The sequence below is a fragment of the Anolis sagrei genome, chromosome 4 (assembly GCF_037176765.1).
Source record: "Anolis sagrei isolate rAnoSag1 chromosome 4, rAnoSag1.mat, whole genome shotgun sequence".
In the NCBI taxonomy this organism is placed as follows: Eukaryota; Metazoa; Chordata; class Lepidosauria; order Squamata; family Dactyloidae; genus Anolis; species Anolis sagrei.
In genome coordinates, this window is record NC_090024.1 from 46,936,997 (window position 1) to 47,513,712 (window position 576,716).

The 576,716-nt window shown below is 38.6% G+C and overlaps 5 protein-coding genes across 12 annotated transcripts in view; 3 read left to right on the forward strand and 2 right to left on the reverse strand.

The window, feature by feature from the left end:
- The first annotated feature begins 10,999 nt into the window (after positions 1-10,999).
- TTPA (alpha tocopherol transfer protein) lies at positions 11,000-30,617 on the forward strand. Its single transcript, XM_060775388.2, has 5 exons — positions 11,000-11,732; positions 23,622-23,775; positions 25,319-25,512; positions 27,202-27,312; positions 29,511-30,617. The coding sequence occupies exons 1-5, from the start codon at positions 11,517-11,519 to the stop codon at positions 29,682-29,684; spliced, it is 849 nt and encodes a 282-aa protein (XP_060631371.2). The 5' UTR covers positions 11,000-11,516; the 3' UTR covers positions 29,685-30,617.
- Positions 30,618-36,970: 6,353 nt separating this feature from the next.
- On the forward strand, positions 36,971-53,399 carry GGH (gamma-glutamyl hydrolase). Its single transcript, XM_060775387.2, has 9 exons — positions 36,971-37,298; positions 42,555-42,669; positions 44,190-44,240; positions 45,106-45,190; positions 46,167-46,305; positions 47,967-48,073; positions 48,158-48,245; positions 49,185-49,322; positions 51,302-53,399. Exons 1-9 carry the CDS (start codon positions 37,184-37,186, stop codon positions 51,421-51,423), a joined length of 960 nt encoding a protein of 319 aa, XP_060631370.2. The 5' UTR covers positions 36,971-37,183; the 3' UTR covers positions 51,424-53,399.
- A 24,328-nt stretch (positions 53,400-77,727) lies between these two features.
- NKAIN3 (sodium/potassium transporting ATPase interacting 3) lies at positions 77,728-316,661 on the reverse strand. Of its 3 annotated transcripts, XM_060775383.2 has the most exons (7): positions 316,040-316,661; positions 218,397-218,534; positions 205,769-205,849; positions 151,366-151,563; positions 94,772-94,832; positions 83,514-83,593; positions 77,728-79,079 (listed from the first exon to the last, which is right to left on the reverse strand). In XM_060775383.2, the coding sequence occupies exons 1-7, from the start codon at positions 316,091-316,093 to the stop codon at positions 79,056-79,058; spliced, it is 636 nt and encodes a 211-aa protein (XP_060631366.1). In that variant the 5' UTR covers positions 316,094-316,661; the 3' UTR covers positions 77,728-79,055. The 3 variants fall into 3 exon arrangements, with proteins under 3 accessions (XP_060631366.1, XP_060631368.1, XP_060631369.1); XM_060775385.2 differs by lacking the exon at positions 83,514-83,593 and having other exon boundaries at positions 316,040-316,657; XM_060775386.2 differs by lacking the exon at positions 83,514-83,593 and having other exon boundaries at positions 94,725-94,832; positions 316,040-316,654.
- Positions 316,662-371,584: 54,923 nt separating this feature from the next.
- On the forward strand, positions 371,585-496,866 carry ASPH (aspartate beta-hydroxylase). Of its 6 annotated transcripts, none has more exons than XM_060775376.2 (29): positions 371,586-371,769; positions 395,900-396,049; positions 396,376-396,420; positions 398,761-398,829; positions 423,816-423,905; positions 427,689-427,766; positions 428,160-428,312; positions 429,133-429,183; positions 430,684-430,740; positions 434,017-434,061; positions 435,760-435,804; positions 435,965-436,009; positions 438,959-438,997; positions 439,378-439,419; positions 439,984-440,019; positions 441,074-441,118; positions 443,189-443,242; positions 452,586-452,618; positions 454,926-455,011; positions 455,911-455,997; positions 459,242-459,392; positions 461,181-461,317; positions 466,351-466,449; positions 467,690-467,779; positions 472,769-472,906; positions 481,636-481,771; positions 484,686-484,777; positions 486,576-486,709; positions 493,839-496,866. In XM_060775376.2, the coding sequence occupies exons 1-29, from the start codon at positions 371,721-371,723 to the stop codon at positions 493,987-493,989; spliced, it is 2,427 nt and encodes an 808-aa protein (XP_060631359.2). In that variant the 5' UTR covers positions 371,586-371,720; the 3' UTR covers positions 493,990-496,866. The 6 variants fall into 6 exon arrangements, with proteins under 6 accessions (XP_060631362.2, XP_060631359.2, XP_060631361.2 ...); XM_060775377.2 differs by lacking the exon at positions 371,586-371,769 and adding an exon at positions 392,200-392,463; XM_060775379.2 differs by lacking the exon at positions 430,684-430,740 and having other exon boundaries at positions 371,585-371,769.
- Positions 496,867-496,908: 42 nt separating this feature from the next.
- Positions 496,909-576,716, reverse strand: part of CLVS1 (clavesin 1) — an 82,188-nt gene continuing 2,380 nt past the window's right edge. The window contains exons 2-6 of the mRNA XM_060775382.2: positions 567,629-568,223; positions 545,836-546,010; positions 508,352-508,462; positions 506,322-506,557; positions 496,909-498,229 (exon numbers count right to left, since the gene is read on the reverse strand). Of these exons, the coding sequence (XP_060631365.1) occupies positions 498,142-498,229; positions 506,322-506,557; positions 508,352-508,462; positions 545,836-546,010; positions 567,629-568,017 (999 nt within the window). The 5' untranslated portion in view covers positions 568,018-568,223 and the 3' untranslated portion in view covers positions 496,909-498,141. The remainder of the gene's footprint in view (positions 498,230-506,321; positions 506,558-508,351; positions 508,463-545,835; positions 546,011-567,628; positions 568,224-576,716) is intronic.

Consider the following 576,716-nt stretch of genomic DNA (forward strand, 5'->3'; position numbering starts at 1 on the left):
AGGTGAGGGGATTGATTTTGTCATTTGGGAGTTGTAGTTGTAGTTGTAGTTCAAAAGCATTCTGAATTCCACCAATGATAGAACTGAACCAAACTTGGCACACAGAATTCCCATGATCATCAGAAAATACTGGAAGGGTTTGGTGGGCATTGACCTTGAGTTTTGCAGTTGTAGTTCACCTACATCTGGAGAACACTGTGGACAAACTTGGCACAAATACTCAATATGCCCAAATGTGAAAACTGGTGGAGTTTTGGAAAAATACATGTGACATTTGGAGCTGTAGTCGCTGGGATTTATAATTCACCTACAATCAAAGAGCATTTTGAATCCCACCAATGATTGAATCCCACCAAACTTCCCACACAGAACCCCCATGACCAACAGAAAATACAGTAGTGTGTTTTCTTATGGTCTATGGTGACCCCTCTGACACTCCCTCACAACCCCCCCCCCACCCAGGAGTCCTGACCCCCAATTTGAGAAACACTGATATAAAGCAACAATAATTAAAACATTTTAAAATTAGCAAGTTAAAAACAATTTTAAAATCTTAATACGTTTCAAAACAAAGTGCATAGATATTTTAGAGTAAATCTATTAGACCCAAAAAGTCTTTAATAAACAGTGCTTTGTATTCCAACATTGCAACTGAAAATTAGTTCCTAAATTGTCAATGACCTACTTCGTTTTATCCATAGCTACATACAGTTGTGCAAGCGACCTTGCCAATTTGTAAGTGCTATAGATTTAAGTTTGTGAAATCTTTCAAGCAGAAGGGAATCAGGACATTCTTGAGTTACACATATTTGCATTTATCTGGAAAATAACCTAATGTCATATTCCATGAAAGCACTTCATTTGATGTCACTGATGATGACATCAAAATGACCAATTTTAAGAAAAGGTTTCTAAGAAACAAAGTATTTTATTTTTGTTAACAGTCCGTTATGAACAATCAATAATTGCTTTAATTGTTTTTTTGTTTTGTTTTGTTTTTGTTTTTTTGCAATTTTGGGAATTCTGTGAGCAGCATTGTTTTATTTTCTTTTATGCCTTTTAAAAAATAATATTTTTAGAAAACATGAGACACATTTTATGTGCCTTTCTTGTGCACAAAGATCCACAGCTTTCATAAAATAATGCTTTATTTGCTTGGCTATAAAACACAATCTCATTTTGTCTTTAATAATGAGTCACTTGGATCATAATTACTGAGCATCCGATCCTAATCTTTCACTTGTGCCATAAACCAGTAATACTGTTGTATTTGTCTACCAAAATGCTCAGCCAATATGTATATCAGTTGTAGTAGACTTAATATACATTAAACAATATGTTTGCAAAAAAAGTGAAGTTACCAATTATGTACATTGTTTATATTTACAGTTTCTCACAGGAACTGACTGAAAATTACAAAAAAAATTATCTGAAGTATGACAAACCCTTAGTTAAGAAAATGTCAATCTTTCAGAGCAGCAGTGGGAATCACATGGCCCTCCAGAAGTTGCTGGACTACAACCAATAGCATTCCTCAGTATTGACTGTTGGATAAAGTTGCTGAAACATTCAGTCTCAGCAATATGTGAAGGACTCCGCTGTTTAGAAACTGGAAAGATGCGCACCACCAGAAAGCGACTTGAGAATATGCAAGTTGCTTCTGGTGTGAGAGAATTGGCTGTCTGCAAGCACGTTGTCCAGGGGATGCCCAGATGTTTGATATTTTGCCATCCTTGTAGGAGGCTTCTCTCATGTCCTTGCATGGGGAGCTGGAGCTGACAGAGAGAGCTCAGCCTACTCTCCCCGGATTCAAATAGCTGACCTATCAATCAGCAGTCCTGGAGGCCCATTTCACCACCAGGAGCTCCAATATTATAGTAAGGAACTTGTACGTATGTTCCTTAAAGCTGTGTGTCACTTATGATGACCTCATGAATCACATAAGAGTTTTCTTAGGCAAGGAATTCACAAAGGAACTTTAGCTACTGATGGCTATCATTAACTCACAACTGTTCATTTCTTGACTTGGACCTACCCCCAGCATGTAAATCATTAAGGACTCCTCAAATATTTATAGATTCTTTTTTTTTCTTTTTTGACATTTGGCTGGTGACTGATCAAAAGTACAAGTAAACAAGATCTGCGTAAAAACACTGCAGATGGTAGATAGAATATTGCAATCTTGGTTAATTATAAGCCTGTTTCCAAGATCTGTTTTGTGTGATGGGAAAGGTTGAAGTTCTGAACATTTTGGAAGTTGTTAAATGTTTATCTGAAGCCAAACCATTAAAACACAACCATTGTTTTTATTATTGGTGTCTTTTCTTCAGACATGCCTTTTCTTCACTCCTGGAGAGAGAGAAAAACCCTAAAAGTTGCTTTATTTCATCCTCTCAAAGCAACATAGTCTTATACCTGATGCCAAGCAAACTGTATGCTAGAAGTGATATATAGTAACTCTGCTGGTGATGGCATTGAATCATAGTGTAAGTTTCAATAGAGATGTGTCCTGGCCATACACCAGTTAGATTGCAAAATCAGGATTTACAGGCTTCCTTAATTTTAAATTGACTTGTTGACAAGTAGCAACAACCAAAAAAAATGGATTTAAAACCCATGATTACTTGGAAGTAAATGCTGTAATAAAGCTTACTCTTAAATAAAAGTGTATAGGATTACCACCTTGGATTGTTAATAGTGATTTCAGAGACTGGAGAAATTGCAAAATATGAATTGGCACTCTGCAAACACTAACTAAAGAACCACAGTGTTAATTTCTTGTAATTGAGTGAGCATTGGACTTGGATTTCCCATTCAACTGCCTTTCAATCCACACTATTGCTTTAAAAACTAGAAGCTTTTGATCATAGCATGTTATATACAGTAGCACAGGAGGTGATGTGTTATATAATGTGATGCTTTTTCAGATTCCACAAGATGCATGCAGCGCCTTGTATGACTGGGTCCTTGCCAGTTTTGAAATTAGTCTTTCCCGTCCCTCCCTACTCTGTGGCTCAAATACACAGAGATTGGGTCTTTTAACAAAGAGCTGCCCAAGAATAAATTCTAAGATGTTAAAGGTATTAGTATACTTCTGTTTATGTTTCAGGATTATTGATGGAAGACATTTTTCAATGGTTGCTTTCCTCAAAGATCATCACCAAGAGCTGTCAATTTGCATTGGATTGTAAATTTATTCTCCAACTTGGACAAGATCTGTCTGACAATGGAAAATGCTTCTCAGGGTGTGGTAGAGTATCCTTCTCTTGAAGTGTTTAAATGGAGGCTGGATGGCCATCGGTTGGGAGTGCTTTAATTGTGAATTCCTGCAAGGGGTAGACTGAATGATGATGATGCTGATTAGTAACAACAACAAACTCAGCTATTATCAGGACCTCAAAATCGAACTGCAAAGGCTCTGGCATAAACCAGTACAGGTGGTCCCAGGCGTCATTAGCACACTAAGAGTTGTGCCAAAAGATCTCAGCTGGCATTTGGAAACAATAAACATTGACAAAATCACAACCTGTCAACTGCAAAAGGTCACCTTACTTGGATCTGCGAGCATCATTCAAAGATACATCACACAATCCTAGACACTTGGGAAGTGTTCAACTTGTGATTTTGTGATATGAAATCCAGCTTATAGGTCTCGTTTGCTGTGACATACTGTGGTTTTGTGTCAGTAAAATAATAGTTATTACTATTTGGACCAATTTATGAATGCACCCCCAGAAAGAGTAATTACAATGTGTCACATCATGAAACCACAGTTTTTCATGATTCTGTCATTGGTTATTGGATGTGCACTGAAAATAAACACGTTGGGATGCTAATTAATCTGTTAATATTATGAGATGAACATCAATTTACTTATATTTGACTCTATCTTACATGATCGAGTTGGAGTTGTTTTGATAGCATATCCCTTAATAGCAGAGGGCTGCACTGGATGGCCCTTATCGTCTCTTGCAACTATGATTCTATTGGTGGCTAAAATTAGAGAAATTCCAGGGACCAGCTGAGAGATGCAGTTCAGGAAGAGCCAAACAGAGCCACACAGCTTTGTTTCTGATGTAGATTAATGGAATTGTTGGTGCTCCATGACTGCTGAAAAAGAGGGGGCCCAATGGAGAGATCTTTCAGCAGAATTGATGAAATTATGCTGCTTCCCAACTGTAAATAATAATAACTTTATTCTTATATCCCACCACCATCTCCCCGAAGGGACTCGGGGCAGCTTACAGACTGTTCCTCTCTTGCACCCAAATGGATTGGAAAACATACGGACAAAATGTTAAGGTCTATATTGCTATCTATTTAAATGTAATTCTCCACACATTTAAAAGTCTTTTTGATGCAAGTTTTCCCCCTTTCCAATGATAGTTAGTGCCAAAGAATCTCAGTTAAAATCTTCAACATGTGGATGCTTGCACAGCAAAAAGAAAATTGACAATTTGCAGAAGCAGCAGAGAACAAGAGTACGATTCCCACGGGTGTATGCTCAAGAAAGCCAGATTGAGCAAAATGGTCATAAAGAACAATGTAATGTACAGATGTGAGGGATAATAAAGAATTTGCTAGAGTGTTATTCAGCCACTTTGGACATTTATTTGCTCTTTCTCCCCAGCATCATTTTTGCCTACACACAGCACTTCTTGAATAGATAGCCTCTTAAATGAGAGAAACTTTTCAACAGAACTCAAAAGTTGCCAAATCATGTGTTTTCTTTTTGTTTAAAAAAAGTTCCAAATAAACAGTTAATGGGAATGAGAAAGAGTATTGTAGAGCATAGCATCCCCCACATCCCATCCTGAGTTATCATGAAGGAAGAAACCATTGTAATAGAAGCCATGTGTGTGTGTCTGCATGTTGCTTGTCACTTTTATAAGCAACCCTATAAATTTCAAAGTGGTTGCTTAGGCTTCATGCTCAAAACTGATGAGAGATTGAGGATTTCAGAGACAAACAAGTAGTTGTGCTACTGGCACTGTCTCAAAGGAAGAGGCGGGCAGCTGATGGCAAAGAGAGAAAGACTAAGGATACTTACATGGTGAGGCCTTGAGTTTGTTTCCATGGACACCAACATCTATATATGCTCAAGTCCCACTATATACAATGACATATTGAAATGATGTCCCTCATTCCTCTAAGTATCTTGTCCACATCATCGGGTTTCACCAATTGAAATGACAAAATTAGACAAGCAGATGCTTGTGTTACATCCTCAGAGACTGCCGTTAACATGGTGTCAAAGCGACTTTGTCCGCAAAGAACCGAGCAAATACTTCACAGCGGGCTGCCGAGTTGTCAGGGCTCCCATCCTGTACGGTGGGGTTTAAAAGGCCTCTGACAACTTGCCCATCTTGGAATTTCAAAGTACTCCAAAATGCTGTTGTCAAAGGCTTTCATGGCCAGAATCACTGAGTTGCTGTGCGTTTTTCGGGCTGTATGGCCATGTTTCGGAATACACAGCCACTTGCCTCATTTCCAACAAGTCATTAAAAACATTGTGTATGCATTTACCTTCAGATGATGGGTATTTATGAATGAGTTCCCCCTGGGGTGAGAAGGGCGGGGTAAAAGTAATTGAAATAAATAAATAAATAAATAAATGTGTTTAGATACATATATGTCAAATTACCTGTATATACTCGAGTATAAGCTGACCCGAATATGAGCCGAGATACCTAATTTTACCACACCAAAATGAGAAAACTTATTGACTCGATTATCAGCTGAGGTGGAAAATGTAGCAGCTACTGGTAAATTTCAAAATAAAAATATATGCCAATAAAATCACTGTAATTGAGGCATCAGAAGGTTAAACGTTTTTGAATATTTATATAAAACTGTAATTTAAGATAAGACTGTCCAACTCTGATTAAATAATTATTCTAACCTTCTTCAATGTAAATGTGCTTACGTATCCTTCCAATAATCACCTAACCTCCTAACCTCCGCAGGGGTGGTGGACCCATTAGAATGGTCCGCCCCAGGAGGCTTATGGATCCAAATGGCTTCCTGACGGCTCTTGGGGAATTTCCCACCTCCTTGACTGGCGACCCTGTCGATGCCTTGGTCTCTCATTGGAACATCGAGATGACTAGGGCAATCGACACAATCGCTCCGGAACGCCCCCTTTCAAGTAACCGAGCTAACCCGGCCTCTTGGTTTACTGAGGAGCTGGCAGCAATGAAGCGAAAGAAAAGGTGGCTAGAGCGCGTGTGGCGAAGGAATCCGACTAAATCAGCCCAAACACATCTGAATGCCTTTTTAAGGTCCTACGATGTGGCAATTGCGGCAGCACAAAAAACATCTTTTGCTGCCAATATTGCATCTGCGAAGAATCGTCCAGCTGAGCTCTTCCGAGTTGTCAGGGGTCTGTTAAAACCGCCGAAAAGCGAGATCCCTGACAGCTCTGGAGCTCGCAGTGAAGCGTTTGCTCGATTCTTCGAAGGTAAAATTGCGCGGATTCGGTCGGTTTTTGACACCACTTTACCTGCAGTCTCTGAGAATGTGATGAGAGCATCTGCTTGTCAGGTTTTGTTGGATTCATTTCAATTGGTTCAGCTTGAGGATGTGGACAGGATCCTTGGAGAGGTGCGACCCACCACATGCATCCTAGACCCCTGCCCATCCTGGCTGATAAAAGAAGCCAGAGGGGGTTTGGCAGAGTGGGTGAAGGTGGTGGTTAATGCCTCCTTACAGGAGGGCAAGATTCCAGCGAGCTTAAAACAAGCTATTATCAAACCGCTGTTGAAGAAACCATCACTGGATCCCACTCAATTCGACAACTATCGGCCAGTTTCCAATCTCCCCTACTTGGGCAAAGTCCTGGAACGTGTGGTGGCAGCACAACTCCAGGGATTTCTGGTAGACACTGATTATCTTGATCCAGCACAGTCTGGCTTTAGACCGGGACATGGAACGGAAACAGCCTTGGTCGCCTTGGTAGATGATCTTCGCAGGGAACTGGACAGGGGGAGTGTGTCCCTGTTAGTTCTGCTGGACCTCTCAGCGGCCTTCGATACCGTCGATCACGGTATCCTTCTGGAACGCCTCATAGACATGGGTCTCGGGGGTACTGCTTTGCAGTGGCTCCAGTCATTTCTTGAGGGACGGTCCCAGAAGGTGTTACTGGGTGACACCTGTTCGGCCCCACAACCGTTGATGTGTGGAGTCCCACAGGGTTCGATTCTGTCCCCAATGTTATTTAACATCTACATGAAGCCGCTGGGAGAGATCATTCGGAGTTTCGGACTGAGATGTTATCTCTACGCAGATGATGTCCAGATCTGTCACTCCTTCTCACCTGTCACCAAGGAGGCTGTCCAGACCTTGAATCGGTGTCTAGCTGCTGTGTCGGACTGGATGAGAGCTAACAAATTGAAATTGAATCCAGACAAGACAGAGGTCCTACTGGTCAGTCGTAAGGCCGAACAGGGTATAGGGTTACAGCCTGTACTGGACGGGGTTATACTCCCCCTGAAGTCACAGGTTCGCAGCTTGGGAGTGATCCTGGACTCATCGCTGAGCCTGGAACCCCAGGTCTCAGCGGTGGCCGGGAGAGCTTTTGCACAACTAAAACTTGTGCACCAGTTGCGCCCGTACCTCGGGAAGTCTGATCTGGCCACGGTGGTCCATGCTCTTGTCACATCCCGAATAGACTACTGTAACGCACTCTACGTGGGGTTGCCCTTGAAGACTGTTCGGAAACTTCAACTAGTCCAACGAGCGGCAGCCAGATTGCTCACCGGAGCGACATACAGGGAGCCTACCACCCCCCTGTTGTGTCAGCTCCACTGGCTGCCGATTCAGTTCCGAACACAATTCAAGGTGCTGGTTTTGACCTACAAAACCCTGTACGGTTCCGGTCCAGTGTATCTGTCCGAACGTATCTCCCTTTACGTCCCACCCCGGACTTTGAGATCATCTGGGGAGGCCCTGCTCTCGACCCCACCACTCTCACAAGTGAGGCTGGTGGGGACGAGGAGCAGGGCTTTCTCAGTGGTGGCTCCTCACCTGTGGAACTCACTCCCGGGGGAAATCAGGGCAGCACCATCCCTCCTCGCCTTCAGGAGGAGGGTGAAGACGTGGTTGTGGGACCAGGCCTTTGGGCACCTTGGCAATTAAATCAGACAATCAGGCGAGTAAGACCAGCAGGATTGATGAAATGGAACGAAAATTAGATCTATGAGCGAAATGCTGACCATGTAAAGGAGAAATTGGGTTTGTATTTGTTTTTATTGATTTTATTGATTTTATGATAATTAATGCATGCACTTTGTGAATTATATTATGATATGATGTAAGTTTATGTATGATTGTTTTATGATGCAGGCATCGAAGGGTGCCTTTGCTTCTGTAAGGCCGCTCTGAGTCCCCTTCGGGGTGAGAAGGGCGGGGTAAAAGAACCCCAAATAAATAAATAGTTTGTTTAAACTAAACAATACATTTGGGGGAAATGCTGTGTGTATATGAATAAGGAAAAGTGGGAAAGACTGGTGCCAAGAGAGGAGGAGAGGAAGGTGCATGCTGTGCTGAGAGAGGAGGAGAGGAAGGACAGCTGGGTTGCTGTGTGGAGAGGTGAGGGTCCTGGCAGGAACGTATGAGGCCCTTTTCAGCCTCATGCCTTCTCACCAGGATCCTCACCCAAGCATATGCTAAGGGGGGCTTTATAAGCCTAAAAAAGAGCTGAAAAACTGGGCTTATACTTGAGTACAGTGTTCCCTCACCTATCGCAGAGGTTCCTTTTCAGGAACCCCCACGATAAGTGAAAAACTGTGATGTAGGGACACTATACTGTATATGTACAGTATAGCTCTGCCCACTCCTCTCTCTCTTTTTTTCTCTCCTCTTTCCCCCTCCCTTCCTCCCTCCCTCCCCCCTCCCCTTGCTGGAGCCACCCTTCTCCCTCCCTCCCTGCTCCCCACTGGCATAGAGCTCTCAAATCTGTTATATACAGTGCTCACTACTTGTATTTTCAATTTTAAAAAAAAAAGCCACGAAACAGCGAGTCCGCAATCAGCGAACTGCGAAGCGGCGAGGGAACACTGTATATACAGTAGGTAGTATTCTAAAAGGAGGGGAGAATAAGAAAATCAGAAAAGTTCTAGTTCCAAACATTTGTGATAAGGGATACTCAAACTGTAGCCGAACACTCAAACCAATACACCACACTGGCTCCAAGTTTTAAAGCAGTTTGATGCCCCTTTGACTGCTGTGGCTCAATGCTTTGGAAGCCTTGGAGTTGTAGTTTGATGAAATGCCCAAACTTTGGCAAAAAAGGCTCAAGACCTTACAAAACTAGCACTCCATGGCTCAATGCTACCCATTCCATAGCACTGAGCCAGGGCAGTTCAAGTGGTGGGGGATTGCATTCCTCCTACAATAAAGATCAGGGATGGGCAAACTTTCTAACTCAGGGGCTGCATGGGTGTGCCGGGAGGGGGGTTCTCTCCAAGCCTCCTCCCTGCCCTTTCCTCTCATTCCTCTTCACAGTGAAGACGGGGAAACGTTTTGATCCCAAAAGGATTGGCCTTGGTCAGTATGAGATGGTGGATGGGAGAGAAAAAATTAGACCCTGTATTGCCTACTCCTAATATAGAATCCTAGAGTCCTAGAGCTGGAAGAGACCCCCAAGGGCCATCCAGCCCAACGCCCTGCCATATAGGAAGGCACAATCAAAGTATTCCCATTAGACAGCCTCTGTGGAAAAGCCTCCAGAGGAGACTCAAACACACTCTGAGGAAGCCGATGCAACTCTCCAACAGCTCTTACTCTCAAGAAGTTCCTCCTAATCTTTTCAGTCAAATCTCTTTCCCTACCATTTGAAGCCATTGCTCCCTTGTGCCCTGGTCTCTAGAGCAGCAAAAAGCCAGTTTTTCCCCTGCTCCTCCTCAATGAGACACCTTTTAAAATCTTGAAACATAGTCCTCACGTTCCTTCTCTACCTTCTCTTTTCCCAGCTAAACATCCTCCAGGAGGAAAAGAGAAGGAAGAAAGGAAGAAAAGGATGGAAGGAACGGTTGAAGGGCATGCATTGAGCAGGAGGAAGGGGAGGGAGGGAGGAAAGAGAGAAAGAAAGAAAGACAAAAGGAAGAGAATGAAGAAAGGAGAAAGAAGGAAGGAAGGAAGGAAGGAAGGAAGGAAGGAAGGAAGGAAGGAAGGAAGGAAGGAAGGAAGAAGGATGAAAGGGTGGGAAGGAAGGAGGGAGAGAGGAAAGGAAAAATAGAGAAGGAAGGAAGACAAAACGTAAGGAAGGAAGGGAAAAGAGAGGAAGGTAAGGAGGGAGGAGGGAAGGAAGGATGAAAAGGTGAAAGGGAAGGAAGGAGCGAGGGAGAAAGATGGAGATAATGAAGGGAGGGAGGGAAGGAGGAAGGAATGTAGGAAAGAGAAAAGGGAGGAAAGATAAAAGGGAGTAAGGGAAGGAGAGGGAAGGAGGGAGGAAAAGGGAAGGGGGAGGGAGTGAAGAAGGAAGGAAAAAGAGAAGTAAGGAAAGATAAAAGGGAGGGAAGGAAAGAATGAAAAAAGAAGGGGAAGGAGGGAGTAAAGAGGGAAGGAAGGACGAAAAGGTGGAAGGGAGGGAGAAAGAAGGAAGGAAGGAAGAGAAGGAGGAAGGAAAGAGAGAAGGAAGGAAAGACAAAAGTGAAAAAGGAGAGGGGGGAAAGAGGGAGGAAAGAGGGAATGAAGAAAGGAAGAAAGGGGAAAGGAAGAGGGAGGGAGAAAAAGAGGAAAGGAGGATAGAAGAGAAGGAAGGAAGGATAGGATGGTGAGAGAGAGGTGGGCCCGAGGAAAAAGCCGAAAGGGACGCATCCGGCCCCCGGGCCTGGATTTGCCCATACCTAATATAAATTCACCCTTAGTGGGTGTGTCCACACTGAAGTTTAGCATCCCTTTAGCTTAGGCAGGGGCAAACTTTGGCCCTCGGCTGTTAGGAATTGTGGAAGTCGAAGTCCAAAACATCCGGAGGGTCGAAGTTTGCCCCTGCCTGCTTGAACTGAATGCTGTGGAATCCTGAGTTCTGCAGTTTGGTGCTCTTCAGCCTGGAAAGTTCAGGAGTTCGTAAGGGAGAACTTGGAGCCTGCGGGGCGATGCGAGTTTGAGCCTTGAGCCAGAGTCAGGCGACGCAAGAGTGGGTGGCTTTCTCGGCGGCAAAGGTTGCCCGGGAGATGCTGGTCGCCAACTCCGCCTGCGCTGGGGAGCCTCCGTCCGGAGTCCTTCTTCTTGGGGAGGGAGGCGGGCGCTTCTTTCCCAATGGACCGCAGAGGCGTCGAGCGAGTCTGGCCAGGTATCCCGGCGCAGATCCGCGTGGCCAAGACAAACAAGGGCCCCTTTGACTCCTGGCCCGCGGCGCCGGTGGGGCCCCCTGCGCGGCCTTGGCCCGGGGCTCGGGCTCGGCGGCGGTGCCAGCGGCTGCCTTGCCTTCTCCCTCCTCGGGTTATGCAACGGGGCCAAGAGCAGGCGCGCCGGGCGGGTTCCTCTCCCAGTGCCGAGGAGCCCCTTCCCTCGCCATGAGCCGCCCCGAGGAGCCCCCCAACCTCAACCTGTTGCCGGACGAGGCGCCCCAAGTCCGAGCCGCAGTGGCCGCCTTGAGGCGCAGAGTTCAAGAAGAAGAGGGCAAGGAGAGGGAAGGGGGCTTGCACCCCCTGCCGCCTTTCCTCCTCAGCGACGCCCACTTGGTCCGCTTCTTGAGGGCTCGGGATTTCGAGGCAGAGCTGGCCTGGAAGGTAAGGAGCCAGCCCCACTCTCTTGGGGGCCCTCTACGCTCCAGCCTTGGGCAGACTTCGGCCCTCCGTCCAAGGCACCTGGAGGGCAGAAGTCTGCCCATGCCTGGTGTAGATGCATCTTTGGGCTGAGAGCTTAGCCTAGAGGTAGGCTTCCTTAGCACATCTTTCCCCCTTAGAATCATAGAGTTGGAGGAGACCTCGAGGACCATCCAGTCCAGACTTCCCCTCACATATTTATATACTGCCATCATGTCTCTTCTCAGCCTTCTCTTGTCCAGGCTAAACATGCCCAGCTCTTTAAGCCACTCCTCATAGGGAGACCCTTGATCATTTTCGTCACCCTCCTCTGTACACATTCCAGCTTGTCAGCATCTCCCTTCAATTGCTGTGTCCAGAGTTGGACACAATATTCCAGGTATGGTCTGACCAGGCCCGTAGCCAGGATTTCGTTTCGGGGGAGGCTGAATTTTTTTTCAGGGGGGGGGTTTGGGGGGGGGGCTGAGTTTCGGGGGGGGCTGAGTCTGAGTGAAAGAGGGTCTAGCCTAGCAAACCTTTTGTATCATTACCCCAATACCCCCATGCATATGGGATATATTGAGTATGGTGATCAGATCATGATATGAATAAACATAACAGTTTAAATAATGCACCAATAAGGCCTTTTCGCGAACCACCATGAAAATTTCGGGGGGGGGGGGCTGAAGCCCCCCGAGCCCCCCCCCCCCCCCTGGCTACATGCCTGGGTCTGACCAAGGCAGAATAGAGGAGTAGCATGATTTCCCAAGACCTAGACCCTATACTCCTATTTATACCAGCGAAAATCCCATTGGCATTTTTAGCTTCCGCATGACATTGTTGGCTCATGTTTAACTTGTTGTCCATGAGGACTGCATACTGCTATCCATCCCTTCTACTGCCACTAGCCTCCAAAGCCCCTGAAAAATCCACAAGATCTCTGCCATAAGTATTACTACCTTGAAGTTACACCATGACAACTTCAAGACTCTTGCCAAGTCTTCTGCTTCACTGGATACGCATCCATACTGTTGGATTAATGCAGTCTGACCCCACTTTAACTGCCATGGCTTAATGCTATAGAATCATGGGGTTATAGTTTCACAAGGTCTTTAGCCTTCTCTGCCAAAGAACATTGGTTCCTCACTCAACTCCAACTTCCAGGATTCCCTAACATTAAGCCATGGTGGTTCAAGTAGTGTCAAATTTCATTCACTCTGCAGTATAGATCAGGCATAGGCAAACTTCAGCCCTCCTTAAACTGGCCGGGATTTCTTTGAGTTGAAGTCCAAAACATCTGGAGGGCCTAAGCTTGCCCATCCCTGGTATAGATGCATCCATCAAATCTACCATCCAAAGCCTAGGTGACGTCTGTCATAACTAGAAAGTTCTTGAAGTCACACAGCAATAACATCAAGACTCATGTCAATTCTTTTTATTCACTGAGGGGTCGAAGCATCTACACCAGTGTTTCTCAAACTCTGCTCCTCCAGGTGTTTTGAACTTCAGCTCCCAGAAATCCCAGCCATCTTACCAGCTGTTTGGAATTGTGGGAGATGAAGTTCAAAACACCTAGAGGAGCAGAGTTTGAGAAAAACTGTCCATCCTCTCCTCTACAAAAACATGATCACTCTACACCATTATATACTACACTATAGCACTATTATTCTACTTTAGCTGCCATGGCAACATCACATCGAGTTCTGAGGTTTGCAGTTTAGTGAGGTTCAAGAGCTCTCTGGCTGAGAATCCTCCATTGTTGTGTGCCATCAAGTCAGTTCGGATGTTTGGCAAATTTATGTGGGGTTTTCAGAGAATGAAAAAGCATGTCTTGCTTAAGGTCACCCTGTGGCTTTTTGAGGCCAAACCCTGGTTTCCAGAGTCTTCTAACATTCAAACCACGATGCCACATTGGCATTTTAAAATGTAAATCCCAAGATCCTGTAGAATGTTGCCATTAGAATGGATTAACTATGTAGTGTGAAAGACACCATACAAATACAATACTTTGGCCTCATTTTACTGCCAGGCCTGATTCTACAGAATCCTGGGATTTGTAATTTGGGGAAGTACTAGTCTGAAATTCTAAATGTCTCCCCAACCTACACCCCCCCCCCCGACATATCCTACAATATTTCAGATAGGAATACCAGGGCATTGTGTGGCCAACCAACCTTAGAGTAAATTATAGAGACAGAAATTATGATCCTAGTATTTCACAGAATGGAGCCATGGCCTTTAAAATTGGATCCAAATATTATTATTGTATAGTGTGAAAGAAACCATTTTTGGGGGCCAAGGGTCATTCCTTTGGGTGCATCTGAACTGTAAAATTAATGCAGTTTACACCACTTTTACTGCCAGGGCTCACTGCTATGGAATCATGGAAGCTGTAGTACAGTGAGTCACCAGTACACTTTGACAGAGAAAGCTCAAGACCTTGCAAAACTCCAATTCCCATGGTTATATAACATTGAGCTATGATTAAAGTAGTATCAGACTGCATTAGTTCAGGCATGGGCAAACTTTTTTTGCCTTGGGGCTGTATTGCAGGCCTAGCCAGGAGGGCTGGGCTAGCAGGGAGGGGAGCCGGGCAGCTGTTGGATGGGGAGAGCCTGAGAGAGGGTGGGCCCAGGAGGGGATGGGACAGGGCACAGGTCATCCTTAGGTTGTCCTCCCAATAGGACAGGGCTCCTCACCCCATCCTTATGCTGGGAGGAAGAGGAACATGTGGCACCTGCCGTGATCCTCCCCCCATCCTCGTCCAATCCTCAGGCTGTCCTCATGGCATTATGCTGGGAGGAATGCAAGACAGGCAGCGACGGAGAGTGCTCCAGAGGGCTTTCACCTGCCACGTACCTTCCTCAAGCAATTCTCCTGGCATAAGGATGGGGCTGCTCACACTGTCCTTATGCCAAGAGGAGGGTGAGACACAAGATGCTGAGAGCACCTTCCTCCCTCATCTTTTTGGCATACAAAATTATGTTATTTAAACTAGTTATTGTTCTGTTTTTAACTGTATTTTGCCCTGGGCTTTGCTCAATGTAAGCTGCCCCGAGTCACTAGAAAAATAAACTACTACGTCTTCTTCTTATAAGGGGTTGGTTTAACTTCTGATTTGCTAGTAAAACTGAAATACTGTGTCGCAAAATCATGCCTGTCTAAAAAGGAATATCACCAACATGAAATGTTTTGAAAGGGCTGCTGTAACCACTGAATAAGTTTTGTTCTGCAAAAGCTTCAGCCCCCCTAATAAAATGTGCATCAGATAAGGCAGGCTGAAAGTCTGCAAAAGCTTGTGCCAAATAAAGTCCTTTTAAAGTGCCACACAACACTTTTCATCAGACGAAAGCATGCATTGATTTCCTGCTTTTCTTCCCCACACATTCCTTTGGAAATGTAAACAACTCAGGGAGTGTCCCAAAGCCAGAAACTCCCTGTGTACACACATCTCACAGATCAAGGTACAGTATAATAGGAACCTTACAGAAGAAGTGGGGACGGTGATGGTATAGAGATTGTATGATGAGCCACACTTGCTGAAATTTCTCCTTCTAAACAGTCATTAATGAGACAGGAACCTTCTCCAATTTTCACTTGGACCCTGTTCATTGCAAAAGATTTGAAAATCTTTATTGAAAGGAATTTAAAAATTATTATTTATATCAAATATCACATTGTGCAAGACATAGTTTATCATTGCTATAAGGAGCAGCAGAAAGGAAAAACAAACAAGCCCAGGCCTTTAAAGAAGAAAGAACTGGGCCGGATTCTGATATGGCAGGAGTCTCTCTGGTGCCTGTTAGATTATAAACTACACTTAAGGAGATAAAAAGCAGCTGCCTGGCTTCTTTCATTGAGGAATTCAGATGGAGATAAAGGTTTGAATGCATTTAGATGCAACACACCTGATCCAGATCATCCATTACCACTGCATTTTCTTTCTATAGAGATAGTACCACTTCAGAGTAATATTTAATTAACTTCTTTGATTAAGGTTATACCTTCATGTTATGTCACTTGAAAGCAGTAGTGGCAGCTTTCAGACAGCTTGATTGGGTCTGAATTTATATTTTTATATGTGCATGTGTCTTATTTTATTGTATTTTATATTGTGTTCACTTTTATGTTTGTTTTTAGGCACTTTGTGCTATCTGTAAGCTGCACTGAGTTCCTTCGGGGAGACGCTGGCAGGACATAAGAATAAAGTTGTTGTTATCTTTGTCCTTCAGATTTATTTTTGGACTTCAGTTTAATTCTCTTTTAATGTTTGTATATGTGTAGATTTTAAACTGTATTGAAATGCTTTTAATGTAAGCCATTTTGAGTTTTCTTGTGGAGAGAAAAAGCAGGGTATAAATAAACATAACAACAACAATAATAGCAGCAACAGTGACAATAACAGCAACAACTCCCAGAAGCCCCAGGCAGCAGGGCCAGTGGTAAAAAAAAATTGGGAATTGAAGTCCAAAACTCTCAAGGACCAAAAGTTGAAAACCGCTGCCTTAAAGATAAATTCATCTTGCTGTGAGATTCCTTGCTGTGGGTCACTTGATTGCCAGTGTCTACAAAAGCTCATGCCATCCATCCTTGTCATTTATATTAAACTACAGTAAATAAGGACCTCATCCCATTGAGGATGAAAAGTGTATTCTCCTTGCTTCTTTGCGGTGCCAGTCCCCTAAAGCCCATTATACGATGCAGGGCAACTTCAGGTGGGGCTCCATTGGGCTGCATGCCACCAGTGCAGAGAAACAGAGACCAAAGAGGAAGGAGGAGGAAGCTGGGGACAGTGAGGAAATGTTGTGGAAAGTGATCCCAGGACCCACGAGGGTAAGGGAATGCAGCGTGACCATGCCCCACAGTTTATCTCACTGTCCCCCAGCTTCTCAGCCTCAATGTAATGAGTTCCTTAGTCTTTAAGGTTGTACAGTCATTTTTGTTGCTACATATAGGTAATAAATACCTATATGTATTTTTTATAGGTAATAGGTAATAAATATTCATGAATAATCACAAAAGGCTGTGTTGGCCTCTTTCAAGTTTTATAATTTGCTTCACCTGTAGTTAATGTATGCAAAAAGTAGAAAAAATAGATCTTAAGATCACTGGATGAAGGACAAGACAGGAATTCGAAATCGATTTATTTAGGCTTAAATCCATTTGCTAAAGTAGGGTAGTCCCATTGCCAAATGGTACATCAAAACTAGAGTAATATTTAAATGAATTTATTCTACCTGGTACTAGCAACTGGATTTAGGGCATGTGTAGGAATTGTGGTATCATTCAAATGTTGTTGAACTGGAACTCCCAACATTCCTATGGTCTTAAGTCTTATTTATTAAATCTTATATCCTGATTGGTTGCTGAAATCACCCTAAAGACAACTAACAAGAACAATTTTTAAAATACAACACAATTACCAATATTGTATGTAAATCTATTTTAATCCTCTTTAATAGCAAGACCATTTAACAGCCAAAGATATGTCTGAACAAGACATATTTTAAAAGAGTTTATATGTTGTTTTTCTCTCCACCAAAAATGATTTGAAGTCCTTGTGGTCACTGGAATGTCCATAGCAGTATTTCCAGTAACACAATAATTCAGATTCAGTTTATTAAGTGTCCTGGTGAAATTCCACACCAATAATATGTCTTGCATTACAAAAATGGAAGAAAGAAAGAAATAAGAAAAAGGACTCTACACACTGTGACGCTCCTTTGGAAGCTTTTAAGCACAGGCTGGATGGCCATCTGTCCGGGTAATGTGTACTTTTCCTGCATGACAGGGGGTTGGACTAGATGGCCCATGTAGTGACTTCCAACTTCATGGTTCTATGATTCTAGTCATTTTATACATACATACCTTCATCATCTCCTTCTAGTCACATGCATGCAGACATACAGTAATACTTGTCTGACATGAATGCACAAAAAATTGGAGTGTGGGGGAGATCCTTTTCCCCACATGTTCCTCTCTTGCACATTATTATGTATTAATGTGGTAATGTGGTCCTGAATGCATGTGAGCATCCATAATGGCTCATATACTTAAAACATGCTAAAATGCTGCTATGGCTCTACTGGTACATTGTGATTGCAAAGCTTTCATGGCAGATCAGTTACTGATTCACCATTAAAACAGAGTAAATTATTATAGCTGTGAATTGCAACATTGATTTTATTCATATGTGGTTCCAAACCAAGCAATATGTCTGGTCTCTAGTCTCACTCCTCAACAGATCAATAACATTGTTTGGAAGATTCCTGTCTTCTTTCCTACTGGAAGATTTCATTCTTTATGGCAAGAAACCAAGTTTTGATGCTTTGCAGTAATTTAGGAGATTTGCTCACAAACTTGAGAAGGGCTGCAGACCATAGGAAAGAACTGCAAAATTCCTAGGACAGAAATTTAGTTATTGCTCATTTCCTCTTGATCAGTGATTATACCAGGAATAGATAAAGTGTTTCCCTCAACAGCCTTTGGCTTGAAACTTCCAGCATTCTTTACTATGTTAGGTGAGAGTGATGGGAGTTGCAATTCAACAGCATCTGGAAGGCTATACTTTGCCCACTCCTGTTTTACATTTGTCACAGTTTCAACCAAAAGTAAGATCTGACCCACTGTTGTGCCATCAGTAGTTTTTCCTTCTGTTTTAAAAAAAGATTATTTCGAAAGACCTTTCTTCCCTTTTGCATAATCTTAAAAACTGAAAATGACCCATAATAATAACTGGGCACTTTCCAGCTTGTTGTGTTCCTCATCTGCTGATGTTATGTCTGCAAAGACCAAATAAATGTCTCCATGCTCGTCAGTTTTCTTGCACCAAGTACTAATCTAGTACAGGGTGTTCTCGACTGCACTGTTATTATAATATTTATCTATACCCCACTTTATTTCCTCCAAAGGGGACTCAAAGTGGTTGTTCTGCTCTTTACAATGAGATACAGTGGGACCCTCTTGTTGTGCCAGCTTCACTGGCTATCAGTTTGCTACCAGGCACAATTCAAAGATCTGGCTTTAGCCCTCAAAGCCCTAAACAATTCCAGCCCAGTTTACCTGTCCAAACGCATCTCTCCCTATGAACCATCTAGGTGCTTAAGACTATCTGGAGAGGCCCTGCTCTCGGTCCCGCTCCTTTGCAGATGTGATTGGCGGGAACGAAAGGCAGGGCCTTCTCAGCGGTGACCCCTCGGCTATGGAATGCCCTCCCTAGGGATATTAGATCAGCCCCCTCCCTCCTAACATTTTGAAAGAGAGTCAAAACCTGGTTGTTTGAGCAGGCATTTGCAGGCGCAGTAACAGACTACTTGAGATCCACTGAATGATTGGACAATGCGATGGAAAAATGATTTTAGTGATGAGACACTGAGGACTTGTGTTTTATGGCTTTTATTGTTTTATTGCTTTTATATGGTTTATATTATATGTAATGTTTTTACTGTATTTTATGTTGTTTGTGGCATTGACTGCCGACTGTAAACCGCCTCGAGTCATCTTTGAGCTGAGAGCGGCAGTATATAAATATGGTAAATAAATAACTCATGGTGTCATCCCATGGACTTCTTCCCATACCAGACCATATTGTAGCTAAAATACCAGAAAGTTTGACAAAATCTGTAAATATATTGATGGAGTATACATGTGAGCTGGGCTTATAGAAAACGTTTTTGTAGTTAAATTACAGGGATATATTTTTTAATTCTGCTGAAACACTTCATAATGTTTATAGATTTCAATTTTGGTGCCATCCCCTTGGATAGTGTCACCCAGTATAGTTTGTATCCCCCATTACCCCCTTAGTGATGCCACTGATGTAGATCCAAATAGCAGAGGTAAAATTATGTCCAAGCCATGGCCCCTTCAGCAGCAAAACTAATTTTGAATCTATTTACCATAACACTGGAACTCTTTAAAAAGGGGGTGCTATAATTTATAGCTTGGTGACCATGATTCTGTATCATCTATGTGACTACATAACCGTCTTAGCACTGTAAATACAAATCAGGCAAAGATTTTAATTCTAGATTATGCATTTGTGATTGCCATAATGAATTTTGGCCCCTTCTGAAATAAAATACAAAAATAGATTATATTTATTAGATAATATTTTCAAAGTGGACTGTGCGATTTTTTAAAACTGAGCTCCTACATGTTTATAGGCAAGCTAAGGCAAAAGCCTTTACATATAAATAGCTTACAGAACATGTTACTGCAAGACATTTTAACAGGTATTGCTACTATCGTTGCCAATTAAAAAAGGATTTTATAACATGGTAATTGGTATATCATAGTTATTGGCCAGGAAAGTTGAAATGAAATTTCAGAGATGCTGCATTTCTTATTAATGGGTGCTGAAAACAACAGAAAAGGCAGGCATCATGGCTTATAAATTACTTGGAGGCATGAGTGACTATATTTGATGATGATGGTAATGACCTACATGTACTTTTTGTCTGGTTAATTTTGTCTGATTACGTAGTCCTGTTCTGGCTGCAGTTGACAGCAGAAAAAAGGGGTAAGAAATGAACATTTAGTGTACACTGAAAATTCCATATGATGGATATGAAAGTTGCAAATGAGATTCACTGTGAAAAATGAGTATAACTTTGGCTACTTTTCATGTATGTGTTAAGTAATAAGCAATATGTCATTTCTGGTTGTCCCACTGCTATGTTCATAACTTAATCCAATATGAACAGCGCAGTAGTGAATTTCCCACTAGACAATGAAACTAAATGAAAACATTTTTTTTCTATAACACCTCTGTTTTGAAACAAAAATCTTCCCAGTAAACATTTCAAACAAGGAAAATTATCATTTAAAAAACAACAACATTTCATCCACCTCTTGTTTTTCTTAAGTGAAGACATGTGCATATTAATTTGCAAAGGAAAAACCCTAAGGATAAGTATACTGAGATGATGCCATCATGGCCACAGTGGTGCAGGAGGTTAAACCGCTGAGCTATGGAACTCACTGACCAAAAGGTCGGCAGTTCAAATCTGTGGAGCAGGATGAGCTTCCATCATTAGCCCCAGCTTCTGCCAACTTAGCAGTTCGAAAACATGCAAAAATGAGTGGATGAATAGGTCCCACTTCAACAGGAAGGTAACGGTGTTTCATGCAGTCATGCCGGTCATATGACCTAGGAGATGTCTACAGACAATGCTGGCTCTTCGGCTTAAAAATGGAGATGAGAACACCACCCCCCAGAGTCTGTCTCAACTAGACTTAATGTCAGGGGAAACCTTTACCTTTTTAAGATGATGCCTATACTTCACTTCATTAATGGGCCTAATGAATCAGATCAAATTTGTCAACAATTACATATGTATAGTTGCATAAATTTAACACTTTCCGGGGGAGCAGGTGGGTGGGGAGAAGCCTACAATTCCAGTAACAGGAAGATGCATGTACAAGAATGCTTTCAACCAAAGTTATATCACAAAAATTTCAGATGCTCTTGCATTAAAGATACTATTAAATTTCTACATATTTTTGTTTGTTTAGCTTTCTGTGCTGTCTGGATTCTCCTTCACAACTGTTACATAATGTTGTCCTTTGGACAGATTTGGCTAAAACTGTAACAAAATTGTTTTGGGTTGTTTCAAAATGGATTCAAATAACAATAGCTCATCTCACAGAAGCTTTGTTCTCAGTGTATTTTGAAACAGACCAATGGAACATACTATCTGCAATTTAAAGGGTTTCATTTGTTAATGCTATCATTAAAAAAGAAACATCACTTGCTGATAGCAAAAGAATTATTGAAAAACAATTTAACCAAACGGAAAAGTGTAATAATAACTTATGAGAATTTCTGTCTTCATCTCCAAGATATAAGAGACAATAAAAATAGTCAAAATGAGGCACAATGTGATTCCTACTGGGATAACAGCTCCAGCAGAGTATTTTTCTTTTATTGCCTCCGCCTGAATGCCAGTGGAAACAGGTATTCCTTCATCTGAAAAGAAAGAACACTGTTGTTTCTAGACAAAGCTGCTTTTGTATAACCAGAAAAATGATTACACAGATTGAGTATCTCTTATCTGAAATGCTTGTAATGTGTTATATTTCAGATGTTTTCTGATTTTGGTGTACTTGCAAATGAGATATCTTGGAGATGAGAAGCAAATCTAAACATGAGATTTGTAGATATTTTGTATATACCGTATACAAGGTAATTTTGACATGGCTAGGCAGTCAGGATTCTTCCCGCCTCCAAGGTGATTGTTTGGCTATGTCTATGGATGCCATGTGGAACCAATCTGGCATCCAGGACACAAAGTCGCCTTGCATTAGAGGTTAGTGTAGAAAAGCCCTTAGTATGTTTATTTTATTATGTCTGTTTGATATAGCATCAAATTGTTGCCTATTGTAAGGCCACTCACAAGAGTCCCCTTCGAGGTGAGAAGGGTGGGATATCAATACAGAAAATAAATGAATGAATGAATGAATAAATAAATCTACTTATTATATTTCATTGAGTCTTGCTTTGGGACATTAATGTTATATATCACATGTTTGCATTGCCCCTCCTTGAAGAAATTTAGGAAATTAACATGGAGCTTACCCATTTAATAATTGCAATAGAAGCAGTTTAGTGTGAAATTTCCAGTGAGGGTCAAGTCTGATCATAAGTTCATATTCAGAGCTTCCTGCTTCAAGTCTGACAGTGAATTAACACTGTTTTTCAGAGATGTCTATATGTATGTTCTCAATATCCCACTGGATGAAGTTGTCAACCCCACACTTTTTTGGTTTAATTCTTGGCAATCTGGAGTTTTCATGTTTTGATACTGGATGAGGGTGTAGTGCAGGCATGGGCAAACTTTGGCCCTCCAGGTGTTTTGGGCTACAACTCTCACAATTCCTAACAGCATACCAGCTGTTGCGTGATTTGTAGTCCAAAACACCTGGAGGGCTGAAGTTTGCCCATGCCTGGTATAGTGAAACAGTGAAATACAGTTGGTCCTCCACATTCACTCGGTTTAGGGGGACAGGACCTCCAAGAAAGTAAAAAACCACAATTTTTTTTGACTTGAGAGAACGTCTCCTAAGGAATCTGCCAGATGTTGACCATAGAATTGCACTGAAAGACAGCAATTCTTAGAGAGAAATCCCAGTGACAACTTCCAGTGGATGTTGGACATAGCGTTGCAGTAGACATTCTTTGACAGAACATTTAAATCAAATCTCCAAAAGTCAAACATACAAATATGGAGGGGCAGCTGTAAATTTTAAGCATTTAATTTGTATAGAAATAAAAAATTATAACTCAGCATCTAGCCTGACACTTTTTTCAGATGGCAACTGGAGGTGCTTGGAAAATGTTTATAAAAACCTAAACTTTTTCAATCGAGATTATTTGGCAGGGTGAGGTGGAGAAATAGAAGAAATAGGCAGATTTAGAAGTGTATGAATAATATTCTTGAAAAGCCTAATGAGTTAAGTTGTGGGCTAATAATAGAATGGTAAGAGTTGGGTTGTAAATCTCTCAAGTGAGTCAATTCATAGTAAATGCATTCAAATTATTAGTTTTTAGCTATGCTGACTCATTTGCTAAATATAAAAAACCAGATTGTGGATGTTAAAAATTAGCCAAACACAATTAATAAAATATATCTTCAAAAGGATTGTAAAATTAAATTAAAATACAACTCTATACATGTCTGCTCAGTGGTAATTTGTATTAAATCCTGTGGAACTTACTTCCAGATAAGTGAGTATAAGAATTGTGCCCTGAATGAAAAATGTAGGAAACTAGTGTCAGGAAAAGCAGTATTTTTTTTACAACTGTCTTACAAATTATTTCATAGTTATCTTGTTATTTCCTATCTACTTGTCTTCCTTTTAATTGCTTTACAGCTGCTGAAAAACTACCACAAATGGAGAGCCGAATGTCCAGAAATGAGTGCAGATTTACGACCCTACTCTATTCTTGGATTGTTGCATGAAGGTTACCATGGAGTTTTGAAAGAAAGAGACCCAACTGGCAGTAAAGTGCTCATTTATAGAATTGGTAAGTAACTTATCTTTGGGCAGCACTATACATCTTCCTTATATTTCAGAGTAAAATCCTGTATGAACTCCCACGCCATCAGCAGTGTTGACATTATGGGTGTGATCAAATAACATAAAGAAGGATCCCTAACCTCTCATGAATTAGCTATTTTCCACTGCAAGTGGCAGCAGCTAAACAAACTAAATTTCAGTTCACTGCTTATTCATAACAAACCAGGATCCCCACGTCTCTTGTCTTATAGATTCACATGAATGCATCCTCAGTTTATGATTATAATTTGGAAAATTACTTTTTACAAATACAGGTTGAATATCCCTTATCTAAAATCCTTTGGACCAGAAGTGTTTTGAATTTTGACTTTCCCCCAAGATTTTGGAAAACTGGTATTTGTATACACATAATGTTGAGATGTCTTGGAGATTAGGTCCAAGTCTAAACACAAATTCATTTATTTTTTATATCCATATGATATGTCTATGTATATTGTACAGTATGGATATTATATACATAGCCTGAAGGTAATTTTATACTCAATATTTTCATATGTTTGGACATGAAACAAAGTGTATTTACATTGGGTTGCTGTGGGTTTTCTGGGCTGTATGGCCATGTTCCAGAAACATTCTTTCCTGACGATTCACCCATATCTGTGGCAGACATCATCACAGGCTGTAAGGTCTATTGGAAACTAGACAAGTGAGGTTTACATTGAACATTGTACATTTTATTTACACTGAATCATTAGAAAGCAAAGATGTCACTTTCTTAGCACCCCAGGTGGACACTTTTGGATTTTGGAATATTTTGGATTTCAGAATTCTGGATAAGGGATGTTGATATTGAAATTTATTCTGCTACGCGTATTTGTTACTGTCTTTTAAAGTAGTTGATTGCTACAACGTATTACCATGAGAAAAAAGGTAATCTGTTTCATAACGTATAGCATTGCTCATTACTTTGTTAACTTTTTGAGGGAAAGGGGATGAGGATCATAGAATGGCATACAATTTGACAAATTTGTATCAAAGGGCCTATAAAAATGTGTACTAAAAGTTGCCCAATGAACAATTAAACCAATAATGTAATTGTTCTTCTACTTATGATATTATTTTTGAAACATGTTATTTATTAAAATTGTTATTAAGTAACAAGGTAACTCTGTTTGCAGCATGTTGTTTCTAAACTATGTTTATGATTCATGGATTACTAAATTGTTTTTCTGAGTAAGTTTATACTGTAGTGATTAATCACAAATTGAGATTCGCTGCCTAGATAGATTTCTTTACGATGCAGATGAACACAGTGCAGTTGGATTATTTGTTAGTGGAATAGGGTTAAGGAGCACCAAATCAAGGCATAATGATTGAAGAATTGATTAGTAATTGCATTTTTAAGATGCTGTTGAGATTACTGTTGTGTTGCATTACTATTGTTTGACTGAACTGAATTGATGGACTAAGTTACACCTGTCAGTTTATAACCAGGAGAGTGAAGGCTGAGTCTTTACTTGAATACACATGCCTCTCTTTTTTCCATTTAGCACGATGGGATCCAAAGATGTTTACAGCATTTGATGTGTTTCGTGTAAGTCTTATCACATCTGAACTTATCGTAAGGGAGCTAGAGACACAGCGGAATGGTGTCAAGGTTATCTTTGATCTCCAAGGATGGAGATTTGCCCATGCCTTTCAGATCTCTCCAACAGTGGCCAAAAGGATAGCTGCTGTGCTCACAGTAAGTTCAGGTGTTCAGTTCTAGTTAAGCATATACTTATGGTTCAATTAATATTTAAAAACCTGATGAATTCCACATTTTATAAATTATAAATATTACAAAATAGTTTTAATATAATTTAATACTACAGTTTGATATGGTTTAAGAACAGCAGGGTAAGCAGTGGGTATGCAAAAATCATAAATGTGATCACATTGTAATCCACTGTCAGTACCATCTGCAGCATCACACTTTCACAATATCTAGTAGCCCTTAAAATAAAAATTAGAATTAGCAGTTTTCAAGCAAACAATGGGTATCATGCCTTCTTCAATAATCTTTGTACCAAGCCTCTAAGACGGATCTGTGTTATTTCTATATTATTTCACAGGTCCTTTACTTTTTAGGAGGTTAGAGATGCAGGACCAGGACAAAAGTGGAAAAAATCTACTATTTTTCAGTCTAAAAGAGCACCTCTTTAGAAATCTCTAGGCTCTCTAGGGCACCTCTATAGTCAACTTCTTCCAGGCATTAATCCTATAGTTACAGTGGCAGATACTGTAAGACCTAGAGCTTCTGAAAAAACCAAACAAACCTGTTGGTTTGTTGGCCCTTTGGCATTTCAGACATGACTGATGCTTAGCTGTATCATTGGGTGCTTATTTTTTTCCACCATTCAGCATGCATGCATAAGCACCATGTAGGGGTGGCATGTGTTTCATCAGACAGATGTTGCAAGTTTTAATCCCCAGGAAGTCTCATGTAGATTAAATTTCAAATCTCTAAACATTATTCTTAATTGTTGCAGTAAGTCGTACGGGCTCTGTGTTAAGAACAGTGCATTGAAAACAGGAAATAAACAAACAGTGGAAACATTGATGGAATAAAGCTCAGATATGCAAATATTTCTTCTCCTCTCCATGCACAAACATAAATAATTTCTTACAGAATTATATGCTGACATACCTGTATGTCAGCATATGATTTATGAAGCTCTAGATCTTACAGTGCAACACTATGGATAACTTCTGAAGAAGTTGTCCATAGAGTACTCCTGGAGAACCTAGAGATTCTTAGAAATAACATATTAAACAAATCTGTGACTAATCAGAACAACAAAATTAAACTTACAAATGTGGAGGGCTAATTGTATAACTAACTATATTAATATTTATATTATTTTTAAAAAGAAATTTTATTTCTTAGATCTAGAGTACAACTTAGTGGAGCTCTCCAAAGTAGATATGGAAGCAGGATTTGTGCTTTGTCCTTCCCACTGTGCCTCTTGTAAACGTGTCCTGGAGGACCAGAATATCCTCTGAAGCAGCATAAGGAGAATCACCCTGGTTGTGGGGGCTAGGAGCTATACTAGGAGTGAGATAAATGTGGACTATAGGCCACAAGTAGGGATCCATCGACCTCTCAGGTGTCATACGTGACCTGATGCTCACCTGTAATTTATCATGACAAGCTGTGTCGTGTGATAGAGAGACTTGTGTTGGAAGTAAAATACCATATATTTAAAATACGTCAATTTTTTGTAAGTGCAGTTCCCGTGTATTTAAAAATAAAAATGTGTCCATGTTTGGGAAACTGTTCTGTATATTGCATTTTCTGACAATTTTTCAGGCTGGGTCAAGTGAATAACATCAGCATTACAAAAATTAGAATCTTGCATTATGCTTCCTTTCTCATTTTTCCTCTTGGCAGGATTCCTTCCCCCTCAAAGTTCGAGGTATTCACTTGATTAATGAGCCTTTGTTCTTCCATCCCGTCTTTACCATAATTAAGCCCTTTCTCTCTGAAAAGATCAAGGCACGGGTGAGTGAATGTGAACATTTTTTTCTTAGAAAATTGAAGCATTAAAACAATTTGGCCTCAGTTGACTTTAACAGGAATACAATAAATGTGAGAAGAGCAGGAGGCCAGCTCTACATTTCTGCTGCTCATTTCATCATGGCTCACATACAGGGAACAACCTCCTGAGAAAAAAATAGATTCTTCTGTTCTTGGAGGCTTTTTTAATTGTTTGGAATGAGAGCTTGTTGGAAAAATGAAGCCCATTTTTAAGAAAGTTACTTCTCATGTGCAGGGGGTGGGAAATACGCAAGGAGTGGGCCAGGGCTAGCATATTTTCTCTGTTTGCATTTCTCGTGCATTGTCTTTAACTCTACACAAACTATTTACAAACAATTATACTGGGACCTCCAGATCCATGAGTTCTAGATTCACTAATTCAGCTGAACACAGATTACCACAGATTATTAAATGGAAGTGACATGAATGTGGATACAGTGAAGCATGCATGTCCATGTTGCCACCAATTACTAATATGAGGTGAGATCATCCTCCTTTTTTGGTATTTGCATGGAGTCCTGGAGCCAAACTGCCACAGATATGATTGGCATACTGTATCTCAAATCAGTTGTCTATTAACTGGCAGTATTATTTTGAACTAACACTATCATTTAACATTTAGTTGTGGCCAGCAGTGTGCTAGGCTGTTCTAATTGGGAAGGGTCTGCAAGTACCTTAAATTCAATGTTGTCTTTTGATTGATTGAATGATTGAACAATTGATTTTATATCTTGCATTTCTCCCAGCATGGGATTTAAGGCAGCATACAACATTTTTAAAACACAATATGGTTTTTAAAAATCCTCTTGAAATAAAAGTTAAAAAACAATTTAACTGACTTTGATTTTTAAAACAGACTCTGAAAACAGCATTTAAAAGACATTTAAAACAAAAATAAAGGATACTGTACCACCCCCTTCTTTTAAAGGCTCTTATCTAATGCAGCCAAATATCTCCTTAAATAAAAAGTCTTTGATTGCATAACTAGGCCTCGGTGAATGGAGACCTCTGCCTTTTACTCAGGAAGTTACAATAAATCGAGTTCCAGAAATCCCTTCTCCAGCGCTCATTCTTTTTTGGCTATTGTCATAACCACATGCTTATAAGGAACTTTGTTTCATAGTTCACTTTGAATGATATAGAAATGGGTGAGAGGAGTAGCTTTTACCTGCAAAAGTAAAATTTGATTAGAAAGAAAATCTCTCTCCCTTTCCACTGGGCTTTGCTGAAGCCATGAGCTGCTTTTTGTGTTTTCTCCAAAAACTCTGTGGGAAGGGAGAGAAAGCAGCCTTTATTCACCTCACTCTTCCCTTAGTTCTGCCTAGTTTGGCAAAGAGCAACTGTTTTCTTCCTCCTCCCAGTGGACTCAACAGAAATCAGAAGCAAAGTCACTGCTTTTTACAAAAGTCTGGCAAGGACTCAGAGAAAACATAGTCCTCAAATGTATCAATGTGTACCACAGAATGAGCACCTGCTGCCACTTTTGAACAGTCTTCAAATATTAAAAGCAAGCAGTCCTTGAATATGGAAAACCTTCCTCTCAAGCCCACTTAACATTATCTCTACTGTATTCTAGAGACTGCTTATTTTATCCTAATTCGCAACAAGAAGTTTGTGTCTGTCAATCATAGAAGTAGAGGGCACAGATTAGATGATGGAAAATTAGATTATTAGATGAAAAATTAGATTAGATGATGCCAAATTCCTGTTTATGCAAAGTATAGATTCAGGTAAATAAAGAATGACACTTTAGCTCCTAAAAGTGCTTCACATCAACCTTTGACTCTATATTGGAGACCTTTTGGCTGGGAGAGGACCAGTGTTGGGGAGTGAGAATGGAAAGAGCACTAGTTCGTTTTCTATCTCATCCATTTCATCATCTCTTCCCATGTTTTTATAGGAGTTTGAAACTGAGTAATTTTCAGACACAGCCCTGCCGGCTTTAGATCTCATTTACTCTCGCATTCTTTCATGATTGAAAAAGGTCCTAATGTACGAATTTCCTTAAAATTACTGGTATTTGGTGATTTCAACTGTAAAATTTAGTTCGCATATTAACTGATTGCCTTAGCAGTTCTTTAATTTGCAGTGTATAGTCCTGGAATGCCTTTTGGATTATGGAATAAACTGGGCAAAAGTGTAAACAGTTCATCTCCTTGCAGATCCACATGCATGGCTGTAACTATTCCCAGAGTCTCCAGCAGCATTTTCCAGCCAACATTCTTCCGGAAGAATATTGTGGTGAAGCAGCTTCCATGGAGGAGCTTTCCAAAGAATGGACTGACTTCATTCTGGAATCTGAAAGTTATCTTCAGAGTATTTCTCTGCTTGGGTAGTACATTAAACAGGCAGAAAATGTTTTGTGGGAGGACCATAATTACTAATTATTCAGAGGGAGCAGAGAATGAAGGAGGGAAAATTAATCCCATGGGTCTCTGGAGCCAAGATTTTGAGATGATTCACATGCACATTGGCTTATCCTCTTCACAACTTGTTGAGCAACAAATACAAGCAGAGACTTGACTTAGATCATTTGAAATGTCTATCTCAGAACAAAGATACTGGAAAAAAGTGAGAAATTATTTTAAATTTATCACTAAAGGGATATCTTCTTCCTAGAAAGCTCTATTCAAGTCTGTATTATTGAACTGCTATGCTTTGCGGGAGCCGGAGCTTGGACAGGTTACTTTTCTGGATCACTGACCATACTGCCTGGATATTCTGGAAGTTCTAACACCAAAATACATATTTTCTAAAGTTAGACCAGAGTCTTATCTACTGCAAGGGTCATCCAGGGGCCAGTTTACACGCCTTTGAAAAAGCAGGGTAAAGTTGCAACAATGGCCTCCTACTTGCCTTAATATTTTTTTCCCTGAAAGTTGGTGCCTTTATCATTTTCAGATGAAAACGATACATGTATAGCAGGGATAGACCAAATTGTTGTAATGCAGTCCAATCTTTTTTTTAAAAAAAAAGCAGTCTAAACTGGAGGCCTTTTCTGCTTTTTGTGCAAATAATTTCCATATGTTCAATATAGTTCGTGTAAAATAATTGTCTCTTTTCTCTAGCTTAAGCTTGCTATTTACCAATGAAGCTACATTTGGGATATTGGAGAGGATTAAATATCAGTTAAGGTGCTTCTGGGATATTGGAAAGGGATTGAACTTCTTTATTATTCAGAGGGGAAGGTCTGGGAACCAATTTCCTGTCCATGTGATGCCATAAGACTGCCAAAAGTGTCTTATAATAAAATATATTTGCAATTTAAACCTATTCGTGTTTACTCAGAGGTAACAGTTGTTAATGGAACTTTTTTTCAGCCTTTCTCAGTATAATTGTGTTCCTCGGTTCTCACTTAGTGAGACCTCCTGCTAGTAAGCAAGTATATAGGAGTGCAGTCTTAGGCCCCATCTACACTGATCATTTAATGCAGTTTGAAGCTAGCTTCAAGTCGTAGCTAGACAACAAACTCCAACAAAAGCTTGCAAAAGAAAGCCCACAATAAGCAATGTTCTGCGGTTTGTGTAATCATCATTTGGGCCTCAAACTGATTCCAGGATTTCTTACATAATCATTAGCACAGTGAAACCACTTTCTTCAATACTGGTTTGAAACTGCATTAAATGATCAGTATAGATGAAGACTTAGTTGCTATTGCATGGTATAAATTGACGAAGGTTAACAACTAAATGTGATTTTGGAAGCCATTTGGGCAGCAAAACACCCTAGTGATTGTCTTACAGCTGTTAATGATACCTGTAACAAAATACAAGTTGCAAAGCATTATCAAAACAGAATTGTGTTAACATAAAGCGTGTAAATACACTGCACATGAATCACAAAACAAAACTGAATGTTACTTAGTTATCTTGTAGTCCTTGAGACAGTTAATTATCTTCAAATACTGTCCAAATTAAGTCCAAATGGTATCCAGTTCAAAATATAATCCAAATGATGATACAACAAGGATCCCTGGGTTGAGGTTGCCTTGTTTCGGGGGACTTCCCCTTCTTCAGGGTTTGTCTTCTTTATGAAAGAGGGTGGTTCACACCATACATCCACTATAAATGAGACGACGCTGGCCCTACAGTAAGGTCTTCAGTAGTAAGGACTTCAGTTGATATATAATCCCTGCCTTAGTGCTCTTAAGGAACCAGATCCTGCTTGGATGGAAGCCCACCAACAAAAAACAGGTGCTGTAGGCTGTATTTCAGAGGAAGGAAATCACAAAACCATCTCTGAGTATTATTTGCCTAAGAAAGCCAATGGAATTCTTGGGGTTGCCATAAGTCAACAGGCACATACACAAAATAAATATGTCTCTCTCAGCTAAAAATATTAGAATTTGCGGATATTTTGCAATTAACACTGTGATGTTAACTGAGAGCCTTTTTAGTTGAAAAGTGGAATATACATTTTCTAAATAAATTTTAAAAAAGTTAAAATAATATATTTCTTCTAATTGTCTTCTATATGTACAGTAAGTGAACAGTGAATATCTTTATAGTTTGTAATTTACTTCTATATAACTAGATATATATTTTTAGAATAAAAATTGAACACTATAAGCAGAAAAACGTAAACTGTGCATATAATTTTGCACCTAGCATTTTATCTTTTCATCTAAAGTACAATACAGGCAATCCCCAAGTTACTAACAAGATAGGTTCTGTAGGTTTGTTCTTAAGTTGAATCTGTAAGTAAGTCAGAACAGGTACATTTTAAAAGTGTAAATCCAGAGAGAGAGAGAGAGAGATGGACAGATAGATAGATATAGCTAGCTAGCTTTGGGGTTAAGACGCCAGTTGTGTTTGTTTCAGTGTCTGTGTCCATTCAGAAGATTTCACTTCACTTTCTGGGCCCTTCCACACAACCATATAACCCAGAATATCAAGGCTGAAAATCCCATACTATATGCTTTGAACTGGGTTATCTGAGTCCACACTGCCATACATCTGAGTTCAAAGCAGATAATATGAGATTTTATTCAACTGTGTGGAAGAGGCCTCAGTTCCTGTGATAATTGATTAGATTTTGAAAAATTGGACTTGTTGTGGAAACACAGGTTGGTGATAAAGCTTCAGTGGAGACCTCCTTTCTTCATGACAACTCTTCCAGGAGTGAACTTCCCTTCCGAGGGGTAGATTTCTCTCACTTCCTGTTGTCTCACCCCTGTTCTTAGCTAGGAGTCATTTGTAGGTCATGTGTTTGTAACTCGGGAGCTGCCTGCTTTCAAAGTCCTGAGAAATTTGTGATTTGTTTGTATTTTGCATGCAATTGTGTGCAAACTACATCTTGAGTAACACCTTTATATATCTTACAATGTTAATTTCTGGCCCTAACATTTCATGGAGTTCTATTTATATATACTTCTCTTCGGTCATAAGGTATACTAGATCAGAACATTAAGGTTCCTGACTTCTGAAAATTTTAATTGAATTATTCCCTTTAACATGCATACACAATATGGAAAGTAACACGCCAGAAGAAAACATTTAACTGAAGTGAAAAAGTAACTGCAATAATATAATATATTGCACCTATGTGGGAGTACTTACATGCCTTCTTTAAAAAACAATAAATTATATATTATAAAAATCTAGTTTTATGTAATTTTGTATCCTTTATTAAATATTTTTTTCCAATGATCTTAGCTGTCCTGTCATGTATGTGTTTTAATCAACACTCGTTATATTGAGAGACAATGTTATTTCCAATTATGATTTTTCCCATTGTTACTTTTAATAGTAGTAAAAGTTCTATTGCATTTCCAACCAGACTTTTTTCAAAAGCCAGAAGAACATATTGGGATGCACCTTTAAAAGGTTCAACTTGTTTAAAAAATGCTATGTTTGCAGTGGGTTGTATAAGATATGAAAAACCACTCCTACCTTAAGGAACAGGTCTTGACATATGGTCTTACTTCTCTTAACAGTGAAGTACTGTAAGAGCGACTGGGTTTCATGCATTTTTCACCACTGCTTGTATTTCTCCCCTGCTTTCTATCCTTCCTTCCAATGCAACAAAATTTTTGAACGTGGATAGCCTACATCAGTATGCTTGGCTGTCCCCACCCCTTTCTACCAAACTACCTTGTTGACTCTGTCATAGCTGCGCCTCTCACTGCGTGCAGTGTCTCATGCACATGATGGTGTGTCTGGTGCACGTGTTCCCTTCTCTAATTCAGCCTTTTGGGGCTGAAAAATGCGGTATAGAAATAAAGCAAATAAATAAATAAATAAATAATTCAGAGCCACGTTACACAACTAGCGCAGCACAACCAGCACTGGGTCCCAGCTATCATACTTTTGCCCTTTACCTTTATCTAAAGTGGATAAATGCTTGAGTGTGATGAGGCCCTCAGTAATAGTATGATAGCTGGGTCCAGAAGCTCTGAGCGTTACGGAGATGCTGCATCACTCCTGCGGGAGGGCACTTTGCGCAAGAGAGACTTAGCTAATGTAAGCCAGGCTGGAGACAGATAATATAAAAGGAATGTAAGAGTTCTTTAATGGTGAAACCCTAACACTTAACTGTACCACCAGCCTAAGCCTAACCCCTTATCCAAACCCTTACCCTAACCCAAACCATAACCATATCCAAACCCTTACGCTAACCCATACCCAAACCCTAAACCTTACCCTAACCCGTACCCTAACCGGAACCCTAACCCAAACCTTAAACCTTGCCCTAACCCTTACCCTAAGCATCCCCTCCTTTCTATCCTTCCTTCGCTCTCCCCGCTCTCACTCTGCCCCCTCTCTTCCCTTATTCACAGCTGCCTTTGTGGCATCTCTGTAACACTTGGAGCTTCTGGACCCAGCTATCATACTATCACCAGGCCCTCTAGAGTCTGAGAGTTGGATCTGCAGAGCTTCAGTTCCTGACTTGACTAGTTATCTCATCCAGTGTTTTATCATTTTATGTCATGCATTTAGCCTGCCCACTGTGTTTTATTTTCCATTATGTTATTTTGTAGTTTATTTTACTTGATTGGTTTATTTATTTTATTATGATGTTATTTTGTTGTTTATATTTTATGTTGCTGTAATGTATCATTGGGCTTGGCCTCATGTAAGCTGCTCCAGGTCCCCTTTGGGGAGATGGTGGCAGGGTATAAATAAAGATTATATTATTATTATTATTATTATTATTATTATTTGAAACACAACAAGATGAGTCCACAGCAGATGCTCTGCTGGCTGTTGTATTGGATTATACGTCAGACACTTCCCAAGTGTCTAGGACTGTGTGATGTATCAGCGAATAATGTGTCCAGATCCCAGTAAGGTGGCCTTGTGCAGCTGGCAGCTGGTAATTTTGTCAGCGCCAATTGTGTTTAAGTGCAGACCAAGGTCTTTAGGCACTGCATCCAGTGTGCTGATCACCACTGGGACCAGCTTTACTGTCTGAATTCGGAAGTCCCAGAGTAGCTTGATGATGATGATGATGATGATGATGATGATGATGATGATTATTATTATTATTATATACTAGCCATAATGAAAGTAATGAGAAAGTGTTGGTTTCTAATATTTGTAATTTCTTTATGATTGTGGGTAAACAGTATTTGATTAGGTTTTCTTGCCCTGGTGAAGGGAATTGGACTGGATAGCCTTAAAGTATTTTCTATTGGTCATAGGGGTTCTGTGTGGGAAGTTTGCCCCAATTCTATCGTTTGTGAGCTTCAGAATGCTCTTTGATTGTAAGTGAACTATAAATCCCAGTAACTACAACTCCCAAATGTCACGGTCTATTTTTCCCAAGCTCCATCTGTGTTCCTAGTAGGGCATATGGAATATTCATGCCAAGTTTGGTCCAGATCCATCATTGTTTGAGTCCACAGTGTTCTCTGGATGTAGGTGTACTACAACTCCCAAACTCAATGTCAATGCCCACCAGGGGCGGCTCAACCCATTATGCAAAGTAAGCATTTGCAGTATCGTTGATTTTGACCAGGGGTGCTCTTGGGAGAAAATAGACCTTGACATATGTGAGTTGTAGTTACTGGGATGTATTGTTGTTGTTCATTCATTCAGTCGTCTCTGACTCTTTGTGACCTCATGGACCAGTCCACGCCAGAGCTCCCTGTCAGAGATACTGTCAGAGATACTGGGATGTATAGTTCACCTAAAATCAAAGAGTATTCTGAACTCCACCACTGATGGAATTGAACCAAATATGGCACACAGAACTCCCAGGACGAATATATTTAGAACTGTTAGTTGCAGGATTTTAAACTGCCATTTTATTTCTGTCTACCTTGTACATGTATAGTTAAATTTCATTGGTTACTATAGCTGTCAATTTATTGTTGTTGTGCACCAATTGGTTTGTTTCCCCAGTTCAGTTGTTTAGGCTCTGCCCCTTCCAAGGGAGAAAGGAAAGGTTTCTCCCTCACCCTTTTTACCTCAGTAAAAGACTCATTGGATGGACGTGTCCAAAAGCTTGGCCCAAAGCCCCTGGTCAAGGCATTTTTTACTACCAGTTCTTAGGTTTGTTTCCCCTGAGTCTTATTCTTTATGTTCAGACCACCCTGAATAGAATTGTGAAGATCTCAGGCGCCTTCACACCGGTTCTGTGGCACCATAGGAAGGTCTTGTCCTTCAGCTTAGGCCACTGAACTGGGGTTGTGGTTTACTCCGGCATCCATAGCCATTGAGAGAGAGGGAACAGGAAAAGCTTCTCAGCTTGTTACTCCTAGGACCCTGGATTTAAGAGTTTATAAAGTGGTTTTCCCCGTTGAAACATAAAGTTTGTACCTAAGAAAGAAAGCTAACTGTTAACAATAAACACCATTTCAAGTTAACTGTTGTGTTCTGGTCCTTGGGAGTTCCAGTTTCCCTAAAGGAGGGCAAGAAAGCAATCCCCTGGGGAAAGCAGTCACGTCCATGCCTCTTTCTCTATAGCCCCGGGCGCGACGGCACAACGAACAGAAAATATATATCAGTGATTGGTGTGTGTGGGGGGGGGGGGGGGAGGAGGCGCCAAAATACTGTTTGCTTACCGTTGAAAATTACCTAGGTCCGCCTCTGATACCCACCAAACCCTTTCAGTATTTTCTGTTGGTCGTGGGAGTCCTGTGTGCCACGTTTGGTTCATTTCCATCATTGGTGGAGTTCAGAATGCTCTTTGATAGTAGGTAAATTATAAATCCCAGCAACTACAACTCCCAAATTACAAAGTCAATTTTTTTGAGCGATGGTCACTCCTTGGGTTAGTAGGTGTCTTGAGGCCAAATTTGGCGGCAATTCGTCCAGTGGTTTTTGAGTTCTGTTAATCCCACAAACGAACATTTCATTTTTATTTATATAGATTAGTTAGGGGATGCTGGGAGTTGCTGTCCCAAAAATAACTTTTACAAATTCTTATTTTCGAAACACAGCTGAGAAAAAAAATCAGATAAAAACAGGGAAGAAACCTAACACAAGTTCACACATACACAGACCTCTCCCTACGGTTGTGCTACTGCCTGCATTTATGACGCAAGGGCCATGCGTCAGCTGCGACGTTTCTCATAACCAGCCTCCAGGAAGCTGTGTCTTTGGAGTCTATTCCCCTTTTTCGCCAGGAGGAGGCGCTCGCTGGCAGCCTTTTCTGCCCCACCGAGACGCGCTGCGGTGTGATCTCCTTACCCAACGATGAGCCAAGTCTTCCAGGAAGAAGCGCCCCAGGCACCACCCCTGTCCTTTTCCGAGCCCACCTCCCGGAGAACTACGTTTCCCAGGATGCAATGGGCGGCGTGGGGAGGGGGAGCCAGTGCCGAGGAGCTGGCCAGCAGCCACCCTGAGCGCGGCGAGGTTGGCAAAGCGGCTGGCTGTCTCTACCTGCGCGGATGGCGAAGGCGAAGGGTGAAGGGCTGGCCGTGGGCGCCCTCCTCGGCCTCCTCTTCTGCGCCTCGGCCTCCTCCCTGGCTCTGCGGCGGAGCGAGAACCAGAGACCCATCGTCGGTGAGGCTCCGGGGCAGAGGGAGATGCCGGGTGGGAGAAGGGATGCTGTTTCTGCAAGCCCTGTTTGCCAGTCAAGGCGCCCAGGGCTTGGGAAGGGAGGCCAGGGCGCCCAGGCACCTCTTGCACCTCTTGCACCTTTGCACCTCTTGCCTTGGCCAGGCTTCCTTAAGCTGGGTCTGCAGTGGATCTCTCTGTAGATCTCTCTTTCCCAGGCTTCCACCTTCCAGATGTTTTGAACTTCAGCTCTCAGCATTTCTGACTGTCGCCTAAAGCAGGCATGGGCCAACTTTGGCCCTCCTTCCAGGTGTTTTGGACTTCAACTCCCACCATTCCTCACAGGCTGTGAGGAATGGTGGGAGTTGAAGTCCAAAACACCTGGAAGGAGAGCCAAAGTTGGCCCATGCCTGGGAGGAGGGGCTTCTGGGAGTTAAAGTCCCACAAAGTTGGAGGATCAAAGGTCGGGACCCACAGCTACAGCCTTAATGCAGTTTGCCACCACTTCATTGGTAGGGGATGAAGGGAGTTATAGTTTGGTGCGGCACCAGGATTCTGTTGTTCATTCATTCAGTCGTCCCGACGTAACCTCATGGACCAGCCCACACCAGAGCTCCCTGTCGGCCGTCACCTCTCCCAGCTCCTTCACAGTCAAGCCAGTCACTTCAAGGATGCCATCCATCCATCTTGCCCTTGCTCGGCCCCTCTTCCATTTTCCTTCCATTTTCCCCAGCATCATTGTCTTTTCTAAGCTTTCCTGTCTCCTCATGATGTGATCAAAGTACTTCGACTTTAGGATTCTGTTAGAGGAGGCTAAAGACCTGATTTAGCAGCAACATCTCTTGCACTCATCTTGGATCCTGTTCCATTATCCGGCAGACTTCAAAAGGGGGCCTAGACCAGTGGTTCTCAACCTGTGGGTCCCCAGATGTTTTGGCCTCCAACTCCCAGAAACTGGCAGGGATTTCTGGGAGTTGTTGGTCAAAACACCTGAGGACCCACAGGCTGAGAACCACGGGCCTAGACAGAGAATAATAGGTCATTTGGGGGAGGGGGGGCAGTTGAAGGAGGAAACCCATTTCCCTTTTCTCTGCTTATTCCCCCTCCCCACTTTCTATTTCATTAACTATGGGTGGGGGCAGGACTAAGACTGACAGGTCAGAGGTTCGAATCCAGGGAGGGTGTGGATGAGCTCCCTCTGTCAGCTCCAGCTCCCCATGCGGGGACATGAGAGAAGCCGCCCACAAGGATGGGAAAACATCAAAACATCCGGGCATCATCCTTGCAGACAGCCAATTTTCTCACACCGGAAGCAAATTGTAGTTTTTCAAGTCGCTCCCAACACACACACACACATACACAAAATCACAGGAAACTTGAGAGAAATTGTTTTACTCATTCAACCCACCCTCTACCCCCATAAAATGGACTGGCCCCTCTCTGGCACCCCCTAGTGGCCTTGGCCTGGTAATGGGAAAAGATGGTGCAAGACTTACTTTTCAAGTGAAATATGCTGGTCATTCGGCCCTGGCTGGTTGCTTGCTTGCTAATTGTAATCGTATTTTTTCATTTGTTTCCCGCCCCTCCTCATGACTCAGGATAGGGCAGAACACAGTTAAAACACATTGCCATAGAATGCATACAACAAAATACATATATTAAAATGCACCACCACAAAATACATCCATGAAAATACATAGTGCAAGAGTTATAATGCAATACAAATGCATATATCAAAATCAGCACTGGATTTAGGACAAATGAGGCCTTGTGCTAGTTAAGTATGGGCCCTGAAGGAGGTAGGTCCAGTAGGCCTACACTGCCTGCTTTGTGGCCCCCTGGTGGCACAGCAGGTTAAACCGCTGAACTTGCTGACCAAAAGGTTGGCAGTACAAATCCAGGGAGGGGTGAGCTCCTGCTGTTAGCCCCAGCTTCTGCCAACCTAGCAGTTTGAAAACATGCAAATGTGAATAGATCTATAGGTACCACTTCTGTGGAAAGGTAATGGCACTCCATGCAGTCATGCTGGCCACATGACATTTGATGTGTCTACAAACAACGCCAGCACTTCAGCTTTCAAAATGGAGATGAGCACCACTCCCCAGAGTCAGACTCGACTAGACAATGTCAGGGAAAATCTTTATCAACTCTATGTCTCAAATTGGCTCTGAAACAGAATGCTTTCAAATTTAGAATTGCACCACATAAGCAAAATCCATTGTAAACATTGTTTTTTGGGTAGGAAGATCCCCCCCCCCCCCGGACTAACAGGACTCTGTGCTTAAGTACACCCAAGCACAGTGGTAAATCCAGCAATGATCAAAATACAAATACAATGTGTTTAAAAACAACTGGGTAGGCCTGCCGGAAGAGATAGGCCTTCAGTTGAGTTTTGAATTTGGACAGCAGGTTTTTGTTAGGTGGCTTCAGGTCACCTGGGAAATTATGGTGATTTTGTGGATTCATTTCTATTTGTTGCGTGTTTTCAAGTCATGTGGCAAATTATAGTGACCTCATTAATTGCATGTTATTGTTATTTGCCTTCCAACTTATGGGGGCTCTTAGGAGGTAGTATGAGGTTTTCTGGGGCTGAAAGTGTGTGACTCATCTAAGCAGGGATTTTACCCTGGTCTCCAGACATCTAGTCAAATGATCAAACTGCTGCATCATACTCAATTCAGTAGAACTCCATTGGGTAACTCACATTGAGTAAGGCTCTCTGTAAATTTCATAGAGTTTTCTTTGGTAACGAATATTCAATTTGCCATTGCCTTCTTCTGAAACATAGCTTACAGCACCAGGTAGACCCCTTCCAAGTACTACCATAACCAGGCTTGACCCTACTCAGCTTTGGAAAGGTTCTATTGCCTTCACAGGGTATTTAGGCTCCATATCTAGGGAAATAGTAAGATCTTCTTTCAGGTAAGAAAACACAGGTGGAAAGAGAACAATATATAAGATGCCATGTTAGTCTTTGATATTGACTCAAAAGGGAGGTTGCACTGTATAAATCTTTATCCTTGTGTGTACACATTTTGTCCACTGCTGGTCAGAGGCTGCTATTTAGTTTCATTGGCTTCCTGAAGTGCATCTTTCTGTCCAGACTGGTAATTTGCTTTTAGGGAGATCCAGAGAAAGCCTCACATTGAGCTGTGCATATAGAAATATATATACACATACTTAGGAATAAGTCCTAAGTATACATATGTAGCCCCTGGTGGCACAGTGGGTTGAAGTGCTGAGCTGCTGAGCTTGTTGGTCACAGGTTTGATTCCGGGGAGCGGTGTAAGCTTCCGCTGTCAGCCCTAGCTTCTGCCAACCTAGCAGTTCAAAAACATGCAAATGTGAGTACATCAATAGGTTTTGCTCTATGCAGTCATGCTGGCCACATGACCTTGAAGGTGTCTATGGACAACGCCAGGTTTTCGGCTTAGAAATTGAGATGAGCACCACACCCCGGAGTCAGACATGACTGGACTTAATGTCAGGGGACAACCTTTACCTTTATACATATGTAGGCATTCAGTGAGATTTATTCCAGGGTAAATATGTAGAGAAGAGTCAGTGTTGTGTGGTGATTTTGGCATTGCTGGACTACAACTCCGGTGACCAGTGTTCAATTCTCCACTCAGTTCAATAGAACTCCATTGGGTAAGTCACACACTCTTGGCTCCAGAAACCCAGTAGCAGGGTCTTAGGGTCTCCATAAGTCAGGATCTACTTGAAGACATACAATAACAACAACAAAATAACTATAGGGAGTCACAGCCTTTGTCCTCAATCTATAATATTGATTGTATTCTCTGTGGCAGTACCCATGCCTTTTCGTATTACTATACTAATATGACATGTTGAGGAGGAAGGGTATGTCATTATAAAGTCATTTTGAAATTATAGATATGTAATTACTTCGTAAACATACCTGCTCTCATTAGTCAGAGTTGGAAAGTTGTGGGTTTTTTTGAAAGCAGTTATTTTCTGTTCCTCATTGTAGCATTGGTGAGTAAGCTGTTGCCGTCATTCATTACACTCCTGAAAATAATAACCTGTTGTGTATATTGTAGCTCTGTGAGACAAACACATTAATATCTATAAGAGAAGTTCATTAAAGCTGAGAAAGTCCTGTCAAACTGCATGTAAAAGGTTACCCCATGTAACTAGTTAAATGTCACTGTGTTACATTATGTTACCACTTTCTTAAGTAGCTCCTGTGGGTTAAACCCCTGTGCCAGAAGGACTGAAGACCGACAGGTCGCAGGTTCAAATCCGGGGAGAGGCGGATGAACTCCCTCTACCAGCTCCAGCTCCTCATGCAGGGACATGAGAGAAGCCTCCCGCAAGAATGATAAAAAACATCAAGTCATCCAGGTGTCCCCTGGGCAACGTCCTTGCAGACGGCCAATTCTCTCACACCAGAAGCGACTTGCAGTTTCTCAAGTCGCTCCTGACATGAAAAAAAAAAGGCTGTGTCTACAGTGTAGAATTAATGTAATTTGATACCATCTCAACTGCTATGGCTCAATGCTATGGAATCATGGATGTTGTAGTTTTACAAAGTCTTTAAACTCTTGCAAAGAATGCTGATGCTTAAATAAACTACAAATCTTGGAATTCCATAGCATTGAGCCCTGGCTGATAAAGTGGTGCCAAACTGCCTTAATTCAACAGTGTAGATGTATTCTAAGTTGCTGATCGACTTCAGTGGTGCAGTGGGTTAAACCTTTGTGCTGGGAGGACTGCTAACCGAAAGGTTGGCAGTTCTAATCTGGGGGGTGAGGTGAGCTCCCATCGGTCAGCTCTAACTTCTCATGCAGGAACATGAGAGAAGCGTCCCACAGGATGGTAAAACATCCGGACATCCCCTGGGCAAACATCCTTGCAGATGGCCAATTCTCTCACACCAGAAGCAACTTGCAGTTTCTCAAGTCACTCCTGACACTGACACACACACACATACACACACAGCTCAGTATTCATTTATATCTAGCTGTGTTTTCATGCCGGTTTCATTTTGGTTACTAATGGGTAGAAAATTAGTAACATGTGATATGGCCCCAATTTGATAGTTTTTTAAAAAAATACCATATGATTTATCTAAAACCATGTCTGTTCCTTCTTAAAATCATCCATTTAGGAAAGACAGTAACTTCGTTACCTTTTTGACCATAGGTTTTTTGATTATAGTTATTAGCAGCATCTTCATATATTTACAGAGAAAAATCGGTGTCTAATATGCATTCTATATTGTTCTGGTTTTTAAAGGAATATTATCACAGGAAACTGACTTTAAAAGCTTCCAGAAGTTAGGGAAAACGTATATTGCCGCTTCATATGTGAAATTTTTGGAATCCGCTGGAGCACGAGTAGTACCAATAAGGTAAGATTATGCAAGTCATGATCTTTTATGTTGTTGTTAACTGCTTTCACATCGACATCAACTATGCCAATTAATTTCCAGGTCCTTCCATACAGCCATATAACCCAGAATATCAAGGCAGATGATCCACAATACCTGCTCTGAACTGGGTTATCGGAGTCCACACTGCCATGTAATCCAGTTCAATATGGATTTTATAGAGCTGTGTGGAAGGGGCCTCCATTTAGTCATCTTGGTTTGCAGAGAAGTTTCAAGCCTGATTTGTTTTAGGACTCTTTATTTGTTATTTTACTAGTCCATTGTATCCACAGAACTCTTCAACACATTTCTCAAGTGAGTTGATTTTGTTCCCATGTGATATATGTGTTATGGTTTGTTGATGCATGCAGACCAGCAGATTAGTCCTTTGTATACTCAAAAATGAGCAACACAAATAGAAGAAAAGCAAAACTTAAATTTTACTCTTGTGTAGCAGAGTTCATGAAAAAACAGCAACTTCAACACAAATTTTCAGTCATAATACAATCACAGTTCCTCTGGAGTATTAAACTCATGTATATTCCTTGCATTTAATTCATGCAATGCTTTATATCAGAAAATATGTCTTCTTCCAGTCTTCATTTCTTGTTCATGGAGATGAGCATGGAAGACAAACTTGCCAGCATCAAATAGGCTGCAAGCCAGGAGCTTATGCCGAGTAAGCTTAGGAGCAAACATTTAGTAAACTCAAAGTCATACAACAGACCCTCTCCAGTTATATCCCTTTGGGAGTGGCCCAAACTTGTTGACCTTAATTACTCAGCCTGCGAATTGTAATTACCCAGAGAGAGTCTTTTTCTCTTAACATACACAGTGATCCCACAAGAACTTAGTCATGTACCTTAATCCATCGTTGTTTGGGTTCATAGTGCACTTTGGATGTAAGTGAACTACAACTCCTATAAATCCAAAGACCTCCAGTATTTTTTGTTGGTCATGGGGGCCCCAAGTTAGTTCCAGGTCCGTTGTTGGTGGAGTTCAGAGTGCTCTTAGATTGCAGGTGAATGATACATCCCAGTACACACAACTCCTATAACTCATGGTGAATTCCCCCCAAATCTCTCCAGTGTGTTCAGTTGTGGTTTCAATTCTTTTGTTTGCTGTGTGCCATAGACAGGAATAGGAAAGGGTTATGGGAGAGGCAGTGAACGGGATCATGCAAATTCCACGCCAATGGAGAAAGTAAGGAATACTGGGATGTCTGTGTTGGAGGAAACATATAAAATCTAGAATGAATTTTTCCGCTATGAAAGCCTTCACTTGGGTGGTGGGCAGTATGGTGTTTGTGGAGGGAAGGCCATTGGTGTCTCCTGAGTAGTGGGAGCTATAGCTGTTTGTGGGAGGAGGGGGGCTTGTCTGAGTAAGTGGATACCTCAGTCACACACACACACACATACATATTTTCACTTTTATTATGTATATAGATAGATGTAAAAGCTATATATAGACACTTGAACTTTTTTTCCATTACTTTCCTGCAGATTAAATCTCTCAGATGAAGCGTATGATACAATTTTCAATTCCATTAATGGGTAAGTATGATAATGGATATCTGTTAGATAGTTGGTGTTTTAGGATTTGAGATGCTACCAGAGACCTAGTTCCCCATTTCTGTGTAGCTATGGATTTTCTTGAGTGACTTAGACGAATCTTTGTCAGAACAAATTGTTTTGAAATATATTTAGAAGATGGTGAGACAAGTGACAATAACATGATTAGGGTCAGTAAGTTTGTAGTACTAGCCACAGACATGAATTCTAATAGTTGGAAACTGGTTCCTGAATTTAGATCATATTGTTAATATTATCAAAATATATACAAAGAAACTGCTTTCAGATCTTCATTGAATCTCCATGGTAGCCAAATACATGCAAATGTGGGAAAGGAAGCTTTACACCTTGCCTGACAGGTCTACTTTTGAGTAGACAAATACAGGCATGGGACTTGTAGTAAAATAGCACTGTTTTCTGGCAATCAGACATGAAGAATGTTACTTTGACAACATATCTGAAATGTTACTTTAGTATGTAATTTGTACCAAACCTCTATTACAAATCCTTCCATAGTTATAGTGGGCTAGAATCCTGTATGCCCACATCTTTGTCAATGTTTCATTGTGTTTCAGTCCCTTTGCTGGCTCTGGTACACATTAGCAGTCTTCTATTGAAAACAGACATTATATATCTTTGCAATTCTGTTTCAATTAGAGATCCCATAATGTTTTTTGAGCATTAGTAAGTGAAACTGTGGGTGTTGAATCCATGGGCAACGGGGGATGTGCTGTACATAAGTTCACTTGCAAGTATGCAATGTCTTGACAAGATTTTGGTCATGGTGTTTGTGTTGACTACTCAGTTGACGGTCATGTTCATTGCTGCTGAAATTTTGTTTTCTTAGGATACTTTATCCTGGAGGTGGTGTTGACCTTAAGACTTCAGAATTTTCCAGGGTTGCAAAAATATTCTACCATAAAGCCTTGGAGGTAAACAGATGAAAATGCAAATTCTCTCTGTTTAGTGTGGGGAAAGGCTGAAGAAGGAATACTGTAGTTGACACATATTTCCACTATTTCGAAATAGCATCTGCTACGTCATTTATGTGTTCATATTTAAGGCTCTACTGCACCAACAGGATTGAGCTGTAAAACACTTAAATGCGGTGACTCTGTCCTGATAAAAAGTGGTGTTCTTGTATACACGTAGTTATATAAAAAAGTATAACATAAACTGTTGAAAAGGAGATTTACCTGAAAGCTGTATTTTTGATTATTCAGACATATACAGTATATTAATATGAATAATATTATGTTTGTTTGTTTATTAATATCCACTTTATCTCCCCCTAAGGGGACTCAAAGCAGCTTAACATGAGTTATTCTATTGCTTAAAAATTGAAATACTCTATGTGCATTGTTTTTATTGGCCCGAACATTGCAAGCAGGAAACATCTTAATTCTTAGCAATTAAATATAACACTGCCTAAACTTGTTTATTTATTAATGAATAGTAATTAATAATATAGTAAATATAACATTGATATTAAGTTAATAAATACATTATTAACAAAAAGAGTAAGCAGCAGTCCTTAACATGGAATTTTCCAGATGGCTCTGAAATCACCCACCCCCAAAATAAAAAGTGTCAAGAGCTGAAAACATAAGGGAATGTCTGAAAAGTTATTTCCAGTTCTTTCCCCATTCCATTTTATACCTTTGTAAATGGTGTTGGTGATTTCTGGTTAAATCCAGTCTTGTCTGGATTCCTAAGCTGATCTAATACAGAATATAAATATCTAATACAGGTTTCCCTAACATGGAATCCTCCAGATGTTTTAGTCTTCAACATTAATTTGTCTTGACTGTCAGCCCCTGCTAGTTGGGATTGATGGCAGGGGCATAGTTGGGTCTAAGAATGTTACATCTTGATCTTTGTATTGACTTTTTAATTTTTATTTTCAAGGCCAATGACAGAGGAGACTATTTTCCAGTATGGGGGACATGCTTGGGGCATGAATTGCTCAGCTATCTCACCAGTGGTGAAGACCTGCTAACTTGGACCAATACAGATGGCTTTGCATTGCCACTGAACTTTACTCAAGGTAAAAACTCAAAAACTGTGTTAAATATTTCTGGAATTTGAGGGAATAGGTGGGATTGGACCTTCATTTAGAAACAGGATCTTAGATAGTACTTGAACTCCGCTGTCCTCCATTGTGGAGGTGACTTTAAGACCTGGTGCAAGACTTACATCTTTAAGCCCTTTTATGCTAGACAATTATCATGCTATGATTCAACTTTTAACTGCCTTGGCAACACCATCTGGAATCCTGAGGTTTTCTGATTTTAGCATAAGTTTTCAACTTATGCTAAATCTGAGACTAATCTATCACGTGGGTTTCTGGAACTGACAATGTTACTCACTCAAACTCAACCAGTGAGCTCCATGGAAGTTTAGGTAGGTGTGGGATTTTGGATTTTGCCACCATTTCTACTAAAGCTACTCCAACTTGAATGGGATTTCTAACTCTGAGTTTTTATTCAATTCCAATCAACTTTGGGAGGAGCAGTAGTGGATTTGCTGTCCCTGAGCCCATGGATGTACCATGCCCACTTATATTGCATTCTGGTGCGATGGACTTTACTAGGATCTGGTAAGGCCAAACCACAGAAGAGGCATTAGGAAACTGGAAAAAGAGAACAAAACCACCAGCGGGCTCTCATTGGAGACTGTTCCTATTGCCTCCGTGAGTTGTACTGACTGTATAGAATATCAGGGGAAGTTAAGGCCTTATAGTTTGAGATGGCTGCTCCCCAGCTGTGGAACGTGATGTCATAGTAGTATAGGTTGCACTCCTTTTTAATTTAGACAGGCATCTGGCCATTCCTTATTTGCTATGAGATGGATGCTGTATTTTTATATGTTTTATTTATCTATTCCTAAAGTTTTAAAAGGAGCCCCTAGTGGCACAGTGGGTTAAACCACTAAGCTGCTGAACTTGCTGCTTAAAAGATCAGTGGTTCAAATCCGGGGAGTGGGGTGAGCTCTCACTGTTAGCCCCAGCTTCTGCCATCCTAGCAGTTCAAAAACATGCAAATGTGAGTAGATCAGTAGGTACCACTCTGGTGGGAAGGTAACAGTGCTCCATGCAGTCATGCTGGTCACATTGATCTTGCAGGTGTCTACGGACAATGCTGGCTCTTCAGCTTAGAAATGGAGATGAGTCAGAAACAACTATAGTGAATGTCAAGGGGAAACCTTTACCTTTAAGTTTTAAAATTGCTTCATTCACTGCCAATTTAATATGAATTGGCACTAAATTAAATAACACAAAAACATTTAAAACAAAATAGATAAATGAAACACAAGAAATACCCTTGTGATTTGGGAAGCTAAGCAGGGTCAGCATAGGCTAGTACTTGAATGAGAGACTGCCAATGAATACCAGGGGTTTTAGGCTATATTTTGGAGGAAGAAACTGACAGAAACATTTGGGAATATTGCTTGCCTATGAAAACCCCATACAATTCATGGGTTTAACAGGCAACTGTATAGCATACACATTCATTTTAAGAGTGCCATGTTAGCTGCCTGCTGGAAGTCCAAAACCGATAGCGCCATCTCTTAACTTTCATTGGCAGGGTGTTCCACAGTTGAGGTATGATTAGATCGATAGCCCTGCTGCATAGATTCTAAATCTGATAGAGAAAATGGGCACAGTTCAGATGGTAATATGATTCAAATTGTTGTTTTTGGTACAAGGTGCCCATGACAGCAGAATGTTTCAAGGTTTTCCTGATGATCTATTGCAAGCAATAGCTTCTGAGCCCGTGACTTCACACTTTCATTTTTGGAGCCTTTCTGTGCAGGTAACATACTTTTGATAATACAATGATGCAGAAAATAATTCACATTTTGAAAAAAAAAGATCCATTATATTTCTTCTCTTACAGAATTTCACAAATAATGAGAAGTTGCGTGATTTTTACAAGATTTTGACAACCAATGATCACAATGTTGAGTTCATATCCACCATGGAAGGTAAAATTTTCTTCAGTTTCTAAATTTTGCACAAAATAAGACACAGCAGCCAAGGCATGGCATAGATTTGGATTATGGCTTCTGTCCAACAATAGGAAGGGCATTGATGGTAGGTTCCATTTGTCTCTATAGCCTCTTGCACTCCTACAAAACCTGCTCATCACTATTAAAGAAATCTCTAATTCTGAGGTGGGGGAGGAAGTCTAAAAGAAGGAACAGTGTGCTTCTGCAGCATCTGAATTCATTCAAAGACTTTCCGTCTATTTGAATAAGGCAAAATACGTGACATAATCTTACCTCATGGCAAGTATTCCCGCCCCTGAAAGTGGCAGCAAGTTTAGTGGAACAAAAGTCAAAACAAATGGAATTAGGAGAATTAATGAGGTAGCTAATGGAATTGATCCAGTGCTTCTGGAAGAACTTGGCCACTACAGGGAGTGTCTTGTTCTATGGTGCTTGTTTCCAAACTCGGGCTCCTTAACTACTGGACTACAACTCCCAGAACTCATATAATTGGTTTTAGGGAGTTTTAATTTAACAACATCTGGGAACCCAAAATGGGACACATATTCTGTAGTTTTCTGATTATTTGTGGAATAGGAAAACTTTTTATTTGCCTTCAAGATGATAGTAGAGGCAATTTTCTATTACACAGGCACTCTTTTAATGTATCTGAAGGAGTATAATGACTGTGACAGGCCTATAAATTGGAAGTCCTGGTTTCAGTACATAAGGAGTCAGTATGGTGTAGTGGTTTGAGCATTGAATTACAATTCTGGAGACCAGGGTTCAGTTCACCACTTGGCCATGGAAACCCACTTCGTGACTGATATTGTTTCACAATGGATTTCAACAGTAAAATGTTTATGGAATCCCTGTTTTTAAGAGGAAGCTTTTGTCATGTTTGCATGGAATAATGAAAAACATATTGTTTCCTAGCTTACAAATACCCAGTGTATGGTGTCCAGTGGCATCCAGAGAAAAACCCATATGAATGGAAGAATTCACCAGGCATACCACATTCCCAGTCAGCTATAAAAGTTGCCTATTTCACAGCTGAATTCTTTGTCAATGAAGGTATGGAATCTTTGTAAAAAAGATATCAAACACTGCGAACGTGGGTAGTAAACTGTACAATGGGAAAGGAGACTTCATGACAATATCACTTTTAAACAAAGTAGTGGAGGCAATATAACCACCCTTTGTGTTGTCGAAGGCTTTCATGGCTGGAATCGCTGGGTTGCTGCATGGCCATGTTCCAGAAGCATTCCCTCTTGACGTTGCACCCACATCTATGGCAAGCATCCTCAGAGGTTGAGGGTTCTGTTGGAAACTAGGCAGTGGGGTTTATATATCTGTGGAATGTCCAGGGTGGGAGAAAGAACGCTTGTCTGCTTGAGAAGAGTGGGGATATTGCAAATGGTCACCTTAATTAGCATTTAACAGCCTTGCAGCTTCAAATACTGTCTGGTTGCTGCCTGGGGGAATCCTTTGTTGGGAGGTGTTAGCTGGCCCTGGTTGATTCTTGTCTGGAATTCCCCAGCTTTTTGAATGCTGCTCTTTATTTACTGCCCCAAGTTTTTTTAAATATTGGTAGCCAGATTTTGTTCATTTTCATGGTCTCCTCCTTTCTGTTGAAATTGTTCACATGCTTGTGGATTTCAGTGGCTTCTCTGTGTAATCAGACTTGGTGGTTGTGAGAGTGGTCCAGCATTTCTGTGTTCTCAAATAATATGCTGTGTCCAGGTTGGTTCATCAGGTGCTCTGCTATGACTGACTTCTCTGATTGAAGTAGTCTGCAGTGCCTTTCATGTCCCTTGATTCATGTTTGTGCAATGCTGTGTTTGGTGGTCCTTATGTATAGACTTGTCCACAGCTGCATGGTATACGGTAGACTCCTGCAGAAATGAGAGGATCCCTCTTGCCTTTCTGAATGTAGCATTTGTTGAATTTTCTTAGTGGATCTGTAGATTGTTTATATGTTGTGTTTCTTCATCAGCTTCCCTATGCAGTCAGTAGTTCCCTTGATGTATGGTAAAAACACCTTTCCTCTGGGTGGATCTTTGTCTTTACTCTCATGGCTAGATCTTGGTCTTGCAGCTCCTCTGAAGTCTGTGAAGTCTGAGTATGCATTGGCCTGTAGAGCCCGGTTTAGGTGGTTCCGTTCATCTTGGAGGAGGTGGGGTTCACAGATTCTTTTTGCACAGTCTGCCAGGGGTCTAATTGTGCTTCTTTTTGACTTGGGTGATGATTGGAGTTTTAATGTATATCTGTCCATGTGTGTGGGTTTTCTGTAAACTGTGTGGCCCAATTGTTGATTGGGTTTGCGGATAACAAGGACATCTAGAAATGGCAGTTTTCCTTCATTTTCTTTTTCCATGGTGAATTGGATATTTGAGTGGGTGCTGTTGAGATGATCCAGGAATGTGTTCAGTTCTTCTTCTCCATGGCTCCAAATGGTGAAGCCGTCATCCACATATCTGAACCATGTAGTGCTTGTGGAACATGGCCATACAGCCCTGAAAATTCACAGCAACCCAACCACCCTTTATCTTTATATTGTAAATGCCCATATTAAATGAATAGTGACACTTATTTTGTTCAAAGATTTTTTTTAAAAGGTGCATTATATACAATCATAATAAAAGTCAAAAGAAAGTCAAAGTCAATAAAAAAAGATAAAACTGTACTAAACTATGTTCCTTTGTATATCTGCTCATGTCTTAATTGGGCATAACTTCACATTTTTGCCCCAGATTCAGTTATCAAAGGAGTACTGTCTCTCAGAAGAAAAGACAGCGTTTCCAGAAGGCTTTCAGCAATGAAGAAATTAATTAGGTTTTAGAATCTCTGTAAAATGAGCATTCCAAGAACACATATAAAAGATTTAATTTTTCACAGAAGCATTAAGCAAAGCTTTTTATGATGCGGAACACCGTAACTTTGCCATCTATCACTGCAGAGGGAAGCATCCAAAGGGCTTGATCTAGAACAAAGGTGAGAATGGTTAAACTGGGGCATGAAAATAATCTATGCTTCTCGCTTTTATTTTGCAGCCCGGAAGAGCAACCACCATTTCCCCAGCATAGAGGATGAAAACAAAGCACTCATCTATAACTTCAACCCTGTTTTCACTGGGACAGTCTCTTCCTTTGAGCAAGCTTATTTTTTTGATTAAATTTCAAGCCAGAAATTCTGCAAAAAAACAAATTTTAGGAACATTCATTGTGAAGGTATGGCCCTGCCCATGTTTCTGGGGTAATACTTCCCATCATACCTCACCACTGGTAATGCTTGCCAGAATGGGTGGTTATTCTACAACATATGGAAGACCACACATTACCCATGCTTGGGGTGATTGATGGATATCCTGCAAGGGCACATTTTTCTCTCTTTCCTATCCAAGACAGAAAGATTACAGGTTGCGTTGATCTGATGCCCCATCGAGCATGGAGTTACCAGGTGATAATTCCTGTAATCAATAATATTTTTGCTTCTATTTTATGGCTGTCCATAGATGGCAGACAAACTGCAGTCCTTTCTAAAGTCTGCCTGTGTGGATGTAAACACTTTTCTTATTCAGTGGATGAGATATCTTAATGTGAATAAATGGAATTTTAATCTGTTTTGAAATAATATTTTGAAATAACTGTCTATTCATTTAAAACAGGATCCTGCATCAAGAAAATATGAGTTCAATGAGGTCATTTCAACTAAATGTGTACAAAATTGCAGTTCTTTTTCCATGTCAGGAGCAACTTGAGAAAATGCAAAATTAAAAAATTGTAGATGAACAGCTTAGACAAGGATTCCTCATCTGTGACTCTAAATATTGCTGGGCAACTCCTGTCATTCAAGGCCAGTTATAAAGCACACTGGGAACTGTAGTCCTATAACATAATGGCCAGCACTGAATCAGACTGTTACTCTCAATGGGATGATAAAAGGCACCTTCCTAATTAATTAGAGTATTTATTTGCGGTATTTGTATACCGCCCTTCTCAACCCTGAAGGGAACTCAGGGCAGTTCACAGTGTTGGCAAAATTTCAATGCCATTGATAAAACATCAAAATTGACCTTCCCCTGATAAAACATTAAACATTATTAAACACATCACATAAAATAACATCACATATGTTTTTAACATGAATAATTACAAAACCTGTAGATGCTGAATTCCAGGATTGATGTGGCCTTACTCTACCTGCTTGAACTTTGTGGAAAACCTTTTCTAAGTTGATACCTACTTTAGCACACTCAGGGGAGGAGAATACGTGTATTTTTTAATTTATTAATATATACATGTGTGCAGATTTAATTTATTAAATATCTTTCTCCTTAAGGTTCCTGTTAATTGGTTGACTGCTCAGGTGCTAAATATGTTCAGTAGCAATGTGATTTGTGTTTTCGCTGCTGTAGAACTGGAAAGTAACATTTTCAGGAATGCAGAGGACTAGTAGTAGAAATAGTAGTACTGCTCTTTGAATGTTTATACGTCAGAAATTTGCCATCTTATAAGAACATACCTACAGATTCAGCCTTTTCTGTCATCTTGAATTCTACCAAGTTTATATGAAAATGTGACTATTTTCTGTGCTGGTCAATGACCGAAATAAATGATTTGATTTGAATTGAATTCTACTCAAAGTCTAGAGCAAAATATTTACATGGCAAGGGATTGTTTGTTCCTTATCCCAGATTTCCTTATTTTGTAAACCAAAACACACATGTGTGGGCTTTCCCCTAGTGGTTATAAATTCATGTAGTTTTCCATATCTGCTGCATGGAACGGAAATCTTATGCTTGTGTGAATCTTACTTCCACAGGTAGATGCAGTAGAATGCAAAAGAAGTTGAGATCAGGGTTTAAAAGACTACTACTTCTCCATGATTTATCATTTCACTTTTTCTGGAGCTATTCACCATTATGGCACAAAGGTATTTTGTAGCTGGGAACGAAGCTGAAGAGTAGAATGAATTTAAAACAGTGGTGCTGTGAACATACCTGTCATTGCTCTTTGATCCATTTGTGTCATTTAATGCAATGATTCCATCTCCATTTTGCTTTGTTCACATATACTTGCTTTCAGGCAAATGCCCTTCTTACTCCTGATGTAAGCTTTGGCTTTTTTTATAATAAAGGAAAATGAAGCATTTTCAAGTCTTTGTATTTATTAAACAATCATATGTACAATTCCTGGCATTGCACATATAATAAACAAACAGGGATGTGTTATTGCCCCAACTCTATTCTCCATCTTCATTGCTATGATACTTCACCTTGTTGATGGGAAGCTTCCCACCGGAGTGGAAATAATCTATCGGACAGATGGCAAGCTATTCAACCTCAGCAGACTGAAAGCCAAAACCAAGGTTACAACAACATCTGTTATAGAACTCCAGTATGCTGATGACAATGTCGTCTGTGCGCATTCAGAAGAAGATCTACAAGCCACTCTAAACACCTTCGCAGATGCATATGAGAAGCTCGGCCTGTCATTGAACATTGAAAAAACCAAGGTGCTTTTCCAGCAGTCACCAGCCAACCCCTCTCCAATGCCAGTGATACAGCTTAATGGTGTAACATTAGAAAATGTTGATCATTTCCGCTACCTTGGCAGCCACCTCTCCACCAAAGTCAACATCGACGCCGAAATACAACACCGCCTGAGCTCTGCAAGTGCAGCATTTTCCAGAATGAAGCAGAGAGTGTTTGAGGACCGGGACATCCATAGGGAGACCAAGGTGCTTGTCTATAAAGCTATTGTCCTCCCAACCCTGCTCTATGCCTGTGAGACGTGGACTGTCTACAGACGTCACATGCAGCTCCTGGAACGTTTCCATCAGCGCTGCCTCCGGAAAATCCTGCAAATCTCCTGGGAAGACAAGCGGACAAACGTCAGTGTGCTGGAAGAAGCAAAGACCACCAGCATTGAAGCGATGGTCCTCCAACATCAACTCCGCTGGGCCGGCCACGTTGTCCGGATGCCTGACCACCGTCTCCCAAAGCAGTTGCTCTACTCCGAACTTAAGAATGGAAAACGGAACGTCGGTGGACAGGAAAAGAGATTTAAAGATGGGCTCAAAGCCAACCTTAAAAACTCTGGCATAGACACTGAGAACTGGGAAGCCCTGGCCCTTGAGCGCTCCAGCTGGAGGACAGCTGTGACCAGCAGTGCTGCAGAATTTGAGGAGGCACGAGTGGAGGGTGAAAGAGTGAAACGTGCCAGGAGGAAGGCGCGTCAAGCCAACCCCGACCGGGACCACCTTCCACCTGGAAACCAATGCCCTCATTGCGGAAGAAGATGCAGAGCAAGAATAGGGCTCCACAGCCACATACGGACCCACAGGGAAATCCATAATGGAAGACCATCTTACTCGTCCAACGAGGGATCACCTAAGTAAGTAACATATAATAAATAACAATAATAATACAATTTTATTTCTAACCTACATCTCTCTCCCCGAAGGGGGCTCTCTTTCATTATGATTGAAGAATGGGTAGTTTCCTTAGAAAGTTTCATAGAATCATAGAACTGGAAGTGACCACAAGGGATGTCCAATCCAACCCCCTGCTATGCAGGAACACAGAGTAAAAAAAACACACTCCCAACAGGCGACCTTCCAGCCTCTTATTTAAAACCTCAAAAATAGGAGACTCCACCACACTTCCAGTAGCATATTCCATTACCAAACAACTCTTACCATCAGAAAACTCTTCCTAATGTTTAGGTGCAATCTGTTTCCCTGCAGTTTGAATCCATTGCTCTGTGTCATAGTCTCCAGAACAGCAGAAAACAAGATTGCCCCTGTGTTGTCAAAGGCTTTTATGGCCAGAATCACTGGGTTGCTGTAAGTTTTCAGGGTGTGAGGCCATGTTCCAGTAGCATTCTCTCCTGACGTTTCACCTGCATCTGTGGCTGGCATCTTAAGAGGTTCTGTTGGAAATGAGGCAAGTGGAGTTTATATATCTGTGGAATGTCCATGGTATGAGAAATAACCCTTGTCTGTTTGAAGCAAGTGTGAATGTTACAATTAGCAAGCTTGATTAGCATCAAAGAATCAAAGCTATTTATTTTATTTATTTATTTACAGCATTTATATTCCGCCCTTCTCACCCCGCAGGGGACTCAGAGCGGATTACAGTGTACACATATATGGCAAACATTCAACGCCAATTTTAACATGCAACATATACAGACATACACAGAGGCTATTTAACTTTTTTTTGGCCGCCAGGGGAGGTGTCGCTTTCATCGTCCATCTGCGACACTGATGAAGTACTTCCGCATTCCCCGCATGCTTTTTTGCTGAAGTGCTTTGCTGGAGTCTTTTTTATGGCCTCATAAATTAGTTAATTTAGCCTCCCCATACTTTAAGGTGGTACCTAATTTTCCTACTTGACAGATGCAAATGTCTTTCGGGTTGCAAAAGTCGACAACAGGCTACACAATTGGTTGGAAACCCACTCCAATCCGGGCTGGCTTCGAACTCATGACCTTTTTGTCAGAGTGATCTTAATGCAGCTGACACTCAGCCAGCTGCGCCACAATCCCGGTGCTACTGGAACATGGGCATACAGCCCGAAACACTCACAGCACCCCAAGGTTGCCCCTGCTTCAATGCGACAAATATAAAAACAGCATGTATATTACTAAGCCAAGGACTTATTTTGATTGGTTTGATCTATTCACCTGGGATATCACATCCTGGTTCTCTATTAATGAGCCATTTTCATTGGTTTGATGCAGAGGAGTACGACCCCTGGGCTGCTACCTTGAAGATAGGGCCACTACTGTGAAGGATGATAGAACCCAGTTTCATAAGGGAAAATGGGCCTACTGGAACTTATTGGTTGGCCTCCCATGTTGCAGTTATGGATTTGTAACCTGAAGTTGACTGCCCATAAATACTATGCATTTAGAATCATAGCATTAGCATGATAATACATACATACCCTCTGAAATCTAACTTAAACTTGTGGGAGCCACTCCAAGAGATGGGGCGTTGTGATACACTTCATGACTAGCCTCCTCTTGCCCTTTTGCTTGGATACAAAGAACAGAAGCTTCTGCTTTTCACACTATGGTCCTGGATGAGGACTCATTTCCCATAGCTTGGTGTGGGAGGGTTTTCGCTATGCCCTCCTGAAGTAATTTAGATCAGTGGATGGGCCATGTAAATGTAGCAGCACTGTAAATGTAGCAGCACTGTAAATACTACTGGTCTACATGCCTCAGCAATTATCACAATTGTTTTTCTGGTTTAGATTGAAGGGACTTGAAGTTCAACAACACCTAGAAAGTTACAATTTGTTCATAACTGAGCAAGTGACTAATAGGAAACTGGGAGGCAGGGTGCACTTTTCACATTACACAATTATAGTACTGCGCGTCAGCTCCAATTGCTGTGGCTACATTGTATGGGATCCCGGGGATTGTAGTTTGCTGAGACATTAAAACTCTCTAGCTGAGAATTCTAAATTATTATTTTTTCATTAACTGGTTTATGATGACAAAACGCCAATGTTTTCTTGGCAAAATTTATTTAGATGGTGTTTGCTATGGCTTTCCTAAGTAACCAAGTGGATTTCAATAGCTGCTCAACGGCACATAAGCTGATCTCCAGTGTCTGGGTTCACCATTTAAATCCCTACACTGTGTTGGCTCTGTAGAATACTAAATGGTCTCCATAAATAGTACACCATGGGTTTCCACAGAGTACTTCCATGAAGGTTAAAGGGGAATTTTAGTGCAGCAACTGTGTATTGTGTAAGAATCCCTTGATAGTATCTGCATTTCTTATTTGGAAAGATGGGCAAGTCTCATGTGAACTACTGAGAGCACTTCATAGCTTTAAGGGAAAATTCATGTTTGAGTCACACAGCTGATTGGGACTGGCATAATATTAACCACTCTGTTAATAGAACAATGTATCCACCTTTGTCTAGGTCCTCTGTAAATATTGCCAGTTTTGCTTTTGGTAATTTTTGTGCCTTTGTGTCCTGGGGTCATTTCCATAAAGATTCTCCAATCCACATCACATCGTAAATAGCAATTTTTAAAAACAAACATTTGTACTGTTACATGCTCGACACTAGATGGCCTACATGGACTACCTTATAAAACCCGCACCATGCTACGCAAACCAGAACTTTTCCAAGGGAAGAAAGCAATATTCATGTAACCTTCAAATATTTCTCATATCAAATGCTATTTTTATTTTTGTGAGAAGCAAGTGTTCTTTATACTATCAAGTGACTCAATGAAAAGCACCAATAAGTATATTTAAAAGTAATATGAGTAGGAACCACTATGTAGTAGTCAGAGATGCGTCTGTTAAGTGGAGTCACAATTTAACAAAGAGCACAGCTTTTCAATGTGATAAATGCATCTAAACTGTCTCATCTTACAAGTAAGTTAGAATTCTACTAAATTTTGTTTTAATTTAGTCGTGAGCCATCCTAGGACCCATAGTGAAAGACAGGTAATAGAAATCAAATGTTGAAGTCAATATGTGTGATGCTACACACCATTGATTCCTCTTGGAGCTGACAGGGGTTCAAGTTACTTAGCTGCCTGTAGTGCACGCATTATCAACATGGTTTCAGCAAATTATGAGATCTAGTCTTGCATGATGAATTTAAAACAGGTTCTAATTTGAAACCAGAGTCTATTCATGTACTGCCATTGACCATATGAGAGTACACATAGCACCTTGGATATATTATGCTTGAAGAGATTTCTTTCTTTAACTTAGATCATGAGCATTGTTCTTTTGTCTGCCAACCCACGAAGAAACGCACGAGAATAGAAGACACAACACCAATGTTTTGGATTCAAATTGGGCAACTTTTATTTAACGTTACCTATTTAATTTCTTAACTTAACTCAAGGGTGTAAGGAACTGGTGTAACCTAACCCAGGTAGCATCACTACCCGACAATAACAATTTCCGGGCGAAGCACCTGGTTTTCGGTAATCAAACCGTATCACCATCAAGGGAAAGGAATGAGGAGTCTCTTCCAGAGCTCTTGTATCGAGACTCCTTCCAAATAAAGGCCATTAACACACCTCACCCTTTACACTGTAGGTGAGTGTTTAACTTAAGGGCCTTTCACCCCTTAAAGGGGTGCCCTAGGTGCACACCGACTAAAGGAATTTCCCTATCTATTTACGCCACGGATTGGGGGCAAATGTCCATTTAGCCCCCATCCCCCACCAATTCCTCTAACACCCCTCTAATACCTTCCTGTAAATCTAATGAAAATCGTTGGTTGCCCAATTCTGAAAGATGTACTCAATCACCACAATACAACCTCTCGTCGTCACGTGTGATGTTTGGGTATTCAATGTAATGACCCCTCCGCTGGATCATGAACAGTCGCATGGCCCAGTGCACTCGTTTTCTGGCTTTCTCGAGCCTTCCCACGTCGCCTCCTTCCAGCCACTAGCAACGAGGTATGATAGCAGACCAAACGACGTGCACCCTGGGCCATGACCAACAAATCCTTCGAATGTCCGCCCGTGCTTACAAAAGAGGGCTTTGCCTGCTAACAGGCCCACATCGTTACCACCGAGGTGGATAACCAACACATCAGGAGGAAAAACCACTCCCGGCATCAAACAACAAAGGGGGCACAAACCGTCCCAACGCAGGCTTCTCATGCCTCTCCATTCCACCGTTGCCGTGGAAGAGAGACCCAAGTGCTGGCCATAGGCAGTCCTGTGGGCCTCTCTCACTGCCCAGAAGACATAACTGTGTCCGCAGACCAGTACCATTCTTCTATGTGCCAGCCCTGCGTGAACAGTCGCATGGCCCAGTGCACTCGTTTTCTGGCTTTCTCGAGCCTTCCCACGTCGCCTCCTTCCAGCCACTAGCAACGAGGTATGATAGCAGACCAAACGACGTGCACCCTGGGCCATGACCAACAAATCCTTCGAATGTCCGCCCGTGCTTACCAAAAGAGGGCTTTGCCTGCTAACAGGCCCACATCGTTACCACCGAGGTGGATAACCAACACATCAGGAGGAAAAACCACTCCCGGCATCAAACAACAAAGGGGCACAAACCGTCCCAACGCAGGCTTCTCATGCCTCTCCATTCCACCGTTGCCGTGGAAGAGAGACCCAAGTGCTGGCCATAGGCAGTCCTGTGGGCCTCCCTCACTGCCCAGAAGACATAACTGTGTCCGCAGACCAGTACCATTCTTCTATGTGCCAGCCCTGCGTGGCCTGTGACGGTAATGATAACTAGGCTGAAACCAACCGTATGTAACTTCTGGTCTGTTTTGGAAGTTCTACTTCTGATTTCCACACTATCTTAAAAAACTTTGATGTCGGAAACCAAAAATGCGCGGTGTGAGGTATCGTTATTGGCTAATGTCACCAATTCACTCACGCGTAGCTGCAAAACGTGCATTCCACGCCGCCGCCTGATATAAAAACTATTCATAATATGATGTGTGGGGAACATGGCTCAAGGGCCGGGATCTGAAAATCCTCCTAAAGCCGCAACGCAAGTAATTTGCTGCAGCTCTGTAAGGCTAACTTTCCAGCCAGCAACTAAGCGGACCCGCTTTGATCGGGCTGGGGCCCTTTTGGAACATTAACCTGTCCTGGGTTCCTTCTACTGAACTGGGCGCCTCTTGGCCCACCTCTTGTGGGTTTTCCCTTGTAACAACTATTGGTTGCGTGGTTACCCTGGCATATTGCACAGGTGTGCTGATATTTACAGTCATCGCGGGCGCAAGCTCCCTGGGCCGACAAGTATAAAGCGCCAGTAAAACAAATTGACAATGTTTTATCACTTATATATATAGGGCAATGCATAACTGCTTAAATCTGTGCCTAACCGACTCTTATATAGTTATAACGTAATAGTCCGAGGCTCACCCTAAGCTCGCCCTTCAAGTGACCCACTGTTCAAGCAACTAATATGCTATTTACTTGTGTTTGCTTTACCTAAAGGCAGAGCTCTCAAAATGCCATGCAAGGGAAGCCAAGGCTAGACCGAGCATCTTGATGAACTCCCATTTGCATTGCTTCTTGCTGCGAGGTTATCCCAAGTTGTGGCTGACATCAGGAGCTCACCCCACACCCAAGCAATCAGAGCCTATCGCTGTGCCTATTGATCTATTCACATTTGCATTAAGTCTCACTGTGAGGCTATCGCAAGCTGGAGCTAACATCAGGAGCTCACCCCACACCCACGTAATCAGCGCCTATCGCTGGGCCTATTGATCTTTCACATACCCTTTTGTCTTTGCAGCTGTTGTGCTGGGCCTCCCTGTCGAAAGGGCTGACTCTCTTTAGTGTTTTGTATAGTATGGCCGCTATCGGCCTTCTCACCAGAAACTGCTCTGGTTGTATTCATTACCTCCATCCACAATTGACTGTCGATGAGGTCCCATCGCTTGTTAGGCATCGTGGCAGCCTCAGAACAAAAGAGGCTATCGTAAACAAGCCACGCCTGACCAGTGTAGTTGACATATGCCCCATATATTAGATTTTGATATTTAAACAAGGCCTTGGCCCTGTAATCCTTTAGGGCCGCCCACATTCTTCTTCGGCGCCATCCTGAAAGGAAAATAACCAGTGACTGTGTCAATAAGTATATAGCGCCAGTATAACAAATTGACGAAGACTTTGTCCCTTATATATATCTAAACATATAGGGCAACACGTTTGCATTGAGTCTTGCTGTGAGGTTATCACAAGTTGGAGCTGACATCAGGAGCTCGCCCCGCACCCAAGTAGCCGGAGCCTACCATTGGGCCTATTGATCTACTCCCATTTGCATTGAGTCTTGCTGTGAGGTTATCACAAGTTGGGGCTGACAACCGGAGCTCACCCGCACCCCAGTAGCCAGAGCCTATCGTTGGGGCCTATTGATCTACTCACATTTGCAATTAGTCCCACTATAAGGTTTACATAAGTAGAGGCTAACCGCGGGAGCTCGCCCCCCTATACCAACCCAGGCCTGCCACTGGGCTTATTGCTCTAGTCATTTTCCTTTTTGAGTATACAGGCCGACTGTAAGGCCAACCTAATTTGGGGCTAACCAAGGGAGCTCACCTGTAGCAACTGGCAAAGACTGTACCATTGGGAGGTCACATAAGTTAAGGCTCCCATCAGGAGCTTGCAATACTTATGGCCAGGGCCCGCGACAGGGCTTATTGATCCCTTCCCATTTGACTTCATTGCTGGATCTAACAGCAGGAGCTCTCTCCCTGATCCATTTTTTTTTTGGTATCAGAAGCTGGATTAAACAGCAGGAGCTCCCCCTCTGATCCTATTTAAAATAATAATTTTTATTTTTTATTTTTTTTGGTATCAGAAGCTGGATCTAACAGCAGGAGCTCCCCCTCTGATCCTATTTAAAATAATAATATTTATTTATTTATTTATTTAGGTATCAGAAGCTGGATCAAACAGCAGGAGCTCCCCCTCTGATCCTATTTAAAATAATAATTTTTATTTTATTTTATTATTATTATTATTAAAAAAAATTATTTTTTATTTTTATTTATTTTATTTTTTTTGGTATCAGAAGCTGGATCAAACAGCAGGAGCTCCCCCTCTGATCCTATTTAAAATAATAATTTTTATTTTATTTTATTTGATATCAAAAGCTGGATCTAACAACAGAAGCTCTCTCCCTGATCCATTTTTTTTGTATCAGAAGCTGGATCAAACAGCAGGAGCTCCCCCTCTGATCCTATTTAAACTAATAATTTTTATTTTATTTTATTTTAATTTTTTTTTTGGTATCAGAAGCTGGATCTAACAGCAGGAGCTCTCTCCCTGATCCATTTTTTTTTGGTATCAGAAGCTGGATCTAACAGCAGGAGCTCTCTCCCTGATCCATTTTTTGGGAGCTGTGGCTAACATCGGGAGCTCGCTCTGCTCCCAAATAAGAACTATCGACCTTAGGTCAGCAACCACTGTAGCCAAGGGTATAACTCCCCTATTACCTGTGTATATTTAACATCATACCTACTACATATAACACGCATCCGGCCCAAAATAAAGTAATTGAAATAACTTTCACTTTCATTTTGCCCCATGTGGCAAACGAAATTGGGCCTATCCTAAAATGGCGGCCGCCCCATCTCCCACAATGGCCTCCATCAACGGCCCGGACGGCGCCCAAAATTGACGCTGCGAGCTAGCCGCATGCCAAGCCGCCCAGCTCCAGGCCCCTGGCCACGTGGGCCCTTGTTTGCCATAACCAAGGCCTCTGTGAAGGGCCCTGAAGGGCCCAGCCTTCGTCCGGGAGGGGTGGGGGGTGGGTGAAGCCTACCTCCCCCAGGACCCCTGTACAGACCTGTAGATGCTCTTCTTATCCCCTTAACCTCTTTTCTTCTCTTCTTTGTTGAACCTCTTCAGGCTTCTTGTCTTCGCTCTTCTCTGCGACCTCTCTCCCCAACTTCCAGGCGTGGAATGAGCCTGGGAGGGCCTGGCCTGTGTTAGCAGGCCACGCCCCCGGATGTTCTGGAGGGTTCCTCCAGAACTCCTCCCTGCCTCGTGTGAGGCAGACAAATGTTTTTTCTCTCCCCATTTCTTGGGGAGAGGAAAACTGTTATCTGCAATGCTGTTGAACCTGTTGGGAACTCCTGTAAACATGTATTTCAGAAATTTTAGATGGGTGTAGTTCAAGAATAAGCAGTAAAAATATCGAGTCATGTCAGTGTGGCAAAGGTTAGTATGCTGTCAACTTTAGTGAAAAGGAAAACAAAGAGAAAGGCATACATCTGATGTTTATACCAGAAGTGACTTGCAGTTTCTCAAGTCGCTCCTGAGACGAAAAAAAAATCTGATGTCTAATTGTTGTTCTGATTAAATCAGCTATTCATGAAAGGTCAGATTTTGTTGATTAACTTTATTTATTTATCATATTTATACTCCCCCTTTTCACCCCTTAGGGGACTCAGAGCGGCTTACATATATAGGCAATGACTTTAAGTAGAATAGGCTCATTGAATCCACCGTTGAATAGTAGGCCAACATATTGGTGAATCTTATCATTTCAATGAGTTGTCATGATTTAGTGGTTTGAGCACTAAATTACAACTCTGCAGACCAGTTTCATTCCCTGCTCAGTGATGGAAACCTACCAAGTAACCTTGGGCAAGTCTCATACTTTGAGCCACAAAAACTCAATGATAGGTTCATCTTAGGTGTCACTATAAGTCCTTTTTGAAGGCACACACCAACAGCATTGATTGAATGTTTCTACTCAAGTTGATACTAACAATAGAATCCAGGCCAATGTTTTTTATTATGGTAAGTTCACTGGGGAAAAATAAATGATTTTTGTTTCAATTGCAATTAATGCCCTATTCTAAAAAAGGGGGACCACACAAACACTGCTTTCTTTCAATTTGTTATACAAGTTTACTTGCTATTCTGATCCTCAAAAAGATCAATGTGGCATGGTAGTCTGAGTGTGGAACTAAACTCTGGGAAATGAAAGCTCAAATTCTCCCTCAGCCATGGAAACTATTTGAGTGACCATAGGCAATTTATCATGCACACACCCAGCCTTAGGCAAAGGCAATGCCAAATCCACTGACTAAAAATGATAGACAGTGTTGCCATAAGTCAAAGTTGACTTGAAGTTACACAACAGCATTAATCCTCACGCACCAGGAAAAAAGAAATTGCATTGCGTGGGTTGTGTTACATTTTCTGACTTATCACACTTGATCCCATCTGATTCCAGGATATGGTGAGGCCTGCTTAGTTCTAGGGACACAGCCACATAATATTAAGGAACTCTAGGACTGGGAAACAATCCTGCTTGATAACTGCTGCCAGTCAAAACTAGCACTACTGGTCTAGCTGGATCACTGGTCTTATTCTGGATAAGGCAGCTTCCTGTGTTCTCCTCTGGAATTACCGAGGCTCAGCTCTGTTGTTAGGGTCAAGGGTAGGGTTTACTGTTACCTTCCATTTCTAGATCACTGAGATATCCACTTATTTGGCTCCTGTAAAAGGGCCAATTGACAACCACTATTTTTTCAGCATTACAATTAACGGAAAAACAGGAATGATTTTCTCCCATCTGCAAAATAAATGTGGTATGTGGAAAGTGACTGACTTTACCTAAAACTCTTCAGGTGGCATTATTTTAGAATGCCTGCCCTAGTTCACTGCAGATTCTGCAATTAAAGGTGACTACAGGTGACTACATTAATCTATGCTGTCAGAAGGTATTGGGACTAAACCCTTCCTGAATATTATGAGTACATTTTTTTGATTAGCTGATGCTTAGCTGGAAGCAGCTTATATTGGTGATTAATTATGTGAACAGTAATTAAAAAGAAACTCAATCTTAGAATTTAACTACTAGCACCTTTTCAGATAGCTGTTTTCACTATGGCCATGACTGATAAATTATAATCTAGATCTTCCTAAGTAAGAAAGAAAAATTAAACCTGCTTATTGAGGTAATTTTAAGTTGGACTGCATTGCTAAAGAAAGTAAAGCAATTTAAATGTGAGAATGTCTCCTTGGCCTAATTAAACATGTGGCAAGATGTGCCTAGTGACATGCCTCACCAATCTTCATGTTGTTTGTTAGGGCTGGTCAATTCGTTTCGTTAATTCATAATTCGTTAAAAAATTCGTTAATTTTTGAATTACGAAACGATTACAAAACTTATTTTTAAACCTGGAAGTGTTTTTAAATATCGAAACGGCAGGCGCCAAAAAATTTTGTATTTCCGTCCATTTCGGAAATACGTAAGATGGCCACCTGGCTTGCTGGGAGCTCTCCTCTCTCGGCGCCGGCTGAGCAAGTGAGAGGGCGAGCGAGAGGGCGAGCGGCGAGCGAGAGGGCGAGGGCGAGCGGCGAGCGAGAGGGCGAGTGAGAGGGCGAGCGGCGAGCGAGAGGGCGAGTGAGAGGGCGAGCGGCGAGCGAGAGGGCGAGTGAGAGGGCGAGCGGCGAGCGAGAGGGCGAGGGCAAGCGGCGAGCGGCGAGCGAGAGGGCGAGGGCGAGCGGCGAGCGAGAGGGCGAGCGAGAGGGCGAGCGGCGAGCGAGAGGGCGAGCGAGAGGGCGAGGGCGAGCGGCGAGCGAGAGGGCGAGGGCAAGCGACGAGCGAGAGGGCGAGCGACGAGCGATAGGGCGAGGGTGAGCGGCGAGCGAGAGGGCGAGTGAGAGGGTGAGGGCGAGCGGCGAGCGAGAGGGCGAGTGAGAGGGCGAGCGGCGAGCGAGAGGGCGAGCGAGAGGGCGAGGGCGAGCGGCGAGCGAGAGGGCGAGCGAGAGGGCGAGGGCGAGCGGCGAGCGAGAGGGCGAGCGAGAGGGCGAGTGAGAGGGCGAGCGGCGAGCGAGAGGGCGAGGGCGAGCAAGAGGGTGAGGGCGAGCGGCGAGCGAGAGGGCGAGCGAGAGGGCGAGGGCGAGCGGCGAGCGAGAGGGCGAGCGAGACGGCGAGGGCGAGCGGCGAGCAAGAGGGCGAGTGAGAGGGCGAGCGGCGAGCGAGAGGGCGAGTGAGAGGGCGAGCGGCGAGCAAGAGGGCGAGGGCGAGGGCGAGCGGCGAGCGAGAGGGCGAGTGAGAGGGCGAGCGAGAGGGCGAGCGAGAGGGCGAGAGGGAGGTCTCCTTCTCTTTCTTTCATTGGCTCAATGCTGTAGCATCCTGGGAGTTGTAGTTTGGCAGCCTGGGAAAAAGAGCCCCTCCTGGAAGGAACCCATCCTAGCGAGAGGGCGAGAGAGAGGGCGAGCGGCGAGCGAGAGGGCGAGCGGCGAGCGAGCGGCGAGCGAGAGGGCCCGCCAGAGTGAGTGCCTGCCTTCCCTCAATAATAATTTCTCCTCCCTATTCTACTAAATTAATAATTAAATTTAAAAAATATTTTAAAAATATTGAAAAAAAAAGGGCGCCATCTTTACAAAATGTTTTGTAAATATTTACGAAATTTCATAAATACCGAACTTTTTTTTTGGAAAATTTTGTAATTATTTTAAATATCGAAACAAAAAAACACCCCAATTACAAATCGATTTTAGAAACAAATTTTTGCGTTGTTACCCAGGCCTATTGTTTGTTTGTTGGGATGTTTGTTAAATGAACATCACCTGAAATGTATACAAGCTATCTATTTGCTGCTGGTGAGTCACTGTTACCATATTATCCCAAACATTATTTTCTTGCTGTATCAAGTACAGAAATTTCTGGAATCCATTTTAAGTCATGACACAAATAATGCAAAGGCAAATTTATCTGTGTCATCAACATGTGAAGCAATACACCACAGCTAGAATCCTCTATGACTCAAGACTATGTATTAATTCCATATACTAGTTTGCCATTCATGCCCTCCCCCAACCAAAAAACATATACTCAAGAGCCCTTGCTGCCTCCATGGCCATTCCATATTGGTGAAAACAAGGGAGAGATCAAGAAGTGTCTGGATGTGTACCTGAAGCCAGGTGTCAAATGATTACATCATTCACTGCAACCTCTCCAGGAGATCTTCGTGGATCATGCAATCATTTTACATCTAGTTATGAGGACATATTCTAATGCTTTGCCAATTAAAATAAAGAAAAATAATAGCAAATAATAAAACAAACTGCAGACACATGAAAGGCCTAAGGAAATAAAGACATTTCAAAATGGCACCAAAACATTGCAGAGGTGACACCACTTGCTCCTCTATTTCAGACAGTATTCTGTAATTAGGGAACAATAAATGTGGAGGATCTCTCTTTTGATTATGTATAATGTCCTTGAGGAACTTGGAAAAGGTGTACTGAATGATTTCCTGGTACTTTTATGCAGAAACAGGACCACTGCAGAAAGAAAACAGGAAAACAATAACTAAAAAGCCAATTCATCCTCATTTTCTACTATCTAATTGCATTCACTTCCCTCATTATATATACATCAATTAAAATGGCATTAATGCCAGAGCACAAGCTTCTTTAATGCAGTGTTGGTTAAGAGGGCCCAGCAGAGATTGTACTACCTGAGACTTTAAAGGAACCAACAATTGAAAAAAAACTGCAGGTGAACTTTTATCATTGTGCTTTAGTTTTCTAACCCATGGCATCTGCATATGTTTGCTTATTGCAAAGTGCCAGATAGAAAGACAGTTCAAAGGGTCACCAATACTGCCCAGAGAATTATTGGTTGTCCTTTCCCCAATTTGGAAGGACTTTATAATTCCCGTTGCCTTAAGAAAGCTCAAAATATTTTTAAGGATCTATCTCACCCTGGATATTCTTTTAAAAAAATTATACCCATTTAGCAGATGGTATAGGATGATAAAAACAAGGACAAATAGGCTGAGATATAGCTTTTATTCTAGAGCTGTGACTATGAACTCTATGGTTTCACCTGATGTGACTTTAGAGGTTCTGAAATAGTTATTCAAATGTGGAAGGGTGGGTGTTTTGTAATTCTACATACCATATATACTCAAGTATAAGCCTAGTTTTTCAGCCCCATTTTTCAAATCAAGGTCATTTAATATTTTACTCTGTTATTTTTATTTTTATTACATTTATTTTTTACTCTCTTTATTATTATTACATTTATTACTTTACTATATTTAGTATTGTTATTACATTTATTTTTTTTGTATTGTATTTACATTTATTTACTATATTAGTATTGTTATTACATTTATTATTTTACTCTATTATTATTACATTTATTATTTTACTCAATTATTACTGTTATTATTACATTTCAATTAATTTGCTCTATTATTATTTTTATTACATTTATTATTTTACTCTATTATTATTAGGATACGTAAGCACATTTACATTGAAGGAGGTTAGAATAATGGTTCAATCAAAGTTGCAAGTCTTATCTTAAATTAGAAAAAACATTTAACCTACTGATGACTCAATTAATGTAATTTTATTGATATCTATTTTTATTTTGAAATTTACCAGAAGCTGATGCACTTCCCACACTCATCTTATACTCAAGTCAATATGTTTCCCAGTTTTTTGTGGTAAAATTAGGTGCCTTGGCTTATACTTGGGTTGGCTTATACTCGAGTATATACGGGTACATAATGTGATTGGGGATGGCATTTAATTTTGTTGATATATATTGACAGTAAAGTTATTCTATCTCCCTTTAATTGTAAAAATGCAGAATGTGATGTAGTAGATGTCTGCAATTGTCACAACGGAACATACATTGGCCCTTGCTGTGATGCTAATTAAGTAGCTAAGGGCCAATTTTATTCCCACCATGTCCCCACCCTGCCTTGCCCTGCGATGCATAAAACATTTGAAAATCTTTGAAATCTATTTCAAAAGCAACATGAATTTTGTTTTGTAGGAAAGAATGAAATGTTGAATCATTTCCCCCCTAGCACCAGGAAGGCCTGAAAAATGACAATTTGTAACATGGATCTCAGGCAGACATCTTGTCCATTGCTTCCTCACTACATATATAGTTTTTGTGGAGAAATCATACATACATTTTGCATCTAGAATTAGTCCCAAACTACAAGCATCCTAATCTGTTTCAAGATTCTGCTCACTAGGGAAATACATTTCTCTACTGTTATTTTGGTATGATAATCCACTCCCCTTTCCTTTTGTGTCATTTTTAATTATATTGAAAGCCTGAGGGCAGGGAAATGTTTTGTTATTCTTGCCATGTACAGGATGCTGCCATACAAATAAATGATAACAATAATAAATTGTTTAAATATCTTTCTACCCCCAGTGGTTTTATGAATGACTGGGTTGCCATTAAGTCATGAATACTGTGGTTGCAATATTCCTAAAGATGGGGTTAGATGAAGTGTAAAATATATGACCTTCTACATGTTTTAGGACTGTCGTTCCTAGTTAACCAGCACAGCTAATGTAGTTCAACAGTCTGTGGAGGGTCACGCAATTCCCATCTGAGCACATAATCCTGCAAAGCCCCTTCCAATTCCAAGATTCTTTGATTCTATCTCAGACCATGAAAGCAGGATGATATTTTCCTCTACTAGTGATGTCCACATTTTAACTTAATTGCTTTATATAGAATCCTTTGATGCTTTTCTTATTATGTTTCAAAAAGACGAGTCGCTTTTAATTGCTTTTTCGCACTGAATGTGACTTGTGTTGCAGATTGCTAGGTGTTTGAAATTCACACTTTGGGTGTGCTTTTGTACAAAATGACAGGAAGTCTCTGTTATACCAAACGCAATGTGTCAAGGTGTTCTTTGAAGTTCTGATTTTCAGATCGTATTTTGACTCCAGCATAGCACAGGTCATTTTGTGTACAGGGATGAAAGTCTTCCAGGAGTTTAGCAGGAAAATACTCACAGGGTGCATGAACCGATACCCTCAGAGGTATTTTTTAAAGTTAGTATTTAGCACTACAGACAGAGTTTTATCCAGTTGTTCAGTATGTAGTCATAATACATTTTAATAAATGCAGAAACATTAGAACAAACACTGGCACCACCAGCATAGCTCCTTACCTCATGGGTCCTAGAGCAAATCAGACATGAGCTACCTCTAGAAAGCTGTATGACTAAATTGTGGCTGCTGAACTTCGGATATATCATGAGATAATGTGAGTCACTGGAAAAGAGGATAATGCTCAGTGATATAAGAGGCAATAGGAAAAGAGGAAAATTGTACTGCAGGGCAGTTGATGGCCAGGACTCTTAGACCCCTTCCCACAGCTGAATAAAACCCCACATTTTCTGCTTTGAACTTGAATATACATCATTTTTTGGATAACCCAGTTCAATAAGATATTGGGGGATTTTCCACCTTGATATTCTTGGTTTTATGGCTGTGTGAAAGGGTCTTTCGAGATCCCTTATTTATTAGGTCACCATGTTGACTTGATGGCAAATAGCAAGAGGAACTAGAATAATAATAATAATCATCGTCATCTTTATTATTGTTATGGTCCTACTTGATATGCTAATGCTTTTAAGTGTTTTAATATTTTTATAATGTCGATGGTATTGAATTGTTGCCTTGTGAACTGCCTCAAGTCACCTGCGGGCTGAGAGGGGCGGTATACAAATGTAGCAAATAAATAAATAATAATAAATAATAAATTTATTTATACCCTGCCACCATCTCCCCAAAGGGGACTCGGGGCGGCTAACATGAGGCCAAGCCTGAAGATACAACACAGCAAAATGAAATACAAAAACAAAAAAAATTACAATCACATCAGGTAACTTGTGGTTATTATTTGTTTGAAGATTATTACTCCTGACTCACTTTGCTGTTGTTACACATTTTTAATGTAAGTCTTCCACTGGATAGACTCAAATCTGCACTCAAGTCCCTTCATAGCCTTCTCTGGCAACAACATCAAGGACATTTATAGTTGCTTTATGACAAGTTTAGGAATATATCATTGTAAAGAAAGTCAAAGCGAATACATTGTAATCCACCACTGACTACCACTGCAATAAAAACAGCAATAGTTTACCCACTCCATTAAGGCATATGCTACCCAAAAACATGCATTATATTTTGTACAGAGGCATGTAATCTCATACAAATCCCTGGGAGTAAAAGTAGAGTGACACAACGTATTTGGCCAATAAGTTGTCCCATTTTATAATATTTTAAGACCAAGATCTCCTAGAATGCTTACCACAGAGGCAAGGATAATGTTCCAGTGGCTGTGCTTGGTGAATGGGGCTGACCTGTGCTTGCAGGTCAACCAGCCTCAGGCTAAGGACCCTTCCCCACAGTCATATAACCTAGAATATCAAGGCTGATAATCCACAATATCTGCTTTGAACTGGATTATCTGAGTCCACACTGTCATATAATCCAGTTCAATGTGGATTTTGTACCATTGTGTGGAAGGGGCCTAAGGTGAACTGTTTTGTGTCAGGTGGTGCTGAATTCCTCCTCAGGTACAATCACTGTTGGCATAGTAAATCAGCTGTTATGCCAACATATTAAAATTCCCTGCCACTATCATATTGTCTGTTTGTACTTTTCTTTGCCAACATATCACCACAATATGATTTCATCCCACATCTCTTACCTGAGGCAATCAATTCCCTAGGACTATCCAAAATACTGGCCATGCTAGCAAGAGGATTCTGAAAGATGTAGTTCAAGTAAACAATTCATCTAAGCTCTTCAAAAGGATGGAGCTGGATGTCCTTGTTCACTTTCCCAAGCGAGGATGCTACTTTACTGCAGTGGCACAAACCAATTCAATTATGTATGCAGTCTGTAAGCATTTTTCAACAGCTTTGTTATAATATTTAATTTTTCATTAAACACATTTCAAGGACAAGAGCTATAGATGGCTGCACCAGGATGACAGAAAATAAGGAACTTTGTGGTAGCATTGTCAGCTGATCAGTAGATACAAACATGTAAGCTCCAGGTGCCAAATAGACAGGCAAAAATGCCACGCAATGCCTTTCTGTTCAAAGGTTTTTCATGTGAGGAACAGGCTAAAATGAGTTCTCAAAGGGTGTGTACTGTACAGTAATGAATGTTTATGCATGGTGAATATTTCACAGAGCTAGAAGGCAATCTCTCTCTTTGTTGCATAAAACAGCTCCAGGTTTGTAATTTATTATAATGAAACTAAACGAGGCTGAATTTAGAAGGAGGGAAGCCAATTAATTTGGCACATCATTTTTTGTTTGCTGCTGTCAACTGCTGTTACAGGAAGTTGATAGATTGCAGGCCTGGATGTTCTAATCAAGTGATTCTGAACTGAAGGAAATGGAAGCGACCTGGGAGAAGAATGCATACATTACCACCAACAATAATTGCCAAGTCAAAGTGTTTAGGGAGTACCTTGACACATATACAAAATGCTGGCTCCTCTTGTTTCTAAAGTCTTCCAACAGAGTTCATTACGATGATTTTGCTTGCAGCCTTTCATGAGATATTGCCTCAAATCAGTTCTTCCAGAGTCCACCTTCCTGCCACTGAACTTTGGAATCCCAAGACATGCTTTCAAGCCCACAACAACTGATGGACAGTTACAAATTAGCATCCAGTAGTGTAGTTGGTTAAACTGCTGAACTTGCTAACTGAAAGGTCGCAGGTTCGAATCCAGGGAGCACCATGAGCTCCCACTGTTAGCTCCAGCTTCTGTCAACCTAGCAGCTCAAAAACATGCAAATGTGAGTAGATCAATAGGTACCGTTCTGGTGGGAAGCTAACGGCGCTTCATGCAGTCAAGCCGGCCAAATGACCTTGAAGGTGTCTATGGACAATGCCAGATCTTTGGCTTAGCAGTAGAGATGAGCATCAACCCCCAGTGTCAGACACAACCTTTACCTTTACTTTTATCCTCTCAGTGAGTAAATCTTACCTGAGATGGTGCAGTCAGTAACAGATGTAGCCAGTCATCTATCAAGTGATAAATACCTCAGCCAAACAGAAATAAGGTTTAATAACTGGATCTTTCAATTTGCAACGCAATAGGCAATTTTGAGCCTTGAAGTTACTTTTTTGAGGGGACTATGGGATCACCCAGCAAGCATGGCCATGACTGTGATGTTTCAGGCAGCTATAACATGTTCTTTGTGTAATAATACCAATTTCACTCTTTAGCAGCTGGTATGCATCAGTGATGTTTTTTTCTCCCTCACAACCCAGTCACGTATTACTTTTATTTTTATCTTCCTTACCACATTACCATCTGAGAAAGGAGGTTAACATCATTTCCCTCTTGCTCTTTCCTCGCAGAATCAGACAGTTGCTCAAATCTGCAGCATGCTTTATAACATAGCAAGGTCCTCAACATGCTTATTCTTAGGATAAGCTCAGACTTAAAATAACCAAATACAGAACCACAAGATTATGGATGACAGATCATGCTTATATATACCCAAAGGAGGTACTAAAAACATTTTCTATGCCTGTTCAGTAATAAGTTCCTTAAACCCAATTCAAGTAGAGAAAATAGATGTTAAATATGAAGGGAATGGATGGGCTGAGTTACTAAAAGCAAATTTGCTGTAAATAATGCAGTTCATTTAGTTTGTTTACAAGTGGAATATCTGACCAGACAATCATACCTAAAAATAACACCCAAGTCATAATTTATGACATCTTTCAACATTACAATGCCACCATGAACATGTTTACTGAGTTGGAAGTCCAAATTTAATCCTCAACTTTGATTTTTCAAGTACGTTTTCTTTTTCTAATGAAATGTTGTTTTGTCCCCTTTACCTTTATTTGTAGTTTCAAGTGTTATGCATTAACAGCCGACATGTTTTGCGAGTCACTTTGGGCACTGCCTGCTGTGGACAAGCAGTAAATAAACTTACTTCGTTGGGACTTAACTCACTATGGGATACATTTAAGACTGTAGCCTTAAAATGGCAAGATGCAATAAACAGGACGAGAGGGAAAAGTTTAGATCATGGTAGACTAAGTAGGGCAGTAAAGAGGAATTGAGAGAGCCTCAAATTGAAGTAAAATTACTTCATGGAAGATGATCCAACTCATCTCTTAATTTGATGCAGGCTGTCCTCAAACAATGCATAACATTCTATACTCACCAGCAAATAGGCAGCCAGCCCAAGGACCATGTAATGAGCAGCGTCCTCCAAAGCACTGAAGAATGTAATTAAGTGCAGCACTTACACTTTCAATTAACTCCCCACCTGGGGTAAGTGAAATAGCTTTCAGGTGACAAGATGCAACATTACTTCTGTTGCCAAAGAGTTACGGTATTCTGACTTTGTTACAAGCCTTAAAGCCTCGCAGTTTGATCTTTACTTACTTGTTTATTTATTGAATGTATATGTAATACACCACTTTCTCTAGGGATGGGGTGCAACATGGAATAACAATGGAAGACAAACAGCCTTGTGCATTGGAATGACTTATGAGGCCATGCAAAGTCTATGTCTCCCCAAATGAGTTTCTGTACATGGTCTGGCACAAGAAGAGAGGGAGTGGGTGGCATCTGGTCAGTGGCCTTTACTAGTAATTGTGCAGCAATGCAATAGGAAAGCAGGCAAAATGTGCCTGGTCCAAGCAACATACCTCTTCAGTCTCTTACCTGCTTCTTGGCCACAACATCCATAGTCAGGGTTGTCATAATTTCTATCAAAGCAGTTTAAGCTTCCAGTGCTCCATTCGGTGTCCAGAATCAGTGCTTCTTCAGATATTATATGCTAGGAAATAGCACTTTATTTCAATGTGTCAGCAACTAGTACTAAGTTTAGGCTAATAACCTAATACAGTTTCTTTCTTGCCTGGAAACTCTCCAGATATCAGTAGCCAATGGCTCTCAAACCAGTTGTGATTTAATGTATTGTCGAAGGCTTTCATGGCCACAACCTCTGAGAATGCTTGCCACAGATGCAGGTGAAACATCAGGAGATAATGCTTCTAGAACATGGCCATACAGCCCGAAAAACCTACAACAACCCAGTTGTGGTGGAGGACTACTTTGGCACTGTCCTAAAGTTTTTTGCATGCTGGAAAGATTAAATACCAGAGACACTATATATAGACAGCCCCCAAGTTATGAACAAGATAGGTTCTGTAGGTTGAAAACTTCAGTGGAGACACCTTTTCCCCATGATAACTCTTTCAGGACTAAAATTTCCTTCCTAGGGGTAGATCAATCAATCAATCAAAACTTAATTTGTATCCCACCCCCTCTCCCTGTAGGGACTCAGGGTGGGTAACAACATGGAATAATAAACAAAGCAAATGGGCAATATAAACAATCCATCATAAATTAAATCATCATAAAAGCAAAATATATTAAAACAGTAAAACAAGGTTAAACTCAATTTCCAAAGTTAAAAGCCATTTTAAATTTTATCTCACTTCCTGTTGTTTCACCCCTGTTCTTAACTATGAGTCGTATGTAAGTCGGATGTTTGTAACTTTGGGATTGCTGTAGTTTTGCAGTCTCATTTGCCACCTACGATACTGGGATCTGAAACTATTTAAAAAAACCATAATCAAGCATAAGATGAATTTGAAATGGATAACTGGGAAGGGGTATATTAGGTAGGCTGATTGTTTCTAGGAAATATGATGACCTGGTGAGCAATCATTTCCTGAAATTTGATTCTGCCTTAGTGGCTCTACGCTTACTTACCACATTACAGCCTAGATTCTGTAACAACAATTCCAGGCTGCCAAAAGAAGATGAATCCATGGCTTCTCTTCTACATTCTCCCCATGTTCTGCTAAAAGGCAGCATAAAACCATTTTTTTTTATTCAGAGCAAGTTGCAGGAAGGAACCAGTCTATGCAACTAATGTTCAAAAGGATGGCATTTAAGTAGTGATCAAAAGATGAAACTATTATGGTTAGGCAAGTGTTTCATGTTCATTATCATTACTTAGTCATGGTTTTGACACAATTGCCACAATTGTAACTTACCTCTCAATTTATTTTACTGGACATCATCTGAGTCCATTATTGATGACAATCAGACCAGACCTGAATAAAGTTTCTTTCTATTAGAAGACCTGAATAAAGTTTCTTTCTGGAAGTCAATTCATGAGGCATTACTTGGATAAATACTTGATGAAGTATAAGCTGATACAGGATTGGGTTGCTGTGAGTTTTTTGAGCTGTATGACCATGTTCTGGTAGCATTCTTTCCTGATGTTTCACCTACATCTGTGGCAAATATCCTCAGATGTCTGTTGGAAATGAGGCAAGTGGAATGTATAAATATATGTCCAGGGTAGGAGAAAGGACCCTTGCCTGTTTGAAGCAAGTGTAAATATTGCAATTGGCAACCTTGATTAGCACTGAGTGAGTAGCCTTGTAGCTGCAAAGTCAATCAGTATGGGTATTTGCATAGAGGTAGTTGGGCTGTTGTGCCTGGAGACACCATTTGTTTGGGATGTGTTAACTGGCATTTGATTGTTTGCAGTCCAAAATTCCCCTGTTTCTTAGTGGTTTTCTTTATTTACTGTCTTGATTCTTGTGTTTTTTAACACTAGCAACCAGATTTAGTTCATTTTCATGGTTTCCTCCTTTCTGTTGAAATTGTCCACATACTTGTGGATTTTAATGGCTTCTCTGTGTAATCTGACATGATGGTTGTCAGAGTGGCCCAGCATTTCTGTGTTCTCAAATAATAATTATATAAAAATATGAATAATTGCAACATTTACACATGTTTCAAATAGACAAGGGTCCTTTATCCCACCCTGGACATTCCACAGATACTTGCCTCATTTCCAACTGAACCTCTGAAGTTGCAGGCGAAATATCAGGAGACAACACGTTGAAACAGGATTCTTCTGAACATTATCATCAATTACAACAAGGTCATTAGAAACTTTTATTCTAAGGTGATTTGTTCAAAGATTTCAATCAGAAGACAGCTGCTATCACATGTCATGTTAACAGACCTTCTGGATCCACCCTTTTATATAAGAATACTAGGAGACACTAAATTGTTTTCACAAGTATTTTGTTTAGAAAGATTATGTAGAAATGATTTTGAACAAGGTTTGTATATCATCTTAAAGACAAAAATGTCTTTATACTGCATTTGCAATCATCGGTATCTTAAGATATGTATGTGGTCTATTTTATTTGTAGATGTAACCTTTAAAGTATCCAGAAAAGTCACTTTTAATATAGTTTTCAGCTGTTTGTAGTTTAACGGAGGAGTGGCCTTATTGCATCTCTATGATGACTATCACGTCATAGATATTAGCACCTAACTATAACATAAACTAGACACAAGGTAACAGTTCTAGCAGAATAGTTCCTGTATGTGTGCATTTAATTCAATGTAATCTGACTAATCTTGGTTCCTTGGAAATCATTGAATGCAATTAGTAATCCAGTGTTTTCAAGATTGATCTTTATCCGTTTACCTTTTGCCGAGGGAAAGCACCTTCCATTCACTTGTCTTTTTTGGGTGCTGGGGAAAAGAACTTGTCTAAGTGCACCAACAAAAACTGTGATTAATGCTCACTGTCTCATGGTCAGAACTAGCGAGCCTTCCTCAAATCTTTAAGAGTCAAGCTCTTAGGCTATCTCTCAGAAGTACTGATAGTGTTTGGCAATGGTGTAGATAGCATTGAAAGGCAAACAAAGGATGCAAGAGAGGGAATTCAAATCCAACAAGGGAATAAGGACTGGGAGAAAGCATATGTTCCGGAAAGAGGATACTCATAATCATAGTTTTAGGAAGCAAGATATACGTAGATGTACACCAACAACATGTGTGAAGAAAGCGAAGGTATCCAGCATTTCCACAAAGATATGTTTGTGCAAAACACTCAATCAGAAATTTCAGTTTAGTCAAAAGGAGAAAAACTCCACAAATATATTCTAAACAGTATTTCCTCTCAAACAGAGTTTAGGCACAATGACAGAGTCCTTTGAAGTTTATGACTCTCCACTGCCATTACAAAGTATTGATTTTGTGTGTGTGGGGGGGGGGGGGGTGGAATCTGTAGTATGAGAATTGTATAACTTCTGACAATACACACACACACACCAAAGAAACAAGACAAACAACGAATTTAGATAACCAAATATTCACAGAAAAAAAACAGTTGTGTAATCTCACTTTTTATACTGTTGGAAACTAAATTTTAAAAAAAGTCACATTGATACATATTCTTATTCTAAATGTATTTACAAATAAATCTACAAATTTTATACACATTGTCATAATCAAATGCCTTATGTTCAGCTTTTAAATTAAGGCCATTATTAATTTTTCAGAAGCTCATAAGGCTGTAGCTGGTACCACCCTTTGACTCTTTACCCCAGTTTGTACACATTCACATTTGGCTCCTTAGGAGATTTTAAAAAAATGCAAATTACAGACATCTGTCCTGAATTTCTGGAGGATGAAACCAAGTTATCATTCATTTTTCTGCCATTCACTAACAGCTACAATTAATGGGCTGGGTCCAGCATCTATCTTCTGTAAATGGAAGCGCTCTATGGATAGGAGGCACTTTTGTCCAGTTTTCAAGGATTCTTCTTTCTAGCTGTACCACACATTATTTCATCCAGCAGCAAGCTCTCCTTGACCTTCTGTGTGGCATTTATAGGACACTGGATGGTCTACCACAGAGAAGAGAGGGCATGCATGTCTGCTTCCATCAACTCAGTTGCACACACTGAAATCTAATCTAGGCCAATGTATATAGGCAAACATATAGGACAAAGGGAAAACTGGAGGAAGAAGCCATATGCAAACTAGATCACATTTTAATGCAAATTTACCTGGGAGAAAGCACCACTGAATTGGCTAACATGTGAGGAAAATACTAGGACTGTGATCCTTTGCAATTTATTTGGTCCCAATGAGCTCAGCAGGGCTTGCTTCTGGGTAAATACGTAGCACTGCACTACTAGAATGCAATGCTAAACATTACAATATCTGGGGGAAAAAATCTAATTGATGAATACACACAAGGTTAAACTCAGTAATCTCTCTCCTGAGCTAGCTATCTCACAACCCAGTGATTTTGGAGGATGTGTGTGTATCCAAATAATACTAGCACATGCAGGCTAGTATTATTGTTATCAGTCCAAAAAACATTGGCTGATTTTTTTGGGGAGAAAGAGACTTTTTCACACATTCAATTGTTTCATGCCATAAACACTAGATATTTGTAAAAATAACATTAAAAAGAAAAAAGTTACAATTTACAAGTGTTCATAAAAGTGAATAATTGAAAGGAAATTCAAGATCGTCTAACAAGGATCCACCTAACAACAATAAGAAGAAATTCCAGGCTGTGACCAGTCACACATTGGAAGCGGAATCCACAGTCCAGGTGTCTCTTCTGCAAGACAGCTTTGCAGAACTGGAGTTTCCTTCAGAAACATCTGATTCAGAAAAATACTGCTAAACACGAGTGGAACATCAGTGTCCATTACTTATTTCGACCTGAAACAAGAACATACACATTACTGATGGTCAGATGGAACAGAAGCAATTTTGTACCTTTTGTAAACTCTGTAATGCCATGTTGATTGTTTTTTTTAGCAGAAATGAAAAAACATTTTAGTGTGGTGAATATTCGGTGATCTTTGATGTTTGCAAAATCCTTTTAGCACTCACGCCCTTTCATATTCTAGTCTAAATCCAATATTAGTTTAAATTAGACTAGAACTTCTGAAGTAGCATTTACTTAAGTGCCCACTTACAAAACTCTCAATGATTCAGCATGTCCACTCTATCTGGGATTAACAACTGGATTTAAGACTGCTGATGCTGGTATCATTGTTCTATTTGAGCACTGCTGTGGCTTACTCAATCTTTAAAGGCTCCTCAGTACCTTTTATGGATTAAATGGAACAGAAACCAAATACATGAGGTAACAACATGCATCTGTTGGGAAATATTTGTGAATGAGAGAAATACTGTCATCGCATGCATCTTATGCTATCTCAAGAGAATTTGGGATTGGATATAAAGCAACAGTCACAAGACTCTTCTGCACTGTTGGTCAACTGCTGAACACCAAGCTTTTGCAAGGCATCACTACTACGCTACAGATCTCAGCACTTAGCAGAATAAGTAGGGGGAACCTAAAATGAAGCTGGTCTGGTTTACTCCATTGACTTTTTTTTGGGGGGGGGTCACATTCTGAAGTAAGTAAAGTAGTATTTGCTTATATTTGCCATACATTTCAAAAGAAATACACATTACTATCTAAACAAGGTTTGAAATGCTCTTGTCCTAGGGCTGAGTCCAGTTCTTCTCATGTGGTAATCCACAGTTTTCTAGTTCCAGTAAGAACTGGAAGAACTGATCTGTAAACCTCTTACCCACAGGAGTGGGGGTTGTTGTTGTTGTTAGTAGTAGTAGTAAGTAGTATTTATATCCTGCTTTTCTCTGTCAAAGGAAACTCAAAACTCAGTGTGGCAATGTCTGAAACAACAATTCTTTCAAAAACTTCAACTGCTCTATTTAAAAAAATCTTAATGACTTTTGGGTACTTTTTGCCTGAAAACCACATGAAAAAGTCTGGAAATGTACAAAAATATGCAAATACATACTCATCTCATTAGCTGGAAGCCAACTTATATACAAATCTTCTTATTTTTCCTTGATATCACTCTCAAAACGGCAAATGGAAATGATGAAACTTCACTTCTGATTGCCATTTTGAAAGAAACTTCACATTTTGAAAGAAACTACAGAGGAAAACGGAGGGTGTTGGGTTTGCTGTTGCGACATGTTGGAAACTGGGGGGAAGGGGGACATGGTTGGTCCCTACATCCCATGTAGTTTCCCATCCCTGCCTTAAAGGCTAAAAAACATTCAAATCAGCATAAGCTTTTATTGATAAAGATCACGACATCAGATATAGTACACTATAGCTGTAAAACAATATAATATAATCAGATATTCTTTAACGCTTTAAGCTACAAGTATCTTTGTTCATGTCATCAAGGTTAATTGTGAAATCACTCATGAAAAGGTCACTGCCATCATAGCTGTGCTTGAGAGCTGCTGTAAAAGATCTCATGCCAATGTCACACTAGTCAACATCCACCAATGAAGCAGTGTTTCTATTCCTTGTAGCTCTCCACTTGAGATAAAAACCAGTTCTGGGAGATTTTCTAGATTTCTGTAGGCTTTAAAGAGTGCAGTGGAAGAGGGTGGTTGCCAAAAAAAGAGGAGTTTTGCCTGGTTTTCCTCACAGATGATGTTGTATCACCACAATGACCCAACTGAACCCCCTCCCTCCGGGTATGCTGAATTACATGATTTATGCTAGATTAGATTACACTTGCTCTCATAGAGAAAGGCTATTTAAACACTACACACTGCAACAGTTGGTCTATGAACGCATGAGTGCACTGTAGCACACCCACTTGGCTTTAGGATCTAAACAATATTTTAGGTAGAAACACAGATTTACCTTTAAACCTTCTGTTTCAACCAGGAAATAGCATAATTTTATTCATTCTTAACTGGCTAGTGTATTAATTCTTAATGGAGTGTTATGTACTCTGAAACTCTGGGAATAGGGAACACTACAAATCCTCAATGACTTAGTGAACAGCAAGAGTGCTGCAAAAAATGAAAGGGCACAGAAATGCCTTCAGGCCTTGATGTAAGGCAGAAAACACATTTCTCTTTCACTCCTGGCTTTCATCTTTAAAAAGCTACATTTTTCGCAATTTGGATAGTGAAAGGGCCATTAGTTCTGAACCCAGCAGCTTTCCTGGCCCATTTGCAATACAAACTGATACCAATTATCTTTTTGTGAAGCCAAGTAGGCAGCCTGCTGCACAGCAGACAGAAGCACTGAGAAATTGTGGATTGCACAGTTCACCAACTTCCCAAATTGTTTTCTGGAGCTTGGTTTTCAATGGAAATTCACCTGAAACATTGATATTCTTGTTCTTTAGAGCATATTTGAACTCTGCAAGTGCATAGGCACAGAGGGTTTTAGAAAAATCTGGTTTTGTGGTTGTGTGTGAGAGAGAGATTATCCAGGAAAACTGGCAGGGAGAATGAACAGAGAGAGAACAGGGGGAGCTCTCTTAAATGTCTTTTAAAGGTTGGATAATTTATCGATCTAGCTCAGTTAACCATTCTCCAGAGTTTCAGGTAAAAGTGTTATATTTCACATTAACTGTTCCTGAGCCTATTTGCCATTGAAGTTAAACTTTGAATCTTTTGCACACATATCTCTTGTTTGGTACGCAGCATATTACCATTGTGTTTGAGGGCTTAAAAACATTACTTGAGTATGTTTGCAATTTTTTAAAAAATTGAAAAGCAATGAAAGAAAAATTAACAGGAGGAGGATGTGCCAAATCCTTGTTTGGGGCTAATTTGGACATCCAGATTCAACCTTGAGTCATTTCATACAATCTAGGCCTTATCTGAATAGTAATTCAGAACTCTGAGCTGCAGGGTCACCAATCTGTTTGCATTGAGAAACTAAAGTGGCCATAGTTCTTTTGTGTTTGTTTTTCTCTGAAGGGTGAAATTTGGAGACAGGGTAGCTCCCTTTGAAAGGATGGACCATACCAAACACCAGGCAAATTGATCCAGGGGTGTTTGTGTCAGCCATCTCTAAGTTCAACTTTTAAAACAGTAGTAAAGTCGCATGAAATATGAAGACATGATAACCTGTTGATAGGGGATTAACCCTGACTAATTGCAGACATGTCTGTCCAGGTATTTTTTGGACTAGACATCTTTACAGCTTATTTTCACATATTTAAAGTTGGCTATGTGTTTTACGTTCCTGAGGTATATTTGTGATGTTTGTGTCTTTGTTGTCTGCTAAGAATATCACCTATGCATTGCATAATGCACTGTAACTATGTTAAAACATTTTCCTTTTTATTTATATTATTACTAGCTGTCCCCTGCCATGTGTTGCTGTGGCCCAGTCTGTGTATATGTGTTTTGTGTGTGCATATATTTGTGTAGGGTAAAGGTAAAGGTTTTCCCCTGACATTAAGTCCAGTCGTGTCCGACTCTGGTGGGTGGTGCTCATCTCCATTTCTAAGCCAAAGAGCCGGCATTGTCTGTAGACATCTCCAAGGTCATGTGGCCACTGGCATGACTGCATGGAGCACCTTTGCCTTCCCGCCAGAGCAGTACCTATTGATCTACTCACATTTGCATGTTTTAGAACTGCTAGGTTAGCAGAAGCTCATGCCACTCCCCATATTTGAACCTGTGACATATGTATGTTTGTGAATATGTGTGTTTGTGATTCTATGATTCTATGATTCTATATATGTGGTTTTGCACATGCATTGTAATGTATTTTTGTTTTTTGGATTTTTAAGTCTCTTCTGCTGTGTTTTTCAGTGTTTTATGAGTGATGGTCATAAAACACTGATAGGTGCATGGTGTCTAAATTTAGTATCAATTATGAGTTATGAGTTATGTTAATCCCACAAATGAACATTACATTTTTATTTATATAGATATCTTATTTTATTGTTTTACCCCACTTCCACCCTCTGCCCCTTCCCCTTGGACATACCCTTTGTACAATAAATTGCAAAAATTACATTTGAAATTTCAATCTTAATCTCAGCTGGTATAAATATTTAGTTAAGATGTTAAATATGGAAATAAATTGTAAATTGAACAATATAGATAAAATAGAAAATGTTATAATAATTAAGAGTATGTGGGATCCAGTTAGGAATTACTTAAAGACTGTATTAAGATGTAGACTGGAAAAATTGAGATGTTAAAACATTTTCAACTCTTCTTGCATCTTAAAGAGATGATGAAATAATTAGTAATCTTATGTCAAATCTATTTAAACAACATATTAATTATTAATGTAGTTAGAAGGATTAATGCCGTCCTTTTGACCAAACTCTTACTTACAGGATTTACAGGCTTTAACTCAATATGTTCCCGAGGGGATTGTTGGTAGGAGTAAGTGTCAAGTCCACCTATGAAATCAACTGAAATGCAACACAGCTGACATGAATTTGCAAGAAGAAATGGCTTAATATTGAAGTGAATGGAAACGATAACAAATAATGATGAATAGAACACTATACTAAGGATGTGCGTAGTGCATATGGATGTGTGCATGCACACACTCACATGGACTATATACTAGGACACTCACTGAAAAGTCAACAAGACAGGAAACTAGATCTGTGTAAATTTTGTCCTCAGAGGAAAGAACTGATAACTTTACCTTTCATTGCAAGAAGCTTGTTGAGAACTGCAGTTTTCAGAGAATATTGCATAAATATGCCCTTTCACATAAAACAAATTTCCTGTAAAGGATGCCACATTTTATGTGCAGAAAATAACATTCCAAGGAAATTTTCTGAGTACCTTCTGCATGAGCAGAAATCCTGATGAGTTAGGGAGGTTAGACATGTCTAAAAATGTAACCACTATTTTCTATAAAGTTCAGTATTACTACCTTAAATCTATTCCTATCAATAGGCAGAGTGAGGCTGTTGCCTTTGGGGTATCATAAAGAGACAGATCTAGTTTGTACATACCATGCATGATCTTTCAATTCCACTGTCTCAGCCAGCAAAATATTTGCTTTACCTTGTAAATATTTGAGCTTTATATAGACATGTGACGAATTACTGGCAGTGCTTACATTTCATGACTTAATGATCCCAAGATGTCTTTACCATGTATTTATCAATATACACTCATTTAGACAGATGAGCTCTATCATGAATCTGATGAGCTTTATCATGAGTCTTGGGCCCTTCCACACTATACAATCATGTAGTAAAGGTTTCCCCTTGACATTAAGTCTAGGTGAGTCCAACTCTGGGGGGGGGGGGGGGGGGTATTCATGTCTGAAGAAGTGGAATTGTCTGTAGACACCTCCAAGGTCATGTGGCTGGCTTGACTGCATGGAGTGCAGTTATCTTCCTGCCAAAGCAGTACCGATTGATCTACTCACATTTTCATGTTTTCGAAGTGCGAGGTTGACAGAAGCTGGGGCTAACAGTGGGAGCTCACCCTGCTCCCTGGATTCAAACCTGCGGCCTTTTCGTAAGCAAGTTCAGCAGCTCAGTGGTTTAACCCACTGAGCCACCAGGGGCTCCCATGTAGCTACATTCCACTTTAATTGCCATGGCAATATTTTGCAGAATACTTGCTTTTCAGCCAGAGCACTCTAGAGTTTACCAAGCTACATATCCCAGGATCCCATAGGATGCAACTACAGCAGTTAAAATGGAATCATAGCGCTATAATTGTGAGATGTGAAAGGGATTCAGTTCTAATGAAATATATACAGAAGAGTCTCGCTTATCCAACATTCACTCATCCAACATTCTGTATTTTCCAACGCAGTGTGCCTCCTGCCCGGATCCACAGCTGTTTCAATACATTGAGATGTTTTGGTGATAAATTAGTAAATACAGTAATTACTACATAATTTTACCATGTATTGAAGTGCTTTTTCTGTCGATTTGTTGTAAAACATGATGTTTTGGTGCTTAATTTGTAAAATCATAATGTAATTTGACATTTAATAGTATTTACCTTAATCCCTTCTTATAATCCAACATTTTTGTTTATCCAACGTTCTGCTGGCCTGTTTATGTTGGACAAGCGAGACTCTACTGTATTACAATAAATCAAGTTACAATTGCACTGCAGTTTCACTTAAGGGAAAAAAACAAAACAAAACAAAAAATGTTCTTGCATCCAGCTCAGTTCAGGGCAGATAGTGGACACAATCTGGGTTTATAATTGCTTGATCCAAATGGGCTGACTAAAAGTGAGAGCTATCACAAGCACAAACACTTGCATAAACGAACCTTCAGACAATAGAGATTAATCAGATAGATTTTCAGTATTAAGAAAAATACATTTCTCGGCACTATCCAAGTACAGCAAGCAATCCAGATTTGGTTTCAGAAGTGGAAATGGATCTAATCAGGAAATACTATTATGCATTGTGTTATGCTTGTGATGTAGTCCTGCATCTATTCTAGAAGATTAATGGTGTGAAAAGTATCAATCTTTTTAAATTCTCCAGTAAAAATAGCCTCATTGACTCCAAAGGAATTGGAGACAGAAAAGCTAGGCTGTCTCATGCCTGGTTGATGGCTATGCCGTGTGTGAAAGCTTTTACAGATTGTCAAAATGATGGCAATAAACTTTAATTTGGGAAGGCACAAATGGGGGGATTATAATCAAAGGGGAGTACATTTTTATTTTCTATATAGTGAAACAACCTATGCATTAATGAACAGTTTCCGATACTTATCTACTAGGGAAAGCACCAACGGCAGAATACAGTTTTAAAGTAATGTCTTGCAGATTTGAAGAGGGGGGTATCAATAACCTACAGATCACTGAGTGTTGCAGATGGAACTAGTTGTTTTAGCAATGGCAGACTTCAAGATGTGATTTATTTTCCAAGGATGATTGCTTTGTGGCTCTGAAAGCTAACAATGTGACTAATATACCATGTCAGCCTCCCTCAGTTTGGATTACAGCTCTTATCACTGAATTGTTTTAACAGTTTCTTTGTTGTTTTATATTTTAACTGAATTGTTTTAATAATGGTAAGATTTAATTCTGTTTAAATATATTTGTATTGTAACTGTAGCTTTTTAAAGGCTGTGAGCTGCTTTGAGTCTTGGTTCCTGAGATAAAAATGAAATATAAGGAAATATAACCATCCCCATAGATACTGGTTAATAGGAGCTGCAATCCAATACAGACTCAAAATCTTGGTGATAAGCTGCTTAAACACTGCTGTCTTCTCCTTTTATGCTCAGAAATAAGTCCTGTTCAATGCAGTGGCATTTATAATCATGAAAGTATGGAGCGAGCTGGCGTGTACATTGCCTAAAATAGTAAAATGAATGTGGTGGAGAATTGGTACCATTAATAATTTTATGCTAGAATAAGTAACAGAGAGCAATTGATTTGAAAATACTGTAGTCCATTCCCCTTAGCTAATGCAAAAAAACTTTAAAAGATCAGAAAAACATGGAGTGAGGTCAGGAGGTTGTGTGCAGCTAAAACCAAATGTGTATTATTTATAGGACAAATACAAATGAGTTGTGGGTAAGATGATGCTCTATTTCTAAGTAGTGTCTCCCACACTGTGCTCCTCCAGGTGTTTTGGACTTCAGCTCCCAGAAATCCCAACCAGCTTACCAGCTTCCAAGTCCCAGAAATCCAAGTCCCAGAAATCCCAGCCAGCTTACCAGTTGTTAAGAATTGTGGGAGCTGAAGTCTAAAACGTCTGGAGGAGCACAGTTTGAGGAAACTCTGGTCTGGAGACATTATCTGGTGACCATTTTTAGCAGGAATGTCAGGTATCATTCAGCTGACAGCACTGTTAGCAGTCCTATTATGTCTAGATCATAATATCACCATCTTATAAATGACAATGTCACTGTAACATTACTTTTGGAGGCACTGAAGGCATAAGATTGGAAGTATCGAGGGCATTACTGCCTCGAATCACCTCCAGGTTGAGAAGGGTGGTATATAAATATGGTAAAAAATAAATAAATAAATTACATAACTTAAATAAATAAATAAAATAATGTCAGTAATGTTTATTCATTACTTGATTTACTTTCATGTGGTATTTTTTTTTGGGGGGGGGGGATTTGTTTCAAACTACATGCAGCTTTCTTCTGCCTACAATTTTTCTTCCTTATGAACACATCTGGGTTTTGGAGAGGCATTCTTTGCTGGGTTACAAACTCCTGACCCTACAAGAATAGCTGCCCACCATACTTTTAGGATATTTTTTCTCAAACTCTGCTCCTCCAGACAGCTTGGACTTCAGCCCCACAATTCTTGACTGGTAAGATGGCTGGGATTTCTGGGACTTGAAGTTCAAAACAAATGGAGGAGCAGAGTTTGAGAAACACTGCTTTAGGATGATCGGCAACATGACACAATTATTTTGTTTTAGACATATTCTGAATAACATTCCTCCCCCTCCTATCTTCCCTATGTAGCCAATCTGACCTATATTTCATGAATCATGTAAACATTGTGTAATAATTTTTGTATTGCTTATCTTTCATGTTTTATCATTTTTGTCTATTAAGTTTTAAAATGTGTGCAAATGTGCCTTCAGGTTGCTTAGGGTGGTGACTCAATTAATTTAATAAGACTTTCTTAGGGAATGAAACCCCAGAAGTGGGTTGCCATTGCATTCTTGGTCACCTATCTAAGTAGTAATGAGACCCGACTCTATTCCATTTCCAAGATGTGACAGGTATTAAAATACAGCCAGCCAGCCATATCCATGGGTTCTGTATTCAAAAATATTTGAAGGGGGGGAGGGAATCCAAAAAACAAACTTTTGATTTTGTTACATGCTAAACAAAATACTGATGTGTAGGCTGGCATGCTCTACTGTAGCATCAGAGCAGCTGTAGGAGGAGTGACAGTAATATTGATAAGGGATAAATAATCTCATAAGGAAGAAAAGGTTCCTGCAGACAACATACCTATTTTCCTTAGAAAACCTCATATATACAAATGTAAGCAATATATACAAAACACTGAGAATATTTTCACTGGCACTAAAAATAAAAATAATATTTTTATATCATAAACACAAAGGCATATGTGATAAATTTTTGCAAACAGAACCTGTCTTGTGTTCTCAGTAAAATACAATAGTATCTTTCCTGAATTTCAGTGTCATAGAGATTTTTCCAGCCAGCTCAAGATCCCATCAGCTCTGATAATGCACAGGCAGAAAAGGAGAACCATGGTGATCATATCTGGTGATCATAAGCCTTGGGGTCTGTGAGGTTAATACACACAACCAGAGTGGCCTTTAAAAGAAAACTGAGATGACAAGATAGCCGCATCAATTATCTGAATGTTCTGTCTGAACTCCATTCCACACTTCACAATAAAGATGCCATATATACTTGAGTATAAGCTGAGTTTTTCAGCTCCTTTTTTGTGCTGAAAAAGCCCCCCCCCCAGCTTATACTCGAGTCAAACGTATTATTTTACTGGGTTATTATTATTATTTGAAACACAACAAGATGAGTCCACAGCAGACACACTGCTGGCTGTTGAATTGGATCACACGTCAGATACTTCCCAAGTGTCTAGGACTGTGTGATGTAACAGTGAATAATGAGTGCAGATCCCAGTAAGGTGGCCTTCTGCAGCTAGCAGATAGTAATTTTGTCAGCGCCAATTGTGTTTCAGTGCAAGCCAAGGTCTTTAGGCACTACGCCCAGTGTGCCGATCACCACTGGGGACCACCTTTACTGGTTTGTGCCAGAGTCTTTGCTGTTCGATTTTTAAATCCTCATATCGTGTCAGCTTTTCCAGTTGTTTCTCTGCAATCCTGCTGTCACCTGGGATTGCGACATCGACGATCCATACTTTGTTTTTTAACACATTGTGAGGTCAGGAGTATTATGCTCCAAAACTCTGTCTGTCTGAATCCAGAAGTCCCAGAGGAGTTTGGCGTATTCATTCTCTGTAACTTTTTCCGGCTTGTGATCCTACCAGTTCTTTGTTCCAGGCAGATCGTATTTGTGGCACAAGTTCCAATTAATTATCTGAGCAACGGTGTTGTGCCTCTGCTTGTAGTCTGTTTGCGTGATCTTCTTGCAGCAGCTCAGGATGTGATCTATTGTTTCATCTGCTTCCTTGCAGAGTCTACATTTGGGATCTATTGTTGACTTTTCAATTCTGGCTTTGATGGCATTGGTTCTAATGGCTTGTTCTTGGGCTGCCAGAATCAGGCCCTCCGTCTCCTTTTTCAGAGTTCCATTTGTGAGCCACAGCCATGTTTTTTCTTTATCAATTTGGCTCTCAATTTTTCCCATGAACTGTCCATGGAGAGCCTTCTTTTGCCAGTTTTCTCTTCTGCTCTGGATTGTGTTTTTACAGTATTCCCTCTATGTGTTTTGCAGTTTAAGCAGTTTACTACTATTGACTTCCCTCAATGTTGGTTCTTGACTGCCTTTCACATAATCTGCCAGGGCATGTTGCTCTTCTTCTACTGTTTGTTTCACTTGCAGAAGCCCTCTGCCTCCTGATTTTCTGGGCAGGTAAAGCCTGTCGACATCACTATGCAGGTGTAATGCGTAGTGGAGTGTCATCAGTTTTCTTGTTTTTCTGTCCAGATCATCCAGCTCTGCTTGTGTCCAGTTCACAATCCCAGCAGTGTATCTAATGACGGGGATGGCCCAGGTGTTGAGAGCCTTGATCGTATTTCCGCCATTTAATTTGCTCTTCAAAACCTTTCTGACTCTTTGGATATATTCTTTGCTGACCACATTTTTCACTTGACCATGCTTGATATTGTCCAATTGTAGTATGCCCAGATATTTATAGGCTTCAGGCTGATTGCACTTTATGGTTTGTCCGTTTGGCATCTCTATGCCCTAGCTTTGGGTAATTTTCCCTTTCTTTAATGCCACTGTGGCACATTTGTCTAAGCCAAACTCCAAAGTGATGTCAGTGCTGAAGATTCTGACTGTGTTGGTCAGTGACTCGATTTCAGTTTCTGATTTTCCGTAAAGCTTTAGATCAGCCATGTACAGCAAGTGAGAGATTTTTGGTGAATTTCTTGCTGTTTGGTTATTATTATTATTACATTATTATTTTACTCTATTATTATTATTATTATTATTATTACATTTACATTACTATATTGTTCTTTTTATTACATTTATTATTTTACTCTATTATTACGGTTATTATATCATTTCCATTATTTTACTCTATTATTATTTTTATTACATTTATTATTTTGCTCTATTATTATTAGAAGGATACGTAAGCACATTGATAATGAAGAAGGTTAAATAATGGTTTGATCAGAGTAGGACAGTTTTATCTTAAATTACAGTTTTATGTAAACATTCAAAAACATTTAACCTACTGATGCCTCAATTAATGTAATTTTATTGTGTCTATTTTTATTTTGAAATTTAGCTGCTGCATTTCCCACCCTCAGCTTATACTCAAGTCAATAGATTTTCCCCATTTTTGGTGGTAAAATTAGGTGCCTCAGCTGATATTCGGGTCGGCTTGTACTTGAATATATATGGTACTTTCTTTTTTGTCTCAAAACGAGAGCAGAGATTCCCTTTTGCAGTTCTGAAATGTCCTAAAAAGCAAAAATCCCAAGAGGAAGACAAGCTCGTGCTTGCTAATACATTTGAATAGAGAGATAATTCACACACGAGTCTCTTAAACAAAACAGACGTGTAAGAAATCAGTTGGGAAATGCATCTAAAGTGAAACCTAAAACTATTTACCACCATATAATTAAGATAATTTATGGTCAGGCCACTTCAGGTGTAAGCCCTGATTAATTAATTCTAATCCACACATGACCTCATAATATATAATTACCTCTTGTTCAAGGATGCAGTCCTTAAAGCAATGCTGCTTTTAAGGTAGAGCTTCTGGGTGTTGGAAGCAAAAAAGAGGCACGCTACCAAAATAGTTTTTCGAGTAGAGAAATACATCAAAAGGTAAAATGTACAGTCAGCCTTTTATATCCACATATTGTTTTTACAGATTCCACATCTTGAAAATATTCCTCTTGCAGAAAAACCCAAAACAAACAAAGCAAAGCAAAACAAAACAAAACAAACAAAAACCAAACCCAACAGGCAAATCTTGGTTTTACCATTTTATATAAGAGACATGATTTTATTACAAGCCATAGGTAATTGAACGTGTGGGTGCAGAATCCGTGGGTATGCAGAACCAACTCTCATTTTATTTTTTTATTATGGTTTCCTTCTCCTATTTCTTCTCAAATATATGAAAATGCTACAAGCGTTTCAAAATGAACATGCATAAAATACAGCTATTTTGTAATGTCCTATTGTTTCCAGAGAAAGTTATCAATGGTACAAAATGAGGAATATGCAAACTTGTGTGTGTGTGTGTGTGTGTATGCAAAGGCTAATCATATCTCTAGGCTGCCATTGTATGATGACTTCAGATTCCTGTTTGCTTCTAGGTTATAACTCTGGCAAAGATAACAAGCTTTGCAGTTTGCTTGTTCTTTGAATGCAGATTTCACTCCATACAGCACTGAAACCAATATAGCTACTAATAAAAGAATGACAAATGAATGGGAGTAATAAATATAAATAGACTTTTTTTATTAGATTGGAAGATGAAAAGCCCTAGACTGTTTCTGAAGTCTATTATTTAATGTGTCTTCCCAACATATTCATACTGCAACAGCCTTTGTTTTGCAATGGCACATTTAATTACCTTTGTGCAATAAAATATGGACAAATTTACATATCAAAATATGGACACTGATCACAAGAAAGCTGAAGTGCACAGAACTGGCTCCAGGGAGAGCATCATTAGTAAAATCAAGAATCTAGGAGCAGCTCTCTGGTTATGTCTTTTCAAATGCATTTCTCTTGCAAACACCCTAATGGGTTTTGTAGAGCCAGGTTGCAGGGAAAGAAAAGAGTTGATTTTCAACCATTTGCATGTCATTCCCTTTAACTCACATGTGCCTCCCGACAAAATAATTCTACAAAGCGATTTCACAGTGAGTGTTGAAACCATTAAACCATGCCATTTGATATAGTGGAGGCTGTTAACTCCACTGAAGTGGGCCAGTAAATCCACTCCAGTGTTTAGTCTTCTAGTCTGAACTTTAAAAGAACTGAGTCTATTTGGATTCAGGGTCTTGGTTGTCTGTTTTAGTTCAAACAAAAATCTGGGTCACAAACATCAAAGCCTCAAGCAGGTATTCATGTGTTAGTATTTTTTTTTTAGAGACAACAGTAAACATGAGGGTGAAAGGCAAAATTTACAGTAGGGAAAATAGAACAGGGAAATGATTAACCCAATCAATGCCATTTCCTGATCTGGATTATCTAACTAACTAACCCAAACTGTAGGTCAGATCTAAAGGTCAAATTGAATCTCCAACACCTCTACATTTTAGTAAACTTCAGCTAAAGGAAAGACCATCAGGACAATGGTGTAGATAATGGTGGGCATAGGTCAACTGTGTGCCTCAGTGTTTGGGCTTTATCACACCGCTCTTTTATGTTGCATTATTCCATTTGAAATCTATTAAAGTTATTTTTTAATTATCTGTACATTTACACTTTAATAGAACCATTAAATATTTGCAAAGTCTTTTGTCCACATTAATAGTGCCCTTACCAAATCCTATGCTCTGATGCTCACTTCATTGGTCCATCAAATGACAAGTACAATGTCATTATAAGGCCCTCCCTAACTATCGAAATCTTTTATCAAAGAGATAACACAGGAAAAGAGAATGGCCATACCACTCCATGCCACTTGCCCTTTTTCTCTTGTAAGGAGAAAAGAGATTGTCATGTTCTTGACTCTGCCAGTTTTGCCTTCCTTATAGCATTATAGAAATATTCCACAGTTGTGTAATGGATCCAGTTATAATGTCATAATGCTATAATGTTATGGCATCATAATAGCAAACAAACAAATAAACAAAAACTTCAGAGTTTAAACAGACTAGAAATCTCATCTTCCCAACTCAAACATCAGAAATGGTTTGATACTTCTCTGCCAGGGATTTCTTTGTGAATCCCTGAAGGAGGGATAATTTGGCCATATCCACATCACACCAAAATGGATCATTCATGGAAGAAAGCACTATGAGACATCTGCAGATAGCATGGTTACTCAGTTGTTGTAGGAAAGGGAGTCATTAATGGATTGTTTACAGTGTAAAAGAAAATATCCCAAGAACAAAGGTGTCATGTGATAAGGATGAGGCAGTGTTAACACTTTGATATGATGGTATAACAGCACCCTTTGTTTCTCAAAGAATATTATTCCAATGAACCTCTATTTGCCATTTTGGAAAAATACTGAACACACACTTCAGCACTTCATATGGAAGTTTTTCTAAATCATCTCTCAGAAATATTACTTTTTTTGACAACTTTTTGACCTGTGATGGTCAGGCTATTAGGATTATTTCAGGATCTACAATCCAAAATAGTAACTTTTCAAAGTTCTGATCTGAATCTTGCTTCCTGGAATGCGTTCTACTACCTAGAATTCATTAATAGAAAATTATGGTCAATAAAGATGCAGTCCACTATATTGACTGTGAGACGCAACCTATGGCTCTTCCTACTCATAAAGAATTTCAAAAGGAATGAATTTATGTGTGCACATACAAGTCTTTAAAATGTATAAGGCAATATATGACATATATATCAAAAAAAGCAATAGATTGGAAAGACCACTCCTTTCATGTTTATTGCCTTTCCATAGACTGATCCCTATTTAAACCTTGAAAAGCAATGGAAGAGGTTGTTGTTATTAATTTTTAAGCTTCCTGTCAGGCTTTAGTCCAAGAAATTTGGTGGGTTCAATAATGCAAGGATATTTCATTAAGAAGAGGCTTAAAGGCCAATGACTATGTTTACTCTTCAGTGAATTAAACAGTAGCCTTTGAAATTTTTGAGAAAGTATGAAGATTTTGTGCAAATATAATATTTAATGTAATATTAAGCTGCTATAGACTTGAAGGAACATATACATATGCATAGAAATTATTGTACTTCAAAGAGAGAATGTGAATGAAGTAGCAAACACACACACACACACACACACACACACACATTCCCTGAAGTATCAGGTTGACCTGTATAATGATTTTCTGTGCTATATATGTTAAGTATGCCAGGGCATTCTGGCAAAAGAAACTGGTCCAAGCATGAAAAGCTACTGCTAAAATTGTATTTATTCCATAATGCTACGATAACTTGGTATTATCTATCATATGTTTCACTTTTCAGAAATTATGAAGTGTCTTTCAGAACCTACTAGTCAAACTGGGAAGGCAAATGGAAGGCAAGATAAAGGAGGGTACTATATGTCTGGATTAAACTGTATTCCAGGAAAATACAGCTGTACTAGAAAATATAGTTGTTCCAATATCATTGTCTATCACCATCAATCAAGATACTCCATTGATTACGCAGGCTGCTCTTGATATTGATATGAGATAGAGCCCCCTGTGTTCAAAGGCAGGACACCTTTTGTCAATACACCCTCCAACCTGATGTGGTTAACTACTAGTATAATACTGAATCTCACCCCAAGATTGTGGTTCCAGAGATGGGAAGGCATGTTTCAGTACTTACAGCTGTCCTCTTCTTCCATGAAAACACTGATCACATAGCAGGCATAAACAAAACCAACCAACTGTAGGGAAAATAAGAAAGGGGAAAATAATATTAGTCACAATGTACAGCAAATACCCAAGTGCGCAGTAATCACTTGAGGCAGGGTGGAGGGCACAACTCAGTAAAAGCAGGAGGAGGGCAATCTTATGTATTTTTCCAATCCAGCCCCCAAAGAGCTGGAAAAAATAAATAAATCTGTGAATTTTTGGAATTTTGTACAGGACCGGAGTGCGAGGATGTGGGTTGTAAGAAAATCTCTTTCTTTCAGAGCACTCACAGGCTGAAACATGCTCGGCTCCCTTGTAATATTTTTTATTTAAGTATTTATTTATAAAGACATTTACATACTGCCTTCATGCACCTCCTACATAAGTGCCCTCAAAGTGGCTTATAACAATAACACACAATACAAGAAAAACAAAAGAGGCCATAGAAACAAACAAAAGATAGCACAATTAACAGACAAATAAAGCCCACTGAAAATCTGGCAGAATATATATTGTCTTCACTGCCCACTTAAGAAAAAAACCACTAGAACGTATTTACTATGATGAGCATTGCATTTATTGAAAGCAGAGGTGATTACATTGCAAAACCTGAGACATAGTTATGCTGTTATGGATCTAGGTTAGAGCCCCTGCATAATTTCCGTTTAAGAAGAGATAAATCTATCTTGAGAAGAGAAAGAGAATTACAAATTTGGCAGTAAAAGATATGCATGTTCAATGTTAGTTTTCATGTGGGTAGATATCTACTTCAACCTTTATATCTCATGAGAGAATTTACCCATCTGGTTCCACCTATGCCCAGTGCACGACTTAACCTCTCCCACAGAACAAGGACTCAGCACTTTAACTATTGTTTATTGTTGACAGATATTATTGGTCATAAAAACTACCAACATGACTTGGCTGGTCAAAAGAAAGAAAGAAAGAAAAAGAGAAAAGATGGAATGAGAAGTGCAAGAATGAAACACATGTTGTTGTTTTCTCTGTTTCACTGGCTCCATCAAAACACTCTCCTACGGGAGACAAACCTCAGGTGGTTTGTTCCTAATCTCAGTTCATCCATATTTTTGCTCCTATGATGCACTACCTCTGTTGCTCTGTTTCTTCTTTCTGTGCAATAAAGAAAGATTTATTTTTGCATTTCTCTGGTGTTGGTTTGGCATATGCCCCACCTAGCTAGAACTTAATTTGCTAGTCTCCATATGTGTACATTCACAGAGACCGCAAAGAAAAAGGACAGTTGCTTACCTGTAACTATTTCTTTGAGCGGTCTTCTATGAATCCACACAAACCCGCCGGTTGCTCCCCTTTATGCAAACACCCCCCTTTCTAGCTGCCTTGTGGCGAAGGAACTGGGGAGCATGGAGCCAGTGTGATTTTTACGCCCTGGAAGGAGTGGGCAGGGTTACTGCCAAAATTTGAAAGATTTATTTATTTATTTATTTATTGTGTCATCAGCAACCATTGTATTACAATTCTAACAGAGCAAAACAAACACAGAAATTAAAAAGAAAAAGAAAGAAAAAAAACCCACACAGATTTTGTAAATTTGGTATTTGGTTAAATGTCCTTTGACCAGTAGCTGGCCACTTGGAGTGCCTCTGGTGTTGCCGCAAGAAGGTCCTCCATCGTGCATGTGGCAGGGCTCAGGGTGCATTGCAGCAGGTGGTCAGTGGTTTGTTCTTCTCCGCACTCGCATGCCGAGGATTCCACCCTGTAGCCCCATTTCTTCAGATTGGCTCTGCATCTCGTGGTGCCAGAGCGCAATCTGTTCAGCGCCTTCCAAGTCGCCCAGTCTTCTGAGTGCCCAGGGGGGAGTCTCTCATCTGGTATCACCCATGAATTGAGGTGCTGGGTTTGGGCCTGCCACTTTTGGACTCTCGCTTGCTGGGGTGTTCCAGTGAGTGTCTCTGTAGATCTAAGAAAACTATGTCTTGATTTAAGTCGTTGACGTGCTGGCTGATACCCAAACAGGGGATGAGCTGAAGATGTCTCTGCCTTGGTCCTTTCACTATTGGCTGCTACTTCCCGCTGGATGTCAGGTGGTGCAATACTGGCTAAGCAGTGTAATTTCTCCAGTGGTATGGGGCGCAGACACCCCGTGATAATGCGGCATGTCTCATTAAGAGCCACATCCACTGTTTTAGTGTGATGAGATGTGTTCCACACTGGGCATGCATACTCAGCAGCAGAGTAGCATAGCGCAAGGGCAGATGTCTTCACTGTGTCTGGTTGTGATCCCCAGGTTGTGCCAGTCAGCTTTCGTATGATGTTGTTTCTAGCGCCCACTTTTTGTTTGATGTTCAGGCAGTGCTTCTTGTAGGTCAGAGCACGGTCCAAAGTGACTCCCAGGTATTTGGGTGCGCTGCAATGCTCCAGTGGGATTCCTTCCCAGGTAATCCTCAGAGCTCGGGAATTTGAAAGATCACAGCTTGGAAAGCTTTCCATTGGAGCCTAAGCAGGAGCAATAACTCCGTATGTGTGCATTTACAGAGACCATGAAAAAAATTATAATATCATTATTATTATTATTATTATTATTATTAGCATTATGTCCACTTAAAAGTCCGAGCCAAGCACACTAACCACTATTATTATTATTATTATTATTATTATTATTATTATTATCAGTGTAATTTATGCAGAGCTACCCCAGGCCTCCAAATACACATTTTTAACTTGTTTTTAAATTGAAATATTTCATCAACTTTTTACGGATCCTTATTTCATATACATAAAAAGTTGCATCCATATTATCTAGTTCATTGTGCACAATATAATAGATGAACATTCTAAACATAAAATCCCCAAATTGGAATTTTCCCTTCTTCCAGGAAATATTTGAAGGGCTCCCAATTTTTCTTTAATATTGAAGGGTCTTTTGTCTGTAGATCCTGTATCTTGTTAAAAAGTCATTTTCTGCTACTTTTACTATTCATTCTTACATTTTTGGTGGTTCTTCTAGTTTCCATGACCACACATACATAATTCTTGTACAATGTATTGTCGAAGGCTTTCATGGCCGGAATCACTGGGTTGCTGTAGGTTTTTCTGGGCTATATGGCCATGTTCTAGAGGCATTTTCTCCTGACATTTTGCCTGCATCTATGGCAAGCATCCTCAGAGCTAGTGAGGTGACTCAGAGGTAGTGAGGTCAACTCACTACCTCTGAGGATGCTTGCCATAGATGCAGGCAAAACGTCAGGAGAAAATGCCTCTAGAACATGGCCATATAGCCCAGAAAAACGTACAGCAACCCAATTATTATACAGTTGTCATCAGAATGAAAAGTTTACCATACGTCTTCAAAGTGATCTGTTATACCTAGTAACACTGCCTCTGGATTCAAGGGTATTTTTAATTTAAATCCTTTTTATATAGCTTTATGGATCTTAGACATTTTTTTGCCTTCTTGCAGGGCCACCACATATGAAAAATGATCCTGTTGTTTGTTTACATTTTCAACAGTTATTTTTTCAATTGTGGCTGTATTTTGGCTATTTCTACAGGTGTCATGTAATATTAATAAAACATGTTGTAAAAGTTTTCCAGCACAGAATGATTTCTGAATATTTTTAATTTTTACTTTCCAGAGGCATTCCCACTCAGCTTCTTTAGAGGTATAGCTATGGAGGAGGGGAATAAAGGCATTGCTCTCTGCAAAGAATTCCTCTTTCCCAATGATAATTTCCACCAGTGATATAGAGCATCAACTGAGCCTTTAGAAATATAGTTTACATGTTGAAAAGAAAAGGGGTGGACAAAATCATCAGAAAAATGTAACCAGAGCAAATGGAAAATGTCCAGGTATTTATAAATATCAACATCTTCCTTTCTATAATGCTAGAAATTTGGGCACTGAGTACATTTCATTGGGGGCAGGATTGGGGCGGGGGGGGGAGGGACAATATCTTCAATCTACCTGTATGATCATGTCCTGGGGCTTTTAAGAAAATAAATACCATCTTTTTAGTATCCTGAAATGTGTCTCCTCTTTCTTCATGGGCCATAGTAACATTCACACTACCACCATTATACAAATAAGTAAAGAACAAAAGTAATGTTTACAAAGAATATTAACTGTATGATATTTTATGGATGTAATCCCGAAATGCATAACAGAATGTGCTAAAGGTTCTTTCAGAACACAAACTTCCACAGATCCACTATTTTAGCCATTCAAAGGCAACTCTGTGACTTGTAAATTCCAGAAAATACTTAATTGTGAGAATATGTAAAAAATCTGTAAGAGAAATAAGACATACACAGCAGAACCTTACATTTTGTATCAGGTGGAACTCCAGCAATGCCTTTTAACCCAATTCTACTGTCCTACATACTATAGGAAAGAATAAAGGCCTGGGGCCTCTAGTCATTTGTCTTCTAACAATGACGTTTCCTTGGAAGCAGCCAACCATTCCCCTGGGCAAACAAAATCTGTGTGAGAGTGCACTGCCCTAGAAATGTGCTATGTGGTGAAAAAATACACTGAAACACAATAGAATTATTAGATTCTGAAATGAAAGATTATCACAAGAATGTATTGTTGAAGAGTTTCATGGCCAGAATCACTGGGATGTTGTGTGGTTTCTGGGCTGTATGGCCATGTTCTAGCAGCATTTTCTCCTGATGTTTCACCTACCTCTGTGACCAGCATCTATAGATTCTCTGATCTGTCTGGAAACCACACCTTCCCACTATCACAAAAATGCTAGCCATGTATCTTTCTGTGTGCATTCTGCATTATTTTTGTTTTCATTTGTTTTATTACTTTTTTTGGTAAACTATTCTGGAAGCTTGAATATAAACCAAATCAGTGTATAAATGATATACAAAAATATAAACAAACTCAACTCAATCAGTATATTACTGTATCTGATCTTTCCAAAACTGGCATACACACAATACATCACACTTTCACAATTACAGATATGAATCTGAGAAAAGAGTCAATTTCTTTAAAAAGGTAATTTTTATACCCTCTTGATTGGCATCCTCTTTTTGACATAAGCTAGCAGAACTAGGATTGCACTTTCACATACTTTGAGGAAGAAGGGATCAAAAACTTCTTTCCAACAGAACTCAGCTCTATGTGTGATGATAGCTTCATCTCTCTGCTCACAAAATGCTGTAGGAGTGCATCCCAGGTTGTTCTAGTTTTCTACCAGAATTAGTCTGGGGCACCACAGTAGCCAAAGGAAAAGCTCCTGTGGTTCTGTGATACAAGTACAAACACTATCGTAATGAGAGCTAAACAGCACCCCATATGCTGTTTCATATGCTGTTTTTCCCAAGTAAACTTTATATAAGAGAGAACTTCAGTTCTGGGGTGTTCTCAAATACTATGCTGCCTCTGCTCCCAGAATTAAAGGGATGACGCATAAGAGTTTATAACACTATGTGATACCAATCAGGATGGGCAGGTACTCCAAGCAAAGTATTTTGTAGGATCTCAGGAGCATGTTCAGTGTCAACGTAATCTCTTTAAACAGTATACAAAATCACTGACTTCACTTCACTTCACTTTACTTCACTTCATTTCTTAATTAGTCGCTCGCCATCAAGGTGCTTTGAGCGACTTACAATTTAAAATAGCATTTCACAATATAAAAACATTCAACATAAAAACATTCAACAGTGACTATTTGGCAAATTAGATCTGATTACTTAAATGGGCAACCACAACCCTCGAAGTGCTGTTGAATTCTAGTTAACATCAGCTTTAGTAAGCCATTGCTATGAATGATGGTAGCTATATCACAAGGACCGTGAAACCACTAGGGAGCTTCTAGGGAGTGGCTTCTAGGGAAGCCACTAGGGAGCTTCTTCATCTAAGGATAACAGCTGCACTCGATGAATGAAATATGATGCGCTTAAAGAATGGTTAAGTTGGATCATTGACATTTGTTTCCCTCTTTTTCCTCCTCTTCCTCTTCTTCTTGAATCTGGATTGGCCCGTATGGTTCATATAATTTCTCCAGTTGTGGATCACAGAGACATGATGAAATTGCTCCAAAGCAACCATAAATATTTTGCTGAAGAATACTGTTACTCACAAATGCTAAGTATATTTAGATGAAAAATGACATGCCATGAATCAATACACGGATGACTGAGCAAGCTGTGTATATGGAATGCCCTTCCTATCCAACAGCAAATGTTAAACCCTGAGAATGTCGTGATTTTTCATTATATATATATCCGCATGGCTGAAAACTAAGAAAATGAATTTATTAAGACATTTCCTTTTGCTTTATTGATAGCTTAGTAATAAAATACTTATTTCAAGAAATTACTTTTGGTATCTTGATTAACCTAATTGCTACTTAGTTAATAAGGCTGCACTCACAAAAGTCTACCTAACTGTAGGTTAATCACCAATTTTCAGTGGGGTGATTGGTTTGCGTTGCTTGCTTTCTCGACGTCTTAATGAAAATAGCCTTTGCTGGCAATTTGCCTGGTTTCAACTGGTAGAACAAAACAAGATTACAGTTAAAAGAAAACTCAGTGCACTCAATTACCCATGAATAATTTTGAGATCATTGCTGGACTCAATAAAGTTTGACTTCATGCACTAAATATTAATCTCTCCTTTTATTGTGTCCCTTTGCAAATGGATCTTCTTATCATCCTGAAAGGCCACTGCAAACAATCAAAATCGGAAGATGTTAATCTCATAATTGGTTGACTGAGGACTACAGGATTCAAGACTAGAGAATTAATGCAGTCTTTGTTTCAAAGACCTCTAGTTCAGGAATAGCCAGTCCATCTCCCCTTGTATTAATTCAAAATGGTCTGTACAAAGTAAGTATGATTCATATGCCAACATGAAATGTTCATTTTTTTTTCATTTCTATAAATAACCTCCCATAACATAACATCCATGCCTGTTTTGGGCTGGTTGGGTCCACAAATAGATTTTATGCAATCACAAGGGAGTGCATACTGAAATTGAACACTGGATCATAGTTAAAGTATACATTTCACAGAATGAAATTTAAGAGAAAAAAACCCATGATTGACTGGTAGCCTGTTAGTAGCATACATGTATGTAAATCATGCTATGCATATGGGTTTAATTTTTCACCATAGTGCAAAAGACATATTCTGCTAAGAGCAGCAGGAACAGAGCTCTCCATGCAGCCATGTTGTGCACTGTGGATGTGCACTGTAGTTGCTTATCATGGTTTTATTGTGGACACTGCAGTTATTTCATTGCACAATGGCACTGCTCTGCCTGCGTTGGTTGGTAAACTGTATCTCTGTATAACAGTGGTTCCCAACCTGTGGTCTGTGGACCACCAGTGGTCCACAAGAACAAAAGTATAGTCCGCGGCCTAACCATTACTACACCGTTGCCTTGAAACCACGTAGCAACGAGAGCAACTGGTCTCATGAAACCCTCTCATAGTGCTGAAGAAATGAGAATGTCAGGAGGGGAGAGGCTGACTACCCTCGAAAGATTGCCACTACCACATCAGCTCTAGATTATTAAATATTGTTTTCTGTCGGCAAGCAGATGGCAGCTACTGGATAGCATATGTTCTGTATCAGAAACTAGAACTGATGTAGTCTATCTAATGCAATTTTCTGAATCAACTCCAAGTAACCAAACCAAATCTAAAGTTGATCAAAAACTAATTCGTAACCCTTTTGGTACTAATGTTGGAGAGTGCTCCCTGTCCAAATGGTTCCCTGATCAAAGTGGTCCCTGTCCAAGTGGTCTCTCATCAAAGTGGTCTCTGGTCAAAGTGGTCCCTGGTCAAACAAAGTTTGGGAACCACTGCTGTATAAGGATATTTATGTAATAGCAAGAAGAAGTTGGATGACAGCTATAACAGTGATACGATATCAAGGCTATGTGTAAGTAATTACTACTTATATAGAATATGCAGGTGAAGATTTTTTTTATTTCTTTAGCATTAACCCCTGCGGTTTGCATTTGAATACTCCAGACTGAAATTCTGCTCAGGAGAAAAGTTTCAGGTTAAAGTGTATCTGTTTTACATTTGGGATAGAGGCAAACGCCAGGGATTTGTGGCCCAAAACAACATATTACTAGCACAGCCTTTCCATACTCCAGTTCTTCAAACCAGAGTATTTAATTTGAATTTTATGTATTTTATTATAATTACACAGATTATTTATTATCTATTTATTTATTCTAAATATATGAAATGAACACATTAGTAGCAGCATTTTTTCTACCTTTACTATATAGACATATAGGCTGAGTTTTTCTTATTGTGATTCTGGTACTTAATTCCTTTTTCTTTTCCTTCTTGTTCCAGGTGAATAACCCCTAATTCATTCCTCTCTCAAACTAGTTTATTGGAGTTTATAGGGCAAAGCTTAGTCCCCATGGGAACCTCTCTCTCTAAAAATACCCATTTAAATTTGTTCATTAGTAGGGGTGTTTAAAGCTCTGAAAGTCTTCATTTTGCAACTCAGAAGGAATCCTTGAGCTTGTGTAAGACCACTGATTTGATAGATTATGCACTATTTATAATTGGTTGAAGCCAAGAGCTCCTTATAAGATTTTTGAGTGTCACAACACAAAAAATAACATTTCAAAATAGGTGTAAAATAATGTTGAACACAGGAAGATGCAACATACTGAATTAAACTATTGGTCAATCCAGGCCAATATTATCAACTGAGGCTTACAATGATTCTGAGGATTTCAGATAGGATTCCAGCTCTGCGTGAACATGCTAATGGTTTAACCTGGCATTTTCTCTATGCAAACCATGTATTTTACCACTGACTGATTAGATTCCAAAATAAAGCAACATTGGAACTGTTTAGGTTGAAATGGTGATATTGGTGGAAGCATGAGACCATTTATCCCCCCACCCCACATCTGCGGCATCCAAACACTCTAAAAACAACCCCAGAAGCATTTGAGTCTCCAAATAATTGTGTGACATGTTTCAGAAAAAGATGCAAGCATGGTCACAGCTTTGTTGGGTATACGAAATGGGGAATGGTTTGCTCAATCCCTGTGATATGATGTACAACAGAGAATTTAATGCAGGTTTCTCTATACACTTTGGGTACATCTGCACTGTAGAAATAATGCATTTTGATACCACTTTAACTACCATTGCTTAAAGCTATGGAATCACTGGAGTTGTAGTTTTGCAAAGTCTTTAGCCTTTTCTGCCAAAACAGTGCTAGTGCCTCACCAAACGAGAATTCCTTTTTTTAATAATAAGCTTTTTAAAGGTGAATTAATAGCATACAGAATATAATGAAGAGAAAAATTACAAACAATCAATTACACATGATACAAGTATGCCATATAATAAATAATAAATAAAACTTTATTTATACCCCGCCACCATCTCCCCAAGGCACTCGGAGCAGCTTACATGAGGCCAAGCCCAACAGTACATCAATAAACAAACACAATAAATACAATACAGTTAATATAAATCACATATAAACAATAAACAATAACACACAAGGATTTAAAAAAAACCTATGGCCGGGCCAAATGTAATAGTTTAAAAAATTAAAAAATAACGCTGGGCATGAACAAGGTAGGATATAACTGGTATAGGGTTTTCAAAGAGAGATGAGGGATCTCGGAATTCCCCACCCCTCCCTCAACCCATGAACCACCACCCCAGGCTCTGTGACTGATCCACAGTCATTCGTTAAACCCCTTCCTGGACTTAACAGTGAACTTTAAATGGACAAGTAGATGTGTTGATTGTTGAGTTATGTGTGGTAGTGTGACAAGACCTCATTAGTAATTGAAAAGAGATATAGAAAACAAAACAAACAAAATTTTATTACCATATATAATGAAGTAAGTTAAATATATAGACCCCCCACTGACTTCATACAAGTATACTGTAATGGTCTAAACCAGTGGTTCTCAACCTGTGGGTCCCCAGATGTTTTGGCCTTCAACTCCCAGAAATCCTAACAGCTGGTAAACTGACTGGGATTTCTGGGAGTTGTAGGCCAAAACACCTGGGGACCCAAGGGTTGAGAACCACTGGTCTAAAATAAAGCAAAGCTTTCCCCTCAAGTCTCTCCATACTCCCATATGCAATCACGTTCCGATTCAGATTTCACCAATTTCTCTATTCCTAACTGGACCTATCTCATTTGACTTTCTCAAAAGTCAAAATGTTATCCCATCTGTAATCCCATCTGCCTCATCCCTACTTGTATTTCTTCCTAGCCCTAACTCTCTTGCAGCTTTAGAGTTTTACAGTTTTTCCCCCATAGTCCAATCCCATGACACTCTGAAAGCTGTGACTGGCTTTTCTCAGACTTGTCAAGCTCATCCCTTCACACTTTCCCTTCACCATTCATGCTTAGTAACCTGCACATGAAATTTTAAAATATTTTTGTTCCACTGTGTGTGATTGGTCTTTGCAATGATTGGGTTTGCAATTGCCAAATATCTTCATGTTTTTGAAGCTGGAACAGGATCTCTTTGGGGATGGAGGAAAGAGAAGCTGCTTGTGCATTTCCCCCAGATTTGAAGTATTTGGGTATTAAAGACTTCAGGAAAATGCAGAGCTCAGGGACACTTGGTCCTCTTTCATTCCCAAGTGGAAGGGAACTACATAGCAGCATAGTGGCTCAGGTGGGATCTCATATCTTGCCTTCCTCATGGTATAGTTCCCAACAGATGGCCTTGCAGATGATTCATCAGTTCACAGATGGGTTGCCTGATATCTGGATCCATGCCCTGTGCTGTGCCAATAAGGCTGTGGCCATTCATTATCTTCACTGGTGTGTCTTTTCCTTATATTTTGCAGTGATAATGCCTTGGCAAACTCCATTCCCATTGAGAAGTGTTAATATTAACAGATTTACAAAGTGTTTCTGTAAAATATTAATGGAAGGCTGATCTAAATTGATAGAATCTTGGAATGTTGTTTAAAAATTGAACAGTTTTTACTCTGTTCCATAGGGAAGATGATGAAGAAACACAACATACAAACAACATACAGACCTACTAAGAAAATCCAACAAATGCTACGTTCAGCAAAGGACAAGAGGGATACTCTCACCTTTGCAGGAGTGTACTGTATACCATGCAACTGTAGACAAGTCTACACAGGGACCATCAAACGCAGCATTGCCCAAACAAGAATCAGGGATTATCAAAGGCACTGCAGACTACTTCAACCAGATAAGTCAGCTATAGCAGAGCACTTGATGAACCAACTTGGGCACAGAATATTATTTGAGAACAAGAAATGGTGGACCACTCTAACAAAGTAAGAAACCATGAAAATGAACAAAATTAGGATACCAGATTTAAAAAGAACCCTCTAAAATCATAACAGTAAATTAAGACAGGGGAGCTCCAGACAAGAAACAATTAGGGACAGCTAATCACCTCTTAACAAAGGATGCCCCCAGGCAGTAAGGAACCAGACTTTGAAAACTGCTAGGCCATTAAATGCTAATCAGGGTGGTTAATTGAAACATTCACACCTACCTCCAAAAGACAAGATTTTTTTCTCCTACCTTGGACATTCCACAGAAAAATAAACCCAATTTCCTAGTTTCCAACAGACCCCTCAACCTCTGAGGATGCCTGCCATAGATGCAGGTAAAACATCAGCAGGGAATGCTTCTGAAACATGGCCTTACAGCCTGAAAAACTTACAGCAACCCTGTTTTTACTCTGCCCTTCTAATTTGTATATTATTAAATGAAGGGTGAAATAATTGATTTGCTACATTTTATTCAAAAGTAAATTATTAGATGCATTTTTGAGATCTATCTCTGGTCTGGATTATATCGTGCCCTGAGCCTATAATTTATTTAGTGGCTGTAAGTATACTAGCCTAAAAAGCCTGAGCTAGAAAGAAGTTAAAAGCTTCTAACCAGATAATTGAAATCTGAGATTAGACGATGGTGAATTATATTTCATGGTCTAGTTGATACAACCCACCATTGCCTGAAGCTCTTTAACAGACACATTGATTTTTAATATGATGAGTTTACTGCTCTGTCTTGGGATGTCATGTTGATGCAATTGACTTAATGAACCTTCTCCAGCATGACAGGCAGGCACTTGCCTCTTACCAGCACAAAGGACAAAATGTGTAGAACAGAGGGACACCTCCTAGTTTATAATTTTTTCATATTCTTCTGAAATAAAACCCGTCAGTCAAAGCACTTCTGAATAGCTCAAAATCAGTACGTTAAATTCCCCATTAGAAATTACACAGCTCTGGAGTCTTCATTGCCTCTTTAGAATTAATTTAATGACTATGTGGAGTCCTTCTCATTGCTTGGAAGTTGTTACATTTTTAAAAAAATGTGAGTTAATAAAGCAACATTGCAAGAAAAGATGGTTACTTTATACATGTAATGAGTAACATTTCTGGATTGCTTTAGGTTTTCCAGGCTGGATGGCCATGTTCCAGAAGCATTATCTTCTAACGTTTCACCTGCATCTATGGCAGGCATCCTCAGAGGTTGCGAGGTCTGTTGGAAACTAGGAAAATGGGGTTTATATATCTGTGGAATGTCCAGGGTGGGAGAAAGTAACATTTCTAGTTCCTTCCAATAGCTAATTTTTAGGGACATTTTAGAGATGTTTTCACAAGAATTTTTTTCTATCCTAATGTTTCTCCTTCTTAATCACTCTTTTTAAAAAAGGTAATGGAAAGTAGTGGAAAGTAATGACCAGAGGACACGTAATACAATGAATTATGTTTCTCGGCATTACAAGGGGTAATTGTAGCAGACTATTAGTCAAACATGGTAAGCTCTAGTTTTTATCTATGGAACTTCTGAAGATACAGAAGTTTTTTGAACCTCTAGAATCTAGCTTTAGAAATCATTTCACTCTTTATGTGTCTGACTTGCACACTATATATGAAATCATATTACAGGTTGAGCATCCCTTTTCTGGAATTCCAAAATCTAAAATACTCAAAAACTGTCCACACAAGTGGCTGAAATAATGGCACATTTGCTTTCTGATGATTTACTGTTACACAAACTTTGTTTCATGAACAAAACTACAAAATGTTGTACAAAATTACTTTTGGTTATGTGTATAAGATATATGTACAATATAAACGAATGTTGTGATTAAACTTGTGTTCCACCTCTAAGATATCTCATTATGTACTGATATTTTTTTAAAAAAACCCAAACCAAAATAATATGTATATATATGCAAATACAAGGATTCTAAAATCCAAAATTTTAAAACATTTTCAGTTGTAAGCATTTTAGATAAAGGATACTCAACTTGTAAAATATACCCCACAATTATAGTGCACCTCCATCTTTCTTATTGGTACCATTGTTTGAATATTACTTCACGACTTGCATGAAACTAACTGCAGGCTGATTCTGATTGAACTAAAAAACCTGTGCATGTTTTTAATGTCAGGAGCAACTTGAGCATATTACTTCTGATGTGAGAGAATTGGGTGTCTGCAAGGTTGTTGCTCAGGGGACGCCTGGTTGTTTTATCATCCTATGGGAGGCTTCTCTCATGTCCCTGCATAAGTTGGAGCTGACAGAGAGGAGCTCACCCCTCTCCCCGGATTTGAACTGCCAACATTTTGTTGGCAGTCCTGCCAGCACAAGGGTTTAACCCACTATACCACTGGGGGCTCCTACTGTGCATTGAGAAACATGCATTCAGCTTTGTGAACAAAAGATTATTACTTGAACTCCTGCTGGAGGATAGGCCTGTGTTGGAAGTGTTGTGTAGTGCAGTTAAAAATAAAGAACCATGCACTGATCAGCTAACATACTTTTAAAAGGTAAGTGCAACCACAAAGGGACTGCTAATGTGATTAGGGAAGTGATGTAGGGGCTGGAAGCAATTAATCTTTACCTTCCCAGAACCGTTTTCAAGGTCCAAACCAGCCACCAATCTTCATGTTGTGTTTCACCATGCATTAATATTGTATGTCCTTGTAACAGACTTTGCTCATGAGCAACTTCGCATACATCTGAGAAAGCATCGAAACAGCCACTTGCAAAGATGTTAGATACCCGACTTTAAAAATACGTTATTTCACTTATTTTGATACCCTGCTTTGCAACATCTACTAATGCAGTTTTTTTTGGGGGGAGGGGGTATCTTTAACTAAATTTTCTTATACATAGGGTAGTTAGAAATTGTATGTATATTTTTGCAAGACAATAAGTATGCCTGCATAATTCGAATAGTTTTTTCAATAGGAGCCCCGGGTAGCACAGTGGGTTAAACCCTTGTGATGGTAGGACTGATGACCGACAGGTCTGAGGTTTCAATCTTGGGAGAGCACAGATGAGCTCCCTCTGTTAGCTCCAGCTCCCCATGTGGGGACATGAAAAAAGCCTCCCACAAGGATAGTAAAACATCCCTGGGTAACGTCCTTGCAGATGGCCAATTCTCTCACACCAGAAGTGACTTGCAGTTTCTCAAGCTGCTTCCGACACACACACACACACACACACACATGTTCTGTATGCTGCTCCTTTTCTATTTATTATTTATTTTTTCCTATATTTATACCCTGCCCTTCCCCCCCCCCCCCCCCGAAGGGCGACTCAGGGCGGCCTAACAAAAAAGCATCATACAATGCTACCATCATAAAAACAACCACAGTACAATCAAAATATTAAAAATATTAAAACAACAATTAAAACAATTAATTAAGACATATCCATTAAATCAAAATCCAAAAACCAGTCCGGGTCAATTCAATGCCATAAGTTGTGTGATCTTCTTCCACTTGCTGCTCACTGATCAAACGCTTGGTCCCATAACAGGGCCTTGATTTTCCTTCTAAAAGACAAGAGGGAGGTGGCCAATCTGATATCTCTATGGAGGGCGTTCAATAGGTGAGAGAGCAACTGATGAGAAGGCCCTGTCTCTCATCCCCATCAACCGCGTTTGCGATAGTGGTGGGATCGAGAGCAGGGCCTCTCCTGAAGATCTTAAACTTCGTGATGGTTCATGGCAAGAGATACATTCTACCAGTCTTACATTTTTTTAAACCGCTAGGTTAGATTACTTTAGATTTACACAAGCAGATTAACATTTATAACCACTACACTACTTCAACAAACATTAATTTGCAGGCTGATCATGAAGATAGTGGAAAATAAGTGTTGAGCTAACTCCGTTAATGACTATTACTGAGCTCTTCTTCAAATCTGTTTACATGCCAAAGATAGGGATTCACTAGCAAAGAAAATCCAAGGCACTACCGAATCAACTTATCTTAGAAAATGCTCTCTGATCTAATGAACTGTGCCAAAGCATTTCTCTCTGCATTTGCCAGGCTGACTTTTATTAGTCTCTCCAGTGAAACCTTCAAATAGGATTCTTAGAGAATCTGGGCAGAGAAATGTACTTCAAAAGCAAACTCCAGAACCTGAAACACACCTGCTTAGGTCTGGCAGTAATTGAAATCACACAACCATGCATCCAAACAATTCTTAATATATGGTATAAGCTTATAACTGTGGAGAAAGCTTCAGTTCAGCAACCATGTCAACAGGATAAAGGAAGGGTTTAATCTAACGCCCAGATTTGTAGCTGTGTTGGATCTGGGTCTGATAATAAAATACTTTTCATGCCATTTTAAGCCATTTTGTTTTCACTCATAGAGAATTGGAACATTAAGGACTAATCATATTCAAATAAAGCATTTCTGAGATCTTATGAGATCTTCTGAATATGTATAGGTCAAAAAGAAATAGTTGTGAACAAGGGTAATTACAGAAAAGGTTACACATCAAGCGAAGATCACAGAATCCAACAGGTTAGAAGTCCCAAAGCTGTGCTTACTCAGTATGTTTCAAAATCTGACAATCTAGATGTCAAGTATATCTTTTTCTACTTTTTAGAAATCAAAATATTCCAGTGTCCCCCAAGCAACGTCCTTGCAGATGGTTAGTTCTTTCACACCAGAAGTGACTTGCAGTTTCTCAAGTCGCTCTTGACACGAAAAAAAAAGAGACTTTCCTCCTGTGTACTGTTTTTGTTTCATTTTTACATAGGGGATCGAGAAAGAAACAATCTATATAAATAAAAATGTAATGTTCCTTTGTGGGATTAACATAACTCAAAAACCACTGGATGAATTGACACCAAATTTGGACACAATACATCTATCAGGTCATCAAGTGACCATCACTCATAAAAACACTGAAAAAAACACAGCAGAAAGAACTTAAAAAGCAAAAAAACCAAACAAACCAAAAACCCCCCAAAAGATGCTACAGTGCATGCACAAAAATGACTCCCCCGGCAAACAAAACACACAATAACATATCCACACTCTCTTTCAGACTATAGCTCCCAGCATCCCCTTGACCAGCCCCTTTAGGAGAGGAGGATGATCCAAATGCACTGCTTCCAAAATGCAAGCTTTCTTCTCCTTGGATTTCTTTGAGAGTATCCCAATCCCTGCATATTACTAATTTCCTATTCCTGGACTGCAACTCCCAGTAATCCTCCAAATAGATAGATTGGTAGGTAGACAGACCTATCAGGAGGACTGCTGGGAGTTGCAGTCCAAGAATAGTTAGAGAAAGAAGAAAGAGGAGAAGGGGGGGGGAAGGGAAGAGGAAGAGAAGGAAGGAGAGAGAGAGAGAAAAAAAGAAGGAATAAGATAAAGAAAGGAGAGAAAGAGGGAGGGAAGGTTGGCCACAGCAACACATGGCAGGTACAGCTATTCAACTATAAATTCTGACCATATATGTGGCTGTTAGTTTGGTAGCTACCATAACTCCTAAGATGGGGTTTGCATCCTTGCACATATACAAATGCAAATTTCTCTTACTGAAATTAATGTGCATAGGTAAATTTCAATATGCCTTGTGTTTATCTCTTAAAACTTCCACACTATAATAAAAATTCAAGATATTTAGTAGGAGTTGATTAGAATTTTATGGTGATTCATTTATAGGCATTGATATAAATATATCAGTGTTAGGTGAAAGCCCCCTGCCTCATTACATTGTGACATTTCTATGGCTTTAGAGAGAGTTTAAAAACTGCTTGAAAGTTCCTACATGCTCTGATTGAGAGTCATGAAAATAAAATGTGAGTAAAAAGTGGAAAAAGAGAAACACTCACTAAGGAGAGGTGAGTAGGAGGGAATGTAATAAATACACAGGTAAGTGTGTATATATAACATGGCTAATAAAATCCCTTGAGATGGATTCCAGAACTGTATACACATTTCCCTAGTTCCCAGTAAAAACAGAGCAGTTTAATTCACACGTGTCAACGGGCTGACTCCAACCCAACCAACCATATCATTTTATGTGGCCTGTGAGGCTTTCAATACCAGGGCAACACAGTTACGTTTATAGAGTCTTCTAACTACAAATGGCCCTGTGAAGGCAACCACAAGGCTGATGTGGCCCTCAGTGAAAATGAGTTTGACACCCATGGTTTAATGTATTTTAAATCCCACTTTCCATAGAACATTTGATTAAATAATGCTGTCTGATACAGCTGCATTCTGGCAGCATCTCTATTAATAACTAATTATCATATAAATTAAGATCTTATGCTTATTTAGATTTATAGATATACAAGGATGCATTAAAGCAATGGCTAAACATTGGAAAGAAGCCAGAAACACCCGATTTAGAGTCATAGAATCCCAGAATAATAGAGTTGGAAGAGACCAAATGGGCCATCCTGTCCAACTCCCTGTTATGTGGGACAAGCGGAATCAAAGCCCCAACAGATGGCCATCCAAGCTTCTGTTCAAAAGCCGCCAATGAAAGAACCTCCACCACACTCCAGTGCAGAGAGTTCCACTGTTGAACAGCTCTTCTTACAGTCAGGAAGTTCTTCCTAATGATCACATGGAATCTCCTTTCTTGTATTTTGAACCCACTGCTCTGAGTCCTAGTCTTCAGGACCACAGAAAGTAAGCCTACTCCCTCCTACTTATGACTGTCTTTAAACATGGTGATCCTGCTTCCTCTTCTTCAGCCTAAACATACCCAGTTCTTTAAGCCACTCCTCATAGGACATAATCTCCAGACCTTTGTTCATTTTAGTCACCCTCTAGATCAGGAATCCCCAAACGAAGGCCCGAGGGCCAGATACAGCCCTCCAAGGTCATTTACCCGGCCCTCGCTCAGGGTCAACCTAAGTCTGAAATGACTTGGAAGCACACAACAACAACAATCCTATCTCATCAGCCAAAAGCAGGACCTCACTTCCCATTGAAATACTAATAAGTTTATATTTGTTAAAACTGTTTTTCATTTTAATTATATTGTTTTTAAGTGCTTTTTGCACTACAAATAAGATATCTGCAGTGTGCATAGGAATTCATTCATGCTTTTTTTTTCCAAATTATAATCTGGCCCTCCAACAGTTTGAAGTACTGTGACCTGGCCCTCTGTTTAAAAAGTTTGAGGACCCCTGCTCTAGATGATGATAGAAAGGTTATCTGGAGACACTAAAAAACCTGCCAAACCTGCTAATATTTACCATCTCCAAAAACATGGAATACATTTTTCAATGTATACTTACTTACTGAAATATTCAGCCCCAAGGGTCATTGTTAAGATAGTACTACCTAAGAATTCCCAGTTCAAATTTCTGTTAGAAAGTTTGAGTGTTATGTTCCCAGTGGGCAGAAAAACTATCAAGAGCAGCAATGAAGCAGTGCTTTCTGTCAAGCTACATTGCCTAATGAGTTTCAGAGAGTGGTTTTGTAGGTCATACGTAACCCAGTGTGATCTTTTACACTACTTTAGAATGTCACAACTTATAAACATAGAAGATACTGTTTTCCCCATGCTGGGTTTACAAAAGCAATTTCAGGATCCTTGTTGTGCTTTGCAGCTGGAACAGGATCTCTCTACTCTGCGGTTCTGTAATTCAAAGATGTGCTGTTAAGCCACAGTCAAATGCCAAGGGCAATCCAGTTTTGAATCAACAAAGCTGACAGAATCTAAGTAAAACCAAGTGATTTTGTTGGTAATAACTTCTACAGTGAGGTTTACCAATAGGGATTTGTGTTGTCACAGGCGTTACAATATTCTATCTGCAACGTGCTTTGGGAGGAAAATGCGAACATTTCTATTACAAGGTTCTTGTGGGTTTTTTCGGGCTATGGAGCCATGTTCTAGAAGCATTTCTCCTGACGTTTCGCCTGCATCTATGGCAAGCATCCTCAGAGGTTGAGAAGGTCAACCTTCTCAACCTCTGAGGATGCTTGCCATAGATGCAGGCGAAACGTCAGGAGAAATGCCTCTAGAACATGGCTCCATAGCCCGAAAAAACCCACAAGAACCTAGTGATTCCAGCCATGAAAGCCTTCGACAATACATTTCTATTACAACTGCAACGTTTTGCTTCCCTTGTATAGATTTTTCATAGGTCTGCATGGTGTCAATGTCTTGCTAAGCTTTCATTAGCAAATCATAAATATACTATGTCTACGTCATCTCACTCTAGCCCTGCATTTAACTGCACTTTTTCATTCAAGCCGTTTCATCATATTAGCATAAGGTTTAATTATGTTTATTTATTGTTATTTTCTATATAACAATACCATTGGTGTTTTTTTTACAAAGCATTAAATAAAGTATCCAGCGCCATGCATCATGATTTTAAATACATTCCTCTGGTTACATCACTAGATCCAAATAAAACTGCCATGTCACTGATGATCTATGGCTCACTAAAAGGTTGAATTTTAGAATGAAGATAAAACAGTAGCAACAACATATTTTTGGTTTTATTCTTAGTAGATTCTACAGCATGAGGGTGTATTAGCTGTTCTGCTTTTCTGATAAATCAAAGTGATGATACTGTGCTTCAAAATTATGAGATAGTTTTGAATAGAGAATACATTGGAGCTAGGTATTTATTTATTTATTTATTTATTTACTACATTTATATACCACCCCTCTCAGCCCGCAGGCGACTCAGGGCGGTTTACAGTCAGCACCAAGACCAAATAATACAATTAAAACATTAATATAAATATAAAACAAGTAAAACAATCAATATCAATAAAAGCATGTATCATTAGAGTCTCCTTGTTAAAAACATTGTCCATATTTTCCAACATGAACTGTAATAACTTTGCCAGAACATGAATGGAGGAAAGTTTTATTGGCACATTCAGTTGGCCCTCAAAATCCACAGATTCTGTACACTTCAATCCAAACATCTACAGTTTGAAAATATTTTTTTAAAAAAACCTGAAAAACAAACCTTGATTTTTGTCATTTTATATAAAGGACACCACTTTACAGTGCCACTGTACATACTTAGTATCAATTGATTTTGCAATCCACAGGAATGGAAGTGGGGGCTGAAACTAAATCCTCAAAGATATGAAGGGTCCACTATACATGGTATTAATTTTCTGTGCACATTAAGCAGGACTTAGATTTACTGAATGATATTGTGAATATTCACTTGTTTTTCTATGTATCATACCTTTAAGATACAATATGACCTCCTTATCCATCAATTTAAGATTCACAGTTTCATTTACTTAGACTTCAACAAATATTCCCCCACCCCAGACTGACGTGTTGTGAGCCTTTAGGTCCTCTAGTGCAATTCTATGCTATGCTTCCAGTGAACAAGTCTACATAGGGTCCACCAAATGCAGCATTGCCCAAACGCAAATCAAGGAACATGAAAGGCAATGCAGGACTACTTCAATCAGAGAAGTCAGCCATAGCAGAGTACCTGATGAACCAACCTGAACACAACATATTATATGATAACACAGAAATGCTAGACTACTCTCACAACCACCATATCAGACTACATAGAGAAGCCACTGAAATCCATAAGCATGTGGACAATTTCAACAGAAAGGAAGAAATCATGAAAATGAACAAAATCTGGCTACCAGTATTTAAAAAAAACTCTAAAACTATAACAGCAAAACAACACACAAACACAGAGAAACTCCAGAGAGGAAACAATCTGGGACAACTAATCACCTCTCAACAAGATTCCCCCAGGCCCTGACAAGCCACACCAAAAAACCGCCAGGCTATCAAATGCTAATCAAGATGGCCAGTTGAAACATTCACACCTAGCTCCAACAGACAAGAGTTCTTTGTCCCACCCTGGTCATTCCATATATATATAGACCCGATTTTCCTAGTTCCAACAGACCTCTCAACCTCTGAGGATGCTTGCCATAGATACAGGTGAAACGTCAGGAGAGAATGCCTCTAGAACATGGCCATATAGCCCGAAAAAACCTACAACAACCCAGTGATTCCGGCCATGAAAGTACATCCTACTTCTTGTTCAGAGATGAAGAGGACTAGTACTTTGGCTTGAATTGTCTATTTTGCTTTCCTGAGCAGTGGTCATTATGATACAGAAATTAGAGAAATCTGAGTCCCATCTACACAGATCCTCTATTTGGGCCTGATGCCGGATCAACCCCAACAGAAGTCCGTAATGTCCCTAACCATCACTGTGTCATGGTGATCTCTATCTGTGCCACAGCATTAACCATTAACCTCACTTACTCTGATGTCAGCCATAAAGTGTCAAGGGAGGGGGGGAAGGAGGAGAGGAAGACATCCCCCTCCCTTCCCAAAGGTGACTGATGTCAGAACAAATGATGGGGAATTGGTAGATGCCATGACATGGGCGGGGGGGGGGGGGGCATGCCATTCCAAGTCTCTGGTTGGGAATTGGCCCAACTATCCTCACTGCCCCTAAGTCAGGTGAAAGTCCAAATTCTGGAGCAGGATTTGGTCTCTTCTCCAAATTTGGATAATGTAGGACAAAGCTGCCTTAAGGTGACCCTGCCCGGCATTACTACAGATCAGCCTCATGTTCCGTGTAGCCATCATAGGGCAGATCTATTTCTACAAAAAAATGGTCAGTGTAGATGTGACCTCTGACTCCTCATTCAAACATCCAATACTGTTCATTACAGCTATGCATCATTTAGAATTGAATCCAAGAGTCTTAGGGAACAAATCCAACTGTTAGTTTCTACTATAGTAGACCCACCAAAAAGTTCTGCAAGCACTGACTCAGGTTTCATTCTTTAAAAGGATCTTGACACAATCAACAGCAGTCTTCCAAGATTTCCAAAATTATAAGCACCACACATCTGTAACTATTTGGGCTATTTCACTGTCATTAGTTGGCTGTTGCTCAATTCCAAATTGCCTGTCAGGGTGAAATAAAGAGGTTTCAAGAAGCCCTGTTCTTTCTAATGATGATACAGTTTTCCACCTCCATTCTGATTTGTCTTTTCAACATTTAAACAAATTACAGGCTTTGAACAAAGCCTGTTTGATGGTCATCTGGGTTGGATTTCAAATACAAAAGAGGCTGTTCATAACCACCAAGGAAACTAAAAAATGAATTAACTCATTTCATGACTATTGCTGTTTTCTCTCCACAGCCTTCAGTCCTCTAACGTTAAGTAATTAACACAAGTTTTATAATAAATGAAAGACACCAAGATGCTTATACCTCATTTGTGTGATGCTTAAAGAGGAACCATTTGATTAATTCTTGACTGAATTCCAGCATGAAAATTAATTTGCCTTTGATTTCCTCTTCAATTAATTTCCTTTCTCCTACAGTTTTAGGCTACTGCAGTCCTCACACAGAAGGACATAATTGATAGCAGATGCTGGAAGGATCTTCAGTTCAAGGATGTCTCTGGATAGAAGATGTGTATGTTGTGTTTTAGGCACTTTCATAAAAAGAAGTATAAGTAGAAAAATATCAGTGTTACACATTGATAGCTTGTGAAATTACATAGCTAATTTTTTTTGGGGGGGGGATAGGAATTATGAACTAGAGAAAGATCTCTAAGAAAACCTTAAATTTATAAATTCACCAGCCCCATATGGACAAAATGCAACTTGTGTGTCACTGATGACTCTCCCCTGCAGTTTTTCATAATTGCCATCTCCCTTCCCTCTAAAGACCATGGAGATGGCCCTATTTGCCCTGATCCTTTGTTCTCCATTATCACTGAGCCTTTCACTTTGCAGGATTATATTCTGAAGTTGGGACCCTTCTGTATTGATATAGGCTGTCCCCATGACCTAAAATTACACATAAACAGAATTTCTAAATTGTAGGGTTAGCCAAAGCAAGCATGGAAACTGCTCACTGAAAAAATTGTTCCTTCAGACAGGCCAGCCCAAGACATTCTGCAGTCTGAGGCAAAAAGTGCTCCCTACCATTTTACTGGTTTTTAATCTATCTTCAATCATGCTGAGAGGACGGAATCCTGCACTGTAGTGGAGGGCTAATGCTCGCTTTTGTGGGGCTGAGCAGGCTGCATGAAATAGAGTTCTGTCTACTAACATTTTGCCACTGCTCTGTTTCTTTTCACAGTTGCCACCCCAGGCAGATGCCAAATCATCTTAATGGTAGGATTGATCTCAAACTTCAGGACTTAGATGGGCAACAGGAAAAAGATGGATCAATAGGGATTAAAGTCCCTCTCCTGGGACTATAGTTGTTTTAGAACAGAATAACACCTGAATAAGGTTCTGCTGAAAATACTGTTCCACATGACTCTTTACCTTGACTCTTTACCTGTTTGGGCAAAATAGAGCAAAACTATTGTACATTCGGCATTGGAATGGTATAGTGGTTTGAGTGTTTGACCTGAATTCTGTGAGATCAGGTTCAACTCTCCCCTTTTCCAAGAAAACCCAATGAATGACCTTGGGCAAGTTACTTTATCTCAGCCTCAGAGAAAGGCAATGGCAAACTTGTTTGAAAAAAAAACTTGCCAAATAAATGTTGTGACAGGTTCATCGTGGAGTTACTATATGACTTGAAGGCACACAACAAGAACAATAACTATAAACCACTCAAAAGCATTTAGTTGAAATCCCATCAAAGGAACAAGGTCTTCCATTTTCCTGCTGAGTTGTCTCATAACATACAGATGACTGTGTATTACAAACGGATAGCAAATGCAGCTTCACGGGATCAGACAGGATCCCAACATTATATCATAGATGTTTATAAAAGTCCAGACTGGGTAAAGTATCTCTTCCAACATTTCTAATACAGCAGTTATACTTTGTGACATATAGATTGTGAGGTTTGGGAGATGAGATCTCTTTTGAGTGGTTTAAATATTGCTTCTCACTGTTGGAGGTCCATTCCAGGAATGTCACTCTTAAACTGCACTTCTAATGCATAGTAATAAATGCAGTAGTGTATTTCAATAGTGTTTTCAATATTCATTATATTCCACCAGCTGCCAGTGATTCAAGTGGAAGTCTGAAAGGAAGGTCCAGAATTAATGTTCTGCAAATAACCCCTCTGGTTTGTGGATTGGAGCTTAAAAATAGAACATTTATGAATACAGAAAGAGATGTCAAAAGTTCCATGTTTTCCCACTGCTTAGCATAAACTCATATTTAGTTGCTTGTGATATGTTCTAAGGAGCAAGCACAGGGACCATGTTCATTTTATAGCTGCACTCCAGGAGAGCTGAGGAGTTGGCTGTAGCTGCTGCAGAAGAGGCCTGAACATCTCTAACCAGCTCTTCTGTTGCTGCCTTTGGGACTCCTCATGAGCAGATTGCAGCCTCTGGCCCTTTCCCTGCTGTGTGTGACTTAGCACTTCCAAGGAGGGTGCAGCTATAAAACTCAGTCCATAAGGCCTGGGTGGACTTCCATTTTAATGTGTTACATTAACAGACAGAGAAGCCAAGTTCACAGAACTGGTCTCTGAGGTGTTGTTGGAATCACCCAGACTTTTGCTTCGGGGTGACTTCAACGTACCATTGGAGACCAGTTTGTCAGGTGAAGCTTGCGAGTTCATGGTATCCATGACAAACATTGGCCTATCCCAATTGGTTTCTGGACTGATGCATTCAGCAGGTTGTGCCCTTGATGCAATATTCAGCTTGTGCCAGGTCTGCAATACAGATGAAGATAAAAGGCTTCCAGCACAGCATCTGAGTCAGTAGCAAGCAGGGAACCTGATGGGTCATTCACTGGACAATCACTCAGGGACCTGATGGCCCCGCTTTGTTAGTATCGAGGTTGAGTCACTGTAATCCATTCATAAAATTATATTCTCCTTTGTTTTTCCTGACCATCCTGCCCCCTGTCTGCCATTGGAGAGCCAGAATCTGCATTGGAAGCGGGGAAAGCTCTCTGATTGGCTGACAGGTGCCACAGCCACTCCACATGGAGAGACAACCCTCCTCCTAGCTGCTTGTGATGTCAGAGCTGCTTCCACCAATCAGTGCAAAGATGGCCCTAGCTGGACATGCATGTGAAAAGCAAAAGACTGAACTGTAAAAAATGCGTGTTTTATTTGAACCATGGAATGTCAGCTTCTTTAAGTGGCTTACTGCTGGCTGTCATCCTTTCTGGCCGGATTGAATAAATCACATCGGTGCCTTTTGCTTCAACTGGTGAGACTTCTTTGATTGGGGAACATTGGGGTTGAGCTTTGGGTCATTGGGGAACATTGGGGTTTGGACTTCGCAGCTTGGTACCGGATCTCGCTATCTACTTGTCGGATTTTGTTATTTGCATATTGAGTTTCGCTATCCACAGTCCCGATCTCACTATCCGCAAACTGCTCTAAATTGCTTGATTTCATTACTGTACTACTGTAATATACTAGAACTTGAGCATCTGTGGATTTTGGAATCCACAGAGTGGTAAGGATGTGTCCTAGAACCAAACCCCAGCAGATTCCCAGGGCCCATTGTATAACTGGCTACAGTTTTTTTCAGTAACCAATGCCAATGCCTCTTCTGTGATAAGATACAACACCTTCTACTAGCTTCTGCATGCTAAACTTGTGAAGAAATAGCCAGTTCAATGAGTTGAAAATTTATAGCAGAAAGAAGAAAAAAGCCAGCTGTGACTGAGGTTTCAAGAGCTGAATAATGGCAAGTCATAGTGTTTCCCTGGCCTAAAATGACTTAACATCTATCAGGTTACGTGACAGAGATGGTAGCCACACTGCACAATTATAGCAAGTTAAATATGGCCGAAAATGTGTATTTGTGTTCACATATGTCTCAAAATTAGAAATTAGAAAATTACTCAAGAATTGGAATGGAATATTGCAGCTGGTGTCAGCAATGTTAGAAATGATAAACAGAAATGCCATTTGGATATTCAAAGCTAATGCAGAACAATAACAGCAAACACTGCAACCTTCCAAAACATTTGTTTTGTCTGGAAAAGTCCTCTTCTCATATATATATATATATGTGTGTGTGTGTGTATTTATATATATATATATATATATGTGTGTGTGTGTGTGTGTGTGTGTGTGTATTTATATGTGTGTGTATGTATGTATATATATATATGAAGAGGACTTTTCCAGACAAAACAAATGTTTTGGAAGGTTGCAGTGTTTGCTGTTATTGTTCTGCGTTAGCTTATATATATATAGCTACGAGGAATACCATATATATATTCTATGCTAAAAGCAGTAATTGATGACAATCCATTGTTTCAGGAAGAAGTTTTTTTCCTAAGCTGTATTAACAAAGTATTTTTATTGTAAAGAAGAAATAAAAAGTCAAGACTGACATTTCAGTATGCAAGGCATGTAGTCTATTTAATGTGCTGCTTCAAGAGAAATCCTGTTGAAATTAATAGGACTAGTGCCAGGAAAGTAGTTCCAAGGCAAAGCTCATTGTGTCAGTGACACCTTGTTCTATCCATTATTCTTCTCTAGCAGACACATACATTGGTACCAGCTGCTTAATAACATGACTATAAAAGTACTTCTAATTGATCAAATGAATGGTCTATGTAGGCTGGAATGATGTTTCTGAAAAAAGGGACTATTCCTCTTCTTGAAAGTACTAATGAAGAGTTTTGACTGATGCATGCTTTTGAAATTCAAACATCAAAATTTTCCAAGTCTAGTTTCATAATTATAATTTCAAATTCACAAGGGCACAAACAATACATTATCTGATGCAGTTTGCTAGGTGCCCCAATGGATTAATTACAACTCAAATATTTTGGATCAGAATGTATCATTTCAATACAATTGGGGGGACATCCCAATTAAAATATATTCAAATTTCTTTCCAGTCCAGTTCTATCTCCTTCAACAGATTCTGGACAACACGACTCAAGACTAATGATGTTCCTATTAATTTAACCAAAATGAAGAATCCAATTTTATGACTATTATTATCCCTGTTAGCAACATGATTATCATGCGGCAGATAATAAAATCCTACTGTCCTGTATTTTTGCTGCTGCAAATTTTATACTCCTAATTACATTAATGGGAAGCAAAAGTTATTAGAGTCTGTTTTCAGAAGTCAAACTAGAGGTTACACCATTAGAAGAACAGCAGCAATGGATTATAGTTACCTTTATAACCAGTTAAGATACTTTTAAAATCCATATGTAAATGATACACAAAGAGAGTAAGAGAAAAAATAAAACTGAATTGAGAAGAAAATAGGTATATTAATACATTATAAAGTACACATACAAGGATTGTCATGTAAAAATTGTTTGGCTCATAGCATTATGATGTCATTTAAAATGTTCCTGTACATTCACGAATGATGTCTAGGGTGGCTTACAATATGTCAAGTCAACACATAAAACAAAACCAATGGAGTTATCAATGCACAGTTAAATTCTAATTTCAGCATGATTTACTTAGTTGCAGCAAGTGTATAAAAATTGCAGACTGAAATGTGTGTATGCTCCTTCAAGTCACCTGTCAACTGGATTCCATAGGATTTTCTTAGGCAAGGAATACCCAGAGATAGTTTTACCAGGTTTTTTAAAAAATGTAGCCTATGGGACCCACATTCATTGGCAGTCTCCCATCTAAATACTATGAGCCCCCGGTGGTACAGTGGGTTAAACCCTTGTGCTGGCAGGACTGCTGACCGAAAGGTCGGAGTTTCAAATCCAGGGAGTGGGGTGAGCTCCCCATCTGTCAGCTCCAGCTTCTCATGATAGGATGTGAGAGAAGCCTCCCTCAGGATGGTAAAACATCCAGGCATCCCCTGGGCAACATCCTTGCAGACAGCCAATTCTCTCACACCAGAAGCGATTTGCAGTTTCTCAAGTCACTCCTGACATGAAAAAAAATCCAAATATTAACCAGAGGTGATCCTGATTAATTTCCAAGATCAGATGGGATCTGATGACTTTTAGGACAACAGATAGATGTATCCACAGTTAAAAACAATTTACAAAGAAAAACTTTTAAGAAATGCAGATATTATTATCATGACAAATAGCAGAAATTACAGTCTTTGATCATGTCTAATGATAACAGCATTTACTCTTTGTAACATCATACAAAACTATCACAGAAAAGATCTTTATCTGCAGATGTCCACCATTGTGTTATCAAAGGCTTTCATGGCCGGATCACTGGGTTGTTGTGTGTTTTCCAGGCTGTATGGTCACGTTCCAGAAGCATTCTCTCCTGATGTTTCACCTGCATCTATGACAGGCATCCTCAGAGGTTGTGAGGTTGTGATCTCTGAGGATGCCTGCCATATATGCAGGCGGAACATCAGGAGAGAATGCTTCTGAAACATGGCCATACAGCCAGAAAAACACACAACAACCCTGTCCAACATTGATCTAAAAACAACAGGCAGATTTCTATGGAAATAGATGCACTGTATCAGTTATCCTAGTTTCAGGTCATTTGAAGAAGAGAAATAGTCCTTTGACTTAGTGAATACTCATTGAAATAAATGCAGAGTTAAAACAACTTTTCAGAATAGGAGAAATAAGGTGGTTGTGGTAGATTCCCATTGATAACAGGATTGATATGTTTCCAAACCAGTTCATTCTTCCAGATGTTCTCAAATGGCATCTCCATATAAAATTCATTGACAGTAATCTAGCCTAGGCACACATAGATATTCCAAAAAAGAATTCTGTCATCATACCAGCCAAAGTTGGTGAAAGATGTGTCACACCAACAAAGCCCCTTTAGGCTTCCATTATTGCAGTAAGATGTAAGAGTAGTACCAAGATGTGGTTGAAATTGCTGAAGTGGAAGCACAACCCCTGCTGCAAAGATTCAATACTGCCTTCTTGATCTACAATCTTCTTTCAAACACCACCCAGTCTTGTCTAGAATAAGTCAGTATATTATCTCATCTTACTGCACTGCAAGTTCAAACACAGCTCGTTATCTGTAGATTGCAGATAACAGAAATGAAGAAAGTTGTGATGAAAAGGAAAAAGTGCAAAGTATTCTAAACTCCCTATTTCTTACAATGACTTCCCAATTTTTCATATTCATGCTAAATAGCAAAGAAAAACAAAGCCAAAAGAACAAATCCAACAAAGCATTTCTTTCAACTAGTATCCACCCTTCTTATAAGAGCAGAACCACCAGAGTGTAGTTTTATTAAGCTCCAGTGTAAGATATTACAGTTGATTGTACTGAGAACCACTAGAAAATTGAGAAGAATTGGCAGAACCTCTTTCTAAATCCTAGTATAGACTGCAACACATAAAATGGTCATAGCAACAACAGCCCAACACTGTACTAGATGCCAGAATGAAACATAATGAGCATCAATCCAAGAGTGTATGGTATATGTGGTCATTATCTACTTGAAAGGAGCCCCCGGTGCCACAGTGGGTTAAACCCCTGTGCCAGCAGGACTGAAGACCGACAGGTCGCAGGTTCGAATCCAGGGAGAGGCGGATGAGCTCCCTCTATCACCTCCAGCTCCTCATGCAGGGACATGAGAGAAGTCTCCCACAAGGATGATAAAACATCAAATCATCTGGGCGTCCCCTGGGCAACGGCCTTGCAGACGGCCAATTCTCTCACACCAGAAGCGACTTGCAGTTTCTCAGGTCGCTCCTGACATGACCAAAAAAAAATCCACTTGAACATTTTTCACAAAAATAGAAAATTTGAAACAATACCATGGTAGTTATCATTGCTGAGGTCCAAAGTGCTTTTTCCCGGAAATCGCCAATTGACTGCTTCTATCAAGGAAGGTTTTGTGTTTGTGTATGTCAGGAGCGACTTGAGAAACAGCAAGTCACTTCTGGCGTGAGAGAATTAGCCATCTGCAAGGACATTGCCCAGGGGACGCCTGGATGTTTTGATGTTTTACCATCCTTGTGGGAGGCTTCTCTCATGTCCCTGCATGAGGAGCTGGAGCCAACAGAGGTAGCTCATCCACGTTCTTCCCAGATTCGAACCTGCGACTTGTTGGTCTTCAGTCCTGCCGGCACAAGGGTTTAACCCACTGCGCCATGGAAGGTAGAACCACCATAGTTAACAATTCTGATATCCAATCTTTTTTCTTCCTCAATTCAGAGAGGTATAGGGCTTAGACAACAAATTATATTCTCTTCCATTGCATTCTCTTCCATGAAGCAACAAAAAATCATCCACACAAAAGTAGCAATAGTGAAATTTGGGAAAAAGCACATACAGCAAGCTTGCACAATATCCCTCCCTTCCTCCATACCTTCCTGAACAGGTAGGCCGGAAGGGTGGGAGGAAGAGTGGCCCATAGAATTAAAAAATAGCCTTTACAAGTGACAAGCTGTGCAGGCCTGACAAGTTTAAAAGCAACTAGGAATTATTTTATTTCAAATGCTGGATAAATGAATAAGGGAGAAACTGGTTCCTTACATAGGATTTCCTTGGGAATCTATATTCAACTAAGTGGTTTGATAGAGCTCTGTGTGAACGCAGTGGTGGAGGAAATGCATTCATTCTTCACAAAGGAGGTTAAAAAATCAGCTTTATACAATTTTATTTATTTATTTACCATATTTGTACTCCGACTTTCTCAACCCTGAAGGGGACTCAAGGCGGCTTACATATAACCTACCATTCAATGCCTTAAAGCAAACTTATAATTAAAATAAACATTTAAATTAAAATTAATACATATTAAATCATTTAAACATTACAATCACTCTTAAAATCACACCATCCATAACAGTAATCTAGGGCCATTCCAGAACTCATTGCACATATTCCATATCTGTTATTAAACTACAGTTATTTTCCGAAGGCTTGATCCCAAAGCCACATTTTCACTTTCCTTCTGATGGCCAGGAGGGATCTAATGTCACTGGGGAGGGAGTTCTATGGTTGTGTATATTAAAAAACTGAGTGTATATTAAAAAAGAAGAAGAGGCATGATGTATTTGACCAATGTGTCATTGAGTACAGGGTTTTGCTCACTCAGTAACAAATCAGTGAGAAGCCTACCAACAAGCCATAAGTAAAACTATACCCTCCAGTGCAGTTTCACTGTTTATACTTGTTTTTCAGTATATTAGCTATGATCTAGCTCACTTTCATTGTCTCCATAACCCTTGCTATTTCAGTGTTAAAACTCCCTGCTATACTTCCTCAAACCACAAACGAGCCATTGAAATGTGACAAGAATGAGCTTCTTCTTTTTCTGTTTCAAGAGAAAAACAGTGGACTATGCTATAAGTCTTAATTAAAATGGTTAGTTCCAACAGCTAGTATGGTAATAGCTTCATGCTGGTAGGATTACAAAGGACTTGCTTTCAAGAGACTGGCTTGATTGACCTTGGGAACTAGCTTTATCAGAATAGATAACGTACACTGTGAATATTTTGTGAGTTAGTAATAACAATGCATTTGGTCTCCATTTACTGTGGATGCCATCAAGAAAAATTATTTATACCTCCCCTTGCTTATTATTTTAAAATATGGAAAGGTGTTCTTTTTATCACTTGCTGTTGTGTCTTCTCTCTTTCTTTTCTTTGATGCAACACTTATTTCTTGTGACTTATATTTATTTATACTTAAAAATCTCACCGATATCACAGAAGTTGATCCAACTATAAGTAGCAGACGGCGCCTAGGAACAATTATATCAAATAGCCAGACCATCTCTGTATTCTAGGTATTGATCACACTATAGAATTCTAGCACTATGGTGGCACTAACTCCCATGGTTTCCTCCTCTAGAGTCCTGGGATCTGTAGTTTGGGAAGCCACTTGCTCCTTCCCACTGAGAAATCTTCACACACTCCCTAAACTGCAAATTCCAGGATTACATAAAATGGTACCATGGTAGTCAAAGAGGAAACATAGTGTTTTCACAGAGTGAAAAGGTCCCCAGGCTTCATTAGGGGTCTTCATATTAGGAAACTGTGAGGATTCATCAGCATCCAGAGGTGGACCAAATAATTCTTCCTTCTAAATGATATCCTACTTTCTAGAGGTCAGATGATGCTGTGATTTTTAACCACATTACCTATTGATCAGTCCAACACAAAAGATAAAATAGCCACAGAATAAAGTCAATGAAAGCGACAGCTTCCCCAGCGGCCAGAAAAAGTTAAATACCCTCTGTGTATGTCTTGTATATGTTCTACGTCAAAAATTGGCATTGAATGTTTGCAATATATGTGTACGCGGTAATCCACCCTGAGTCCCCTGCGGGGTGAGAAGGGCGGAATATAAAAGCTGTAAATAAATAAATAAATAAATGGTTAGGTGTGATTGCTACAAAATGCCATATAGCTGTCACTTTAAAATTTGGAAACCATACAATATTCTTCCAGTATATTTTATTTTTTCCATAATACTATCATTATTTGGCTCATATTTTAAGAACAAACCCCACTGTTCAGAAGTTTGCTTTCTTTTTGGGCAAAGAAATAAAAAGATTCCTAAGGTAGCAGCCATCTTGCACAAAGAGAGAGTTTAGTGTTGCAATGGTTTAAACCCTTTTGCGGACTGAACTGCTGACCTGACCTGGAAGTTGGCAGTTCGAATTCACGAGATGGGGTGAGCTCCCATCTGTCAGCCCCAGCTTCACATGTGGGGACATGAGAGAAGCCTCCCACAGGATAGTAACACATCCAGGCATCCCCTGGGCAACATCCTTGAAGACAGCCAATTCTCTCACACCAGATGTGACTTGCACTATAGTCTCAATTCGCTTCTGACATTTTCTTTGCACAAATCTCCACAATTCTTACGTCAATACATAATTTATGGAAATATTCTGAGATATGTGAAAACCATATAGCATTTCCCCCAAAATGAGTATGCATGGGAAAGCCAATGTTTCAGTCACAAAATAAAGAATAGTGAATATTCTGTCCACTATTCTAAATACTAGATACCACCATTGATCTGGGAGGGGTGGGGTTCTTTCTTAAGTGTGATGGAAGCAAAAGGTGAAGATCTTGGCTTACTACTGACACAATGAATGTATTCTTCCTAAGAGAATTGGCTAATCTATTTTGATTTGGCCAGGATTATTGCTAATAAATTTTGAATCTCATGTGTTCTGCTCTATTATAAAAATTGACATTCATAATTATTTTGTCACTCTGTTCTGCTTAATGGAAACATTTCATCTTCTGATTAAAATGGCCTCACTTGGTTAAGCAGATTTTTGAGTATGTAAGGCCTTTTCTATTTACCGTATACTTGTTTGCTTACTACAGTTTACTTTTCTCACAGGCATAATTTGCTTTTCAATTCAGTCAGTGACAATGCCTTAATGTAACAATGCAGTGAATGTCATTAATTAAAGAGGGCAAAGAGAGAGAGATGACTTGCTTAATAAAATCCGAGAGCTGGATACTATGGCAATAATAACAGCACTAACATAGCTGTACGTACTTAATGCACTTGCCCCAGAAGAAAAATTAGAACTACTGAGTACAAACTGCAGAGAAACAGACTTCAGGGAGTCAAAACAACTTCCTAGTAGTACAGGCTTTGCAGAATTATATACTTCCTTCACTGGAAATATTCAGGCAGAAATGGGTCTAGAACAGTGGATCTCAACCTCCCTAATGTCGTGACCCCTTAATACAGTTCCTCATGTTGTAGTGAGCCCTTGTTTTCATTGCTACTTCATAACCATAATTTTGCTACTGTTATGAAATAAATGATGTAAATTTCTGATATGCAGGATGTATTTTCATTCACTAGACCAAATTTGGCACAAATACCTGATATGCCAAAATTTGAATACTGGTGGGGTTGGGGGGGGGATTGATTTTGTCATTTGGGAGTTGTAGTTGCTGGGATTTAGTTAACCTACAATCAGTTAACCTACAATCAAAGAGCATTCTGAACTCCACCAACGATGGAATTGAACCAAACTTGGCACATAGAACTGCCATGACTAACAAAAAATACTAGAAGGTTTGGTGGGCACTGACCTTGAGTTTCGGAGTTGCAGTTCACCTACATCCAGAGAGCACTGTGGACTCAAACAATGATGGATCTGAACCAAACTTGGCACAAATACTCAATATGCCCAAATGTGAACACTGGTTTGGGGAAAACAGATCTCAACATTTGGGTGTTGTAGTTGCAGGGATTTATAGTTCACCTACAATCAAAGAGCATTCTGAACCCCACTAACGATAGAATTGGGCCAAACTTCCCACACAGAACCCTCATGGCCAACAGAATATACTTTGTTTCCTGGTAGTCTTTGGTGACCCCTCTGACACCTCTTTGCAAGTCCCCTCCCGCCCGGGGTCTCGACCCCCAGGTTGAGAAACACTGGTCTAGAATGTATTACTGCACTGGCTCTCAAACTTGATCCTAAAGATGTCTGGAATTTCAGCTCCTCACATTCCTGACAATTGGCACTACTAGCTGGGATTTCTGGGAGTTGAAGTCCAAAATATCTGGATACTCCAAGATTGAGAAGCAGTGCAGTACAACTTCACACACTGAACTGATTTGAGAAAAGGTTAGGAATTTGGTTATCCACAAATTTCTACGCGTGGTAAATATAGTCCAAAATAAGGTAGCCCCTCTCATTTAACTGTACCATCTCTAGGTTGGACTAACATGTAAATAGTGATTAAATTAGCCCATTATTTTCAATAAGTCAGCTTTAAAATTGTATTTAACCCATTGACTCTAAGAGACCAAATCTATTCTATAAGCACTGCCAAACATTCAATGTCTAAATTTGTCTTCTTCTCCTTCTTTCTGCATCTAAACCTTGTAAAAGGATTAACAAGACACATTTTATTGTATTTCAGCATCAAAATGTCCAAGAGAATTTAAAATGGAGAATTTTTATATTTGTCAAAGGACAACATTCCAGGTAAATATAGTAGAGGTTCATAATTTCAACAAATGCTACTGTGGTTCATTAGAAGCTGAAACAAAGAGTTCTGCAATTCACAATCCCCTTATGTGCTGTGTATTATAAATATCAATCTTCAGTAATTAGCAGAGAACCCATCTTTGTGAATATTAAACAACAGGAAAGCATTTCTCTCTTCTAATTAGAAAAACAAAAACTATTAAAAATCCCCATTGCCCATTTCACAAGTTCAGTCTAACTTTCTGAAATGCTAATGGGAGAAAGAAATAATCATTTATTAGGCTTCAGAGAACCCCTCCAAATTCTGTTCATGTTTCCTTGCTACACATTTCACCTCCTGCTTGAGCTCACAATGCTAATTCACTCCATACCAATTAGCATTTGAGCTGCAATGCTTCAGTAATCATTAAGTTATTGTGACAACTAAGTTTGATTTTTCTCCTTATCCGCACCACTAGCTTCTATATAACTTTTGACATTTTCTGGTCATGTTAATTGTAATTTTGTAGATCCAGGAACTAATAGTGTTTAATGTCCTTTTGACAGCCACACATCACCCGAAATGGTCTCACATTGTTTTGTGTGTCACACTATGGGTCATTACAACCTACGTATGCCAGCTGTAGAAATAAATGCCACCTGACTGCTTTCTAGGACTTAGCATGCTAATAATCTGATATGGCCTAAAAGTTGTTTCAGATAAGGAGCTTGGAAATATAACTCAAAAGAATAAATAATGACCAGAAAATTGATTGAATGATCTATTGCCCAAAGTTCTGCTATTTTTATATACTGGCAAATCTCTGTTTTGTAACAGATCAAAGACAACAGGTTGTTCAGTCTAACACAGTGGTTCCCAACCTGTGGGTCTCCAGATGTTTTGGCCTTCAACTTCCAGAAACCCTAATAGCTGGTAAACCAGCTGGGATTTCTGGGAGTTGTAGGCCAAAACACCTGGGGACCCACAGGTTGAGAATCACTGGTAACAACTGAAGCCAATTGCCTTGCATATTTATATTTCATTGTATGCCACTTGAGAAGATGCTACTCAAACAGGTTTTTGGCTCTTTTCATAAAGGCTATGAATACCATTTTCTAAAACATGCCAGGAGATTAGCCGGGGGTGGGGGGGTGTGTGTGTGAGGTTTTATTTTATTTTTAGGGGGAAATTTGGGGGGTTTTGGGTGGCATGCAGCCATTGTAATTGAGATGGCATGTAGCCACCCACCCACAGGAAACACCGAGTTTTTTGGTGGGAGTGGGGACACAAATCCATGCCAAAGTGGGTTTTTAAAACTTGCTTTGGTGTGGATTTTGGCACTGTCTGGAAGTGTCCTATAAAACTAGACATCTTCCTTAAACTCTGCAAATAGGGAATGTTGGATTATACTCACAATCCAGACAAATTAAAAGATTGTCATGAAGTTTAGTGTATTCAAGTTATTCAAAAAATGTTGTACTCCAAGTGTAACTTGAGGAGAGCCTAATATGCACAACTTGACTAAGGAAGCCTCTGCTCCAAAGAAGACATTGCAAAATCATGATCTAATTTTCTTTATTTCCTGCTGAAATTATTTATAATAAGACTAGCACATAGTAGAAATGGCGACATACTGAGAAGAAATAATTGGCTGTACAATGGTGGTTCCCTTTGCTACATACTTGAATTTACTATTCCTGAAAATGCCATTGAGGCTTTGTTTGAAAGCTTGAGTGCTTACACTGCTCCAGGCATGCCCACTGGGCAATGACTCATGCAATATAGCATGAAACAGGTTCCACTGCTGTAGGGGTTTAGTCTACTTTACATGTTCTTTTATTACTTTTTGACTTATAAGATATAGCATTAACTGACACATGACATGATATGATAATGTTCCCCCAGAATAAAATATTCCTAAATATCTTTAAAAGTAGAAGTCTCTATGTCTAAATGTCTTACAATGGAAACTGCTATCTGAAAATTCGTTTTAAATACAGCAAGGGGGGATTCCAAATATTAACTACTCGTAGAAGCATAGATCATGTTGAAAAAAACAGTCATACCCCAATATGATCTAGACAAGGGGCATGTTCCCTCAATCTATGGACATTCATAGTTATCCCTATACGGTATACTTTGATCCAACCACACTCTAATATTCATCTCCTGCTGCAATCTTTTGAAAATCACTCACTGGACTATAGCTAATGTGGTCAGATGAAGTCAATGGATGGATCGTCTTGGGGAAAACAAGTTATCATCCCCTTTTGTAAGCAGACATTAAACTGACTGGTAGCTGTCCTCCATAGTTTCATAGAGAAGCTTTCTCACGAAGCAATCAAGAAGTTGCTGACAAAACTTTCCCAATACAAGCTTCTACCTAATTACAAGGCTTCCTCAGAGTAGATACAATGTTTTTAGGTTATATTTATTTTATTTACTCTATTTATATCCCATCTTTCTCTACCCCAAAGGGGACTCATGGTGGCTATTTGATGCCTTTAGACAACAGACAATTAAATACATTTAAGTTAAAATTTAAAATTAGGGTTAAAATGCACCTTAAAACATATAAACATTATATTAAGTATTAAAGTCACACCATCCAAAATTGTAATCTGGCACCGTTCCAAGCATCCTTACACACATTTCGTAGATATTATTGCACTATTATTGCTGAGAGTGCCTTGGACAGTGAGAAGATCCAACCAGTTCATACTTCAAGAAATAAAGCCTGACTGCTCATTGGAGGGAAGAATAGTAGAGGCCAAGATGAAGTACTTTGACCACATCATGAGAAGAAAGGAAAGCTTAGAGAAGACAATGATGCTGAGGGAAATGGAAGGAAAAAGGAAGAGGGGCAAGATGGATGGGATCCTTGAAGTGACTGGATTGACCTTGAAGGGACTGGGGGTGGTGATGACCAACAGGGAGCTCTGATGTGGGCCGATCCATGAAGTCACGAAGAGTCGGAAACGACTGAACGAATGAACAACAACAACATTGCACTATAGTTAATCTCCAAAGGCTTGACCTTAGTACCAGATTTTCACTTTCCTTCTGAAGGCCAGGAGGAAGGGAGCTGCTCTAATATCACTGGGGAGGGAGTTCCACAGCTGAGGGGCCACCACTGAGAAAACACCCCGTCTCTTGTTTCCACCAGATGTGCCTGCAAAGGTGATAGGACTGAGAGCCGGGCCTTCCCCAACAATGTTAATCTCCTAGGTGGTTCATAGGAGGAGCTACGTTCGGACAAGTAAGCTGGGCCAGAACCATTTATATTTAAGTATCCATATCTATGGACCATAGTCTATTGGAATGGAAAAGCCTGATGTTCACAAATGTACATTAAAGACATAAATAAAGTGGTTTAAAAACGGTATGTTTGTTAAAACAATCGATTTTTTCTTTAAACAAATGCATTCTATAGGATTCATTACCCCGTTAGACATTTGCCTTTGTGTGTGTGTGTGTTTTAAAGATAACTTGCTCAAATCCATGTCTGGCTGTGGAATCTATATTTTGTCATTTAAACAGGAGTCTAGCTTGTCAATTCTGATCAGGAGCTTTCAGAGAGTACTAATTACTTGTGTCAGAGGATATGGATTACCATTGTTCTCTGCTCTCACTCGGCAAACATTTCCCCTTAAGAAACACAGAGAGCTATTTCAAGAGAGATTACATACAATTTAATGAAGTGCATAGCTTACCACTCAGTGCACCTTGAAGTAATCCCAGAACAATATGTCACCATGTCTTTAGATAATGATTTTTTATTCATTTAACAACCTACATATTCAGCTAAAGAAGTCAGAAACCAAGAGTGCTATTTAGGTTCATTCGGAAATGCTGCCAGCCTGCATTTTGGATCTCATTTAAGTCTCTTTGGACACATCAGCTGGTTCATTTGTCAGTGCTGAAGACAAATGTTTGGTGTTTATAGCTGTCATTTAATATGAATAGTCCTGTTCAGCAGGATGCGTAAGACTTTACAAAGAGAAATCTGCCATTCCACTATAAATAGGTGTACCCGGCCACACGTTGCTGTGGCATAGTCTGGTGGCATGTAAAATTAAGTAATGAGATAGTGCTTGTTTTTAATATATTTTATTTCTTAAAGGTTGTGGGTAAACAATATTTCTTGTTCCTTTGTCAGTGTTGATTTAGAGATTGTGTGGTTTTCCTACTCTGCAAGTGCGAAGCATTCAGTGTCTTAATCTATGCCACAAAATTCTAATTACTGTCTTTGTGCTTTGTTGATTGTGATCGCAAAAGCCAGTTGAATAGGGAATTGAAATCTGCTGAATTGATATATCGTATCTGTAGGAATCATTGGAATGCATGGGATTGTTGACAACAGTCCTGTCAGGATTGTTGTATCGATGACATTGTTGAGTAATGATTTGACTGCAAGTCATGTGACATTGCATAGTTTTGGCTGGTTGATGTTTTTCAGCATATTAGGTTTGGGAGAGTATGGACAATGGATGATGGGATTTGCAGTACCTGCAACTGATTCAGCTCTGACTTCCACAGACCACTGAGACCCCAACAAATGACAGATCTGGACCAAACTTGGTACACAGAACCCCTATGACCAACATAGTATTAGGAACCTAGAGTTGGAAGAGACCTCTGAAAGCCATCCACCCCCTTTTTCCACCCTCATGCTGGAAAAGCACAAACAAAGCACTTCTGACAGATGGCCATTTAGGCTCTGCTTGATGATAAAAGGATCCTAGAGTTGGGAGGGGTCCCCAAAGGCCATCCACTCAACACCCTTCTGCCATAATGGAAACAAATAAAGCCCTCCCATGAAATGACCACCCAGCCTCTGTTTAATAATAATAATAATAATAATAATAATAATAATAATAGAAACCTAGGATAGGAGGAGACCTCCAAGAGCTATCCAGTCCAGCCCCTTCTGCCATAAGAGAAAAGCACAATCAAAGCACTCCTGACAGATGGCCATTCAGAGTTTGCATAATGATGATGATGAAGATGATGATGATGATGATGATTATGATGATAGAATCCTAGGGTAGGAAGAGACCCCCCAAGAGCCATGCAGTCCAGCCCTTTCTGGCATAAGGGAAAAGCACAATCAAAGCACTCCTGACAGATGGCAATTCAGACTTTGTTTAATAATAATAACAACAATAGAATTCTAGAGTAGAAAGAGACCTCCAGGAGCTATCCAGTCCAGCCCCTTCTGTCATAAGGGAGAAGCACAACCAAAGCACTCCTGACAGATGGCCATTCAGTTTCTGCTTAATAATAATAATAATAATAATAATAATAATAAGTTCACCTAGAAAGAGGAGGAGGAGGAGGAGGAGGAGGAGAAGTTGTTCATCCAGAGAGCACTGTGAACCCAAACAAAGATGGATGGTGGAGTTTGGGGGAAATAAGACATTGACATTTGGGAGTTGCTTGGATTTACAGCTCACCTGTAATCAATGAGGAGTCTGAAATCGGTTCACCCCTTCCTCCCCGGCACAATCTGCTTCATTAGGAACAGGACTTACTGGAGCACCATGATGGTGGCACCGAGGCTAGAGCTGAAGAGGGAAGAAGAAAGGAAGAAGGAATGATAGGAGGGAAGGAGGGAAGGGAGGGAGGAAAGGAAGGAGGAAAGAGAGAAGGAAAGAAGGGAAGGATGAGGGAGAGAGGAAAAAGGGAGGGAGGAGATAAAGAAGGGAACTAATGAAGGGAGGAAATGGGGAAAGAGAGAAGGGAGGGAGAGAAGGATGAGGGAGAGAGCAAGAAGGGATAGAAGGAAGGAAGGAAGATGAAAGAGGAAGGGGAAACAGTTTGAACTACAATTTGAGTTTGAACTACAATTCCTTCCCGCTGCTAAATCGGACCTTCTCCTCCTCCTATTTCTCCTCCTTCTGTTTCTCCTCCGGCACACTGATTCTCAATCTCTACTCCTTTAGATGTCTTTACCACAATAAGTCTCAGGTGCCTTGGGCAGTGGTAGCCAAAATTTTGGAAAACACGTTGTGAAGCGGGGATCTTAGGAGAGACAGTTGGAAGGACAGCTGTTATTGCGCATGCAAGAGTTGTGAGGAGCCCTCGCACTCATTCTAGGAGCGCTTGCTGTGTCCTCATGAGGGGCTTGCACGCATGCACTATGTCATTTGATCCTTTTTTTTTTACAATTTCTAAGTATTTTTACTGGTTTTGTTTATTTTATGATTGTTGGTCACACCTTGCATTGTGAGACGTTTTGTTGCCAAATTTGGTGTGATTTTGTTCATTGATTCTTTTGTTTTTAATGTAATCATGACGCACGGAGCACTTTTATATATATAGATAATATTTTATGAACAGTGAATTTCATTCATGAGAGTTTTGTGAACATTTTTCCTATGAGATAAATCACAACACTGGAAGGATATGAATCAGTTCACAAATTGGAAGAAATGTAGTCCAGGGTGCAATGATATATTTTATAATTCATGGATGGAAACCAACATTAGGTAGCCAGTTATCTAGCTGCTGCTCTAACTCAGAGAAAAGTAGCTCCCACAGAGTTTCTTCATGGTCCATATACCAATTTTCAGGAATAATGACCAGATACTTTACATAATCAGAAGATAAATGCAAGTTTATCATATGTTCTTACTGTGTTCCTTATCATTAACAAAAGCTACAGCCATGCCACCCTATGTATGGTATCTGGTAGGAAAATGCTACAGATGTACATGGAAAATTCAAGTTGACATCATCAGGCACCTACTGAGATCCTGCTGGGCTCCTGCTATGGAGCAATGTGGTCCTGTTTGTCCTTTTGCTGCCTATCACTGCTTGATCACATGTCTTCTTCAAGTAGGCCAATTGTGACAAAAAGGGAGGAAATTGATTATTATGTTCCACTTGTCTTATACTTTCTATTTGGAAACCTGATTCCAGATAGGAGGGGCAAATTAATCATTAGGCAAATTAATCATTAAGCCTCCCCCCCAAGCCTCCCCCCCCCCCCAACCTCTTGGAGATGGCATGTCTTTTTCCAGCTCATCAATTTATCCAATGCAAGGGCTTTCAAAGGACATCTCCAGAATCATATGTGAATTTTTTAGGTAGATGGACATTTGATTTCCTCCAGATTCCCTTACCTTTTACTAGACTCAATGAGGAGTGTATTTCATGACTGGGAAGACTGCAGGAAGGCTAATTCACCTTTTTTTAATAGACCGCAGGCAGCTTTTCACTCTTCAAACATTAAATAATGCCAGCTTTTAAAAAAATAGTGTTAAGGTGGCCTTGCCCTGAATTGCCCCATATTAGCATTGCGCAATGTTTGGCTTTCAATGTTTGGAGCTGATCCAGGACTGTTTCGCAGAAAGCAGACAGTGTTGATGTGGCCAAAGCCTCCTGTGTGGTTGCTGTGTATCTTCAGGTCATTTCTTACTCGTTGTGAGACTATCATGGGTTTTTTTTTTTGCAAGATGTGCCACTACCTTCCTCTGAAGCTAAGAGAATGTAACTTTCCCAGGGTGGCCCAGTTGATTTCCAAAGTCTCCTTAGCAAGCTTCAAAGCACTTTTTATTTTCCTCATTTTTTTAAAAAAATCTTTCTTTATCCATAACAATTTAAATCAGAGAGGGAAACTACTATGTTTATCAACTACTTTTCCCCTTTCTAGGTCAAAGTCTCATTTTATTAATTCCATTTCAACCAGACCTGTCCTTTTGAATCTCTTGTGTCTACAGGAATGGAAGCCAATGTCTGAAAAGCTGGGTCGTTATCAGTTCCATGCCAAGCTCAAAGAGATAAAGCTCAAATGAACAAGCTGTCACAGCGCTTGCATTGAAAATGAAACAAGAACCTCAGCATTAAAAATGCATGTTAATTCGTTACAAGTAATGTTACTTACAAGGTCTAACACTTAGCAAATCTCCTTCTATTAGCCAACTTCCTCCCCGAAGAAACCAAATACTTACCAACTCAGCCTTGAATGGAGAAAGAAAGAAAAGAAAATATCTCAGCTAAAAATGCTTTTCACTGAGGGAGTATGATATCTTATTCCCTTTATTTTTCTAATTTCTATTGCTTTAGGGAGGTTGGGGGAGTCAACATTTGGCTCTAACTATTGCAGTTGAAACCCTTACACATACACTCACAAATAAATCCAGACAATGCTATTGTATATCAAAGAGCAAATGCAGAATTAAAATTCCTACAAGTGCTGGCTTTAGCCTATAAAGCCCTAAACGGTTCCAGCTCAGCTTACCTATCCAAATGTATCTCCCCGTATGAACCATCTCAGAGACTAAGATATCTGGAGAGGTCCTCCTCTCTGTCCTGCCTCCTTCACAGGTGTGGTTGGTGGGGACGAGAGACAGTGCCTTTTTGGTGGTGACTCCTCAGCTAATGATGCTGGGGAAATAGAAGGAAAAAGGAAGAGGGGCCAACCAAGGGCAAGATGGATGGAAGTTATACTTGAAGTGACTGGTTTGACCTTGAAGGAACTCAGCAAACAGACATCTTTAGCTTACGTAAAAATACGACCAGTGCAGTGGTACATTCTTCCATCAGAGGAGACATGAGGCAAGCTTGACATTCTATAAAAATGCACTTAAAATCCCGTTTCTGCCTCCTGCAGAATTCTGGGGTTTGTAGTTTAGGGAGGAGCCTTTAACAGCCTCACTAAACTACAAACTCCAGAATTCTGAAGGAGGCAGAAATTGGATTTTAAGTAGAGCATTTCTCTAGTGTGATGAAGAAGTTGTGTCTCCTTTTGGCTGCTCGCTAAGGGCTAGTGTGTTCCTATAAATCACTTGCATTGATGAGTTATCTATATACTCTTCTGCATGCTAATAAACATCCTGACAGTTGTATTATATGCCATAGCCTATAGGCTCTACTATAGTCTATGCTGTTTGGCATAGATGTCCATGCACAAAAAAGATGACTGCATCACAGCAATGAGATCAGTTGGAATTGGGATCATTTCCCATTCTAATTTTAGACTGAAGGTCTTTGTTTGATGTTAGTCCCTCTGGAGCCATTAAAAAGAAACATGGCTGTACAATTAGATATTTTAAAGATGTTTATTAAATTCAGCAAAGTAGCCTGTTATGTGCCCATAAGACATTCATTTGTATAGTATTTTAATGGCAAGTTGGCTTAACTGCTAACATAAAAGCTGAGCAACTCTTCAACATTTTCTTAATAAAACTGATTTAGCTGCCAATGTCACATTGTTACAATCTTATGTTGCAGGAGACACCATCAAATCATTGTCAGGTATATTTCATAATTTTAATCTCTGAAGCTAGCCATATTACAAGATTTTTTTTAAAAAAAAATGGAACGCTTCTCCTCTTTCAGACAGAACAATATTCCATATGTACAGGAACCATATTCCAATTATATAAGACTAACTGTTGAATTTGTAGATAACACAGTTTTCATTATTTCACTCCTGATTAGTTATGCTTCTCATAGGTCTTTTCTAATTCACCTCTTAAATGTTGAAGCACAGTGACAGCAATTTTGTCAGAGCTTTGTAATATTTTAGTGTTTAAAGTTTCACAACCATATAAGTGAGACTCAACAAATCTGGTAGGTTTTTCATTTTTCCAGCAAGTTCATTTCCTCTTGTTTTTCCTCTCATCTGTGATTTTAAAAATAAAAATAAATAAATACCACCTGAAGATAGATTCATTCATTCATTCATTCATTCATTCAGTCTTCTTCTTCTTCTTCACTTTATTCTTATACCCCACCACCATCTCCCCAAAGGGACTTGGGATGGCTTACATATGGGACAAAATGCCAACAGACACAAATACAAAACAGTCCATGCAAATAAAAACACAATTATAATTAAAACACAGTTGAATGTAACAATCTAAATAAAAGCAGGTTGTGCGCCTATGACTGTAGGATTTTAAAACATGAAAGCTGTATCATGGGATAAACTCATAGAAAACTGGTTCCCACAGCACTTCCAAGTTATTTAAGAGTAACATTAACAAATAATTAATTTCTAAGCATCAAAAGAAGAAGACACATTACTTGAATATTCCATCAACTTCTTATGCCTCTCATGTACAGCTTTCAAAAGTAACTTTGAAAGAAGTGTATCTTTGTGTGTAAGGTTGGAAAGAGGAATCTGCTCTCCTAGGGATTTATCATACAAGGTAGGCAATCCAGCATTGCAGCTGCACTGTCACATTAAGTGTCAGTTCTTACCACACAATGCCATTTGTATCCTGCTACTGGTTGCCCCCCCCCCCCCGTATGATTCTCCCCTAACTAGCTATTAATGGGTTAAACCCACCATAGCTCTCAATCTTGCAATATTCCCATCATCTACTTTGGTGTAATGGGCCCCTTCTGCTTCTATACTGATATATTTGCAGTAACATGACTTCAGGAAATGGGATCTTCTCCTCTCCCCTGCCTTTTTATTTATATCTATCTTTTTTTTCTAAAAAAATACTGAAATTGCTCAATTGTGCTAACATAAAAATAATAAATGATGTAACCACAATAATGCATGCAAATGTTTTTGGGGATGTGTGGGAGAATCATCACATGACCAAAACATCGTGAATCAGTGCAGCTGTGCTCTTGAAGAGAGGCGCAATATCAAAGGTGCTCAATCTGGTATGTATCCATTATTCTACAACAACACAACTGTAGCAAAACAGTGGGTTCGTGTGATAAAATTCCTAATCTGCAAAAGGTATTCTCTTTATAATTGTTTGTATGTCTGTGCCACAATTACATATAGCTTAAGATTCAGAAACCGAAATGCTCTCAAATAATAACAGTATTGAAGGCTGCCACGAAATTCTCATTGGTTTTGCAGTAAACTGCAAAGCTTTATATTGGTTCACACAGATACAAATTGTTAGACATAGAGGAGAATTACCATGAGGTATGCAAAAATGTGGAGGAAGCTACTGTCAACTGCTCTTTATACACAGTCACAGGACAATCATGCTAAGAGGCCTCGGCAGCCTTCCTGAAAGCACTTCATTAGTTACATCCTCGGTTCACGCTGAAAAATGTCAGCAGTTATTGATATTCTGATATTAATTCAGAAATGTCAGGCTTAATTAGAAATGCTAAGTGTGGATGGTGAGATGCTGCTTAGCGTAGATTTGAGACCAATGGCTTGTGCACTAGGCAAAAAAAAAAATAGCAAATGTTTTTAACTCATTGCTGGCCTTTATATTTTTTTAAAAAGCAAACAAATGCAGAATTTAGAGTTTCAACTAAAATAGGGCAACATATTGTTATTTTTAACATATACCATATTTCACAGGAAGCCTTCCATTCTTAGGGGGTTGGATTGGCATCTAAAGAAACACAGAATTTTCATTCAGGCATCATGGAAGCTTTGAGAGTACCAGGTTCTTCATATACACAAGATTACGATACAAAGTAGGAAAAACCCATAAATAGATCCACACCCTATTCCCCAAAGACCAAGCAGATACAAGTAGGCATCGGATTCTAAATCATATGAAACACATTCCCAAGGAGAGCCTGAGGATAACTATATTTTCCATGTCAGCACAACCTATAAGTATTATGAGAATGTGTTGATTAGGCATGTTATGAGGTTATCAGTCTTAGGCAAATTACTTTTGCCTCTCTTGAAACATTCTATAAGTAGCCAAGCCTGACTCAATATCAGTAAAAACTGAAATTCATGATTGGTAAATAAGTCTGGAAAATAGACAATATTAAGCAGTGGGACAGCCCAACATGGTGTTGTGCTCTGAGCGTTGGACTAGGATTCTAGAAAATCCAGTGCTCTTGGCCAAATCACACTCTTTCAGTTTTAGTTCTAGAAATTCTAAGAATTTCCACAAAACCAGTGAATGACTGAAATGTTCTGAAACATGTGGGGCTTTCAATCATAAATCTGTCCTCCAAGTATGGCCATTTTCATCCCTATAGCCCTAAAAATGATGGAAAGGCGGGGGGGGGGGGCTCAGAAGTTCCCCTATTGCCGCCAATGGGCTGGATATTCCCAGAACAAAAACGGAACTTCTGACTGACTGAACAAGAAATTGGGAAGTTCCCGAAAAAAAGAATGAGGGCGGATTGAAAATTGGTGCAGAAAACAGTATTCCCCCCCCCCCCCCCCGAATTACACACTCCTACTGTATATAGTTCTATTTTGCCCTTCAAATACAAACAGTTTGGGAAACAAGTTAAGCTGAGAAAATGTCAGTGGATCAACTTTATATATCAAATTTTGACTATTTATAATCTAACATCCAAGATGTTGGTTTTCTGCTGCAGCACCCCATCTTGTTTGATATGATAAAGGTAATGCCAAGTTAGACTAGTCAATGAATTATATTTATCCCTTTATATACAGTATAAGCAGATCATTCTAATGTTACATATTCTGATGACTTTGTTCAAACAGACTTTTAAAACAGTTAAATAATAACAAATGGAAAAGATTTTAGTTGCAGTAAGATGAGCCCTTTTTTTGCTCCTCAAAAGTATTAAGAGTGAGACCCATACCGCTAATCAGATCTATACACATTTATCATTATAAGTCAGATTAATGTATCACAGTGCAAGTATCATTGGTTTCTCCACCATTCATAGATAATTTTCCGCATACAAATTTAGCTGCAAAGTAATTCCCTTTCCAAAAGTAGGGAATTACTTTGCTTTATGATGGCTTTTTATAATATTTGAAAATAAAGTAGAGATAAAAAGCCTTGATATAAGATGTGTAATTGTCAGGAATTTAATTTAACACAACTACGGCTAGAATATCTGGGAGGATCCATAACTTCTGTCAGGTGTAAATGTTCCAAATGTGCTTGAGATGCAAGCCTTCATGGTTTGTTTTATTTTTCTCCTTGCAAAGCTGTGATTTAATTGATATCGGAAATTGCGCCACATTATCAGAAAAATTATCATCGAAGAGAAAAAGGACATGAATGGTAGATTTCATTCACAAATTGAAACTAGAAAAATATAAGAAATGAATGGCAGAATGGGTATTTTTTTCATCCTCTCCTCAAATGAAAGAATCCCCTACTAAAAAGATTTAGTTCTGCCTGAAAAGTCACAACACATGGAAAATACTTTGAATATGCTAAATACATACACAATGCTTCATTAAGGGTTGCTTTTATCTTTTTTGTTTTTAGGGAAGCTTCATTATAAGAAAGGCTGTATTGCAACTGGGGCTTCAAAGCTGCCTTGCAAAGGGAAGAAGCATTTGCTATTCTGCTGGCTGTGTTTGCATTTTTAATTTTGCAAGAGGGAAATGAAAATCAAAGCTCTCAGCTCTTCCTTTGAAAAGCCAAACTGCAGTTCAGTTCCTTTTAAAAGGCTCAGCATGTTATCTATCATACTAAAGTCCTGCTTAATTTTATCATGCTTCACTGCGCCAAAGATATCACTTCCAAGAAGTACTGAATCTCCTGGTTCACAATGAGTTATGCCATTTTTGCTGGTTTAGTGAATCTCAAGGTTGTTGTTTTTTGTTTTTTTTTTTGCCGGGTCAGGAGACATTTGAGAAACTGCAAGTCGCTTCTGGTGTGAGAGAATTGGCCGTCTGCAAGGACGTTGTCCAGGGGACGCCCGGATGATTTGATGTTTTTATCATCCTTATGGGAGGCTTCTCTCATGTCCCCGCATGAGGAGCTGGAGTTGATAGAGGGAGCTCATCTGCCTCTCCCCAGATTCGAACCTGTGACCTGTCGGTCTTCAGTCCTGCTAGCACAGAGGTTTAACCCACTGCACCACCGGGGGCTCCAATCTCAAGGTATCAGGCAGCGTTTCCAAAAGGGGGAAAGGGAAAGCCTCTCTTCGCTACAAAATTATGCAAATGTAACAATAAACGTCTGAGTCAATTTGAAACAATGAATAAATCATATATTTTAAAAAAATATAAATGAAAAGGTTTTCATGAGAAATGTTGTGTCTCAATAATGAAGATGATAATAATAATAATAATAATAATAATAATAATAATAATTTAAAAAGTTTGGATTATTGATGTCGCAATTCCAGGTGACAGCTGAATTGACAAAAAACAACAGGAAAAAACACAGCCATTATCAGGACCTAAAAATTGAACTGCAAAGGCTCTGGCATAAACCAGTGCCATGCCAAAAGATCTCAGCCAATATTTGGAAACAATAAAGATCAACAAAATCATGGTCTGTCAATTGCAGAAGGCCACCTTACTTGGATCTGTGCGCATCATTCAAAAATACATCACTCAGTCCTAAACGCTTGGGAAGTGTTCGACTTGTGATTTTGTGATATAAAACCCAGCATATATATCTTGCTTGCTGTGACATACTGATAATATAATAATAATAACTTTATTATTATACCCCACCACCATCTTCCCAAAGAGACTTGGGCAGCTTACATATGGGATAAAATGCCCACAAACACAAATACAAAACAATCCATCAAGACAAAAACAGAATTAAAATGAAAACATAGTAAAAATATAACAATCTAGATAAAAGCACAATTAAATAAAACATCAGAATATAAAACAGCAGCGTTAAAACTCAATCAAAACAATACTCAACAAAACCAATTGCCAGTAGCACAATGGGTGTGATCAGGCTACAAAAGGGCATGGGATAGTGCAAGTAGCGTATCATAGGGCTGGGTATTGGATGAAGTGCTGAGTATTGGATGAAGGACAAAATATTATTAGGGAACCTAGGGACTGGGCATTTATAACTAGGAGCTAGGCGTTCTCAAATGTAAGCTGAAACATCAAGGTTTTCAAATCCCTGCGAAAGGAGGACAATGTGGGGGCTTGCCTATTCTCCCCTGGGAAGGAGTTCCAAAGTTAGGGGGCCACAATCGAGAAAGCCCTCTCCCTTATCCCCACCAACCATGCTAAAGATGGTAATGGGAGTGAGAGGAAGGCCTCCCTGGCAGATCTTTGAGCCTGTGCCAGTTCATAGGGAGAGATGTGGTCCCAAAAATAGACAGAACCCAAAACCATACATTTCATTATTACAATTTCTGTATTTTCGTATCTTTATAACGGGTTGGTTTAACTTCCAGTTTGTCACCACCATGAAATGGTTAGAAAACCATGCTATCAAGCTTTATGTGAATAAAACCTCATGAATAAGCTGGATTTACTTCTAAGTAGATGTATATAGGATTAATACTTTAAAAGTTGGATTAGAACTAGAGTTTCTAAGTTAGCAAAGTAAGCAAGCTCCTATAATTTCTCTAGAAAATTAGCCTAGTTCAATCTCCAGCTTCTTAACGCTACATGCTTTTAAAGATTGGAATTTAGTTCCAGCTGAATAACTGAACTGCAGGTAATAGAAACTCCATTCAGTTAAAAATAGCTTCATTGCTATTTCTTAATAGAGTCTTTGAAATCTAGGTCTTTACTGCTCAGACTTGAGACTTAAAACAACAACACATATCAGCACTTCCCGTTCTACACCTTCTGAGGCTGCTAATGGATCTCCGTGAGATTCATCAGTTATTCATGTGACTCTCTGTCACGTTTTCTTCCCCTTTACATTTTAAATTTTTACCAACACAGAACAAATTTAAACTGTGGGTTCCCTTTTATTCTAGTTTCTAAGACTTTTGTTTAAGTGTTTTCCAGAACTCTTCATGTTCCACCCATTATGTAGCCAGTAAATATGACAAATGCAATCAAACTGAAATACAAAACAACATTTTGCTTAACATTATAGAATATCATTTGTACTATGAATATTTCAGACATCAGAAAGAGATGGCTTGTTTTCTGGCCTAACAATTCCAGTCCTATATTGGAATGGGGTGGCCATATGCACATTGGCAAAATGAGAGGTCAAAATCAGTCATTGGTGTTGATAAAATGTATCTTTAATCATTTATGTAGACAGATGAAAATTCATAAATAAATTATATAATTTAAATTCTCATACAATGTATCTCATTATTGAGGAGTAGATGGTAGCCCAATCACATAATGTGCTTAGGTAAAGGTAAAGGTTTTCCCTAACATTAAGTCCAGTTGTGTCTGACTGGGGGTTGGTGCTCATCTTCATTTCTAAGCCGAAGAACTGGCATTGTCCATAGACACCTCCAAGGTCATATGGCCGGCATGACTGCATGGAGTGCAGTTACCTTCCTGTCAGAGCAGTACCTATTAATTTCCTCACATTTGCATGTTTTCGAACTGCTAGGTTGCCAGAAGCTGGGGCTAACAGTGGGAGATCACGCCGCTCCCTGGATTTGAACCTGCGACCTTTCAGACAACAAGTTCAGCAGCTCAGAGGTTTAACCCACTGCACCACCGGCTCCCATAATGAGCTTATAGTGCTATTATTCCATTTTGTTACTGGTCATGGTTTCATTCCATGGGATTTGCAGTTCAGGAAAGGGAATTTGTACTTCCCAGCCAGAGTGATCAGCAGAATGCAAACCCCAGGGTATGAATAAACCTTATATAGAAACCACCATGTTAAGTTTGCTTTTGGCAACAACTTTAAGGCACACAATAATAATAATTTCTTTAAAACTCAACCCTTATCAAAAAAAAAAAACACTGATAAAGTTAATGATGTCAACATGGAAAGAAGAGCCATGAAAAATACATTTTAAATATCTGAACACCTGTTACATGGAAGATAAAGTGAACTTTTTTTGTTGCTCTATGGGTTTTTTTTGTTGTTCTATGGAATTTATTGTTGAAACTGGATAATGTTTTTAAATGCATTTTTAGCGTTTTCATTGTATTTTTTGTATATGTAGATTGCATCATTGGATGCTTATATACGGCTGCCCTGAATCCCCTTGTGGGGAGAAGGGCGGGATAGAAATATATGTAATGACAATAATAATAATGGGTGAACCATCTTGGAGTTTAAGATTGTCTGGGGGAGGCCCTGCTCTTGGTCCTGCCTCCTTCGCAGGCGCAATTGGCAGGGACAAGAGACAGTGATGGCTGTGGAATTCCCTCCCCAGGGATATTAGATCAGCCTCCTCCCTCCTGACCTTCCGTAAGAGAGTGAAAACGTAGCTTTGTTACTAAGCCTTTGGAGAGCTTGTGAAATAGATAGATATGGAATGATGTGCAGTGTCTATTGGAATGGCCCAGATTACGCTTGAGGATTATGTGATTAATTGTGAAGGTATTATCTTAAATGTTTTTAATTGTTATAATGTATTTTATAATTCCATTTAAATGTTTATTTTAATTGTACATTGTTTTATGGCATCGAATAATTGCCTATGTGTAAAGCTGCCTTGAGTGCTCTCTGGGGTGGAGAAAGGCAGGGTAGAGATGCTGTAAATAAATAAATAAATAAAATTGATGAATTGATTCACATTACAAAAAAGGGAGATTTCAGCTGAATACTAGAATGAGGTTCCTAACAGTATGAGTTACCCAAATACTTTTTCTTTGATGTTTTAAAATAATGGTTGAGAAAATGCAGTCCACAAGCCACGTGCCTTGAGAACATTTTTGTACTCTCTGGATAGACTTTTTCCCCAAACATCAAATGAACCAAAAGCCATCTTCCAGGTGTTGTTGAAAAATAACAAATAAATAAATAAAAAAATTTGGTCGTGTCAGGAGCGACTTGAGAAACTGCAAGTCGCTTCTGATGTGAGAGAATTGGCCGTCTGCAAAGACGTTGCCCAGGGGATGCCCGGATGAATCTATGTTTTTATCATCCTTGTGGGAGGCTTCTCTCATGTCCCTTCATGAGGAGCTGGAGCTGATAGAGGGAGCTCATCCGCCTCTCCCCAGATTCGAACCTGCGACCTGTCAGTCTTCAATCCTTCCGGCACAGGGGTTCAAACCACTGCACCACCGGGGGGCTTCAATAAATAAGTAAATGACAGCTTCTCCTGAGCCTTAAACATCGCAAGGGGGGCTTGATGTCATGGAGAAATTGCTCCAATGCCCAATGGAAGTCATTTGGAGCAATCTTTTGTGAAGATTTCAAAACAGGATACAGTACTCTTTATAGGGGCCACTGTCCCCCCTTGCCATCAACTGAAGTTGCATACCCCTGCAACAGCTGAATTTTTGACCATTCAAAACACTTCCAACTGTATGTCAGTCCCAAACAGTTGGATGGGAAAAGGCTTCCACCCTTCCAAACAAGCCAGTTATTGTAGCTATGAGACCTACAATTAAATCGATTCACAAGATAGAGACAGTATCATATAATATTACTCCTATTATTATTATTATTATTATTATTATTATTACTTTTATTTGTACCCCGCTAGCATCTCCCGAAGGATTCAATGCGGCTTACAAAGGCCAAAGCCTCAAAACACAACATAACAATACACAACCTAAAACAAATTAAAAAATTAAAAACAGTTAAAGAAAAATTAAACAACAAGCAATAAACAATACACCAAGACACAATAAAACTGGGCCGGGCCAGAGTAATGGGTACAGATTAAAAGTACTGAAGTGACAGGTGATATGGAAGGATTATAGGGTAGTGATCCAAACTAAAGCAAAGTCAGTTGGCCAATCTTCATTCCTGAAAACACCAATGCCAACCACCATTCAGATTCCAGTGTTGGTATACAGCAGGGAAAAACATGATTCTCTATATATAGATGAAACTGGACCTTTAATTTTATTAAAAGTCACTGGGTAAAAAAGTGATGGCAAATTTGGAATGCTTTCTAATATACTAAAGTGCTTCCTCTTCAGATGATAGAAAATCTTCTAGTTTCAATTCACATGTTCCTCATTTAACAGCTGCTGTTATTAAAAGCTGGCTAATTAAATGGTTGCTAATTAAATTATTCATTCTCTTTGATGAAACAGTATTTCAGACCACAAAATGTCATTGCTCATATTCATGTTAAATAATCAGTGCTTGGCAGATGTTTGAAAACAGTGGGAAAGAAATCATTAATAAAATCAAGGGGACGGCATAGAGGTAAGTGATGATGCACTGCCTAAAAGAAGAAGAGATCAATTGGATTACTATTTATGTCAATGGGCCAAACTTGTATGTGTTTATTAGGACATTTGAATGTCTTGGAAAGGAGTAGTAAAGTTGGTATTGCTGTGTTAAACAAGTATTTTATTTCATTATTGCGAGCTTTTAAAATTGGTTTTAGAATTGGGTATGATAGATTAATTTATTTCAGGTCCCGAACATTAATTTGGGATTATTTAAATTTTTTAAATAATCTGGATTTATAAGAGATAGCTTTTATTTCGCTGTTAGTTTGATGGATTCAGTTGGCTTGTACTTCTTTCCCTTTACTGCCCCCATTGAGCTCGGCTCTCCAAAATGTATACACTTTTCTGGACTCCATAGTCTTATCATAATATCTTGCGGTCAGGTGCTGGCTTATAGTATTTTTGCATTTTAAACAGTGTTGTTAGCCTACATTATATGGGTTTCTGTTTTGTTTTGATTATGGTTTTTAAATAAAAGATTAACTGGCCACTTAGCAGATCCAATTGCTGGTCCACAAAACATGGAAATATGTTCCAAATATACTTATTTCTTGAGAATTGTATTCCTGTATTTAATCTCAGGAGCCCCCAATGGTGCAGTGGGTTAACTTGCTGATTGAAAGGTTGGTGGTTTGAAGATGGGACTAAAAGAGGGAGCTCACCCTGCTCCCAGATGGGGCTAACAGCAGGAGCTCACCCCGCTTCCTGGATTTGAACTGGTGACCTTTTGGACAGCAAGTTCAGCAGCAAAGTGGTTTAACCCATTGTGCCACCAGGGGCTCTGGTATATTCTAATGACATAATTTACAGTACCCATTTAAGATTAAGCTATATGCAAAATATTGTGTGTGAGAACATTTGCATGCTGATATATCTCATCACATTTGTTTCCAATCATGTTAACATTCGGTTATAGTGCCTTATATGATCTCATTGACAATCGCTTCATTTTATAAAATTATTTGTTCACATTATTTTTGTTTCCACAGACAGTCTTAACTATAATTTTTTAAAGTACTACCTAGAGAAAAATTACAAACACAAAAATAAATGGAATATAATGCATTCTTTATTCAAATATTAATTTACCACAAATAGAAATAAAACTATGTTGAATATACAAGAAAATATGAAGATGTAAAGAACCAAATACAACATCCTGTTGCCACAGTGGTCAGATAGCCTTTCCTTTTTGATATCTTAATGTACAAACTTTGTTTCATACACAAAATTAAAATTTTCTTATAAAAGTATATTCAAGATATGTGTATATGGTGAGGAACATGAAGATATGATAGTACCCCATAAGATGTAAAATCTCAGTTGGTGAGCAATACCACTACAAACTCATAATTATCTTCAAACTTCATTTTGTTATTGCTTTCATACATGCCAGGTTTCACTAGTTAAATTATGTTAGATCTTCCACAGAAGGATTCACTACAGCTGTTGAAAGTTTTTCTTTTCCATTCTTAATTAAAGGTTTATTCTTGGAACTGCTGCCTACAATTTTTAATGAAACTAATGTTGATGTGTCAAAGGGTGATGGACATATATAAAACAACTGTATTTGAACTTCAGTAGATGGATGACAGCATATCAGTTTGCAGGAATGGATAAGAAATTAAGTAGTTGTACATGTACATTTCATGCACAGACAGTCATGTGCAAGTTCTGCAGTGTCATCCACTGATTAATTTACATTTGCTCTCAAGGCAAAATAAGTTTTCCTGAAACATTCAAAATCTGGAATAGGAAGCATGTGCATTAAAAAAGGCAAATAGACTATTAGGACCCAAAAGACAACTTTGGCACTGAGAGATAAAATGAATAGGAAAATACATCTACTGCTCCCAAATACTGATCATATAACTACAGGGAATGTAAATAATTTGAGTACACTAGTCTTGCTTATCCAACCTTCATTCATCCAACGTTCTGTATTATCCAACGCAGTCTGCCTCCTACCTAGACCCACAACAGTTTCAATACATTGCAATGTTGCTAAATTCATAAATATAGTATTTACTACATAACATTACCGTATATTGAAATGCTTTTTCTGTCGATTTGTTGTAAAAAATGATGTTTTGGTGCTCAATTTGTAAAATCATAATATAATTTGACATTCAATAGACTTTTCCTTAATCCTTTCTTATTATCCAACATTATCGCTTATCCAACATTGTGCTGGCCCGTTTATGTTGGATAAGTGGGGCTCTATTGCACATCTCTTTTCCTTTTTGTATAACCAACCTGAAAATATGTTACCACAAAAGGAAAGGAACAAGGTAGATGGAATTTGTAGACAGTGACACATTATGGAATTACGTTGAAATATTGGTATAATTGTTTAGAATACTTTCAGTATCAAAACTATGTATGCAAAATAGTCTTTTATATACATTTCAACTATGACAGATTCTAAGCATGCTTTATTTATTTTAGATTTTTCTTGAATTAAAATAAATGTAGGCTAAAGGCTAAAAGGAACTAAACAAGAATCAGTATGGATAAGGCCTACATCAAACAAAGCAACTTAGGAATTGCTTAATCAGCAGGTAGGTACTTACAGAGAGTAGTATTTGAATGGCACTGTGAATGACCTCTAAGTACTGGAAGTCCATGATGCAGCCTGTCACAGAGACATAGGAAAAATCCTCTAAGATGCCAGGAGCTGAAGGACGCACCACTCTTCGTATGCAGCCTGGTCCATGTTCTCGCCACCAGGATCGATGCATTGAGATGTTAAAGGTCATGAGATCTGTTTCCTAAAGAGGGTGGGAGACAATACACTTTGTTACATTTCAACTCCATTTAATTAGCCTACTTTAGTATTAAAAAGTGTTATCTTTTTTTTCCAGTTTCCTTAATCACCTTGTTCCTCATCCATGATCATTTCTCCTTCTTTGCCACCTGTTCTATTCATCAAATATTTTAAATATCCACGTACCCTCTCCCTTGCGCCTCACCTTCACCTTATGAGATGGCATGCTACAGATTTTGTAGAGTGTCCCATGTGCCACAGATGTTGTCTAAATGATATAATGCAATGATGATGATGACAACAACTATCAGCTGGAACAAAGCTCATTGAAAAGAAAGACGTCTTCAGTAGCAAAGTGTTCAGCTCAGCTGGCCTCATTAGAATGATAGATGGACTCATTAGTTTCTCATCACTTAATAGAGTATGTTAGTGCCATTAGCCATGTAGCATACATCCCTTTTCTCACTGTGTCATTAGCACCAAGGAGGTGGCTATCAAACTAATCTTAACAACTCCAAACAGCTACTGAGAAGCTACACTACCATGGACCAAACATGGATATTCCAGAGATATATAAGCCCTACTTGTCTAGTTTCCAACAGACCTCACAACTTCTGATGCCTGCCATAAATGTGGGTGAAACATCAGGAGGGAATGCTTCTGAGACATGGCCATACAGCCCGGAAAACACACAGCAACCCTGTGATTCTGACCACAAAAGCCTTCGACAGCACTTTTTTTGTTTTGTTTGCCAAAAGAGCAATGTGTACATTCTGTACATGCTAAATCCTGAATACTGAAGATTCTCATTAGTTGAGAATTCTTCTCATCAAGATCCCTCAACTTTAAAGAAACACTCTTTTAAAATATCAAATATTCCTCACATCTTTACAACTGAAATGCATGTGGCTTGCATTTCTTTCAAAATACGTTGTTCTCAGTTCATCCATTTGAATTTCTAGTGATTCCTTCTCTCATTAAACTTAACAAAGCTTCTTATGCTGAATATAAGCACTAGAATATCCCTCAGTTATTGTGTTAAAGGCATTTTTCTACATTCATACTGTACAATATCTAATCAAGAAATAGTTCCAGCTTTCAAGATTTCAATTGAAATGTATTGGAAGGAATCATAATGACTAACTATTCTTCCTGATGAATTTTAATATACAGGTGGCCTGCATTTGAAACCCATAAAAGAACTAAGAAACCACAAAGAAACCTAATAATTCACCAGTAATCTATTCACAACTAATGAGAAGTTAATCTGAAAGTCCTCAAGGGAAATAAAAATCATATTAAGGCTGCATTTATAAGCACATTTAATTTGGAAGCAAGTTCCACAGAAGGCAAAAGGTTTACATGGAAATACATCTGATTGAATTGTCAAATAGGGAACCCTTTCCTGACCAGTTTGAGGTGACAGCTGCATTTTTAAATAGGGTAAAAATACATAGCACAGACAATTTGAATAATAACTACGAATGTAAACAAAAAGGAATAAGCCTAAAGATATCTTCCTGAGTAATTTAAAACAAACTTGACAACTTAATTAACCATAAGTGAAGAGTAATTGTCATGAATATAGTTAGAAAATAATAATGTGCATGATTCTTTTATCATATGACAACACTGTGCCAGAGGCACTGATGCTACTAATATATATTTCACCCGAATAGTATTATGGTGAAGCTTTGCCTTGCAAGATGTTCTCAGAAGGCCAAGCCATCTTGGATAATAACCCAGGATTCTGATTTAGAGGAGAAAAGGTTGAGATATCACTCGTTTTATCATTAATACTGATATCCCATTTTATGTTCAAATATCAGCCAGCATGCTAATGCCTTAAATCAAGAAATAACTTTATAAGATCTACAGAGATACTTGCAGGAACACCTCAGCAAGTGAGAGTCCAAAAGCGGCAGGTGAAAACCTGGAACCTCAATCAGTGGCTGATACCATATGAGAGACTTCCTCCTGGGCACACAGGAGATTGGGCGAATTGGAAGGTGCTGAACAGACTGAGCTCTGGCACCAAGAGATGCAGAGCCAACCTACAAAGTGGAGTCCACAACATACGAGTGTGGAGAAGAGCAAATCACAGACCACCTACTACAATGCAGTGTGAGACCTGCCACATGCACAATGGAGGACCTTCTTATAGCAACACCAGAGGAACTCCAAGTGGCCAGCTACTGGTCAAAGGGCATTTAGTATAATGCCAAGTTTTAAAACTTTGTGTTTTTAAAATACATTACAACTGTACCCTTAATTCACTTCTGACATGATAAATAAATAAATATCTTTAATACTGTTCCAGTAAAATAGACAGTAGCCATATCAGAACAAATGTGTCATATAATATAATCATGAACATTATTGTTTTCTAAATATTTTAAGGCATATTACCTTTCACTGCATGCTTAAATGTCATGATAGGTTTGCCTTAGGGTTATTTATTTATTTATTTATTTATTTATTTATCATATCAGGAACAAACCAAGAGTATAGTTGTGACGCATTTGATAAAACACAAAGTTTAAAAACTTGACATTATATTGACCAGTAGCTGGCTACTTGGAGTGTCAGAAGTGACCAGAAGCCTTAGGGTTGCCATAAGTGGTAAACAACTTGAAAGCTCACAACCATGACATAAATGTTCTTTCTGACATACTAATTTGTAAAAGGTAGATGGCAAAAAAGCACTAACAACTCAGTAGCAACATACATTTTGTTACACCTCCCCCCTACACACTACATAATTCTTGATATTAAAGAACATCTACCTTGCTAAAATAGACTCACACCAAATGTAAATAGCCACTAGTGTGAGTCAGTATCAAATACTGTATTTGCTTTATTGAGAATCATTATTATAAGGTGATCTATCCTCTCAATTAAGCTTCTTTGTTGTCTCTAGGACATCTTCTTTAAGACCTAGGTAAAATATTTTTTTCTACAATTTTATGTTGTTGGAAGATTTTTGTTTTGTTGATGCAGCAAACTTTGGGGTGACTCAGACATGAAGGGAAAATTATGATCCATTAATATTCTTAAGGAGTCCCCGGTGGTGCAGTGGGTTAAACTGCTGAGCTGCTGAACTTGCTGACCAAAAGGTCGCAGGTTCAAATCCAACTTCTGCTAACCTAGCAGTTCAAAAACATGCAAATGTGAGTAAATCAATAGGTGCCACTCCAGCAGGAAGGTAATGGCGCTCCATGCAGTCATGCAGGTCACATGACTTAGGAGGTGTCTACGGACAACACCGGCTCTTTGACTTAGAGCTCCACCCACGCACCCAGAGTCAGACACGACTGGACTTAATGTCAGGGGAAAACCTTTACTTACAACATTCTAAAAGATCTGACCTCAGTGAAGAAGAAAACTGACATAACTGGTGTGATGCTTCAGAATTAGAACACTTTTAAAATCTTTTTGGTGTGTGTATATGCGTGATCGTGTCTGCATTTTGAATTTTACCACTATCACGAATAGCTACTGTTTTGGTGGTAGTTATGCTAAAAATGTTTCAATTGAAAAGTGGCATCATTAAATTTATTGGCTAAATTGAGATATAAACCTCTTTTCCAATTTTTTTTACAAAGACTCTTTGTATTTTTCTTTTAAAAAAAGGAAAGATACTTGTTCTTAGAAATGGATACATTGATACACCCAACAGAACACCTGGAAAGCTTCCCAGAATTTACATCGGCTGAAGTAACAATGGTTCATACTTCTGAAACAAGCACTGTATTTCCAAGGAGGAACATTGTCTCTATAAATCATTGTCGCCAAAGGGTTTTATGTATACCTCTGGGATGACAGATGAGTAATTTCGGAAAAACAGAATGGAAGGAAATGTCCCCTGAGTTGTCTGCTTATAATGAGGGATGTCACAGCCTCTCTCTTGTTATCGCCCATAGCATCACATCTAGAATCACAGAATCAGAGTTGGAAGAGACCACATAAGTTATCCAGTTTTGGAACACAATACACCAGACCTCATGATTGTGGAAAAGAATTTTTTTATTATTTATATTATTCATATTGTTGTTATTATTATTATTATCTTTAGTTGTCAGAGTGCACTGTATGGAATGTTGGGGGCCTTTAGTTTAATGAGATCACTGGCTGAAAATGTTAATTATTCTGCCCATTGTTGTTATTGTTGTTTTGTGTGCCTTCAAGTTGGTTTTGATTTGTAGTCCCTCTCACCAGTTTTTCGTGTCACAATTGCCAATTTCTGAGGTGGCTGCCTTCTTCTGAGGCTAAGGCCCCTTCTACACTGTCATATAATCCAGACTATCAAAGCAGGTAATCCACATTATACCTGTTTCGACAGGCTTTTAATGTTTGATATTACTGTTTTTAAATTGTTTTAAAATGCTTTTAAATTTTGATAGATTTTAGACATCCTTGTAAGCTGCTCCAAGCCCCAGGGGAGTGGCGGCATGTAAGTTTAAATAATAAATAAATAAAATAAAATAATCTGTTTTGAACTGCATTATGAGTCTACACTGCCATATAATACAGTTCAGGACCACCTCATTCCTTTTCTCCATCAGTGGTCTCCTCGATCCACCCAGGAAAATCTCCTCTACATACCGGGCCCTAGGGAGGTACACCTGGAAGCTACATGGCGTAGAGCTTTTTCGACCTATGCTCCAATTCTGTGGAACTCATTGCCTCCATACATTAGAGCAATGTCGGAGTTGTGACCTTTTGTAAAGTCACTCAAGACTTGGCTGTTTGGTTGTGCATTTAAGTAATCAGATCTAATTTGCCAAATAGTCACTGTTGAATGTTTTTATGTTGAATGTTTTTATATTGTGTAAATGCTATTTTAGACTGTAAGTCGCTCGGAGCACCTTGGTGGAGAGCGACTAATTAAGAAATAAAGTAAAGTGAAGTTCAAAACAGAAAATGTGGGATTTTGTATGGCAGAGTAGAAGGCCCCCTAAGAGAAAGTGGGTAGCCGTAATTGAGTGGGGATTTGAATCATCCTCTCCAGAGTCATTGTCCGACACTCAAACTAGCATACCACAGGATTGAACCATGGCAGTCACCAAAGAATCAAAATACTACACTAGTATTGTGAAATGTGAAAGAACCTTAAGTGAGCTTTCTTCTTGAAAGCTATACTGATGATTTATTTTAGACTCCCAATCAGTTTAATTATCTAATGGCATGTGTGTTCATTTTTTTTTTAAACAACGGTCTACTTCTGAAGTTCTCTCTCCTTGAGTCTAAGACAAAATAAATTAGTTTCACCTTCCTTTTGTCACCTTTCCCTACTAATCCAGATGGACACCAACCAGAATTGGCCTTGTGCCAAAATGTTTAGCAGAAATGCATTAAGTTGACTAAAGAGTAATAAGAAAGAGGCTTATCCACCTCCCTAAGGGTATCCGTAAGGCTTATCCTTCTCTGTAATGGCAACAGATGGTAGTGGCTTTAGATTTTAATAACTATTTGTATTGGTTTTTAGCTTAGATTTTAAAATTTGTTGAATTTTGAAGTGTATAACCCCTTGGGTTTGACGTGAATGTACGGAACTGGGTCCCCATGTTGTGATCTGGTCATCGACCATAATAAACTTTACTTACTACTATCAGACAAAAAGGTATCTTGTAGCTTTTCCTACTGGCTTGGGCCAGAGTCTTTGCAGTCTGATCTTTAAATCCTCGTATTGTGTCATCTTTTCCAGCTGTTTCTCTTCAATCCTGTTGTCACGTGGGATTGCAACATCTATGATCCATACTTTGTTTTTTAACATGATGAGGTCAGAAGTATTGTGCTCCAAAACTCTGTCAGTTTGAATTTGGAAATCCCAGAGTAGTTTGACATATTCATTTTCTGTAACCTTTTCAGGCTTGTGATCCCACCAGATCTTTGTCACAGGCAGATGGTATTTATAGCACACATTCCAATGGATCATCTGAGCAATGGGTGTTATGCCTCTGCTTGTAGTCTGTCTGCGCGATCTTCTTGCAGCAGCTGAGGATGTGATCTATCATTTTGTCTGCTTCCTTGCACAGTCTACACTTGGGATCTGTCATCAACTTTTCAATTATGGCTTTGATGGCATTATTATTATTATTATTATTATTATTATTATTATTATTATTATTACCACCAGCAGTATCATAATCTCCAAGCACTGAATTGTGAACATGAACCTTTCTTTCATCCTTCCAAAAACAGTGATTTTGGAAAAGATGAGAAAGTTGCTATTGATTACTGTAGTACTCAAATATCTTCTTGTAGGAATAAACACCTTTATTAAGTGACTTAGTGAAAACCATTTGTTGTGGTGCTGCACCTTTAAGTCTTTTTCAACTTAAGATGATATTAAGGACCTCTAACTGAAAACTCAATTAAAGAGAAGGAGGCTCTCTAAGGGTGCTAAGACACCTTCACTTTAAGTAGAAATGGAGGAATGTGAAGGTGGAACAGAGCAGGCAGAAACATCCCTGAGCACATCAATTTACATTTCAGAAAGGTTAAGGTAGATGGATAAAATATGAGGACACTTTAGGTCATCGAAAATTACTAAACTTTATTACTACTGTTATTTCTAAGAGATACTTAACTCTTGAAGGATTGAATGTTAACACATGTCCAATAAGTATTTCCAATGGATAAGTCCTCTTCTATAGACCATAAATGCCTTTGCCTTGACAGGATTACTCTTCAATTTGTTAAGTTCTATGCAGTCCATTACCCATGTATTTATTTGATTTCTTCCATCATTTCTCATAACAGCTAAAGAATATGGATCAAATTACCAGATGCCAAGAGCAATCACCATCATCGCCTCTTACATAAATGCACCAGCACATTTCTAATTTTATAGTATCTTTGTAAGGGATTTTATTACTAACTGAAAACATGTATATTCTGCACTTCCAAAAGATTTAGAAGGCAGCAGAATATATGATTATTTAAAAATGCAATAAAGATACAACCAAGATACAGTAAAACAATGTTACAGAACTAGTGAAAATAAGGAAAAGAGTTGCACTGTCCAGATAGATAAACAATAAGAATATACATTAAGATCACTTCATAGAATGGATGGATTTTATTGGTGAAGTTGAGATTTTATGGACCGTAATTTGGACTGATTTGGAAAATGATTTAAACCTGGTGAACTGTTTTTAATGTATATTTATAATCATTTTATGTAATTGTGTATTTTATTGTTGTTTTTATATTGTATTGGCATTTAATATATATTGGCCGCCCTGAGTCCCTCTTCGGAGGTCAAAAATTGGATGGGATATAAATTTTCTAAATAAATAAATAAAAAGTAAATAAAATCATAGTGAAATGTATTGGACCAGTGGTATACAGAATGCATGGCTGTATTAAACAGATGCATGGAGGATAAAGCTACCAATAGTTACTTTGATATATACTGCCTTCAAGATCAAAGACAGTATGCCTCTGAATGCAAGTTGCTGTAAATGAGAGTGGGTGTTGTTGCTCTCATATCCTTTTTGTGAATCTTGAACAATGGAAAATTGGATATTGGGCATGGCTTTTGTCTAATTAATAGAGTCCCCTTGGGAAGATACAGGGGAATATAAATAAGGTATTATTATTATTATTATTATTATTATTATTATTACTTTTCTTATGTCCTGCAGATAAAGTGATTTAAGAATTCATCATAAAAACATAGGCCAATATTTAACAGTGTCATTCTATAAGTGCAAAGGACATTGTGCCCGTGCCCATCTCATTCTGGAAGGAACTATAGTTGCATTGAAGTTATGTTGTAATAAAAGTCATGGGAGATCAGACGAAAGGCCTATATAGTCCAGCACTCCATTCACACTGCAAGCACAGAAATCAGCCTGCTGTTTATGGAGCCCAAACTGAACAAAACATAAAACATTACCCTCTGCTCCACTTCCTCGTTGTCATCATCATTATTAGACTGAAGCCAACTTCTGAAGCCAGTTTGGTGAACTGAAATACTTGGAAGATCACACAAATGAATCTGGATAATCCCCAGCTGTTGATACTGCAGGAAATGTTGGTATATTGTTGGCTTTCTGAGGAACATTCATTTTGTTAATTCAACATTGCAGCGAGGAGTATTGACTAGCTACTGGGTAAGTCATCACAAACATTGGAACATTAAAAATTGCTTAAGTAATAGAGAAATTGATCAGCCAAGTATAGTCATTACTTACTTATCAATTGTTATGGGGTGACTGATGAGAAGATTTCTATAGTTCAAAAGACTGCATGCAATTACTTTAAAGTAATTTGCCCTCATAAAGTAGTCAGTAGCTTAGGGGCAGCTGTACTTTTGGAATGACTTAATGTCTTTTAACCAATATCTCACACTACATTCATCTGACGGAAAAGATCCTTTGGGTTCTATAACTCTAGATGTAGTTTGAATTATAATGAAGCAGGTCTAGCCCCTGTCTTTCACTTCTGCATAAAATTATTCCAGGCTATTATATATAAGGTCAGCCTAAATCTTCAGAGATATTGCTTTCACTCTTCTGCTAAAATATGGCTGTACAGTACAGCAAAGTAAAAGCAAAGCATTACTCTATCAGATTCCTTGCCACTTGCAGAGCTGACTGGAGAGACAGTCTTGTCTTTTGGGTTTAGTAGTCAGTTCCTGACCATTGGTGAATGAGAAACACATACCAATTTAGAAGAATGGGCATGAGTTATGGCTTTAGAATTATAGATTGTTAAAGGATTAATTGCCCACAATAACTCAGCAGAATGACAAGGGCAAGATGCAGAGCTTGGAATAGTTCCTTTTTTGCATGACAACTCTCTGAATCCTTCCCCCATCTTGCTCAGTGGTCAAGTGAATGATGAAATTCTAGGAGTCATAGTAGTACAGTGCAGTGCAGAGGTCCCCAAACTAAGGCCTGAGGCTAGGTGCAGCCCTCCAAAATCATTTATCTGGCCCCCACATTAAACTTTAGACTTAGAGTCACCTTAATTCTTAAACTACTTGAAGGCACAAACAAGAGAAGTTTTAATTAACTTGACCATCTCATCAGCCAAAAGCAGGCACACACTGGTAAGTTTATCTTGGTTTAAATTGTTCATTTTAAATACTGTAATTTTTGTTCATTTTTTTTTTTTGCACTATGCCAGGAACTAAGGGAGAAGAGGTGAAGACAGTGGTGGAGTAGCCTCCTTGGTTCCTGGAGCCTGCAGTGAGCAGCCAGTGAAGGTGCCTGCAGTGAGTGGGTGAGAGTGGCAAACAGCTGGCAAAGGTGTCTGGGGCCTGCAGCAAGTGGCCAGCATCTTCCTCTTTGACTTGCCAGGGCCACCGCCCTGGCAAGCCAAGGCCAGCTCCCTCACAAGCCACTTGCCACATGCCCTGAAGTGGAGGAGGTGAAGGCGGCCTCCTTTGCCCTGGCTCACTGGGACCTCCCCCTCATTAGAGCCAGCCTTGGCTCCACCACTGCAGAGCTCTTTTCCTTCTTCCTTTCTCTCTTCCACCTTTCTTTTTCTCTGCTTTTTTTCCTTCCCTTTCTTCTTGTACCTTCTTTCCATTCTCTTTTGCTCTCTCTGCCCTTTTTTCCTTCCCTTCCTTTTTGTAACTTCTTTCTATTCTTTCCCTCTCTCTGCCTTGTCTTTCAATGCTCCTTTCTCCCCTTCCTTCTTGTATTTTCTTTCCATTCTCTTTTCACTACACATTACATTCATCAGCAAATCCTTTTTATTTTATTTATTTCAGGGTCCTAAAAATTGAGATGTGCATTAGATTTGATGGTGCACCAGATCAAGTAAATACGGGTAAGACCGTTAACAAGCCTTTTATTTAAAAGGTTTGAGGACCCTGATTTAGTGGTTTGAGTGTTGGACTGTTACTCTGGAGACTAGGATTTCAATCCCTACTTGAACATGGAAACCCACTGGGGTTATATTCTGGAAGTCACACTCTTTCAGCCTTAAAGAAAGGCAAAGATAACACCTTCTAATCAAATATTGCTAAGAAAACTCTGTGATAGGTTTGCCATTAGTCAAAAATGGCTTGAATACACACAGCCAGGCCCGTAGCCAGAATTTCGTTTCGGGGGGGGGGGGGGGGCTAAAAAAATTTCAGGGGGGGTTTCGGGGGGGCTGAGTTTCGGGGGGGGCTGAGTCTGAGTGAAAGAGGGTCTACCCTAGCAAACCTTTTGTATCATTACCCCAATACCCCCATACATATGGGATATATTGAGAATGGTGATCAAATCATGATATTAATAAACATAACAGTTTAAATAATGCACCAGTAAGGCCTTTTCGTGAACCACCATGAGAATTTCGGGGGGGGGGGGGCTGAAGCCCCCCGAGCCCCCCCCCCCCCCGGCTACATGCCTGCACACAGCAGCAATATATTGGCAGGGTACTATAAACTGATGATGGTGGAATGAAATAACTTTTCCAAGTTTTAATAAGAATGAAGGAGTTAATGAGCTTAATAGTGCAAAAATGCAGAAATGCTAACGTAGAATAAGATGTGCCCCTCTCGGCAAAGGGGAACAGAAGATTGAAGGCCAAAGAGTATATTATGTGTTTTGAATATACAGGATGTTCAAAATGACTAAAAACACAGGATGACCTGACATTTCAATGCTTATCTATATACAAATAATATATGTTTATCTATGCTGGCGCCGCACATGTAGAGCTTATTAGTTAGAAGTGCCGAAATGGCCAAATAATGAGGAAAAGCATGTTTTTAAGAATCTGATTGGAGAAGGGATCTCTTCTGTTATCTGCTCCTTGAGATTGAGAAGTTTTAGGGGTTCCCTTTCAGAACTTTGAGTTTTAAATAATAAGATTGTTGGAGATCTTGGCTAATCTATTTATTGGCATTAAGATTGTGTAAGAAAGAATGCTCCCTAAAACTGCCATATTTACACAAGTCTAATGCTTATCTTTTTTGGGCTAAATTACATAATTGTAATTGAGGTACACATTACATTTGATGGCACATTAGAACTGTGCACCTAAACTCATCTGCACCGTTGGGCAAGGGATCCCAGCTGGGGACACAGGAGGGAGAGGCAGCAGTGACTAGTACTCTCATGAGAATCCCTCATGGCAGAATATGATTGCATATATCTATATATTTATTTATCTATATATTATATATGTATGTGTATGTATGTGTGTGTATATATATATAGAGAGAGAGAGAGGGGGGGGAGACATATTTACATGTTACTCATAAATGACAAAAATCTTGAAAAGGCAACCTCTGACTCTTGCTATCTCATGTTCCTGAACTTTGGACTTACCTTTGAACCTTGGCTTGCGGATTCTGATTCAACCTTGTACTCTGGACACTATATTATTCAGATTATGACTCTGGAACTGACAGTTGGCATCTCTATTGTTATCCTGCTAATGCAGGCATGTCCAAAATCCAGCTTGGAGGCCAATGCAGCCCCTGTTCACATTTCCAGTGGCCCCCTCTCTCTAGGCATTCCTCACCCGCTTTTGCTTCTTTCCCCCCTCCCTTGATTTCCTCCCTCCCTCCCTCCCTCCCTCCCTCCCTTTCTTGACTTCCTTCCTCTCTTTGTTCATTTGTTCCTTCCATCTTGGGGATCAGGGCCCTGGAAAAGGTGGGCTTTCGGAAGGAAAGAGATATGGCAGCCTCTTGCATCCCTTCACCTTGATTATATGTCATCTTCTCCTCAGGTGGCTCTGGCTTGAGGCTTCCCATCCCAGAGGCCCCTTGTCTCTCTCACTCTTTCCCAACCTTTTCTTTATTTCTTTGCAAAGGAATTGCAATTGCCCTCCTTGCCCCAGACATTTGCAGCTGCTGCATGGCTGGAAAGGATGGGCCCTGTAGCTGAGTGCCTCCCTGGCTCCCCACCCTCCATCCCTTCTCCGCTGCATTTTCCAAAAAGGCTGGCCTTCACTGTGGCTCCTGCCGTGGAAAAAGAAGGAGAGATTCAGGTGGCAACTATATGCCCCCTACCACAATCAAAGCTCTCCCCATGCACTCTACATGATGCCTTTCCTGAAAAACCTCCAGAGAGGGAGACTCCACCAGACTCTGGGGCAGCATATTAACTTGACTATCTCATCAGCCAAAAGTGATATTATGTCACTTAAAATTATTCTTTGTTTTATATATTATATTGTTATTTCATTTTTTTGAACTACAAATAAGACATATGCAGAGTGCAGAGTGCATTCTAACAAATGGCGCAAAATGACACAAATCTAAATAGTATGACACCAACATGGAACGTCTGGAAAGCTCTGCTTTAAGGTCACTTCCATACTGCTTTCATCTAGTATGCTCATTAAATGAAGCTGTCGACTACTTTGATTCTAGTTTTGGTATATCTCTTTGTTCCCTCTTTTTCCGCAAGCTCCATGTCTACAGTAATTAATTTGCTATCTAACCTGCAATTTTTATGATAATGTTGTTTTACAGAAGATATAGAGTAAGAGGCAATTATCTACTTGTAAAGGTATCATTTCATCCATTAGTGCACTGTAATTACTAAGGCCCTGCATTGTTTAACTGAAGAAATATAATGTGACAAATAGTATTATCTTTGAAATTTACATTTCTAATAAAAACTTTTAGAAACAACACCACAATTAAGTGCCACATTACGTAGTTATTTTAAACGCAGTTGAAGTCATTCATATTCATGAGAACTATCAAAATACATTTCTACATTACTCCAGTAGCAGCAGAGAAGTATTGTGCCCATTAGTTCTCCTGAACCTCTTGACAGCCTTCAATATTATGCAACATGTCATCATTTTTCAGATGGGGTTTGGCATTAGGAGCGCTACAGCCTCTCCTATCAGATCATGCCCATAAGATTGGTGCTTTGGGAGCCACTGTTTGGCAACATCATCTTCAGTTTGTGGTGTCCCTTTTGCATTCTACATGAAGCTGCTTGGAAAGACCGCCCACATTTTGGAAGTGAACTACCATCAATATAACACTCTGCTCTATTTATCCTTATGACTTAATAAACACCAAATACACAAAGTTGTCTGAGTTCTATAATGGAATGGATTGATGATGAACAAACTGAAATGAATCCTGACAAGATGAAGGAACCATTTGGCAATCTGGCTTTGAGAGTTGTATTTAAGTGATTTTGCAAGGGATGTTATTTTTACTGAACTATCAGATTTTAATCTGGATGTGTTACCTGACTTCAAGCAGCCTTTGGATTACCAAGCAGTTATGGGATACAGTATACATTTGTATAACTTACCTTTAGTATGTCAGCTCTGACCTCTTCTGAATCGACAAGGCATCCAAGACTTAGATATATCATTTCTAAATGTCTTCAATTTACTGCAGGCAAGGCGATTTTTCGGTGCCCAAAGGCCTTTTTACACTACATATAGTATCATGATTTCTATTTAACTGTCAGGGTTCTATCCTATGGAAACCTAACATTTGCCCAGAGAAAGAAATGCTTTTGAGTTCTCAAAAGCCAGTGTGACAGAGTACTTTGATTGTTAGAGTGGTGGATGGAGAGAGGAAATGTGTACTGTATATAGCTGTACATATCTTCTGCAACTATTGAATATAAAGCCTTCCTGCATAAGGAAATAACAATTATGTTTGGAGTCTGTATTGTTCTTGCAGTGCAATTAATAGTACACCACACAGAGGAAGCTTGGGTCCTAGCTGGATTAGGGTTTGGAGACATTTCCAGTACTCTGCTAAGGTCTTGGAAACATCTGACATTGGGTTATGGGTCCATGACTCTAAAGCCCAGCATCCTGGTGAGCTTGTGTGTATAGTGAAGAAGGCTAAGCTAAATGCTAATTTTGAATAATCAGCCAGAGATTGTTAGTGCCTCACCAAACTACCAATCCTAGAATATCACAGGTGCTGCCCTGGCTGTTAAAATGGATTATAATGCTAAAATTATAATGTAGAAGGGACATAAAAATAATTTGGTGCAAAATGTTTCACTGAAACATGGAATCAGGATCATATTGAAAGTGTTCAACAGGTTGCCAGGTAGTCTCACTTCAGGGTATTGTTTTAATCTTTCCATTCCTACATGGCTTCAGGCTTGGCTATCCATTCAGTGCATGAACATATGACTTACAAGAAGGAAATCCTCTAGAGCAGGGCTTAAACTTTCTTGACTCATGATTTCTTTTCACCTAAGACCCCAGGTATATAAAATAGGTGTACAAATCAAACATTTAATGATAGTAAATCCTAAATATATATATATTTAAAACAGTTTTTGGTATTTTTCAGCAGTCTCTCTATGCGGACAATTCAAGGGGAAATAAACTTTCATAGATAGTGACTTCATGGGCAGATATGCCAGTACCAAAGTGAGATATTGGGGATGGGATGAGTATGAGGTTCAAGTGGAACACCTGAGTGAGGAGGCAAAAGGGTGAAAAGGGAGAGGAAGAAGCCCATCTAGAGTCTAAGCCTCCCTTCGCTGTGACAAAGACACAAAAGGACAGAGAGAGGGGAAGGAGAAACCAACTTAGGAAAGTTGAGACATGTTGTTTCAATGATTTTATTGCTGCTTTACCATTTTTACTGTTTTAAATTATCTTTGTTGTTTTGATTATTGTTTTCTTTTTGTACTGCCTTGATTGTGTTTACAGATGGGTGGTATATTAATGCTAATAAATCTTTAAATAATAAGAAAGAATCTACATGCATCAGTAAAGACAACTGTTATGTGTGTTAAGTTTTGTAGTAAATATTATAGATATGGGCAAAAAGAATGGCTAGTGCTCTGTTATATGTCTATTAAATATGGCTGATTTAATGAACCTGAGAAGCAATGGAAGAAAAAACATTGCTTATAAAAGTAATTGATTAATAGCTTAACTCCAATAAACTATATTATTATTTGTTATTCCACTCTTCCAACAAATTGCTTAATTTGTGGAATGAAATTGGAAATGGAAGTTTTCTAGAAGCAGTATTGCAAAACACCAGATAAACAGTAGTTTACCCTTGTCTTGTACTTGGAAGATTAACCAAAATGGTCTATCATTTGTTACATATGTAGCACGGTACCAATGCAATTTTGTACAAATTGTTCTCTTGTTAATCTAAACTGCTTGTTTTGGTTGTTGCTTCAATAAATGAAGTTGCATTATGGAAATAAACACAACTGAAATGTAATTTCCTAGTTTTTAATCCTTGTTCAGTGAAAGCTATGATCTCTTATTCTCTGTGACATCTCCTTGCTAAAGACTTAATTGCAAAAAAGATGACAGAAGTCTTTCCAGTTCAAAAATAAAGCTTCAAAATACTTTTCTCCTGGGGGAAATTGTTAAAGCCACATTTTAAGGCAATTAATACAAGATAAAACATTGAAAAATTTACATCAGAGAAGAGCACTGTAATGGAATTGGAACTGAATTAACCATGATAATGTTTTTCTCTCCTAATTTCCACAATTCTGTGGATGCCTGATTTGAGCAAAGGAAAAATACAATACAGCAATAACATGTAGAAAAGTATATTTCCAATTTATTCATTGTAAGACATCTTAAAATCTTGATTTATAAACCCTGATTGAGCCTAATTATGAAGTCTTACAATACATAAATAGAGGGTTATTGTGCGCCTTCAAGAACTTTCTGAGGCATGGTGACCATAAGGGGAACCTATTGTGGGGTTTTCTGGGGCTGAGAATGTATAACTCACCTCAGGTAACTTATTAGGTTTCCATGGCAGAGCTGGGAACTGAACTCTGATTTCCTGGTGTATAAGTTGAGGGTAGGCTTTGGTACCAAAATTGTATATTCTGGTATGACCCATGGATCATGTAAGAATAATAATAATAATCATCATCATCATCATCATCATCATATATGCAAAGAGGGGAAAGGCCCAGGGGTTCGGTTGCCTGTGGTCACTGTCATTTTCCCTCGCAAGACATTCTAAAATGCAGTAACCAGGCCATAGCAAAGAGAGTAGAGGGAATTAGTTCTTCATTTAGGTCAGTGGTTCTCAGCCTGTGGGGCCCCAGGAGTTCTGGCCTACAACTTCCAGAAATCCCAGCCAGTTTACCAGCTGTTAGGATCTCTGGGAATTGAAGACCAAAACATCTGGGGACCCACAGGTTGAGAACCACTGTTTTGAGTTCTCTCAGGATGGCCTGAATGTCTTGCCTTTTGCCAGAGATTATTCCTTCTTTTGATAAGAGTTAAGATGCAGTTCTTACACTAACTCATGAAGAAATTGATACAGATTTTTGGGTCAAATTTTCACTAAAATTTAGACAAGGATATACGTAGTGCTTCTTGCTTATAAGCCAAATGAGGAAATACTGGGTTGTTGTAGGTTTTTTGGGCTGAATGGCCATGTTCTAGAAGCATTCTCTCCTGCCATTTTGCCTGCATCTATGCCAGGCATCCTCATAGGTCGTGAGGACCTCACAACCTCTGAGGATGCCTGCCACAGATGCAGGCAAAATGTCAGGAGAGAATGCTTCTAGAACATGGCCATACAGTCCGAATAACTTACAACAACCCAGTGATTCTGGCCATGAAAGCCTTCAACAATACATGGAGGAAATACCTTTGTGACCTTTTAAAAAAAGGGTGGGGTTCAAGTTGAAAAATGTAGGAGCACTCCATTTGATTACAGATTCGTCATTATTTTATGCATTGTAGAAACCAAAGGACTGTAGTATTTATCACATGACAGGATGACAGCAAGTGTGAAATCAAACAACATTACTACACGCTGAATGTATAGTTTTAGGCAAACATTTTTTCTGTTAAGCATGTGGTCAAAGGTTTCAAAAAGAACCACAGAAAAAGTGCTTAGTTTGTAATTATTCATTAATTTATAGCTGTTGTGTGAGAGAGGTAAGGTCTTTGAATTTTTATGTAAGCCTCATTAAGTTAAAAAGGAAACCAAGCATCTTCAGGGATTATTAAAGAAAAAGCTTGTATGTGAAAGAGAGGTAAAGGAGATAGACAAATGACCTTGTATACTTTAAGATATCTTGACTGAGAGTGAGAATGTGTATGTGTATCCACTTTTGCCCAATGTAAAAACCAAAGGACAGGCTTTTTAAAAAAAAACCCTAAAGAGTTATAGCAAATCTTGAAGTGTGTCTTCATATACATCATAGTATATTATATATCTGTCTGTGACGTCAAAAACAACACAGGCTTGTGGTATCTTAAAAACTAGTGCATTATAGTTATTCTTGTGGGCTACAGATAGCTTCAATAGATAACTGTTAGCCAGAATTTGAAATACATAGTCCAGGCATGTAGCTGGGGGGGGGGGGGGCTTGGGGGGCTTTAGTCCCCCACCCCTCGAAATCCTCATGGTGGTCCACGATAAGGCCTTACTGGTACATTATTTAAACTGTTATGTTTATTTATATCATGATCTGATCACCATGCTCAATATATTCCATATGCATGGGGGTTTTGGGGTAACGATACAAAAGGTTTGCTAGGATAGACCCTCTTTCACTCAGACTCAGCCCCCCCCCCCAAATCAAACTCAGCCCCTCCCGAAACAAAATCCTGGCTACAGGCCTGACATAGTCTGTCCTCTACATTCGCTGGGATTAGGGGCTCAAGACCCATGTGAAAGTGAAAAAACATGAATAAAGAAATTAGCCTAGAACTTCCAACATGGCTCTTTGAGTCACCTTCAGGGGAGATAAAGTGGGCTATAAATAAATATAATAACTTCTCTGGAAGCTGTACATAGAATCATCTTGGAGATCTAGAGAGCCCTAGTGACTGAGAGTCACTTTCTGCATAAATCTCTAAGACCACAGAACACAGAGAACATTTTAAATCAAACTTGTGAATAATTAAATTTGCAAAAGTCAAAAACCACAAATGTGGAGGCTGCCTGTATATCCAGCAGATGCAGTTCTGTCTGACACTTTAAAAAGAGAGGTCAGATTAAACTTAAAAGTTGAATGACCATATGTAACACTGAATAGAATTAATCAGCCATTTAGAAAAATGATTGCTTAAAACATAACAGCTTGGACCCAATGGTTTAAAGAAAAAAAATAGCTCGCATTGGGGAAAATAGACTAGAGAATCCACTGGGGATATATTTAGTTTTTACAATAAATAGTTGGGGATAATCATTTGCTCTTTTTTATTTTCTAAATTTGAACAGGTTGCCATGCTGTTTTTCTGTTCTCAGAAATCCGTTTTCTTAATTTTTGACACTACAGGTCTGTGTCAATTTAAAGCTTTGGCTCACTATCTAAAGACTTGGTGGGATTCCAAGCTATTCTTATCCTGTTTTGCCAAGAATCTATCCATCCGGTTGCACCAGAGAGATGGATCTGAAATGACAGTTGTTTTAAGCGAGCAAGTAGAAGGAGACAGTGAGAACATAAGGCCAACTATAAAAGCTCTATGATGCCCCTCTTCTTTTCAGTGAATGAAGAAATGTAGACTTAAAAAACAATGAAAATCGGGGGAAATGTATTACTGAACAAGAGATGGATTTCTGTATATGATTTTACATATGCAAGATCCAAATGAGGAACAGCAGGTGCTCGGCAAACAAGATACCGGTAATAATAGCCTTAGTCCAGGGGCCCTTTTATACTACACATATCACTACGTTTTCATTTAATTACAATGAGTACATCTACACTGACTTCTCAGGCCAGTGAGTGAGTGTTCAACCATCGTGTGACTAAATGCCACATGGAGCTGATCCAGCTTAACTTGGGGCAGGTCATCTTAACACAGGGTGCTTCCAGATAGCTTCAAAATGGGGCAAAAAATCCTGGGTCCTGACAGCAAGTCTATGCACAGACCTGTCAGTCCCAGGAAATGCTCCCAGGCTATCCTCACACCTTGTTTTGAAGTGGATCAAGATGGAGAGCAGATGAGGCACATCTGGCCGTTTTTAAGAAAAAAACTTTTCAAGATGCAGGGGACCTCATAAGCACTCATGCGGAGATCCTAAAGTACACACAAGCTGATTTATTCTCTTTATCCAACTCTAAATTCAAACTCTGTTTAATATTATAAAGATCTAAAGAAAGGAATGGCTGAAGAGAGTTCTCATTACATTCCCATTGTGCTTCCCTTTAGCCACCTGTGTCCATGGCTCCATTTATATTTTATTTTATTTGACAGCCTGATCAGTTGTTTCGGGCTTTTAAAATGTGCAGATGCTCTGGAGCAGTCTACACAGAGTGATGGGAAGGAAGGAAGTCATGAGTTTTGCATGACTACAGGGATATACAGCCATGCGAAGATGCACATTTTTTGGGGTGGAATCAGGTTTTAACCCCCCCCCCTTGCTTTTAAACTGTTAACCTGATTCCTCCTTAACTTTTCCCAAATGTTGTCCCCCCCCCCTTTTAATCCATCTTACATCAGGGTTTTCCCGCATGTGTACAATGGCTCACAGTCTTGCCCCATGTTAAGCTAAATTGGGAGAAAGCCTAAATCCTGACTTAGGATGATATCCTGCATTCCCCTAGTTCAGGAGGAATTGTATGATTGTAACAGTAAGGTGGGAAGGTACACCAAGCATCTATTACCGTTGCAGAAAATAGTGATGTGTTAAAACTTGGGGCTAAGGCAATTCTAGGTTACATCAACAGAACTGTAGTGTCCAGATCAAAAGATGTAATATTACTACTTTATTCTGCTGTGCTCAGACCCCAGTATTTCATCCAGTTCTGGATACCATGGTTTGAGAAGAATATCAGCAAGCTGAAATGTGTATAGAAGAAAGTGATCAAAATGTGAATGGATGTCAAAACCATACCCTATGAAAAACCTGTCAGGGAATTGTGTATGTTTAGTATGCGATAGCCAAGCTAATGTAGCAATTTCTTCTATAGCTTCAATGGCAGGAAACTAATTAATGAATTCAAATTACAAAAAGATGAATTCCAGATAATTATTATGCATTTTTCTGATGGCAAAAACTATTTGCAAGCAGAGAATACCACTTTGAAATAAATGGTGGACTGTTGTCTGTAATAGCCATGGATTTCTGCACAAGTATGGTTTTTCCCTTCTAAATTCTATGATTCCAAGACTTGCAAAACCCTAACTAGATTTGATATCTCAAAGATTTTCCCTTGGTGTATGAGTCTGCCCAGAATCCAAGATCCTCAACAGGAACTCTGTTACATATTTCATCGCTCTGAAAGGATAGATTAGTGAGGATATGAAGCAAGAGATTATCTGTTGTAGCACCTAAGTTGTAAACCTTCCTCCAAAAGGAAGTCAAGTTTGCTTTCCCTTCCTGTACTTCCAGTAAGCATCCAATACAGCAAATTATCTACCTTAAAATCATAGTTGTCTTTAAGATTGATGCAACTGTTCACTTTTAAAACAGTATTTTTTCTTATTAACTTTTTTTATCTTTATCAATTTGGTAACCCAATTGAGCTGAGAGATTATCAAATGAATAAATATTTATGTACATACATACAGGCTATTATATACTGGAAATGTTCTTCTACATTCTACCCAGGAAAAATAAACCAGTCCTCATGATAAAGAATGAACAGACACAGATCTGATAACCACAGATGGCAGTATTCAAAAGCCAGGTCCTTTTTAGCTTAATAACATACGCTGCTACTGATCTCAAAGTGACCATCCTTGAAAGCAGATATTTCAAATAGCATCTTCCAAATGAGGTTGCCAAATTACAGCTCATCAAGATCTTCATTTTGCTCATTGGGGTTTAAACGGTTTAATGTACTTATTTAAATGTTAATTAATTTAGCATTTCTAAATTGACTGAGTTGTCATCTACCATGTCTATTGTGGTAGGTCACTGTGCTTATTGTGGATATATTCAAGTTGCAAATGAATTATAAATATTAATCTTTTTGGTGACTTTACTTGCCATCTTAACATCTTCATTCAGCCATGTGTATACATACTTTTAAAAGAGGATGACACTTCATGCATCTGATAGACTTGTGTCTATAAAAACATATACCACCATAAATGTGTCAGTCTTCAAAGTACCCAAAGACACTCTTGTCAGATTCCACCACTCCTCCCGCACCCCCCAAAAACAGACGGGCACATTTATCCCTCCCCAGATAAACTGAGGGCACATCCACACTTGATAGTTTAGCCAAATGTAATTTTCTCTAGATTCAGCATATTTGTACTGAACCTGGGGTCACTGTCTGGGTGGACTGGAAATATATCCACTCTCCTTGTGCAGCCCACTTCTTGTAATTTGAATCCATTAATTAGTCTCCTGCCTTTGAAGCTATAGAAGAAATTGCTACATTAGCTTGGCTATCACATACTAGACATACACAACTTCCTGACAGATTTATAGAGAGACATATAGTACTTCAGGTAACCTGGACCAAAGCCATATGGGACTTTGTAGTTCAAAACTGACACATTCAATTGTCAATTATTCAATTGTGTATCCTAGTCAGGATAGTGGGGTTAGAACTTAGATACAAGGTTTGTGACTTCAGACTTGATATCTGTTTATTGATTAGTCCACTGACTATATCAACAATAAAAGACAAAAACAAAAATACACAAATAGACACTAATCACTATGCTAAAACTCCCGTAATAGTGAACTAAAAGAAATTAAAACACCAAAAACTTGATTAAATTATGTATTTGGTAAAATGGGATTAAATTACAAGATGAAAGCAGGGGGAGTAGAGTGATGAGTGTAAAAGAGTTAGTCAGAAAATTTAGATAGTTCATCACCATCATAAAGGACTCCATTTTGTAAGATAAAGAGACCTCTCAGACGGCTTGCGGATATGATGTCTGACTTTAGAATACCCTTTAACCTTTCTCCAACCTCAGAGTCCCAAGTGCTGTTGGACTGCAGTTCTCATTATCCCCAGTCCACATGGTAGATAATCAAAAGTGATGGCAGTTGTCATTCAACAACATCTGGAAAAACGAAAGAATACCAACCACTGTGTGTGTGTGTGTGTGTGTGTGTGTGTGTGTGTGTGTATGGGTCTCTCTCTTTCCATAAATTCTACATCTATGGATTCAACGACCCTTTAAAGGCAACCATAAGGCTGATGCAGCCCTTGATGAAAATGAGCTCGACAACCCTTACTGTAACGGAACCACGGTTCCCTCTAAAATGTGCTGGAAAACACTTAACAGAACTAATGAGCAATTCACAAAGAATATTTCCATCTTGTCTGAATGCAGCCTCACATTTACTGGTTCTATCTATTACTCTGTTTCAGAACAGAAATACTGTAGCTTCATCTGTATTATATAAAAAGGAAACTCAATTAATTCCCATTTTCCAAAACTGACTAAATTTTGACAGTTACAAGCTGTTTTTTAAATACATAATAGGCTCTCCTCAACATTGCCTCAATACTCACAACACAAAGGAGCAGCACAAACTAGTATTTAAACCATGTGATATTCCTTATCCACAGACATAAATTAGAGTAACATCACAAAAAATGAAATTTTCATACCTTTCTTTCTGGAAAAAATAATTTGTTAACTTAAGTAAACATGTGGAGTATACAAAAATGAAGCTATCATAAATTGAAGCTACCATTCAATTCTTGAAAAAGCTAATTTTTCAGTATTATGAAATGGGGAAGGAAAGTACAAATTCCTTGACATTACATCAAATCCCATTTGGTGTTCTACACCTTGGTTTGTTGCTGTTTACTTGTTCAGTCATTTCCAACTTTTGTGACCTCATGTACCAGCCCATGCCAGAGCTCCCTGTCGGCCATCGCTACCCCCAGGTCCTTCAAGGTGAAGCCAGTCATTTCATCCATCCATCTTGCCCTTGGTCGGCCCCTTTTCCTTTTTCCTTCCATTTTCCCCATCATCATCATCATCATCATCATCATCATCATCATCATCATCGCCTGTCATCTCATTATGTGGCCAAAGTACTTCATATTTGCCTCTAAAATCCTTCCCTCCAGTGAGAAATTGGGTTTTATTTCCTGAAGTATGGACTGGTTGGATCTTGTTGCGGTCCAAGTCACTCTCAGAATTTTCCTCCAACACCACAGTTCAAAAGCATCTATCTTCCTTCACAAATCCTTTCTTATGGTCCAGCTCTCGTATCCATAGGTTACTACGGGGAATACCATTGCTTTGACTATGCGGATCTTCATTGCCAGCGTGATGTCTCTGCTCTTAATTATTTTATTGAGATTGGTCATTGCTCTCCTCCCAAGAAGTAAACATCTTCTGATTTCCTGGCTGCAGTCTGCGTCTGCAGTAATCTTCACCCCTAGAAATACAAAATCTGCCTCCACATTTTCTCCCTCTATTTGCCAGTTAACAATCAATCTGGTTGCCATAATATTATTTTTTTTAATGGTTAACTGCACCCTAGCTTTTGCACTTTCTTCTTTCACCTTCTTTGTCACATTTGTTCTTTCACCTCACTTCCTCCTCACTTTCAGCCATCGAAGTGGTATCATCTGCATAACTGAGGTTGCTACACCTTGGCAACAAAACATAATTTTTCTAGTTTTGTGTCTTTTTGATATTTGGTCCCCAAGCCATATGGAAAGTAAAATGGAAGGGGAGTTTTCCTTAAGTCAAAATGTGAAGGAATTTAATTTCAATATGTTGATATAAGACATTCATAAAAATATGTTTTTAACACAGAAGCCAAGAATTCCAGCACTGAGGTGATTCCATTAGAAAGGGAATTACAGAATCACACTGAAGCCTTGGCATGAAAATAGTCAGGTCCTATTATTCACGTGCTTTCTGAAAGACAATAGTGGCACTCTCAAAATGGTGAAGGTTAGAAGATTATGCTAATTTTTGGAAGAGGTTTATTTTATTCTTGCTTTGCTCTTTTGGAATCTTCATGAACAAATCAGAATTTTGAAAGGGGGGCTTTCAAAATGATGTGGCACTCTTTTATTATGCAAATAGGAATGCAAAATGTGAATAGGAATTAAACCACAGGTTACACAAAAAAAGAAAGGAAAAACATATCAAAGTTGCTCTGAAAAGCCTACTTCTCTCTGGAGAAATTAAACTTGCAAATATATTCTCTTCTTGGTTTAAAAGACTATCTCTGTCTCTCTCTCTTTCCTTCTTTTATTTTGCAGGTGCTGGTAGGAAGCAAAAATGGTATTCAAATGTAGTCAGTTCAAAAATATTAATCTTATTGAAGACTACAGCCTCGCCATGCTTTTAATGCATTTCAAAGGCTCAATTAAGACACTATAAGGAAACAATGGAACAGCTTTTTAAACAGAAGTTCCTCCTGCTAGGAAGGACAAGATGATGGTCCATTTTAAAGGTAACACACAGTTCATTTGATTTTTTTATATAAGAACCAGCAAACATCTTTATTCTGAAGCATTCCTGTGTGAATGATGAGGACACAGAAAGCAATTGCTACACAAGCTTGTGATACTCAGCTGTCAGCAAATATTTTTTTAAATGTACCAAATGCCTTGCCTGTCTTCTTGCTGACACGTTCCTCCTCCTTAAATCAATACTGTAATGGATCACAACAATGACAAGTACCCAGGTTATTGATGATCAACACAGAAAAAAATCAATCATTGAGATAGCGGCCTGTTACCACCCCCCTTGTTCCTCTCAATCAGAACCAGAAGCCCTTTGGTCACAATATACAGGAGCAAAAGATGTAGGAAAAGCAACAAAAAGGCAATCCCTTCGGTTGAGATTGCTCCAAGTGAATGCATGTTTGATTGCTCGGTGATTGGCTTCCTTTGGGAACAAGAGATTTCCAGTATTCATTTCCCAGGGTTCAAAGTTCACTGATACAGATAAGAAACATATGTTCCACAAAAACTTGATTAGGGGTTGAATCTTCCAGAAACTGAGTTGAGTGGTACAAACTACACAGCTATATATGTTGTGCTGTTGTTTATTCATTTGGTTGCTTCTGACTCTTTGTGACCTCATGGACCAGCCTACGCCAGAGCTCCCTGTCGGCCATCACCACCCCCAGCTCCTTCAAGGTCAAGCTAGTCACTTCAAGGATACCATCCATCCATCCATCCATCCATGCCCTTGGTCAGCCCATCTTCCTTTTTCCTTCTATTTCCCCCAGCATCATTATCTTCTCCAAGCTTTCCTGTCTTCTCATTATGTGGCCAAAGTACTTCATATTTGCCTCTAATATCCTTCCCTCCAGTGAGCAGCAAAGTATTATTTCCTGGAGTATGGACCGGTTTGGTCTTCTTGCAGTCCAAGGCACTCTCAGAATTTTTCTCCAACACCAAAATTTTAAAAACCTCTGTCTTCCTTTGCTCAGCCTTCCATATGGTCCAGTTCTCACATCCATAGATTACTACAGGGGATGCCATTGCTTTAACTATGCAGATCTTTGTTGCCAGTGTGATGTCTCTACTCTTCACTATTTTATCAAGATTGGTCATTGCTCTCCTCCCGAGACGTAAACGTCTTCTGATTTCCTGGTTACAGTCTGTGTCGGCAGTAATCTTTGCACCAGGAAATACAAAGTCAGTCACTGCCTCCACATTTTTCTCCTTCTATTTGCCAGTTATCTATCAGTCTGGTTGCCATAATATTAGGTTTTTTTAATGATTAACTGCAGCCTTTCTTCTTTCATCTTGCACTTTCTTCTTTCATCTTGATTAAAAGGCTCCTCAGCTCCTCCTCGCTTTCAGCCATCAAATTGGTATCATCTGCATATTTAAGGTTGTTACTGTTTCATATATATATATATATATATATATATATATATATATATATATATTACACACAGCATAACCAAGCAAGCACTAGCATCCATTCAGTATCATGGAGTCACTTGCTTGCAAGATCAATCATACAAACAGCTATGTACAAAACATACAAATTCCTAATTTCCCCTTTCAAAATCCCCACAATGTTACAGAACAGATGCTTGTGTGTGCCAGCAAAGTGGGAATCCATTCTACTATCAATGTCTGTTTCACTGGCGGATGGAAACCACTAGATACAGTCCATACTTCCACACTAATTATATATATAACTTGGCAGAAAATCAACACTCCATATAAAAAGCATGTGCCACTACGCTGCCAACTTGTCACACAGCATTATGCATACAAATCGTGATGAACAGGTGGCTTTGTGCACTGAAGATGACAAAGCATTAACTGACCAGTGATAGTGATAGATGCTCTGGGAACAACTACAAATGGATTAAGAAATGTTTGAATGAAATGGCCATGCATAAGATAACAATAGCAAAATTACTAAAGGGATTGTTGCTTGGAACATACCATGTTCATACCTGTTATACCAGCCATTGTTGTTCAATCATTCATTGTGATCCCATGTTCTGGAGCCCCTTATCCTTCTGTTATTACTCCATTATTTTCCAGCATACCTCCCTACTTCTCAACTCAGAATGTGAAATGATATTAATCCTGAGTCACTTCATACAAATTCATATCTTACCATTATCAATCCTAAAGTAAATTCAAGGACATTTCAAAAATGTAAAAAATAGAACTTAATATGGGCCATTTTATGTTTGATGTCACAGATGTGAATTTTATGTTACTCCATCCCACCAAATTAAATATTTATTTCTTTAAGTGCTGAAAATCTGTGGTCCTGTCAGGTATCCAACAGAGGTGTGCATTTTTTCGTTAGTCCTCGTAAGTTGTATCAAATGTGTTAAATTCGTACTTATGAGACCTGATGCATGGGTGTGGCCCATGCCAAAAATGTAAGAATTAAGACATACGCAATACTTTTTCGTTTGCATTCTGCAAATCTCAGATGCTGCCCAGTCAGTTTTATTTTCAGTGCAAGGAAGCAAAGCAAAGTACAAAAAGGCTGCCCTTCCTCTTTAAATTAATGGTCTCTCACCATTAGGAGAGGGAAAACAGGGAGCAGTGTTTGCTGGGGAAAAGATTTAGAAAGCACAAAATTCTGGGAAATGTAGTTTGGGAAGGAGAAGAGCTCTGTGCCAAAGAATTCAAAAGGCCCTGCCCTAAACTACATTTTCCAGAACTCAATGGTGGAAGCATATTTATTAGTTTAGAGCAGGGGTCCTCAAACTTTTTAAACAGAGGGCCAGGTCACGGTCCCTCAAACTGTTGGAGGGCCGGATTATAATTTGAAAAAACTTGAATTCCTATGAACACTGCACATACCTTATTTGTCGTGTTAAAAACAATACAATAATTAAAATGAACAATTTTAACAAATATAAACTTATTAGTATTTCAATGGGAAGTGTGGGCCTGCTTTTGGCTGATGAGATAGGGTTGTTGTTGTTGTTGTGTGCTTTCAAGTCATTTCAGACTTAGGTTGACCCTGAGCGAGGGCCGGGTAAATGACCTTGGAGGGCCGCATCCGGCCCCCGGGCCTTAGTTTGAGGACCCCTGGTTTAGAGGCTGGGTGGCCATCTGTCAGGAGAGTTTGAATGTTGGACTAGATGGCCCTTGGGGGTCCCCTCCAACTCTAGAAGTCTCTGAAAATATAGAATTTGTTAATATTGTTTCTGTTGGTTAATATGAGAGACATTCAATGAGATAGCTGTGGCGATTTTTTAAAAAAAAAATGTCAAAACCTTAAAAGATTCCCAAAGATCTGTAAATAAATATATGAGAAATATTCTGAAACTTAATGGACTAACAGTTGGCTAACAGTGGTAAGTGTGTTCTACTATTGTAGCAAGTTTCACCCCAATAGCTGTAAAAATGAGGGAGACAGAAGCCCCTGAAGTTTTCCCCAATTGTATTAATTATGCACAATTACTATAATGAAAAAGTAACAAAATTTCATTACTCTCATTTAATGGTGAAATTTTCACTGACTGTACTTTAGAAACACTTTAGAAACTAAATGCCAGCACCCCCTAATTTTGTAATGACTTTGGAAACATTTTTACTGATCGCACAAACCTAGTATCCACAGCTATTTACAAGCTTTTCACTGCAAAAGTCCATTCATGTGTAACCTAGTTACACAGTAATTTCTCCTAAGTCTATGTATTTATGAGTGCAGAACTAGAATAAGTTTCTTTTTGAATCATTAGCCAAGATGGCTGGAAGATTCTGAAAACAGTAGATAAAACATATTTAATTTTCAAACCTTTGTATTTATGTTCAGGATATTTATTATTGCTCTTCTAAAAGAATTTGTTTGATGATTATATCTGTTTTCTCCCCAAGAGCAAATACGAGGAGTATTTTTTAAGTAAGTTCAGTTTTGTTGTAGACACTAGTAGTTCGCGCGCATACCGCAATGAGCACGTGCGTCGTGTACCAGCATGCCTCGGGAACAACTGTGCTCAGTTGCTCTGTACGGTTCTGTTCTCTCAACTCACCCGCTGCATGTGAGGTTCACTCAGTGATACGGTTTTTTCAGCAAGGGACCTGCCTGCTGCAGAAATTCATTGACAGATTTGTGAAGTGTATGGTGATACTGTTATGAGTGAAAGCAAAATGCATAAGTGGGTACGACAATTCAAAGATGGCCGTGACAACGTCCATGATGAGGACCGCTCCGGTCGCCCTTCTTTGATTACAGACGATTTGGTGGCTTCAGCAGGCGGCAAGTTTTTATGAAGAGGGTATTTTAAAATTGGTTCAGAGGTATGATAAGTGTTTGAACAAACTTGGCAACTATGTCGAAAAATAGAGTCAAGTATGTACTTTCTGAAAATAAATTTACTTTTTTGAAACAAACTTTCGTTGTGTACTTATGTTCAAACGGACATTACTTAAAAAATACCCCTCGTAATTATTTTTCTGTTCTTGTTATTTGTTTACACAGTCATAAGACTTTTTATGGGCTGCTTATTTAGTTACCCAAGTAGATGAACCGAAAACCATTACGTATTTCCATCTCATTCATTAATTTGTCTGCTGTTTTATTGCCTACTAAATACTGGCTGATTATGATGCTATTTGGATGATTTAAGTTTTCTGGTTTGGTGTCACTGCTGTGGAAGAAGAATTATTAAAAAGGCCTGGGGAGGCAACAGTTGACCAGAAAAAATATTCTGCCTGTTGTCTAAATGAGTCTCTAAGATTGACTGCATCTGCTGATAGTAAGTCATCTGCCTGTCATATACCTGGTAAAGAAGCTATTATTTCCTAGACAAGCAGACATTATTGGTGTAGGATCAGTGATATATATTTGCCAGAGTTAAATCAACAGAGGACTCTCCTATATAAATCAGTCAATGGAAAACTGCCTTTGCTTCACCACCTAAATTTTCTTTAGATTTAAAACTTTATTTTGGTTTATAAATATTGGTGTTTTGTTGTACAGCAATTGTGTCTATTTAGAATGAAATCATTGGCAATGTAATACTGATAATGCTTTCGTATGCCATATACAGCCTCATCTCACTAGAGCATGGATCCACTTTAAATACAGTTTCTGCCTCCTGCTGAATTCTGGGATTTGTAGTTTAGTGAAGCCTAGGACCTCCATGGCTGAGCAGTTTAAAAGCACCTCTCTAAAATTCTGCAGAGGCACAAACTGTATTCAAAAGTAGCACAAGTGGATCCATACTAGTGTGATGAGGTTCATACTGTGGGCATGTTCAGTGCTTACTACTTTTTGGTTGGATTTAATGCAACTTACTGAGTTTGTATTTGGGAAAAAAATATGGAAACACACTTAAAAATAAATAATATCACTGGCATGAGAAATTTCACTACTGTCCAACTTGGCTAGACCCTCTGATGTCTAAACGATACCAAAAACGTGTACTCTGAGATTAGAAAGATAATCATTCTCCATTCATTGTTCATTGGGCAGAATTCACTTCATAAATATGTAAATGCATAGATGTAAACGTCATGAAAATGTGTTTTTCAAAATACGGTAATTTAATATTTCCTTGCATAACAGTCATCACTGCCTAACAGTCGCACCCTCATTTTTTTCGGTGCCAAAAATAAAAAAATTGTTTTCCTCACATAATAGTCATGCACACATTTGAGGTTGATTTTCACTTTTTTCTTCTTTCTCCAAAGGCAAGACAGTTTAATAACTACAAAATGGAAGTCTCTGAAGATCCATTATTCTTGTCTCCCTTCTCTCTCCTTTTTCCAAGGCAAGACAGTTTACAAAACCTGAAATGAAGTTCTTTGGAAAAAGGAGGAAAGAGGCAAGATCCAAGTTCCAGAGACCTCAATTTCAGGTTTGTATTTTTTAAGAATACCTTGCCTCTGAAGAAGGAGAAAGAAAAAAAGAGTGAAACTTCAGAGACTTCCATTTTATAGTTTTTAACCTGCCATGCCTTCAGAGAAAGAAGAACGGAAGTGAAAATCAGTCCCAAATGGCTCTGAAGTTCTAAAAACAAACAAACAGAAACAGAGCTGTTTGTTCGAGGTTGGAGCATCCTTCCGCTACCTCCTCTTTCGAGGTAAGGCATTTTACTTAACAGAAACTGGAGAATCAAAGGCAGATTCTTTTCCTTGTGTAATAGCAGTACCCTTTAAAATATGGGGGGGGGGGGAAGTATAAATATTATACAATGAACTATGGTATATAGCCCATATTCATTTTCCATTTATTCTCGCCTTCCCTCCTTTTACTTTCATTTTCTCACCACTTCCTTTGTTTGAAATCATTACCTGTAAAATACAACATATATTTTAAGAAACAACGTGGGCTATGCATGCAGACTAGGTCACCTGTTTATGTCCAAAACTTTCAATCTTTCTTTGCTCACCTGAAAATTTTCAACTGTAGGAAAATTCCACTCTTTTTTGAACTGTTTACTTTCTAAGAGTATAGTTGTCTTGGATTACCTTATTAGAATAAGCTTAGGATGGTTAATTATTGAGTTCCAATGTCAAAATGCCCACTCTGAAGGCTCAAGTGAAACATTTAGATGAAAAATTGTGGCTGATCCCTGCTAGCCTTCTGATGTATGATTTAACATTTTGGGGGAGATATCTGGGATTCATTAGGAGGATCAGAGGCTGCCAAAATCCAAAGGAGAGCAAAAATGCCACCTGGACCCCCAGATGGTTCCTACCTGGACTTAGAGTATGCTATTAAAGTGACATTTACTCTGTATTTTAGCCAAAGTGGAATAGCAGCAGTCTATCATCTATCAACATAAAGAGAGGGTGGTACTGGGGGAAGATCTCAGTTTGAATTTTCCCTAGCCCCTTTTTTTCTGGAAAACACCTATTTCTTTAACATGCAGATGTATATTTCATGTGTTCATATTTTCTGGGAAAATGTGGTAAGACTGCCATCAACAGAGTCTTCTAGAAATGTTTTCAAAAATGTGAGAGAGGCCCATCTCCTTTTTGAGCTCCCAGCAAGCTCCTGTGTTTGGGACTTAGATATAGGACATAAGAAGTAACAGAAAAAAGAGGTAATTGTTCCTTGGATTATCTATTCAGAATATCTTAAACCTTTTTGTGGCTTGGGAGACTATTTTTAAGGCTTTGTTGGTTTAATCTACAATGCTATTTCGTTCTCTGTATCTCCTAAGCAATATTATCTGAAATAGCTAAGGTGCAAGAGTTCCTTACAAATCTTCCAATTCAGATAAGCATTTCAGGATTCAGCTGTTCATCCACAAAGAACATGCAAGATAAATCAATACTATTCCAGTTTTACTAAAGGGAAACCAAGTCTATCACAAAGCAGCACTTTGGCTCAACAGACGAACAGAAGGTGGACTTGAAAGATGGGCTTCCAACCACCACATTGGCACAGCATGACAAAGTATCATAACAGTTCTGCCAGGATAATGACTTTGTTGTTTTTGAGGGGTTTGGGAGATTTTTGACCCCCTAAAAGTATATGCATAAAAAACGAAAAACTAAAAAGAAACATGTTAGTAACATACCGCTCTAAAAGTATGAATAATGTACTCATGTGTATTGTCAAAGGCTTTCATGGAGGTAATCACTGGTTTGTTTGAGTTTCCTGGGCTGTATGGCCATGTTCCAGAAGCATTCTCTCCTGACAAATGTACTCATATATTTTTCCAAATCAGCAACTAATATAAATGCATTATTGTTGTGCAATAACTTTGTAATGCTACATAGCCAAACAGACAAGAATCAGTATGGTGTAATGGTGGAATTAAAATCCTGCTCAGAAACTGAACAGGTAACCTTAGTCCAGACATCTTCACTCATGAATTTTTGGAGGGTCAACAAAATGAGGAAACATATATATATGAAAAGACAGGCAGAGCAGAACTGAAATGAACCAATAACATTATCAGCAGCTTTATATCATTGTTAACTTATGGACATGGCAGACACCTGGACAGGTGTTTAACTCCACAAAAAAACATACATGTGTTTTCCAACGACTATTAGCCGCAGGATACAGTCACAGAACTATATATCCCAGGACTTTTGCACTCGAGATTTTTCCAGCTCATTGAAGTGATGAAAAGAATCACAGAAGTGACTTTTCATAGAATCATAGAGTTGGAAGAGATCTCATAGGCCATCCAGTCCAACCCCCTGCCAAGAAGCGGGAAAATCCTATTCAAAGCACCCCTGACAGATGGCCATCTAGCCTCTGCTTAAAAGCCTCCAAAGAAGGAGCCTCCCTGCAAGGGCTTGTTGATACTACAGCAATTTCTGTGAAATGGCAGGACTTGGAGTTCATTTTATCTATCTATCTATCTATCTATCTATCTATCTATCTATCTATCTATCTATCTATCTATTCATTCATTTTATTTATACCCTGCCTTTCTCCCCATGGGAACGCAAACAAACAATACTTTCATCACAATTTAAAACAGAGCAAATACAAAAAAACCCACCTAAACATTAAATAGTACTGTGTGGATTTAGGTTAAGTACAGTTAAATATATATAAATACACTTAAAGTAGCATTTAAAACTCACAGTATCCCTCTGCTAGACCATGCGGTGGGATAGAGAGAAGACCCACCCTAGTTTATGGTAGATTTCTGACCGGTTTATAGAAAGAGATACAGTCTATCAGATAACCAGTTTAAGGAGGGATACTTAGAATCCAGAGCTAGAGAGCTCTAGTTCCTCATCAAACAACAAGCCCCAGGGATCCATAGGAAACTGCCATAGTAGATAAAGTGGAATTATTCTGCTAAAATTGTATAGCGATAAAGTCAGCCAACCAGAACAAGATGCATCGTTGTGCCTCATATAACTGCTGAAGAACTGCACTCAGCAGAGGATTTTTCTGTTCTATATCTAAATCTAGTACTTACAGACAAATCTCTTTACAAATAAAAGTTTTATTTTCCCTACGGATTTTTTAAAATTTCAACAGATTCAGGTAAGAACAGGAAAAGTATATTAAACATCCGGAACTGAAACATCTTGCTGATCTCTTCTAAATTACTCAGAGATCTAACAGTAGATCATGATTTATCTCTTTTCTAAACATGTTCAAACACACACAAAGTGTTAGGAAGAAATGTGGATTTGAATGAGCTATGGTAAATGCAAAAACCGTGAAGTGTCTGCATTTTATATCAATATTCCCAAATGAACTGAGTATTTTCCTTCAAAAATCTGGATTCTAAAACAAGGTGAGAGGGCACATCTCTTAGGAGTTATTTTTTCATGTCAGGAGTGACTTGAGAAACTGCAAGTCACTTCTGGTGTGAGAGAACTGGCCGTCTGCAAGAATGTGGTCCAGGGGATGCCCGAATGTTTGATATTTTACCATCCTGCAAGAGGCTTCTCCCATGTTCTCGCATGGGAAGGTAGATCTGAGACGGGACTCATCCCGCTCCCTGTATTCGAACCGCCAACCTGTCAGTCAGCAGTCCTGCTGGCATGGGTTTAACCCATTGCACCACTGGTGAGAATTGGGGTTGTGTAAAAGAAAAATAGGAGGGGAATGCTCCGAGCACTGCAAAAAGTGTATGGTGCTCACAGACTAAATGTTACCTATCACTTAAATAAGCAGAAACACTCTACAAACTACATATAACACAAATGAGAGATTTTGAATCCTTCATATGCATGTATGTTTACATGGCACTGAATCGTTGCCTATATTTGTAAGTCACCTTGAGTCCCCTATGGGGTTGAAAAAGGCGGCGTAGAAATATGGTAAATAAATAAATAAATAAATATGCCATACATTTTTGGTCAGCAAATGTTAAATGATATCAGTTTTTAACAAATCCATTAATGCTCCTCTGAATTATTGAGAAGCACTGATAAGAACTATAGACTGGTTTTTGCCATTCTGGATATATTTTGTGCAAAATTTGGCAACCATGGGGCTGTCCCAACAAGTATCTGGCCCCACTCACAGTGCAGGACATACATTGGACTTGGTTTTCTGCCAGGAATGGGAGGAAGGTGGCGGTGTCGAGGAGTTGACCATCTCTCCGTTGCCATGGACCGACCACTGGTCAGATTTAGGCTCACTGCGCCCCCTAACCTCTGCAGAGGTGGAGGACCCATTACGTTGGTCCACCCCAGGAGGCTTATGGATCCAGATGGATTCCTGATGGCTCTTGGGGAGTTTCCCGTCGCCTCGGTAGGTGACCCTGTCAAGGCCCTGGTCGCTCTCTGGAATGGGGAGATGACTAGGGCAATTGACACGATCGCTCTGGAACGTCCCCTCTGAAGTAGCCGAGCTAAACCAGCTCCCTGGTTCACCGAGGAGCTGGCAGCAATGAAGCGAAGGAAGAGGGAACTAGAGAGTGTGTGGCGTTCGGATCCGAGCGAGCCAAATTTTGCAGCCACTATTGCGTCTGCAAAGAACCGTCCGGCTGAGCTGTTTCGAATTGTCAGAGGCCTTTTAAATCCCACCACTCAAGGTGGGAACCCTGACAATTCGACTTCTCGCTGTGAAGCTTTTGCTCAGTTCTTTGCAGACAAAGTCGCTTTGATCCATTCTGGTCTGGATACCATGTTAATGGCAGTCTCTGAGGATGTAACACGAGCACCTGCTTGTCCAGTTTTGATGGATTCATTTCAATTGGTGAAACCCGAGGATGTGGACAAGATACTTGGAGGAATGAGGCCAACCACATGCATCCTAGACCCCTGCCCATCCTGGCTTCTAAAGGAGGCCAGAGGGCGATTGGCTGAGTGGGTTAAGGTGGTGGTTAATGCTTCCCTTCGGGAAGGCAAGATTCCAGCGAGCTTAAAACAAGCTATAATAAAACCACTGTTGAAAAAACCATCACTGGACCCCACTAAATTCGACAACTATCGGCCAGTTTCCAATCTCCCCTTTTTGGGCAAAGTCCTGGAACGTGTGGTGGCCTCACAACTCCAGGTATTCTTGGTAGACACGGATTATCTAGACCTGGCACAGTCTGCTTTAGGCCGGGACATGGTACCGAGACAGCCTTGGTCGCCTTAGTGGATGATCTGCACCGGGCGCTCAACAGGGGGAGTGTGTCCCTGTTGGTGCTGCTGGACCTCTCAGCGGCCTTCGATACCGTCGACCATGGTATCCTTCTGGGACGCCTCGTGGGGATGGGTCTTGGAGGTACTGTTTTGCAGTGGCTCTGGTCATTCCTAGAGGGTCGATCTCAGAAGGTGTTACTGGGAGACACCTGTTCAACACCACAACCTTTATCTTGTGGGGTTCCTCAGGGCTCAATATTGTCTCCCATGTTGTTTAACATCTACATGAAGCCGCTGGGGGAGATCATCCGGAGTTTCGGGGTGCGATGTCATCTGTATGCGGATGATGTCCAACTCTGTCACTCCTTTCCACTTGCTACTAAGGAGGCTGTCCAGGTCCTGAACCGGTACTTGGCCGCTGTGACGGTCTGGATGAGGGTGAACAAATTGAAATTGAATCCAGACAAGACAGAGGTACTCCTGGTCAGTCGCAAGGCCGAACAGGGCATAAGGTTACAGCCTGTGTTGGATGGGGTCGCACTCCCCCTGAAGACGCAGGTTCGCAGCTTGGGTGTGATCCTGGACTCATTGCTGAGCCTGGAACCCCAGGTTTCGGCGGTGACCAGGGAAGCATTTGCACAGCTAAAGCTTGTGCGCCAGCTGCGCCCGTACCTTGGGAAGTCTGACTTGGCCATGGTAGTCCGCGCTCTGGTTACATCCCGTTTAGACTACTGCAATGCTCTCTACGTGGGGTTGCCTTTGAAGACGGCTCGGAAGCTTTAACTTGTCCAACGTTGGGAAGCCATGATTCTAACAGGAGCGGAATGCAGGGAGCATACAACCCCCCTGTTGCGCCAACTCCACTGGCTACCGATTTGCTACCGGGCTCAATTCAAAGTGCTGGCATTGGCCTTTAAAGCCCTAAATGGTTCTGGCCCAAGCTACCTATCTGACCGCATCTCTGCCTATGAACCCACCAGGACTTTGAGATCTTCCGGGGAGGCCCTCCTCACAATCCCGCCTGCTTCTCAAGCACGGCTAGCGGGGACGAGAGATAGGGCCTTCTCGGTGGTGGCCTCTCGGCCACCACCGAGGAACGCCCTTCCCACGGATATTAGACTAGCTCCATCATTAATGGTATTCCGCAAAAATGTGAAGACCTGGTTGTTTGAGCAGGCATTCAAATAGTCAGTGCAATGAGTGTAATGAACATAGGAATGGAACAATGGATCACGGATCTGGATCATGTTTTTAGTGATGAGACGCTGGTGAATGGCTATTGTTGTTAATTGTATATTATTGCATAATGTGTTATGATGTTAACTGTTTTTATACCGTGTTATTGTAGCATTGAATTTTTGCTGTTCTTGTTGTTAACCGCTGTGAGTCGCCTAAGGGCTGAGAACAGCGGTATACAAATAAAGTAAATAAATAAATAAATGAATAAATAAATAGTTATTATACATTTTCTACAAATGAAACAGCTTTTTCTGGGCAGAAAATAGTATTTCTTTGTGGAAATGTTTTGTATGCAAAAATGTTATTCTATCCCTATCCGCCTCTAGTGTGGTATCCCTGCTGTCTCCCATTATAACAAGCATTTATCATCTTTTCCAACAAATCACATTGAGTCAAGGTATGTTCAAAATATGACACCATCAATTTACACACCTTAACTTCTAGCAAGAATTCGGGCTTGACACATTCATTTGTCTATGACACATTCATTTGTCTTTTTATCAGTCCACAGCAGAACACAAGAACAATATTTCCCTCCAACGTGCCAGGACCTGGTGCCATAATTTTGGCATATTATTGGTTTGTTTGTTTTCATTGTTGGAAGCTCATTAGGGACCAGCAGCTGATGCCTCATGGACTATTAGCAGTTTGCAGACCACCACTGTGATGAGTGCTGATCTAAAGTCTAAAATCCTTTATTCTATATAACATAGAATAAAGCATTCCAGGATTGTTATGGACACTGCAGAGAGGAGTGCGTACTTTAAAAGTCAATGTTATATCTTAAGCATGAAGCCTGGGATAGAAGATGATTTTCTGTTCATGGTATGGAAGCAACAAGAAAGAATTCCTGAGTGTGGAATCAGGGAGTCAGGTTTGGCTCCATGATCATTTCTTACATTGTAAGCCAGTTACAACTTTAGCTAAGCACAGATATTTCAAATAGCATATAGAAGAATAATGCTTAATTGAATTGCTTAGGACACAAAATGTTTGGGATTTTGGATTTTTTTTTGCGTTTGTATATATGTACATAACGTACATATCTTCAAAATGGGACCCAATTCTAGACATGAAATTCACTGATATTTCATAAGATAAAGATAAAGATTTCCCCTTGATATTAAGTCTAGTTGTGTCCAACTCTGGGGGGTGGTACTCATCTCCATTTTTAAGCCAAAGAGCCGGCATTGTCTGTAGATACCTCCATGGTCATGTGGCCAGCATGACTGCATGGAGTGCCGTTACCTTCCTGCCGAAGCAGTACCTATTGATCTACTCACATTTGCATGTTTTCGAACTGCTAGGTTGGCAGGAGCTGGGGCTAACAGTGGGAGCTCACTCCGCTCCCCGGATTTGAACCACTGACCTTTCAGTCAGCAAGTTCAGCAGCTCAGTGGTTTAATCTGCTGCACCACCAGGGGCTCCTGATATTTCACATATACCTTATACATTGCCAGAAAGTTGCTTTATACAAAATATTTTAAAATAATTCTTACATGAAACAAAATTGGTATGAAACAAAGCCTGCCATCTCAAAGCAAAGGTGACATATCTCAGCCACCCATGTGGACAATTTTGGATTGTGAAGCATTTCAGAATTCCAGAAAAGGGATGCTCAACTTGTACTAGATAATGTTCAAAGAAGGGAAGGGCTTCCATACATAACAGCATTTCACAGGGGAAGCACTGCACCTTCCAGAATTCCCCAATTAATACGGCTACTATCTAGGATGGCTGACAAATACTGGGAGCTGTAGTTCAAAAACACAAATTGGAGCAAATCACTTTGGATACCTGGGAACATTACAATCATGTTTTTTTAAAATTTTTAATCTTAATTTTGAACTGGGTTTGAAGAAAAGGATCTTATTTTAAGACTTCATTATAAAATAGCATCATTTGATGGACTAATTTCCAAACCACTCTGAGTTCGGGGATTTGTACAAGCTTTGCACTAAATAAAAATTGTTTAGTTTCACCTGTTAAATATTGGATAGTATGAGACATTTTATTTAGACACTACAAAGGTATATAAATGCTTCTCAATTCTAATCCTAGCTCAGTTTCTCTAATTATTTTTCTTGTTTTCATTTTGACTTTGAGATCAAATAGAATAAAAATTGTCCTCTTACTTCTGCCAGGCAAAACTTAATAGGCTTTTGGAATCTTTACCAGGAGACTGAAGAGTTTAAGAAGCATGCCTGGCAGTTATTCTTCTAAAGTCCAGGTTTTTCCCTTTAAACTGTCCATATATCTCAGGTTAATGATCCCTTCTCTATCTCATTACTACACCTCACAAACTCAATTATTATAGCTTTGACACATCCAATGGCATTTCTCATCTGTTGACATGGGAACAACTTTTCCACTGTGTTAACATCGAAGGATAGAGCAGACTGTTCCAGTAATCAGTTTTGGCACTTATAAAAGAGCTCCTTTCAGACAGTTTCAGGCAGCCTTCTCAGTTGACATGAATGTTCATATAACCTTAAATGTAATGTTGTGCAACAGATCACTGGAGCTTTTAACATTTACTTTCACCTCTCCATGGGGATCGGTTTCTTGGATATTTTCCCAACAATCTGTCTCTGACATAAGGGTAATGTCGGCTGAATTCCCTTGACAGGCTGAAAATGAAAGGTTGGCTGGATCATTTCCCAATCACCTCCATAACAGACTGGACCATGTTATAGTCCTCATTTCAGTGAACATTTAAGTTAGATCTTATTCTGGATTAAAACATATTTTACAATTGGAAATTATTAGGATATCTTAATACTTGGAAGGGATATAGAAGGAGATATGGTGTTTTAAATAGTGCGTCGACCCAAGTTGTATTGGGCTTTAAAGGTCATAACCAGAACTTCAAATTCTGCCCAGAAACCAATTGCTAGTCAGTAAAGCTGCCTCAAAAGAGGAGTTTAGGTTCCTCAACTGTCTGGACATAGCATTTTGGACCTGTTGACATTTCAAAAGTTTGGAAAGGCAACCTCGTGTACAGCACTCATTGCACTGATCCAATCAGGATGTAATAAAGGCATGTGTGGCCATAGCCACATCTGATGTTTCAAGGGACAGAGTAGCCGGCACACTAGTTGTAACTAGTTCCTTCTTCAGTAAACTCTCTGAGTTAGATCAGGATCTCAAACTGTAACCACATCCAGGATTCCAACCCAGGCTGTGTAATTTGGATGCAATTTTGTAAGGCAGCAGTGAGACTGATTATGTCTTTTCTCCTTACAATGCCAAAAGCAGATTGAAGATGGTACCTGTGGCTGGGAAAGCCTAGTTTCCAATTCCATTAATAATTAACTTTATCACCAGCAGCCACTTCCCATTTTCTGACAGGAAGTCTGTGAAATGTCATTCTTTATCAGCTACGGATGATAAATGCTCCCTACAGCCAAAGAAGAATGATGCAAGCTTCCCATTTTTCAAAAATGCAATGGCATTTTAAAAGAGGAGGAGGGAAGCAGAAAGCATGAAGACATGGAAACTAGTTGCTGGTTAGCAAAGTAGCAAATAGTCATTTTTTCCTATCCATTGGAACTCTCCGACTGCTATTAATGAAAAATGCTAGAGAAAAACAAGAACAATGTTTTACACACACACACGCGTGCGCGCGCACACACACACAGACACTGCTTTGAAATAAAAATTGCACATTAACATGTTACTGTTGGAGGAAAATTCTGAGAGTGCCTTGGACCACAAGAAGATCAAACCAGTCCATACTCGAGGAAATAATGCCTGACTGCTCACTGGAGGGAAGGATATTAGAGGGAAAGATTAAGTTCTTTGACCATATAATGAGAAGACAGGAAAGCTTGGAGAAAACAATGATGCTGGGGAAAATGGAAGGAAAAAGGAAGAGGGGTCGACCCACCTTCTTTCCTGGACAATTACATGGATCCAATCTGTTGCATTAGGTATGAATGTGAGCCCTTAAATAGGCTCTGTTGGCAGTCCCGAAACACACAATTATGATATTCTTTCATTCTTTCTTTTTCTCTCAACTTGTGCAATATTTCCCCATTCCTTAAACTTAATTCTTTTCGTAATTCTTTTAAATGAAACTTTGCATAGTCTGTGTTTCTAAGTGATATAAGTTATACTTACTTATGATTTTGCATGAAGGGAAAAGAGTATTTCCAGAGAAATAAATTTGTTAAGGAAGAGGAAGAGGTGAGGAAAATAAATTCTATCTACCATCTTTCTAGGGCCAATCCATTGCATTAGATATGACTTTTGAGTCTGGTTGTGTAAATACTGTTTAAAATTTTTGTGGTGCCACTTGCCAGACAATAAATCAACAGTTTCAGTTATACTGATGACACTATATTGCTATCAGAAAATAACAGACTTGCAATGGATACTTGTTAAATTAAGAAAGAAAGTTCAAAAGAAGGACTTAGGCATTTCAAAAAGGGAGATAACAGTATTTACCGTGTCTTTACTTCTCCTCATATTAGTGATCATTTGACATGTCTTTTGCAGCAGTACTGGTTCCCTTCCTGGATCTTAGCCTGGCCACATTCCAGGTAATATGTGAAATATTACATAAACTTGCAAAACCTCTTTCAATTTGGATAGCTTCCCAATGTATTGAATTTAGCCTCAATTTCCTTTTAGCAGATGACCGTTCTGATAGCTGTTCAGTACCATGAACCTGACCACTTGATGCCAGTCAGATATAGCTAAACATGGCATCTAGAACTGAAGTTAAACATATGGAAGAATACACATATTTCTGCTAGGCAATATGATAAGGGATAGGTGTTGACATCTCATAAAATAAAGAAGTAACTAATAAACCAATGAAATGAATGCTTTGCTGTTCAGAATGATTGCTGCTTAAACGTACCCCCTTTAAGCCCCACAATAAGCATTTAAGAGCATATCAGCACAGATGTGAATAGTAGCAATTTCTCTGCTGTTGCTTATATATGACTATCTTCCTTGCTTCTGACAGAACGGAAAGTGCTATTACATTCCTGTATGTCAAATTATTATCATTTCTGGGAACAGATATACATTCTTATAAGTAACATTTATTTCACTGTTATTTCCTGCCATCTGCTCCATCTCCCCATGGTTCTATTTTAAAGACAAAACATTGAGTAAATATATTATAGGATGTGTTACAAGGAACAATGCTGAGAAAATAAATCATGGTTAATACCAGGCCACATAAACATATGTGCCTTAGCCTCTTCCTTAGGCTTGGGAAGACCTCAAGAGAAAAGGAACTTTGAAGGAAGCACTTCCTCGAACAACACAAGCCCTTCTATCAAAACAAGCAAACCGTGTATTGTCGAAGGCTTTCATGGCTGGAATCACTGGGTTGTTGTAGGTTTGGGGGGGGGGCTCTAGAACATGGCCATATAGCCCCAAAAAACCCTACAATGACCCAAGCAAACTGTGTTCTCCCTATAATCAACCCAAGGCTGATAAATGGGGAATAAGGTGGATGCTCTAACAAGACAGATAGCGACAGTCTGCTCTACTTCCTTCAGCATAGAATCCTCTGCTCCATGTGTTTTTCAGTACCCATAAGCCCACTTCCAATATATGGAAAGGTTAAAATATGAAGAATCCCATTCTCATTTCAGATCCCATGACTCTCTTTTAAAGCATGGCTCATGATCCCCACATGCCTTGTTTTACTAAAACAAAACTGAAAAAGAAAGGGATTTCAGTAGGAGGAATGGTGTACAATACCTTGCAGATTGCATTGGGCCCAAAGCATGGGAAATGGTACACAGATAATTGAAAATTGCCTACCTGTTCCTGAAAGTAGGAACACACACTGTGGATCGAGAAAGAATGAGTTTATACTGTTGCAGATCTTAATGTTAGGAATCTTGAGCCTTATTTCAATCTATTGGTGCAGAATTGATTGGGCGAAAGGTCTAGCACTTTCAAGATTGAATGAAATCAAATGCTGCTTGGGCATTAACTAATAAGAAAAATGGGATTTCCAGACAAAAGAGAAAATATATATAAAAAAACTCTGACAACAATACAAAAACAGTACTTATACAGTGAAGAACCTGAGCAGACTTTGAGTTATCACCATAATGAATATAAGTAGAACTATTGCAAGTTTTAATTTTCTTGGAATTGGATTGGAATTTACAGAGAACTGAGTGAATACAATGCAGATAATACATTACTGATAGTCCCCCTAAAATCTGATGAAGGAGCTGCATTGTCAGTGAGTGACCTCCAACTATAGCTCAACCTAAATATTTACAAGCCAAAGCAAACACTGTATGCTTTTTGTAGCTGTTCAGAATGATAGCTGCTAAAATATAGCAGACCCACAATTCATATTTAAGAACATATATGTACAAATGTGTCTTGCAACCTCACTCAAATTAAATTGATTTTGGTGACATGGAAACACTGGAAGCCTCACTGCTCAAATAAACAGTGTTTGCAAAACCCTAGTTCACTAGCACATGTTTCACCCAATGAGGATCATACATCTCTAAAATATAAATGCATTTATGCCAATATCTCTGGACATAACCTCCCCTTCCCCCAGCTAAGTCCTCCTTTGGTTCAACAGGTCAAGTTTGGAGAAGTAAGAGAAGCTGGAGGAGAAAGTCCCTGAGAAAGATGCGAGCTTCGGCATCTGCTGTGCCTCCTTCAAAGATTTCATCTTCACTGGAAGGCAAACTCTCAAGGAGTGGGCACAACACTTTGATGATACATTTTGTTGTCCATATCTCTTATCATCCATGTTGTTTTCCTCTGAATCTTCTCTAATTTGTCCATATCCTTCTTAAAATGAGGTGCCCATAAGTGAACATAATACTCCAGGTTAACTTACCAATCATGAATATAGTGGGACTACTACTTCCCTCACTTTAGCAGCTATGCTTGTTTCAATTCAGGCTAAAAGGAAATTCACATTTTTGCTACTGCATCACATTGCTGGCTCATGTTCAATTTATAAACACCAATAATTCCAAGGTTCTTTTCACACATTATAGTGCTGAGTCATGTATCTCCCATTTGGTTTTTGTGCCATAAATATACATTTTGCATTTGTCTCTAATGAATTCCACTTTATTCATTTTTGTCCAATTTTCTAATTTATTTAGGGCCTTTTAAATTCTGTTCCAATCTTCCAGTCTATTAGCTACTCCTCTCAGCTTTGTGTCATCTGCAACTTGAAAAGGATTTCCTCCACTCCATTGTCTAAGTCATTCGTAATAATGTTGAAGACCAATGACCCAGGAGAGAACCTGAGGGACTCCAGTTGAAACCTCCTTCCAGTTTGGAGTGCAGCTATGGATGATGACACTTTGAGCATGGGTTTTCATCCAGTTACAAATCCCTCTGACAGTGTTCCAATCTATTCCACTTTCAATCAATTTGTTAATCAAAACATTAAGATGACCTTATAAAATGCTACTAAACTACTGACCAGAGACATATTATTATCTTGACAAACCCAGGATGGCTCCAACGTATCACTGCATTATCATCAAGACACTTGCAGACAGAATCTGTTATCCATTCTAATTTTTTCTGGTATTAAGGTTAGGCTGACCCATATGTAGTTTCCTGGATCTTCTTCTCCTTCTCCTTCTTCTTTTGCCTTTTTAAAGAGAGACAATGTTTGCCCTTTCCCAATTCTTTGGAATTTTCCTTGTTCTTCAAGATTTCTCAAAAATGTGGTAAGAGGTTCACAGAGTACATCTGCTTCTGTATTTTGGGGTGACCTCAGGGAATCACCTAGCTACTATAAATGATTCAAATTCATTTATGTTAGCTAGATGATTCTCAACTAACCACCTATCAATCTCAATTTACAATCGAGATCTTTTGCCAAGGTCTTTGCTGCCACATGGAAGTATATACTTCTTTTTATTGGCAGGGAAACAGAAGCAAAATAGCTATTGAGTAGTTCTATCTTTTCATTGTGGCCATTTTGCCATTCTTATTGAACAGTAGACACACTGTCTTTGGAGTAATTATCTTACCTTGGATATATCTGAAGTTTCTTTTTTTTAAAAAAAACAAACTTTTGCTTGACTAGAGAACCCCAGCTCATTGTGAAATTTAGCTTTCTTTATAATGTTTCTACAAGCCTGGGCTACACAGCTTTCTTGGTAAATTGTCCTCCCTTCTATTCTATATACATAGACCTTTTTCTTTTTGCTTTCTCCTTGAGTTTAATGGGCAGTCATAATCTCAATTAAGTTATAGTTGGACTTTGAATAATTTTGTAAAAGGATTCCAAGAAAAATAGAGCTGAACATTTGGAAGCTTGTTGTAGAATGTTTGTGAAAATTTTCTAAGAATGGACTAGCAAAAGCATTTTGTTGCATTGCTTTGTTAGCTAGAGAGAACCATACAGGTTTATCAATAAAGAATCAGCAAGGATCTTTCATGTTCTGTGTCCAGCTGGAAATGCAATTACTATTTCTAATCCAATTTAGAATTTGCTTTGATGTGGGAAAAATCAAACAGAGGACTGTATGGAAAGCCTCCTTGGGGCTCACTTCTGTATTGTTGATCTTTCCAACCTACACACCGCATTGTATCAAACTAATGAATAATAAACATTTTTATTCACTGGCTACATATTTTATGTACTTAGCCAGATCAGGTTTTCATTCAGAGGAAAGGGTGTTCAAACATTAAAAAATGAAGTTATTACTGAATTATCATATCTCCTTTTTCTGTTCCTTAAAAAAATTAATAACTAAAAAGCAAATGTAAAGAAAGGTGGGACATAGCTGTGCTTGCTATTTGCTCTGACAAAAGTTAATTTTTACGTGTAGGCAGAAAATGGCATTTAGATAATAAACGTGTTGGCAAGAAAACTGTGATTACTCATAAACATATGAATTGCATATAAACAGGATGCTTATACTCAACTTGCTTATATATGAATGATGAGACAGAACTGCACAAATTCTTACACATTTTGAACAGAACAATTATGATACAGAATTGCAAATGCAATAAGTTATTGTATTATCTTCTGGAAAATAATAAATATCTTCACAGAGACACATTGCCATATACATTGAAAATGTGTCTCAAGATCAATGTAGGGTATATTACATTAACAAAAGTGGAAGGAATCGACAACATCCATGAAATCCAACTTGAAAGAGACACACAGTCTCACTGTGTGTAAATACTTTTATTTTTCAAATAAGCCCGCCATGTTTTGGGATGGAAATATTTATAAGACCTTCTTCATGTGCTTTTGAAAGATGTAGGGTGATAAATATGTAATAATTATAGATGAGGCATAGACTGAAGAATGACGGAATCATGTATGATGGAAGTTTTATAACTAATTGTCTACAAAGAATATGAAACAAAACCATTATAAGAGGTATCATATCAACCTTTATTCATCCCACGTCACTTTGAATTTAGCAATAATAATAATAATAATAATAATAATAATAATATACTTTATTTGCATTCCACCCTATGCTCAGGGCAGATTCCAGCATATACAAACACAAAGGCAATCATTCAATGCCTAGAAACAACCAAACGCAGATAGAAGTAAAGGCTTTCCCGTCTGGTTTTGAGAGGTGGTGCTCATCTCTGGCTCTGGGTGGTGGTGCTCATTTTCATTTCTAAGCCTGAGTTGTCCATAGACACATCCTAGGTCATGTGGCTGGCATGTCTGAACTGAGCATCTTTACCTTCCCGCCAAGGCGGTACCTATTGATCTACTCACATTTGCATGTTTTGAATTGCTAGGTTGGCAAAAGCTGGGGCTAACAGCAGGAGCTCATGCTGTCCCATGGATTCGAACCGCCAACCTTCCAGCCAGAAAGTTCAGCAGCTCATTGGTTCAACCCGTTGTGCCACTGTGGCCCTGCAGTGTGAATGCTAGCATGAAAGTTAAGAATATCCAGACCACCGTGTGACAAATGATCATGGGTATTTTCATCATTCTTCAACATACCATAAGTAGCCAGACACCTGTTGTAACTGTTTTTCTAGTTATTCTATTCTTCTGTTCTCCTTCTCAAGCACCCCACTCTATATACACAGGATTCTTGGAATCCTTTTACACCATCATTGAGATTATGGCTGTCCATTAAACTCAAGAAAGAAAAGCTGTCTGAGATCGCATTGGGAGACTGAAGCCCCTCAAGCCAGGCATGTAGCCAGGAACTGTTATGTTTATTCATATCATGATCTGATCACCATACTCAATATATCCCATATGCATGGGGGTATTGAGGTAATGATACAAAAGGTTTGCTAGGCTAGACCCTCTTTCACTCAGACTCAGCCCCCCACCGAAACTCAGCCCCCCCCAACCCCCCCTGAAAAAAATGTACCCCCCCCCGAAACAAAATCCTGGCTACGGGCCTGCCTCAAGCTCTTAGCATTATCCATTCTTCCCATAATGCAACTACATATGTGGTGTATCAGTTTAAAAGGAGTTCATTTCTTTATACCCACCACAGTCTCTAAACATTTGCTCTAGAAAGATATAGTGATATAAAAAAAATCACTATGCTGTTTTTGCACCAGCTGTCTGAAACGTTTAAAATCAAACTTCTGACATATCCTCAGAACAGTGGTGATATTTAAGAAATATATTGCTGTGCTTATGAGATGTAAAATGTCAATGCTGTAGCATACGCCACCACATCACATGAATGCCAAAGGAGATCGCAGATAATTTCCCTTGAAAATGCAAATCTGTATGCACATATACTTCAATTTCTGCACTGAGCTTTTAACAAGCAAAACATACACTTGAAGCTTAGCTTTTTTTTAAAAAAAAGTCTTTCTGTAAAGTTTCAGCACTCACTCCAACTCCAGATTTCAGTTAACAGCCTTTCAGAATGACAGTTTAAATCACTAAAATGTCACACATTGTATAGAAACAGCCCTAATCTTTCCTGTAAATTGCTGCCTGTGGTTTTAAAAAACATAGGAAATTGCAGGCAATTGACAATGTGTCGCACTGCAAAGAAAATTTGACTTTTGCACATTTAAACAAAATAGTCTTAAATTATTCATGCCTATCATTCAATAGTTAAGCAGTTTTCAGAACCACTGATTTTAGAAACCTGGAGTACTCTTTTCATACTAGATTCAACCTTCTCCCATCTTCTTCTCCTCCTCTCCACAAGGATAATGTTAATATAGTGGCTGATAAATAAAAGAATCTCAAAGCTTTCCAGGACTCACTTGTCATATTTAAGTGGATAATTTTACAACAACCTGCACAATTAGGCTGGGTATTGTTTAAATTGCTGCCATGAATGACAGAAGAATTTCAAGGGGGAAAAATCTAATGCAGTACACCTGATTTTCAAGAATATGAAGAAAAAAGACTTTAACTGCAGAAATAATTAAGGAAGAACACTTATATTGACAAGAGGAGGATTTAGATAGGAACATTAGCTGCTACAGAGAATATAGTGCATGTGCTCCCTTTATCACTTGAAAAGAAAGAGAACAATAGCATTTTATTTGAACTTAAAGGTTGCCTGAGAAAGAAGTACACAGCAAGAGAAAAGAAGAGCCGCTACCCAAACCTAGTACTCCTTTTTATGGGTTTCTCCATAACACCTAGTAATACTCCATGTTCCAACATTGTGGCATGCTATTTTGCTCCAGAGAAACAGGACATAGGGGTTGGCTGGAGTCTGTTTGTTGTTTCCGACTTCCGACTCTTCTTGACCTCATAGACCATGCCAGAGCTCCTGTTGGCCATTGCCACAGCCAGCTCCTTCAGAGTCAAGCCAGCCACTTCAAGGATTCCATCCATCCATCCATCCATCCCTTGGTTGGCCCATCATCCTTTTTCCTTCTATCTTCCCCAGCATCGTTGTCTTCGCTAAGGTTTCCTGTCTTCTCATGATGTGGCCAAAGTACTTCATCTTTGCCTGTAATATCCTTCCCTCCAATGAGCAGTTGGGTTTTATTTCCTGAAGTATGGACTGGTTGGATCTTCTTGCAGTCCATTGCATTCTCAGAATTTTCCTCCAACAAACACCACAGTTCAAAAGCATTATCTGTAAACAATTATAATCTTGCTGAAATTCCACAAGTACATAAATGATACTAGGGAATCATTTCCAACAAACTACACTCAAACAGTGGATGAGATGTACAGCAGAGGTTGATAAAGTGCAGCCTACTAATCACCCACCCTTTGAGCTGATCACTGGATCGCACTATATTGAACCCCTCAATGGATTGTCACCTTGTCATATGGAGGGGGCTTATGTGTTCCAATGAACCTCCGGGCATAACTGTCGGAGTCATGTACTCCCAGGAGGGGATGCAGAAGAGGTTCCAGACCAAGCACAATCTGAAGACCTGAAGACCTCAATGGTGGATCAGGTGGAAGATAACATGGTACATGTTATAACAGCTGTGAAGGCAGAAGAAGGCTGAAACAGATTGAGAAGCCACCATTATCCTGTCAACCATACCACTGGTTAGGGCTCTCACTCTGTGAAGACTATGTTGATTGGCTGTGCATCGACCTCAACACATTAAAAAGATTCATGCACTGGCATCTTCCAAGAATAATAAAACCCTTGGAATGCCATCATAATTTGACAATGAGAGATTGCCTAAGTAAGGAAGAACTCTTTGTCAGTTCAACTAAGTTTTTGGTTTGGGCAAGTACATCTGAGAACATAAAAGTAATCATGTTAAAATAACATGATGCATTTCACTAGTGAGAGAACTTGAAAACTACATGGTCCATGCAATGGTTTTCATATATTAGCCAAGTAATTGGAGAATTGTCCACTGTTCAAACAAGATTTTGATTTTCAGGGTGCACTGAAACTGGATAGTTATAGCACTTTGATTGATTTTCCCTGCCATGGTTTCATCCTGTGGCTTCCTTGCAGTTTGTGCGTTACTCTACTAGAGTGAGCTTTAATGGATTAATCAGCATTATGACACTTGTGAGAGCGTAGAGTTCTAAGTATCTCACAAAGAATAAATCTCAATATTCTGTGGGACAGAGTCATGATAGTTAAATGGCATCAGATCCTGTAACAATGTACTATACAAAAGGTGCATCTACGCTGTATTATTAATATAGTTTAACATGCCTTTAACTGCCATGGATTTATGCTATGGAATTCTGGGATTGCAACAAAGTGGCACCAGCAACTTTGGCACCTTGTAAAACTTCAAATCCCATGATTCCATAGCATTAAGCTATGGTACTTACAGGCATATTAAAATGTATTAATTCTATAGTGTAGATGTGCCCCAAGTCATTAGTATGTGCCATAGAGAACTTTGGATTTCCTAGGCAACTGACCAAACTTCCCTTAAGAAAACTCATTTGTGGTAATCCAATTTAACATCTTTGTCCTGACACTGGCTATTACTTATCCTATTACTCTAAAAACTATATGCAATTCTGAAGTTATTTGTCTTTTTAGCCACATTTTCATTCCTTCTTAATTTAAAAATTAAGCACTTTAGTTACCAAGATCACCGCATACTGCACACCGCACTTTTATTATAATCCCACACCCCTCCGACACATCAGCAATTTTAACCCTGTACCCTACTTCGGCCGACTCAGTTTTTAATAATGTCTTGTCGTGTTGCTATTGTCACTGTTTTTGCTTGACTGTTTTATTTGCTATGTATTGTATTGTTGTATTGTTTTTGGGCTTCGGCCTGCTGTAAGCCGCATCGAATCCTTTGGGAGATGCTAGCGGGGTACAAATAAAGTTATAATAATATAATAATAATAAAAACCCACAGTGAGCATAAGTAGAGAAATTCACTACCTTAAAATAACATTTAATGTTGTGGGGATGAGGCAGACTAGGTTGTAAGTTATAGAACACAATGCCTTTGTGTAATAAAAGAAAATTATTTTTCTGCTTAAAACAATAAATACTATTGTTTATGTCCCTGTTTTTATGCAATCCTACAAAATCACTGTAAATGTCACCTAGGAAGATACAAAATTCTATACTTGGCACCATCTGGAAAGTGTTTCCAAGTAAGTTCTTAGGAATGTAGAATCATAGAATCATAGAATCAAAGAGTTGGAAGAGACCTCATGGGCCATCCAGTCCAACCCCCTGCCAAGAAGCAGGAATGTTGCATTCAAATCACCCCTGACAGATGGCCATCCAGCCTCTGTTTCAAAGCTTCCAAAGAAGGAGCCTCCACCACACTCCAGGGCAGAGAGTTCCACTGCTGAACGGCTCTCACAGACAGGAAGTTCTTCCTCATGTTCAGATGGAATCTCCTCTCTCGTAGTTTGAAGCCACTGTTCCGCGTCCTAGTCTCCAAGGAAGCAGAAAACAAGCTTTCTCCCTCCTCCCTGTGGCTTCCTCTCACATATTTATACATGGCTATCATATCTCCTCTCAGCCTTCTCTTCTTCAGGCTAAACATGCCCAGCTCCTTAAGCCGCTCCTCATAGGGCTTGTTCTCCAGACCCTTGATCATTTTAGTCGCCCTCCTCTGGACACATTCCAGCTTGTCAATATCTCTCTTGAATTGTGGTGCCCAGAATTGGACACAATATTCCAGGTGTGGTCTAACCAAAGCGGAATAGAGGGGTAGCATTACTTCCCTAGATCTAGACACTATGCTCCTATTGATGCAGGCCAAAATCCCATTGGCTTTTTTTGCCGCCACATCACATTGTTGGCCCATGTTTAACTTGTTGTCTTTGGATGATAAAGATGATAAAGAATTAGATGATGTAGTTATATAAGTAAAGCAGACCTAGGATCGTGCCAATCTATAACCAGCCTTGAGTTGCCATATGGTTGAGAAAGGCGGGCTATAAATATCGTAAATAAATAAATAGGAATAATCTATCTGCATAATCTGAAGTTTTGGAAACTGTCTGGAAGGAGGGACTTGCATCTTCTACACTCTTTTGTCAAAGTTTACATGATAGGAAACCAAGAATCTTTTAGCCTACAAGCTTGCAAGTAGAGCAGTGAGTTACTTCAGCTTGCAAAATGAGCAACCTATTTTTTCAAAATTTCACAATGCATATGTATGAATAGTTTCTGCAGACTAGCACACCATAGCACCTATGTAAATAGGATATATATTTACAGAACCATCTGCTCCAAGTCAAATATTCTTTCTACAAGATCACAAGTTAGATGCTCCCAAGGTCTACCCTATGTCCAAACTGTCTAAAAATCATATCAAAAGAAGATAAATCCAACAAAATTACTTTTCAGACTGAGTGAGTATAAAAAGCAAATTACATCAAAGTTTTCATATGCTATTTGCATACAAGTTCAACAATGCTATTTGCATACAAGTTCAACAAAATAAAAAAGAAATCCTTGTTTCATGCATCTAATAAATGTTCTACAGATAAGAAACTTCAAAACAATCCACACTAAAGAACTAAGTATTGAATAAAGAGAAACTGAATTATAATATTAGGGAGTGAATTAACATTTTTCCAGAAAGACCTATTTGTTCTACAAGTTTTCAAATTAACCTTCACAGTCAATCTCTTTAACCTCTAAGGATTTCTTCTGAAGGAAAAGAAGGATATTTCTCATGTTTGTATCAAGGGCTTCAGCAACATCAATGCTGTTCTCTCTCTCTCTCTCTGTGTGTGTGTGTGTGTGTGTGCGTGCGTGCGCTTTATCACATATCATTTCCATCATCTAATTCTTTATCATCTTTATCATCCAAAGACACAATTTATTATGCATTGAATTGTTCTCAAGTTATCAATCTAGAATAGTTACAACATTTCCCATGCATTATTGTATCGATCTAGACTAGATTGATACAATAATGCATGGGAAATGTTGTAACTATTTCCCCTGCCATAGTCTTGTTACATCCAGTGAGGATTAGAAAGCATAATTACATTATTTTAATAGTTTAGGCGTTGACTGAAATTTGCTTGGGGATGGCTAAATGCCACTGATGAATAACTTCTGAACTATATTGCAAAGGATTGAAAATGTTTCTGCTATTTCAAGAATCCTTATGCCACAACATGAAGCAAGTGTCGAACAACATTAAGCATCTGAGTTAAGGTTATTGCCCTCAGATGCCTTCAGATCATGGGATGATCATCTGTTAGACTTTTGAGTGCCCTAAATCAAATGATCATTTGAACAGAGAGAAAGCATTGATCAGGACATATGCGGTCACATGCTTCAAATCATTGATCCAGTAAACTGACAGGACTACCTTCCTTCCTATTAACTACATTCACACAATTAACAGCATCAAAAGTTTGGTCACATGCTTATTCCCCAGAAACACAGGATTCATGAAATAATCTCTTCAAACCTATGTGTCGATGTTAAACCTATTTAACTTCCACTGTCAAAATCAGTAGATCAGGACAGATGTGGTCTATACCAAAAGAAATGAGCACAGAAGGGACAAGAAAGGAAAGTGGGGATTGAGGCAAGTAGAGGGGGACTTATCATCTGCAGATGGTACAAAAATAAAATCCCCACTTTCCTTTCTTGTCCCTTCTGTGCTCATTTTTTTGGGTATAGACCACATATGTCCTGAAGAACAACAACAACAACAACAACTTTATTTTTGTACCCCGCCTCCATCTCCCAGAAGGAACTTGGGGCAGCTTATAAATGGCAAATGTGCCTGGAATAATGCATAAAATAAACACATAATACAATAAAAGATAAAAACCACTAGCATATAAAACAATGATTTAAACTCAAAACAGCACCCAGTACCTATGGTGAGAACTGTCACAAAACATGGCCAACCATAAGAAGAAATAGGGGAATAGGATAGTACAAGTTGTAGCTCATGAACTAGGACATGGGATGAAAGTGCAGTGTTCTATCATTCATTCATTTATTTATTTATTTCATATATTTATATCCTGCCCTTCTCCCCACAAGGGGGGCTCACATGAGCATCAGAGGATGCTAACAGCATAATTACAATAAAAGTTACAATTTAAAATAAAATCATTTTAAAACATTATATTACATCATCCATAAAATTTAACAATAAGTTAATAGATTAACGTGCCAGTAAAACTAAGCTGAGCTGGGAGAATCCGTATCGCAAAATCTAAATTTCCTTTTCCTATTGTCGCTGGCCTTTAATAGAACAAAGGTAATGGTCATTGTGGACCATTGGGGTTAGACATTCTCAAAGGCTTGTCCTCAATTGTCAAACCTTCCTCTATTGAGTCCACACCTTTGTAGCAGCTGGTATATTAGCAAAGTGTGTAGTAGTTTTTGTGTCATGGCATGGGCAGAAATGCAGAAGAGTCTGTAGCAGCATTCTTCAGTTTCAGGAACTGAGAGCACTGTGCCTCTGTAAAGGCTGTTCTGAATGCTTCCCCACACACAATACAGTGCTGACTTGGTATGTGATTTCTTTCCTCAAGCTCAAAACCCATCCCAAGTATGTCATCTGGGGACAGCTGAAAATGCCCATGCACCTGTGATGAAGGCTTTGAACAACATCGTAAGTGAAGACTTCCTCCATTGCTATGAACAGTAGCAGCAACACTGGAATCTCGTATTCAATCACAAGCAGCCTGTTTTCAAGGCGATAATCTCTAATTTCATTTATGTTAATTCATTGTTGCAGACAAAAAGACACATCTTTACTAAATAAACATCATTTCTATTACTTTGTTTTCAAGAAGTTAGTCCTCTTTTAATACTTTTATCAAGAGCTTACTCCTGCCATCTCTTCTTATAAAATTATGGAACTTACCTTAGAGAGACCACCTACTTCCAAATAGAAGCAGATAATGAAAACATTCCATGTGACCCAGAGAACCGTCCATATCGAATACTAGAGCAAAGAAAAGAAAGGATAAAAATGAGGATAAAAATATTGCACATGAAGTATAGATCAATAATATAACAGATCAATATGTACAGCACTTCTGGGAACCATCATGCAGGGTGTAGCCAGAAAGATTTCTCTTGGCTGAAAGCCCCTAGAACTGTAGCCAATTACAAATCCAATACTCTTGCTTTTCTAACTACACTCAAGGAAATTTATTATTTATAGAACTATATTAGCCTATTGACACCAGTAAATTCCAAAACATTGACCCAATTACAGATTTTGTGCTCAACCTTTTCCTTGTCTTGATATACAGCTTTACATTCTTATGCAGAAGATCAGCCATACCATAACCTCATTTTATGCATGGCTTGAAGGAGGTCCAAAAATTCTGTTAATTGTATGTTGAGATAACTGTCTGCATTCCATTACAAAAGGTTGCCTGAAGAACACAGAAACTCATCCAAAAATGTCAAATAACCAAGTGTCAATTTTTTTCTCTTTATGTACCTTTTATGTTACACTGTTCTGAACATTGAGAAGAGCACAAACATGCACACATATATTCAAAAGGGAAAGAGTCAGAAATAAGTAGATAATATGCTGTTGAAGACTGATGTGGGTGAATATCAAGAAAAGTTCCCAGAGATCTCTCCTGGCACAGTAACTCCACTTTGGCTATGGAGATGCAAAGAATGCACAGTAACTCCTAATTTCCCTTACAGTAAAGGTTACAGACTCCACTACACTTTTAACATTTACAGTTATGGAAATGTGATCAGGGATAAACTTGACTTAGCAGAATTGTGTCTCTTTTTCAAACACTTTCTTGTACAGGAAAAAAACATGATAAATTACATGCTGATTCCCTTGAGAAGAAAATTAGCAAATAATTACATCCCTACTCACTTGTTATTTAACTAGATTGTTTAAAATTAGGAAGGTACATTATGATGACTAGACTTTGAGGGGTATATCATAATAAATTGCACCTGGCAGTGTAGCCACACATGAACTGTTGCTTTCAGCAAGCTGCAGCCTCTTCAAACATAGAAATGCAGCTCACAATCATTCCTGACCCAGTACCACTCAGTCTGCAGATAAGTAAAATTACAGAGCAATAGAATAAGATAGAAGATAAAAGCCATCAGTTCAAAATTTGCCAAAATCACTCTTCTTTGAAAAGTTGTGCCTTTTCATAGTATTTTTTGAAGTTAGTGAAGAATTCCCTTTTTGTTGCACTTTATCACATAGCCCAGCTTAAAGCAAAGTAATCTGCTCCCATTCCTTGGTGATACTTCATATATTATTCTAATTTTTTTCTTCCCTAATCTCACTCTGTAGGCATTTACACTGACCCACACACATTCCGATGTTATGTGAACATTCTAGGATAGTTCAAAATTATCTATGCAAATAAAAATCCCTGTCTTCTGCCCAGAAGGTAAACATGTTCTATTTCCATATCTTAAAGAAATGTGCAAAAACAAAAGGCCAATTTTAACTATATGACTCATAACTTCACAGATGTACAGCTTCAGAAGTACAAAAGAAAGGCTAACAAATACACGCACATTCTCTTTGATCAGTAACAGCTTGGGAACCTCCCATACTACAGGGAGAAGTGTTAGGAAAATAAAAAGAATTAATAAGGAAAATTCTTCAAGAAGTGCTTTCAGATGTTTCCTATATGAACAGCAGAACACAGAACACCTAATATTTGCAAATGTGCCCTAGAGTAAGAAAATACATGATATGTGCCACAGCTGTTCCAATATGTCTTGCTGCCTGGGGCAAATAATAAGAATAAGAATATTCCTACAACCAATGCAGCCTCCAAGAAAATCAACTGGAAAACCAAAATGGAAGGTCAGGTTAGAGTTGAAAATCAGAAATCTACGATCAGATGCAAGTAACCTGAAAAATATGAAGGAGAAGAAACTGAAGAATGACAAAATCAAGTAATATCTGATCAGAAAGTACTGGCTGAACACCAGAAAAATTGAAGAAGCTTTGGAAATTGTGAAAGAACAAATTACAGCAATAGCCAGAAAAATCGAAAGATATGAAGCTAGAATCATCCAGTACAGACAAAATCAACTGTTTCAATCAGACCAATTCTACCAGAGTCTGAACCAAACAACAGACAAAGTAGCCATAAAGCTTGAGAAAACTGCAACAACTAAGTTTTGGAAATAAATCTAGGGAAATAATAACTACAACAAAAATGCTGGGTTGATAAGGGAGTTTGAAGAAAAATTCTCACAGAACAAAATGGAACAAATGGAAATAACTCAAATGAGTGCAGAAAGTCAAGAACTGGACATCGCTTGGTAGTGATCAACTGCATGGATTTTTGCTAAAATATCTGACTAGCCTACATGGAAAAATGGCCCAACAATTCAATGAGATGCTGCAAAAAGAAACTTTCAGTGAATGGTTAACAACTGGGAGAACATAACTGTTAAAAAAGAATCCCGCAAAAGGAGCAGCACTAGGAAACTACAGTCCAATAACATGTTTGCCCACCATGTTTAAACTATTGACTGGCATCATAGCTGACAGAATTCAAGATTATCTCAAAGAAAATAACATCTTGCCAGAAGAACAGAAAGGCAACAAATGGAAAAGCAGGGGCACAAAAGACCACCTGCTAATGAAGGTGGTCAGCTGAAACATTCACACCTAGCTTCAGCAGAGAGCTCTTTGCCCCACCCCAGTCATTCCACAGATATATAAACCCATTTTCCTATTTCCAACAGACCTCACTACCTCTGAGGATGCTTGCCATAGATGCAGGTGAAACGTCAGGAGAAATGCCTCTAGAACGTGGCCCTATAGCCTGAAAAAACCTACAAGAACCTAGTGATTCCAGCCATGAAAGCCTTCGACAATACAAAAGACCAGTTATTAATTGACAAAATCATTCTGGAGAACCGAAAAAGCCAAAAAACTAATCTTCACATGATGTGGATTGACTACAAATAAGGCTTTGACTCACTCCCACACAGTTGGATTATCAAGTGCCTAGACAACATTGGCATTTGTAAAGGTATTGGCACTTTTATTGAAAATTCAATGAAGCACTAGAAAACTGAACTGCATGTGGGAAATGAAAACTACGGACTTGACAACATCAGGAGAGGAATCTTCCAGGGAGACTGATTGTCCCCACTTCTTTTCATCATTGCCATGATCCCTCTGTCAACAACCTTACAAAAAACAAACCTGGGCTATAAAACATCTAAGAAATCTCACAAAATTTCACATCTGCTGTACATGGATGACCTGAAGCTGTATGGGAAAACCAAAACTGAAATCCAGTCTCTGACTAACATTGTCCGAATCTTTAGCACTGATATCAACATGGAGTTTGGTTTGGACAAATGTTTGAAAGTGGCACTGAAGAAGGGAAAAATCATTGAAAGTGAGGGCATAAATATGCCCAATGGCCAAGTGATAAAGTGTCCAGCCAGAGGCCTATAAATATCTGGGCATACTACAGCTGGACAACATCAAACATGAACATGTGAAAACTATGGTCAGCAAAGAATAAATTCAAAGGGTCAGAAAAATTCTCAAAAGCAAGTTCAATGAAGGCAATACCAACAAGGCCATAAACACCTGGGCCATACCTGTCATAAGATATACTGCTGGCATCATAAACTGGATGCAGGCAGAACTGGACAATTTGGACAGAAAAACAAGAAAACTCATGACCATTCATAATTCACCACATCCCTGCAGTGATGTTGACCGGCTCTATCTGCCGAGAAAGTCTGGTGGCAGAGGAGCTTTACAAGTAAAACAAGCAGCTAAAGAAGAAAAACACACCCTGGCAGAATATGTAAAGGAAAGCCAAATGGACTCAGGGCAGCTTACAACATGAGCAAACAATATACATTATATCAATCACACTTACAATCAGAACATTTAATCAAACAAACAGATCAAAGATAAATCAAATATATAAAAATAAAATCCAATAAACATAATTACTTACAACGTACAACTTATAAAATCACACTTCCACATTCTACACACAAAAGTCAAGTTATCTATATGTTGAGCAAAGGCAAGGGGATAGTACCGTCTTCCAATGCACCTAGGACTAGCTGTATCATCCCAACCTTGGAAGGCCACCCTTCAGTTTCAGTTATTATATCTCCATATCCCACCCCAAAACTTGTTTCCAACTCAACTCAATAATATAGTGCTGTATGTTCAGACCTTTAAAGTTTCCCTTTCACGTGTGGTTCTTTTTCAGGGTACTATGAGAATGTGTTTTCCCTTCCTTCCTCTGCAATGCAATAATCCCCCTACTCCAACTTACTGAAAAGTTCTTGAAGCCACCCCATAACCAGATACAATTCTGTGCATTCCTACAACCAAACACAAAATGATTACAAATGATACTTGGGAGGGCTCCTACAGTTCTAAGCATTAATGTCATAATTTTATATTGGGTTATGCATTTGTAGCTGAGCACTTTTGCAATCTTGCCTGCTTTCCACAAAGCACAAACTGGCAGTATGGGGAAGTTTCAAAGACTTTTCCATAAATTGTGTGAGTGGGTGGATGGGTGTTTATTTAACATGCCTCAACCTAGCATAGGTCCATATACAGATATTCACACCATGCTGAGGGGATGCTGATTTGCAGAAAGAGAGAGAGAAGGTAGGTTGGAGTAATTAGGAGACAATCTGAGATTATCTAGACTAGTGGTTCTTAACCTTCCTAATGCCACAACACAGTAATACAGTTCCTCATGTTGTGTTGACCCCCAACCATAAAATTATTTTCGTTGCTGTAATTTTGCTACTATTACAAAGTGTAATGTAAATATCTGAAATGCAGGATGTATTTTCATTCACTAGACCAAATTTGGCAGAAATACCCGATATGCTGAAATTTGAATACTGTTGGAGGGGATTGATTTTGTCATTTGGGAGTTGTAGTTGCTGGGATTTATAGTTCACCTACAAACAAAGAGCATTCTGAACTCCATCAATGATGGAACTGAACCAGACTTGGCACACAGAACTGCCATGACTAACAGAAAATGTAGTTCACCTACATCCAGAGAGCACTGTGGACTCAAACAATGACGGATGTGGACCTAACTTGGTACAAATACACAATATGCCCAAATGTAAACACTGGTGGAGTTTGGGGAAAACAGACCTTGATATTTGGGTGTTGTAGTTGCTGGGATTTGTAGTCCACCTACAATCAAAGAGCATTCTGAACTCCAGCAACAATAGAATTGGGCCAGATTTCCCACACAGAACCCCCAAATCTTGAAGAGACTCATCTGTGCAAGCCTTCCTTCAGCCTCGCATTCTCTTCCTCACCTGCACATGCGCACAACGCCACCATGCTCCAAGCACACCTTCCCTCCTTGCTTGGAGTCTCAGAAACAACACTCCCCTTGGCTGAGAGGCCGCTCAATCACAGCAGAAGAGGGCTTTTGGTGGGAAGATTTGCTATCTGTTTCCGAAAAGGAAGAGAAGGACAGGCAGAGAGATCTTCAGCTTTCTCTGCCAAAGGGGCTCCTAAGACCATCAGGAATACATGTCCCGACCCAAAGGTTGAGAAATGCTGATCTAGACCTAGCAATGCTAAAATGAATGACTTCAAAGCTTGGGACTTTAGTATCTTTGTTATATATAAAGTTTTAACATGTTCTGCTTACATGTCCTCTCTAGTTTAGACTAACAATTGAATGTAGGCCTTTACACACATGCTGTGGAGCCAGCCATTATTGGCCAATGCTCCTCATAAAATCTGCATTATTTTAGAGAAGGCACATGACCTATTTACCAATTTTATAGACAGTTGTCCTGCCAAATCATGCTGGAGGAATTAGAGATTTCTAGAGAAAGAACCTCTCTAGAAACCCCTTATGTTCTTCAATGCAACTCTATCTTCAGTTTTCAGCAGAAGTTTACCAGAGTTATGTTGGAGACCTAGAAATCCCTAGAGCAGTGTCTCTCAGGTTTTTAAAAAAGCAATTTCTTTATTCATGGTTTTTCATTTTCATTGGATTCCCATGTTCCTAACCTCAGCAAATGTGGAGGGTTGACTGTAGTTTAAATAAACCCATGAATGCTTTAATTTGGATTAATTATGGTTACTCCAAACAAGAGCAGACCCAGTCAATCATGGGGATTTACCTATGTTTTGATTTACCATTCAACAATTGAGTTGATTGATATCAACAGTTGAGTTGATGGGGATAACCAGCAGGATTCTTGTCAAAGAATGGGAAGTGATCCACCATCATAACTTCTAGGCAAGGGCAATCCATGGTTCTAAATCAGTGGTTCTCAACCTGGGGTCCCCAGATGTTTTTGGCCTTCAACTCCCAGAAATCCTAACAGCTGGTGAACTGGCTGGGATTTCTGGGAGTTGTAGGCCAACAACATCTGGGGACCCCAGGTTGAGAACCACTGTTCTAAATGGTTCTAAAGTACTTACAAAACTAAAGTTCTGATGGTGAAAACTAGGGGGCGCTGGTACCTTGCTTCTACAGTGTTGCTAAAGTTCTGGTTGTGAAAATTTCAGAAGTATAACAAAACTTTCAAAACGTCATTAATATTTCATTATTGGCAATTTTTATGGCAGAACCAATTAGAAGCTGCTATTTATACTGAAATTTTGAAAGTTTTGTTAGATTTCTGAAATTTTCACCAACAGAACTTTAGAAACATTTAGAACCATGGATTGCCCATGCCTAGTAACTTCACCTCCTTATACAGAGAGTCAAAAAGGGAGAACCTTTTTAATGTGTGAAAGCTATCTATATGGTTATTATATTTATATTTATATTTATTGATACCTTGCTTTATCTCTCCTGCAGGAGATTGAAAGCGGCCTAACATAAAAGTATCAGCATGCAATTTAAAATATACAAATATGCAAACATTAATATAAGCAGTATTGCAAAATTCCCAGTTACAAACCATTAAAATGTATTCAAGTTAAAAACCACAGTAGGTTTTGGTTCTTCAGGATGGAAAAAGGAAGGTTCAGAATCACCTAGAGAGGATGCATACAGGAGGCTCTGCACTTCAGATGATTAATTGACATGTAACAAGATTGACACTGGAGAGGACAAGCTAAAATGCTCCTCCCTGTTTTCATATTTATTTAAATGTTTAGAATTGCTGAACAGAACTGGTGAACACTTTATAAAAGTTATATCTTATAAAGTGTTAACCAGCTTAAAGAAACAATTTGTATAAAAAAATTGAAAGATCATTGTTGCCTTTCTATGTCCCTCTAGAAATTCAAGCTGCTTGGCCTCATTCTGAAGCAAAGGGAATTAATTTATGGAACTCAGTACCTGAGCAAATATTATGCCAGCTAATTAACAAGATTATTCAAAATGAAATGGAAATAGAAAATGAAAATAGAGCACAAAATCTCCCTAAATGTTTGATTTAGAGTAATTTGGGAGCTCAAGATTAAAGACGTTACATCCTTATCTTTTCTGTTTCTCCTTTGTAGTCCTCTAGGACAGCTTAGAGCAGGGTTTGACATAAAATGAGTCTCTGGAAATAAGCAGAGATTAAGAACCTGCATAAGTGGTGTTTGGGGATGATCTGAACATCCACGGAACTGAAAGCCTAAATATAATGTCAAACTAGCAGAAACCTCCTTTTATTCACCTTCCCCTGTAGTGTCTGAAAATCTGCTCCAAAATGTTTCCTAGCCCAGGGCTTCTTAAACTTATTCTACATGAAGCCTCTTTCCACTCAATTAATTTTTGCATGACACTGGCTATATCAGTATAAAAACAGATATAAAAACCAAGCATTTACTGATAATAAATCAGCACCAGCAAGGCTTGCCGAACAGGCTGATTTCCCCTTTTTATGAAATAGAGATGAAGCATTTTCTGCGGAGTCCACTGTAAGTACTGACCATTGTTGGTGTTATGGAGAATTTTTGAATTTAACAAAAATATTTACAAATATGGAAAATCAATGCAATTCTTAGCATTCTACAGAATTGTGAAAAAGTCCTTAAAACAAAAGTTTCTAAACTTTACAGCGATGTGAACAGAAATTTATAACTTTGTGTTTTTACATAAAAGCTCTGGTGATTGGCTATGACAAACAGCATTACATCATTGATTCATCAAGGAATTAACATAAAAGTAGGTGTGAACATTTGTATGTAATGAAGACTATTTTCTTTAGTTGATTCATACCAGGCAAAAGTCTTTTTTTTAAAAAAAATAATGATATTAGTCAGTAAGAAAGTAATGTCTTATCAAAGTCTCCCAAGCTTCTTTGCCCCCAGAAATCTCTGAGCTTTTCTAATTGCCTTTGACAGATTGAGAAAACTACTTTTCCCTCTTTCTTTCTTTTTCATATAGGAACTCCAAGGGTTCATCCAGGCTCACCCTCTTTTTATCAAATACAAATGTATAGTCACAGCACTATTAATGGTAACAGATTTACTGTTGCCAATTTTTGTGGCCCCAACAGTGAGCCAATGGGTAGGAACCCACAGTTTAAAAGCAGTGCCAGACACTAGAGACAAAAAGAAATACCTTTCACTGACGAATGATTTCTTAAAATTATGGAATTAATGAACATGGCACCATTATTTAAAAAAAAAAAAACAAACACCAAGTAACACTGGAAAAGGCAACAAATTGGCAAATGTTTAAAGACTTTTTGTTATCAGAGGAAAGGAATATAATTATATAGCTAGTCCTATCACTTAAAGAAATCTGCTCCCACAGAGAAATTAAATAGAAATATAGAAAGTGAGGAAATAAACATTAAAACAGGGAAATTATCACAGCAGCGATGAAGAAGATTGGAAGGACACAAAACTATCCCTACCTATGTCCCTTTTTTTCTTTTTCTTTTTTTCCTTCTTTTACTTTTCCCTCTTTCCCTTTTCCCATATTATCCCTACTTATTTTAATTTTTAAAAAGATTTTCAATAAAAGTATTTAAAAATAAAAAGAAGCAGTGCCCTAGCAATGTGAGGGGAAAAAAGGAGGATGTAGAAAGCAAGTGGGTTATACGGAGGAGCAAGGCACTTCCCCACTACAGGTTCCATTGATACAAGTAGTTTCAAAAGTAGAATGACCTCACTGAATTTGATTCACAATTCTACAAAGTTCTCATCTTTATCACCAAGAGTTGCCAAAGGAAAATATCAATTTTTATTAAAATGTTAAAATACAATAAAAGTGCAATTAGAGCAAAGCATGTTGGGGCTGTTTGAATATTAGAACTACACTTGTGGAGTCAAGAGTATAAATCCTTACTAAGCCATGGAAACCTACTGGTTGACCTTGGTTAAGTCATATTATCTCAAAGTACAAAGCAAACCCCTTCTGAGGCCCTTTCCATACAGCTGTATAAAATCCACATTGAAAGGGATTACTGTATATGGCAGTGTGGACTCAGATAACCCAGTTCAAAGGTGATATTGTGGTTTATCTGCCTTGATATTCTGGGTTATATGGCTATGCGAAAGGGTCCTGAATAATTCTTACTGAGAAAACCCTCAAATCGGTTCAGCCTATGACTTGAATGCATATAAACAACAACAGCAGCTTTATTTATTTATTTATTTGTATACTGTTTTTCTCACCCCGGGGGTGGGGGTGGGGACGGGACTCAAAGTAGTTTCCAACATATATACGGCAAAATTCAATGCTTCACATACATAAAAACCTAACATAAAATAATAATAACATACAGCTATCAAGTCAATCATAAAATTGCAACAACAGTTAAACATTAAAACGTGGAGTTAAAATATTAATATAAATGTTATCATCACACAGTCCAATAATCCTAATTCAATGAAAAAAATCATAACAGATCTTATAAAAGACTAGGGGGAAGAAAGAGGGGAAACTATTATATTTAACATTTGAATATTTCAAATTTTTGTGAATAGAGACCATTTTTCTGTGGACCTTTTTGTGTATCTTCTTGGCTCCTTAAGAAGTATGTCAGTTTAAGCTGCTCCTCAAATTTCCTTATTCAATTAACTGGTAGTGGACTTTCAGGCTGAAATTTAATAGGAAGCATGTGCGGAGACATTTCCTCTTCCCACTAGGATCCCACCTTTTATTCATCTCCAAAGTTTGTTGTTGATGCTAGGAAACATTATAGAACCAGATTTCGGACAGTACTGAGGGTTACAGGTTGAAAGAAAAGAAGCGAGTCCTCTTGAACTGCCATTATATTCCAATGTTGCAATGTAACACTGCTTTTAAACCTCAGACAACTTCCATTTTTTTGTTATAGTCACAAGAGAATCACTGTCTAATGGCGATCCTCCAGCTGGATCTGTACCTTTAAACATTTCAACAGAATTATTATAGTATCTGGAGAAGGTCACTGTTCTGACATTTAACAAATTACATGCAATATTTCTTTCCTAAAACTGTTTAACATATGGGCAACCTCTCAAAATATGTAAATAGATTTGGCATTTCCAGTAATCTTGCAGCAAAGCAGAACACATTTGTTCTACATCAAAGTGGCATATAACACAGCTGATAAGGAATATTTTGAAGTTGCACTAATTAAAATGTTCAAAATAGTGGTATTACTATTTATCCCATTGCATTTCTCCTTCAGTACATTATGTTGGAAATCTCTATGTTGTAAATGAGAAGCAAATATATTCACTTTTTAACAGTTAAACTGCAAAATATTACTCACAAAATAAATAATTTGTAATTCATCCCTCTCTGTTTTGAAGATATGCATATTCATACATAAATTATGGCATACTACAACAGATTTGAAAACCAACCCATTACCCATCAGGTTAATAATTGTGTGATATGAATTATATGAGCAATGAACAATTTAATTTAAATACTGAGCAAATAATGCTGCTTCCATTTTGATATATTGTATTTTACCCCCCACCCCCACCCCAAATGTTTAGTAAACAATCCCTGCAATGAAATTGTTATAAAAGTTGTACAAAAAAACGTCATATCTCCTCACAATTTCTTCTGCAGTAGGGCAGTGAACAGGAAAACCAGTGGAAAGTGCTTATATTTAGAATATACCTATAACTGGAAAAGACATTTACTGAACTCCAACCATCTGGTTTTCTATGACCAGACCCCCACCAGATCAGTAACATATTTACATCTAATGAATAAATACAATTGTCCTAAAAGTTTATTGATTACTGTGTACATGACCTGTGTTTTCCTATTATTAAGTTATGTGAGTGCACAACTACACTGAAGGGGCAGTGTTTTGAGACTGGGCTTCCATCTACATTGCCTTATAATTCAATTCCGGAATGTAGATTATCTGGATGGGAATGACACCAAGGTCTGAAACACATAATTCTGCTTTCATATTGTAAATGCTACGCGCCTGTCAGAGGCTGTAGACCAGGGGTCCTCAAACTAAGTCCCGAGGGCCGGATACGGCCCTCCAAGGTCATTTACCCGGCCCTTGCTCAGGGTCAACCTAAGTCTGAAATGACTTGAAAGCATACAACAACAACAATCCTATCTCATCAGCCAAAAGTAGGCCCACACTTCCCATTGAAATACTAATAAGTTTATATTTGTTTAAATTGTTCTTCATTTTAATTATTGTATTGTTTTTAAGTGTTTTTTTCGCACTACAAATAAGATATGTGCAGTGTGCATAGGAATTCATTCATGCTTTTTTCAAATTATAATTCACCCCCCCCCCCAACAGTTTGAGGTACTGTGACCTGGCCCTCTGTTTAAAAAGTTTGAGGACTCCTGCTGTAGACCAATGCATGCCTTCACCTCAGTGATGTCAAAGACCGTCTACATTTTGACTTCAGAAAAGGTCTTGTCATATCATACCCATTGCACACATCATGGATATTCTGTGGTAAAGAATGCTTTCTGTGAACAGTGATTCAAAAGTTTCTAGGCATGTTACTTTGCATTTTTCTTTGGCATTAGGTGTTATCCGATGATGTTTCCAGCTCTTCTATAAGGAACTGTGTGTGGATGTCTGCACTAGTCTTTCTGTCCCAGTTTCTCATAACATTAATATCTCTGCTTGGTGCTTTCTGGGTAGGATTAGGTGAATGTGTATTTTAAAGCAGAGAAAATAATTGTTTCTCCTCTGAACACTCTCAGCTTCTCTGCATTGCTCTGACCACAAAATACACTGTCCCAATATATCACATAATGTAGGACAAAAAAAACCCCCAGATGATAAAATCCAATACCTCAGTTTATCTGGATAGTTTTTGCCCAGCTGTTTTGTCTTTAAACAGCAGCAACAACAACAACAACAACTCTCTTTTACATTGCAGAAATATGGGGACAGTATTACAGTAACAATTCCATAAATACATAGGTTTCTTTCTATATTAATTTTACAATCTCCTTCTGGTCAGACAAAATCTAAGATATATGCACTTTTAATGAAAAACTGAATAACAGAAGACTGCATTAAAATCACATTTTAATAATTTCAAGTACAAAAGAAATGATATGAAGTATAATATCCTATTTGGAAAACAAAAAGTCAACAAAATCAAAACTTACCACAACTATATATTGAGGTCTGTCTTGTAAAGTTCCAAACAAACCCAAAATGACAACTATTATGTGCAGGAAATTACCAAGGATAGGAGCCCACTGGAATCCAAGGAAGTCAAAGATCTGTCTCTCGAGGGCAGCTAGCTGTAAGAAAACAAAACAGAAAACAAACATATCTTAAATAGAATAGAATAGAATAGAATCAACCTCTTATTCAAGGGGGAAAAACTTGAACACCTAGTTCTGATTCTTTGGGAAAGACTGGTAATTATTACAGATGTACCAACTCAAACCATCTCTGATTTTAGACATCTAGTTTTTAAAACTGGTGATACAGAACCACTTGTCCTCCTTTCTAAATAAAAAGTGGAAGTGCAGATTGAGTTTCTACACCTTTTATGGCCTTGTGAATTTTCCTTGTAGAAATCACACTCTGCAATAACTGCAATAGTGTGGATAATACAGCCATTTGGGCAAAGAAGAATGAAATAACTAATTTAATCATGTTTTCATATTCATTGCATTGCATGAATGACTGCAAGAAAGGTAGCATTTCCAGCGCGCGCACACACACACACACACACATTCAAAGTTACATGCATCCATCCCCTGACAAGGCCCCTGTTGTTTCAAGGGACTTCCCTGTTGAGTCAGGCTAGGATCCAGTTGGGTAATTGTCCTCCTTCAACTTCCAATTGTATGAGCAATTGTACTTTTGAAAACTTTTTCATTGGGGCACCTGACACCTCCTTGTGCAAGTATAAACACATACTTATTCCATTTTTCATGCCAGTTAGGCATAGCCATTACCAACCTATGAGCTGAGACAGCCACTGATTGCCCCATTCAAAAAAAGGGGGGGAGGAGGAGGAGGAGGAGGAGGAGGAGACTGGAAATGAAGTCATCTGAGGCAAAGAAGAGTGCAAATTCCGTTCGAAAACTGAATGCACACCATAATTGCTAGTCTGCCAATGAATTCAAAGCTGCAATTCAAGTTGGTATTATTAAACGTCATTTTAGACTGCTAAATACTCTTTTCTCAGAAGAAGTGTAGAAAGGACTCTTATTATACAGCCTCCCATGCCTATCCAGTTTATACGTTTACACATCTGACAATGAGGGATGGCCTAAGTAAGTAAAGTAAAAAAATAAATAATGGGACCATTCATAAAATCTCAAAAAACAATGACTTTTCTAATAAATATTGTTATAAATGACCTAACCAGAGAATTGATGGGTACTTAAGCTGGTCTAGGAAATAAAATACACACATAGGAAGAGAGAAAGCATGCATAGATGCTATAAATTGTCGACTCTGTTTCTGGTAGTATTGAAACAAGTACTTTAGTTCATTCATGTAAGAAATTGGCTGTTGGAGTGCACTGATTGTTTTCAGAAAGAAACATTTAATAAACTGAGCTTCCTCTAATGAGTTCAAATGACATAAGACACTTTCAATTAGCCACACTCTTGTTCTACTATATCTGTTAGAATTTAAAATAGCAGAAGTGTCTCCAAATCCAATCTTCTCTTGCTGTATAATAATGAGCATTTAATCATTGTGTTGTTAGTAAGAGACTTATTTCAGGAGCACTTTTTCTATGACTTTGCCATCAGTATATTAAATTCCGAAGCATCAAGGAAATAAGGACAATGAATCAGGTTGAAAGTATTTTAAATTGGCATTACTTATATGCAATAGACATACCCAAATGATACACTTAAGGTGCTGTTTGCCAGATGTAGCATGTGCCATTAAGAGAGTGTGTTTATCCTTCTGTTGCTGAGATGTTTTCAATTATACATTTATATTTAAACTGTAATTGTTTGATCTGAATGCTACTACTGAAAGCACACAACTTTACCTAGGTTCAAATTCTTTTATCCTACCTCACAGTGCTATTTTTATTGTCTTTCCTCTACTCCTTTTCTTTTTCAATGGTCTTTTTTCATCTCAGTATAGCCCAGTCTTTAAAAATTTCACATTGTTTAGAAAATCCTTCAATCTCCCACATGACATTTAATCCCCCCTTGCTTTTTTCCTCAACATTTTTTGTTGTTGTTAGTCTTTCCATCCACTCAGGTGCTTGTTCAGCTTTCCATTTTACTAACTCTCCTCCACAAAATCATGAGGTCTCCCTCTGTCAAGTTGGGATATTCTAGAATGCTAATGGACTGATGGAGCAACCAGGGAACCATTATAAGCCCTCCACATCCAATCATATCTGCCTGCTGAACAACTTGTCCTTGGATCAGCCAACTTACTCTTGACCTAGAAGAAGTGTCATGCAGGAAGCCATGTTAGTGATTTGGGCTCCTGGAAAGTTGTTGTTATGACAGAAAAAGAAGGAGGTCCACATGCTCTGTGCACCTTCTGCAGGATGGAAATAGGACCCTCTGGTAAGTCGGGGAGACTTCCGATTCCCAAATTTAAGTCTGTAAGTTAGAAAAGTAAGTCAGAAAAGGGCTAACTTTTGTCCTACAGAGACTTTTTGACTACCCAGAGTTGATATCCTGAGTTGTTTGAACAGCGAGAAAGCCTGCTTCCTCCAGATTCCACCAAATGTATTTGCAATCATTCTTTCTTTATTTCTTTAAATAATAAGAAGAAGAAGAAGAAGAAGAAGAAGAAGAAGAAGAAGAGGAAGAAGAAGAGGAAGAAGAATATAGTTAATGATGATGATGAAATTCTTACTGAGGAATATTTCTTGTCTACACCCCACATAGCTACATCCATGCTCTCCTCCCCCTTTTATCCTACAAGAACCTTGTGAGCTTAAGTCAAACACAGAGAGAATGGCTGGTCCAAAGACACTGATTAAATTTGACTCAATGGACAGTAAAACTTTGATCTCCAAAATTCAAGTCCATCTCTTATACACCATGACTCATACCTAACACAACAACAATATCACTGTCTTTTTGGGCTTTTCTAAAGTTTATGAAGTGTTCATGCACATATACTGAGGACAGGGATGTCAATATCTTTCCAGCTGCCAACACTGCCAATCTATATGCACTGACAATGCATAGCTGCCTGAAAGAGGATGAGAATGACACCAAGGACTGCAGCACATAATTCAAATTATGACAATGAATGTGATTGACTTATATGATACTATCACATAATTGCCTTCTTGAGCTATACAAGTATATAAGATACATTGGGTACTGTTAACATGTGTACTATCATCTTCTTTTGCAGCATGAAACATAAATCAAATAGCATGTGCTTAAATAGCAGCTTGGGTGTGATCCTGGACTCTTCGCTAAGCTTGGAACCCCAGGTTTCGGCGGTGTCCAGGGGAGCATTTGCACAACTCAAACTTGTGCGCCAGCTGCGCCCATACCTTGGGAAGTCTGATTTGGCCACGGTGGTCCACGCTCTGGTTACATCCCGGATTGATTACTGCAACGCGCTCTACGTGGGGTTGCCCTTGAAGACTGCCCGGAAGCTTCAGATGGTCCAGCGCTCGGCAGCCAGGTTGCTAACGGGAGCGGCACTCAGGGAGCACACCACTCCTCTGCTGAGCCAGCTCCACTGGCTGCCAATCCGCTACCGGGCACAATTCAAGGTGCTGGCTTTAGCCTATAAAGCCCTAAACGGTTCTGGCCCCGCTTACCTCTCCGAACGCATCTCCACCTATGAACCGACTAGAACACTAAGATCGTCTGGGGAGGCCCTGCTCTCGATCCCGCCTGCATCACAGGCGCGCTTGGCGGGGACGAGAGACAGGGTCTTCTCAGTGGTGGCCCCTCGGCTATGGAATGCCTTGCCGGCAGACATCAGACAGGCACCTTCGTTGCTGACGTTTCGGAGAATGGTCAAGACCTGGCTTTACGAACAAGCGTTTGGCTAAGCAATGCAACTAATCAAGGAAGACGGTAAATGGAACATAGGAACGGCACAATGACTATGAGAACGGATCTGATTTCAACTGAGGCGTTATATATGTTGTTTGTTGATCTGTCTTGTCTGATTGTTAATTGTTGTGGATCGACGTCGTCGATCCTGTTTGTTGCATTGTTGTGTTTTAATTGCACTGTAAACCGCATTGAGTCGCCTGTTAAGGGCTGAAAAATGTGGTATAAAAATGAAGCAAATAAATATAAATAAATAAATAAATGGTAATTGCATGTATATAATGATTAATCAAAAATAAATAAAAATGAAATTCTAATTTAGTTTTTTTTGTAACAGAGCAGTTGTTTCATGTTCTGCAATACTGCTTTCCAACCAAAATTGGAAACCAATTTATAAAGCAATATTGCTAAAACCTTTCTCCACTTTTTAACATTTAATTACTTTCTTAATAATTGTTTTCTGTGTATGTACAGTAATTGTACATATTCAGTTGTAAAGCATGCTACAGTACCACTGCAAATTCCCCTGGATTTAAAAATGTGTGAGTTTGATTAATACATTCTCTCTAGGAACGTCTAGGTCATCCAGACATTTCTATTTATTTATTTATTTATTTGCTTTATTTCTATACCGCATTTTCCAGCCTAAATCGGCGACTCAATGCGGTCTACAGTCAAGTTCCACCAGAAGTTGAACATATAGAGTCATACCCATAGATTTTAAAGTGTGTTGTCCTATTGATAATGCTTATGTATTGTTTTACTGTTTTGTTGTTTTTTAATTGCTTGTATTGTTATTGTTATTGCTTGTATTGTTGTATTTTGGGCTCAGCCTCATGTAATCCAAACCAAGTCCCCTGGGGAGATGGTAGCGTGGTATAAATAAAGTATTATTATTATTATTATTATTATTATTATTATTATTCTGGAGGGCCCAGAGATTCCTTGAGATAACACTTTTTGAGGAATTTCTAGGTCCTTCGACAAAATTCTGTGGTCTGTTTCTAGTCATTCTGGAGGATCTAGAAATGCCTAGAGAAATGTTCCCTCAGATTAAAAAATGTGAGTTTTTAATTTCAGTTTTTGCCACTTTTCTGCACATTTAACCCCTGTAAAAGTGAAGAACTACTGCACATGACTGCTATCCAATCATAAATGAGGAAGATTATGTTACATTCCAGAACACGTTTATGGGTATTATGAATGCCCTCCCCTTTTCCGACAATCATATTTGTGGATATTGCAAAATGTGCATTCCAACAATTGGTAGGAACATCTTCAAGAAAGTAATGCTTTCTTACTATCCTATGCTCTGCTGCGACTCAACCCATCTCTACCATTTATCTGTGAAGAAAACTGTTTATACAGTATAATACTATAGTCCTGACTTTCTGTCTTCCTAGTATTTCCTGAGCTAGCCATGTTCCAATCTAAAGCAGGCATGGAGACAGAAAGACTGGTCTGGATATTTCCTTTTAAAACTATTTCTGTATTGGCTTATTCAAGCAGGGACAGAATCAGAAAGTAGGGGAAAAAAGTAAGAGGCAACAAAGCGAAAAACATGTAGATTCATTCACCTCAGTATTCTTGCAACTCACTGAATTGCTGCTAAAGTCTCACAAGCTTAAAATAAATATGGTGACCTTTCATTTTATGGGTGCAGGCACACAGCTATGTGTGGTGCAGTGAACTGTGCAATGTGTGCTTTGTACTGCAAAATTTTTCATTTACAGAACTTTGGTTATAAAAATGTCCCTTCAACGTTGAAAGAGATCCAGAATATTCTATGAACCATCTACTGACAGCTGCTGTAAACCAAGGTAATAAAAATGTGTTTCCCTCTCAGACAGAACACAGAAACAGGGGAAGTAAATGTGTATGTAGTAAGAGACAGGTAGGGAGGGAGAAGGAAGGTGGATCTGTTTCTCGAGTAGGATCTGTTTCTTGAGTGCTTTCCAAATTGTTTAAGCAAGTTACAACATGGATTTTTGGGAGCGATGTAGGATTCAAAGTCATGTACAATTCATTAGTTGTACTTAAAATATTTTTAGCCATCTTTCAAGGCAAGGTCACCTCATAATATTTTCAAAAATGAAATATTATTTATTTAGTATTTATTTATTTATCATATCAGGAGCAAACCAAACAGTTGTATTCCATTTAAAAAAAAAACACTCACACATACAAAGTTTGTTAACTTGGCATTCCTATTAAATGTCCTTTGACCAGTAACTGGCCACTTGGAGTGCCTCTGGTGTTGCTGTAAGAAGGTCCTTCACTGTGCATGTGGCAGGGCTCAGGTTGCATTGTAATAGGTGGTCTGTGGTTTGCTCTTCTCCACTCTCACATGTTGTGGACTCCACTTTGTAGCCCCATTTCTTAAGGTTGGCTCTGCATCTTATGGTGCTAGAGCACAGTCTGTTCAGCATCTTCCAAGTCACCCAGTTTTCTGTGTGCCCAGGAGGGAGTCGCTCATTTGGTATCAACCATGGATTGAGGCTCTGGGTTTTCACCTGCCACTTTTGGACTCTTGCTTGCTGAGGTGTTCCAGCGAGTGTCTCTGAAGATCTTAGAAAACTATTTCTTGATTTAAGTCATTGGCATGTTGGCTGATAACCAAACAGGGGATTGGCCGGAGATGTCACTGCCTTGGTCCTTCCATTACAGGTTGCTACTTCCTGAAAAATGTCAGGTGGTACAATACCGGCCAAACTGTGTAATTTCTCCAGTGGTGTAGGATGCAGACAACCCATGATAATGTGGCATGTCTCATTAAGAGCCACATCCACTGTTTTAGTGTGGTGAGATGTGTTCCACACTGGGCATGCATACTCAGCAGCAGATTAGCAAAGCGCAAAGGCAGATGTCTTCACTGAATCTGGTGGTAATCACCAGGCTGTGCCAGTCAGCTTTCGTATGATATTGTTTCTAGTGCCCACTTTTTACTTGATATTCAGGCAGTGCTTCTTGTACGTTAGAGAACAGTCCAGGATAACTCCCGGGTATTTGGGTGTGCTGCAATGCTCCAGTGGGATTCTTTCCCAGGTAATCCTCAGAGATCGAGATTCTTGTCTGTTCTTAAGATGAAAAGCACTTGTCTGTGTTTTAGATGGAGTAGGAATCAGCTGATTTTCCCTGTAATAGGCAGTAAGAGCACCTAGAGCTTCGGAGAGCTTCTGTTCAACCATCTCAAAGCTCCCTGCTTGAGCGGTTATGGCACGATCATCAGCATAGAGGAAAACTCAGAAGCAACCAGAAGTGACTTAGTAATTACAATATTTATATCCTGCCTTATATCTGAGGATCTTGAATGGGGCTTACAATAAACCCCTCAATATATTAAACCCATTTATAAATTAAAAGCCAGGCAATTTGCAACCAGTTTAAAACATCTAAAGTGGCACCAACCATAGCAGGTCTAAACTGAGTTAATCTGGTTTACCCTGTGATAAACACCAGAAATGACAGAACGTCATGAAGACAGTCAAGAGCCAATGCACATAAACCATGTAGACAAGCTTACTGATTGTCATGTTAACAGCATCTTTTTGGTTAATGTTAAGGACACTTATTACTTTCAGTTTGAAAACACAGATAGAAACATGTATATCAGTATTCATCAGAATATTCATCCAATTCCAAACAAACTGCATGGACAAACTCTATTTTCATTTGACTGTGCATTTATATTCACAGCTGACTTACAACTATGACTCCTATTCCAACAAGTACATCTCCTCATACACAGAAATGTCTGTAGCGGGAACAGAGAAATATATTTAGCACATATTGCATATACTGATTGCATTATAGGCTTATTTAGCCAACTAAGAAGTGAAAGGTCTTATGTTAATATCATACTCTAATAGGCACCAGTGATTTAGCATATTAATCTGGTTACTTCAGTGCTTGAGAAACATCAAGCACAAAGAGGATTTTGACAGTGAATGGATCAAGGAAGAGTTTACCACTTCTCAGAATAAAATACTGTGCTAATACTCTCACACAGTCTATTTTAAGGACAAAGAGCAGACGTAATCATTATTAAACATAACCTTAATTCTCCTAATAAATGGCATGGAGCTGCTTCAAGGAAATTAAAACTTATGCTTTAAAATTAAAATATATCCAGAAACTTTATTAAAAAGTCAAGACATCCACTGACTAAGTTGGACCCAGTCCTCTGGATTCCAAATAACTAAAAATCACTATCTATGTATGTAGGCTTTTAGAATATTCTCTCGATTAACATCCTTACTAATGTTTCTATTTCTTTCTTGCCCATTTTTTGGCATTTCTATAAGCAAGGTCTATTGATTTTGGCATTTTTTTTCTAATTATGACATTCCCCTGGATCCTGCTCTGTTCAACACAGATCTAGCAATTATCTCTCTGCTCCTTGCGATTACCTAAGCATCCACACTCAATTAGTCAATGGCGGCATTCCACCATTCATCGTTTAGAGAGGCATGGGTGATGCCATTTAGCAGAATAATGTTCAACAGAATTCTCCCTGATATATCCCAACCCTATTCTCAGAGTCGGAGTTTGATCCAGCTGTTCTTTTTCCTGGTTTAAATTCTGTCTGATAAGAAAATATCCAGTTTCTCTTCATTCATTTTTGTTTTTGTTTTTCTGAGCAGTGCTGTGAATATAATGACAAGTCAATAAAATTGTATTTCAAGTGATTACCAGCAACAGATTAAAATAATTATTTTTAATATTTCTATCCCATCTTTTCGCCAGTGAGCTTGAGGTACTACATATGGCTTTCCTTTCTCCGGTGTATCCTGAAAACAACTCAATGAGGTAAGTCAGCCTGAGACAGAGATGCTGTACTAAGGTCACCTGGGTGGATTGGAGACAGGATCCCAAAAGTCAAAACTCCAATCCAGTGGAATATGGCCCATAGGACACATGGGTCTTGGGACCCCCAAGTACAACCTTTGGGACACTAGTTGAGGGTAGTTTTTTGCCCTCAAACAGATTAGAAAACTGCCTTTGAAGGCAATGTTTTCCTTCTTCTATGCCTACAAAGAACCCCAACTCTCTCAAAACACCAAAAGTGTGTGAGAGAGAGAAGGGAGGAGAGAGGGAGGGAGAGAAAATGCTCTTAAATCAGCCAAAATGATAACTAGAAATGACACCATGAGACTTGGGGTTAACTCAAACTCACCTGTGCAGTTTGCCAGACAACTGCAGGGAGGAAAAATGCACTCTCACCCCATCCCTCCCATTCTGCTATTTCTGTGAAGGAGGAAATATGCCACAATTTATGGTGTGTTTAGCTTCTTATATTAATGTTTAGAATGGCTCTATCTGCTTGGGGGGGGGGGGGTCTTGCTGCTGGTGCTCCTACTGGCTGCTGCTCCTTCTAAGCAGAGGCCCCGTCTGCGGAGCAGGTCATGGAGCAGAGTCCTCTCTCCCCGCCGCGGCACGCATCCCAGAGTGTAGACGCCGCAGGGCTCCCCCGGTGCGCGCACCAGCCCCGCACAGCCTTTGGCCTCTGTGCACGAGGACAACGCCTTACAACCAGAGCCCTGGGCAGCAGCAGCAGCAAGAAGCGGGCAAGCAGCCATCAAGGCAACGGGGAGCAGCAGCAACAGAAAGAAGAACAGCGCGAGCATGGCGAGGGAGAAAGAGAAGCCCTTGCGGTGCCCACATGGGGGTTCTGTGTGGGAGGTCTGGCTCAATTCTATCATTGGTGGGGTTCAGGATTCTCTTTGACTGTAGGTGAACTATAAATCCCAGCAACTACAATTCCCAAATATCAGGATTCTATTTTCCCCAAACTCCACCACCAGTGTTCACATTTGGGTATATTGAGTATTTGTGCCAAGTTTGATCCAGATCCATCATTGTTTGAGTCCACAATGATCTCTGGATGTAGGTGAACTACAACTCCAAAACCAAAGGACACTGCCCACCAAACCCTTCCAGTATTTTCATTTGGTCATGGGAGTTTTGTGTGCCAAGTTTGGTTCAATTCCATCGCTGGTGGGGTTCAGAATACTCTTTGATTGTAGGTGAACTATAAATCCCAGCAACTACAACTGCCAAATGACAAAATCAATTTTTTGAGTGAAGAACATACATTAGGTTGTTAGGTGTCTTATGTCCAAAATTGGTGTCAATTCGTCCAGTGGTTTTTGAGTTCTGTAATCCCACAAATGAACATTACATTTTTATTTATATAGAAGTGTGGGGGTTTTTTTTGGGGGGGGGGGGTTGCATAGGAATTCATTCATGTTTTTTTTCAAATTATAATCCGGCCCTCGAACAGTTTGAGGGACTGTGACCCGGCCCTCTGTTCAAAATGTTTGGGGACCCCTGGTTTAGGGTCTACATGTAGCCCAAAATGCACACGTACTTTACCCCTGGTGTCTGACTACCTTTTCTATCATCTTAATAGGCTTTTTTCAGGAAAAAGAGAAAAAACTGGAAGAAGTAGTAGGAAACACAAAAAGATGGAAGGAAATGGAAGATGAAGAATATGGACCCAAATTCCACACCCATCATATTCCATGTTCAGGTCAGGTGATTGCAGGATAAATGTCTCATCCAGAAATGCTAATGTTCAGCCAGTTGGCACTCTTTACTTTTGATCCCCAGAAGGCAAATATCTGGTGAACCAATGGCAATCCTGTTCATCCACAGGAGTCATTCCTTCTCAGCAGTGCACTGATTAACAAAAGGAGCAAAAGCCAGCCAACAAGTCTGAGAACATGGGTCTAAGCCATCATATCTCCAGCCAGCTATTAAAAACCTGTATCTTTGTAAACAGGCTGTCTAACTCAATGGAGAATTGCCAGGCGGAAGTACTATTTGTGTTGCATATGCCATGACACAGTTTTATTGTATGTTCTGAATATGTTTCAGAAACCATATAAAATCAACTGAGAAAAGAAATAAGGAGTTCTGCAAGTTTTAGTCTGGCCTGTTTCACAAAACAACAAAGAGTAACATTTTTTACAGAATACTAGGTAGTATGCTCTGTCATGCTAATGACTGCAGGAAAAGCTTTCAAACACAGCAACTTTCTCTTTCCTGTGTCTTTGCCTTTCCATATCTTGCACACATTCTTTTTAGAAGCTATCATGAATTATAAACCCTGGAAATATATTATTCCTTCATATTGTTCAGCCTCATACCGCTGACAAAGGCAGATGTATGCAATGTGAACCCATCTAGTAGCTACAAAGGAAGAACAAACCAATAAAAACATCCATCGGGTGCTCCAATTCATTGTACTCTCCCTGTATGAAAAATAGGGTAGTTCTCTGGTATTTCACTGTATTTAAATTAATCCTACTCCAGTTAAAAGTCTCTTTCTCTATTTATGTTAACAGAACTCTATTTGTGCAGCCACAGTTCTTGTCACAATTTGTGCTCCCAATCTCTCTCTTCCCTGGCATCAGCTAAGAAAAAAAAAAGAAAATAATTAGCAAGACGGCTAAGTGCCTCACCCAGCTATAAGCAGGAAATTGGCAATAAAAATAGGAAAACAAGCTGTTAAGCTATGCCCACTGCAGACAATTTTCATGGGATTTGTTCTATTACATTTTGCAAGGCGCTTCAGCAGCTGTATTGCTTTTTTCTTGACCCTATCAGCATTCTGCACATTGCTAAGAAAATGAACAACTTAGTTCACAAAAGCATCCCAACTGCAGCTTCCGTCACTGCTTAGCTATTGTTAGGAGAATATTTACTCTGTTCTCTCTTTGAGCCTCTTATGTTCATCCCCATTTACATGAAGAGGAGGCTGAGAGCAGGGACCCTTTCACACTACATAATTCTAACAGTATAATTCCTCTTTAGCTGCCAAAACTGCATCCTATGGAATCCTGGGGTTTATAGTTTGGTGAGGCACTAGAGGCTTGCTTAGTTCGTTGGTTGGTTGGTTTTCTCTCGTATTTTTCCATGATGTGATCCAATATACAATATGCAATGTTACTCTATACAGTTGGTTTTCCATATTTACTTTTGGGAATTTGTTAGTTTATGTATTTGAATAATATATTCACTCAAAAAAATTCTAGGTCCTCTAGGGTGACCCCATGCCATCTTCCACTGGAAGTTGACCATAGGGTTACCCTGGAGAAACTAGAAATTCCTAGACAAAGCCCTTTTCTAAGAATATCTACATTCTCCAAGATGAGTCACCCTAAAGGACCTAGAGATTCCTACGGAGGTGTTGCTATAGGAATTTGTGGGTTTCCCACTTTCAGATTAACCTTACATGTCTAACAACAACCAAGTAGATGCTCTAGTACAGTTTAAAAGTAACAAACCAATTGAATGAAAACATTAATTTAAACTGATGTGAATACACATTCAATATATAACAAAAGATATGTCACACTTATTGAACTGTTTAAGATTTAATGCCTGGTTAAATAAAATAGTCTTTGCCTGTCAGCAAAAAGATAGTACAGACTAATGCCAAGTCTATCAAGTACTCCTTCCTAAACTGCTATTCCCTCTAGTGGAATTGGTTAAAAGGAAATCACAGCATTATAATTGTGTTGCCTTCATGGCCCCAGAATTGGATATGTGTGGTTTGGAAGAGGTTCTGAGGTGAGCAATCTGAACTGGAAGCAAAAGAACAGCAAACAAAAAGTACTGTGGATGAAGCAGAGGCAAAAAGGCACACTCCCAAGATTTATAGTAGTAGTGGTCAATGGAGAGGTTTTCCAGTGCCGATCACTCACAGAAGACAAATTTGCAAATCTTAGTTTCTTTTCAGCCCTGAAATATTATTCAAGGCCTCAACAATCCATAGTAGTAGTTCACTAAATCTGGGTCACAGAATCATAGACTCATGGAATCAAAGAGTTGGTAGAGACCTCATGGGCCATCCTGTCCAACCCCATTCTGCCAAGAAGCAGGAATATTGCATTCAAATCACCCCTGACAGATGGCCATCCAGCCTCTGTTTAAAAGCTTCCAAAGAAGGAGCCTCCACCACACTCCGGGGCAGAGAGTTCTACTGCTGAATGGCTCTCACAGTCAGGAAGTTCTTCCTCATGTTCAGATGGAATCTCCTTTCTTGTAGTTTGAAGCCATTGTTCCTTGTCCTAATCTCCATGGAAGCAGTAAACAAGCTTGCTCCCTCCTCCCTGTGGCTTCCTCTCACATATTTATACATGGCTATCATATCTCCTCTCATCCTTCTCTTCTTCAGGCTAAAAATGCCCAGCTCCTTAAGCCGCTCCTCATAGGGCTTGTACTCCAGACCCTTGATCATATTAGTCACCCTCCTCTGGACGCATTCCAGCTTGTCAACATCTCTCTTGAATTGTGGTGCCCAGAATTGGACACAATATTCCAGGTGTGGTCTAACCAAAGCAGAATAGAGGGGGAGCATGACTATGCTCCTATTGATGCAGGCCAAAATCCCATTGGCTTTTTTTGCTGCCACATCACATTGTTGGCTCATGTTTATCTTGTTGTCCACGAGGACTCCAAGATCTTTTTCACACGTACTGCTCTTGAGCCAGGCATTGTCCCCCAATGCCTGGCTCGAGAGCAGTCCAACTTCATCTGATTGTTTTAGTTTGCTAACATGTTTCAGTTTGATTACAATAGTTTATCGTTTTACATTGGTTTTGCTTGTGTACCATTCTAAGATCCCATAATACAGAATTGGATAGAAATATTTAAATAAATAAAGTTCCTAGTTCAGAATGTAGTGTTCTTTTCAAAGTATTATCTCGATGGTCTTTCCATTTTTCTTACAGTTAATAATTGCATTTATGCAGCCTCTCCAAATGACGCTCTATAAGATGAGGAATGAATTTCATGACAATTGCATAACAACACATCTAAGTACTACTGCAAAGAAAGGCCCCTTCTACACAGCCAGATAATCCAGGTTATCAAAGCAGAAAATTATCTGATTTGAACTGGATTATCTTAGTCTACACTGCCATATAATCCTGTACAATGCAGATAATGTGAACTTTATATAGCTGTGTAAAAGGGATCAAAGAAAAGAAAAATTATACTGAGGAGATTCAACTTAAGTAAATTTGTATCAGAATGAAATTGTAACAGTTTATTTCTTTGTAGAATGTTATAACTGTGGACGGTGCAGAATTCAAACCTGATTGCTTTGCACAGAAAACAACAACTACATGGATATCTTTCCATAGAAAGGGCTCATAACATTAAGAGTGAGGGTTATTTGTTTAAGTATTCATTTCCTTTCCCCTTCACATTTGTTTCTTTCAAAATGTAAGTGTTAAAATGGTGATCACTCACACTTTGCTACTAATTCCCAAATAAGTGCTTTTTAATGCAATCAACTCTCATTAGGAGGCCTTCTGGCAGAAATCTCCCAACACCACTATTAAAGCCCAGTTTGACAACTTGATGGCTTGCAGCCAAAACTCTTATGCTGGTGTTGATTGAAGATGTTTGCACCATTCCCATCTCCCACAATGTCCCCTTCCTCTACATCAGTTGTCTCAGCATCATATGTATTAATGGACCACTACTGAATGGGCTCAGTATTCCAAGAGTCTTCAGTCAGTGTTAATCACAGAGTGAAGTTAACACATTTTTAATACAAGATACATAGCTGGATTAGGCATCTGCTAGATGTGAGCATAACACTCATCCTCTGGAGACCTATGTTCACTTTTCAAAATGTCAGGATGTGTTAAGGAACAAGTTTGCAACAGACCCTGTTCCATACAGGTCAGATGGGGTGATCTTTAAAAATAAAAGGCTTTAAATATCATGCTTGTGTTTTAAAGGAAAACCAAACTGCCCAAATAATATCCAGTTCAAACTATAGTTCCTTAAAAGATATCACAACATTCTTTCTTATCGAGTTTAGTTTTTTTAAATAAAAAAAATCTCTACCATCCACACAGATCTACACATCTGTACTCTCTGAACCAGTGGTTCCCAACCTGTGATCTGTGGACCACCAGTGGTCCGGAAGAATGAAAATATGGTCTGCAGCCTCACTATTACTACACCATTGCTTCAAAACCACGCAGCAACAAGAGCAACTGGTCTCACAAAACCTTCTTATAGTGGTGAGGCTGACTACCAACAAAAGATTAATACTATCACATCAGGTCTAGATTATTAAATATGGTTTTCTGTGGATGAGCAGATGGTGACTACTGGATGGCATATGTTCTGTATCAGAAACCAAGAGCTGATGTTATCTATCCAATGCAAATTTCTGAATCAGCACCCCAAATAACCAAACTGAATCTAAACTTGACCAAAAACTGATGTGTAATCCTTTTGGTGGTAATGTTGGAGAATGGTCCCTGGTCAAATGGTCCCTAGTCAAGTGGTCCCTGGTCAAAAAAATAAGGTTAGGAACCACTGCTCTGTCATAAATCTGTTTTATGTACTTGTTAATTTCATTTTTCTGTGTTAGGCGAATTGCCTGCTTGCTCTTTTGCTTTCTCAAATGGAGAATCTGGATATTTTTAATTTTAATTATTGTAAGAAGTTTGAAATATACTGTATGTATTACACCACAGAGTATCTGCAAATGTCTGCAATTAAATAAGAAACGTTATTTTAATGGGCACTCTCATATTTGGACAAACAATTGGCATTAGGCTTAAATGCTTGAAATAAATAAAGATTTCTGTTGCTAAAACAAAAGCAACTTTACTTAAATTTTTACTCTAGTGTATAAAATCAAACTAATTCTGTCATAAGTGAATTTATGTCATGTTGATCCTAAAGATGATCCATTCAATTCCCCAAATGAAGTGACTGGCATTGTTCTAACTGTTGGTAAAGAATACTACAGCACACCTTTCAAGCAAGAGTTTGTATAACATTTTGAGTAATTCACAATTTGTATGGAAAAAGCAAAATGTTACAAGAAAGGGCTGTGGATTTGTTCCATATAACTTTTAAATTTAGTTTTTAAAATTCTTTAAGTAAACATGGAGCACTCATGGAATCTGAATCAAGACTATATTTAAATGCATAGCACAGCATTATTCTACTTTCCAATATCTTGTACGCAATAAACAACATTACAATGAGTTACCTTTCTTACAATGTTCACAGACTTTTAACATGTTCCACTAAATGAAATATATTATAGTTTAAGAGTTTGTAAATAAATTTTAAAATACCAACTGCTTGCAGTTAATTTAATCTCTCCTCATTTTGAAGTTTTTTAATGTTTTAGCACCAAGTAAGTTTTTATTATTTCAGCTAAGGCATCAAGGAAAAAGCTAAAACCAAAGATAGCAAATCCCAGTTATTGCATTACGGGAAAACACCATTTCCTCTGTGACACAATGAAGATAGCATTTTGAGGTGTAGAATGGCTATGCCTTTTCTGTATGACCAACCAGCAACCACATCATGAAAATGTCAGTGTATTATATTCCTGCTGCATCACTCTAACTGCATTAAAGGTGAGAGGAATAATAACCTGCTTATACTGTCGGCAGAATATTTATAGTCTGAAGTGAGCTGGACATCTCTTTTCTGTTATATATGCAAGTCAATGTGCATCAGAAGAGAAACTTGTGGCATCTTTAGCTCCCATAGATACTTTACTCATATATAGGTCTAAAAAATGACCCCAAAAACCTATGTCAATTTATGCATGGGTCAATGTAAGTACTATACCGTAACTCTTATTTTAAAAAGCAACCACCCTTTTTTTTATTGTGGTTAAAAGTTAGAGCTTATTCCATTCTGGTAGAACTGGAAAGAAGCACCGAACCACACTATGTTCTCCGGTATGGCCCTACCTGGGTGGGAATATGGCAGTGGAGATATGGCAGCAGCAGCAGCATGGGAACACTTGTTCCTTAGGGGAACACTGGTACTTCTCCTTATCTTGTCCATGGGTCATATCAAAATCTGCAATTTTGGCCCCCAAAATGTCCTTAATCTATACATAAAGTCAAATACATAAAGTTTAGACTGGCTAAGCTCATATCTGAAAATATCAAGCACTTAGCCTGGCATTGTAGGATGATACAATCACAATAATCATTACAACATCCTCATTCTTTTTTGAAGAAGCTCAAGAAAGCAACATCTTCCCCACATATTCATTTGATCCCAACAGCCCTTATGGAAGCAAGTTACAATGAAAACAGTGGCTTGCTCAAGCGTATAAGGCTATTTAAACTGTTTTCTCTTCCACAGTCCAACAGTCTAAACCAGAAGTAGGAAACCCAAGAATTAATGTGACTTTCAGCCTAATTATGAGGCTGTTCTTTATGGAACTCCTTCCCTAAGAAAGCTAGGATGGCTCCCTCTTTGCCATGCTTCTGTCAGCAAGCAGAATCTATCCACCCTAATAAGTTTGTCAACCAACAAGTGCCTCTGATTCCCAGTCCCCCAGGCATTCCAGAAGGATACCATGGTTGATGGTATTGAAGGCTTCTGAGAGGTCTAGAAGCACCGACAGGGACACACTCCCTCATCAGTGCTGAGACAGAGATCATCTACTAAGGAGACCATAGCAGTCTCAGCTCTGTATCCTACTCTGAAGCCACTTTGAAATGGGTCAAGGAAGTTTGTGTCATCCAAGACTACCTAGAAGTGGAGGACAAATGTGTTCTCAATCATCTTGCCCAAAAAGGAAGGTTAGAGACTGGTCTATAGTTGTTGGTCCAGGTGATTCATGGAGGACTTTTTCAGCAGTGGTCTAACTGCTTCTTTTAAACAGGATGGAAAGTTTCCCTCCCTGAGATAAGCATTAATAGTTTGTTATATTTGAGATCAAACCGCATCTCCTCCCTGGATGATCGGTCAAGATGGTCAGGGATCAAGAAGGCAGGTTGTCCATATTACTTGCCCCAGCAGCTTTCCACCTCAACAGTACTCACAAATTGAAAGTGATCCATTTACAGAGTTGCTGGATACCTTATTGTTGGCCTCTGCTTCAATGACATCATCTAAGACAACTCTTATCTGAGTGATTTTGTCTGCAAAATGGTTGTTAAAAGCATCACATTGAACTACTAAAGGTTCTAGCAAAGGGTTTGGAGGGAAGGGTACCTGGGCTAAGCCTCTCGCCATTCTGACCAGTCCAGCTGGACGTGGATCTGCAAATGCAATGCTTGCAAAGGGGAAACCTTTCTTCACTGCAGGTATTGCTACCTTATAGCAAAGGTGCACTCTATATTGTGTCTTCTCACATAAAAGCAGAGTTTTCCGCCATCTGCACTCTAGTCATCATTCTTACTGTTTCATTTCCCTGAGTGTCTCCATATACCAGGTAGCCTGTTATGTTACAGGTCGAAGAAGACATTTGGGAGCGATCGTGTCAATAGCCCTGGCTAGATTTTGATTTCACTTATTTGACACCCAGTTTTGGATACATCTGCGAGATATAAATAAATAAAGTTGTTGTTGTTGCTACTACTTCTATTGTTACTTCTAAGGTTTTGGGTGAGCAATCTAAACAAGCTGTTATCAAAGCTGTTATGGGAGCCTAGTAGGTAGGAAAGGATGGGGAAACAGGGAGAAGAAGAACAGCACAGAAGGAAAATCGAGAAAATGTGGTGTCAGAAAGGCGATCCACTGAGATCTGACTCTGATCCTGCTCACCTTTAGCAGGCTGGACATTTGGCAATAGGTTTTGTCAAATTAGTCCCTCTTCTAATAGAATGGCTTCTGTCAGCAAACAGAAATGGGAAAGATACTGAAATACCCCCAAGATGATCTGGAAAGCAAGTGGGTGGATCTGGGGCAATGTGAGAAGGGCTCATTCATATCATGCTGCATTTTGCCTTTAATTCTCATTGAATTTATTGTTAGGTTGCTGTATGCCTTCATGTCATTTCTGACTTATACCAAGACTAAGGTGAACCTATCACAGGGTTTTCTTGGCAAAATTTGTTCAGAAGTACTTTTCCTTTTTCTTCCTCTGAACTTCTTATAATGGTGTCAAACTGGCATCGCATGTTGGCACTGAAATAAGGGGGTGGAATTAGCCTCCTCTCCCACTCTCCTTTCTGCTCCTCATAATCCTGATGCAGCAATTAATTGATTTGAGGTTTCATTTTTTATCAGGAGACAAAGTCCTGAAAGAATGGAGCTTTATTAAGTTCACTCAGGTGGTTTCCCTTGCTGAGCAGGCATTTGAACATTGGTCTCAATCACTGTAGTCAAACCCACTACACCACACTAACTCTCTATTTTATCCCTAGGGATACCCAATAGAGCATTTTTATGAAATGGTAGTAAGCCCATGCTAAAAACCCTCAAACGAAGTATCAAATATTATAATTACCTCTCAGATATTATTTTAAGGATCTGCATTCAAAGTCCACAAAATGCCTTTTCCTCTAAAGATTTTATTCTAGACAGTCATGAGATTGCCAGAGTAATACTTCAAAACATATAAGAACTTGTGCATAACAATATTATTATCACTTTCTTTCAGTACACCCCCCTTTCTAAAGCAATGAACTATGAATTTAACACTTGACAGGCTACTGCAAAATCACAACTAATTTTATTCAAAATATTCGTTGAAAAAGAAGGGAAGAGTTTTATTGGAAGTCCATCTTCTCATTTTAGACCAATACAAAACTAAACCAATGCAGTAAAGAGTATAATTTGTCTAGATTGCCTCATGGACAAGCATTAAAAACGAAAGGGGGAGGTGAGAACAGAACAGACTCTTCTATGCATGCAGATGGCTTAAGTCTAAGTTGGTCTGAGAACATTCCAGATGGCTGCTCAACACAAAATAATTCCATGCTGTCAATGGTGTCCAGCACTGTTCAATTACAGGATTTCCCTCTCCTTACTCTCTAAACTAATCAATCATTTTCTAACTTCATGTCATTGGTCAGTTGCAAATGGTCAACTGTGACAACAAATGAGAGATTAAACTGTTCACCTCTTAATGATCCCGAGTTGAACAGGATGCAGGAAAGGGGGGGGGCAGGAGGAGAATACAGTTTATAAGCAACTTCATTGTTGAAGAGAACAAACATAATCTCATTCAGTTTTTGCAATTAAAGTATTGCTTGATTCAAAAGAAAGATGTGGCTAGGAGAGACTATTGGCCCTAAAATTCATGTCTGGACACAATTACCTTGAGAAACACCTAGAATCATAGAATCAAAGAGTTGGAAGAGACCCCACGGGCCATCCAGTCCAACCCCCTGCCAAGAAGCAGGAATATTGCATTCAAATCACCCCTGACAAATGGCCATCCAGCCTCTGCTTAAAAGCTTCCAAAGAAAGAGCCTCCACCACACTCCGGGGCAGAGAGTTCCACTGCTGAACGGCTCTCACAGTCAGGAAGTTCTTCCTAATGTTCAGATGGAATCTCCTCTCTTGTAGTTTGAAGCCATTGTTCCGCGTCCTAGTCTCCAAGGAAGCAGAAAACAAGCTTGCTCCCTCCTCCCTGTGGCTTCCTCTCACATATTTATACATGGCTATCATATCTCCTCTCAGCCTTCTCTTCTTCAGGCTAAACTACCTATAGTTACTTTTGGAGCTGGAATGCTATTGGTGCAGAACACATGAATAATTGTTCTGCTATTAGACAGGAAATAAGAGAATCTGGTGTAAAATGGTAGGAGAAAATGCTATTGAGTCCTAGTGACGTATTTCTCCAATGTCTGGTTCTCTGTGCATAAGGGAGGGGGGTGTCCACAGAGTGAAGGTCCTGGAGGAAAATGGTTTGGACATGTGCCACACAGGTCATGATGCAACTTCATTCTTGGATTCAATCATCTATGCCTTGAAAATATACCCTAACTTCCCACAGAATACAAATCTTCATTTGTATATGGGTCTCTAGTTTCCTAAGCCACGTTTTATAATGAGACCTGAGCTTCCATAGTTATTGGTGATGTGGATGAGTGCTGACATGAGGCAGTGGCTCAGAGCAATCAGATTTTGTTAGTTATTATTTTTTAATATATTACCTGAATATCTTAAATGAGTATCTTAAAAATAGAAAAGCAGGGCTTAGTGATATAAAGTTAACTACAGTAGAGTCTAGGTTATCCAACATAAACAGGCCAGCATAATGTTGGATAAGTGAAAATGTTGGATAATAAGGAGGGATTAAGGGACAATCTATTAAACGTCAAATTACATTATGATTTTACAAATTAAGTACCAAAACAGGATGTTTTACAACAAATTGACAGAAAAAGCAGTTCAATACATGGCAACGTTATGTAGTAATTATTGTATTTACGAATTTAGCACCAAAACATTGCAATGTATTGAAACAACAATGGATCCAGGCGGGAAGCAGACTGCATTGGATAATACAGAATGCTGGATGAGTGAAGGTTGGATAAGCGAGACTCTACTGTATGTAATTTTAAATAATAACTTTCCCAAGTTAATAAGTTGCTGGTTCGAATCCAGGGAGCAGGGTAAGCTCCCAGCATCATACTGGGATATGATAGAAGCCTCTCATAGAATGGTAAAACATCAATCATCCGGGTGTCCCCTGGGTAATGTCCTTGCAGACAGCCAATTCTCGCAACAAAAGTGACTTGCAGTTTCTCAAGTCGCTTCTGACACAAAAGAAAATATTTGCTAATCTTAATTTATAGGTAAACTTTTCTGATAGAGCTATTGCCCATATCCTGTTTAACCAATTCTTTATTGTCAGATTCTCTAACTTTTTCCAGGTTTTCGCTATTTTTAAAAATTTATATATTTCACTATTTTTTAAAAAATATATAATTTTAAAATGTGTTGAATGTTTTTAGAAATTGTGAGATTCTTTAATGCTCATGTCTATTAATGAAACATCTTTAATATTTGTGTTCTGATGGTAATACTGATGGGGATGCTGGAAAGAAAACGGAAATATTCCCTGCTAAGAAACTAATTACATTTAATAATACTTCTAACAAATTTTTAGAAGGATGCAATGCTGGATTTATTCCAAATGTCTGTAGTCATATCCCTTGAAAACACACACAGCTGTAGAGAGTACATGATTATTCCCCATATAGGCTGTTAATTAATAATTCACACACATAATGTTGATGCCTGGAGGAGGTTAGGCTAGCAAATGGAAGACTCTCTGTCAGTGTCCATCAGTGTATTCCACTAGAGCCTCCAACTTCTCCACAATGTGAGATCATGGACTCAACAATAGCAGAAGACACTACTGTGCCTAGATAGGTGGAAAGCAGCCACCTGTGGTTCTCCTACTGACAATCAGGTAAAAAGCAACAAAGCATGAGATCTGCTATATAAGAAGCAGACCCAACCTAAAGCCTTGTCGTGTCTTCAGGTTCATTCAAAGAATTGACTGTGTTGCTGTTAACAAAGACCTGAACTTTCCACATTTAAAAAGCTGCCAGGCAAAATCTTTCCCCATTCTTCCACACTGGCCGGCAGTAAGCAGGGCCTGAAATGAAATAGAAGAACTATCTTGTCATCCACCACTGCCACTTTTCTCAGTTTTGAGCTTGAAAATATGAACTTATTTTAACTTCAAGCTCCATAGTTCTTCCAGAGAGAAAAACCATGTTTTTGTAGCACAAAAATCTGATTTTTCCCAGAGCACTGTTTCCATCCTCAGAATTACTCACCAGCTGCAATCTTTGCAGGCTTAACTAGAAATAAGCAATCTTTTGTATGCTTCCTATCTGTATTCCAGTGGTTCTCAACCTGTGGGTCCCCAGGTGTTTTGGCCTACAACTCCCAGAAATCCTAGCCAGTTTACCAGCTGTTAGGATTTCTGGGAGTTGAAGGCCATATTTTAAAAGGTTATGAACAAATATCTAAAATGTGCAGTGATGAAAGACATCACGAGACATCACTTTTCAAATCAAACATAACACACATACTATTTCATTTGTTAACTGTTGGCTTCCATGTTAGTGGAGAACAGGCTTTAGTGGAGACCATTTAAAGGAGCTATCCAAGGTCCTGAACAAATTTTGAGGGCTGGTTTAATTTTCAGCACTGAGCTGCTGAGCTTGTTGATCGAAAGGTCGCAGGTTCAATTACGGGGAGCGGCGTGAGCTTCCGCTGTCAGCCCTAGCTTCTACCAACCTAGCAGTTCAAAAACATGCAAATGTGAGTAGATCAATAGGTACCGCTCCGGCGGGAAGGTAACGGCGCTCCATGCAGTCATGCCGGCCACATGACCTTGGAGGTGTCTACGGACAACGCTGGCTCTTCGGCTTAGAAATGGAGATGAGCACCACACCCCAGAGTCAGACATGACTGGACTTAATGTCAGGGGACTACTGTAAAGGAGTACCTTTTGCAGCCAGGATTGCAGGGCCTAGAGTTAGTCTGCCAGCTAGTTTGCAGAATAGGTGGGCCTGGCGAAGCAGCAGTAGCCATTTTAGATCATGGAAGGCACCATCTTAGAGAGAGTTTAGAGAGGGGGAGTGTCTTAGGCCTGAGTCACCAGAGATCAACCAGGACTGGTTTAGAAAAGGGGGCAGAGTTTAGAGAGGCTTGGAGGGAAAAAGAGCCTTTTAAGTCAGAAAGGGGGAGTTGAAGATTAGAGTTCGAAGAGAAAGGGTGTTTTAGAAGATTGTGGTTTAAGAGTTAGGATAGGGCAAAGTTTGCCAGTGGTTTGCCAGCAAAGTTAGCTGAAGCAAACTAGACAGCTATTAGGGATATAGCTGGGTTGTAGCTAGATAGGACTAGGTTAGTGTATCTGAGCTACAGAAGAAATCCTGACAGAGATTTAGTTCCTGTTAAGTTTTCTTGTTGGTGAAAAGAAGAAACTCTTTATTGTAACAAAGACAGAACTATTATTGTAACCGCTACGCATTCAAGACAAACATATTCTCTGGAACAGCCAAGATATTGAACTGTACTTATTGTTCCTGTTTCAATCAATAAACTTTCATTGATTATTTAAATTTTTAAAGCCTGAGTCAAGTGTGCCTTTGTGGCTAAAGTTTCCTAATCTATCTTATACTGTTTCTTAAAAGAAGAAATAATAGGACACAGTGTCTGGTGGTCTCAAAAGATCTTTAATATTTAGGCAGCTAGGGAGTTCCTTTTACATTACAGTTTGGAAGCGGAAGAAACTTAAAGATACCCCTCAAGCATCATAATTGGTTTCACAACAAAAGAGGGATTGATTATAGTATATCTCCATCTTTATAATTGACCAGACAGTGGTGGGAAAGTTTGACCACCCTGTCCAAGCTGTGTGTAGATGCTTGTTACATCAGTGATCGGTCCTTTATTATTGGTGACACAGCAGTGTGGGATCTGATATTGATTGGATCCTTCGAAGCAATAATCCTTTATAACTACCTTTACCTTTACTTAATTTTCAGTAGCTCATTTACAGTTCAACTTAAAATTCAGAGCAGATTTACCATCCCAAGACATGGAACCACCTGGCCAATGATCCCTATTATTGATCATATTCAGTTCAGAGATTTACTTGAAATGTTAACCTTTGAAGTAGTAAAGCCCCCAAAAGCATGTAATTCTTTTTCCCCACACCATTCTCATCAGTGTTCCAATTGTGGAACTGTTGGCATAATTGACACACAGCTTATAACACAACATGCAACTATGGTATGGGTGTTGTCCTAAGGAGCAAAGGGACAACCTTAGGGAACTGGTAACTAATGGGCAGCAAGATTTCACATTCTCCTGAATCCTGTTGTTCATAGTCAAACCCTTCCATCATCATAGAAAATACATGAAAAAGTCTTCCTTCTACCTTACAGGTTCAATGATGCCAGGAACAGTGAAAAAGGTAAAAATTCTATTGTAACGATAAGTGTAAGGCTGCTTTGTAAGACTGTTACTTTGTAAAACTGTTACCTTTGGGAGCACGTAACGGGAAGCCCCCTCACAGTTCAAAAATCAGCTTGACATGAAAGCAAGCAGGAGCTGATTCCGGCTCCTCGCCTGTTTTTCATTAATAGTCTCCTTGGCTTGGAAAGAGGACGGGTGTGGCGTGCAGGCCCAGAAAGTGCACGCACCTGCCTGCAGCCAAGTGCCTCTTCTGAATCAGAACATAGGGCCTATCCTATTACCAGCCAAACTCTGTAGAAAGATTAAGGTGCAAAAAAAAAAATCAGATGTTTCCCACTTTATTTTCCACTGGCTGATGCTAAATGTTAGACTGGATAGAAAACATTCCTCCAAAATGGAGTAGCTGCAAGTTGTCTTTAAGTGTCTCTACTTCACTTGAATCATGCTGTATTGTTTTTTTTAATGTCTCCTGACACTCAGGCATGCCAAGAACTAGTTAGGTAGGATGACAACTGCAAGAAGTAGAGACATAACTCATAGCTCCCCATAACCTGAAAGTGTTTAATTTGAATAAAAGAGGTATTAAGCACCACTGGTTATAAATTGTACCAGCAGGCATCATGACAGTGACTGAAAAGGTTTTACAAAAGATGTGGGTAGTCTGAAAAAAAATTGAAACAGTAAGTTACATTTGATTGTTGGAGACAGTTTTTAAAATACTTTGATATACTCTGATGTCTGGTGCTGTATTACTAAGTTCACCAGAAGTGGAGAGGGCAGATCAAAAGACAACCTGGCAAAATGGCACTACCTAAAAGAATCCCACACCTTGTGTGACTGTGGAGCAGAACAGACAACTCTGCATCTGTATGCTTGTCCACTATGCTCTGCCTCATGTATAGAGGAAGAATTTTTGGAGGCTACAGGCAATGTCATTGCTGTTGCCCGCTTTTGGTCAAAAGATATTTAGCTGCCCACACTCCTTCTATTTTTATCAGTTTTATACTAATTTATGCAATGCTTTTTATATGAAATAAATAACCTGCCCAAAATAAGTAAATTTAAAATTGATTCTAGGATAAAAACCAGTTTAACAATTCCAACAATTTGGTTCAGGTATTTAATGCACTAAGTCATGAGACACAGAACTGAACTAGAATCTGTGGGGCAGGAAGCAAATATGGCATTCTTCCACCAACTGAACAAAAACACTCAGGCTGAAGTAACCAAAGTCTATTAGCCTACAATGACTATTGAATTATTTTTCTCCTCTTTCCTCATGAAATCATCTGTCTTTTCCACCCTGCAAACTATTTCTAAGGGAGGTTTAGGAGACTTCCTTGAACAATGTGGCATGGGGGTCTGGAAGGAGGAGAAGCTAGAAATCCTCCATTCCATTAATGGTAAATAAGCAGATGGGCTTAGCACGGCAGGCTAAACTTCTGTACTGCAGGAAAAAACTGGCAGTTTGAGCCCAGGTCAGGATGAGTACCCGCCATTAGCCCCAGCTCGCCTGCCCACCTAACAGGTCAAAAGCAAATCTGAGAATAGATAAAATAGGCACTGCTTTTTTGCAGGGAGGTAATAAAGGTGCCCTTAAGGACATTGATTGGATGAAAGCTCCTTGACATGGAAGATGGAGTGACATTAGCCCCCTCCCCCGTGGCCAGAGTCGAGCACAGCCTCCAAGATGCCAAGAAATAAGATGGAAAAACTGCCTTTACCTCTGTTTGTGTTGTATTTCCTTGTTAATTGTATAATCAGCATTGAATGCTTGCTGTATGTGTGTTCTGTAAGCCACTTTGAGTTCCCTTTGGGGGATAAATACTGTAAATAAACAAATGTTTTCAAACTATCTGATCTAACCTAATGTAGATGAATGGGTTTATGGGCTCATCCGTATTGTACAATTAAAACAATTTGACTGCCATGGCTCTATACTTGGAAAATCCTGAGATTTTTAGTTTTATGCCAGAACTCTCTAATGTTGTTGTTGAGGTCAGTGGTAGGGGGAATTCTAACAAATAGGATTGAGCCATGAAAGTTAAAGTGATGAAAACACTGTGATTGTGGGGTATGGATAAATGCATTTGAAGACACAGAATATATTTCTTGCCTTGGAAGCTACAGTTATTAAAGGAACAGCAACTGCTTATCTAACATAAGAACTGTAAGGATCATGTGTTGATCAGTGACCCAGTTTGGATGTAATAGTATATCATTGTTTTGTTTCTAAGGAAATGAAATGTTGCAACCCTCAGAACTGAGTGTTCCTCCCACATCTGTTACTGTGTTGCTCTCAAACAACTGCAAAGAAAATTAGGAGCATCTACGACCTAGCTCAGAGCATAGTTAATTCAAACTAGATCTACTGAAAGAAATAACAAACTATGGTTTCTGTTCTTGGCTTGCTTTTATCATCCATAGTGAAACAAATACATTTTTCATAAGTTGTGGGTGCTTCCAATTTCATTCTCATGATTACAACAGAGAAGGAGAAGGGAGATTATGAAAATCCAAGATTCAGAGGCCAGCTACTATCATGCTAAATTATTATCTACACTTGTGTGTTCCAGGCTGGGCATTGCCTATCCAAAATTTTTGGAACCAGAAGCATTTTGGATTTCAGTTTTGTTTGGATTTTGCATCTATCACAGTGGTTCCCAACCTTTTTTTGACTAGGGACTACTTTAATCAGGGACCACTTGACCAGTAGGCCCGGGACTATTCTCAACGTTAGTACCAAAAGGGTTATGAATTGGGTTTTGGTCAACTTTAGATTGATTATGTGGGGTGCTAATTCAGAAAACTGCATTGGATAGACCACAACAGCTCTAGTTTCTGATACATAACATATGCCATCCAGTAGTCACGATATGCTTGCTCACAGAAAACCGTATTTAATAATCTAGAGCTGGTGTCGTCAATCCAGTGCAATTTTCCTAATCAGCATCCCAAATAACCCCAGGAACAGGTCTAAAAATGAAGACACCAAGGCGCCCCCCCTTCCACTCAGAGAGAGAGAGGGAGGAGGAGGAGAAGCAGCAGCAGTCAGGAGGCTTGTTGTTGCACCTTTTGTGGGTAATCAGCCTCTCCTCTCCAGACATCCCCAATGACTTGGCACTATAAGAGGGTTTTGCAAGACCAGTTATCCTCGTTGCAGTGGTGTAGTAACAGTGAGGCCGCGGACCATATTTTAGTTGTTGGGGACCACTGGTGGTTCATGGACCACAGGTTGGGAAGCACTGATCTATAAACACAATGAAATATTTTGAAGATGGGACCCAAAATTCATTTATGCTTCAAATATATATACCTCATACACATAGCCTGAAAGCAATTTTATACAATATCTTTAATAATTATGTGCATGAAACAGTTTGTTTTATATCAAAAGACAAAGGTATCAAAATCAGAATCATCCACATGGACAATTCTGAATTTTGGAATTCCAGATAAAGGATGTTCAACCTGTATTCCCTAATTAGCTCCTTCCCAGCCATGTAGTTTGACAGACTGAGCTACACTTCATGGCACAATGAGAATATTAGTAGTGGTAGCATTGTAATGATTTAACAAACTGAATAAATGAAGTGTTGGTTCCCAGGTTTATCACTGGGGAAACTATAACCACTTTGCAAAAATACTGTGAAAATGTCCATTTAAGACATTTGAAAGTTTCCTTAATGCTATTCCTTGTCCCTATGAATGCTAATAGGAAGAATGATTTAACAAAAACACCTTTACCGATCATCTTTTAAAATGCATTATAAAGCAGAAATGAAAGGTCTGCCTTTAGATGTACATTTCTGCGCAGAGAAGATAGCATTGTTAAGATAGGGGCTGTGTCAAGAGCTATTTTCAGCTTCTCAAATTCTGCCATCACTCTTTGAATTCCTAGGGTCAAAAGAGATCAAAGCAAACCTTCTTCAAGACAGACAATAGAAAAATACTCCTATTTATGATTGGGCAAGAAAAGGAAATTATTCACATAGGTATGATTGCTTAAACATTCACATTATTATATTTGTAAAATTGGGAAGTTACAACACAGTTTACAGATGTATGGCTCTATCTATCTCAAAACAAGAGAGAGTTGCCCCGGTATGCCTTGTTTTGTGTTTTTCCCAATGGCAGGTTCACTCCCAGGGAACTCTCCAAGGGGAATCTGCCAAGTCCTAATCCCCTCTAACAAGTAACAACAGGGGTTAGGATTGTTTTTTAAAAAATTACAAACAATCAAAGCACAATATTGATATTTTGAAGATAATTGCTAAAAGGAATGCAATCCCAAGAAAAAGTCAGTGTAGTGGTTACAGCACTAAGTTCAGACTATGGAGAATCAAGTTCTAGACAAGAGAACGGTCAGTCTCTCATACTGATTTATCTCAAGAATTGCTGGGAGGATGAAGTGACAGGGGAGCAGGAGTACTCCTTGGATTGGTGAAAAAAGGCAGGAAATAAATGCTCTAAATAAACAAATAAGGACATTTGCTTGGTATTTAGGTACTCAACAGAAGAGAGCTAGTTCTAGAAGGTATACAGTGATTTACACAGGTAATGTACAGTAATACCATAAAAAATCCATCTTTTTCACTTACCATATTCACTTGAGTCTAATCACTTCTCTTTTTTGGCTAAATTACTTTGCCAAAATTAGGGAGCACATTAGATTCAAGGAGAGGAAAATCCAGCCTAACATGAATCCTTGGGCTTTCCTGGCCCATGTAACTGCCCATCCCCTCCCTTTGGCTTGAACCCCAAGTGCTAACAGGAGCCTGGGCTCTGTTGAGGATGAAGGGGGAGGGGAAACTAGCAGGAGAAGGGATAATGCCTGTGGGGGGAGGTCGCTTTTTGCCTAGCCCAGCTTTCAGTTTCCTATGCAGAGAGCACATTACATTTGCCAGCAAATCCTTTTATTTATTTCAAAGAATTTAAAATTAAGGTTCACATTACTTTCGATGACATACTAGACACCAGTAAAAGGGGGTAATTTATTTTCACCTAAAAAGGTATTTCATTCACAACATAAAGTGGTATGTATTAGGTAGCCAAATATTGCAACACTTCTTCCCCATAGAAAAGGACAACTAGAACACACATAAAAAAGAAAGGAAACAAGTGAACACTTGAAAGTGATGTTACAGAGGAGCACATTATTATTATTATTATTATTATTATTATTATTATTAATTTGTACCCTGCCTCATCTCCCTGGATGGACAATCTTTGAGCCAATTTACTGCTTCCATGGCACTGAAATTGGGCCCTATGCCTTAACTGGCATTACTGTTTGTTAAAATGTGAATTTGCAAGTAGAACATCTTCAAAGGCTTTGCCCTTTTACATAGACGTTAAATAGCAAAGTGGACAAAGTTGAGCCCTGAAAAACCCAATATTGAAAAAATATATAATAAAGAAAATTTAATATAGAAAACTATTACACTCGAAGGCACTGTTTATTGACAGATTTTCAACAGAAACACTGTACAAGAGTGATGAGCCTCTTCTGGAATCATTTTGTAGGATATGTCACCACATCGGTTTATGTATCTGCTGGGCTGGATTGATAATATGTTTAAAGAGAGGGTTTCCTTGGCAGTGAATAGATTCACATAACTCTGGCTTTCTAGACATGAACAGGATTGGTCAAAGTGAGAAAATAACTTTTCGAATCTCCAATCAGAATAGCCAATGGCCATACTGGCTGAGGGATTTGCAGACCTGTAATTCTCCCAAGCCCAACTTTTCTTATCTTTTGTATTGATATGGTTGTGGAGCTAGTGTCGATTCACATATCAAAGCTTGATAATGACTGCATTTCTTTTCCTGGGTTTACTGGGCTCCACACATAATCTGATTCTGAAGAGTTGCAGAGAAACATAAAAGCCTGAAATGTAATATGCAGGTGAGCAAGCACAACAAATCATGATGACAGATGGGTATACAGAGGATGACAATTGCATAGAGTCTTTTTGAGCATTCTGTTATCAACCTCTTTGTTCATTTGGAAACCAAGGCTTCCAATGCCAGGAGGAAGCAGATCCACCTGCTGCTAATTTGTGATGATTTTCTAATGATCCATATTGGGGGGTGGTGGGGGGGGGGAGAGACAAACGTTTCAGTAAACAACACTGATATGTTGCAGTAACTTTAATGAATCTGACCACCTGATCAGTACACTGGAATAACAGAAATAATTTCAATTTAAATGTAAAAGAAATTAATGGAATATTAAGCAACTTGTAATGGTTATATTATGGGAAAATAATTTGCAAGGTACAGCACATTATGAGCAACTGTCTTTTTGACAATGTGCCACTTCACATGTAAATTAGAATCAGTGATAAATTCTTCACTCAGCTGCCTTACTGATTAAAGCTGCAAATACTCACACTATAATTAGAGATAAAAACCTCTTTTTTCCAGATATATTTGTGAAACTAAGTAAAACCGATTCAGCAGTATGAAAGGAAAACCAAATCCTGCCATTCAACATAATTCAATCAATTATTGCATTATTACTGTTGTTTCAATTAAATGTCACCCTCAAATATGATGACATGCATGAAATATATTTTTAAAATTTTTGAAAAAGACACATGCCTTAAGTAGTTGATGTAACATGAAATCCATATATATTCAAATGCACCATTGCAAACAAAAGCATAACTGCCAAAAGCACAACATCTCTGATATCCTGAAACTGTTTTAAGTCAGCACGAAGCCACAAAATCTTAACCAACATTCCAGATGCCCAGTGCAAGGGATATGTGTATGATCATCCAACTTCTGTGTGAGAATGAAATGTTGCCTGTAATGATAAACTCCTTCTGTATACTCCTTCTCATGTCCCCCAAAAAATGATATTCAGAGCCATTCTGCTACTGTAGGTGATATACAGCAATCGTGACTGGTGGCCCTCGATTCATCCAATTCCTTTTAGTCATCCAGGCTGGCAGCCAAAACTACAACTTGTGGCTATAAATTTCACAGTTTAACTGTGTGCTATGGCAAACACTTACTTTCATCACATTTCAAAAACTGCTAAATAGAGCTTTCTTTTGTTTTATGAATTCCATTAGAAATGGCTACTCAGTTGATAATAATAATAATAATAATAATAATAATAATAATAACCTTTATTTATACCCCGCCACCATCTCCCCAATGGGGACTCGGGGCGGCTAACATGAGGCCACGCCCATGTGAGTTTTCATATTTTTCACCCACATCCACAATGTCACGTTTGCTGATGTGGGTAAATTACAAGAATTGACCTTGCAAAGAAAGCCAACCAAAACCACAATCTATGTACATATGTTTGCAAATACATAAACACATATATCTGAATTCTGCGAATTTACGTATGTTAATGCGTATCACACACAATCTACAAGGCAGTAGCACAAGCATTCTGCTTCTCTCCACTAAAATATGATTTGATATACAGAAACCCCCATTTGCTCTCTTTACTCAGAACTCCTATTAAAAATAACCTCTTGCTGTCTTGTGCTCCGGTTTCCAATCTATTTACTACAACTGTTCTAATAGCCACTTTGGGTCCCATTTGGGATAAAAGCAGGATATAAATAAAGAATAATAATAATTATTATTATTATTATTATTATTATTACTATTATTATTACACTGCCTAAACAATTTATCCTCCAATTCATGTTGTAGCTCCAGCTAAGAATCCTGGGGAGATTCCAAGAAGTCAAATATTTATCCTTTGATCTTCTGCATCTGGACAGGTAATTGAAAAAAAAAGGTTTTTCAATGATTCTACACACACACACAAAGCTTTTCTCCAAGCAGAGGGCAAACGCTAGAAGTGATGATGGATGACCATATTTACTGATTCATACATTTACACTGCAATCCTATACATACTTGCCTGAGAATAAGTCCCACTGAATTATTTGGGGCTTGCTTTTCAGTACAGATATATAAGATTGTATCTGGAGCCCCTGGTGGCGCAGTGGATTAAACTGCTGAGCTCCTAAACATGCTGACCAAAATGCTGTCCGGGGAACGGGGTGAGCTCCTACTGTTGGCCCCAGATTTTGCCAACCTAGCAGTTTGAAAACATGCAAATGTGAGTCGATCAATAGGTTCCACTTCTGTGGGAAGTTAGCAGCACTCCATGCAGTCATGTCAGCCACATGACCTTGGAGGTGTCTATGGATAACACTGGCTCTTCGGCTTAAAAATGGAGATGAGCACCACCCTCCAGAGACAGACACGGCCAGACTTCATGTCAAGGGAAAACCTTTATCTTTACCTATGTAAGATTGTGCTACACAGAACTTTCTTCTTAAACTCCTGAAGTAGATGGATTTAGAAAGTATATGAGCTACTGGATACCCTGATCTCTATGAAGTTATTTAATCCACTTTTAGTCATTCACATTGGCAACCTTAATTATTTTTTCAGTACATTTCTTCTTTTTTTGTACTGTTTTATTGTTTTCAAGATTTCTTTATCTTCCTAAAGTTGAATCATATAATATCTTTCAACCAGAATACAAACTTAAAAGGTGAAAGAAATGGAAGAAACTGGAGTGTCACAGAAAAACCAATGGTAAAAACATAAAAGATTTTGTATACTATCCCCCCTCCCAAGTATGTTCAATCTCCTTTTCTGATTTATGAAGCATGTGTTTCCATCTTATGGTAACACTAAGGTGAAACTTGGCAATATTTGCTCAGGAAGGTTGGCCAGGGATGGAAGAGAGGGATACAAACCCTGGTCTTCAGAGTCCGAGTCCAACACTGACTCTACTATGATATGTTGGTTCTCCTATCCAGTCTTCAAAATCCATTTTGTCCAACTATTGTTTTTCTGTTCATGAAAATGTATGGAGCTGCTATATACTGGGAGTATTAATGAGTTTCTTAAGGATCAATGAAAAGTTTTACAACTCAGATCATCATATCAAACAGGCAAAATGAAAACAAGAACACAAGCACATATAACACATGCACACAGACACACATTTGGCTCAAATTAATTTCTACTTCAAAATTATGACTATGTCCAACTGCAACAAAGAGGGGGAAGTTTATCACATTTATAATCTATTCCATTTCACTGATAGAAAACAATGATGCCAACTATAGCAGCTGTCATTTAATCCATTGGTTAGCCATGCATGAACAGAATCGAATATTGACATTTTGCGGTTTTTCATGTGCTTTAAATATTTTATACTTTCACCTTTTATTAATGTTCTCAATCAACTATGAAAAGAAATTGGGATGTAGTCATCCAAACTGAATAATAATATGCAGGCTGTATTGGAAACTGTGGTTATATTTTTCTGTGAACATGAAAATGCAAACTAGAAGACAGCTATATAGATCTATGAGTCCTAAGGGCAATGGTACAAGCCACATGGGTAACTCTAGCAACTCAGAGTCATTCTAATTTCCTTAGCAGATTTTAGCCTTTTTGTAAAATTGGTTACAGATCATGTTAGCAGGCTTTTTTTCATTTTGATTAATTTTCTGACTTCCACATAAAAGCTTTGTTATTATTAATCACAGGTAATATTAAATGGTGATCTGACAAAAACAGGCTTCCTTTTCATCTTCCTGCTCTTCTGCCTCTGCTCATTGTGCCACTTTACTACCCCATATTATTGTGCAAATTGTATTAAAATTAGTTCTCCTTATCATGGACTAAGAAGGAAAGCTTCAAAGAGTATTCAATTTATATTATCATTTACAACAAAAGTTTATTGCATTTTTTACTCTATAAAACAAATGAGATTGAGTTTACTGTTCAAGTATGATTACAACTCATCAACTCTCATATGATACACAAGGCACAATCCAGGTCTGAATGGAAATTGAATTGAGCCACATACATTTAGCGTAGGTGCTGTCTTTTTATCTGTCAGTCGATTAAACTAATATTCCTCAAAACGGTGGTCCACTGCCCAACAGACAAGGAAGAAGAAAAGAAAAATGTGACATGCTCTTCAACTGCCTTTTCCAACATACATATACAGTAGATCTCCAGTTATCCAACTTCTGCTTATCCGACACTTTATATTATCCAACACTGACTCCTTTGCTGCCCTCCCTGCCCTCCCTTGCTCACTCCCTTGCCCTTTCCTCCATTGCTCGCTCACTCACTAGGCCAAGTCCTGGTTCTGCCCCTGCAATTTGTCCTGGAGAGTGAGCAAGTGAGGGGCTGCCAGGCTCCTGCTTCTGCAGCCACTGTCACCTTTGCCACCCTTCTCGCTTTCTTGCTCGCTCACCCATCCTCCCTTCCTACTCACCAAATCGAGTCCTGGTTTTGCCACTGGGACGCAGCTTGGTGAGTAGTGAGGGAGGGAGGGTGGGTGGGTGAGTGAGTGAGGGAGGGCCACAAAGGCAGAAGTAACGGCAGAAGCAGGAGCCTGGCCACTTCTTTCGCCTTTGTGGTCCTCCTTCACTTGCTTACCCACCCTCCCTGGTGGCAGAGTAGTGAGGGAGCACAGGCGGGTGAGTAAGTGAGCAAGAGAGGTTGCTGTGAGTTTTCCAGGCTGTATTGCCATGTTCTAGAAGGATTCTCTCCTGATGTTTCGGCCACATCTATGGCAGGCATCCTCAGAGGTTGGAGGTCACAACCTCTGAGGATGCCTGCCATAGATGTGGGCAAAACATCAGAAGAGTTTGTTTTTGAACATGGCCATACAGCTCAGAAAACTCACAGCAATCCAGAGCTTGGAATATAAATTCTAAAAACACACAAACCTCAGTAATGTTATATATTAAATGAGAAATTAATTCACTACCATAAAGACTAATGATTTAAATTATTTGATTCAGTAGGTTATTGTTAATTAACTCACTGTTTGAAACATTCGTGTTATGTCAGGCCACAGGGTTTAGAGAGAATGGTATAGAAGTTGCAACTGTGAAATCCAATCCCAGAAAGATTCTAAACATTCTCCTTCCACCATAATGGTGCAATAAAGGGGTGCTGCCTGAGGAACATGCTAAAGAAATGCACCATCATCCCAAAACCCACCTTTTCTTTCTTTTCCATTCCTTGCTGTTCTTCTGCTCCATAAGCCCAATTATTTTACTTGAGCAACAAAAAGTTCTCCCTCCCTTCTTAACCCCTGTTTTTACAAAGAAAGAATACAGATTACACAGCCTAATAACACAGCTATGTGACAAATTTCTACCAATTCTAATATTTCTTTTTCTTTGGCAGCAAGACTTCCTGTTGATTGAATATGACAGAATCTAACATTCTAATTCATTAAACATCAGAATCAAGTCAACAACAAGACAGTCTACTCGTACAAGATGACTTTGAAGACTATGTACAGGTGAATATCCCTTACTCAAAATGTTTAGGAACAGAAGTGTTCTGTATTTAATTTTTTCAGATTTTGGAATACTTATGTATATATAATGAGGTATCTTGGAAATGGGACCCAATAAGAAATTGAGTTATGTTTCACATCTTCCTTATATACATAGCCTGAAGTTAATTTAAGACACAATATTTTTAATAATTTTGCACACAAAAGAAAGTTTTTATACATTATACATTATACCATCAGAAATTAAAAATGTTATTCTCTCTCAGCCATACAAGTGGACAATTTTGTACTTTCTTACATAGAAGATTCTGAGCAATTAGTCTCCTGGTGTATCAAGGCCATGTATCCAAAAATCTATCAGTGGCTGAGGAAATTATTGATACAGATCATTATCTAGTAAATTGAAATATACCTTCCTCTGCTCTTATATTACTTGGAAATATTGACACACAGAGACCAGCTTTAAGTTGTGTGTATTTTCTTCTTCTTCAGCTTTGTTTATCATGACTACTTGTTTCCATTGCTTGAGTTTGGAATACTTTGAGACATTGCATCTTATGTAATTGAAATCTTCTAGATTATGTCTATATGATATAGGCCAGCCTGGTATTTCAATAACCTTTTCACTCAATTTCAGTTTGCCTTCCCTAACATTCTAATTAACACTGCTTTGAATCCCACCCATAACACTGCACACTGCTTTGAATCCCACCCATGGGAGAAAAGCAGATGAATTATTATTATTATTAATAATAATAATAATAATAATAATAATAGCTGTTTCTGGAAATAGGCCAACACCCCCCCCCCAAAAAAAAAAAACCTAAAGGGCACAAAAATGACAAATAGCACTCTCCCAGATGTCAGGCATTTTTGCCATTTAAAAGCTGTCTCAATCCCCTTATATAGAAGTGACCAATCATTTTGTTTCTGAGGAAGCCTAGTTCAGGGAGTAGATAACTGGCTCTTTAAATATCAAAAATCCACCCAAACTTTGAGGGGGAGGGCATTATGTGCAACTGTTTTGTGTTGGGGATGGGGGGTGGGCGAAGAAGTGTAATCTAGAGAAGAATGGTCCTCAAATTCACAGAAAACACAAAACATAGAACAGAATGTGGGTGAAATCCATTCTCAGAAAGAGCCCATCCCAGCAGTACGGATTGGCAACTGATTCAATGTCACTCCCAGGTTTAGAACAACTGCAAATGCCATTGTGGAAAGACATATCTCATTTAGAGAGTGAAAATTGCAAAAGAATGAGACTGCCACCCACTGTGTATTTACAAACACATTTATGTATTCCATACATTTGTTATGTCAATACAAACCATTTGGTTTTCAGCCCTTGTTTGTTTTTTAATTCCAATGCTTTGGACAATGCACACATTTGAGGACTCTGATGAAATAAGGGAAAAGGAAATACTAAACAACAACAAAAAACATATAATGCAACACATACATATATACTAAATATACATTTGATGTTGACAAAGAGTTCACAAACTCATTTTCATGATTTTTTGTTATTTTAATTGAGAAACAGTTCAACTTCTGAGAATGAAGCAATAAACACTAAGAGGTTATGGTTTGTTGACCCAGCTGTTGTTTTTGGATGGGAGGGGGGAAATGTGACATCTTAATTCTCTGGCACCTGTGATTGTCTAGCACTTTGCTTTTTTTGTCCTTGACTTGAAGAATTTTAATTTCATGAGGTAAATTGCATGATTCAGTTACCTTACAGTCTCCTCTACCTTCACCTTTCAAATCAAGAAGGAGCACAAGAGAAGCTATACTTTGTTTTATAACATTTCCCTGAAAATGGAGATAAAGCTGGTCTGCTCTTATCTGTTTTTCTGTTTTTCTTGGAATGATTACACTGTTCATCATACAGCTTGATAGTATCAGATGAGATTTGGTCAGTGTTCTAGGGGGTTTGTTCACTTGGTTTTACAAGTTATTAAACTCTTGGTACTCAAATGAGGCAATTTTCATTTATAAATCCTTTTAAGCCGCATGTGTTGAAAATGCACATTCACAGCAGCAACAATTAAAATCATTCCATTAATTAGCTTACCACAGTAAGCCTTATATGATCAGAGAAGAAAAGCACTGCCTGACTGAGACTGTACCAACGGGAAGAAGGAAAAGGCTGATTAGCTTCAAACTAGAAAATAAAACATAACCATGTGCAATAGAAATATAGTAAAGTATCTTATACAGGTCAGACTATTTTTCTATTTGGCTCGGTATTGTCTATTCTGATTGACAAAGGCTCTCCAAGCTTTCCGGTTTTCTAATCAATCATGATCACTTATGATACCAGGGGCATTGGGCCTGGAACCTTCTTCCATGTGCCTGATGTAATCTACCATTAAGCATTGTTTTATTCATTTCAATAGACTGTAGTCTTAAAATTCATCTCATCATGGTGTTTTTCTGTGCCTTCAAGTCATTTCCAACTTGGTTTGTTGTAAGTTTTTTGGGCTGTATGGCCATGTTCCAGAAGCATTCTCTCCTGACGTTTTGCCTGCATCTATTTATTTATTTATTTACTTTGCTTGTATACCGCAGTTTCTCAGCCCGTAGGTGACTCTACGCGGTTCACAACAAGAGCAAAAAGACAGTCATAACAATATAGCAATATACAATTTAAAACCATGAGAGCATAATATACAAAGTAATGGCACATCAATAACAGCACATTAACGTCTCATAACTAGAATCGTGATCCAATTCGTCGTCTATAATTCAATTCCTATATTCATCATATTCATTGCACTGTTTATCCGAATGCCTGTTCAAACAGCCAGGTTTTTAGTTTTCTTCGAAACACCATTAACGTAGGAGCTGATCTAATGTCCATGGGAAGGGCGTTCCACAGCCTATGGCAGGCATCCTCAGAGGTTGTGAGGTCACCCAGTGGTTCTGGCCATGAAAGCCTTCGACAATAAATTTCCAACTTGTAGTGACCCTAAAGTGAATTTATCACAGCATTTTCTTGGCAAGCTTGGTTTATGAGGGGGTCTGCCTTTGGAAGGTCTTACAGTGTATTTTCTTGGCTGAGTGGGGATTCAGATCCAAGTTTCCAGTCACATAGTCCAATGCTTAAACCACTACAACATATTGGCTCTCCCATACCATTTCAGAGTACAGTAAACAGATATAAAGCTTCCAAAACACATGACTCTTCATCTTCCACTTGAAAGCTTTCACCTCATTTCAACATAACTGTTAAACTTGTGTTACTATCAAGTGATTTCTTACTGATGCTCAACTGAAACCCACTTCCTTTATCTTAAGACCATTAGATTTAGTGCTGCCCTGTGGAACAGCAGAGAGCTTATTTTTGGCTATTCTCTCTGACAGCTCTTCCAGAGTATATAGTCCTATGACACCAAAGATCAATCTTGGCAAAACTCAAAAAAATATCTGGAATACAGATTGCTATACTGTAGCATAATCCTTGAAATCCGGATCAAAATATCAACATTTCTAGAGTGATCTGCAAATTGAAAATGGATATTCATATTATTCTATTACTATGCCCATGTTTGATTTATGAATCAGTTTTCAGGTGATCATCATCATTCATAGTCTTTCTATGTTTTAATGTACTTGCAAACCTTGAAATGATTGTGATTTGTTCTACCCTACAAAGAATGGGATGTGATGTTGATCCAACAGCTATTTCTACAAAGAAATAGGTTTCGCTGACTTGATTGATTCGTTTTGTTATTTTGTACAAGTTCCATAAATATCAGCGGTATCTTACAATGCAACTAAGAAAGTTAAATGGGTTTGCTTTCTACCAGAGAAATATGCCAGACATATGCCAATTAGAACATGCCTGCACATGTTATCAAGTTCATATGTGGGCACTCACTAGAAGTCCCAGCCAACAAGGCCAAATGGTAGGGATTATGAAAATTATAACCTAAGGCAGCAATTCTCAAAATGTGCTCTGTGGGGCTCCACGAAGCATATTGAGGGGTTCTGCTATTCCCTCCCCTCCAAGTTTTCCCTCCTCTTTCCTACTCTCCCTCCCTCACCTCCCTTGCTGCCAAAAAACTTTTTTCTCACCTCCCTTGCCCCCAAATCTTTTTCCCCTGTTTCCCTCACCCCAAAAGTCTTTTTTTCCTTGCCTCCTTTGCCCCCAAAAGCCTTTCCCTCACCTCCCTCATTTTCAAAAGCTTGTTTCTCATCTTCCCTGCTGCCCAGATTCTTTCCTTCTCACCTTACTTGTTTCTAAAACATATTTCCCTCCCACCGCTAAGGGGGTGCATGGCAGAAAGGGGTTGGACTAGATGGGCCCCCCTGGGTTCTTCCATTAAATACTGTTAAGGTTATGTTGGTTACAACTGTTCTTCATTTTAAATACTGTATTATTCTTTCTTTCTTTTTTGCACAACAAACGAGATATGTGCAGTATGAATAGGAATTCGTTCATGTTTTTTTTTCCAATTAGTTCACACTCTCCATTTGCCACTGTCAAATCCTAAAACACAATGCATCAAAAAGTTTGCCAATTCCTGATATATAAATATTGCATATAATATAAGATTAATATTAATCTTTATTGGGGTCCTTAAGAAACTTTTGCTTCAAAAAAGGCTCCATGGCTGAAAACATTTGAGAACCCCTGGTCTTAAGTATCATGTTGCCTACCTCTGAATTAAGCAATACAATAGTATAGGAACTGAGGCTATGTTCCTAATGCAATGGGTTTTCCACAACTGAAACCTGGTTTCCATTTGAACACCATTTCAAAATAATTTTTTGGGCGGAAAGTTGCATACAAGTCCAGTTTTTAAAATAAATATTATTGTATATTCAAGAATATGTAAACATTTCATCATACAATATTCAATTTTTTTTCATGTCAGAAGCAACTTGAGAAATTGCAAGTAGTTTCTGGTGTTAGAGACTTGGCTGACTGCAGGGACATTGCCCAGGTGACACTTGGAGATTTTACAAACCTGAAGGAGGCTTCTCTCATGTCTCTGCATGGGAAGCTGGAGCTGACAAATGGGAGCTCACCCCATCTCATGGATTCAAACCACCAACCGTCAGGTCAGCAGTTCAGCCAGCACAAGAGTTTATCCCATTGCACCACCACAGCTCCTGACAGTATTCAATAATGGCAACTATTTTCATCAGAATGTAAGCTAACTGAGACCTAAGGTGCATGCCACTTTAAAAAAAAATAACTATCTGGTATAAAGGACTATATTTTTTTCAACTTAATCTTTTCACAGGGACAAAAGTATCTGAAGTCTGAGAGTTCTTCATCAAAACTGAATCATAGGCAGACATAGAGCAAGAGGCAAAAAAAAAAAAAGGAGCCAGAGTCACAGGTCATAAAATCACAAGTCAACTGTTTTCTAACAGCTAATTCTGCTGTTGCCCTGGCAATTGAAAATCTTATTCTGAACAGGAAAGGCTTGTAAACTGTCTGATTTTAGGGAACCATGCCAATCACAAGCAACTAAAGCACCCTTAATGCCAAATGGCTTATCCTACACTGCAACAGTAAAATTTCTTTGGTTTCCTAGCTAAAAATAATTTTTTGCAACTCTTGATAATAGTTTTGTCTTACCACACATGTTATTTTTTAAAGATCTCTGTATCTTTAACATAGCACTAGATCAGATATATCTTCCCTGTGGTTCAGGAAAATTAAGTTCCCAAGAAATAGAAACCTGGGACAGAATTTGCTCTCTTTTGAAAATTTATGTCTAATCATTTGCATTTATTTCAATGATTCCTAGCATTTAACTTTGTCCTCTTGGAAACCATGAACCATGCAAAATATTAAACTAAGTATGACCAGGAGTCAAATGTCATATATTCTGTTGGGTCGCATCAACAGTGAGAAAGCTTTCTAGGTCACTAAACTAAAAGGCATGGATGGCAGCATCCTCCATTGACACGGAGGTAGTCATTAAGCCATTTGCTTAGCTTCCAACTCTTATCATGACTCAGAACAGATGTTCCCAAGACCGCTCAAGTTGTACTGACCTACAACAGAGCTAATGACAGTAAAAGTGGGGTTTTTTTTTAATGTTGTTCTTGGGTGAAAAGTAAATGGGAAAATTAAACTATGCAGTTCTTTTTAAAAAACAAACAAACGTTAAGTCTAGAGCAAGAGAATGCACAGGACACAAGTCCTTTGTGAAGCCACAAGTTGGGGATGATAATATACAAGTGTACTGTCAACAGACTGTCAGTGCTTCTGAGTTTTCTGAAATATAAGAGGTCGGAGCAGGCCAGATTTATCAGCAAAAAACTTCTGTGACCTATTTGAGATGATTAAGCCCTACTTGCGAAGAATATTCTATCCCAGGTAACAGTTATGATGAATAGCCTGCCAAGTGCAAATACATTTATAAAACTACAACAAAATCTTATCATGTGTTGCCACACTTACTGCATTTTAAATTATCCTGTTTACCTCAGTCATGAGCAACACTGTTAGAAATGGTAAATTAAAAAGATAATTTTCTCTCAGTCCAAGTAATTATGGGTACTGTTACACCTGTTCTCTGGATATATCTGGAACAAAGAAGACCATAGCTTGCAGTTTTCTGTTGTTTATATACTTGTGTTTGGCATTCTCACAACCAATTTCAAAAACTGAATATATTAAAAAGGATGCTGTAATACATATTTAAAGTATGTATTTGTTGAAAATAGCTAGCATTTATATAAGGAGATAATTTGTTTTCACTGCATTATACAGGGAAGTAAGATAGAAAATGGGGTGCTAGTTCCCATTTTAAAAGGATGTGCCCAGAGTTTAGTTTTTTTTAAAAAAAAATGGGATTAGGGCTAGGCTAGAGTCACATTCCTAACTCCTTTAAAGAACCACAGTGCTGAATTCATCATTAGTCTGGACAGCTTCAATGCAAGCAGCTGAGGATCTTAGAATCATAGAATCATAAAATCAAAGAGTTGGAAGAGACCTCATGGGCCATCCAGTCCAACCCCCTGCCAAGAAGCAGGAATATTGCATTCAAATCACCCCTGACAGATGGCCATCCAGCCTCTGGTTAGAAGCTTCCAAAGAAGGAGCCTCCACCACACTCCGGGGCAGAGAGTTCTTCCTCATGTTCAGATGGAATCTCCTCTCTTGTAGTTTGAAGCCATTGTTCCGCGTCCTAGTCTCCAGGGAAGCAGAAAACAAGCTTGCTCCCTCCTCCCTGTGGCTTCCTCTCACATATTTATACATGGCTATCATATCACCTCTCATCCTTCTCTTCTTCAGGCTAAACATGCCCAGTTCCCTAAGCCGCTCCTCATAGGGCTTGTTCTCCAGACCCTTGATCATTTTAGTCGCTCTCCTCTGGACACATTCCAGCTTGTCAATATCTCTCTTGAATTGTGGTGCCCAGAATTGGACACAATATTCCAGGAGTGGTCTAACCAAAGCAGAATAGAGGGGTAGCATGACTTCCCTAGATCTAGACACTATGCTCCTATTGATGCAGGCCAAAATCCCATTGGCTTTTTTTGCCACCACATCACATTGTTGGCTCATGTTTAACTTGTTGTCCACGAGGACTCCAAGATCTTTTTCACACATACTGCTCTCGAGCCAGGCATCCCCCATTCTGTATCTTTGCATTTCGGTTTTCCTGCCAAAGTGGAGTATCTTGCATTTGTCACTGCTGAACTTCATTTTGTTAATTTTGGCCCATCTCTCTAATCTGTCAAGATTGTTTTGAATCCTGCTCCTGTCCTCTGGAGTATTGGCTATCCCTCCCAATTTGGTGTCATCTGCAAACTTGATGATCCTGCCTTCTAACTCTTCATCTAAGTCATTAATAAAGATGTTGAACAGGACCGGGCCCAGGACGGAACCCTGCGGCACTCCACTTGTTACTTCTTTCCAAGAGGAAGAGGAAGCATTAGTGAGCACCCTCTGGGTTCGTCCATTTGACCAATTACAGATCCACCTCACCGTAGTTTTGACTAGCCCACATTGGACTAGTTTCCTTGCCAGAAGGTCATGGGGGACCTTGTTGAAGGCCTTACTGAAATCCAGGTACGCTACATCCACGGCATTCCCCGCATCTACCCAGCTTGTAACTCTATCTTAAAAATCAAGAGGATGTGACTGTGTCAAAACACAAGGGACATAGAAGGGTGCTGCATGAAAGAAATCCCAATTTTTCATTTCTTTTGTTCACCTGGTGAAAGCAGATGCAACAGCCTTGGAAATTCACTGGAACCATGGCTCTGAATGAACCACATCTCTTTGATTTTAAATAACATTTATATATCAACTTTCTCTCAAAGCAAGATCCATCTATTCCTCTCAAATGTGTAGTCAGACCTACAGAAGGAGGAATATAATTCCTATATAAGTAGGAAAGAAGTAAACACTCCAGATTACAAAACTGATGCATTGTTGTGTGCAGGTCAGTCACAAGATATTCAACATAGCCATTTTTTTAACAGAGAGTCCTACAAAACAGCAGGTTCTGGTTCTGATAGGGAATAGATGCTGCCTACTGGAACAAGGGCCTTGGGGCTGGGTTGAACACAGTAATATGATTAGTATGGGGAGGTTCTGCTTGATCTATGCCTTGAGTAGCATGACCCATTCTGGCCAGTAATGCTCCAGGCCTGTACTAAAAGATATGGGGACCATGTGAGTGAACACATCATCCCGAGAAACAAAGCTCTGTTCTCAATGCTGAATCAAAATCAGCAGCTTGGAAGCATGTGATATCTGGTACTAAACATAGTTTTTCTTGGTTCACGGTCAAAAAACCATAAATCAGAAAAGAGTTCAAGGAGATGGTAGTGTGATCATTAACACAATCCATAATGCTCAGTATAGCCCAGGATCTTCAGCAATATTATAGTGATTTCATAGTTCACAAGCCCAGGGGCCCAGCAACTGACTATCACTGGTCTCCACAGCACAAAAATCCTATTCTCTTTTGCAAAACCCATATCCATGAAGTTATTATCCCATAATGTAGCAGCTATAAGCAGGAAGTCATGAGATGATGACTTCAACATCTCAGGCCAAGTTGCTCATTTAGGCCTGAGACGATATATTTCCTGGCAGTATGTGGATCTGTCTTTTTGCAGGATACTTCCTGGCTTCTGGCTTCTAGTAAAAGCCAAGTTCATCAACATGGGCATCACCATTGCATCAGACACCAAGGATGCTGGTACTACCAATCATGTAGATGCAGCCTTGGGTATTGGTGCTTAATGAGCCTAACAGCATATTTCCAACTGTCCATCAATCTCCAAGTACTGTTTGATTAATTTCTGCAGGAAAGTGGAAAGAAGTCAACCTGTGCCATGTCATCAGACAAACCAGCTTTATACTGGTGCTGCGGTTTTATGTAGTTTCAGAACAAGTTATGAGTCAACAGCTGCAAAGGGTTAGTATAAGTGGCAGCTTCTTTTTAGTTTCATTCATGCAATGATATCTCCTTATCACAATATTGTTAGAGATTTTCATATAAAGGAAATGACATGATGCCCCATGATTATCATATATTTGTAAACAGATGCTGCAAACAGCTGTGACTACATGCATGGCAGTTACAGTTTACAGATTTGCTGTGGAATATGCTGGTTGATCACTTTTCTCTTACAAAACATTGCAGATCAGAACCAAAGCATTGCTTTCAAAAAGCAAAACACGATGCGATAACTAGGATCCAGCTCCACAGACATGATCATGCTGAGCTGGAGCCCTATTTGATCGCCTGCAGGGAAATGAGAACACCAGTGGGAGCTGGGCTAGGGTGATGATGATGATAATGATGATGGTGATTTTATTTCTTACCCGCCTCTCCTCATGGCTTGAGGTGGGTTACCAAACAATTAAAATATATAAACACAGCAAAACACTAAAACACACACATCAAAACGTACCTCCATAGAAGTTACATAACAAAATGTACTGTATCTCTATGAAGACATACTAAAACAGACAAAACACAGATTAAACAAAGGACATGAGTTAAAATTCGTGTTTATGTTAAAAGACTGGGTAAGCCAGGCATGCTGGAAGAGACGGGTCTTCACTTGTGTCTGAAATTCCAACAGCTGATTTAACTGTCGGAGTTTTACTGGCAGGTCGGTCCACAGTATTGGGGTGGCCAATTAAAAGGTCCTCTGGGTGGTTGTTGCCAGTCAGGTTCTAGCTGGTTGGAGCAGACTCCCCCCAGAAGACTGAAGTGTGTGGGGTGGATTGTATGGAAGAAGGTGATTCCTTAGGTAACCTGGACCCAAACCATGTAGCACTTTAAAGGTCAAAACCGTCACCTTGTACTGTGCCCAGAAACTAATTAACAGCCAGTGGAGTGATACCCTGAGAGAAAGGGGTGGGGTTTAGGGAAGCTATTTTAGCCCAAACTCTCTGGTCTTGATGTTAGTCACCTGACTAGTCACCTGGGGGCCAGGTAGAATTTTTTTGCCTGCCCCACATTGGGAGCTGGAGATTGGGGAATTGGCTTTGGGTATGGTCATGATTAGTTTTTGGTCACTGGCAGGATTTTGTCAATATGGAAATAACATTTCTTTCACCTTCTTGAACTGTAAAATAAAGAGAAACATGGTGCACATTTTTAGTATTGTGCACAAAGTGGAAAATCCCTGAAGCTTGTCTACACAAAAAAAAAAATACTGAAGATCATAAGAACTTGTTTTGTTATGTTTGCTTCAGACCTTTGAACTCTCAGAAATAATATAGTTGGCTTTTCCATTAAAAGGTCTGCAACCTTTTGGCTTAGTGGGATCCATTTCTATAAAACAGAAATGCCTTGAGATTTCAATTCACTCTAAAGTTCTTGAAAACATTTTTGTTGGTTCCTCTGATTTATATTTGACTACTTTGTTTTCTGCATCATATCCTCATAATTGTTGTGCATGATATCTCATAGTTGGTAAAGTAATATATCCTCACACAGGGGATTGATTCATGACTCAGAGTCAGTCAGTATTTAAAATTCTTCAGGATGAAATCCTACATCTATGAACTGCTTTTACTTTCCACTCCTCTACACAACAGGTTCCTTATTCAACAAAAGGAAAGTGGACCCCCCCCCCCAAAAAAACCCCTACATTTGCGGAGGATTTAGTCAATAATGCCAACAAGCATACAGGTTTATATATATAAGCCTAATAGAGTTCCATCACAGTCAATTATGACCTCAAACAAGATCTCATGCCTAAGTCTCATGAAGGCATAGCCATTGTGAGACTTAATTCAGGCCTACACCAAGTGGCAATTTGACCAGGAATGGGAGCAATGGTATTGGCCCATCAGAACCAAAGCATTGCTTTCAAAAAGCAAAACACGGTGCGATAACTAGGATCCAGCTCCACGGACATGATCATGCTGAGCTGGAGCCCTATTTGATCGCCTGCAGGGAAATGCATGCATGTCCTCTCTGTGAATGCATCAAACTAAACCTTTTCTCCATTCATGACACTATGAAAACCACATAAAGCTCTTTCACCAATCACCCACATTGTAAGAAAGAAAATGATTGTTTTCAACCTCTATCTTACTGGTTTGGAGAATGTGAGGAGATAGTACAGTGGGGATGTGGCAGGCAGCAATGCTGAGCATCCAAAAAGAAGAGAAAAGTAGCAGGATAGAGCATCTCGGGCCAGAGTAAGGGTCACCGAAACCGATCTAGGTGCAAATAACCTGTAAATCCTCGCAGTTAATCACTGGTTTATTCATGACACCATGAAGTCAGTCAACAAACTCTGAAGCAGAATTGCTTTCTTAATTTCACATTCCCCACAATCTCCTTTTCAAGTTTATGTTGCTTTTTTACACGCCTACATGCACAGCTAATATAATTTTATTGTTTTAAAGAAGCCCTGCCTTTGATTTTACATATAGTGTTGCTTCTTGGTAAGTTTAAGAGTGATTTCCTGTTTTCATTCTTCTCAGTATCTCTAAAGATTATGCCGTATCTAGAGGCTGAACACTATAGCCACATGTTTTAATAAAGTCAGCAACTTCATAAAATAGAAAGTGTCATTAACTGACAGGTGACTATTTAGTCTGCTGTAATGACCTCTATTCCATTTTTTTTTTGCAAAATCAATTACCATTTTCAATTATCTCAATTATCGATGTTACAGTATTATAGTTAAACAGATAATGTCAGAGTACAGTTTGAAAATCTGTCTTGCCATGAAAATTAAGATGTGCAAATGAGATCTTATCTCCCCCCCCCCCTTTAGGTACAAAGCAAACAGAACCCATTTAAACAAAACTAAAAATCAGAATGAGAAGAACTGCACTGAAATAGTTACTACAAAAAAGTATTTACAGAATTACAAAATTACATTTACAAATTTGACATAATTGTAGTAACAAAACAGGATTTATTTCTGCACAAATTTTCAATAGGAGTGCTCTAATTTCATGATATTGTAGCCTGCCAATAAAATTCCCATATTTACTTGAATCTAATGCGCATCTTTTTTGGCTTAAGTGCTTAGCGAAAATTGAGATGTGCATTAGATTTGAGAGTGCCTTTGCCCTTCCATCAGGGTGAGACAAGTGGACTCACCTGCCTCCGCCTGATGGTAGAGAAGGGGCTTCCCTCCCCAATCCTTTCTCCTTAGTCTCCCAACCAATTGTCTCCCAAGTTGGGGGCAGAGCGGAAATGGCACCCCTTTCCCTCCCTGAACATTTTTCCTGGTCTCCCAACTTGGGAAACAGGGAAGAAACAGAGCTGCTTTCCCTCTCTGGGAAAGGCAGAGGAGAGTCAAAAGATGAAGCCAAACCTTGAAAGCCCAGCTGTCTTTCCTCAGCTTTATTTATCGTGTCAGGTGCAAAACAAAACTGGGAGAGGGAGAGAGAGAGAGCGGCGGGGGGGGGGGGGGGGAGAAGAGTCCAGTCAAGCTAAAGCCAAATAGAAGACTTTGGAAAACTTTCAAATCCTAGCCTTCTTCCCCAGCTGGGAGAGAAAGAAGGAAAGTGAGGAAACTTTACTTTAATGTAAAGTGTTTGTTCATATCTCTACTGAATTAAAGGTTTACTGACAATTTTCCAAACAATGTCACTATAAATGAACTTTGTCAAGATGACTTATGTATTTCCTACTAACCAAACTTCTGGATGTCATTGTTAATTTAGACAATTATGATAATATTCTTAATTACATTTTTACACATTATATCCTATGCAACCTGAAGGCACATGTACACATCCTATTACAGTAATTTCATCTACAAGCATATTGGTCCACTTTCACTATCATATCCACCAAAGTCAACATTCATGCATTTGTTTTCATGTAAATAATTTATTCACATCTTCGTCCAACTACCAATCTTACTGACATTTAAATGAGAAATGTTCTTAACTATGTGCTCATTAATATTAAATAAATGTAAAACTAGGCCAGGAGTCTCCAGTGCAAATAAGGATTATTCCAGCTAGTCCCAATCTGGTAACCTCCTGGATTACAACTTCCTCCTTCTCTATTCAGCATGGGATTGGAAAAATTGAATTATTCCAAAGTAGTTGATGGAAGTGATATAACACTTGGATTAGGAAGCTGGCAACAAAGATTTTGAATCCCTGAGTGGCCATGTAAACCTGTTTGGCCACATAAACCCACTGGGTAACCTTGGATAAAGCACAATCATTCAGCCTTGGAGGAAAACAAAGGAAAGCCCACACACAATAAATATTGCCAAGAAACCCATGACAGGGTCAACAACTTGAAACCAAACAATAACACTAAAAGTATTTGTTACCACTAGGATTTTAATGGGTTGCTAACATTACAAATAGGTTTTTGAATATTTACATAGCAAATTAGCACACCAAAATTAAAGATCTGAAGCTATGCTTTATTACAGTACCGTTGTAATATTCTGCCCTGCTTCAAGTTTGTCATATGCATCTATGGCCAATGTGATATCAGAATGCTAGAACTGATGGGACCTTAGGTCTTCTTATATTCTAATCATCACATTCTATATTCGAATTAAATTAAACTTATATCATTCAGGAAATCAGGGCCACTGCTCTAAAAAGTCCTTATCTGAAACAAGTGATTTGAGGCAATTTTCATCTTGGACTAACAAGAGATAAGGGGCGAAATGAGGAAAAACAAACTGAAACTGAATCCAGACAAGATAGAGGTGCTTGCCATCAAAAGTCCTAATTTGGGGTTAGAGGTGTGTCAACCAAATTCTGGGTGGGTTTACACTCCCCTTGAAAGTCTGTGTTCACACCTTGGGTTTGCTCCTAGATTCATCACTCCAAATGTCAGCCTAGGTAGATGCCATGGTCAGGAGTGTTTACTACCAGCTTCTGCTAATATGCCAGCTGCGCCCCTTCCTAGAACCTAGGATCTAAAGATGGTAGTGCATGCACTGGAAACCTCAAGGTTGGGATTCTACAATGAGCTTTACACTGGACTACCTCTGTACAAAGTTTGGAAACTTCAGTTAGTTGAAAACATGGCAGCCAGACTATAGTTACAGAAATATCCAGGAATAAGCATATTACACCTATATGGCACTCACTCCACCGGTTGCCAAGACCTTCTTCTGCCAGCAGACATTGTGGGGAGAATAAAGGACATGCTGCGGGGAAAGTATAGGTGGGATTGTAGGATGGGGAGATTGTGAGTTTTAAAGGCTATTTAAAGTGTATTATATTTTAATCATTTTTTACCTTAGTTCACACTGTATTGTTTAATCGTTTTTTAATTTTTGAATTGAGTTTTTAAATCTATGACCAAAGTGTGTGGGTGCCTTGAGTGCCCACAGGGAAAAAGGTGAGGTATTAATCAAGTAAAACATAATAATAATAATAATAATAATAATATCAATTTAATTTCTATGAATGGACTTAAGAAAAACAGAATAGGACATCAAAGCTATTTGGGGTTATTTTCTGAGTGTAAGCAACCTTTTCCATAAGATTATGACAGGGTTCTAAGAATTTAAGGGTTTTAATGTGCTTCTTTCTTAGGCCAAGCTCCACATTATGCACACCGTATCGTATTGCTTCAGTCTAACCCATTTGCAACATGGAAAAAACAAAACTGCACAAAGAAGGAGAATATTATCGTCTCTGACCAGTACATTCCTCTTGCATCCAGTGTGGGAGTTGTTTGATACATACAAACACATACACTCAAAAAAGCATCTTGTTCATGAGAAATAGCTCTACTTTCAAAATCCCATTGCAGGTACCACTTACTGCATCAATTCCGCAATTTAAAAAAAAATATTACTTTTCAATATTCTGGTGATAGAAAACATTGACATTATTGACAAGCAAAGGAAATTAAAACCCTGCTTAATTTCCCGTGATTGTAATGTAATGAACAACAGAGGAAGAAGGAAGCAGGTTCTCAACACTCACTCCTGCCAGTCACAGCAATCCTTTTGTTCTATCTGGCAACAGTGCCACCTGCAATACGTATTCCTTGATCTTAGAACAAATAGTGGCGGGCCTTTCCCTTCCCCTATTTTGTTGTTATTACTCTTTGCTGTCAAATCAGTTTGGATTTATGATGATGTTATGAAGGGAAGACCTCCAATAGCTCCAGGGAATAATTACACTATACAGTTATAGCACATTGAGGCGGCTTTTATTGCCTATGGGAACCTAGTATTTGTAGTTGTGTGAGGAATGTAGAAATCTAAGTATCTCAGCAAAGTACAAAAGCCAGAATTCTATAGGAAGGAGCCATAGCTGTTAAACTAGTCACAAACCGTTATAATTATAGAGTGGATATATCTCTAAGCCATCAACAAACTTGAAAGAACCTGTCCTCCTTTAATCTCTTTGGTACACTTCAACAAGACTGTTCTTTTGATTGATTTAGTATACTTCTTTACTTTTATTCTAATATACAATATTACTACTTCATTGCCTGCATCACAGTGTACTCTTGCTTTTGTTCCGGTGATGTAGTCTATTTGGTTTCCACATTGCCCATCTAGTAACTTCCAAGTACAGGCAGTCCCCAAGTTAAAAACATCTGACTTACAAATGACTCATATATAAGAACACGAGTGAGGCAACAGGAAGCGAAAGAAATATACCCCTAGGAACTGAAATCCACTCCTGAAAGAGTTATCAGAGTTGTCTACTCCTGAAAGAGTTATGGGGAAAAGGTGTTTCCACTGAAGCTTTATCACCAATTCTTGTTTCCGCAATAAGCCATTTTTTTTTCAAAATCCAATTATCTCAGGGGCACAGACAGCAAAATAAACACTACAGGGGAGTTAACCCTTCCCTGTGCTATCCAAAGCTAAACACACACACACACACACACACACACACACACACACGTGTGTGTGTTTGTGTATAGGCTGGATCTACACTTAAAAATTTACCTGTTCCAACTTACAAACAAATTCATCTTCAGAACAAACCTACAGAACCTATCTTGTTTATAACTTGGGGACTGCCTGTATACTCTCTTTTGCTCAAAAGTTTCAAGAATGTTTGCAGTAACTAAATGGTTGGCCTCACATAATTTTATAAACAACCGTTCTGCTTCTTTCCTTTATTCTAGGCCAAATTCGCCAACAATCTTTGTATACATTCTTTTCTACTTTTGCAGAACAATTGCCTATGATTATCAACATTTTTCATATGTGCTGAGTTTACTCCTGAATATAATCTTTAATTTTCCACCTCTTCTTCCTCTTTGTTGAAGCATAAACCTACTGGCACTGATAGGCTTCCAACGAAGTTACTGCTATTATTTCGCCAAAATTTCCATTATATCCCCTGAGTGCTTTTTCTACATCTTGCCTTACTATTAATGCCACTCTATTTCTTCTTAAATTGTTACTTTCAAAGAAAAACACAATGTAATTATCTGATTGAAAATGTCTCATTCCTGTTAACATTAACTCATTTACTTCAACTACTACAGTCTTTCTATGTTCTATTTCTTAGTCAATATTTTCTAGTTTCTCCTATTTAATCTTTACACAACCCATGTCCATATTATGTGTGCAATACCGCTTTGAATTTTCTTTTCGCTTTTGTGCACTATCAGCAGCTAAACATCCTTCCAGCTTGACTCTAGTTCCATTGCTAGACATAATGCTAATGAATGCCTTCAGATCTGTGAATCTCATCTGCTGGCATTATCTCTTGCTTTATTTTGGCTTGCCTTTATCATAGAATTTTCTAGGCCAAATGTATTCAGAAGAGGGTTACGGCTGCTTTCTTCTTTGAAAAACTAGAATGTTAGTTAAAGTGCCACTGATATTCTTTCTCAGACATCTCCCATCTTCTCTGCCTCTCTCTCTCTCTCACATACACAGAGAGAGAGGGGGGAGAGAGAGAGAGAGAGATCCCACTGTTGCTGCTCAGTAGCTTCTCCTCGCTCTTTTAAAATGCTTGGCACATTTATTCTGACAAAACTAATGTCAGCCCAACATCTCACCTCCCAGGGAAAAAATAATCTCAACACCATATAAAGACAGTGCTGGCTTTTTCACTTCCAGTCACATAGTAATTATACATTTAATGAAAAATGACATGTGAACTGAAATATTGTTCACTAAAACATTAAAACTCCTTGAATTTATCCTATCCATAATCATCTCACTAAATATCCCACTGTATACTCCCTTGACAGGTTTGTGTCTTCTGGCTGCTTATTTTAAAAATTCAAAGCATGTCTGCCCAAATGAAAACAAGGGAAATGCTAGCGATCTCAGTGTAATGTTCACAAAACATGTTTATCCCAGCAGGTGTCACAAAAGGAGGAGGAGGAGGGATTGGCAAGCAACACAGTCGGGAAAAGCATGACAAGTTTATATTGGTATTTTCTCCTGATATTCAGCATACAACTTTCCATGCTAGAAGTCAGAATAAAAAGACTGTTATTTAGTGCGTTTTCTTTTCAATCTGCCAGAATGCTTCAGGAGAGATGTAAAATAAGAAAAAGGGAGAAGAACAGAAGCCCTTACATCTACATTCAATATCTGCAGAACTGACACTGCCAATTTTACCCACACCTGACAACATATGTTTTCTATGTCTTCCAGGCAATTTTGTCCTTTATATGCTATGGTTCTGCCATAGGTTGTACATCAACAAGGTTTGCTATTACCCAGTTTCACATATCCATGCAAAGTCCTAGAACATATTCCCTGTGGATACAGGGTTGCACTGCAAAGTATCAAACTTTTACTTCTACCTGACTACTTGTCCTTATTAGTCTACAAACCAACTTGCTCTCAAGGCACATAATCCACAGAGGAGCCTAAAATAAAAATAACAATGACATAAATAACATGGACAGCATGCACAAGGTTAGCATTCTCCAATGTTTCCCACCTGGTTTGTGTCCTACTCTTCAGAAAAGATTACTTGTTAACATAGAGGAATTGAAAACACTACTACACATTTTCCCCAATGCATTCTCCCTTATTTTTCCTGCTGATATATTTGAGAGAGATGTAGCCTTTTTGAAACCAGCCTAAGAGAAAATATAATCTTTGTTACTTGGTCCTATTGAACTTCCTTATGCTCATGCTAACATCTATTTCTCTTAAATTTATGCAAATTGACATTCTAGTAAATAGATTTTATATTAATGGGGGGTGCTAATTAATAAATTATTACCTAATTACTCTGTTAATGCTAAATAACAATCTGCTGAAGGAAATAGTTCACATTACTGTCTCCGGTAATGAAATAATGTAAAATATAGTCCCTCCCAATCATTTACAGGCAGTACCCAAGTTATGAACAAGATAGGTTGTGTAGGTTTGTTCTTAAGTTGAATTTGTATGCGAGTCGGAACAAGTACATTTTAAAGTGTGTGTGTGTGTAAGCTTTGGATAGCATAGGGAAGAATGAACACACCTCTGTGTTGTTTGTTTTGTTGTCTCTACTCCTGTTCAGAAGATTTGCCTCACTTTCTGGCCATGTAAAAATGGATTTTGAAAAAGTTGGCTTGTTGTGGAAGCGATTCGTGAGAAAGCTTCAGTGGAGACACCTTTTCCTCATGATAACTCTTTTAGTTACTTTTTATGATAACTCTTTCCCTTCCTCTGGGTAGATTTCACTCACTCCTCTCGTCTCACCACCATTCTTAAATATGAGTCATCTGTAAATTGGATGTTTGTAATGTGGGGAGTGCCTGTATGCATACCAGAAATCATGTGTGGATAAAATTAATTCACCAAATCAAATGTCAGATGTTATACAGAATGGACATGTTCCTTTCTGTGCCCTATGCCAAGCAGTGGTCCAATATGTCGCTGCATGGATTTTTGTAGAGTAGGAAAATAAAATTTGCAGTAAAAATGTGTTAATGTGCAGTTGGTGTCATAGCTAGCTCTTATAGTGAGGGTGAGGAGTTGTTTGAAGGGTCAGCATCTGAGGTTGGAGCCCAGCAGTGCTCAGCAGCTTCCTCAACCAAGTTTGGAAGAAGAGACTTTGGAGGAAGCTACCAATTCTCAGCCTGCAGAGCAACTACAAGCAAATTCACCTGAGCAGGTGGAGGAAGGGTGAAGTGTTCCAGCTCCTTTAGACTTGTGAAGGGAAAATATTCAGATTTGCAAGTGTACTCAACAAGCATAAAAATGAGTTATCAATAGGCAACACTGAGATACTAGCCTAAAAGATGCTCAAGGGTTCCATCTTGTTGTTGGCAGTAATGTCAAAGTTTGGAGCTGTGACCCTGGACAGTTTGTGATTATAGGATTCTCTTTAAAAAGGAAACAGAAAACTGAAAAGACTGAAAACACTATTATTTTTCAGTTTTTATAACTTTATATTAACTGTATATTACCAGAATCAACTATTTGTTTGTTCTCTCTATGCATATATGCATGAAGATATGTATAGCTGCTTTGAATCCAGCTGTGTTGCTACAGGCATTGTCAATTACATTCCTTTTCTGCCAGAATTGCAGGGTTTGCTGGAAGGAAAAGTCTGCTTTTCATTGTGAGATGTTTGCAATGGCTTTCACCATGACATAGATGTTGACAAATCTGGCTTGCTCTATAATGTCATCACACCCAAAGACAGTGCCAATGTGTCTTTAGTCAGTCTATTTGTGAGGGTTTCTCTGTCACTTTCTACATGAAAAATAACATATGTTTCTAGACGAATCAAGAAAAAGTGTCTCTTAATACAGGTAGGAAAGAAATTGTAGAGTATACACAAGTCATTCATATTTTACATATAGGAGCAGAAAGATCTTATGTATGGAATGGTAGAACAACATAGTCACAGAGCAGATGGGTCACACACAACATGTCTCAGGTCCAATAGTAAACATTTCCAGGGAAAACTGGATATAACTTATGTCTGAAATCCTAAAGGTCTACTGCCACTTGATTTTAATTGCGTTCAACTAAATAAGTCAAGTGTCTGTTCTATTATAAAGACATTTTCTAAGGCATTTTTAAAATGGAGAAAGTAAAAATTTGAAGGAAACAAGAACAACATACTTTCTCCTTCTGTTTTTATGGGGTTTTTTTTGAAAGGATACTCTGTGAGTCCTGTCTCTTGGGTTTGTTTTCTTATTATTAAATAATAAAGATTTTTTATGGTTCTGAAAGCTGATGAAAAGAAAATCAATTAATTTGGGAGGTAGTACTGGAGAAGAGTTCTGTGGATATTACAGATTGCTAAAAAGACAAATACAGTTGAACCCTGAAATATGAGTGTCCCAACATACGCACTTTTCACCTTCCAAGTTGTTGCTCAGCCTGAGTTTTGTTTAAACTTCTGAGCACCATTTTAACATATGAGCAGCCCAGAGGGCACACTCACATCAGAAGGAGTGCCGCCTTTGCCCTCCTCTTCCTCTGGGCTCCTCCCCCCTCCCAGGGTCTCCGCCCCATTCTGTCTCCTCTGTAGCAGCTTGGCCGGCTTGCCCGCCCCCCTCCATCTGCCTCCCTCTTGCACCCTCACAGTTGGGCTGCTCTCCCTCCCTCTCCTCTTTCCATCCACTTCCCTCTCATGTTCTCAAGAACAGTGGGGCTACTCTTCCCCACTCTCCCCATCCACCTTCCTCTCATGCCCTCATGGGGGTGTCAATGAGGCTACTTTCCCTTACCCCCTCCCCTCTCTCTCCATATGCCTCCCTCTTGTGCCCTTGCACTGGTGCCAGCGGCAGGGCTGCTCTCCCTCTCTCTCCATCTGCCTCCCTCTTGCACATCGGTGATGGTGGCGGCAGATCTCCTCTCCCCCTCCCTTCCCCATCTGCCTCTTCCTTCTATGTTTAATTTGGACCACATAGCAGGAAACGTTTTGAGGTTAAGTACAAAGTCTATTGGTTTACTCTCATTAGACTGTGGGTATTATGTTGGCTTTGAGTTTGTCTGTTTCAATTTGTTGAACTTTTTTAACATTGATTTAAGATATAAGTTATAGGATGATATAAAAATATCTCAATGACCAAAAAGACAAAGAAAGACTGCACCATTCCCTTGTAAGTCTAAATGAAAAATGAACTGCCCTAAATTTAATTGCTAATCCTAACTTGAACAGCCACAGTGAAACTAAGCAATTTACCTAAGTGGGGCTTGGAACACAAACAATTGATCTTTCTTTGTTTATTGTTGCATATTGGTTTCGCCTTGCTGTTACACTGGCCAACACACATTTTGTTGCTTCAAATGTTCTTCCTTGGCACAGTGGCTGGATAGAACCAAGCAAGTTTATTTGTTTACATTCACTTTTCTTATGTATCGTTATTTTTGTACATTATTTGTTATTTAGAAAGTACATTTTATTATTTAAAAGAATGTAACAAAAATGGGGGATTAAGGGTGCCAGAAGGGTTTAATAGCATTCCAGTGCTTTTCCATGGGAAAATTCACTTTGAGATAAGAGAATTTTGAGTTAAGAGCTGAGTCACGGGACAAATTAAACTCTTAAATCAAGGTATCCCTGTAAATGGATATAAGAGCAAATTAAACTTGAACAATCCCTAGATGACCAAATTGAAGCTATCATACTTTGGCCACATCATGAGAAGACATGACACACAGGAGATGACAATGATGTCTGGCAAGGTAGAAGGCAGAATGAAAAGAGGAAAACTACATTACAGATGTATAGACTAAATCAAGGAAGCAAAGGGCCTGAGTCTGCAAGACCTTACTGATGATAGGGTGACTTGGAGGTCTCTCATTTTATTAGGGTCAACATAAGCCAAAGTCTATTTGATGGCAGTTAACAACGAAACAAAGAAATTCTCATGGAGATCTTACAGACAAGGCACTTTATTCTAAAGTAGATGGCAGATGGCATGGGGCACAGGGACAGAAAGTGATGTGAAATCTTCTGAACAAGAGCACAGATAGCAAACCAAGCACCATTGGGGTATTCGCCCTATGCTATTGTGAGGGCAGCGGAAAATGCTATGTTGAGTTCAGGAAAGGTATAGGCTACACAAGAAGGCCTTGTGAGTTCCTAACTACGACATGTGCATTTGAAGACAAAGTTAAATTGGAGGTTCTGAAATGGAATAGGATCCCTCTCCCAGACATTTAAGTACAATGAAGTAGTGGGGATGGGGAGAACTTTGTCCAGCAGGGCGCAGCAAAGGCTGCAGAGAGAACTATAACTCCTCACTCACTTCAAATAGTTTAGTCAGATTTAGCTTTGCTGCCATTTGTTTTCAAGTCCTACTTTCATTCTGCACAAGTTTGAGATGTTTCATTTGATTTTATACCTTGCAAATCAGGAACCAGTAACTTGACAGGTTGTGTTCAGTAAAATATATGATCCTGCCTATGATACTCCTGACAAGGAGATGAGGAGCCTTGAATAAGAAACCAATTTTACCTTTTTAGATTGTATAACTATTCCTACTATTGTTGCAGCAGACAGGCATACAATTTTCATTTAATTCTAATCTTCATATTTTAGAGCTTAAAGGCATACAGGAATGCATAAAGCAAAAGAGATAGGCCGCTAAAGAAAAGTTGGGCTTTGCCATTCATCCAGGCAATTGGATGTTACATTCTGGCAGCTAATCATGATGGGTTTTATTTTCTCCTATATTCACCCTATTTCCCCCGCTGACCTATTAATTTTAATAGACTGGAGGACTCCCATTTAATGGTTCATTGGTTACAATACACCAGTGCTTTACTTTGCATAATCAAGATGTTCAGTAAGCAATAACAAAATTTAAACTTAATGTATCAAAACATTTCTTTAAAAGTTACAAACCATTTGACCTTTTCTTCAGGATTTAAAGTCTTCTCTCCACTCTTCTCAAAGTACTTTCAGACTACTTTGCCTTCAGACCCAATAATATATTTTTCTTTCTTTCCATCTTTTCCTTATCTGAATTCACATGTGTTATTAAAGATGCATATCCATGATAAAATTACAGAGCCTCATCATGACAGTTGATGAGTCCTTCATCGCTATTGGTTTTCCAAGAGATTCATAATAATTTATTTGGATCAAGTTCCAAACCCAGGAAATGTTTGTCCAGTTTCATGAAACACATGATTTAGGTGTAATGCATGCTTCAAATTCAAGAATATATATTGCATAGAAAACATCAGAAACTAAGGAAGGCTGCAATTTTGGAAGACCATAGCTTCACAACTTCACATAAAAGGAAAGAAGAGACATGAATAAATGTCATGCAGAGTACAAAAATAAATTAACCTAATCCTAAAGAAAAACATTTTAAAATTATATATGCACTGTGGACATCATACCTGCACTTGAATAAGTGGATTGTAATCCATGAAAAAACAATGTTCTTATCAATCTACCATATAGGAAAAGGAAGGCTATTACTTTTGATAAGACTACTAAAATATTACCAAGATATATAAGGAGCATAAACTTTTGAGTTCTCCAGAACTCTTCACTAGGCGTGATGGTCCAAAGACTAGAGAATGGGGAAGAGAAATTTGAAAATCTGGTTTGTGAATTGGCTGTTTCAAGAGTCTCCAAAGCTGCAACCAGTTTACACAGGCTCCATGACAGGGGGAGTGCTAAATCAAGCTCAGGATTCATGTAGCCTTCCAGATGTTTTAGAAACCTAATTCCCATCAAGCTTAGACACCAGAGCCAGTAGTTGGGAATTATAGTTTAGGAACACCTGAAAGCCTGTTTGATGCCTACTCCTCCATTAAAGTATCATCTTTCTATTTGCTAAGAGGTACCATTACTTATTATTCCTATTATTGTTATAGGTATTTATACCCCACCTTATCTCCCAAAGGGGACTCAAAGTGACTTGACATAAAAGCATTCATGTACAATTTAAAATATACAAATATAAAAACAGAATTAAACACAAATAGTATTTTTAAAATTAAGTTAAATTCCATCAAACATATTCAAAGTTAAGAACCATAGCATCCCCCAAATAGATCTTAAACATCTTTAAATGCCTGTTTGACTAAAAAGATTTTAGCTTGCCGCCAGAAGGGAGGGGTCTTGACTTCCTTGAGCAGCCACCAAGAAGGCCCTCTCTCGCATTCCCACCAACTGAGCTTGAGATACAGGTGGGACTGGGAGAAGGACTTCTCCTGAAGATCTCAGGGCCTAGGCAGGTCCGTACAAGGGGATGTGGTCAGCCAAATAGCCTGGACTGGAACCACCTAGGGATTTAAAGGTGCTTTGAATTTTGCCTGGTAACAGACTAGCAGCCTATGGAGCTGCTACAACAGGGGAATTGTGTGGTCCCTGTAGCCAACCCCAGTGAGCAACCTCACTGCAGTTCTTTGGACCAGCTGAAGTTTCTGAGAACTATTCAGAGGCATCCCCAAGTAGAGCGCATTACAGTAATCCAGATGGGATGTTCTCCAAGTGCACTAACCAGAAGTAAAAAACCAAAAGTTGGACAATAGGTTTAAAATAGTCTCACAGGTGATTTGGCAAAATTGTAAAAGCTATCTACAAAGAAAATTTAACCAGATACAATAGGAAAAGTCAGCAAAATGGCAGAGTTTTCTGCTTGGGTCAACTGCCATAAGATAAACAATATAGTCTACTTTTTAAGGTGAAAAGAATATAAATTTCTCCCTGATCTCTAACAGATGCTATACTGGCAGGGGAAATTGGAATAGTATACCAGCTGTTCCTGTCTTTATGTTACAGCATGTAGCCATTCCATAATAATTGTTTCTCCCAGGGGACATCAATGAAATATTTCATTCCTCCTACCTCTACGTAGACTTAAGGGGGCAGAAGCTTTTTTCCCCACTGTAATATGCCATATGGAGAGATAGAAGAAAAAGCTTATGTACTTTTATCTGTAGGAAACTTCAAATTTCTGGCTATTATCTAGGACAAGCCAAGGAACAATGTTCAGAAGAGAACTAATAGTCTAGAAATTGGGTTGTTGGAGGTTTTTTCGGGCTATATGGCCATGGTCTAGAGGCATTCTCTCCTGACGTTTCACCTGCATATATGGCAAGCATCCTCAGAGGTAGTGAGGTCTGTTGGAACTAGGCAAAAGGGTTTATATATCTGTGGAATGACCAGGGTGGGACAAAGGACTCTTGTCTGCTGGAGCTGGGTGTGAATGTTTCAACTGACCACCTTGATTCGCATATAATGCCCTGACAGTGCCTGGAGCAAACTTTTCTTGAGAGGTGATTAGATGTCCTTGTTTGCTTCCTCTCTGTTGTTGTGCTGTTGTAATTTTAGAGGTTTTTATAAAAAACACTGGTAGCCAGATTTTGTTCATTTTCATGGTTTCCTCCTTTCTGTTGAAGTTGTCCACATGCTTGTGTATTTCAATGGCTTCTCTGTGTAGTCTGACATGGTAGTATAATACAAGTATTAAAAAGTTTGAGGACCCCTGCTCTAGACCATGGCCATATAGCCCGAAAAAACCTACAACAACCCAGTGATTCCGGCCATGAAAGCCTTCAACAATACAAGTCTAGGAATTTTCTTCTGCTTTGGAGCCCCCAGTGGCACAATGGGTTAAACCTTTGTGCTGGCAGGGGTGCTGACTGAAAGGTCAGCGCTTTGAATCCAAGGAGAGTGGGTTGAGCTCCCTCTGTCAACTCCAGCTCCCCCCTGCAGGGATATGAGCAAAGGCTCCCAGAAGGATGGTAAAATATCAAAAACATCCAGGCATCCCCTGGGCAACATCCTTGCAGACAGCCAATTCCCTCACACCAGAAGTGACTTGCAGTTCCTCAAATCACTACTGACATGAAAAAGAAATCTTCTGCTTTGCCTGCAAAATTCCTAGTGCTAAACCTATTAAATTCAAAATATAAAAAGAAAATAATATTTTCTTCAGAGAAATGTACATGTCTCAGGAAAGTATAGCTTCAAAAATTCCTTTTTATGGATGTAACATAAATAGAATCATAGAATCATAGAATCATAGAGTTGGAAGAGACCTCATGGGCCATCCAGTCCAACCCCCTGCCAAGAAGCAGGAATATTGCATTCAAATCACCCCTGACAGATGGCCATCCAGCCTCTGTTTAAAAGATAACCAGCCTCTGTTTAAAAAATAGTTATCTTTTCCTTTGAGAACATAATCCCAGGCTATGTCACAAATACTGAAATGTCACCACCATTTTTGTCTTCATGCCACACCCGCCACTATCCTATATTGGGGGAGTGACAATGCAAAAATGTTCCAGTTCTTTCAAGTAACAATGGCAATCAGCAACCAAACAATCACATCCTTAACTTCATCTCCATTCACAGAAATGGAAAAATGCATTCCTGCCTGCACCATTCCAACTGAATTTCCACATTTCTATAGACTATCCTTAAAAATATAAATTACTGGTTCTTGCATTTAGCACTATTTTTGTTATTTTTAAAAATCATCTCCTTAGAATTGCTATACTGAATAATGCATCCAATGTATCAGATGAACTTCTGCAACATCATAACTTTTAGCTCAGTTTCTATAAATTTTACAGGTATATCAGTATGACAAATTGACTTGCTAACTTTTCAGATATGATGGCCCATTCAATCAAAAGCTTCAGACAAAAACCATCTAGCAAAGAAATGGTACCTCAAAGAATAATGTATCATATGTATTCTCCTAAATGTATTCTCTCAAAATTAGTTTTACTGAATCCTTTCTTCCAGGCACACAATGATGCATGAAAAGTTTATTTAAAAACATATTATTTCAATAACTATAACTAACTTAGTTGATAATATTCCTGTTCCTTGTTAGGCAATAATAATAATAATAATAATAATAATAATAATAATAATAATAAATTGTATTTTGCCCTATCCTCCCAGAAGGGACTCTGGACGTATTCCAGCATACACAAACACAAAGGCAAACATTCAATGCCTTGAAACAATGAAACACAGATAAAGATAAAGCATTTATCTGTGTTGTTTCTATTCAGTGTTTGATCTTTTGTCGTATGTCTGTTATAACAGGCTGTGTCTTCTGTAAAGACCTGAAAACTTTGATGTTTCAAAGTGCCTTTGATTAATTGGTTCATCTATTGACTTAATTTAGGCCCCCTAGCCCTAAATTATTGTCTGGCTTTGTAGCATTTTATTACCTGCCCCGTCCTTATAGCTATATTGCACTAGCCCTTCTAGATCTGAACACGCGCACTGTTCTCGACTATTGGTTGATAGTTATGATTGTTCTTATGTTTTTATGATGTCTGGTGGTTGTTTTTATTGTTTTAATTATTGAAATACAATGTATTTTAATTGTGCTATATCTTACTTTTGTTTTTGCTGGGCTTGGTCCTCATGAGTCCTTTTGGGGAGATGGTGGCAGGATATAAGAATAGAGGAGTTGTTGTTGTTGTTGTTGTTGTTGTTGTTAAATATTTCATTTTTATTCTGACTATCTCCCAACATGAGACCAAAGGGGCTTACAAAATAAATTTAAACCAAATAGCTAAAACAATATCTGGTACAAAAGTCTAAAAAGTATTAAACAATTAATCTAACTGAAATATTAATTTTAAATATTTTTAGAACATAAAATACATGTTGTCTATATATGTGTTTTTAAGTTGCCTGTCAACTTATGATGACCTCATACATTTCAGGGGCCCTCTTAGACAAAGAATATTCAGAGAGGGTTTGCCAGTTCCTTTGCTCAAAAAATACCCTACGGCACCTGGTATCTGCTGGTGGTCTCCCATCTGATAAATAACAAGCACTCCCTGCTTAGCTTCCAAGATCATACAAGATTTGGTGCTTTAAGGCATTTAGCCCCCTAAAACACATACTACATTTACTAAAAACAAGCATAGTCAGTGCATATCATTCTACCCACACCTGTTAAACTTTGAAGGCCTGTTTAAGTAATTAGGTCTTTACTAACAAAAGAAAAAACCTAAAGGATAGGCTGAGCCAATAGATATACATATAATTATTGTGCAGCTTTTGGAAGGACAGCTTCATTTATTGACTTGAGACAACAGATAGCTGTTAAGTGTTCTTTCTGGAAATGTGAACTGGTTCTTATCAACTGAGTGTTAAAGAAAAATGATTCTCAAGCTATTTAGTCTCATTTTTAGTGAGTCCTTTGCTTTCTGAGACTGTATCACTAGACTTCTTAATGCATTCTCTTAATAAATTCTCTATTATGTAACACCGTAGCCCTGCTCAGGCATTCAGGGATCACATCCCTCGGGTGAAATGGGGCCATGCGTTGTAACCTCACCACCTCCACTGGCGTATTCCCATGTTCATTGGGAAATTTCAAAAGAAATTCTTGTCATATAAATATACGTGATCAGCAACTCTGATAAATTAAGGTTTTTGGTCACATTAAGTTCTGAAACTGCTTCTTCAAGATGTGTATATATATCAAAAAGTCAAGGGCATAAGGGACAGAACTGCAACATATATTCCCCACCCCCTTAAACAGATACAATACTTATATATTAGGGACCTATTGGAGAAGAAAAATTGTATTACTGTATATTACAAAGTTCCTACTACTTCAGTACATCTAGTTAGGACAAGCAACTTAATTCAGGTCTATATATTAGGACTGGATTTATAATGCAGTGTATATTGTTATCTGATATTTCTAAAGTACTGAATTTGAAATTTTGTTCTCCTGGTTCATTTTTGGTCTTGTTAGTAAAATAAAAAATAAAAAGAAGCTCAACTATCTATATGTGTGGTTTTTTATTAAGGCATAAAATGGAATGACTGAGCTTTAGTAAGTTTAATTCATAGATACTACAGAAAATACTTGCACTTTGTTCCTCATGTGGTTTCTCGGGAAAGAATCCTGAAAGCTAAAAAGAATTGTTGCACTGCAAAGCAAATCAATCAATTCAAAGAAAGTTCTGTGACAGGGATAACATGAGGTTTTCTGTCCTGGAATGATCCAAGGGCCATATGACTTGACCTCCAAAGGCAAAAAACAGAGGCAGAAATTCTCTTCTGTCTGGAAAAAACTGCCATTTTTAAGTGCTGAAGAATATCTAATCTATTTAAAAGATACTTTGCAACTTCTGTATGCTTTGAGGAAAGGCAAGAATTTGGAAGAGGCTAAAACTGATAGTAAGTGACGAGATAGTATAATCTTACTATATGAACAGGAAGATAATTAGCACTGGACCACTTTTGTCCACAAAATTGCACAAACCGTTCTGCCCAGTAAACTTAATTAGTGCCATTCTGCTATTCTACAATTTCAGCATCCTAAATTCTGGGAACACTATGTCATATTTGATTTTCACTTTTTGTAGAAAAGATTATAGTCACAATTGACCTTAAAGGAATTGCTGCAAATTTTATCTTGTTAATTGACTTTCCATATGCTAATAATTTCACCCTACATTAAGCAATGCACTAATTGGCTTTAATGTTATTGCTTAATGGAAGCAAAATGTGGACAATGTAGGAATTTATTGACACATCTACATAAAAAACAAACTTTCTGAAATGAAAATGTAAGGCTGAGATCAAAAGAGGAGTCTCATAACAGAACTATGTATTGTTAATTGTGATGGGCTTGCATAAATCCATACTCTGCCACGGGAAGCCACCCTTGCTGTATAACAGTATAAAACAGATTAAATTGAGTTTATATTGTTTAAAATTGTGTTGACGTGAAGCTGACTTATATTAATGCTTGTGCCTTTAAGATAATTATGAGGGCGAACAAATTGAAATCGAATCCTGACAAGACAGAGGTAGCCCTAGTCATTCAAAAGACATAACAGGGTATAGGATTACAGCCTGTGGTGGATGTGCTTACACTTCTCCTAAAGTGACAGGTTTGCAGCTTGGGAGTCTTCCTGGACTCATCGCTGAGCCTGGAACCCCAGGCTTTGGTGGTGGCCAGGGGAGCTTTCACACAATTAAAACTTGTGCACCATTTGCGCCCATACCTTGAGAAGCCAGACTTGGCCACGGTAGTCCACACTTTTGTTACATCTCGAATAGACTACTGCAATGTGCTCTACATGGGGTTGCCTTTGAAGACTGTTCAGAAGATCCAAGTTGTCCAACAGGCAGCAGCTAGGCTGCTCACCGGAGCGGCATACAAGGAGCATATAATGTCCCTGTTATGTCCACTGGCTGCCAGTTTGCTACTGAGCACAATTCAACGTGCTGGCTTTAGTCAATAAAGCCCTAAATGGATCTGGTCCAACTTACCTGTCTGAACGTATCCCTCCCTATGAACCAGTTAGAGTGTTAGTATCTTCTAGGGAGGCCCTGCTCTCGGTCCTACCCCCTTTGCAGGCACGATTTGTGGGGAGGAGGGACAGGGCATTCTCAGAGTGGTGGCCCCTCGACTATGGAACTCCCCCCCCCCCAGTGACATTAGATTGGCCCCCTCCCTTCAGGTGTTTGGGGTTAAGTGCAATATGGAACTGACACATGGCAGCACAAACTGATGACTATGGGATGAGGTATTATATTTTAACTGTTTTAGTTGTATTTGTATTTATCTGTTTTTATTGCAGATAGAGCGGGGTAGAAATATAGTAAATAAAGAAATAAATATATGGTGAATCTGAGGTGAATCAAAATGGTCGTGATGCAGGACTGGTTCATTTAAAAAAATAACAACTATATTTTACTATTTGATTTAAAATACAAATAGAATTCTGATTTAAGGGTGTGTATTAAGCCTTATACTGAGGTTATACCATGGGAAAAACTGAAGTGGTTTAATTGAAAGTTTCTCCATCAAGTAATGCTGGAAAAAGCTACATTCTGGCCAATGTGGTGGACATGCTGGCAAAACCATTTTGGCCACTGTAGTCCAAAATAAAATCTTTTCTAAATTAGCTCCTAAACAGCTTGGAGCATGGAAACTGACAGCAGCAAACATTCGGCTCAGCTTCATTTTTATGTAGCCAGGTCACCTTCACAGTTTGAGTTTCAATGCTTGCATTCAAATTGAGATTGACACAATATTTTGGAAAGCATTGTCAGACTTTACAAACAAGAACTCCATACACCGCCTTTGCTACTGTTGCTTCTTTCCCCTGAGTTTGGCATGTAACGGGATGAATAACTTAGGTCTTATATGAAATTATTTTCTTGCATTTTACAAAGAAAGAACTAGCCCCTTCAGGGAAATTTATGCCTCTCCACTTAGCATCAAGCCTCTCCATGTGGAGAATGCTGATAGTGCCCCAATGACATTACGAGCCATCTAATGGTCAGGACACAAATTGTTTTCCTTATTAATTACATAGTCTCCTTTCGACAAAGGCATCACACACAACTCCATCTAATTAAAGGGCTTCTCCCACTGATTTTATTTGTTCCTTTAATTTATTTCTTTTTCTTTTCAAGGTTGGAAAAAATGAAAATGCATGAGCTATTTTAAAAACACACAAAGAAAAAAAACAGCACCTAGACCAGTGATTCTCAACCTGGGGTCCCCAGAAGTTTTTGGCCTTCAACTCCCAGAAATCCTAACAGCTGGTAAACTGACTGGGATTTCTGGGAGTTGTAGGCCAAAACACCTGGGGACCCACAGGTTGAGAACCACTGACCTAGACAGTTAAAAGCCCCGTCCACAGCAAACACAATCAATTGCACACAAAAAAACCCTAATCTGAATTAAGAAAGGATTATGTGAAGGAAGGAAGCTGTTTTCTCTATGAAGTTTCAGAATATGTAAATGACTACAGGATTGCCTTTTCTTAGGACTTCCCTCAAAGATCTCAAAACCTGGGAAAGCTTATTGGGCAATCACGGTTCTTCAGATTGCATATACCCAGGTTGTATAGGATTATAGCTAGAATATAGGCATACCATGGTGTTGTTCTTATTCATTCAGTCACTTCTGACTCTTCGTGACCTCAGGGACCAGCCCTCACCAGAGCTCCCTGTCAGCCATCACCACCCCCAGCATACCATAATTATGGGAAAATCAGAGACCTCCAATAACAAGGGGAACGGATGCATTAGCTAACTATAAATCAACATTCCTGGCTACTATTGAAATTTCAGGCATCCAGGTTCAGAGTTGAATCCAGGAACACAAACTGAAAACCGATCTTTTCAGATGTAGTTTAACTCTACAAATCCCAGGTTGAGCCCCTACTACCTGACCTTTTATCAGGACGAGTTGGTTGTGAAAATATTAATACGGTCAACCCTACATATTCACTGTGTTTATGGACCTAGGACTCCCAAGAAGGTGAGGAAGCCACAAATAAGATCTCACTTTTTAATCTAGGAGAACCTCTCTCTAGATCAGTGATTCTCAACCTGTGGGTCCCCAGGTGTTTTGGCCTACAACTCCCAGAAATCCCAGTCAGTTTACCAGCTGTTAGGATTTCTGGGAGTTGAAGGCCAAAACATCTAGTGACCCACAGGTTGAGAACCACTGCTCTAGATCTCTCAGTGAAACTATGGCCAATGTCCACCAGAGATTGACCCCAGAATCACATCAGAGAACCTAGAGATTCCTAAAAAGACAATTTTAATTAATCAATAATAACTCAACCCACTAAAGTTAAACCCACCAATGTGGGAGGCCAACTGTAGCTATATTTAAGCATTAAAAATAATACAAAAACTCTTAATTCCATTATTAGTCTTTTTAAAAAAGGAACTGCAAAACAGATTGATTTCACTGTATTAGGACAAAGTGTTGGTTGGTCTTCTGGAAATACTAGTTACCTAAATGTTTAGGGATGCTGGTATCAGCAGAAGTAGTATCTCTAATTTCACATAAGAGCAAGTCTCAGTTTTGAAACTCAAATGATAAAAAATGCAAATGCAGACCTATTTGTTCCTACGTTTTTAATGCATAATGGAATAAACCATCAACTTTTGACTTACATAGCACTTTGCACCTTATCAGCCACCATTAAAATGCATTAAATGGTGCTAATAATGATGCACAATTGACCTGCATAGTTCTGCAGCATTTCTAATCATCTCCATTTTCTCTCTAAATATGAAGAACAGTAATTATCAAATGACTACCTTCAGGTCTTCGGGGTATTAAGAGCAAGAAATGGATTAATTAGTTTCAACTACATGTTTCACAAACTTGGCTGCCAGTGACTCCTGCAAGATATGTTAGCCCTTATTTAAAATATGCTCACTACAGTTAATTCCAGATGTGAATGATTAAAGAGAAGCAGAAAAAGAAAGAGGCCTTTGTTCCTGCAAGTTGTTTATAACTTAAATGGGTCACAGACTGAATTCACAATACTAACTGCCTCTGTGGTGATGTATTTCTGGAAGTCTCCACAGTATACAGAAGCTAAATACAGAACTGCAAAAGAACTTATTTTACACCATCCTCTTCCAGCCAATTGATGCTTCACCAAGAAACAAGCCAGGAGCTAAGAAGACACTGCTGGGGAAATGTAATTATTCTTTGGGGGTCTATGGTCTATAACAAGGGTCTTCAAACTTTTTAAGCAGAGGGCCAGGTCACAGTCCTTCAAACTGTTGGAGGGCCGGATTATAATTTGAAAAAAACATGACTGAATTCCTATGAATACTGCACACATTTTATTTGTAATGCAAAAAACACTTTAAAACAATACAATAATTTATTTATTTATTTATTTACCGTGCTTATATACCGCTGTTCTCAGCCCGAAGGCTGAAGAACAATTTTAACAAATATAAACTTAGTATTTCAATGGGAAGTGTGGACCTGCTTTTGACTGATGAGATAGGATTGTTGTTGTTGTTGTTGTGTGCTTTCAAGTCATTTCAGACTTAGGTTGACCCTGAGCAAGGGCCGGGTAAATGACCTTGGGGGCTGTATCTGGCCCCCAGGCCTTAGTTTGAGGACCCCTGGTCTATAAGGTGTGGCATAACTATCTGGTCAGATCACAAATTTCTGCATGAGGGCAGAATTAGTCCTTGAGAAGTGCAGGTATTTCTCTTTCGGAGCAAGGAATGAGGCTGGTGAATTATTACTAGCATTAGTGGATGACCTATGCAGAGAACTGGAAAGGCGGAGTGTGTCCCTGATAGTTCTACTGGACCTTTCACTGACTTTTGATACCATCAACCATGTATCCTTCTGAGTCACTTTTCTGGCATGAGGCTTGGAGGCACTTTTCTTCAGTGGATCTGTTCCTTCCTGGAGGGACGTTCTCAGAAGATGATGCTGGGGGACTCCTTGGCCACTGTCCTATAGAATGAATCCACTTTATTTGCCTTGGTTCAATGCTATGAAATCCTGGGGGCTGTAGTTTCACAAGCTTTTGTGCCCTCTCTGCCAAAGAATGCTGGTGCCTCACTAAACTACAAATCCCAGGATCACATAGCATTGAGCCATGGCCATTAAATCAGAGATGAGGTCCCTCAAAGAGAAGCTCCAGATGCACCTTCAGAAGCAGCTTCCACTTTTGCTTTGGCTCAGTGCTATGATGAATGCATTATGTGAATCTAATGTGCACCCCAATTGTGGCAAGGCGTTTTAGTAAAAAAAAAAGTATTAGTTTTCAAGTAAATATGTTAAATTATTGAACAATGGAGAATTAATAATGCATCTAACTTCAGACTCCAGATTAATTCAGTACTCCCATGAAGGCTTTTAGTAACATCTTTAACTCAAATTAGCTATAATGTATTCAGATCTAATGCTGTTTAGAGTTGATTTCGCTTGAAGATTTATTAATTTGTTAGCTTTCGTTGTTTTCAAGTTATTTCCTACTTCTTCAATGTATTGCAACTATGCCATTCTTCCCTAGACCTTTGAATGTATTTATTTATTTATCTACTTACTATATTTATATATCGCCCCTCTCAGCCCAGAGGCGACTCGGAGCAGTTCACAAATTGGCAACACTTTGATGTCATAATAATTAAACAGTAAAAACAATCAAGAAATTCTATTAAAAACCATAACATATAGTATAAAAATATAAATGATGTAAAAACCATACAAAGCCTGAAAACATTGTCATGAGCGTCTCCACGTCAAATCATTATTCCATTGTGTTGTCAAGTAGTTCTATAATTCTATTTAGCTATGCCGTATTTGGGAAGGCCTGCTCAAAAAGCCAGGTTTTCACCTTCTTTCGAATACACACATTCTGATAAAAGATGATTTTTCAAATTTTTGAGCCATATTCCCTGCATGAATGGTTTGTTTATGACTATTTTAAAATATGTAAACTGAGCTAGGCATATCAGGAAAACAATGTCTGAATCTGTAAGCCTATTAAATAAGCAAATCAGAAACGTACACAATTTGGGAAATACTTAACAGTTGAGGGGTTTGAAAATCCTTTTGAAAATAATGCTGAGCTTAGTACAGTGCAATTCAAAACTCCATTAGTATAATAATAGTTACGTCTGCTGGCACTCTTTCCCAGATACAGAGCATTAAACATCATTTAACTGTTCCAATAAATTCAGGCTCATGGGTACAATTGATAAGCATTTTCTCCCTGCTGAGGAATGGAAGCTGCAGACACAATAAGATGGATCAATACAAAATGCAAAGACATAAAACACTCTTAACGTCCCAAGAAGGTAACAAATGTGAAAAATCATTATCAGATTAATTGTTTTCACATTATAATTGAGAAAAAAATGATTCCATGAATTAATAGTTAATTTATTAGATGCAGTTACATCAGGGATCTGTTAAAATTTCAAGAGGCCAATTACTACAGCTTCATTTGCAAGTGAGTAAATCACCTCTTGCTAAATTTGAATGAACAAACTCCTGTGGCAGTTTTAAACTCATAAGCAAAGCTGTTAGCAATGTATTTTAAAGGAAACCTTGATGTTTCTAGTGTTTTTGCAAGTTGGTGTGAACGACATGAGTGCATTAAGTGGCTCCCTGAGGGAACATAAGTTTTGGTTATGGTAGGGTGCATTTTCAAAGGGATTGATGTTTTCACAATTCAGCTGCCTTCGACCAAATATTTCCAAGTACATTTTACAAAAGGCACACCATTTAATTTACTTCCTGTGGTTCTTGTTAAGTAACAACACTTCAGTTGACTTGCATCAAAGCAATACATGTCAGATTGCAATGGACAGCATTTTTTCTATTTTTCTGGTTTGTACCAAACTTTATTAAAGGCTACAATTTATCACTATATCAGCGATTAACAGTGCTTTGAATTAGCTGTAATTCTGCTCCATAAACTTATACTCTTTGCTTGAGATTCTGTATTCAGAAGAAAATGAAGTAGACCAGGCCTGCACAACCTGTGGGCCTCCATAAGCCCTAGTCAGGTTGTTCATATGTCAGGAATTCTAGGAACTGAAGTCCAAAACACCTGGAGGTCTGCAAATTGTGCAGACCTGAAGTAGATACATAAATACATATTTAACACCAAATATTTGTGAACAACTTTAGATCTAGTCACATGAGCATATGTGAAATAAGGATTTTAGTGCCAAAATCCTGCTGGTGATTCCAAATTGCAATAGTTGGTGAGCCAGCACACTTACAACCTCATCATTCAGGGTTTAAACTGGCAGCATATACCAGTTATGCCCTAGGTCATCCACAGAGCCTGCTGACTCCCATCAAACAATGCAGTTGAACTTCCGGAGGGGCTCGGTGGATGTTATAGGGCTAAGCCGGCACATGCCACTGTCACAGCAACACAGGAGGCTTCCCATGTTGCCATAAGAACCAATGGGGGAAACCCGCATAGTTGATGCTTCCCCCCATGAAATCAGCTTCTTCAGGAGCCAGGCAATGCGGAGAGTAGGCAGAAGGTTACCCATGCCCGCCAACAAGGGTCACCAGATTCACCATGACACATAGAGATTCTGGCCGTGTGACAAGGTCATTAGGCAAGTATCATTGATTCATTGGTTCTGCACTAATTGTAATAATAGGATTTAGGTTAGGGTCTAGAAATTGCATTGCTCTGACCTACTAGCAACTATTATACTGGCTACAAAAACCTCATAGGATAGGATTGGTGGGTAGAGCTAGGGACCAGATAAAGTTGCTCCATTTGCAGCTGAACTATCAAATCTCTCCTGGTTTTATTCGCTCTCATGAGTCCCTGTCATCAAGAACCTTCCTCAAGTCTTACAAACTCAAGTCCATTACTTACATTACATGGATTCCTATTTCTAGCAGAAAGTATCTAATGCACACCCCTCGCATCCATGATGGATATGTATCTACACTTCACATGGATATATGAAACCATGGATCATAGTGAACGCTGTTGAAATTAAGATCTGTATCTCAAAAATACCATAGAGTCAGACTGGAAGATCTAGAAAAATATTTTGTCAGACATATATAAAAGGCAAGCACTGCTTAAACAGAAATGGGGGAAATGTACTGCTTCACAAAGTGCTTGGGAGTGGTTTGTGTTTAGTGGTTTTCCACTTTTACCCAAACTTTGGTGTATTTCAGCTTTCAAGGAACAACTGTTGTTTATAAAGCGTAAAGTTATGTGTTCAGTTATGTTAAATTAGTACTTAAGGGTTCCTTGACGCAGCCTACAAATCCTGAAAAATAGCCACAATTGGTAAGCAATCTCCTTGGCAATTAAGCAGAATGATCTCTTCTGTGGAAGCTCACTAGAGGACTGTGAAATACAGTTAGGTTCTTCTAATAAAAACTAATTTAATTTTTTGTTTGCTTCATATTAAAAATGCATGAAGTCAGGGTGAACTAACCAGAAATTAAATCCACAAGGTGGGAAGGCCATATTTCGCAAGACTTATGATAACTTCAGCAAATTAAAATGAAAAGATCTACTTCCCACTTGCAACCATTGCCAATTTCATTGTGCTACTACAGAGATAACTTGGCAACTTCTCACATTTCATCTTTATTGTCAAAGAATTACTATGCTAAACACAGACCACAGCCACTTCCAAAAGAAACATTTATTCAGCTACTGGTTAAAATACATTTCAATATATTTATTTATTTACAATACCCCCCTCTTCTATACCCCACTCTTCTAACCTCAAAGGGGACTCAGAGCAGCTTATAAGCAGGCAGCAATTCAATGTCACATAAGCAGACATATAAATAAAAACATATATATTAAAAACTCCAAAAGTTAAATACATCTAAGCATTAGAACCAACAGTATTTACTCAACAGTAACATTTTAAACAGTGTACAACTACTTCTTGAATACATCTGAACCACTGCATTTAAAAATATTTTCTATTGTTGAAGAAGTAGCACTATCCTCATAACAAAATTGACTTTAACATTGTCCTGAGTTATTGAAGAAGTTTCTTCCAAGAAAGCATGAAAGTCACTAGACTGAATCACAATAAAAGTGGTGGTGTTGGGGTTGCATTATACATTTAATAAACTAGTGACAAATTTTCCACATCAGGAAGGTAGATAAATGCACTGGGCCCTTAGTATCTTTTGGGCTTGGTGTAAGAGCCCCTCATGAACACCAAAATACAAGAATCCTCAAATTCTGCCTCTGAATATGCAGTCAGGTTAAAAAAAACTGAAAATAATTTTCAGCTAGGATAATGTGCAAAACGCACCCTTGTAAAACATCCCTCAGAATTCTGGGACTTGTAGGTTAGGGGTGGAGTCTTTAAAATGGGTTTTGGGTCCTCACTAAACCACAAGCCCCAGAATTCTGTAGCAGGCAGACACAGAATTTCAGATGAGATGCATAGCCTTTGCCCACTCTTTAAGCTCTAGCAATAGTTCTCAACCTGTGGGTCCCTAGGTGTTTTGGCCTACAACCCTCAAGAATCCCAGCCAGTTTACCAGCTGTTAGGATTTCTGGGAGTTGAAGGCCAAAACATCTGGGGACCCACAGGTTGAGAACCACTGCTCTAGTGTGATAAGGTGTTTGAAATGTTTGTACTGAAATTCTGGTGAGCTTAGTTTCTTAATTCAATTATAATGGACAGCATAGTTAATCGACTCTGAAGTACTGAATCGCTAAGATGACATGATCAGAAACAAAAAGGAAGGACAACATAAGGAGAAAGCACAAAGACAAAAGGTCCATGCAAATTTCCTCTTAATAAACTACAATGTGTGAATCCAAACTAGTCAATATATATCTGAGCATCAGCATGTTTATGTCCATTTCCTATTTTACACCTTTACAATGAACATATAAACAGTCTTTTAAGCATTCTATCGCCAAAATGGAGCATCAACCTTCCCCCCTGTTTAGAATAAGAAAGTGTGCAAGAGATAATTGTAAAGCAAATTTAACTAGATTATACATTTTCCTACAAAATGAGTGAAGATTTATTGAACAAATTGGCTCATTCACACCAGGTCATAATTGTTAGCTGTATCAGCTTAATAGACTTTGATGGGTAAGTTCGAGTTATATGCAGAAAGAAATGTCAGCCACTAATAAATCCTAGGCTTCAACTCAGATATCAGCATCTGTAAAAGGAAGATAGTTATGCTTACTTGCCTAATAGATGGGAAGATTCATTAATATTTATAAAGCAGCAAGATAAAAAGTGCATAAATGCAAAAACATACAAATCTAATACCTTAAAAAGGTATCAATTATCTTTATATGCATGTCCCATATGAGGGAACTCAGCAGCTAATGGTCCCTTTATTATCAATCACCTACATGCTTGCAGATACCTTTTGCAATCTTCTGTCTATCCTAGGATTTCCCCTTTTAAGTCTTGTTAAGCGAGAGAATTAACACCACAATCCATTAAGCACAACCTTCATTTATTCCAGAAGGGTAGCTATGTTATTCCGTTACAACAAAAATGAGAAGAGTTTTGTCACATCTGAAAGACTAAAAGAAGTACAATGTTATAAACTTTCATGCACTAGAAATTATTTCATCAGATAAATGAAGTGGCATCCTCAAAAGACATCTATATACAGTAGTCTTGCCTACCCAACAGAAATGGGCCAGCAAAACATTGGATAAACAAAAATGTTGGATATTACGGAGTCTCCTTCTGTTACCCATCCGACGTGGTGCTAGACACCTAGAATACTAACAACAGGGACTCAAAGGCTTAAGGCAATGCAATGCCTCGGGGCTAGAGCAGCCCAGCACAAAGTGTCCAGATGCAGAAGAGGAGCATAGAAATCAGAAGGAAGGAGGGAGAACACTTCCTCTTCTGGTCTTGCCTCTTTTCACCCTTTCCTCCCTCTTCCTCCTCCTTGTCTTTCCTTTTTCACTTATTGGGAATGGAGATAAAGTTGGGCAGCACTCCTTTAATTGAAGGGGAACTGCTGGGGGAGGGGGGGGGTCGGATAAGATGTAATGTTGGATAAGTGAAGGTCAGATAAGACTCTATTTATTGCATATAAAATTGTACACAATAAGATGAAAGGATTCCAAAATACAAAAGCAAAATTTGTAACAATTTTATGGAGAACCGATATGTAATCTTTCTGTGTTGTGCTGGAATTTCCACTTGGATTGGCTATTTGGGCATCAAAATGCAAAATTCAGAATCTTCTTTCCTTTGGTGAAGAGTTCCCTTCTTTTCAGTCTCAACATTTTCTTCTTTCTCTCTCCCAACCTCAGTTTGTTCATTTGCAGTGGTCATTCAAGCATTGATAATTGCTTCCTAAAGTTCAGTAACAATCTCTGAACATGAAGTATCCATTAAAATCTATAATTGAAGTATTTCAGCGCCACAACAACTGCATGGTTTGCATATATTTCCTACCTACATTTAATTAAGTCATTATTTGTCAACATGTATTATAATTTCATGTCTTATGTTTTTAAAAGAACCATTTTTGGTAAGTGAAGGATAACACAATGTTACTTTAAGTACAAAGATACAGATGAGAAGAATTTCTGGTATCTGGTATCTCATTACTATAGCAAATGAGGAGATGAGGTGGATAAGTTTGGCTTTTTTAAAATCCCACTTAATATTTGGTAGTGATCCAATGTAAATACCATTTGCATCCATGGAGTCTGCATTTCTATTGAATGTGGATTAAACATTTTTTTCAGTATCTCCAAAAAGTCATCAACTGTAGTTTTGATATGGATCATTTAATTGATGACACAGTCTTATTTCAGCCCTGCAAGTAACAGTTATCCCAAATCCAATTACATGTATGTTAAAGTAAAATGCTACACAGTCCATTAACAAGGTAAACACCACAACATCTAAAAAAGGTATGAATCTCCCACTCTATGTCCAACTGTTTCTTGCTTTTGAGCATCCAGCCACAAGGCAGAGGCGAGAATAACATTGTAAGCAAAGTCTCTGATGAAGAAGTTCATTTTAATGAGTTTTTTAAATGCACCTCAGCTCCCATATTGCCCTGACCTTCAATGTAGCTGGAAGGGGTTTTTAGCAGCATCAGCATTGGAAGTGTGGTAAAGGAGGGTTAGAGAAACACAGACTTTTATTGTTTCACAATGTTTCTACACTAAATACAACAAATCTCGAGATGTTAAAGAGCAGGTTTCAAGTCTGCCCAACCCTGCTGTAGCTGTGTGTGCCTGTCTACAAGAAACAAAGTAAACTGTAGCTGGCTCCAAAATCCTAGTATACATGAATTGGAAATGCTTCACACATTTTTATCACACCACACAGTTGACTCTTGGATGCATCTATGAACACATTTGGTTAGAGCATGCTGCCTGCTGATTTTCTTCTTCTTTCTTTAGACGAAGGCTTTAAAATAATGATTCAAAATAACTTTAGATGTGTAGCTGGTGAAAAAGACTACTAAATGCATTACTTTAAAGACATACCAGAGATGATCAACGGATTAAAATCAGAGAAGTCCAAAGTGAGCCTTTTATAAGTCTTTTATGTCACTTGCTAAAAGAAACACCAGCTTGGCTGCCTATGCTGACATATATTTTTATAATATGATTCTTCATTCACTTCAAAATATGAGACATAAGGGCAAGGGAAGCTAGTAAAATAATGGTCAAAAGACAACATGTGAAAATTTGGGAATACAAGAAGTTCTGTCAAAAATATGATAACGAGTTGAGTTAAAGCCACTATTTTATTGCAATGATATCTTTTTTTAAAAAGCTCGCCAATCATTAAAGATTTTGGACACCTCAGTAAAAGCTTCTATACTAAATGGAAGTCAGGCTGTATTTTAGCTGATTTGTGCGGAGAAGTCTAGCTCTTTTATTAGCGAGCTAGCAAAGATTTTTTAAACTGTTTATATGAAATCCTTTTGTATATACACATAAAAACTTTCAGAAGGAAAAAAGTTTTGCCTCTGTAAGTTACTTCCTTTGAAGCATGCATCCTCACTATTCTCACTAGTAGAAAATTCAGAAAGGAAAAAATAGGTCTCCCACAATTAGTCAACTAATTGGCTAGACTAATTGATTAAAATGTTTTTGATTACTAATAATTTATTGGAGCAGTTGGATTTTTGTTATTTTTTAACCTGAAAAATGGGGGGGGGCCCTAAACCCCCTCACCCCACCCCCCACCCCCGGCTACAGCCCTGACTGTTATCCATTACTTTGTTTTCCTATATAACACATAATAGAAACACATTTCAAAAGTAATATAATGAGCAAAACTGACATTTTGGGGAGAGGAGGTAATGTGTAACATTTTCTAGCTGTCTAGTTTCAAGTCACCTGTGAACGCATAGTGACCCAATAAATATCATAGGGTTTTCTTAGGCAAGGAATACTCAGAGGTGGTCCTTACAGCTAAATAAATAATTGCTGTTCTAGATTATAACAGCATTATGCTGACAGGGTATAAATATTTCAGCCTAAAGGTCAAATTTTGGAAGTACTCAGAATGAAATGCTAACAGAATGAAAAATGTCTCATGGTTGGCATAAGACTTTAGGAAGTGAATCTATATAAAAGTTATATATGAAAGGGGAAAAAAACGAGGGAGGGTGTGGTCTAGGCCAAAGTCATTAGGACATATACATTATGAGACTAATCTTAAATAATTGGGAATTATGGTTGAATTCAAAGCAAGGAAAAGCTGTTTTGCTCTGCTTCAGAACGCCCCACTTCACTGATAACTATACAGGATGTGGCATTCTGGGAATGATAATCCAAAAGCAACTTTTCAAACCTTTTCCAATCCTTCTTTGGTGTTAATGGGCAAATAAGGACCAACATTTACACTAGATCCATCACATAAAAGCCCCCTGAAAGTGCTTTCCTTTGCCAATGATTCCCTATGTAAAGCAACCATAGCAATGGAGTGCCATAAGCTTCTCATGATTTTATCCCTGATCACTGTTCAGACATAAACGTTATTCATATCTTAAATAAGCTGATCTTTGCACAAAGGAAAGCTGTTACACTAGGCCTTACTTTTGAATAGACATGCCTGGAACTGAGTGGTACTTTGAATCGTGAATGGAAAAATGTCCAAATAGGTAAAAGGTTCCTCTGGCTTCAGTGCTACCTGTTCTATCCTTGTCCCTTCTCCCTAGACTTGTGCTATAGTCTGCAATGCAACCCACCCACTCTGAAAACCCTTTCCAAATCAGAGTTCAGCTCTTGGGCGCAAAAAGTTCCCACAGTCCAATTAATAGTTGCATGCAGATTCCCCACTAAAGTGCCACACATTCCTGACAGTTGTTGCCACTTTGAAGGTCCACACAGTGATCACTGCTCACAATACAACCACTGCATGAAGCTGCCAGTGCCATATGTCAAGCAGTTCATTCAAAATGGTTAAAACTGGATAACAAATACACCTCAACCTCTAATACACCTCAGACTGAATATGTTTTGACTATTTGCATGTTCAGTCCTTACTGGGACTCAAGCCGGGGGGGGGGGGGGCTGAGGGGCTTCAGCCCCCCCCCCCCCCCGAAATTCTCATGGTGGTTCGCGAAAAGGCCTTACTGGTGCATTATTTAAACTGTTATGTTTATTCATATCATGATCTGATCACCATACTCAATATATCCCATATGCATGGGGGTATTGGGGTAACGATACAAAAGGTTTGCTAGCGTAGACCCTCTTTCACTCAGACTCACCCCCCCCCCCCCCGAAACAAACTCAGCCCCCAAATCGAAATCCTGGCTACCGGCCTGTGGGACTGATATAACTACATTAGGCTAAATCAGGCATGACTATACTTCGGCTTTCCAGATGTTTTGGTCTCCAGCTTCCAGAAATCCCAGCTAATTTACTGGCTTTTAGGAATTGTAGGAGTTGGAAGTCCAAAACACCTAAAAGGCTAAAGTTTGTTCATGCCTGGGCTAAATCCTAGCACAATAAAATCTAAAATATGAAAACCTGGCTCTTCGAAAAGGCCTTTAATTAAGTGCTGTGTTTTGGTATGACCACCGGAATGGACTATGACGATGAGATGGACTACGACCCAAACAAGACGAAGCGGATTTTTAGGTTAATTAGTGTGTGTTAGTAAGATGTGTGTTATGCTCCTGATTACTGTAATTGTTGTCTTTATGTTCTATGTTCTGTACACCGCCACGAGTCGCCTCCGGGCTGAGAGTGGCGGTTAATAAATGCAAATAATAAATAAATAAATAAATAAATAAATAAATAAAATGATACAAAGAATTGATGAATCTAGGAGTTGGCAATCTATACTTTTTAAAAACTTTATACACTAACAAAAAATAAAAATAATGAGCATCATAATTATGGGAAGAAAGCTCTCTTACCCATAACACATTAATGATGTCAGCCTTCTGGAAATATCAGCCTTCTTTTATATTATCATCTTTCTTTAACTGTAAGATACCACTGATCGTAAGATGCACTCTAACTTCAGTATCACCAACACCAACAAAAATACATAAGACATAGCTGTGATTCTAGAGACACCCCCTCCTCCTCATTTTAGAGATGTTATATAGAAAAAGTTGTGGCTTAAAACTGAAGAAATACACTAACTGTAACATAAAAATAAAGTTTTGAAGCATCTAAAAACAATTATAGAAGTGCAAATGACTCACTGAGATAATGGTATTCCAGTCAAGGAGACTACTTTCAACAAATTGTGTAAAAAGGGCTAAATTATACAATTATAAAATGTTTTGATAATCTACCCAGGATAAGGGAAATCCAAAACATATGGCACTGGACTTAGTTTCTATTATCAGATACAAAGCTCATTAGAGAAAATTGTTTAACTAAGTCTTGTATTTTTATGGCTTGCAAATGCGAAAAGGACTTCATCACATGTCCTAACTAAATACTGAGAACTTTGATGGTTCTTTGGAAGTTGGCTATTTTGTCTGACAAAATGCGGAAAGGTAAAGGCTCCTAGCAAGATCATAAAGGTTTCATTGGGTCTCAAAGAGCAGAGAAAAAGGAAAGAGCACAGTAGAAACTGATACTGCCTCTAGCATTGCTCAGCTGGGGAATTGCAATTCACATTACAAGAAGCAAAACATCATTCTAAATTCACTGCTAACTCCTTCAAAGGCACACTGTTAAGACTACTTTCAAATTGACAGTTTCATCCAAGGTTTTACACATGGAACACTTAATGAAGAAAAGACTCCATCAATCAATTCGGGGGAGTATTTCAAGCGGAGAGAAAGACCATCCCCTCCCAGTTCCCCTGCACTCAGCCAACGTCCACTGTAAAAGCCTGCCCATTGTCTGCTAACTTCTTAGAAACAATAAGGGAGGGATGATTCTTAAAACCTGGGCCTTATCTACATTAGCAACAAACAATATTTTTAAAAAATAAAATGACTCATCTAAAATGGAAGACAGACTGTTTTCATAACACCTGACTACTTACAGTGTCACATGACATATCATTTACAAGCATTTCAGATGATGGCCCAACTTGTGCAGCTTGGGTAAAATCAGTGGATTCTGGAGTTTGCTGGAAACAAGTATCCCTTGGCTTTTGAGCAGTTTGGACAACTAAATCAGCTCAAATTCAGTCGGATCCAGATAGAACATCGGCTCCATCACCTTTTCCCCCATTGTCATTAGCACAGAAAAAAATGGATGAATTATACCTGTGTTGCCAACACTGCTGCTTCAAGTCAGCCGGGGACCTTCACGTGAGCTTTTGACCATTAAGGGGATTCTCCTTACATCAGAATGGGAAGTCCCCTCCTTCATGCTGGTCACAAAAGAATCCCCATTCTGATGGCAGCAGAGGCACCTGCAAAGGCCAGGAGCTCACACAGTGCTCCGTGGACAACTAGGTGTGGCAGCAATGATGATATGGAGGAGATGAAATCTGAACCACCCCAATGGAGTAGATGCACTCCCGCAACCATATAACAATGGCCCTGAACTCAGCATGAAAGTGCCAGATCCATGGCATATATCCACCAGGCTAAACTTTTTTCTTTTTTATCATGTCAGAAGCATCTTGAGAAACTGCAAGTTACTTCTGGTTTGAGAGAATTGGCCGTCTGCAGAGATGTTGCCCAGGGGATTCCCGGATGTGTTACCATCCTCTGGGAGGCTTTTCATGTCCCACCAGGCTAAACTACCCAGTACATAAGACTCCTAAGATACAAGCCTATTCTTAACAGAGTTTGAGTAGTAATCCATCTTGATTAACCAAACCAGATAACTTTGGTACCAGTTCTTGATTTCTGGAAATCAATAGCTATGGTTCACAAAACAATCCAAAATACTCATTCATGCTTAGTCAGTTACAACAAAAATGAGCACAAATGTAAATATTATTTGTTTATTCATTACCATTATTGTAAACATGGTAATAAGAAGACTAGAAATAAATTGCATGCAATCTGACCACACTGTTTACATTCTTCCATAGCAACTACAGGTATATGAACATCTGAGGAGGCCCTGCTCCCGTTCCTCCCTCCCTCACAGGTGTGATTGGCTGAGACAAGAGATAGGGCCTTCTCAGCGGTGGCCCCTCTGCTGTGGAACTCCCTCCCCAGCGATATTAGATCAGCCATCTCCCTTCTGAATGAAAGCATGGCTTTGTGACCAAGCCTTAGAGAACTTGTGCAATAGACAGACTTGGAACAAAGTGCAATGACCATTGGAATGGCCCAGATTACGCTCGTGGATTACGGGTTTAACTCTGAATGTATTGTTTTTAAATATTTTATTTTAAAAATTTTATTTTTATTTTTTTCTATTTTAATATTTATTTAAGTATACATTGTGTTTTAGGGCATTGAATTGTTGCCTGTATGTAAAGCCACCTTGAGTACCCTCCGGGGTGAGAAAGGTGGGAAAGAAATGTCGTAAATAAATAAATAAATAAATAAATAAACTTACTTGCCAGTTTGTGCCTCTGATGAAATGAACTTTAGTCTACCCAGTAAATCCCATAATATATTGTTAGACTTTGAAATACTGCATGGTGCATTTTTCATCGAAGGAAGAGTTCTACAGTGGATCTTTGATTTTAAAAAAATACTCTCATGTCTTATAAAGTTTATAGATTAAACATGAATACAACATTAGTATTCCTGTCCAAGCCTTTAATCTAAAATGTATCAAGGAATAAGAATAGATATTCTAAATCTTGAACTTTAACAACACAAAACCCCAGTCACATATCTGATGGTACTGGTTATAAGTTAGATGGCTGCACAAGAACACCGATATCTTCCAGTTATAGTCTTACAAAAAAATATGTTGTTTGCATGTCCTTTCAAACACTATTTTGGATATTGCCTCAAGCAACCAGTGAAGAGAAGACCTATTTATAAATAAGCCAAAGAGATAAAAGGAATGAATGAGAACAGATGCAATTATTATTATTGGGGAGGGGATAATCTGTTATCTCAGACATCTCCCAGTTGAGTTCTTCAGCAGTATGAATGCTATTAACATTGCTAAACTTCATGCAACATTATCTCTCAATCTCAATTTAATGAAACTGCTCATGAATAAGCAATTGATGAACTGGGCCACAGTCTCATGACGTTTGGAAAACATCTCCCCGTTGCTCCAGGATGTGTTAATTTGCGTTTTCAGCATAAATTCTTATGTATCAAAAACAATTTTAGAGGGTCGGGTAAATATATAAACATCAGGAGGGAATGCTTCTAGAACATGGCCATATAGCCTGAAAAACCAACAACAACCAGTGATTCCAGCCATGAAAGCCTTTGACAATACAATTGTTACATTTTTAGAAACATTCAAAGGACTTAATAACACTTGTCGGGTACTAAAATTTATTTTATTTTTATTTTTTTGCTACAGAGTGGAAAGAAACTTGTATGGCTAACACTACAATCTACTTTTGTTCTGGGAGTAAGTCTCAGTTCAATGGTGCTTTCTTCAAAGTTGACGTTTATAGGATTCTGCTATAAATTCCATTAAAATAAAGGGGACTTTTGTTAGCTACAGCTAAGCTATATGTAACATAATGTGTCATGATTGCAACTATCTTTATTGGGACTAGGAAAATTACATGGTCTTCTCACAAGATCCATTGCTGGAGGCATTTTCTTTAAAAATTCTTAGGTTAATTTTAGATACCCAAGAACCAAAATACAAACACAGTCAGTTCTCCTTATACTGACTTAAAATTCTCTTTATATTTCTTTGAAATTTAATCATTTATATTTCAGGCTGTGGGAAGTGGATGACACTGATATCCTTAAAATAGTCACACTTTTTAAAATCTTTGTCAACTTTTCTAATATATAAAACAGGACTTCCTCAATGATGTGAATTATTCAATGGCAAAATTATTTTATAAACACACATGAAGTAATATTTATTTTATGAGAGGGAACATACAAGAAACATTATTTTCTTCAATTTCCATGTTATAAAATAAAAGTAAGATTGGATTATCACAAAAAAAAAAACAAGGAGGAAAACCTAATTCCTGACTTAAGGATTTCATAACAAAAGTAAAGTCTCACATGGATGAATATTCATCTACATCCCAAGGATTACTCTGAATAAAGTTAGGACTTTTCTCCCTGACATCTTGTTTTTCATTTGGAGAGTGTGTATGGGTATATGTGTGTGTATATACACATAGCATAGAAGAACAGACAGGCACAAGAGTTCATGGTAACAGTGTCAAGTGTTCACTAGTATCATTTTAATTGACATATAGAAATACACAACTTTAGTCAATCTGTGCCATGTGGAATTTTCACTTCATATTTAAACCAGGATGGAGAGGTAAAGAACACAGACTGAGCTCTCCATTCAAGATTATTGATTTTTTTTAAAGTAAGGTAATACAGAATGGAGATGACAAACTGCACCTTGAAATTGCTTCATGATTCTCTGTGATACTTACTGTCAGTGAGTAACAGGAAAGTTATAATTGCCAAATGAGGGAGCAGATTCCATAGGACAAAACCATGGCTGTTTAAATAGAATGATAATTCTATATTGTTGTAGCACAATGGGTTCATGGTCACAATAGATATTAGATACAAACATTGGGGTTTTTTTTATCCTGAATGGTTTAAATGACCATTTACTGGCAGTGGTAGAGGGTCATTGTAACACTTTGCTGACATGACTCTTGACTGGCCAGTTCAAACTTTAATGTAAAAGTTTGACTACTTTTTAAATATATAATGTCTACATCAAAAGAAATAGCACTTTATTGTGCTTTGGATAGACCTCAGCTGGAAGACTGGTGCCCATTGCTGAATACTGCAAGCTATGTTCACCTCCATTTGATATGTATATAATATTTTCCCCTAACATAGGACACGAGGTAGCTTTCTTTCAAGAATAAAAGAGGTTTAATTAACATATTATCAGCTTCTGAAGATCATCAAGGAAATTGGTCCCTTTTCTGTGAACTTGCATATGTTAAACACATTTTATTGAAAAACTATTGTGGGAGAAAAATTTCAGCCCTGTACTGAGCAGATGTGGAAAAAAGTAAATAATCTCCAGCTACTGTATGTATCAAATTGTAAACCAGAACCAGAAGAAATTGTGTTAGATATTGCTGTATTCGTATATACTATACTTTAAGAAATAATCACCACCAAGTTTGAAAATCTTTTCCTCCATCAAAGTCTCAAAAGGAATATAGTTCAATTTTAGTGCCAATAGGTTTTCATTATTGTGGAAACTATTTCATATCTCAGTGGAATTTCACAGTGCATTTTAACAAACTTCCATGATGTCTTTTTCCCTATAAAATGTTTGGGACAATTCTAGTGGTAATTATATTCCTTCAGAAGGGGTAAAGTTAAAGAGCTGCTATGCTTTCTACTTATTCATGGTTCCACTGACACCTTTTGAAATTTCTCCCACTTTGTCAAGACTATAGCAGAATTGCTGAAAACAGGGTTTTAAAAAAACCAGACTCAGTGGCCTTAGATTTTTGATCAGAACTCTGGTGTTGTGGGAGGAAACTGACCTCTTAAGAGAGAATATTGATATATAGATATGGAACCTGCTTTGCATCCACAGGAATTACATTTTTAATTATACAGGCAAAGAAAATGCTGGGAGAATAAAATGAGGCAACGTATTGCCCCACAGTAATTGTGTCTCAATTGTTTTACTATTCTTTTTTGTTCATGTCAAGAGCAACGTGAGAAACTGCAAGTCGCTTCTGGTGTGAGAGACTTGGCCATCTGCAAGGATGTTGCCCAGGGGACACTCAGATGTTTTACCATCATGTCCCACATGAGAAGCTGGTGCTGACAGGCAGGAGCTCACTCTGCTCCCCAGATTTGAACTGCTGACCTTTCAGTCTGCAGTCCTGCCGACACAAAGTTTAATCCATTGCACCACCGAGGGGTCCTGTTTTACTATTCTGATTGTATGTTTCAATCAGAATGTCAAGACCAAAAGAAAACTACAGGCCTCTGATAAATCAAATCCTCAAGTGTCATTTCTTCCATCCTTGGTAACGCAAATACCAAAAGTTCTTCAACTACATGAAAGGTTGGCAAAGCACAGGGATATCTATGAGCTTAAGACCAGGAAAATCTATTACACCTGAAACATAGAATTGTTAGTGGACAAACTAAAACGAAACCAATCAAACACGTTACAACTTGCTCTGTGCCAGTGATAGCAACAAATAATTCATTCTTCTACAACACCATTGTGTGTGCACAGTATCATCCAGCAGAATTGTCTGAAATGGTCAGGAGCTTTTTATGTTCTGCACACAAAATCATTTTGTATGGAAGCCCGCTGTGAAGAGTCTGCATGATATTTTGGATAAATTTGGATTTGCTTGGATATGATCCAATTTGGATGATCTGGCTGATATAGCTCTAGTGGATGCAATCTTGGATCCTGCTTGTCCCAGGTTAATGGGTACCTTTCACTTTGTGGACAAGATCCTTGGGTAGATGAGAGCTACATGTGCTCTCATCTCTCCAAGGATCTTGTCCACTTGTTAAGCTTGGCGAAATAAAGCAGCCAGAAGGGGTTGGCTAATTGGAGTAAAGGCATCCCTCAGTTAACAAAGCCTCTGTCAAGAAATTCCTTTTTACGAAATGTTTTTATGCATACTGGTTCTGTTTCCTCTTTGTCTTTTTATCTATCTGAATTGAGTTTTTAGCAGCATCAGGGAGGGTAGTAAAGGAGGGCTGGAGAAACACATTTTTAGTGTTTTTAGTGTTTCACAATGTTTCTGTAGCACACCACACAATAAAGCTTGAGCTGTTGAAGAGCAGGATTCTACTTCAGCTAATCCTGCCATAGCTGTGTGTGCCTGCCAACAGACAAGGTAAACAGGACCTGGCTCAAGAATCCAAGTATACATGAACAGCAAAACAGAAAGAGGGAAAGCTTGCCTCACCCGCTAGTGCCAGCATCTTAAAGAAAGATACATCTATAAAGTGGAAGTAATAAGAAAACAGGAGGCTTGTGAAATAAAAAGTAATTTTGGATGCATTTTGGAAGAAGCTTTCAAGTAGTCTCTAGAATGTTCAAAATGTTTTGGTTTACTATACAATGTTTACCTAACCCAGATACTTAGTTTATATGTTCATGTTGTTATTGTTAATTTGAATTTCGTAAAAATTGAAACATTCTGAACTGTAGCTGTTTTTAGTGGCATAGAAACCTATATCTATTCTTTCCAGATGCATTTTCTCAAGAATTTCTGTCTTTACTATCAAAGTTCCTGCTAATGAAGGAACACATTTACTTTTCTAATGAAAGTATATCTGTATTGACTGCCTCCCTGCAATAAGGAATAGTCACATCCTGCTTACAAGAAGCTGTGATGTGGCCCCCAGTTTAAAACATGCTCCCTGAGCCCCATCAGTTTGATTCAGACAAGAAACTCATGATTAGTCAAACAGCAGATCAGGGAACAGGGATTAAGCCCAGCCTGGATGGGGTGAATTTCCCATTGAAATCTCATGTTTTCAGCTTCAGCATGCTTCTGGCTGGCTAAATGTGTTTTGTACAGCTAAAACTTGTGCATCAGCTGTGCATTTTCCTTGAAAAACCAGATTTGAATATTTGAGAAATCACATATCCCTATATTAGCTTGCTCAGGCTCTAAGATCTGAAAGACAAAATAGAGTCTCCTAGTTTTGCCCCCTGGACGCCAATTCCGTGTTTTCATCAGCAGATAAAGTGTGCTGGTTGTTCAGCAACCCAAATGTCTACTTCTCAATAAAAGTCTAGTGTCACTTCTTGACAGTATAATCCCTGATTTATGAACGACAGCTGAAAGGCAGGAAGCAGCAATAGGATGTGTACCTCTGTAATAGGAAAGACCCAGCATCTGGCAATCCAATCACCACAGGCCCATGCTCTCCTTGTGCTCTGACAAAGAAGAAACACAGGAGATTCCTCCTGAAATTCTATTGAGCTGTGATTTAGAGAAAGTTCAAAAGAGCTGAAACCGTCTCCTGATGTTTTAACTTAACATATTCCAACCTATGGCCGAATGAGAGAAGAGGCTAGGTTTCTGCATATGAGTGCAAAATCTTTTCTCATTTGTATTGACATGTTTTAAAAGATCATGTGTTAATTGATAGAGAACAAGGCTAAATATGTACTCATGTTTAGCCTGTAGACTCCTCAATGATATAGCATTGGATACTTTGGAACTGATGTGCAGACTAGATAGGATTGTGTGCAGCAATCTGTGTGTTCTGTCCTTAAGTGTAGGGCCACAATCCAGCTGCATTATCTAGGATAAGAATTTTAACCAATAGGAAATACTGAGGCATTATGCAACTGTATATGAGAAACCAAGTTATCTCACTGTGGTGGTTTCAAAATACCATACTTCTTCTTATGCAATGTGTTGATGCTTTACACCTCTTTGGTGCCACATTACTGAAGCACCACAACAAGATGGTTCTTCACTGCTGATCTATCTGATTGCAGGCTGTCATATTCCCCACTTCATACAGCCATTTAGCTTCTAACTACTTTGAAAGTACAACTTGACCTCCAAATTCCACTGTTTGCTTCTAGAAATGAATCACCACTTCCACCTCTACAGATCTAGTCCACATAGATTCAGAAACCCTTTCCCTCTTCTATTCCATCTTAACACACCTCATTCTTTTCTTGCCCAGTGTCCTACATATTAACCAACTCTTTCCCCAACATTTCTGTCTCCCTGGCAACAGCTACCTAGACCTGTTTGTGATACCCTGACCCCTCATTTATTAGCACTGTCATTCATTTCATTATTTACTTCTCACTTTGCTTTGCAAACTGGCTTTGCAAAGTAACTTACAGCATTTCTTAACATAACACACACCCAAAATAGAGTAAGATGACAGCTTATGGAAACATCTCACCTCAAAGTACTAAAAATAAAACAGATCTGGAAACAAGATGAATTTCTTCTATTGCTCCAAAGAGGCTTGTGCTGTGTTTTCTTCTCCATATGACAGGGAAAATGAAAATAAGAATTTCTCTCTACCTAATCAGTGTTTGTCACAGAACCTGGACTGGAGAGAAAGATAGACGTGATTACAAAATAACAGCTGGCTAGAAAGACAACCCACGTCCCAGGAAAGGTCTTCTTAGCTTACTCCCATATTAATATTCTTGAGCTTTCAAAACCAGAAAATCCAACATCCTTTTCCATTTGCTTCTTCTTGGATATTTAGTTTATGCACAATTCTCTTTAACCTCTTAAATAATTCCTAGTTTGATTTTTTTTTTCCACTGACTTCTTTTTTGCCTATTCTTTACTCTTGGTTGGGCTTCCAAACGTAGAACTATCCTATGCAGCAGTTTTCTCCTTTTAACTGTTAATGGGACTTGTTACACAATACCCACAAGTTCTGATCATGCCTTCCAATCCACAACAGAATTTACAAAGAAGAAGTTTGAAATAAGTTTGAAATGCAAAAGATATCAATTATTTCATTTATTTTTTATTTAAAGTGATAGACATGATTTTAAAATAAAAGATAACATATTGCACCACCACTACAAGCGATACATTACACATGTTGCCACTACCAACAGTTCAGTTATGCATCAGTTTCCTTCACCTACTTCTGCAACACGTAGTACAACCAACGTAGTACAGCATTCCACGTGATGACAAGCTATGCTATGGAAAGGGAGAACAAGGTTTATATTGACATTACAGAAAATACTAATCTTTATGAGAAGTGAAAGGAAGCAGATGTAGTTGTAGTTTCGGGTGGCAGCTGCGAGTTTAATGTGACATTCAATTTGGCTTTTATGCTTCTGCACCAATCAGACATAATTCTGAGAAAAAAATGAAACAGACTGACATATAATTTCTAAAAATGCTGTTATTTTCTAGTCAAGCTGGGGCTAATTTTTAATATGTTTAGCTCATATTCATCACATCACTGGAGTTAGCAAGGATGGTGATTGTGTTATAATTCAATACACAAGTTTTTAAAATCATTAAGAAAAAATGGTGTTGGCAGGGAAGAGAACAAATTTCTAGTAATGACAGCAAAGTCTGGTGCCACTTGGTAAACTGTGTTTTATGCACATTTGATTCCTGATGGAAATTTAGGTTACCAACCATCACATCACCATCACATCACCTCAAGCCATGGCTGATACCAAATGAGAGACTTCCTCCTGGGCACACAGAAGACTGGGCAACTTGGAAGGTGCTGAACAGACTGTGCTCTGGCACCACGAAATGCAGAGCCAACCTTAAGAAATGGGGCCACAAAGTGGAGTCCACGACATGCAAGTGTGGAAAAGAGCAAACCACAGACCACTTACTCCAATGCAGCCTGAGCCCTGCCATATGCACAAGGCAGGACCTTCTTACAGAAACACCAGGGGCACTCCCAGTGACCAGCTACTGATCAAAGAAAATTTAGTACAATGCCAAGTTTTTAAACTCTGTGTTTTTAAAAATACATTATAACTGTACCCTTGGTTCACTTCTGATATGATAAATAAATAAATACCACTGATTATAATCCCCCAAAAGAAAAGCAAAACCCACTATCATTACTTGAGTATCTAAATATATATTAATTTTAATTTAAATGTTTATTTTAATTGTATGTTTGTTTTAAGGCACTGAATAATTGCCTATATGTAAGCCACTTTGAGTTCCCTTTGGGGTTGAGAAAGGCAGGGTATAAATAGGGTAAATAGAATAGATCAGAACAGAACAGCATTGGCTTTTCGGCTGAAATCTACTACAAGGATTAGTTTCAAACTCAACAAATACTACCACCTTATTTTTAAAAATGCAACATGTGCCACCAAAATTGGCAGTAGCTAAAATACGATGGTGTTTTACAATGTACTCCTACTGTGAATATTATTAATCTCAGTGTTAGCACTGGGTTTTAAGGTTATTTCATCATTTCATAGCCCCATTATAAAATACAGCATGCTTAGGTATTATTTTATATGCAGTCTAGTATCTATTATGGTGGCTATTCAGATTCAATACTATTTCTAACTTTTATTGTTGTGAGGAGATCCAGCAGAATAGCAAATATTTCTGCAATAACCTTCAAAGTTAAGTTAATTCTAGATTTTTAAAATGTCCAGCTATTTTTATTTTATTCTCCTTCTTATACCAGTGGAAGGAATAAGTTTGGAAAATAGGAGTATTACCGTAACAGATAGATCTTTACCTGAGTTAAAAACCAGTGTGAAAGGAAAATTTTCATAATCAACTGAAACTTTAGTGATTCCACAGAAGACTATCATATTTGCATTTTTTATGTTCCAGTTATTATTGTGGCTTATGAGCATGATATGAGAAGAACTCATGTAGAAAAACAAAATAATAGATTAAACCCCAAAGGATCTTGCTTGGGTTTATGGGAGAAGTAGTCAGGTCCTCCACCCCTTCAAATTCACTGGGGTTAAGGACACAAGACCTCCACAAAAGTGGTAAAAATGAGAGGACATAATTTTTATTATATACTCTCTAAACAATTATAAAGAATTGTCCTACAGGATCTGGCTATTCTTAGAGAGACCACATTAATCAGATTCATAAATAATAAAATCCACAAAAGTTCAAACCAGAAATGTGGAGAGCCAACAGATGTTCTAAAACATCTGGAGGACAGCAGTCTGGTGACCCTGTCAATTAACTATAGCTAACAACATCTCCTGCTGTCTAAGTAATTGTTTCCCATTCTGTCTGCTCAAGATATAACTTCAAAGCCCCAAGTTCAAGAAGCAGCACCTGGAAGAGCTACTTCTGGTCTGCATTGTAAAAAAAAAAAAAAACATTGTCCATATGCTAATACACTATAAAGTCCAAATGGTCTTCTGTAGCAATCCCATCCGGTTCATGGGCCTCAGGTGTGATCCTTAAACACAACTACTCTATTCGGCACTTTGCTAACTGTTGTAAACATTAATTATTTTTTCAAATATTATGTAATTTGTCAAAATTACAAAAAAAATGAAGAAAACAGCTTGAATAATTAGATGGAGACTGAAAGAATGTAGAAGACTCTGCAAGCAACAACTACCTTATAATAAGTTCTGAAACACTGGTCTAGATATAGCAAGAGACTCCAACACAAGTATTTTATATTGTTATAATATTGGCAAACCCACATGATTTCAAAGAATTTCACAGCTAGAGGCAGACCTCAGTGATATAGAAATGATGAACTCCCATCACTTTAGTAGTCACTCTGTAGTAATCCCATGGAATTTAATAAAATATCCTTAAGTCTGTTCTAAAGCCATGTTTTTGTAAATGTGGACCTTCTATGCCTCCTAAGTGTAATGGGTTCATAGAAATGAATTCCCACTCCCTTTCTCCCCCCCCCCCCCCAAAAAAAAAAAGATTGGCTGATGACTAAAAGCAGGATGGGAGGTCCACCAAAAAGCATGGGAGGTCCACTTCCAGATGTTTGTTCTCTGAGGTAGTGAAAATCTGCTGCTGATTTTCCTCCAACCACAGCAGGGGTTCAAAAGGAGAGTATGAACAGAGAAAGGCTTTGGATCTATAGCAGGATATAACTCTTTGGCCATTTCCTTCTTGCATGCAAAATTGTTTTCAAAAGTTTTCTTGTTGATTTTTGATTTCTTGTTGATTTTTGATTGTTTGCACTTTTGTAATGGGATGGGTTTGCACAAGAACACAAAGATTTCTTGTGCACAAAAATGTACTCAAAACCCAAGATTTCTGCACAAATAAGTATTTCATAAAAACGTTTCAAATCATGAAAATGCTTATGGTGGCCAACTATTTTCACAATTGGTTCTCTCTATATGCTAAGACACTCTCTCTTGTCAAGGAGCACATCTACACTGAACCTTTTGGGGAGGGGGGGCAATCCAGCATGCTGGATCAACATTGAAAAGAGTGCCCACAAGGAATCCCCAGCTGTTGCAGAGGCAGGAGGAAGTCCCCACAACCCAATGGTGCTGAATGCATTTCAGTGCTCCTGGGCAGGCACTTTAACTATCCTCCTCCGCCCCCATGCCAGGGCAGTTCCAGCCATGACACTGGACCTACTCATTCCCCATCATTTGCTTTGACATCAGTCAGAATAATGAGATACCTAGAAATGGGGAAGGAGAAGAAGAGGAAATCCCCTTCCTTTCCAGCGTTCCCATTGCCTCAGCTGATGTCAGTACAAGTGATGGGGAACAGGTAGGCCCCATATCACAGCAGAAGACCACTGCAACACAGTGTTGGACACAGTGACCTTCTTCAAGCCTCCACTAGTTATTTGTTATGTAGATAATCCAGACTGCTTACTGCATTGTATATGTGTATATTTGTATGCAGTTTTCCTTTATGTTGTGGGAGGGCTGCATACCATGTGATCAGAACAGGGACTGTTCAGGACTCAGACTCCATTTTAGAAACAGTATGCTTTCAGACACCATTAGAAGCAGACTCCATTGGACTTTCAGGCTCTATTAGACACTCGGAACAGAGAGATGCTTTAGCTGGTACTGTTGATTATGAGAAATATGTCCTGTGTTACCTACACAGAGAAAACAGTTCAAATCCTATCTGTAACTGGACTGAGATGCAATATACCTGTATGCTGAATACATGAAGTTTGAGAGTAAACCAACTGTTACTTTTAAAGAGGTTGACCTGCTTCTTGTCTCTTGAGAGCATGATTTAAACCAACATATTTTAAAGGAGGGTAAATTTTTGGGGGGCAACTAAAAGAACACTTCTGAAACTCTGCTATCTATATATCTATATATGTTTTTGTGCGTTGGCATATCTTTGTCCCTAACAGTTCAAAGAGATATCGACAAATATCAGTTTAACAGCTGAAAAACATAATTACCCCATAATTTCCCTTTTCTCAGGGAAATTCCTGCAATTCCCAAATGGTGGTGAATGCCATTTTCCAAAAAGATTATGGAGATTTCCATTTCTCAAAAGGTTATGGCATCATTTTTCCAAAAGGTTATGATTTCTAAAAAGGTCATGCCTTTCCAAAGATCATAATTCTCCAAAACATAGGAGGCAGGAAGGAAAGGGGACTGCCATTACATTCACCTAGTACATAAATCAGAAAAGCCACCTTATGCTTTCCTTATTCCTTGCATTCAGAATGATTAGTTGCATGCAACTATAAATTTCTAAAATGCTAAATTACTTAAACACAAACTATGATACATGTTTTAATATGCAGAATTAATTATTGTTAGGCAAAAGGAACTGACAGTGAAATCTTATGGAAGAATAGTTCTTGAAATTTGTCTCACCCCACTAAAAAAAATTAAGCTTATCCATTTAGTATGGCAAGAGTGGGGACCATGTAGCCTTCCAGATATTGTTAGATAGCAACCTACAGCACACCAAGGCAGCATAGCCAATGGTGAAGAGTGGTGGGAGTGGCAATTGAATGACATCTGGAATGCCACCCCTATATTTTTCAGCATGGAATGTGTATTAGATACATACACACAGACACACATACACACCTGGGAAGGACTCAACACATGAATTTTGAACACCAACATGCTCACTTCCAACCCCCTTCCAGATTTACAGTTTATGATTTCATAACAGAATTATCGAATACAAACAACTAGTTCAACACAGGCTCCCAAAATACACTGCTTTTGTTTGTGGATATTGAATATAAACCTTACTCCCCTTGCCAAAATAATGCAGACAGCCAAACCACTAAAAGAACAAAGGTCTTCTAGCATAATACTTGTAGAACACAACCTTGCGAAGAGTTATTATTCCAGCAGTGGAATTGTTACACTGGTTTCTGTAGACAACATAAAGCTCCCTAACCAAAAATGTGCAAAACTGTTCAATGTGTATGTTTTGTTTTAATTATAAGCATACATATTATTCAGGACCTAGCCTAAATTGGACTGTATATAGCACTGCAGCCTTAGCCATGCAGTCACAATAGTCATACACTCAACACATCCTCCTTGCTCACTCAATGAATACCCCAAATATATACTTATTTTCCTGCAGTCCTCTTTGCTGCCTGCATTTCAGAAATCAGTGACTTCAGGAAACTGATGGATAAAATTAACTAGAAAATCCTAAAATATTGCAAAAGTACAAAATCATATGAAAAAAACGCGAGTTTGGAAAGAGAAACACACACAGGGAGACTTAAGATTTTACCCTGTAGCCTTGAAGTCTTTCTTTAAAAAAGAACAGGCAGGCCTTACTTGCATTATCAGATCCTCAAGTGCTGCCTGAACGCCTTGACCTCTTATTGATCACAAAGTGGTTTTAATACTCAGTTGTCAAGGTAAGACAATAGAATGAGTGAGATGTCTATTGAGTTGTGCAAAATCTAAATACTTGGTTTAGGCAGGATGCAGAAGGAGAGGGAACCTCTGCCTCACACCAGAGATACTTCAAATTGTCTTCAGAATTCAGAATCAAGAACAAGTCAAGAACAAACAAGAGGAGTACATGGTAGCAAAACCCAGAGTCACTGCTCACAATGGAAAGACATCAACATCTCATGGTGAAAAAGAGGAGGAGGAGGAGGAGGAAGAGGAGGAAGAACAAGAAGAAGAGAAAGAAGAGTAAGAGGAGAAGGAAGAGGAAGGAAGAAGAGGACAAGGAAGAAGAGGAAAAAGAGGAGGAGGAAGAAGAGGAGGAACAAAGAAAGGAAGGAAGAAGACCACAAGAAGGAAGAGGAAGAAGAGGAAGAGAAGGAGGAGGAGGAAGAAGAGGAGGAGAAGGAAGAACAAGAGGAGGATGAGTTAGATGAGGACAAGGAGAAGGAAGAAGAGGAGGCAGAAGAGGAGGAGACGGAGGAGGAAAAAGAAGTGGAAGACCAGGATACTTTAAAGAAAAACAGGGCCTCTTAGTAACTCCCATCACTATTAGGAGCTTAGTAACTCCCATCACTATTGGCATTGCTTTGTATTCGAACAGGATCAGCTTGCTTTCCTAGTGAGTGCCTTTTTAAGGACACCTAGGGGTGTCAATGCTCATCTCTGGTGTAGACCTTGACAATGCCAAACTGGCATCCAATGAGCCATGCCAGCTGCTTTAAGAGGGATTTCTCTCCCCATTAAGAGAAGGCTCTCCTAAGCAACTTGGATCAAGAATGAGAGATAAGCAGCCCTTGAGGAGGCTGCAAAGAGAAAGAGTGGGAAAAGAAAGGGTCCACGTGAATCACCTTGATTTGGGATCTTGCACAATGGGTCGAAAGTGACCCCAAGGGAGGACTAATGAGGGGGGGGGGGGGTGGAAGGGCTCTGACAGATGCCTCCCACCTGGCAAATCAGCTCTTCCCTTTGGGGAAACTGGTGATGCCTACAATAAGTGAGAAGGGGGTTTCCCTCTGGCACCAAGGATTGAGTTGTAGGAGCGGAACCCCTCGAACCCCCCTCCCACCCCCATCCCTTGGCCCTCAAGCTGTGAAGGGGCGGCTCTCCACCCCAGCCGGGGAGGAACAATTGGGGGCAGAGCTCCTTCTCCTGCTGGAAGGGCGCGCCAGGTGGCTCAGTCTCTGCTCAGCCCTAGAGACCTCTGAGAAGGGGCGGACTCTGGCTCGCGAGGAGAAGGAAGCAAGGCACAAGGGGGAGCTCCACAATCCGGCGTGGAGGAGGAGGAGGACAGGGAGCCGAACGCGGAGGGAAGGAAGCAAGGAAGGCAGGGAGCAAAGGCGCCGCCACTCACCAGCTGCAGCGTGCAGAGGAAGACCAGCGTGCAGCGCCCGGTGCAGCAGCCCATCGTGGGAGGGGGGGGGGGTCTTCTTTCCCCCCTTTTCCTTGCCTTCCCTGCCCGCTCCTTCCTCCTCCTGCCGGGGAAGCAGCCCCTCTCTCACCGCATCCGCCTCGTGCGCCGGCCAAATCCCTTTGTTAGAGGCGAAGAGGAGGAGGAGGAGGGAGGCGACCCCCTCCGCCTCAGCCGCGGGAAAGAGAGCAACCCGAGGCCAGCTTTCCGCGGATGCTTGCGCCCTTTGCCGGGCGGGGCGGCGGAGAGGAGAGGAAAGGAGGAGAGAGGAGAGCGTGCCCTCTCGGCTGGCTGGCTGGCTGGCTGCCTGGTGCCGCCTTGCCTCGGGTGGGCGTGGGGCTCCGCCGCGCAATGAATGAGACTTGTGAATGGTGGCGGAGGAAAGGGGAGGGGGCGAGAGGGGGACTCGGAATTGTCAATGGCTGAAGGCGGGGGCGAGCGGCGGGCAGGTGCCTTCACCCTCGGAGGAGGAAGCGGCGGGGGAGGGGGGGCAGCAGAGGCGGCAGAGCCCCTTCCTCTAATTGGAGGGACCCGGCGAGCCCACGAGTGTCTGCCTGGGGGTCCCTGCGAGGGCGGAGCCCAAGGGGAGGGGCGCCTCCCGTTTTCAAAGCCCATTGGCTCCGCCCCGCGAGAGGCGAGACCTCCTCACAACCGCCCCCCCCCCCCACCCTCTAATACTTCCCCACAGGAGAGAGCAGGGAAGTCTCCTCTTGGGTTGAAAGTGGTCCGAAAGGAGATTCCAGCCGGCTCCGGGGCTTCAAAGAACTTCGCTTGCTTTGGAAGGCGAGGAAGCCACGCAAAGGCGCGCCAAGTTCAAACCTCGAGGACTTTGCCTTTTGGTTGGGTGCGGAAACACCTTTTGTGCCTTGTCCTTTCTCCTCGTTTCCTACGCCGAAGGCTTCTTACCTTCTTGCAGCCAGAAGAATCATCAAGTCCTAAAGAAGAGCGTTGAAATTCCGCGGACTGTTGAATCAGATGCATCTAGTGAGTTTTCAGTTTTTAGTTTCAGTTTAGGTGATCCCTCGTAGCTGGAGGATGATTGTCTTCCAGATTTGGTGTCTTGGTGGTGGATCCATAGGTGGCTATTCTTGATCCATTTGGAAAATAAAGCAGAGAATTTTTGAGGACCGGGACATCCGTAGGGATACCAAGGAGCTTGTTTATAAAGCTATTGTCCTCCCAACCCTGCTCTACGCCTGTGAGACGTGGACTGTCTACAGAGGTCACATGCAACTCCATCAGTGCTGCCTCCAGAAAATCCTGCAGATCTCTTGGGAAGACAAATGTCAGCGTGCTTGAAGAAGCAAAGACCGCCAGCATTGAAGCTATGGTCCTCCGCCATCAACTCCACTGGACCGGCCACGTTGTCCAGATGCACGACCACCGTCTCCCAAAGCAGTTGCTCTACTCCGAACTCAAGAATGGAAAACAGAATGTTGGTGGACAGGAAAAGAGATTTAAAGATGGGCTCAAAGCTAACCTTAAAATTTCTGGCACAGACACTGAGAACTGGGAAGCTCTGGCCCTTGAGCGCTCCAGCTGGAGGTTAGCTGTGACCAGCAGTGCTGCAGAATTTGAAGAGGCACAAATGGAGGGTGAAAGAGAGAAAGGTGCCGGGAGGAAGGCGCATCAAGCCAACCCTGACCGAGACCGTCTTCCACCTGGAAACCAATGCCTTCACTGCGGAAGAAGATGCAGATCAAGAATAGGCCTCCACAGCCACCTACGGATCCACAAGAATACAAAAACCGGATTTAATGTAGATTCATTCTCTAGTGTGATGTGGTCGGCGAAGTGGAAAGAGGCACTTTTCTAAAATCAGTAGGTATGGAGGGGTGTTGAAGAGGAAAGGCAGACCAGTCCCCCCTGGGTCCCTTTTCTGCATGGCTACGGGAGCAAAGACATGAAAATGTAAACAATAGCAGAGGGGAGAATGGAAAAGACATTATGCAGACAAATCGTGCTCCCCTGCTCTTCTGCCTTGGTCAGACCACACCTGGAATATTGTGTCCAATTCTGGACACTACAATTGAAGGGAGAAGTTGACAAGCAGGAATATGTCCACAGGAGGGTGACTAAAATGATCAAGGGCCTGGAGAACAAGCCCTATGAGGAGTGGCTTAATGAGCAAGGGCTGGAGAACAAGCCTTATGAGGAGCGGCATGTTTAGCCTGCAAAAGAGACAGTTGAGAGGAGACATGATGATAGGAATTTATAAATATGTGAGGGGAAGTCATAGGGAGGAGGTAGAGCTCCCAGTGGCACAATGGGTTAAACCCTTGTGCTGGCAGAACTGAGTAGGTTCAAATCCAGGGAGAGTGTGGATGAGCTCCCTCTGTCAGCTCCAGCTCCCCATGCAGGGATATGAGCGATGCCTCTCACAAGGATGGGAAAACATCAAAACTTATGGGCATCCCTTGGCCAGTGTTCTTGCAGATGGCCAATTCTTTCACACCAGAAGTTTCTCAAGTCAGTCCTGACATGAAAAAAAAATCGAGAGGAGGGAGCAGGCATGTTTTCTGCTGTCCTGGAGACTAGGACATGGAACAATGGCTTCAAACTACAGGAAAGGAGATTCCACCTGAACATTAGGAAGAACTTCCTAACTAGAGAGCTGTTCAGCAATGGAACTCTGTCCCGGAGTATGGTGGAGGCTTCTTCTTTGGAAGCTTATAAACAGAGGCTGGATGGCCATCTGTCAGGGGTGTTTTGAATGCAATTTTCCTGCTTCTTGGCAGGGGGTTGGACTGGATGACCCATGAGGTCTCTTCCAACTCAATGATTCTATGAAATTGTAGGGTTTTCTTGGTAACATTTGTTGGCCATTGTGTCCGTAGTTTCTCTACTAGTGCGCTCACTCTGCTTAGCCTCCAAGATCAGGATCTGATCTTGGAAACTTAGGACCCTTCCACACAACTCTATATCCCAGAATATCAATACAGAAAATCCCATAATATCTTCTGTGAGCTGGGTTATCTGACAATGTGGGATTTCCTCCCTTGATATTCTGGGATATAGGGCTGTGTGGAAGGGCCCTATGAAGCCTAGAAAGCCATGTGATGTTAAGTATGTTCAGGATGACTTAATTTGTTTATTTCCATAGAAGTGGGAGAAACCACATGGACCAACCAGTCCAACCACCTGCCATGCAGCAAAAGCACTATCAAAGCATCCCCAACAGATGGCCATTCAGCCTCTGTTTAAAAGCCTCCAAGGAAGGAGTTTCCACCATACTCTCAGGCAGATATTTCAACTGTTGAATAGTTCAGGAAGTTCAACCTAAACACATTTAACACTTCAACTCTGATGTATGGGAAATGTCCAAGTAGCCATATCCTAAACAGTCCTGCTCAGATCTTGCAGACTTGGGGCCATGGCTTCCTCAGTTGAATCTATTCACCTGTAATGAGGAGTTTCAGCTTCCCTGCTGTTTTCTGCCTTGCCATGATTGTTATCTTGTCTAGTGAACCATGTTGTCCCATGAAATGGCCAAAATACAACAGTCTTAGCATATTGACTCTAGGCTTGATTTACTGTAGGACCCATTGATTTAGGCGTGATTTACTGTAGTGAACCAAGATGTATGTTTTATTGTTAAGTTGATATGCGGCATTTAATTTTGCCAGTGTCTGTAAGCTGCCTTGAGTCCCCTGTAGGGGTATAAATGAAATAAATAAATAATACCCATTTATTTGTCTTTTGGGCAGTTCATGGTATATGCAGAACTCTTCTTCGACACCCTATTTCTAAGACTTTTGCTTCAATGTCCATGGTTTTTCTGATTCCCGATCAATTGACTTGTTAGTGTGAATCTATTTTTACAATATCTTTGAATTCTACAGAGCTGTTCTACATGTTGTGGTTTGACACATTGATTTTCTTCTTTAGCTTTACTCCATTTTTTTTACATTAGTAGTTCATGATTTGTGGAACAATTGAACCCTTGTATTGTCGAAGGATTTCATGAACAGAATCGCTGGGTTGTTGTAGGTTTTTCAGGTTGTATGGCCATGTTCGAGAAGCATTCCATTCGACTTGGAACAGTTTCTCTCCGTAAAGATGTGCAATGTATTGTTGAAGGCTTTCATGGCTGGAATCATGGCCATACAGCCCAAAAAACCTACAACAACCCAATTGAATCCTTGTTTTTACAGAGAGGATAGAGCTGCCTTATTTTCTGCTTTCAATTATGTAGTCTGTTTGATTTCTGCAGGCAGCCAGATGATTCCCTATGTACACTTACCTGAAGACTGTGTTTTTAATGAACAAACTGTTGTCTCCACAGGATTCAATTAGTAGCTCTTCTGCTTCATTTCTTAATCCTAGGCCAAATTCTTATAGTTTTGATTGTTCAGTTCTGATCTATTCCTTCCAATGACCCATGATTGCCAACATATATTTTGGGATGTGATCAATCTCCTGATGTACTATCTTTTAATTCCTCCTTCCTCCTCCTCTGTAGTTGGATTGTTTCTACATGTTTTCCCTGAAATTTTGAAATCCACACTTTTTTGGACTGTTTTTGCTACATCTGCCCTTGCTACTCATGCCACCTCATTTTTCGTAGATTTTCCTTCCTTGCTGCAGTTATTTGACTCAGAGTGTTTGTTTCCTGTTCACATTAGCTCAGTCATTCCAAATATTGCATTGTTTATATGTTCCATTTATTGTTTTACGCTGCCCCCGATTCATGCTTCTCATATACTATGTTCCTATATGTTATGTAGCTTCAGACTTTCCTTCTACTTCTGAGCATGTCAATAGCTGAATATTTTTGGTTTGGTTTCAGTTGTATCTTTAGCCACAGTTTTACCTGCACTTAGGAGTCCCCGGTGGCGCAATGGGTTAAACCCTTGTGCCGGCAGGACTGAAGACCAACAGGTCACAGGTTCAAATCTGGGGAGAGCATGGATGAGCTCCCTTTGTCAGTTCCAGCTCCCCATGTGGGGGCATGAGAGAAGCCTCCCACAAGGATGGTAAAACATCAAAACATCTGGGCGTCCCCTGGGCAATGGCCTTCCAGACGGCCAATTCTCTCAAACGAGAAGTGACTTGTAGTTTCTCAAGTCACGGCTGACACAAAGAAAAACAACCCGCACTTGAACTTGGATCTTCCCCAATAGTTCACTGAATGCCTTCCAACCTGGGAGTCTCCTCTTCTGGTATTATCTCATGTTTATTGTTTTGTTATAAGGTTTTCAATGGAAAGGGGTTTAGGAGTGGTTTATCATTCCCTTCTTCTGCGCAATACTAACACCCCCTTGATGGGTTGTCTCCTTAACGTGGTGAGGGGGCTTGTTCCAATGAATCTGCAGGGTCAACGATTGGAGTCATGCACTCCCAGAAGTGGCTGCAGGGGAGGTTCCAGACCAAGCACAATCCGAAGACCCGAAGACCTCAACGGCTGAGCAGGTGGAGGATAACATAGTACATGTTACAATGGCTGTGAAGGCGGAAGAAGGCTGCGACAGATTGAGAAGCCACCATCGTCATGTTAACCATGCCACTAGAGGGAACCTCACTCTCTGAAGACTGTATTGACTGACTGTTCACCAACCTCCACACATTAAAAAAATCTCACACACAGGTGTCTTCCAAGAAAAATATAAACAAACCAACAAAGAGTCCCATGGTGATCAATCGGGTATCTCCTGGGCAATGTTTCTTGTAAACGGCTAATCTTTCCAAACCCAAAAGCATTGCTTTTAAACATTTTAAATTGGAGGTGTGTTTTTTCCCCTCCACATATAAAGTAGTTGTTCTGTAATATGCCAGTATCTGAATATATTGGTGAGCCTGACTTTTGTGATGTCCTACAGTTCCATGACAATGTTATCAATTATATGATTTTCCATTGAATAAAATATGTGTGGCAAGATCCTCTCCTCGTCCCAGTCTTTGCTGCTGTTTTAGTTCCTCTGAACTAATTATTCTGCAGTTGCTCCCATCTGGATGCTCTGGATTGGATGCTCAGATCCTTAATGCTTTCCCTTTAGTCAATTAAGAGGAGGCAGGAAGGGAAAGAGATGGGAAAATGGGATTTTTTCCATGGCAACGCCTTTATGCTGTCTCACCAGAGGGATTAATGCAATCGCAGGTTCCCGTATTCTGTTTTGAAAAGAACCCTGGGGAGGGGGACTTAGTCCAATGAATAATTTAATTTGGCAATGGTAAAATGAATGGGAAGGCTGCCAAATCAAATGCCTGCATGATAAGACAAGGAAGTGCAACCTCTTCTGCCTGAGTCACAATATTGAGAGCCTTTGCCACTGTCTTTTCAAAATGGCTGGGCAAAATAATGCCCTCCAGATGTTGGAGAGAAATTCCCATTAGCTCTAGCCAAAAGAGTCAATGTTAAAGAAGTCCTGGTAGCAGCACTCAAGCAACATGGTAAGGCACATACTATGCCTACTCCTGTTTAGAATCAGTAAGTACTTTCTTGCTGTATGCAAGCAATTTAAAGTAAAGAGTCAAAATGTGGATATTTCGCTGGAGGATCTATGTGATATCTATTCAATGTCATTTTTCCCCCTTCATATTTTGAAATGATTGGTGATGCCTCAAAGTCCAATGCTCAGTATAACCCAGTCAAGTATTAAAATGGCATTTTTATGCACTATCCGATCTCAGGTTAGTCATAAAAAGCATACATGATGTAAAATAATGGTGGAAAATGTACGGTCCTCCTTATGTTGAACAACACTACCCAGAATTCCTTACTATTGGTTGTGCTGATGAGAGATGCTAGGATTTGCAGTTCGGACTTTATAATGGACTAGCTCCTTCCTTCCCTCCCTCTTCCCCTCCTTCTTTCCCTTTTTATTTCTTTCTCTCCTTTCTTTATTCCTTCTCTTCTTCTTCCCTTCCATCCCCCCCCCACCTTTTCTTTCCCTTCCTCTTTCTCCCCTTTCTTCCTTCTCTACCTATTCTTGGACTGCAACTCCCAGCTGTCCTCCTGATCCATCTATCTACCTACCTACCTACCTACCTATCTCTATCTAATCTATCTATCTGGAGGATCGCTGGGAGCTGCAGTCCAGGAATAGAAAATTGGAAATATGCAGGGCTTGGGATGCTCTCAAAGAAATCCAAGGAGAAGAAAGCTTGCAGCTTGGAAGCAGTGCATCTGGATCATCCTCCTCTCCTAAAAGGCCTGGTCTAGAGGATGCTGGGAGCTGTAGTCTGGAAGAGAGTACGGATATGCTATTGTGTAATTGTTTGCCGGGGGGGGGTAATTTTTGCACATGTGCTATAGTGTCTTTTTGGCTTTTTTGGCTTTTTAAGTCCCTTCTGCTGTGTTTTTCAGTGTTTTTATGAGTGATGATTACTTGTTAGCCTGATAGGTGTATTATGTCCAAATTTGGTGTCAATTTGTTCAGTGGTTTTTGAGCTATGTTAATCTCACAAATGAACATTACATTTTTATTTATATACATTCACTTTAAATTCTATAGCTGAGGGAATTGTAACTAGTTTTGTGTTTTTAATCTGTATTTGTTTTAATTCATGTAAGTTTCAAAAAAGCTGGAAGAGACATGAATGAAACAAGTCAATAAGCAACCACATCTGGAGGACCACACACACACACACACAAAAACAGCTGAGGAGGCTATTTTGTGTGTGTGTTTTTTCATGTCAGGAGAGACTTGAGAAACTGCAAGTCGCTTGTGGTGTAAGAAAATTGGCTGTCTGGAAGGCCATTGCCCAGGGGACACCCAGATGTTTGGATGTTTTACCATCCTGTGGGAGGCTTCTCTCATGTCCCTGCATGAGAAGCTGGAGCTGTCAGACAGGAGCTCGCCCTGCTCCTTGGATTCGAACCACCAACCTTTCAGTCAGCAGTCCTGCCGGCACAAGGATTTAACCCATTGTACCACCAGGGGTGTGTCAATTACTCCTTTTAAATCTACAGGATTTCTTTACTTCATTGAAGCAATTGCCTCCAAACCCTTCTACTCAAAACCTGAATATGCATTGGTTTTCATACAGAATGTGCATGTGCAGAAGGCTTTGTTCTATTTTTCATTATACACATTGTACACAAATTAGGTAAATTGCTATTTTATTCTGCCTGTTTGTGCACCTTTTGATAATATTTACGCTATTACATCACTTTATTTTCCTCTAAGGGATGATGTAACACAGCTAGACTTGCAATCCTCTACTTTTCCAAAATAAAGGTTTTCCAGAGCACCCACAAATTATCATTAGACATGGAAACTAAAACCTAATGATACGTACATAAGATAATTTAACTTTTACTCTTTGAAATGAGATTTGCATAAAGTAATTTAAACAGACAGGGTAAATGTGAAGTACATAATTATGTGTCACAATGAAATAAATACATTTTCAGTGTTTGGATTCTGAAACTAAGCACAGTAAAACAGCTTCAGAAGGAAAAGTGGCAAGAGATCTTCACAAGAAAACTCAATCAGAAGACAATATCATGAATGGAAAATCATTTTTTATGTCAACATTCATTGAGATAGTCTTCCTTGGGAGTTCTGCCATGTCTCTGTTACAAAAAGTCCCAGGAGATCCATCCTAAAATCAAAGGGAAATGGTTACACTGGATAAGATTAACAGAAAATGAACGACCTCCTAAAAAGCATCCCAGCTCTTAAGTAGAGATGAGTTCAATCCAGGCTTCCGACCAAAGGCTACATCTGAGTTAACACCATTATGGGGGGGGGGGGGGGGGCTAAAGAATCCCTAGCCTACATGGACTGAAGTAAAATGTTCAGATCAAGAAAAGTAATAGTGTCACTTCAATATTATGTACAGTTTAAGAATGGGGGTAGCAAAGATGGTACAAGGTCTTTAAAAAGCCTTTGAGAAATGGTTTGAGAAGTTGGCATCTTCCAGCAGAAGAGGACTGAGAAGTAACCTGGAGATGCTGGCACATAGAGCAATGCTTCTCAAACTTCCTAATGATGTGAACCCTTATTTTCTGATAGTCTTTGGTGACCCCTCTGACAGCCTCCTCTAATAGTGCCCCTCAAGAGGGCACTACTAGAGAAACTAGGGAGGCAATGGCCAACAAATGTTGTCAAAAAACCCCTATGATTTCATAGAATCACAGAGTTGGAAGAGACCTTGCGGGCCATTCAGTCTAACCCCCTGCCAAGAAGCAGGAAAATCGCATTCAAAGTACCCTGGCAGATGGCCATCCAGCTTCTAGTTAAAAGCCTCCAAAGAAGGAGCCTCCACCACACTCCGGGGTAGAGAGTTCCACTGCTGAACAGCTCTCACAGTCAGGAAGTGCTTCCTAATTTCCAATTGACATGAATTAGTCAATTCAAATAAATGTCAGCTTTGTGTATCCATGGATTCTGTATCCACAGATTCAACCAACTACTGCTTGAATTTTTTTTAAACACTTTGATTTTGCAATTTTATGTAAAAAAAATTCCGCTCACGATCCCTTTCTGTCCAATAATTTTTTGAATGATCTGAGTATAAAGGTACATAAAATACCTATAAAAATCAAACATTTACTGATAATAATTCAGCATTTGCAATGTTTGCTAAACAGGCTGATTTTCCTTTTTATGAAGTACTGCTGAAGCATTTTCAACACTTGTAAACTCTTCATGTTGTTGCTAACAGATTCATGTAAATATCTAGGTAGCATTCAGAAACCCTTTACTGCAGCCAAATCTTTCGTAACCCAACATTGAGCTAAGGGGTTCACATTTGGGATAGAGGCAGAGAGTTTAAGAAGCAATTATAGTAAGGGACACCATTTTATTATACAATTGTATAGAATGGGACTTTGAGCATCCATGGATTTTAGTAGCCACAGGGATCCTGGCATGAAACCTCAGCAGATGCTGAGGTCCCATTGTAGAAGAAAAGAAATTTCAGCTAACCATTAGGAATAGCTTACTTACAGCAATGGTTGTTCAGCCATAGAACCGACTACCTTGATAGGTAGTGTACTCCATTAAATTTTTTTCTTGTAGATGGCAATCACCATCTATCCTGGTTGATACGTGGATTTTCTGTGGATTAACAGGAGCTTGTACTAGAATGCATGGGGTTCCTTCCAGTTTTACAGTTCTGTGATTATATGCAGAGAATTGCATATTTAAAGGAATTTGTGTACAGTAAGACCCTCATACTGTAGTTTTATATTTAGTGTTTTTAAAGTTGTTTTGTAATTTGTGATATATGATATTTTAATGAATGTATATGTTTTTATGGCTGTAAACCGGGCTGAGTTCCTCAACGAGGTTGAGAAGCTCGGTATACAAAACTGTGAAATAATAAAAATAAATAATAATAATAATATACATGGGGGGGTGCATTCTAAGATGTACGGAAAGAGAGAGAGATGGCTGAACTTGTATGTAACAGTGAACCCTACATTTTGACTATACCTAAGCCAGTAGCAAAGCCAAGCATAGGAAGAGTCTAAGGCCCATAAACACTTCTGGGGAAATATTGTTAGTGGATAAGGGGATAATAGTTTACTAGCAAATTAAGCTTTATCCAAAGTTCAATGATTTATTGGAGGTGGTCCATTACCTTTGTCTGTTAAAGAATTAATCCCCAGGAACACCTTGACTCTGTTTACTGAAATATGTTTGTACCAATGTTCAAATTATGGGATAGAACATGGAAGACAAAAGTAATCATGATGTAGTGATTTAATACTGGAATAGAACTTGAAGACCAGGGTTCAAATCCCAATTTAGCTATAGAAATCAACTGGGTGACCTTCAGGAAATTACATTTTCCCAGCTTTAGAGATGCCAGTGTCAAATCCCACCAAACAAATCTTGTCAAGAGAACCCTAAAATAAGTTTGCCATATGTTAGAAATAATGTGAGGGAACACAACAACAAGTGATTGTTATTGTCTTTTATCTTCTTTAGGAAAGGCCATACTTTGCCTGAAATTAGAGACTAGCTTCATAACTCATTAAGCACCCTATATTTTCTCTAAAGACAGCATGTTGTAGTGCATTGAACTACAGCTCTGATGACCCTGCCCAGCATTGGAAAACCACTGGATGACCTTGAACAAAGCACACTCGCTCAGCCTCGGAGGAAGGCAAAGGCAAACCTTTCTGGACAAATCTTGCTGGAAAAACCTTATGATAAGTCAGGAATTACTTGAAAGCACACCACAACAGCAACATTTTCTCCAGTAATTCCAGCAGTATATGTTGTAGCCTGGTCAGATTCTAAGTGTTCAGAAGATGAGGAAGGAGAATCTGGGAGAGATTCAGAGGGCCTGGAGATAAATATTTTGGAATCCCCTGGAAGTTCCCAAGACAACAGTGAAAGTTAGATTCGTCCCCATGGGAACCTGCCAGAGGTGCAGACTGAGGGAAATGGGGAAGACGAATGTTTGCCAAGGTCAAAGAGATTGGGGCTGAGACAACAGGACCTGCAATTAAGGACTTGCTTCTTCAAGTGACTTAAATATAAGGAAAGCAGGTGCAAAAGAAATGACCTCATGGGATAGATTTTGGCTTTTTAAAAGTGGTTCACATTGGTATAATCTTTCTGAGAGCAACACTGTTGCAGAGTTCTTGGTGTCATGGGCCTTGGAATTCATGTAACCAAGTTTTCAAGCTGTTCCTGCATTCTGGTCTTGTGAGGCATAGTTTTGCCTGCCTTTGATTTGTGTAATCAGTCTTGGAAAGCAGTTTTGCCTATGTTGAATTTATGTACATTGTCTTTGCATATCTCAGTGGAATTGTTTTAGATACTTTCTCTAACGGGATTTTGGACTTTTGGCTTTTATGGACATAACCCTTTGAACTTGAAGTCCTTTTTTTATATTTGCTTGCTTTTCACATCTGGAACTCCCTTCCCAAGGAATTAAAGATAGCCCCCCCCCCCCACACACACACACACACCTTCAAGAAACAGCTAAAGATTTACTTTTGCTCACTGGCTTATGAGGAAGAAGAGTTAGTAATACTACAATTATACCTCTGATTGATAGCTACCATCCATATCCATGCACTGTTTGCCCCACCAGCTCAATAGATATCTTGAGCAATGATCAATCTATTTGCCCCCAAGGAACTGGGAAATTGATGCTTCTGTTTGATGTTTGATGTTTGGTAATGTGTTCGATATAACAGGTTAAATTTTTAAAATTTTAATTTTAGTAGTTAAGTCATAATTTGTTTTCTATATGTTGGGTGTATTGTTGTTGCATTCAGGCATTGAATGTTTGCCTTTTATGTTTGGAATCCACCCTGAGTCTCTCTGGAGAGACAGGACGGAATATAAATAAAGTTGTTTTATTGTTATTATTAGTATTATTATTATTATTATATCCAGTTTTTATTATACTCTGCTTTAATAAACACTTACATTGGATTATCTGGACAGTGTGTGGTGAAAAGCGGTTTCAGAACCCTAGTGCAACATTATATATGATATTAGTGAGCAAACAGGTTAATATCTCTCCCCCCCACCTTCCCCTATATGTTGCCTGTCTGGCCATCATGGCTGAGATGTAGAATGCAACCACACTATAATATTAATGAAATAATTATTGTGGATATATCTATTTCAGTGTACAGAGGTGCATTAAAAATTATGATGATGGGAAATTATAGGGATCTCTCACTGTGTGGTTAATATTCCCTGATTCAAAATATTACTCTTTGTGGAATTTCAGCCCTGGCTCTATTTATTTCTTGAAATAAATGAATGCTGCAAAACAGTACTGCTTGGGTGGTTGCATATTTTATCACTGATCTTAATTAACTCACAACCAATGTTTCACCACTTCTTCACAAAATGGGTGAGCAGGAAGGGGAGAAACACTAGAGCATGTATTATTTACTCTACTACTTTCTCGGAAATAAATTAGAAAGGAGAAAGACTTAATGTCCTCTGTTTACAAAGCTACCACACTTCTGAATTTCAATCTTTAATAAGAATTTTAACTTTTGCAAACAAGAACGAGAGGTTTTGGGGGGAAAACAGAAGAAAACTATAGCAACCCTCTGGATATGAAATTGAACCACCAGTTGCTTGCACTTTTAAAGGTGGAAAACTCTTATTAGTCCAAAGGAAGAAAGAGGATCATCTGAGCCAGGAAAGTTATACAGTGGGACTAATCCAAAGGAGCACCAAAATGTTTTAGGCAAGTTTCCCACTTTGTGTTGGCAATGTTTGGCTTCCTTTAGCCTGGCAAGAAGGAAAGATTTATTTTAAAAAATACACAAAAGACTAGTTGGGTCTGTTACTATGAAATAAGTAAAGGGGCATATATCAAATGTGTATATTTACGTGGAATAAAGGACAAATGACATATGACTTTATCCACCCTGCGTTCCCAACAAGACTAAAGAACCAGAAGGTGAAGCATTCTTCTTCCTCCCCTGTAGCTTCACCTTCCTTTGTGTTGCTCCTCTTCAGTTCCTTCCAACTGACATGGAATGCACAGAAGCAAAGACAGTGACTTTGTGCTCTAAAGTCTATTGAACATGATTCTACTGTCAGTATGCTATTGTGGGAAGAGAAAAGGAGTGGTAGCCTCTCCAATCCATGAACAGTGGCATAATGTCAGAAAGGACAGTGTTGGCCAGTCACTTCATGCACTAAGCTGGTTGGAGCACTTGGTCTTGAAATGCTGGAGGGATGCCATCTCCCCATTTATTATTTATTTATTTACAGTATTTGTATACCGCTTTTCTCACCCCGAGGGGGACTCATTCAGTCCATGAATAGTCTATGTCTGAGAATACATAATGTAGTGTCCTTATTTCAGATCAAATTATGCAGCTTTTCTTTTCAGTAGGTATGTGAGTGCTGGAGATCAATTTATACCGAAGCCAGTCGGTATATGTAAAGCCACTCTTTCTCTCTCAAATAAGCTGATGCAGATTCCCCCACCCACCAATATGGAATGAGGTAGTTTGTGATTATATATCTGTGCGGGTTGTGGAGCGTGTTTTTGTTTTTGTTTGTGAGATGACCAGTGTTTTTAAATCCTTGCACAGTGCAGGCATATAGCAACATGCTTCATGACCACTCAACCCAATTCTTCTACATTTCTCAGATAAAGTAAGTACTGTGCCATGTTTGGAATACTTCCCAAGTAATATCTGTTAAAAACAAAATAACCAAACCATATCCATTATGGCTCTGATTATCTCACATACTTGTATCTTTACAAAACATTGTCTGTATTATCATGTCTTTGTGGACACTTGATAACACACAGAGACTGGAATAATGTCTGTTCCTAAAACCAACCTAAATCTTGGGCCCTATCAACACTGCCATACAATGCAGTTTGAAAAATCTTATAATCAATCAGTAGAACAAAGACTACTTTTAAGGGAATGGTTTTCCAGAAAAGAATTGCCTATCAAAACTAAAACCCTGCTGATAGGTAGCTTTGTGTGTAAGGCAATGATAATTTGATTTGGATTATTTAGACTGTATGTTTTCAAGCATTTTATAGCTTATTTAATAATTTGTTGGAGACCTCCCACAGTGTTTTCCTTCTACTACTTATGTGTTCCTACATTCCTTGGCACCTGTTTTCCTCACAGTTGGGAATTCCTGCAAGTCTACAGCTGCTGCTTCTCACTTCATTGGCCAAGTTTTTCTCATACTTTCTTATTCTTATGCCTCTTATATTCACAAATATTTCTTTTGCCCAGCCAGCTTTGCTCTTTTATCATACAATGAACCTGCTGATGTTCACATATTCATAATATAGGTACTCTTTTCTTTCATTCATCACTCACCTTTTCATTCCCATTCCTCTTATATCCTAGTCCCTATCCACCAGTGTTCCACATCTGAATATAAGTCCAAAAGCTTTACTTAGATCTCTGTGTGGTGTGGTGTGTGTGTGTGTGTTTTCCCCCAAAACTTACCAAACATTATGACCTCTATTTCCACAAGTCCCTGTTTCTCCAGGCCTGCATGACCTGTGGCCCTCCCCATGTCTGGGCCTCCAACTCCCAGAAGGCCTGGTCAGCTTGTTCAATGGTCAGGACTTCTGAGAGCAGAAGTCCAAAACACCTGGAGAGCCACGTGTGGTGCAGGGCCATTCTAGAGACTGTTAGAAAGCATACATCTCAGCCAGAAACATTAAATTACAAGCCATCCTTATGGCTATGTACTCGCTTACTTACATGAGTTTTATGTCCATCTGAGGTGCCATTTCTTTCTCAGTTGCCTGAAAAATAATTAAATTGAAATGATTAGTTCTATACTCTTAAGAGCTGCAAAATCAACACAACTGAAATCAGGAAATTAATAGCTGTTCAATAAATTGCAACATTCAAGATATTGAACAGTCTACTGGTTATTGTATGCCTGTCATGCCCTCACAGAGGCTTTTACTGTTTTCTTTACTAAACCTAATTTGTCCCTTTAGTTACAATGGGTTCAGTTCCTTTTGTATAGTTTTCTATGGGAGGGAACCTTAATTAGACCCCCTCCCCATGGTGGAGATTGCAGTTCTCCTCAGCAACTCTTTTGCAGTTTGTTGTCGAAGACTTGCATGGTTGGAATCACTGGGTTGCTATGAGCTTTCCAAGCTGTATGGCCATGTCCCAGAAGCATTATCTCCTGATGTTTTGCCCACATCTTTAGCAGGCATTCTCAGAGGTTGTGAGGTCTGTCAGCCAGTCTAAGGTTGTAAAGGAGCCTAAAGGCTGAAATATTTCCACATCGAAGGTTAAGAAAACTAAGTAAAATTTTAAGAAGTCAAATGTTGAAGAAACTAAGTTTAAGACTGTTCCTAAACAAGCTTTAAGTATCGAGGAACCAAATCTGCAGTATAAGGAAGAAAAGAGACTTAACAGGAGATGTTAACATTGGTCAAAGCCAGACAAAAGGCACAGAAAAGAGGCAAGAAAGAAGATCTCTTTGGAAGAAATCAAGAGAAACCCAGTTAAGTTCTAAGCTTCCATCTATTTCTTCAAGTAATCGTTTGTTAGACAGACCCCAGGACAAGTTAGAGTACTGATCTTCAATACAATTAAATTACTGAATTTCCAACTCAGCTCTTGTCGAGAATACGGCACCTGAGAGAATCAGGGCACAGAACACTAACATTGCTTCTATAGCCTCAGTAAGAACTCTCTTGTAATGATGATAATCTTCTATTCAGATTTTTGCATTTCTTATTTTCCAAGGCATGACATCCTGGTGTGTAATTATTTAAATAGCAATCCTCCTTTAAATTCAGAGTATTTAGATTGTATGTTTTTAAATACTCGAGAGCTAAGTCCAGTGATTTCACAATGTAAATCTTTGTGTGCTCATTTCTACAATATTTAGGCCACATGCATCTAGATATGTTTCTGAGATTTTGTTTTTACATGGATTTATAAAAGAATTCAAATTATGAATCTTTAGAAAAGATGTGTTGATATAATTTGTTTTCTCTATAAATCAAAAGTATCTAAATGTTAATCTAAGTTAAAATATACATTTTTAAAAGTAGAAGATAGAGGAAGGAAAACCAAATGCTAACCTATTTCTATATTTGCTCTGAAGATACTGAACAATCCTACTCTTCATTGGATATCTGTTCAGGAGTGGGTTATGTTGGGAATTATCTTTCTATCAGAAGAAAGGATCTGCACTAGTGGGACAATGTGCTCATGCTGAAGCCACGGTAGTAAAAAAGCTGTGTTGATGGAATGGACCAAAAAGAATGTGGAAATATCATAATTGGTATCACATGTCCTCAAGAGAGCCCTGGATTGGGTTCATGAAGTACAAGGTACTTCAGAATGATGGACACAATTTGCAACCACAAACTGCCCATGAATGAACTCTTACCACTTGAAAGGGTGGGACATAGAGTTTCAAATTATTACTCCAAGATACTTCTCGCAGGCCCTAGCCTCATTCATTCGCAAAACGATGGGGTTATTTTTTTTAGATTTGTTTCTAGCTCAAAATGACTAGTAAAACTTGATAACTTGATAGCTTATTTATAACTTTTTGTGTAATTGTAACATTTTACCTTTGTGAATTATACTGCTTTGAAATTGGGTCCATCATTTTGTACAATAATATAAGACTGTCATAATAAATTTCTCACATTTGGATTACAGTGGAAATAATGCTTACGAGAAAAAAAAGAAAATAACTACTTGAAAGAGATTTTTTAAATGCCTATTACAAATCAGGATATGCTTACCTGATCTCAGGTCTACAACTTCTTCTCTAGTCCTCAGGGTGAAAAAACTGCTTTGAAATGTGTGTGAATATGTCTTATTTAGTTAATAGATAGATGTTTTGATTTGAATTTTAAATGCAGCCCTTGTTGGTGTTTAATGTATTGGGTTTATGACATCACCATGGGTTGTCTCTTTGAAGATAACTAGGACTTGCCTCCTGAGACATCACAAGGGACTGACTCTTGGACTCTTGGACTCAGGTTTTGGCCTCGCAATCTAAGGGCCTTGTAACCTTGTATAGTCCTCGCCTGGCAACCCTAAACTGGTGGGTTTCATTCTGTGTACTGCTACCCATAAGGTATAATCAGCCTTTTTATTATTTTCTATACACTGATTTTTTTTTCAAGAGAGTAAGTGATTGTTCCCCATAGTTTTGAATCCATCCAATCAAATAACTGCACCAATTTAGCTGCGGGAAGAACCTGAGTGTTTCCTAATGAAGCATAATAATGGTTTAAAAAATCCCTGCTATGCTCAAGACAAATATATGAAGAGAATGACCACTATCTCTTTCCGCTTCTTTGAATACGCCCTAGAAAAGTGCTTCGTGTTGAAATCGCAGCACTTAATTATACTTGTAGTATCACTGCAAAGGAAATGCTAAGTGTTCCCATCTGCAATCATCCAAAGTGCAAGGGAATGACTAAACAACATGTGCATAATCCCCCTTTAAAATATCTGGCAGTAACACAATGAAAACAAGTTATAATCAGTGATTTATTGTTTGTGGAAGCTTTATCATCAAGGTGGTGCATGTAAACAATGTAGCGAAATGAAAAGCTGTATAATCGCAATCTTTCTTGAGTGTCTCTTTAGACTGTATATCATAAGGCATGCAATGACTCTGGTTTTCAAACAAAGAGAAATCATTTATTGAGCTGGAATGTTTGAGATACTTTTTTTTTATTTCAAAGCCTGTCCACTATTATAGATACTTGTTAGAGATGCTTAACCTACACTCATGTTTTTGCACAACACCTAAATGTCAATATTTGCATGAAATCTTGTATGAGTTCCATATCAACAGTTCTGCCCCAACAATCCTGACATTCAGGAAACAGGTGAAGTCGTGGTTATGGAGACAGGCTTTCGAAGAATGAGACAATGATCTGGATGGAAGATGGTGTATATTTGATTTTAGTATGATGACTGACCACTGTAGTTTTAAATATATGTGCTTTTTAAATGTTTTATTGTAATGTGTATTTTGATATTTTACCGATTGTATGTGTTTTTATGGTTGGAAACCGGGCTGAGTCCCTCTTATAAGGTGAGAAGCTCGGTATATAAAACTTTGAAATAAATAAATAAATAAACATGTTCTATGGAAGTACAATACAGTTTCAACTAATACACTCTTACTCTAAATTATTATTGCTGGATCTCTTTACTATCTTGTGCTACACAGAATCAGTACTTTGCAAGATAAAGCTCCTGAACTTGAAGAGTTTAGGTACAGAAGAGTCACATTTTATGCCAATATTATGCATTGACCAAAGTAAGTTGGGCACAACAGGGAAACCAGACAGATCAGCAACAGATCCTCTGAACTGCCATAACCAGAGTGAGTCAAATGGTACTACCATAAAACTGTGAACTCTGATGTGTCAGTTCATTTTCACACTACTTTCCCAAAATCCCCTGGCACACCTGGGCTTATTCATAGCTATGGATTAGTCACTCAGTGCAACCAGGTAAAAGACAATGTCTGTTACTTACTTTCCATGCAGTACATCTTTGCTCGAAGTATACGTATGTGGGGGCTGGGGGACAACTTTTATCTCACCAGCTGAGAGGGTTCCTTTCAGGATCTGACTATTGTGATCAAATGTGGGAGTTGTACCCATTATTTCACCAAATGTGAAGACATCCACAGCATTGACTGCAATAATCAAGAGGGAAGGGTTTCCCTTATCACAATTTCTCCCACAGAGCCAGGTTCCTCCTTTCCCAAACATGTGACACCAAGTGTGGGAATCATCTAAATGGCCTCAGCTAGATGTTACCCAAGAGTTGTGCTGAGGTACTAAGCACATTCTTATACAGGATACCACTTTAGGAATTTATCTAGTCCTCAAGAACGCGAGCGGGCCTTCTTGGTGCCTGCTCCACAACTCTGGAACTCCCTGCCTAGGGAAACCAGAATGGCCCCTCCCTGCTGTCCTTCCGGTGGTAGGCTGAAACCTTACTATTCAGGCAGGCTTTTAAAAATGAAGGTGTTCAAGGCCATCAAGGGCTGCTGTGCTTTTGTGATGTGCTTTTATATGCTTCTATGGTTTCTACCTGGATTGTTTTATTATTGTTGTTGTTTAACACTGTTTTTATATTTGTATATTTTAAGTTGTACTGAAATGCTTTTAGTTGTGAGCCACTTTGAGTATCCGTATGGAGAGAAAAAGCAGGATATAAATAAACATAAAATAAAATAAGATATTACCACTTTTGCTCCAGAGATACTTTAACATGATATAGTGCCTTTGTTGTGTTTTACACTGACATTGTTATTTGTGTTTCATTACTGATATGTTTAAAAATGGTGATAAATTGTAAAATGAAACAAATATTGTGTTGAATTCTTGAGCAACCAGTTGAAGCAGCTGAAGACTGCAGTAGCAATGCTTGGCAGAAAGCACCCTATATTTAACAGGTGACTGAAGTCATATCTAAATGGTGCCAAAATATTACTGTAAGAAGATTTTTATTCTATGTGCACCTTTTTAGGGAAAAAATCCCCCAGCTAAAGGACAATAGTTTTTCTCCATCTGAGGGAATGAACTCCTCTCAAAGGCTCTTTTCTTTCCTCAGTTCCAATTCCTGCAGACAGTTAAGTAATGGGCACCTATTTTCCTTTGCACGGGAAGCAAAATCTTTCTGTACATGACAGTAGCAATGATAATCATCTGAAGAAACCTGGAGAATTATTGGAAGAGGGTTGATGGGAGAGTCACTCACAGAATATGGATGATTTGAAACTAATAAGAAGGGTGAAAATTCTTCCATTTAGAAAAGAATGGGTTTGATAGAAATAGTCTGCTACTTAAATAATAGAGCAGGCCATCAATAAGAATTCTGTTCTGCTAAGCACTTCAGGAAATGAGATGATTATACACTGTTATCTCCTGGAGGATGGAAAAATGGGCAACATATACACAGTATTTCAACAGTCTTAAACTTCTGAATGAGTAAAGTCTCACAAGGTTCGTGATGGCATTTTCTTTTTTGTGAAAGATACACAATGATTTAACAATAGCCTAAGGGTATATCCTCTCCACAAAATTATACCACTAACTTCCATGGCTCTATCTAATAGAACCCAGGATTTGTAGCTTCATAAGGGATACTCAAGCGTTTTCTACTAGAGATCTCCAGTATTGTTATTCAGACTAAAGAACCTACCCCAAACTACAAATCCCAGGATTCCATAGGAATGAGCCATGACAGTTAATGTGGTATCAAACTCTTACAATTTACAGGGTCAAAACATCACAGATGGTGTTTGGATAGGGATAAGCAAATCTGGGTTCAACCAATTTGCATATAAAAGTATGAATCTTCTAATACTATCTCCTTTAAATTCTAGCCATATCATTAGACAAAATCAGATAATGACAGGGTAATGGTGTAGGCCTCCATTTATCCTGAATCCCTGGACCATGAGCCTACAAAGGAAAAATGTACCCTATATGGTCCATCCTGTTTGAATCCATCCTCCAAATTGAAATGGTTTTTAAAAAAAGAAAAAAAAGTAGTGGATTGTTTAACTTATTAAAGAATTCCCAAAAACAATGAGTTACCATTACAATTTTAAACTGACTTGTTATGTTGCGTATTACTTTTCTGTTACATTTCTATTACTTAAAAAAAAAAACCCTTCTCATACATATGACAACAGGATGAAACTTGAAAAATTCTAACTGCTCTTTCAAATTAAGTTAGAAGTAGCTAGGAAATAGGAAGCTTGCTAAGCAGGGTCAGCCCTGATTAATACTTGGACGGGAGACTGCCAATGAATACCAGGCACTGTGGCTTATATTTCAGAGGAAGGAACTAGCAAAACCATCTTTGAGTATTTCTTGACTAAGAAAGCCTACGAAATCCATGGGGTCACCATAGGTTGACAGGCAACTGGAAGGCACATACAGCTAGAAAATGTTACATATTACCACCTCCCCTCAAAATGTCAGTCTCACTCATTATGTTAGTTTTGAAGTGTGCTTTTGTTATGCTTTGAAATATAAAAAAGTAATTGATAATAGTTACTAGCGTAATTTGTGATTTGCCATATATACTTGAGTTTAAGCTGACCCGAATATAAGCAGAGGCACCCAATTTTACCACAAAAAAACCTTGGAAAACTTATTGACTCGAGTATAAGCCAAGGGTGGGAAATGCAGCAGCTACTGGTAAATTTCAAAATAAAAATATATACCAATAAAATTACATTGATTGAGGCATCAGCTGGTTAAATGTTTTTGAATATTTACATAAAACCTGTAATTTAAGATAAGACTGTCCAATTTTGATCAAATCATTATCCTAACCTCCTTCAATGTAAATATGCTTACATATTCTTCCATTAATCATGATAGTTTATTTTAACTATTTGTTTTGGGAAAAATACTGTGTATATATGAATAAGGAAAGGTGGGAAAGACTGGTGCCAAGAGATGAGGAGAGGAAGGCGTGTGCTGCGCCGAGAGAGGAGAGGAAGGAAAGCTGAGTTACTGTGCAGAGAGGTAAGGGTCATGGCAGGAAGGCATGGGGCTGAAAGAAGCCATTCTTTCAGCCCCGCACCTTCCCACAAGGACCCTCACCTGAGTATAAGCAGAGGGGGACTTTTTCAGTCTAAAAAAGGAATGAAAAATTAGGCTTATACTCAAGTATATACAGTTTCTTCTATGCCCTGAATCTTCCAGGATGGATAACAAACTCCATGGGTTTAGAATATGAGTCTTTTCCAGTCCCACTTGGAGATATCAAGGATTGATCAAGGGCTTTTTGCATGCAAATCATGTGCTCTGCTACTGAGCTACAGGCCTTCTGTGTGAAAGAGCTCCTTGCCATTTTGTTCCAAAAATGTAAGAATGTAAAAAACAAGTGGGAAGAAGAATGGGGTTGCATGAAAATAACTTTTTACACTATTAAGCTCAGCGTTGATCAACACTTCTCTTGCCTTTTTATTTTCAGATCCCATGAAAAGCAAAAGAACAGGGTAGCTATAAAAGTAAAAAGGTGACATCGACTCAAAGACACATGACTTAATGGAGCTACTTTTCTTTATCTTGGCAAATCTACAAAATCTGCAGTGGTCTATTTTATGGTATATACAATGTCATTCCCTTCATAGAAATAAAACTTCATATTCTCCACTTCTATTTTTTATCAATATAATTATATTTTATTCTCTTTCCCCTTTAATTTCTTTGATCATTCATATCACAATAAAAAATAATAGGAAGGGAGGAAAAGAAAAAAGGAAATGCAGTGCCATCTTTAAGACTAACTGGCTTTAATTTTAGCAGACATTTTTATAGATATAAACTCACTTACTTGAATAAAATACTGAATGGTGTTAAGGCCTCAGTTATAAAGCATATTTATACAGTTGTGGGGGGGGGGGATGATCTTCATCTTTGCTATATGAGCCTGAGCCTGGAACCCCGGGTTTTGGCAGTGACCAGGGGAGCATTTGCAGTTAAAGCTTGTATGCCAGCTGCGCCCGTACTTTGGGAAGTCTGACTTGGCCATGGTAGTCCACGCTCTGCTTACATCCTGACTACTGCAACACGCTGTACGTAGGGTTGCCTATGAAGATGTTCAGAAAGTTCAAATGGTCCAGCGTGCAGCAACCAGGTTGCTAACTGGAGCAGCGCTCAGGGAGCTCCAGCTCCACTGGCTGCCAGTTTGCTACCAAGCACAATTCAAAGTGCTGACTTTAGCCTATAACGCCCTAAACAATTCCAGCCCAGCTTACCTGTCTGAACGTATATCTCCTTATGAATCATCCAGGAATTCAAGATTGTCTGGGGAGGCCCTGCTCTCGATCCCGCCTTCCTCACAGGTGTGCTTGGCAGGGACGAGATACAGGGCCTTCTCAGTGGTGGCTCCTTGGCTGCAGAACTCCCTCCCCAGGGATACTAGATCACTCCCTTCCTCCTGAACTTTTGGAAAAGAGTAAAAACCTGGCTCTTTGAGCAAGCTTTTGGTAACATGGCGTAATTGGATAAATATAGTATGATGAACACGGAACGGCTTAGACAATGCAAATGGATAAGGAGGTGAACTGGTAGACATTAATTATTATAGTTTTAATTGGTTTTTATATGGATTTTTATTGTGTGATATTAAATGTTTTTAATTGATATGTATGTATGTATGTTTATGGCATCTAATTGTTGACAATATGTATGCCACCCTGAATCATCTTTGGGATGAAAACACTAGGCTAAAAATGCTGTAAATAAATAAAATTAATAAATATGGAGATGTTTTTATGCAACTGACCTGCACTTCACACTAACATATATTTGGGAGCTAGGGAAGGGGGCTTTCTTCCTTCCATTCTTCTGATTCCATATTACTGAAATAGAAGGGGTATGAAGTACTTATGAAGCATCTCCCCACAATGTCTGATCTAAGAGCCATGGCTCAGTCCTGTGCAATCCTGGGGCCTACCGTTTGTTGCTACACAGTTCTAATGTTGTTGCTCATTTATTTATTTATTTATTTACTTACTTTATTTATATACCGCTTTTCTCAGCCCTCGGGCAACTCAAATTTGAATGCTCTAGACTGCAATGGTTCTCAAATTTTGGTTTTTAAGATATTTTGAACCTTGACCCTCAAAAGCTCCAGCTAGCATTAATTAGGAATTCTGGGGGTTGAAGTCCAAAATACTTTGAACCACCACTATATGATTGTCTAGCAGAGATTCTTACACTTCAACAAAATGCAGTTCCCAATATTCCAATGGATGATGGCATGACATTTTGTGTGATATAAACCTGCTATAACTGCATGATATAGATACATTTTCAAACTTGGAAAGTGCCTAGCTAAGTTCTCCATCTTAAAATAAATTCAAAAGAAGTGGAGCACTGGAAGTTGTTTCAGATGCACTCTGATTTGTGATGGTAATACCACATGTTGCATTCATAACAGCCCATTTCCTTCACTGCCATATGTTGCAATCAGTTTATAATTCTGTGTTTATGATATCACTATGGATGGATACTAAAATGTAAAAGCTAAACAATATGCTGTCACTGTCAACCTGTAAGAAAAAGTTTTCTGGAAACAAATTCAAATCACATTCAACTTTTTATCCGTAGCTCCTCTTTTCATTACTGCTTGTGTCATTTTGAAATATTTTCAGAAAACAGGTGAACAAAAACAGTTTTATTTATTTATACAACCACATTTCTCCAAAATAGCAGAAGGTAGGGCAATATGTCTTATGCACACAGAAAGTAAGCTTTTGCATAACGATCTTCCTATTCATCTCTTTTCCACTCTTAACATGCAATTCCCTTCAAATAGTCCTCCAAATGTTATGGGAGGCCTGTTGATCATTGAGAAGACATCTTGCAGATCAGTAGCTGGAGGTAGTGAGTGTCTTGCCAAAGCAATACAAGATTATTCCACAATCCAAAACCTTTTAATAGCACACATTCTGGGGGGTAACTCATTAACACAGTACTGTTAGATAATAGTCCAGAAAGAGAAAAAAATACAAATCGTAAATTCAAACTGGTAATTCTAACCTCAGTTTAACTTGGTAATACTTCTATGTGAGCATACAGACCTTAATCTGATTGTTAGTCCCAATTATAGCAGACTTATTGAATCAATAGGATTTACCTACAAGTTGAGTCACCATTGATTAAATGGAATTAAGTAAACCCTTTGCTTTAGCAGAGGTTAAGGGCACAGGAGCCCCATTGAAGTGGAAAAGCTGTGAATTTAAAAAGTACGTACTTCTTTTTTCTTTTACCTGAGAGAACATCTCTCTGTCAAAGTCTGACCATAGATTTGTGCTAGTAGATCTAGAGATGGGGAAAAGGGTGATGGGGCAACACGCATTGCTACCCTTTCTCCCATCTGATGGGGACAGGGTGCCAATGTGCCTTGTTCTGTCCCCACCATATAACAGGTTGGGGGAGGAGTGGGACATGTGGGGCACCATGAGGCATCCTGCATGCCTTCCCTTTCACTGTGAAGAGGTCCTAAAGTCTCTCCACATCTGATCCAGTAAATTCTAAGCAGCTTGAACAAATACCCTTCTGCCCCACATTGGATGCCCTTGGATACCACTGTACCAAATGGTACCCAATTGTATGTTTTACAGTATCTGTAGATTAATGCTTACTCCATCAGTGTATATGAAGAAGTGGATTGTAGTTCATGAAAAGACATGCTAAAATAAGTGTCAAAGGTACTGCTAGATCCTTCTTCTTTCCCATCTCTCCCCACTTTATAAACAGTATGTTAAACCAATATCTAAGCTTGGAGAAGCAGTCATGTACCACATTTTAGTCCAAACTCAATGTAACTTTAATAATAAATACATAGGATATACAATTATAAAGCAGTCAATATTGTGAACAAGCAGTAACATGCTACAAACACATGCTATGACATAAAAGTTATAAACTGGTGAAACTTTTAAATCTTCTTACACAAAAAATGTTGGCAGCTTCATAATTAGAGGGAATTATAGCTTTTTATGGGCAATTCTATGTAATTTTTTCAGAACAGAGCACTAGGGCAGAGAAGACCATTCTCATAACCATTGCCTTTGCAGACTAGAAATGGGACCAATTTTGAGACATTCATAGCTGTCTGTTTATCACACAGGGAAGCAGCATAAGTGAGCATCTGAAATAACAGTTTTCAAGGTCAAAAAGAGAAAAGCTACAGAATGCAGATGCTATTAGTGCACAAAAGGACAACATTACGTGAACCAATAACGGGGGGGGGGGGGGGGGAACCAAGCACTGATATAACAATTCAGACACACTGAATGGAATACAGTGTGCAAGAAGGAGCACCAATAAAAGGAGTCATGGGGTTACTCATTGCGAATTTGAGTAACACAGTGTTGCAAAAGCAAGCCAAGCAGTATGATGACATCGGAGAAGGACAGTGGCAGCTTGCCATATACAAGGCAGGATATATAAATGTCTTGTTCCGTGACTGGACTTTGGTATTCTGTAGGGTTTTTAAATTTTATGAGCACTTAGCTTCCTAATTAAAAAGGATCATGGAGCAGACCAAACTGAGAGCATATATTGTAAGCATGCCTGAGGGGAAAGACATAAACTTGACTGCTAATGGCTTCTCTGAGATACAGTCACAGTACTCTACAATATGGAACAATATGCTACCATATTCCTGTATTCTGTTCTCATATGAGATTTCCAAAACTCACTAGAAGAAGTAGGAAAATGTTGTCTCTGGTTGAAGTGTGGGATTCTTCAGATGGAGGGACAAATACATAATATCTTATATAATTAGGTGCTAGGATCTGAAGTGTAACACAATACTGTACTGTAATATACCACACTATGGGCTAGATACAGATTTTTTTCAATGGGCATGAAATAACTTTGTGTATATATGTTTTAAGCTCTTTTGAATGACAAAATGAAGTGTTTTAATTAAAAATGCAACTAAAACAGTCAATTAAACAGGAAACTGTACCTAAATCAATTCCCCCACCTTGGTATATGTGTTGCAGATAGAGATTGCATTGTTGGCCTCCACTGATAAAAGCCAGTATAAATGGCATCCTGGTACTACATGTCTGGATGGTGGGGAGAGGGACAAGCTGAGGCATGGGCAAACTTCAGCCTTCCAGGTGTTTCGGATTTCAACTCCCACAATTCCTAACAACTGGTAGGCTGTTGTAGGAGTTGAAGTCCAAAACACCTGGAGGGCTGAAGTTTGCCCATGCCTAGGCTAGAGTCATGCTATCCTATTTAAGGACAGCTCTGCCCCACTTGTTGACCCGCTCTCCCACCTTCTATAAATCTTCTGGTCACTTTGGGGATGGGTAGGTAAACTTTCCTACACTATCATGGAGGACTTGCCATTCACTAAGGGTAATATCTTAAACAGGACCTTACTGGCAGATTGAGGGGAGCGCTTTCTGGCACACAATTGGCGAAGGTTAGCAATTTGGACCTTCTCCTAAATTTCATGTGATCAGGTGGTGGGGAAAAACTCAGTGTCCGTGGATCTCTGGGCTTTTGCAGGAGCCATGCAGTTTGAGGGTTGACACCTGATCAGCCTTACAACTTGGTAGCTGACCAGGCAGCAACACAGACATTTCTTGGGTTCGTCTTGGGAGCTATAGTGGTTTTGCCCAGGATAGGCTGAAGGGCATTGTCTAGGTGAGACCTCCCACCTCAGATACTCCCACAACAAGGTTTCTCCCCCCCTTGTCGTTTTTGCTTATCACTTTAAAAACATGTAAATTTGTAACAATTCATAAAATTGCCCTTATTTTATCCAGTATCTTGTATCTGGTCTTTTCCTTTTGCTGGTCAGCAAGTCTTTTTAAAAAATGAAAGTTTTCCATCTCTGCTTCAATGTGTATTCCCTAGGCAATAAATAATCCAAGCATAATACTATCCCACATATAACTACTGCACTTTTTTAACGCTCCTTTTACATTTTTGCTATTTTCTTTAAAATATCCAAGGAATCTGTTTGAAAACTCAGAGAAGGCGAGTAAATTTTCTCTCTGAGCAGAATAACGTGCCACAAACTTTTTTCACACCCTTTTAGGATTCTGTGTTGGAGGTCTGATTCATGGGTTTTCTTAATGGCTCTGCAGTGCTACTTAGAGTCTAGAGAGCTGAAAAGCAAAGCCAGCATTCAGCATTTAGAAAAGGCTGCTTCTGCTAATGCCAGGCAACGAATTCACACTAGTTTAACCCACACAAGTTTCTAGAATAAATGAATAATTCTTAGTTTAAATCAGACAGGGACTCTCAAACTGTCCCCTCAATAAACACTGTAATTCTCTTAGCTCTCAGTCCTCCCACTTCAGTGCCCCAGTTTTACTCCATTGTTACTGATGTTGTTACCAAGTATAGAAGGAAATTCTCAGTAATTACTGCTCTGAAGACATTTCATTTCGTTTCCTCTCCCCTAGGAATAAGAAAGATTTACTACTTGAGGGCAGTCTCTAAAACGAAGAGGAAGGCAGATCAATCATGAATACAGTTCCCCCCCCCCCCCCCAGTTAGTCATTATGTCTCAGGTACTTGCTATGAAATAGCCATGATGTATGTATTTATTTAATTAGTCAGTTATTGAGATTATATTTCTACTTTCCACCAAAATGGCATAAAACATTAAAAACAAAATATTGTTTAAAAATAAAATCTTATCAAAATCACAAGAGAAAAGAAAACCAGTCTCGATCATTAAATTAAAAGCCCAACTTTTATGCCTACATCCTGCCTCAATAAATGTGTATTGACCAGCTGGCAAAAGGACAATATAGCCATAACTTTGCTTCCCAAAAAAGCACTTCTAGAGCAGCATTTCTCAATCTGGGGGTTGAACCCCGGGGGGGGGGGGGGGAGGTCGCAAGGGGGTTTTAGAGGGGTCAGTAAAGACCATGAAATATATATATATTTCTGATGGTCTTAGGAACCCCTTTGGTAGAGAAGGCTGAAGATCTCTCTGCCTGCCCTTCTCTATCTTTTTGGCAACAGATGGCAAATCCTTCCACCAAAAGCCCTCCTCCGCTGTGATAGATCAACCTCCCAGTTAAAGGGAAGTCTGTTTCTGAGATTCCAAATGGGGAGGGTAAATCAAGCATGCTCGGTGCATGGCAATGTGGTGTGCATATACGGGTGAGGGAGAGAGTGTGAGGCTGGAGGGAGGGTTGTGCCAGCGAGTCCCTTCAAGGCATGAGGGTTCTGTGTGGGAAGTTTGGCCCAATTCTATCTTTGGTGGGGTTCAGAATGCTCTTTGATTGTAGGTGAACTATAAATCCCAGCAACTACAACTCCTAAATGTCAAGGTCTATTTTTCCCCAAATGCCACCAGTGTTGACATTTGGGCACATTGAGTATTTGTGCCAAGTTTGGTCCAGATCCAGCATTGTTTGAGTCCATAGTGCTCTCTGGATGTAGGTGAACTACAACTCCCAAACTCAAAGTCAATGCCCACCAAACCCTTCCAGTATTTTCTGTTGGTCATGGGAGTTCTGTGTACCAAGACTGGTTCAATTCCATCGTTGGTGGAGTTCAGAATGCTCTTTGTTGGTTAACTACAATCCCAGCAACTACAACTCCCAAATGACAAAATCACCCCCTCAACCCCACTAGTATTCAATTTTGGGCATATCAAGTCTTTGTCAAATTTAGTCGAGTGAATGGAAATACATCCTGCATATCAGATTACATTACAATTCATAACAGTAGCAAAAATACAGTTGTGAAGTAGCATCAAAAATAAATTTATGGTTGGGGGTCACCACAACATGAAGAATTGTATTAAGGGGTCGCGGCATTAAGAAGATTGAGAAACACTGTTCTAGAGCTTGAGAGCTGCCACAGAGGCAGTCATATACACTGTCATATAAAATCCAGATTAACTGCTTTGAACTGGATTATATGGTATGTAGACTCATATAAACCAGTTCAAAGCAGATATTGTGCATTATCTGCTTTGATAATCTGGATTATATGACAGTGTAGAAAGGGCCTCAGAAATTCCCCTCAACCCTTTATCAAACATACTTCAAGCAGTGCAGGATGGAGAAAATGTCCTCTTTCAAATAGTTTCAATCTTGGGCAGCCTCATATGGATTGAACATTACATGCACACAGGCTGCACAGTCTCAAACTAGTCAAATGAGCTTTGGCTAGAGAAAAACATTGAGGATGTGACATCTTCTATTGGGCTTCTTTCATTTTATTCTCAGAGTTCAGTGAGTCTAGAAATCAGTACACTTTCACTTGAATCCTGTATGTAGTGTATGCAGTGTAAATTGAATGTCCCTTATCCAAACTCATTGGGAAGTGTTTAGGATTTTTTTTTTCAGATTGTGAAATACCTGTATTTGCATATATGCTCATAATGTGATGTTTAGGAGATGAGACCCAAATCTGAGCATGAAAATCATGTATGTCTCATATAAACTTTACACATGGTAATTTCATACAATATTTTTTAATAATTCTGTGCATCGAACCAAGAGCTTGGCCAAAACTAACAAAATTCATTTCAGTGTATGGCACTACACTTTGGCAATAAAAATGAAAATGTACAGATATAGGATGGGTGATACGTGGCTTGAAAACAGTGAGAACAAAGATTGAAAATGGAGTTTTGAGACACAGAAAGGATGATGTCAGGAAATGCAGCTCTGGCTATCTCCGGCTGCATCCCTTGGCTAAAAGGTAATGCCATCAGGTAATGCTTCCATGCCCAAATTTAGAGAGCAGGAAATGAGGAGACCAAGCGTTGGCCAGAAAGGTCATGTGATGTGGCTAGCTGATAGAGATAAGGTGAACAACAAAACTATGATTTTTAAAAACACCATTTGCTCATTCTATACAAGATAGGCTAGGCCCCCACATGCCTGTGTGATTTTTGCTTCTCTGGGTCCTTCCACACAGCCAAATAACCCAGAATATCATGGCAAATAATCCACAATATCTGCTTTGAATTGGATTATCTGAGTCCAGACTGCCATATAATCTGGTTCAATGTGGATTTTATACAGCTGTGTGGAAGTGGCCCTAGATGTATTCCAACAATGGGTCCACAGCCAAGGAAAAAGAGCTGTACCTGGGATTCTCTTTGTCTTTACATACCTGAGAAAGAAGTCAGAGCTATCACCCCTTGTGCAGCAACATAAGCAAACTGGAAAAGATTATGGACTTGCCAAAGCTGAGGGGAAGAAGGAAAACCTTGTTGCCCTCTTCATTTTGAAAGTGTACTTGAACAAATAACTAATGAAAGGAGAACTCATCAAGAATGAAATCAGCATGGGTTAGTAAATGGCTGTGTCCAAAATGAGCAACTTATCAAGCATTACTGCTGGCCTACAACATCTTGGTTTTCTTTATATTCTACCTGTGAACATTAGGAGTCAGGTATTCTGCTCACGTACATTGTGTCTCTAAACAAGAATGGTAAGAACTTTTATTTCACGTGAAAGAAGCAATTTAATTCCAGAACAGTGCAAGTAAAACACAGCTATGCAATCTACCCAATGTCCTGTCATACTCAGACAAGGGCATGTCAGTAAATGATGGTTCTTTGTCTTTGACTCTGGGAGTGAAATTCAGCACCAGGTAATCGGTTGGGAGAAGACTAGCGGGCACTCAATGCTACGTTTCACCTCAAACACACCATTTGACATTGTTTTTGATACCTTATGTCTGTTTCAATGAGGAGGCTAGACACTGCAAAAGCACCACAAAATCAGACCTTGAGCTTATAAGCTGCCACTTCTTCTGCACAATTTAAAATAAAACTCTTTTTTTTACTCTCTGAGTACTTATAAACAAGTTTTATAGTGCCTTCAACGAGAGTCTATTGTATATTGCTGGTGAATTACAAGTGCCTTGGGTTTAAACTTATCCCTTAAGCCATCAAAGAGAAGGAGGAAATGTAGACTTTGTGAGGTTTCATTTTAATGAAAAGCTTCCCACACTCCTCATATCACCTTTTTTCTTGTGTAATTCTGGTCTGAGATTCATATGGAAAGAGATTTGGATATAGATATAAATGTGTATACACATAGAAACATGCAGCTTTCAGTGATGAAATTTTGAGAAATGTTTTGCCTAATTAAATATTTTTCTGCATTCCAAAATTAAACTCTGAATTTTAAGTAAGCTACTTCAATGAAATAAATATTTCCAATTTTTAAATCAAAACTTATAGAAGTTGCATTTTGTATATACTTTTAATTATTGCATTGGTACTTGCTTCTATAAATTGACTCCTATTCAGTTTATAGCAAATAAAAAATTAACTTATAGAACACATAAAAATAAAAATAAATTACTCTTTTTAATTGTGGAGAGTATTTGAAAGCTTTGATAAGCTTTCTTGTATTTAAGCAAATATTTGAGTAAATTATCTATAAACATATCTAGTTTGCAATTTATACTCTGATTTGCCATACATATGTTTTCTAATAAAAATATTTGCATGGCATTTTATTTTTTTATGCCAAAGGTATATTTTGCGAAATTGATGAACTCTATTTTATATCTCTGCCATCTGTGATGTCTGAAAGAAAACCTGCCCAGTGTCACCTTCATACTTCCCTTAGATTCCTGCCTAAATTCTATTTAGCAGAGAGAATTGTCATCTCACTTTTTCAGCTACTTTTAAAATGTCCCAGTTTTTCTGCTTTCCCCTATTGACCTCACCTTATTTCCACTGCTTCAAATGGAGCTTAAAGTACAAAAGCAATAGAGGAGGACAGGAGAATGTGGAGCTGTTTTGTCTGGACTCCGTTCTATTTTGTCTGGACTCCGTTCTAACTGATATGGGGCCACAGCTATTCAGAATCTTTGCAGGAGCTGTGTCTGTGCTTTGGACTAATTCAGCCAGCTCCTGGATCTCTGATTTCCCAATTCACTGTGTAATTCATAAAGTGGGGCTCTGGTAGAATACAGGTCCAGCTCTATATCACAGGGTTTCTCGTCACGCAGCACTTGGCATGGTGTCTGAGGGACCTCTTCCATGGCTTGGGCCCTCTGTGTGACAGTGGGTCTGGGGTGGATAGAACTTCTTTAATCAAATAATCACTTAAGTCCTGGGTAGGTTGTGGGATCTCAGGATTACTTCTTTTAATCATAATCAAATTAGCTTTCAGCAGCAGTTACAGTCTTTTAATAATTTCTAATTGATCTTGCTCAGGGAGAGCTGGAAGAGTCCTTGAAGTCCCTGAGCATGTTTTGCTGTTGAAACTCAAGGAAGTATAGCGTCGTTATAGGGCACATGGCCTGGAAATATGCCATATGATGCCAGCTTGGCTCTCAAGTGCAGAAGCATTAAAGGTATACAGTCTGAATAGAAACTTAATATTGTTTGGCAACTTCCAGAAGTCAGTATTTCCACTGTATGAAGATCTAATTGTTTCGCTTCCCGCTGTAGCAAAATTTCCAGATAAGCCACTTAGCAAGCTGCATGGTGTTCCAGGAGGAAATTATTTCTCTGTAGTTGCATACTGACAGACAAACTTTATTAGGAGTAAACACCAATTTTGATGAGGTTCCAGTTTCATGGAATAACAGGATAGAATCCTTAAAGGGAGCTTTACCCAAGGATGTTTTGCAGATAGTCTCCTTCGATAGCCTCTTCTATTCCTGTTCCTTGATAATAGAATCCATTTTGCAGTTTTAAAAGCAATTCTCCTTTTGCTTTCTGAAATAGGAGAATGAGCCCTCAATGATATGAAAAAACAAAAGAAATCCTTAGTGTGTTTTTGGTGCAGTGTATGGAAATTAGCCTCCATAGAGCTGTAGCATAACTTAAGCTACAGCTCTTTGGTAAAAGTTCCCATTCTGGTCATAAAACTGCTAAGAAAATATACAGGGAAACAATATTTTGTTATCATATCTCCACAAAATAGTTTAAGCAGATGGTGTGATGAAAATTAAATGACTCACATTTCCACATGATGGTATCAAATTATGTTAGCTATGTAAACATAATAAAATAGTGAAAGCTTGAGAGCAAGAAATATACAATTCACTATCCATTCATAGATCAGCAGAGCTGACTTCCTTGGAAGTCTAATGCTGAAAGACAATGTTTCTTTTATATGGGACATCTAAGGGTGGCAAGGTGGAACTTCTCATGCTGTGAATTCCTTCCATCTCCTTTTATCATTGTGGTTCTCAATGTATAGGTCCCAGGTGTTTTGGCCTACAACTCCCAGAAATCCCAGCCAGTTTACCAGCTGTTAGGATTTCTGGGAGTTGAAGGCCAAAACATCTGGGACCCACATGTTGAGAACCACTGCTTTATCGAGTCTCTACGTAAAATATTCCTGGATGAATTCACATTGGGCAAAGAACTGGTCACAGGTTTGAAAAGTTAAACCAGTTTTCCTTTTTAGTATGTTGGCAATACTCATTTAAGATTATGTTGTCCAAAACATTGAGAGAGTGCCAGGTTGGGGAGGGCTGAGTAAACTGTTCCTTACCAGCTGTAATGACTCTTACCTAGTAGGCCGAAGTAGAAGCCTGGGATAGCAATAAGGCAAACCTCCATTTTGGGAGTGTTAGCCAGTAGGCCTGTCCGTTTTAGTTCGTTAATTCGTTATTTCGTAATTTAATCGTTATTTTTACCATATCCGACGCGATTTCAAAACATATTTTCAAACCCGGAAGGGTTTAAAAATATCGAAACAGCAGCCCCATTTTTTTTACGAGCTTCAGCTCGTCTCGTTAATGGGATGGAGGCTGCTGTGCTGCTGGTGCCTGGGAGCCAATCCGGCGCTCCCAAGCACCCCAGCAGTAAATGGGGCGGGCGGGGCGAAGGGGCGGCGCGAGCAACACAGCTGGGAGGAGGAGGAGGAGGAGGAGGGCGCAGGAGCCGGAGCCAATTGGATGGCTCCGGCTCCTGCTCCCTCCTCCTCCTCCTCCTCCCAGCTGTGTTGCAGGAAGTGCCAGGAGGAGGAGGAGGAGGAGGAGGGAGCAGGAGCCGGAGCTGATCGGATGGCGCTCTTGCTGTGAGTTTTCAGGCTCTTTTGCCTGTGAGTTTTCAGGGCTGTATGTATGACCATGTTCCAGAAGCATTCTCTCCTGACATTTTGCCCACATCTATGGCAGGCATCCTCAGAGGTCTGTTGGAAACTAGGCAAATGGAGTTTCAGTTTATCTTAGGCCTGTTTGATCAAGAAAAAATTTGTTTCTAAAATGTTTTGTAAATATTTACGAAATTTCGTAAATTACAAAACATTTTTTTGGAAAGTTTTGTAAATATTTTAAATATCGAAACAAAAAAACACCCCAATTACAAATCGATTTTAGAAACAAATTTTTTCTTGATCAAACAGGCCTATTAGCCAGGGAAGCAGACATCTTGAGAGTGGAGAGTTAGAAGAGGGTAGGAGCTGGAGGTCTCCTGGGATTGGCTAGAGCAGATGGGAGGAGCCAAGTTTTGGGAGGGGAAAAGTGACAGCTTCTAAGAGAGAAGAGGAGTGGGGATTTGAGAACTGAAGAAAGAAGAGGTACTTTTGAGACTAGGGGTTTTTTTTATAGAGAGCGTTTGTGACAGGCAAGGCTGCATTATTGGCCAGAAGGGTCAAGTAGCCTCCTGGTTTACTTGTGGGTGTTAACACAAGTGGTTTGCTCTCTAGGTGGAGTAGATTACCTGTAGAGTACTCTGATTAGAGTGAGCTAATTGCTCTGAAGACAGCCTGAGTAGGTTAGTCTGGGACTCACTGCTACTTCGTTATTGTAGAGTGAGGAATTTTGCTAGTAGTTAAGTCAAGTAACTTTTTAAAGAAACCATCAAGAATATTGTACCTTAGTAACAAGTTAAGCTTTTGTGTCTCATAAAAGAAGTCAGTTGTTTGTTTGTTCTTATAAATAAATCTTTTCTCTATTCAACTTTAAAGAAGCCTCTATCGTTATTCATTCCTGTGGGGATAATTCTAGTTACTTTAACATCCTAATATCTCAGTCATTGTGGGGAGCTAAGGGAGAACTGGGTTGGTAGGAAAAGGTTACCTCAAAGGATCATTTTCAAAATCCTAAGGCAGCTTGGGTGGTGGCAGTAATAAACCAAAAGAAGACTGAAGCAGTGTTCACTCTACCAACACACATATCAAACATCATATCGTGTTTAAACCCCGTATAGATCCTTTATACGGGTGTAGATCCCCTTTATACTGGTGATTACTTCTTTATACTGGTGGCAGCGGCGTGATTTAGAATAGGATAAAGGTTTACAGGTGATCCTTTTATGGGTGATTGATTTTTCGTTATACCAGCCATGGGTCTACAGAAGTGTATTTCAACCTCCAACCCCTAAATGAAAAATGAAAGTTTGCAATTTTTTCTCTCTCCAAGAAAAATAGTAACTAGGAAGAATGTCTGAGGAGGAAAGAACGATCCCACACTTGCACAAAGGTTCTCTGTTCAAATGGAAAACTAGTGCTGCATAATCAGCAGCAACAAAAGCAGCAGCCATCCTCATCATTCCTCCTTTCCCCCCTCTTTCTGTGCACCCCTTTTCTCTCAAAAAAGGAGAAATAGGGTGGGGTTTTGTGGAGATAAGCATTTTCTGGAGAGCTGGTCAGGTCCCAAATGTACATCTCTAAAGATCTCCCAATTAGCCAGGTATTTTGGGCCTTTCCAGAGAAACAGTGGTGGTAGTAAGGCTCACACAATTTCCTGATCATGCCACTCTTTTAGGCAGGATAGCTCACTGGCTGGAAGGTCAGCCCTGGCACTACCTGATAAAAGGCATAGACTTGCTGTACTACAGATATCATATAATTCCATTTTGTATGCATGCCTGCTGGGTTAGGTTAAAGTATCCATTGAGGGCATCTTTCCTAAGATTATCAGAATCTTAACAACTGGCACTGCTTATTACAGATAAGTAAAAAAAGAAATTGACACACTGTTTGCTCCCTGTATTTAGTGTTCATTGCATGGGCTGCATGGAAGCAATTTGCTTTTAATTATGGCCAGGACAGATTTATTTTGCAGCATCATTGAGTGATAACTCAGGCTTTGCCTTTTAGAATGTGAAAGAGTTTTATGGTCAGCAATGAAATCACAAAGCAAGGAAGCAAGACTGACAATGGGCGCGTGCATTATTTTGCCCTGATCTCTTGTGTGCAGATGATTAAGTATGCATTAACAAGGACTTTATAACTACTCCGTCCTGACTAGATAGGCTTCAGCAGTGCTGCAAAGTCAGATCACTATCCACATGTTATGCATTCAATCCTTCAGTAAAGCACTGGGAAAGAAACACTAGCTAGAACATGAAGGGAAAACAAGGATACTAAGAAGCTGCTCGGTTTTAGTTTTACAACCCACGATCTCTCCCCATTAGCTAAATCAGAATAGGGCTGATGGCAGTTGTAATCCAAATCTATCTGGAGGTCCACAGGTTCTCCAGCCTTGGGACTGAAGCAGAAAATTGGGTGTAAGAGCAGTGCTTGTGTGTGAGAAGATACCACATGCCACTTTCTTTAAAAAATCTTGAATTTTGCATGGAAGACATAGAGAAACTGGTGCCCACTAAACACTCTTTCTGTTGGCCTTGTTGTTTTGTGTCTTTAGGCAATTTCTGATGTATAATTTATTTATCATATCAAAAGCGAATTGAGAATACAGTTGTAATGTATAAAAACCCACAAACAAAGTTAAAAACCAGGCATTATACTAAATTTCCTTTGACCAGAAGCTGGCCATTTTGAATGTCTCTGGTGTCGCTGTCAGAAGGTCTTCCACTGTGCATGTGGCAGAGTTCAGACTGCTTTGTAGTAAGTGGTCTGTGGTTTGCTCTTCTCCACACTCGCATGCCATGACATATAATGACCCAAAGGGAATCTTATAACAGGGTTTCTTGGCAAAACTTGTTCAGAAGGGGAATTTCTTTTGCCTTTCTTTGAGGCTGAGTGAGTGTGGCATGTCCAAGGTTCTTTTAGGAGAAAAAAGAATAAGGCATAAGAGCTGGAAAGATTCCTACGAGTAGCAGTTTACATCTCAGAGACGTTAGGATCAATGGATAAGAGTTAAAGAGATTTTGGCTCACTGAAAACTACTTAACACTTATCACCACCCTACCATATATGATATTTAAGTGTTGGGTGTTAAGGCATTTCTAATGGTTCCACCAGTCCAATTTGGAACAGAAACAGCCCTGCATTAATGCATTCAGGTTTCACATCAAGAAATAAATCAATTTTTACACATGGATAGTCTCTTGACAAAGACAATACTCTCACTGGAATGAGTATTTGGTCCCAGATAGAGAATGTTGTATGAGTTGGAGCCCTGTGCAAAGGTGGACAACGCTGGTGGGGATGGGGGTAGGTTTCCCCACCTCTGAGATTCTCTCAGATCTACAGATACTGTCTGAATGCCCCCAAATCCTGATAATTTCCCTCCTTCTAATTTGAGTTTATCTTCATCAGTGGAAGGCTGTGAGCTACAGTATTTGAGTAAGATCATCTTTGTTGAAGGCTTCTAAGAAAGACAGTTCACCCTTTCCTGGTTAAAAAAAGAAGTATGAGGAAGCTGTGGCCACAAAAATAAGCTTTTGGGGCACAATGTGTCCCCCCTCATCTATATCATTCCCAAACAGAGAGAGTCACTGTCTCATTCTATCACTTAAGAAATATATTTGGCTGCAGTTATCACCAGTGAAAGGAAAATAGCACATATGTTGCTGGTGAGGTTTGCTTAAGTTAATGGTGCAATTGGTCATTAGTGTGACTAATGATTATGAGCTCCTTCTGATGAATTATTTCTTCAGAAGGCTCCAGCTGTTTCAGCTTGGTGTGAACCGACCAGGTATAACATATTCTTAATTTCCTGATGGGTTTTTTAAAAAAAGAAACGTGGTTGACATAAAAATATTATTTTAGAAAGTTTCAGGCTGATAAACAGGTCATTAATCCATTTTATAGCAACTCCCAGAATCCCCCTGGTTGTATTTACTAGGCGGATTGTGGGTTTTCAGATCCAAAGTGACACTTCTCCAAACTCAGGCCACCTGTTTCTCTGTCTGTTAAATGGCCAGGCACCCTAGTTATGTGGAATACTCATTATATAAATGATTGTATCAAGAAAAAGAAATAATACATTTTGTCTTCAAAACTATTGTCTACCACCTACCTTACAATTGAGGTGGATGGCTGAATGCCTGAATGTCTCATCTCAAATTAAGGTACTCCCCCCCCCCCAACAAAGCTGTGAAAGCTATGTCTTGGTCATAAATAGCAAAAAGAAGGAACGTTACAGAGCTATTATTTGTGAGAAAATACAAAGTAGAAACATCAAGGGCGCTTTTCACTTGAGAATTCAAGGTCAGCAGAATCTGTCAGGGAGGTTATGAATAAAACACTGACACAACTGTTAAGAGCTTGCAGCACTGACATCAAATTCTAAGGTCAAGGTTATCAACTTGATGCTCAAAACCCCTGAGTCCAACCCTTCAGAAATGTGAGCCATTTGGGAATCTGCTCACTAGCTTTCCAAGCACAATGAAGTTCCCTAAAATGAAATGAAAGCATCCATATGATTTATAACCCAACCTGACATTTGTTTGATTTGTCAATATTAGGTTTTTGCACACCTTGAGAAAAATAAATGATTGGCAACCTTGTTCGATAAATTCTGCTTCTTAGCAACATCATTTGTCCATTCCCCCCCAAAATCATTGATGAAAATGTCTTTTCGGTGTGTTCAGTGTTTCTGGTACTTGCCTGGGATTTATTTCTTTGAACAGTAGACTCACATTACTGTGGTAGTGCCAAAATGGTTTTGGAGTTGAAGACTGGTATGCCATGCAGAAGAATGAATTGCTTTTCAGAACAATATAAGCTCTAAACCTTAGAAATGTGTAGTACCAGTTGTAGAGCTGTTGCAGTGTCAAGTATTTAGGCCAATTCCAAGAATATCATCCCATATACTGAAGACACACATTCTGCTACTAATCCCAAAGACTGCAAGGAGAATTCAGATATTTCTATGAGGGAACCTCTGCATGTTAACAGAGTCAGAGCATCCCCTCAGATATTGCATTAGGCCAGTGTTGGACAGAATATATCCTGTGGAACCCAGGGCCATTTTTGTCGTCATCCTTACCACAAATATCCCAACAACTCTCTAGGAGGTGGGAACATTTTTGCCACACGTTGGTTCCCCACAGGCCATTTTAGGTGCAGGGAAGGCTATTTTAATATTAGAAGTGACTTCCAGTGTACTAATTGTATTGGAAGTGTTGTTGTTGTTGTTGTTGTTAATTATTATTTGAAACATTTATATTCCGCCCTTCTCACCCTGAACGGGACTCAACCTGTACAACTGTATAAGCTGGTTGTGTACCTTGTGCATATCAATAAAAGTATTTAAGGATCTAGAAAAAAAATCTTTCCAATTATGTACGTACATATGCACTATGTATGCATGGATGGGAGGATGTATTGAGATTATTTACATCCTGCTTTTAAGCAAGAAATTCAGATTGGCTTACAAATTATTTCCTTATTTATGCATCAGTTATAATATAGGGTTGTCTCTTTTTCTCTTCCTTTTTTGTCTTTATTGTGGTCTTGACTATTGCACTGGGAAGTCCAAAATACTCCAAACTTCATAATTATCCACATTGGGTACATAATAAGAATCTCAATATGTATGTATATGCCAATACAAGTACAGGCAGTCCCAAAGTTACAAACATCTGACTTACAAGTGACTTATAGTTAAGGGGGGGGGGGTGAAACAACAATTTCCCTCGAAAGGGAAATTCACTCCTGAAAGAAGTTTTATCAGCAATCCTCGTTGCCACAACAAGCCCAATTTTTCAAAATCCAAAACAAAATATGAGGTGAAATCTTCTGAACATAGGGACACAGATAGTGAACAAACACCACAGTGGTGTTAACCCTTGTGCTATCCAAAGCGCTTTCTCTCTCCCCCTCTCCTTCCCCCCCCCTCTCTATGTGTGTGTGTGTGTGGCTAGAGTTACACTTTAAAATGTACCTGTTCCAACTTACATATAAATTAAGCTTAAGAACAAACCTACAGAACCTATCTTGTTTGTAACTTGGGGACTGCCTGTATTCCAAAATCCAAAAATAAATGAATACATAAAAATAAAATCACCTCTGGTTCAAACATTTGAAATAAGCGATACTGTTTTACTAAATATTGCTGATTATGCTTAATTGCAGCCTTTCCTAATCTTGGCTTCCAGTGGTTGGACTATATTTCTCGACCTCAGGGCATTTTATGGTCCATGATGACAAGAATTGTAATCCAAACAACATCCTGCAACCAGCACTTAGAAAAGACTTCCCATTTTGTTGTGTTAATACATTATAAAGTGAAAACTCACACTTTACTTATACTTGGGTATGAGTAGGTGCCATTTGTAAGCCATCTTGAGTCCTCCCCTCAAACCTTGGAAAGGTGGGGTATAAATAAGGTAAATAAATAAATAATTGAGTAAAGAAGAAAAGTAATATAATATTTTTGTTTCCAGTTAGTCTGAAATAATGCTGGTCTACAACACATTTTTGCATGTTAATAATGACTATAATGATGATGATGATGATGATGATGATGATGATGATAATGTTTATTTGTATTCTGCCCTATCTCCCTGAGGGGACTTATGTCGCAAAAATATAGCACCAATAACATATTTACATTAATTTAAACCAACCATTTTATGTTAATAGCTGTCTAGCTTTTTCTTTTGTATCCAAGAAAAGTGTGTTTTTTTAAAAAAAATCACTTGGGTTTCTGTTATTTTGAATTGTTTTATTTTTTAAAAAATTGTTTAGTCTAAGGACATCCTTGAGTTTTTGCCTGAGATGCTGTTTTTGATTGACACTAATCCCTGGGCACTCTTTTCAAGATTTTTCACAATGTCAATTTTCAGTGATTACAGGCATGTCAATTTCTCTCTTTGCTGTATGTTTTTAGATCTATTCTGGGTCTCTTGTAGTGAAGTTGACATGCAATTAACCACTCAAATGGATAACCTGACACAAAGCTTAAACTGCAGCGGATAAAACTGTTGTCTTAAAAATGGCATCAATAAACTGCTTTAACCAAAGACAAATATTACAGAACTGCAGTATTCAAATAGTTGTGTTTTCCTGGGAATAAGCAATATTAAATTCAGTGGGGTTTAGTGTCTGTGCCTATGTGAATGTGTGCATTGGAAGTGAAGAAAGGAAGATTTTCCTCTAATTGGACTGTCAAAGCCATTTATTTTAAAAATAAATAAAAATGTCTCCTTTTCTGCCATGTTGCAACACTGACCTCTACTGAGCAATCATAACATACTGCATATTTACTAAATCATTCTATCTTTCTGAAATGGAAATTCACAGTAGCATTACAATACTATGAAAAACCCTTCCAACACTGTGGGCATCAAAATTCACAGTAAATCAGGTGTTGTTGACTCAGAGTCACAATCAATTTGAGTAAAATAATTGATCAATGCAGAATCATGGTCTGGACCCCAGATCATATCTCATGGTAATGCAAAGCATCAACATAGACATAATAAGACTGAAATGATTCCTCACCTACCTTTGAAGTTGTCTGGTGCCAGTCCTGGTTTGCATGAACAGCCACCTGCAATTATATTACATACTCTTAAGACTCTGAAAGAAGTCTGCCTCAACAAGATGTTATAAATAAGCACAACAGAAACTGCCCTTTTGGTAGTTTACTTAGCATAATGCTTATGTCACCAAAACTTTGTCCCGATACAGTATATACCAGAACAGAATTGATAGCAACATGATAGTAAGAAATGAAAGCCTAATCCTACACATACTGTGCATGCAATTCACAGAGTGGAAATAAGAAACATATATGTTAGGGATGTGGAATGTGTAGCCCTCCAGATGTTGTTGAACTACATTTCTAATAAATAATAGAATTCAGAGTTGCCGCTCTGTCAGTTGTGATGAACGATATATGGTCTATATCTGTTTTTTTTGGCCACAGGCATATGATCTATGGGCAGGTATGCCGAATTTTTCCTAGCAATTTATTTCTTTTTTCTTTATGCAGTTGTGGAGGTTGCCTTCACATGGGAGACAATTAGACATAGAAGACTGTAGTCGGTCCTCCATATCCACAGCTTCTACACCTATGAATTCAACTATTCACAAGTTGTGTGTGTCCTGTCCTCCGCCTCAAACCAAAAAGGTCATTATTTTATCACTCTGTTGGAAATAATAGCATTTGGTTAAAAAGAGACTACTGATACTTATTTCTCAAATGAAGCAAAACCCCAGTTTGTTGGAGATCAAGGCTGCATCTACACTGCAGTTTGAATCTGCATTACATGGTCAAGTGTAGGCCCATATAATGCAGTTCAGTGCAATTCAAATTATATTATATGGGGCTACTCTACAGTGACCAGATGATACAGTTCAAACTGCATTATGGTCCCATCTACATTGCCAAATAATGCAGTTTGCATTTACACAATTTCAAACTGTATTATAAAGAAGTGTACATGGGTCCATTCATACTCTTACGAGAAAAAACACGATAAAGAAGGAGTTCAAAAGGTCCTACCTGTGTGATTCCAGATTTTTGTAAAAAAAAAGCCCCTGAAAGTGAAATATTGGTTGATTTGAGCTTCTGGGTTTGCCATTAAATACTCTATGATGAAAATGGATAATATTTGTGTATAAAACAAAAGAAAAAGTGCTTTGACATGATTCAGGGGGTACAGAAACTCTCGTCTCTGTCACGATTCCTCATAAGAACAGCTTGATATAGACAATTTTTGCTATCACCAACAGAAATGTAAAAGCTACCAAACAAGCTGACAGGTTGACAGCTGGAATCAATGTATTTAAAAGGCCACAAATCCCTTCTCTTCCAGAGAGGAAGACGTCTAACTGCCTGTACAGTAAGAAATAATTGAAACAATTTAACAAGTTTTTTTTCTATGTCAGGATCTACTTAAGAAACTGCAAGTTGCTTCTGCTGTGAGAGAAGTTAAAACAAGACAATTGAAACCAGCTACAAGAGGACACAATTTAAAACCATAAAATATGAACTATTTGGCTGTCGGAATCTAATGGTATAAAGTTTTTGATCTCTGAAAAACAAGTATAGTATCCAATGGGCTGGCAGAATGTTGGATAAGAAAAAAAAGGTGGATAATAAGGAGGTATTAAGGAAAAGCCTATTAATCATCAAATTATGTTATGACAGAAAAAGCAGTCCAATATACGGTAACATTATGTAGTAATTAACCCTGTTAATTTAACCCTGTACCCCATTGCGCCGGCCGAACCAGTTTTAATAGTGTCTTGATGTAGTTATTGTTGTTATTTTGCTTAATTGTTTTGATTTGCTTGTTTATTATTGTGTTATGTTTTATTGTATTGTGTTTGAGGCTTCGGCCTGTGTAAGCCGCATCGAGTCCTGCGGGAGATGCTAGCGGGGTACAAATAAAGTTAATAATAATAATAATAATAATAATAATTACTGTATTTACTAATTTAGCACCAAAACATCACAATGTATTAAAACTGCTGTGGATCCGTGTGGGAGGCAGACTGCATTGGATAATACAGAATGTTGGATGAGTGAAGGCTGGATAAGTGAGACTACTGTAACAGAATTTCTTTTCCAAACAGTTCTTGGGATCATTTCAATTTGTTGTTGTTGTTGTTGTTGTTGTTGTTGTTATTCATTCGTTAAGTCATTTCCAACTCTTCGTGACCTCATGGACCAGCCCACGCCAGAGCTCCCTGTCGGCCGTTACCACCCCCAGCTCCTTCAAGGTCAATCCAGTAACTTCAAGGATGTCATCCATCCATATTGGCCCCACTTCCTTTCTCTTTCCATTTTCCCCAGCATAATTGTTTTCTCTAAGCTTTCCTTTCTTCTCAAGATGTGGCCAAAGTACTTCATCTTTGCCTACTATCCTTCCCTCCAATGAGCAGTCGGGCTTTATTTCTTGAAGTATGGACTGGTTGGATCTTCTTGCTGTCCAAAGCACTCTCAGAACTTTCCTCCAACACCACAGTTCAAAAGCATCTATCTTCCTTCGCTCAACCTTCCCTAAGGTCCAGCTTTCACATCCGTAGGTGATTATGGGGAATACCATTGCTTTAACTATGCGGATCTTCGTTGCCAGTGTGATGTCTCTTTCAATCTGATTAGAAATGGTAAAATTTTAGTTTACTTTCAAATAATAATATCTGGTTGTTAGACAAATCTAATGAGAAAACTACAGTACAGAGTACAGAGCTCTCTTATTTCATATTCCAACATGATTCAGATGTTCATTCAAGTGTAAATTTGAAGTGCCTTTTATATGGGGAAACACATATATGTCCTGAATTTACCAAGCTAAACAACTTGCACATAAGCAGTTTTGTATACAGAAATGACCCCATCTTTGCTCTTCAGTCAAAGTAAAATTACAAGAGAATTATTTTCAAAATGTACCTTGCCGCAATTTTCACTGCATTTCTATTTGTTAACTCAGTGCAGTTAATACCGGGTTCTCATGGCTTGCTTCATGCAGGATGTACACATACCTGCCTTACATCTTATATATTGCAAGTAAGCCATATTTCCTGTTCAAAGGCCATGTTAGAGACCTGGGATTAGCTAAAGATTTGCATACGATACAATCTCTTCCTGCAGGGACTAGAGTTGATGGATCGGTTTTTAGCCAAAACTTGACAGAGGTTTCTGACCTATAGACATCATGTTTGGTCAAACATATCCAGTCTAGACTGACTAGATTAAATGGCAATGCCTGCAGTTAAAGCATTGAAGCCTGGGGCAAATAATATTGCATATAATTGAGCCCATCCTTTTATACCATTTAGTCAAGGCAAAATCTATGTCAAAATGAAACAAGAATAACTGAATGAGATAATTAATTAGTATGGAGAATTTCTGAATTTTACATGAAAATAATATTTTTAAACATTTTTTTCTCATTTTCCTCCTTAAGGGAAATCAAAATGGTTTGTGTGACACATATAACTTATATGCAGGAAACAAAACAGCTTTGTATGAAATAAAGTTATCTATAAACATTTACATTTTTTGCTGTGTCTTTTAACAGAATGCAACAATATTTTTAACAGAATGCAAACAATGGTTTTGGAAGTGCTCCTTGCAAAAGCGAGATAGAGACCTTAAGAAAAGATAATTTGCATAAGGGCACAAGCTTCAGGGCAGAAGCTGATTACCTACTGAGATTAAGATGGAATTTTCCTTAGCATTGCAGATATTTTTGAATACATTTTAGATGAGGAAAATTCTCCAGAACACATACTATTGTGTTAAATAAGATGATAGGGAAAGATACTGGTCCAAACCCTGGATTTTATATTGTTTTCCAAGTGCCCTGGTTTGGCAGAGACAGACCCAATTAACCCTCTGTTGTTTGACTTTTCATCTGCTTTTAAAATACCGGTATTTGAGTTTCACTTTCCTTCTTCCATTTTCGCCTTCAACTTCATCTTACTTCAAGTCTTGTAAACTTTGAAGTTGCAAGGCCATTCAATGCTAATCAAGGTGGCCAATTGCAACATTCACACCTGCCTCAAGTAGACAAAGTTCTTCCTCCCACCCTGGACATTCCACAGATATATAAATCTTACTTGTCTAGTTTCCAACAGACCTCACAACCTCTTAGGATGCCTGCCATAGATGTGGGTGAAACATCAGGAGAAAATGCTTCTAGAACATGGCCATACAGCCTGGAAAATTCACAGCAACCCAGTGATTCAGGCCATGAAAGCCTTCGACAACACATTGAATTCAAATTGCAAAAATAGCTTGCCACCAATTGACTCAACTGGAGGATGGGGGGTATAGGAGGAATTGGGATCTCCTTTTCCAGTGGAATCATACAGAAGCAAACTGCTGCATCATTTCTTAGCTTGTGTGTGTTTTCCTCCGTAGTAACATTTGTCTTCCTGACCACACTCTGACATTGCATGGCTACATATATCCTGGTTTTCATATGTGAAATGTTGAAGATATTGCGATATATGATTTATTTTTTAATCCAAAAATATAATCAAATATAATCTCCTTGCATCATGCCTTTAAAAATATATTAGCAATTTGAATTGCATCACTTGATACTAAGCAAAACAACAAAGGGAAGGAGTTGTGTAGAGAAACCTTAACCTACTGGAGAACATTCAAAATCTGCAATTGCAACAGCCTTTAGTTTTACTCTCTGTCTGACAAAGAGCATGGGTTAGTTGTGGACAGAGATCCAGGAAACAGCTAGTTTATATATTGTTTAGGCTGTCTTAGGTTCCAAAAAGATATTTGGATTTGCCAGGGCTTTCCAGGACAAATCAGAAAGGACAATTTCTCCTTCTATGAATTTGTGAGGGAAACAGTGATTATTGTTTGTAATGATACACAGTATAACCAGAAATCTCTTGGAATTTGGCATGGCCTATAATCCAATTAAGTCTGCATAATACATTCTGCATTCCGTTTTAAAACTGTTACAAACTACAGGCAGCTGGACCATGAAGAATTTCAAAGGAGGTTCACTTCCTGACATCTTGCTTGATTTCAGTAAAGATACCACATACTGATTTTGGGTTTTCTCCTCTCAATGGATTTGATTTTCATTAATAGAGCTTTCAGTTATTTTAAAGCTAAAAATATTAAATCATATGATGAAGCCAATCACAAATGAGTAGTGGCAGAATATTCTTCTGGGACCTGTGCCATTTTATTTATTATTCTCAAAAGTAGCCTTGCAAACTCTACTTCAAGAATGTGTTGACTTAGCCGAGAAGACAGTTTGGTATGTGGCAAGGGAATCATTACTGCAGAAGCACTGAAATGCCTTGAAGACTATTGGTTCTTTCAAACCCTCCGCTCACTGCCCAAACCTCCCCAGCAGTCTCATCAGGCAATTGGAGGTGCAAGAAAAATTATTGGTTTACTAGCTGTACCCAGCCACGCATTGCTGTGGCCCATTACGGAGAAATGGAAAAGAAAGAAAAGAGGAAGAGCTGGTTTCTAAGCTATTAATACACAACTGAAATGGCAAAGTGTCAACCTAATATAGGCCCCTATTCAGTCTCCTCGAGGCCAAAGGGTTATATGGATGTGTGGAAGGGCTCTGGGTTACCTGAGTCCACACTGCCATATAACTTAGTTCAAAGATATTATATAGGTATTGTTGTTGTTGTTGTTATAGACATATAGATATTATTATAGGTATATAGATATTATTATTATAGACACCAATATTATTATTAAAGGTATATAGGTATTATTATTATAGATGTTATTTTTTATTTCATATCAAAAATTTATTATTATTATTTACAATATTTATATACCACCTTTCTCACCCCTGGGGGGACTCAAAGCATTGCATGAATTAGTATAAAAATGATAAAAAATAGAAGGAGCACAGGGCTAAACATCTTTCGAGCAAAAACGGGCAAGAGATGTATGGATATTAGGGTATTGTATTGTAGATTATATTATAGCCCAGGGTTGCTATAAAGTAAAAATGGATGGCCATCTTTCGGGAGTGTTTTGATTATGCCTTCCTGGACAGCCCTTTCTAACTAACAGAGCGTGCCTTTTTGTCCTTTCTTTGAATATTGGACTTCATTTCCCAGAATTCCTTTCCATAACTCAGTATGGGTGAGCTTTCTGGGCACACACACACACATACAGAATCCCTCCCATGTGAGTTCGCAGTGGAGGCACCTCCATGCTGCCGACAGTGGGAAAGGAAAGGAAAGGAAAGGGAGCGGGTGGATCTGGAGGAGGGTGTCCTCTCTCTCTCTCCCCCCCCCCTTCCTTCCTTCCCTCCCTCTCTCTGAATCCTTTGGGAAGAGAGAGGCAGGGGGTAGCAAGAGGGATATATCGGCCATCTTTCCCTCCCTCTCTCAAGCTACCTCTCTCTCAGCTGTTGGTTTTTTCCCTCATGCAGGAGCGAGGGGCGGGGAGGGTGTTCTTTTAACGCATGCTCTGTATAGTCATTTAGCTTTGTGAAGGGTTTTTTCCGGTTAATTTTTTTGGGTTTTTTTTTTTTTAGTGAAGGACATAGATTGCTTTAGTTGGTGTCTTGTGTTCAAATTTGGTGTCAATTTGTCCAGTGGTTTCTGAGTTCTGTTAATCCCACAAACGAACATTACATTTTTATTTATATAAGATTTGAACTTCGATGGATATATGTTCAAGAAGGTGTAGCCATGGTAATGTGAGTGAGTGTTGGAGTTCAGCCTGTGACTGTGTTTAATGATCAGGGTACTCTGGATGTTGGGAATGACAATGACAATGCTGTTTCTAATTATGAGGGTGCTTTAGAGAATGACAATGAGATTCCTGTTCAAAGTGTCTTTGCTGATGAGAATGTTCCTGAAGAGTTGGGGGATGATGGGATGGTTTCTGGAAGAGGGCCTGAATTGCTACCAGAAAATTCCCAGGCCTTTGAGCCTGAGAAAAGCTTGGCACCTGGCCCCGCTGCAGAAATTAATGAGCCAGAAGATAGAAGGCATGTTTTCAGAAAGAATAGAATAGTTCAACAATCTCTTTGGCACTCTGCCAGGTTGAGAGAAAAATTGATAACAGAGTCTAGGCTGAATAGAAACAAGTTTCTATTGGGGATTTAGAGTAGATTAGGAGATAAAAGTGCCAAGTACAGAATCTGAGATCCGCCAAAGCAATGTTGGAACTGGATCTAGACGTAGTGGTGAACATTGCAGTGTTACCTTGGAAAGAGTCAAGTTATACCTTGTTTGATTTCATGATTTGGAGTTTTACCTTGGAAGTTTCTGTGTGGATTTTCATGTACTTTAATGGATTTATTTACTGGATTATTTGTTCCTGTTTATCTTTCTACCTACTTGGATTTACCTATTTCTTTGGAGTGTTTTTATTGCTAATGTTTTTTAAAAAAAATTACCTACAATAAACTGCTTGCATTTTCCCTCAGCCGTGTGGTGTTTTTAAGTCAGAGGGCTTCTTCCTGGCCTGGAGTGCAACAGTGAGAATCATTCAGCAATTATATGGAAATGGTGGATCACCTCCTTTTGTCCCAAAGTAAATTCAAGGGGGGAGATGGTGTGTCAATCAGTACCCATTAGATTCATTTTATAATTTGGCAATATGATAGTAGCTAAAGTAAAATCAGGAGAGGATAATTCACAGATTTATATTACTAAATGGAACTGGCCACAATTCAATGTGTAACATTAAAATGTACTGTTCCATTTTCTGGGCGGACTCCAAAAGGAGGCTTAGACAGAGAAGGATAGTCCATTTTAAGGGGAGTTGAAGATGGAAAACCATTTCACCCATTTTCACAGGTTATTCCTGTTGAGTTTGCTATGAATCCTAGTTAAGCTTTACATTGAAATATGAATAATAAACGTGTAATTGGAGGAGAAAAATTAATGCTTATCAAAGTGAACTGCTATTTATATGTGTAGATTTATCAAAGTTAATAATCTATATAAATAAAAATATAATGTTCATTTGTGAGATTAACATAACTCAAAAAACACTGAGCAAATTGAAACCAAATTTGGACACAATACACTTATCAGGCCAACAAGTGACCATCACTCATAAAAACACTGAAAAACGCAATGGAAGAGACTTAAAAAGCCCAAAAATAAAAAATACATTACAGTCTTCAAACTCTATGATTCTATGAAATATTTCTTTCCTTCCAAAAAGACAAAGTTACGCTGTACAGCCCCAAGCTGAATCAAAGTGCTAAAGTGGGATCTGAAACAAGCCTGGCCTTGAGTGCACACATCTACAACAAATCATATTGGGCAATCTGCTTAAATTTGGTGTGCCTTGACAAGCATGATATACAGATTAAACAGATGAATTGCTTTTATAGGTCATGTAGCAACCTCAGTAAACAAGGCTACACACCTCTCATTGTTGGTGGGAAAGCTTTAGAGCATGTAATGATTGCAATCTTAATCAACTACAATCTTAATGACTCACAAACACTATCTAGGACTACTACTGCTATGTATGCAATCAATTCATGAACCTACTTACATAATATTGTTCATATAATTCAATGATAGAGTTTAATTAAAGAAGAGTTAGGATAGTGGAAATAGTTGAATTAGGGGGCATCTACACTGCAGAATTAATGCGGTTTAACACCACTTTGCCATAACCTGATGCTGTAAAATCATGGGAATTGTAGAGGCAGAGGAGCCTCCAGACCTTGTAAAACTACAGCTCCCATGATTTCATAGCATCAATCCATGGCAGTTAAGATGACATCAAACTCTGTCCTTTATTTACAGAAGGTAACACTCATTTTAAACCTGACAACATAATCCTTTTTCTTTCTCACAAAAGGAAGTATTTCTCAACTGTTTCCACTATCCTAACCCTTCTTTAAAAAGATGGCATATATTTATTTCTTTATTATATTTCTTTGGTGCCAATCCTCAGATGACCTCAAGATGCCTTAGATGTTTGTGAGCTATCTCAGGTTGAGGCACAGTGGCTGGCCCAAGGCCACCCAGTGAGCGTCATGCTTCAGTGAAAAACAGTTGGTGCTCCATGGTACCGATTGGTTTGAAAAGCCATTACTCTATTATCCGTCTGTTAAAAAAGCAGGGTGGGGTAATTTGATCTGGAAAGACACTCAGTTTAACAAACATGGCTGTAATCTTCTGCAAACTGAAGAGTAATCACCATTGAGTTTAGTCAGACTTGCCTCTGAGAAGAAACGGTTAGGTTCAAAGTACAAGGATTTAGGAATAACAGATAATATTGTTCCCATCTTGCTCATCAAGTTGCAACATTTGTGAGACAACTTTTATAGAGTTAGCACTGTTAGGGATTTTGCAGAAAATGTGAGAAGAAAGAAATAAGGTGTCTTATTTTACAACTTAATAGATATTGTCGATATTTATGGTTATGTATTTCCATATCATCTCAGACTCTTGTGTGGACGATGCCTTTAATATGTCTGTCGACTTATGGTGGCCCATTAATTTTATAAGGTTTTCTTAAGCCTGGAATTCTCACAGATGGGTTTGCCTTTGAGTATTTTCTCTGAAAGACGGCCTTATTTGATATCAGTCTCCCATCCAAGTACGAACCAGGGCTGACTCTACTTAGCCTCCTATATCAAAGCGGCTCTGGAGCCTTTAGCAAAGATTTACATTCCTCACATAGAGGCACAGGACTCACATCAAAGTGAATAAACCCCTATGAATAAATAAATGGCTAATTGTCTCACCTCTGAGAATTCTATATCTAGGAGAACTCTATGATTAACTTCTGCTGGAAGCCAAACATACATACACATTGGAGGTTGTAGAAAGTCTTAAGAGTGCATCTGTATTGTAGCTTTGATGCAGTTTGATATTATGTTAACTTCTGTGGCCCAATGCCATGGCATCATGGGTGTTGCTGTTTGCCAAGACACTGCCACTTTTTGGCAGAAGGCTGTGATTCCTATGATCCTATCACACTGAGCCATGGTAGTTAGTTATGTCAAACAACATTAATTCTATGATGTAGGTGCATCCCTAAAGATAGGTCCTCCAGGATTTTGAGATTCCTAGAGAGTACATTTTAAATCAAATCTCTGAATCTACAAAAAGACACAATGATGGCTGTAGAAGAAGCAGATTGGGTATTTTGCTTTTTTAAAATTTTGGAAATAATTTTATTAAATATAAAATTCCAAAACACTTAAAACATGATACAATTTGTTGTTGAAGGCCTTCATGACCAGAATTACTGGACAAACCTCTGAGGATTCTTGCCACAGATGCAGATGAAACATCAGGAGAGAATGCTACTGGAACATGGCCATACAGCCTGAAAAACTCACAACAACCCATGATACAATTGTCTTATCACATCTTCTATTTCCAGATCGATAACCTCCAACCTCCCATTACTTATATCATTATAAAAATACATCACTGTCAATTCTATTACTTCTACATTACTCTAATTGTATCTGTTAAATATAATTATTGTAATTTGGTCATTAATTGCTCAAGCACAATCTTTTTTGGATGTTTGGTGGTTTAAATTCACAATTCATTTTATGAATTAAGCTAATAAATTGATCTATTGCACATATCTTGTTTAAGCAGTTCTTTATTGTCAGATTCTCTAACCTTTTCCAGGTTTTCACTATTTTCGAGTCTTGTGGCACATAACAGAAGCAGTATAAGATTTTTATTTATCAGATCCTTATTCTCACTTTCAAATGCAGAAATCATTAATGGAGCTCCCCTGAAGTGTATTGTTTTCCCCACCATTCGCTCAAAAAGGTAAAGGTTTCCCCTTGACATTAAGTCTAGTCGTGCCCGACTCTGGGGGGTGATGCTCACCTCCATTTTTAAGCCGAACAGCTGACATTGCTGACATCCGTAGACACCTCCTAGGTCATGTGGCCAGCATGACTGCATGGAGTGTCATTACCTTCCTGCTGAAGCGGTACCTATTGATCTACTCACATTTGAATGTTTTCAAACTGCTAGGTTGGCAGAAGCTGAACTGCTAAACTTGTTGACCGAAAGGTCACGGGTTTAAATTCGGGGAACGGCATGCGCTTCCACTGTCAACCCTAGCTTCTGCCAACCTAGCAGTTCAAAAACATGCAAATGTGAGTAGATCAAAAGGACAATGACGACTAGAATTGATAGGATTTGACAATGTGGAATGAATTTACAGACGCTGAGCTGGCGAACGTTGAGTATTAGATTGGTTTTATTGATTATGATGTATAATTGATTGTTTTAATTGTTTATAATTGCTGTTTATATGTTTTATCTTATTGTTTGCCTCTTGTAAGCCACCCTGAGTCCCCCCTTGGGGGTTGAGAAGGGCGGGGTAGAAATGCGCAAAATAAAATAAATAAATAAATAGGTACTACTTCAGCAGGAAGGTAACAGTGCTCCATGCAGTCATGACAGCCACATGACCTTGGAGGTGTCTATGGACAATGCTGGCTCTTAGGCTTAGAAATAGAAATAAGCGCCACTCTCCAGAGTTGGACACGACTGGACTTAATGTTAAGGGTAAACCTTTACCTTTTATACTGTATACATATAATATTGATCATAATATTATAATGTAAGACAATACGAATAATACAATATAATATATAATATTGTAATATAGCAATGCTAATATATTAGATATAATTACTACTGATGATTTGTAATAATATATGATATACTGATTTATTATTGATAAATTAAATCTGCCCCCTCCCTCCTGACCTTTAGGAAGCTAGGGAAAACCTGGCTGTGAAACGAGCCCTTTGCAGAATGATGGGTGAGACTGATAATCGGCCAAAGTATTGACTACAATACATGGACTGAATATACGGACTGAGTTAGACATGTTTTTATCTTGGCGAATGGCTTTTGGGTATTTAGTTTATATGTATTATTAATTTACTGTTATTATATGTTGTTTTAGATTTTTACTGTTTAGCATTGAATTCTTGCTGTTAGCCGGTCTGAGTCCCTCTACGGAGGTAGAGAAGATCGGGACATAAAAGTTTTAAATAAATAAATAAATAAATATTGTATATTTGAAGTTGTAATATTTTTGATTGTGAACCATTTTGAGTCTCCGTATGGGAGAGATAAAGTGGGATATAAATAAATAAATAAGAGGGCTATATGGGTTTGTCTTCACTGTAGAATTAATGCAGTTTGACGCCACTTTATTTATTCAATGCCATCAGTATCAAAACAATATAAAATAGCAATATAAAATCCATTACATAACAATTAAACAGTGATATTAATTAAAATTACATAACCACATAGAACAAATCACATAATCACAGGTCATAAAGCCATTTCCAATTTTCAAACAATCCTATTGTCCGAGTTCAGTGCCTAAAGTGCTGTTGTGCCCACTAGCCAAAGGCCTGGCTCCAAAACCACGTATTTAGTTTTTTTTCCTAAAAGTAAGGAGGGAGGATGCTGATCTAATCTTGCTGGGGAGCGAATTCCATAAGCGGGGGGTCACCACTGAGAAGACCCTGTCCTTTTAACTGCTCAATGCTGTGGAATCATGGGAATTGATGTTTTACAAGAGTGCTGGTGCTTCAAACTACAACTCCCAGGATTCCATAGTACTGAGCCATAGCAATTTAAAGTGGTGTCAAAGTGCAACGAATGTACAAATGCACCCAATGACTCTCAAGAAAGGAGGCTGCACTGCCTTTGCCTGAATGTTAAGTCTGGGAGGGTAGTGGGCCTCCTTTTCCATCCTTCTCCATCCGAGGAGAGAAAGAGGAAAGGCGGGGATTATATAGGATTTATGTTATTTCAACAGAAGAGCAGCCATGAGCAAACTCTTTCAAACACGTGTCCCACGTCACACATTATCCCTCTCCCTCCCCTCCCCTCCTTCAACTCTGCCACGTTCCAACCCACTCCTCAAACAGCCACAACTTTGGAAGGCGTTCCTCCCCGCCCCCTTTTTTATTGGCCAATCGGAGTCTCCTATTTTCCCCTCCTCGTTGCCGATTGGTCGGCTAAGACGTGCCAGTCCCAGGGCCGTGAGCGCGCCCGTTCGGGTCGCTTAAAGGGGCGGAGCGACGCCGTTCGCCCTCGTGTCAGCCCCGCCCCTTCGGCGTCGCGAGCGCGCCTCTCTTTCTCTCTCTTTCTCGGTACCTGACAGGAGAGGCGGCGGCGACGACGAGGACGAGATGGCCCCGCGCAAGAGCCCCAAGAGCGGCAGTCCCGGCCCCAGGAGAGGTCAGTTGCACTACGCGAGGCCGCGGCCTAGTGGGCCTGCAGCCCGCAGGTGGTGGGAAGGGAGAGCCGCGCGGATAACGGCTCTCTGAGGCGGGAAGCCGGAGGGACCCCACTCTTCTTCTCCTATCAATATCCAATGAGGCCTTCCCGAGTCTTCGCCATCTCCACCCTCCTCCTTTTTCGAAATTGCCGCTTTGGAGGCCCCTCCCTATCCTCCAAGCTATGGAAGCTTGGGAGCTATAGTTCCAGAAGGTATTTTACCTTCCTCTGCCCAAAGAGTGATGGTGCCACACCGAACTACACATCCCAGCATCCCATAGCAGTACGTCCAGGCAGATAAAAGTGTCAAAACCAATTATTTCTACAGTTTAATGGGTAATGACTGGAACATTACTATGCAAAGGCATACAGTACCTTCTGAGAGAATGAGGGTGCAGAATTTATGCCTTTTGATGCTGCTTTAAGTGCCACGGTTCAGTGCTGTGGAATCCTGGGAGTTGTAGTTTCATAAGGCATCAGTCCTCTGCAAGAGAAGACTTCGGGTGCATCTACACCGAGCATAAGCAAACTTCGGCCCTGCAAGTGTTTTGGATTTCAACTTCCACAACAACGGATTTATTTATTTTATTTACATCATTTCTACCCCGCCCTTCTCACCCCCAAGGGGGGGACTCAGGGCGGCTTACATGCGCAACAATTCAATGCCATAATATCAGTACAACAACATAAAATCAAATACTTAGAAAATTAACAATAACATTAATTAAAATCACATACTCCTATACTAACATAGTCACCTAATCAAAATCACATATCCGTTTCCAACTGTCCAATTGGGATTGCCTCAGGCAGCAACCAGCCAGGCTTTGAAGCTTCAAGGCCATTAATTGCTAATCAAGATGGGCAATTGCAACATTGTATTGTCGAAGGCTTTCATGGCTGGAATCACTGGGTTGTTGTAGGTTTTTTCAGGCTATATGGCCATGTTCTAGAGCAGGGGTCCTCAAACTTAAGGTCCAGGGGCCGGATGCGGCCCTCCAAGGTCATTTACCCGGGAAGGCCCTTGTTCAGGGTCAACCTAAGTTTGAAATGACTTGAACGCACACAACAACAACAAGAATCCTATCTCATCAGCCCAAAGCAGGCCCACACTTAATAATAATAATAATAGCAATAACACTTTATTTGTACCCTGCTACCATCTCCCCAAAGGACTTGGTGCGGCTTACATGAGGTCGAGCCCACAACACAGCAATAACAAAGCAAAAACAACAACAATACAAGCAGTAGATAAAACTCATAACAGCAAATAAACAATAAACATTAACAATAGCATCACTTCCCATTGAAATACTACATTTTATATTTGTTGAAATTGCTCTTCATTTTAATTATTGTATTGTTTTAAGTGTTTTTGCACTACAAATAAGATAGGTGCAGTGTGCATAGGAATTCATTCATGTTGTTTTCAAATCATAATCCAGCCCCCCAACAGTTTAAGGGACTGTGACCTGGTCCTCTGTTTAAAAAGTTTGAGGACCCCTGTTCTAGAGGCATTCTCTCCTGATGTTTTGCCTGCATCTGTGGCAAGCATCCTCAGAGGTTGTGAGGTCTGTTAGAACTAGATATATAAACCCAATTTTTCCTAGTTCCAACAGACCTCACAACCTCTGAGGATGCTTGCTATAGATGCAGGCGAAACGTCAGGAGAGAATGCCTCTAGAACATGGCCATATAGCCTGAAAAAACCTACAACAACTCAGTTGCAACATTCACACTTGCCTCAAGGAGACAAGCATTCTTTCTCCCACCCTTGACATTCCACAGATATCTAAACCTCATTTGTTTAGTTTCCAACAAACCCCTCAACCTCTGCCATAGATGTGGTCGAAACGTCAGGAGACAATGCTTGTGGAACACGGCCAACCATACAGTCCGGAAAACTCCCGGCAACCCAGCTGGTAGGCTGTTAGGAATTGTGGGAATTGAAGTCTAAAACACCTGGAGGGTCGAAGTTTGTCCATGCCTGATCAACACTGTAGAATGAATGCAGTTTGGGACCACTTTCACCACCTTGGCTCAATGATAGGGAATCATGAGAGTTGTAGTTTTACAAGGTCTGTAGCCTTTGTTTTGAAATGGTGACTGAGATCTTATTCTACCAGTGTTTACAATAAAAACATTAACAAAAAAACCCACTACTAGCCTAAAATGAAAGTACAAATGAATACACAAAATTTGTAATGTTAAAAGTTCATTAAATGAATATTGAATACATAAAAAAAACACAATGAGGATTTATTGTAAAACGTTTCTGAAATTAAAAGACATAGGTGGTTCAAAATAAAAGGTTTGTAGCCTTCTCTGCCACAAAATGCTGGAGGCTCACTAAACTACAAATCCCAAGACATCATGGCTATTGCATACCTGGATTTGTAGTTTAGTGTGGCTTCAGTTAAAGTTGTAACCAAAGGCTTTCATGCCCACAATGCAATGCACTCACAGATTCTCCTGCCCTTTGTACTGCCTGCCTTCTGTATCCATGGATTTCATAATCACGGATACAGCCATTCACAACTTGAGTACAGTCAGAAAAATCCAAAAAGCAAACCTTGATTTTATCATTTTATATAAGGGATGCAATTTTGCTACACATTGTTTATAGTGGGACTTCTGCACCCATGGCTTCTAGTATCCACAAGGAACCTAGAATCAAATTTTAGTGAATACCAATGGTTTATTATAATTATTTTGGGGGAAGGGGGGGCTCTGAGCTCCTTCATAAAACACACATCAAGGTCGTAGCTCCCCTTCTTTAATACAATGGAAAGAAGGAGGGAGGGTGTCCATGGCATTTGAGATGGAAAAGAATGGGAGTTAAAACTGAAACAAATTCTACAGTTTGACACCACTTTTACTGTCATTATACTATGGAATGCTGGGATTTGGAGCTTGGTGAGACACATCTACTCCTTGGCAGAGAAGGCTAAAGACTTTGCGAAACTACAACTCCCAGCATTCCCTAGCATAAAGCTGTAGCAGTTCAAGTGGTGCCAAACTGCATGAATTCTGTAGAATGCACCATGGGTGTGTAGGTTCATTTAATTGTGAGAAATGGGTGACACATATAACACTTCAAACTGTTAAAAGAGAAGCAAAAAAATAAAAAAGACAAATAGGATCGCAATGCTGACTATTCAGCAATGTGTGTTTAGGAACAAAGGGCACTGCTGTAACAATAAAGGCAGAGAGACAGGAGATGACCACAAATAAGGTTGAACAAGTAAATTTCTTCCATATGATTGAAGAAATCAAAGTGAAATCCTGGGGAATGTAGTTCAGTGAGGTGCCAGTGTTCTTTGGAAGAGACTGTTAAAGGCCTTGTAAAACTACACCTTTCATGATTCTATATTACCGACCCATGGTAGTTAAGTGATGCCAGAACTGCATCAATTCTACAGTGTAGATGCACACAGAGAGTCACTTGCACTTGTTTGTATGACCTGTCTTCCATATACACAGAATCAACCATCCACAACTTAAAATATTCCAAAAATAAATCCCCCCTTGATTTTGCCATTTTATATAAGGGACACTATTTTGCAACATAATGGGACTTAAGTATCCACAGGGTCCTGGAACCAATTCTCAGAGGATATCAAGGGATCACTGCAATTTTTTGTTTGGGGGGTGGGGTCTCTGACCTCTTCCTTGAATGTGTGTGCATGCATTTCGCACATGCACACACACACACCAAGCAAGCTAAAAGAAGATTTGCTTCATTTCTTCCTCCTTGCACTGTGTACATACACAAGTCACGCCTATTTGCTGGTAGTTTAAGTTTGGAGTTGATAGGGTGTGTCCCATTGACTATAATGGCATTGCCACACAATATTGGAGAGTTTTCATATTCATTTTGCAGCCATTCACAAGTAGATACTGCAGAATTCAAACAAGTAGCTCTGTGTTTAGTGCCTTGCAGCACAAAAAAAGAGTGAGTGGGTTGTTATACCTTTATACCTTTCTCCCTGTGGGGACTTTAGGCAGCTAACAATCCTACATTTAGTCAAGTTTTAAAAGTTTAAAAAGACAATTGATTAAAATTCTGCAGTAAAAGAAAGGAAGGAAGGACAAAGGGAGGGAGGAAATCTGGCAATACTATTAGTATTAATCAGTTTTTATTTTTGCATTGGATTTTGTGGATATCTAACCACGTCTTCATATGCAGTACCAAGATGTAAACCCACATCTGAAGAACACATTTAGCCAGTGTAGGTGGGCTTTAAGTTATGCCATAAGTATAAGTTTGTAGGCTGATGTAAGTGAAACAGTAAACCTGCTTTCCCTCTCTTGGTGCCTTTTGGACGTGTTGGACTAAAGTTTCAATCAGTCGCCAGCAGCTTTGGCCAGAAATTCAAGTCTGATATACCTGGAGGGTGTCAGGTATAGGAAGACTGCAGTAAACTTTAGGTTCGTGCTATGGGAAGAGATCTTACCTACCCCTTGCCCTCACAAGGCTGAAAAAATAGCTTACTTTATGTTAATCAATCGTTTGCTGTGTTACCTGCATCCAGGTAGATCTTAGCCACAATTAAAATCTATGCTATGGAATCCTGAGAACAAGGTATTTTTCCTTCTCTGTCAAATAGTTCTGGTCCCTCACCAAACTACATATCTCAGGATTCCATAGCATTGACCCATGACAATTAAAGAGCTGTCAAATTGCATTCCTTATATATCCTTCCTTCAATTTATACCAAGATCCAGTAATACTCCACTCCAATTACAGTATATACAATGACAAAAGTAAAATCGCATACCTTATATGAAGTGGCAAAATCAAGGTTTCCTTTTAGGATTTTAAAAGTATTTTTAGTTTGTAGATGGTTAATTTTTAGATGAACAATCCATGGATACAGAGGGTTGACTGTATTTGAATTCATTGTGACACTTCCCCTCTCCCCAAAGACTTATTTATTACGTTCTTCTAGTGATTGCAACTTTGCCACAAAATTATACATTGTGTTTACAAAATATGTGGAATTGTTTTGCACCAAGTAACATCCTATTTAGATCATTGGTTTCAAAGTGGAATGCTGCCAAATAGCTGCTTTTTTAAACTGTGTCCACCCACATGAAATTGCACATTGAAGATTGTTAAAACATTGTAAACACCATTTATGCTGTCAAACAAGCACTTCCAAAATATTCTTGCATATTCTCACAATAAATTGTCGTCTCAGTTGTCTCACACAACTCAATCATTAAAATGTTTACTTGGAAGCTCTACTGATTTTAGAGTAAACTGACATACTGGTATTGATATCTGTTCCAGACAGTGTGTTAAGGTACTTTGCCCATGTAGTTGTTTTCTAAGTTTATGTAACTTAAAAAAGTAGTTGCTGGTTCTGAAGCTTTTTTTTGTTCACTTCTTCTTCTTGTTCTTCTTCTCCTTCTCATCGTTGTCGTCGTCGTCCTCCTCCTCCTCCTCCTTTTTTTTTGGTGAAACTTCCACAATCCCACAGCCTTGAGCCAGGATTGTGAAAGTGGTGTCAAACTGCATCAGTTCTGCAGTGTGCTCTCTTGGCATACTGATATCCCAGGCACTGTAGAATTCCAACTCAAATAAATCTAAATGAAACTATATCGAAATCTATAAAAATTCTATGTAGCAATGCATTTGGAAAGATTGAAATAGAATTGTGTAATATTTAGTAGTATAGCGTGTGTTGCTTTGATGTGCAGCAGATGGCGCTGTTTTTGAAAAAAAAACATTTTTACCTGTCACAGGTGTGACATTTACATAATAATAGGTATGTGAAAACCTAAAAACATGTGCCTATTCAAATGCTATGTTGCGTCAAAATTTCAAAACAGTCTGTGAGGTATTTTGGGAGATATGAGGTTTTGAACATTTTTAATTTATATAGATGATGTAAATTACGTGTGAGCTGCCTGTTTTTCCCCCCATTATGTCATTTTCTCAGTGTAAAAAAATACTTTTCCCTTTTGGGGAGAGGGGGGAACAACTTTAAAGTAGCTAACTATAATGGTAACTTTTCATTCCTTATATGGCAAGGTAATGTACTTTCAGCTACACAGAATCTTTATCCTCAGTTTTGTCCAGTCCAAAACACTTCAGTGTTACATTATATCAAAACTGCTTAGATTGTCATTCTTGTAATATCTTTATTAGCTTAGTGGTAAATTCAGTTGAGTTCTGTTAAATTTATTTTGAAGTAAGTATGTAATTCCTAACAGCTGATAGGAATTGTGGGAGTTGAAGTCCAAAACACCTGGAGGGCCAAAGTTTGCCCATGCCTGGTCTAATTGGTCATATTAAAATACTACATGTTTATTCTAATTTGAAAAACATTTGTAGTCAAATCTTGCAGGATTAGATGGCAAATAAGTCTTTGATGTGTACTTTGTCATCTCTTTTTCAGTCTTTCTGTATTTTTTTGTTCTTTGTGTTCCAGTTTGTTGTTGGTAATCTATTTTGTTTTTAATAGACTAGAGAACATTAGATATTTGCGTATTGATTAGTAGTAGTCCACATGGTAACACTTTGGGATAAAGATTGGGGTAGACAAGGCTTTTATTTACACTGAACACATGTCATGAATGATCCTCTTTCTGGCCAAAGAAAAGGAAAACTGTTAAAAAAATTCTAGGAATGACCATTTACTTTTTAAAATATGTTGCAACTCTACTATTTGAAACATTGCAACACAGCAGCAGGGTTTTTGTCAAACCAGAATTGGACTTCTGGATATTTCTGGTTTTTTTTCTCTAGAATTTTTGGCAGCCTTGGGAACATTTGAGAGGCAAAAAATAGTCTCTGTATCTGCTGCAATTGCCCTTCCCTGGTGTAGATAAGTAAATTGTTTGACAAGGTCTGTTTTTTATAATGGATAATGTGGGAGAAGGATTACTCATAACTTAGTAAACTGAGGAGTAGGTGACTCATTGTTGGGAGAATGACTGCAGGAAAATAGTGGTGCACATTTAAAAGGTATTGTTGAAGCCTTTCGTGGCCAGAACCACTGGGGTGTTGTGTGGTTGTATGCATCTTCAGAGGATCTGATAGTAGTACTATCATCAGATCCTTTGAAGATTCCAGCCACAGGTGCAGGCGAAACATCAGGAGAAAATGCTGCTAGTACACAGCCATATGTGGAGGTTCAGTTTGTCAGGTAACCTGGGCCCAAATCAAGTAGGGCTATATATTACAAAACCAGCACTTATACCAGAAAACACAACCCTAGTCAGGGGAACTCATATAAGAAAGTTGTATCGTCCTTATAATTAGTTGCAGTTTATTTATTTGTTTGTTTATTTATTTATTATGCTTATGTGACGACTCAAAGTGGCTCACAATTAAAAGCATTGCAATACAAATTAAAACTTACAAATATTAAAACAGTATTAAATAAACATCATTAATATTAAAAACAATTCAGATTAACACTTTGGTTGCAGACTCTATATGCTTTTCACAGGCAGTCCTGAGCATAGCCCATTAACAGAAATCTAACAGGCATATATTATTGGAAACTAGAAATCTCCAGAACCTTTGGAAAGGGATGAGATGACCTTGTTAGAAGTCATAGCCTTTTTGAAAATGATGCCATAACCTCATGGGAAAATGCTATTCACCAGCATTCATGTAAGGCATTTAGGTTTCTCAGATGTTAAACTGATATTCTAAATATCTCTATGAACTGTGAGGGAACATGATATCCCAATGCATAAAAATCACATATATATTCAGCAGAATTTCAGAAGTGTTCTTTTTAGTTGCCCAAAGTATACCCTTAAAATATATTTGCCTTTAAATCATGCTCTCAAGAGACAAAAATAAGCAGACTTCTTTAAAAGTAACATAGTTGGTTTACTCACAAACTTCATGTATTCAGCATGAAGTACTTTGCTTAATCATAGAATCATAGAATCTAAGAGTTGGAAGAGACCTCATGGGCCATCCAGTCCAACCCCCTGCCAAGAAGCAGGAATATTGCATTCAAATCACCCCTGACAGATGGCCATACAGCCTCTGCTTAAAAGCTTCCAAAGAAGGAGCCTCCACCACACTCCGGGGCAGAGAGTTCCACTGCTGAACGGCTCTCACAGTCAGGAAGTTCTTCCTAATGTTCAGATGGAATCTCCTCTCTTGTAGTTTGAAGCCATTGTTCCGCGTCCTAGTCTCCAAGTCGAGTAACAAATAGATTTGAAGTAGTTTCTCTGTTTACGTAACACAGGGCATCCTGTGTAGGTAGTACAGGGCATTAATAATCAGCAGTCCATCTCTCTGTTCTGTTAATAAAGTCTCTGTAGTCTGTTTCAACTAACTTCTAAAAGCATACATGCTTTTCCTGCATTGAAGTCTCTAAGTATCCAGTTCTTACTGAAGTATCTGCATTGAAAGTCTAATGGCTTCTGCCTTTCTAAAATTGAGTCAGAGTCCTGAACATGCCCAGACTGATCATATGTTCTGCACCCCCTCGCACAAAAAAGAGTTAAGGTGAAATTGCAAACCAATACACACATATACAATATAGTAAGCAATTATATATACAACAAATAACCAGTGGAGGCTTGAGAAGGTTGATATTTCCAACATATATCACAGTTGCTAGATCAGGCATCTCATAGTCTAACTGGCATACTAGCTACTTCATATTGAGAAATTTGGTCCTGTAGGCTTAATGTGTCAAGGTATTCACATAAACTGAAAACCTGTGTCTTCAGAGGGAAATGTAAGCCCATCTAAAACAGGCAGAATCCTTATTTCTTGATCTGCCATTTGACTGATTAAAGGAATACTTTTGTCTTGTCTGAAGTAAGTTTAATGTATTAATCCACACCCGGTTTATCAGAATTGCTAGGTATTTGTTTGGATGCAGAACTACTCTCTTGAATTTTGGTGGAATTGATAAATATAAATGAGTATAATAATAATAATAAAAAAACTCTATTTCTATTCTGTTCTATTTCCCCGTGGGGACTCAGGGCAGTTCACAACAAACAGCGACAAACATTAAATGCTGTAAAGTGCAATCAAAACTAAAACAGCCATAAATCAAATAAAAAATATTAAACATCCACATCAAGTAATAATGAGATAAATTAGGCACGTCATAGCGAAATTACAGGTAAACATTTTAAAACAAGACTTAAAATTAGGACTACTAAAATAGAAAATGTAAAAGTAGCAAGCTATTTCCATTTCTGTTTCCATTTTCTGTGTCCTCTCTTGTGAGCATAAAAAGGTCTTTAGTTGTTTTTTGAAAGAGAATATGGAGGGGGCCGATTTGATCTCCTTAGGGAGGGAGTTCGAATATGTCATCAACATATTGGTGGCACCAAGCCACAAAAATGTAGAGCACCAGGTTGATGTTAAGTACATGAATAATAGAACTATATCCTGAGGAATCCCCGACTTTGGAACACCCTCCCCAAAGACATCAGACTAGCCCCCACGTTGGCAGTCTTTAGGAAGAGCTTGAAGACCTGGCTATTCCGATGTGCCTTTCCAGAATAGGAAACTCCAGCATTATGTCCCAGAAGCACTTTATTAGAGTTTTAAGATTCTCTGCACATTGCAGTCACCTTGAAATCCAACATACCACCTGGCACACCCAGCACTTTTTTAATCTGTACCCATTACTTCGCCTGGCCCTAGTTTTATTGTGTTATGGTGTATTGTTTTGTTGTTTTGCTTTAATGTTTTTGATTTCGCTTTCAGTTGTATTAGTTATGTTATTGTTTGTTGAGGCCTTGGCCTTTGTAAGCCGCATCGAGTCCCTTGGGAGATGCTAGTGGGGTACAAATAAAGTTAATAATAATAATAACAATAATAATAATAATAATTCACAGGCTAATATTGCAGCCCCACCTTTTGGGCTGATCTCTCTGTATCTTAGAGCTTTTATCAATGCTCTATCCAAGAAAGATAGTGGTCAATAGTATAAAAGCTGCAGAGATGTCCAGTAGAACCAACAGGGAAAGTCATCAATCAAACAAGCTGTACAATAGGCCTGAAGCTAGACTGAAATGGATCTAGATAATCCATTTCATCCAGGAAAACATGTAGCCTGAAAACCACTATGTATTCTATTCCTTGTCAAAAATGGAATATTGGACACTGGCCAACTGCTATCCATTAAGGGATTCAGGGAAGGCTCTTTCAACAGGGGCCTTATGATGGCATCTTAGACATATTGGTAGTCAGTTTTGCTCTAATAGGGCATTGATTTCACTTTCTTGGTCCTCAGATCTCTTTATTGAACCAAGAGGTATAAGGATCTAGCAGACGTGATGGCTCTCACTTCTCCAAGAAGTGGTGGTTCTCATTTCTCCTGGGCACATCTTCACGTTATTCAAATGGAAAAGAAACATTTATTATTGGACAATCAGGAGCAAAGTTACACATGCTTAGGACTGTATCAGCTATAGCATCCAAGTTGGCATAGATCTCAGTGGTTTTGTCTGTACATCATAATGCAGTTTTTTCACAGTGAGCTTTTGAATGGTTTGTATTATCATTTCAGGAGCTAGAAAGTAATACTGGTAGAAACCAGGGCACTTGACACAGCTCTATTGGATGTTTCCTTGCAGATACACTGCTGTCAGAAAATAATTTCTTAGTTGTTACCCTGCCATGGAGTACACCTTCAAATAGGCTCTAGTTTATATAATCCAGTTCAAAGCAGATAAACTTGGTTTTATATGGAAGTGTAGAAGGGGCCAAAGTTGAAAAGGTTGGTGTGATATTGTTGTATTAAGTAGCATACTCATGAAAGCTAAAGTGTTATTAGTGAAATACATTCAACATGCCTGTCTACAATGTATTCTATCTCATTTCTCATAGTATGGTTTCTTAAAGCAAGATTGGGCCGGAACCTAAACGGTTCCGGCCCAAGCTACCTATCCGACCGCATCTCGGCCTATGAACCCACCAGGACTTTGAGATCTTCCGGGGAGGCCCTGCTCTCGATCCCACCAGCTTCACAAGCACAGCTGGCGGGGATGAGAGACAGGGCCTTCTTGGTGGTGGCTCCCCGGCTGTGGAACGCCCTTCCCACGGACATCAGATTGGCACCATCTCTGATGGTTTTCCGCAAAAGAGTAAAGACCTGGTTATTTGCGCAGGCGTTCGAATGATTGGTGCAAAGACTGGTAACGACATAGGAATGGAACAATGGACGACGAACCTGGATCATGTTTTTAGTGATGAGATGCTTAGGAATGGTTACTAAAGTAATTATGTATTAATTGTGTATTAGATTAGGTTATTAACTGTTTTATATTCATGTTGAATTTTGCTGTGTTTTGTGCCTTGTGAACCGCTGTGAGTCGTCTTCGGGCTGAGAACAGCGGTATAGAAGTAAATAAATAAATAAATAAATAAGATTCAGACCAAGATTGCTTACTACATATGATGAAGGCTATATGTGGGCTAAATCCTGACAGAATTTTAGACATTTCCTTCATTCCATCTCTTTATTTCAGGCTTATTTGTCACCCAGCAAACAATTCTGTAGAATTCCCTAGCTTTTCAGTTTTGCTTTCGGGGCACATTTGTCTTCTTCATTCCTGTAGAATTTACTTTTGTACCACAAGTTCACCACTAATCCATGCCTCATAGATTTAGCACAAAATGTGTGAGGAGGGCTTGCATCTTTCTTGCAGTTTTCATCTAAATAATGTATCTTAGCACAGCTTGTTTTATTGGTTTTTCAGTTGGGAACAAATAGTATCAGATTTTCTGATTTCTAAAAATATGCTGCATCTTAAACTAATGGTTTATTGGATTCTTCATTATAGGGAATTTGTGCAGTGATGTTTTCATTGCACCAAGATCTTGTTTCCTGATGAACATCATAAACTGGTAAAGTGTGATAAGATTGCAGTGGCTGTTTATTTTGTAACCAGAGTTATAGATTGGTTTGCTGCATGGAAATTTTCTGTGAAATTAGAACTAGGGTTGGAAAATCTCAAAAATTCATATATACCAGCATTAAAGTTTGAGGCTCAAACTTTGAACAAAATTGAATGGATGCATTAAATTTCTAATCAACAACATAATTTCAGACGCATGGTGGCAAACTATATGTGATTTTCCCAGCCCTGGGGACAAGAATAGAATTGCTTTGATTAACATGTATTGCTGTATCTTTATGATAGGTTTTCCAATGCATAATAATTGAGCATTGAAGACTATTTCTATTGTTAAATGTTTGTAATTAAAGAAAAATACTAATGAGTGGTGTGGTTCTAAAACAGTGATACTAACAATATAATAGTGCTTTAAAGAAGTGTTTCATTCAATCAAGATATTCACTACCTTTATAATCAGGTCAGATTTTTTATTAATTCAGTCACACTGTCTGCTGTCATGGCCTAGTCATGTTCTTCGGAAGAGGTCTCCCATCATTTGGTTGATCTTTTTAGCAAAGCAGAAGAAAGCTGTAGAGGGGCTGGGAGAAAAAGGTGCTTTTCACTGCTTCTGAATTCCTTTGCCATTGCTCCCTGAATACAAGATTTTTTGTTCCAGTCTGATCTTTACCTGTGAGGTACAAAATGCACACACACTTTTAACTCACTTCCAGTACTTTCCAAGTCTTCCTCATGTATACACTTTCCTCATCCAGCCTGCTGTCTTGCCATTGTTCCTTCTCTCTTTTGCACCCTTGTTGTATATATGTACTGGAAGCATTTTTAATTGGCAGGCATACATTTTAACCTAGGAGATACATATAAACCATCCCTGCTTCATAATGTGTTCTGGTAGCAATCAAATATCATCTGTCTCATTAAAATAAATAAACGTGGCTATCTTTGCAAACTCCTGACAAAGTAAATAATTACGGTGTTGTAACACACATAGAACAATAAAAGCTTTGATCAGATTGAGCAAACTTGGCTGGACAAAAGCCAAAACTAAAAGCTGTTTATGCAACTTATCCCTTTACCCCTTCAAGATATGTTTGGAAATATTTAATTTATTTAATTCTTTAGTTATCTGATGGGGCCACAAAGCGAAGTCCACGACATGTGAGTGTGGAAAAGCGCAAACCACAGACTACCTATTACAATGCAGCCTGAGCCTTGCCACATGCACAATGGAGGACCACCTTATAGCAACACCAGAGGCATTCCAAGTGGCCAGCTATTGGTCAAAGGACATTTAATATAATTTTTAAACTGTGTTTTTTAAAAAATACATTACAACTGTACCCTTGGTTCGCTCCTGACACGATAAATGAATAAATAAATAAAGTTATCTGATCAAACCCAACCTCATAGAGTTACTGTGAAATACAACTTGTTTAAAAGTTAAAGAACTGGGAAACCATGATGACTGCAAAAAGCATACTGTTTGGCAAAATATAAACATAATGTTCAATTTGGGTCTGGAAAAGGGCATATTTTTTAATCCAAATCAACTGCATTTCTCTGTCTTGCTATCTAATAATATAATATAACATATCCCCTCTACCCAAGGGACCAGTATTTGTGGCTTTACCTTTCTGACAAAATATGTTTAGGTATTTTCTAGATCTTCCAAGCAATTCTATGTTATGTATCAGCTGGAAGTTATCATAGAATCACCCTGGAAGACATAGCAAACCCATTAAAAAGGATGCCTCTAGGAATTATCTAGTTTCAAGGGTGGCTTTGTAGTAACCTCTGACAGAGGTTGTTCATTTCAACAGAGTTTGTAATTGTCCATGGTTTCCTTCTTCCACAATAAGTTGAAAAATGCATCTTCCATGATATTGGAATATTAGGGAACTGCGGAGGATGCCAGATTGGCCTCCTTTGAAGGGGGAGGGGAGTTGCCTCCAGTGTTGGTTCTTTGTGTCCTTTAAACCTTAAAGCCATATCAGACTCAGAGTATTTGGCCTTATAGTAATTGGAAGCTCTCTCTTTGTTCTGTCAACTGTTTTTGCCAATTTTTATCCTTTTTGTGTGTGTGGCTATTTTGTGCATTGTAAGCAGAATGTCTTTTCTATGGAGTCCGCATTACTGTTTCAGTTCAGGTTGTAGACATGATAAGAAACATGACCTCATAGGAATGGAAGCAGTAACATCCCTTTAATAGAGCAGCTGCTCCATCTTAAATCCAACTATTCAAAGCCCACTTTCCTAAAGCATGCCCTAGACTTTCCAGCTTCACTTAAGTGTTATATATTACCAATCAATCATCTGTTTGTCATTGTTTGGAAAATAACAACATGGCTCTTACTCTGTTAGTCCTCTGGAGTGAATGATGCTGATATGTGTGTGTGTCTTTAATTTTATTTTTCACAATGTGTCTAAATACACTGACTTCTGCAACCAATCTCCTAATTCAGGGGTTGGCTGAGTACACTCCAGATATGTATTAAGGGAATTCCCCAGGGTTACAATATATATTTCACAATTTTGTTTTGCTTTAGAATGCCTCCAAGTATACTGTAGGAGATATGGAGGGCATTGCCCCCACAGGGCTCCAAAACATCCACTGGGGAGGGGGAGGGGGGGTTTCTCTACATTTCTGTGTTGAGCAGGGAAAGATAGAATGCCAGTCTTCCAATATTTATAGTAAAATGCCTAATCCATAAGCTTCATGGTGCTTGCTTCAGGAGAGCAGTGTTTGCGTAATTCACTTATATTGCTGTGAGACCTAAGTACATTAGGATAAGCTGCTGAATACTGGAGTTCTTATGATGTGTGTTCCCAGTTTGTTTCTGCTGTTATTTGAAGGGCTGAATTCAACAATTTCTTCCAAACTACATGTACAAACACATCTTTGGGATGCATATGGGGAGATCTACAACTCACTTGCCTGTTCCCTAATTAATAATAATTATTTCCTCTCAAAGATACTGTAGTGGTTCAGCCTGTGGTTGTTCCATTGCCAGAGAATAGTGACTGTGATGTCTCAGCCTAGTTTTTACCTCTCTGTTTGTTCCCTGTAGTTGGACTGTTCCATTTTGATAAGTTTAGGGGAGAAGCTTAGGTTCCCCCTAGAGGCCGAGCTCGGTTGGTGCAGCCCATTCTGACTCAGAGCCAGAATGGGCTGGTGATAGAACTTCTTATGGCATTCTTTTTTGGTCATAGCTTGAAGTTAATTAGCCAGATAGTGTCTGGTTTGGTCTGGTCTAGCAATTTGAACAGGCCATCCTTATCACATATTTGCCTTATAGATATAGAGTTCATAGATAACACATGTTTCATAGAATAGTTATATTTGCCAAAGTTTATAGATTTTAGATTAGAATATATTTGCCCCAGAGTTTATAGTTTGTTACCTCAGAGTTTATATTTCACTGTTCTAACTCTATCAAATTTGTTTACACCTCTGTATACCTTGTTTTATTTCACCCTGTTTATTCAGTAAACTCAATTTGGTTAATTTAGTCTTGTCTGTAGAGTATCATTTTGGGGGCATTAAAGTAATTTAGGGCATACCGATGGTCACTGGGAAAATAGCCAGACACATTTAGTTTTCTCATTAGATCTTCCTGGTGTGCCATCATAGTGACCAAGATTCTGCATATCCATAGGGGTCTGGAAATGGGGATTTTGGGCAGCAGAGTTCTGTTAGTCATGATGAAGCTGAGGATTCTTGGATGGTCAAGCCTGCATTAGATGTTCCAATACAGACAGAGAAAGAGGCTGACTGGCTTGTGTTAGTTTTCCCAAGGGAGTCATGGTCAGAATGTGAAAAAATATGTTAATTGGGGATCTAGGAAAGGATGCCTTTTTCAATAGAAGGGGTCAGATTTGTCAACAGAGACATCTGGCCAGGGAGAGGCACTGCTCCCAAAGATTAATTGACAAGAAGAATCATCCTGAATCTTCTCAAGGGAAAAGGCATGGATTCTTGAGTATATATGAGATCAACTGATATTGATTCCTCAGAGGAATCAAGGTTTGGTTAAGACAGCAGTTCCTTTCTTGTGTGCAAGTTTCTTGTGCCTTGGATTTCATATTAATGTTTATATTCCTGTAACAACTTTTGCCTTGGATTTCATTATTCAAGTTTTTGTTCCTGTATCTTCATGTGTCTTGATGTGCTGTTCCTGGATTATTTTGACTCTTGTAAATTTTGGATCTTGGTTATGGTTTTATGCATTCCTGTTTCCTGAACTTCATGTTTGGATTCCTGTTTTCCCAAGTTTAAGTGACTCTTATTATACTTCTTTTGATCATTTTTTTCATCCTTTTGCTGAAGCTATTTTTATTCTTCAGTAAACTGCTTTGCTTATACTGAACTCTGGAGTGTGAAATTGGTTCAGAAGTGTCTTCCCAGCCCTGGTGTGTGACAGACACATTAGATCTGTTCCCCAAAACTGAGCTGGTGTCCACTTAGCTGGGAGTGGAAAAATGTAATCAGGACTTTGCAAATAGAGCATAGCCAACAGTTCACAGGTTAACAACCTATGTTTGTCAACCTATGATCTGTTAATCAGTTAATATTACTAGTATTTTAAAGGTTTAGGACCAACAAAATTCAATACATACACTTTTTGTGACCCTTATTGTCATTCATGGCTCTTTTGCACTTAATGATGCAGTTAAATATAATCTCTTGTATTCATTCATGAAGATGATTTGTTATCTCTTTCCTGATGTATTCTGAGCTATTTTCACAGACTATTAGAGATCTACATGTTGCTAAGTTGGTGCATTGCACAGGGCTTTTTGAGTTTGGTCGTGTTCTAAATAGCTTACATCAAGTGGCATGTTTGGAACTCTCCACTGTCTACCGGAATGGTTTATTGATTGTTTGCCTCTATTTCTGACCTATAATTATGATTTGAATTTTGGCTTTTAAATAAACAAATGTTAAGCCTTCATGAGGAGATTACTATTGAAGACCTAGTGTACCCAACTTTACAGAAAGATGAGTGAACTGTGATTCATAAATTGTTTACCTGTATGTTGGATTGTAGTGTATATATTGCTCTTTTAAAGATGTAGATAACATGTTCCTAAACTATGGGGCACTTTTCTCTTAAAGTCAGTTTAAATCTAAGCCCAACTTGTGAATATTTGGGATATGAATCTTATGACAAAAAATAAGGTGTATATAAGGTGTAATCTTAAGGGCCCTTCAAAAAAAAGGGGGGGGGGTGGGAAAATATGATTTCCAGAGCATCTTATGGGAAATCCCTTGGAAAGGAACTGAGAAGGGGGTGGGGGAACAGTATTTTTCATTTGACAAAACGTTTATGGTGAATAATACAATGAATTAATTAACCATTTTTGCCCAACATGATTTATCTAACTAGATTTCTGATAAATTCTGCCGTTAACCCCATACTTTAAGGAATGGGCTATTTTCAGAATATTAGAAGTTTTTAGGATGAATGATTCTCTGCTTTCCTCTTTCTCTTTCTTATTCTCTTTGTTAGACTCAATAGAAGGGGGAAGCGTCAGAAAAATGATAAAAGATTGGAGGAATCACATCAGATGTTTCTCTTAGTAAGCAGGCTAATCCTATCACTTTGTCATGAGGATAGAAATAGAAAAATTTGAAACTTTTGAAAATGCATTATAAGAGTTAGCAAACATTAAGGAAATATTGAAGATGAATAGAACAGAAGGAAAAATAGGAAGTCATTGTTTTTATGGTTCTTTGAGGTAATCAGTCCCTTTAGAGATGAAAGGTTTGAAATTCCAACTGGTTGGCCTGCATGGAAGTTGGTAGTTATTCTAAGCATCATTATTATTCTTTTCACTTCTCAAAGTGATAAAAAGTGTACATTCTACTAATACTTGGAGAAATGCCATAGTTTTACAATGACTGTCTTAATTAATCAGAACCAATTATTTCCTAACCATCCAATAGGAATTATATTGACATCATACATGTTTTATTAAATAAAGCAAGGCTATAGCTTAGGCAAGATATGTCAAACTTGTGGCCCTCAGATGTTTGGGCCTCCAACTCCCAGAAGCCCTGTCCAGTGGCCAGGAATTCTGGAAATTGAAGTCCAAAACACCTGGAGTGTCACAAGTTTGACATCACTGACTTAGACAAAGAATTGTTACATATGAATCATGACAGACGCAAAAGTAAATGATCCTGTGATTGTATCAGCTCAGTTAAAGGGAACAATCAGAAATATGAGCTTAAGAAATAAAACAACTCTTCAAAGGTGAGTTACGGGTGCTCACCCTGATAAAAGACTTCTCTGAAAACTTTAGAAAAACAGTAATAGGTCTAGGAAAACTTCCAAAAACATATATATGAATGTAGGGCTCTGCCTGTCCACTGTCATGCAGATAGGAAAGCGGACGAGTGGTTAGGACTAAGTATCACTCTCCTTTTGTACAGAATCAAATACTCTTTGTGGGCGAACCAGAGCATGATTCAGGAAAATATGGTTAACCAAGTGTAACATTCAAGGATCTTTAGTTAGTCACCTTGCCTAATGTGAATGCCAAAGTAATCAGGAAAAGGCTAAACAAGTGATTGGGGAAAGACTGAACAAGAATAAGGAAAAGTGAACAGGAGAAGGTCCTAATGTAATTCATCTATCTATTGCATACTTTCTTACTTTAGGACCTAAATTACTTCTGTGAGGAGGCATGAGCTTCCTCAAATTTCCTCAAGCCTGATATAAATTGTTGACCAAAACTCAACAAAGTGCCAAGATAAAACAAATCTAAAAGTTTGCATATGTTTTCAAGGATAGATTATTGACTATCAGTCAGAATAGATAAGTGTTGAAAAGTCATTACCAATATGTTTTTGTGTATTTTGTTTAATCAGGTGACCTCTTGTTCTTTATCTAGGATTATGGGATTAAAGTTCTGGTGGTATTTCAGTTGGAAATACGTGACAGTTTTAAAGAGTTCACAATTTCTCCCCCACCGCTATAGTTGCTGCAGATCCAACCTGATAAAAGGGTCTCAGAAGGGAGTTTGCCTGATGTTCCTGAGAGGAGAATCCTGCAGCCTAGGAGTAGCTACCAACAAGGTCCTGTTTGCAAATCATGCTTCTTGATTGGTTGAGGCAGACACAATGCAGGCATTCATTGGTACAGAAAAATGCTCAGAGATACACAAAACATTAGTTATTATTCATTATACAACTTTGATTTGCTGATGGATTTTTGTACCTACTCACCTATTGCTGCTCTTTAGAGTGAATGCGCTTTCTAGTGTAAATTAACACAATACTGTATTGTCAAAGGCTTTCATGGTTGGAATCACTGGGTTGTTGTGGGTTTTTATTTGGGGCTATATGGCGATGTTCTAGAGGCATTTTCTCCTGACATTTCGCCTGCATCTATGGCAAGAATCCTCAGAGGTAGTGAGGTCACGTCAGGAGACAAATGCCTCTAGAACATGGCCATATAGCCCGAAAAAACCTACAACAACCCTAACACAATACTTTTTATTAACCATTACTGAAGAGGATAGAAGAGATAAGTGGTGCAGATCTATAGCAAATCACAGTTGATTTGACTGTAAGATGAGGTCAAATTATTTAGGACTAGTTTCCTCAAACAGTTTTTGGGTGAATGGGACTTCTTCCATTCCTAGACAACAATTGTATTGTGGGCTTTGTGATCCATTTGAGGAAAAATCAATCAGGATGGAAAAACCATCTGTAAAACAACCAAAAATCACTTTGAAAGTACAAAGAGCAAAAGGAGTATATGATCACAGTTTCTGTGCTGTTGTCCCATGTAAATTCTGGAAATTTCAAATAATAAATTGATCAGCAATATTCTATCTAATCATACAGTCACCATTATCAGCATTAGTGACAATTAATTGATTTGTTCCCTGAGCTTAATGTTAAATGTTACCAAATTATCTTTGAAACTTGAAAGTTCCAAGTTCTTGTCATGACCGATACTTCTAGATGTTAGTTTTCAAAGAAAGCTTTATAAATAGTGAAGAAGAAGGATAATATAATGATTTGATGTTTTATGGAGTGAAACAAAATTATGTTTGTTTTGATTTTGAACCTTTATAGTAGTGGCTGGTGTTTTAACTAATTGCCAGCTTTGGTTTGCATTGCAGCCATTAAAACAGATCTTAATATCTTCAAAAGTACTTGTTAACATCCGACTATACTTGTAAATTGCATTGTGTCAGCTGCTGACCAGTTTATAGGGAAGTAACATATGCACGACTCTAAAAAGCCATGTGATAGCTGCTTGTCAGCATCATGTAAATGTACTTGGCGGCTGCCCAAATTGCATAGACAAGCTTTGTATTCTGACTTTTGTTTGAATTTGTACAGAAGGTCTAATGCTTTTAGACTTTAGTCACCGAGGCATGCTTTCCTGCAATCATTTTTTTAATCTGTTCTGTTTTGCTTCTCTGGTATGTTGCTGTTTAGAGATTAAATGAGATGGAAAGGACCAACTACCCAGGATGCATTGTTAGAAGGAGGGGGCAAATTTGATTGTCGTCAGCACTGGGTTTCCATATGGGTACTTAAAAGCATTTGGCTTGCAGATGATTGCTCTAAAAATAGCTTCTGAGCAGAGTTTGTGTCAGGGTCCGATTTCGGGTTTTAGCTGAGCTGGCCGTAAGAAACTTTCTTTGCTGCTGCTGCTGCAAGGCATACACGAGGGTGATTTTTTGCTGATTCTGTCTTGGATTCTGTGGTTTTATACTCCAATCTACTTTGTACATGGATAGAAGGCACTGACACCATGGCTGAGGATTCAGGTATAGTTCTGGCAGTTTGAAAAATCAACCTATTTATAAGCAGCGGAACCACAAATATATTGTGTTATATGGATTCTGTCTGAAGACTAAATAGAAGCATTAATTGTAAAAAAAAAAAAAAAAACCCTTAATTTTGGGGGGATTTGTTTTTTTTCTAATGTTGTGTGGCCTTAAAACCCTAAAACTTAGGATTTATATTTGTTTCTAGTGTTGCGTGGCCCTGTGAAAAACTAAATTAATCTTATATTTGAAGTTGAGATTCTGAAAGTGGATTGTATTTTTCCCTTTCGTAGTGATGAATATATTAATTCACTTTGTAGGAAATGTGACATATGAACATGATAAAGGTTTAGAAACTCCACAAAACAATGACAAGAAGTAGTTTAAGGTAATATGTTGCAGGGGTTTTAAGGTACATGGTAGCATTTTAGACTCATGGTAGGTGAAAGTTAGGGCTTACCAGATTTGGAAACTGACCTACTTTTGCATTGCTGGCGCTGCTTGTCTGCAGAATTTCTGCTATGATCTAGTTCACTGACATGTGTTTAAGTCAATAACATCATACCACAATATATACTTTTGTTTCTTAGTTGGTTCTCTAATAAGTAAATGTGAAATCATAAACCCAAAGCACTAAAAGAGATAACATTTCAGTTATCATAGATGTGGGAAGTCTGGGAGAAAAAGTTGCATAACAAAAATTGCTCTTCTACTAAGCGATTGCATTTTTCTTGCTTAGATTGCTTGTGCGTAGCAGGAGTGGCTTCAAACATCTAAAAATAAATGTATCATAAGATTAAAGTACTTTTATGGAATTCAGCTTTTAGTTTCAGCTAAATCACAGGAGAAACTATTTCTTATTATTTGACAAGTCATTTTCACTCTGTAGGGTCACTTGCTAAACACTTTATGTATTTTTGTCTGAATGGTTTAAATATCCATGAACTTGTTGGATCTTGCAGTATGCAAGATTATATTTTCATCATTTCAAGGCATATTAGCAACTGTATTAGCAAATATTCTGTACTTCCCCTGATAAATAATGAAGGCTATATTAAATGTTGCATTAATAAGAGTTGTAGATTTCCGATGCCTTTTAGATTAAATAGCAGATAGTAATCAGTGAGGAAATTAAAAAGAACCGGGATTCATGAAATTAAATATATATTTATATATAAATCTGATATGAAAATTAACACAGTGTGTTATCTTCAATATTTGTTCATGGTTTTATTCTCAGTAATTTAGCATTCAAATTGAACCAGCTTTTAATTGTTATAGGTATGGCACATTTTGATTTCATTTCTCTGTTAGATTTTAAATGGTGGTTTCCTTCATCCTTATAACTAAAAGTATACACCAAAGTATTTAGTCGTGGATACTAATCTGGTGATACTGCTTCATTTCACTTTCTTGTGTGATTGCTTCAAAGCCAAATTAAAACAAAGGTTTTGACTTAGAGGTTCCAGTGCATTGTTTGTTATACAAAACTGTTTTTTGACTTGGAACCATTGGTTGTCTAATGATAGTGTTGAAAAATAAGCTATTTCTGTGTCTGTACCCTGGATATTTCTTAGTATTTTAAAGCAATTATTCGTTTTCTATTTGTAGGAATCCCTCTTAAATACCTATGCCCCCATATACTTAGCTTGCACTCCCTATACACATTTATTCAGACACAAATCCTAGTGAGTAAATGAGGTTCCTTTTAAATAAGTGTGTAACATTACATTTTTTATCCTTTAGTTGCATTTAATCTGATTTTCAATGAAAATAGAGATTGATGGAGCTTAGAGGTAATCAAGCTATTTTGAAGGTTTTATTGAAACTCAGCAAGAGAGTATTGTAATAGTTAACTAATTCAGTCTCAGTTTTAAAAGCATATTTATTAGCTTTAAGCAGGTTTCTATTAAAATCTTAGTCCACTCATAGTCCATACATTTCCTAGTGGTTTCTGGTTTGTAGATTAAACTCTGTGGTATTCCTTATGGTAGTTAAGCTGGATAGTGGAAAAAATCCATACAAAATCAACATGTGATTTTTAAAATATGTGAATTGTTCAAGACATAATCTTAATTTAGTGTCGGACATAATTGACCATAACCACATAATGACTGATCAACACTGCGTCATTAAAGATTTCTTTGTTAATAAGTTTACTAGGTGTGACCTAATTGAATTTTAAATTAATGTTGCTTGCTTTTGTATCTAAGTCATATACATGAAAATATGAAAATATATTTCAAAACATTTAAAATCATATGGCTAGCGGTCACCTGTCTCTATTTTTCCTGAAAATGTATATCAGCTCCAGCTGGTTCTATGAATCATAGAGTTGGAAGAGACATCGTGGCCCATCCAGTCCAATCTTTTGCCAAGAAGCAGGAAAATTGCATCCAAAGCAGCAAATCAATTATTTGAGTCTATTTGAAAGGCTATGGTTGAAATGCTGTTTGCTTATGCAGCATGCTATAGAGATTTGTGTCATGCAAGTAGTCTGGGAAAACAGAATTTGAATCCCTGCTCAGCCATGGAAACTCACCTTAGATAAGTTGCAGCCAACATCATATGAATCAATCTTGCCAGGAAAATCCTGTGGTAGAATAACTAGACATTATAGTCATTTTGAAGGCACAGAACAGCAGCAATAATCTAAAATGAAATTTGATTGCTTTTTACCTTTCAAAAGCCCGCATGCAGAGAATAAATAATTATTGGTTTGTGCCAATTATTAATGCATCACTGACTCAAGGGAAATTACCATCTGGTCTGAAGCAGGTAGTGATGAGACCAGTCCTGAAAAAGACCACCCTTGACCCTACGGTTTTGAATAACTACAGGTCAATCTCTAACCTCCCCCTTCTGGGCAAGGTGCTGGAGTGGGTGGTCGCCTTGCAGCTCCAGGGATTTCTGGAGGACACCAATTATCTAGATCAGTTGCAGTCTGAGGTTAGGCCTGGTCACAGTACTGAGATGACTTTAGTCGCCTTGGTGAATGACCTCCGCAGGGAGCTGGACAGGGGAAGTTTGACCCTGCTGGTTCTCTTGGACACCTCAGTGGCTTTCGATACCATCGACCATGGTATCCTTCTGGGCCGGCTCTCTGGGATGGGTCTTGGGGGCATGGCCCTGTCGTGGCTCCGGTCCTTCCTGGAGCATTGTTCCCAGATGGTGAAGCTGGGGGACACCTGCTTGGACCCCTGGCCTTTGACCTGTGGGGTCCTGCAAGGTTCCATTCTATCCCCCATGCTTTTTAATATCTACATGAAACCACTGGGAAAGGTCATCCGGAGTTTTGGAGTTCGGTGCCATCTCTATGCGGATGACGCCCAGCTCTACTACTACTTTCCACCTAATTCCAAGGAATTTTGCTCAATAAATTTACCATTTGCAAAGTTCATAGCTTCCATAGTAATTCAGTTTCTTTATTTTACAGAGGCAAAACATGGAGGAAACAAGAACGGCAAAAAGGAAGGCATTTCTGGAAGTTCGTTTTTTACTTGGTTTATGGTAATTGCACTCCTGGGAGTATGGACTTCAGTTGCAGTGGTTTGGTTCGAGCTTGTTGATTATGAGGAAGTTCTAGGTAAGGTTTCCAATAATCACAGTATGTAAAATCAAAGAAAGATGTCTAAAACCAAATAAATGTCAAATATAGTATTTCCAAATACCATACTGGTTTCTAGCTACTTATTCATATTTATTGTCAATCGTTAGAATTCTAGTAAGAGCTATCAAGTTTGCAGGTTAAGAGACAGACACATGTATATTTCAATTATTTGTAACCATAATAACTGGAAAAGCAGTTGGGATGAAGATAAACTTGTAGGTAAAGGGGAGAATCTATTTGACTAATATGTATGGGTTCTAATGATGTCAATAATGGTTTCTGTATTTTTACCATGCATGCAGCCAAAGCAAAGGACTTCCGTTATAACTTGTCAGAGGTACTCCAAGGTAGGATTATAGAGAAATAAAATTTCAAGTATAAAATTATATTTAAAAAAGAATACCATCTTTTTTTTCTTTCCTAAGTTTGAGAAGCTGTTTTATTACTAGCTGACTGTTAACACTTTGATGGAGTTAATATTTAAGCTGAAATTCTATCATAGCCATTTGTTTTTAATTTTTTTGTGCCTTAACTTTCCATTTCAGGTTTCTTTCTTTATTAAAATGTTTATATCCTGCTCTCTGTCCACAGATCTCAAGGCAGTTTACAACCTGAAAAATCTGAAACAGTATAAGCAATAAAGCTGATTTTTAAATACTAAGATGATATTAAATAATTTAACATTTTTTAAAAAAAGAATAAAACTGACTAAAACTAAATTTGTTTCAGATTGTTTATTCCTTTATGGCCATTTACAGTTTATGCTAGTCTCCTACATTTTGTTTGAATTTGAGAGTAATGAAAAAGTGGCTGAAAAGATCTGGACAGCATGAGCTCTGCATTTCTCCTTCCTTTTTTGAGGGGGATTCATGTGTTTTCGGTTGCTTCTTTCACATAGCCTTGGGTCTTGAGAGCTTTTTAGGTAATAGCTGGCATGTACATTGTTCTTTGCTTTCTTCTATTTAAGGATGCTATGGGTTCTTTTGCTTTGGCCGTTTGATTCTGGGGCCTAAGTTTGACAGAAATGGCCTGACTTTATAGATTTTATGCTACTGTGTTTGTAGAAATCTGGGGAATATGGTAGACAAAAGGAAATTTGAAATTTTCTGGTATTCCACTACTATTCTGCATATGTTGTAGGGAAAATGAACCTCTAGCTAGATTAGTAGAGTGTGACAAGCTTCTAATACATAGTCTAGCAAAATGTAAGAAGAGGAGGTGGCACTTGACAAAATCTGATTATAGATGTCCTGTGTGACTTTTCATTACAGAAAAAAATGACTTAAATCAATCTTTTTAAGCAGAGGGCCAGTTCACAGTCCTTTAGACTGTGGGGGCTCTCTATAGTTTGGGGGGGGGGGGAAACATGAAAGAGTTCCCATGCATACTTCACATATCTTAATTGGAGTCCAAAGGAACAGGAAACAACAATGGAGAAGATAAACTTATTAGTATTTCAATGGGAAGCGTGGACCTACTTTTGGCTGATGAGATAGCCAAGTTAATTAGGACTGTTGTTGTGTGCCTTCAAGTTGTATCAGAACAAGGGCAACCCTAACTAAAGTTTAGGGCAGGGGGTGAATAAATGTACAGGGGGTGAATAAAGGGCCCGCGGGCCTTAGTTGGGGGATCCCTGACTTAAATGTTGCCATTAAAATAATGGTAATAACTTTTCTTTTTGAGAAAATTATAACCATATTTCCATTATAATGATTACAAATATATTAACTCAGGGCATATGTATGTGGGTTCAGACACTGACTAATTCAGACATTGTGCCAAAATTTTAAAAAATCCATAATATATTGAGAGTTAATTTGTTATCAAATTGTCTAGCAAGCCATAGCTCAACATTCTTTGCAGGTAATATAGAGAGCCCCCTTTCCTGGTTTATTCACTGTAACTTGGGAAGATTAATTCAATATTTTTACCAATATTTTACAATATTTTCAATTTGTTGCCTTGGGCTAAAGCAAAATAGTTTGGAACTGTTAAGGTACTTAAATTAAAGGTAGTTGTCTGATTCAGCATCTCAGCATGGTACACAGTAGAAAACTCATCTTAGGCAATACCCCCCCCCCCCCCCGTACCAGCACCTTTCAACCTATAGTGATCTACAGTTCCTTTTGCTTGGCATGCTTCTTTAAGCTCAGTTCTTCTGAGCGTTTCTTATTGATTGGGTATGACTGTTGGTATTTTAGGGTAGTAGTTCACAGTTTTCCATAAGGGCAGGATTGTTTTCACATTGCATGTGTCTTCATTTCTTCTAAATGCATCATTCCTGCAATCAGGTGTTTGCCTTGCTGCATCATATCTTTTGACATTAGATATATAATTGTGTTAATGAAAAACTGATATGAAATTATTGGGGATTGTCAGGACTACAGTTGATGTAAATGTTTAAGGCTACAGGTGTATTTTGGATGCAAAATGATAATTTTTAAATGCCACAAGCAAGCCTTGAAAAGATTTAAGAGTTATATCACAGTATGAGCATTTTAAGAAGATTGCTTTATTTGGGCATGAAAAATCTATTACCTTAAAACAAGTAGTAGGCTTACATTAGTATTTGGAATTGAACCTTTTCTAAAATGTTGAAGGATTTATGATTTTGGGCCACAGTCCATCACACATTTAGCAGATTAATTTGAAGTATATTGTTGAATTAATTGTCTCCTCTACTCTAGGAAAACTTGGGATTTATGATGCTGATGGAGATGGAGATTTTGATGTGGAAGATGCTAAGGTTTTGCTAGGCAAGTACACATTTCTAAACTCTGTCCTAAAATGTATCATTATGTTAAAAATTCAAACACAAACCTGCTTGTATTTACAGTAAAATGATTTTGGTGAAATTATGTAGCGTTGCAGAAGAGTCAACTGTATATTCATTCTAAAGTCCTGTTCTCATCTACAGTATTAATTTATTATTTTTAAGCAAAATTGACTCCCAGTTCTGGGAGAAAGTGGGAATATAAGTGAACTAATAATAACAGCAATATATTAAAAATAAAATTTTGTTATAAATAGTCTACTTTTCAGTGTATTTTTACAAAGCGAATTGGAAAGTACTGGTCAAAAATTCTAAATCAGTTAAAGGAATATTCTCTCAAATAGGTAGAATTAAATCTCCTTGTTTAAGCTAGTGGGACTCAAAACAATTCAACAAATATCCGTTCTTTCTCCTTTTTAGCTAGATTCTAAAATAAATGTAGGAACCATTAGAGGATAAAGGAAAAGAAAATTACATTGTCTGTTAAGTCTTTGTTGTAACACTTGGAATATGGCAATCCTAAACTCCTGTAATTTAAGATGATTTGGCCCACATTTTGTAATATTGAAGATCAGCTGTGTACTGTTAACTTTTTCCTCTTTTGAGTGTCATATCCCATCTTTGCCTTGAGCATACTAGTGAGGTTGTTGTGTGTGTACATAGTACATAATATTTAGTAGTAGGAGTAGGCCAACCTTAAAGCAAAATATCTTAATGGAAATTGTTTTAATGGAGCTTCCCACTGTGAAACCTTGTCTTTTGGTGTGCTTCCACCCACCAACACGTAATCTATTAGCAAAAAGTTTATAGAAGAGTGCAGGGATCGGCTTAGAATTGTTCATTTTGGAGAATGTTAGATAGCTCTTTGATTGAATATTCATAACTTTTAAGTTTTCCATTTTGCTATTGTGGATGTGTCCTTCTTAGTTCAGCCTTCCCTTTCATAGTAAACTGGCTGGTGAGTATGAATACTTCAGTCAACTGCTGATTGTGCAGTGTTGCTTCTCAGATATTTTTAGTTGGGCTGTTAACGTTAGAGGAATAGAGGGACTGAATTATATGAACTAATTTAGTCAAGTTGCATAAGGCATTGGCAAGTGCAATAGGACACCTAGAATCAGGTTCAAAATTATTGGATACCACTGTAATTGGAGTATTGGTTTTCATTACCGGTTTTAAAAGGGAATTGTGTTAAGTAAACAGTGTTAAGTATCTGTGAAACTCACCTCCAAAATATTTAAAAAATATAGTTGAGGTGTACTTACGTAGCATGTGTGTGTGTTTTTTTTTTTAACTAAAAGCAAAGCAAATAGAGAAATATTGACTAGGATTGAAGAAAGACTGTTGTAAAAGGTTAGAGGAACTACTGTGAAGTGTGAAGACATAGTTCAGTAAAATGAGAAACAAATACAATTCCAAGACATAATTAAAGAACACTGGAAGGAAGCAGAGCAAAAAGTTTGCTTGTTCAGATTTGAAAATGTTTCCAAAAGGTATAAAAGATGGGAAAAGTTTTTGAAAATTGGTCTGCAGATTGAAATACAGAGCAGAAAAGTGAATTAATGAGTTCACATTTTATGTGGACAGCCAGATTGTGAAGATTTAGAAGATTAGTAATAGCACAGATAGAATAATGTGTGTATGGAACTGGAAGATAATAGTCTGGAAATGAAGCATAGTTCACAGGTCCTGGAATGTTCTCATTAGATAAACGAATCTGTGACATATTATTACTATGCCATATTATATGCTGTTAATAGGTACTATAGCGTATTTATTTATGGTGAAGTTGATGCTGATGTAATAGTATCCCCTGTCTTGCATAAAGATTATTAGTACATTTGGCAAATTTAATTAGACTTTGTGGTGTTATCTTGGTAAAGATCTCCCACTGTTTGCAGTACAACTTTCAAGCAAGATTTAGTATATTGCTTTTATGTGGGATATTTAGAATACTTTCACTTCCAGCATTTATAGTACACAAAAACTAGCAGATTTAGATGTATCTGAATTTTGGTGTATGAGTGTGAACAGTTCTTTTTTTTCAACATTGTATACCACATCAGCTTTTGTGCAAATGCAAAAAATAGTGATTATAATAGTATCAGAGTGTTTTCTCAGTAGCTGAACTATTGAGTAATTTTATTTGTTTCCTCGTATAAATACATTTATGTATTTATTTGTCTGTCCAGTGGTTCTCAACCTGTGAGCCATGGCCCAGCTGTGGGCCATGAGAACGAAAATACGGTCTGTTAACCTCCTTCCTCTTTCTTTATTTTATTTATTTCCGCTCCTTTCTGCAGAGCTAACCAGCCCTGCCCCTTTTGGTATTAATGTTGGAAATTGGTCCCTAGTCAAAGTGGTCCCAGGTCAAGCGGGCTCTGATCAAAGTGGGCCCTGGTCAAAAAAAAAGTTTGGGAACCACTGGTCTAAGCTTAAATAAACTATCTATCGTATAAATAGATCCATGCATTTTGCCCAATACAATCAGTGAAACTGAGAATGAGCTTAATCTGCCTGTCCGTGCAGGTAAGTATAGTGCAAAGGAGGGAGACAGGGAGCAAGGAAAGAGAATGGGAGACATAGGTAGACATGGGATGGTGTTGTAGAGAAAGCAGAACATACATTTAGAAAGGTATATAATAATAATAATAATAATAATAATAATAAATAATAAATAATAAATAATAAATAATAATTTATTTATATTCCGTTCTATCTCCCTGGAGGGACTCAGGGCGGATTCCAAACATAAAAGGCAAACATTCATTGCCCGAATACAATACATCCATACTAACAAAATTTAACAGCCCAACATATAAACGTGAATTATGACCTAACAACTAAAATTAAATAAGTATCCTATGTGGGGAGCTGGTAGAAAGTTTGAGTTTTACTTGTAAATCTCTGGGAGAAGCTTCTAGCCCTCATAAGAGCGACTACTCAGTTAATTTAGTTTACTTCCTCCTGCAACCAAAGGAAATGTAATCATAAAGGCATGAGAAGAAATAAGAATTCTTTTCAATGTGACAAGATTTATGAGCCTGATCTTGTTATTGATTTCAATTTTTCAGGTTAAGCAAGTGTTGAGGAACACACTGCTTGTTTCTTGATTCTTTGTCTACTTTGATTTCCTCAAATCTCTATTTTTCACCAGGCTCTGTTTCATAGATAGAGCCTGAGTTCAGCTGAAGTCTTTCTACCCTTATACTAGTTTTCTGTATTAGAAGCTTTGAAATTATGGAATATGAAGGGCAGTGTCCTGTCTATCTTTCTCGAACTTGAATGTTTTATGTATTTCCTGCTGGTGACATGCATTCTTATCCCACTCTTTCCCTCCTTCCCATAATAATATATGTCACCTGAATAAACAATATGTAAGGATTCATTGTTACTAATTTTAATAAAGCTATGATAGATTGTGATGGTATGGAGGTTAATGTATAATCCTTACAGAAGTTAATCTCTATTTTTCTTTATTCCTTTCTTTATGAGAGTACTGCAGAAACATTTTAGTAATTAGCAACTTACCACAGTATCATTTTATCAAGTTTCATATTGTTGGAGGATTAGGCATTAAGAATGCTTTTTTCCTTTTAAAATGATATGCATACTTTTTAATAGAGTCATACTTGATACAGTAACTTAATCTGATTGTTAGGGGAAAAGTAATTAAACTTAATATCATGAAAGAATGATTATTGTCATTCTTCCACACTTGTAATTTTTTTTTGTAGATTTGTTTTTTCACAGATTTATTTATCATATATACTCGCGTATAAGCCGACCTTAATATAAGCCAAGACACCTAATTTTACCACAAAAAATCTGGAAAAACTTATTAACTTGAGTATAAGCTAAGGGTGGGAAATGCAGCAGCTACTGGTAAATTTCAAAATAAAAATAGATACTAAATTATATTAATTGAGGCATACAGCTTCTCCTCTCCTCTCAGCACAGCAACCCAACCGCACACCTTCCTCTCCTCTCTTGGCACAGAGATCCAGCTGGGTTGCTGTGCTGAACGGGGAGGAGGCACGCAGCTGGTAGAAGCCCTGCAATGGGCTTACTTCAGGCCCATGATTTCCCTCCATGACCCTCACTCAATTATAAGCTGAGGGGGTCTTTTTCAGTAATATGCTTTCTCTAGGAATATCTAGATCCTCCAGTTTGACTCTATGGTCAACTGCTTGCTAACTAGAGGACCCTGAATCACACTGGATGACCTAGAGATTCCTAGAGAGATGTTCTCACAGGAAAGAAAAATGTGTGTGTGTGTTTTTAAAAAATTCATGGTTTCCTCACAGTTGTGGCAATTTTGCATCCCTACCCCTTCTGAACATGGAAGGTCTTCTGTAATTGAATTAGGAATTACTGTATATCTACATTACAGCTCTCTTCCTAGCATTAATTATAGTGATCAGTGTATTCATAGAAGGGTTCTATCTATAAAGTAGGGGAAAATCCTTTTCCAATTTAGCCTTTCAACACCCCACTCACAAATGTTCCCCATATTTGGAGAATTCCTTGGAACAGATCCAGTATTTCAGGAATATTTCAGGAAGAAATCACCCAACCATTGCAGGAAGACATGCTTTTGATCAATAGAATGCTTTTGATCAACAGAATTGCCATAGTTGTATACAAAACTAGTAGTCTGAAATACTTATTGGTATATGGAGTGGGTTTAAAATGTATACCTTCAAAATGGTCTAAACTGTCATGTGGTTTCACTGCAGGAATTGTTTTACAGTGTGCAAACAATGTTGAATTTTAAAACTTCCATAGTTACTCAGTTCCCTACCAAAACCTCCCCAGCTATGAATTGATATTTAACATGCTTAAAGAGGAGAACATAACATCTTCACCCTTAGCAGTGACACAAGTTGCATTTATGTATGTGGCACTCGCTCTGATGTGTGTTTAAAATCTGGTTCTTCTGAGGTGTTTTTAACAGTGTATCAAATTTAAATATTAAATTCCTGAACTGTAAACCACCTTGAGGAGAATTTACCTCTAGAATTGATATTGAAATATTTGAAATTAGTAATATAATGGCGCACCATGCAGTCATGCTTGCCACATGACCTTGGAGGTGTCTAGGGACGACGCTGGCTCTTAAGCTTAGAAATAGAGATGAGCACTGCTCCCCCAGAGTCGGACATGACTAGACTTAATGTGAAGAGGAAACGTTTACCTTTATTTTTTAATATAACTGCATGACTAAAAACTGGTCTCAAACTGAATTGGTTAATAAAAAAAAATCAGAGTATTGTAATATTGTAAGGACTACCAGATACATAATAGTCATTTTCATGAACTATAGCCCATATCAAATGGGTGGAACATCATCCAGAGTTTTAGTCCACATCATAGGCAATGTGACTGTAGACAATTAAGTTAGAGGGAAATAAAATGCAGAAAATACTGACAGGTGTTTTTTAAAACAAAAAATGGACCCAATTTGGTATATAACACATTGCCATTATGAAATTCATATAATATATTGTCACACTGGGAGTAGTTGACATATATATGTTGCATTAATGATAGTTATATTGTTGATAAACTTCTTAAAAATATGCTTGTAGCTTGATGAGAAATAAGCATAGCTAGATTGATAGTGTACACATGTGTTAAGTCTGTATTTCTTCCCCTTTTTCTTAACAAGAAACTATGCTGCTTTCCTGCCTTTATGTTTATTTTTACTAATTTGCCCAACCATATTGTTTTAACACTTTGTATCCTAATCATGGCGAAGGGTCTTCTATGTCAGCTTCTTTTTTTTCCACCTAACTACTGCTTTCTCTCTCTTTCTCTCTCTTTCCTTTATTGTTGTGTAGGCCTGACCAAAGATGGCAATAATGAAAATATTGATTCACTTGAGGAAGTCCTTAATATTTTAGCAGAGGAAAGTTCTGATTGGTTTTATGGTTTCCTCTCATTTCTCTATGATGTAATGACTCCTTTTGAAATAGTAGAAGAAGAAGAGAGCGATGCAGCAGATGATGTTGATGGTACGTCACAGAATGAAGGGGTTCAGGGGAAAAAAACATGTGTTATTGTGGATTTACAGAACCAGTGACCTCAATTCGAGGAGAGAGTTTATTGACTTTTGAAAACATCCATCAAATTATCAAAGAGCAACAGGGTTCTGGGCTAAATGGGGTAATCTCCCCTTCCCCAAAGGACATACCAGCCATATAATATAGATTCATTTTTCAAAAAGCTTTTTAGAAACTTGCAGTTAAGAGACAAACTGAAGTAACACGCTTGTTAGTAGAAAAGTAAAAGTGTTATGTGGTTGGGTTCTGTATGGTTTTGCTTCAGTTTGTGCATTACTAGCGCTAACCTGTACATGCACTATGATAGTAACTTGTATTATTAACCTTCAAATGGTTCATCCTTCTAACAAAGTGTTAATTGGCTGTAAAACATTATGGCATGACTAACATATTGTGTATATATATTTATATTTAAGATTATAAGATTCTGCCTCTGTAGGATTAAATAAAAATTTGAAATTATTTGATTTTGCTATCAATGATAATTCCTTAATTTTCTGATTTCTTAAATGATTTTACAGACTTTATTGAAAATAGTTGTTAAAAAGTGTTATTTAATTAGTAAACCACTATTTGAAAGAAATAGTATGTAATTCTTACTGTATATTTTGAAAAAGATGTTTCATTTTTAGTTTCTTCTTATGCTATTTATATCTCAAAGGCAGTTTTGTTTGTAACAGCTTAATGGACATTTTATGAAAACGAGAATCTGTAAATATGTATTTTTCCTGTAATGTCAATCTAATTAAAGATAATCAATACAAACTCTTCTAAAGTGAATGATTTACCTGAGTTTGATTGATTTCCTCACCTCCTGTGTCCCTACCTCATCTCAATTTGAGATGACTATTATACAGGTGACCTAGTTCAGTAATTTCCTTTTCTAGGTTTCTGTGCACCAACATACCCCTCTGGAATTGGTGTGTGTACAAAAGTTTCTGGAAAGATGTGTGGGTTAGATACATCTTGGTGTTGCACTGCATGCATACTACTGAGCAAATGCCTAGCCCTTTTTTCTTTTTTTTTTAATAATTTTTATTAAAGTTTCTACAAACCACACAAGGAAAGAGGGGGAACAATAACAAGAAAATAGAACAGTAGGAAAGGTAAAGATATACAAACAAAAAAAAAAGAACATTAATACATAACAGACACCTAATACAAACAATACAGCTAACTACCTAAACTATTCTAAAATGACTTCCACTCCAGCCTCAGGATCTTCTCAGTATATTTCTTCTCCTTAAAGTCTATTCTCATCCCAATGTTTTTTCAGCTTTCTTCACATAATCATATAAAGGGGACCAATCTGTCCTCCTTAAAGTTTTTCCATTGTTCCTTCTCAACAAAAAAGTTAACTCATCCATATCTCTTATCTCTTTGATTTTTTTCCACCAGTCTTCCATACTTGGAACTTTATCGTTCTTCCAATCTTTGGCAAAAATCATCCTAGCCGCTGTTGTACAATAAGTAAATATTTTATCTTCGTTCTCTTCCAATTTCAAATCAGAGTCTGTGAATCCGAGGAGGTAATATTCAGGTTTCTTTTTAAATCTTTTCTTTAAAATTTTTTGCATCTCCTCATGAATAATCGACCAGAACTTAGATGTCTCTTTACATGTCCACCACATGTGGTAAAAAGTACCTACTTGCTCATTACATTTCCAGCATTTATCTGATACATTTTGATACATATGACTTAATTTACTCGGGGTCAAATACCACCTATAAAACATTTTGTACCAATTTTCTTTTAAATCCATGGCATATGTATATTTTAATTTTTTATTCCATATCATTTCCCATTCCCCAAAGTGAATGGGTCTTCTTATATTTTCGGCCCATTTAATCATACAGGTTTTTACCTGTTCAGTTTCTGTCGGCCACTGAAGCAGTTTATTATATAGTATTGTAACTGTTTTCTTTTGTGTTTTCAATATTTTATCCCATACATTCTCCTTCCAGTCAAAACCGGTTTTTTGGTCCTGTTTAAAATATTCTTTTATTTGTAGGTAATTTAACCAAGTTATATTGCCATATAAGGTCTTTAATTGTTCATATGGTTTAATCTCCATCTTCCCTTTCACTAATATATCCTTGTATCTTGGCCAAGTCCTCCATCCTAATAGTCTTCTTTGATGTGCCTCCATTGCTGAAATCCATAATGGTGTTGTTTTATAAAAAAATTCTTTGTATCTCATCCATGTCCGTAATAGGGAGGCTCGCACAAAATGGTTACCAAAATTTTTCTCCTTCGTTTCTCTGTTATACCAAACATATGCATGCCATCCCACTCTTAGATCATGGCCTTCTAAATTTAGGCACTTTTCTTTATCTAAAGTCATCCAATCCCTAATCCAGGATAGTGCGCAGGCCTCATGATAAGTCTTCAGATCGGGGAATCCCAGTCCCCCTCTCGTTTTCTTATCTATTAAGTTTATATATTTAATTCTCGGTCTTTTTCCTTTCCATACAAATTTCAATAGATCTTTCTTCCACTTTTTAAAAAGAGTTTGATTTCTTATCACCGGTAAATTTTGAAACAAAAAAATAAGTTTTGGTAAGACATTCATTTTTATCAGAGCTATTCTGCCCAGAAGAGATAGTTTCAACCGGTCCCAATTTTGGAGGTCCTTTTGAACCTTCTTCCATACTGCTTCATAATTATTCTTCAAAAGTTGCCCATTTCTAGCTGTAATCCAGACTCCTAGATATCTAATTTTCTTCACACCTTCTATTCCCACCTGTTGTTGGATCTTTGTTTGTTTCTCCTTGTTCACATTCTTAAATAAGAGTTTAGTTTTCTTCATGTTGATTTTAAAACCTGCCACCTTTCCAAAGTCTTCTATTTTATTTATCCAACTTTGTAAATTTTTCTCTGGGTTTTCAATTGTGCCTATTAAATCATCCGCAAACGCTCGTATTTTGTATTCAAATTTACCAATTTTTGCTCCTTTAATCTTTTCATCTTCTCTAATTTTCTTCATCAGGATCTCTACAGCCATGACAAAAATCAGTGGAGAGAGTGGACAACCTTGTCGCGTGCCTTTTGTAATTTCAAATTCTTGAGTCACTTGACCATTCACTTTCACTTTAGCCTTTTGAAACTCATAAATAGCATTAATTGCATTATTAAATTTCTCACCCATGTCCAACTCTTGTATCAAGATCTTGAAGAAATCCCAATTCAAATTGTCAAATGCTTTCTCAGCGTCTATTGACAAAAGGGCAAATTCTTTCTGATGGTTAATCTCATAATATTCCAAAAGATCTAATACGTTGCGTATATTTTCTTTCATGTGTCTATTTGGGAGAAAACCTGTTTGTTCTTCTCCAATCCATTTACTTAAAAAGGTTTTTAACCTTGTGGCCATAATGTTTGCGAACATTTTATAATCTGTATTTAACAAGGAGATCGGTCTATAATTTCTGATATCAGTCTCCGGTGAGCCTTCTTTATGTATCACAGTAATTTCTGCCTCCTTCCAGGAGTCTGGTACCTTTCGATATTTCATTGCCTCATTCGCTATAACCTTAAAAATAGGCATCAATTGCAGTTTAAATGTTTTGTAAAATCCTGCCGTGAACCCATCCGGTCCCGGGGCTTTATCAGCATTCATTTTATTTATGGCTTTCTCTATTTCCTCTTCTGTTATTTCCTTATTCAATTCTTCTCTGTCTTCATCTGTTATTTTGTCTAACTTTGTTTGTCCAATATATTCCATAATGTCTTCTTTCTTTATATCCTCTTTTGTATATAGCTTTGTATAAAAAGACCTAAATTCCTCCAGTATTTCTTTATCCGTCTTCAGATCTTTTTCTTTGGTACTTATTTTAGCAATATGGTTAATTTGCCTCTTTTTTCTAACCTGGTTTGCTAACCATTTACCCGGTTTATTGGCATTCTCAAAAGCTTGTTGTTTTAAAAATTTCATCTGTCTTGATTGTAATTCCAACTCTACATAATTTTTTTCTTGTTTCAGTGTCACCAGTTGTTTCTCTATTCGTTTAGATGGGTTTTTCTTTAATTCCAATTCTTTGACTGCTATTTCTGCCGACAGCTCATTTATCCTTTTGTTCCTTTCTCTATTCCTTCTTGCTCCTTGTTGAATGAAATGCCCTCTCAAAACTGCTTTCAAGGCATCCCATACCACTCGTGGCTCCGTTGCATCCAATTTATTTATTTGTAGATAGTCCTGGATTAATTTCTTGAAGTATTCTTTATCTTCTTCCGTCTTTATCAGGTTCTCATTTAATCTCCATTTTCTATGGTAATTTTTTTGATTTATAACCATTTCCAAAGGGCAGTGATCCGACAAATCTCGTGGCAAAATGTTGATCTCTTTCAATTTCGTAGAGAGGTTCCTAGTAATCCAGACCATGTCAATCCTAGACCAGGATTGATGTCTATTCGAGAAAAAGGTATAGTCCCTCTTGTCTTTGTTTTTACTTCTCCATACATCTTCCAGATCAAAGTCTTTTTGTAGATCCATAAATTTCTGAGGGAGTTTCCCTCCCTTAGGCTTCTTTTTCTTCCCACATTTATCCATTTGAGAGTCCACGACTCCATTAAAATCTCCTGCCAGGATCAGCTCATCAAATTCTGTTTCTTTTAACTTAATATTTAGATATTCCACAAATTTTCTCTTTGGTCCATTGGGGGCATATATATTACAGACCAATATTTTGGAGTCTCCAATTATCATTTTCACTGCTACACATCTTCCTTCTGTATCTCTAAATGCCAATTCTGAATCTATTGAGTCTTTCACATAAGTTACCACTCCTCTTTTCTTTTTCTCATATGCCGAATAATATTCTTTTCCTAATTTTTTATTCGGAAGATGCGCCACATGTTTATCACAGATATGTGTTTCCTGTAACATTATTACATCAAAATTCTGTTTCTTCAAAGTCCTCCACACTCTCCTTCGCTTCTGGGGGGAGTTCATACCATTGATGTTGTTTGAAAAGCATTTTATTTGCCTCTCCATCATTTTATTCATTCTTATCTAGTCCCAATCCTGTGTCGCCAAAAGCCAATTCCGCTGTAGCAGTTACCGATTGTTCCGAGCTCGGACCTCCTTTTTCTTCCTTTTTCCGTGGTGTCATTCTCTGTGGTTTCGGTTCTTTTCCAAGAAAACCATAATCTTTTGGTGATTTATATCTTGCCTTTTTTGCCTTTACTCCTTTCCTTGGTGTAGATAGTCTTCTTTCTTCTCCTTCCTCTATCTCTACTTCTTGTTCTTCTCCTTCTTCTCCTGATTCTTCTTCTTCTTCTTCTTCTCCATGTTTTTCATCTCCTTCCTTCTGTTTCATAAGTTTTTCGTAGAAAATCTTGGCCTTGTGTTCAGTTGTCAACCAATATCTTTCTTCATTATATGTCACCATTATCCCTTCTTTTCTTTCCCACCTAAATCTTATCATTCTTTTCTTCAATTCTTCTGTTAAGAAAAAATATTTTCTTCTTCTTGCTAAGGTCGCCTGTGGAAATTCCTTCAGTACCGCGATTTTCTTTCCTTTATAGAAGATTGGTTTTTTGTTATTATTATAAAGCACATCATCTCGTACCTTCTTTCTTGTGAACTTTACTATCACGTCCCTATCTGTCTTATTTCTTCTGGAATAAAATGATGAAATCCTATAAACCTGGTCGACCTCCTGTTCTAATTCATCTCCCTCACACTCCAGACAGTCTGCCAGAATTTTGATTATCAATAATCTTATGTCTTCTTTGTCATCTTCCATTATATTTCTGAGTCTCAGTTGGAAATCCATTTGCATTTGCAGCAATCTTTCTTGTTCTAATTCCATTCTTTCTCTTTGTCTATCCAGTCCTTTTATTTTCTGTGTCATCTCTGTTTGCGTTCCCTCCATTTTCTCTTTAGAGGCTTTCAATTCTTTCACTTCTCCATCTAACTGTGTTATTTCTTTTCTTATCTGTCCGAATTCCTCTTTTATTTCTGTTTTCATTACTTTAAATTCTTCTGTCATTTTTGTAATTATTTCTTCTTGCCTAGCCCTTTTAAGCTAATATCATTGCTAAAGTAGATTAAGCAATAGTAACTTCTATTGTCCATGCTGCTATTAGTATAAAAACTGTGCTGAAATATGGGCTTTCACCATAATGCTGAGCATCTACTACTGTGGAGCAGTCTATATGTTGCACAAATATTTGCTTGATTTGTTGTGGTTCTAATGAATGAGTGGTTTGTAGAGAATGCATGTCTTATTTATTCCAACCAATTAGAAAGTTGAACCCTGGATTTCTGTGACCACCTTCAACTGTATCTGATGCAGAGCATAGATTCCTTTCATATGTAATAAAACTTGTCAATTGTATGCAGTTCTTGCAGAAATAACTAGAAGCAAACTATTGCTTTGTTGGTGGATACAGTATGATTAGTGTCTTGAAAATTAGGAATATTTTGGAAATCATGGTCTTTTGACTAAACAATAGACTATATTTGCAAGAAACTGATCCTTATAGTTTGATGTATCTTCTACTTTAAAAAGAATGTCTGATAACCTGCTTTTAAGATGATTGTTTAATTAATGGAAATCCACTCTTGATATGGAACATGATATGGTCTCACAAGTGGGGTGGGGGGTGGGACTTTTTAGCACAGCTCCGCTCACCATGCAAAGGATGAAAGCATTCAGCGGTGTGTTCACATTTAAAAACGACAATTACACACAACTTTTAATAATTGAGGATTTCAGCCCAGATACTGATCCTGCAATGTTTAATCATTATGGAGGAATTTTGATAATGTCCATAGTAAGTTAGTTGTCTCTAGCCTGGCATATTTATTTACATTAACTCTTGGGCAGAAATGGACATAATTGGAAGCTCTTTTCAGGTTTAAAGACAAAGGCAGCGTCAGAGTACCAAAAATAAATTCAAATAACTATAAGCTGTGCTAAAACATTAAGAGGACATCCAGTCTTGGTAAAAGTGGATTTAGCTATTGTAAATGGTAGAACAGGATATAAATATTAGTCTGAATTTTCTTCATTGACAAAAATGCACAGAATAAAATATCAAACATGCTTAAAATAACTTGCATTTTGAGCTGTCCAGTATTAAGAGTATTTCTTTTAAAGGAAACAAAGGAAACAAAGAATACAAAGCAATATTTTTGCCATAATGGAAGATACTGAATGAAGGTTGAATTGTCCAAAATGCTTGATACCAGAAATGTTCCGTTTTTAGGATTTTGTACTAAAGAACAAGTATTTGTGTATGAAATGGTATAAGGCAGCAGTGAAGGCAGCAGTAAACACTGGTCACCAGACACACGTTCTTTAGGATCGCCAGTCTCAGGAGCGAAAATGACATGGTCCAATTCACAGCCAAACTTTGCTCAAGTAGTGCTGCTCCTTCACCACCACCATATCTTTGCTGAAGTTAAACCTATTGTGTGATATGGTAGCATCAGCTACTGACAGCCATCTTCAGCCTTAGTCCAGTGTCTTCTCTGTAATAAAACAAACAAACTAGTCAGCCAACCTCTCCCTTCTGCTTACACAGACAGCTCTTGGATTCCACTCTGTGCCTTTCCTATCCATGTCTTCTGACTGAAGAACCTAGTAATTGTAGCCAACTCTAACAGTGGCAGTGGTAGGCTGCTAGCTGCTTGCTTTTACTTTTGAGATAGCTGCTGTGGTGTTCCTGCAGATTCATTCAGCTGAAGAGAGAAGCCAGAATCTGTGAAATAGTGTGGGTTATGGATTTCAGCCGTTTCACAGATCCCAGCATTTCAAATTATGGAGAATTTTGTAATTCCAGATAAATTATATTTAACTTGTATTGTGGTTTAGATTTAAAATGAAAGGAACATAGAGATTAGTCAATAGTTGTAATGACAATTTAATTGTTTGGCAGGCTTGAGTATACTTTTTCTAAAATGCTTGGGACCAAAAACATTTTGGATTTGGATTTTTTTCCAATTTCAGAATACCTTTATTTACATATAATTAAATAAGAACCCTTACATATGCTTCATCTGCCAGCGTGCACCATCCATGCCCTGCAGATCCTTCACAGATACAGCTGTGCTTTCCTCATAACCATGCACCCTCCTGTGCTCCAACGGGAGGGGGTGGGCACCAGAGGTCGGGGAAAGGTGGAAAAGGAAAATGTGAAGCACGAAAGGTACACAAGAGGCCTTTTTCTTGTTTAAACTATGTCTGGCTATAATAGAGGCCATTGTGGCTTGGCCACCTTTGCTGGTGCCGATGCTGCCCATCATTCCTACTCTCCCTCAGAGCTTCAGTGCAAAAGCAAGCAAGGATGCAAAGTGGCTAGATTTGCTGTGACACCATCACCTCAGTGGGATGCTGTTGTGGGCATGTAATGAGGTAACTTGTTCTCTTCTTGCTGCCACTGGGCCACCCCCAATAATGCCAAGAGGGAGATGGAGGCGGAGAAGGAGAGGCAACTGAAGCAACAAGGACATATGAGAAGATGTCATGAAATCAAAATTTGACTTTCAAACAGGTGGTTAGTCAAAACAGCAAGCAGTCCAAGTGCGAACTGAAAAATCCTGCCGAAGAGACATAAATTGCAGTAAATATCACAAGGTGAGCCGATAGTCCATTCTGAGATCCTAAATCTGATTTCCACAGATAATACAGTCCAAGGTCAATCCAAAATGCCAAAGTCTAAGAGATAGTCCAAAGTTCACAAATCCCAAGATCACCAACTGTGCAAGGCTACAGCTCCAAACACTGACGTTGCTGCTAGCAACAAGAGTAAACTCCCGAGAGCCTTTTATGCTAGGTTCTCAGATGTTGCCTATTGATGGTCTGTTTTTCACCAAATCGGGTGTATCTGCAAATTTAAGCCTTTTCCCTTGGCAAATCTAAAAACAAAAACTGTCTTATTTCAGGCCCCTTCTACATTGCTATATAAATGCTGTTGCTTCCCTCTCTTCTAAGGAATGGTTGCATCCTAGTTGCGAGGGAATGTGTTGGTGTCGTGGAGACCACAGGCGAACAGGAGGCGGCAGTGCTGCTGCTGCTTTGGCTGCACTGAGAGAATGCTGAGCATGGATTGCCTCTTGCAGTTGAAACTCAAATATCTGGGTGATAGCATGCAAAGCAGGTGGTGGCCTCTCATTTTAAAACCCCAGGCCTGGGTAGCCTTTCCCCTGAGGGGCCAGAGCTGGGGCTGGAAGTGAATGCTTTAAAAAAGGCAAATCTTTGTCTCGTCCATTTCCCTCTGGAATACAGTGGCCCTCACTCTGTGACAAAAAATAGGAATAGCATTTTGAAAAAAGGTGGTCCCCCCCCCCAACCCCTCGCTGGTAAACAGGATACATGAGATTTAAAGCAACCTTGGCTTTCATAGAGTGAGGGAGGTAGGCTTTCAATGCAAGGACAAAATAGTTTATTTATTTATTTATTTAGAAACATTTAGTAGACTTTCAGTTCCAAGGCAACATAGTTACATTTATACAGTCTTATTATTATAAACAGACATTTGAGGGCAACCAAAAGGTTAATGTGATTAATGTGAAAATGAGTTTGACACCCCTGATCTATAATGTGTCTGAGAATCAGAGGTGTGCATTTATACATAATTTCCAAGTAAAAAATTGTGTGTGATTTTGTACATGAATAGGAAATGCATGTCCACTATTTCAATGGCTTATTAGTATTCCCAATGTCACTTACAAAAGTTAAACAACAGAACCAAGACAACTGAAATAGTGAAGCATTTGCACAGTGCAAAAACTGGAATCAGAACAAATTCTAAGCAAGGAAAATGATAGTTGAGGAGGTGGCACATAGAATATATAATATTTAAAGCTTGTTTGATTTTGTTGATGTGATTGGAATCTACAGTGGCTCATGCTCTTGAATGGGTTTTGTAGAAGCATTCCAGCTTTGTAGTATATCCAGTTCAATTAAACATGTTTACCCGATTGACTACACTTTGCGGGAGTAATATGTGCAACACAAAATTCCTGAAGGTGCTTTTACTTTCAGCATCTTAGAATTTTCAGGGATTGTTTGTCTGGGCCTTTTCTGTTCTTAATTAGACGAACAAAAGCATTCAGCTTTGCACAGATTAGAAAATACAGTCAGCACTTAAGTGCCCATTCTCTCATGAACCTGGGTCAGGTGCATATGACAGAAAGAGCAATTTCCCCCAGGACTGTTTTTGAAACTCCTGGGACTTGCAAATGGCCTCTAGGGAGTATGGGGGGCTTTTGCACCACAGTTTGTCTCCAAAATGCCCTATATCCCACAGAAAGTGTTTATGGATAAAGAAGGTACTTTTTTTGTGAGAACAAGTGTGGTGGTGGGGTGCAGCTATGGAGGATCTAAGGAGGACCCTACCTTTATACTGATCTTATGTATCAGTCGAGGACAGATTTCGGGGCCAAAATTATGAATTTTGCTTTGACTTGTGGATAAGTTGAAGGTAAATCTTTGTGGCATATAAATTGTTTTCTCCATATTTAAAATTGCATAGATAGACCATATTTAGGAACAGCTCAAGTGAAGGAGAGGATCTTTTTATCTGATAAGTTGCAAGGGGGTAAAAATGTATTGCTGGTTTTAAAATCAGTACATCTATGCAAATATAGATAGGGAAAATGATATAAATGAGGGGAAAGAATAAAAATGCACCTTGAAAAAAGTAGGGGGTGAAGGAGTACAGATAACATGTTACCTGCCTCTTTTAGACACACAGAGTGAAGGCATTGACAAGAAACAGAGGTGTGAAGTGCTCCTTTCCTCCCCTTTCATAAACTGGAGAAAGAAAGGCAACCCTTCCTCCGTTTTTTTTTAAGCTGGAGAAGAATTTATCTGCCATTTTTGGAACTTAAAGTGTAACAGAGCAGCAGTGACCATTTTTAATAAGGGCTAATTGCAGATAGACTGCAGTAGCTGTTTTTTAAAAGCATCATTCAATTAGCCCCTATTAAAAATGGCCACCACAGTTTCTCTGCAAAGAAGCTCACACAATAAGCTTTATGTCTACTCCTGCTCCAGTTCACCTCAGGTGCCCGAAATCGCTCCCACAAATTGTTAATGAACTACACAGGCTGAAAAAGAGGAAGGGAAATCTGCCTTTCTTTTTTTTTTCTTTTTGCTCCAGTTTGGGCAAAAATGTGGTCGATGCACTTTTCACCTCTGCTTGTCATTTCCTTCATGCTGTGTCCCTCTTCCAGCATTGGCCCTTGTATAAACCAACCCAGGTTTTTGTCATTTTTTATTTATACAAGAATACATATGCAGTAGATAATGTTCTCTTCCTTTACCTACCCACCAACTAACTGAAATGACCTTCCTCTCATTACCCAGTCTGGTGCTTTCTCTCACACAGGTGCTTTTCCTCTCAGCTTTTCCATTCAGATTGTCTTTCCCATTCACTCATTTTTCTCTCTCTTTACCTGGTGAAGCTTGGGGGGGGGGGTTTACTCCCCTGTGCACACTGCCATGTCTTTCTGCTGGTGATCGTTCTGTTGGCTTGCTCCATCTCTCCCCCACCCTCCCCGCTTTATTGTTTGAAGAATTAGCCACCTGCTATTTTTAAGGTCTGGTGAAATCATGCTGTTTCAAACTGGTAAGTCTGATTTTTCATTTAGTGTGTATAGCTCTTAAATATTTAAAGTAATGCTTGTAAACTGTTTCCATCTTATAAAAAATAGGACAGTTACCTGGAGGGGTTATCAAGAGAAAAGCTAAAATCAAAGGTACATTGCTATCCTGAGCTGTAGTGGCATTCATAATGCACTGATTATTAGTGCCTGACATGCATGTGTTTTGCCATTTTTAGTAAATGTAATGTACTAATTCTGGATGTTTTTTGTGCCTACAAGAATATGGCATATTTCACTTGAAATTTATTGAACATGAAATATCAGACAGTAAGTTAGAGAAATGCTTGACTTAAATTACTTTTAAGAACTTTGCTCCCAGTTCAGTTAAGAGCTTATTCATGTATGTAAATGGGCTTCTGCACATACATTTCCAATTTCTGTGTGCAAATGGAGGCAGTGTGTACAGTAACAGTTCATTTCCCTGTATATGTAATCTAGTACAATTAGAGAAATCAGAAATCTTAATTCAGTCCCCAGGCCTTGTCGAATACCAGACAGCAGAATTCTACCTGCTTTTTCATACATCTCCATATTACTTCCTTACTGCAGAGTGTCAGGATTAGAATTCGCCTATTTAGCCAAATAGTGAGATCATCTACATATATAAGATCTTAATAGAATGTATGGCAAATGAAAAATGCTATACTGTACAACTTTCATTAGATAAATAATAAACTTGGGGTGGTTTTCCTTTTTATGTGTATAATGAATAACTGTTATTCCAAGGAATTAGCAATATTAGTTGCCTGATTTTTTCTGACTGCATTTTTCCTTTGCTGTGGCAGTTCATATAAATAATACCTTGAATGCTTGGTGCATGATGTTTGCAAATCAAGTCTGAATTTATTTTAGTCCAGGCAATGAAAAATTCCTCACGGTAAAGGTATAATCACTGAAGGCATTTCTCTGCAACTGTCCTTCAAAGATACTTTCATCTTTTCATCCATTAAATTGGTTCCCAACGGAGTGATTGAAGTATGGGGAGAGTTGCCTTAAATGAATGAAGAGATGTCTTGCTGAATGTGGGTGCTTGGAGACTGCATGATCTGTGCCTTCTGAACACCCCTTCCCCCAAATAGCCCTTTAATTTACCTGGGTCCATTTCCACTTGAGGAGTATGTTTGTAGAGGCAGCCCCAAGATAAAGGAGATACAAAGATTAATACTTCAAGGAGAAAAGTTTAAAACCTAGTCTGCCCATTATTTCCTCACCTCCAACCCTCCCCAACAGTTTCCTTGTAAGGTTTGGTGAGGCCCTTCTTCTTGAAACTAGAAATGCATGTGTGTGTTTATGCTCTTTGCATGATAGTGTTTGATTGGATTTAGGCTTGATTTGCATTGTAATTAAAATAAATATTTTCACACATCATGCAGTTAGCTAATTGTTATTAATTTTCAGGAAGATATTTTGGTACTGGAATGAAAGAAACGTAAATGTGTGTGTGGGACTTATGAGAATAAGGATGCATCTACACTGTAGAACTGACACCTCTTTAACTGCCATGGCTAAATGCTTTGGATTCATGGCAGTTTTATAGCTTGGTAAAGCACCCAGCACTATTTGGCAGAGAAAGCTAAAGACCTTGTAAAATCATCAACTCCAATGATTACATAGCATTGAGCCATGGCAGTTAGTCATGTCAAGCTGCATTTATATTGATACACCAAAAGTTTAAGTGTTGCCCATAGTTTGGAATGAGAAAATAACTTTTGCCAGGTTATAAAGTAGCTTTCAGAAATTTTACCTGGGGTGGGCCTCAAACCTCCAAAAGCCCTGCTTCTGGCACCTTCTTGTGGGGTGTTTTTATATCAGGAACAACTTGAGAAACAACAAGTCACTTCTGGTGTGAGAGAATTGGGTGTCTGCAAGGACATTGCCCAGGGTACGCCCGGATGTTTTACCATCCTGTGGGAGGCTTCTCTCATGTCCCCACAAGAGAAGCTGGAGCTGACATATAGGACCTCACCGTGATCCCCGGATTCAAACCACGGACCTTTCAGTCCACAGTCCTGCTGGCACAAGAGTTTAGGCCATTGCACCACCTGGGGCTGGGATACCATAAACAGAATAGACATCTTGGTGGGAGGTATTTCTTCATATATTCAAGTCCTGGGCTACTTGGAAAATGACCAGCATTTCTAGTTGTAGCATAAAAAACCCAAATATTTTGTTTGCATTGTTGATATAGTCTGGATGATAGGCCTGTAGTTGATTATCAACAGTTTTCTCCATTTATATAAGTGGTAGTTTTCTAATATTTTTCATAGGTCCTTCACATTTATATAAGTGGTAGTTTTCTAATATTTTTCATAGATCCTTCATCCAAGTAATTAAAGATGAATAACTGACATTATCAAGATTTTAATTTAAAGTTTCCAGTAGAAAAAAAATCAAATTGGTATTAAAATCATTCTAGTAGTTACCAAAAGATCTTTCTTAATTTTTTAAAAAGGGTATCAGCTGTGCTTGCCTTTAATTCAGTTCTTTCACCACTACTAATATGGTGTGGCCAATTTCTTTTGAAGTGGAGATATGCATTTGTGAACTGTAGTAGAATGAAAATATGTGCTTAGTTTACTAAAATCTACTTTCTTAATCCACCTTCTTTAATGAACCTTTACTCCCTTTAAATTGGAAATAAGAAAAAGTTAAGGAGATCAAAGAGCCACTGAAGAAAGTGAAAGAAAAGCAAGAATTGAAGAAGGAAACCAAAGATGAAGAAAAAAAGAAAACCAAGAAAAAAACTGAGGACTTGGACAGAAAGAATAAAAAGGTTGCTGATGATAAATCAAAGAAAGAATCTGACAAGGTTAAACGAGATAGAAGAGCTGAAAAGGAGAGATCAGGATTAGACAAAAATCTTAAAGCTAAAGAGATAAAAGCAGCATCTAGTGGCAAAGATAAGGAAATAAGAAAGATAACGAAAAGCCTTTCTAAATCATCTGATAATTCTCCAAAGGAAGAGGAGAAGAGAAAAAAAGTTAAATGATAACTCTTTCTTAGCTGAACCCTGCTTCAGTTAAACCTGGTTGCAAGGAAATGAATATTTATAAGAACAGAATAAATATAGTTATCAGTAAGGCAATTCAGAGCATGTTAGAATAAACAAGATTCCAAAGATTGCCTTGGTATTGTATGAATTTATAAACATGCAATAAAAGAGACTACTATGGAATTCCAATTTGTACATAGTGTCTGATCATGTCTTGTACATTCTTACTGTATTGCCATCATTTATATATTGGTATTATCTTTTGGTACTCAGTATGTCAAGGCTAAAACAAATAAAGAAAAAAAAACCCTGAAATATCTGAGTTTTATTTGATGTATAACAATATCTAGTTAACTGAAAAGAAAATTCAAAATCAAGGAATGTCGACTAGTTCTCCAGTTTTATTCTGATTATCGACTCTCCACTGTCGGAGGTCACATAATTTTGCTCATGAAAATATAATAAAACGAAGTTATGTTAACTAACAGAAAGTAAATACATGGAAGAAGAGGAGACATGGCTATGAAGGTGAACCAGTGAAGAATGGGTATGCAAGACAATAAGCTTATTTGTATTTTACGACAGCACAGTTTTTATTTCATTTTACATGGACAACTCAGTGTCATAGTATCGACACAGTTGTAAATAAAACATATATTTGAAATGATTTATGACCCGTTAGATTTGCTTTTACTAAGAAAAGGTCAAAGATGAATACAGGATCAACAAGAAAGATTTTTGGTGTAGTGTGTGAGATGCAGTGTTTGAATATACATTATTATTTACCTCTGACTGGCTTTGCTGCTGATGTCTTACTACAAGTAATATGCATATGTAGGTGATTAATGATAATTTCCAGCATAGAAATAAAAATAACAAATTCTTAAAAAAATGATTTAAAAAAATCAAATGTTGGTTGTTTTCTCAGTATCTGTATTTTTCCATATCCTTTAGTTTCATCCATATAAAAATAAATATTATTTTGCCTATGGACTGTAAAATCTGTAGTGTTTTGTAAAAACTAGTTTACATATGGAAAGAAGAGAAACATCTAGGTACAAACCTAAAGGCTTTTGATGTCCAGAAGTGTCATCTCATTGGTCATTTACTTTTCTTATCCCTCTTTGGACATAATCTTATCTCTCTTTGTACACAATCTCACACTATTCAACTTGGAAATTAAGGAAGGACTGATGATTGTGGAGGTGATGGGTGTTCTTCAACTTTGGAACATTTGAGGGAAAGGCTCGAACTTTTCTCTCTCAGAAATACCTAATCCGAATTAAGTTGACATGGTTTACATGCCAGTATAAAAGAAAGTATAGTGGGAAGAACAGTAGAGAATCTTGAGGGATTCATCATTGGCATATGTTGACTGCAAAAAAGTCGAGGATTGAAAACATGAATTGAGATTACTCTATCCTGTAAGGTAAATTGCCATGGAATAGGACCTTACCACTGCTTGTTCTACCTACTTTGACTAGTAATGTGACGTATATGTGAGCTTACTGGAAAGCAGTTTCATTTGTCCTTAGTACCAGTATGGGGATGGAGTTTGACATCCTGAATTCGGATTCTGGACCAATGTTCATGTTTGTAAAACAGAATAAAATTCATTGTGCTCTGAGGCCATTTTGAATTTTGGCCTCATACAAAATAATGGTTGTGCAGAAATTTATGTTCATGAATTAAAAATTTGGAGATAATTTAAATTCACATAAATTGGATATACACATTATTTGGACATTCAGGTTGTAATTCATATTTTAAATAATTTTCTGTGGATATAAGTACTGGTTCAAAATGAATTGGGTCTACTTTGAAAAGTTAAGCTACCTTTATTTTAGTATTTAGAAAATGAAGTACATTTCTGTATGAAATAGGACACTAAAAATGTTCAAGAAACAATCCCATTCCTTATTTTTTTTATTATCATGATAGAAGCGACTTGAGAACATATTGCAAGTTTCTTTTGGTGTGAGAAGAAGCCTTATATAAAGAAGTCTTAGTGCTTGCTTAATTTCACCTGGGTTTTTTTCCTGGAAAAATGGAAGGGTTACTAGTACAATTTTGTTCATGTTTACTCAGAAATGAGCCTCTCTTTGCAAAGTGGGGTTTAAATTCCAGGTAAGTGTAGAAAGGATTGCCGACTAGTAAATCAATGAATACTTTACTCATTTTGGCACAGCCTGCCAGGGAATTTTGGATTTTCTTTTGTGCAGGGTGTATTGCTTTCAGTAGAGGTGTATTCTACATCCTTAGTCCTCTCCATAATCGATGCTAGAATTGCCAAATAACTTCAAATAAATAACATTGCAACACCCCATAAAAATAAGAACATATTCAGATTTTTATTTAATACTTTAAAATGTATTTTAAAAGTGCCATGTAGTACTGATTAGTAAATGTTTGTTTTTTACATTTGGTATAATGGGTAAAATATTTGGCTGTATAATGGAACAAAAACAGAGAGGAGATTCCATCTGAACATTAGGAAGAACTTCCTGACTGTGAGAGCCGTTCAGCAGTGGAACTCTCTGCCCCGGAGTGTGGTGGAGGCTCCTTCTTTGGAAGCTTTTAAGCAGAGGCTGGATGGCCATTTGTCAGGGGTGATTTGAATGCAGTATTCCTGCTTCTTGGCAGGGGGTTGGACTGGATGGCCCATGAGGTCTCTTCCAACTCTTTGATTCTATAGAAAAAAAGATGAAATGATTTGTTAGTTTGAATCATAACTGCTAAGTGATAAATCAATACATATGTTACTTGCATTAATTCAGTATGTCTAGTCTAGGTGGGAGCTAACAATTGAACTTTGGCCTAATTATAATGATGATGTACATTTTCTCTAGTTGATTAAAAAGTAGAGAAAAGACTTTTAGCATATCCTACCCTGTATATTCTTATGTACAATTTGATAGGATTGTCATACTAGGAACATTCAAAATGGCTCCTCTTCTTGCCCTTCATAGTATAATCCAGTGTTGTATCCTATCTAGTACTGCACAATATTTGTGTTAGTTCTGCTAAAAGAAGTTGGCCTTATTTGTTTCAATTGCTTCACCAATGGTAATGCCTCCTACAATGAGTGGAAGGCCAAACAGATGTGGAAAACTGATTGAACAGGTAACTTCAAGCAAGGGAGAAGGTAATGTGGTTGATAGAGATGATGCCCCTAGATCCCTGTTTCCAATCCATTCATGGTAAATAAATAAATCACAGTATAAAAAGATTTAAGTCAGAAAATAATACAAGCATCTACTGGATTTATTTAGAAATACAGCCAGCCCTCCACATTTGTGAATTTGATTTTTACAGATGTGATTGTTTACAGATTCGATTACACATTCCTTCAAGAGTTTCCAATGTGTCCCCCATGGCCAACTTTTACCTGAAATTGAGAGTCATATAGGAGAACTAGAGAGGAAATAGCATTCCGTTCATGACCCAGCCTTGTTTCAATCTGATTTTAAGCAATTTTGCAAATGTGGGAGACTCAAAACAGAGGAAATGCTACGTATGAGAAATACAGCCAGCCCTCCACATTCACTGGATTAGGGACATAATACCTCCACCGAAGTGGGAAAACCATGAATAAAAAACTTTTTTTATTACTTTCGAGAACACCTCTCTAGATATCTCTAGGTTTTCCAGTGTGATTCTGTAGGGAATATCTACCAGGGGCTGAGCATAGAATCATACTGAAGGACTTAGAGATTACAAGAAAGGTGGTCTCTCAGTTTTAATTATATGTTGTATCAAGGCATTGAATACTTGCCTATATGTAAAGCCGCTTTGAGTCTCCTTCGAGGTTGAGAAGGGCGGGATATAAATATGGTAAACAAATAAATAATGAATAAGTAGCAAAAACCTCATTTTTTTAATTCATGGTTTCCCACTACGGTAAACGTACTGGTAGTCCCCCTAACCCTAGTAAATGTGGAGGGCTGAGTGTATTTCTTGGAAGTAGTATTTGTAGTATTTTAAGTCTTCACATTTGCAAAACAAATGGATTTTGTAAAATTGCTTACATTCAGATTGAAAAAAGGCTGGTCATGTATACCAGAAAGCTATTTCCTTTTCAACAACTGAGCCGCCACATTGATTGATTTCAATGGAATACTAGGAATTTGAAATATAATTTGGGACTTAAATGCCTGAAAGTTTCTTCTCCCAACCTTCTAGTGCTTCCTTTCTGGTGACCTTTAAATTTCTATTCTCTTAATGAAAACAAACAGAGTTAAAATTCTATGATCCTAAATGCTAAAGTTACCTTTATAACTAAAAAATGCAGGACTTAAAGAAAGATCTGTCCAAGAACAGCCAATTCTGAAAGATACAGAAGAAGTGATCCAACCTGCAAAGGAGAGATACACAAGAGCAGGTAAGCATTTGCATAAAATAACAGAAAAATACACTCCAGTCTTGTATTTGTTTCATAATGGTATAAACCTACATAACATCTACGTATAACAACTAAAGCATTCCAACCTTGCCCTAAGCAATAGATGTCTAACTCTTGTCATAGTGTACTTCCCTTCCTTCAGAATTTAAGAATTCCTCATTGTAGAATCAGTGTATGTTATGTCACATCAAAATTGATTCTACATAGGTCGTCATTAGTGGCTGATGCCATTAGGGGTTCATGGGGTGGAAAACGTGAGGTAGGATGAAAAGATGGGGGGGGGAGGTTTGGGGGGGGTAGTTCACTGACCAGTAGAGGTTGAAAGTTTAATCTGCAGACAAAATCGGAGATCTCTCGCCTGACTTAATATGCAGAATAGGAGACTAGAACAGCGTTCATTGAAGACAGCCAGTTTGGACAACTGTTGCCCTGTTATACCAGTGAATCAATGAGAGAATTAGATGCATTGGCAATGCAGGCAGTCCCAAGTTCCAAAGAGCTGACTTACAAATGACTCATAGTTAAGAATGGGAGTGAGAAAACAGGCAGTGAGCGAAATCTACCCCTTGGAAGAGAAATTCACTCCTAAAAGAGTTGTTATGGAGGGAAAGTGTCTCCCCTGAAGCTTTATCACCAATCCTTGCTTCCACAACAAGCCAATTTTTTCAAAATCTAGTTATCAAGAGGGATAGAAAGTGAGGTGAATTTTTGAACAGGGGCACTGGCAACAAAACAAACACCACAGGGGTGTTAACCTTTCCCTCTGCTGTCCAAAGCATGCATGTGTTTATATGTGTGTGTGTATCGCTGGAGTTGCACTTTAAATGTATGTGTCCTGACTTACATACAAATTCAACTTAAGAACAAACCTACAGAATGTATCTTGTTCCTAACATGGGGACTGCCTATAAATCCAATGTACAGCATCACCATATACTGCTTTATTTCAAAATCAGTCCTGTGTTCAAAGAGCTTATTTCTAAGTAAACAAAATGGCAACCCTTAGGTTATGCTGACTGAAATCTGCTCAGTTAGGCACTCAGGTACTAACACCCCTTTTGCAGTCAAAACTGCTTTCATTACCATGATGTTTAAACCCCTGTTTCTTAAACATGTTTGCTTGTGTCAAAATAACACAAATTTAAAATAAATCATGACATCATTTGCAATACTATGAGGCTGACTCTGCACCAATCAACTGGGATTAGAATAGAGGAAAAACCTGCCTCCACAGTCCAGGGGCAACACTGTCTGCTATTGGAGTAAATGAACTTGGAAATGTAGTCTTCAACCCAAAGATCTTGACATCATGCTCATGACTTTTCATGTGAACAAAGATGGTAAATTTGCATGTAGCTCTCAAACCACACACATGGAAAGAAGACAGTGTTTCCTTTAACACATACAGTGACTCTGCTTAGCTCAGGACATTTTTATGTTTCCAAGCTGTTTATCTGCCTCCTCACACTCAGAAGCATCGATAATACTCCTACAGTAATTTTTGTATCTTATCATGTGATCGGCTTTTTTTATTTTTGGCAAAAGCAACAGACTTTTCTATTCTAGTCCTTTTCTCAAGTCACTGGTTTCAGAAGACATTAAGTGGGTGTTAATTGTTGCCTTAGAGACTGTAAGTCGTTTATGATGATGATTTTATAAAAGGCAAAACTGAATGAAATATATATTTTGAGTTCTAATTACTTTCCAGTGTCTCTCTCCTAGTTTAGCAAGTTTTAAATCTCTGTAGGCCATGTTTTTGGGCAGGTAGCAGAAATAACATGGAGGAAGAGTGCCCTCTGTGTGTCTGCAATTCAATTTTTTTGTCTTTCATGGAAGGTCAGTGGCCAGGGTGGTTTTACTCTCTGGTCTCTTAATGATTGTAGGCATTTTTCTTGTATATTTCCACAATAATTGTTTTCTGATGTACTTCTCTTAGGTCCCTTCCACACAGCTGTATACAATCCACATTGAACTGGAATATATGGCAGTGTGGAGTCAGATAACTCAGTTCAAAGCAGGTATTGTGGATTGTCCGCCTTGATATTCTGGGTTATATGGCTGTGTGGAAGGGGCCTAAAAAATATGCATTGCATGACAGTTAGTCATAAATCCAGTTAGTTTAGATGTTAAATTTGGTAAATGTGAAAAGGCTGTTGGAATCTGTTCTGGATTGAATGGATTGTCTACATAGTATTCTAAGTTACTCAAACAACAATCAGTCAAAAATATAAATAATTTATCTAATAGAGCCAGTTTCTGGTTATCTGCCCCCCACCCCACATACCCTATTAACTCAAATCTAATTATCTCCTTTTTAATTTTTTTTATTTTTTGCTAAATGACCTTGCCAAATTAGGGTGTGCTTTAGATTTGTGCCATACACTTAATGCTGAGCCAGAGCATATGGGGAAGCTGTTCAGGAGCATCTGGAGCTCCTATATGAGGGTTGCCATCTCTAATTAAATGGCCATGACTCAGTGCTATGCCATCCTGGAATTTGTAGTTTGGTGAGGCATCAGCATTCTCTGGCACAGAAGGATCAAGACCATGACTCCATAGCATTGAGCAGTTAAAGTGGATTCATTCTACAGCATAGATGCACTTCAAGGCTTTCTTTTCCATTTATGGAAGCTTAGGTGTTCCAAATTACAAAAAGTGCACTTTATGCTGCTGCGCATTACATTCAGCAGCAAGAACTTGTTTTGATTTCAGGGCTTTGAAAATCGAGGTGTGCATTAGATTCAGTGGCACATTAGGCTTGAGTAAATACAGTACCTTTTCCTTTACCTCCCTTTCAGGGAAAGAATATTGTAAAAAGAAAAAAAATGTCTTTAATACAGTAGCTCACTAGATGCATGACAGTCCTTCAACTTTCTTCAATGCAATTATTTGCATTTATACCAAATTTGCATGTGATAAGCAAACTAGCTGTGAGAAAAAAATCTTTAGTCAGCAAAAGCACAGAAGCCTTCTGATCTGTTAAAAAAGGTTATCTCCCAACATATCACACACTATTTGTACATGAGTCAATAGCACACACCGTATTTGAGTATCCTCGTATAGGATACCAGACAGCTAAAACATTGTTGCCCCAATACACCATAATCTTTGAATCAGTTCTGTTTTAATACTTTCTTGGTATTAAATACTGTGAGAGCTGTTCAGCAGTGGAACTCTCTGCACTGAAGTGTGGTGGAGGCTGCTTCTTTGGAGGTTTTTAAGCAGAGGCTGGATGGCCACCTGTCAGGGGTGCTTTGAATGCAATTTTCCTGCTCCTTGGCAGGGGTTTGAACTGGATGGCCCACGAGGTCTCTTCCAACTTTATGGTTCTATGATATTTGAGGATTGCTTTAAAAGATTTTTAAATGCTATAATTTTAAAATCTCTGTTTTTTAAAATGCCTTTATCTGTTATGCATTGCCTCAGTTGGGAGGCAATACTCTGATTAAAGTAAATAAATCATAGTCATAACATTTCATAGCTGCATGAATAGGACAGATAAAAAGTTTCATAAAAGACATTGTTACTGCACTTTTCTATCTTTGCAGTGATCTTAGAGGCACATTTTTATTTCTGCATATTGGTCAGTGGTAGACAAACACTACATGCCAAGTAGCTGGTGTATGGGTTTATTTTATGCCTTTTCCTTAGGGCAGTGTTTTGTCAATAGAAATTGAAAAATGCTCAGTTTTTCACATGTGTTTGTGTGTGCTTTTTGGTGTTTAGTCATTTAAACCATCCCTGCTGTCTTATTTAACATAGAACATACTAGTCCTGATGAAGTAGAACCTGAAGATGAAATCCAATCTTTGTTGCGTGAAGTCCTTGAGTCACAACTTGGTATGAATTTATCAATTTGCTTTTTTGAATTTTTATTTATTTATTTTGGACATTTGTATCTCATCCTATCTCGACCTCCGCAGAGGGACACTTGTTTCAGTTTTTGGAGAATGAACAGTGATTTTGAGTAATGAAAAGAATTGCATATCTTACTAAGCATTCTATTAAAATTATTAAGATTACATTCTCTTTTTTAAAGCAGAAGAATAATTGCCGAGGTTAAAACACAGCTGCGTCCTCAACCATTTCTCCAGTTGTATTACTGGAGAAGTATGTATTTCATATGGTAGAATCACACCCATGATCTTTCTTTATTAAGGATAATTGAGTGATGCAACTAAAACTGCTTTGCAGCATGTTCAATTTGTTACTTTTTAAAATATTTTCTAATAGTAAAAGAACAAGCTGGTGATGCGGATGAAGAAAATATACTTGAAGAAACAAATTTGGAGGAGGATGTGGAGAGAAACGAAATACCTGAAGCTCCGACTCTAGAGGAGGATTATGATGGAGAAGTACAGGAAGCACACGAATCTTTCCAGGAAGGTATCTAAAGTATTACAAGTATTAAATATTTCAAATATAAATTGATGGCATTACATTATCTGAACCAGATTTTGGAAGTGGTAAGACCTCAGTTTAGTTGACCTCAGTAGTCTCATTTGTTTGCCCTGGTCTTTCAGAAAGGTTCCCTGATATTCCCAGATGTAATATTATGCAGATACCCATCTAATGATACTTAAATGTGTTAAAATAATCCTTTTTAAAAACTAGTCATAGAAAATTTTAGTATGAATTATTTTGTTTGGGTTTTGACTCCACATTGTCATGTTATTGGGTGTCTGTATTGGTATAGGTTACTGTTATTCACAGTTACTGTATCACAGAATTGTATAAAGACCTATTATAGGTACATATTCTTGTTTAGGCACGGAATAGAATAGATCACTTTGTAGCTTCATCATTTACCAACACAGAACGATCTTTTAAGAGAATGAGTAGTCAACAATACATATCCCCTACCCCTTGACATCTTTCTTTAATCATACTTGTAAATTGAACCACCGAATTTGAGGGGATAGTTTTAAACAAAATGTTCAAATTGAAATAAAAACGTTATTGGGTTAATTTTAATTAATTTCAATTTAGAGCAAAATGAAGACATGGAGGAACTCAAGAGAAGAGTTATTTCAAGAAAACACCTGGCCTTGTGGCTCACACCCAGTCATTAAAATTCTTGCTTGTAGATTCTGTCCAGACAGGTCCCTGTGTCTATAAAGTAGTAGATTCTTTTGAAATTTGCCTTAATATTGATTGCATTTTCAGCTAACATATGCCATTAAAGTAACACCATTTTCCCCTCCAGATCATGCAAGTGACTATCAGCCAGAAGAGCCTGAAACAGATGATGCTCATGGTGCGTATGTTTGTCATTAATAGCTTGAGATTTTGTGAAACGATGTATCATTAAATGATGAACTGACCCTATATACCTGCAGTTTGAACTTAATAGAATTAATGGTAAATTTCACATAAAGAAAAGGTGAATTGAATGTGTCATTGAAGTGAAGGGTGGGACCTTGTGTGCCTTTAGATATAGACTACAATCCTGACTCTTAGTCATAATTGGCTAGAGCTGAAGGAGCTTGGTGACAATATCTGGAGAGCCACAGTTTCTCCAGCCTTGATATAAACTATTGAATTTCAACTAGTGGCCACTACTTAAAATAAACTAGATTGAACAAGATATTCCATTCCCATTTCTATTTGAAGTGAAAATTCTGCTCAGCATAATTCATGGTGAAACAATGCTGATGAAGCAGTGATGACCTACATATGAAGTTCTAATATGGTTTACACACTGGCTGTTCCTGTAGCAACAACTAACACACCAGGAAAACTGATGTAGAAGTAGTTATGGCAAATGATTTTAAATGGATCTGAACCTACATAAAGTCCAGAGGGGAGCAAAAAGCTAAAACATGTCAGCAATACTTTTGGATATGACATTTCTGTGTAAAAAATGGCCTCTTTGCATTCTGTGCATTATATATAAGTAGACAGAAATACCCACAAGGAGAAAAATAAAAAAATGTCTAAAAAGGTTAAGAAGGGCTCCCATACTAGAATCTGAAATGTAAAGAAGGTATGTCAGTTGGAACTTGTTAATGACTATGGTCAGAAAAAAATAGTTTGTTCCAATATGTGAATTGGATTACATCTACATGTGCGTAATATGGCTGGTAGAAGCTGAAGTTCTCTTTCCTTCCCACCAATCTACCTTCACTGCTCACTAAATATGTTCTATAAAGAGTTGTGTTAGTTTGGTATCATATTCGTTTGGTTGTGTTACTAATACGATATGCTAATATGATCTGACAGTATTCATGTCCATCACTGACCAAACTGAGCCATTTCCTTTTTCATCTGCTTGCTTATTTTACCACACACACACACACACACACACACACCCAACAGAAATAATGATTCATTTGTTATTTGAACAATGTATTCCCTAACAGTTGGGAAACCCCATTGGGAATAATGATAATAATAATAATAATAATAATAATAATAATAATAAAGTAAAACTTTTTAATGGCGCTCTTCAAGGTTCCAAAGCATTCCCGGGGATTTTTCTATGTAGGAAGACTGATTGATTTTTTGCACACAAAAACGCATGTGTCCTGTTTAGTAAAAGTGTTCAAGCACATAATGTTCTATGATAGGAAGAACCCTGTGCAAAATAGTTTTATTCTGCAGTGGGGAGAAAATGGAAGTAATGATAAAGTCTTGAATATGAGGACAGAATAAGCAAGGATTTATGTTCCTGTTAGTTGTAAATATACAATTCTTTCTACTCTGACATTGGTATTAATGGCCTCTTGGTATGTAATGTGAAATTCCTACATTGCAGCTACCTATGAATATCATGCACATGTGGAAGAAGATACGTATCAACCAGAAAGTCCAGGTTTGCCTGATCATTAATCATTTATATGAAAATAGTGCATGTGAACATAAAGTTGGTACCTGTTCATATATGTTTAAAATAATTAGGAATGCAAGAGTCCTGTTTTAATGGCAAACAGAGTAGATTCATCGAAGAATAATTGTCTTTTTTTCCCTCTGTAGGTTACGCTAGTATAATTGGTCTTTCAAGTAATTGTACAGTATATATCAAAACTTTAGCACCTTAGATTTTGGCAGTGAATCTAATTCTCCTGGTATCCTCAGTTCCTTGTGATACCATCCTTTGCTAGTTTTTTCCGTTTTTATGGAACTCTTTCCATTTGACACACTTGAAATTACTTTTCTAAGTGTCAATAACTAGTAGTGATAGCATTATGATATTGTGGTGGTTTTGGATAACACCACCGGAATTTGTGCCCTCCCCCCAAATTTCAGGCAAGTCTTTAGTGCTTTATGTTTAGACTTGGCAGGGAGGGGCAGCCACCAAAAGGCCCTCTCCTCTTGTTCCCACCGTCCGAGATTGAGATGGAGGTCTCAGGGCCTGGACAGGTTTGTACAAAGGGATGTAGTTGACCGAATAGCCTGAATCTGAACCGTCTAGATCTTTAAAGCTAAATTGTATGCTACAATTCTGTGCATACTTATTACAGTACACTTTTCTCCTCCTATATTTATTAAAACTTTATAATTGTACCATAATTGTGCTATATCATACTTGAATATTGTGTGGCTTCTCAATAATGTACAGCGTATATTATCAAGGGTCCAGTAGCTTGCTCTGTTATACTCCTAGTAGTGAGTTTATGTTATCACCATTTTATTGTTGGAGTTTACTATGTTTCTTTTCTTTTTTCATTGTTTTAAATTTCTGATTGTACTGAGGATAGCATTGCTGCTGGAATTATAGATGTTAATCACTACATAGCAATTCATTGTAATACTTAGCTTTTAGTCTTCTCAGCATGACTCTTGATTAGGAGTCTACTTGAGGTGGTAAAAGGCAATGATTTGCAGTGACTGAAAGCAAAACACATGCATACAGTTATCCCTTGCTGTTCCACAGATCGCTTACTGCGGACTCGCTGTTTCGCGAGCTTTTCCTCAGTCCTCCCTCTCTTCAGCCTATGTCCATTCCTTTTACTGTCTCCATTGAGATCTGTATCCTTTCATTTTAAGTTGAGACCTGTCTCCATACATTTTACTGACCCTCTCCATTCCTTTTACTGGCAGCACTCTGACTCTGCTCTGTCCACTTTGTTCGCCATGGCTGCTCTCTCACCCTCCCTCGCTCTGCCCCGGCACTGGGCTCCTTCTCGCAGGACCAGCTCGGCCTCTTCGCTGCTGCTGCTTCCTCCTCATTCTCCTTCTCAAGCCCAACCAGCTGCTCTCCCTCCGCCCCAGCGGCGGGCTCCTCTTCGCAGGCCCAGCTCGGCCTCTTCGCTGCTGCTGCTGCTTCCTCCTCATCCTTCTCCTTCTCAAGCCCAACCAGCTGCTCTCCCTCCCTCCCTCCTCTCCATCGCCGGGCTCCTCCTCACGGGCCCGGCTTGGACTCTTCGTTGCTACTGCTTCCTCCCCATCCTTCTCTTTCTCAAGCCTGACCAGCCATTCTCCCTCCCTCTGCCCTGGCTCTGGGCTCCTCCTTGCGAGCCTCTCCAGCACCGCCTCTACTTCTGCCTCCGGTTCGGCCTCTTCTCTGCTACTGCTTCCTCCTTGTCCTTCTTCTCAAGTGCTGCAGCAAGCGCTCCATCAAGGCCACCATGTCCGCCGGCTCTGAGTGACCTCCAGGAAGGGAGGGAGGGAGTCTGGTGGGGCCATGTTTCTGGAAGGAAAACTAGGCACGCAATGAGGAAGCACTCTGCACGTCCTCAGGAAACCTTGGCACCACTTGAACTGAGGGAGAGATAAGTGGGGGGTGTCCCTACTTTGCGGATTTTCACTTATCGCTGGGGGTCCTAGAATGGAACCCCTGTGATAAGTGAGGGAATACTGTATATTCAGAAATAATAGCAATAGTTAGCTTGTCCCTGATATGACTTAAGAATTCACAGCTAGGCTGGAATGTATATAAAGGGAAGCACTAAAATTGTGACTTAGAGACCATAATATCTTGTAGTATATTGTGATTTTGAATAATATATTTTAGAAAGAATACCTTTTTGTTAAGTTAATACAGTATATTGAGTTAAACTGGCTTACCTGACAAGCCTTCACAGAACAGTGAGTAGTAGTGCTTTCTATAATATGGCAGTGATAGCTCCCTTGGGCTAACAAGTTGAGATTATTTTAGTGACGGCTTGTAACAGGCAGCCTAATTGCTATAATATGAAGCAAACGGAAAGGATGCGATTAGTCTTTGAAAGGGGTTGCTGCATATGGCTTTAAAATCTGTTAAGAATGGGTTTTAATTAGAGCTAATGCAAAGAGGAAATGGTTTTTGAGTGTCAGATGGTCTAAACATGTGGCTTGCTTAAGTGCTGTGTGATGCGCAAAGGCTGTTCTCTGTTACTAAATTCTATGTTGCTCTGGAATATTTTTTTAAATTACTACTTTAATTTACTGAGAGAAATGGGCCTGAATCTATCATCATCCTGCCTAATAAACGAAATAGCTTAAATTTAGCACCTTGTAGTTTAAAATTATAATATAAGTATAATTATATGGTGTCTATAAATTTTCTGTGTATCCGTATATACAATTATGTTTAGAGTTTTTTTCTCAAAATAGCATGTATGGACATCCTTTTTAAAATCCTAACAGCTCTGTGAAAGAGATTTGACTAAATGGCTGTAATGAGCCTTAGGCTGTAGTGGAGCAGGAAGCTTGGTGCAGATCTTTTCAGTTCAGCAATCTGTTCACTACATCCTACTGTTGTTAAGCATTAATGTCCAAAAAACATGCATGTTGCCTCAGATCTGCTTATATAAGGAATACAGCTGAAAATGCTAATTTCACAGTTGTAACTGTCTTTTGAAATTTGATAGTATGCAATGTGTTGGGTACCATGTATTCCACACAGAGTAAGAAAACAGATTTCTCAAATCTGGAAGACATTTGTATATTTGCATGGACTGTATTGTGTGCCTTCTATGACTTGTTAACCCTATAGTGAAGGGGTCTACTGAATGCAAGTGTGACATCCAGTGCATAAACACTAAAAGTACTCAAGGGGAAGGCTGGTGCAGTTTTGATTCCTCCATCTCTCTCATGCAATCAATTATTTTGCCTGCATCATGATTTTGGCAGAGTAATACAATGATTTTTCTATATATATTTGTAGATGACACAGAACTAAATCTAGAAGATGCTCTGGAGCACAACACAGGTATTGTATAAAAATTGACATATATTTTATATCCTTATAATGGCTCTTATACTGAATGAGTCAGTTGAAACCTGTAAGGTCTCTTGAGGATGAGGAGGGGGACTTTTTGGTGGAGTCTGAGGTTTTTACTTCTGAGCCTGTTACTTTTATGGGGGGAAATGAAAGTGTTCCGCTGATGGGAATGTTTTGGTTAGATCTGTTGTTAGGGAAACAGAAAGTGGTTCTCATGATAATCTGCCAGGGATTCACTCTGAAAGGAATGTGGAGGAGACAGGAGTGCTGCCTATAACTCAATGATTACAGTTACAAAGAGATAGTGTGAAGCAGAGACAAATTCATTGTTCCCAGAGGCAGAAACATAAGCAAAGGGAACCCAAGTGTGAGAAAGAGTGATGTCATGAGTAAGAATTAGAATTGTTAAGCATTTTGAGATAATGATCACTGGGAGATCAATGTTGGATTTTCATAGGTCAAGTCGCCTGTCTTGGAAGCTCTGAGTTAGGAGTTCTGGTGTTTGATAATGTATCTTCCTTTCCTGTTTAAGATCAGTGCCTCTTGACTGGATTATAATTCTTGGTTCAAGCCAGTGGATTATAGTTATGTACAAGTCGTCAAGCCTTTGGATCTAGTTTTGCTTTAAGTGTTGAAACTCCTGCATTACAGTTTCTTGTTTTTACCTTTTGGGATTTTGGTTTCATATTCAGAGTTGTCACTTCTATTGGTTTCACTCAAGAATATCAAACTTTTTGATATACCGTACTAGACGACTGGGGCTATAAGATGACCCCCCCCCCCACTTTTATACACAAAATAGAGAGTTAGGGATATACTCACCTTTTAAGATGACTCCGCATTCCAGCCAGGTGGTTTCTTTTTCCTGTCCTCTAAGCCAGATGTGCGGTTGCTCCTGGGCCTCTGGGCTGCTTCCTGCACCACCTCTGGAAGGGCCTCCCGCGCTGCTCAGGCCTCTCTCCTTCCTCCTGGCCCCACTTTGCTGGCATCGCACCTCTGCCTCCCAGCCCGGCCAAGCCTCGTGAGAAGTGCCTCTTCTCCCATGAGACAACGTTGTCTCATGGGAGAAGAGGCGATTCTCACGGGGCCTGGCCAGGAAGAAGGAGAGCGGCCTGAGCAATGGTGGTTTCTTTTCCTAGTCAGGCCTCGCGAGAAGCGTCTCTGCTCAGGCCACTCTCCTTCTTCTCGGCGAGGCCTCACGAGAAGTGCCTCTTCTCCCGCGAGACAAGGAAGGCAGCCAGGAAGGGAGGAAGGATGGGGAACCTGCCCGGGAGGCCGCCATGAGCCAAGGAGCAGGAGGCGGAGGAGGAGTAGGGGAGCCCAACGATGACTTGGAGCAGCTTACATGGGGCCAAGCCTGAACAACATATTACAGCAAAAATAAAACCAAAACATAAGCAACAAACAACAGCATCAAAATTACATTAAAAATATATTAATACAGAACCAAAATAACATTACAATAAACACAATCGCAGAGACAATATACTATTGGCATGGCTTGGGGCTTAGTATTGTAAGTTCAATTGAAATGCAAGTGTGACACCCATTGTATAGATGCTGAAAGTATTCAAAGGGACAGCTGGTGCAGTTTTGATCCTCCCCCTCTCTTCCATGCAATCAGTTAATTGCCTGCAACATGATTTTGACAGAGTAATACAGTGATTTTTCTATATTTATTTGTAGATGACACAGAATTCAATCTAGAAGATGCTCTGGAGCACAACACAGGTATTGTATAAAAATTCTGCGTATATTTTAATATTTTTAATATTTTTATTATATATCTTATATTGAATGATTGAAGGGGTCTACTGAATCCTGTCAAAGGTGGAAGGAATCGTGATTTTGACAGGGTAATACAGTGATTTCTCTCTCTATTTTTGCATAGATGACACAGAATTAAATCTAGAAGATGCTTTGGATCATGCCACAGGTATTGTATAGAAATCTTAATGTATTTTATGTCTTTAAAATACCTCTTATATTAAATGTTGCATCATGTACTAGTTAAGAAAATGTTGCATGAATGTTTCACAAATTTATGTTTGGGCTTAGGTTGAAGGGATGCATAAGTACTTGTTTCATACAGATACTAAATGTAAGCTCCTCTTCCATTCTGATCTTGGTGTCTTAGAGCAGATCTCTTCTGGGAAGTGGGCAAAAAGGATCTGTTAGGCCCTGGATAGAACTTGAAAATAAATATGTGTGTGAGAAAGAGAAAATGCTGTGTTATCAAGGCACTTCTATTAAACATTTTTAGCATTTCATATAGTTTAGAGAATGTAACTTCTGAGTTCCTAAGTATTTTTTAATCTGTTGATGTTTTAATGACTTTAAAGCCTGTATTAAGTGTTCACAGTGCTAACAGCCAGAAGGAATCTCTGCATGTGTTGGCAGACGTAATTAGTTACTATCACCTTCAATTAAATTTGAGAGCCGGAAGGGCACCACCTTAGCCTAGGTGGTACAGTGTTCATAAAGCAATAATAACTTCGGCTTTTTTGTTGTTGTTGTTGTTGTACACCTTTAAAGAATTTTTGACTTTTAGTGACCAGATTTTTTCAGAGAGTTTTGACCTTGCCTTCTTCTGAAGAGTGTGACTTACCCAAGATCACCCAGTGAGTTTCCATGGCTTAGTGGGGATTCAAACCCTGGTCTCCAGAATCATAGTCCAGTGCTCAAACTATTACACCATGCTGGCTCACAACTTTACTTTGAACTGCCCACCTCACTCCCTCCAACCCACTCGTTTCTCATAGCTGCCTTTACTTTTGCCAGTTGGCATCAACTATAACTTCAAAATGTGTGCTCTCAGGAGCAAATTCTATTAGTGAGACAAAGCCAAAAGGGTGGGACCGAATATGTCAACACGTTTTAGCATAAAACATTTCTGCCAGTAATTAAGCCTTAGAAGATGCATTTAACCACTTTGAATAGGGAAAGAACAGTATAAAAGGTGGGAAACCATCAAATGAAAAAAGCTGGAAACAGGTGACAACATATATACCACAATAATATAAAGCACATAGGGGAAATGCTACAGCGTAGGTCTGAGATTTCCGACATTGATTAAGGCTAAGTAGAACTATTTAATTCTAATATAGTTGTGTATGTCATCTGTTGGGCTCTGCTTTCCATGGTCCTTACTTTGCCTAACTCTAGTTAACAGATGACAATATTTGGATTCTAAGGAAGAGTAGATAGCAGCCAATTGCTTATGTACATTAATATTCTGCATATTTACTAACCATTTTCAAAAGATACAAGACTATGTGGATGAACGTGGTATGTTGTTTTGTTGCTTTATTGTAACAGTTGATTATGAACAATGTGTCAGTCTAGCTTAACATTTGAAAATAATGTTTGAAATGATATTTCTTGTCCTCCTCAAATACACATGAAATTGTTCACAAATGCTTTCCTGTGATAATTCTAATGTTAGATGGCTGAAGACATTTGCTGCATGAGGCTAAAGGGAAGAATGTCTTTTTAATTTGTTTTCTGTTTATAGAATTTGACTAAATGGATATTTGAATTTTATTTCAATACCGGTGATGGAATAGCACCTTGCAACTTGTCTGAGTTATATTTCTCTATGCATGACATACCACTGCCATATATGGTATAACTACTGAGTGACCACATATTTATAAAATAACATTTAGAATAAAAAAGTGAGAGTTTAATCTCTTCTCATTAAATTTAATGGTGTCATAAAAAGATGAGACCTCCATAGAAACATCCCAGTTTTTGTAGTGTACCTAAGACATTGAACCTGCAAGGAGAAAAATCAGCTAACTTTTTGCTTCTGGTATTAACACAGTTAATACTAGTTCGTGGCTCTTCCCTCACTGTCTTGCAGTGCAGTTGAAAGCATGTTTGCTTAACTAAATTATACAGAATTACATATATACATGTCTAAATAATTGTCTTCCCTAGGCTTTTTTGAGGCTCTCCAGCATAACTTCATGGGATTCCTCGGCTGGAAGTCCTCAATTTCAGTAGGGTGCTGGTTATCCAAAATGAGGTTCAGGAATGTATCTTTCATGGATAAGGGTGTCATATTATGGATAAGGGTATGCCATACTGAGATATATAAACACATAGATTTATTGTGAAGTAAGGCAATTTGTACTTAGTGAAGTTTGTGGTGTAAGTAATTTTAAAATTGCAGTCTTACTTCCTTGCTGATTGACATGCTTAAGGTGGTCCTGCACAAAGTATGCAGGCCTGTTAAATCTTCCCAATTCAAAACCTCACATTACTTCTGTGAAAGTGTTAAAGGAATACCCAGACCATAATATCTGTTGTTTTTTCAATATTGGTACTGGAGTCCATGAACACTCTAACACTCTAATAATGACGTTATATATGTTGTTTGTTGATTTGTCCTGTCTGATCGTTAATTGTTGTGGATCAACGTCGCCGATCCTGTTGTTGTATTGTCTTGTTTTAATTGCACTGTAAACCGCATTGAGTCGCCTGCTAAGGGCTGAAAAATGCGGTATAAAAATGAAGTAAATAAAATAAATAAATAACATCCATAAGTTTCATTTTATTATTTAAAACCCATCTTTGTTTTGATATGGAAACCACAAAAATACATACTTCTATCTCCTCCCTTGCCTTTCCTGCTATCTCACTCCCCCACCCCCATCTTTCATCTCATCCCAGCACCCCCATGTCATTCCATCTAATTTTATTTACGTTGTGAACCAGCTATATAATAGTTTTAGACAAATAGCGTTACATGGCATGATTGTACACTAACAAAAATAATTTATGCTTTAAACATGTATTTTTAGTTGCTCCTGTCTAAATGTGATTTTATTGTTTTCCTTTATTGTTCACTATAGCTTTTAACTTATGCAATCTTTTTTAGATTTAGAAAATGAAGACATTATTGAGGTTCATGATACTGGTAAGTTGAATATGATCTACTATGAAAAATAATCTAGGAATTGTTTACATAGCCGTTCCTTTGTCCCGTCAGAGAAAAGACAGCGTGTTGCAAGTCAAACATACAGCATTGGGATTATATGTCCCTACCCTACTTTATTTATTTAAGTCCAGTTTTTGGTGCCGTGATGCTTGTTTGTTTCCCTTTTTGTTGAAATAAAACTGATTTGGATTTCTTCTGTGTGCTAGAGTATATACCTTTGTGTGAAACTTTTCTGTTAACACACTCAGTCTGTTTCTATTAATGTTTATAGCATGGGACCTTTCCTACTTGTTTTCTTCAGCTGTAAAGCCTTGCACCAATGTTTTCTTGTGCATTAGATTATAATGTTCTCTTTTCAGATGAAGAGCCTTTCACTGAATATCACCATGAAGATATAAAAGGTGAAAATATAGAATGTTTAAACTAGAAGACAGAATTATTCTTATTACTGGATTGAATAAATGCTTTGTTCAGTAGCAGCTGCATGTTACATGTATCATGTTACATCCTAGAAAACTGGAAAATAATAATAATTTATATGGGTACATAAAGTGAATCAGTACATGGGTAGAGGTATAACGTATGATAATCTATACACAGACATCTTCTGTTTGCGTGTGAGAATGTGTCTTCAAATTATGTATTGACTTATGATGACTTATTGGCTTATGGTTTGCTGTTGTTTTCCTCTGAAATATATCCTATGATATCTGGTATTCCTTGGTAGTCTCCTGTCCTAATGCAAATCAAGCTGACTCTGCTTAACTTCAATTACTTTTCACACAGCAATGTCGTTATGTATATAGGGCCCTCAGTTGCATTTCTGAATAGATTGAAAATATAAAATACTTCTCACATTAGCATTCTGCTGTGATGTGTAATTTAACACATTTTCCCCTAAGTAACTTGTTTCTGTAACTGTTATTTTTGTTAGCTAAAGTACTTGTTTCTCATTATATATCTAGGAGAACCAATTGACAGAACGGAACACAAACATGAACGTGAGTTTTTTTAAAAAGCTATTCATTTCTGTTTAGTGGAAATATAAAATATTCAAACCAAAAAACTCCCATATTGATATTTTTATATCCCGTTCACCTCCTCATTTTTGAGAGAGGAGAACTGACACTAGTAGAGAAATATTGGCAAAATATTTCCAGAAGAATCATGTTATTATCTAAATGCAATGGTTGACACTGCTGTGAGGCTGCACTAGACAAAGACAATTTGCCAGAGGTACAAAATCCAATTTTTTTCTCATTACCTCCCACAAAGTGATAGTGAACTCATCATTCTTTTTATGCATATGACATGTGATTACAGTTTGGAATATATAGAATATACACGTTACCATTAGCCCTTTAGTATGTGCATTGATTCCTTTTAGTTTCTCCAATTCTTTGTGTCTCTGTGGCAGCAGTACACTGCCAAAATGCATTCCTTAATAACAACAACAACATGTTCTCAAATAACTTTATGTTTAATAAGTAGTCATATTTCCTCCATGGTTGTACTCTAAAAGCAACCTTATGTGCAGTGTTAAATAGGTGAAGAATTTCCCAGAGCATACCTCCAGGCATAGAAAGGTTTTGCTGCTTTTTTTTTTTTTTTTTTTTTTTTGGTCCAGCTGCTATAAGAAGAACAATACCCAAATAATGGCATATAAACACTATCAGGGCCCACACATCATTGAAATCAATGTAGTATTTTCTTTTAATGCTCTTGATTTCCTCAGGCTACGTTAGAATAGCAGGGAACCTTTTCACTCTTCTTTATGCATTGGAAATCTAGTATAATGCCACATTTTAAACTTTGTGTATTTAAATACATTATAACTGTATCCTCAATTCGCTTCTGACATAATAAATAAATAAATAAATATACATTGGGTTTTCTGTGCCAAGTGAGACTTGATAACGTTGGTGTTGTTACCCCTTAAGCCTCGATAGAAATCCTTGTTACAATTTACCAGGATATTTCCATTTTAAAATCTGGTTGTCGCTTTAACCAAAGCATATTATCTAATTTATTAACATTATTTTCCCTGCCCCATAGATGAAACAGAAGATCCAAATTCTTTTACTGAACATATTGAATCAGGTATGTGTGCATAAATTCTCCTAGATGGGGAATATGATGCAAGTGAAATAGTTGATAAATATAAAACTTTAATTGAGGCAATTTTCATAAAGTGCTATTATCAGTCGTCAATAATTATATGCAACTTTAAAATAATGTGAATTCTTAAGAGTGATGTAGTTCAAAGTTATCTGACTGCCTTTCAGTATACAGATATTGTATCACCTTTGAGACTCCTATAAAGAAGGTTGCAGCATAAGTTTATGTAATAAGTTTTTAACTGATTATGTGTGTGTATAGGTTCATGAAATCATGTTATCTGAACATAGCTTTACTCTTTTGCAAGCTCTAAAACTAATCAGATAATCTAGATTGTTTGCATATTATTTGTATAGTTGTTGAATATGTACATATTTTAGATAAGCATATACTTACCAGTTATCTGAGAAATACAAAAATATATAAGGGCAGTGGTGATGTCTGGTTTCCACGCTGTACAACCATGTTCTAGCAGCATTTCTCCTGATATTTCGCCATCATCTGTGGCTGGCATCTTATATAACGGCAATTTGTCAATAACCCTTCACTGTGCCAAGAAAAGAGAAGGTATTTACTTAATTGAGGGCAAGGCTATGTAACTTAATCATGGAAAGAAAAGTTGTAATGTGACATATTAAAGCTGACATGCGTGAACCTGATCTTTCTCCTCCCTTCTCATTTTTTAGCGTAAGAATCAATCTAAGGTTGAGCTATACTAGTATGGACATAGTGTAATCTGAAGACAAGCATTGGCAAAAGGGAAGGGCACATAATATTTTTCTCTTGGTTTTTTTCAATAGTTTCACAACTATTTTTACCAGTCTAAATAATGAATATGTGTTTGGCATTTCATGGGTAAGATGAGCACACTTAATCCCTTTATGCGAACTATATTTCTACTTCAGATCTCACAGATATGCACACACCTATCGCTGAGATTTGTAGCTTCTTGTTGAGGCCTTGGTTCCTACACCAAGCCCTCTACTGAACATATAGCAAGACAATTTAAGCTGGTAGTCCTAAGAATCATTAGATTTGTCTCCTATTTTCATCTTTTGGGTTCCAGGATGCTCCTCTGTTGTATTTGATTTCATACTCAGCATTCAGGCTAATCAAAGAGTGAAATTTACTAGCCGACCTGTTTTAATGTTTTTTTTTTTTTTTCATTTCCAGAAACTGTTGTTAACTCCGTCCACACAGTTGAATAAAATCCCATATTTTCTGCTTTGAACTGGAATATATGGCAGTGCGAACTCAGATAATCCAGTTCAAAGGAGATATTGTGAAATTTTCTGCCTTGCTATCATGAGTTATATGGCTGTGTGGAAGGGCCCTTACATTACTTCAGAATTATTTTTGCATAATTTCAATGCATAGTTACTTTTAATTAAATCATCATTTTTGAATCGTACCATACATAATTCTATTCTGTAGTGTAGATGTGATCAACCATCCTCCCAAGTTCATAAAATTATTGCTAAATTGAGAATTTGACTTTTTTTAAACAACAAAAAAAACCTTGTACGCATTATGATTTTAAAAAATGTGGTGGCTGTCTTGTTTGCTTTAAATTACAGGCAGTCCCCAAGTTACAAACAAGATAGATTCTGTTGGTTTGTTCTTAAGTTGAATTTGTCTGTAAGTTGAAACATGTACTTTTTAAAATGTAGTTCCATCCATACACACACACACACACGCACACACACATACATGCATGCTTAAGAAAATGTTAACACCCCTGTGGTGTTTGTTTTGCTGTCTGTGCCCTTGTTCAGAAGATTTTGCCTTACTTTCTGTGAGAATTGGATTTTGAAAAAAAAATGGCTTGGTGGTAAAACTTCAGTGGAGACACCTTTTCCGCATGACAGTGAATTTACTGTCTGAGAAGCAGATTTATCTCACTTCCTGTTGTCTCACACCCGTTCTTAATTATGAGTTGTTTGTAAGTTGGATGTTTGTTACTCAAAAACTGCCTGCACTGGGAATATTAATAATTTTATAAACAAAAGCTTATGGCATTGTAGAATAACACATTTTTAAACTTGTTCACAGAAGATGAGAGAGAACATACGGAAGACCATGGAGCTACTCAACCTCATGAGACAGGTTTGTAGAATACCTTTCTACAAAAAGCACTGTAGTGTTGTATACTAGTTTGCTAAATTTCTGTAGCTTTACATACTAATGCTCATACTATTAGTACTATACTATTTATTTATTTATTTATTTACAACATTTATATGCCACCCTTCTCACCCCAAAGGGAACTCAGAGTGGTTTACATACAAATTACATTATTACCATAGTACTAATAAATCATTCATAATATTAGTATTATATAATATTATATTGTACTATATATACTACCATACTTCGGTGACATCAAAACTTTTATCTAGTTAAGCAATTTTGTGGTTATTTGATGATGCATATAATGATATGACATTAATGGAAATGTTTGACACTAGAGTCTAACACTAGAATGTTTGATCTAATAGAAACTTCTAAAAAATTCTGTCCTATAGTAAATTGCTTCTGCAGCTTGGTAGGGGGTGGGGAAAAACTATAGGGAAATGGCTTATGCCAAAAGAGAGAGAGGGAAGGTGTGTGTGGAAAGAGTCTTACATAGAAAGACATTGCAAAAAGCATGACTATGTTGAGTCTAGTTTTCTCAGTTCTTCTGAAGAAGGTTTTAGTTGAAATGACTTTGGGTCTAATGAACTGTTTTCCTGAGCACTATTTATTTTCTGTCTGTTGTCATAACATAGAAAAGGTGCACAGTTGAGATCATATAAATCTCTCTCCTCAGGGTTTAATATTAGATAAGAAGGACCCATATGGAAAACAAAGGTTAGCAATTGGCAAATGAGTAGTACTAGTGAGCGGTTGGGAATTAATTAATGATGCTAAGTGATAGAGTGGATGAACATTAGATAATGTCAGACCTGCAAATATGATTACTTTAAATGATTCAGGAAAGATTTTGTTTTAATGATTTCATCTTGAGAAGTTACATGAAAATGAAAAAGGGGGATATAATTTACAAGATTAAATAAAAATACATTATTTCCTGCCTTGTGAGATACACATTGCTGCAACAACTGTTAAAGCCCATCTGCACGCTGAATAGTTACAGACCTAAGAAGCTGTGCATCAAACAAACTGTATTTACTAACGAGCAGCAGCAGTAACGAAAAAGTAGTCAATGCATAGGTAAACGATAATAATGAGTAGTGTGTTGCAATGCACCTTGTGACTCTATGGTAAATTAGGAGTGATTGCTTTTAGCTCACTTAAATGACAAGCATTATGCTTGTAGAATAGTTAGTATAAAGTGAATAATAAATTTTGTGGGCCACAACTCCTAGACCTCTCCCCCTCTCCCAAGCCAGCATGACTCCCTCCTGCGAGTCCCTGATATTTTTTTCCATTTCAAAGTATCCAAGAAGCGTGCTCTACAACATTTCTGCTTCCTCTGTTTAATGTAAGCTTATCTTATACTTGAGTTCTCTGCTTTTTCCAACTTAGAAGCTAGCACGCACATTCTTTTTGCAAAAACAATATCCTTTTTAATACTTCTATACCATGTGTGGTTAAAAAATTATTTAGGCAGTGTACATTGAAATAGCTACAATAAATGTATAGATATTTAGCAAGCCACTAGGAGGCCTGCTTCTCCTTAGAAGAGAAAGAGCTGATAAGTAGAAATGTGAGGCTTGAGAAGAAAACTTAAAAAACAGATAAACATACTGTCTTAAGTCTGTGGAAACAAGTTTTGAATCAGGCTTGTCTTATACCAAGTTAAACCATCTTGTCCAATATTGTCTATACCTGGAATGATCTTCCAGATATTGTTAGACTTCAAATCCTATCAGTTCAAGGAAATATCATAAGTTACTATGATCTTGCAACATATCGACATGGAATGGCAGTCTTTCTCAATGGTTGTGAGTGACCTATAGATTTTCTATAATCCTAATAGCTCTGTATTATCCAAGGGAATAATGTTTCTGTACCTGTACCTGAAAGCATTTGGTATTATTTTAATTTAATCTACTGACCTTGCTGTTCCTCTGTGATTAAAGGAGAAGGATGTGGCAGTGAAATGCAGATTCATTATGGGACTTAACATGCTCTTTAGTCTTTAAATAGGATTGAACATTTCTCTAATATTTGTTAGTTTTTCTGTATTCATGTTAAGAAGTCAACTGACTCTTTGACTGCAGGAGTAAATTAAATAAGATGTGGATCGTATGTCAAGTTCTCTTTCATATTATGTAGCTTTTCTGAATCAATAAACAGGTTAAAACACCAATCATAAGGAGGATTATTTTTAATCTCTGAAATGAGACAACATGAGCTATTTTCAGTCTACCACATCAAAAAACTTCACCATATTATCTCCGGTACTGTTCCATTATCTGGATGGACTCCAAAAGGGGGCTTAGACAGAGAAGAATAGTCCATTTTGCTGGTGGGGCAGGGGGGAGTTGAAGGATGAAAACCATTTCTCCCATTTTCCCCGGTTATCCCCCCCCCCTTCTTTCCCATGTCCTAAACAACATTTGTTTTGAGTACGGGTGGGTGGGAGGAATAATAGGAAAACAGCGGGAAATTTAATTCCTTCAACTCCCCCCCCCCCCCCCGATACAGCAATTTGCTAGGCATTGAAAGTACATATAATTCTTAATTTTGCATTTAAAAATGTACTTTCTTCAGTTGTTATCAGTGTGCATATTGGTTTGTAAAATACTGTAAAATGACTTCCATCCACATTTTTTTTTTGGCCACAATGGCTTTGTAATAAATGTGAAATGCTTGGTCTGTAACGTTTTCTGTTATTGTTTCAAATGATGTGTAATGCAAGGTAGCAAATAAGGTATTTATGTTATTTAGTGGTGCAGTAGGGTGCTAAATTATGTTTAAGGGAGAGAAAAAATCTCACTTAGAAACTGGATAAAGAGTCAGGACTTATATGCTGCTTGAATATACAGATCACGGGAACTGGAAAAATACTAGTGATTGCTGCTTGTGTCTTGCTTGAAGGATTTCCTTTGGTACCTTGGTTGCTAGTATTGTTTAGGTACTGTGGGAAAACAATGCAGGGTCTTTGATTTAATGCTGCAGGGCCCTTATGTTTTGAAATGGCATGTCCAGATAAGATGAAAAGCCTTCTGAGCACTGGGTTGTTGTAGGTTTTTTCAGGCTATATGGCCATGTTCTAGGGGCATTCTCTCCTGATGTTTCACCTGCATCTATGGCAAGCATCCTCAGGGGTTGTGAGGTCTGAGGATACTTGCCATAAATGCAGGTGAAACATCAGGAGAGAATGGCTCTAGAACATTGCCATATAGCCCGAAAAAACTTACAACAACCCAGTGATTCCAGCCATGAAAGCCTTTGACAATACATTCCTCTGAGCACTGCCAGAAAAGACAGAGAACCTCGGCTACTTATAGCATAGTTCATCGTTCCAGCTCTTTGGTTGCACAGTTGTGCAAAACTTCTTCCTTTTCTTCTAGTTTCACTTCCCAAAGGTCACAGGGTGATAAGACACATTTTTCTTTGCCCCTTGATTGGGTCGTGGTTTCCATATGCTGCCTATGCCCTTCTGGTGGCATGGCCTAATCAGGCTTCTCCCACCATGCTCTGCTTGGAGTCTGTGGAATTTTTTTATTTTTATTTTTTGCTGTTGGCAGAGTTGACAGAGGCCTTTCTTATTGCAAGCTGAATGCATTGGTTCTCAACTTACGAGTCCCTAGATGTTTTGACCTACAACTTCCAGAAATCTCAGCCAGCTTACCAGCTGTTAAGATTTCTGGAGGTTGAAGGTCAAAACAACCGGGGACCCACAGGTTGAGAACCACTGCCTAATGTGAGGAAAATTTTTCATCTGTAAAAAATATGCAAAATCTGTTCTCTCCTTCCTTAAGTCTGCCTTTGTTGACAGCAATATATATTTCGCCTTCATTATGCATACTGTTTGTTACAATGAAAGATATTTTTCTAGTACAGATTAGGAATCATTCCAAACTCCAGGGAGCTGTTGAACTGCCGCTCTCAGCATTCCTCACCATTAGCTCTTCAAGTTGGAGCTACAGTTCAACAGCTGGAGGGCCACACGATTCCTGGCCATTTTTAGTGTGTATGTTTGGATGGGGGTGGGTGACAGAGAGATGACGTTGAATAGAGTGACTTGGAAGGAAAACATTTTAGTTTCATTGCTCAGTTTCAACTCCAAAGGCCCATTTTCTAAGTCTCTTCTTGCCTCTCTTTTTCCATAGATAGCAACTTTGTGTTTAACTGCTTAGTTGTTCAAAAAGATAGATAGATAGATAGATAGATAGATAGATAGATAGATCTAAATAAAACACAATGTTCCAAAGTTGCATATTATTTTTAAAATATTTTGTATCCTGGTTGGTCCTCTAATTTAGATCTCCCCTTATTTTTTCAGATACTTAAAGCTTCAAAAAGAATGTCCCAACATCAGGAGGACCAGCCTAAACCATACTCTACCCAGTGGGAGCAGATCTTTGTTCTAGACTCTTTCTGACATAACCAACCCAGCAATTCATAAATGTAGGGAGGAAAAACACTAAAAGGCATTTCACAAGTGGTGACATAAGACTTTCATCTAGGATGTGTGGATTATAATTTTTTTCAATACAGTGCAGAAAACAGTAGAAGGCTTTAAAAAAAAAGCATAGATTTTTCATTCATTTTATAGATACAGGATTTTTTAAAGTCACTTGTGAAACTGCCTGAAACCTAGAAAAAGTGCTCAGTTGACATTTTAGTATACCTTTAGCATATATTTAGATATAATATCTTTCTATCTTTTGTAGCATTTAGTATATGGCAAAACTTTATTTTCCCCTTATAACTGACCAAGTAGTTAGCGGTTTCTGAATTTTATATGTGCTGTTCACACAGTTGTTAACATGCTATTTATAATGTAGCAGTAAATGATTTGAAAATTTAATATATATCTATCTGTTGACATAGTAAAACTGGGAAATAATTAAGCGTTAGCAAGATTTTCAAATGTGATAAGAGTAATAATTTGATGTATTTAAATTTATTATGGCAAACACTAGTAAAATAGCTGTGAAATTTAGGTTTGGACCAATATATATTGGTTTTGAATATAATTATTTTGAACTTCGGATAAAAGGTAAAGCAAGTATCCTGATCCTAGACACACACAAACAAGGTTGTTATTTTTTTCTTTTTCTTTTCTTTTCTTTTTTTTTTTTTTTTGCAGGGAGAGAGTTGCTTTCAATTTTTGGTTGTGATTGTTCCTTCATGAGGAGCATTTGGTACTAAACTGAAGTAAAAACACTGAATAATTCCATAACAATTTGGATGTTTTAGAGTGGAAACATCCTTCTGATATCTGTATGTTCTTTATGACATTTTTGTTTTTTGTTTTTTCCTTTGGTTTGATGATGTCTGAACTGCAATTTCAGTAGGATGTTACTGGATAAAGTATTGTAGCACATAAATACATAAGCTACATTACTGCAACCAGCTGTTCAGTAATACACTTTTTTAAATGAATTAGGATTACATCAGAGGCAATGATTTCAGGGTTCCGAAATTTGACTGATTGATCTTAATTTATATGCTTTACCAAAAATGGCTTGTTATAAATCAGTATTTATTAATGAATTCCTTTTTATGCATGAGTGGAAGGAAACTTTAACAGAGGTGATATGTTAGATAACTGTTGAGTGGTGCTGATCCGTAATCTTAAAGCCACATTAGTTTAGTTATTTTATCTTTTTATGGCTCAGGAATAGTTTGCATAATGATGCTGTTGCTTAGAAAAACTATTTGACAATCTCAGTTTAAACGAGATACACTTTAGTACCATTGAAGTCAATGGAAATTCACTAAAATTGTAGTAGAGTGTGTGACTTGAGAATTTAGCCAGTGCTTGGATTTAGCTGACTTAAAAAAAATAGGAATAGTTTTGAGAAATGCAGTATGTGCATGTTTTAATATTAGGGTCCAAGGTATTAAGACATCTGTACAGTGAGAATGTGCAGAAAGAATGTGCCCTACATTGCCACAAACATGGTCCTTTCCCACATGGTCACCTTACCTGAGAATAGAGGAAGGGAGTGCCCATGTCATAACAAAGCCCTTGTTTTCCCTTTCCCCCTTCAGTGTGTATGTGCTGACTCAGTGCTGAAATAGTAAAGGAAAATAGGAATGCAGGAAGAATCATGCCATATGAATTTATACATGTCAGGAAACCGTGTGTCCATGTTGGCTGAGACAGCATTATTCTTCATGGAGAAAAATATTACCTATTTCTAAGTGACAAAGCAATATCTTTTTATAAAGCCATATATTTTAAAGAAATGGGATTAAATATGATTGTGTTTGGCAAATTAAAATTAATTTTGTATAATGGTGACAATATATTTTTAGAATGCTGGAACAAGAGGATTATTATGCTGTGATCATTTTTTTAAAAAAATCTGATAATTATATGATATGTTTACATGACTGTGCCATGAGAGGCAAGGTGAAGGGGATTTTTAAGAGATGTATTTTTTCTTCTGTGTTAATGTTTGCAGCAATAAAGTACAGAAGAAACTTTGTCACTGGTGGAATCATTATTGTCAACCATTATTCTGTTTCCTTTATCATCTCCCATTTGAAGAACTAGTTGACTTTATTATCTAACCTACGTCTGGCTCAAAATAGTTTCGTGTTTGTATGTGTATGCATTTTAGGGGCTCCTATTTACTGTAAAATATGGAATGGATTGGTTTTAAAATATTACCTTGAGGAGATAATGTAGGGGACATAAATCTTCACTCATTCCAAAACCAAGGAAGCCATTTCAGTTATTTTCTCTTAACTGGATGACAATACGAGGAAATCTGCACAGCTATTCCCAAATCATGGTTTCTTTTGGGAAAATTGCTTACATAGGAACTGTCTATATTTTCTCTGTACAGGAAACACGTTTTAGGCAGAAAATTTGTTTCCACATTTTTACACAAAATACAGTTTCCTCTGCAAAATTACTGCTTTTATCACAGAAAACAACTTTTCTACACCAAAATACACGGTATGTGCAGAAATAAGCTTCTGTATTTTGAACAAATATTTTTTCCTGATACAACTTGGGGTATCTGCTGTTTACATTTCCTAAAAAAGCAAACAGGCATTCAATTGCTAACTGTGTAAATGGTTTTGGGTCTTAAACTCAATGGCCTATAGAACCATTGTGCCTAAAAATAATATGTAAAACTTGGATAATTCAAACTATCTATGTTCCTTCTCCTTAGCAGACACGTAAAGAATGAATACTCTTCACATTTCTATTCATGAACCAATCTTGAAGAGTTAAAACCAGTACTTTGAACTGGGCTTGGAAACAAACTGACAGCTAATGCAGATTGGGAATAAAACAGCGTACTATGATTGAATCAGCTAGATTGAGTTTAAATAGTTGTCTCATTTTGGATAAATTGAAGTTTCCAGACACTGCAGTAATTCAAGTGGGAAAATGTAGAACCAGTAGCAAAATTACTTCATTCTATGTAAACTTATAGTTAGTGTATCAACTCCATCCAATGACAGTGTTGGAGCATGTATTGACTATGACCCTGAACATTAAGGGGAAATGCAGCTCTATCAAAAACCATTCACAGAGTATCTACATCTTGTCTGGCTTGGTCCCAGTTTATTGGGCCTCATCCGATCTTCTATCCTTACTAAACAGCTATTCAGAGCATCATGTGTCTCATGTATTAGATGAAAGAAAAATCTATCATTGAGTGCCATATATACTGTTGACACCTCTTCCCATGTTCATGGACAATCTGACCCAGTCATTTAATGTAGAGGTTAAAAAGCATGGGAGATAGAACAAAACCATGAAGTACCACATAGCATAACTGCATAGGCTAAGTAGTCTAATGATCCTAGAACATCACCTTGAAAGCATGAGTAATAGAACTATAAAGTCATATCATGAATCCAAGCAGTAGCTCTCCAGTTAATTTTTTTAATTAGCTTAAATTAAACTTAAATTAAACAGTGGCAGAGTCATGCTAGTACAATATTCCACATCAGATACAGAAAGTCTTAGATTCAAGGAAACGAACAAGGTTGTTTTCCCCAAACTCTTACAAGAGAGGTCACTCCCTAATGTGGCCAAAGTAGACTCTACTTCAAACCCAAATAGATTAATTTCATCCAGGAGAGCCTTTAGTTGTCCAGTTGCTTGAACACCTTGCCCAGGAAGGGGTTGTTGGAAGCAAGTCTATTACTTGTTTTAATATTTTGGTCTCAGTAAAAAAATTTTCAGGAGGTGCCTGCTTGCTAACTCCTTTGAAGATGCTAATATTTTTCATTCTCTCCCCACCTGACCCACCCTGACAACAACCAGTTCTCTCTTTTCTTCCATCCCCTGCCCTCCGTGGCTTCTTCATCCTCAGTGGGAGAGCACTTCTGAACGGTTTTCACAACAGTCCTCTTGCAGGGCCACCGGGCAGGGTGGGGTTGAGATGAAATTTATCACCCCACTGTTTTAAGAATATATTTTTTAGAATATTGGATTTAATTTTTCAAAATATTTGAGTGTTTCTTTAAATCATTTTCAATTTGCAATTGGTGAATCTGCAGATATGGAGTCCATGGATACAGAAGGCCAACTGCATATCTTTTTTTTTAATTCCAAATTGCAGCTGCAATAGTACAAGTGAAGTGTGAAGGAATGTCTTGTCTAATCCCCTTTCCCTGCCCAACAGAGTCCCAACAAAAATAACACTTCTTCAAAGCTACTTTTTGCCTGCAGAGAGTAGCTCCCATTGTTTCCAGTTATGAATTATGGCAGCTGCCTCTACAGTTTCCATACGAAAATTGTTGACTGCACCTGATTTTGGGAAAAACTAGGAATGCACATACTCCCATATACACTTAAGGAGCACCAATACCAATGGGAAGGGAATTGGTGGCATATGAGACCTCATTGAGTTTTGGTGTATCAAATAAGAAAACACATGCTGGATAATTAATTGCATTAAAAACAACTGTTGTCTGAAATGTTTGCACACAGTAACAACTTGCCTATTCCCAAAACTAGTTTTAAATTATTATAACAAGAATTGAAAATTGTGGCACCATAGAAACCCAAGTTATTTCCATTGGCATGAATGTGTACATGCAAGAATTATTTTATCAGACTCATGAAGTGAACCAAAAGGTAATCAGGATGATTTTCTGTTTTTACATTTGGCGGAATGTATTTTTCTCAAAACGTCATAACTAATTAATGTTATACATAGGCATTGAGGTTCCATCCCCCCAAAGTGCTGGGATGAAGCACAAAGAGAGATGAGTTTTTAAACTTTTCTGTATTAATGCTTTTGTTTAATAAAAGATATGGTGGTCAATGAAAACCTTTTTTCACGTATTACAGGACAAGAGAGAGAAACACAACAGAAAGAGAAAGGTAGGTTATATTGAAAACATGACATTCAAGCATCTACTGGCTTTGCACTGGCATCTGAGAAAGATCTGGGCAAGTAAAGTACACAGTTCTACTACCCAAATTCTGGACATGAATTTCAAAACTTATATTTTTGAGGGCCAAACTAGGTATGACACTGGAGATCTAGCATAACTTTCAACATACTTGTATTTCCATGTAATCTCCTCAGGAAAACAAATAACATCTTATGCAAATAAGGATATTTGCATAAGTTGTTATTTAGTCAGGCCGGAAACCTTATAAATGGGAAATCTTCATGAACCCCAGCATGATAAATTTGCCTTTGATAACGCATATTGCATGCCAGTTAGCCAATGGTTTCAACTATATAGAACATAACATAATTTGAAGGTAAAATTCTAGAACATAATTTCTTTCATTGGTCTGATCAGCTGATATGTGATATGGTCACTAGTAATTTAGATACGTCTATTCATTTTCTTAAGATAAATGTACAGATAAAATCAAATACAGACAATTTCTTAATTACAAACATCCGACTTACAGATAACTCATAGTTAAGAACAGGATGAGATAGCAAGATGTGAGAGAAATCTGCTTCTCAGATGGGAAATTCACTCCTGAAAGTAATCATTAGGAAAAGGTGTTTCCACTGAAGCTTTGTCACTAATCCTTGTTTCCACAGCAAGCCAAATTTTTCAAAATCCAATTATCACAGGGACAGAAAGTGAGGTGAAATCTTCTGAACAGGGGCACAGACAGCAAAACAAACACCACAGGCATGCTAACCCTTTCTTATGCTATTAATTTCATTTAACAATGAGTTTAATCCTTGTTACATTAATGATTGTGTTAATTCATCAAATAATCATTCCCTTTTATTTTTTTTCCTTGTCAAATGAGAGGAGAAGAAGAACTTTATTTTTCTACCCCACCTTCATCTCCCCAAGGGGACTCGGGGCAGCTTACATGGGGCCAAGCCCAAGCAACATAAGATTAAAAGCAAAGACAACAGCAAATTACAAATTAAAATAGCACAAACAGAATAATAGTAATAAACAGTATCAAGCAACAGCAAACCAATTTTGGAGGGGGGGGGGAAAAGGCCAACATACGAATTCATTAAAGGGTAAATAGTTCAATAAGGTGGATAGGAACATAAATGGCACAGGTGATATCATGAAAACAGAGCAATTAAACAGGATCAGGATCATCTCAGTTTAACTTACATATATGAATAATAATGTAATATAGGAATTCAGGTTAAATGGTGAAAACAGATCATGGTACAATCGTTTGTCATAGGGGTCATCAGTTGAAGGCACAACGAAACATCCACGTCTTTCGTTCCTTACGGAATGGTGGCTAGGGAGGGTGCCTGCCCAATTTCCCTGAGGAGGGAGTTCCAGAGAGGGAGGGGCACCACCGAGAGAGCTCTTTTGAGCAATTACAAAAGTACTGCCCTTGAAGTAGTGAGGAATTTTCAAAACAATTGAAGAAAAATAATATTTGGTAAAGGCAGTGCATTTTAGAAGTATTACAGAACTAAGGATTTTCTTTACCACTTCCTCTCACTCTCATGGGAGGGAGGTGGTAAATCTAACAGCCAATCAAATGTTAAATTTAAATGTAACCTGGAGCCCAAGATTGACACACACCTCCCTGCGAAAAAAGATCTGATACCCCTTAAAATTTCATCTCTTCGCCTCAATTAGTCCAACATCCCAGGGTGCATTTCCAACTGAGACCAGCACTTCCAGCATCCTGATTGGATCTATTGGTGACGCCCCCTTTGCCACAGATTAGTTTGGTGACTTTGGTGATAGAGAAAGGAAGCACAGAGAAAGCAGCAGATTTCTAGGCTCTTGTAAGTTGTCTCTTGTTCTGCCATTTATCCTGAGATAAATTCATCAGATAGAAATTCCCCCATCTCAGTGATAGCCTCTGTGAAAGCTTCTCCTCACACAAAACCCCATGGAGGAGCATCAGCTGGCCATACCATTGACCAGAAGCACAAAACTCCAATTTTTGATTGAAGTTTTAGTTATTATTTCTATTATATTTTTATCTCCATGGTTTTTGAAACAGTGACTACATAGTAGGATTGAACCAATCTGGGAAAAGGTATCTACTTCCATTTATTGGGAAACAAACCTATTAAAAGAAACAATAAAAATATATCTTTTCCCCAAAATATGAAAACTTATTTGTTTTTATAAATACATCCCCATATTTCTTTTGTAGAAACTCCTAAACATATTAAAGTTTTCTTCGGGTAAATCTAGTATTTCATTTTAATTTTTCTAGCTAAGAAGAAGAAACCTAAATTGTTGAATAAATTTGATAAAGGCATTAAGGCTGAGCTTGATGGTGCAGAGAGGCTACGTAAAAAGGTAAATTTTGAACTCAAGTGAACTCCGTTATACAATCTCTAGAGACAGCAGAAGGGTCAAGAACTTTCACTGGGCTAAATCCAGTGTTGTTACCTGGAGTGTTAAATCCAATACACAGTGAAATCAATAGGGCTCAGTTGCAAGCTAGCTGCAGTTAATGCATTTGTGCATTTCACTGTGTGTTGGATTTAGTCATGGAATCTCTGTAATATTGTATTGTTTCCCATATTTGCATACTGCTTCCTAACAAATAATCTCAATAGTATCTTAGCTTAGAAATAGTTATAATGGTATGCAAAACTATCACTTAAGTGCTTTGCACAAATGTTTTTTCATCTTGGGTACATTGCCTCAAGGAAATAAATACATAGAGTACCATGGTACTTCCAACTGTGGTATTACTAAATTCCGTGATACTATTTCACACAGAAATGTAGAGCTTTGTGAAAAAGCCAGGGGGTGAGCACTGGCAAAAAAAAATTACAAGCAAATTTGCAACTTGATATAAGAGAGTCATCTTTTAAAAATATCCTTCACTATTCATCAGCATGTCATCAGTTGACCATTAGCCAATGTGAACATACCCAGTGTTGCATAATTGTCAGTGTCTAGTCACTAACAGCTGGTTCCTACACTTACTTTCATTCACTGTGGCTTTAGCATGGGATACTTAATCATCTCTGGACCATGCAGTTTATTATAGGACTGATAGCTATGACATCTGTGAAAGAAGGTACACCCAAATACAATCATGAACTAAAAAAATAGTTCTATTACCACAGAAATTACATTATTTCTTGTTTATTTTAAAAACAAAATTGAAACTGAAGATGATTAACAAAATGTTGAAGATGATTTTGCTGCTCTTTTATACTAAAAATTACTTCAAATAATTTCAGGGGAAAGTGGAAGAAGCTTTGAAGGTATTTGAAACATTAGTAAGCAAGTATCCCCAAAGTCCACGAGCAAGATATGGAAAAGCACAGGTAAAAAGTTACAGATATAACCATGAAAGGGACAAGATTTATTCCAGGAAACAAATAAATAAAGCATTTGTGTGTTAGGAATAGTCTCTGATGGCAAAAGCACCAAGTGGTTTTATGTGTGTAAAAATGCAGAGGCAAAAAAAGTCCTTCTACTGCATGCTTAACTCTTGCTTCAAATAAGCATCCTTAGGTCTATTGAGTGCTTAATTCCTGATGCTAATGTCCCAGGTTATCTGGTAAAACTGGTCAGATCAGGGGTGGATAAAATGAGTTTTTTTTAAAAAAAATGTGGTGAGACATTTCCCCTTGAGTTACAGAAACCACAATCGGTTCAATAAATAGTCCAGAATTGTCTGATAGGATCTATAGCTCCACATAAGGCTAAGCAATGATAACATGTATCACTGACTACATTGCTTCCTTCTGCTTTTCCAGGCCCTATAGCTTGTTACGGAAGCCTCATTTATGTGTTTGCTGAGAATTGTGGCTGGTGGTTTCCATATCAGGAGAGTAATGAATCTGCCCCAGGTTTTCATCCATAATTTAAAGATGCTAGCCAAGGGGAAAATGTTAAACATACATTAGTTTGTATAGCTCCTTTAACATCTGAACTAAAATCCAGAATGATTCACCATCCTTCTGTTATTGGCCACTAACCTCCGTTGCCTACTGTTCAAGTTTTTTTTACCAGAGTCACAATTCTATAACCCACAGTGACTTCTGTATGGCCAAAGAGCTCCCCTCCCAGTTCCGTAAAACATCTTATAAAAAGAGTCAAACCTCAGGAAGTCTCCAGGACCACAATTATTGGATAATGCAATACGTACCCCTTAAATACTGTTTCATCCCTCCAATCACTTTAAATATCAGAAACCAGGTGTGTAGTCTGTGGGGTTCGGGGTGATGAGAAATGAAGCATGTGTTCTCCCTGGACTTTAAACCATGATAAAGAGGCACAAGAGTTTGGGGATTTTCTGTAATGACCCCCATCTTTATAGAATATGCATATTGCTCCCTCCCCAGCTATTTTAAAATAGTACTTGAGAACCTTGATGCTCTAGGTTCTTTATTTCAGTGTAGGCATCCTATTTAAATATGCATTTTTAATAGTTATGATCATTTAAAAATACTTTAAAGGTTAGCTATATTTTATGTATTGTGGTTTCAACATTTTGATCTCTGAACCACCTTGGAGATGCTTTAACTCAATAAGCTTACTGTTGTTGTTGTTGCTGCTGCTGCTGCTGCTGTTATTGTTTGCCTACAAGTCATTTCTGACTTATGGCAACCCTAAGGTGAAACTACCCTGGCACTTTTTTGCAAGATTTGTTAAGAGAAGGTTTCCATTAATTTCCTCCAAAGCTGTGTCCACACAGGGGAAAGGTCCAGTCCAACTCGGGTTTGGTCCGGCCAAACTTTCGTCCCCACACTGGCAGAAAACACCGTTCTTTCCTGGGGGTGGGATGTCCAGATGCCCTGCTGGACCTTCCAACAGGGCACCCAGACAGCAACAAAAAAAACAACCAGAAAAGCCTTAAAACCTAAAAAATACTTACTTGACCGCCATTACCTTTGTGTTACTCTCTCCTGGTGCATAGAAACAACACGCCAGGAAAAGGGAGAGTCAGGAGGAAAATTGCTTCTGCACCTCTTCTCCTTGTGCATCATTTCTAAGCACCAGAAGAGGAGCGGCAGTAGGGTAATGGTGGCCAGGTAAGTAATTTTTAATTTTTAAGGCATTTCTTGTTGGTTGAATTGAGATAAATTACCTCTCTTATCTCAATCTGCTTTGACTTTTCAAGCATCTGCCTGAAAAGCATGAGCGACACTGGACTCCTTAGTTTAGCTTTGAAAACGAAGCAGCTCTTAACTTTATTCCAAATATACACTGTATACATAAGAGGATCATGAATCACATCCATTCACATCTGCACATACTGCAAGAAGCACTTTCTAGTCTTATCAGTTCTTCAGCATCCGGCTTACACAGGAACCGCCTAAAGTTACACTCTAGAAATACATCACAACTTGTCACAAGCGTGCTTTTTGCGAGCTGTGTGGTTATGCCCTAAGACTGGAGAGTGTGACTTACCCAAGGCTACCCAATCCATTGCTAAGTGGGAATTTGCAAGTTGGCCTTTTGGATTCCTAGTCCAACATGCAAACCGCTACACCTCACTGACAAAGTGTGCAGTTTCAGAGGACTGGGAAGAAGCAGTCAATCTGCAGGTACACCATAGGCATCAGGCTTTCAATATACAGAATTCAGCCAGCTCCGCCTGGAAAGATAAATGTAGGTGAACTCTGCTCAGCAAAGCGTACCCTCATGAGTTGCCTTTTGGGAAAAGATAACCATTGTGCTATTCACATTCTACATGGACAGTTCCTTCTTGGACATTCATGGGGTAGAGGCATACAGAGTAATCTCCAGATCAAAACTATCAAAGGGTTGCTGTAAGTTTTTTGGGCTCTATGGCCATGTTCCAGAAGCATTCTCTCCAGATGTTTCACCTGCATCTATGGCAGCCATCCTCAGAGGTTGTGAGATCTGGAAACGTCAGGAAAGAACGCTTCTAGAACATGGCCATACAACCCGAAAAACTTACAGCAACCCAGTGATTCTGGCCATGAAAACCTTCGACAACACATAAAACTATCAAAACTTGATTCTTCCCATGTGGAAGGGATCCACACAGTATCAGCAAGCCCAAAGGACTTCTTCAGCTGCAATCCCCTTGGCTGCTATAGGTCTGCATGCTGGTCTGGGTCAAAAGGTCTGAGTTATTTGATCTTCAGGTTTGATCTTTGGCTCTGTGCTTCATGCTAGGCTAACCTATACAACCATAATGAAACTAAAGTTGTCGTCATTTCACTTCCTAATCAATTGTTTTATTTATTTTTTCCTAGTTAATATTGCTCCCTTCACCTCACACCAACCCATTTTCACTAGGACTAAAATTTATTTTTCCAAATATTTCTAATATTAAAACCAGTAAAATAGTAATATTAAAATATTAAAATCAACTCAAACAGTCAATTACAACTATGTTGAACGGTAACAGAGAAAGTGTAGAATTCCTGATGCTCTTTAACTAATATTCCCTTGATCCCTTACCACTGGCAATGCTGGCAACAGATCCTGGGAGTGGAAGGCTAAACGTAGCCATTCTTGCTTGAGGACAAACAAAAAGTTGGGTATTGCTGGTGATTTGAGTACCAATTAATGCTTTTTGATCTCATGCAGAGTGAGGATGATTTGGCTGAGAAAATGAGAAGCAATGAAATTTTACAGCGATCTATCAATACTTATGGGGAGGTAGCTAGTCTATCTAATGTCCCTGATGATCTGGTCAAGCTAGCCCTGAAACGACGGGCAGACAGGCAGCAGTTTCTTGGTAAGTTTAAATCTGTATTTAACTGTGGATAAATACATTCCTACACCTACACACACTAATGGGGAGCAGTTGTGCACATTTGAAAACTATTTCTTTTTTAAAAAGTCCTGCTGCAGCTTTGCAAATTTTAATATACAAGTAGAATATTCTCCAAATATTCTCTGAGTAGCTTGAATGTTTTCTGAGTTGTGTATGTCTAAATATTAAATTAATACTTATAATGTTTCCTATTTGAATTTAGGCTTCTTTTTTTAGGATGAGATGGTTAATATACAGCAATCAGTAGTAACATATCACAGTGTATATCACAGTTTGCCCTTTGCAAATATATATCATATCACAGACCCAAGACACATATGTACATTTAGAAATAAATGTGCTACAATGATTTAGTGTAGTAAATAACATTAAGCAAAGGGAAGCATGCATGTCAGCCCCCAGAAGCTTAGGAAACACAGCAGCTGAGAAATTGGGGCATTTTGAAACACAAGAGATAATGTTTCTCCACAGGAATCTATATTGGAATATATCGGTAGAAGTCTACAGACCCATATTTGTGTGTAGTGCCTTATCCAATTGTGTTGTTAACAGATTAAGAAACATTGGGAAGAATTCAGCAATGTCTTTGAGAAAACACAATAGTATTTTACAAACTAAATGTATTCAGCTCACATTGTCACAGATATGTAAGATAACTATTTAAACTTTGCCTACAATGTTATATGACACTTAATTTTACTGTGCAATGTACTTCTGAGTAGACATCCTCTATTTGGCACTGTATTGATTTTCTCTACAAGTTTAGTTGATTTCATACCATTATACTTTATTTCTACTATATTACTGATATTGTTGATGCTGAAGAGTCATAATCTGATTGTCCTAAACCCAAAGGGATAACTCTGAATTCCTTTAGATCAAATCTATAGGTCAGGAAGTCTGCCTGATTTCATTCCAGTGGCCACTACAGTCTTGTCATTTTCATAGATGGTTTTAGTATGTGCTGCAACAATAATTCATGTTACTCATTATTCTGCTAAACAGACTGCATGTGAATACCAAAATTCAGACAAATGCACTTACCTATTGCAAGTTGATTAACCATAGATACTCAGTACAGTGTCCTACGAGGTTCAAACTTTTTCATACAGTTCAGATATTGTTGTTACACCAAATAATTTAACATATAATCAAAGAAACACAATATATAATCACTAAAATGTGTTTCAATGTGTTAACCTTTTCCAGTTGCCAAAAGGTTAATTTGAATCAAAATAGACAAAATTGTGATTCTTTCTCAGCGCACTAGGAAAATTGTTGCTCACTCACTAAGAGAAAGAGATGGAATTATTCTCAGTGAATACTGTGAGCAGCCATTTTCCTGTGAGCTTTCAAGGATGATCCTTTTTCTATATGGATTAATTTCACCTATTCATGCAAGTAATTGTCTTTTGAAAGAACACCATCTTAAAATATATGCTATAAAGAAATAAGAACGAATACTGGGCATAACTATTCATTGCCATATCTCATCTACTGAGGAACAGTGGTAAGAAAATGCTGTGATTGCCCACAAGAGGTCTCCATAAGATTAGATGATACATTCTGTTAACATACTTTTTCTGAGCTTTCTTTCAATATCAAACAGTGAACAAAATATTCCCATGATTTTGCATACATTCACATCCTGCCATTTCAGTGTTTATTAATGCTTTGATAATGTACTCTAATTTTACTGGTAAACATGTTGAATTCCATGTTGCTGTTGATTTTGTCCAATCAATGCAGGTCGCATGAGAGGTTCACTCGTTACATTACAAAAACTAGTTAATCTATTTCCTAATGACACTTCATTCAAGAATAACCTTGGGGTTGGTTATCTTTTGATTGGAGACAACAACAACGCTAAGAGGGTTTATGAGGAGGTGAGCTTTTATGAAATATAAATTAAAATCTTCTTTAAACAAAATAAAAATAGTACTTCTTATGCAAATCTTCATCAACATAAGAACCATGTAACTTTTAATTGATATTCGAGTTGAAATTAAAACTACATAATATACAGACTATTGTTAACCCAATGGAATACATTCTTTCTCTTGTAGTTGTCTTAAAGCAGGGCTGTTAAGCTCATTTGCATGGAGGGCCACCTCAGCCTTAGGGTTGCCTTCAAAAGGCCATTGAATCCATGAAGACAGAGGACTTGCACGTAATGGTTGGTGATCCTTGGTTTTTACTCAGTTTAAGTCTCCAGATGTTGTCAAACGACAACTACCATTACTTTTGGTGAACTGGGGATAATGGGAACTGCATCCCATAGCCCTTGTGGTTTTGAGGTTGGCGAAAGGACATTCCATAAGTCTTGTACCTAAATCCAAACCCCAATCACCTGACTAAACAGCACAAACTGCAGCCTTCCAGAGGTTCCTGTATCACAACTCCCATCAGCTCTAGTGATGAGGACTACAGAAGCTGTAGCTCAGCATCTGGAGGAGGGCTACACAAAATGACATGGAGGGCCGGATTTGGCCTGCTGGCTTTGCATTTGACATATGTGTCCTAAAAGATAAATGCACTATGTGAAATTTTTGTTTCTTGGTTTATAGGTTCTTGTTTAAATGTCAAAATACTCTTTTCTTTCCTCCCAATATATTGCTTCCTTTTCTTATTCCACTATCAGTCAGATAGGAAATATGTTAACAGAGTATGACTCAGGTGTGGCTATGTGATATTGCTACTGAAGATGTTGAGAGTAGGGCAAATCTTGCTGAAGCACTCACATGATCTGAGGCAATTACTAGAGTTGTGCAATTTGGGTAAACCGCGATCTGTTTCAGTTTCCTAGATTTTGGTGGAGGGCCCGTCTATTTTTCGGGAACCTCCCAAATGCAGAAGGACAGAAATCCATTTTCGATCCAGGAAGCTGAAAGATTATTTTCAATCCAGTCCATTGGCGGCAATGGGGGATGGGACTTCCCAGGCTCCCTTCCCATTATTTTAGGCATTGTATATCCTTCATTAAGAACTGGATTAAAAGCACCAGAGTTAAGATACCACTCTTTCTGGGATTGTTTGTCCTTACATCCTTCATTAAGACCTGGATTAAAAACATCAGAGTTAAGATACCGCTCTTTCTGGGATCCTTTCCCTTCTGTCATTAGAAAAGACCTGGGTTTGAGATAAGGGGTTAAGAAATCCCACTTCCTGCCATCCTTTCCCTTCTGTCTTTAGAGGGGACCTGGTTTAAGACAAGGACTTAAGAAACCCTGCTTCCTGGGATCCTTTCCCTTATAGCAGCTGCCTCCTTCCCCGCACTCCATGTGTAACTGAAAGAAATTGAAAGCAGCAGGTTTTTCGACAGCCACTGTTCTGTTGCTGCCAATAAAACAATGATGGCGGAGCCCATGCCATTACAGGCATCCAAACCAGCAGAAGACTGTTTTTGAAAATGGATCCATGTACAAACCTACCAGTTACAACTGTACACCACAAAAGTGGTATCATAGTGTTGAGGAACAAGCTGGATTTCGCCATGTAACATCACAAAATGCATACAAAGCAGGGGGGGGGGGGCAGACAGAAAATTCGCAATCATTCACAAGAAAGGTCTCTATAAATGCTCAGGTGAATATTTTGAGTGAAGACAATTTGGTATGTGTAAAAACAACAAAAGCTAGACATGCCTTTTTTTTGCTTTTAAACTATGCTGAGTGGTTCATGAACAGCCACAGTCAAGATGGAAAGAAATAATATCTGAAGAACACACTGACAAAAGAGTGGGCAGGACTCCATTAGAACAACAGCAGAGCAACAAGGAGGAATAGAAAAGCAACCCACTAATTATGTCAAATTACACTAACTAGTAAATTGATTACATCCCTGCAAAGGAAATAGAAGTAAACTTGTTTTCCTTTGAGAGATCTCTGAGGTTTCACATTTTGCACAGCCTAGCACCAGGGCTTACTGGGGAGCAGAGGAGGTAGCAGGTGTCCAGTGGCAGACTGCCTCCTTTTTGGACAGTTTACTAGTAAAGTTTAAGGCTTAAATTTGTTTTAAACATATTCAATTCAAGTTATTCAATGCATTTTTATTATTGTCTTTGTGTACCTTTAAGCTTTTTCCAATTCAGTGTCCCTAAGTTGAAACTATCATGGAGTTTTCATGGCAGATTTTTTTCAGAGGGGATTTGCCTTTGCCATCCTCCGAGGATGAAATAATGTGTCTTTCCCAAGGTCGCCTAGTGAGTTTCCATAACTTAGCAGGAATTCAAACCTTTTGCTTCAAAGCCATTGCCCACAACTCAAACTACTATACCATGTCTATTATACCCATTTTAGGTTTTTAAAAATAGGATTTGCTAGTAATATTGGAAATCATTACAACAGATTTTAAAGATATCAAGAAATGTTAAGATGGGAACAATTAAACACTTCCTTAAATCTAATCCAGTCATCTAATCCAGTCATGTGGTATAATGTGCCAGATTTTAGTATAGCTAAATCATGTATAGCTTGTCTAGAAACAATGGGTTTGAGGAAAAGGTGCTGCCATTGTAAAAACTGCAAATTTAGTCAAATAATTTTTGATAGCTGTATCTATTCTACCTAATAGAAAACATATCCTGTTGGAAAGAACCATTTTATTAGACCCTCCATAGTGTTATACTTGAAGACAGTATCAAGAAAGGAATAGCATTTCATTTCCCCTCCTTGTTATATATTTTTCTTTGGATTTTTATCAACTGAAACTGAGACACAATGAATTAAATAGAGTCTTTATAAACAATTAAAGCCACTTTTGTTTTCAAAGAGCAATCAACCTTGGTTTGACTTCCTTCAAGGGATTCCTCTATAGTATAAGATATCACAATGCATTTTCTCTCTTCCACTTTGTACTGTTGACAGGCTACTCATTCTGAAGGAGTTCTAAGGTTAGTCCTGATCTATGCATTTATTATTTTGTAATGGCTCAAAGAGACATGATGACAAGGAAGACTTCTCTCTTCCACTCCCTGTTGGGCCATTTTGTGGGCAAAGGCCATTTCCTCCCTAAAATCCATTGGCATAGATCCAGAACAGTCATTCCACCAATGGAATCACCTCTCTCAATGAAACTTAGGCCTCTTCCGCACAGCTGTATAAAATCCACATTGAACTGTATTATATGGCAGTGTAGACTCAGATAATCCAGTTCAAAGCACATTATTTCATCCTCGGAGGATGTTGTGGATCATCTGCCTTGATATTCTGGGTTATATGGCTGTGTGGAAGGGCCCTAAGAGGGAATCAGCATTTCTTACTTTCACAATGCCATTTTCATCCTTTGAATGTTCTCCGGAGACCAAGAAATCCCTAGCAATAGACTTTTTTGTAGCTTGAGACAGTTGCAAGGGCAAATAAAGGGACAAAATCTTTTTACTCTGACAAACTTCCTCTAGCACAATGTTGGATTTAAACCATTATGTAATCCTAAATGTGCCATAATGTCAGCTTTAAAGGAACTGCACTGGTTTCCAGTTTATTTTCAATCTCAATTCAAGGCGCTACCTTTGACTTAGAAAACTAAAAGCTTGAGGCCAGGATATGTGAAAGATTGCCTCCAAATTTGAGATCATCATCAGAAACCGTAGTTAAAAATCACAAAGTTATCTAGATGTGTACCTATGACAGGGTTCTCTTTGTAGCACACACCAGCTATGGGACACCCTGTCAGAAGATTTTAGGCTGGTTTCATCTTTCTGGTTTATAGGTTAAACAGTGTGTTCCACATGGCTTGTGGTTTTTGATATTGTTCTAGCAGTTGTAACTGGTTTTAAATTATACTTCATAACAAAATTTGAAAAATAAAGTATGTTCCTGGTTTGAAAGTGTTATTCCTGTTTAATTGTGTGGTACTTTACTTTGAAAGTACTGAAAGCTGTTATACTCCAAAAACTTCATTTTTTGTGGCTGCCACCAACTAAGTTGATTTGGTTGACACTCAATGAGATAGGCATTGAAAATCTATAACAAAATGTGCTGCAGGATATCCTGCAAAAACAAAGTTTTTCAGTGTAATAAAGTTTGTCCATGTTTTATGATAGAACCAATTTGGAAATGACATTTATAATCCAGAAACAAAAATCATGTTACATAATGTTATTTGGAGAGGTTTGTTTAGCTTGTTTTTAAAAGTTTTCATATATTGATTTTAATGTTTTCATCCATTTTGAATTGCCTTAGAAGTCCTTTCAGATCTGGAGGACCCACTCTAAATGCTTTAATAAAAGGTTTCTGTGAATCCTATACCTCTTTGACTAATTTATAGGAGTTCCTATATGTTCAAGTGAAAGATAAACCTGGTCCTACAAGCCTGCTGTCAACCTGTCCATGTTTACCATGAATCCTAGCCTAATGGCTTCCACAGACCTAAGGAACATGCAGCAAGGAATAGGAAGAGGCTTAAGACCCGGTGGCAGAGTGGGTTATACCACTGAGCTGCTAAACATGTTGACCGAAAGGTCACAGGTTCAAATCCGGGGTTCGGTGTGAGCTTCCACTAACAGCCCCAGCTTCTGCCAACCTAGCAGTTCAAAAACATGCAAATGTGAGTAGATCAATAGGTACTTCTCTGGCGGGAAGGTAACGGAGCTCCATGCAGTCATGCTGACCACATGACCTTGGTGGTGTCTACGGACAATGCTGGCACTTTGGCTTAGAAATGGAGATGAACGTCAATCCCAGAGTCGGACAGGACTGGACTTACCTTTACCTAAGACTGTACCAATGCTGTTCCATGGTGTGTAGTTCTCCCTTTAGGTAACTGACAGAATAGTTACTTCTGTATACAGAAGGAAAGAAAACTGTATGAGATCCGTCAGAATTGCTAATATATCAGTAGACATCTTTAAATACTGTAAATTTATAATCAGAATCACTATTGGGTTAGAACTATAATGATTTGTTTTGCTCTCCAACAGGTTCTGGACCTGGCTCCAAATGATGGCTTTGCTAAAGTGCATTATGGCTTCATTTTGAAGGCAGAGAACAAGATTGAAGAAAGCATTCCATATTTGAAAGTAACAATCACATTAAGATCTTGCTGGTCTTCATCTTTTGGAAACCACAAATTAAATGGGAAGGGATGAGGGATGCTAAGTACAAAGTTAACATTCTATCCATATAGCATTAGAGATGTTCCCAGAAATGAATATCAATCTATATCCAGTTTTGCTGGAGAACCTGCATTGAAAAGGGAGATGGACCCAGTGACTTATGGGGCCCCTTCCAATTCTACAATTCTCTTTTTCTATATTTCTACATACAAATCTCTTCCTGTTCATACTGTATTCAGTTATTTATCACTGCTTCTTCCTCCCTATTTACTCTGCTACTGACAGACACTTCACATAACATTTTTTGAGATTTTTTTCTGAAAGTGCATTTCAGCAGTTAATACACTAAATTACCCTGCAGAGATGCAGAGAGCATCTCCTAGAGATTTTACAGCTGCAGAAAATTTGGCTCTTCCTAGCAAAGACTGCAAGACAGGAAAAAGGAATGATAAATAACAGACTGCACAGTGGCTACGGCTGGATGATACAGAATAAACCAGGGGACCACGAAATTCGGTCTTATCTGTTATTAGCAGTGTGCTGCTACACTTTGTTTGATTTCTTGTAGTTGCACTGGGAGCAATGCATGGATTCTTTTTCTATTTGATTGTGAGAAAAACAAAACAAGTGCCCATGTTCAGATGCCACTACAACCAAACCATGAACTGAGTATCTTGAAATTATATGGCCTACAAAGCACTTGGCCTGTCAAGATCCAAAGGACCAACCCACTAAGAATCCTTCTCAACTTCACCAAAATTGGTCAACCTTCAAATGAAGAATTGTACCATAGAATCCAGGCACAATTCTCTACTGAAAGCTATTTGGGGTTGGGCATAAATTGTGAGGTGCCCTTCACATACTTTTAAAAATATAGTATTGTCTATTAAATAATTTTTGCAACTTAGTATTATATAGTGTTTGAATTGTGTTTTGTTTTCACATAAAACACACACAGCCTTGAGGCCCTTATTGATAGAAAAGTGGGCTATCAATAAAATATAATAAACAGGCATGTATGGCCCATGAAGTTGTACAATTAAATATCTGGGATAGTTGATAGAAGCAAATATCTAGGATTAAAGTGTGACTAACAATGGAACAATTTTTGTAATTTGCACTTTTAACAGAGTTTACACAGAAAAGCATGGAGCTGAATTAGAAGTATCTGTCATCTGACTGCACATTTTTCTCCTTCCTCTAGGAAGGTCTAGAAACAGGAGACCCTGGTACTGATGACGGTCGCTTTTATTTTCATTTGGGAGATGCCATGCAACGTGTTGGAAACAGTGAGGTAGAACTTAGCAGTTATTCTTTGAATATTATCCAAAAAGCAGGTGGGCAGGAGGAACATGATTGGGAGACTTCACCATTATAACTTCAATGTGTAAAGTTGGTAATACAGGTAGTCTTTGTGTTACAAACAACTGACTTACAAACAACTCATACTGAAGAATGGGACTACAGGAAGTTAGAGAAATCTACTCCTAGGAAGATAACCGTTTTCAGGAAAAATGTACAAAATGACAGAGAAGGTCTAGTCCCAGAAAATTATCTAGAAAGCATTATGCTGATTGCAGGTTCCTAGCCATAGAAACTGCCATTAATAGCTCTGCCAGCCCTTTTATTAGAAGATATCCCATCCTTTACATCTGTGGAGTGAAGAATGCAAGATAACTTCAGTTAAGGGCAGGGTGAGGTGTTGGGTTATGAGATAGCTCTATTGGTAGTGTTGACAAGATGGAGTAAGAAATCTCTTTGCTTTTCATATTTCTTGCTTGAGAAAGATGGCTCTTCATTTTGACCGCTGATTTAACAGCTGCCAAAATTATTTCACTGGGGAGGGCATTGCAAATGTTTTTTGGCCATTTCAGTCATGGAGTGAGGGTGGAAATCAACCTCATAGCCAAATGTGATATAATACCTACTCATATTTTTAGACTTTATGTAGATTAATGTTTCATTCAGTTAAGTAGCTGATGTAGTTGACAAATGGCTCATTTTCTGCCATTGTCATTTTCAAGAATGGAGTGGATCAGGACAACAAAGAAGCAAAGTATAAAAACTCCCATTACTTGGCGAGAGGATGAACTGTGAACCACCTTCCATTTTCAACAGTAGATTTTTCTCTGCTGTGCCCTTCAGTTGGTGATTGTGGAGGAAATGTATTTGCAATGGATACTTAACAAACAGAGATGAGCATTTTTAAGAATTGTTCATTACCAGGAGCAGCAGGAAAAAACTATCCTAATTATTCATCATCACATGTGGGGATGAAATAGTTGATGCTTTACATATCTTGTGGGAGATGGCCCTTGTGTGTAGGTGTCCAATGCACACATGAAAAAGCTCAACATGCAGGGTTTTTAAAGGTTTCGAACACCAGTTTAATTTCCCATATGATTTATGATATCCACATCATAAATGGATCCATGAATAGTAGTTAAAAGTTTGTGTGGGCAAAATGAGTAAAAGTTAGTGGAGGCATAAATTGGGTTTGTGAAAAATGAACAGAAAGCTATACTGTTGAATCTGTCACTCTAAGGTCTGTTTTTAAATTAAAGAAAAATATTGCTGGATATGCTGAAATTTAAAATTTAATCACGGTTAGAAATCGATACATAAGCATTTATAATCATGATCGCTGATGGCGCACATTTATCATCTACAGTTTCAGTTAGGACTGAAGGGTTCAGCTTTCAAAATGTTTTGATTGGAGAAGTTTTATGGATTGCTTTTACACTGCCACATAAAATGCACTGTGGATTAATCCTCTTTAAAATCTTGCCTTATATGTAAGGTACTGCAGAGGTGCTGTAAATGCAGTATGTTTAGGTATAACAAGATGCATTTACAATGAGCACCAGTATGCAAAGTGCTCTGGTACAGGTTTGATAGTATGGGTGGTAAGGGAAGGTACATCAGTAAGCGACACTGGGCAGGGAACAGGTACGAGGTGTGTTCATTAAAGATTTCCCCTGACCCACTTCCTGTGGACTGAGAGCAATTAAACTTGGCACAGTTATTAGTCCTTCTCTACATAGGTACCACCTAGGGATAAACACTTCTCCTATCTTTTTAAGCAGCTGTAAACACCTTGCTTGTAGAAGTCAACAGGTTGCTCCAAAAGCCACATTGTGACTTTGGAAATTAGAGTTTCATCATCTGAAAAATGCTTACCCTTCAAAAATAACTTCATTGTTGGAAAGAGGTGGTTTGAGGTCTCGTGAATAAGGGGGATGCGGTAGAATTTCAAAGCCACAGGCGATTGCTTCCATTTGAGCAAGATGTGAGTTGTGAACTGGTGCATTGACTTGCAGAAGGTGGACACCTTTGGTGAGCATTCCACGTCTCTTGGTTTTGATGGCCTCCTACAATTTCTGCAGCAGTGAAGCATAGTATGCCCCAATGATCATGGCACCCTTTGTTAGGAAATCCATCAATACTACTCTGTGCTGGACCCAAAATACTGTGAGCTTGACCTTGCCTGCCGAGAGTTAGGCACATGCCTTCTTTGGAGGCAGTGAGTCATGATGCTTCCATTGCATCGACTGGGGTTCAGTCTCGGGATCATAGTGATGGAGCCAGCTTTTGATTAGTCTTTTGAAAAAGTCTTCCTGGTTTCATGGCACATCGTCAATAGAGCCTGAGAGCATTCAACTCGTTCCTGCTTGTGAAAAGGTGTGAGCAGCCGGGGACCCAGTGAGCGGATACCTTATGCATGTGAAGATGGTCTTGTATGGTTTTTTCCACGGACCCCACACGAATCTTGGCATTTTGGGCTAGGTGGCAAATGGTTATGCAGCGATCGTCCAAAGTGGCAACCTCCACTTGCTGGATGGTGTGTTCATCAAGAGAGTGGGGTCGCCCTGGAATTGGAGCTGTTTGCACCAAAGTCCAACCACATTTGAATTGACGATGCTAGTTCTTGACTACATCATATGATGGGGAATCATCACCATAAACATCTTTCATCTCATCGACCATCTCCTTTGGTGTGTGGCCTTTCAAGTAAACTTGATGACTGTTCTGTTTACCACTGGGTCTGTCATCAAACCTCACACCACTTCAGCACCTATAAAATCAAGACCGTTATCAGTTCTGAATTGTAAATTGACTTTTATCATTGCACATGTGCAGTTTCAGTGTCCTGTGATAAATAGAAGTGGGTCAGGGGAAATCTTTAATGAACACTCCTCATAAATATATGCAGACCAAGCTCCCTTTTCTCAGCATCTTACTGAAATGTTTCTGTTAAATGCATAAAAACAATCCTTTGGTTTGTTGCCAGCCTAAATAAATGCCACTCATTATCCCTGCCCTAAATCCAACACAGAGCTTGGAAGTAATATGCTAAAAGTAACATAATTATCTGTAATGAGGCACTTCCTTTTTGTTGTTGTTGTTGACAATATAATGAAGCCACATTTCAAAAATAACATAATGAGTGGAAACAAAATCACTTCACTGGTGTAATGAGTAACTTTTTTCCCCTAGTTAATTGTGACAGGTACGTTTGAAAAGCATTTTAGACATCTTTAGAGACTTTTTGATGAGTGTTTTATGCCATTATCTTATCCAAAGAAAATGTAATTTAAAAAATAAATAAAAAAGAAAGAGAATTAACTCAACAAGTAACTTTTAAACACGATAAAGGGTAATGACAATGAACTACATAGTAGAGTAAATTTCTCTTTTAAAAAAGTATCTAAGTTTTGAGCGAGCTTCATGCTGGTGCTAGAAGTGGAATATTCTTTTTCTTCTCCCCAAGCCTTCCAGACTGACTTATGGTAGCCTTTAGCTAAACCTGTTACAGTGTTTTCTTGGCAATATCTATTCAGAGAAAGTTTGCCATTGCCTGAGAGTGTGGCTTATCCAATGTCACCTAGTGGATTTCCATAGCCCAGCATGGATTTGAATTCTGGTCTCTAAACCTCTACTTGGAGCCCTATAAAGCAAGGTACTAATGGAAAGCCATTTTTCCAGTTCAGGAACTAAAAAATCTCCCACTTTAAAGATATATTTTTAATTGCCTGATTTTTTTTAGTTTCCCAGATTAATGGTTGGGTGGAGGGGAAGCCACACCATTTAAGACTGGCTGATTTATAGCAGCCATAAAGGATCTTTTTGGTTTTGCCCCATTTCTCAATTTTTTTTTCTCGAAGCCTCAGCTGCTTAATGCCTTCTGCTGAAAGTCATTTCCTTCAAAACTCATTAGAGTTGCACATGCTAGGCAAGTACCCAACATAAGGCAAGTATGAAGAAAATGTGAACTTTATCCTCTCTATGCCATTCTTCCTGATTTCTCCCTGCAAGTCATGGCTATTTTAAGAACATGACTTGAAACTGTAGGCCATTCCATGAATCTGAAATAGATTTGAAGCACCTTGTTTATGAAATGCCAGCCTATTAGTATAACACTTGAGAATAATATGGAAATTGCATGTACATGCAAAGATCTATTGGGTTCCACTGATTTTTGGTTGGTGGAGCAATATATTAATTGGATGTATTTAATACGGTGCTTTCATAGGGAATACTTTCCCTCTTTCCTCCGTGACTCCCCCTCACTTATAACTTTTCAGGTTGGATAATCGTCAGAACTGTATGGGATTTGAAATTGAGCTGTGGTGAGAAGAGGAGCTCATGAGAAATTGAATGGAAATACTTTCACAGAGAGGAAGGAGATTTTCATTCTTTTAGTGCTGCCATTGCTGAATTGCATTGGATACAATCCAAAATCTTCTCTCCTTGTCCCTGAATCAAATTCACTTGAGTCAGTTCAGACTTGTTGGTGTTTTAAATAGGATTATTTTTTTAAAAAAAATCTGTAAATGGGGAAGTAGAAAATGTAGGGATCTGCTTTATTTGCCTCTTTATTTGCCTCTTCTAGTAGGTAGACTACAAATTACATAAGACAAGTCCCCCTATAATTCAGTATGCATTGACTTAATTTGTACTTGTGTTGGTTACTAGGTAACTGTAGTTCTGTATGGCACAAAGAATTTGTTGTATTGGGATAAAACTATAGGGAAAACATACAATGTCCAAAATTTGATTAATTTAGTCAAAGAGAGTTAATGAAACATTTGGTTCTCTGCTCACAGAAGCCTTAGCTAGCATGAAGCATGAAGAGACTGAAGTGAACTGTTGGGTAAGGGAAAGAAACTTGCTGTTTGGAAGAATATGAAGAGAGCAAGTGCTGATTCTTGATGTGAATATTGTTATCCTTCTTTGCTAAGGCATAACTATGCAAATGAATTAAAACATTTTAATCTTCTAGGCATACAAGTGGTATGAACTTGGACACCAACGGGGTCACTTTGCATCTGTTTGGCAGCGCTCTCTGTACAACGTCAAAGGATTAAAGGCTCAACCCTGGTGGACAGCAAAAGAAACAGGTTATACAGAACTCGTCAAGGTGGGAACAGGAAGACATTGGCTATTATATGGTTTAAATGGTTTTTGTATTAATTTTATAATGCTTTTAAAATGTTTTAATTGTATATTGTGGATTATTATGGCATCGAATGGCTGCCAATTTGTAAACTGCTTAGAGTCGCCTTTGGGATTGGAAAAGGTTGGATAGCAATATTGTAAATAATAAATAATAATAATACTAACATCATTTTGCTGCAGTTATCCACCAAGAGAAAAGAACTAAGACATCATATAGGAAATATCTTTTTATAGTGCTTCCATAGTACTTATACCCTTTCTGTCCAAGAGGATTCCAGATATTGGAAACTAAATAGAGAAGATATCATTAGGAATTTTCATTTAGTTCCAAGAATTCTACCTGAAATCCTAGATAGCAGCACCTTTTGCAGTTAACAATACCAAACTAAATGCACCAAATCAGCTTCCAATGTTACTAACTTAGTAGCATATTGTTTTGAGTAGAAATTGGCAAATCTATTATTTGCAGTTTCTCATTTTGCCGATCTTGTTTGTTTGGTCCTGTTTCTATATTAGCTTTGTTTAAAAAATGGTGAAAACATATTTGGTAAGTTCGTGGGTTTACTGTAGGTATACTCTAGTCAGGACAAATAGTTCTTAGGACTTATACTTATCATTCTTCAACCCATGTTCAGATTGTTTTAATACTATTGTAGGAAGAAATGGATTGTGGAGGTATGTTAAGTAGCAAATACAAATGAGTACGTGGTTTTTGAGTTCATCAAATGAGGATGGCCATAGTAATTCAGGTTAATTACTACAAAGCAAGTCTTAAATTACTAAATGTTGTAATTAGAGCATATAAGAGGACAGTTCTTTTTCCCTTGTGCTCTCATAACTTTTAAAGGATTCACTGCATAGGTAGGCAATGTAAGGGCAGCTGAACAAATCTAAAATGCAACTATCAGTATTTCTAGCTTTCAATTTAGGCAAGTAAATTATAATAGGTAGTCTCTGCTGCTCTTAAATTACGGCGAAGAGTCTGTTATTAGAAAACACATTTTGAATAAGTATTGCTTTTCAAAATGTTAGTGGGATTTCTACTTCTGTTTTATGTCAAAGGGCAAATCAGGGCAGTGGCTTCAGAAACTGCTGTTGATTTAAAAAAATTTGTTTCTAATTTAGTGTTTTCAGTATACTAGTAGAATGTTTTAATATGATGTGCTAATAAAACATTAATGTCCTCCCTTGATAGTTTTCTATCTAAAACATAACATTATAAATGATATTTTTCTTAATATTGTATGCTTACACCTGAACACTTACAATGTTCTCTGAGGTAGAAGTCTGAGGTTTTTGGGGGTTTTTTTGTCTGAAGTCTGTAGCTTTCTGGTAATTATATTCTGTTAAAAGCAAGGGAGCTTGGGTTGTTTTTAAGTCTGCTTTGTATTTTATGAAAGATATTGATTGGTTTCATTGGGAACCACTTACAAGTAAAGCTCTTCTTCTACGGGTTAGAATGGAGTAGCCCTTGACCTAAGTGAACTGTTTAGTTCTCTAACCAGAGTTACATATCTCTCTCCTTCATGCAAAGGGATCTTGTAGCACCTTTAAGACTAAGAAAAGGAAGTTAGTAGCATATGTTTTCATTAAGTTTACTTCATTGGATGCATAGAATAACATGCCTAGAGGCACACATTTATACCTATAACCAAGTGGTTTCTAGTGGGAATAGCAAAACTCAAGGGTGTGGTGATGAGGTGAATAAATAACCATATTAATGATAAAGGAAGCTGTTGGAATGTAGTAAAATCAAGAAGAGAACCCTCATGAGGTTAGGGTGTTAACTAGCATTATAATGCCATATGTAGTATGCCAGGAATCCATTGTTTCTGTTCAATCCATTGTTCATGGACTAAAGTTTTAGATATATTCCAGTTGAGCCATTTATCTTTACAATCTTGCTTTGTAGTTTTATCTGTTTAAGGAGTCCTGTTCTGTAGTCTGAGATGGAATGTCTAGGAATATTGAAATGTTTTGGAACTGGGTTTTGTGTATTCCCATTCCTAATGTCTGATTTATGTCAATTTATTCTGTACTGCCATAACCTGGGGATCACAGCCAGACACAGTGAAGACATCTGCCCTTGTGCTATGCTACTCTGCTGCTGAGTATGCATGCCCAGTGTGGAACACATCTCACAACACTAAAACAGTAGATGTGGCTCTTAATGAGATATGTCGCATTATCACGGGGTGTCTGCACCCTACACCACTGGAGAAATTATACTTAGCCGGTATTGCACCACCTGACATCCGCCGGGAAGTAGCAGCCAATAGTGAAAGGACCAAGGCAGAGACATCTCCAGCTCATCCCGTTTGGATATCAGCCAGCATGTCAACTACTTAAATCTAGAAATAGTTTTCTAAGATCTACAGAGACACTCGCTGGAACACCTCAGCAAGCGAGAGTCCAAAAGTGGCAGGCTCAAACCCAGTACCTCAACCAATGGCTGATACCAAATGAGAGACTCCCCCCTGGGCAAACAGAAGACTGGGCGACTTGGAAGGCGCTGAACAGACTGCGCTCTGGCACCACGAGATGCAGAGCCAACCTCAAGAAATGGGGCCACAAAGTGGAATCCACGACATGCGAGTGTGGAGAAGAGCAAACCACTGACCACCTACTGCAATGCACCCTGAGCCCTGCCACATGCACAATGGAGGAGCTTCTTGCAGCAACACCAGAGGCACTCCAAGTGGCCAGATGCTGGTCAAAGGACATTTAATCAACTACCAAACTTGCAAATTTTGTGTTTTGTCTGTTTGTTTTGTTCTGTTAGAAATGTAATACAATTGACTGATTGCCCTGACACGACAAATAAATTCTGTACTGCGGAGACTGGTCTGTTTGCCCCATGCAAGAGAGATTAAGGGCATTCTTGACAGAGAATGGCATATATCACATTAAAAGATGAGCAAATAAGAGTATCTCTAAGATTGTGATCAATATGATTAGGTCCTGTAATGACATTTCCTAAGTAAATATGTGGGCAGAGTTGGCATCTGTATTTGTTGAAAAGACTTCTTCTACCAACAGCCGACTCTGAGAGAAGGAAGGAAGGGTGCCAGTGAGAGACCACAAGGGCCTTTTTCTTTTGTTTTTCTTATATTTAATTCAAAAAATATTCAAAAAGGGAGCATAACAAAAAGCATTAATAATTCAAAGAATCAAAATATTTATTATATATAAAACAGAGACTTCACAGCTATATTTTATGTAATATAGCCCACTACTAACCTACATAAAAAGTACAAACACTAATACAAACATGCAGACCTGCCTCCATTCATTATCTGATTTTTGAATCCCTTATTACTATACCCCTTTAAATGATATTATATAACCACACTTCTACATTTGGCAACACTCTTCACCATAATACCTTTTCCAAAAGAAACTGTAATCTAATTGTAAGTTTCAATTAGAGCCGAGATGTAATGTGAATCACTAAGATTATATAAATTAATTGGATACACTCTAATTGAGTAAAAATTTGAATTATTCCAAGATATCATACCTAGCAGAGGAGAGGCTCCCCATCCTGGTTTCTGGTGGAACAATACTTCCTATAGCTGTTCTGCCCTATTTGGGGGTTTGTTTTTATTTATTTTATTTATATTATTGAATTTATACCCTTATTTTCTCCCAAGATTGGATGCATTCCTTTCCTCTCTTTATTGTAATAATAGAAGAATTGACAGGAGATTAAATTGAGGCCTCTTTTTCTTAGTAATATAGGGTCACATGATGTAGGGCTACTTCTGGCAGGGCTCCACACTGGCTCCATGTTGAAAGCGTGCTGGGAAGAAGAATTTAGAACATAGGTGACTGCCCATGTTCTGATTGAGTAGGCCAAGGACAGTTCAGGGAAAGCTGGGTAGCAACCGCTTCCCCTGTGTGATGGCGAAGGGGGCAATGGGAAGCACGGTGTGATGGTTTCTTCCTCTGCCCCATGGACTTGCCACGCTGTGGCCCAACTTCAGGACCTCAATGTGATGAATTCCCTACTGGCACTACAAAAGTGGTTCACATACCTGATACACTTCAGCAACAGTAGATTCAATGGCTGCTGTCTCTGAAAGAGAATCAATTCCCCCCTCCCTCTCTACTTGAAGAGATGTAGGAAAAAAATTATTAGAAGTATAGCTCTTTTATAGTCGCAGTGTTTTCAATCGTAACAGTCTGAGCACAAGTATATTTATGAAATCTAAACATCCAAAGGGAAGAAATGTGTACAGAAATGTTCAGTTTCTCTGTTAAAGTGGGGGGGGGGGGGGCTCCTCCATTGCACTATTTGCCATCCATGTTTGTAATTGCTAGTTTACACTAAAATTTGTTAATTTATGGGGAAAGCGGAGTCACATAATGTACTATTGCCCAGAGATAAATGTTTGGGAACAAGAAAGAAACTGAGCTTCAGATATCTAGATTTTTTTGTCTTTTGAGTTGATTTTTTTTTAAAAAAAAGTTTAGTCCTTTATTTAGTAAGACAATTGGCAAGAAGCCAAAAAAATTCTATAATTTCTATATGCAATCATGATCTTGTAATCAGTTTTGCTAATATTTGCTAACTGAAAAAAGAGAAAGTTAAATGAGATTTATGAAATGTGATTACGAAGCAATGCAATGAAATAGTGCCATGGGGGTTAGAATAGCATATTCCTTGACTGCTACTGGCAACTGATTTTCTCCTTGCTGCTTTGTATTCTTTGCAGCAAACACTTCTGCTGGTACAGATATATATTTTGTTTTAATTGGTGTTATGTTTTGGGTGCCTAAGGTAGCTAACAGAGTTGGAAGTTTGCCTAAGGAATTAAAATTATTAGTTGTGTGGATATTTCTTTGGGGGGGGGGAGCATACATTTGATAGCTTTCACAATGTTATGTTAATGCTCTATAAAATTATTTCAGCATTTAAAAGAAGCTAATACTAATAATGAGCTGTATTTTTCTGCAAGCAATGCATGTTATAGCATTCTCAAGAGAGTGGTAACAAGCTTAATAAAGACAGCTGTTTCATTACTTTCAAAGGCGTTTCATACTTCTATTCTTTCTAGTTTTACTGCTGAGAAATCTGAGTAAGCGCCTTTCATCATACACTCTGAATTTGTGAATTATTCACCATTTTGCTGAAAGGTTATCTAAACCATATTTATCTATTTGGAAGTTTATCATTTTGACATTAACCACATAAGGTGGAAAGCACTGGCCATATTAAAATCTCTTCTATTCAGTACTGAAGACACTTTAAATATTATAGTTGTCTCTCCACCAGCATTTTTGCCTTTTGTGGATTTCACTAGTCATGGTTTGATTAAAATTTTCACTCTAAGAATCTCCAAATCTTTAAGTGCAATTCTATTCTCAACTTCCTACGGAAATTGACCACAGGATATTGCTAGAGGGCCTAGAAATTCCTAAACAGGTGTGCTCTCAGGTTTAAAAGAAATGGTGAATTTTAAAAAATTATATTGATGGAGAGTTAAATAATATGAACAGACAAGAATCAAAATAAAAGAGCAAAAAATACCCCCCTCCACACACACACACTTTCGTGGGGTTCTATGTCCCTATCCCCAGTGAATGTGGCTGACTGTAGTGCTCAAAAAAGGGAAGCCATGTTGAAGGGAGACATTCATGTGTAAATCAAAGTATAAGTATTGCACTTTAAAGAGATAAAGAGTTCACATGTTCTTCTTAGAACTTAAATTCAGTATCAAAGCCTATATACAAGAAAAGCAAATGTAGCAATTATAATAGTAGTAATGATTAGTCAAAAGTGGACTAACTGTTTAATAATCAAGGGCCTCTTTTACTCTTCAAAAATCCCACAGTTGATTTTGCAGTTGGATCAGATAGCCCTGAGTTTATAATTACAATACATGTTGTTTCTGCTTCAGTTTAATGCCATGGATATTCATAGTCATGGGCTATCACTTGGGGCTGAGTATGATTGTCTTCCAAGGGTAAAGTCTTGGCAGTGGCAAATGATCCAGCAGTGATTATGAGCTGACTGTATAATACTGTATAACAGTTTCCTTAAGAAAAGGTAGTTGTGGGCTGTAAGGAGTACTAAGTAAAACTTTTCTCTATTTGAGTGGATTGATGTTCTCTTACTTTCTCCCTTCTTTTTCTATGTTTCTGTTCTTGTTATGTGTCTTCAAGATTTATGGTGAGCCTATCAAAGAGTTTGCTTAGGAAGCTTTATAGCAAGGAGGCTTGCTATTGCTTTGTTCTTAATCTGAGAGTGTTACGTGCCCAGTTACCCAGTGGGTTTCCATGACTTATTGAAGTTTCCCTGGGACCATCTCTCAAATCACTGCCCCATGGTGGCTCAGTATTTTCTGTTCTGCCAAATGGAAGCAAATAAATGATTTTGTAGTATTTCACTCTACATTATTTAGAGATAAGGGATAATGTTGCCAACCTTCCTCCCCCACACCAACACCAACAACTTAAACAGCCAATCTGCATTTTTTGCTAATGTTAATTTGATATTTAGGAAGGATCCCAACAGGTTCAAACTAATATAGCAACAAAGTGAACTGAAATGACTAACCTACATCATGTCAGATTGCAAAGTCATTTGAACTTTATTTCACTGGTGCAGATTATTTGACAGATAATTGGGAAACCAACATGGGTGAAAGAACTATCAACTGTAGGAGTCCTTGCAACTTAAATTGGTGCAGTACGCTAGCAGTTGTCTTTTTTTAGTTTTATGCCATTATTGTTTAAGGTGGAATATTTAAATTGGCCAGGATTATCAACAGGATTCCAATCCTGATCTGATGTGAGAGCCTTATGTTACTTTCAGTATAATCCAGTAGAATTCTCCTTCTGTTTTAATCCATAATAACAGTATTCTTCTCAATAACATTTGAAATTATACCATTTTGGACTTCTGTCACCTCAGTAGATCATAAGGTTGAAAACTTGCATATATTTTGTAACCTATGTTTTCTGAGTTATTCCTTTAAAATTCCCTTGAGCTCTCAGATGGTAGCATGTAAACCCCTTTTCCATAGAATTATTTTGTACCTGGAACTACATCTAAGGTCACACACATTTTGGATGAATGGCCTTGAATACTGCTAGAGGTAAATTAATAGCCTGGCCTGCTGTGAAAAATAATTCAATTACATTGGAATTCAGTGATAGGAACCAACTAATTAAAATCAATTAAGTTACCACTCAAGTTGGACAATTTCTAACAAAAAGGGACAGCTTAATTAAATTTATTTCTAACTGAATTGATTGACTTAAGTTGGAATTGTAACATGAACTTTATTCCAGAATTAAATTATTAATTTAGTTATTAATTAATTAATTGAGCTAACATGCTAAAGAGCCATTGAATGTACTTCAGAACTGGTACTTTGCTCAAGTCCTTATTCTCCTATGAAAAACTACCTCCGGATTACAATTCAAATCATTTACTCAAGAATAGTTCCAGCAAGATGAATTGTCTTAAGGGTTTTGAGAACAGCAATTTATTTGTTTATCATGTCAGGGGCGACCAGACCATTGTATTACATTTCTGAAAGAACAAAACAAACAAACAGACAAAACACAAAATTTGCAAGCTTGGTAGGTGATTAAATGTCCTTTGACCAGTATCTGGCCACTTGGAGTGCCTCTGGTGTTGCCGCAAGAAGCTCCTCCATTGTGCATGTGGCAGGGCTCAGGTTGCATTGCAGCAGGTGGTCTGTAGTTTGCTCTTTTCCACACTAGCATGTCGTGGATTCCACTTTGTAGCCCCATTTCTTAAGATTGGCTCTGCATCTTCAGTAGCTGATCCTTCTCCACCCCATTTAAAATAGTAACAAAATATGTATTACTGAAACCAGTCATTTCCGGATATTTCTAAAATCTAGACAACTTTTAAAATTTTTGGAAACTCTTCAAAGTCATTCAAAAGCTGCTCCCCATCAGCACTGGGACATTCATTATTTTCTCAGCATCAATTTCCTAGAGTGCACCAGATTTCAATGAATATAAAATTCAGATTAGATTGATAGCATCTATAATCAACAGTCCTCAATAAAATAAAATAAACAGATCTTTCCCATGTATTACTGTGCTTTTACTCGTTCTTATTTGATTGCTTGTGATACTTTTGAATATGAATTTTGCATATATATTGAAATGGTGGATATTAAATCTTACATGCTTGCAATTGGAGGAGGAGGGAATACTCTGGGGATTTTGCACATTGTTACAAACCGTACACTGTATATATGTGTGCTGTGTTTCAATTTTGTATTTTCTAAATTCAATTCAATTTGTATTCTCAATGCTTTGGTAACTCTCTTGGTCCTGAAATGCTTGTGTGCTACAACTGTGAAGATCAATACTCTTGTTGGCTTACAGCGTAAAATGATCTGCTGAACACCCCCTTAGGCAAATCAAAAGCAAATTAAAGAGGAGGCCATTCTGGAAGAAGGTGTGGTATTATTGAACTGTTAATGATACGAACGTATGTGAAACTGAGAAACTGCAGTATTTTATGGTTGTAGTTGGGGTTGTGTTTTTTTTTATATCGAAAATCCTTAACCAGGTGGAGAATAAGAGAGGAAAAAACATAATTAACAATGATAAATGCTGCTTTGCAACTGTTGCATTAGTTTTTAAGGCAAAAATTAGAACACTCTCTACATAGTTTGTGTAACATTTTGACCTTGCCAGTCCTTAGAAAGAAACTGGAAAATAATTCGAGATGAAGGGCTTGCTGTGATGGATAGAGGAAAGGGGCTCTTTCTGCCTGAAGATGAGAACTTGAGGGAGAAAGGTGACTGGAGCCAGTTCACTCTGTGGCAGCAAGGTACGAAAACACTGACCCTTTGTCATTTTGTATGCATGCTCCATTTTTTTTAAAAAAGAAAGCAATTGTGACTCTAATGTATAGGAGTTGGTTTTTGTGAAGTAAAGATATAGTTCAGCAAATCCAGAAAGCTGACTTCAGACCAGGGCCAGATCTACGTTTTGTGGGGTCTTTGGGCAAGATCTTCTCTGTGGGCTACTAAGCTTGTTAGATTCAGAATCTGTCCCATTTTGTTTGCTTGTTTTTTAAATCAGGGCAATTTCACACACATAATTATAGTGCTGGGATTCTACTTTAACTGTCATGGATGCAGTTAAAGTGGAACCACAGTGCCATAATTGTGTAGTGTGAAAGGGTCCTTGCTCAATCCATGATACCCCATCTTTCTACACTTAAGCCTATGGTAGCTTGACAAAGATATATACCGGTAATTGGCTGTATGTTGATTTGGATAAAGATTTCTTCCTTTTCCAAGGTATGGTATGTAAGTTTGACCTTGTGGATTGTTGTCTTTCACAATGTGTGACTGGAAGTTTTTGCTTGGTTACCCAGAAGGTATATTTTCTATGGGATCAATTCTGTCTGTCCAGAAATGCTTTTTAGGTCACATAATGCTCTAAGCAGGTTTTGGCCTAAACATTGCTAAAATGGGATACATCTTGAGAGTTTGATATAAGCCACTCAAAATATCCTGAAAGAAGAGGGTGAAAGGAAACTTATCTACTATATTAGCACATGGGCTCTGTTTTCAGTTCAGATACGAATAAAAGAGGCTCTGTACAGAGTTTGTGAAAATGATTGTGGACTGGTCCCAAATTAGTGGAACACTGAATCTGATTCAGGTTTCGGTTTAAATTTTAAAGGAGCTATCCAAGCTGTCAAACAATATACCCAAAATAGATATTTGAGGTCAAACTAAAACTGAACCATTGATACAGGAGCCAGAAAATTCCACTGGAGTTGCCTCCCTCTCCCTGTGGACCAGAAGAAAGCCCAGACTAAATGATCTTTGAGTTACTTCTGATTGTTTTGGTAACTTTGACATGACACTGTGAGCATTCTGGGGAAGCAAATTCACATACTTAATTTACTTGTGTATTAAATTTATAGACTGCTTTTTTTGCAAGGTGAGATCATACAGAATTCTTTTTGCTATTTGCAAAATGCATTTTTATGATTCTTCTTGTGCCTGTGTCTGTTTGAATACTCACAAAATGAATGATGAACCATTATAAACTGGCTGAAGGAAAAAATATTGGTAAAGAAAAGTCTTCATGTCACAAACCAGCTGCAGTTCTGCCATTTGGAATTAATAGGAGGCAAAAGTATGCAAGCCAGAATGGACTACCAATGCCATCTAAGAACTGAATACTTTTAGGGCAGGACATCTAGAGTTGCTGTATTAAATAAAGAACATGAAAGCACTGGTCATGTTTAAAGGGTTTGTATTTTATAAAGTTGCTCCAAAATTAAAGTATTTGTACACTGTAAACTGTAACCATTTCATTAATGGGATACAATATCAAGTAAGATCTACAGTATTTAATATTTTCATACATTACATTACATTTATACATTTCTATTCATCAGCTTGTATAACATAGATTCGATTCAAAAAGAGGTTTGTAAAGCTAATTGTTTCCAAATCACTTAGAGGACTTTATGACTGAGACTTGAACTCAGATTTGTCCTAGCCCAGCAAATCAGTGCTACCAAAAATGGTGATTCCTAGACTACTTCAAGTGTACAATCCGCAGGGAATTGCCAGGAAAGAAATAAAAAGTTGCAGCCAACGGGCACAAATGTGGTAGCAGTCTCTGAGGATCAGTTTCTGGTGTCAGGTAGCCTGGAGAATAGTGCACCACACAACCTGCCAGTGGTGTTTTCTCCCCCAGTTAAAACAGTAACTGGTATCCTCGTCATCTGTCCTGATTAGATAGGGATAGTTCCAATAGATCCTTTGTTATCCAACTCCTTTTTAAAATTTGCTTTTTAAATGCCAATTTTTCTCTCGAATGCTTTTAATCCTCTGCTAATTTAAATTGCTGCAAACTGAATTTGAAGTGCAAATGTAGTTTGCGCTCATTTAGCGCAGCTATAGGGAAGAGAGAATAGAGCATGGGAACTTGCCATTCCCAGTCAGCCAAGGCAAAAGCAAATTCCTGCAGCCTCTCCTAGGTACTGTCTCCTTTCCCATTAATAATTTTTACAAACCTGGTGCTGGGCCATAGGTGTTCCAGTTTTCACCTGTGAAATATTGAAAGGTATATACAGAGGTGGTTGTAATTATTTTCATTGGAAAACAGAGAGGACTGAAGCTAAATAATGTGTTATTTGGAAACATATAATATAACACCTTACTTTATTTATAGGAGTTGGTTCTTACCCATACACATTTTTGTCCATTCCGTAAGGTACATGATTAATTTGGCTAACATTTTACATCTAGGCCCCTCATGACAGACAACCCTTGGTTTAGTCTCCTTGCATCTATGTAGTAAGACACTTTCTGGCTTATGCCAGGAGAAATGCAGGCTATAAAGCAAAACCAAAAATGTAAAGCCTTTTGCAAGATTTCAGAGACCCTTAGCAAGAAGAAGTAGTTACTTCTTCAGCAATCTACTAAACACAGAAGGAAAGAAAGAGAGAAAATGTACTATCTTTAGAAAGTTTGCCACTGTGATAGGGAACAAGTGTTGTACCACTGGACGACTGTTTGAGGTGCCAAAGGCAGATCTCCATGTGGCCTTTTGCACCCATGCTTAACACATCTGTCTTCCAATAAATCTTTCTGAGGCAGCATTTTCATATCTGATAAATGATTGGAAAATTTTAAGACTGCTGTACATTTAGTATGTAGAATTCAAGTTCGGAATACTTTAATTTACTATCATCATGCTCTCCTTTTACCTAGGAAGGAAAAATGAAAAAGCTTGTAACAGCGTTCCCAAAACCTGTGCTTTATTAGAACGATTTCCAGAGGCCACTGGATGCAGAAGGGGGCAGGTATTGAACTGGTATTCTCAGTCTCTCTTGTATGATTTTTAAGATTCACATTTGGATCAGAAAAATGGTAATACTGTAATAATCATGACCTATGGCTTGGATCTAGACTATCTGAAAGAGTATTTGTCTCATGTAAGTCTCTCCAGGTTTTGAGATCTTCCAGGAGAGATTTCTTTCAACCCCACCATCATCACAACTGAATTTTGAGGAGGCAGAAGACCTTCTCAGCCAACAGAATTCCCCCCATGAGAGGCTAGGATAGTATCTCTTATTGTCCTTCCACCAGGATGTGAATATTTATATTTAACAGATTTTGGCCACTAACTGCTTGCTGCAGAGGGGTTTGAATGCAAGGTGTTGCTATATTTTTCAAATATTTTATGTTTTTATTACCTTTAACCTTTTTAAAAATCAATGCTGTTTTTACTTTGTGTTATAATATTGTTTTTAAAACTTTTTTTCGTTATTTTGTCTTTCAATGTTAGTATTGATTTAATCTGTGTTATGTTTTAATCTATGGTATAGGTTGCCCTGGGTCTCTCATTGGGAAAAAGGCAGGTGGAAATAAAATAAGATATATAGAAAGAGGAATGTGCCAAAAATGATAAAGGTTGTTATACAGGTTGTCAAAATGAATCATAATTGATATTATTTTATAAAAGGTGAGCAGTTCAACAGATATAGTTGAAGAGAAAAATGCTGATATAATTCCATTTTTTCTCTACTGGAAGTTTATAAATTGGGTCAGAATAGGATTTGCCACAGAAATGTGAAATAGCAATATCAGGTTTTATATGCAGTCCATGATGTAGCTTTATGTTTTGTTGAACTGTACAGTGTGGTGGTGAGAATGCTTGAAGTACTAAAAGAGAATCCTCAATACAACAGTGAGACGTCTTCCCAAGCTGGACAGTTCCTTTTAGCTGTTCAGAATGGTGAATTTATAGTTGCCAGACACATCCTAAGAAAGCTTCTGCCGACATTCCTTCAGCCTAGCAAAACATTACAAAGAGTAGATATAGACATTTCTACAATAGTCTGCAATATGTCAACAGTCTCTTTTTAAAAAGCCAAGGAGGTGCGAACAGAATTTGTGAAAGAATTTCAGGAGATTTTTGACACAGCAAGACCAGTGGTGGAAGTGTTATTGTTATTGTGGAATATTATAGGCTAAATCTGTAGTTTTTCTACACTTTTTCAGGACTTTTTCTGCAGTCAGCTTCAAGAAAGGTTTAAAAGGTACAGGAAAGTAACCAGGGACTGCAAGTGTTCCTCCCTATTAATTATGGCCATTGTTCAACTTGGACAAGTGCACAGCACTTTACAATGAATGCCTTCAAGATACTGACACACTGATGGAAGAGTTTTATCTGTGGTGCAGAAAATGGAAAACGATTGCACCTGCAGAAAAATCATCAAATGCACTGGAAGCATATTTTGTCTGTGACAGACAGGGGTTTTTTTTTCCAAATGTGAAGAAACTTCTTCAGATTTATGCAACATTGCCAGTATCAACAAATACAAATGAAAGGTTGTTTTCTTACACATTTTTCATTTTACAGTGAAAATGTCAGTCACTTTATTTTTTAAAGAAAATTCAGGAATAACGTGTGGACATTCTGGTCTCGTTAGGGTTGGAGAGTTCAAATCCTTTTTTTAGTAAGCCTGTTAATGAGCCCAAGGGTCGAAAAGTACAGCTGGAATTCTAATGTAAGAAGGGATGGCAATGTTAGGTTTTCATTTTGGATTGAGCTGAACATGGTCCTTTATTCTAGAGTAACTGTACTTCTCTCTGCAGATCAAATATTCTGTTATGCATCCTGGGACACATGTCTGGCCTCACACAGGACCTACTAATTGTCGGTTGAGGATGCATTTAGGCTTGGTGATTCCCAAAGAAGGCTGCAGGATCCGCTGCGCACAAGAAACAAGGTATTATTTTTGCATCTGTGTTCCAAGTGTATCACACTGGGAAGCAAATATATTAAGAGCTGGTATAGAAGCCAAAGCACAAACTCCAAAGCAGTTATATTACTTTTTAAAAAAATATACTTTAAAAGATTTTCTTCAAAATACACAAATATCATAAAAATCATCATAGATGATGGTAGAAAGTAAGAAGATGAGAAAAGAGAGTGAAGAAAAAGATAAGGAAAGGGGGAAAAAAAGGGAAAAAATGAAAAAAAAATTAAAAAATGACCTCCTGGTATCTTCCGAAAGTCTTCCGTGTGAACTCATTTTTTCATTTCCTCATTACTATAGTTCTTTGTTTTCTTCTTTCCCACTTTTTATCGCGTTACAGTCTTCATTTGTCCTTCTCAAGTCACTATTTCTTTTTTCTTCTTTCTTAAATATTCAGTGACCTCTCTCCAGTCTGTTTCTTTTCTTCTAATTTCTTTGTTTTTCAACAGTAGGAAGGTAAGCTTATCTAGGTTTCTAATATCTAGCATTTTTATTATCCAGTCGTCCTCTTTTGGTATCTCTTCTTGTCTCCATTTTCTGGCATAGCACATTCTCGCAGCCGTTAGTGCTAAGAATAAGATTTTGTCTTTGTCCTTTTCCAAGTTTTTGTCATAAATTCCTAACAGAAATAGATCTGCTTTCAGCAGTTATATTACCTAGGAGAGTGGGAATAGGTCATGGCTGTTGTGTTGGCAATACCCGGTGCGTATCCCTCCTCCCCTCATCACACGGTGGGGTTGAGAGAGTGTGCTTTGCACCTTTTCCCTCCCCCCATCAGAGGACAGAAAGGGCACATCACTTTGGAACATCAATGAAGGGATATTACTATGGAAGAATATTTGTTTTCTCTTTTAGCAGGGAGACAACTGCCATAAGCATTCATCTTCACATGGGAGGATGAAATAGTCAAGGACTGGCATCCCTCGTTGGAGTGGGTTGCTCAGAGACCTGATAATGAGATGAAGAGTTTACCCTACACCCCATGACTGTTATCTGTTTAGAGTTGATGATGAATGGAAGCTAGTATCATTTAGACAGCTGTTTTGATCACTTGTGCGGTCATGTCATATTAGTTCAAAGTGATCAGATGTTTACCACTCTCGATCAATTTTGAATTGAGCTTAATCTGAGTTGAAACCTTGTGGTATGTGCAATACTGGTGATGACTTGATTGTCATTTAAAATGCTCCTAACATTCTCTTAAATGGAGAACAAATGAGATCTTTGCTGGTGGACAAGAACACTGAGGGCTGTCTACATGGTTAAAAAAACTCGAACTCATCCCATATCTGGTGCTGGCATAACACATAACTTCCTTGAGGGTTCAAGTCTGATTCAGTTGTTTTTCACCCCTGAGTGCTTAAATCCAAGTTCAAAATATACACATTTCCCCCCAGAGTTTTCTGGACCTGGGTTATTTCCCATGCCCTTGTGGTCTGAGGTGAATTTATTGCTGAGCTGGGGAATGGGAGTTTGAGTGGGTAAGTGGCACACATAGATAGGAGGTCCTCTGATTGGTTTTGCAAACATTCAATAGCCTTAATTCTTTTGAAGGTTTATTTATGCAAGATAATTACATAATTGTGCAAATAATTGCTATTACCTCTATCAGGATCTAAAAATACAGTATAAACACACACACACACACACACACACACTAGCTGTCCCCTGCCATGCATTGCTGTGGCCCAGTCTGGTGATCTGGAAAATAAAGTAATGAGAAAATTTTGGTTTCTAATATATGTAATGTCTTTATGTTTGTGGGTAAACAGTACTTCTTGTTGTTTCTTTGTCAGTGTTGATAGCAGACCTGCTACGGCCATGTGACCAGAAATAATGCAAAATATATCACATGTGATCATAACAGGACTGTCCTTTAACACCAAAATGGGCTCACATAGAGGAAACATTTGGCTGGTAATGCTGCTTTCATTTGAATAAGGAGGCATGTGGTGTCAACATGATCACTATGAGCAGAAAAATGCAAATTGAAGCAGGTTGTTTTCACTTTTGTAAACAACATCTGAAATCAGCTTTTGGTACCCAAGCTGCTGTTTCACTGAAGCAAGCTTTAATCTGATGGGGGCTTTTTTTAATGAGTTTAAATAACACTGGGTTTTTTTTAATCTGCGTTCTTCTGTCTTATTACTAGTCATCACCCTGAGCATTAAACAGACATAAAACTAATTTATTAGGAATATAGAGCAGATTACAGGATCACATCACATTCATCCTCTGCCTATTTTCTCCTTTATAGAACACAAATTTCTTTTTATAGGCCAAACCATGGCAACACCCAATAGACAGTGGTATGAATTACTCTTAAGGCTAACCAGGCTTATAGCTGCAGAATCTAGATTAAGCAGGAACATAACCAGTCCTAATTACACTGAAAGTAGCTGCTGTTACAATGGTTGCTGCAAACTCTGCCTGGTCAATTGTCACTGTACAAGAGCAGGGATGACAGGAGGGAGCACAAAAGCCCTGCAGCTACTCCTGATTGTTTTAATAATTGGCAGTATTACACTGGCCCAAGAATGAATGAGCAATTATCTCTCTCCTACTAGTAATTTTGTACTGCTGTGTATGCAAAGGACTACTGCTAGAAAACAGAAAATATATAATAGTCAGCACAAGACCTTTCATAAATTCCTAAATTAAGTATGATGCATTGTTAAAGATCTACTCATCTTTCTGTTTATGAATTTGCAATTTGTTCAATTTTAACAGCTTTAAGAAATTTGTTAGGTATTGGGCTGTTCATTTTTAATAAACTTCCATCCATCATGAACTCCCTTATCTATTAGTATTCCTAACCATGGGATCGCACCCAACATTTCTCTCAGTTTATCTTGAAGACCTGGCTGTTCCGGTGTGCCTTACCAGAATAGGAAACCCTAGCATTATGTCCCAGATGCACTTTATCAGAGATTTAAGATTATCTGCACATTGCACTCACCCTAAATCGTATATTTCACCTGTCATACTCAGCACTTTTAATCTGTACCCATTACATTTGGCCCGGCCCTAGTTTTATTGTGTTATGATGTATTGTTTTTGTTTACTGTCTTGCTTAATGCTAGCGGGGTACAAATAAAGATAATAATAATAATAATAATAATAATAATAATAATAATACAATGCTTTTACATTTTTAATACGGACTTCAGTGTCTAGAGAGATACTTTATTGAAATATTGGTCTGTGCTACTAACATTTTGTGATGTTGCACATTTTAATGGAGCAATGCAATGGGCTCCACTATGCCATATGGCAATCAATTTTACTAGTTTGAATAACTGTCATTTATCCTTGATGGTTATTGTACTGCACTAGTATATCATACTATACTACATTATTTTAGTCTCTGTATTTGGGTGAGTCTACTTCATAGAATTAATGCAGTTTGACAGCACTTTAACTGTCATAGCTGAATCCTATTGAATCCTAGGAGCTTCAGTTTTAAAATTTCTACAAGTTTTGTAGCCTTCTCTGCCACACACTAAACTGCAGTTCCCAGGAGTCCATAGCATCAAGTCATGCAGTTAAAGTGGCGTCAATTTGCATTAATTCAACAATGTAGATGTACCCATAGTCACAATATTGGTCAAAACATGGATTTATTTGAAAGTAGGCGAATTTTAAGGCAAGGTAGCAGAAAACTTGCGCTTTCAGAAGTTTTAAGCTTCATTTCCGGGCAACTTCAATAATCATAACTCATGATCAGGAATTATGGAAATTCCAGGCTGAAACATTTGGATGACCAAAGATTCCCTATCCCTAAGGTAATGTGTCTTAAATGGAGTGCAGGATCTTTCCTATTAATTCCTTGAAAACTTTCCTTTAATTGCCTCTTTTGTTTTATTGCTCTCTCCTGAATTTCCTTCTGTTGTTTAAATCTCGATGCTAATGAGATGTCCAAGGTTGTCTGCAGTATTTAAAGCTCAGTTTTGTTCTCATCAGAGATTAATTGTAGAGAGACTATGTTTCTGCATCTAACCATTGCTGTAGAATTAGGACAAGCACTAAGACAAGATGAGCAATTGCTGAACTTGCTAATTGATTGGTGCTTTAGTGAAGTAATCCGTGAATTGGGAATTGAGGGTAGAGATGGAAGTATCGCAACCTAACTTTAAAAGTAGCTGCTAACAATGCCAATTTTTGGAGGACTGCCCAGATGCTGGGGAACACCTCAGTCCTTCCTAGCAAAACCAATGGTAAGAAAATATAGGAGGTGCACTCCAACAGCATTGGGAGGGACATACTTTACTGGCTTTCCAGTAAAGCATTTATGGAAATCTGCAGCCTGAGCCCCAATGTAGATCCAGAGAAAATTATTTCTCTCTCCCTATGATCCATTGCCTTTACTCAAGCAGCCAGGGGAGACAGCTTTAGGTAGTGAACCATACAACACAAACATACATTTACTGAAATAGTCACAACTTTATTGGTTACAGCTGTGAGAACCGTGGACAATGGATTCACTACTACGCACAATTCAAAGTGCTGGCTTTAGCCTATAAAGCCCTAAACGGTTCTGGTCCAACTTACCTGTCCGAACATCTCGAGCATTAAAATCTGCCAGGGAAGCCCTGTTCTCGATCCCACACTTTTCCCAAGGCCGATTGGTGGGGACGAGGGACAGGGCCTTCTCAGTGGTGGCCCCTCGAGTATTGTACTCCATCCCCATTGTTATTAGATTGGCCCCCTCCCTCCGTGTCTTTAGAAAAAAAATTAAGACATGGCTCTGGGATCAGGCATTCAGGAATAGCGCAACACAGAATTTATATGTAGCAACATGAAGGACGTGAAGGACCAACACAGTTTTAGAAATATGGTTTTAACAATTTTTAACAGTTTATGTATTCATATTTTTGTTGATTTTTAATGTGCTGTATTTTATATACTCTGTATTGCAATGTGGCACTGAAGTGGCCAATCTGTAAGCCACTTTGAGTCCCAATTTATGCATTGACCAATCCATTTGCCAAATAATGACCCCATGCCTTAGCTTACCACTAGCAAATGTGCGATGGCATCAACTGCTCAGACCTTGCTGGTTAGTTACTTTTTTGATGCAACACTATGTTTGCAATCATATAAGGCTGAAATATTCAGAATTTTACACTAAATGTAATTATAGGAAGCTTTGATGCAGGAATAGTGGACTGTCATAGCACGAGTAATATAACAAGTTCATTATAAAGATGATTGTCCGGTAAATATTTTCATGGAAGCAGAAGACTTTTTTTTTAATGATTCCATGGGCCTTCAAGGTTTAATTTAATGCTGTTGAGGCCAGTGACATTGTTTAAGTATTAGAAACAATTTATTCTTATCATCCAGGAGGCAGTATAATTTTTCTACTTCATTCTTCTTATGAAAAGTGCCAAAAGACTTTCTTAAAATAAGAGAAAAGTCTGTGAAATGTTATGATACACCCTCATTTTACTTGAGCAAAACATGTTGCTTATCAGCTTTATACTTCAGAACGAAAATGACGGTATAGTTTAAGAACTGTCTTGTTGACTTCATTGAGCTGGATTAAAAGAAGGAAGGAGAGGATTTATAATAGCAATGCTAATAACCAGTCTGAAACACAATAGCTCTAGAATGAAAGATAAAGGAACTCAATATATTGGGGGAAGGGAGAGATATTCAGCCTTATATTAGTCCCAGAAATACATTACCTGAAGCCCAGTAACAAATTAACCTGTATTTTGCAACAGCTGAAAATGGAGATTTATTCTCATTCCATTTTTCCTACTGCAGATAGAAGATTTATTAATATTCTATCTATAGAACATTCACTAATGGACAGATCATGTTAATTGAACTGCCTTTTTTGGCTGTGATTTTCTTTTCTTCTGTTTATATGTACTAATTCTTTAACACAGTGGTTCTCAACTGGTGGGTCCCCAGGTGTTTTGGCCTACAACTCCCAAAAATGCCATCCAGTTTACCATCTATTAGGATTTCTTGGAGTTGAAGGCCAAAACATCTGGGGACCCACAGGTTGAGAACCACTGCTTTAACAGGTTACATTCTTATTTAGTAACAATTTATTTTCCACGATCTTTGTCAAACTAGGATATTGTGCCTTTAGTCTGCATAACAACAGTGATTACCCTACTTAATGGATTCTAAGGTGCACTTTTCCCCAAAAAATTGAGCTTCAAAAAATGTGTCTCATAGGAGCTTATCCCACAAGACAACCCTCCCTCCCCCAATGTTTTAACCATTGTAATCATTTTTGAATGGAAAGAGATGGAGCCCATCCCACAATGCAGGGGATTTCCTGCCTGTGCCCATTAGGATTTGTCATGTCATTGTTAAAAACAGTGTCCTAAAAAAAAAAGGAGGGGGGAAGAAGATTATCAGAAATCGTCTCAGGAGCCTAGGATGCATGACATTCCATTTCTAAGCTGCAAAAAGCATGTGGGATGGGAGCCATCAGAATCAATATGATAACATTGGCAAATAGGCTGTCTTTTTGGTGGTCTCCTAACTTCCAGTGAGTCCCCGGTATTCTGCTGTAATGCGGCTGCTCGGTCCACTTAGGTAATTTTTATATATAATTAAAAATAAGAAATATTGTGATGAGGGGATGATGAGACAAGGAGAAGCTCTGTGTGAGAGAGCATTAGGCGGTGGCTCGTAATTGCCCATGCCACTGCCACCTCCATTCCTGATGGCACTAGTAGCCAGAGTGAGAGGGAAAGAAGCCAGATCCCAGATCTGGAGTCCAGGCTCTCAAGCTTGCTTCTCTCTTTCTTTCTCTGTCTGTGCTGCTTGTACCATTGAAAGTGAATCAGCAGTGACGAGGTGATGGGGAGACGGGAGGAAGCTCTGAGTTCTTAGGGTAGGACTGGTATCTTCCTCACTCTTTCCTTGGTGGAATGCATTGTTGCTCCAAACTGAAACCAGAGGTGCTATGATGTCACTCACTTCCAGATTAATTTTCAGTCCATTTGAAGCTATGTTTTTCCTACTTTCAGGGGTATGAACCAGAATTATTGCATATACTGTTCCCTGGGCCATGTGTTCTTCACTCCAGCCTTAAAAGTAGCAAATAAAAATGACCTATTTTGTCTTTCAGGTTTTGGGAAGAAGGGAAGGTTGTCATCTTTGATGATTCCTTTGAACATGAAGTGTGGCAGGATGCGCAATCATATCGCCTGATATTCATTGTAGATGTCTGGCATCCAGAGTTAACACCACAACAGCGGCTCACCCTTCCAGCCATTTAAGTGTGATGCTTTCCTTCTTTGAGATCCATATTTCTTGCTGGTAAAACAAAAGTGAAACTGAACTGGATGAAGAAATCTCTTTATAGACTTTGAAACTTCCTGTTCTATGTATTATGCCAATGCCATTACAGCACTGATCTTTATAGTTCTGTATTCATGCTACAAGTACAGATGCCTATATTTTATCAGCCAAAGAATGTCTTGTGCCATGCTTCAGACTATGACATATGCCAGGGCCAGTATTTTGTTATGCCTGTGTTTTCAGTACCACTGTTAGACATACCTTTGGTACTCTAGTCATCTGGATGCTAAACTAAAGGCTTGCATAAAGATACCAATCTTCTGACAAAGAGGGGTTGTGGAGCGGCAATGTTCAGTGGATTGTGATATATCTGTCCTTGTAAGCCCACCTATATTTCAGCCAGGCAAGGAGGAAATGTTTAGTAAAGTCTTTAGATTTAAATCTGTGGATTTACAGTGCGAGCTATAGAAAGTATGAGTAAATGGTTTGATATTGTGTGCGGGTTTTTTAATAGAAATAATTGTATTTTTCTACCACATATGTATAGATATCCGTTTTGCTCTTTATGAACCACTTTTGTATGTTTCTTTGAATTTATTTTGTAAAAACAATGTTAACAAGAAGCCTTCACTAGGAGCTGTACAATATACTGAGTATGTGTTTTTCCTTCTAATTGGGATGATGAATACCAATTTCCTTTCTTCAGTCTTGGTTAAGAATGTTTATAACAGCATTAGTATCTGTGTTTACCCCTAACACAAAGTACTTGGAGCCATACCAAGAGGCATTGAGACTTTCAATAATATGTACATTTTGCCTTCAAGTTTCCTATACAGTAAAAAGCTTATAATTTCAACAGGAATCACACAAACTCTGATTAATGGGCTGTTTGTTCTGTGATGAAATCAATTTTGGAGCCATTCTTCTTCTGGGTTATGATAGCATTTTTATTCTATACTTAACTGTGATCAGTTTTGTGTTTTACATTAATGTTTGTATTGTGCTGGGATTTATCCTGCTTGTGTGAAGTGGCAATCGCATTATTACGGTGCGGAGCTATTTAAAGCAACAGAGAAAAAGCAACTTTCATATTTTCATTTTCATATTCACCAACAGGGAATAACCTCCTCTGATGCCTTTGTAGTCAGTCAGGAAGTGCCAGACTTTGCCTGCAAACAGCTCAGAGCTCAGAAAAGTTACTTTGGAAACTATACCTCTCTGGATTCCCTAGGCAGCATGTCCAAGTGGTTCTGGGAGTTTTGAAACCAAAAAGTAAGGTTTCCAAATTTGACACATGCTTTGTGGTATGAAATCCACCAGAACTTTTAGTTTCTGCTTAGGGGCAGTAGAATCCAAACAATTTTTGAAAGGTTAGAATATTCAGATAGGTACTAGATGAGAAGGAAATAGGTACTAAATACATACTAGATATGAAGGAAATGTTTAGTACTGGTTTTTGTCACAATTGAAAAACCACGGGCTACATTTTCCTTTAACATTAATTGGCTCAATATTATTTCATCTGAGTTTTGCCTGAAAACAGGTAGCAGAGGTATGTGACTGGCAAACAGAATAAAGCAAACAACACTAAAGGTGCTCCTACCGGTAGATTGTTGCCCATTATGTGCAGTTGGATATTATGCATTAAAATCAAGTGCCTTCAGTGTAGCATTGTGGATTTTATATCTTTATGTTAACAGCTTCAACACTACAATTGCTGCTACATTTTTCACTGGAAGCAAGGAATCAAAGTGCTTGTTTCCGTGAGCTGTGGCTGCTGGGATAACCAAGCCTTATATAAAAGCCTTGCAGAACTGCTTACAAATATGTACTCTGTGTATATGACTCAACCTCGATCTTTCTTTGTAATTCTGTTACAGCTCTGTGTGAAAATGCTAATGGCAGAGACAATTTTTAAAGGAATCTTGCCCAGGAAAGCTTTCTGGTTTTGCTCAGGTCTCTTGGGATATAGGACAATCCACACACAGGCCTATTTATCACTTCATTTTAAGGTTTATTACTTGACTTGAAATTGCTAATTTGGATGTCAACTGGCATTTTCCAATAACATTTTTTATTGTTATGAAAATAAATTACACAGACCTTTAGCTAAGATTTTAATACTCATTTCAACCTTTCTCAAGATTTACAATGCATTTGGTCATCATTTCAAGAGGGTATAAAGTCCATGGTAGTAGAAGTGAGAGTTTAAGCCAGCACACTTTTTCCTATGACAAATACATTAGTAAAAACTCCGTTTCTTTTCTTTTATGAATTATCGTCAGCTTTAATTTATAACCCCTATGACAAAGGGTTAGCAAATAAAGCAGCATAAGCAATAATGCAGAATAAGTAATACAACTGGAGATCCTGTATTTCACCGAGAAAAGACAAAGGCTTGGCTTACGTGTTACTGGTTTTATAGAACTTCATTTATACATGAGAGACTAAGTTCAATATTTATTTGGCCATCAGGAACAATAGAAACTATAGCTAAATTATCTCTGCAGCAGCTCTATACAAGCAACATCCTTAGCTCTAAACATTAGATTTGAACAGTTCCTGAAAGATATTCCACAAAGAAAGGATGACATTAACACATCATGGTTTGATTCATTACAAATGGGTATGGCGAAATGAATGCTTTTGCTTCTGAGTATGACCTACAAGTCACATAGCCATCCTTAAGAAAATTAACTGCTTTCTGTTTATGGCTTAAATGTACGGTTTGATTAAGGTTTGGAAAATGGCTGTTACTTACAGCTGTCAAATGTGAGTAACACATCCCCGGCTAGTTGAGAATGCAACTAACATGTTTCCAGCTATTTGAGAAAATAAAGCCACAGCAAAAGCCATTTGATTACAGTGGAATCTTCTTTTATTATTATTTTTACCTGTTTTCATTTCAGTGTAGGCATGGGTGTTGTTGTTTCTGCAAATAGAGCAAAGGAATGGCAAACTGATCTTTGGCATTTCAGTTCTACACTTTTTCCCCCTTTTCTTTTCCCACAGTTCATTCTAATGGAGGCATATTGAATAATTCATTGCGAGTTTTCCCTTTCCATTATAAGCATGGCCTGTATCTGCAGTCAGCCAAGCCCTCTGGCTATACCTTTAGCTGATTGCAGGAGAGAAGGTGGTTAAACAGCTCTGCTGAGCTTTCATTTGTTGAAGTGACCTAAATGAAAGAACCTGGAGTGGAACATTAATCACCAATAGTATTTCCATTGAGCTCTAATGCTTCCTTTTTGCCTTTACTGCCACTACCACATCTATTCTACCCAGTGCTGTTGTCTGTAGGGTGCATGAAGTAGAGAACAATCCATATTGTTAAACTTAAACAACTGATTTCCAAATTACCTGTGTCTGCATCCCAGTTTTCTCATCACATTGAGCAGACAGGTTATAAGGGCTTCCAAAAGTTAAGAATGGTCCCATTCCCCTGGACCAAAATAAGTGATCCCTGGAAAGAGTTCAGGTGATAAGATCACATACCGGAGAGCTGAACAAATTTCTGCTGGTGATTGCTTAGCATTGTTTATTTATTTATGTAAAAGGGAAATGCTGGGAAGTACAGAAAATGGATGGAGGAATCTGCAATAAATCCTTCCCCAATCAGGTGCGCTCCAGATATGTTGCAAATGATTGCCCATGGCCACTATCGATGTGCTGCAAAATGAGTTAAGCCTGTTGTTACAATAATACATTCAAGATGCCTTCTATTTCATTTCCCTCTCTTTCCTACACTCTGAGATTTTGACAATCCCTGCTTAAGCAATACTGGAAAACCTCAACTGATGCATCTTGAGTATGTGATCACAGAAAGTAGCCTCCCCTAAGCGGCAACCATTCTTAATACTCATATGTCATGAAAGAAAGGGGGAAGGGTAAACTTATATTTTACAATCAAACTCTTTAGCTTAAAACTCTGGGCCATGAGGAATCTCCTCTTTGGCTTTGGCCACATCGACATATGGCTGGTGATGATCTGTACTTGCTCTGCAAAGATGGAGAGCTTGGCTTTCAAGCTGAATGTGTGTTGATGTGTATTAAACCTGTCTTTTGCTTCATGGGTTTTTTTGCACCATGAAAGTCTGATAATGCATTTGTGTTTCACGATGAATTCAGACTCAGTCCAGAGCCAGGAGTGGCTGGGTATTCTCATTCTCATGCTGTTCCTCATGTTTCAGCGTTCCAGGTTCCACCACTGACTGAGACCTGAAAGAAAACATAGGTGTTAACATTGCTTTCGCATTAAGAAATGCATTTCCTTCCATGTATTTTTGAAAAGGTGAAACTAGACCTTATTTAAAAGCTTTCACAGAACTAAGAGTGTGATTCTGATTCAACTCAGCCTATAATATGGTGAGTTGGAATGATTTAACTGCATCAAATTCTTAATCCAGTTTTGGGAAGGGGTGGAATATTTTATTTGATATGAAAGAAATCAACAGTCTTGTAGCACTTACAACAGCAGTAGAGTTATTGATGTATTTGTTTTTGTATATTAATTTCAATCTCGTGAAAGCAAATGTTGTAATAAGTGTTTCTCAACCTGGAGGGTTGGGACCCCTGAGGGGGGTCACGAGGAGATGTCAGAGGGGTTGCCAAAGACCATGAGAAAACACAGTATTTTCTGTTGGTCATGGGGGTTCTGTGTAGGAAGTTTGGACCAATTCTATTGTTGGTGGGGTTCAGAATGCTCTTTGATTGTAGGTGAACTATAAACCCCTGCAATTACAATTCCCAAATGTCAAGCTCCGTTTTCCCCAAACTCCACCAATGTTCACATTTGGGCATATTGAGTATTTGTGCCAAGTTTTGTCCAGATTCATCATTCTTTAAGTGCTCTCTGGATGTAGGTGAACTACAACTAAACTCAAGGTCAATGCCCACCAAACCCTTGCAGTACTTTCTGTTGATCATGGGAGTTCTGTGTGCCAAGTTTGGTTCAATTCCATTGTTGGAGGAGTTCAGAATGCTCTAAAATTTTAGATTAACTATAAATCACAGCAAATACAACTCCCAAATGACAAAATCAATACCTCCCTCACCTCCACCAGTATTCAAATTTGGGCGTATCTGATATTTGTGTCAAATTTCATCCAGTGAATGAAAATACATCCTGCATATCAGATATTTTCATTACAATTCATAACAATAGAAAAAATGTAGTTATGAAGTAGCAATGAAAATAATGTTATGGTTGAGGGTCACCACAACATGAGGAACTGTATTAAGGGGTCGTGGCATTAGGAAGGTTGAGAACCACTGCTGTAATATCTGCTCATCTTTAAGATGCTAATAAACTATTCATTGTTTACTGCAAAAAAGTGAAACTCGGAAAAGTTACTTCTTTGGTTTATACACTGGTTTATAGTTATAAAAGAATGATTGTATTTTAACTGTCATTACAGTGTCATATTAAATCCTTGTGTTCATAGTCAGCTGAGACACTTGAGCACTTTTGCAGAGACTTAAGTACCTTTTCTAAATTGCAACTCTCAGGACTCCATAGGATATTGCCATGGCAATTAAAGTGGCAATATAGGTATACAGGAATTATGTCATGTGAAAGGGCCTATAGCCACAGAAGTACTTCCCCCAAGTTCTACAACTAACTCATCTGAAAATTATTTTCTATGATTTTGTCCTATTTCATCATAATTTCTGTTTTGAGCATTCTGTGGGCTCTACTTGATTGTATCCGTAAAGCATTGTGGCATAAGCACCCCCTTCATCATCCTATGTGGGTACTTCTAGAATCTACAGACTTGACATGTTATGGTTATGTTTTCATAACACAGTTGAAATATTGACCTATCTTGAGGTATCATAAAGGAAAATATGCATTTTTGTGATTGATGGGTACCGATGTATATAAGAGTTTTAAACATCTATCATGCCACCCGCACACAATTTAAATTTGTTTTCCTCTTTTTTCCAAAGCCTCCAAACTGCTTTCTAAACTTCTCTTCCATTCAAATGGGGTCTAGAAATTTGGTTTATAAGTTTTCTAAAGGAAAAGTCCATCGGAACACATACATTATTTCACCCTCCATTTGAAACATTTGAAGCAGTCTGAGTCATCTAAGGAAAACTAATGTTGAATTATGGTTAAACCTGAATACTGTAATATTTTATACTTACTGCTTTAGGTTTCAGGTAATTTTTGAAGCAATAACTGAACACTGTGTTCCAAATCCATTGTGGGATTTACCACTCATATCAGAGTTAATATTAGGTAGTGATTCATTCATGTTGAATGCCCCCAAAGCATTAGCTAGACTTAAAAAGTACAAATTATATTCCTCATAAAAATCACCAGCAGTTGCTTTAAAGCACTGCAGTGCAAAAATAGGCAAGCAAAAGCAGAACATTGATTTGGAAGAATGTTATCTCCTTGAAAACACTAATCTAAAAAGGTTTGGGATTAGCAAACACATTTTAACTGGTTGCAGTCGCCACTGTTTTCTTCTGAAGGCAAATACAACATTCAATAGGAGAAATAGAAAGGATCTTATCTTTTTGGGAGATTTCTGTCCTATGTGTGCCAACATGTGCCCTCAGCCAGATTTTCGTAGTACCTAATAATTCAGTGTTTCTCAACCTGGGGGTTGGGACCCCTGGGTGGGTAGCGAGGGGGTTTCAGAGGGGCCACCAAAGACCATCAGAAAACATATTTCTGATGGTCTTAGGAACCCCTTTGGCAGAGAAAGCTGAAAATCTCTCCACCTGTCCTTTTTCGAACCAGATGGTGAATCTTCCCACCAAAAGCCCTCTTCTGCTGTGATTGGCTGGCTTCTCAACCGGCCCTCAGCCAAGGGGAGGGCTGTTTCTGATACTCCAAGTGGGGAGGGGAGAGCAGGTGTACTCAGCACATGGCAGCGTGGTGTGCAGGGGAGGGAGACTGTGTGAGGCGGGAGGAGGGAGTCCCTTCAAGGCATGAGGGTTCTGTGTGGGAAGTTTGGCCCAATTCTATAGTTGGTTCAGAATTATCATTCAGAATTCTCTTTGATTGTAGGTGAACTATAAATTCCAGCAACTACAACTCCCAAATGTCAAGGTCTGTTTTTCCCAGACTCCACCAGTGTTCACATTTGGGCATATTGAGTATCCCTGCCAAGTTTGCTCCAGATCCATCATGGTTTGAGTCTACAGTGCTTTCTGGATGTAGGTGAACTACAACTCCAAAACTCAAGGTAAATGCCCACCAAACCCTTGCAGTATTTTCTGTTGGTCATGGGAGTTCTGTATGCCAAGACTGGCTCAATACCATCATTGGTGAAGTTCAGAATGCTCTTTGATTGTAGGTGAACTATAAATTCCAGCAAGTACAACTCCCAAATGACAAAAGCAATTCCCCTCCCCAAATTTGGGCCAAATTTGACCCAGTGAATGAAAATACATTCTGCATATCAGATATTTACATTATGATTCATAACAGTAGCTAAATTACAGTTATGAAGTAGCAACGAAAATAATTTTGCTGTTGTTAACCGCTTTGAGTCGCCTGAGGGCTGAGAAAAGCGGTATATAAATGAAGTAAACAAACAAACAAACAAACAAATAAATGGTTAGGGGTCACCACAACATGAGGAACTGTATTACTGGGCCGCAGTATTAGGAAGGCTGAGAAACACTGCAATATTTGCTTCTGCTGCCATTCTCTTTTCCGCTTGCTCGCTCTTCCCCCTTCTCTACTTCTCTTTCTCCCTCTCCCTTTTTCAAAAGTAATGAAGAATCAAGCTTCTAAAAATAACTGGGAAGCACAATTCTCTTTTTTTAAAAGGCAAATTGTTAGTGTGCTCCTTATTTCAAAAACAGCACTTTTCTGTGTTTAGAAAAATTGACATTTTCGGTGATTTTTTAAAAAACCAACTTTTTGTGGTTGGAGATGAATTTTGTCAGACCACGGAAGTGTTCTGAAACAGGTAGCCACCTTATTAAAGTTTCCCACCTGCAGTACCATACAACATGCAATGGTTAAAGGCCATATTTAGCTTCTCTGAAACCAGTTTATAAGCTGGATCCCCATTCCATTTTTAGTTCCTCTGGAAAGTCACCATGAAACAAAGAATAAAATGAAGATAAATCTTGCACTTGGACATACAAAAGCAATGAAAACCACATCATATTGCCATAGCATGTTGATCTCACTTCAACCCTTTGAGCCCACACCATTTGCAAACACTTTTGCTAAAAATGGGTTTTTATATTCTCTTTTTTAAAATGTCAAAAGAATTACACTCTTCAAAGTATATAGGAAATATGTCTACTTTAAAGAAGAGAAGGGGAATGGGAAGGGAGAAAGGGACTCTGTCGTTGAAGAAATGAACAGAATGGAAGGAAGGCCTGCAAGATTTCAGCAGCACAATAGTGGCCAATTATGTGGCAACAGGGATGCCATCATGGTTTCAAAAAGCAGGAATTGCAAGGGCTGCCTACTATTAACCATTTTCCTCCAACTAGATTTCCTCAGCAATACATGCCCAAGATTTACATATGCAAATTACCATGAACTCAGTTCCAAAGACCACATGCCTAATGCATAGGGGATGGGGATCCTATGCAATTGTAGACATCTTGGAGCCTTTTTTCATAAAAGATGTGACACTTCCAGCTTGATCTGAGGCTTCACATTTCAGAGATCTTACCACTTCCACATTAAACACATAGAAACATTCATACTACCATTGGGGGAGAGAGAAAAAACAAAATCTTTCAAATGCTACTAACAAGAAAGCAAATAATGGGTGTATGCTGGAAATCCACGTTTTGTTCTCATTACTTTTTCCAATAGGAACGAATCATTTGAAGATAACACTCTGGAAGAATCAGTCTAACAGGCAAAAAATTTGAAGGAAATGAACAGATGGGAGATGGGAGACAAGTGAATAGATCTTTTGCAGTGTGGCCTGATTGATTGGTCACAGTGTTCCAGCTTGAAAAGCACAAAGCTTGACCAGAAGGAGGGGAAACCCCAGCATGACTGCCATGGGTTTCACCCCTCCTCCTTATGGCCTTGTAGCAAATAAGGTTGTTAATAACACAAAGAAAATAAATAACTGGTTAAGTAAAAGACTGCAAAATGAAACATGCAGGTTGCAATCACAGTGCTCTTATGAAATGGAGCTCAGCCATAAAGTTGTGTTTGGGTGGTTTTCTCGTGTTTATGATATACATCATAACCAGGCATGGCTTCCTTTCTTCCACTAAAAGGGTAATTAATGTATACTTTCATTTGCTTGGAGAAATAAGGGATGCATCTTTGTAAAATTTAGGTTCACAGTAGGCACTCCACTTCTACCAGGCTTAGGGGTAGAGGGCAGTCATGAAAGTGGTGAAATTGTGAGTCAAAAAAACCTGCTGGAAGGTCTACAAATGCCTAGAGATGTGTCCATACTAGGAATCTCTAGGTCCTGTAGCATGAATCTATGACTAACATCCATCAGAAATTGATCAGTGCTAAACAAGCTCAATGTACTCTCCTAATTCCATTCTTTAGAATTAGCCTTATGGATAGGAATGAAACTTTTTAAATTTAAATTGTTTATAATTGTTTTAATTGTTGTTTAATTTTAACTTTGGTTTTTAATGTATTATGTTGTTATCTAATGGCTGCATGTTGTAAGCCGCCCTGAGTTCCTCTTCAGAGGTGAGAAGGACGGGATATAAATGCTCTAAATAAATAATCGTTAAGACACTTCTTCCTAGAGAGTGTGTCCAACCTTGCTGCCTCTGCCCGTGTTGCAGTACAACTCACATGATTTCCAATCAGGATTGTGCATAGCCATGCATCGTGGAAACTGTAGTCCAATGACATCTGGGAAATCCATGTTGGGAAAGTTAGAAGTGTGATGTCATCCTCCATTACATTAGAGTCTTGTGACTGATCTCCCTTGTCTCCTACACATGACTGCATGTCAGACTGGCTTTTCCTATCAGGGTTTGGGGACTCAGAAGTAGGGCAGAGAACCAGAAGCTAAGTTTTTTAAAAAAACCCTGACAACCTCAAACATTTCTTATTAAAATCTCTTCATTTTATTAATCTAGAAGATACATTAATTCTCTGCTTCTTGCTTCCATTAATTCTTTATTATTTGAAGGATGTCCTTTTTCATCACATTTTCCCCTATGAAGCAGCACATACTCTAAGATATTCAGGGAGGCTCTTCTCTCGCTTCCACCGCCATCACAAGCGCGGTTGGTGAGGATAAGGGAAAGGGCCTTCTCTGTGGTGGCCCCTCGGCTCTGGAACTCTCTCCCTAGGGAGATCAGACATGCCCCTACTCTGTCCATTTTCCGCAAGGAATTAAAAACTTGGTTGTTCCATTGTGCCTTTGATTAGGCAGCATACCATAGAATTTCCCAACCTTATCTAAGCTCCTGCACTTTACCTTGGTCCCTTTCTACCACTTCTAACACTCTAATTGTCACCCTTTCCCTCGGCTCTATGTAAGAATAATCACACTTAGGAATCATGAGCCTGAAGGCATCATTTGTTATTCAGCCATGATATTTTTTTTATGATGTTGTCTGATTATGACGTTTTATTGATTTTTGTTGTTGATTGTATTTTCTGTGCTTGTTTTTAACCTGTATTTTCTGGGCATGTTCCTTTGTAAGCTGCCCTGAGTCCCTTTGGAGAGATGGAGGCAGGGTATAAAAATAAAGTTTTATTATTATTATTATTATTATTATTATTATTATTATTATTATTTCACTATAAAATGCTATATTTACATCAAGGATACTAACTCAACATTGATTATTTTCTAATGCCCTTATTTCCTAACCGCCTCCAGAATATTTTTCTTCATTTCATATGAATGAGATAAATCTGTCTTCAATTTAGTTCTACCATTCCTTTCACGGTACAGTTTTCATCGTTCTGATGTATATAGCTTCCTTTTGCCTTCTTGGCACATACAGCGTACACAGGGGAAAACAAAGTTGTCATGGTAACAAGCGTACAGTTTTTGAAGGGGAAAGATATCCTTAAGATAGACTCAGAATGTGGTGTATCCATTCTCTAATGGATAAAGAAAGCATTTTATACTCCTATGACAGACTTCACTTGCAGATTTCTCATAGGTTTAAAATAAGAGTCGAGGTATCTGCTTCTGTGATTTGGGATTCATTGTGTGTACATTTTTGTTTAACCCCAGAAGCACACTACACAGCTGTGTTTATAAAACACATACCTGTATCTATTATCTGACATCAAATATCTAAGTATTATAATGCTTTGTGTCATAATAGTTATTCTGTGGGGAAAAACAATATTATGATATGATCAATTACAGTCCCCCTCCCATATAGAGTGGGTCTTTGGTATCTGCTGTGGTTTGGTTCCATAATCCCCCATGGATACCAACATTCATGGATACTCAAGTCTCATTGTATATAATGGTGTTTCTTATATAATATGGCAAAATAAAGGTTTGCTTTGTGGGTTCCTTTTAAAATTTTCACTCTGTAGACGGTGGAATTCATGGATGCAGAATCCAAGGATATAGAAGCCTGGCTGTATTATGTGTTCTATTGTTAATCTTCTAATGCAGTTCTAGTTATCCATCAGAAATTCATAGCAAGGTCAGCAAAATAATTGTATGCATATTTATCCCATAAAGATTCCACTGAATGTAAGTGTGTTTACTTCCAAAGAAATGATTTCAGCCTAAATCTTCTGAAGTCTTCTCTCTGAACCATACAGATTCAGGTCATTATTGGATTCATAATGTTTATGAAAATGGTGTTATGAAATAGATTACAAAGGTGGGATATCAAATTATCTACGAAGATAGTCCATTGCTAATAGCTGCACTGTTTATGTGCCTGGAATAGCCTAGCTAGTAGTGGAACAACAACACATAAAGTTCAATGTTTTTATGCTTTAATTTGAGGCGCAGTGGTGCTTGCAGAATTCATTTTCCACTGTCCATTACAGGAACATAATTTTTCACTCTGCCTAACAAGTGTGACCAAAATGAACTATCATTAGCTGACACCTGGAAAGGTAATAACCCTGTAGGATGCATCACAAAACCACATTCACCTGTGATACTTTCCCTACCCTTTAATACATTTCTGAGAACTCTACATTCAAATTACTTTTCTCACAAACATCCAGCAAGCAAATGCACTTCGTACAGAAGCTGCCCTTTTATTTGTACACGGTCATCCCTTTCTATGGCAAAATACCTCTTCCTTAACACTTTAGCATTATTGGCTGCTGCTCAGTTTTAAGCAGATAAACTGATTTTAAAAATGTTGTTCTGAAACCATTTTATCTTTCTTTTCTTACCTTTTCATGAGTTTGGGTGAACATTCTCTCTCCACGGTGGAAGATGAGTGCGTCACGTGCATGGTATTGTAGGACGTGTGAGTGTAGTCATTTTCATCACTGTAGTCTGGACCAAGTAATGTCCGAGCCCATGTGCCCATGTCGTAAGGAGGAAGGGTCCCTCCAAACTCTGAGGGCAGACAGTCAGGGTGTATAAGCTGGTGAAGACTATTCAAATTGTTACCGTGAAGAAAGATCTTAATTAAAAAGAGAGGGAGAGAGAACAAATGGTCACAGATACTTCAATCTCTGTGTTTCATGACTGAATCAACGCTGGGGTTTTTTTTGGGGGGGGGGGATAACTATACAGGAAGAAAACAATTCTGTTACACATCTATCACTTCTATGGCTCTTGTTTCCTATTTAACCCTCAACTGAACCCGGGATGGACATTCCCTTTATTGCAGAAACTTCCACAATAAAAAGGGGGACCTGAAATTAATTCGCCATTAACCAGGAAAACTGGTTTAACCCAGAACAACATCTGGATACTCACCCCAGAAATCCCAGTACATCTGGACACCCACCACAGAAAGCGCTCACTTTCTGGGGCAAGTGTGGACAAGGCCCCAGGAACATTCATGTTTTTTAAATGCAAATGCTCCTGGGATAAAGCCCTGTCTGGAAAGGCTCCTAGTTAGGCAGAGACAGGCCCACTTTTCCAGCTGCTTATAAATAACCATTTCTTTTTCCACTCCACTTTCTCAGCTTACTTCAAGTGCTGTAAATAGAGTTCAATGTGCAAAAAGTAAAGCAAAAGTTTGATATGCCACAACAGTTAACTCAGAAGGGGGAGACATAATTTTTCTCTTTCCAGTAGATATAAGCCAAACCAAACCACTGCGGTTTCTTGTAGCCTGTCTGATCTTCCTCATTAATAACTTTTGACCTCTTGATAACCCTCTTATGTTGCTTACCCACACGTTCCAGTCATCTGTGAAATGTTGGAGAATAAGCTGTTGGTTAATCCCAACTAGAGTAGACTTGTTTAATAACTTGTTGTTCAGCATTTCACTAAATCAAACATTAGTTCAATGGGTTTGGTCCAGCTGAGGCTAATCATAGATTGAATATCTCAGGGCCCTTCCACACAGTCCTATATCTCAGAACATCAAGGCAGAAAATCCCACATTATCAGAGTGTGGACACAGATAACCCAATTCAAATCAGATATTGTGGAATTTTCTGCCTTGATATTCTGGGATATAGGGCAGTGTGGAAGGGCCCTCTATTGTCTGTATAGTGTCCCAGATTGAAATGGAGGAGGAAAAAGTCTGCTGACATTCCAATGAAGCTCTAGTAGGTGGTTTAAGGTTCAACCTACAATAATCCTTAGGTATGTGTTTGAAAATCTAAAACTTACTTGTAAACTCTGTGGTGTTCCTGAGGATATGTGATGTATGTATGGGAATGCTACCAAAAGTTTTAGTTTGATTCAAATGATGACATATTATTAGTATTAGTTTGGAAACTGTGATTAGAAATTGGCAGAGATCAATATCTCCAGGTGTTTTGACCCATGTCTGAAATAGTTGGGTAACATCATTGATCCCGATCCCCTCATCCCTTTGGAAAGAGAGATAATCTGCCAAAGAAGCAAATGGACAAATATTTCACAAGATTAAAAATGTCTATAAATGGGGAGACAATAAGAATTCTTAAATCAGATTTTGTAAAATTTCCTACTGGTCCTTTTCTGTCTTACTGCCATTAATGCTATCTATCTCATTTCAGCAATATGTGTTTAAACAATAAATCAGTGCCTTTTGTTTGTAAATTATGACATACGATCTGGCTTCTAAAAATCATTATCTCCTGATTAAATGTTAATTAAATGTGGACTGCTGGCAAACTGCAGCTGAGCTTTCAGCTTTTGCTGCCATACTTAGGCCACACAAAGGAAGCCACCAAGAGACAAAGAGGGAAGGAGTAAAAGCAGGAATCTACTTATGCCATTGCTGCATCACAAGCTTGTTTCATTCTCCAATTACCCTTTTCCTTGTCTTGTCTTTGAGGAATGGCTTGATGAGCGTGTACAGGGCATGGATGTACCAAGGCTGATTCACAAAATGGACTCCCCCGAAGCGAGCAGGAAAGCTGTCCTGGGGAGAAGAAAGACATGGAAGCCAATTAACTGAGACAGCCAGAGAGATGGACAAGTGGCAGGCTGGAGTCAGCCAGAGGAACAGGTTTGCCTGTTAATTCATGCATTATGAGACAGAAAGGGGGAGAGACACATTTGCTATGCACATGAACACGCGCACACACAGGACTTCTAAGATTCTCTTTAAATGGATTTAGGTCCAAAGATGTGAAATCTAAGCCATTCTTGGCTCACATACATTCTAATTCTGACTCTGAGTTTTTGTCTGTGAGTGTGAAAGAGAGAGAGAGAATCTCTTTTTTCCATAAAGCACGCCGTAGATGTGGGAGGGTTTGTGTTTTCTGATTTCCCATTGTGTTACCGATCAAAGTTCCCACACATTGCCCTGAGCACAGCTCACCTCTTCACCCCGATGCTTCACTCCCTCCCCCCAAGCCATCGTTACAATAGCTGAACTTTCTGGGTGAACGAACTGCACATTATGCAGAAGAGGACGGGTGGAAAATGTTGATAAGTGAAGCTGTCGACTGGAGCAGCGTGACAGTACCATGGAAACTGATGCAGCTAAGTGCTGGCTTTGGAGGTTTTGTGCAAGGTACCCAACAAATTAGCATGCAGGTAGAGTCCTTTCTCCCTATTTCAGGTAAGAGGAATAGAACAGAGGGAAGAACAAACAGGCTTCTGGAGTCATTTGCTATCACACATTACACTTAATATTCTCATTCAATTCACAAAAATTCCAAGAAACACATTGACTTCCTTGCCTTTTTAAGGTGATAGACATAGGCAGCAATACATGATTCAATTACATCAACAAAGAAAGGTTGTTTGAGACCCCTGAACTTTAGGGCTTTAGAACTGTTCATGTAAAAAGTACCAAAGAACTGTACAGAAAAGATTTTGCATGACAACACGGTAGCAAAGAGGAAGGAGGTACTGAATAGCAACCATATCAGAAAGGCCAAATGAAGCATTTCACCTGGCTTGGAGCAGTGGGGTGAATCTGTTGCCCCATGTGCAGCTCCTTCTTGACAACACTTTTCACGTCACATGGAGAAATGGGGAAAGTGTCGCCCTCACGGGGAGTACAATATGTTGGGGTGGAAGCACCTGGTGATGCTATCACCCCAGTTGGGGCAGGTCTTACACCAGGATTTACATGACATCGTGTGATGTCCAGCGTTGGCCTCCATCCCCCAGACAGGGTGAAACCACCCTAGGACACTGGTTTCACCCCATCTGATGTGATGGAAGTGTGTTATGAAACAAGTAATACAATTGCCAATCCATATTTGTGGTTTTGACTTTTGCAGATTTGATTTTAATTTGATTTTAAATGCTCTTTATAGGAATCTCTAGGTTCCCTTGTGTGGTTCTATGGTCATGCTGGAGGATCATGCTAGAGGATCTAGAGACATCTTGAGATAATACCCCTCTAGAAATCTTTAGATCCTCCAATGCAATTCTATCCCGTGGAAGTTGACCATAGAATTGTGCTAGAAGACCTTGACATTTCTAAAGAGGTGTTCTCTCAGGTTAAACATTAGTTATTTCTTTCTTTGTAGTTCTTCACTTTCAGAGAGTGTCCTGTGCCCCTAACCCCAGAGATTGTGAAAGACTGACTGTAGTTTTAAACATGGCAGATCAGCCTGTGGCCCTATAATTTCCAGCCTAGCCAACATTAAAGGATAGTAGAAGCAGTGGTTCACCAATACAGGGAGTTCACAGGTCCCCCAGCCTTGGTGGAAAAGGCTTTTAACATGTCATATTCTTTATAGACATCCCCATTGTTAATGCCAAAGAGAGTAAAGCGAACGGCAAAATATTTTTATATTCATTACTGTGAAATATCTTGATGGCAGACGTAGAGTGATGTTCATGCCCCAGTAGCTGTAAATTAGTACAGTTTCGCTGAGTGAATTTTAGAAATTTAACACTGTATCCCCTAATTTCTGAGAGAAGTGACGCTCAGTTGAAAGTCTATGGGTTTTTCTACTTTCTGTTCTGTGTGTGTATGCATGTGCACGGGTGCTTTCAGTTTCTTTGTTGACTTATGGCTACTCCATGCTGTATTCCTGGACAAGCAATAGTCAGAGATGGTTTGCCATTGCATTCCTTTTACATAAAGTTTGTTGTGTTTCTTGATAGTTTCTCATCCTGATGCCTCTTCCAAATGTAAATTAAATGTGGGAGCCAGGAGTAGTAGTAGTTTGTCCATACTTTGACTCACAGGAAAAAATCCTGTTGGCTATTCCATGAAGTGAAATAACACCAAGGATTTGGGTCATAATGCATTTCCAAACTGTACTAAAAGAGATACTACCACATATGGTCAATGATACAAAATATATCCTGAAAATGTGCATCACTTAGCTGTGTGGCCTGATCACTTTGAGAAGGGTCAGTCTGTATTGTCAAAATATACTTCTGACTAAAGAATGACTATCAAGAGACAATATGAGCAGAAGATATACTATAGAAGCTACTGCCCAGATCAAAGAAATATGATGCCTACTTATGTGCATGTGCATCAATGGGCAACTATCCATAACTAAGATCTCGCAGCTAGAGATGGATTCATAGGATTTCTAGGGGTGTAGCAAGATGAGGGTGTTGCCCCAGAAATAATAATTATTGCGGACTTAATGCCCCCCTTTGGTGTGCCTATACCTACATCTCCGTGTTATTATCTCTGGATAAAATTGGATGAAGAACTGAAACCTTCTGGAGTGAGTCTCTTACAAATCTAGCAGTAGCTTCCCAGGAGTGCCTTTTCTCAAAGTGATTTCAATGGCTGAAAAATGCCATTGTTTCTAGAGCTTGGCAGGAAATCATTGCAATTAACTAGTTACTGTTAACTAATTTGACTTCGCAATGACTAAGGCAAAACAAAGGATAATGCCACTCTTTTTGCAGTGTTTTATAATTACAGGTTATATGTTACCTCAATACTTTGGAGGGTTTTTTTTAAAAAAAAACCTAGGTCAGTGACTTTTGAGTACTTTGATGATTTTCCAAAAGTAGCTATTTTGGTTATATATGAATAACAGCAACTTTTAAAAATAACTTTAGGGATGACAACTATTTCTGGGGGAGGGGGATGGCTAGATGTAATTGTAACAAATGACTTCAAGTAGTTACTTTGAAGCTCCGATGCCACCATAATTGCAAAATTCCTGGAATCTGCCATAAAGTATAGAAATCAGTCTTCTGATTCGTGTTTACACAGAAATATTAATCAGCCCTACCTATCCAAGATTTAGGATAACATGAGTTTTCATCTGTAGGATTCCCCTTAGGCCCCATTTCAACTGTCCTTATATCCCAGGATCTGATCTTAGGTTCTCTGCTTTGAACTGAATTATATGAGTCTCCACTGCCAAATAATCTGGGATAAAGCAGATAATCTGGGATCAGATCCTGGGAGAGAAGGACAGTGTAGAAGGGGTTTTAATGTTTTGGGACTCTTTGTGCCTACTTCACATTTTGAGTTCCTTGTTTTCTACATATGTGGTGGAAAGTTGGGAACTACAGTTTACTTGTTCAGAGAGAAATTACATTTGTATTCCATCTTTCCACCAATAAACTAAATTAATGCAGCTTGAAACCACTTTACGTGCCATGATTCATTGCTGTGGAATCCTGAAATATTTAGATTAGTGAGGCACTAGCACACTTTGGAAGAGACTTTGTAAAAAATTAGCCCCAATGATTCCATAACATCGACACATGGCAGATAAAGTGATAAAAAATGCTTTCCTTCTACAATGTGGATGCATCCTAAGTAACATGGATGTTCTCTTCCTTCTTCCGGCTTTTGGTGGCTAAGATCATCCAGCATGTCCCATGGCCTAGTAGGGACCAGGAACCTCATCACATTGAGGTCCCTAACACAGGCGACAGCGGAGGAATTCGCCAAGCAGCATGGCGAATATGTGGGGAAGCGAGGGAAACTGTCATTCCATGCCCAGCATCGCTGCCTTCCCCATCACATGGGGGAAAATATCACCACTTGGCTTCCCCCCCCCCCCCGCCATGCTTGGCCACGTTGTAGACTTTGAGAATACAGATAGCCACCCATCTGTCCTAGGATGCTTCCAGGAAGGAGTCCTGACGGAAGTAGCTCTGAGTCGAGTGAAGGGCTCCAACAGTCTCTGTCCTGGCTTCATTCTGGAAGCATCCTAGGACAGAGCAAAAGTCCATGTGATGAGGTCATATAATTTTGTTCATTTTGAAATATGTTGCGTGGTGTTTGATTTACATATATATGCATGCATTTCTTTGAAATTTTTAAACACTGCCCCTCCAAATAATAATTTTAAATCAACTGAAACCTTACAACCGTACACTCTGCCTCCTGCAGAATTTGGTGTTTGCAGTTTTGTGAGTCCGAGCAGTTTAAAAGCCCCTGTCTAAACTACAAATCCCATAATTTTGCAGTAGACAGCAACTGATTTAAAGTGTGACAAGAGCCTAGTAGCTGCAGAACTGGAAAATACACATAAAAATACAGCAAATTAAAATCAAAGGTATCATTGATGAGATGAAATGTATTTTTTTCTGAGATAACATCTCAGCCTTTCCAGATATTATTTTAAATAATGAATATTTTGGCTTGGAATTCTGAGGCTATGATACTACAATGGAGTTGGCTGCATTCAAAATGTTCCTTTAAAACAGAACTCATTTTGCTTCAGCTGCATGAAATAAACAAGCTTCTAGCATGAATTTCCCATTCTCCCTTATCCCACAGACTCTTCCCAAAACCTCCCCCTATCTTTCTTAGAAAAGGTGCGCTAGACATATTGTCTCCCAATAGGATAATAAAGAATTAATGCTGAAGAAGCTAGAAAGGGGAGGGAAGTCCCTGCGAAGGAGTAATTTGTTATTTTACTATCTTATGGCTGGGGAATTTGGCTGCTCAATTTACCCATTTGTTTTCTGATTTCCCTAAGATTCTTTTTGTTAACTTGGGAGGCAGACCTTATTATTTGTCTCTTTCCTTTTGCACACTTTCTCCAGTTGCACATTTGTTCTCCTTGTGGAAGCAGATAGCAGAAGCCTAGTGCACCTATAGTAGGAAATGCAAAGTACTAACATTTGAAATAAGGCAGTGCTCCATTGAAACAGTGGAGAACACAATGAAAAGCAAAGTAGGTTTTCAGTTAACTGGAACTCAAGCCATTGCCCAAAAATAATAAAGAAAAAATACTTTAAATTTTAAAAAGGTTAAAGGTTTTCCCCTGATGTGAAGTCCAGTTGTGTCCGACTCTGGGGTGTGGTGCTCATCTCCATTTCTAAGCCGAAGAGCCAGCGCTGTCAGTAGACACCTCCAAAGTCATGTGGCCGACATGACTGCATGGAGCGCCATTACCTTTCCACCAGAGCGGTACCTATTAATCTACTCACATTTGCATGTTTCGAACTGCTAGGTTGGCAGAAGCTGGGGCTGACAGTGGAAGCTCACGCTGCTCCCCGGATTCGAACCTGCGACCTTTCGGTCAACAAGCTCAGCAGCTCAGCGCTTTAACCCACTGCGCCACTGGGGGCTCTAAATTTTAAAAAGCTGTTTTAATAATACCATAAAGCAATAAAACTGTGACACATGAAGTTTGTCTGCATTTGCTTTTAATTGCTGTACTTCAAAATTAATATCAAGTCAATACAGAGTTTATGGTATGGTATCATATGGGATAGATTTTTAGTTATGCCTATTTTTAGTAGTAACTCTCAAGCAACCAGAAACTATATTTATCCGGCATCTACCAATCCTCATGGGTATCGGTTAACTTAGAGTCTACTGGACATCTTAAAATGACCTCTCAACAAAATTACTGTCTTCAGCCAACAAACTGGAAGGATTATCTCTTGCAACTGTATAACTGAACCAAAGGCACATATCTTGTTAAAGGTGTAGTTTGTTTCTGAGTGATTTAAAAAATAAGATCATCAGGAAAACCTAATCACGAAGATAATGGCACTATATGAGTAAGAAGTATTTGACTCATTCTGCTGCAATCCATAGTAGAAAAAAACAGGGAAAATTTAGCTTTAGGTTAGTTTTAACCCTCTTGTACTAGGATGGGACAATTTCTGACCACAATGAGACATCCTGCGAAACGCAGGGTTTTATTTCTTTACTTATCCAATATTTATATTCTAGCCTTAATCTTAAGATCAATAAAATCAATCGAATTTTACAGTGACAAACCAGAATCATAGAGTTGGAAGAGACCTCATGGGCCATGCAGTCCAACCCCCTGCCAAGAAGCAGGAAAATAAAGTGATAAATAAATAAATAATCCATAAAAAAGACCAGCCTCCTTACCTCATACTTTGTAGCAATCCATGCAAATCTGAATCTACATTATATAAGGTTTTTATGACTTTATGACTTTCCCAAATATCATACACCTGTCACATGCATTTAATTGTATGAAATAAAATCTATTAATAACCTATTGATTTTTCCCATTGCAATATTTTGTTCCCAGACAGTAAAAAAAGCATTGGGGCAAAAAGATTCCCATGGCAAACATGTAACATGTTCTGGTAGGTTGGATCACTCCAGGAAAAAAAAAAGTCTTCTCAGGAAAATGTTTATTTACCGGGAGCAAGAAACAACTCCAAATAAAAGAAATTAATGCTGTATTTTATTTCATATTAGGTATCTTGCTTGTATTCCATATTATGCTTTCATGCACTACATGTTTGAGTGGAGCACATTTGATTTCACATCCCCAAACATGCCTTCAAACATGTGTATTGATCCCTAAGTGATTGTAGTTCCAGGCCTTCCCAAAGAGTTCGTCCAGTGCCAAATGCAGACATGCTACTGTTATAGCAGATGTTTTATCAGTGGTAAATGATGCAGCAGATGGTACACAGGAGAGAAGCACTCCCCAAGTCACACAATGCTTTTGTTGTTGTTATCAGCCTTACACAGGGATAGGCATAGTGTGAGGGTATGCACAGATCTGCTCCCCATTTTTGGCCCTTCAATTTCCCCTCCAGTCCCCAAAATCTTTTTAGCACCCCCAAAATCTTAAAATATATTTTGCCCCAAAGCATACAAAGTTCAACGAATACATGAATGCATATAAAATACCCTCTCAAGCACCCCAGAATCTTGTAGTACTCCATAATATCTCCTTTATCTCTACAGTCCCTCTCAAAATGACTCGAGGGAGTAGCAACCTGTCCCTGCAGAGGAACTTGTGGATCAGAGTTTTTCTGCGATGCTGTGGGGGGAATTCATTAAATAAAAGTGACAAAATCACCATCTTCAATTATCAAGTGTTTGTTATTGACCATATTTGATGATGAAATGTTTCTTCTATATTTAGCAATGGATTATTTATTATTCTTTACTTCATTTCTACCCCGTCTTTCTCGACCCCGGTGGGGTCTCAAGGTGGCTTACAAATCCGGCAAAAATGTATTGCTGCACAGAAAAACAATAAACCATATCTCATCAAAATATAAAACAATCATAAAATAATGAATGTTTCTTCTGTACTTAAGAAAGATCTAAAACCATAAATTAAAATGAAAAACACAAAAAGCAAACTCCCTTTGTCCGAGAATGGTTTTAAGCCAAATAAGCTTTTAAAAACAACAACCAGAGATTACTTCTACACTGAGTCAACTTGCATAAGGAAATGGAAAGTATGAGGACTGTTCCTGGAATTGAGCTATTTTATATGCAGGTGTTCCTGTGCTATCCATCATGTGAATATGACTAGATATCAAGTAATTACTCCAAAAAACTGATATGAAGCAACTTTGAGACTGACTTCATTTCTGAAACCTGGATTGGTTTTCTTAGGTAATCACAATTCACACTGTTTAGTGTGAACAATCTGGAAATATTCACTAAGAAAACTGTTTTATTAAAAAGATGACATGCTGTCAGAAGTTCTTGATTGTTACCTGTTTTTAAAAAATATTAGTTATTCCAGATTTCCCCCCTCCAAAAAAAAAAAAAAGAATTCACTAATTACTAGAGATGTAAATCTTCACTTATACCATTCTTGCAGGTAAGAATAAATAACTTCAACAGTCCCTGCCTTGGTGTGCAAGGATACAAGGGTTTTCTCATGTTCTCATTGGTGTGTCTCATTGTTAAAAATGAAAAAAAAAATACTTCCATTCATTATTTTCCTACTAAATGTACCAAAAATAAAAAAAAATTAGCTACATTGACTTCGATAATGTTTCCTAATGCTCTGTTGGACTGACCAATACTTCTCTTTTTCTATAGAGGAAGAGGATTTTTTATTTTCTTCATTAAAATAATAAACTATGTAATTCACAATGTTTTCCCAAAATCATTACAGTAATAGAATGAATCCATTCACATCTTCTGTTTATTTTACTTTTGATAGATGGGGCTAATAAAAGCAAGGACTTGCTTGGGGAAAATTAATTTACATTCATACAATAACAATAATAGCAATAACAGCATTTATTTTATGATGTACAAAATGAATCCTGTTTATTTGAGGTGTCTATCTTTGCCTCCTTATTCATGAGAAATATCAAGTATGTGCTGAAGAGCTGTGCTATGGAACTCACTTTACTGTGGTATTTTCTGACACAGAAGGTAGAAGCAAGTTCTACTAACATTAATTCACAAAGCTGTGATTGGAATTGAAGCTGGATACTTCTGTCTCCTTGTTTTGCATGAGTGAGCTGAGATTTAGAGGATTTGATCATCATTCCTAGTCAGTGTTTTATATGGCGTTTAAATCTACATTGGGCAAGAATCGGCAGGATTATTCTCTGTTGGACCAGCATCTGTGTATGTTCCAGAGGTTTGAAGTTCTCCCAGTGCCAGTTGGTGCCTTAAGTGGGTCAATGAGTCCATTGATATTAGTCTGAATTTTAAGGATACTATCTAGAGTGCTGAAACCTATCCCAAAATAGGCATAGTTCTTTGGATAGCTCATATAAAGTTCAAAATAAAATTCAGCTTAGATTCACCACCATGAAAATACTAAGTTTCTCCCTTGGCACCAAACGTTATACAGCTTTTTTTTCTCTCAGCCATACTTCCAAAATCAAGGAGCAAGGCTAGTCCTAGACCTACACATGTCACCGAGCTTTCAGGGCAGAGCTCAGAGGTATACATATGCCCTTGGACATGGGTGAAAATTCATCAGACTTGCACCCAATTATTCATTTTTCATTTTTTCTACATGAATAGCCTATTTTATTCCAGGCATTCAAAAGAGATGTATCCCTGCAAACCAATATGGCAAACACCAGTACAAATATACTTAACTGCTCTGAGGAGCTCTTTTTGCCTCTAAGTCTCAGTGGAATTTCAACTGTGCAACAGCATTTCTTGTGTTTTGTACAAAAATAATTGATCATTACACTTCTCCTCAGAATGCATCGAGCAGAACCAATGGAATATAGCAAGGGTTGTCTCTAAATAGTCTTTTCAAACTAAGCACAATCTACTTTATATAGTCTTTTCAGATGTTTGAACATAAGGCAGACAAGAAAAGAGATTTAAGGATGGGCTTAAAGCCAACCTTTAAAAACTGTGGCATAGGCACCAAGAACTGGGAAGCCCTGGCCCTTGAGCACTCTAACTGGAGGTCAGTTGTGAACAGCAGTGCAGCAGAATTTGAAGAGGCATGAATGGAGGGTGAAAGGGAAAAACGTGCCAAGAGGAAGGTGTGTCAAGCCAACCCTGACCAGGACCTTCCATCTGGAAACCAATGTTCTCACTGCAGGAGAAAATGCGGATCAAGAAAAGGGCTCCACAGCCACCTATGGACCCACTGCCAACACACTACACTTGGAGGACCATTATCCTCGGGCTATGAGGGATTGCTTAAGTAAGTAACTCAAGGTAAAGAAAACTTTTATGAAGAAGGAGTATAATAGTCCAACCTTGTCCACTGCCAATTCCCTTTCCTCCCACAAGCAGTGGTGAAAGGAAGAAGAAGAAAGGAAGGATAGTGAGTGAGTGTGCTAACTTCACTTCCTGCTATTACTCTTTTTGCCACATATGGGGGCAACTATCAAGAGTGGAGAGATCCCCTTGTCTCTCTTTACAAACTAGACCCCAGAAAACCAGGGATTTAAATTGCATGGAAAATTTAAACAGGGGGAAGGTGAAAATGACACTAGGCAAATGAACAGAGTTGCTTTCCCCTATTAAATGCTTTTGAAACATGTTAGACCACAATTTTGTATAGTCCTAAACTGCCATAGTTAGAGGTTGGTAAGAAATGATGGGTGCTGTATTACAACATACCTAAGAGGCACTAGACTGAGTAAGGCTGTCATTTTGATGATGATCCATATGCTAGATCATGTTATGGAATGACTGCCATTGCTAGTCGAAGAGTTGCTAGCTGTTTTGAATTCTGACACTATGATGTCTGCAAGCCAGTGAGCTCCGGGGTCATTGTGACCTATTAGCTTTTCATTGTTCACTCAAAATCACTGGGCCAGCAGCAGATAATTATCTCAGAGAAGCGACATGTCTAGGCCCAGCCAAAATGTCCTGGGGATGACAACAACCCTGGAGCCAATTTTGTTCTTCTAATTTTCTCCTTGTTTGGTCTGTCATGTTGTACTGTGAAAAGCTTGGGACAAACAAAAAATCATTATTGCAAAAAAGGAAAGATCTGGTAATAAAGCTACTTCATGTTCTGTTAGGAGAGAAACCAGCTTAGCAACTAATAGCTATGGATGTCTGGTATAATGGACAAGCGCAGCAAACTAGTATTTATAATAAGATTACTAATTTAGGTCCACTATGAATTAAATTTCCTACCATTTAAATCTCAAATAATAAAAAGCAAGTTCTGGACAGTGACTGATAAATGCTGATAAATGCTGATAAATAGTATTATGTGTATGTCTGTGTGTTTGTGAGAGTTTCCCCGTTTCTTTTTCCCCCAAATAGGCATTAATATTTTCAGTATTTCAAAAGATGTATATGTTGACAAAGCTGAAAGTTATAGTTTCTAGGAGAAGAACATGTTGAATATTTGGAAACAAATTAACAACTAAGTTAAATAATTTTTGGAGTTACTTGGAGAGACCTAGGGAGCTGGGACAAATAATTATAGGCAGAGCTTGAGGCAAAATTTCGATAAACTATGTATTGCTCTGTAAAAACTTGGAAAAGCAACATACTAAATAATGTAACAAAAATCAGATCAAATTGTGTGCATTTGATTTATTCTGAGCCTTCCTTTTTGTTGTTCCATTGTTTTTAATGTGTTTATTGTATGCTGCCTTCGGTTGTTTTTGTCTTTTAGTAGTTAGAGACAGGCAAGGGTTTAATTTGAGCTTTTAAATGTATTTTAGGATGTTTTACATGCTAAATTGTTATTCAGCCTGAGCCTGGGGGATGAAACAGGTTAGCAATCACACTAGAGCTCTGTTGCCTTGGCAAAATAAATATGGTGCCTTAATGGTTCATAAGGCATGCTACGCCGTCGTTTTCCTGACAGTAACCAAGCGTTGCTGCATAATAAATTATGGACATGTATCTGTAGGCTATGAGCTGTACAAATAAGAAGCAGATTATTAAAACATGAAACCACTTTTTAGAAACATAGAAAAGGGCTTTAAAATGACATTTTGTCATGCTCACTGTTGGCACGCCTGATAGCAAGATAAAGCATACATGTTTCAGCATGGACTTTAATCTTGTACTTGCTGGAGTCTCATGTTTATGATTAATAATGATCAAACATGATCCCCACACTTACATGGCAGTGACTGAAGGTGCTGGAGATCAGTGCTAAGAAATTACATGTGCTGCATTCTCTCAATTGTGGGGATGTTTGAGAAAAGCAGTTACAGCAACACACTGGGGAATCTCTCTGTCCACTTGTTACTGATGTGCCTTAAGAGCAGGCCATATTGCAGGCATTATCCCTGATCTCCAGAGCCTCAGAAGCACCATGGTTGGAAACTGCCAGGCTCAAACAGGAGAATTTATTTTTGAGGATAGGGGCGGATCATCAGGCATAACTATGATCATGGGCTCCATCATTGTAGTTTTATTGATAACGTAGGATCTTGGCTTCCAAGTTTTTCCCTAAATAGAATAATTCCTATGCAATATTTTGGGACATTGGAATAAAATGGAAGAAAAAAAAGTGTGACATTCTTGCTAGTCTACTACTCTTTCTGATATGGATTCCTGAATATCAGAAAACATAGTTTTTCTAACTGGAAATGAATAATGAGGAATATTCTTTCCATTCACAACATTAATACCAATGAGAGCTCTTTTCCTAAATCAGTGGTTCCCAACCTGTGGTTCCTGGTCAAAGTGGTCCCTGGTCAAGTGGTTCCTTGTTGAGTGTTTCCTGGTTCAAAAAAGTGGTCCACAAGAATTAAAATATGGTCTGCGGCAATGTTTCAATGAAGCAACTGGTCTTGTGAAACTCTCTTATAGTGATAAGGCTTATTAATATGGTTTTCTGTGGGTGACTAGATGGCGACTACTGGATGGCATATGTTCTGTATCAGAAACTAGAGCTGATGTGGTCTATCCAATACAGTTTTCTGAATCAACACCTCAAATAACCAAACCAAATCTAAAGTTGACCAAAAACCTACTTGTAACCCTTTTGGTACTAATGTTGGAGAGTGGTCCCTGGTCAAAATGGTCCTTGGTCAAGTGGTCCCTGGCCAAAAAAAAGGTTGGGAACCACTTTCTTAAGTCAGGAATCAAGAATCTTCTCCCTGCAAGTTGATGTCATTATCAACTTAGGTTAGTTAGATAACCTTGATGCATAGAGAAAGGAAACATGTAGAGGTAAAACACCTGGAAGAGGGAATGGTGGGCCCTGATGGCTACTCTGCTGCAGCCCTGCATGTGACCTCCCTCTCCAAGGCTGACTCGGAGCCTTTGAGGGCCGCATCCAGCCCCAGGCCATATGTTGTGCTGGCTTGATCTAGACCAAAATACTCAAGCCCATTTCATTTTTTCCAACCCAACCAATTTAATTGAATTCCATGTATGCAACATAATATGCAATTAAACATTCCCTGAACCAAAATACAAGGATACAAATGACTGGAACTAGGAACAAAGGATGAAGGTGTCCCACCATCATGAGGTCAAATTTTGCATTCATCCAGAAGCATAACAGCAAAAGGTGCCTTTCAGAGACCTCTCTGGACCATTTGCCAGTCTCTTTTATAGTGCATTGTTCTCCCGGGTCAGAGGAATTGGTGTCATTTATATTGCCAATTTTCACAGACCCTGGCAGTATCTTCACATCAAATTTTTTAAGCACAGGAAAATGTGTACCCAGGGAATCCATCCAAAATGTCACAGACAGAATAAAAACTCCCCAGCTTTGGTCAACATGGATACGTAAAGCAAAACAGATTGCAATAAAGGAAGCCCTAGTAATACCTTTCATTTACAAATGGAAGCTCTGAGAATCCCTTTGCTTTTGTGTCCATGCACACAAATTATACAGTATTGATGGACACGATGGGGCATGTTGTTGAAAACTGATCCTGGAAGACTATCCTACTCGGCCAACGAGGGGTTACCTAAGTAAGTAAGTTGTTGATTGTGAATGCCCAAGTAACATTTGTCTAAGAAAGCTGAGCAAGTTGTGCTTGCTAGATGAGGATATTTAAAGTTATGTATACAAACAGGTATGTTTTCTCTCCACTTAATAATGTTTTCTTTTCTGAGGACCATTGAAAAATTGAGAATCCACATGCTCTTCTCTTTTCCCAAACAAAATTCTCTTGACTCTGATGGTATCCTGAAGATAGCAGACTAAAGACAATGAAGTTTGGGTTATTGGAGAAAGGCAGTGACAGCAGTCAAGTGGAGTTTGAGTTTATGGTATCTCTAGAAAGAGCTAGGAATATCTCTTGTCTGAAACAATGACGCTCACCCTGTATGAGCTGTCTAGAATTTGAAATCCAGAATGGAAGCCCTGATCTTTATTCCAGCATCCTGTGAGTATATGAGCCAGGGCTTTCTGTGTAAAGCACCAGTGATAGAACTTCTTTCACTCCACTAGCCAAGGATATGGCTGCGGCTGCATTGTTCCATGTGCCCTGTGGTATATAAGGCAGGTTTAAAATTGGCCTTTTGAATGTTTTATGCGTTCATGAAGATTTAAAAAAAATAGGCAGCATTCAAAGTTATTTTTAAATGGTAGATTGCGTCCTGTTGTGAGTTATGGTAGCATAACTTGAGTTTACAATTTTCAGTTGTTCTGAGGGTCAGATGTTTTTTCACTGATTGCACAGTGATCGAAATTCTCCAAACCATCTTTTAAGCAACACTCACTCCAAACATGACTGTATCAGTGCCATTTGAGAAACGGTAAATGCGTAAAGATACATCTAGCTTAGCTATTTTCCTGAACCCACTACAAGGATGGACCCCTATAAATGTCTGTTACAGTTAGAGGGAAGCAGCATGTCTCTGTTGATTCCATGATCTCCAAAGATACATTAATGCCTGTATTGAGGTGAGTGGGGGATGGGCAGCTGCATTGCTTAAAGGTAATGGGGGGCATTGACAGATATAACTACAAGGATATAGCTATGTGCCAGACAATCCTCATGAAGGATTCTGACTGGTGTTTTTATCTATTCCATTCAACTTTCTTTCAAAAACCCTCACAGATTGGGAAGCATTAGATAAATAGTGGAAATAAATGAGTAAATGAACGAATGAATGAATGTCACTGACAATTGTTGGTGACAGTACTAGGCTATACCCTCCAACATTTCACCCATGAGAAAGCATTTCAAAACAAACCTAAAATATGATCAAGGTTGACTAAAGGAACATATGAATAAGAGCTCCAACAATAGTCTATTTTTGCTTCAGTTTAGCTGGAAGGGCAAAATCTGCAACTCTTATCCCCTCCCTCTTCTGAGTTAACTATGTGCAAAGTACTCTTGCCATTGAGCATAGTTTGCAGAAATTAGAGATTCAAGGAGGAAAGTGGGAAGAAGAGAGAGAATGGGACGTTGTAGAAGCCGCAGAAAAATTGGGATGACAGAGGCTTAATCAAAACTATCTCTGCCAAATTAGGACAGTTGGTGAGTATTGTAGGGCAGATGGACTAACAATCCGATATGGCATTAGGCAGCTTCTTAATTCTACCCTCAGTATGATTTGGCTTCAAAATGAATGCTATTAAAATAAAAGCAGAATTATTAAACAGTGCTTCCTACATGGAGTAAAATCAAAATGGACAGATACTTTTTAAAAGCATGGCTAGCAGCAGCAGGAAATGAAATTGAATCAGCAGTGGTGGTGATTAAATTGATGTGTGTGCTATAGTTATATGAAGATTTTCCCTTTTCAAACTCATGCTGAGAAAGCACTTCTGAAAACTTTCAAGCTCAGTTCTGATTTCAATATATGGTTTTCTTGTGGGACCAGAGTGAACAAGGTCAGTTCCACCACAAAATGTGAGACTGAAGCTAAATGTGAGTCAATAATTTGTTGTAGCAGCCAATTAAAGAAAGGAAGGAAGGAAGGAAGATCCAATCCCAGAGTACCCAAAGTAACTACAATGTCCAGATTAAGCCAAGTTACAGCACCACTCCACTGTGGTTTGTCAGACCTTATTTGGTATATTACGTCCAATTCTAGACACCACAGTTTAAGAAGAAAGATGACAAGCAGGAACATGGCCAGAGGAGAGTATTGAAATAACTGCTCTGGAAAATATCAGAAATGGTTGAGGGAGTTCAGTATATTTGTCCTAGAGAGGATAATACTGATGGCCACATTCAAATATTTGAAGACCTGTCACTTCAACAAAGGCATAAGCTTGTTTTCTGCTATTTAAATAATTTGATTTAGGTTCAAAAGTCCTGATACGAAAAACTTAGTGTTCAAAGAGAAAGGTCAGACACTAACATTACAGATAAAAGTGGATGTCATGATTTTTTTGCAATGTGATGGTATAGATCAATCAGACCACATAATAATAATAATAATAATAATAATAATAATACTTTATTTATACCCCGCTACCATCTCCCCAGGGGACTCAGTGCGGCTTACATGAGGCCGAGCCCAAAATACAACAATACAAGCAATAACAACAACAAAACAGCAATTTAAAAACAACAGAACAATAAAACAATAACATAAGCATTATCAATAGGACAACACACTTTAAAATCTATGGGTAGGCCAAATGTAATTAAAATTAAAAATAATGCGGGACATGGGCAAAAAAGTGATGGGGCGGTTTGTGGAAACATACAAGCAGACCTAAACAATATAAAGTGCTTTGGAGGACAAAGTGCTTATGGGATCATTATTCTGGAAAGGCACACTGGAACAACCACGTCTTCAAGCTCCTCCTAAAGACTGCCAGAGTTGGGGCATGTCTGATGTCCTTAGGAAGTGAGTCCCAGAGTCGAGGGGCCACCATGTCCTTAGAAGAAAGCAGAAGATGTGGTAAGCAATATAACGTGGACAATTTTTTTGTCCAGTAAAGGAAGCTGGCAAAGATGTATTCTGATGTGCGATACATTCATAACTGGGAAGTGGGGATGGAAAGAATATTCAGTAATGCAGGAGAAGAAAACAAAAGCTAATTCAGAGTTGTGAGTCCTTGACATCCTTTGCAAAGTCCTACATTCCAACGAATCACAGAGTGAGACCTCTCTAAACAGAGAATCCAACATGATCATGTGGTGGCTAGGAGAGAAAGGAGGCAGCTAAGGATGGTCTGGCAACCTTGAAAATCATTTAAGTTAGTCTAACAAAGCTATATGGTTATTGGTAGTAGATATTTTGCCTGCTTTTTGTTTGCCTGGTTTGGTTTATGCATACCTAAGAAGAACTTTGACTTTTTGTATAACTGAAAAGAGAGCTACTGAATTGGCAAGGCCAGAGGCACAGAAACAATGAGACAAAGAAAGTGAAACACTTGCTGTATTCATAATAGGCAAAATCCTAGATCATTTGATAAAGAAGAGGAAATGCTTACAAGCCCTTTAGACTCTTCCGAGAGGCAGAGACATCACACTGTGTTCTATCGGTATAACATAATTCAGCATCATTTGCCAGGGCCATGACATGTTTTTTAATATTGGAAGGACAACTTGTCCCTCTCCACAGAGAGATTTCTGTGATTTATAACTGGGTTTGAAACAGCTACAAGGAAAGGCTAGTCATGACTGGCCAACTATGTTACTCCCCCCCCCCCAACTGCCCCATTTTTTTTGGGTGTATTATGGATGTAAATTTGACAGCCCACTATTAATAGGCATTAAGGTCCAGTGAAATATTACTACATCATCTTTGTGTGTCAGAAGAACAGTAAGACACACCTCCATAATCTTCCAGCAGCTGATAGAACTCTTTCCTCCATATTCAGGGTTGATATGCATCTCAAAAAGAAGAGCAGTTAGGCATATCTACATCATTTGTATGTAAGTTGGAACATGTACATTTAACTCCAGCCAAATATGTGTGTGTGTGTGTGTTTGTGTGCATAGGGAAGGGTTTACACCCATGTGTTTTGTTGTCTGTTCTCCTATTCAGAAGATTTCACTTCACTTTCTTTCCCTGAGATAATTTGTTTTTGAATAGTTTGGCTTGTTATGGAAGCAACGATTGGTGATAAAGCTTCAGTCGAGACACCTTTTCTCCATGGTAACTCAGGGGTGAATATATCTTCCGAGCGATAGTTTTCACTGACTTACTGTTGTTTCACCCCTGTTTGTAACTGTGAGTTGCTTGTAAGCTGGATGTTTGTAACTCGGGACTGCCTAAATTTCACATTTTTACGTGAGTCATTTATGTTAATTGTCTCTATGTCAGTCAGGGATGCACAATGGATAAAAATACTTAAGACATTACATATATATATATATATATATATATATATATATATATATATATATTTAAAAAATCAAATGAATGTAATCGGATGGTGTGAACACTGCTCATTTAATGCCATCTGGTCAATGATACTCTCAAGGAAGAGTAATTTCCCCCTAGACTTCAGTGTGAATTTTAAAGAAACTTGCCAAGATCCTGGACCTATCAAAATAGAATCAGCAACATCATGTTTTTAAACACAAGTAAAATCTAGAATGGATATGTCACTCCATTGCATTGGAGCCAGTGCATCAAGGTAACTATCCACTCTATCATTTGGAGAGAAATTGGGAGGAGATCCATGTTTTGTGCTCTGTTCCAAGGTGCTCACACCACTGCTACAGACAATGCAGTTGCTGTTGCCTGGATTTGGTCAAAAATTATTTAGCCATTTGTGCTCCTTCTGTTTTTACCAGTTTTATACTTATGCATGCAATGTTTTTGACACAAAATAAATAACACCACTCTGTGCCACCCTTTTCTTGTCAGGTGGAACTTATCAACATTTTCAGAGCCTGCAGCGCTAAAAAACCTCTGGTCCCAAGTATATTTGATAGGGGAAATTCAACCTATAACACATTTCATTTTCCAAAAGTAACCAAAAGAATTTCAATCTAGAAAAGATGGCAATATCACATTTTTTCATCCCCCATCCAATGAAAATGGGAAAAAAACACACCTCTTTTTACCATTTCTGGGAATCTTACATCTCCAGTATCAAGCATCTGTCCATAGACTAGAAGTCATAGGTGGGACTGCACATATGTCATGAAGACTATGCTTAACGAAAATGTTGCCTTGTATTCCTTGCATCCTTCAATCTCCATGTTCTTCTCTCCTTCGCTGTTAGATTTGCTCCATTTTCTTTCCTCTGTCATAAATCACTATCGGAATTTTCATGCAGTGGTGCATTGCAAATGCCAAACAACCTCAGGGACAAATGAAAAGTTTGCTCTGATCTAATATCTCCCACATTAATTCAACCGTGCTTTCATATTAAGAATCAAGGTATACATAAACGTCCTTGATCTATATAATGCCAATATTTCATGGTGAATGTAACAAATTGCATAGGAAAGTTGCAGTGATGGACGACATTCAGAGGTCTATTCATTACATCTGCTTTTCTCCATAATGCATTAGAGTCACCTATGGGAGATCTGGAGGGCTAGGCAGACTTCAAACAGGAGAATGGAAATATGTGGTTAAGTTGAATCCCATTTGATGGATTGTTTCAATTATTTCAAAATGTTTGTTTATATATATAGCAGCTCAGCCTTTTTATATGTAGTAATCAAGATGTTTCTAAGGCAAGAAGCAGGGATTAAATATACATTATTTGCTTATTCCCACATCCCTCTGTTTACATTTAATTGGCATTTAAGTATGGAACTTATTTTTCATTACCTATGCATATCAATTAAAACTATTGGATAATAGAATCATAGAATCTTAGAGATGGAAGGAAGCACAAGGGCCATGTAGTCCAACGCCTGCCATATAAGAATACACATTCAAACATTGGAAGATATGTCATTTAGAAGACCACAAACATCACACTATTGACTCATTCTTAGTTTGTGGTCTACTCCTGAAAGATGCCCATCTAACCTCTGCTTAAAGACTACTGAAGATGGACAGTCTATCATACTCCAAAATATTTATTCCATTGTAAAGTACTCCTTACAGTGAAATAAAGTACTTTCTAATGTTTAGGTGGGATTTTTTTTTCCTAATCTGAATCCATTTGGCCATGTTCTAGTTTCTGGAACAGCAGCAAACAAGATGGATGGATGTATTGGATGTATAACCTGTCATTCTTCCAAATGGAGATTAATGGCATAATCTTCTAAATAACATCACTTCATATATTTAAAGATCACTACAACATCACCTCTTGGCTTTCTTTTCTCCAAGATGGCATACCCAGCTTTCTGAGATGTCCCTCATGAGGCTTAGTTTCCTGACCTTCAGGTCATGTTCCATCTTGCCAATATTCTTAAATTTCAATGTCCAGAATTATTCAAGCATTCCAGATGAGGTCTGATCAAAGCACAATAGAGTGGCACTAATATTTTCCTTGATGCAGAATTGCATTTACTTTTTTTGGTTGCTGCATCATACTATTGACTCATTCTTAGTTTGTGGTCTACCAAGATCCTTAGATCCTCTTCACATGAGAAGTTATATGTCCCATTTATGATAGTATTACTTACTTCTGAAGGCATCCAGCTTTACATGGGTGAGGATAGGTATTGCTTCAATACAGACACCTTCAAGCAAACTTACACATATAAGAGTCAGCCATATCATGTCAATTCCATCTGAGTGCACCCACATCATTGTGGAGATTGATGCAGCCCTATGAGGTGGGGCTGTCCTAGTATGGAAGGGTCAATTTAGACCTCTCCACCTTGGAATATTCACCTTCTCCCCAATGGAATATTCACATTCAAAATGCTGACTGGCATATCCTGCTATGCTCCATCTTCACTACAGCTTCCTCAACTTATGGCACAACCTTGCTATTTGTATTACAATGTATCAGCAAAGCTATCAGTCAAAGAAGACAGCATTGTACTTTGAGTTTTGAGAGTTGAAGGCAAAAAAAGTGGAGTGAATGATTTTGATAAGCATGAAATAGATACTTTCTGGTTGTTTGGTCCCTGAATCACTTTGGGGCTATTGGCTAGCATATGCAGTGACCTTAATCCTTCACCAAAGTACTGTGTGCAGTCAAAGAAGCATGAAGTTGATGCAATTGAGCAGGGTGACTCATTCTTTGGGTGGGGGATGGAAATTACATTGCAATGAATGATGAGATGAACTGATGTTTTTGATTTTATACTTTGGGCAATCAAATCAGTTTTCCTCACTTACCTTCCTTTTCATATTGAGAGGGAATGGTGGCACATGACGGCTGAGTGAGTGGAAAGGCAAACCTTCACTGGCTTTCAGTTCATAATCTAAGGATTCTAAACTCTATTCCCAAAATAAGTTCAATATCTTGGACAACTTCTTTAATATCTAGATTACATTCAGGAGCAGGAAAACATAAGAAAGGAGATGACTATCCAATCTCTGTTGAAAATCTTCCAAAGAAAGACACTCCATCACCCTCGGAGGCAGTGTATTCCACTGTTGAGCAAATCTTATCATCACTAAGTTTTTTCTAAGGTTTAGATGTTTGGTATGCTGTTAGGAATTGTGGGAGTTGAAGTTCAAAACACCTGGAGGGCCAAAGTTTGCCCATGCCTGATTCAACCAATGCAGTAGGAGTGGGCTCTCAATGTCTTTCAGCTGTAAATCTAAGAAATGCATGGAATAGAACTATGGCAGTTGAAGGGGAATCATACCGCTATAATTGTGTAGCATGAAAGGACCCTTGTGTTATTCCTCCTTCTAAGACATCACTGAACCACAAACAGCTCAGATATGAACTAAGCATTTTTGAACAGCAGTTCCTTTCACAGACATCATATCAGTTACAAGGCAAGACATGAAATTAAGGTATCTCTCCTGATGTTCACAGTAACCTGTTGCCACATTGCACATTTTATTTTTCACAGGTGTATTTATCTATTTTTGTTTCACAGTGAAGTTTGTCATTATGCTTCTACTGCTCTATTTTTAAATTATATCCATTTGATAGACAAAATATTTGAGAAGTGACAAACAAGGCTGATTATGCTGCTATCTTGGCAGTCACTTCTTAAGTCACTGCTATTACAACAGAAGACATGGAGACTGCTCCTTGCCACCCCCAGACTACAAAGCTTTCTTAAGTATATCCTTATAATGACAGACCATTGTTATTTGTATACAACGCATTGAAATATTAAGGGACTCTAATGCCTCCATCATTTCAGGAGTACTTTGGTGAAAAAAGAATAGAAGATACTCTTGAAGAATGTAACCCTCTTGTTTTGTTTCTTTTTTGATCTCTGTCTCTAGGGAAACAAATGTAATAGGGAAGTATATTATAAATGCCACCTACATTCTGGTTCAGCCTTGGAAAGAACAGGATAATCATCTACTGAAGTAGAAAAACAACATTGAAGACTTATCATGGATTGCCTGAAGTTCAAAAGAGAGATACATGTGGGCTGCCAAACCACCGAGGTCATATTGGACAGGTAACACTAAGATTGCCAGAGTGAAAATTGGTGAGGTTTTCTATACCTTTAATGAAAAGGATATTTCAGCTGGGTTTTCTTGTTACATAACCAGGTTATAAGCAAAGCCTGCCAAAATGAGCTCTTCTATCCAACCATGGAGCCATCTCCCATTTTCATTCTGGTAATCCTAAATATCACAGAGAAACAGACATTACATTTAAATGCAAATCAGTCTGAGTTAACACTACAACACTATGCCGATCTGCTTATAAGTAACTCTTGTTTATTTTCATGAGCTTTATTTCCAGGCATGTTGGTACAGGACTAAAATCTTGACAGCTTCAAATTATGGTGTGGATTATATTTTTGATTATTATATCCCTCCTTTCCTCCAGTGAACTGAAGACAAAATACACAATAGCCCTATTTCTCCACTTTATCTTTATTGTTGTAACTTATGCATCTGAGGAATCCAATACAGAGGAGTCAGACCAGGAAGGGTCTACAGCTCCAGCCATTCCCCAAAGAGCCAACAAAGGAAAGGCAGGCTCTCTAGATAAGAAGTCCCCATTTAACTAGAGAAGATGGATGCTGTGGAGAGACCTCTTGTCTTTCACAACAAGAGCAAACTAAAAGGGAGCAGGGGTAGAGCCCACATCTCTAGCACAGGCTTAAGTACTAAACACAAAGCAATTGGCTATCTATTTGTCAAGGTAAAGCAGCTATAATTTTTCCTGCACCAGTGAAGAATACTCATTGCCCACAACTGATTGACAACCTTTTATTTTTGCCTTGTATTCCTTACATCCTTTAATCCCCATGTTCTTCTCTCTTCTGCTGTTAGATTTGCTCCATTTTCCTTTTTATGACATAAAATCACAACCAGAATTGTCATCCAATTGTAAATCCCAGTCAACTTAGGGACAGATGACCCATGTTTGTGACAGAAATCTGAACTAACTAGTCTTTTGATCACTAGGAATTTCAGGATTCAGCCATTATACCCATTAGCTTTTTGAGCCAAAGCTGTGCATGTTTATTTGGAAGTAAGTCCAGCTATGTTTAATGGAACTTTTTCTTGTAAGTTTACATTATAGACCATCTTGAGTTCCTATATTAGGAAAAGGTATAATAAAAATTAAGTTAATAATTATGATGATAATAATAATAATAATGGCAATCATGGTGATTTGAGCTATAATTTGAAATGTTTTGTAATCCTTTTTCAATTAAAACATTATCTATATAAATAAAAATGTAATGTTCGTTTGTGGGATTAGCATAACTTAAAAACCACTGGACAAATTGACACCAGATTTGGACACAATACACCTATCAGGCCAACGAGTGACCATCAAACATAAAACACTGAAAAACACAGCAGACAAGACATAAAAAGTAAAAAAAAAAACATTACAAGGCATGTGCAAAACCACACATATATATGCAAACACTCATATACACATATATACACACACATAAGAAATATTCACAGACTGGGCCACAGCAACGCGTGTCAGGGGACAACTAGTGATATCATAAAATGCTACAAGTATGTTAAAGCTAAGGTTGGGGTTATTTTCGATGTTCTATATTTATTTTGTGGATCACTTTGTATGGGAAATTTTATTTATTGAGACTCATTGCTCATTTAAAACAATAGTTTCAACATATATAGCATGTACAGAATCAGCCCCATTTGTATCAGTAGCCAAGCGAAAAGAAAAGAAAGGACACTGAGCTGAAAAATGTCCTGTGGCTCTCTACACAGATCTATATTTACAGGATCAATGGGGTTTTTCCCCCAAAAAAGCTATTATCTATTTAAAACAAATAACAGAACCAACACATTCTGTTGACAACCCATAATATATAAAGGCAATTGACTCCCAAACACATAGACAGCATGCTCATGAATATGAGATGAAGTGAGTCAGGCATAGTTTTAGACTCCATCACTGTTCTGCCCCCACACTATCTTAACTACTTGGAAGATGAACTGGCTGCGCAGGGAACAAATAGGAGACTATATAGTTGAATCAAACAAGAATTTATTAACTGATAGCCATTTTAGACTTCTCCTGAGTCTCACTACAAAATCTTTTCTGAGGAGAGGTAAAGTCTTTGAGAGATAGACACAGTTCTGTCTGAACTGAGGCTTTTGAATCTTCATTTTTTATTGTCTCTTTCTTGTATGGTGTTCAACTGTCTCTAAGATGGTCTCAATATTTAGGACTTGACTTGAATACAGCTCTGACTGGACATGAATATAGCTCTGACTGGCTGTGCTATTTGAAGACCTTCCAGCCTTCCTCTCTCTTCATCATACAATCACAAAAAGGCTGACCCTCCCAAGAACCAGAAGTGCCTTGCCTGAGGGTCTGCCCCTGAGGGGATTCTTAAAGGGGCAGGGCGACTGAGGCTTCAAATGCAAAGAGACTGTCTAGACTGACTCCCCAGAAACTGTACATAAAATATTAATCCTATAACCAAAAAGGGCTTAACTGGGGGTAAACAGTGAGGGTCTTCATGGAGCAAGACAGTCAGTAAGACTCTTCCAGTCACCATTGCCAGACCTCATAAGTTCCTGCTTCTTCTGCTCCTTTTAGAAAATACTTGTATATTTCTCCAACTAAAAATGTGATCTTTTATGTTTTATAATTTTTAATATTTTAAAGTGGGTAGTGGGTTAACTAAAATCACTAAGTCTGCAGCTATGTCCACTTCATTGGAATGCGTTCCCAGATCTCTGATAAGTTCCCATAGAACTTATATGAATCTCAGTTTACATTGAGAGACTGGTACATAAACTGAGTTTCACCTGTATCAGAATCCACATTCTGTGTTACAGGTATCCTTTGATTAATCATCTACTTTTACAATATATCTATTCTTCCAAAAAAAAAAAATAAGGGAACTTTAAAAATAGCCCATTTGTTTCATTTTAAACAGAGCTCAGAAAAGTGCTTGTTTGTATTACAATATCCCAAATCTTACAATCAGCCCCTTCCCTTCATATGCCTTAAAAAGAAATTCCTGGACTAAGAACTGACTTCAAGCCCATAACAAGTAAGCAACACAGAACTTAAGTGGAATAGCGAGGGGGAGAGTGTATGAGTATTTTACTTGGTGATATCCTTTCCATATATACTTAATTCTAATATCATTTTAATATAGCTTTGCCATCATTTTTCTCTAGAAACATGTGGCATTCCTTGGAAGTTTTGAATGATACCTCCTGTAGCCTTGACTATGCTAGCTGCAGCAGACAGGAACTATAGTTCAAAACATTTGGGGGGGGGGGGGGTGGGTTACTATCTTGACTATCAATGTTTCAAAATAATGTTGCACAAGGAAGAGCAGGTAAAATATGTCGACTTCCATGTTGTTTATTGCTGCCAAAGGCAAATTATGGAAACATATTTAAAATATTACAGCTATAGATAAGAAATGAAATTCTGGCTGCTAGGGGATTTATGAGTAAACAAAAATAACATGTAGCTTGAAGAAAAAAGTAGGTTTCAGCATAATCCTTAACTTTAACGGTCATAAACTCTAAGCTGCTCTTATTCAATGACAATAATGTTGACTAAGCTGGTAAATAGAGTAAAATTTGAGAAAAGGTTTGTGAACGTGTGCTGCCAAAATCCCATTACAATGTCTTCTCTTCTCATTTGACATAATTCTAAAGTTCTGACTCAAATATTTTATTCTCAAAACACAATAATTCAAAAAATATATAAAACTGATAGTTAGAGCTATACCTCTAAAATTTACAAGTATGGTCATGTAAAATCTAAAGTAAGGAAATTCAGGTCACAAATCAGCACCTTCCCATGATAATTCAGAAAATGAGCATATAAGCACATTAACATACCCTTTTGGTGCTTTAATTTGGCATAGGTAAACACTACAGAATAATTGCACCACAATCCTACTCCATATGTCACCCATCACGAGTGAGGTAGAATATCAGAAAAGCCACACAGATTTTTCAAAGTGTCAGATAGGACACAGCACTGCAGTCTTTACAAATAAATTTTCCCCCTTAGTGTCTGTTCCAATTCTCGATCACTTTTCCTTATGAGAAAGCTCAATAATATCCTAAACAAGGCTAACTAAATTTGAAATGATCATAGCTGGTGGCTGGCTACCATTCTGCTGAATTTGCCTGGATGGACACATGTCAGGTGTTCTTGAATTGTATTCTCCTGTGTAGTAGAGGGTTGGACTGGATGGCCTTTGTGGTCTCTTCCAACTCTATGGTTCTATGATTATAATATTCTAATGAGCTAGTGAATCCATTTCAGATGTTAAACCAGGTGCTAAACTCTTTCTAAATAGACCCAGGACTTTGGGGAGTTTATTTAAAGCCAGGGGAAAATACCAAACACCCCAGATTGGAAGGTCATTAATTGTGATGGTATAGTTTTCATCCTTAATTAAGCTTGGAGTTCAGGTGACTGCAGGACTGTAAATGTGCTTGTGTTCCTTGGAAGAGGTCTGAGGTCTAGCATTTACTTGCTTACAACCATAACTATGGCTTTAAACTAGTGGTTCCCTTTCTCTCCTAAATTAATCAAAGAATGGTAAGGACCTTTTATGTATGATTGAGGTAGAATCTAAGGAAAAATGTGATTTTCTTTTGAGCTTGCATGGTGGCTTTCACCTGGATTTCCTTGCTTGATGGGATCCAGAGCAGTCTCATTTACTGTATTGGTCTTGCTGGTAATTTGATTCATTAAAAAAATCATGATAGTGGTTGGTTTGACTGGGGCTGGGTTATAGAAGGCTAACAAACCAATGCTTAGTATGGTCTACATTTTGTCTCTTAAAAAATAACCAGTTTAACTTTAAAAAACTGTGAACCAGATTGTTGAAAATGTTTAAGGGACCATTTTCAGCAACCTGGTTCACAGTTTTTTCACAACAACATATCTCTTTTTCTGAAGGCACCAGAGTATTTTAGGGTGTGAACAACAGGCTGCATGGCTCCAACATCCTCGTGCCATCTCTCCACATCTGCTGCTTGGGATAACTACCTTGGTTTGATTACTAGTAGGACTGACCCTAGAGACCCAACATACATACAGTGGGGCCTCCACACTTGCAATGGTTAGGGCTCCCCAAATAGTGGAAAAGCCATTATAGAAAAAGTGCTATCTTTTTAACCTGAAAGAACACCTATTTAGGATTCTCTAGTGGTCAAATTCTGGCTGAGGTTGTGCTGGAGGGGCCTAGAGATTTCTAAAGAGAACAAATTAATCAAATCCACAAATAATCAAATCTGCAAAAGTTAAATCTGCAAATGTGGTATTTGTATGCTACAGATAAAAAGCTAATGCACAAATTAGCCACATAACTGAAACCAGAAGACTCTTCCGGTATTAATGCTCCCTCCCAGTACAATTTTACTTTAATGATATGTTTGCTGGTGGGTCAGGATTTAGACACAAACCTCATCTGCCAGAAATCCCCTTCTGCCAGTAAAAACCCCTTCTGCCTCGGCCAGCTGATCTCAGAGATTTACCTACAGAGGGATCTCTCAGCAGAACAGTTGTACTAGCAGAACAGCCAAGGAAGGGGTAAGGGACCTCCTCCATCCAGGGCGTCCAAGGTCTGCATGAAGTTTGGTCAAGGCAGTCCTAAATAATATTCAGCATCCCTTAGCTGAAAAGCTGTCACATATATATACACCATTTCAGATAGCTTAGTGTTTATTTAGTTGGTTCTTTAACATCTTGGCAAATTAGTTTTGTACTATAAATCCTTGAAGTATGCTTGTGATGGATCCCCTTCCCTTCTTTCCTCACTTAATTCCCTTCTTCTATAATCCCTGCCTTTGAAGACAGTTCAGAAACTGCAGCTAGTACAAAAGTCAGCTGCCAGATTACTAACTGGAGCTAGCTACAGGGAACATACCATGCTCCAGCTGAAGCAGCTCTACTGACTTCCAACAAGTTTCTGGGCTCAATTCAAGGTGCAGGTTATTACCTATAAATTCCTATACATTTCGGGTCCCACCTGTCTTGTAGACTGTATTTCTTTCTACAAACCGGCACAGGCTCTGAGATCAAAAGGGAAGGCCCTTCTCTCGATCCCACCACCATCTCAAGCGCGGTTGGTGGGAACAAGAGAGAGGGCCTTCTCTCTGGTGGCCCCCCAGATCTGGAATACCTTCCCCAAAGAGATTAGATTAGCCCCCACCCTTCAATCCTTCCATCCCAACCTGAAAACATGGGTGTTCAGGCAGGCCTTTAACCTTGAGTAGCCTGAATGGGCCCATATGACACTGACAATTGGCACCTGTAAATTGATGGCAGTTAGTTTTATCTACTGTTGTTTTAAAATTGTATTGTTTTGATTTTAACATGTGTTGACAGGGGGCTATATTTTTATGTGACTTGTTTTATAGTTTTGTACTGTTTTTACCAGTTGTGTGTTATATATGAACCCTGGAGTGTTTTGTAAGCCGCCCCAATTCCCTTTGGGGAGATGGTGGTGGGATATAAACTATTATTGTTATTGTTGTTGTTGTTGTTGTTGTTATTATTATTATTATATATCCTGTGATTATCATGTCCCTGTAACAATGCCCTCTTTCCACCCCTGCCCCATTCTACATTTTGGGTTGTATCTTTCTGGCTCACACATAGCCAGCACCTTTCTCTCTTGCCCAATAGGCGTGTTCCTTTTTTAAAAAAAATATAATTTTATTGTAGGTTTTCAAGGGTACATCTGAGAGTTGTTATTGATCAGCATGTTATATTATAATATTAAAAGTATTGGGGATTGGGGGGGGAGGGGAGGTGTGTTCCTTTTTTTGTCCACAGCAGATCATGTCCGTAATGGGATTTTCTTGGCAAGGTTTGTTCAGAGGGCATTTTCCTCTCCCTTTCTGTAAAAGTGAGAAAGTGTGACTTGCCCAATGTTGCCTAGTAGATGTCTATGGCCAAGAGGGGATGTGAACTCTGGTATCCACAGCTGTAGTCCAACAATCAAACCACTCTACTCCAGATGGGGTGTTGAAAGGGTTTAACTACTCTTTGATTTGAAATGTGATACAGGGTGAATATCTCTTATCAGAAATGACTGGAACCAGAAAGTGTTTTGGATTTAGGATTTTTTTTGGATTGTGGAATATTTCAATATACATCACGAGATGTCTTGGACATGGTATTCAAGTCTAAACACACTTATGTGTGGGTGTATAAAAAATAAATTTGTATGCAATGTTTTTAATAAAACTGTGGAGGAAGCAGTTTATTTACACCGAACCATTTGAAAACAAAGGAGTCGCTATCTCAGCCACTGAGGCGAACAATTTTGTAGTATTTTGGAACCAAATAAGGGTGTGCTCTATTCGTAAATGCTAGAATCAGAAGAATATTGAGGCCCTGGAAAATTATTTTAAAATTGAATTAGCTACAGTTCTAGAACCAAGGCCACAAAGTACTTGCCACATAGCTGTAGTTATTAAAATATAATTTAACTTTCCCATTTTGTTACTTTAAAAATACCTAAATGTTACAAGCCATAGACTGATGATACAAAACTGCCTTTTCTCGCAACCATGTCCATGTAACTGTGTAAAGTTTGGAAAAGTTAACTGTCAAGAATGAATTTGGGATGACATAATCCAGAAAGGGAGCTTTTTCAAATTTAGAATTTTTGCAAATATATTTCTCCTCTTCTAAGTTGATTTACTGTTTGGTGAGATTTTACTAAGAGAATAACAACAACAACAACAACAACAACAACTTAATTTGTATCCCGCCACCACCTCCCTGAAGGGACTTGGGGCGGCCCCCAAAGCATCGAATAGTGCGATAACACAGAATACAATAAGTACATGAAGGTATAAAACAACACTTCTTGATGATGATGTATAATCAGTTATATTTTTTAATTACAAGAATTCTATATGCACCGATACAAATGCCATATCTGTTCTGGCAGATGATATAAAGGGAATCCCTTTAAAGGCAACAACCATTTAGAAATAAGTGTTTAAGAGTTAACATTTAGCACTGCAATTTTATGTTGAGAATGTGACAGCAATCGCAATAAAATACACATAGCAACATGTTTCCCTGAGCCGCTGGCAAAACTTAACTACCATAGATTTCCTTCAAGCACTGTCTTCTGGCAGAAAGCTTATTAATATTTAAGATATTTCTGTGAAGAATATTTGCATAATTCAAATGTTGTATAAGTTGTAAATGGCACCCACCACTGCATTGTGAAGTGCTGCCTTTCCTAGGAGGAGGCACATGACTGCAGTTCTTGTATCATTTGGAAAATTCATCATTTTCATAGCTTCTTCAAAACAGTTTTTCACAAACTGCTGAGAGCTGAGGTAAAAATGTTGGCCCTCCTCTGCCCCAAATTAAAATCTGAAGCATATTCCTTGTAATCCTAAAAATATTTGCCATACTTTGAAAGCTGTGGACATCAGAACATCCACATGTCGCAAGAATGGGTAAAAGTGAGCTGGTTGAATAGGCTGCACCACTTCAATCTGCAGGGGAAACATATCATTTTTATATGCTTTCATGTAAAAAGAGCTCCCTGCAAATGGAAAATGAGCACAGCAGAATCATGAATCTTAATTCCCAATGAGCTGGTTTTCTATGGAAGAGTCACCTTAACAAAAGAAAACACAGTGGTTCTCTAGACACAGTGTGAAATATAAATCCCACTATACCACCTCCTTCATCTACATATGCAGATTATGGGTGCATGTGCACTGTAGAATGAATGCAGTTTGACACCACTTTAATTGCTTTGGCTCAATGCTAATGATTTATGGGAATGGTAATGTAGCCTCTTAAACAATGCTGATGGTTCCATAGCACCAGACAGTTGAAATTAAAGTGGTGTGTTTCTTGTGATTTAATTACATTTCTCTGTATCGATTAGTTGGACCTTCATCCTTAGAGTTGGATTGGCTCTTGAATGTCAACCACAAAGCCCTTCAATAAGGATGAATCCCAAACAGCCCATCACAACCTGCAGCCCTCCAGATGTTTGGGTCTCCAATTTGGGTTTGGGTCTCCAATTCCCAGAAGTCCTAGTCAGCTGGTCCAATAATCGGGAATTCCAGGAGCTGAAATCCAAAACACCTGGGGGTGGGGGTGGGTGCAGGTTGTGCAGATCTGATCTATAATAAGATCCTGGTGAGTTATGGCTTCAACACAAAAACACAGATTCTCTTGAATGATTCTATAATTATTTACACAATAATTACATTACGTACAGATTTGGGAAAATAAAGTGATAAAAAGAAAAGAGAAGGGCAAAAAGAAAGTTAATATATGTATTTAATATGCTGTCAGGTGTGATAATCTAATAATCACTAGGAAACTATATTTATTGTAAGCAATAAAATAGAGGGGTGCAGTGTGTATAATATCTATGACAACCAGATGCCCTTCTAAAGTGTAGGGACAAATGCAATCTGCTCACCTAGCCACGCTGGAAGGGCCTACACCTACACCTTCTTTATGAACCAAAATCTTCTTGAAGACTTACCAAATTGCCAGGAAAAAAATGTGACCAGCTCTCTAGATGTTGTCAATTTCAAGCACTCCTCTCTATTGACTATGCCAACAGGGGCTGATGGATGTTTTTGTTCAACCATATTTGATGGATACATTGCCAGTTATGTCTGCAAATGGGTAACATGATATGCAATAGTATATTTATTCTGAAGCAAGTACAACATAATTTTTATTCTTTATTGAGGTGTATTTATGAGTGCAACTTTACATCTTTTTGAAATAATATCATCGGGTGAATATCCATCCCCCAGATTTCTTTCCCACACACAACCCTCCAGATGTGCTAGTGAAGAAAGCATCCTAATACCACTAAATTAGAATTACTGTTCATAATACCTGGGCTGAACAGACTTTCTAGGTTTAAATTTGCTTCAAATGATAGTATTTTAGGACACCCAGTGCACAGCACTAGAGAGCAGAAGGCCAGTTCAGAAGATGTGGAATTGCTTCTGTGGTACACATATCTGTCCTCCAACAGAGAGGGTGATGGGAGAACATTGCTACAGCCCTGAGAACATGCTTCCTGGGGCATATTTTCATTCTGCCTAATGCTAAGATAGAACCTGGAACAACTGGAGCAGGAGCCTTCTGGCATCCTGGCTAGATTATTGCTGATGGAATTATCAGATTAGGTGAACATTATGGTGGAGCCACCTGCCTCTATCAATAACATCCAATGAAGCTGTGTGGACCCTAAAGAACCAAATGTACTAATAGTGCTTACAATTTTTTAATTTTGGAATTATAATTCCTACTATCCTCCTGCTAGCTGGTGGTATTCTGGGTGTTGTAGTCTAAAAGGTAACTTTCCCAAGTTATGAGCAATAGATAACTGCTAAAATATATTGAATGGTCTCACCCATGCAAAGGAACCAGAGGTAGGTCCACATACCTGTGAAAGTGGCAAAGGGTTTTCCTCTGCCTAGAAACTTCTACCAGCCTGAAATAACAGCTGAAGGGACTACCTGAGGTACTTCAGCTTCCTAGAACTTCATCCCACACAATAAGTAAAGTGTTGGGGATTGTTTTTCCCTTAAGCTTCACAATGCTCCATTTGGGAAATTAACGAATGATTTTCCTACCCCCATCCCATGTTTTCCTTTGTTCAGCTTTCTTTTCAAATTATCACTTTGCCTTCCCATCACATGGGAGATATTTTCCTCCCCCGTTTTCTTTTACTTGAAGAAATCCTCTGTGTTTGTTATGGTAGAAGTACTTTTAAATTGACTTAGGAAGCATAGGAAAAAAACCCACACTTAAGAAACAGTGAAATACCTGGAACCCATTGTACAAGCTTGTGTCATGTAATAGGCATAATCAGTAACCATTCCTTAAATGTCTAGAAATGCTGATTTTATTAAGTGTGATGAAGTCCCTAGCTGATATTTGGCCCGGGCTTCATACCCAGGTTCCTTCTGGCTGCTCCTGAATTCGGGGGGGTGGGGGGGGTGGGGAGGAGCTGTGTAAGATTGCTCCTTTCTCCTTCACTGCTCAAGAGCAGTTAGAATAAGATCAGGTGAACACCTGCAACTGACTAGCAGGCAGAGACATGACGTTGCACCTGGCAACCCCTTGGCTATTTTGAGCTTTAGCTGAGGCATTGCAGCAACCTGAAGAAGGATTTCCCCAAAACAAGGACAATTTACTCGGGATTACCTGTTCTTGTGTATATAGAAGATAGTATTAACATTTTTCCTTTTGATACCCATGTATGCTGTGCTTTATGGATGGGTGAGTACTCAGTTCACTTGGGTCTTTAAGAGAGAGGTTCACCAACATTCTGTTTAACACTTATGTTAAACTAGCTGTACCTGCCATGTGTTGCTGTGGCCAACCTTCCTTCCCTCTTTCTCTCCTCCTTTCTTTCTCTTCTTCCTTCCTTCCCTTTTTTCTTTCATTCTCTCCTTCCTTCCTTCTCTTCCTCTTCCCTTCCTCCCCCCTTTTTCTTTCCCTTCCTCTTTCTCCCTTCCTGTACCTATTCTTGGACTACAACTCCCAGCAGTCCTCCTGATCAATCGGTCTACTTAGCCTATCTCTATATAATCTATTTATCTAATCTATCTGGAGGATTGCTGGGAGTTGCAGTCCAGGAATTGAATTGGAAATATGCAGGGTTTGGGATGCTCTCAAAGAAATCCAAGGAGAAGAAAGCTTGCAGCTTGGAAGCAGTGCATTTGGATCATCCTCCTCTCCCAAAGAGCCTGGTATAGGGGATGCTGGGAGCCGTAGTCTGGAAGAGAGTGTAGATAGACTATTGTGTGTTTTTTTGCCGGGGGAGTCGTTTTGCACATGTGCTGTAGCACCTTTTTGCTTTTTTGGCTTTTTAAGTCCCGCTGTGTTTTTCAGTGTTTTTATGAGTGATGGTCACTTGTTGGCCTGAGAGATGTATTGTGCCCAAATTTCATGCCAATTCATCCAGTGGTTTTTGAGTTATGAGTTTAGGACGATGACTTAAATTGATGACTGTTTGAATGTTTTATACTTCTTATAATATACTGTTTTTATATTGTTTTTATTTAAATTGTATATTTATGCTTTTGATTGTGGGCACCATGGTGTGCCGGTTGATAGCTGCCCTGAGTCCCTCTGCGGAGGTCAAGATAGGACGGGATACAAGTGGGAATTCTAAAACTGTTTCGAAATCTAATTTCTACTTTACACCATTTAACTTGAACATTGCAGCAGGAGGTACCAAGGCCTCCTCTTAGCAAGGTATGAAAATATACATATACAGTTATAACGCCAGGTAAACTTGCAGATGTCACTGGGAGCAGGCCAGGCAAGGTAACCACTAGGTTTAGGAAACACCCAGGTTTAGGAAACACTTACACCAGGGAAAGGTTAATAATCCCTAGAGCAGCTGTTACAGATAAACAATTAAAATTCCGTGGGGTTTAAAACTCTAATTATATTTCAGACATTTTCGTCCTGGAAACAGCAAATAATTTATCCAGATAACAAAAATCTACATTCTTCCCCCTCCTTTTTCTTCACTCCAGTTCTGTTTGGGGAAAATTGCAGACAGATATCCAAGACGGGCTTTCTCTTGTTATAAGCAAAGTCTGTTCCAACTCCTTTATTTTATATGCAAACAATAGATCCCTAGTCTCTTTTCAAAGTTCTCCTTGACAGTTCAGAGAATACTCCACTTTACCTTACATCTCAACAGCTGCTAGAAGCAGACTGCTCAAGTGTCTGGGGAGTATGTCAAGCTGACCTTCTTTCAATGATGCAAAGGGCTGAGGGCTTCAGAAATGCTTCCAAACAATGGTAGCTGGAGAATTTCACCATCATTGCATCTATTCTGGATTTTAGATCAAATTTTAAAGTACAAAGCCCTCCCCACACCCCAAAACCTAGAAACCGCCAAAAGTGTTTGCGTCAGGAGAGACATGAGAAACTACAAGTTACTTCTGGTGTGAGAGAATTGGATGTCTGCAAGGACATTTCCCAGGGGACACCCTGATGTTTTACCATCCCGTGGGAGGCTTCTCTCATGTCCACGCATGAGAAGCTGGAGCTGACAGACGGAAGCTCACCCCACTCCCTGGATTTGAACCACTGACCTTTTGGTCAGCAGTCCTGCTGGCAGAAGAGTTTAACCCATTGTGCCACCGAGGGCTCCAAAAGCATCAAATGCAATCCATAAAAAGGAGACACATTTCAAGATGGGTTGTCCTTTTGTGCATAGTCGCACCCTATCCCTGGAAGAATGCCTAGCAAATATTCAGAGCCTTCAGACTTTTTAGCAAATAAAGGCCATTTCTTTTATTCCCAAATGTTAAATAACTCTCCAGAGAACTGAATCCTATCCCTGAAACATGTTTCTCACCTGGGATAGCTCCTTTAAAGTTTGGACTAAAACCCAGAATGGATTCCTTGGACATAGATTCTACCAAACAGTCCTGCTTCCAAAGAATGCTGCTTTAGATTGAAATCTTATGTGTTCACCTTGGAGTATGCCTAACTGTATTCAGTTGGATTTATTTCTGAGATACCAAGGATGAGTTGGATTATACAAACATTTCAAATCACTCATCAGTAATTCAACATTTTGGAACTACCTTCTTGCTGCAATCTTTCATTCCCAAGAAAGTTTCTCAACAATCCAGACCAGACTGGGGAATGCAAATGTTTTTGAGAGAAAGGGGCAGAGGGTTGTTTTTAGTGTATAACACTATTCAACACACGCAGTGAGAATCACGACAGAATCTGAAATTAGGTCCAATCATGCTCACACCCTTTATACCAGTGGTTCTCAACCTTCCTGATGCTGCAACACTTTAATACAGTTCCTCATATTGTGGTGACCCCAGCCATAACATTATTTTCATTGGTACTTCATAACTGTAATTTTGCTACTGTTATGAATTGTAAGTGTAAATATCTGATGCGCAGAATGCATTTTCAGTCACTGGACCAAACTTGGCACAAATACCCAATACGCCCAAATTTGAATACTGTTAGGGTCAGGAGAGAATTTATTTTGTCATGTGGGACAGTTGCTGGGATTTAGAATTAATCTACTATCAAAGACCATTCTAAACTCCACCAATGTTGAAATTGAACCAAATTTGGCACACAGAACTTCCATGACCAACAGAAAATATTGGAAGGGTCTGGTGGGCATTGACCTTGAGAGTTGTAGTTCACCTATATCCAGAGAGCACAGTGGACTCAAACAATGATGAATCTGGACCAAACTTGTCACAAATACTTAATATGCCTAAATGTGAACACTGGTGGGGTTTGAGAAAAATAGACTGTGACATTTAGGAGCTGTAGTTGCTGGGATTTATAGTTCACCTACAATCAAAGAGTATTCTGAAGGCCACCAACTAGAGAATTTGGCCAAACTTCCCACACAGAACTCCCATGACCAACAGAAAATACTGTGTTTTCTGATGGTCTTTGGTGATCCCCCCCCCCCCAGGGGTTTCGACCCCCAGATTGAGAAACACTGCTTTATACTAATCTAGAAATTTTAGTTGAGCCATCAACCTCAGGAGCCTTATCCATGGGTCCATGTAAGTCCTCTGACCCTTTCTTAAATTAAAGGATTCTCTTCTCGTAGTAGAGTGGAGAAATGCAATGACCCCCTCTCTCCACCATGGCACCACAGCTAGCATTTTTAATGCCAGAACAGGGATATGGCAATGGCAGCCAGGGGTCAACTGGCCTCTGAAACAGCATTGCTGCTCTTTCATCTCCATGGAATGGCCCCCAATTTATTCATAGGTCACATCAAAATGCAAAATTTTGCCTCCCCAAATCTCCCGCTCATTTATTCATGAGGCTGACTCATACATGAGAATATACAGTAGTTTACAGTGTTCTAGGAAAATCTGTTCATAAATCGCCTAGCAGAGATATGAGCAACAGATCTCTACCAACTGTAATTGTTCACACTAATTTTACTCTGAAAAAAAACAAAACAAACCAGTTGGCCCTTTGGCATTCCAGACACGACTGACGCTCAGCTGTGTCACTGGATGCTTATTTTTCCACCACACAGCATGCATGCATAAGCACCACGTAGGGGTGGCATGTGTTTCCTCAGACAGATGTTGCAAGTTTTAATCCCCAGGAAGTCTCATGTGGATTAAATTTCAAATCTCTAAACATTATTCTTAATTGCTGCAGTAAGTCGTACAGGCCCTGTGTTAAGAACAGTGCAATGAAAACAGGAAATAAACAAACAGGGGAAACACTGATGGAATAAAGCTCAGCTATGCAAGTATTTCTTCTTCTCTCCTCTCCGTGCACAAATATAAATAATTTCTTACAGAATCATATGCTGCTGACATACCTGTAAGCCTTCAATGGCCAGTCGGAGGATAGAAGGTGTCAATTTGGAGGCTTGCTTGAAGGAGAAATTACTCCAGTCTATAATTAGAATGAAGCCATTTATCTGAAGTTCTTGATCTTCAATGAGAACTTCTAAGGACAACAGAATGGCCCGTAAAATGTCTACGAAAGAATTCCTGGGGATGGAATAAAAGAGACAAGGAAACCTTTGTGATTTTCTACAAGCCACAGAAAATGCAAAATAAAAAAATGATTTTTTTCAACTGGAGATGCTTTAAGTCTGTCACTTTTGTAACACTTCCTACTTCAGTTGAACAGCCAGGAAAATGCTGTTATTTAGACATGCCAATAAACCCTCCTAAAACAGGGATATAAATCCTTAACCATCTTTACTTTGCATGTGAGAATGAATCATTATGGTAGGTTTTTTCCTACTCTGGGAGAAAACATCTTTTCCTTTGTAATATTTTCCTAAATTCAAGCATCATGAAATGGTGTGGATGGAAATATCCTCAGATTCCATTCATCCTCAGATCCCACCTTGCATTGTTCTGTGATGTGCTTCTTGATTTGCTAATATTCTATAGGTAGATTTTAAGTGTTAAGCATGCCATACCTCCCCACAGTGCTGGATTTAGGACAAATGAGACTCAGTGCTATGAAGCCTCTTATTTGGGCCCTGAAGGAGTTAGGTCCGGAGGTAGGGCCTACACTGCTTGCTTTGTGGCACACTCCCATAGACTATCAACTGTATCATTATGTCTGGAATTGCTTCAAAACAAAATGCTTTCAAATTTAGAATTGCACCACGTAAACAAAATCCATCGTAACATTTTATTTTTGGCAGGAAGATGCCTCTCCCCCTGACACAAATAAGCATTTGGGGCCTCTTTGCTGCTGCCGCCATGACCTGCAAGCCCACTTTGAATGTGTTTTTAATGCAAGGCAGAAGCATATTGGACTGGGGGCCCTTGGAGTTGCTATTATTATTATTATTATTATTATTATTATTATTATTATTATTTCTATAGCTGGATGGTCATCTGTTGAGGGTGATTTGATTTGTGTTTCTCCTGCATTGCAAAAGAGGGTTGGACTGAATGGCCCCTAGGGTCTTCCACTGAAATACTGTTAAGTTTATGTTGGCTCAAATTGTTCTACGTGCAGTGTGCATAGGAACTTGTTCATTTTTTTTCAATTAGTTCACACAAACATTCTCTACCCATCTGCTACTGGCCATCCCATCTGTCAAATTTTAAAAGTTTCCAAAAGTGTCCAAATTATCCCTGCTTGACCATGAAATCCACTAAGTGATCTTGGGTAAGTCACACTCTCTTCGCCCCTGAGGAAGGCAATGGCAAACCTCTCCTGAACAAATCTTGCTAAGAAACCCCCGATGTTGCAGTAGCTCAAAAACAACTTGACAAACAACAAAAACTGGTGAAAATTAATGAATTAATAATAAATATTGAAATGAAAGCATCATATCAGTTTTGAAATCTTTTTTAAAAGCTAGTGAGTTTTTACTTGCACACTCAGTTTCAAGCCACTACAAAATACTTTTGTAAAGCAACACCTACGCAGGGCCATAGCAACACCTAGATGGGGCCATAGCAACACCTCTTCAGCCATGCTGCTATACGACTCCTGGATGGGGCACTTCCACACCCCCCACAGCCTCACTGCATGAGTAGGCCCACCACTCAACCTGTGTGGGCCATAGCAACACCTCTTCAGCCCCGCTGCCTTACAACTCCTGGGTGGAGTTCCTCCACACCCCACACAGCCTCGCCACATGAGTACTTCAACGGCCTCGTTGCCCACTGCCCGGCCATAGCAACACCTGCACGGAGCACCTCTATGGCCCGCTGCCTTGCCATTCAGGTCACATCAGCCTGAAGCAGGGGGTCTCACGGCCCTACTACCCTGCTGCCCAGACAATTGCTGTCCCACTGTTGGTGCTTTGAGTTCAGGTGGGTAACCTCGTTCTTGGGGTTGCTCCTTCTTGCCTGCTATCTGTTTTGCCTCTTTTTATTCCATCAACTCACTTTGGTTGAGGCTGAATGCATGTTTTTAAGCTGTTGCATTGTACTTATATTTTATTGTACTTATATCTTATTGTACTTATATTTTGATTGGGTTGTTGTAGGTTTTTTTCAGGCTATTTGGCCATGACCTCACTACCTCTGAGGATGCTTGCCATAGATGCAGGCGAAACGTCAGGAGAGAATGCCTCTAGAACATGGCCATATAGCCTGAAATAAACCTACAACAACCCAGTGATTCCCGCCATGACAGCCTTCGTCAATATATTTTGACTGTTTAAATTGATATGTTGTATTTATTGTTGTATATGTAATGTGGCTTTGAATTTGCCATGGTCTGTAAGACACCCTGAGTTTCCCTAGGGGTGAGAAGGACAGGGTACAGATATAATAATAATAGTAGTAGTAGTAATAGTAATAATAATTTGCATTATGCAAAACTGTGTGCTGCTGAGAAATTTGCTGGGCTCTCCCTCGCTTCCTCCCTCCCTCACTCCCTCCATTACTGTGAGGACTACAGCTAAATTCAGAGGGAAGAACATGGCCTGGGGGGTTGTGGGAAATGATTTTCTTTCCATGTTTATCAAAACATCTCCAATGCTCCATCCATCTGTCCCACTGACATGGAAGCTACCTCTAACTGCCCCACATAAAATTCTCTAGTCCCCTTCAAAGCTTTTAAACCAGATTCATCAACACTGTTTTTACAATGAATTTCATGTTTTAATAAGTTATACATTGTGTGATAAACTTCTGTTTTTAGTCTGACCTGAATCTATTGTCAAGTAGTTTCATTTGGTGACCCAGATTTCTTAATACTGTGAGAGTGGGCTGGGAAAAAAAGGACGTGCCTCTATTCTCTTCGCTCCATGGCACTGGTACATTTTCTTATCTCTCATCTTTGCTCTCTTTTTCTAAATTAAATCACTCCAAATGCTTTCTCCTTTCAGCAGGGAACAAATGTGCCAAACCCTTGATACTGTTGACAGGTCTTTTCTATACCTTTTCAAATTCTACAATGTTCTTTTTGAACTGAGATTACCAGAATTACACTGGTTCAAAGAGAACCATTGTAGCTTTTTTGTTCTGTGTCTTCAAGTTGTTTCCAACCTGTGATGACCATAAGGTGATGAATCTAATGAATCTATTGCAGCATTTTCTTGTCTAGATTTGTTCAGAAAAGCTTTGCCATTGCTTTCCTCTGAAGCTGAGAACGTGAGTTGCCCAAGGTCAGCAGTGGGTTTCATGGCAGAGCAGGGATTCAAACCTGGTCTCCAAAGTCACAAGTCAACATTCAAACTACTGTACATGTTAATGCCGATTAAAATTTAAAACACATCAGTTTCTCAGGGCCTGGATCCCAGTGGAGCTTGGCACATGCACCTCTTTTCACATCATGTCCCCATATAAAAATTAATTAAACATGTCCTTGAGGTGCTAAGTTTGCAAGAATGAGTGAAAATTGTTTTGTTGGCAGCTTATTGGAAATGGATGCCCCCCCCCCCCCCAAGGGTCTGCCTCCAGGGGCAAACCAAGAATGGGCAACTTGAAGTCCTTGAACAGACTCTGAAGTGAAGTGGACAGATCTAAAGACAATCTGGCAAAATGGCACTACCTAGAAGAATCCTACATCTTGTGCGACTGTGGAGCAGAACAAACAACTCAGGATCTGTATGCTTGCCCACAATGCCCTGCCTCATGTACAGAGGTAGAACTGTTTAAAGCTACAGACAATGCAGTCTCTGTTGCCCGTTTTTGATCAAAAATTATTTTACCACTTGTGTTCCCTCTATTTTTACCAGTTTTATACTTTTTATGCAATGCTTTTGACATGAAATAATAGTAGTGATCTGGTCCTAGAACCATATTTACAAATAAAGAAATACATGGGAATGACATGTATTCTGAATGAGGATAAACTGTAAACTGTAACCATCAATAGTATCAAGAGGGAGGAGAACATTCATCATACCATCTGAAAAACAAGACTGATGAGAAAGAATATGTTGTATAGCAATAACAAAAACAACAAAATACAGTAGAAGTGGGAATCATGCCACTTTAAATGCTGTTATTAGTCCTATCATTTCTTGCAGGCATACTCAGTGGTGAGGAATGACAGGAGCTACAATCCAAGAATGTCTAGAAGTTGCATAATTCTCATCACTAATAAATAGGAACAGAAGAAGTTGCCTTCTTATTTAAGAAACCCAACACTGTCAAGTGTGATGAGCAGCAGCTGCCTTTCTCAGGCTTGTCTGTAAACTCCTAGTGCCGTCCCATCCAGACATTAACCAAGACCAATCTGCTTAGCTTCCGAAATTATATAAATAGGTCAATTCAGGATGCAGTGTATGTGTATAATGAGGGCATTGCCCCATGTAAGAATTCTGCTCTCATGATTTTTTTTCCTATTTTCTAACATCACAAAGGGACATTCAAAAACACTCATGCTTATATTTTCTGAGTTCAAATTCCCATGGTCACTTGGCCAGCCCAATTTCTTTGGTTGCTAAACTACATTTCCAAGAAAGCAACCAACTTTTAAAATAATTGCAGTGCTAGAAATGTTGGGAATTGAAGGAAAATTCAGCAGGGCAGAGTTCTTATTTTCTCATTATAGTTCATCCCTGATTCAGGGTGGAATGTCAGTGCAAATATAGAAAAAGCATTGATAACTCAAAATCTCTTGGGTTGCCAAAGGCCAGAGTAAACATATAGTTTGAGTCATATACACACAAGTGGTGTGAACCATATAAAAAAGCAGAAATATTTTCAGAGTTAAGAATAAGTGCCCAACTCAAGCATATTTATAAGCCCTGTGCAGGTCAGCTGCTCCTCAGAAGTATGAATATATGCTCAGTGGCATTTCTTTATTAAATCTTAGGTTGTACGATACTGGTCTTGTTATTGAAAATACAATTCCAGTGCTGGTCTTATGCAAATTAATCTCTGCCATTGTGAGAACTCAGTCTTTGCTTTGATAGTGGTTAGTACTGGCACATGAAAGGCCAGGGTGGGAAAAAAAACTCTTGTCTGTTGGAGGTAGGTGTGAATGTTTCAGTTGGCCACCTTGATTAGCATTTTCTATTATCCTATTGGCTGGCTTTTATTTTATCTACTTGTTTAAATGCATTATTGAGTGTAATTAAAGTCTCTGAAATAAAGCATATTTGCACAGTTGTGAGAATGGAATAGAGAATGTTAGAAGATGCAGAAAGATGCAATTCATGTCCCTTGCCCTTTGAAAATTTAGAATGAGAGAGAAATAGAAACAGCCTGTTAAATGTATTTTTCCACAGGAGTGACATTCAACAGCTACTCGGAAAAAGCAAAACCAAACCTAACAAATACTTGACATAAAACCTCTCCTCCCACACAATGAAGGAATCACCAGAAGTGGCGTGTTGTTCTGTGTTTCTGCATTTCCCACCCCTCAGATCCAGAATTTCTTCTTAAATTGCTAATATCTTAATCCATGTGATTTTCCTGCCAGAAATATAAGACTGTGGGTTAGATATCCTTGAAGTTCAAAACTCAATTAAGACAGCAGAACATTTGGTACAATAGCTATATGCTTAACAGGGCCTGGAAAATTATTTTTAAGACAAATGAATAGTGACATGGTGAATTCATCAATAACTGAACAGTGGTAGGACAGTTCTGGGATCCAGAGGATCATCCTGCTGTTATGGATGACCTTAACATGTTGACATATGCATTCTGCTTGAAAGTAATGTTCTGTGCTTTGCAAACTAAATTCTAAATGTTTGTATTATTCTGCTAGATCAGTGGTTCCCAACCTTTTTTTGACCAGGGACCACTTTGGCCAGGGACCACTCTCCAACATTAGTACCAGAAACTTGCATTGGATTGACCACATCAGCTCTAGTTTCTGATATAGAACACATGCTATCCAGTAGTCACCATCTGCTTGCCCACAGGAAAAAAAAATTAATCAAATGCATTTTTCTGAATCAGCACCCCAAATAACCCCAGGATCAGGCCTAAAAATAAAGATACCAAGATTTTTTTTATTGGACTTTGTTGTTATTTGTGGGTTTTGTTAACACAGGGGTTCTCAAACTTTTTAAACAGAGGACCAGGTCACAGTCCCTCAAACTGTTGGAGGGGCGGATTATAATTTGAAAAAAAACATGAATGAATTCCTATATACACTGCAGTGCAAAAATCACTTAGAAACAATACAATAATTAAAATGAAGAACAATTTTAAGGAATATAAACTTATTAGTATTTCAATGGGAAGTGTGGGCCTGCTTTTGGCTGATGAGATAGGATTACTGTTGTTGTTGTGTGCTTTTAAGTCATTTCAGATTTAGGTTGACCCTGAGTGAGGGCCAGGTAAATGACCTTGGAGGGCCGTATCTGGCCCTTGGACCTTAATTTGAGGACACCTATGTTAACACTCATGTAAAAAAAAAAAAGAAGGGGAAGGGTTGAGGTTGAAAAAAATACAAAAAACGCAGTGTGAGTCCCAAGAAACTGTCCCTAATGGCTATAACTACTACTACTACTACTACTACTACTACTACTACTACTACTTTGGGGGACTAAGCAGGATCTTCCAAAGGGCTGCTTTCCCATTACAACTGATGTGTGGCAATGGGAGCTAATAATAGTAACAACAACAACAACAACAACAACTTTAGGGGAATTTCCTTCCCTTTCTTGCTCCCTGGCATGTGCCACCAGGTGAGATTCCTTCACCCTAGGAAGTCTCCCAAGGTCGAGAAAGTGCTGGCGAGCACAATAGTCTTCCTTCCTTCTCTCCCTCTCCTTCTCTCTCTTGCTCTCTCATGCATGCTGCCAGGTGAGTCTTCTCCATCCTGGCCTGGGAAGCCTCCCAAAGGCAATAAAACCCTGGTGAGGGCAAGGACAATGTGCTGGTGTCTCCTTCCTTCCTTCTCTCCCTCTCCTTCTCTCTCTCACTCTCCATCAATGGTGGCACCAATTTTCCCCACATGTCTTGCAGACCTTATTTTAAGTCTCGCAGTCCACCAGTGGGCCGCAGCCCACAGGCTGGGAACCACTGTGCTAGATATTGCTGCTAGGTACCCATTTGCTTCCTCTCTTGTAGCCTTTTTGCTTCTCTCTCTCTCTCTTTGACTAAATAATCCTTGAGCCTCATTTGTTTAAGCTGGCCTTTAATCTACTTGGTTGAAATGAACCATGTGATTTTATTTACAAGCATCCTTGCCATCATTGCACTTGAAATGATAATAACAATATTGCATTGGTCATAATCATCAGGATTAGTGGCCAGCGTAGCCATGCAAATTCTGGTACTGCAAAGAAAAAGAAGCAAGATGGTTTCAAGAAGAGTACCATCCAGGCCATGAGAATGTTTCAGAAATGAATGTGAGAAATGACAGTTTTTTTAGTTTCATAGAAATTAACATAAAATGTTCCAGTTTAGGCCTGATTGATAATTTATTCTCAAATAACATTTTCATGTTTGGTTTATTTAAATTTCAACAAACCCTGTTTTCCCCAGCTTTAGAGTTCAGAACATGCAGCAAACCATGAGCATATAAATTCATTGTGAGCAAAACTCAACCAGTATTGAATTAGTCACTCAGATATAATTTGCGGTTCTCTCACATCTAGTTTGCTTAATTATGCTGAAGCCACTTTAGTGTGTCACCTTTAGGCTGATATCTTAAAACTGCTTTGTAACTGGGACGGAGTAAAATGGCCCGATTAGCACTACATCCAAGAGAGAAGATAAATAATAATATCTAGCAATCTTTGAACTGGTCCACAAATATATCAAATTCAGCATGTTAAATCCCTGTGCTATCACTAAGGAGCTGACTTTTTTAAAAGGTTAAAATATCCATGGAACAATGTGTGACGAAATAACATGAAGGGACAATTGTTGGGACATGTGGAGATATTAGAGATTTCTCAAGTAAAGTAATCAGTTGACAACTGAAACTGAACAACTAGCATTATATAAAGGGCAAGATGCCAGATGTACAAGCAGACAAGTGCTTGCCATACACCTTCTTGCAAGCCAAGACTGGTGCAAAGTGTTTGGCCTCTTCTGTGTCTGGCCTCATTCATGGGAGTGTCCAAAATCTTTCCCACTAATCGGCAATGCCACATGGTAGCGGGACCATTGCTTACAAATTACTTGAGCACAATCAAATATGTTGGTTAATAGAGGATGACGAAGGGAGAGGGTGAAAATGACTGAAAGTTAGAGTGGTGCAGTAAATGAGAAGTCATGGCAAACATCAAGAAGTCAGCAATTAGTAAGCATAGACACGAAAAAGTTGCCATCTCTAAGTCCATTATATTAAATTTTGTAGCTAGCTACTGAAACCCAGTATTGAGTACATACAGGAACTAAACAGATGATTCCCATGTTAGTGGCTGTTGTCAATCAGTTGCAGGTGTGAAATCAAGTCTAAAGGAGCTATCCAATGTTCTGAACCTATTTTAAATATAGGGTTCAGCATCTCTGACAGATCCTTTAAGCTTCAGACTAAAACCTGGAAGAGAATCATCACCTACTGACATGGCAGCCACCAACCTCTGCTGATGTTACTGAAGACCATCAAAGTGAGCCATAAAAGAGAAAACAAAAAGTAGATGTTGGGGTTCAAGGAGGAAGTGGACAGGCAAAATCTCAAGACTTCCTTCCCCTTTGAATTGAACCTTGATCTAAACTGCAGGTGTGTGGGGGAGGCACAACCTAAGGGCAGTATTGTCCATCCAGACCTTCAAAGGGACTGATGACTGAAATCAATACAGATGTGATAAACTTTAGAAATTAGTGTTTGTTTTGATATTTTGCAGTTTTTCTGGTCCAACAGATGTTTTTCTATTTTCTATTGTTGCTACACTACCAGGGAAACATTATTCTGTTACTGCATTTTTATTATTTATTTATTTATTTTTATTTATTTATTTAGTACACTTGTATACCGCTAATATCTCAGCCTAAAACGGCGACCCATTGCGGTTTACAACATTTAAAAACAACAATATTCCAATTAAAAATATAAAACACATACATATACAATACACAGTATTGGGCCACCAATACAGACCAATGCATCTCTTAAATTAAAATCATAATCCAATTTCGTTGTCTGTGATTGCCAGTCCTTGATCAGAGATTTCATCGCATCGGATTAGCCGAATGCTTGCTCAAACATCCATGTCTTGAGTTTTTATTGCTATCAATAATAGCTTGTGGCACTTAGCAACCAAAAATCTTGCATCTATGCATTTTTCTTTCCTTTTTTTGATAACAGATCACTTTTGGGAGTTATTTATTATTATTTATTTACCTAACTTGTACCCTGTCCTTCTCACCTCGAAGGGGACTCAGGGCGGCCTTACAAAGGCAACAGTTCAATGGCACATATACATATACATACATATATATATATATATATATATATACACACACACACACACACACACACACACCACACACACACACACACACACATATTGATAAATAAATAAATGCATTAAAATTAAAAACAATTGAAATGTAAACATTAAAAACATAAATTAAAATCACACAGTCCAGGTCATATTTCAGGGCCGATCTGATTGTGAGAGTATCCTGGAAGGAGGTGCTTCCTGCATGTGCTTACTGCATCATCTACTAAGCTTAAACGTTTAAATGTTTTAATCTGCGGTTTTAATTTAACTGTTTATTTTAATTGTATGTTTTTTTATGCCATTGAATTGTTGTTGATGTGTGAAGCTGCCCTGAGTCTCCTTCGGGGTGAGAAGGGCGGGGTACAAATATGGTAAATAAATAAGGAATCTAAGTCTGTTCTTATGGCTGAGCCCAATAACTGAGGAAACCATCTTTCTCAAGGAATGTGGGGGACATAGATTCTAGGACATATCTTATACTGAAACTGAACAACCATGGGAGTTCTCCTGGAAATCTTGGAGAGCTGTGCTTCCTTCTACCATTCCCTCCCACCCTCATGATTTGGCATGGGCAGTCTCAAGTAATCCTTTGCCATCTCACTTGTTCAGCTCCTTTTAGACTGAATTATAGTGGGGCCTTGATATCCACTAGGACAGAGCTTTCTAACTGTGTGTTACAAGATTGTGTATGTGCTTTGTGTCTCTTATAAGAAGTTGGTTTAACCTCTGATTTACTAGTAAAACTGAATTACTGTGTTGTGAAATGATGCACGCCTAAAAGATGTGTCAGCAACGTGAAATGTTTGGAAAGCTCTGTACTAGGGTTTGATTCCAACACACACATTTCCCTCAGTGGATATCAAAACCAGTGGATGCTCAAGTTCCATAATATACAATAAAATGGCACTCTTTATATAAAATGGTTAACAGTAAGGCTAGGATTGTGGGAATTTTGTTTTCTGAATATTTTCAAGTCATGGTTGGCTGAGTTTGTGGATGTAGAGCTTTTGGATATAGAAGTCAAACACTCTCCTCTTCTTGTCTTTGACTTACTTCAAATTGATTTTAGAGTTTAAAAGTAGCTTACCCTCAACTCAGTTGAACTTATGAGAGAGTGAAAAATGTTGGAGTCAGATTCATAGTCTGATGTACAAAATTGTCAAGATGAAATTTCAACTAAATCCAGAGCTCTTTTTACTCATTTGTCTTTAACATACACAATCACATGTGAAAAAAAATCGTGCAAGCATGTTATGCTATAAGAATAATATCATGTGGTTTCAACAAAGGTAAAATACTATTCACTCAGGGGATCAATTTGTCTTGACAGCATTAAATGATTGTTATTGGTTGCCTTGCTTTCTTGGATATGGTGCCATTTTAGTGTTTTATGACTTACTGGCACTTTGTTGCAGAACATATATTATGTACAATCAGGCCAAATTATGGGTAAGAAATGTGAAAGAAAGGATGGACACCCTTCAATTACAATGAAAGAAATCAGTTTTTCAGAAGGTTTAATTTGAAAGACTGTAATTTGAATATGATTAAATGAAGGAAGTCTAGTAGTACCACATAATAGTTCCCCTATTCTTGACCTGATGTCAATAATATGTTGAATATTTTAAAATGGCACTTAAAGATTTGCCTACTACTGATTTTAGTACCTGCCTATTTCATATTACGGCATGCCCAAAAAGAAATGTTAAAACCTTCAGAATCACTGTTGTCAAAGAGCTGTTTGACCTCATCAAGAAGTTACAAGTTCAAAATATTGAGAACTCGATCGCATAAAAAGCGATAAGATTTCAGTGCTTTACTATCTTACCAGGGACCAAAGGCTTATCCACACGACACAATTATATCTCACTAGACGTCCCCTGCCACACGTTGCTGTGGCCCAATCTGTGTATATGTGTTTTGTGTGTGTATATATGTGTGTGTGTGTGTGTGTGTGTGTGTATGTATATATGTGGTTATGTGCATGTGTTATAATGTAATTTTTATTTTATTTTTTTTTGCTTTTTAAGCCCCTTCCACTGTGTTTTTCAGTGTTTTTATGAGTGATGGTCACTTGTTGGCCTGATAGATGTCTTGTTTCCAAATTTGGTGTCAATTCATCCAGTGGTTTTTGAGTTATGTTAATCCCACAAGTAAACATTACATTTTTATTTATATAGATTGAAGCTATTTTAAGTTCCATAATCCCTAGCCCTAAAGAATTCTTGCATTCATGGTTTTTATGCTAAAATGAATTGGGGAGGGGGGGGGGGGTGAATATGAAACTTTTCACCAAATTCCTAGGTTCCATAGGATTATAATCACCATCATCATCATCGAATCATAGAATCATTGAGTTGGAAAAGACCTTGTGAGTCATCTAGTCCAACCCCTTGCCAAGAAGCAGAAAAATTGCATTCAAAGCACCCTCGACAGATGGCCATCTAGCCTCTGTTTAAAAGCCTCCAAAGAAGGGGCCTTCACCACACTCCAGGGCAGAGAGTTCCACTGCTGAACAGCTCTCCCAGTCAGCAAGTTCTTCCTAATGTTCAGGTGGAATCTCCTATTATTATTATTATTATTATTATTATTATTATTAATGTTTATTTATACCCCACTTTTTCTCTCCACAAGGATTTAAGCCATGGAATCAAGTGATATCAAAATATTGCTATTGATGCAGTGTAGATACAAATTCAATTTCAGGTAAATTGACTTATCTATGAGTAGACATGCATAGAACTGCATTATCAGCCATATCAATGCTCTTGTCTATCATCCTGAAATGGACATATTTATTAAAGGGCAATTTGATTCTCAGATGAAAATGGCTCAATGTAATTTTGTTGTATCTCAGTTTGTTACATAAAGTAGTAAAGTGAATAGCCACAGATATCTGTAAATTTCAGTTGTGATGGCGAGACCCAAAATGGCTTAGTGTTCCATGATGAGCCTAGGACATGAAGATTGGGTCCAAGACCTAAATCTACTCAAAGACTCACTAACTTTTATAATATCTCAGAAAGCTGCTGTGAGCGCAAATGTCATGGACAACCAAGTAGAACAGTGGTATATAGTATAAAACTCTAAAGCAATTGTATGTAAAATACCTATCCAAACGTATCTTTCCCTATGAACCTGCAAGAGTGTCAAGATGTTCTAGGGAGGCCCTTCTCTCGGTCCGACCTCTGTCACAGGCTCAATTGGTAGGGACGAGAGACAGTGCCTTCTCAGTGGTGGCTCCTCAGCTATGGAACTTCTTCCCCAGTGAGATCAGACTGGCCCTTCCCTCATGGTTGAGTGCATAACCAAGTGAAAACCTACATCCAGAGAGCACTTGGTTATGCACTCAAGCGTTTGGGTACTGCTATATGGATTTGGCATAATGTAGCAACTCTAATGATGGTGGCAGGACTAGGTACCACATTTTAAAGTTTTATTATATATATATATATATATATATATATATATATATATATATATATATATATATAAAAATCTGTTTTGTTGTTTATATATTGCTTTGTTTGAATTGTGAAATTGAATTGTGTCAAGTTATGTAAGATATTTTGAGTCCCCTTCAGGGTGAGAAGAGCCGGATATAAATATTGTTAGTATCATATGGATTTTCCCCTTTCAAATATATCATCTTTTTCAAGAAGGGCATATGGATGTGAAATGTCCAGCCTGTCAGCCCAGTTCCAAAGATAGTGTTATTGCTGTCATATAAATGGTGTCAGAAAAATAACTTCTTAATAGCTCAAGCTGACTGGTAGCTCTTTTTTTCAAGGGGAGCTAATGGTTGACAAATAGTTAAAAATCTTCCTTGAGTGTTCAATCCCCTGAACACTGAAAACAGCATATCTCCTCTTTTCAGCAAAGGAGATGGGATGGTTGTAGCAAAAGCAGTTGTTTTGGATACAGACAGAAAGAAATTACAATTAGAGGAGGGGAATTTTAAGCCACTGCTATTCAAATTGGTGCATCTTGGACTGATGCTTGCCCATGAGCCATCAGTTGCCAGTTTCTGGGTGTTTTCCAAGAAAATAAAATAGCCAATTGACACAAATATAGTATCGGACTCTGCCACCTTGGGGTGGGGGTGGGGGGAATTGTCTGGTCCTCCAGCCTATGCAGTGCAAATGTACCAACCCTAAACCTCATGCAAATTGACATCTTTATGAGGTGGGATAGGTGAATGCAAAGATATCTATTTGTGGAAACTGGTGTTTTTTTTCTTCTAGAAGTACATACCTATTATATACATGAATGCTTTATTTGCATATTTATAAATAAACCAAATATTATAGACACACTGTATTTTCTTTGTTTTCTTAAAACACAAAAAGCCCAGGTGCCCTGGAATTTTTCAATGCTTAAGAAAATAGAGAAAACATAACAATACAATGCATTAGGACCCAGAAGTATCAAGTTAATGTTTCCTCATTAGAGACATCCTATTGCATGTTATTGTTCAGTTAACAGTCTCCTAGGATGTAAACAGAAGCCATTGAAACAACTTCTGTCAACCACAAATATCTTTAATAATTTATTCATCTGCAGTTAGACTTCACATGAGCAATGCCTAGTGTAACTGATAGGTGAAACAAGCTATTTATAGATGAAACAACAAGCAAAGAAGACAGCTGATTGCTCTGAACAACAATTAAAATTCATTTACTTAAAAATCCAGGGTTCTACAGATTATGACTTTGAATTTAAGCATAGGAGGTTTAAAGTATGGAAGAGGAATGTAGAATAGAATGCAAGGGAGCTGATGGAATGGAAAATGAATATCTAAGGAGTAGGGCCATAAAATCATAGAGCTGGAAGAGACCATGGGCCATCCAGTCCAGCTCCCTTTCATGCAGGAATATACATCCAAAGCAGTCCTGATAGATGGTCATCCAGTCTCTGTTTAAAAACCTTCAAAGATTGAGATTCCACTGCACCCAGAGGCAGTGTATTCCACTAATGTTTGGGTAGGATCTCCTTTCCTGAGGTTTGAACCCATTATTCTATATCCCAGGGCTCATCTACACTGGCCCCAAGCCCCAGTTTGGACCAGATGTTGCTCCTGAAGTCCAAACAACTTCCAGGGATTTCTGATCCATACTGCGGGGGAAATGGGTTAGCCCAGTTTTACCCTTTGTTAATCAGCATCAAAGAATGTTCCAGAATTTTGGTAAAACCTTGGAACAGTCCTGCACTTTAAGAGAGTGTGGATAGATGAACTAGCTCTAAGCTGAACCATTCTGCTATTCACACGAACTTGGTATTGGGCCCATGTCACCCTCTCATTGCATCGCCCTGTCCTTCTCCTTGGCCACATGGATGCCTTTGCTGATGTCAGCAAAGATGCCCAGCAATGTTCAGGAGCTCTCCTGCAGCTCTGTGGACATCTAATCATGGTGACAGGGACAACCAAGATGAGGTGACCATCCAGTGGGGCCAAACTAGCTTTGCCCTCTATGAATGGTCTGGACTGCCCCACTGCCGCCACAGGATGGAGACAGACAGGGTAGCCTACCCCAGGCCAGAGTATTGCTACTCTCAAACAGCTTTGGAGTTTAGCATATGTCTGGATGCACATTTAGTCTTTGGAACAGAGGAAACATTTGCTGTCCTTTCTAGTATTTCAACATGGTCAGATACATTCAAATGAGTTTACCCCCCCCCCCCCCACCCTCCTCCCATTATATATTTTTCATATACAAAAAAACTTGCTGATGTCTAAAGAGAAGCCAAAAGAAGGGCATTTCTCCATACTGAGAGAGTACTACCCCCCATGACTAGTAGCCATTGCATTTTCCCAACTGTCCAAGGTGTTATTTCTTATGTATTGCCGTAGAAAGATTTATTGTTTAACTATGTTTAACTGTGAAGGGATGAAGAAATATTTCTTTTTATCACTGTTTATTAATAGTCATGTACAAAAAATGTAATCATTAATTTTATTATTAAGGTTTGAAGCTATATTGATATTTTCAGAGGTAGTCAGGGCCCTTCCACACAGCTATATAATCTAGAAGAGGGGTTCTCAAACTAAGGCCCGGAGGCTGGATGCGGCCCTCCAAGATCATTTACCTGGCCCTCGCTCAGGATCACCCTTAGTCTGAAACTACTTGAAAGTACACAACAACAACAACAACAACAACAACAACAACCCTATCTCATCAGCCAAAAGTAGGTCCACACTTCTCATTTAAATACTAACAAGTTTATATTTGTTAAAGTTGTTCTTCATTTTAATCATTGTATTGTTTTTAAGTGTCTTTTGCACTATAAATAAGATATGTGCAGTGTGCATAGGAATTCATTCATGTTTTTTTTCAAGTTATAATCCGACCCTCCCACAGTTTGAGGGACTGTGACCTGGCCCTCTGTTTACAAAGTTTGTGGACCCCTGATCTAGAATATCAAGGCAGAATAACCCACAATATCAGCTTTGAACTGGGTTATCTGAGTTCACACTGCCATATATCCCAATTCAAAGCAGAAAATGTGGGATTTTATTCAGATGTGGGGAAAGGGCCTCAGAATAAGCCCTTGTTTATTCTCACCCACACAATGGATTTGACTTGTCATGTTTTTGATGACAGCTTCAGTTGTATTCATAATATAGCCTTCAGACATAAGGGCTAATAATGTAAAAGAAAGTCATTTGCCTCGAGCATGATCATTGCACCCAGTAATACAGCTATCAACATATTGACATAGTAGTCATACTAGATTTTATTTCAGCTTTACTGGGGTGTGTGGCGGACTTACTTCTAAACAGTGACAAACCAGCTAAATAGAGTCTAGCCACTGCCGTATTCAATCTATATATCAATTCTTTAGGCTTTACAGCTTCTCATTACTATTCAATAGCTAAGAATGGAAATGAATTTTGATGGATTCAAGATTCCTGATAAGATTATCAATTTTGCATGCCCTAAGGCTTGTTCTGAAACAAAGTATGCCTTGTCTTAAACATTCCCTCATTTGCAAGGTTTATCGTAATTTTCATATGGAGTAGATCCAGTCAGTCTGCAATGTGTCCTATTTGGAATGTGTTTGGGTGAATGTGTGCCAGAACAGTTTACTCTGCCCTGAAGTGTTCTGGTGTTCCACGGCTTTCTGGAGCATATTAGAGCAACACATTTCAGTGGTGGTGGGGACCCTCAGAAAGAGCATTTTTCCTCCAATCCAGATATATTGATGATGTGATGGAGAAGGAATGCAGCAATGCTGGCGATGTAATGTGGAGGGGGTTGGACTGGAGTTGGAGTGAGAGATGTAGCTTCCTTTCTCAAGCAAGAGAATCATTAACATATTCTAAAACATTAACATTTATTGTAAAGAGAGTTTGTATGGCTGAAGAACAGAAATACAGAAATGAAGGCTCTGCTTCTGTGGCTGACAGTAAATTCTTAGAAAACTGGTTTGTAAGTATTCTTCTACACTGTAGATTTAATGCAATTGGACACCTCTTTAACTCCATGGCTCAGTGCTGTGAAATTCTGAGATTCTTGTGACACTAGCACTCTTTACCGGAGAAGAATAAAAATCTAGTAAAAGTACAACTCTTGTGAACCAGGGCAGTTAACGTGGTGTAAAACTGCCTTCATCTCCAATGTGTATGTACCGGGGGGGGGGGGGTAGTATGTGAAGTATGATGTTGTTTTAAAAATGAAATAAAGATGCATCTACATAGGACATTGAAGTGCTGAGGGGAACAAAGGGAGCAGGTTAAGCAGACTGGGTTATAGGGAGAAGACACAGTGTGCTGCTCACTAATATTCCACTCTCACTCTTACTTGGATGGAAATTCAAGTTCATGTGAGATAAGCACTGTATCTATATGTGATTGTGTCTTTGTATGTTGAACAGATTCTGTGGTGTGTGAATACATTATCATTCATTTGCCTAAGCAATGAGATCTGTAATACATTAACCTGGCAGGAGGATGCTTCGATTTTTTTCTGTACTCTGTTGAACTTGATTGTATGGGGAGAACTTTGAAATTTCAGATACTCCTTTTCCTCCTTGCTATTTCTATCTCATGGCTGACTGGGCCTTGTTTGTCTACACTGGCTGTATAGCCCCCATTGAGAGAGAAGTTGCTCTTTGATGTTTGCTTTACACCCAGGAACCTCTGATAGTTACTACTTACTGTGTGTAAACTGTGGCTGGATCTGGTAGGTACTACTTACTGTGTGTAAACTGTGGCTGGATCTGCACTACCCTATAATCCAGTTTCAGAATGCATTGAACTGGATTATAGGGTGGTATAAACCAGGGATCCTCAAACTTTTTAAGCCAAGGGCTGGTTCATGGTCGTTCACATTGTTGGAGGACCAGACTATAGTTTGGAAAAAAATGAACAAATTCCTTTGCACACTGCACTTGTCTTATTTGTAGTGCCAAAAAATCCCATGAAAGAACAATGCAATCTTTAAAATGTAGAACAATTCTAGCCAACATAAATTACCAGTATTTCAGTGGGAAATGTGGAAGGAACAACCAGGTCTGATGTGGACTGGTCCACTGTCTACATGGTCTACTGCTGCCATCTCCTTTACCCTACACAGGGAAAAGGGGACGGATCAAGGCCATGTTGTTGTCGCTGCCACATATGACTGCAGAACTCAGCTCCTCTCCCTCTCCATGATGGCCAGAAGAAATATCAGAGTTCTGCAGCCATCCAACAGTGGTTACGGTGAAAGGGAAGTTAAATCAAGAGTCCAGCCAAACCAAATTACTTTTTTCCACTCTGTTGCCACTATGGGTCATGCACAAAGCGTGTAAACACCTCCAAGACCTCCAGGGCCAGCCTAGAGCATTTGAGATCCCACAATAACTAGGCAGTGTAAATGAGCCCCTGGTCATGATAATTGTTTGACTGTGGGCAGATACATCAGAGGTCCTCTGTCTGGCCATCCCACCTTTCTCACTGAAGACAGAGCAGGAGCATTGTCTTAGGTCTATCAACAAATAGCCAGCCTTGACCTTGTAGGGCCTCATTACAAAGGCCACCTTTGGTGAGAAAAGAGAGGGGCAATGCTCCCTCTTGATGACACTTCTCCCATCACACATGGGGAATACTGTCCTTCTGCAGAGGATCCGTGCTGGCTCCATTGGAAAATGGGAAGCTTACTGTGTCATGGGGAAAACATTCAATGATGCTTCCACCCTGGTAGGAGGTGGGGTCTCCATTCCCAAGACACACAATGTCTTGTGATAGCTGGCAGGGTGGAAGCATCTTAAGGTGCCGATTTAGGTAAGTGTGATGAGGTAGATAGATAGGAAAAGACTCAGAAAGAACTTGGGAAAAAATTGGTCATGTTAGTTGAAGGCCTCCTGGTTGCATAGCAGGTTAAACCACTGAGCTTCTGAACTTGCTGAAAGTTGGTGGTTTGAATCTGGAGAGTAGGGTGAGCTCCCGCTATTAGCCCCAGCTTTTGACAACCTAGCAGTTTGAAAACATGCAAATGTGAATGTATCAGTAGGTACCACTTCTGAAGGAAGGTAACAGCACTCCATGCAATCATATTGGTTGCATGACCTTGATGGTGTCTATGGGCAATGCCAGCTCTTCAGCTTAGAAATGGAGACGAGCACCACCCACCAGAGTCAGACATTACTAGACTTAATGTCAGGGGAAACCTTTACCTTTACTATTTTGGCTGAAGACTGGAATTTGTAGTCCAAAAAGCAACATTTTCCAGACTCTGGAAGAGGCAATTGATACCTTTGCAGTATTATTATGTTTCCTGTTATAACTTTTTATCATGAATTGTTAAATCATGCAACAAAACAGGGTGATAATGAATTGAATACATTATCATCATGCACCACCTCATATGTTGTTGCTGCATAGTATTTTTCACTTTAGAGCTCTCTCTTTCCCCTGTTCACAAGAATGTTATTGATACCATGGCCTGAAAAATGTAATTGTTTTAAGTAAAGTGAAATTGCTCTGAACTAATGACTTCAGTCTATCACATATAAAAGTCTGTGCTGTTGTTGCAGACAGTGGCAGTCTTGGCAGTTCTTTACTGAATAGTAATGTGAAGGAATAAAAGATAAAACAAGGGTGTTTTTTTTTTAATTCTTTTACCGTTATTGACATCCTGCAATAGCTACAAGAATATACATGCAGAAAATGTCAATTATTGCTTGGCAACAGCCTCTAAATCATTAAAAAATACAAACCCGACTGCAGCCAATGGAAATTGCAGAATAAACTTCAAACATGTCTCAATGTACTGAATTTTATTTCTAATAAATTATCATGAGCATCTTGAGATACATCTCCAGTTTTTTTCTGCATAAATTTATTTTCTCAGCCTCTACAGATTTATTTTAAATGTCAGAGATTGACACTAAAATGTGTGGGCATTTTAAAATAATATCTCATTTTACAGACTGTTTTTGATCACTTTTCCCAGATTAGATCTTCAGTTTAACTTGATCAATATCTTTTTTTCTTTTGCAATCTCACATAGCCATAATACCATGCCCTTTAAATCCAAGTCTCTGTACACTTTCTTGCAGAGCAGTTAAGTGTCTGACGTTTACAACTCTTAGGTTAATAAAATAGGATTTATGAGCATTAGCTGGTATCAACTACGGAAAGATCAGTTGTGAGCAAAAGAAGTATTTCCCCCTGACTCCTCAGGTTATTTAGTTTTATTTCATCTCCAGTTTTAAAAACACAATATTTTTACTGTGTCCCCAGTGGTTATATGACGTGCATAGTATGACCAATTTTCTGGTATGATAGGCACTAAGGAACTTTCTGCAAATATTTTGTTAAAATATGTATTATTCATGGAGAAAATGGACTACACATTTGAAGCAGCATACAGTTAATTATTACAATTACAAAGTACAACCCTTTATTCATAAACCTAATACCCAAGGTTTCATTCTCCAGCAAAGGTTCACTGCCTTGTTGCGGCGCTGGAGCTTGGGCACCTCAATGATGCCACAAGCAAAACTGTGAAGGGTCACCCAGGACGGGATGGTCATGGCAGAGAGGTCAGACCAAATGTGATCCCTGGGGAAGATAATGGCAACCCACCCCAGTATTCTTGCCAAGAAACCTAAATGGATCAGCAAAACCAGAGATATGTTGGTATGCCATCGGATGATGGGTCTCCCATCATGCAATGTGTGGGGCTTGATGAAATTAGGAATTGTGGGAGTTGAAGTCCAAAACACCTGGAGGGCCGAAGTTTGCCCATGCTTGCTCTAGACCAAGTATCCCCAAACTAAGGCCCCCTGGTTGAATGCTGCCCTCCAAGGTCCTTTACCTGCCCCTGCCATAAACTTTAGACTTAAGGTTACTTTAAGTCTGAAACGAATTGAAGGCACACAACAACAAAAATCCTAATTACCTTGACTATTTAATCAGCCCAAAGCAGGCCCAAACTTCCCATTGAAATCCTGGTAAGTTTATGTTAAATATTGTATTGTTCTGTCGTGGTTTTGTTTTGTTTTCTGGCACTACAGATAAGATGTGCGCAGTGTGCATATGAATTCATTCATATTTTTTTCAAACTATATTTTATTTATTTATTTGGTTTACCTTTACCCCGCCCTTCTCACCCTGAAGGGGACTCAGTCCAAGGCCACAATAGTCTGAGGGACTGTGAACCAGCCCTCATCTTAAAAAAATTGAGGACCCCTGCTCTAGGCCCTCCAGTGCAATTGATAGTATTCTTCTACCCAGGTATAGTCAAGATATAGAGATTACTGTTATACATAGTTTCAGGTATCCATGGGGAAGTTTGGAATGTATCCCTATTAATACAGAGAGTTGTACTATGCAATTACAGTATATACTACTTTGACGCTGGGTGCACAACCAATGGTCCTCCAAGTTTTTGGGACTCCAACTTCCAGAATTCCTAGCCATCTTGTCCAATGATCAGAAATTCTGGGAGCCGAAGTCCAAAACATCTGAAGGGCCACAGGTTGTGCACCACTGATCTGTACTATAAAATGTATGATGTTTGATACCATGTTAATTACCATGTCTCAGTGCTATAGAATCATTGGAGTGATAGTTCTGCAAGGTCTTGAGTCTTCTCTCCCAAAGATTGCTGGTGCCTCATCAAATTATAACTAACATGATTCCATAGCATTGAGCAGTTAATGTGATGTCAAACTGCATAAATTCTACATTGTATAAGATGCACTCTATCTAATCAATTAAATTGAGAGATCAATTCAGGATTTGAATTTGAATCGCATTGCCCAAAATATTGCTCATATTGACAAGTTAATGAATGGTGCATTAAAAGAAGATAAGTACACTATCTACATTTACCTACTCTGATCCCAGTTGGCTGCAAAGAGCAGAAGAATCTTCCTGCCACAGTGGTCGCGGTTTTCCAGCACCCCCGGGAATCCATCAATCAGGGCACGCTTTATCCCTGGATCATCAGCCTTGAAATTTTTGAACATATCCAGATTTAGCTGACGGTACTGGAAGTATTGAGCCAGTAACCTGAAGGCATCTGTTTGGTGAAACTTTCTGGCTCGGAGAAATCTCAAGATGAAGGCATCATCTGTACGTAAAAATCCAATGTCAGGCCTAGTGATGATCATGTCTCTGACTTGTTGGATATCCTGATGCAAAACATCTGGGTTTTCATTGAGTTCCAGACGGGCTTTCTCGATAGTCTCTGGACTGAGTCCAGCATGTAAATGGGTCATCTTTACAAAAGCCTTTTCCAAATCCTTAATTTCAGAAATGTAATCAGATGAAATACTTGTCCCATTCAACTAACATCCATTCAAGGGCATTTAACTGTTTGCGTTGTCCTGAAACATATCTTTCATATTCACACATAGAGCTCTCACTTTCAGTTCTCATTCCTAGATATCCATCCAGGGAAATAAGCTTCTTTTATCATTGTTCTCTGAAAAACAAATAAAGATTTTAAAAAAATCTTACGATTGCATGTCTGTAATGAGCACATTTCCAAACATGTTTATTTCCCTATTTTTTATAATGCAGGTGAGATTAAAATTTAAATACCAAAAATTTAACAGTAATTGAATGTAATACTTAGTACAATGTCATCATTACTTCTACTATATGTGGAACGGAAGCATCGTGAACACAGCTCGGTGGGTTTATAATTGAATAGAGCCTTTAGCAACACTGATATTGCACAGATTTAACATTCTATTGCATTTTCTTGCTTAATTAGGATGCAAATAATAATGGAAGACACTGACAGCTCCATCAAAGCATTCCTAGACAGAGAAAAGAAGATGCCTTTTAAGACTGCCTAAAGAAACAATGCTTAAAATAATGGCTATCCTTTGCTCAATAATTGAAGCTTGATTCCAGACAGGACCACAATTACTGAGGAACAACCAAAAGCAATGAGTATATCAACAGTGTAGAAGAAGGAGGAGGAGGAGGGGAAGAGGAAGAGGAAGAGGAAGGGGAAGAGGAAGGGGAAGGGGAAGAGGAAGGGGAAGGGGAAGGGGAAGGGGAAGGAAAGAGAAAGAGAAAGAGAAAGAGAAAGAGAAAGAGAAGGAGAAGGAGAAGGAGAAGGAGAAGGAGAAGGTGGTTACCTGTCTCTCCCTGTGGCCCAAGGCAGATACCACTTTAAGTGTCATGGCTGTATCCTACAGAATCCTGGAATCTGTAGTTCAGTGAAGCACCATCACTCTTTGGCAGAGAAGACTAAACCTTGCAAAACTACAAATCCTGGGATTCCATAGGATGGAATTATGGGACTTAAAGTGGTGTCAAACAGCTATAATTCTGCAGTATGGATACACCCAACTTCAGACATTGTAAAGAAATGACTACTAGTCAACTCATTAACATAATAATAGAGTTGTTCCTCTTAGATATCTCTGAAACGGGATTAATACAAAAGGCAGATATAGGCCACAAATGCAGTTATACAGTAGAGACTTGCTTATCCAACATAAATGGGCCGGCAGAACATTGGATAAGTGAAAATGTTGGATAATAAGGATTAAGGAAAAGCCTATTCAACATCAAATTACATTATGATTTTATAAATTTAGCTCCAAAACATCATGTTTTACAACAAATTAACAGAAAAAAGCAGTTCAATACATGGTGACATTACTGTATTTATGAATTTAGCACCAAAACATCACAATGTGTTGAAACAGCTGTGGATCTGGGCAGGAGGCAGGCTGCATTGGATAATACAGAATATTGGATGAGCGAAGGTTGGATAAACGAAACTCTACTGTATTTGCAGTGTGCACCTGTGTCCTGTACACATTTTACTGTCCATATGAACAAGCCATTGCACAGTCAGCAGTGGAACTTCACTGTCAAAAGCAACACTCACAAAAGAATCCCTGACAAAATTCAATCTGGTGTAATGGCTACATTGCCAAATCTGGAACTGGTGTGCTTCCATACTACACTGGTATAGAACTGTTGTATCCACTTGCTTTATTCCTGAAATACTTAGATTTCTCACCAAGAGAGTTCTAGAGCCCTATCAGACTAAAACCCTAGGATTCCACATGCCAATTAAAGAGGAATCATAATATTATAACTGTTCAGTGTGAAACTTGCCCTAGCTGCAAATCTCTTTTGACTTCCTTTCATTGTGGACCATGCTACCTCCATCTAGTTTTTTAGTTTCTTGTGACACCAAACAACAACTGCCTTTGCAAGATTCAGATTCACATTTCCCATCTGGATTAGTTTTATTTTAAGCAATGGCATGTTTTGCAAGCAATCGTTTTATCTCTCATCAGTTTAGCACTCTGTGGTAAATTCCATCAGCATCTGTAGGATTTGTAGTTATTTTTAAAGCTATAATTCCCTCTCTAGAAATATTTTTCACTGACAATGTAACTTTCACTTAATAGCTTCATCAGCTTCAAGGTGACTCTGTACGTGCGTGAATCAGTGTGTCATTCAGTACAAGCACTATTATCTTATTCTCTTGTTCATTTCAGAAAAGCAGCCAGCCTCATGCCTTCAGCAATCTACTGGTAACACTTGTATGTTTTTTATGATGGAGGTACACATTAAATACATTGTTTACAAAACCATGTCTTGGCTATACCATTAATAGTTTAATTGGAGAACATTAGAATACATCTACCCACTCTGTCCATTTTCCACAAGGACTAAAAGCTTGGATGTTCCATTGTGCCTTTGACTAGGCAGTTCACCAGAGAATTATCCCGTTCCTTCACTTTAGTTTGGCCCTTTCCTGTATTTCTGACACTTTAAAGGCTAAGGCCATTATTGTTCTAGCCCAGCCCTCTGAATGTTGCCATTTCCCTCGGCCCTATTTAGGAACCATTACACTTACTCTGAGCCTCCCAAACCCAACATCAATTTTTGTTCAGCAATTATATTGCTTTTATGATGTTGCCTGATTGAGATGTTTTTATTTATTTGTTGTTGGTTGTATTTTATTGTGCTTGTTTTAACCTGTAATTTTTGGGCTTGTCCCTTTGTAAGCTGCCCTGAGTCCCTTCGGAGAGATGGAGGTGGGGTATAAAAATAAAATTATTATTATTATCTACATAAGGTTAATTTTCTGGAATCAGTTGCACTCATTCATCTATCCTGATTGCCATAAACAAAAGATACAAGCTTTTTTGCAGGTCCATCTTATAGTTTCATAGAAGAAGAGGTGGGTGATGATGGAGGAGGAGAAGCAGAACTTCTGCTGCTACTAAAAGTAGTCATCCTCAAAGAGGTTTACACATTTAAAAGATTACAACTAAATCATAGAATCATGAATTTGGGAGAGACCACAAGGGCCATCTAGTCTGATCCCCTTGCCATGCAGAAACACACAGAGACACACACACTCTAAACAATACAATTCAAAAACAATACTGCATGCTAAAAGACATCCGTTCTAAAAGCCTTACTAAGGAGAGAGTTTCAGACTCCTTTTTCCAATAAGCTTTATTTCTGAGATCTCAAATGGGTTACTGAAGTTCACTGTACCAGTTGAGAGAGTAAAGTTATTGCAGAAGTACACTAGAATGATGCCATTACCTTTACAACTCTCTTATTTTCAACGTACAATAGCAATGAAAGCAACTAAATGGAGGATACAGTGGTGGGATTTTGCAATCCATGTCTAAAATGAGTAATGAAAGATGAGTGAAATTCTGAAATTACTAAAGATTATAGGGCCAACCAGAATTTAAAATAGTGAAGCACTGTTTGCCTCAGGTGGAAAATACTGAGGAATAGCAACCCATTGTCTCATGCTCTTGAGCTTCCTGGTCTTTTCCTCTGATTTTCCTCTGGCCTGGCACATTCAAGAGAAGATGCTAGTTCATTGCAAGTATTCATGCCCTTCATGAATACTGTTAAGAGCTCTTTGTCAGTAGAGTATAGAATAGGCATGGACAAACTTCAGCCCTCCAGATGTTTTGGACTTCAACTCCCACAATTGTGAGAATTGGAGTCCAAAATACCTGCAGGGCCAAAGTTTGCCCATGCCTCGTATAGAGCCTTGGATGGTATGGACTATCATTAATTAGACATCTTTTAAAATAAATTTTTAAACATCTCTTGGGAGTGCTTTAGTTGCATTGTAGGGGGTTGAACTAAATTGCTCTTATAGTCCCTTCCAACTCTGTGATTCATGAACTCATTTCCCAGTATCTCAATCTTCCCGTTAAGGAGAAAAATGTTTGGGGCTGTGTCTTGTCAGACTGGCAGTTTGAGAACTTAGTCTTTGTATTGTATTAGCTTCAATTTAGTGAAATCATGGCCAGATTAGATTATTTCATCTGTCAATTCTGAGTTTCTGTAATGAGAGTATTTTTGTCATTTAGAAGATCTGTGCCATGCACAACTGCCAAGTAGCAGGAGATGTATGGTCCAGCAGTAGAAATGGGGAGGGGAGAGTTGCTACAATACAGTAGATGGGATGATAGCTGTGTATATCTTGGGTTGTATAAATCATAATTCATTTCTGACACTGCCAAACACCAGATTGATATGTACCAGTATGTCACTGAATGAGGGTCTGTCTGAGGCACTAAATGATACTGTCTTCACTAAAATATATTTCCAGACTGTGGCCGTTCAGGTTTACAGTTATTTTGAAATAGCCCACCTTACATTTATAAAATGTAGTAACTACACCATAACAGCATTGGGGAGGGAGGGGGACAGCTCACTCTGTTGCACATGCTGGTGTATCATTCATTTTTACAAGCTTTCTTTCATACTAACATCTGGCTTTAAAGCAATATGCAGGCAGCTAGAATAATCAATATTGCTTTGAACAGCAGGGCTGTTTCCTGAAAGCATTACTAGGTGTTAACTACTATTGCTCCATTGAGATATGCTTACCTAGCTATTGAAGACATTCCTGCCACTGTGCTTTCATTTGTAAACATGCCTTCATGTTTAATATGTTGCTTCTTGTATTACTGCCTCATAAGAATACTTAGTGTTCTTTTTTAAAGTGGTTTCATTATGGCCCACTGAGGGCACATGGACCATGCATGGTGTAATCTCTGTTAGACATAAATATACCCTGGTGTCTCTCTTTGTATTCATTGTAGAAATACAGGAGTCCATGAGTAGACAACATGGTACAAGAGTTACCATATAATTGGTTATCAATAGCAAGGGTTATCACAGAATCATAGAGTTAAAAGAGACCACAAGGGCCATCCAGTCTAATCCCTTGCCATTCAGAAATACCTGATCAAAGCACTCCTGACAAATTACCATCCAGTTTCTGCTTAAAACCTCCAGAGAAGGAGATTCCATCACACTCTGAGCTTTGAACAGCTTTAACCATCACGAAGTTCTTCCTAATGTTTAGGTGAAATCTCTTTTCCTGCAATTTGAATCTCTTTATCTGTGTGCTAGTCTCTAGAGCAGCAGAAGACAATTTTGCCCCTCCTCAACACATTCAAATATTTAAACATGGTATGTAAACCAGAACACAAGGATTTATGAGCAAATACCATAAGATATATCATAGTATTTGGAAAGTAATTGTTATTTGACTGTGTTTCCCATTATTCCTAGACATCACCGACAACCAATGTTGAGGGATAATGGAAGCTGCAGTCCAACAGTATACACAACTACACATCCACAATATTTCAATGTCCACTGGGTGAGCCTGAGCAAGTCACACTCTCACAGCCTTGGAGGAACCCCTCTGAATAAACCTTACCAAGAAAGAGTAAGATTAAGTCAGCCAGAGTTGACTTAAAGGCACATATTTATTGCAGAAATATATTGGATCGCACAGTCTTCAAGAATCATTCACTACAGCTACAGATATCACAATTCACAACTATTATAATAGCAACTGTCTCCTATTAACAATTTCCTGTTAGTGGAATTGCATCTGTGAGCAGCACCAACCAAATGTGGCTGTTCAACAGGATGTTGCAGTGATGCCAGAAGGGAAATGTGTGGGCACCACAGAAACCAGACAGTACTATAGAATGACTCAGTATTACAGTGCATGCTCCTACCAATTGAGTAGTAGCATAATAAATTACATTTCAATGATTTCCATTTCATGGCTATGAGGTATATGGGGCAGAAACTGTGGACAAAATCTTCCCACTAATTACTTCCCAAAGGAAATATGACTTGTGGAGGAACCATTGCTTTGCACACATGCGCACACAGGCTTTATGCCATCACAATTATGCCATCCCTTCAGGAAAAAAAGTCTTTTTCTTATGTCCTTGGAAATGAAAAGATCTTAAATGCAGCTTTCAGAGAAATGAAGATCCACATAATAAGCACCCTCTACAACTCAACACCTTTAAAATGGTTGTAGGAAAAGTGAAATTCATTTATCAATTGTTCCATAATACTGAATGCAACTTTTGTCTCATTTTCTTGTGAATTTGGATGCTCTGCCAGCCATGAAGATGTATGTTTATATGTAACTCTGTTAGAGTAAACATTAAAAACTGGGAAGGAGACCAAAAATGCCAGAACATTCTGATTCCTATTAAACTTAAAACAGCACAAATGGTTCATAGACAAATTTCACCCATATTTCTATGGTTAGCAAATAAATTATGACATCTATCATTTATCATGGCCAGTACTAAATGATTATTTTGATATTAGTATGTTATAAACTGCCTTGAGTCCCATCCCCCCTGGAGTGAGAAAGGCAGTATATAAATATCATAAATAAATAAAAATGTGTGTCAGGAGCAACTTGAGAAACTGCAAATCACTTCTCGTATAAGAGAATTGACCGTCTGCAAGGACATTGCCCAGGGGACGCCTGTATGTTTAATGTCTTAGAATCATAGAATCAAAGAGTTGGAAGAGACCTCATGGGCCATCCAGTCCAACCCCCTGCCAAGAAGCAGGAATATTGCATTCAAATCACCCCTGACAGATGGCCATCCAGCCCCTGTTTAAAAGCTTCCAAAGAAGGAGCCTCCACCACACTCCGGGGCAGAGAGTTCCACTGCTGAACGGCTCTCACAGTCAGGAAGTTCTTCCTCATGTTCAGATGGAATCTCCTTTCTTGTAGTTTGAAGCCATTGTTCTGCGTCCTAGTCTCCAAGGAAGCAGAAAACAAGCTTGCTTCCTCCTCCCTGTGGCTTCCTCTCACATATTTATAAATGGCTATCATATCTCCTCTCAGCCTTCTCTTCTTCAGGCTAAACATGCCCAGCTCCTTAAGCCGCTCCTCATAGGGCTTGTTCTCCAGACCCTTGATCATTTTAGTCGCCCTCCTCTGGACACATTCCAGCTTGTCAATATCTCTCTTGAATTATGGTGCCCAGAATTGGACACAATATTCCAGGTGTGGTCTAACCAGAGCAGAAAAGAGGGGTAGCATTACTTCCCTAGATCTAGACACTATGCTCCTATTAATGCAGGCCAAAATCCCATTGGCTTTTTTTGCTGCCACATCACATTGTTGGCTCACGTTTAACTTGTTGTCCACGAGGACTCCAAGATCTTTTCTTACCAACCATATGGAAGGCTTTTCTCATATCCCCGCATGGGGAGCTGGAGCTGATAGAGGGAGCTCAACCCGCTCTCCCCAGATTCAGACTTCCGTCCTGTCAGTCATCAGTCCTGCTGGCACAAGAGTTTAGCCCATTGTGCCACGAGGGGAATAAATAAATAAATAAATGTCTGAAAGAAGGCATGATAAAAACATTTCCAACACATACTGGTAAATCCCAAAGCCAACAATGCAATATCTATTCTTTACTAAGGATAATATTTACCAACACACAGTTGTCTAATGCAAACCTTATGACACAATAATTTCTAAGATTTACCAGTAAATCCTAAAAATTACCAAGTGCTTTCAGCAAATGGTATAGTTTGGCCTGCATTTCTTCCACCATCCTTTCTTTTCTATAGAGAGTGTTGTGTATGTCTTGTGGCAGAATGACGCTTTATAGTTGCATGTGTATTAATTAAGACACTGATGTGGTTCATATAAGAAAAAATGTGTTTAAAATGATTTTATTATTTATTTATTTACTTACTTACTTACTTCACTTGTATACTGCTTTTCTCCCCTCAGCTTTGAATAGGGGACTCAAAGCGATTTCCAACATAATTAGGGCAAAATTAAATGCCTCACATACAGAAACCTAACATTATGATAATAACATACAGTTATCAATTAAATCATAAAACACGACATCATTTAAACATGGAATTAAAAAACATATAAACATAAACATTAAAATCACACAATCCAACAATTTTAGCCCAGGTCGTTCCAAATATCATGTCTATTGTACATAATCCCTAATCATTCCTTGTACTGCTGCTGTCCAAAAGCTTGGTCCCATAGCCAAGGTTTTGCTTAGAAACAATGGCCACTGGTTTCAGCATAGCTCTTAGGTAAGCTTTTAAAAGAAAAATAGGTTTCTTTATCTTGTAGGGAGTTGGTAATCTGCCGAGCTAAATTAAACAGGCAGTTTAACACTACATAAGAAAACTGCCTGCAAATATTTATCACTCTGTAAGCCATTGACCTGCAGACCCAATTCTGCAGTTCCTAGTTATTGACTGTGATACTTCATTAGACACCATAGATTAACAAAGACTGTAGGAAAAAGTCTCTGTGAAAAACAGGAAAAAATTGGAAAGATCTAGTCCAGTGTTTCTCAACCTGGGGGTCAGGACTCCTGGGGGGGGGGTCATGAATGGGTGTCAGAAGGGTCACCAAAGACCATCAGAAACACACAGTATTTTCTGTTGGTCATGGGGGTTCTGTGTGGGAAATTTGGCCCAATTCTATCATTGGTAGGGTTCAGAATGCTCCTTTTAGGTGAACTATAAATCCCAGCAACTACAACTCCCAAATGTCAAGCTCTATTTCCCCAAAACTCCACCAAGTGTTCACATTTGGGCATATTAAGTATTCATGCCAAGTTTGATGTAGATT

Bases quoted from the DNA above. Each gene is read 5' to 3' on its own strand.
- NKAIN3 (XM_060775383.2), bottom strand. From the start codon at position 316,093: ATGGGCTGCTGCACCGGGCGCTGCACGCTGGTCTTCCTCTGCACGCTG. The intron at 83,594-94,771 runs GTAAGTACTGAA...GTTGCATTTCAG, and splicing joins CATGGAAGAAGAGGACAGCT to TTGATTTCATAGGTGGACTT. The intron at 79,080-83,513 runs GTAAGTAAGAGT...TTCTTGTTTCAG, and splicing joins AGTTAAAGCCTGTAAATCCT to GTCGAAATAAGTAATGGACA.
- GGH (XM_060775387.2), top strand. From the start codon at position 37,184: ATGGCGAAGGCGAAGGGTGAAGGGCTGGCCGTGGGCGCCCTCCTCGGC. The intron at 42,670-44,189 runs GTAAGATTATGC...ACTTTCCTGCAG, and splicing joins GCACGAGTAGTACCAATAAG to ATTAAATCTCTCAGATGAAG. The intron at 49,323-51,301 runs GTATGGAATCTT...TTTATTTTGCAG, and splicing joins TGAATTCTTTGTCAATGAAG to CCCGGAAGAGCAACCACCAT.
- ASPH (XM_060775376.2), top strand. From the start codon at position 371,721: ATGGCCCCGCGCAAGAGCCCCAAGAGCGGCAGTCCCGGCCCCAGGAGA. The intron at 429,184-430,683 runs GTGCGTATGTTT...CCTACATTGCAG, and splicing joins TGAAACAGATGATGCTCATG to CTACCTATGAATATCATGCA. The intron at 459,393-461,180 runs GTAAGTTTAAAT...CAATCAATGCAG, and splicing joins AGACAGGCAGCAGTTTCTTG to GTCGCATGAGAGGTTCACTC.
- TTPA (XM_060775388.2), top strand. From the start codon at position 11,517: ATGAGCCGCCCCGAGGAGCCCCCCAACCTCAACCTGTTGCCGGACGAG. The intron at 11,733-23,621 runs GTAAGGAGCCAG...ATTGCTTTACAG, and splicing joins AGGCAGAGCTGGCCTGGAAG to CTGCTGAAAAACTACCACAA. The intron at 23,776-25,318 runs GTAAGTAACTTA...TTTTCCATTTAG, and splicing joins AGTGCTCATTTATAGAATTG to CACGATGGGATCCAAAGATG.